Below are 576,716 nucleotides of genomic sequence, written 5' to 3' on the forward strand. Positions count from 1 at the left end.
GCCTGCTCACTTTGTCAAAGTCCATAAGCTTGTCAGTTCAACTCTTCATCTCCAGAATCTCTAGGCCTATTTACTGGAATGCTCGGCTGAGCTTCACCTCCTGAGGGATCAGATACTTCTTCAACCGGGACTTATGCTGAGAATAAAAACCTCCTAATCCTCAAACACTCTCAAATTCCTTCAGAGGGGCTCTTCATCGCAAATCTGCTCAATTTTCTTCAAAGCTCCCTCGGACCTGTGGAAATTGGGTGGATATTTAGTGAGGACCGATCAAAACGGGCTTCAAGTGCACCACCCTCGACCACTATACCTCCCGCACACACTGCTAAAGCAGTATATGGATCTATAAAATGCAGTTTTACAGACCGATAATAAAATGTAAAGTTTCCCACAGGCTGGGGTGTCGTGTCAATCACTGGCAATGTTTACAGACCAATTCCCTGGGTGCTGCTTATCTACTCTTAGGCCGGAGCAAAACGATATCCCCCCCCCTCTCTCTTTCGTCCTCAGTTTCAACCATAAACTCAAACATGAAAAAAGATTCACCCCGTCCATGTGTGACAGTTATTGTGTCCATTTAAAAAGAATGGCTGCATTTAGCCTGATCATGTCTTTATTAGATTAGGGACATACAGTCAAATTTTAAACTCATTCACAGGCATCGCAGACAACAGAACGGGTATCAGAGGTTAATTATGTTTTAGAATGGCAGCATGAGGTATTCCCTTTAACATGATGTTGCTCTCAGAAATGCAAAATAACCTTTTGTTTGTTTTTGAAAGAAGTCTCTTATCCTCAGTTGTACAACATTAAAATTGTCAAATCTCATGAACATTTTAAATAACTGTTTTCTCTCTTTATATATTTTGTAACATTCCTGATGGTAAAGCTGAATTTTCAGCATCATTACATTACAGAATCACATGATCCTTCAGAAATCAATTTTAATAATATGCCGATTTGGTGCTCAAGAAACATTTCTTATTATTATCAATGTTGAAAACAAAAAGCAAAGTTGCACTGCTTAATACTTTTGGGGAAACCATGATAAAAAAAATTCAGGATCTTTTGATGAATATAATTTGAAAAGATTTAAAATATATGAAATATGATTTTAATGTCTTTACTGTCACTTTTGATTGATTTAATTCATCCTTGTTGAATAAAAATATTAATTTCTTACATATAGATATTATAGATAAATAGACACACACAAAATGTATGTATGTATATATAATATATATATATATATATATATATATATATATATATATATATATATATATATTGCAATGTGTATTATTTCATTTTAATTTATCTATTTATGCAATTTATGCAACTTAAATTGCATAATATTCTATTTAACAGGGATGTTCTCTTTACTGTACAAATCTTAAAGATCACATTAAAATATTTTTAAGGCTTTATTGGATTTTTTGTTTTACATCATGGGTATTCTAATACATAAAACTGAGAAGCAGATCATATATAATGTATTTTCTTACACATGATACTGTATATCAAATCTGTGGACCTCAAAGAGTCGGTCTGATGGGTCCTCATGCTTTGAGCCCATACTTTGATGTGTATCTCCCATCTGTTCTGTGACCCAGAAGTGAAACGCAAAGTGACCTCAGCCACAGAAAGATCACACTCAATATTCTGCCATCCAGCAGTAATAATAGCTGTGTAATAAAAGTGTAAGCCATATTTTTGGAGAAATGTATGTGCAAAACATTATATTGTACCTGAGATTTCTTGTGCTATTACACAATTCCACAGAATTCAGTTAAAAAAGCTTGAAATATTTTTCCAATTCAATTAGGTCCTTATTGTTTGTGTAATCTCAAAATATGATGTTTGTTTTAGAAGAGGCAGAAAAGCCGACTCTTTATATTCAGAGATTATCCTTCCAGTTCTCTGCGTGGCACATGCTTAATTGATCTATGGTGTTTCATTGTGGGCCATCAGTCTTCAGTAGAGCCTAATTTATAATGTTTGTGCGTGTGTGTGCGAGTGCATTCATGCATATGTACAGGAGTGTGTGTGAGTGTGCAAGATAAGTCTCTTACTCAGACACACTGCGCCATGAATCACTGTGCTGCTATGCCGAGGATCTGAGATGTCATTGTAATTAATGGTAATACAAGGCAGTGGAAACAGTAGCAGACCTCCGAGCTCTTTAATTAGCTGCAGTGATGAAGGAAGACACAGAGCAGAACAAGAGGCTTGCGATGGTGATGAATAGACCGATGCTAGGAAACACCAAAAGAGCTGAGGAACCAGCAGGATCCCGCAGACTAGCTGTGTTGCTCTGTCATGCTCTAAACAGGAGAAAATGGACATGAGACCCTGGAAAACACTGGAATCTCTGACTCAAAACAACGCGGCATTATTCATCAAATATTGTAGACTAAGGCAGAGGGAATTGGGAGAAAAAAATATGGATGCTACGGTGGTATTTTGCTCAACGGAAGATGCACAGCTAAAGGGCAGCAGCACCGGTGTCTTAGCATGCTCATGTTTAGAGGCATTCGTCATTGCCAGGGTCCTACAACTTAATTAAGCTCTCAGAGCGGCCCTCATACGGGGGGAAGCAGTTTAATCTGAATCACCAACCGCACTGCACTGGGCCTTCCACCAACCTGCACTTCACTACATACGGAGAGAAAATACTTTCTGGGAAATGTAGTTCTGCATTAAGGCACTATTTTGATAATTATCTAGCAAGCAAATTGTTTTATAATTGCATGTAAACATTTTAGCCACAATTGTGGTCTAATTATATCATATTCATGTACACAACAGTTAGATTCAGCCCTTGAATTTGATTGCTCAAGCAAAGTGCTGATAAAACAGTCCACAGCACAGGGAATTTCCAACATTTGCAAGAGCATGCCCTTATTCGACCTATTCGTACGATCTGGTGGATTCCTATTAAAATGACTACCTGCGAAAAATCACAATTGATGCAAGATTGCACCAGTACTGCCAACTTACCGACTTATAGTGACTTTTTGGACTGCTGGTTAACATGTAGGCTGCATCTCTTAGTAAGTAGCCTATATATTTTGAATAAGTATTCCACGACCACTAAAAAAGTATGTATTATATAGTATGAGTGTGTATGAATGTAATTTGAACATACTACATTCACCATGTTATCATTATCATGTAACCTACCAGCATCATTTATGTCACTTCACTCCCATTCATAAATCCTCTCCCGTAGCCTCATGGGATAGTTAAGTGTCCATCATGTGCCCACTTCAGAATCTCGCCAGAAGAAGTAGGTAATCCGGGTTATTTTTGCTTACTCTTTTATGGGTACTGTGAATTCGGACATACTTCTTTTGTCACATAGCCTACTGTTTTTCGCCCACTATATAGCCTAGTGGGGAAGTATCCAATTTCGGATGCAGACGTAGTCATTCGTTCCATTGTCTAACAAGGGCAGGGGTGCCCAATCCTATACCTGGAGATCTACCTACCTGCAAGGTTCTGATCCAACACACCTGTGCTGAATATCTTAATTAGCTGGTTCAGGTGTGTTCGGTCAGCGCAAGAGCTGGACTTTGCAAGAAGGTAGATCTCCAGGAACAGGATTGGGCAACATGTAAATAAGAACATCTTTTTTTAGGACATATGGCTATCAAATATTGGCTATCTCAGATTCTTGAGAAAACAGTGCTATTGCAACTATAAAGTTTCCTTGATGAGAATAGTATCATAGAGAAATTTCAGTCTGGTTTTAGGACTAATCACAGTACGGAATCTGCTTTATTGAGAGTTTTAAATGATATTTTGTCGTCTCTTGATTCTGGGGACTCCGTCATTTTAATTCTTTTGGATCTGAGGGCAGCATTTGACACTGTTGACCACAGAATTTTACTATCACGCCTTGAAAAGTCTGTGGGCATCCAAGGAAATGCTCTTAGCTGGTTTAAGTCCTACCTTACAAACAGAACCTTCTCAGTGCGTATTGGAGATTCTGTTTCGTCCATAGCTCCTCTTACCTATGGCGTTCCACAAGGCTCCATTCTGGCTCCTACTTCGTTTCCATTGTATATGCTCCCGTTGGGATCAATTTTTAGGAAAAACGGAGTGTCTTTCCACTTATACGCAGATGATACTCAAATCTATCTGCCTTTTAAGTGCACTGACACAAAGGGCCTTGAATCCTTATCTGCGTGCCTAAATGACATTAAATCTTGGATGTCCTTACATTTTTTACATTTAAACGCAAGTAAAACAGAGGCTATTGCGTTTGGCCCCTCTTTAGGAGAAAAAAAAAACTTTTAATACTGCAGACTTGTACTGTGATATTAAACCTACGGTCAGGAGTCTGGGAGTGGTTTTGGATTCCTCCCTAAAGCTAGAGAAACATATAAACACAGTGGTTAAATCAAGTTTCTTTCACTTGAAGCTATTATATAGAGTAAAGCATTTTCTATCCTCGATAGAGCTTGAAAAAGTTATACATGCTTTCGTCCTATCCCGTCTGGATTATTGTAATTCCTTGTAGGACTACAATTACAAAGCTTCAAATGCTGCTGCCAGATTCCTGACTTGGACCCGCAAACATGAACATATCACTCCAATTTTATTGTCTCTAAATTGGCTGCCGGTGCGTTACAGAGTTGACATGAAAATACTGATGTTTGTTTTTAAATCTTTAAACTGTCTGGCACCTTCACACTTGCCCGAACTTGTAAATTATGTTAATGTACCTGGGAGGTGTCTAAGGTCCACGAGTAACTATAATCTGTCCCAACCACGCTCACGCTTAGAGGGGACCGTGCTTTTGCTGTTGTCGGTCCTAGGTTGTGGAATAGCCTGCCTGTCTCCTTGAGATCACTATCCTCATTATATGAGTTTAAACTCAAACTAAAGCTGTATCTTTTGGAGTGTGCATTTATTTAAATTTAAATATATCTATGTTTTCTTTTGCAGTCTGAATGATATATGTTTTTTCTTACTTTTTTCCTTAAATCTTGTTGGATTTATGTTATGTGAAGCACAGTGGTCAACTTCTGTTGTGTTTACTTGTGCTATATAAATAAAGGAAAGAAAGAAAAGAAATAGATATATTAAAATACAGTATGTGAGCATGGAATAGAGAAATGTAGACCTAAAGTGCAGACATTAGACAGAATGCAAATACGACGCTATGACAATGACGTCACAAATATGCTAATCGTCATCTTTTCGAGCGGGCTTTAGCTTCCACTTTTTCTGCAGGTTACATAATTTCACCAGTAGGTGGCGACATAAGACTATCTTTATATGAGTGAATGTTCGAATCATTAATTCAACCGATATTCGTCCAAAACACTAGCTGCGTTTCCATTACCCTTCAAATTGCACAAATTAAAATTGCGAATTGAAAATACACTAAATGGAAAAAAAACCATTTATCGGAAAAGGTTTTACGCTTACATGAGGTACTTTTTCAGACAATTGGGGGGGGGGGGGGATTTGCTTACCATTTCCTTACCATTCCTTACCACAGTCTCCTTCGATTAATAATAATGCTCAGTACAGTAGCTTCAGCAACAACGGGCCATGCTAGGGATGTGCCCAAAATAACATAGGCCCTACCATAGCTCATAACCGTTAGTATAAGCCTATAACTCAATTGTTATATTAGTTTGATATAAAATAAGAAGGAAAAGTTCAAAATACTCACTCACCTTTGCTCGTCTTGGAGTGGACATGTCTCTGAACCCGCCGCGCGAGCGCCACAGAGAGTTCAACACTTGAAAAATCTGAGGTTAAATTAAATGATTTTGTTTTCTGCTCCAGACTAGGCTACAACTTTTCCAAAATATTGTATACATTTAAAATGTAACATTCCCATTACGGTAATTTAAACATAGCCTTTGTAATATATATATATATATATATATATATATATATATATATATATATATATATATATATATATATATATTATAGCCCTTTACAAAGGCTATGTTTAAATTACCGTAATATATATATATTAAAACGTTAAATGTGCAATAAATAAATAAATAAATAAATGTAAGACTATTTCCAAGTGGACTATCAGCCTCAGTATCGACTGTCTCGCACATCCCTAGTAGGCTACATGCTCGCGTGATATTGCTTTATTGAGTTTTATTTTATATGTTGTGGAATATTGTAGAAATCGATTTATTTGACAAATAGTTATACTCTCTTGCAAATAGTCATCAATATTTTGGTCCATATGTCTAGAAAAGAAAGACTGTATTTTAAGTGCATAGGGGTATATCTGCTATAGGCAATATATATATATATATATAGATTGATAGATATAGATATAGATATAGCCTAGGTAGATAGATAGATATAGATAGATATATACAATAGACATGAACTAAACAATAGTCATGAACTAAAAGCCACAAATGTGTGATTTAGATTTTTGCCATGTTGTAAATGTCTCACCAAAATGAAAAATGTAGTATTATGTTTGTCCAGCGACATCATAGGGCCTACTACAAATGGGTTCCTGTCTACAAACAAGAGTTGAACAGTGACTGATGGTTTATGTCATCTTGAAGCTGCATGCTATCTTCATTAAATGATATATGATCATTTTTGAGCACAAATTAATAGGCTTTATGAGCACTGAGCTGCAAAATTATGACAATGATGCCAGTTTACCATTTAGATTGATCTGGTGTGTCTTCATATGTGTCAGTAATGAATCCAATCGATCATGTTCAATGAATCTTTTACAAATCAAAAGAATTGATGACCTTTTGGTAAGAGCTCAATCACCATTTGCAGAGTGCTTTGTCGTTTTTTTTTTTTGTTTTTTTTTTGCACAGAAGACAGACAAAGTGCATTTTGGATGTTTCCATTCAAAGCTAAGAAGTTGATGCCTTTAGTTCTGTACTTTCTCTTCCAGAAATGCTTATAAGATGCGCGTAATGCATCATTTCAAGAAGTTAATACCAGTGTCGCTCTGTTTTGTGTGTTTCTAGGCTGAATCTGGTCATATTGTTCGTAATCTGAGCGTCGCTTACTGAATACTGATGGAGGAAGAATAATGACCTAACACAGCACAGGTAAACAGAGGGCCTGATTCCCAGTGGTCCATGTCTTATTGGAGAGACAGTGTGAAACTGTGTTTGCTCTAGTTCTGTGAGACTTTCCATTACAATGAAGCAGGATGAGGCACAGTTCAGCATAAATACAAGAATGACAGGTGTGTGTTTGAAATGAATCTATTTTACATAGCTAATAGAACACATCTACCAGGATTTTTCATTTTTGTATCCCCATTTTTGAGCTTTGATGTTTGAAGTTTGGATCTTTACCCTTTCAGTCCTACTGGTCAAAAGTGTGAAATAATTCAGATTTTTTTTTTAATGTTGTTGAAAGAAGTATCTTGTGCTCACCAGGGCTGCATTTATTTGATCAAAATATATAATTGATACAATTTGATATAATTTTTTTTCTATTTTATTCTATTTTAAAATGTATTTTATTCCTGTGATGGCAAAGCTGACTTTTCAACATCATTACTCCAGTCTTCGGTGTCACGTAGTCTTTCTTAGGATTCTTTGATGAATAATTGTTTTGTTTTTTTAAATAGCATTTATTTGAAATAGAAAGCTTTTGTAACAACATAAAAGTCTTTAATGCATCCTTTCAGATTAAAAGTGTTAATTTCTTTTCATTCTTACCCCAAGAATGGTAGTGCTTCATTGTTTCCACAAAAATATTAAAAGTAAAAACTGTTTTCAAAATTAATAATAATAATAAATGTTTCTTGAGCAACAAATCAGCATATTATTAGAATTATGTCTGAAGGATCATGTGACACTGAAGACTGTAATTGCTGCTAAAAAAAACATCAGCTTTGCCATCAGAAGAAAAATTTGAAATGAGTTATTTTAAATTGTAATTACATTTCACAATAAAACAGTTTTTACTTTTTTTTTTGTTTGTTGTTTTTTATCAAGTAAATGCAGCCTTGGTGAGTTCCTTTCAAAAACATGAACAAAATATCAATTATTTCTACACTCAAAAAAATAAATTTTGCCTCTTGTTAAATTTAATTAATTAAAATACGCAAAAGTAACACAATTGTTTAATATTTTGTCACAACTTAATTTAATTGTGTTCAATCAACCTAATATATTTAAAACTGAAGTTTACTTAATTCATTTGTGTGAAAACTACATGAATTATTTTTGTTGACAACTAACTTGGCAGTGGATCTGTAGTTCCCAGCATGCTTTGCAAGGGACTGCATTAGGAGGGTAAATTTAGGGATTAAAATGTTATTTTATGTGTTTTTCAGTAAATGTAAAGATGTTGTTAGTTGATGTTAGTATTTAATGTTCAGTTATGTTAGAAACTTAGAGGACTTTATGTAATGTTTTTGAATTTTGTGGTTACCATTATGCAGAAGAGTGAAGACTGTGTTTAGACTGTGGGAACTCAGTATACACTCCAAATGCATTAAACCCCACTTGCAGACCTGCATTAGTCATATTTAATATTTCCATGCGAAAAGATGTTTTAATTAAATCGAATGCTAGTAGCTACTATCATTGGAAGTAAATATTGAGTCAAACTAGCTACACTTATAAAAAAAATAAATCTGGGTAACTTGACAAAATTCTATCTAGTAGGAATGACACAAATATTTTAGTAGTCTTGACCAAATTAATTTAAGTTCATACTGAAAGATTACAACAAATCATTTCGAACAAATTCGATTTTGTTGGATAAATATAATTCAATTTCGTGGAAAACCTTTCCTTAATTTAATTAATTTGGTTCAACAGATTATTTTTTTGAGTGTATAACTTTCGACCGGTAGTGTATACTGTTCTTCACCGTTCTTTATAGTTGATCATTTTCCAACATTAGTCTGAATTTCTTTTAATGAAACATAATGAAAAAGTGAATCAGTGTTATCTTCATGATGCACAAACCAAAAGGTGTTTTGATGGAGAATATAACTTTTCTAACGTTTTAGTTTCTAGTTTTTCAAATTTCTTCATGTTTGTAACTTCCTGCTAAATAAAAATCAGATTTTTTGATAGATGAAATTATGCAAAGAGATTATTTAACTGGAAAAGCTGACAAATAATTGCCTTAAATCAAATAATCAATAAATCATCCATGGCAGGGAGAGATAAAACAGCTGTAAAAGGAACGCATATGTCAAAGAAGATGTGAACGGGTTGAATGTATTGATGTCCGCTCACCTTTTACCTTGTATTTCTTAACTTCAGCTTGTTCTTCAGCAGGACTGTCATTAGAAAGGTTATTAAATATGGCCACCACTTTGTAATAGTTTGGAAAACCATGTGTGGTGGTGCTGACTGATGTCATGGAACAGCAAAGGCTTTTGGCTAATAATAATTCAAATTACTCTAATAATAAATTTACATGAAGTGTATTGGTCTGGAGTAAATTTGTACATTTGTCTTGCCTAATGTGCATGTCTGTGATTTAACAATGTTGGTTTAGCTAATGATAGTTTGTTTCTTAAATCTTTCTCAGTATAGTATTTACATACACTACTTTACTCAGCCTAATAGCCTATTGCATTTTGATTGCTCTAGATGAGATACCTTCATTGACTCACATCATTAAAGATGCAATTTAGATAATTAGCAGAACCCTCTGGTGGAAGCTAATTGAATGGTTTAATGGCCAGGCAGGTGTGGATGTATAGTCTCTGTGGGTATTCTGTGTTCTCATGGCCAGGAACAGAATCCTACTGTGCTCTTACAAGGTCCATCTGTGCTGGACAATGATTCCAATATTAAGGTGTATTGATACCAAAAGCATTCATAGCATAGCAATCTACATAAAAACAAATCATAATGGATGGAGACGGCATATAATTTAGCATATATACTCTTATCTTTAAACATAATAAAGTCTTTTTAGATGCTCTTATTTAAATGGTTTGTAGAGCCACAAACTCTGCCTTCGGGGCTGAATTAGAGGCAATAGCAAACGTTTTTTACTGACAAACACTTTGATTTCACACAGTGAATTTTGTTATCTCATTGTTCACCTCCAGGTGGGATTCAAATGTCCCATGAGATTGAATACACTGGATCGTAGTGCTAGGTGAACTGATGAGTGAAAGCACAAAACACCAGGATGTCCTTTGTGAAAAAGAGTGCTTAATTGTATTGAATGCCCACTTGTACTTCATCTTAAAATTATTTGTTTTTAAATGATACTTTCAGATAATATAATAGGCCTATTAAGGAAATAAAAGACAGCTCATGAAACGGATGTTGCAATGGTCTTTTCTTTCCCTATTATTGTGACGTATTTATGAGTGAAACAGCTTCTCAAACAAGAAAAAATGTAGGGTGGAACTTGATTTTGTCCATCGGGAATTGCTGTTGCTGTGATCTGATGTGAGTGACAGGTTGTCCCGCTCTTCCGCAAGTAAAGTTTTCGCTGCAAAAGGGAGGGGAAAGTTATTTTGATTAAAATATTATGAGGGCACATGAATAATAAAAAATAATGATGTGCGTGGATGAATCATTTATAATAGATTATTAGAATAGAATAAAATGTCAATTTTGATTTTATGGTGACTTTAAAGGTAGCCTACACTATTTAACTTTTGCCACTCTAGAGGTTAATAAACAAAACTGGATGTGTCTTGTGAAAGAACATTGTAGCTGGAGCTACTTCTTTCTCTTAATGTATTATATGACGGGTCACGCAGGTACGCAGTGGTTCTCGTCCCACCCCGTCTAAAATAGTCTCAATATTAACACTTATTATAGGTGTACCGTTGTGATTGAGGATAAGACTAAAACTTGTGTTGCAAGATGGATTCATGATGTACTCGCTCTTTATGTAAATTTTGAACAAAAAAAAGTTAGTGTACCTTTAAGTGTACTTAAAGAGAGTACACATTCATAACTGTGTTTATTAACACACTTAAGGGGTTAGTCCACCCAAAAATTTAAAATCTGTCATTAATTACTCATCCTCGTGTCGTTCCAAACCCGGAAGATCTTCGTTCATCTTCGGAACACAAATGAAGATCTTTTTGATGAAATCCGATAGCTTTCTGATGCTTTCATTGATGTTATTACCACTTTCAAGGCCCAGAAAGGTAGTAAAGACTGTAGTTCATGTGACCACAGTGGTTCAACCTCAATGTTATGAAGTGACGAGAATATTTTTTGTTTTTTTTGTCAAAAAAACTAAAATAATGACTTTATTCAACAATTTCTTCTCTTCTTTGTCAGTCTCTGACGCTGTTCATGTGAGCACCACAAATCATGCGTGTGATGCTGACCCAGGAGCCGGCCAATACCGAGCAGCCGTTCTGACCCCGGAAGCGCTGCGTTTACAACGTGACTGACAGACTGACATACGTTTTTGAATAAAGTCTTCTTTTTTTGCACATAAAAAAGGATTCTCGCTCCTTCATAACAATAAGGTTGAACCACTGTAGTTACATGGACTATCTTAATGATGTCTTTACTACCTTTCTGGGCCTTGAAAGTTGTAATAACATTGTAGTCAGAAAGATTTTAGATTTTATCAAAAATATCTTCATTTGTGTTCTTCATTGTGTTGTCTTAAGGGTTTGGAACGACATGAGTGTGAGTAATTAATGACAGAATTTTCATTTTTGGGTGGACTAACCCGGACTAACCTGGACTAAGTACACTTTAATGTCACATTTTAAGTTTAACTTTAAAGTATTTTTTAAATGATGCTTTAATAATCGTTCATCGTGTACATTTTGATGTGTTGACTAACCTACTAAGCACATGTAAATCACTTGATTATAATTTTAATTGTACTGTATTATTATTATTTGATATTTGAAATTACCTAATCATTACAATATTGTAATTACAAATATATCGAAATACATGACATACAAGTTCAAAAGAAATGACATTAAAGTACATTTTAGTTTACCATGAATGCTTGTCAGTATATTTGACAGTTTAACCCTATTTCAAATACAATAGAAGTAATTATGAAATATAGAGATTTACTTAAGTCCTATTTAAGTGTGACTCTTAAGATGTAACATATAGTAATAATAAACTATGATATATTTTAATTTATTATAAATAACATGCAATTAAGTGTCTGAAAAGATTATAGTAAATTATTTCCGTCTTTTTAAAAGTATATGCTAAAGTGTACTTTTTCACAAGTGCTCTCATTTTCAGCACTGATCATTTCCGCTTTAATCAAAAACTCATTTTCTATGTTCTTTTAGCTTTGCCACATCAAACAAATTAGCTTTTTGAAATGTTGATTTATAAGTGTTGTGACTTTGCATTGATTTTAAAGCATTACAGAAAACTCGAACATTTTGCTGGTTTAGATTGTGTTTATCCCTTATTTTGAAGTCCACTTCATATTTCATGTGCTCAGCTGTCAATATGTGCACAAACCCACCCCCGTCCTGCTCCTATCAGCCACAGATAGACTCTTAGTATGTGCTCTTCTAGCAATCCTCTGCGTGAGTTCTGATAAGGGTCTTACTGCTTTGTAGCTGAATCAATACTGACATCAAAAGCCCCAAACTTCACAGAATTAATTCCTGTGGTTAAGTGCCTTCAGACACCTCAAAACTGGCTGTACAAAATTAGTATGTCTCATGTTAGACAACATGTGTTAAGTAATTGAAAAACTATATTTAAATGCCGAAATACCCTCTGCTGTGTTTAGGACAAGTGTCCTATTCATGTGGCAGCATCTATTAAAAGGTTGCTAGTGACATCATGGGAATATAGTTTAATCAACTTTGTTTAGATGACTGTGTTCATGTTAGTCTCTCTCTCTCTCTCTCTCTCTCTTTCTGTCTCTCCCTCTCAAGGGTCAACCGTTTATATGATGCAGTGAGACTGATCTATTACGGAAGATGACCTTATTACAGAACGTGACTACTTAAATTCCACTCACATTTCAAAGCTTGATTCCCCTCCATTTAATTTCTTTTAGAGTAATTAACAGCATCCACTCTGTCATATTTCATTTGAATGTATCCATGGTGATCGCACACTCACCAACCCCCATGACATAAACCAGAGGATGGATATCTGTATGATAGAGGAGGTGGAGTTTAGGTGGAGGGAAGATCCTTCAGTCAGATGATGGGGAGGTTGGTGGGGTAAAGTGTTGATGTACAATTCCATTCAAATTGGTGAAGAAGTGGGTCTGGTCATCCTACCAAGAAGATGAGAGAAATTTGCAGAGGCGCAAGGAGACAATACATAGAGAAATGTTGGCATTCACTTATTTTAAATGGATAGTTCCACCATGAACGAAAATATGTCATCACTGACATTCACTGGCGCGTCATAGAACCTTTACGGGGTTCCCATCACTGGATCATTTTTTTATTTTAATTTAATTGAAATGTATTTTTTAAATGTTTTAATTAAACAGCTCATTGCTAGTTTATGTTAGCTCAGATCCATTAAATAATGTTAACAGCCTTTCGGCTTTAATAATGTATTAGTATATGTTGAAATTAACATTAACTAAGATGAACAAATGTTTTTTTTTATTTAATTTTTTTATTGTTAGATCATGTCAACTAATGAGGTTAATAAATGGGAACTTATTGCAAAGTTTTACCAGATTAGTTATCAGATTTAGAAAGTTGTTTCAACAATTTTTTTAAACCATCAGACCATAAATCACTGAAAACTCTTTTAAATGAATTCTATATTAGAGCTGAAAATCTAAATTCGCCGCAGCTCAATTATCCATGAACAACATATACTCTATCATGTTATGGAAGACAACTCAACTCTAGAGTGTTTTAAACCTCTTCTCTCAGTAAGTTGCTTTCAGCATTAAATTCAGCTTTCATTTCTGCTTAATTATACATCATTCATACAGGGGTTAGTTCAACTGCTTGCTCATAGAAAATGATTGAAAAACAAAATGTTGCTATAAATTGCATTTTATTTTTTTATTACAATATGCTTTACTATCTTGTCCATAAGAATATGATTTGTAAATAAATGAATTCCAAATTGCATAAAATATCTCTAATTGTGAATGATTAAGTAGCTTTAATCAATGAAATGGTCAATTTCTCTATCAGAATTCTGAAGGGGCGGAGGGAACGAGGATGTTGGCCTGGACTCCCTTTCCTCAAATAATAGCAGGCCTCTGCCGTTCAATCTTTCCAGACAGTTAAATTAAAGGTCACATGCAAATGACTATCTGTAAAGGCATGGCACTCACAGTATTGTGGAAAACACGAAAATTCAGCTATGAGAATGAAACAATGTTAAGGTGTTTGCAAATATGCCGTTAACTGCTCCAGACATTTAATATAGCTGATGTCATTTACAAATCTGTGATTAAGAGTTTTCCAGTATTTTTTATGGGCGGGTTAATGAAACTTTTCCCATCACAATTCAATCCTCTGCAGAATTTTTTTTTTCAGGTTTCTCTCTGATTTAGACTAATGCAGTATGTGTGTTTTGGGATTATTAAGTGTAATTCACAGCTTTGATAGCGATTTGACTCAAATACATTTAAATTAATCATTTGATACAATGCACTTACTGTGTACATGCATGTTTTTACATTGTACTAATATGTTTTTAAATGCCTGCGTGTAATTACAGCTTTAATTAATTTCATGTATTACAATTATACTCTTGACCCATCCCTTACCCCTTAAACATACCATATCAAACCTGTCCATAACTTTACCCGCATCCCACGTCAATAGCAGCAAAAGTGTTTTGGGTTGCACTTTATTTTACAGTATGTGTCTTATAGTGCCTAAGGTTAGGTTTAGGGGTAGGTTCAGGGTTATTACATAATTAAAGAAATCATAATATAAAGCGTACCTGAGATTTTTTATCATTTTCTTTCAGCACTAAAAAAGTATTACAGTTGACCTTGCAGCTGACAGCTACAAAGCCTGTTCACATCTTTGATTCATTATGAATGAATTTCTACATGTCCCTTTTTTTATGTTCAATATATTTTTACTAGTAGTTTTATTTACAAATTTCAGTTTTCAACACAGAGAGGTTTCAATCAAATTTGAGTGGTCTGCTGTAGCTTTTAATCAGAAAAAACTCTGTTAACGCTATTATTTATAGATGAATTATTAATAAAGGCTGCATGAAACACATAACTGAACATAGTATCAGTGTGCTGGTCTGGGCTCAGAGCAAATGGCATGTCCCTTGGTCCTGCTTTGATTCCAGACTGGCCATCTGCATGTTTAGACCACAGAGGATCCTCTGAGAGATCTATTCACTGTGGTTTTGCATTCGATTGTGCACATTTTGTAACACTGTTTTGGACATTGTGTCCTTAAAGTCACCATGAAATCAAAATGGACAATTTGGTTACATTTTATTTTAAGGTTTTCTTGTTACAGTGTAATTATACATTTAAGTGCTGAGTAATATTATTTAACTACTTGTATACGGTTTGGATTAGGATTAGGGTTTGGTTTAGGTTAGTTGCATCATTTAATAATGCATAAATTGCTGTTATTACTATAGTAAGTACATGTCCAGTCAAGTCAAGTCACCTTAATTTATATAGCACTTTAACAATATAGATTGTTTCAAAGCAGCTTTACAGTGATAATAGGAAATTAAAGTAACAAAGATTGTTTTGGCTTTACAGCAGAATAAAGTTATTAAGAATAAAGAATAAAGTTATTGTCCAGCTAAATTTTAATTGATTCACTTCCATTGCAAAGATCATTAGTTATTATTAACTTAGGGGCCGCTTACACGACACAGTTATAACAGAAAACCCTTGATGCGCTCCGGCCCGCTCATCCGCACAACAACAGTGTGTGGTGGCTCGAGAACGCAAACCTTGAAATAGGTAACAATGTAAGATAAAGTGTAACCCCTATTTTTTATGTAATATTGCAGTGTTTATTATAAATGATTCATCCCGTTTCATAAATTCATGTGCCCTCATTATCTTTCATCAAAATAACTTCCCCTCCCTCTTGCAGTGACATCTCTTCTCTTATGATGCGTTTACTGGCATGAGGGCGGGACAACCTGTCACTCACATGACATCACAGCAATATCAAACCACAACCACACGTTTTTGGGAAGAAAAGACTATCACAACTTCCTTTTCATGCCGACTTTAGAGCTATACGTATATGTTCTTCTAGAAAATATCAAGGTGATGAGAACAAATCTCAGTATTTTCAGCACAAACTTACACAATAGTTAGGCTTAAATAGACATAAGTGAAGAAAGTGAAGTGTGGTGTGTTTTGTGGTATATGTTTATATTTCTTTCTTACATTTTTCAGAAAGATTGCTGCAAGTTTTATGGCAAATTGAGAAAGATTGTGCGGTTCTCTTTTAATCATACATCCACACACATGTAAAGTTTCAACATGACAAAGCTACTGGTGCATGGCTTCACTCAAGTCTTCTTACACTACACACACACACACACACACACACACACACACACACCGGCTCCCATAGGAACATTTTTGCCAGTCCTTCACCCTCATAATTATAATAAATTTGACATTTCTCAGATAATATTGATTTCTTTATTTTAACATTTCACAGTCAGTGATGGTCCAAAGCATTGAGAAACAGGATGTCTATTGATCTGAGGCTCATGAATCCCTTTCGTGTATGTGATCATTTTTATAAGGCCTTTCTACCAAACATAAATCAATATTTTATATTCCCATCCTCAAAGAGGTGGGGGTCCGGGGGGGTGGGGGGGTATGGGTGCGGGTGTCACCGGACAGAGACCTGACACCTGGAGAGAAACGCCTAAGCTGCAGGAATGTTTAATGATTGAGACTTGGAAAAATTTTAATGTGTTCATTACCAAACATTTGAACTGTTATTCCATTTGAACCAAGACGCGATTATTCGCTAACACTTTATTTTACAGTGTCCTTGTTACAAATGTTACATGTTGTTACTGTAGTAATAACTAGATTATGCATAATTACACTGTAACATGGACACCTTACAATAAAGTGTAACCGGTTCTTATAATTCTTATAATCTTTTTTTTTTGTGGAAAATATTACATCTCAGAAATACATTTAGTGATGAAGAAAATTCCATCTAAAATGTTGATTGCATTTTACAATCAAAACATTTGATTGTAGAAACATTTGATGCTAGAGATACATTTTCACTCGAAAAACTTCAGCTATCTTCAAATACATCTATAAATTAAACAGTAGACAAAACTATTGATTTGTTTCCATCCCATAATTAAATAATACTTTGTTCGGAGGGAAGAAATCTAATCTTGAAACAAATACTGTTAAAGGAATGGCCATCATTCATTTAACAAACTGAAATCTGGCCTGGGACATTTGCACTGGCTCACAATTAAATGAAAAATTTCTTCAAGACACATTTAATGGTTAAACTAAATGCCAAGACCAAACAGAACTAGCAAACATCTGTAATTAATTGAGTGATGTCATCTGCATCTTTATCACCCACATAATGAGAGAGAGGAAAGATAGAAAAGAGACTCCAATTCACTTAATGGTCTTTACCAAAAGAGACTCTGCCAGTGAGTTGGTCCACTTCATACATCTACTTTACTTCAGCTTAAAATCCATTTGCGCTTCCTTTGTGTAAAAGTATTGATTCTTCAAATCTGGATTTTTGTGTATCCTTATCATTTTTGCGCATAAAACCGTCTTGTTCTGGTGTTGTACAACAAATCGTAACGATGTCAACGCGCTGACTACCTTCCACTCTCGTTTGAAATGATTCACAGGCTGTTGCGTCCTGTTTGTGTTTTGTTCTTTCCTCTGTTCAATATAGATATGACCTTTTAAAAAGTTCAGGATACACTGAGGGACGGACCTGCCGTTATCCGCATTTCATATCAGCACTGAAGGGTTGCTTGCTCTATAAAATCTTCCTGATAATTTGGGGTAGCCTATATCAGTTGGCTATTAACTTGCAAATGAGTATTAATTAAGAAAAAATTGCCAGCATGATTTGGCAGCTAACTTCGAAATCATTTAAAAACGATCAGTCGTAAATGTAATTCTACAGCCTAACATTTTAAATGCGTTGTCCTTAGACAGTTAAGGTCATGAACGTTATTTTATTTGATGCTTTTTTCCCTTTGTCTTTGAAACATTAGGATGCAATTCCATTCTAAAATCATTCGAGGCTGCATATACAAATATCGCCTCCGAAAATATGTGTGTGTTTTTCGTTTTAGCAATTAATGAAATGGTGTAAGGCTGAAATAATTATCTAGAATAAAAAATCTTTCAAAAACTTTCATAAGCAAATTCGAAAATTTAATAGAACATATAGCCTACATCGAAAGTAATCGTATTGAGAAAACGAGAGAAAATATATAATAGTTAGGTTTTATTCAGCAATACACTAGATGAGAGAAGCTTAACATAGAGTGCAGTGCAAAATCCATAACATCATAGAAAACAATGATCTGAAATATATAAGCATAGTGTTAAGAATTTGAAACCAGTTGCACGTAAACCTCATGAACATTATTTCAATATGAAATTAATACAAAGTGCTGGAGAAATTTAATAGCTCAACGAATTCCATGCATACTTTCTGAACTGTAAAAAAGCGATTCATGTCTTAATAACAATACAATTCACTACTCAAAATTATAAACACAAAAACGTGCTATATATGTCTGTATCCATTCTGAAGTCTGAAATGTTGCAGATAGAGTTTTAAAAATCCTCTTGTGCACTCAGTACAATCTCTATACTATAATGCAGAATGACTTAGCTAGTGGTTAAAAAGTACCTTGTCGAAATGATTTGATCTCTTAAATCATTAGGGCTACATTTTGCATGACACGTGTAAAGTTATAAATGCTTTTGCAGGTAACATAAACAATATGACGCGTAACAATACAAATACATTTCCACCACGCCGCATTTTTTTCAGTATATAACTGAACACATTTTAAACAAGCATAAGAATAGTCCTTTTCTTGCAACAATATTTTATCCTCAATGTTTTGAATATATGAATCATTTATTTCCTCCGCGGTTATCTTGAACAGGACTGTCCCAGGCAGCCGTGCTCCGAACACTAAAAATACCATCCGCCAGTTTAATTTCTTCAAGTCCGACACATCGAGGAATCATCAAAGTTGTATGAACCTGTCGCGGTTCAGTCGAATGTTCAGAACGGCAGAGTATCGTGAAAAAGTTTGTCAATGATCGCAGGCGTGGGAACCAAATCCTCCAGTTTCAAATAAAAGATGCGCTGCAGTCCCTGCGTGCACAGCGCGCGCACCTCCGGCAGCTTCTCCAACAGTTTCGACAATTCACCACTGCAGGACACCTGCTCCTTCAGACAGTTTATTAGCTTGTTTTGAAGGTCTTCTGTTTTCTTGGGCTCTTTTAGTCCATGCCTCTCTATGAGGATAAAAAAACCCGTCAGAGGTCTGAAGCATGCTGTATATTCTGTGGATCACTTGGAAAAGGTCAGACATGTCTTACCTGTTACTATGGTGAGAGCGGCTATGCAGGAGAAGGCAGAGACATCTATGCTCATGCTCTGAAGATTAGAAGAAAACTCAACAATAGAGTCGATCCACTCTCCAAAGCCTCGCACACACTGCAACTTGTGTAAAACCACCCCATTGCAAAAAACAAGTTTGTCCTCTGCCAGGTTAGATCTTTAAAAAAATGTTAAACAGATTATTTGTCTTTCGAAAAGTATTCATAATCAAATAGCGAGCTATGTTAAAAAACATTTACAGTGTATGCTTACCTGTAAGCCAACCGCAGCACAAAAAGTTCAAGGAAGGCTGACTCGAAAAGCAGTTCCTGGTCGCATTTGGGAAGGTCAGTAAACCCGGGAATTTTTTCGGCCCATCCGCGAATGATGCTCATTGAAGCAGTGAGTAGATCGTAGAACTGCTGAATGTGCAGAGATTCATCTCCTCTGCTGTGATACTCTGGACTCGTCTGAAACTAGGATTTAATACAATAAATGTGAAATAAATACATTTAAAAACAGTTTATTAGCAAAGGCAACTATTACAATTTTATGCAGATTAATCTATCTCACATTTAATCACTGTATTATTGTCACTTCTGAAATTGTTAATTGAATTTGAAAGAATTGCATGCATTAAAGCTTAACATTGTTCTCACTTTAGAGTAGTCCAGCCGGGCCATAGAGGGGTTGGAGTCTATATGCGCTCTCACTAGGGCGTTCAGGAGATTGACGGGTGTTATAGAGACAGGGATGTCCTGCGGACTTTTAGGTTTGGAGGGGAGGCGACCTCTTCGACCTTTTAAACTGGCTGTTCTCACAACTGTAAAATAAAATATATATATTGGTTATAAACACTGCACCACAATATGAAACATCTCTGTGATAATAACAGGCTCAGCTTGAATGAAATCATGCGTTGCACCTACAAATTGAGATGTACGACAGAAAAAGTGATTGACATTACCTTCCTTTACCATCCCTACGACCAGGCACTTTTGAAAACGGCAATACTGGCATCGATTTCGCCGCCTTTTATCCACAGGACAGTTTTTGTTTGCCAGACAGACGTATTTGGCGTTTTTCTGCACCGTGCGCTAGAAAGGAACACCACATGTATTCGGCGTATTAATTGCATGTAAATCTACTCAATTCGCATGGCAACAACTTGAACTGCAATCACAGTGTGAAGTTACAATAGAATAGGACACTCAAACCCTGCACTCCAACCCAAAGCTGTGTAATACATTCAAGGGCCGGACAAAGCAGACATTCGGTAAATACAGATCCGTGGGCAGCCATAATTTGGGGTCCCCTGACACTCTCTCCGCGACCCCTCTTGTCGGATTAGCGAGATTATTCTATCACGGTGGTGACATAAAGAGCTGTCTTAATGTCACCGCTGGGAGTTCCGTTACGCTCGGTTAGGCGCGATTCGACTCTCAGTGCAAACCAATTTAATTCTAGACGAAAGTAATGGTGGCGGAGATGAACGGAGGTGTCCCTAGGTGCATATTGGGTCAAATCAATACAACTGAGATAAATACTGTAGACCCAGTTCTAAACCATACCTCTCAAATCTCTAGTTGGGCTGGAAACCAAAAGGATAGGTTCAGACCCTGCAAATGTATCCATGAACTATACAATAATTTACCCTTGCGCAAAATAAATAAATAAATAAATAAACCCATTATGTCTCTAATTGGTTAAAAGACTTGTGGTAATTAGTGATAAACTTGTACCTTGAAGAATCCTTTGCACCCCTCGCATGTGCGCACCCCGTAGTGCTGGCAGGCGGCGTTGTCCCCGCACACAGCGCACAAACCCTCGCTGGACGGAGATCCTCTTGCCTGGGGTGAGGCCACCGGGCTTTCCAGTAAGGGATGTCCAACGTTAAGCGAATGGAGTAAACCCACAGCGTGCTGTTTCCTCGGAGGTCCCGCTAAAGCAAAACTGTCCAGCGCGCGATGCGCACCCTGGGTGTCCGGGCCCATGGACACGTGCAGAGACCCATCGAAGCGCATCTGGCAGCTTGACATCGGCGTGTCGACAGGAGACTGCTTGAACGAGAACAACCGAGACATCGAGTTTTTCCTCTGCTGGTCTATCATGTGTGAAGTCGCAAGGTAGTTCTGATGAAAGCTGTGAAGGGACCCGCTGTCTTCCCACGTGTGGTGTGGAGGCGCGGGGAAACTGGGCGATTGGGAGATGTTTGGGGAGGATGGTTTATAGTACATAGGTCCGGTATGGGGTATGCTCTCCTCAGCCTGGTGCGGCTGATGATGATGGTGATGCTGCTGTTGATGGTAGCTGTGTGCGGGTATCTCCTCCACCTTGATGGACAGCTGATCCCCAGAGTGGGACATTTGGTAGAGGCAGGGAGGCTTCACGTCGTAGCTGGAACTGTAGGTGTCCACAAAGGTGCTGAAACTGGGGAGCGAGGAAGTGACAGCTATCTCTGCGTTAGTCAGGTCCATGCTAAACTTGACAAACTCCGGTGTTAGGAAGTCGCAGTTGTACTCTCCCGTCTGGTTGTAGCTGTAACTCTGAGATGCAGGGCTGGCTCCTGGAGGTGATGTCCCATACTGAGCCTGGACGCAGGGCATGGCTGCAGTGTTAGAGAACTCAATTGTAATGGCTTTCTCTGACAGGGTAAATGATATTTGTTCACATGTTTTATAGTTTAATACTTTTGGAAATAATATTCAAATACATTTTATTTATTTATTTAAAAAAGGTATTTATTCCCACTGTTAACCTTATGCGTAAGACGTAGACATTCATTGAAACACATGACTTTCCAACGGAAAGTATGCAAACTTTCCCTGGCCTAATTCAGTTTACCTCCGCACACCTGCAACTTATATCTCTCGTGGAACAATTTCTGAAGTCGGGGCTCTTGCACAGGTTGATGTCAGAGCGTGTCTTTCCGTTCTTTTGCTTTTCTGCAAAAGAAAAATTTTATCATCATTTTTTTTCTTCTTCCAAGTATAAAAATCTACATATATCTTACGCTTTAAGCATGACAGTAAGAGTAACTTGATATTTTTGTGAGATCAAGGCACTCAGATGACATCAACTAGATACAGCTAGATGAAAATCTACCTTAACTGTGCTGGCAAGATTAAAAAATAATATGATAAAAAATAATGGCTAAAGTTAAGAAACTGTCATTTATTTATAGTAGATGTATTGGTCTACAATCTTGCCAAAAAATCAGAAAAGCATTTTAAACAGTTTTATTGGTGGAGCTATTCTCTGTTACATACCTCAAGTCACTAGAATAGTTGCAAATGATGTATCCATGTAGCTGTTCCTGCTGATAGAAGTTCCGTTTGCATGTAGAGCCGATGCCTTTGCGCACCTTACTCCTTCGACTGCTCGTGAAGACTGGAGCCCGAGCGCAATGTGCCTTTGTTTATGAGAACTCTGAATGCCACAGCCCACGTGCAGATGGAGTGACGTCAAGCGCGTCAACCCTTGACGCGCGCTGATCACTGGACAGAGGGACTGTTCTCCAGCTAGCTCATTGCGCACTGCGCGCAATTCAATCCTCTGCGCGTTTGCATATGCGGGACTGTCCACTGGGTCAAATGAGATGAATTTCCTACACATTATTTCTTGCGCATAATCATTTCCAAATATAGAAACCACATACACGAGATCATATCTCATTGATTTTAAAGCAATGAAGTGTTTTTTTTTTTTTGTAGAATACTAATAATAGCCTACTATTTTGGGGAAGCGCCAGTCAGCATTAACTTAACAAATGCTCTAATTTAACAAAAATTTCCAGTTTTATCAAATTCATAAAGACATGCAGCGATGATTGCTGGCAAATGAAATGTTCTTCTTTCAGCACACCTTAAAAAAAGAAAAAACACAAATTAAAAATTCAATTAAAAAATTTAAATTACTGTGAAAAGTTAGGCTAATGAATTTAATGCAAGTTGTAGTTGATGCGAGGAAAACATATAAACGAGTCTTATTTGCTCATAAACAAAAAGATAAAAATAAATAACATAAATCAAATATTTCTCATTAAAACGGATTAAATTGGATTATCTCTTTGAATCTACGGATGCAGGACGAAACATTTCAAAAGAGTGACGCTATATCTGTTTTTCTACCTGTATCATACTTAGGGAAAGTTTCAACAGCTTAGGATGTGTTTCATCTGATTCTATTGCTCTCTCTGAGCGGTGAAGGGTTTCCATTGTGAGAAGGGAATCCCGCTGTAACAGAGGCAACTTTGTTTGGACTGAAGAGAGCTGCGTCATCGCTACGTCAGCAGCTTCCAACTCCGTGACGCCTGATGCGGTCGCGCTGATTTTTTTTAGTCTGAAAATCTCACCTGTGCAACTGACACGATTACAAAAAGCCTTGCGAAGAACCCTCTGAAAATAATAATGAAAACATTCCAAAATGCACGCAGTCCTAAATACATTGCCTCAGTTTAGCTATTGTTGAACATTAATAGCATACATAATAAAGTAATTTAGCTGTACACATAGCCTATGTTATAACAATGCATGTGCAATACAATCTAAATTAATGTGTTGTTAAATTCTACTGTTTAACTGGGAGATAAACAGTAGAATACTGAGAGTTAAACAGTGTCTTGGGTGTGTTTGTCCAACGTCCCACTTTCATAAAAGGTGGTCTTACAAAACGCCTTTCTATTCCAAGTGCGTCTACAATTAGACGCCTGTAAACGCCTTCCTAAATTTGATTGGACGAGAGCTTTGAATCCTCTAAACTGATTTGTCCATCCACCTGTCTGTCAAATACTTCCTGTCATTGTACTTCCTGGATTCCTGAATCAGAAACATTGTAACATCACAGTTGATACCTTCACTGTCCATGATTTTACTTTTTAGAAATCATCATCATCACCGTCGCCAAAATCAGTAAGTAAAAAGCAGGGGTCTCGCCATACTTTTTGCATTATTATTTGACGTCGATCGTTGGTCTGTTCTTGGATGCGAGCCACCCACTGTTGCTCCAGCCTATAGTGTGTCTATTCTTAAAATATTTGCATTACACAATGCTTAATCACAAGTAAAATTAATAGCCGTAGGCTTTGCTTTATGTTATCGATTATCGTAGGCTACTATGTATTTGCAATGAATTCGATCGGTGATGATTTGACTCGATGTCAGAGGTTCATGTGATGTGATGGACTGCATAGATTACACGAGTCTGTATTCATCACTGCCGACTTTAAGATATGTGTTCTGTCGTTCTGTTCCGTTGTTTCTAATAAAATGAAAATTATTTGATGAAGGGTTTTCAAGATTGAACATATTATTGAATTTGGCCAGAATCAGTCTTAATGTTCACACTCAAGCCTACTGTCATATTCATTTGATTCTCATACACGAACTGGTGAAATAATAACTTGTAAGACCCTTCTCAGACATTGTGGCTCCTCTCTCTCCCTTGCTCATGGTTGGCCATAAACAGGCCATGCGGGACAGGCGTGAATTCAAACAGTGTAGTAAAAATGACTCATTCACTTCCTCTAGTATCATGTAGTGATATGACTTGGATCCCTACCCAGAGCATCAGTTCGAGATATTATAGGTTTACTTTGACCTTCACCAGAACCTGTCAGTTCTAGGATTCATACAGTCATTTACTCAAACTGAACTTGGACAGTTGACAGTTGTGAGTTTGACACAAACACCATGAGATTCTGAGCAACTGTTATGGGTTTTGTTTTACATCATGGCAAGGTCAGTGAATGTGACCGGGAAGTCAGTGCTTTGTTTTTCTTGTCTTTTTAGTTTCTCAATATGATTGACTTATAAAATGTATATGCCCCCTCATTACCAGAATTGCAGGTTTATGTTTATTTGCGCTCTCTCTTATATTTTCCATTATGTTTAAAATTTAAATATTTGAGAATTGCTCTCTTTAGTTAATTAAGTTTAATTTCAAGAAACCAGAAAGGAGGCAGATAAATACTGTAGACCCAATATTGGACAAATACAAAGATATTATGTTTTCTGGATGTTTCAAAAAGCATTTATTCATCGATCTTCTAAATCTCTTTCAGGGATCAATGGCTTTCAGGAAGGCAGTGAAAGGAACCCTAATAGGGGGTGGAGTCTTAGCAACAGCCTTCAGCCTATCACAGTTCTTTGAATACAGGAAGAATCAGGTATATATTTACAGTAAATGGCACCAACGTTGTTGCTCTGAGTCTGTCTTATTCTGTCTGAATGTAAAATTAAATTGGCCAATTCTTTTGACAAATACCAAGAATTTGATTTTCACATTTCATATCCATACAGTGACTCCTACAGGTTATAGTGCAGAATACACAGAGCACAGCTGTTCACACCCATCTGTACCACAGCATGTCTTGTCCTGACACAGGAATGCTCTCTCTGTGTGTTTACACAACCTTAAAGACACAGCTTAATCAGCTCACATAAGGACAATACAACTCAGGCCTTGTATTTTGTATCAATTTATATCTATTTGTAACTATTCCCTAATTATAATTCATGAAGGCTTATTTATGTTTTCATGTGGTCAACAACCTCATGGAAAAGATTTCTTGAATGTGTGTGACAGATCTTATTAAGATTAAACCTAGCACATCCAGATACATTTACAAATCTCATTTGTACCTTTAGGTATTGCCTTAGGTCTCCAAACTCCAAACCCTACCGTATTAAAATCAGGTTTTGTTTGCTAAAGGGAGATTACACTTGAACAGTGATACACACATTGTTTAAAGGATCTCTCTTGAATATGTAATCATGAACAATCTGATCCCCATTCACGCCATCAGGGAGTGTGTCACACACCATGTTCTGTCTGTATTTAAACTAGTAAGAACCCCAGGGGTCTCGTCTGTTTAGACGCTATACCAAATAACGGAAGGTCAAGTAGATTAAGATAATCAACAAGGCTTTCTGAAACAAATGAAGAAAAAAAAAGACTGACTCTTGAAGAGCAATGGGAGTCCTGATTTTCTCTCTCATCATTTATTTAAATCTTCCCAAACCCATTTTGTCCATTATCTTGCATCTCAACTGTTCCAATCCCAATGAAACTCCAGGGAGCGAGAGAATTATCCACTTTCAAGGACATGGTTGCCATGGAGATTGTAACTACACGATTAATTTGGTTAAAAAAAAACAGTTATTGAAGATCTTGAGTTTAGATATTTTTCTTAACTGTCAATTTTCAATTTACTGATATGATTTGCAGAGATTTTTTTCTCAGATGTCACCAACAGGACCGACTTTATTAGCCGTCAATCAGATCACCTTCTTCACATCTCATCTGCATCCCATGTTAAGCGTTTCACTGACACAAACTTTTGTTCTGATGTTTCTCCATTTATTTATGTTTATTTGTCCCTCGTGCCATCTCAATGCAGCCTAAATGGGTAAGCGAAAGTCGAAAGAGAAAGAACTATCTTCTTTCAAAAATTGCTTGCAATCATGCATGTGGCAGATGCTAATCTTTGGGATTGTGATGTTAATTTATTAAGTGTGTGTGTGTGTGTGTGTGTTTGTCTGCTCTATGGCAAGGACACTGTTACACTCTTGCTGAAGTATCACTCTGCGGTGGCCGATTGCGTATTTGCATGAAATTCTCTGTTTCCGTCATGCACTTGTCCTGATTGCAGGACAGCCTCTCTTAATAGTGTGCGGATGTTTTAAATATGTCTGTCCTTGGAAATAGACACTAATTACTGAATCTTGTTTTTACATGCTATTACTGTCTAAATTGCAAATGTCTGCGCTCATTTGGTCATTTGCAAGTCAAATGGACCCTACAGGCTTTTGGGGGCAGATTGATGTAATCATTTAGGCCTAATGCTAAAGAAAAATGAATAAAACGTTTCATCATGGTTAAAACTCTCCACACCTAGCTTTACCCGGGCTTGTTTTTTCTGCATTTGAATTTTACGTCTGAGACTTTTTTTGGTGTTCATGTGACTGATAGATTGGCGCTGTTCATTCACAATTTCCTACTGTCAGTTTCTCTGTTTGACTTTACAAAAACACTAGTTTGGGGACCAATTCCCTCTATTAACTAGTTGCTTATTAGCATGCATATTACTAGCGTATTGGCTGTTTATTAGTACTTAAAGCACACGTTAATGCTTTATTCTGCATGATCATACATCCCCTAAAGGGATAGTTCACTAAAAAAAATGAAAATTCTGTCATTTACTTACCCTCAAGTCATTCCAAACCTTTATTCTTTTTTTTTTCTTCTGCTGAACACAAAAGAACATAATGTGAAGAATATGGGTAACCAAACAGTTTGATGGGCCACATTGAATTGCACAGTATGGGGAAAAAATACTATGGAAGCCAATGTGTCACATCAACTGTTTGGTTACTGACATTCTACAAAATATCATCTTTTGTGTTCAGCAGAGGAAAGAAATTCATACAGGTTTGGAACAACTTTAGGGTGAGTAAATGATGACAGATTTTACATTTTTGGGTGAATTATCCCTTTAGGGGATGTAGAATATGATCATGCAGAATAAGGCATTAATGTGTGCTTTATAATTACTAATAAACAGCCTTTAATCCTACCCTATACCTAAACTTAACTATTACAAGAACTTCCTTAACTATAAATAAGCGGTAAATTGGGAGTTTATTGAGGCAAAGTTGTAGTAAATATGTGTTCCCCAAACTAAAGTGTGGCCATTTTCTTTTATCGATAAGGATATTTATCAAAAAAAGCAGTTGTATTTTGGGAGTTTAAATACCTAAACTGATATCAAGCATAAGGATAAAATATCAAATAATGTTGTCTGTTATGATATGAAAGGTCACAGTGCAAATTGTCATAATGAGTGACCATGTCATGAATGCTAATTTGAATGTTTTTAACTCTCTTAAAAAGTAAAACTAGAACTGAAACCTAGATGTGAACTGAACTAACTGAACTAGATCTCAACAATAATTTGAGATTACCAATAATGCATCCCACTTAATTCCTTTTTCTTGGCATGGCGACTAACATAATGTTTCATCAAATATATTTTATGTTGTCTTGATGTGATTATTATGAAAAGTGCATGTTCAGTGTTTCACTGGTACATTTAGAGACATCTGTGTAATTGTATTGTTTAATTAATCTAATTAAACTTGTTTAATTTGCATCTAATTATTATTATTTTAAAGATCAGTCTAGAAAAAAATGAATGATTTATTGAAAGGTTTCAATCTACAATTGTGAAAGACTGCGATTTTACATGCAGTTGCGTAGTAAAGCTTATTGAATATCAATTCTGGATTGTATCTTTAAAGAGCCTAAAGCCTATTGTAATGCATTTGAGCCCATTATCATAATGTTCTTTTTTCGTTGTGTACCTGCTGGATGTGTTCAGGCCCGGCTAGCATATGTTGAGGCGCAGGGTGAGCTAAAGGTGCCGTTTAAAGATGCTCTCCCAACAAGAGAAGAACAGCTTTCATCACTACGAAACACAGAGGAGTTTGACATCTTGGTGGTGGGCGGCGGAGCCACGGGCTCAGGATGTGCCTTAGATGCTGTCACACGAAGTATGTACTTTTTTGACAAAGTTTTGCAACATTATATTAACTGTTTATTAGTGTGAAGGTCAGTTTCAGTCCATTAATAAATGGATCCATACACATTTTTAGTGTTAATTTAGTTCATTGTTTTTTCTTTTAAAGGTGATGATTTAAATTGGATTTTTCAAAGATGCGTTATTCTCATTAGATGTTGTATTCAGCTTTGGAGGCCAGACAGAATGTGCCTGGGTGCAATAAGCATGTTGTGATTTCACAGAGTGGAGAAAGCCAAATGTAAATGACAGCAGCTGCAGTCTAAATATTTGGCACCATAAGGTCTTAAAATGCCAGTGGATTGTCTAATCTGTTCCTTACCTGTCTTTCTGCCCCCTCGTCCAGATCTGAAGACCGCCATGGTAGAGCGGAGCGATTTTTCATCGGGCACCAGCAGCAGAAGCACCAAGCTCATTCACGGAGGAGTCCGCTATCTGCAGAAAGCCATCATGAAACTAGATTATGAGCAGGTGAAGGCCCCATTTTTCCCCATTTGCCCCTAATATTTAGAAGAAGGATTGCAAGGCTTCTTACGCCACCACTGTGACATTTTGAGCAACTATCAGACAGACAGAGAGAAGCACAAACTTTTAGTAGGATGCTGCAGATCTGAGGCATCAGTCCGGAGGATGAATAACTAAAACTTAGCTTGACCATCAACTTTTTCAATATGTGTAAATCATAATTGGAAATAACAGCACTCAGATTTTAAACTCAACATGACTGCAGTCAAAACCGGTCGTTGGCCAAATTTAAAAACTGCATATTTAAAGCAGGGTTATTATAGTTAAGTAAAGCTAAAACCAAAAGCATAAAAAAATATATATATATATTTAAAATGTAAATAAATTATACAAAAATTTAAACTTATTTTATTTCAGCTAGTTGCATTGGCAGGTTTTCTTATTTTAATTTAGTTTAAATTGATGTACTAAAATAACTAAAACTAAAACTGCAATAAAAATGAATAGAAACTATGCAAACATATTTAACTAATAAAAAATGTAAAAATGTAAAATAAAAAACACAAAATTACCTAAACTTTAACTAAAACTAAAATAAAAACTAAAAATCTAATTTAAAATGTTAATGAAAACTATAATAGTATCTCAATGATGCTAAAATAACTGATTTAAAATATGATTAAGTATTTAATAGGAAGTAAAATGACAGCGAAATATAAGATCATATTTATATTAATTGCATATGTCAACATTTGTTGTCAGAAATCTCCAAATAAAGATAATTCAACAACTTGAAAATTTCAAGTGTTTTTAGAGAAGGTTTTCTTCAATTTATGACTAAATTAACATCTGTGGTCAACATTAATTGAGGAAATCTTGATGTTTTGTTCTACAACATAAATTACATACATTTACACCTCAAGTATACCCTGAAAGTATGTGTACATGAATTCTCTGGGCCCAGAAATTTTGATTAACAGATTTATTTCTGCCTTCTTCTCAGTACATGATGGTAAAAGAGGCTCTTCATGAACGTGCCAATCTGCTGGACATCGCCCCTCACCTGTCTGCACCTTTACCCATAATGCTTCCTGTTTACAAGTAGGAAAACCAGTCAACCAGAAAAGTCAGACAATAACATACAAAAACACTCTACATTGACATAGAAACGAAGGGACATACAATATGGGGCTTAGATGGCAGAAAGTTAAAGAGAAAAACTGGAGACATCCTAGATGCATAAAAAACAGTTTTTGTATTTAAATCCATTGATAAGTTCACAGAAATGTCATTGAACCTTTCATATGGTCACCCGTAGCAGTTGGTGTTCGGAAATTCTGTGGATCAATGCTGAACCTCTCGCCTCCTCAGTCTCTGCCCCTTGTCATTCTGGGTTTTTAAAGGATCTTCCTGTCCTTACCATCATCATTACTAATTACTCGTGGCATTTATGTCTTGCTCTGATATTTAAAGCAGCCAGAAAAGTGTGAAAGGGTCACAGAAATGAGAAACCTCAAGATTACATCATTTGCCTGTCAGATTTTTTTTTTTTTAACATGAAACAAATGTCACAAGGTGCTATATATGACTTAGTGGTACTTGGACAAATCCAATTCTGCCCACGTTCAACCATATCTATTTTAATTAGTAATAAACCCAGCTAAAAAAAAAAGCTTAAACCAGCCTTAACTGGTTACCCCTCTAAGATCAGCAAACAGGCCGCATGGTGAACCATTTTGACTAGCAAACCAGCTTAGCTTGGTTTACTTTTTTTTCTTTCAGTGAAGTACTCACAAAATCCTTGTTTGTATATTTAAATGCAGTCAGTGCATTTGCTGAATTCATTTTTCTCAGCCATGTTTGTCAACAGAAACAGAGAGTAATCGTGTGTTATTGTTACTGGACAGGTGGTGGCAGCTGCCGTATTACTGGGCCGGCATTAAAATGTACGACGTGGTTGCCGGATCACACTGTCTGAAGAGCAGTTATGTCCTGAGCAAGAGCAAAGCACTGGAGCTCTTCCCTATGCTGAAGAAAGACAAACTCGTTGGAGCCATTGTCTATTATGATGGTGAGCAGGAACGAATCTAAGATTTCAGTCTTGAGTGTGATCTAAAAATATGATATTTAGAACTAAGGTGTAACTATGCGCAATTTCTTTTTCTTTCTAATCTCTGTTAGCCAGAAATCTATTTAAAATACTAAAAATGAATTGATATATATATATATATATATATATATATATATATTTAAATTATAATTAAATTTCATTTAATAACTCATTCAATTTACATTAATTACATTTTTAATAATTAATTTTAATTCTATAAAAGTGTGCTGTTTTATTCGTATCATTGCTTTCATAAACATTTCAATCTTCTAGTTGATATTGCTTTTCTCTTTTAATTATTTACATATGTGACATTTAAAGAACAATCAAATCGGATTGAGCTGTGTTTCGAATTGAATTGCTGTCCACCCATAGATTCACACCCTGAGATATATATATATATATATATATATATATATATATATATATATATATATATATATATATATATATATTATTCGCATTTGTTTGCCAGTAGTTGCATATCAGTAACAGTGGCTTATTGATTGCATTTAATTTTGTGATGTCACTGGAAAAGAGCACAGACGCCCTTGCTAAATAGGGTCTTGCCTATGACAGCGAGAAATGGGAGAGAAATATTTTTTTTGCGCTTTAAAACAATAAAAACATTTCTGATTATTGCCTTTGCTAAGCATGTAATTGGGAGAATGAGAGAGATTCTTTTCTTTAAGTAAGCCCATTCAGTAAAATTCAATTTGTGTTTAATTGCATAGCCTTTTCACAATACATATTGTTTCAAAGCAGCTTTACAGAAAATCCATGTTTCTACATTACAATTTGACTGTGTCAGAGTAATGTCTATATAGAATAAATGTACAGTTCTAAGATAATACAAATCGTGCGATTAGCTAACATGTATTCATTTAGGCAGAAATAATGAGCTTGTTGAAGCAGTTGTTAAAAGTTGTGATCATATAGGCCTATAGTGATCAATTCATGATTTGTTCTCATTTAAACATCAAAACTGTTGTCTTTGTATGCGGCAATAAGTGCAAGCTCATTTGTCTCTGTGACATTCCTGCATAATCTCTGGAAAACCGCCACTGACTCGTTGTGCCCGTGTCTCTGTTGGCCCGTCTGCGCCCGAGGCTGCCACCAGGCAAAACTTCCATATGTTCCTGGTTAGTCTGGGTGTGCAGAATGTGTCCCCTTTACTCAAGGTCCCGTCCGGAGCAGCGCAAGCCCCGCCCTCCACCCCTGCCTTCCGGCGCTTCCTGTCAAACTACATTTGGCCCACACTGATACACACGGTCCCTCGCAGGGTGCGCGGGCAGCTGATATTCTGGGGGAGTGCGGCGGCTATCTGAGCAGCGATCTGTCACATCGCGTCCATCTGTGTGAGAAACAGAGGCGAAGAGACGTCTGGATGCTCTGTTCCCTGCCGCCGCGTGTTTACGTGCCGTTAAAAAGACCCTTCATTTGCGTATGTATGTGTGTGGCGACTCGAAAACCAGCGATTGTAATAACAGTTTAGAGATTTTATTCGTTCTTCTCCCCACGTCCATTCCTCCTCTCCCTCCCCACCTTCCCTCCTTCCCCTGGGTTGTCAGCCGGCTTTTCTCTCCAATTATTCAATCTGGAACAATCACGGCCGTGACATTTCCGAATCTGACCTTCTCCGCTGGAGATCGCAGCCTGCCTGTCGCTATTTGCCTCCCTCTATTTCTCTTCCTCCCTCTCTTTTTCCCCTACTCGCATCACTTCTTCTGCTCCTGTCCCTCATCCTCCTTGAGTCCTCTCTCCCTTTTCTTTCTTTCACTATCTCATCCGCGTGCGCGGCCGCCTGTCACATCCTTCCTCCGCTATGATATGTCATTCATTCTTTCTGTAGGTCTTTTTTATTAATCTAATCTGATGCTAAAACTCCCTTATCTGCGTTTTCAGTCATTTGTAATGTCACGTTTTCTTTATTTCATTATAATTTCGCTCGCAGCACAAAAGCCCTGCTCTTTTCGCCGTACCTGCAAGCTGTACTCTAATAAACATTCAAGCTCATCCAAGCGTTTCCTATCTACTGCTGCGGGACAGAGCTTTCCATGTGAGCTGCGATTCCCCGTCTTACGTGATATTAACAATATTCCAACATGGATATGTGTGCATTATTCTTCTCAACATGGATGTTTTTCCTGCGTCATGATTTGAGCGCACAGCCGTGAGCGCAAACCCAGAGCGCAGGTTCATGGGATCTCTAACAAAGCATGCTGGTTCCTTCACTGCACATTATTCTTTGAGAAGTGTGCCCTTTAAACAGGCTTCCTGCTTGTGTTATTATTTTATTGTCTGGTGGAGTTGCCCCGAGCATGTGTTAGCATTAGACATGCTTACGTGGGTTACCTATCCCTCTGGTTCTTCAGCATAGAGAACACAGAGGCGTTTTCTAATTCTAGTAGCTCTTTAGTTGCCGCAATAGAGTGATATCGTGTTGGCTTCAAGGTTTCCTGTAATTCATGTTTCAAATGTGTCTGAAATTGTTTAAAAGCCTCGAATGATCCTATAACAATATTGAACACCATCACACCACTTCAAAACATTGCAGTCATGAAGCAAAGTCTTAAAGGGATAGTTCACCCAAAAATGAAAATTCTGTCATCATTTACTCACCCTCAAGTAGTTCCAAACCTGTATGATTTTTTTCTTCTGCTGAACACTAAAGAAGATATTTTTTTTAAGAATATTGGTAGCCAAACAGTTGATGGGCTCATTGACTTCCATATATAGTATGTAAAAAATACTATGGAAGTCAATGGGGCCAATCAACTTGGTTACAAACATTCTTCAAAATATGTTTTTTGTGTTTAGCAAAAGAATGAAATTCATACAGGTTTGGAACTTAAGGGTTGAGTAAAGAATGAGAGAATTAAAATTTTTTGGTGAACTTTCCCTTTAATTAAGTGGCCTCGGCATGTACAGTAAATCATTGTGTACCTACTTAAAGGTGCTCTAAGTGATGTTGGCTGACGTCACTTCTTGTTGACGTTTGAAGTATTGTCAAACAAAACGGAGGCTAGCTCGACCCTCCCTCCTCCTCATCCCATCCCCTACCCCTCCCCCTCCCTTCCGTTGCACGCGCACTAACCCCCCAACCCCCACCCCCAAATCGGTTATTGGCGGGAACACTGTTTGTTATGTTTCGTGGTCCAGGTTGGACCAGTTAGTTTCTGTTGATGTTTGTGGAGCCTGGGCTGTCTACAGAGACCACATTTTTTTACATTGTGTTCAGGGGACAGGCAGCTAGCGGATAGTGAGGAGATGTTTGCTTCATGTGACAAAACAAATTTCGGTCTAAAAAACATGTGACATCGCTTAGAGCACCTTTAACCATATTTTGGGGACAAATTTGTACCAAGAATTGAGCTAAATCTGCCAAAACCTTGGAGGCATGCTAATTTGTAAAAACAGTAAATAAAGTACATAAACTAAAAATTTTAAAAATGGAGAAAGTTTTCTTTTAGTGTTAAGATTAGGTTATAGTATTTTTAACTAGCTGTATATAAAAACAATAGAAGTATATATTGTGTGTGTGTGTGTGTGTGTGGCTATAGTTTTGGGGCAATTTTACAAAAATTTGCTAAAGTTAAGAGGTTAGCTAAATCTGACAAACACATTTTTAGCGATTATTTTTTCCTTTTTTTAAGTTTCCTTTTAGCTTTAGGAATAGTATTAATACTTAGCGTTATTTGTATTGAGTATAAGTACTGTACTTAGTGACATTCTGCTCCGGCTCTTTTCAGGACAGCACAACGACGCCCGTATGAACCTGGCCATCGCTCTTTCAGCGGCCCGTCATGGTGCTGCTATTGCTAACTACACAGAGGTGGTTCATCTGCTAAAGAAACCAGATCCACAAACAGGCCAAGAGAAAGTTTGTGGAGCCCGCTGCCGAGACATGATCACAGGTGAGATTCGCCCAGAACGAAAGCTAAATTATCTATTTTAGTGCAAGGAAACTTGCGTTCAGAGAAAAAGTTGTGGTCACGTTAGCGAAATTTTGCAGGATTTTCACTGACAAAAAAGGTATATAGTCTATTGTCAATGATATCACAATTTATGAGCCACAAAGCTCAAACAGAAGTCACTTCTGAAGTCATTCTCAAACCAAGCAGCTTTCTATTGGTCGACGCGACGAATACACGTCACCAACTTGAACCCGTTGCGAAATCTGCGTGGGCAAGTCTTTCGCCCTCACACGAAATTTCAGATCGAGTGGATTCCTATTGAAATGACTGGATGTTGCCATAAAAATTTGCCAAACAATGGTAAATGTGACCGCACCTTAACACATGACCAATTTAAATAATCAAAATAAAGGTCTACATACAGGTTGTCTCTAGGATCACTGCTTTCTTTTAAAGATGAATTTTCCCACAAACCAGCACCTTTCAGTGAACCTTTTAAATGTTTTGCTCATAATCCTTTTGTCAAGAGATTCGTCTTCTATTATTATCAAATGACCCCTGGGGTCAGGTCAGCTGTGTACAGTTCAGAGTAACACCTCACTCTGCCGTTTACAGGGCAGGAGTTTGACGTCCGTGCCAAATGTGTCATCAACGCTACCGGCCCCTTCACTGACTCACTGCGCAAAATGGACAACCAGAAGACTCCCAACATCTGCCAACCTAGTGCGGGAGTGCACATTGTCATCCCTGGATACTACAGGTACCTCGCTGAATCCTTCAAACTTATTCTACCTCTTTTTTCCACCAGTGTATTTTTTATGGTGTTGACAGTGCAGAGAGAGATGACATACATCTGTATCCTCCTCCCGATTACAGCCCAGACAACATGGGTCTGCTAGATCCCGCCACCAGTGATGGCCGTGTGATATTCTTCCTTCCCTGGGAGAAGATGACTATCGCCGGCACGACAGACACGCCCACTGAAGTCACAGCCCATCCCATCCCTATGGAGGATGACATCAACTTTATCCTGAACGAAGTCCGCAATTACCTCAGTCCTGATGTAGAAGGTAATATAACCCTGCCTATGCCTATTCTTTAGAATGGTCTTAAAACGTGACATGTTGACAATGCTACACATAGAGCAAATGGAAAACTCACAATCTTTTTAATGGAAGACACTACAGGCAAAACACTTGTTTTTCATGCACTGGTCAGTTTTGGGATTTCGGGCTATTTGGCTTTTCATAATGTTGTTTCAGACTAGTAGAAAGAAAACATCCAAAATGCACTTTTAAGTGTTTATTTTATTCCACTTTGTCTATTTGTGTCTGTAGATTTCAATTACAATACATGTCTTTACAGGCCGTTTTCTCAAAACGAGTCTCATCCACTTACATAGACCACCAAATGAAAATTATTGTGCTGCCTTATGTTTATGTGAAAACTGATTATTTGATGAATTCAAAGTTAATTAGACCAGCATTTATTTTTATTATTTTTTTTGTAACAATGTAAAAGTCTTTACTGTCACTTTTGATCAATTGAATGTGTCCTTGCTGACTAAAAGTATTGATTGCTTTAAAAGAAATTGCACTGACCTCAAACTTTTGAACAGTAGTGTATGAATGAAATGTTTCTGCCACAGTGTTTTAGACAAACATTTTCTCGATAGTGCAACTTAATAAAGAAAGATGCAAATAACTATTTTCTTAGTTGCATGAAAAAATCCACTTGACTCAGAAATCTGAGGAGCCAAATGTAGAAGCCTCGTAGAGACTTTAATTTCTGCATGCATGTAAATGATTAGACAGGTAGGCTTGCATTGGTTGTGTTGAGTCGAGTAACTAGTTGGGACTGATAACTACTCCAAGCGTCTCCCTCTGAAAGCAGAGGTATTGATTTGAGCGCAGCCCTCTAATTGTTCAAAGCGCCGTGGATGCAGGCTTGATTGCTTGATTGATTAGCTTCGTAACTAATTTTCCCTTCGCAAAAAAATGCTTCCTCCTTTCTCTGATTGTTGGGAGTTTGTTGAGCCCTGTTATCTCATTCAGCGCTGCTGTCTTTCAGCGACTGTAGAAAGTCATCTGGCTGTCTGTTTTTAACAGAATGTATACTCAAAAAGCACAATGTGACGGCTGCCGTGTGGAAGGGTACCTTCTGCTTTGTTCCGACTCTGTTGACCTGGGAGGGTTGTTTGAAAGTGTGAATAAAGCAGATCATGGAGAATGAGGATGGATTGAGCGATGGAGGAGTGACACAGAGACCTTGCCTCTGGATGGAGGGTTGAGGCTGGACTGAACTGCTCTACTGAAGGCAGCTAAAGGGTTTTGACTGTGGGAGATTTGTCACACTGACAGTGTTGCGGCAAGATGTCGTTTGTCCCTCAAGTAGAGATATTGTCTGAGAGAGAGAAAGAGAGGGATGATTGAAAAGATGAACAGACATTTTAAGTTAAAAAAATAGATATTAAAAGATCCAATATATATTCCCATTCAAAAATGTCTTTTTAAACAGTTGATTGATTAAATTAGGATCAATGTAAAGGAGGGTAAACGTATAGGAAGGCACCCATATAGAATTTCTAGCTGATTGCCAATAATTGTTTTGTTTTAGATGGCAGATATAAATCTGTAAAGTTTTTCCATTTTTTCACACATAAGCTCCAATCTAGAATCTTACAAGTAAAAACCTGAATCGAAACTAACCAAATATGCATCAAACACTCCAAATATGATGATCCAAATTTATTTTCTAATGTATTTGCATGGAGGTTTTACACAATAAATTTCATTCAAAGTAGCTTTACTAGTCTATCATACAACCAGTAAACGTCTGGTGAGGAAAAAACACCCTAGAAAGATACAACAAAAGAATATTCTTAAACAAATGTACAAACACTCTAGATTTAATTCTGTGTTTAAAGAGTTAGTTTGGCCAAAAATGAAAATTCTGTCATTAATTACTCACCCTCGTGTTGTTCTAAACCCATATGATCTGCAAACTTTCTGTCCCACCATTGACAGCTACGCAACTACCACTTTGACGCTTCAAAAAGTTCATTAAAAGATCGTAAAACTAAATCATATGAATCAAACGGTTTACTCCCAATTTTATGAAGAGACAGAATCTCTTTATATGGTGAATAGATTGAATTTAGGCTTTTATTCACATATAAACATTGAACTCACACATCAGTTGTGGTAAACAGATGCATGTTTGAGGGACAGAAAGCTCTCAGATTTCATCAAAAAATTATGGGAAAAAAAGTCTTACAGGTTTGGAACGACATGAGGATAAGTGAGTAATGACAGAATTTTCATTTTTGGGTGAACTAACCCTTTAGTGTTTACAGACAAATTGCTGTTGGAACATTATTAACTCAGATATTATTATTATCAGCTTCCATTTTCAGCCAGTCATTTTAAAATGCTACTATTGGCCCATACCAATATGATTGCCGATATATTACGTATCCCTAATAGGTATGGCGATCGTGACTCTTTGAGAACTCTCCGAGTGCATTTCACAGCTTGGAAATGGACTGAATTCTCCCCTTGAGAATTAGATTACTTGAATGCATTCGACAGCCCAGCGGTCTATTGCCGAGGTTCATTTAGACTCAAGGTGTGTGTGTGTTATTGGTCTCCCAAGTCTGCTGTCTGCTGAGCTCCCTAGCCTTGTCATAAATGTTTCAGAGATGCCCTTTGATAATGAGAGTGCTGTCTATGTTTTTCCCCCCATTCAGAAATATCAACCTGCATATTACAGTGGCAGGTGTACCGCGGATCGATACACAACTCCCTCTTAATAATTAATGCTTGAGATGTCACCACAAAAGGGAAATTGACTCCGGACTCATACATGATGTTCTAGTAATGGTTTGTTGGTTTAACAAAGTCTCAAAGCAATTCAAGTTTTTACGGACAATCTCGCTTTCCATGTTCCCCTATGGTCATTTATCAGACAAAATAGCTTTTATTGCAGACATCACTGTCATTTTCATGTATGACACACAATAGCGTAGCCTATTGTAGCCCTGTCAATCAGATATACGGCACACACACTTCAGCTGTCAGAGATTGTCAGCGTTTCTGGTTTCTTTGGTTCTCAGTGCGTCGAGGGGATGTCCTGGCGGCCTGGAGTGGCATTCGTCCGCTGGTCACCGACCCCAACTCCAAAGACACACAGTCCATCTGTCGTAACCACATCGTCAACATCAGCGACAGTGGACTCGTCACCATTGCTGGTCAGTGCCAATAATCTCTGCCTTGCTCTCCATTTTCTTAGAAAATTTAGATTTGTACAGTTTGAAAAAGTTTGAAATTATTGATGCATAAAATGGCTCCTAAAATACAGCACAGATTAAATACACTACAGTTTTTAATGTTTTTAAAAGAAGTCTCTTATGTTCACCAAGGCTGCATTTATTTTTTGTAAAAATACAGTAAAAACAGTATTATTGTGAAATATTATTACAATTTAAAATAATTCTTTTCAAGTTATTACTATATTTTAACATATAATTTATTCCTCTGATGGCAAAGCTACATTTTCAGCATCATTACTCCGGTTTTCAGTGTCACATGATCCTTCAGAAATCATTCTAATTTGCTGATTTTGGTGCTCAAGAAACATTTCTTATTATTATCAATGTTGAAAACAGTTGCTTAATAATATATTTTTATGGAAACCAAGGTACTTTTTTTCAGGATGAATAGCAAACTTCAAAAGAACACTTTATGTGCTGTAGTTATTTTGTAACAATATAAAAGTCTTTGCCGTCAGTTTTGAATAATCCTACTGACCCTAAACTTTTGAACAGTAGTGTATGTTCTGATCATTAAACACTCTTTTTAATGCAAAAATTATAATAAATCAAAAAAGCTCACTTAAATAATATACAGAAAATTTTACATCAACACAAACTCTGTTTTGTAATGATGAATTGGGCAATTGGGTTATTAACAAGTGTTCCACTGAGGTCATATAAAGATTTCGTAATAACACTCTTTCTACTGTAGGTGGGAAGTGGACAACCTATCGTTCCATGGCTGAGGAGACACTTGATGCGGCCATAAAGGCTCATAACCTCTCAGCCGGGCCCAGCAGGACGGTTGGTCTGATGCTGGAGGGTGGGAAGGACTGGACCCCCACCCTGTACATTCGCCTGGTTCAAGACTACGGCTTGGAAAACGAGGTGGGTTTTGAACCCTAACTGCTTAGCATTCTGCCAGTCAGAGCTCTTTGGAGCAGGTTCAACTGCTCTATAACGCTAAAGTCCCCCATGATTCTGTGGGGAAAAGAAAGTCTGGCAGACCCTTGTTTGGAAGCGCGAGAGCTTGATGGAGCCGTAGCGCTACCATGGATGTTGTTTTGCCAGCATATTTAAAAAGGTCAGCATGCAGATATTTTTGACAGCACTTGACCTTTGGTGAGAGATATAAAAGAAGAGTTCGAATCGATGTAAACGGGGTCGTGTTTATTTGTCAGAATGCTTAACGAAGCATCGGTGTAGTTAAAGAACTATGAAGAAAACCTCTCTACAGCCGGCGTGAACATGTTTAAAATCGTGGACTAGCCATGGTTGCAGTGGGTTTCCTGAAAAAGTAACTTCCCACCACCAGTTACAAGTGGTTACAGATCATAAAGCCCTAAGGAATAACATTTTTATTTTCTAAACTCACAGGTTGCCCAGCACTTGGCAGCCACTTATGGAGGAAGAGCGTTTGAAGTGGCTAAGATGGCCCACGTGACAGGCAAGAGATGGCCCATTCTGGGGAAACGCCTTGTGTCTGAATTTCCCTACATAGAGAGTGAGGTAAGCACTCTGAAACTCTAATTAACTTAAAAATGTACTTCTGGTTTACCATTTGCGAAACAATGTTACCTTAGCAACTGTTGACATTTGGCCATTTTCTCAGACAAGCTTTTTTATGTAAGGAGGATCTGAGTGTTAAGATTTAAATGCAATTTTAAATGAATCCCAAAAAAAAATCCACATATTAAAAAAGCAGATTATGCAGTCAATCTAAAAATACATAGGAGTCTGATTGTCTTTAAAACCATTTCTAATAATGCTAAAGTTAAAAGTCCTTAAAAAGTCTTAAATTCTGCTTAAAATTTAAGGTCATAAAACGTCTTTAAAGGGATAGTTCACCCAAAAATGAAAATTCTGTCAGTATTTACTCACCCTCATGTTGTTCCAACCCCATAAGACCTTCGTTCATCTTTGGAACACGAATTAAGACATTTTTGATGAAATCTGAGAGCTGGATCACTCCTCCATACTCCTCCATAGGCTTCTTGAGGGATTGAACTTGCAGACCTCGAAAAGTTATTACAGATATCGTTAAAATAGTCCAAGTGACTACAGTGGCTCAATCTTAAGTTTATCAAACGACGAGAATACTTTTTGTGCGCAAAAAAACTAAAATAACGACTTTATTTCAACTATTCATGTCCTTCTCTGTGGGCCTCGAGTCAGTTCACTAGTGTAAAAGCGTACTGCTTCTGTTGTTATACGTCACACGCATCACTCACATGACCAGCGTCGGCCAATAGTGAGCCTACGTGTGACGTAGCTCTACGATATTACACTAAGTTAACTGACTAGAGGCCAACAGAGAAGGAAATGTATAGTTGAAATAAAGTTGTTATTTTTGTTTGTTTTTGCGCACAAAAAGTATTCTCGTCGCTTGATAAACTTAAGATTGAGCCACTGTAGTCACTTGGACTATTTTAACGATGTCTTTACTAACTTTTCGAGGCCGGCAAGTTTCAATCCTTTTGAAGCCAATGGAGGAGTATGGAGGAGTGATCCAGCTCTCAGATTTCATCAAAAATATCTTAATTCGTGTTCCGAAGATGAACGAAGGTCTTACGGGGTTGGAACAACATGAGGGTGAGTAAATACTGACAGAATTTTCATTTTTGGGTGAACTATCCCTTTAATATCTAGAATATTTCAAGAAAAGTCTTAATTACCATTTTAAGAGGTCTTAAATTTGGAGAAAAAACAGGAATCGCTATACAGTCTAACTTGATCATTAAAGGTAATGTTTTAATGAAATATGCACATTATACAGGCTTGTGGTTTCAGAGCAGTTTGCATTTATTCCAAGGATTCGCTTATGATCTACTCTGAATGTACATATGACACAATCATCTACATATGATTTATGACAATGTTTACTTTAAGTTTTACTTTATATATTAATAAGTTTTATTATAATATTATAATATTAATTTGTAAGAGTGCATATAAAAATCTCCCTCATCTTTTTGAATGAGCAGCTGGGAATAGTAACATACTGATATTTCAAAATAAGAGTCCCGATGCACTTCGGGCTTGTTTATAATTAAAAGCACTGGATTATGCATAAAACTCTTTTTTTCCCCCTGGAAATTATCCATTACACAATAAACTGACATGTATCTGGCATTTAGTTCAATGTAAACTACTGTGGCTTCTCTGCGGGCCAAAGAAAAGACTAATAAAAAACATTATTTATCACTTTCAATATATACATTTTACTAGTATCGGCACAATAGTCGGTTTATTGTCTTTTTTTAAAGGGGCCATCGGTTGCAAAATTCACTTTTATATGGTGTTATGGTGTTTTATAAATGTGTCTTTGTAGCGTGTGGACACAACCACCATACAATGAAAAAAAAACAGTCACTCTCGATAATCAAGCCGTTTGGATTTTCTGAGCAATATGATGTCATATTGCTCATTCTCCGCCCACAACGACTGACGAACTGTCCCGTATTTGCATATTGCCATATTGGAACATTATTAACTCAGATATTATAATTATCAGCTTCCCTTTTCAGCCAGTAATTTTAAAATGCTACTATTGGCCTATGCCAATATGATTGACGATATATTGCGTATCCCTAATAGGTATTGCGATCGTGAATCGAGAACTCTCCGAGTGCATTTCACAGCTTGCCATGGCGTGTCTTGTGTCGACATGCCCCACGGAAGAGAGGGGTGGGGTGAGCAGTTGCTCATTATCATTTAAAGAGACATGCACCGAAACGGGTCGCTTTGAACAGAGCTTTTTTTGAGGAGGTAAAAACACAACCATTGAGGAATTTGAACCAAAGTATGTTACAAACTTTACACGAAGACCCTAAAGAATCATACCTACTGGTAGAAAATGGACATCTGATGACCCCTTTAAACAAATTATTATTGTATGAGCAAAATCCAATATGGATGTATCTCTAATTTGTATGTATTTATATGTTAGACCATAAATCAACTTTAAAACATTTATACACGTAAATATTGAATAAAACATCTCCGCATTTGCTTAGAATCAAGATAGATTTTGAGATTCCATGTGTTTGTTGTGTATTGAATAAGGGTATTAATTTTATTTGTGCTTAAAAGTCTTCAATTTGATTTTAAAAACGGCAGATAAATTAGAATGAAAGTGATGCTTTCTGTCTGGGTTTAGGTGCAGTATGCTATAAAGGAGTATGCATGTACAGCCATCGACGTGATTGCTCGTCGAACACGACTGGGCTTTCTGAACGTTCAGGCTGCAGACGAGGCTCTGCCACGTATCGTTGAGATCATGGGCAAAGAACTGCAGTGGACCGAGCAGAAAAAGAAAGTATGTCATTTACATCATGGTATATTTCTTTTCGAATGCAGACTCACCATGCTTTTTATGTGGATTTTTTTTATGAAAATTAAAGCAGAATCCACTTAAAAATGTTAATGAATTCTAATCACAATTCAAATTTTGTTTTGGCAATGATGTATGTATGAACTTAGTGATGTATAGAATTTATCTCCTAAATTGATTGCACAAACCTGCTACACTCGCCCTGAACACAACTTTTTTTCCCTGACCGAAAGCTAAAGGTCTCAGCCAGGTTAATTTAGGTAACAGTTAATAATAGACCTCAGCTATTGTTAGTGTGACTCTTAAATAGTCTTTCTAGCAAGGAGTCTCCACTGCAGGAAAAGAACACAATTCAATTGTACAATAACCGCCCAGCACAACACCTCTAGATGACTATGGCTATTACGTCTGTGCTCACGGGAGTGTGTGTGTGTAGTGCGTTTGTAAAAAGGTGATAGAGTTACTCAAGCATTTGCACGTTGATTGTGGGTTTCCTGTCTGATAAACAGAAGCACTAATAATAGCACCGATCATACTGTTCAGTTCCCATGAGTTCAGTGCTCAGATCTGCTCACAATGCAGGTGCTCCACACCCATCACGCACATGAACGGACACGACACAATGCTCTGCTGGGAGCCTTGATTCAGCGCAGGTATATCGCAGCTCTGCAAATGCAAGGCAGTATTTTCAGCCTGTGCATTGCAGGAACGTTTCAGCTGTTTAAAACACGTTTGAATTTTGGCTGCATTTGATTCATTTTTACTGCCTCAAACATTCTCAATCTTATCTAATAATAGAAAAAAAGCAACAACAAAAAATGCAATTTTCTTTATTATGAATAATTTAATATTCCACCCTTTATGATTGATTGATTGATTGATTGATGCACCTTGAAGACTTGAAATGCCTTCTTCAGACATTAAATGAGAAACAACACTTTGACATGAACTACGAGTTCGCTTTTAGGTAAAATAGACCCTTTCTGTGTTTGTAAACAGCGATTACATGTTTTATAGGCGGAGCCTACCTGGTGGCCGAAAGTGACAGTTCAGTAGTAGCAGAATAAGCTTGTTTCCGACACAGAATAAATAAAAAAAGGTAATTGTGAGAATTATATCTCACACTTCTGAGAAGAAAAATTGCGAGATATAAACTTGATAATTCTGACTTTTGCTCAGAATTATCTGACTTGCTCAGAAAAGTTCATATCCTGCAAGTCTGACTTTTCTTTCTCAAAATTGGGTTATAAAGTCAGAATTGCGAGATATTAACTCACATTTGCGAGGAAAAAAGTCAGATATGCGAGATAAAAATAGTATAGGTTTATATGTAATCTATTTAAAATGTTATAGGTTCAAATATTTGATGCTGTAACTTTAGGCTTAATACATTAACGTTATACCCTCTATGAACTGAACACAGTAGGTGAATACTATGTAGTAGATCTATAGTTTACATCAAATTCATGCTTTAATATTAGACTACTCATCACAGGTTTCATCAGACCAGGATGTACGTATAATGCTTGAAACCATAAACATCTTCATTTCGCTTCAAAGTGTATCTGTGAAAAATGGTATATAGCGCCCTATTTGAGGGCATGGGGGCGATTTCGGATTCAGCCTTAGTTTCCTAGTCTGTGTCAGTTTCATTCTGCTCACCTGGTGTTCGTTAATTATCTAAAAACGTAAAACTTAGGTTTCAAAGTGCAAGTTTTTGAAAACGGTCGGTCTCTGTGTAAACAACAAAAACGCGAATCTCTGAAGACGATGACGTCGTGCACATGCGTATTATGTGTTCAGTCTATAGTGTTTCATCGCCATCTAATGGCCTGTCAGCAGAATATAGCGTTATTAGTCGTTTTTCGCGGATCCGTGTGAATGGGGATTATTTTGACAATGGTGTCGTCTGTACGCGGAAAACTCGAAAGAAACAATTCTCAGTTTTAAGCATATTTAAACATATTCAAGCATATACTGGCTTGGGAGGGTTACTTTTAAAAATGTACAAAAAAATGATACAAATTACTTCATAAAAAAAGTATTCAGTAATGTAATCCAAGTACCACAATATGAAAGTAATGTAACTGATTACTTTTGGATTACTTCAAGGACAGATATTATTTTAAAAAACAACAACTTTTATTTATTAAGAATTTCACAGCCCTGAATAAATATTTATGTAAAGGACTATACAGGCATCTAGTGGCTACAGTATGATATTACAGATTATTTTGTTTTATTTTTAACTTGACATGTACAAGGAAAAAATAAAATGGAAATGTTTCTACAACAGGAAAATAGAGAATATATATTTATTTAAAGGGCTATACAGACATCTAGTGGCTACAGTACATATTACAGATTATGAAAATGAATAGTATCGTGTCGCTTTGTCGCTTGTAGTGTGAACGAGGCTTGAGTATTTCTGAATGGCACGTAACTTAGTTCAAATTCACTTATGCATTCTCGTAATTTTGTGCAGATATAATTTGTAATGTTATGTTTATTTTGTCTTTTATTTATTAATCTCACATAGGATGCGTTTCTTTGAGTTAAATAATGCGCTAGCAACGTGCTCCAGTTTACCGGTATTCATTCAGCGCATGCAGCTCAAACAGCAATGCAAAAGTTGCTGTTTTCAGCGCATTGTTCCAGGAAGAGCGCATCCAAGACAGTCACATATTCTGACATTCTGGGGGGTGGTGATGGCGCAGTGGATAAGACACATGCCTCTTGTGTGAGAGACCCGGGTTCGAATCCACTGTGAGGCACCAATGTGTCCCTGAGCAAGACACTTAACCCCTAGTTGCTCCAGTGGCGTGCGACCTCTGACATATTTAGCAATTGTAAGTTGCTTTGGATAAAAGCGTCAGCTAAATGAATAAATGTAAATGTAAATGGCAAGCACGCATCTGAGACGCCTTTGGTGACGCAATGTATTAGTGGTTATTTGATAATTCAATAATTAATTTAATTAAATGATCAATCACATCGAAACATTTTACAATCCTACTATCCTACTAGCCCTTTATTTAGATTTAAAACCATTCTCATCCATTTGGTGAGGAACATGTAATTTTGAGCAGCATTTGCAGACCCTGTCATGCTGTTGGCCTTATGCCACTGCAGTAGACGCATATTGAAGAATTAAGGCTAACGATTAATCGTTTTTGATTAATTGATCGTTGATTTAAACGACGATCGATCATGGGAATTTGTGAAAATTGACATCCCTAATATATATATATATATATACTCTCTTTTTTTCAGTTCTTTGTCCTGTCTTGTCAGTATTTACATGCTTGTGTAATTCTGTTTCCTGAGGTTTCCTTGCCTGCTAGATTTATTGAATTGTTTTTGCTGATCTCCTTTGTCTTTGTGCGCTTTGTACAGCCACCCGTGACAACATGTGTCGCTCAAACTGTTACGATCAGTCTGAAATAAACAGGGGAGATAAATAATATGTTAAAAAAACTATTTTATCCATTTGTTTATCCATTTGATCCTTTGGAAAGTTATGCACTGTGTGTTTTGTGTGTCTATAGGAAGAACTGGAGGCAGCTCAGAAGTTCCTGCACCTGGAGATGGGTTATAAAGCTCGCTCTGAGCAGCTCAGCAAGACTTCAGAGATCTCACTTAATGCCCAAGAGGTGGCAAGGTGTGTGTGTGTTGGTGTTGTGTGTTGGTGTTGTGTGTGTGTGTGTGTGTGTGTGTGTGTGTGTGTGTGTGTGTGTGTGTGTGTGTGTGTGTGTGTGTGTGTGTGTGTGTGTGTGTGTGTGTGTGTGTGTGTGTGTGTGTGTGTGTGTGTGTGTGTGTGTACAAAAGCCTACATCTCCCACTCTCCTAATATTGTCATTATTATGAATAACAGGTATAAGAAGCGCTTTCACAAATTTGATAAGGAGAGTAAAGGCTTTATCACAACACTGGATGTCCAGCAAGTGCTAGAGGTGAGTTATAATCTAAATGTAATTATAATATTTACCCCCAAAAAAACTGTTACGGTTACTTTTAAACAGGCATTACCTTTTAATGACCATATCCTACATCTAGCTTCTTTTTTTTATTACATACACGTATAACATAGTTCCCTAAAGTCCATAATGTAAGTCAAGGTTTTTTGCACCAAAAAAGTGATATTTAATTTTTCTTGCCCATTTTCACCCTTTCTGTGAACAGTCTTTGATACGGTTCCTTTAAAACTTTATATATACAGTAAATTACCTCTTACACGATTGGCTAACGTCCATGTAGTTAATCAGGGTTGGCCAAGTACAGGCTTTAGTCCTTAATGTTAATTCAAACAACTAAAGATAAAGAGAAAGTCACTCGCTTCTCTTGACTGAATAACTTTAGTAGCTTCAATAAGGCTTTATACAAGGAAGACTGCACTGTTATTTTACATTTGATTACTTTATTCAATGTCTAGGTAGCATTTCTTATCTGAATACTATTGTTAGGCAACCTGACTTGAGCCTTAATGAGCATGAGGGTCTTTTAAAAACATTACAAATAGTGATTTTAAAATCTAGTGTATTTCTTTTGGATTATCACAGGGCCACATGTGCATTTAAACTACTAGATTATCATTACTTTTTTCTTTTTTTTTGCTTGAGCAAAATTCAGTTTTTACTGTGAATGAGTGGAACGGAGAGCAACAGTTTCACTGGAATGCTGCTAGAGAAATGAAGCGTGTGTTTGTATTTATCTGCAAAAAATAAGATTTTGAATGTCTTATTAGCCTTCATTCTCTCAGCTCTCATTGTCTCTGGTTCTCATGCAGCCCTTAACATTTTCGTTAAGCCTTACTCTGATGTCTATTAGATTCTGATTCTATCACTGATTTGTGTTCTTTTAGAAACTCAACATTCAGATTGATGAGAACGCCCTCCACGAGATCCTGAACGAGGTGGACCTGAACAAAAACGGACAAGTGGAACTGGATGAGTTCTTACAGGTACGAAGCCTTAGAAGCCGTAATAATAGCTATTTATAGACCTGGTTTTCAGGCAGGATTGGTAGTTGTAGGTGTGAAATCCACAAAAATAAAAGTGCTTGTTATCTACGTCAGTACATCCATGTTTTGACGGGTTCACAGTGATTAGTAACTCTGAAATGTCGTACCTTCGTCAGAATGAGTATGAAGTTGATCTGGTGTCTCTAGAGTTACAGTTAATTAATAATGAGCAGCACCATTCTGTACTTTTTACCATAATGAAACATCAACTAGTTCAATATAGGCCTATATGGTTCAGCTAGAAAGGTGTTAAAAGTAATAATCAGCCTTCTGGGGTTTAAACCAGTAACCTTAAAGGGATAGTTGACCTAAAAATGAAAATTCTCTCATCGCTTACTCGCCCTCATGCCATCCCCGATTCTTTTTTCAGATAAACACAAACAAAGCCTTTTTTAGAAAATAATCAATCTCGGTGAGTCCATCCATATAATGCTAATGAATGGGCGCTGCTCTTTTGATGCTTACAAAACCACATAGAGCGATTGTGACTGTAATCATTATGACCCCAGTGGATGAATCAATGTCTTCTGAAGCGAAACGATAGGTGTGTTTAAGAAAAATACTAAAATACTTCCGGTCTACTGTCATACGAGCGATCACACGGGGGACGTTGGCGAGAAGTTACACTGAAGCACAGAGGTCTGGTGTGGTGGCAAATCAGGTCCTTCCTTCGAAATCAGGGCCACATTCAAGCTCAAACCGGTGCGCAGCGTTTTGCTACGGTTTCCGGGTTGAACGACATGTTTCCTGGAAACGCTGTGCAACGGGGTTGGAGACACGTTTTCTCTTGTTTGGTGGGTGTGTCAAAAATGTCAGCCCAATCAGCAGCAACATGTATACAAACCACGCGGTATTAAAGACACAGCTCGCACAATGGGTCCAAGTAAAGTCGTTCACAAATGTGTCCGATGCAGCTCGGTATACGCAACAATTGAAGATATTAGAAGACTTGTTTGTCGTAAGAGTTCTATAGTAAAAATATAGCATTTCAACTGTGATCAGCAATAATGATAAGCCTAATATTCACAAAATAATATGGTCATATAGATCATAACACAGTCTCAGAGGTAAATGTTTGTCTTTTCATCCTGAAATGCGAGGCAAATGTTGGATCACAATAATTAGGAACCGCAGTTTCCACAAATCCCTTCACTCGACTGGGATGTTCTCTTTTATTCTGGACGGCAAGGGCAGTGACTGTAACATCAAGCGTATTTTGCAGTATTAAACACGAATTTATACCGATTTCATCAGGCTCCGAAAATTCTTCAAAAAGAACACTAAGAATGGTCTTCTCAGCTGCGATAGTTGCAACTCTTGCGTCATCAAGCGTTCATCAAGTTTCCGTTCAAGGACCCCAAGCAATCCTATTGGCTCAAATTACTTTTAATAGGTACTCTCTTTAGCGCCTGATTACAACTGAACTGCATTGTAATGACAATTAATGTCTGTATTAGTTAGATTATGTACCAGCATAGCACACAGATACCTGATTATTAGCCTGATAGCTTAGTTTATACACACATTTGCACTTAACCTACATGTATTCTCAATCATATTTAATGGAATTAAATTAAGTGTTAAATTAAGTGTTAAATGTTCAAATATTTGTTATAAAAAGAATGTTATGATGTTGAATTATTCACTTAATAGACGATTATTATTTTTATTGATTAATTAACAGTTTATCAAGTGAAAGAAATGATGTTTAATTATGCACTATACAGTAAGTTAATTTAGTTCATGTACTTAGTATAATCATTAACTGATAGTTGATAGCGGCCCGATTTCAAGGGAGGACCCGTTTCGTCATGACTTCACAACACACCTACGTCACTTGTCACAACGTCCCCGTGTGATCGCTTGTATAACAGTAGACATTGATTTATAGTTAAAAAAGTTAAATAATATTACTATTTTTCTAATGCAGCACAACTGTTTTCAGCATTAAAAGTTTTCTTGAGCAGCTAATCAACATATTAGAATGATTTCTGAAGGATCATGTGACACTGAAGACTGGAGTAATGATGCTGAAAATTCAGCTTTGCCATCACAGGAATAAATTACATTTTAAAATAGATTACAATAGAATATTTTAAATTGTAGCATATAAATGTAAAATATTTTGTAGCATAAGTAGGCATGAAACGGAAGTTGCAATAGTCTTTTATTCCCTATTTTGACGTATATTTGAGTGAAACTGCTTCTCAAACAAGAAAAAAATGATTTTGTCCATTGGGAATTGATTGGATGGTTGTGGTGAATGTTAAAGAGCTCTTTCAAAATCATAAAAAAACTGATCACAAACTTTTCAGTGGAGTCGTATCATCAATTGTGCCTCTTAAGCCTAAATCTTTTTCAAAAATGTCTCTGTCTACCATCACCTGTTTGATTATACCTCTCTTTTTTCTCTCTGATTGGTTCAGCTCATGAGCGCGGTCCAGAGAGGCCAAATCTCTGACAGTCGTCTGGCTATCCTGATGAAGACGGTGGAGGAGGGGCTGGATCTGAGAGGACCTGTCACTGTCGACCGCAGTGGAGGCGGCTTTTGAATCCCAACTACACAGCAAATGATCCACCAGACAACAGCTCCCACCACAAAGTTGGATAAACAGCAAAAAGCTCTGACCGCTGTGCCCACTCCGGTCAGATCACAAGCACATCCTCTCAAGTCTTTCACTCACCCAACCGTCTGGCTGCCTTCGACTACACTCCTTTTAAAAAAAAATCTTGTAAAGCTTTTGTTTTAGCATGCTTATTTAAATGTATTTGAATGAAAAAGATATCATTAGAGCGGAATATATTCTTTAGAAAATATTTGAAAAGTGTATTTGAGAGTATATATTTTTTATCTAATGCATGCAGTGCCATGTTGTGTGAACTGGAAAGCATGATTGTCTTTTTAATGTTTCTCTGAGCAGCTTTATCTCTGAGTGAGCTTTCTGTTGTGCCATTTTATTCATGCAGATTATTTGCTACTGAACACAGTGACATTCAAGGGCTCCAGTTGGCTTCTGAGGTAAATGATGCACTATATGAATTTAGCTGTTTTACACTGCACACATTTTGTTGTTGTTGTTTTATTTCACTCATTTCAAGTCATTTGTAATTTTCTGGTGGGAAAAATTATTCAACTTCTATCATTTCCATTTCCATAAATCTTGTCTCAAACTTTTATTAATGACATTATGTTGAAAGTATGCAATGTTATTCTGTTACTTTCTTACATTATTGTATTACAATGTTATTGTATAACAAATTGTTTTACTGTATACAGATACCAACTTTGCATTGGCGCTGGTTCAACAATAGGGTTTTTAAAGATTATAATGAAATGTAATAGCACTTGTTTGAATGTTGAACGTTGTATTTAAATTCATGAACGGTTGAAGCACTTCAGAATTCTTCTTATAAAACCTTGCCTGTAAAAGTAATTGGTTATCCATTACTTTATCCATGAATCGGTTATCCAAAATATTATAACTGTAAACTTGATGTACAGGATAACAGGGAATGTACTTAATGTGCCTTTCTTTCTTTTCTAAAAGGGATAATTCACCCAATATAACCATTCGGTCATTTTACTCACTCTCATGTTGTTCCAAACATGTATGACTTTCTTACTTCTGCGGAACATAAAAGAAGATATTTTAAAGAATGTTGGTAACCAAATAGTTTTAGTTCCCATTGACTTCCATTGTATGGACAAGAAACACTGAAATGTTTCTCAAAATATCTTCTTTCATGTTCCACAGAAGAAAGAAAGGCATATAGGCTTGAAACAATATAAAGGTGAGTAAAGGATGACCGATAACTATCCTTTAAAAAGACATTTAATGAACTTCGCATGTCGAAATGCACAGTCCGACACACACTAATAGAGTGCACTCTTTTACTTGACTATGTTTTTTTTGTGATTTAACATACATATGTATTTTTATATTTAGATTATGTTCAGACTTCAGATGGAAAGTGCTTTTAAAAGAACTTGGATGCTTTAAACTTGATGATTTAAAAAGAAATGTTTGTACAATGAAGCTGCTCCTGTTTTATAATCTTTTTTGGTTTGTTATTATCATGCAATGAACTTGTTAAGTCCATCATGATATGTCTGGGTTTTTCTAAGCTACAAGAAACACCATAGATCTTCTAGGATCAGTGTTGTTTGTCAAGTTTGTCAGCTTTTGCATAAAAGAGCTAGAACAGTTAAACTAATTTATTGTTTGTCGCGACGGGATGTAATTTCAGCCTGATCCCGACTGAAAGAAACTCATATTGTATGAAAAAAAAAAAATGCCTGAAAAACACAATTCTGTTATTAAATGTATCTGGTTGCCTTCTGCATTGTTTGGACGTGCCTTTATCTTGTGAGTGACTGTCATTATGCTCAGTGATTTCATATTCCTCCCATAATGTTTGTGGCAGTTGAAGCATGTGATGTGTCCTTCTCACGTAAGCATGCACATACACTGTTTCCTTCCCCCATTCATGCGTTTTAATGGAAGATGTCAACTAATTGACTCTAAAGCCACCACTATATGTCTGTAAAATAGCTGATTAATAGGTGTCTGAGCCAGGAAGGCCTTTCAGGAGCCGGGCATCTCGTCATACGCCTGCTTAATAATCCCTGTATAGACTCATTGACAGTGCGATGAGTACGGCCCATTCCAGTGTGATCAGTACCTAGCAAAATGCAATTAAAGTAGCATCCCAGGTCGGCAGCTATGTCTAATCCTCATTTCAGATGGTGTCAGAATAGCCCTGTGAATACGATAATTACACTGCATGCATATTAAATCAAGCAGAAGTCCTGGTAAACTACCTTAAAGGGATAGTTCCCCAAAAAACGTTTAAATCAAAAATGTCATTTACACAACCTCATGGCGTTCCAAACCTGTGACTTTCTTTCTTTGAGTGGAACATAAAAGAAGATATTTTGAAGAATGTTGGTAGCCAAACAATTTTGCTTCCCATCGATGTCCATTATATGCAGTGACACATTAAAGGCCCACTGAAGTGCCTTGGAACGCGATGTAATTCCCACGGAAACAGGAATTTAAGGCGGAATATATTGAATGGCTCCTCCCCTTTTTCAAATAGCCAATAGCGCTTAGTTTACCTCACAGACTGCAAGTTGTACTTGACAGCACCATGGAAGCGAAGCCGAGCACTGATGATATGTTGGATTCAATAGTAGAGGTGTGAATAAATTCTAGCCATTTAATTACAGTTAGAAAACGGAATAAATCTTGAGCGTTTGAGCAACTGAACACACATCTCCAACCCATATTGCTCCGTGAACGGTCCCTTTGGTCATGTGTTATTTATAGCATAGTGGGCGGGAAGCTTTAGATTCTAGAGAGCATTTGATTGGACAGAAGATGTGATGAGAAGCTGAAGTCCGCAGTGATGTCATTAAAATCCATGATCTATTTCAGCGGAAGTGAGACTGATTTGAATGCTTATCTCCTAATTGTGAACTTTGTCATTGTTTTGGAACATACCAGCTTATTCATTACCTTAAGTTATAAAAAATATATATTTTATTTTACTAAAAAGTACTAAAATAGGCTACTAAAAGCTAAAAAGCTTAAATTTTGGAAAAATTTACTTTACGATGTCCAGAAATCAATTTCAAACTACATTTGGTTTAATTTGTATATATTGTTAGTGCCGATAATTTTCACGTGAATAAATGCATAGATCCGAGAAATTTGCTTGTGTAGGCTACTTTGTCGTTGCGAAAAAAAGCGAAAGGAAAAACTTTTCCGTTTTTAGTACATTGTTGTCATGTAAACTTACCCAAAGTTTAACCGTGTTTTAAAAATAATAGTAGTTAAAGACACCAAATATAAAGTGTGACTCAATAACGTTAATTTTACTGCACTGAATGTATAGATTTCAGTCAACATTTAAAGTTCTTCAGCAATATGAAAAAATGTTACATGATAGAATCATGGACATTTAGAAAAGCCAGAAGCTATTGGTTTTATTGACCCTGTAATGTGACTGCGGAGGTGCACTTTTACTGTTACTGGCAGGGACTGGAGGATTCCCTTTGTCGGCATGCCATCGAGGTGATGCACAGCACAACAATGAAACAAAGCATTGTAGGATGTGGAGGAATTTGCAACTCCTTCCAAGATTTTGCTAGAGACATCTTTGTGTTGCTCTGCTATCAATGCAAGATCTCTGCTTTGTTTTTGTTGCGGTGTGAATGGATATTTGAGGCTGATGAGTCAGACAGCCATCAGACCCACGTACACTGTGACACTGGATGGAGAGAGAGAAAAGATTATTCCATCACAATGTGGGTACAGTTTTTTGTTTAGGTGTGAAATAATGAGTATTTCCTCTAAAGATTGTTGAGAGAAAAAAATATTATGTTGAAAAATGAAGTGTACCATTTCTAGGGTCGATTCAAAATGTTTAAAATATCCAATATAATATTATATTAATGTCATTAGGTGTGTAAATATTTGAGATTCAGCAAGGATATACATTAAATTGGTCAAAAGACAGTTATAATGTTACAAAAGATTTATGCTTCAAATATATGCTGTTCTTTTGAACTTTTATTCATCAAAAAAATGTATCACCATTTCAAAATAATAAGCATCGCGACTGTTTTCAGCATTGATAATGATAAGAAATCTTTCCTGAGCAGCAAATCAGCTATAAGAATGATTTCTGAAGGATCATGTGACACTAAACATGACAATCTGGGACTCAGGTCAGGAAGCAGACAAACTGGCTAAACCAACCGTCTGCTAGCTGTCTCATGTCACTGAGGTCAGATAAATCCCATCACATAGAGACTCTGTCACCTAGATATCATCACAGAGAGACTGTGTCTGTTCCCCGAATTAGGAAATACAAAAAACTTCCAAACCCATCTAAGGGTAAATTTTTTTTTGATGTTCAACAAATAAAAACAGAAATAATACAATTGAACAAATGATAAAGCTTGGGTTGCTGAATATTCGATCCCTTACTTCAAAAGCACTCATAGTTAATGATATGATTTCAGATTATAACCTAGGTGTGCTGTGTTTGACAGAAACCTGGCTAAAACCAAACAATTACATTACTTTAAATGAATCCACCCCTCAACATAACGGTTATAAATATGAACCTCGTATGAAAGGCAAAGGGGGAGGTGTTGCTGTAATTTATAGTAATATTTTCAGAATTACTAAGAAATCTAGTTTCAAATATAATTCGTTTGAAGTGTTGGTGCTAAATGTAACAATATCTAGTGTAAAAGATAAATCACATTTGAGATTTGTGCTGCCTACTGTATATAAGCCACCAGGGCTCCATACCAAGGCCGTAGATTTGGTTTGAACATTGGGGGGGTTAAAGTTTGGGTATGCCTCCTGATATTGTGATCATGGTATAAATAATGGGGGGGTTGTAATGCATAGATTTAAATATTGGGGGGGTTATATCCCCCCCACAAATTACGCCCCTGCTCCATACAGACTTTATCAAAGAATTTGCTGCTTTTCTATCAGAGTTAGTAGGCTACTGGCTGCAGATAAAGTCCTAATTCTTGGTGATTTTAATATACATAGATAACGAAAAAGATGCATTGGGATTGGCATTTAAAGACATTCTTAACTCTATTGGAGTTAGATAACATGTGTCAGGACCTACTCATTGTCGTAATCATACTCTAGATCTAATATTATCACATGGAATCAATGAATTCTGCAGCAGAGCGATGACATCTCAGATCACTATCTAGTCTTGTGTAAACTTAATTTAGCCAAGGCTGCAAAGCCAACTCCGTGTAACAAATATGTTAGACCTATAACTTCTGCCACTAAAGATTGCTTTATAAATAATCTTCCTGATCAGTTTCGTCATCTCAGCATCCCAGATAGCTTAGGAGAACTCAATATTGCGACAGAAACTTTTTACTCTCTCTTTTCCAGCACTTTAGACACAGTTGCTACTTTGCGCTAAAAGAAGATTAAAGAAAATTTTCCAACGCCATGGTACAACAAGCACACTCAGGCTTTTTAGAGAGCAGCCAAGAAAAATGGTGCAAAACTAACGAAAAATAAAGCTTCAAGCCCAGATTCGAGCAGCACAGCAGTACTGACTTTATGAACTTTTTTACTTACAAGATTGATAATATCAGGGAGAAAATTATAACTATGAAATCGTCTACTACAGTATCGCATCAGACAGTGCAGTGTAGTCTCACTGACAAAAAATTCGATTCATTCATTGCTATAGGAGAGGGTGAATTTTATAAACTCATTAAATCATCTAAATCGACAACATGTATGTTAGACCCTATACCGACTAAACTATTAAAAGAGATGCTTCCAGAGGTCATAGATCCTCTTCTTAATATCATTAATTCATCTTTGTCATTAGGATACGTACCAAAAACTTTTAAGCTGGCTATGATTAAACCGCTTGTTAAAAAAACGCAACTTGATCCTACAGAATTAGTCAATTACAGGCCGATCTCAAATCTACCTTTTCTGTCAAAGATACTAGAAAAGGCAGTATCTTCACAACTATGTTCCTTTTTAGAAAGAAATGGTATCTGTGAGAATTTTCAATCAGGATTTAGACCGTATCATAGTACTGAGACTGCTCTCATAAGAGTCACAAATGATTTGCTCTTATCATCCGATCGTGGTTATATCTCTCTATTAGTGCTACTCGATCTTAGTGCTGCATTTGACACTATCGGCCACAACATTCTTTCAAATAGACTCGAAAATTATGTTGGCATTAGTGGAATTTTTATTAGCATGGTTTAAATCATACTTATCTGACCGTTATCAGTTTGTAGCAGTAAATGAAGAGATGTCTTATCAGTCAAAAGTTCAGTATGGCGTACCACAAGGCTCAGTAGTAGGACCGTTGCTGTTTACTCTGTACATGCTACCCTTAGGATATATCATTAAGAAGCACGGCATTAGTTTTCACAGTTATGTTGATGATACTCAGCTCTATATTTCTTCACGCCCTGACGAAACTTACCAGTCCACAAAATTAACGGAATGCATTGCTGATATAAAAAAAACTGGATGACTAGTAATTTCCTACTACTTAATTCTGAAAAAACAGAGATTCTAATTATTGGACATAAAACTTCCACACGTAATAACGTAGAATACTGTCTAACACTTGATGGCTGCTCTGTCAAGACCTCATCGTCGGTTAGGAACCTGGGTGTGCTCTTTGATACCAATCTTTCATTTGAAAGTCACATGTCTAGTATCTGTAAAACTGCATTTTTTCATCTTAAAAATATATCTAAATTACATCATATGCTCTCAATGAAAAATGCAGAACAATTAGTTAATGCGTTCATGACATCAAGGCTAGATTATTGTAAAGCTATTATGGGTGGCTGCCCTGCATGCTTAATAAACAAACTACAGGTAGGCCAAAACGGGCCAACGGTTAACCCGGTTCTGTCAACACTATTTTGGCTCCCTATTAAAAATTGTAGGAATTTTAAAATATTGCTGATTACTTACAAAGCACTGAACGGTTTAGCTCCCCTGTACTTGAGCGAGCTCTTAACGCATTATAGTCCTTCATGTCTATTGTGATCTCAAAATTCTGGCAGGTTGATAATACCTAGAATATCAAAATTGACTGCTGGCGGTAGATCCTTTTCCTATTTAGCACCAAAACTTTGGAACAATCTTCCTAACATTGTCCGGGAAGCAGACACAGTCTGTCAGTTTAGGTCCATATTGTTATAGGGGCATTCGGCAACTATTTCAACTTAATAAAACCGTTTAGAAATCATTTGGATGGTTAAATAACCTGTTCCGGTGAGAATGGTGACTTTCCCCGCTCCTCCCAACATTCCTAGGCGGAAAACCAACCTTGCAACATGGGGACTAACGTCCCGGTAAGTTGGAAATAGGAAGTCTCGTGAGAAGCGTGAACGAGCAAGAAACACAAACTGCTTTACAGCAATTCGACATAAACACACACGCCGCCCTCAATGTGTATGATGTATTACCCACCTCGGTAGACATAGCTCCACACGATAAAGTTGGCCGGCTCCGATAATAACAAATGCACATGAGCAGCGGTAGAAAGGGGGAGGAGGATGCCGCAAGTGAGTTTTTTTACGACATTATTGTGAAATATTCACCTCAGCTGTAGGGGGAGCTCGCTGACAAAACATGCGACAACAAAAGTGAAAATCAGCCAAGAAATAGTTAGAGTTGCAGAGTGCCCCTTTAAAAGCGCTATATAAATGAAGGTGACTTGATTTGACTAGACTAAAGACTGGAGTAATGATACTGAAAATTCAGCTTTGCCATCACAGGAATAAATTACATTATAAAAAAATTAAAAATAATAATAATATTCACAATATTACAGTTTTTACTGTATTTTTTAAAATCAAATTGAGCTATGCTGAGCATTAAATACTTCTTTCAACAACATTCAAAAACACAAAAAGCGATATTTTGTAGGAATGTTTTCATCAACTTTTTTATATTGATCAGAGAACAGAGTGAAATTTTATATTATCTATATTTAAAATCTTTATTCACTGATAATATCACTCTCTGCAGTTGCTATTAAATTTCATTATGAGCTTAAAATAGTAATTATTATTAAAAACAAATCCAATTAATATTTAAAATAGTGTTGCAATGCAGGAATTGATGATTGCTTGAATATGCATGAACACAAATGAGATTTGAGATTGAGAGCTTCTGAAAATTCAGACAATTTTTTTCATTCTAGAACGTATGATCCTTAATGTAATATATATATTTTTTTTAGTAATGTTTTTGTAACGTAATCCTTTAATTAACCCATTTAAACATTTTGATGATTTGTAAAATATCATCTTTTCCTGAGCCTGCCCCTAACACCTATGATTTAGTATGATTTATAAGCTGTTTTCCTCACAGTGACCAAAAAATGTCCCCATAGGACAAGGATTTTGGATAATGCCATCTTGGTGGGGACATTTTGGCTCATAACGTAGGGAATACCTGAACCACACACACAACCACACACACACACTTACTCACACGCTCACAGAGGCTTTGGCATCCAGAGCAGAGACAGTGTGCTGTCATGCCGTTTCTCTGTATGCAGCTGAAAGCACACTGACTGCACTAAAGGTCAATTGTCAACAATCCCAATAGCCAGGCACACCCCCCTGTCTGCAACACCCCCACACTGCATACAGTGCTGACACAGATATGACACACACACATATACCCTACTCAGTGCACTGATATGCACATACACCTTTTACACTGAGATATTGGAGATATTTTTTAAAGATGTGCATTTTGCTCACCAAATATGCATTTATTTGATCAAAAATACAGTAAATAAAATTAACAAATAAATTTTATTTTAATATTTTTAAATGTAATTTATTCCTGTGGTGGCAAAGCTGAATTTTCAGCATAATTAATTTGGTCTTCAGTGTCACATGATCCTTCATAAATCATTCTAATATGCTGATAATTATATGTAATTATTATTTTTATCGGTGCTTAATTATTATAAATTTTATTATTTTGTTCTTATAATGTTGAAAATGGGTTTTGCTGCATGATAATTTTGTGGAAATCGTGATACTTTTTTTCAAGATTTGTTGATGAATAGATAATAAAGAACAGCGTTTATTTGAAATAGAAATCTTGTGTAACACTATAAATGTCTTTACTGCCACTTTTTGAGCAAAAGCCCTTGTTGAATAAAAATATGTATTACTTATAATATTTATTAAATCTTACTTATAACCAAAACTTTAGAATGTTTAGCGGTTTCCAAAAATATATTACGAAGCACAATTCTTTTCAGCATTGAGCACCAAATCAGCATAGAATGATTTTTGATATGAATGATGTGACGCTGAAGACTGATGCTGAAATTTCAGCTTTGCCGTAACAGGAATAAATGACATTTTAAAATATATTTCTATATATATTTCTTATTTTGATCAAATAAATGCAGCCCTGGTAAGCAGAAGAGACTTCTTTCAAAAACATTAAAATCTCTTAATTACTCCAAACTTTTGATAGTGTACATACAGGTTAAACACATATGCATATAAACATCAATAGAAAAACATTTTCTTTTATCTTTACATCTTTTTTCAAACGTGTATTTATTTTAGAGCTCTGTCACCTTTTAAAAATCCTAATGATTAACTTTTTCTAGGTCCTTTAAACCTAGATTTATGAAAATAATAGAGTCTAATAGATTAATTCCAGGACGGGACAGCCAGATGGTCTGCATCAACACTCAATGACAATGAGAAAAGTCCTTCATGTTGTCTACCTACAATGATTCTGACTGACCCAGCTGACAGCACTTTCCAACCTTAAAAAATGGGACGAAAAACCAATTAGACCCTTTCCTCCAGTTTCTGCAAAAGAGGAGAAGAAACGAAGCCTCACTAAAGGTCATCTGGAGATATGAGTGGCAGCGTTAAAATCCTCTGCTCCTAATTTTCAGTGTTTGCCGTAGCTTTACGGGGTTGTCTGCCTTTCGCCGACCCCTCCGGCCTGAACAGCCATTAATTGTGGAGAATAATCTGGTACAAATCTGGCTGACATGCGACCCGGTGCCCTGTGCTGTGTGGCAAGTGTGTGAGAGGATTAGGACGGGTATAATGAAACCTGAACATGAGTTCACTAAAGAATATGAGGACACTGATAATATTGACAACACCGAGGCTACATAAAGTAAAGGCCTTTAGGAAATGTATAGCTGTGTAACGTGGCCTTTTTTTTCTACAAGCAAGAACAGACTGGAGATAATTGGAGGAGGCTTGAGAGAGCAGATTGCACATACAACTCATAAAAGCAAAGGTCTTTTATATTGCCAGCTCTGCTGATATTAAAGAAATTCACATGGGGTCTGAGAACAATACCAGTGCAAAGACATTGACAAACCATCTGTGTACAAAATAAAAAGGAAAGGATGAAAAAAAACAAGCGTTTAATAAAAAATTATAATTGAACAAAATCCACTACAACCAAATATCAGCATGTTCTCATTTATTTTGTGCAATTTGAACATTTTGAATTATGGTTTTATTTTATTTTTTGGTTCATTTTCATTTTAGGAACACATCTATGCATCTCAAGGCAGATTTAAATGAAAATGTTAAGAATATCAGGTGAGTTTGCAACATTGCAATAAAAAAATTCTATTAATTTTTTTTTTATTCAATGTATATAGTGGTTACAGTCCTGCCATAAAAGCTGTATAGCATTTCCACCATTATTGCAATGGAAAAAATAAAGAGAAATTACTCATGTGACAAGTAAAACTCAGTGGGGCATGTTGTCACATTATACAAGGTATTCATGAGAACCTGTTATTCGATTACAATGATTTGATAAGAATAACTTTATTTGCTGAATTTAAACAACACTTTTAAATTTTCCATTCCACAATTTGCAATTTTCAGAGCTATATATGGCTTTCCGAAAGTAATTTAAACAGTAGTTATGACACAAACATTCAAGAAACTACAAAATCTTACAAAAGTTTAAAATTTTGGCTGTGTGGTTTTATTATGTTTCCTAGTTAGGTGTTTGAAACCATAACAAATCAACTGCTGTAGAAAACTAACAAGACTTTTGATTCAAAAGCATTAGGCTCCTGATAGACTGACAAAAAAATAGCTACAAAGGCCTATAAACACCCTTGAGAAACGACCTGTTAAATTCGGCGCCAGTAATTGTAATCATTGACAACCATAAGTGTCTCACAACATATATTATCATCTTTACTATTATAAGCGACATTTAACCATAATAGTAGGGGACGCGCTCCGCGGATGACGTCACGAGAACCGGATAGAGGCGTGTTGTGATTGGTGGCTTTAGACGTCTCGAGCCTCAGAAATACACACGGCCTGCACAATTACATGACGTAAAACCAGCACCGTGCAAAAATACTTGGGACAATATCACAGTTTTACATTGTAATGTGTTTTTATTTATTTTGTTAATGCACAAAGAGTTGTTCTTATCTAGCCTACATAGGCTATATGCCAACTTGCCAAGATTATACAATAGAGATCAGCGTGAATGAGAGTGAGAAAGAGATATCAAAATTCAAATGTCTGTTTTTCAGTTGAATCATAAGGATTTAAGGTGTGTGACTGGGGAAACAGAATAAAGATCTCAGGCATCATCCAGTCACACACACATACACAGAGAGAGAGAGAGAGAGAGAGAGAGAGAGAGAGAGAGAGAGAGAGAGAGAGAGAGAGAGAGAGAGAGAGAGAGAGAGAGAGAGAGAGAGAGAGAGAGAGAGAATTGTGTTGTGTCAGGCAGCCCTAATTGCTAAGGAGGCAGGTCTTAAATTAACAAGTGGTACTGAGGTCATTATCATTGCCAGCCATAGCCACCCTGAATGTTTGCATACCTGTTTCAGGCTTTCTCATAAATGAGACTTTCATTAGTCTTAATTAGAATTAGCCCGAGTCAGCAGGGAATGCAGGGCCTGGTGAAATGATGCATGCACAATAATAAGCATCCGGCTCACTCTCCTGTATGTGTTTGTTTCCTTTAACGCAGGGAATAGCTTTGAGAAAAATCACCCCTACTTAACCTCTTACTTAATTGATTCGGTCAGAATTAATATTCTTGAGACATTAATTAAAAAGGGAAGATCTCATTAGGGTGTGCGGTAAAGAAGAGACCCCTTCTCTTTCTCTCTCTCTCTCTCTCTCTCTCTCTCTCTCTCTCTCTCTCTCTCTCTCTCTCTCTCTCTCTCTCTCTCTCTCTCTCTCTCTCTCTCTCTCTCTCTCTCTCTCTCTCTCTCTCTCTCTCTCTCTCTCTGTTGTATCAGACTCCAAAAACAAGACTTCAAGCTGAGAGCATCACATTCAATCAGCTCACATCTGCAGGAACTGGACTATATCTTCTGGTGTCTGTTCTGAGAAAAAGATCTAATATGTCAGGGAAAAAAAGTATATTTTTTGAATAAATGTGTCACTTGTCTTGTTCTTTTTAGGCTGTAAGTGACATCTTTAGATCAGAAGCTCTTAGAAATGTGAATCTGCTCTCCGCTCAGTCTGTCACTTTCTGTGAGTGGATCTGTCGTGTGTGTGTGTACTTAAAAAAAAAACCTTTCTTCACAAATTTTGGATAGGCATCTGTAGGAATATCTGTGTAACAATACAAATAATAACATAGTAGCAGAAATGCTCTGATGCAGCAATCATTTGAGGCCTCAACCCATGATTTCCAATCAAGACTGTTTTGTCTCTTTACTTCAAAGCACTTCAAATGCTGCAAATTTGTAACATTTTGGACACATTCAACCATGGATCTAACCCCCTATTTGGGTAATGAGAAGGAGGGAGGTGTAATAATTTAAACCATCAACCTTTGAAAAACCCATATTGGCTGATCTAAATATTTATGGGGGGGGGGGGGGGGTGTGATAACCTCAATGGCAACGGTAGTTGCGTAAATTTGCAAATCAGCCATATAAAATTCTTGATCTCTCTCTCTCTCTCTCTCTCTCTCTCTCTCTCTCTCTCTCTCTCTCTCTCTCTCTCTCTCTCTCTCTCTCTCTCTCTCTAAATTCAGGATTTTGGCTTCATTTCAAATGTATAGGAGAGAGGGAAACTTTATTACCAAGGGTCTGATTAACCCCGTAATTGGCTGGTTTCAAATCTGCCAAGCCAGTCATATCCAGGGAATATGGGCATTAGCATGATTTAATTAGGTTTTATAAAGGGGATTTGGGGGTGGGCTGCTCAGGATTATATCCTGGTAGGAAGAGGTGAGCTGGGGGCTGATTAGGAGGAAAGAGTGCTAACTCACTATCAGTTACAGAGCACATTTCCTTACATGGTGTACTGCGAAAGGCCAAGAATACAACAATAAGACCGCAGTGCTCCAAGCACAAAGAAACGTTTTACATGGCTGTGCTGTCGCATTTCCCATGAATATTCATTGTAGATTCTGATTGGAATGACAACTGATAATTGATTATAAGAAGTCTTCCTGACAACACCCATGAGAGCTAGCAAAATAATATTTAAAATCTTCTTTTTTTTTTTTTTTTTTTTTTTTTTGTTAATGCCTCTGTAGTTTTAATTTGGTGGTCTTTTTTTCCTTTATCTCTCTCTCTTATACCGTGCCTGATCCATTTCCATATTGCACTGCTCAGTCTTCAGTTTTTGAAATGAAAAGCTGAAACTACACAAACAAGCTCTTGCTAATAGATCTCTCATCTTTGTGATAACAGCTCTTGAGCACACTTGTTAATAGCCTCTATGCTTTCAATGGCAACGTTTTTTTCCTTTAAATGTTTAAAGCAGTACGTCTTTCTAATTGTACAGTTTTGACTGAAATAAAATGATGTGAAAACATATTAAATCCCTAAAAGTTTGTGCCAAACTGATGAAAATGATTGACACATTTTTATTATGTGGGAATGGAAGTACAGTTTCAAATTCTTCTAATTGACTCATCCACAATCCCACAATGCCTTAATTTTCATGTCCAGAACAACAGCACATTGTTTCCTGTGGGAAATGTCCATTACATCTATATTAACATCCTCATTAACCTGATCTCTGTGCAAGATCACCTCCCCCATAAGGCCAATTAAAGTGTGCGTGCTCTCTCTCTCTCTCTCCCTCTCTCTCTCTCTCTCTCTCTCTCTCTCTCTCTCTCTCTCTCTCTCTCTCTCTCTCTCTCTCTCTCACCCACACACACACACACAAACACACACACACGCACGCACTTTGTGTTTTCATGTTTTATGGGGACTTTCCATAGACATAATGATTTTTATACTGGACCAGCTGTAGCTATATTTTATCCCCTTACATAAATAACCCTACCCCTAAACTACCCATCACAGAAAACTTTCAGCATTTTTACATTTTCAAAAAAAAACTTAACGTGTTTTCCTCATGAGGACCAAAAATGTCCCCACAAGGACAAGGATTTCGGATATTGCCATCTTTGAGTGGACATTTTGTCCCCAATATGTAGGGTTTATTTCATTTATTTCACCTTTATAACATGTCACATACGACACCTATAAAATATACTGCAACAATACATAAAATATTTTAATTGTGTCTAATTATACACAACATATATTTTTACTAAACCATACACGTCAGTCATTCATTCATTTAATAATTACCCCTCACTCCAGAATTGTTAGGCTGTGCTTTTATAGAAATTTATGAGCACAAAAGAGTGTTAGCTGGAGCTGCCATAGCAACCTACAAATACACACATTTAAGAGACTTATTACACCTGTTTTCTCTCGCCGGCTTTTGATTTTTGCTCAAAACATGCTGGATGAAGGGTTTTTATCAAGCCTTTGCCAACAACGACATTAAAACAAAACTCCACACACCACATGCATCACTTCACATGTTCTCTGAGTTCAAAGTTCTGTTGTAACAATTCTGATCACACTGTTTTATGACAAAAAAATAGCTTCTTGGTGTTAAAGATGATTAACCATATTGCATGAGTCATCCAATGATCTCTTATAAAAGAGATTAGTTATTATCATGAAGATGTTTGGCCATGTGTACCATGTGAGGAGACAACAAGTGGTACAGGTTCAATAAACTTCTTGTTATTATATGGTGTAAGAAATAATAGCGTTCAGACTGAGGTGAGTGTTTCTTCCTAATAAACTGCACAGAACAGAGGACACAGTGGATATTACAAACAGGGATGTATGAAGTAATTAAGAGGAAAATGACAGAGAAATGAGAGGTCCAGGATGGGTCTGTCCCTCAGGTCCTTCATGAAGGACAGAGGACGATTTAATACTGAAGGACCGAGGGGTTTAAATGCCACCCAGAGGCCCGAGCAGAGATGAGCGCTGTTGTGTGTAAATATGGTAAATACCACATCCTTAACGGGCAGCGGCAAACAAATAGTCCCCTAAAACTGACTGAAATTGAGAACGAGGGCTAGTGCACTGAGAAAATTTGGGAAGGAAAACGTTGTGAATTAAACTGCATTTTAATTTCTTTGTATGGTAGCAAAGTGATATCAAAGTGCTCATATTAAAAGTTGCACATAAACATAAATAAATATACATATAAAACAGGAAAAAATGATCAAATTAAAGATGGGTAACAGTCTATAAGTCGGTGTTTTTTTCTTGGTCAACAATTGGAAAATTCATTGTGCCATAATCATTTTTTAATTTTCATCTTACCTCACAAATGGCTGTTGTGTATAGATTATAAAAATTCTTTATAAAAATATGAATGATTACATTTAAAAATCAAAAAAAGAGTGAAATGAACATAAGTAATTAGTTTAATTATCTGATCTACTTTTTTATTTTGAATAAATATTATTATCATTTTTAAAATATATTCGAAACATTTCGCTGTATCGTCATTTCCAACACAAAATATTTTATTGTTTTATAGTTTTTTATAGTTTGCCAGAAAGACAACAGTGTCAGCACATGCTCGATATAAATATGAACATGTGAATGAACCCAATAAAAGTTAAGAAAAAGTTTAAAATGAAGATTTTTAGTGTAATTTCTAATCATGGTGTCTAATAATGCAGAAAGTATTAAAATATTATTTAATTCATTGATGCTTGTTGTTAGAGGAAAAATTAAATGACCCGTGAGAGTGTAAAAAGTGTGTTTGTCATCATTCCAGCATGTATTCCCCTGTCTTGTGTTTAAGGACTTTTACGTTGAAGTGTTTTTCTGTTCCTATTGTTTCTGTTCTCTTTCTGTGTTCAGTTCCTGTTTGCTTTGTCCCATGTTTAGTCTCCATAGTTACCCTGATTAGTTCTTACTTGTAGTTCCTTAGCCCTAATTTACCTGTATTTAAACCCCAGGCTGCATTTGAAATTGCATACTACCCTAACCCTACTACAGTATATAGTAGGTGAAAACAGCATGTGACAAAAGAAGTATGTTCTGAATTCACAGTACTCATAAAAGAGTAGGAAGTACCCGAATTACCTGCTTCTTTCGGCGAGACTCTAAAGTCTGCATACAATGGACACTTTACTATGCCATTAGGCCAAGGGAGAGGGTTTATAAATGACATAACTGACACTGGTAGGTCACATGATAATGACAACATGGCGAATGTAGTAGGTCTGGATTACATTCGTTCTACACGCACTCATACTAGAGCGTACTATTTAAGCAGCCATGAAGTAATAACTTATTCAAAATACATACCTACTCCAGAAAGTATGCGATTTCGGATGCAGCCCCAGTGTTTCTCATGTTCCTTGTCTGGTGTTGTCCTATTTAGATGTACTGTGTGTGATTTTGTTTTAGTTCCTGTTGTTGTATCTTGCCTGGTTTCAAGTTGTTATCTGCGTAGAGTTACTTTTGTTTAGTTTAATAAATGTCAAACTGCATCTGAATCCAATGCCCTGTCTTTATTGAAACAGCGATGTTACAGTATTTTAGGAGACTTTATTTTCTAAAAATCTGCAGGGTCAAAAAGTGCCAAATCATTAGTACCCAGCTGAGGCCACCCACCGTCCCAGAGCAGCAGACAATGGGTCATAACTGAAACTGTGGTCAGGACCCAGGTTTACATAGGACTGGAACTGAGAAATAGGTGCAAGTCTCAAAATCAGTTCTAATCAGTTTAGGATCTAATGTAAATGCTCAAACAAGATACCTGTCTTGTCACAAAGATCATTTTTCACAATTCTATCAATGAGGTTGTAATGTAATAATATAAAATAAAACATCAACATCACCAATAAATCTACAACAGTATATACAATCATTAAATTGACCTGCAGTTTAGAATGTCAAAATGTTTGGATCAAATGTTATTTATATTGCAGCACATTGAGAAAATACAGAGTCTAACATGAATCTTTTCTCTATGTCAAAGACAGAGGCTTATAATTTAAATCATATTGTAAATTTTGAGGGGAGATATTTGATGATAATCCATCTTCTTCTAGCACATCGAAAACTAATTAGAGAATGTGAGACGAATGATGCCTAGGGAATGGTGGGATTTATCTTAAGAGCGGAACATTGACCATTGAAGTACAGTTCCCAATCAACTGAGAGTCATCTGTAATCCTGGACCGGATCACTCGTCGGGTTCGTCCGTCAGCCAAAATTATGAAAACAGCAAGGTGGATGGTGAAGTAATGATTAACGCTTGATTTGACAATGATCAAATTGCTTTTTCTGATGTGAGGTTGCATTGTCTAGGATCAAATAGAATAGAAAAGTTACAGAGAAGTGTGTATGAATGAGGAAACACTGAATCCAGCCGCAGCACGGTTGACCAGTGGGCCATCACATGAGGTGGACCTCCACACTCGGATTTAATCATTTAATAATTGCTGCTTCATTCTTTTAGCACATGCATGAGAAATCACTATTCCCATCCTTCAAGTCTTCAGCAGAATAAAATTCCCACCATTCCTTGAGCTGATTCTTTTGTCTGTCTCCTGAGTCTCTCTTGTTTAGTTTGTTTCTCTGTGTGTGGGGAAAGTGACTTTAAACAGTAGGCTCTCTGTGTTTTAGCGTCTCTTTTGTTACCATTTTCACTGACCATTTCTCTGCCTCCAGGCAATACTCTACAGTTCCTCAGACAGCAGTGGGAACACCACTGGAATATTGTCATGATTTCAATCCCAAATAGGAATTATTATACACCCACAAAGGTGTGGAGAATATAACAATTGTGTGCGAAAAAGAGAGAGAATCTGTACGTTTGGGAACCATTAAGGCTGAAAGATAAAGGGCAAGGCACATTCACACCGAGGACGATAGCTAGAATGATAAATATTTCCTTTTAAAGTTGTCATGAAACAGAATTTGCGATAGTCTTTTCTTCCCTATTGTGACGTACTGAGTGAAACAGCTCCTCGAATAAGAAAAAATGTAGGACGGGACTTGATTTTGTCCACCAGGAATTGATCTAATTATTGTAGTTGACTATTTGCAGTGATGTTGTGAGTGACAGGTTGTCCCTCCCTCAGACAGTGGACACTTGCAAGAGGGAGGGGACGTTTTTTTCATTAAAGATTATGGGAGCACGTGTATTTAAAAAAACAACAACATTTGACCCATTTTGATTTCATAGGGACTATAAAAATCATTCTAAATTTAAAAGAATATTAGAGTCCAAACCACAATTATTACGACTGATATATATGTTATAATGATATCGTTTGAATCAATTTCAGAGCTATTTTTTCCAGCTGATGAACAGAATCCATTAGCCAATCAGAATCAATCTTGCTTTAAAGGGCCACTGAAAAGCCTTGAATTGAGCATTATTCAATGTGTTGACGAAATTTACACTGAAACAGGAAGACTGGTGGTGCGTTTCCCAAAAGCATCGTTGGCCAACTATGATCGCAATTTCCATTGAACTCTATTGGTAACGACGGAACTTGCGACCATAGTTGGCTTTGGGAAACGCACCCCAGGACGGGACTTATTAAGCAGCTCCTCCCCCTTTTCAAAATAGCCAATAGTATTTTTTTTATGAGCTCGGTAAAGCTGCAGTTTCCTCCTAATCTCTAACTGTTTCACCTCCTAATCTCCTCCATATTGCTTTAAAATATAGCATTCTGTGCAGAAATGGGTCCGATACGTTGTTTGGTCTGCGCCGACTCTGGCATATGATCCGCTCTCTGCTATCGTGTCTCTGGATCGGAGCAGACTGTTCACGTGACACTAACATGAACAGACTTCATTCACCCCAATGGAAAGCATATTTACACTCTCTGATTCGCTCCCTATCCCTATAGTGCACTATATGCAAAAATAGTAAATGTGTGAACACGTGACCAATTTCAGCTGCAGCTTCAGCATTGATCTTTGAAGGATGAACAAAACAAAAAAGGTAACATTAAAAATAACATTTAAATTTGATAATATATTTAGACTTTTGAGCTTGGAAATGCTGGAAAAAGTTTTGTGAAGTAGCTTCTTGAAAGTGGGACTGTCACACTGAAGGAGTAAGATTGGACCACGTCATCAGAGTCTGCTATACCTTGGCTTTTGGTGAATTGTTGTCACTGATGAACACTAATATATTGATTGTTATGGCTATCTTTATAGTTTTTCTTCTTGGTGTGAATGGGCCTTTACACTACGAAAAGCACTGAGGGACACACTCACACACTTATCACATAGGCCTACTGTTTTCCCCTACTAGGCCTATATGTGGGCATATTCCAATGCAGCCATTCAATTGGAGCTGTTCCAAAGTAAATTCACGAGTTAACACATCAGATAGTATAGTATAGTATAAAATATGGGTAACACTTTATATTACGACCCGCAAACCACTGCGTAAGTAAACCGAAATTACGGTGTACGTTTCTGTAATTATAGTGTACCTCCGTGTAGGTATAAGGGAACAATATGTTAAGTTTTGAGTAATAAAGGGGTACAACCAGGTATACAAGCAAATTATTTATAATGTAATTATTTTAAAACTAACAGGTACCTATTCTGTTAATATATTCCAGGCAAAAATTCCTAAAAGAAGAGCAAGAAAAGAAAGAAGAAGAAAAGCCATAGAAGCAAATAAATGGGGGGGATATAATGTGTTACTTTGTTGTTTGATATTACAGTAGAAAAGGCAATGTTTTATGAAGATGAAAAAGTGTTTTTACATTTTTTTGTAAAATAAAAGTCTTACACGTAACTACACAGAACAAGGGGGTAACAAGCGCCTTACTACACTGTAAAAAAATTGCTGTAGTTATGCAGCTGTTTGCCAGTAACTTACTGTAGATTTAAATTGATGTATATTTACTGGCAACAGTTTGTTCAAAGTTAAATGAACATTAAACATTAACAAGTCTTTGTCTTTACAGAATAAAAAACATAACAATCTAATGCAAAGCATTCTGGGAACCAGAAATTTTCATCAACCTTTTTCTGTTTTTTTTCCTTCAGATTTTGGTTCCCAGAATGCTTTGCATGAGGCTGTTATTTTAGTTTTATTCTGTAAAGATAAAGACTTGTTAATGTTTAAAGTTCATTTAACTTTGAACAAACTGTTGCCAGTAAATAACATCAATTTAAATCTACAGTAAGTTACTGGCAAGCAGCTGCCAGTAATACCGTAATTTCTACAGGTTTTTTTTACAGTGTACTACACTATTTACTATGTAACAATACAAAACAACACTATTTGCACAGTAATTACAGAGAAAGGTATTCTTATTAAGAAAAAAACAAACTTTTAATTACACAGTATATTTGCCCTGACATTTAAGTGTCATTGCAATACAATGTGATAAGGTAAGTACTAAGTACTACATGGTACGTTCTAAATTAAAATCATAGCAGAAACTAATTTTTTTTTGGCTTAACGTTAAGTAGTTTAGTAATAAAAGCCAATAAATTAAATTTTTATCATACTGTGCTTACATACAGCCATATATATAGACACCTTTAATTTAAAACCCACAGATGTCAAAATTACCCTGTAACTACATTGCACAAGAACATATTTTGCCAGAAATGTGATAAAACCTTTTATATACAACAGACGTACAATTTTTGCCTGGAATATATTAACAGAATAGGTACCTGTTAGTTTTAAAATAATTACATTATCAGTAATTTGCTTGTATACCTGGTTGTACCCCTTTATTACCGAAAACTTAACATATTGTTCCCTTATACCTACACGGAAGGACATTATAATTACAGAAACGTACACCGTAATTTCGGTTTACTTACGCAGTGGTTTGCGGGTCGTAATATAAAGTGTTACCCGTGCTCCTCCTGAACTTTGTTAAAGTCCCCTTGTGGTGAAAATCAAGCTTATAATGTTGTTTATATTCCTATGTGTTTTTTTAATATGCTTTAAGACAAACCATGTGCAAATTCATAAGTCGACACCATTGCTGAGTATTTTCTCCTTAAAACTCCAGTGAACCAAAGACATCAGTCTCAAAAATGCGGTTTGAAATCACTGGTGTTTGTGATGTCACAAACTACCTTGTAACAAATGACAACAACGTGTGATCGTCAACCAGTGGTTCTCTGAGGTGGTGTGAGTGAGTGGAGGCGGAGCTAATTTGCTTTTTCAGAGAACCTGTATACTAAATGAGACAAAGGTGTAGAGTTAGATTCAAGCTATTTTAAGGCATGAAGTCATTTTTTTAAAGAAAAAATATTTAAATATGTAATTTTGGTCATCAAATATGAGTTTTAAGGGATAAAATTGTTGACTACAGGGAAACTACATCATTCACTAAAGTGATTCGGATAAACACACTGTTTTATTTTATAGTCCTTTTAGAGGCATTGACGGGTAATGTTATATTATAACTAGGCATTAGGCTACTGTAAATGGCAATAAAGTTTCTACACCTTTTTGTGAGGCATTTCGAACAAAACACACCTTATCACACATAGATTCAGACAAGATTCAAGAGTTCTTTTGTAGCTTATAGCTTTCATTTCATCTATATTATTTTGTATGTTTATTTAGCAATCTCCCACATGCAGACTGTTTATACTGACTATTTTTGTGAGGACATTTGGTCCTCTCTCTCTCTCTCTCTCTCTCTCTCTCTCTCTCTCTCTCTCTCTCTCTCTCTCTCTCTCTCTAAACTGAGAATGAAGCACCAGTATATCTTTGATTTGATACCATGTGACCTTGACTTGAGCCAGTCAGGTGAATCTTATACTGGTCTTTCGTTTTCCATAATGCAGGATGGCTGCGCGGGGGAGATTAATGAATTAGAAATTAAAATGCCGTCCTTTGGGAAACCCGACTTGCTCCCTGCATAAACTCTTCCCAGCCCCCACGTCTGGCCAGTTATCAAACACCTGTGCATTGTGTGGCCAGTACAATCGCACTTCCTCTCCGCTCAACCTCTCCCTCCTGGATGGAGACAAACGGCTCGTGGTCATTTGTGGTGGGATGCCATCCTCATTCTGTGCATTGCGGGCAAGGATCTCTTCAGACCGTCCCTGGTATGGTGATAAGAATGGATATGAACCAGAGTGCACCAGTTCACAGGCATCACAATGGATGCCTGTCACTCAAAGCAAACAGAGACCCCAAAGGACCACTCATCAAGAAAACCTCTTGTGACCTCCACTACCCTAGGGTCACTCTTTCTAATTCCCTCCCCCTGCTCTATCTCTCTTTTATATGTATGTATATCTTTCTCTATCTTTGTTTCTCACACCTTTGCAATAGCATAAAAAATGATATCATATAAAAATCCGCTCTTTAAAAGCAGTTTAATTGTGAAGGTACTACTCTGCATTTTTGTATTGGTCTAATCATGGTTTTCTATGATAAATATTTTTCTAATATCATTTTTAGGTTTTCTAATATAAAAGCAAATAATGCTCCCCCATTGAAAAAATTAAAGCTTGTTTATATAGTTTTTTTTTTTTTGCTTGACACCACAGTGTTGATGTGCAGAACACTGACAAAAGAAATTATTGTGGATTGTATTCATTTTCCTGGTGTTTTTTTAAAAGTACATAACAGAAAATATCAAATATATTAAAAAGACATCACAATAAACATTAAGGTCTTTCGATTTTGTCTTTGTTAGTAAGTCAACTAAATTAAATACTGACAAACAAAATGTTTTTAGTTTTATCTCTAGTGAAAAGAGTGTTTTAGTGTTTTATCTTTTGTTTATGGTGAAATCAAGCTGTAAAAAGCAACAAAAAAAAAACAACAACAAAAAAACAGTTCGTGCCATAGCTGCTGATTACCAAATTAATTAGGAGCCAAGCACTGAAAGTGTGTAGGCACCTCTTGAAATCGTTGGTGTTCTTCTTTAGAGTTGTGACGTTCGTGAACGAACCGATTCTTTTGAACGGCTCATAAACATGAACGATGGGAGCCGAGTCGCGGCTGGAGGGGAGCCGTTCTTTCTGTCGTTCTTTTTTTCCTATGCGTGTTTCACACAGATGCACACAAATTAGCTCCTCAGTTATAGGGGAAGGGGCGCACCCAGCGCAGGGGTACTACTGCCTAACAGCATGATGATAGTAGTTGTGCATGCGCGCCCATCCTTTACGTGAGTACTCCAATGGAAAAAAAAACCTACGTGCCTTTGTCATTGGGTAGGAGCGGAGTTGTGCGCGCTGCCGTCAAGCTGGCTTCTTAAAACTGAATATTTAAAAAGAGCCAAAAGAGCCGTTTTTTTTTTAATCAAAATGTTCTTGTGTGGAAGTGTTACTGTTTGTAGTAAAAGCTGATTTGCACAGAAATTCATTGCAGCCGGCTTTGTTTTTTATGTTTATTTGTGAGTAGGTATTGTATGAATAACATAAGTCAACATAGCTTTACACATACACACACTTTGTACTAAAGGTGAATCCAAAATAGTGATGTCACTTTCTAAACAGAGGGATGTTGTGCAACCCTATGGTATATAGTCCACACATGACAAATGAGGTAATAATCTATATTTCAGAAAAATTCAAACTCAGATATTGGTGTGTGATATCTGAGTTTAAATTATTTGACTACAAATCTCACCTCATCATTCCTCCCAGTGATTATTTCCAGGATAAACTGAGATGCCCTCAAGCTGGCTTCTTAAAACTGATTAAATATTTAAAAAGAGCCAAAAGAGCCGTTCTTTTGAACGGCTCTTTGTAAGGAACGGATCGCCAAGATCCGGATCCCCTCAAAGAGCCATAAATCCCATCACTATTCTTCTTCTTCTTCTTCTTCTTCTTCCGTATGGAAGTCTATGGCAGCCCATAGAACCACTTGCGGGAAAGTTATGAAATTTGGCACACTGATAGAAGACAGCCTGAAAAGTGACTTTGAACAGTGACTATAGCAAATTTAGAGTCTCTAACTCAATCCCTCCAGCGTCACCACCTTCCAGTGTTTTACTCATGTTTATGCTTATAACTTTTGACCCATAAGGGCTAGGCAAAAAATCCTTTTCCCATCGATTCTTTGGCTCAAGACGATTCGATTGCATCACATGACGTCATTTTCCGTCATGAAAATTCTTCCGCCATTTAGATTTTTTTTAAAACCTACTTTTTTTAACTCATCCAAGACGGTTGATTTCAATTTTAGCGGCAATTTGAACCAGATCATCTTCAGACCATGACAACAAAAAGTTATGGAATTAAAGTTGATTCGTCAAACCGTTTTTTGAATACCGTGCAAACAAATTTTGCGTAGCGCTTGCAAAAACCGACGTAAGGCTGTATCTCCGCAACGCTTTATCATATTCAGACCAAACTTGGTACATGTGATCACAAGCATGACTTTAGGCTACATGCTGCATTTCGGCACAGCGCTACCTGCTGGTCCGTAGATATGAAAAATTGCTATTTTTGGTTATAACTTCTGAACGGTTTGTCCAAAAATCATAAAAGTGGTCTCGTTAGATTCAGGGTGCCATGCCGAGTCCACTGATATCCATATCCATTTTGGGCTTCAGCCATTTTGAATTTTGTACTAAAATGCTGTATTTTATGAATGCATAAACATATTAATTACAAGACTTGGTATGGGTTATCAGCACGATGCTCTGAAAGAGTCTGAGAAGTTTCTGACCAGCGCCACCTAGTGGTGAAATATTTTTTTACATGCTTATAACTTTGGATTTGGTTGACTTATTTTCACTGGAGCCATCTCCTTATATTCCTGAATCCTGAATCCCGAGTCTAACGATACCAAAAATTCTAGGTATTGCATTATGGTTAGCGCAATGTTGTAAATTAGCACTTAAAAAACATTTGCCAATATCTTCGAAACCGTTAGACCGATCGAGACAAAACCACCGTAGGAAGTTTGAAAACTTAGGTTGTTGCATGGCTGGATGTTAATGCCCAATTGTCAAAATTTTGATTGTAAATGGTAAAAAAATCCAATCAAAGTCACCCATGGGTCGTTTTTTATGCTCTCATACATATGCAGTAAATGTCTATAACAAAAGATATTTTCACCAAATTTGACACACACATGTATGGGCTCACTCTGAGAACACAAAAAAAGGTGTGGAACTTAGTGGCGTTATAATAGAACAAAACAAGGACATTGCCATTAATTACAATATAATATCATGATATTAAATGCAGCACTTTACGAATGTACCGTTACAAAACTCGGTATGTATCTTGATAATCCATTAAATCATATTTTTAGTTACTGTATGATTTTTTTCAGCCATTTTGCCTAAAATCATCTTTAAATGTCTTTAATTTCTCATTGTTGCAGTTGGTCTGACACTCCTAGCCATGTTGGCATGTCTTATTGTCTTCTTTGCGCTTGGCCCCGATAATTGCTGCTTGCAGCTATATTTTTATGTTTCTGTAATGGTTAATCCACCAGTATGCATAAGCTCTTTAGTCACAGTAGGCCATGCCGAAGTCTGGACTTGAATTCTACTAAACGAAATTGGGATTTAGTGGACTCAAAGATAGATTGCACAAAAGTATATCAAAAGCAATTGGGAACAACTAGAAACTATTTGTAAGTCAATAACAAGAGACTGTGGTCCTTATGATAAATAGACTGTCTGTCTGTCTGTCTCTTGCATTTTCCTCTATTTCTTATTCTTAATATTAAGAATAATAGAATAGAATCTTTTATCATTATTATTTTAACAAAATAAGAAAATTATTAATAAAAAATTAAATTAAACAGAAATTTTCTTTATTTATTTTTTTACATTTTATTTGAAATCTTCTATTATCATCCTGTGATAATGTAAAGTTTACAGTAAGATGTCATATGAGTCTTTCAGAAATTATTGGTTTTACTGCCATTTTGTTTTGTGAATTGTGTGACCCTGGATCACAAAACCAGTCACAAGTAGCTCGGGTATATTTGTGGCCATAGCCAAAAATGCATTGTATGGGTCAAAATTATCGATTTTACTTTTATGCCAAAAATCATTGGGATATTAAGTAAAGATCATGTTCCATGAAGATATTTTGTAAATTTCCTACCGTAAATATATAAAACATTTATTTCTGTGAGTGAATGCAGCATAATCATGAACATAAATGAACAAGGTGATTTTCTCAATGTTTTGATTTTTTTGCATCCTCAGATGCCAGATTTTCAAATAGTTGTATCTCGGCCCAATATTGTCATATCCTAACAAACCATACATAAATGGAAAGCTTATTTATTCAGGTTCCAGATGATGTATAAATCTCAATTTCAAAAAATGTACCAATGTAACTGGTTTTGTGGTCAAGGGTCACAATTATTGTGTTTTTTTCAAGTGCAGGAAACAACCTCCCATGCAAAGAAATCAGTTTTTACAGAAGGCTATTTCACTCAGAATCCCCCCTAAAGGATCGGAGACGTCATCAGTTCCTGTGTTCTGTCATGGCATGTCCGTTGTGAGCCGCTGTGACGCCACTGGTCTCTGGATCTGACCTGAAGAGAGAATGGACAGCGGAACAGGCCTCCAGTAACCCATCACACCCACCCAGTGAATGCACAGAGAAAAATGACCCCTCCTGACCCCACCCCATGTTTACCACAAGACGCAAGCTTTCTATTAGTCTCTCACCCCCTTTAAACTCAACTGAACGGCTGAAAGTTTCCAATGGAGCCAGAACACTCGCAGGCTTTGTGAACGAAACACTTTGATAGCTCTTCTTTCTCTCTCATTGTCTCTCGCTTTCTCTCAGTGTCTTGAATATTTTCCACAGCAGCTCTCTTCCATCCTTCACAAAGCTGCCATTGTAGAGCAATCATGGCGTGAGGGGCGTTCATGAATGTGTGCCGTAGAGTCAGGCCAAAGTGGGCCGCTCTCACAGCACACAAACACTGACGGATGACTCACGCTTCCGAGGCCACCACTCGCTCTCAAATCATCATTTATTCTGTACATTATTCGCAGATCTGTTTAGAATGAAGATGTTGAACATGGCAGCATCTGTGGAATCATTTGCACATGAAATAAGAAGCACGGTTTTACTGTACTGTAACAAAAATTGTTTTAACACACATCTCATGAATATAAAATCATAAAATCTATTAATACGTCCACAAAAAATATTTGGAAACTTTTAGACATTTAAAAAAACGCAGAGACCCCCAAATATTTTTATTTATACTCTTTTTTTAAAAAAGTGAAAATTGTGTAAAAAATAAATAAATAAGCAATATAAACATTTTTAAAATATAAATATTTATTATTTCTATTACATTTTATATAAACCTGAAAATAGTACAGTTATTTGTGATTCATTTTTATATGATTTCCGATTTGTCTTTAGCAAGTAGCTTGAAACTTTTCAAATTGAAATAATATCAAAATCTGTAAATGTTAGCTCATTTATTTATTTATTTATAAACAATTTTTTTCTTGTCTTTTCCATGGACCCCCGTTTGCAAACCACTATCCTAACAAAGCAACTATATTTGTAGTTCGTCACAATCAGGGTTATTTTGGAATCATTTATGTAAAATTATGATTTTTGTTAATATTTTTTTATATTTTGTTGTGTGTTTTGCCATTTTATTGGTTGTTTTTAAAAAATGTGTATATAGTTTTTATTAATATTCATGAGAAATTTTGCTTTGACAATTAGCTGAAATAAAATAAGTTTCAGTTAATGTTTATGTTTCAAGCAACAAAAATGATTTTTTTTTTTTTGGTTTTAGTTTTCATTAATGATAATGATAACCGTGATCACAATAACTATAAACGTGACCAGAAAGTCTATTCACGTGGCCAGAAAAAATATTTTTTACTTTCATTGGACAGTATTTTTAGCATCAAAACCCTACTGTAAGGCATTTTTAAAATGTTTTGCTTGTAAAGAGTGTTTGTGCTGTGTGTTTCTAAACAAAATGCCACTTGGTCTGATGCTTTGTTATACTATATAATCCAATTGTGGCTTCACTGTCCAAATATTAAATTGTTTAAGAGAGGATATGTTGTAACCCATGCTTCAATGTAAAATAAAAGTTTAGTTTAGTTTAGTTTAGTTTAGTTTAGTTTAGTTTAGTTTAGTTTAGTTTAGTTTAGTTTAGTTTAGTTTAGATTAGTTTTGTTTAGTTTAGTTTAGTTTAGTTTAGATAGCACATTTAATGAAAACAAGGCCAACCAATGTGCTGCAAGCAAGTAAATAGAGTAATAGCAATAAAAACAGAGAACAGAAAACAAAACAATCCCAAATTTACAACAGTAATAAAAATTAGACATAGCAACAAACAATATAAATAATCCCAATAATATGATCTTAGCAATACCGGATCCCATTACTCTAACTCATAAGCCAATGTAAAAAGATGTGTAAGCAAAGATTTTAAAAACCTAGAAGAGGACAGACAGAAACAGGTAAAGACCTATTGGTCTGATGGAAAGAAAGGAGATCAGATAAATAATGTGGTGCCAATCCATTCAAGGACTTACATACAAATAATAAAGGCTTTAATTTGATACTCAACGTGGAGCCAATGCAAACTAGTTAATACATGTGTAATTCTTTCCTTCTTTCTATACCCGTTAAAAGTCTGGCTGTATTTTGGACCAACTGGAGACAAGAAAGACAATATTGAGATACCCCTAAATGAATGTCAATAGTCCAGTCTCGATGAACAGTTTTTAAGTCCTTGAATGGAAAGAAAAGATTTCATTTTGGCAATTGATTAAGCTGATTTAACAACATTTATTTGTGTAAATTTGAGTGTTGAGTCAAAATGACTCCTAAATTTCTTGCTTGAGAACATACAGCGCTGATTATAGGGCCATGACTTTTAGAAAGAATATTGGTACGTTCAGATGGACCAAAAACGAACCCTTTTGCCGTATTTTTTAAAATCGCTTAAACAGTCGACCAACAACTGAGGGACATGTTCTGTAAAGTAAATAAAGCTTAATATCATCTGCATAACCAAGATTGGAAATCTAAAGCTTATGAGAAATATTGACTAATGGAAGCAGATATAGGGAGAACAAAACAGGGCCTAAAATAGAACCCTGCAGCATCCCACATGTACAAGCTGGAGAAAAGGAGGAGGAGAAGTTTTCAATGCCTACTGAAAAATGTCTCCCCTTCAGATAGGACGAAAAGTAATTTAAAGCTGATCCTCTAATGACAACATACTGCTCACAATGTTTCGAAAGAATTGAATGATCAATTGTGTCGAATGCTGAACTAAGGTCCAAAAGAACCAGAACGACACATTTACCCGCATCAGCACTTAGTAAAAGATCATTCAACGCTTTCAAAAGAACAGATTCTGTACTGTGCTCTAAAACCAGACTGAAACCTGTCTAATATTTTATTTTCCTTTAAAAGGGAGGAGAGTTGATAAAAAAACAACCTTCTCCAGTTCCTCTACCATAAAACTAGCAGACAAGCGCATGGTAGTTATTGCGTAAACATGCCTCAAACAGGCAAAGAGAGCCAGAGGAAGTCAGAACGAGCTGCGTAAAAGCCCCGGGCCAAGAGTGGCATTTCAGCCCACCGTGATGCAACCTGCTTTCTGGGGGGGATAGAGAGAGTGAGAGCGACAAAAACAGAAAAAAAGAAAGAAAGAAAGAGGAAACAGTAGAAAAGTGATGGAGCGAGGGAGAATGAAAAGCCGCACCGCTCTGTCAGGAAAGGTCAATTACGACCCTAAACCACAGGGGACGTGTGTTGCCCAGGAAGTGCCTTCCGACCCCCAGCCCAGGGACGGTGCACCACAACAGTCACAAACCTCCCGTTGCCATGGCAGCATGACATTTGTCACCATTCAAATGAGGCCCGGACCTGACTTAAACAAGCCAGGCCAAAAGCCCTGTCTCGTTTTGCCTAAATAAACCTACAGCAGAATTATGAAAACATTAAAGTAACCTGTAATACACTATGATCAGGCAGCAGCAGGTAATGTGCTTGGAGGCATGGAGGTGATATTCATAAACTGCCTTCAAATAAAAGCAATTAGTGAGATTTGTATTGTAAAGTTCAAGCATTTATAGAGCTAACAGACGAAACAACACCAAACCCACACAGACTCCCAATGAGCAATTAGAGAGGGGCCAGAAGCACAGAGACATAAATAAAAGAGTCCGTCGGGTCATAAACACCCAAATGAAACTAATCACTGCAGTAAATATCTCATTACATTGATTATACTTACATTAGATGCCACATACAAATGATTAGTTAAACAAAGGTAAACAATTTGTTGGTCTTACTTCTTCATTCTAATTGGTCAAAGTTTTATTTTATTAGGTTGTCATTTTAGTGTGGTTGTATATTAGATTGGTTTATAAAGGGTTGTCTAGATTATTTGTTACAAGTAATCCATGACCATGTATTTTCTTTAGCTGATGAATGTTTCAATTCTATACAGATATGCATAACAGGACCCAAAACAATCAGGATTTAACTTAGACTTCACATATAATGTTCAAAATTCCAATGAAGACCCATTAACAGAAATGCTGTTTGTAAAAGTAGAAAGAGGCAGGTCATGCAAACCTCTGTCCTTACCTTTAGATCAAGCCAAAACAATGTTGCCATCTAGTGGATAAGTATATTATATTATATTATATTATATTATATTACATTACATTACATTACATTACATTACATTACATTACATTACATTACATTACATTACATTACATTACATTATATTATATCATATTATATTATATTATATTATATTATATTATATTATATTATATTATGTAAATACATTTGAATTTAATATCTCAATTCTCAAGCAAATTATTGCACAGATTTTTTAATTCGAAGTCATTGGGACAAAAACATATTTTGCAGTTTTCTGCAGTCAGAAAGAAAGAGAGACTCAACAATTTGAACAGATTACATGCAATGCAGTTTCTAGTATCACTGTAAATAAAATGATATGATCAATAAGTTATGACAACATATGGTTTTACATTGCTTTAACAACTTTTTTTGGGGAAAAAACTTGTAAAAGTTAAACAAGATTGAACTCGTTTTTTAAAGTCAGTTAAATGTAATTTAAGTATGACTTAAACATCCAAGTTGATTGAACTTAAAAATTTAAGGCAAAAACTTTTTTTTAAACTGATGGTAGATATCCAGTAGCATTATAGAAAACAATGAAAAATATTTGTCCAAAAATATAATCACAGATTGTATGCCTATGTTACATATATAGATCTAAATAGGGAAATGATAAAATGCTGAAATGACTATTATGTGTTATATTTTAAAAGGTGGGAGCACTATTTACAAAGCTATATCCATAATCACAACATTAGAAAGTTTACATTAGAGTTCAAAAACCTTTTTTGACATTTTAAACAGAAATACAATAATGTCCTCCATACTGCTTTACTGTAACTGTAAGCTCTCTTCCAGTAATTCATTCATGTTGAGGTCACATACTTACACAATATAGATCAGGCCTGCATCAGTCAGAGAGACTGCATGTTATTTGGAGGAGCATTCATGAATGAAAAATCTAATTTGCAGACAAATAAATGTTTTTCCAGTTCACTGCCAGATGAGGGTTTACTTAAACTTGATCAGAGACGAGTCTGCTTTCTTGATGCTTCAAAGATAACTACTGATTTCTACAAAGAAAATAAATTGTCATAAAATACTGTTCATGTGAGCATTTGTCTTTTAACTATGAGGAAGTTTAAAAACCACATGAAAACATACATGATGACGGCACTCAGTTCTTACGCATGTCTCTGACGACATTCACCACTGTTATACATTCAGAATGGACTCAAACTCATCTATTCTCTGCATTGTGTTTCCTTTCTTAATCTTCCTGTAGCAGACAGTGTTGTACCTGCAAACAGGCCGGTCTTTTTTATCCTTCTCGTACTCTTGGACTGACATCTCAACCGAAGGCTGGAAATCCGGCTCCTCTTCTTCGTTTTCTTCCTCTTCTTCCTTCGTTTTCCCCCCTTCATTCTCATCTGCTTTATTCACACTTATTTCCTCTTCTTTCTTATTCTCTTTTATATTCGCCGGCTCTTCAGATGTCGTCGTCTCTTGAGGTACTTCGGTTTGACCATTCATTTGCTCTTTCTCAGCTTCAAATGTGTCCTTGGCGTTCTGCTCCATTGATGTCACTTCCTGTCCTGTGATTGCAGCAGTTGATAAAGGAAAAGAGACACAACTCTTCTATTTGAATTCCAGTTCTCAGATGTAACATATAACAGTTTGTATGATAATTAACATAGTTTTTCATGTGCTGTAATTTCACCAAATCACCCAATGTTGGTATTCAACTGACAATCAGTGTCTTTTCATAAATCGCAATGGTTTGTCATGTCCAAATTAGGAAAGACTTTTGGTAAAGAGACTTGGCAAAAGATGCAAAGTTGTTTTGAGGAATTTTAATTTGATTTGACTAAACAAAGCGACCAACTGCTGGAATGAGAACTGCGAGTACACAATTCTTCCAACAATGAGAGGCCTTACATAATATTCAAGAATTAGAAAATAGTGCCATGATGTTTCATCAATACAGAAAAACATCTCAAGTAACCATGTCTAGACATCTTTCAAACACTTTGAAGGTATTATTTCTGTTCTCTTTATAGTTATGAAATTTATCTTAGAAATACCTTATTAAAACTATTTTTTTTCTCAACATAAAACAACTTATGCACTTCGAACAAGTAAACCGAACCACCTGAATGTGAAAAGTGAACTTGTACCTTTCAAATCCAATGAACAGTCAATGGAGAAGATTTGCATTGTCAGTACAAACGCAGAAACCATTCACCACATCTACGCAAACTCTAAAACCTCACTGTACTCACTTAATAATGTGTCTTACCTTGTTCCTGTTGGCTCAGCAGTACTGCGTGAGGTTTGTTAGTGGGGTCTGACTCCAGTTCCTGTGATTTGGGAAGAAGAGTGGACCCTGAAGGAGAAGGATGCTTAGAAGTAGTCTCTTGTGGCGAGCAGTCTGTGCATGGCTGTGTCAGTGTCCCTCCCTTTACGACTCAATGGAATCTGGCTGTCATTGGGTGACGCAGCCTCATTCTCATTGGCGGAGCTGATGAGATTCTCATCCCCATGTGTTGTTTGGCTTCTCGTTCTGGGTCTGAGCATGGGATTGTGAGATTGGTTGAGACGGGACATTCAGTTTGAAAAGTTTTGAGCTTTTTTGAAAACGGGAGATTTCTTGGTTCTCTTACTGCAAAGTTGGGTTTACCACACTTAAAGGGCCTATATGCAGCTTTTTCCCCAAAATAAACGTAACAATAGCCTCTTTATTTTACCATTTGTGACTCAAACATCTCCTGTTGAGCATTCTGACACCTTGTCCGCTCACAGTGGGTGCACCTATAAGCCTGTATCCTATTTTTCCTATTTTCTGTCGGGTCGGATTTTTCCTGCGCTGTCTGCGGATGTGACGTTTTTGTGTCAGCTACGTATTTGACGTTTTGATAAGAGAACACTTATCTCAAACAATATGTATTTGACTGTTCTTACCTCTGTAAACATAATGTTGACCTCCTTGCAGCAGATGACTTGTGAAGTGTGCACGTACGAGCGCGCGCTGCGAGAGCGAGCAGAAAGGAAGAGCAGGTCTATTTTTTGGCCACAGGTGTCAGTCGCGAGTTTAAATTTCAGAAATACGCATATAGCCCCTTTAAATAAGCATAACACACCTTCTGACAGGTGGATATTAGTTTTCCACAGTCTAACATCTCACTGAGATGCCAAATAGTCATCCTCCCAGAATCTGATTGTCATGTTGGTTTGGGTTTTGGTTCGTTCATGTTTCACGTCTTTTTTATTTTGTAATTTAGCTTAGTCAAGGGGTGCTTCTCAATTCTTATTTGTGCATCCTCGTTTTCTTTCCTCACTTCCCAGCTCCACCCCCTGTAGGATGCGAGGGAAGGCTGCAAGCAAAGAAAATGAGGACGGAGGAATCGATTCAAATCTTTTTTATAGATTGGAATACTTGATCACATGTGCGTCACTTCATGGTTTCATCAGCTGCGCTCAAAGGATCTGCCCTTATGTTGTATTAGTTTGGTTATTTAAGAAATTCATAATAAATAATAATAAAGCAAGATACCCTGTTGAAATATGTGAGATGTGTGGTTTATGTAAACTGCAAGGGTAAAGTATAAATTAAAATGATTGTAACCGATGTGAAGGGGGAGGAGAATTCACGTTTAGTCAATAAAGCTCTTCCGCTAAGGATACACCTGTGTATCCTCGCTCATAACTCCTCAGGAAGCCTCCTCACTCCTCAATCCTCGCCTTCATGTCCTTCAAGATGGCTGAGCTCGATCGGTTTCCGGGTCATGGAGGACGGAGCAGCGAGGAGATGAGGAGGGATATTGGGAAGCACCCATGTTTTCCTGGTTTGTCATGTGATTCCCTTGCCATCATGTGATCTTGTCATGGGCTTCCCTAGTCTCATGTGTCATGTTCTGATTGGTTACTTGTTGATTATTCACAAGTGTGTCTTGTTAAGTCATTAGTCTTTGTGTATCAATAGCCCTCATGTTTCCATTTTCTCTTGTTGAGTATTGTTCCCCGTAACTGCTGTTGGAGAGTCTCATGCATCTAGTCTTGTCAGGTCAAGTTCATGTTTATTTTTACGTTTATGGTCGACTAGTTTAAGGTATCGTCTTGTTTTGTTTGTTCTAGATAATCTTTAATAAAACTGCACTTGGGTCCAACAGCAACTTTCCTCAGTGGATCTGTTATAGTGATTTAGTCTATTCTGAACCCCCTCCCCTACTCCACTGTTTCCTTGTGAAAAAGTGTGCTTAATTTTATTGAATGGGAACTTGCATGTTTTATAAAACTGTACTTGGAAATAATATAATGTTAGAAATAAGAGGCCACTTAAAGGGATAGTTCACTCAAATTAAAACTGTCATTTACTCAAGTTGCTCCAAACCTGTACCAGTTTCTTTCTTCTGCTGAACACAAAAGCTATTTTGAAGAATGTGTGTAACCAAACAGGACATGGTAGCCCCTGACTTCCATAGTATTTTTTTCTTTTCTTCTGGAACTCAACTGGAATGGCTACCATCAACTGTCTGGTTACCAACATTCTTCAAAATATCTTTTGTGTTCAGAAGAAACTCCTACAGTTTGGAACAACATAAAGGTGAGTAAATGAGGGTGAAACAACATGGTGAGTAAACGATGAAAGAATTTAAATTTTTTGGGTGAACTATCTCTTTAAGTGTACATTAAAGTACATTTTAAATTGTTTTGGTAATATTTTGTCATGCTTTAAAAAAAGTGTAATTATTTTGACTAAAACACTAAAGCACATGTTTTAGTTTGAATAGAAGTGACGGTAAAGTATTTTAGTTTACCATAATTGCTTGTCAGTTGCCTATATTCAGCAGTACGCTTTAACCATATTGTCAAGAAATTACATAATATAAAGGTAAGTAGATTAACAAATTCTCTAAAGTTAAGCGAACTTCAATCAATTTAAACTGTGTTTTCATTTTATTGCAATTAACATTTAGTATGTCAAACTACATTTTTTTCATTTAATATATTCTTTTAGAGTTTTCCTTAAGTATTCTTTTTTTTTTAAGTCAGCTAAAGTGTACTTTTTCACAAGGGTCTATAAAGTCTCGAAAGTCAAGTCAAGTCATCCTCATTTATATAGCGCTTTTAACAATGTAGATTGTTTCAAAGCAGCTTTACAGAGATAAACATATAATTTAAGGTTTTATAGTGGTTCTTAAAAAATGTTTTTTCCAGCTAAAGTTAGTTTTGATTGATTCACTTCCGTCTAAATGATCATTTATTAAATTAGGGGCCGCTAAGACGACACTGTTCTCTCTAAACAGACTTTAAACGTGAACCTGTGAGACGATAAAACTAATTAGGAAGATTATTGATAAAGCAATCTTTAGTGGCAGAAATGATAGGTCTAACATACTTGTAACACGGAGTTGGCTTAGCAGCCTTGCCTAAATGTAATTTACATGAGACTAGATAATGATCTGAGATGTCGTCGCTCTGCTGCAGATTTTCAACAGCATCAACATTGATTCCATGTGATAATATTAGATCTAGAGTATGATTACGACAATGAGTAGGTCCTGACACGTGTTGTCTAATTCCAATAGAGTTAAGAATGTCTTTAAATGCCAATCCCAATGCATCTTTTCCATTATCTACATGTATATTAAAATCACCAACAATTAGGACTTTATCTGCAGTCAATACTAATTCTGATAGAAAGTCAGCAAATTCTTTGATAAAATATTTATGGTCCCTGGTGGCCTGTATACAGTTGCCAGCAGAATTCTCAAACTTGATTTATCGTTTACATTATATATTTTTACATTAAGCACCAACACTTCAAAAGAAGTATATTTAAAACTAGATTTTTTAGTGGGTTTGAAAATATTACTATAAATTACACCAACACCTCCCCCTTTGCCTTTCAGGCGAGGTTCATGTTTATAACAGTAATCATGGGGGGTGGACTCATTTAAAGTAATGTAATCGTTTGGTTTTAGCCAGGTTTCTGTCATACACAGCACATCTAGGTTATAATCTGAAATCATATCATTAATAATGAGCGCTTTTGAAGTAAGGGATCGTATATTCAGCAACCCAAGCTTTATCGTTTGCTCATCTGTATTATATCTATTTTTTATTTGTTGAATATCAATCACATTTTTAACCTTAGATCAGTTTGGATGTTTTTTGGATTTCCAAATTCGGGGAACAGACACAGTCTCTATATGATGATATCTAGGTGAAAGAGTCTCTATGTGATGGGATTTATCTGACCTTGGTGACGCGAGGCCGCTAGCAGACGGTCGGTTTAGCCAGTTTGTCTGCTTCCTGACCTGAGCCCCAGATTGTCATGTTTTGTCTCTAAGACTATAAGCCAAATTACTAGAGAGAAGAGCAGCACCATCCCAGGAGGGATGAATACCATCTCTTTTCAACAGGTCAGGTTTGCCCCAAAAACTTTTCCAATTTTCTATGAATTCTATATTATACTCAATATCAAACAGGCTTCTGATGCATTGCTCAGTCATACAACCATAATGTCCATCCTAACCAGCTGTTTGTAGACTTTAGACTTGAAAACTAAACTAAATATTAAGGGACATTTTTAGTGTTTAAAACAAAGACCTAAAGGACAGAATAAAATCTCAAAACAACTAGATACTCAAATCTAACACAATGACTTCAATAACCTTTTCAGAGTTAACCTGTGATTGGATCAACATTCCCTGGATTATCCAATGATTCAGCAAAATCTTACATGCGTTTTGTGTACATCAGTTTGGTTGAGCTTTATATGATTGCCATCCAATATTGTAAAGATGTTACAACAACTTCAACAAAGTCTTTAAAGAAGCCAAAAAGGGGTTCATCGAGGTCGAAAAATAGAAAACAGTCAGTCATTCTGTCAATTAAGTCTTATAAAAGTGATGAGAATGCTATATTTTTTTCTTTGAAACGGAATGAACCATGACTGAGTCATTTCCTGCCAAGCTTAAGATCTTTGTGGTGAATATGAACTGCATCTGGTATATTACCACTGAGAGAGATGATATCTGGGAAACCTATGATCAGCAGAAGCAAACAGCAGACAAATCAATTTAAGCAAACCACATTCAGCAAGATTGTGGGAAACAGCCTAAGAAGAACCAGCTTGTACTACACCAAAACACCAGTTATGAAAGTTTATTAAATAGGCATTCTATAAATATAAAAATGAAAAAATATATTAAAAAACTTTGTTATATGAATACATAAAACATTTAGACAAAATATATTAGATAAAAGAACAGTGAAGTAAATAAAATAAATGTACAATAAAAATGACTGCTGCTTAATAGTGCAAAATACACAAATACAGTATAGATAATACAGAAATGCACTATAATTAAAATAAATAGTTAAATAATTCCATCTTATACATTAATATTTAACATTTCATGCTAAATATCATGCTTTCGATCCTGCCTTAACAGGGTCTCTTTGACCTTATGACTAAGTCTTGTAACTATAAAATGGTTTAGGAGTAGAAGGTGCCTGATCTACTTTACTAGAGTTTACTTTCAGCCCTACTCTGATGCACAGGAGTGTAGTTTTCAAGTGAAGCCCACAACCTTGATTAAGTGTGTTTGATAAATTGTATATATTGATATATACACTTGATATATTGTAAGTGGAACAAAACTATCCATACTGTCAGCAAAGACTAGCAGAAGATTCTGTAAGGGCATATGGCTTCTGGATGTTTTCCATGGCACCTGAAAACAAAGGAAAATATTGTTTTAATCTACTGGCACACTAAAGCGTTTGTGTGAACATAATAGAAGATAACTCAATGAACAAAAATGGTTGAACTGAAAATATTTAATTTAGTATCATTTTCTAACGTGTTACTACAAATTATAATTATTTATTATAAATCATGCTATTCTATGTAGTAAGATTTTTTTAATTCATGTAATTCCTGTAAGTTTTGACCTGATCCTGATGAAGGCATTCTGAATTACGGAAGTTTTTACTAAAAACGTAAACGTTGTCAAAAGTATCCTTGTTCACACGGATCTGCAAAACAACTGAAAACGCTGTATTCTGCTGCCAGGCCAGTAGTTGGCGATGTCACTTTGTAAAGAAACACTCTGTGCCTATAGACTGAACACATAATATGCAAATGATGTCAGTGTTCACAAATTTGCATTTTTGTAGTTTACACAGAGACGATAATGGTGTCGTTTTTAAAAACGTGCACTTTGAAATCCGTTTTCAAAAGTTTGCTTTTTCAGGCCCCCAAAACGCCGTTGTCGTTTAAATGAATGGCGAAAAAAGGAACATAAAATGTTTGCGTTTTTAGTTGAAAAAGGCGTTGTGTAAAAGGCCCCTGTTTTCTTTGTCATCGTTTGCCTTAGCTCTAGTTACTCATCTGTTGTCATGGTTTCTAATTAGTACCTCCCCTGTTCTCTGTTCCATTGATTATCTTCCCTCTGTTTATTAAAGAGTTGTTTTATTGTCCATTCTAAGTCACGCATTGTCTTTTAGATTACGCTACAGCCAATCTGTGATAGGAAGCTTGTTAAAAAAATAAATAAAGGCAATTGTGACTATCTCAGAATTTATATCTCACAATTCGAACTGTATATCTCGCAAGTGCGAGTATATATCTCAAAATTCTGAGAAAATTAGTCTGAGATAAGATAAAAACTCACAGTTCTGATTTTTTCTTGCAATTGCGGTATAATTATTTTTCCGCAGTAGTAACAAGCTTCTATATATGCAGTTGTTACCACATGAAACCCATTTTAAATGACCTGAAAAAATATTGTTTCACAGTATAGACTAGTAGTTTCACTTTAGAACTAGTGATAATAATCCTCAGCAAAGTATCTTCCTGTAAAAGTAGAATTTCTATAAACACACACACACACACACACACACACACACACACACACACACACACACACACACACACACACACACACACACACACACACACACACACACACACACACACACACACACACACACACACACACACACACACACACACATATACAGATGCTTTTGTTGATATCTTGAGGTGTAGACCGTTGCTTAATATGGAAATGATGCGTTTCTCTTGTGGGTAGTGTATGCCCACATCTATCATATACAAACACTTATTAACACACCTCCAATTAGACGCACTTCCTGTGTGATGATTGTCTGAAGCTCTTCGTGTTTCTCTGTAAACTGTCTCTGTAGTGTGGTGTAAATGTGAGGGGGAAACACAGAGAAAGAAAAAAACTGTTAAGCAAGAGGAAACCAACTTCGTTCACGATTCACACAGTTCCCCAATACAACATAATTACTGTAAATATCTACTGATGCACAAGTTACGCAAGACTGAGTCAGGACAAAAATGATTATGAAGTGTTATAAAAATGCATAATTAGGGCACAAAAATGGGAATGTTATTAAGAAATGTTCAATATTTTTGAAGAAAATCACCTGCAGAAGATGAAGCTTGCCAAGCAATTGTCTCTGCTTTTCTGTAGCACCTCTGATAATCTCCATCCTACAGTTCACAAAAGAGAAGATATAAAGATTATATTCAGATCAAGAGGCATTTACAATGAAAACTAGGGTTACTAGGTTTTAAATTGTTCACAGGGTATATTAAAGTCACCATGAAATCAAATTTGAAAATTATTTCAAATTTTGCCATATTTATTATTATGTATTACAAATATGTGCACTTCATTTTCTTTTTTTTATTCATGTGCCCTCGTAATCTTTCATCAAAATAACTTCCCCTCCTTCTCTGATGAAGTGTTTACTGGTGCGAAGGCTACCATTTTTCTTGTCTGAGCTGACGATTCGCTCTGATATGTCACATTACGAAAGAAAAGACTATAACAACTTCTGTTTCATTCCGACTTTAAGTAATAACAATACAACTACTACTATTCATCCTAAGCATTCTACTGCTTAGGATTGTGCCATTATACACACAATCTATCATAGTGGCAGCTTTTGTGACAGAATGCATACAAATATTGTGATATTGTAAAAACATTGTAATAAAATCCTGTTAAATTTAATGTAAAACTATTTAAATAAAATATAAACTACAATAGATAAATAAAAATTATACAAATAATTTTACATCAAAGGATAAATTAAATATATATATATATATACAATTATTTTAACAATGTTTTAATTACTGTGGAGGTATGTACATGCACTGATCTCTTAAACCTATATCAATTTTATTTAAATCAATGTAGATTTTAACCATAAATTATGGTAATTCATACTTTTTTACTTGCAAACATCTTTTTTATACTGTACATGTTAATTAAGTGAACCGATTAACAGGTTTTACTGTACATTACATTTAATTGTTTAGCAGCCGCTTTTATCCAAATGAGGAGAGCGACAGAAGCAATAAAACCAAAAATAGGGCAAAATTATTTATAATCTGATGTATCAACATATCCCTGCTACATATCCAAGTGCTGTGACTAGTCCCAGTTAGTCTGGCACAGTACAGCAGAGTCCTTACAGTGTTTTTTACATTCAAAAAACTGTATATAACTTTTATTTAAGGTTTAACATATCAAATTGTACCAAAGTCAATAGTGTTTAGTCTTACATTAAGAAAGAGGACTTCTGAACCAGATCCTTGATCTGCTGCTGAGTGAATCCAGCAATATACACACTGTTGACTGTGATAATAACATCACCTGAGATGAGAGACAAAGAGATTTTAGCAATGAGTAAGTATGAATGACACTGGTTCTTGACAGAAAGTGGGCAGGTGTTTTGATGACTCACCTGTCATTAACCCACTACTCTCTGCAAGACTGTTCTCCTTCACCCAACACACACATGAGCCCAAATCCTGCTCAGCACTGATGCTTCTCTCAACACTACCGGTCTATGGACAGGGAATAAAGATCGAATCAATTCATCATCCAAAATCCAATTATCCTCTGACAGATAATAAGCCCTCAGGCAGGCATGTAATGCTTGAATGAATGGAGAAAAAAGGATGAGAAGAGAGAGAGAGGGATAGAAGCTGGGTGGGTAATAAGGTTACCTGGATGTCAAACCCCAAAGTTTCGTTTTCTTTTCTTCTTAAAACAACAGTTTTCCTGTTAACCAAGAGAGAGACATGAGTAAGAAAGAGACAGAGATAAACAGTCCAAATCTGAGTTGTGCATGTGGGTTGAATTTGTGTCGGCTACTTAAGATGTTAATCAGTATACAGCCTATATATATATATATATATATACTTTTTTCAATTTTAAATTTTTTTTTTTACCGTATGTACTGCTCCGTTGTCTTGTCTTGGGACTGCAGAACCTAAAGAAAATACACCACAATAGGTCATTATTAAAATGAGTAATTTAGATACTAGATTAATATATTATTTATAGTATAATAATGATAATAATAATATAATAAAGATCAATTATAAAATAATTATTAGACTCATAGAATCCACATTTAAAAAATAAAGCCAATGAGAAATCAAATAAAAAATGAGTAGTCACTTACGTTTCTTTTTTGACTTTTTTCATCTTTGCTCTTGGTTGTTTGCTTATCACTAGTGTTCTTCTGTGTTTTGTGTCCAGTGTTCAAAAGGTTGTTTGTCGCGTAGCTGCTTTTCCCCAGCAGTTTTCTTATGTATTGAACAGATGCTGTCATCTTCAGAGTGTGTGTTGCTGACATCTCTGCTGCTGAACGTCACTCCTCCGGCTTTTACACGCGCCCCTGAACGGATGTCACGTGACAACTGTAAAGTCCCCGGCCGGGGCTTCACTACAAACTTTTGAATTTACTGTAAGTTTGTCAGCGCACAATTATGGAGAATCATGTTTAAAATCACCTTTGCAACTTGTTTAAAACAAACTAAACAGCTGCATTAACAAGGTCAATTTTTAAATCCATTAACCAAATGATAAATCTGAAACTGAAAACTAAACAATTTAATTTATTTTTCAATTTTGGCACGTTTTGCGTACACTTATTATTTAAATAAAATATTTAAAATTGACAGATAATGTCTTCCATACATTAAAACAGAAACAGAGAGTTAATAAACATGAACAACAGATTACAATTGTCAAATAAATAACTTAATATAACTAAATGCGGCTTAATTTATTAAGTAATGACCATGGTTTTAAATTGCCGTCAACAAACAATCAAACAAACAAATTAGTTTTTTTTTAAATAATAAAGTTTATGAAAAAACTCATTATATCAGCCAAATCTCTACCTCTCAATAATATTACATGTGATGTCGTGTTTTTATCATGGTTTCCCTTGAAGATTATTTCCCATCCAGTAGGTGGCAGGAGAGGCGCCTCAGTCCCGGTTCAGAGCGCAGTTCAGTCATATGAAGAAGAGAAATCTAGGCGTCCCCCCTTCTGCGTGCTGCTGCTAGTTAACACGACGTAAGCTTTGTCTTTCCATGTCCTTTTAGTAGCCTCAGCTAAATAATAACGATGTAATTTAATATTTAAATATTACTCTACATTTAGTTTTTATCCTTGGTGTCTGTAATTTCTGTTTTTAAAATCTGCGCAGATAATTGATATGTCTTGTATAGATGATGCTTATGGTGGTCCTGATGCTGCTTTTGTTACTAGGCGACCAGGTTGACTTGCGAGCTAACTAATTAACAAGAATAATCCTAAGAGAACTAGCTAAAATAACCACAGTGTTTAAAAACGTAATCAGTAGTAGCCGCGTTTATTCGCTTTGGTAAGTTAGATTGCTGCCGATATGCGGCTGTCTACACAACGGAGCAATGGTCTGCGCTCAATGTGTCGTAATGACTCTGACAGTATTTCGCGGTTTAATTGATGATTTAAAAACGCATTAAATGAGAACCTTCTATTTAGAATCAATGTTAAGCACTTAATTGACTCTTTCTGCAATTGCAGTGCTATCTAACCATCAATGACCACCAAGACACCAGACATGGATGCCGAGCCCAACTATCGCCGGACAAAACCGGGTAATGGCCCTTGTGAGCAACAAATTATACCGTTATTATTTTTTTATTTTTTTTACAGACCACTGTACTCTTACATTACTGTCACATAATATGAATAAATATTGTATAAGATTGAGACAAATAATTGTACAGGCTGCTCACTGCAGAGCCATGGGTGGAGCTCCCCCTCTCTGGACGTAATTTTGGCGTAAAATGGATGGTGCTGGAAGGTCCAACCACACCCTAACCTTACCCATAACTATAAGTCCAGCCATTAGATCCACATAGATGGAGCTAGACTAAGTAAAAATCAACCCATGACGTCCAGAGAGCTGGAGCCGCATATCATTTGGCTCTGCAACGAGTACCACTTGAATAATTGTGCAAATATTATAATTTCATTGTAGGTGTTAGATCAACTCAACATGAAGCTTCAAATGGAGCTTCTGGACCTTCTTCACAGATTCCAGGTTTGTCTCAGACTGCCGACGTCACTCCTGAGGAAAAAACTAAAGGACGACGTGTAGGAATTCAGGCCTCTGACTCGGATTATGTTAAACTTGCAAAACAAGGAGGACAGAAGGGTAAATGTGTCTCACCTGTATAGAATTTTATTTTTATATTTGTCATTAACTTTGCTGTGATTCACTACACGTTCAGAATAGCGTCCTATAGGAACAAAGTGTAGTATTCATGTACAGACCGACTACTGCTTTTACAAAAATGAACAGTGACAAATTTGACTGAAACATACGAAGCAGTATGTTACAAGTTGATTTGATTGACTTTGAAAGATGTCTATAATTATGGCACTGTTAATCTTTCAATTCTCCTTTAGGTTTGCTGAGGCACGATGATCCTGTGGAATCAAAACCTAACAGTACCTACAAACCCTCTAATTGGTTCTCTGGCTCACCCGATGATCAAGAGAGGTGAGAATTTGTCAGCCCAATAAGGTCCTGTTTTGTACATAATTTTGGTTCAACGAATGATCCAAGATTATAAGAGACTATCTCAATTTATTACAACTCATTCGCCTGGATAAAAGAAGCTATGCATGTGTCAGTTAGTTCTGGTATTTAAGGCATGGCATGTTCAAGCAATTCAAGAATATTCTGGTCCGTATTAATAGGGTGACATGGAGGACTTCTCTCAGAAGAAATACAGGGGTTTGTAGAGACAAAAAAGGGTAAACCCCAATCCATCCAATCCATGGTGGTATAAATTGGGGTTCAATCTTTTGATCTTATGCTTGCAGCGGAAGTAATGCAACTACCCCTGACGGAATCAGCAAGAGTGAGTCTAAAGGGGCCTTACAGCAACTGGAGCCCCCATTTGGAACTGATAACTGTTCAGCCTGGGACAGGGATTCTGGTAATGACAAGGTGAATGGATTAGCACAGACCGTTAAAACCATCGTGTATCTGAACCTTCCATTCTTCCTTCAGCCGCCATATTATAAACAATCTTTCAATTGCCATCTTTTTCTTTTCTTTTTTGCCAAGCAAAATAAGTTTCTGCAAAAACTGGGGTCCAATCATTTTTGTTTTCCTTTGTTGTGATTCTGCTTTTTACTTTCTTGACTGGTTGACAAATGCACAGACCATTTTCTCTCACAGGAAAACAGGAGTTTTGCAAATAACCTTTTGTGTTTTCATGGTGAATTTTTATACATACAATTTGATAAAATTGCATGCTATGTGGCTACTCAGTTGGGAACACTAAATACTGTAAATATTTGAGAATCATTATTTAAAATAATTTGCTTTTCGTTACAGTTGCCTACTATAAAAGCAAATAGTTTAAAGGATTAAGGTTACTAAACAAAAAGACTTTCCATGGCAAAAACCAGTTTGACATATTTAACTATACAGAACTGGTTCTTTCAGAATGCTGACTCAAATGACTGTTGAAATGGCTCTGTACCCTGTAACATTAGATATGCGGTTCTCATTGCATGCCTTATCATGTTCATCATATACACAGGAAACTGAATCATCTTATTGCATTATTATTCATTTATTATTCTTCCTTCATGCTTCTTTCTTTTTATTAATGATGTTCTGTATCTGTGAGTTTCCTTTTTTATTGCTGGATGGAATTATTCATTGTGAATTAATCACTTGTTATGATTTTAATCGGCAGTGTTTTATATCATTATATTAAAATTGTGAATTAATATAAAAAATCTAATGTCCTCACACAGAATGTCAACAATGCTACATCGGAGATGCAGAAACTCTCCCTACAAGATATTGACGAGGCCAACAAGTTCAAAAAGACGTAAGTGTCTCAAACAAAACAACAACATTATTTTCCATTAATAAATATAAACTCATATAAAACATATAAAAAATTAAATGTTTTCTGTCTATATTAGTATTTGATAATTGTTTTTACACTGCAGTTCCCATGATAAGAAGAAAACAGCTCCAGTCAGCATGTCCAAACTTTTAAGCTTTGGTTATGCCCAGGATGAGGATAAATCTCCCAATGATGATGATGCTTCAAGTAAGTCTTCCTGTTTTTTTATTATCATATCATGAGTAGTTTGAGTTTTGCATTGTGTTAACCACATTTACAGTAGTAGGCAGCTGCAGTGCTGCTTGGTATGACATGCTTAAAGGTGCAGTAAGGAGTTTCTGACAAACACTGTTGATATTTTAAATCAATACCCAAACAAACACTCCCCTACCCAAAAGAAACACACCCCTCCCTTCATTGCTCCACCTCATATTAACAAACATGCTATGTAACACAGGCAACAATTGTGTTGTGATTCAACAACAGCAGCTGCAAATCATGGTTTTGTGAAATCGCAAAACCATGACCAAAAGTCACGTTTCCCCGACCACGTAGCCCCGAGTTCCCGCTCCACATTGGCACCCCTCTTTGCCCAGGACCTAGCGCTGGTTCTGAAGGCTCTCTCTCTACCCCGTTCGAGCCCTTGGATTCTTTTGCTCTTAGGGGGCTCTCTCTCAAAACTACTTTGCTTCTTGCCCTTGCTTCGGCTAAGTGCATTGAAGATTTGCAGGCTCTCGGTGAACGCCGATTGTATTCGTTTTTTGACCCGGTAACTGTAGTGTCACTCTCCGACCAAGTCCGGGCTTCGTGCCTAAATCTCTTTCTACTCCCTTCAAGGCGCAGGTCCTTTCTCTACCCGCTTTGTCTTCCAAGTCATCAACCTTGCATGACTCTGATGGTCAGAGTGCTGTTTGCCCTGTCAGGGCTTTGCAGAGTTATTTAGACTGCTTGGCTGCTTTCGACAGTCGGACCAGCTCTTTATATGCTACGGTGACTGCTAAGGAACGGGCAGTCTCTAAGCAGAGGCTTTTTCGCTGGACAGTGGATGCTACCGCTTTGGCTTATGAGAACCAGGGACAGGAATGCCCACTCAGGGCCCACTTGACGAGGGTTATCGCCTCTTCCTGGGCCTGGTCTAGAGGTATGTCTATCTGGGATTTATGCTTTGCTGCTGGTCGGTCTTCACAAAACACTTTCGCCAGGTTTTATAAGTTGGACGTGCTGTCTTTGGCATCTCAAGTGCTTTCGGAGAGTGAATAACCTCACTTATTTCAGGGTTATTGGTAAATAACGGCTTCTGGGCACAGTCTGTTACCGCTTTAGCTGTTGACGTGCATGTCTATGTGCATACTTATATGTGCTCGTTGTTGTGTCTGCCCTGTATTCAGTGCAGCCTGTTCACTATTTATCTGGTATGCAAATTGGTAGTCCCTGAGCTGTCATTTCATTGGCTTAGCTCCACCTAACAGCTGTGAGCACTCCTAGCACCGTCACCATTGGTTTGGCTATATGCTGTTGTACTCTGTGATTGGTGTAAACTTAACCATGTTTCTTCAGGCTGTTCTTCGACTGCTCTAACGGCAGGATTGAACACTGTTCCCACAGCGTAGCTGGGCTTCGCCATGTCAAAGTGACCGCTCTTGAAAGGGAACGTATCCTATTACTGTTGTAACCTCGGTTCCCTGAGAGACGGGAACGAGACCTTGCGTAAGCCGCCATGCTCACCGCTCAACCAGTCGTGCAAGCCATCAGTCTTTGATTCTGACTTCATTGTCGCCCCACTGCATTTTATACTACCCAAAGGCTCGTCAGTGTTTGGATAGTCGCGACAATTGGCCAGTTAATTCACTGGCGTTATCCTATAAGGTTTCAGGATTTCTATGAAGGGGAAGGGTTTCCACAGCATAGCTTTGCTAAGCAATGTTTCTTTCCCATCTTTCAGGGAAATGAGGTAACAACAGAATCCAGAGACGTTTTCAGGCCTTCCTACTCTCTAACGTCTCTCCAGCGCTAGTCTTAGCCTCAGACGCCCACTGACCGTTGTCTGAACGTCTGATTGCTTAAGGCCCACAAAATGGGAAAAACTTTGAGTTTCGAAGTTGACATCTGGTTGGTGGAATTCTACAAGATTTCTGGGAGGTGTGTGTGTGTGCGATCTTTAACGATCTGCGTGAAAACAAAACCGTCGGGACGCCAAATGAATGTGCAATAAACGGAATTATACCGGTTTCGCAATTTTCTGTGACTTCTCTAATAAAATAGCAGTTTTTTCCGGTGTAAACTCAAAAAATAGATCAATCCAAAACGAATTGACTTCCATTTAAAAAAATAAATAAACAGCCTTTTGTCTCCTTTCCTGCATGCGCAGCGTTAGCAGGCATTACACTTTTTTGTGCTTTGGCCAAACTCCTTCATGTAAGAAGTAAGCCTGTAGACGCGTTTCCATTACAGATTTGCGCAAAACTTTTGCGATGTTTTCTAAATGTCGATAAAAAGGCTATTGCAAAATGACGGTGCTTCCATTAACCGATATAATGCGACTAAAACGTATTTTTTTTTAAATCTCACGATCAGTCATTTAAAAAATCATGGCAATGGATGTTGGTAGGTTTATGTATATCCTAGCCACCGCACTAGCCATTATTTTAATCGAAGGAGACGTAGGAGTGTTATCCAAAGAAAAGGCAAAGAAAAGTGGCACATATGAGGTGTTTCTCCCTCCTATCTGCTTCGAGGTCTTGATAAATTGTGGCATCACTTTATTGTTTATAATCCAGTATTCCTGTGATACTTTTGTCTTTTATGAGTTTAATAAATAACTCTCTCATCTTCTGTCCAAACATACCGTGCCTTCTTTAAAGGAATAGTCGACTATTACGTACGCCAGGTGACCTTTGAATGCGAATGCGAAGTGCTTCCATTGCAGTTTTGCAAAATATTCCTTTTTTGAATTGGCTGAAAAACCACCTAATGCGAGCGTAAAAATTAGTTTGCGATCTTTGCGACTTTTTGCTAAATTGAAGTGTTTCCAGTGGGCATTTTTTTAATTCGCAATTTCAATTTGCGCAGTTTGAAGGATAATGGAAACACGGCTTGTGAAACTGCGACAATGAACACTTATCAGGATCAACTAAACGCTGGATTTTCAAAAGTATGTGAAGTTTACGGTGCCATTTTTTCAGTAAACTTGTACAACATTCCTGAATGAATGATATATTAGATAGGGCTGGGTATTTTTAGGAATTTCACAATTCGATTCGATTTCGATTCTTGAGGCTTCGATTCGATTTCGATTCGATATTGATTTATTAGCTTCGATATTGATTTATTAGCTTCGATATCGATTCAATAATAAGTAAATACAAAAGTAATTATAGTACCTGAGTATATTTTTAAATAATGTGTGCAGTATTACCAATGTTTAAGAACAAATTGTCCCCAGCTTGTTTCCTGTCATGGTTTATTTAGCAGAACAAACTGCACAATATTGTACATGTGTTGAATACAAACGATACTCGGTTACTAACGTAATCTCGGTTCTCTCTAGAGAGGGAACGAGTATTGCGTAAGTTTAGCTTACGCTACGGGAAAGATTCATCTTCTCGAGATATTGAAGCCAAAAAAATTATCCTTAATTTTGTATTCATTGTCAACGCAGTGCAGCAGCTAGCAGACCTAGAGCAGGCCATCTCGCGTGCTCATTGGCTGCCCTGCGGGCAACTGCTGCAGCCTACAAGTGAGCCCGGCGTGACGTCACGCCCAATGAAGGGCGCCCGCGCCTTCATAGCGTCACAGCCCGCCATAATGGGCGTGGCTTAGCGTATAAAAGTAGGGGCTGTAGGCTGACTTCCCTGGTTTTTCGTCGACTGAAGCGAAGTCGCTCGTGGCGCGAGCACGGCCGGTTACGCAATACTCGTTCCCTCTCTAGAGAGAACCGAGGTTACGTTAGTAACCGAGTATCGTTCTCTTACGAGAGGTTCTCTCGTATTGCGTAAGTTTAGCTTACGCTGCGGGAACACTTTGTCATCGCCGTGCGCGCCAAGGATCCACAATGAGACCCCGAACTTTCAGGGGAACCCCATAAGTGGAAAAAATAAGGTAGCCAGCCACGCGGGCCATCACTTGTAGATAAGCACACATAGGGAATACAGAGCAGCGCGCCGGTCTGTATAGGCACATGGCACATACCCTACTAGTGCAGCTCAACCAGGAGAGCTGAGTCACGTGAGAGTGATCTGAGCAGGAAGATCTGGGCAGAATACACCTCTCCTTCAAACTGACAAAAGATTAGCCTGCAAGGCAGGAACTTCTAGGTTATAAAACCTGACAAAGGTAGACGGAGAGCTCCAGCCCGCCGCTACACATATGTCATGGATAGAAATTCCACTGGACCACGCCCACGACGAGGCCACGCCTCTCGTGGAATGAGCCCTGATGCCCAGAGGGCATTGCAGACCTTTTGACGCGTAAGCAGCTGCTATAGCGTCCACTATCGATCTGGACAGGCTCTGTTGAGACCCTTGGTGCGCCCACCAAACGAAACAAAAAGCTGTTCTGAACGCCTGATGGAGGCGGAGCGCGTAATGTAAAATCTCAGCGCCCTGACAGGGCAGAGGAGATTCACCTCACTTTCGCTGTCAGATGCTGGCAGAGCTGACAGCGAAATAACTTGCGCTCTGAATGGAGTGCCCTTCACTTTAGGAACATAGCCATGTCTAGGTCTGAGGATGACTTTAGAGTCATTCGGCCCGAACTCAAGACACGACGCGCTGGCAGACAGCGCATGCAGGTCCCCCACACGTTTTACTGACGACAGTGCAGTCAGAAAGACGGTTTCCAGTGATAGATATTTCAACCCCACGGAGTCTAGTGGTTCAAATGGAAAGGCTTTCAGGGCCTTGAGGACCAAAGAAAGATCCCACATAGGAACCGACGGGGGGCGCGGCGGGTTCATCCTTCTAGCTCCTAAGGAAGCAGAAGACCAACTCATGTCTTCCCAGTGACTGGCCGTGCGTCGATTCTGCGAAAGCTGCCACGGCCGCCACGTATACTTTGAGCGTGGATGGGGACCTCCCCTTATCCAACAGCTCTTGTAGGAGGGTGAGCAGATGCGCCACCCCGCATGTCCGTGGGTCCAGACCTCTGTCGGTGCACCATCCGGAGAACACCGACCATTTAGACGCGTAGAGCCTTCTCGTGGAAGAAGCTCTAGGCTGCATGATCATGTTCATCACTCCTTCTGGCAGGGCAACGAGTACCCGTTGATCAACCATGCGTGCAGAGACCAGCGCTCTGGATGGGGATGCCAGATCGCGCCGTGAGCCTGAGAGAGGAGATCTGCCCTCACCGGAATCGGCCACGGAGCTGTAAGTGACAGCCGTGCTGGTTGCGGGAACCAAATCTGGTTCTCACAACGCGGGGCTATGAGGAGCACCGAGTGGCGCGTTTCCCTGATTCTCTTGATCACCTGTGGTAACAGAGAGACCGGAGGGAAAGCATAAAGCGGGAGGCTGGGCCAAACCTGGGCTAGCGCGTCCTCGTCCTTCGTGAAGAACGTCGGGCATTGAGTGTTGTCTTTTGACGCAAATAGGTCGACTTCCGAATAGGCGCCACAGCTTCTGGACCGTTTGGGGGAACATTGTCCCTGGACAGTTTGTCTGGGCCGTCGTTCAAATGGCCAGGCACATGCGCCGCCCTCAGTGAACGCAGGTGCATCTGAGACCAAATAAGGAGGCGTTCCGTCAGATTGCAGAGATTTCTGGATCTGACACCGCCCTAACGGTTTACATAGGATACCACAGACATGTTATCCGAGCGGACAAGAACATGTTGGTCCTGTATGAACGGGAGGAAGCGCTTCAGCGCTATCATTTCCAGACAGTTTATGTGAAATCACACTCCTCTTGGTCTGACCACTGGCCGAAGACCGGTCTGCCCTCGAACAGCGCGCCCCAACCCGAGTTGGACGCGTCTGTCGAATGACTTTCCGATAAGAGATGGTTCCCATCATCACTCCCTGCTGGTACCAGTCGGCTACTAACCAGGGCTGCAGAGCCGCTATGCAGGCCTGAGTCACTCTGATTTTCTGGCCGCCAGAAACCCAGGCTCGGCGGGACGCACTAGCATTCAACCAGCGTTGGAGCAGGCGCATGCGCAGTAGGCCCAGCTGAAGCACAGCTGCAGCTGATGCCATACAGCCCAACATCCTTTGAAATGTTTTCAAAGGGAGAAAGCTGCCCTTCTGGAAAGATGCGGCTAGGTGGCGAACACGGTGCGCGCGCTGTGTCGATAAACGAGCCGTCATGGTCACCGAGTCCAGTTCTATTCCTAAAAAGGAAATTGACTGGCTGGGCAGTAATGAGCTCTTGGTCCAGTTGACCGTGAGACCCAAGCTTTCCAAGTGACTGAGAAGCACTGTTCTGTGAGATAGCAGTTCGGTCTCTGACTGTGCCAATATCAGCCAATCGTCCAGATAGTTCATTATTCGCAGCCCCTGACTTCTCAGGGGGGCAAGCGCCGCGTCCATGTACTTCATAAATGTACGGGGTGCTAGGGACAGGCTGAACGGCAGGACGGTGTATTGATATACCTGACCGTTGAAGGCGAATCTCAAAAATTGCCTGTGACGGGGTATTATCTGAATCTGAGATAGGCATCCTTCAGATCTAGAGAAATAAACCAGTCCCTCGGGCGAACGTGCACGAGGATTTTCCTGGTCGTAAGCATTTTGAATGGTCTTTTCGCAAGCACTTTGTTCAAATGTCTCAGATCTAGGATTGGTCTGAAGGCTCCGTGCTTCTTGGGTACGAGAAAATATCGGCTGTAAAAACCTGACTCGCTCAGAGAAGGCGGTACCTTTTCTATAGCCCCTTTGCACAGCAGCTTTGCTATTTCTGCGTGAAGTAGTTGTGGTACTTCCGCATTCACTATCGTCACGGTCCGGGCTTGAAAGCGCGGGGGACGGCGAATTAATTGAAGTGTATAGCCCTGCTTTATTGTGCTCAGCACCCATTCTGAAATCCCTGGGATAGTTTCCCACGCAGATATGTGAGCCGCTAGGGGGCGAATGGCCTCCGGGTTCAGATCACCACTATTTGCGGCCTTGTGTAACTGAACCGGAGCCGAAAGCGCGGCGCGCGTGCTCTCGGTTCTGGGCAATGGCTGCTCGCTGAAAGCCGAAACTGGCTGATTTATACGAGATGTCCCAGTCATAAGGGATGGGGAACATTCTTTTTTTCACTTTTTGACGCGCGAGCAGCGCTCCGGGCGGAAAAGCTTCCTGGCCCAGGCAGAGAGCGCAGATTGGCGGTCTCCAACACTGAGCGGCTCTGCACGAGCCATATGAAGTGCGAGACATCTTGAAAAAGATGTCTCGCTGCTCTTTTAGGAAGTGTAGAACACAGAATACAGAGATAAAAGGATATGTCGCCGGATAGCGTAGCTCACACGGATGGCTGAAGGTGGCGAAGACGGCCGGCTTCCTCAGCGCTGTCCTAAGCTGGCTGTTTCGCTTGTTCGACGGCGGCGGTGGCTTCTCTCAGATCCAGCGATGCGAAGAGCTCGCTGAAGAGACGAAAAACCAGGAAAGTCAGCCTACAGCCCCTACTTTTATACGCTAAGCCACGCCCATTATGGCGGGCTGTGACGCTATGAAGGCGCGGGCGCCCTTCATTGGGCGTGGCGTTACGCCGGGCTCACTGGTAGGCTGCAGCAGTTGCCCACAGGGCAGCCAATGAGCACGCGAGATGGCCTGCTCTAGGTCTGCTAGCTGCTGCACTGCATTGATAATGAATACAAAATTAAGGATAATTTTTTGGCTTCAATATCTCGAGAAGATGAATCTTTCCCGTAGCGTAAGCTAAACTTACGCAATACGAGAGAAGCTCTCGTAAGAGAACCACAACTGTAACAAACAGGTACTTTATTAACACCTCTAAAGTGCATGTAACTGGAATAGAAAGTATATTTCTTTCTTCCTATACATTCAAGTTATAAAAGAAATGTAAACAGAAACACAAAATGTGCATACTCATAAAAAAAAATGCGCTTTGTGAGGCACACGCGCGCACATTCGCGCACACACGCAAGGACTCTCGCTCTCTCTCTGTAGTGCGCGCGCTACGCGGTTTGGAGCTCGCGAGCTCTAGATTTCGGGGGATTTGAACTAATTTGCGTACATCAGGGAGCCGCCATCAATATGCGAAGACTCCTGGAGACTTAATGTTGTTCTTATTATCATTTAGGGGGGCTTAGGAACATTTTGGGGTAGCTTCAGCCCCCCTAAAATAGGCCTAACGACGTCCCTGATTGGTGGTGCAGGCTTGAACGGAGTGCAACTACTGTCAGCCCCCTAATATTAGATGCACACCGGTCTTTTATCATAGCTACATCAACTTTACATTTTAACGCCCCTAAACATGACACGGGACAAAACAAACTAATTGGTTGCTTTACATGTCGGTTAATCAGACGATCCTTTTGGGCGGTCCTTAGCCAATGAATGTTGTGATGGAGTCAAGACCTTCTGCCGTCAGTCTTAAGGTCTGGGTACGCAAGACTACTCCAGCACTGGAAAGCTTTTCCAATATTAACGCGGGTCCTTGCTCTTTCCTGATTGTAACCCTTCTTCCAGTTATATTCCTCTGACCTTTTCCTCCATCTCATCTTTCTACAAATGTCCCTCTTTCTCACTCTCTCTCCTCCCCCATCATGAGCCCCCTACTGCTGATTGGCTGAAAGAGTGTTGTGGTACGTGGCCTGATTGGTCTGATCCACTATGTACAAACACAATATATACATATATTTTTCAGCACACACAAAGAAAATATTCACAAAATTGGTTGTTTGGGTGTTGATTTAAATTTTCGACAGCATTTCTCAAAAATCGCTTACTGCACCTTTAATGCATGTCACATTATGTATGTAATTGAAAAATTAATTTGTGTACATTTTATATTTTAGGCATTACCTTTGAGCAGACAAGCACCATTGCACCAGAGGATGAATTGGAATAAAAGACGATGCCCCCCAAAACCCTTCTTCAAGAATTGTTGTTCTCTTGTATCCAATAGCTCCTTTGCATCAAACACCCGCTATCTGCTTAAAGCAAAAACACTATTTTTCTTCTTTGACTAGTTTGTGTCAGGCTCACATATCTATGGTGCTTGTGATCTGTAACTAACCCTAGAAGGAAGGAATATTTGTGAAGTCCCTAAATGAAAACTACAGGTTATGTGCACTACAAAATAGATCTTAGATGCATTGAGCATTGATGCCAAGGTAGAGCTGATTTTCATATTCATTTTTCACTTATACATTAATGCTCATGTCATGGCGCAATAATGTGCCAAAACCTTAAGAACACTGAAGATAACACACACATTTAAACCGATAAGATGTACTTATGCCACATTAAACAGCTCTTTCTCACCTCAAATTGTCAATGAATATGACAAAATGCATAAGCTGCAAACATACATTATTACTCACTTCAGCAAATCTCTGGTTTGAACAGTTTTGAATATCCTTATGGTCTAATAGTTAACTGATTGAGTACATGATGAGCACACAAGAAGGCTATCTTACCATGAATTATTACATAAAGTAAGGAGATGCCCTTTGAGAACTGGAAGGGGGTTTAGGGAGTTCGTGATTTGTGAATGTCTGTTATTAGTATTAATGTGATGGTAAATAATCTCAGATTCAGTTGTTTTGATGTTAAATGCTGTATAAGTTATGTTTACACTTGCTGTCAGTTCATGCCTATAAATGATAACTAAATAAAATTGCATGTGCACGAAATGCTTGCTGTTTGTGGTCATTGTTTCATAGGTCAGCCTCACAGGATGAATGCACAGTTATCCTTATAAGTTTTTATTTGTTTCCACAGTTTATACATTCCCGATATTTATGTGTAAAAAATGTTCCATAGAGGAAAACATTTTAATGCTAAAACTAAAAAGAGAATTAAATTGGTAAAAACAACATTAATAATATAATTTCTATTTAATATAATTTGACATACACGAATAATTTAGTATATTAATTTGTGTATATTAACAACTAATAACAAACACGTGCATTAATGTTCAAAACTTGGTATTTTTTTTTTATGTTTTGAGAAGTATTATGCCCACTCAAGACTGCATGTAATTGATTAAAAATGCAATAAAAACAGTAATGTGAAATATTAATACAATTTAAAATAACATTTCTATTTTAATATATTTTAAGATTTCCTGTGATGGCTAAGCTGATTTTTTAGCAGCCATTTTTACAGTTTTCAGTGTCACAGAAATCATTCTAATATGCTGATTAGTACATGCTCAAGAAACAGGAGTTTCTGACTTCAAGATGTTTAATTTTCAAAATGAAAACAAGCAGGAGTTACAGTAACAGGAACGTTACAGTAAAGGCTTCAGGTTAGTTTAACAGCCCTAATTGTTGAACATTGGCCGGCTTCTAACAGGTCCAAGACTGTGACTGGTTGTCAGAACATGATAGGAGGCTAAAAGATGAGCCAAGGTCCAAAACCTTGATGGGTAAAGCAGAGGGTGAGCTGAACTGAGCTCAAAAAGGCGTTGGTACTCCATCTGGCGGAAGGGTATTTTGCTTACTCTGTTATTATGTAATGTGTGGGAATTTATTTTATTTTTTATTTTTTTTCAGTTGCAATTTATGTTAATTATAATAAAACGAATTGCGAAACATATGTTTTCTTAATTATTTACAGATAACTTTTTATATAATACAATTTGATCGTGAACATGTTATCATCTGACAGAAGCAGTTAGATCACTGCCAATGGGAGATGCCCTTTTATCCACACGATGGCAATGTTGCCTAATGCTCATTTTGAGAGAGCCTTTAGAAAAACGATTTTTTTTTATCATCCTACAAAATATTTATGATGCACTGGCTAGTTTTCGCCAAAGTTATGTGGACTTTGTTTAACCCGAATACTTTTGAAATCCGACCAACAGAAGACTAAATAAATATATCAAAGCTATTCAAAGTAACGAATTTGTGGGCGTTAATGCGCACCACGAGCAGATGGTCACTCATGTGACCGTTTAAGCATTGTTGTTTTCGCTAGGTAACCGTATTTTTCAGTTTACTTCGATGGGAACTCCATTTTTTTTTATCAACTCCTGTTCGACTACATGGCAACACATTCAAATGCCCTGAAACAGCATCTCTCTATGTGGAGCGTCTACGTCACGCGCTCTGACCCTCTTGCCCAGTGCGCGAGCGGCGAGACCCAGCCGGAGCCGCCCGTTCATCTATCGCGTGAAAACACCTTTGAAAAGAATGTCATCCTATGATTCTTTTACAAATGGATTTATCGGTGTCCACGAATAATTTGCATTTCGGCGGTTTTGTGGTAAGTACTGGCGATTTCGCGCAGCTCCAATGGAGCGTTGCTAACATCTGGCGCGCGCTGGCGGCGGGAATTCATCGCTGCTTTATCGCTATATCTCGTGAATCTCTCATTCAGTCAAATTCAAAACTGAGCTGTAATAGACGCTGTGGATAGTGCACAAGCCGAGAAACTGTTCTCTTTTCTGTCGATGCCTGCTTTAAAGCTCATTCCATCTGTCTTTCTTCATTGCAGTGATTAACGTCAACTGTGCAGAAAATATGTATTTGTACTATACTTATGCTTACATAAATGGACTGATGGCCTTGTTCAATGCATAAAGCTGAATAACTTGATCAGGTGTAGTGTCGCGTCCAGCTCTAATCGAGATACCTACATCTCCCATCATCATATCTGGCCCATCTTCTGACCCTGCATGGCGCATTCAGTCCACATGTTCATCACCTAATTAACCTGGGCAATGCATATGCCATATTGCATTAGTTAGTTGCATTAATTATAATCCTTGATGACATGTGTTATGGCACCCTACAGCCCAGTATCCCACAGCCTTCACTGTGAGGTAGGCTGGTCTCCATTATGACTGGTAGATGCTGTCACTGGGACTGAAGCTGGACCACCTTTTAGGCACTTTTGTTTATCCATAATTGAGCATCCCCTTCTGTCCTTGCTCTCAACTCCTGCCCTAATAATTGGAGCTCGACAGAATCCAGAATAATTCTGTGGCTGTTTGGACTGTAATGACAGTGTTGAATGGATGCAGTTTCAGCTGCCTCATCATATTGACCAGAGTTTAGATTGAATGCAGGCTTGCTGCTGTGCACCATCATGTAATTGCTGCTGTGCGGTGATTTGCTTTGAGCAGTTCACAATTACAGTATGTAAAGACTGCAGGGACAATTCAACATGATGCAGTAAGACGTGGTTCCTCAGAGACTGAGCTGCATGTCTTTACACTGCATCGGCATGTTATGTGGTCTGAAGAAGCATCCCAGGGACTTGTGTGTGTGTATGTGCATTTATAATGGCCAAGGCCGAGCTTTGCTATTCATTAGAAGTGATGGAATGACCTCTCTGGTGGTAGTGGTAACTACACAATGTCAGATGATTCCTATAAGTAACAGTTTATTACTGTTTCTTGGTCATTGCGGCTAATAGGATGGTTTGCTTGTTTCCTCTCCTCCCTTCTCCTCTGTATATAAACCCTGTGCTTTGACTGACAGCATCTTGGTAAATCCAGTGTGGAGGTGGGTGGGGATTTTAAGGACTTCTAAAGTGGATTTTGGATTTTATTTTTGTAAATGCCAGCACAGTGGGCTACTGCCATTTATGACGTTTATCAGCTTTAAATGATTGGATTATGTATGTATGTGTCTGTTTTGCACATTAGTGATGGCAAGACCGATTCAATTCCGTGAACCGGTTCTCCTCCTGACGGTTCATTTCAGCGAATCAGTTAAAAAAGAACACTTCCATGATTCTTTTACATCATTGTGCAATGACATCACTCTACGTACCAACCAATGGTCCTCAAGCAGGGGCCTCCACAACCTTCCAGATGACTTAAAAGGGTTAAGGGTTCTTTAGGGTTCAAATCTTTATTTCTATTCAAAGTTTAAAGACAGATTTTTGCCCCTGAGTGAAAGTTGTAGAAACCAAACAGTTAGTTGTGGTTTTATCATCAAAACATGAGAAACACTTGTCATCCGGTATTAATTCACAAATTAATATTATATGTTTTGTCTCTTTAGAAATGCACATTTGGCAGTAGCTTGAGTTGGGACGCAGATGTAAATTTATGTTCATTAACAAAAACAGTAGCATCTATAAAAATTGTAACAACCTAATTTTTATAGGTCCAAATTGTTATACTATAATTTTGCTCTAAGCTCACACTGCGGTGTGTTTTGAGCCGAGCTGATAAATGGATTTACTGTTCAAACTTTGTTCTCACTGTATTGATAAAAAGGAATTGTAATTTGTAGTTAAAGTCCCCCTGTAGTCAATCATTTTATTCCTTAAAACTCATCTTTGAACTCGAGCTTCATAAATGCTGTTCATTGATTCCAGTAAATTTATTGACATTTGGGTTTAAAGTGTTTTAATTCTTCAATATATATGGTTTAAAAACGTCTGAGTGCTGCCCTCTTCAGGTTGAACGGTGGCTACTGCAGTTGAATTTTCCTATTGGATGTTTGCGGTGGTTCGTGACGTAGCGGTTGCAGGTGACGTAGGCAGGTTCCAAAGAGATACGTCTCAGGTGCACGCCCCCCTCCGCTGGGCTCTGCCCACTTTTCCAGCATTTTTCAAATATTGCCAGTGGGTGGAGTCAGGCTCTGACCAGGGGTTTACTTACCCTTTAAAATAGCTTGAATGTAACTCTACACCCTTGCCTCATTTAGTATACGAGGTTGTATGAATATGCAAATTAGCCCCACCTCCACTCACTCACACCAGCTCAAAGATCCACTGGTTGACTTGACAATAACACATTGCCTTGATTGGTTACAAGTAGTGCTGGGCGGTAAACCGGTTCAAACCGAAAACCGGTTTATATTTTCGTCACGATATTGATTTTGAATAAACCGCCATACCGGTGTATTTAATTACCGGCATAATTTTGAAAAAAAATGTGATATCAATTTTTGGTCAAACCGCCCAGCACTAGTTACAAGGTATTTTGTGACGTCAGAAACACCAGAGATTTCAAACCGCGTTTTTGAGACTTTGAGTCTTTGGTTCACCGCCGTTTTTAAGGAGAAAACACACAATAATGGTGTTGACTTATGAATGTGCACATGATTTGTCTTAAAGCATATTACAAACACCACATAGACATATAAACAACATTAAAAGCTTGATTTTCACCACAGCGGGACTAAGTCTAATGAAAAATATGATCACAACTGGAAAACGAATGTTACTAACAGACCTAGATTGACAGTAGCCTCATTGTGTAAAATGCGTACTTCTAATTCCAAATATTGTGACCTGTCCTTCACTTGCAGTTTTTAATAAATAAAAAATATCAGAAACAAAGATCTGTATTTTACGGTACATTTTATTAGATTATTGCCATTAACATCACACCAGGAGATCCTCTGTAGGCTATCCTCGGAAAACTTTGACAATGGAAGACAATGGAAACATTACTGTCATTTTTTTTTTTACTGTCAAGTTTTTACATACAAATATTTATTAATTTTAACGAATTAATTTTTTATCGAATCTGTTTATTAAATTATTCAAGACAAATCTATTTCTATGAAACATTTAAAAGCAACAGAGTTGCACCAAACTGCTGTACAATAAAACGTTGAGCATATAAAAGGAAAGCGTTAAAGAAAAACATGCAGCTTTCAAAATATACACACATTAAACAGAATACAATCTCATCAATGACTCATTGCGGCGAGCAGGACGAGGGCCATGGGAGAACGGCGCGAGGCCGGTGCCGTGATTATTGATGAGCGACGACTGGAGATCGAGAGAGGCCAGGCCTGTACTATTTTATTTAATGCTTTGTTTTATTATGTGTGGGGCAGTCGACCGTGAGGGACTGCCGTCTATACTTTCGTTTTTGTATTTGTTTAATTATTTATTATTAAAATTGTTGAACGTTCGCCGGTTCCCGCCTACTTCTTCCCATAACATAGAACATTGATACACTCATCTTGTGTGAATGATTCAATGACACACACTTGTCGCCTTACATTGCGTTGCGACGTATACGGTTCTTTGTGCATCTTTTCCACAAATATTACGTTTTCAAGACAATGTCTCAAGTTGAATTTTTTTTTGAAACTCAAAAGAACACAAGAATGCATCCCAAGAACGCCCACAATAAACACAGAGAATGATTGGGCTCAGGTGAACTCTTAATACCGGTGAGACGACTAGTCAATTTTGAAATGTGTAGTTTTGGCGCTTCTAATTTTATGTTAGATCTAATCTCATTCCATCTAATCTTAGTACTCCAGAACATCCTATCAAAAGGCCACTCTTCAAAATATCACTTTATGTTATTTGCATGGTCTGCTTTGACATTAAAATGCAGGTAGGCCAAGCTGAAAAATAGGCTGTTCTTGTTCTTGTTCTTGTTCTTGTTCGTTCTAGGCATCCAGGAAGAAGAAAATAAGTGCATGTTTTTTTGCTGTTGGTTGGGGGAGGGTACTGGAAAGGGAACAGGTTGTCTTGTCATGCTGTTGCATGCTGGGATGCTGGAACCCACGTTGGAATATATCCCTTGTTGCCCTGCCGTAATGCTGCCAAGAACTCCAGGCTTTCTTTGCCAGTCTAAAAAAAGTGCAATGGACAGAGATTTCCATGCAGCTTTCTTATACACCATAAACATGAAATTAAAAGTGTCCCTGGCCTGTTTGCTTGCTTTATGTATGTTCCTGATCCTTGTGCATGATTCATCAGTGCACATTATTCCAAAGAAAAAAGTTTGTCTGCATAATAGTTCATCAAATTGTACATGATGATTTTTGAGGATGAACTTGACCTTCAGCTTCTACATCTCAGTCAAAAAGCCTCCTTAAAAGTGGATGCAGCTTGCAGCATGAATTTCATGATTAAATTAATTCCCAGTAGATAACATCAAGTCCTGCCACATTAAAGAAGTAAAATGTGTATGATTACTGTTATGCTGACTTCAAGGAAGTCACCTTCACTTATATATCAGCTAGGTCAATTACTCAACCAAAATTTGGTATTTGTGTCTGCTTCGTTCTAGTGTCGGTTCCACAAAGAACTGACTCTTTAACATTTTCTGTTTTGAAATATTTTTAATACATTTTGATGAAATATTGTCTCAAATATGCTCTTTAATTTATATATGTTTATTTATATGTAATATTTATTTTGTAATATTTATTTAAAATAGCAGCCATTTATTTACTCCAGTCTTCAGTGTCACATGATCCTTCAGAAATCATTCAAATATGCTGATTTGGTGCTCAAGAAGCATTTCTTATTATTATTAATGTTAAAAACAGTTCATGTAACAGTTCAATGTTAAAAATCATGACACTCAATCATTTCAGTATTCTTTGATAACAAGAAAGTTAAAAAGAATAGGATTTATTTACTGTTTATTTGCTATTTATTCTAAATGTCTTTACTGTCACTTTTAATTTGATAGTCTGTGTGTTCATGTGTGTAGGGGGAATGCCTACTCCAAGGCAAAGCCCTGTGGAGGAAAGGGAGGTGCTGAGTGGTGAGGAAAGATCCAACAACAACAACATGGCGACTGATGCCACCACCACCAACCTGCTGGCTTCTGTTAAAGAGCAGGTATACCGCACCGTTTCCATCTGCTTGCGTCTGGCTGTAGGGTAGCTGTAATCTGAATAGCAGCTCAAACATGAGTGGCTGCAGATTGTAGATGTATTAAGTAAACATTGTGCTCATTAGTCAAAAGTCATATTTGCATTATTAATTCTTGGGTGTGGAAAGCTCACTTTGAGGACACAAATATCTAGTCTACACTGAAGTTTAGAGCTGATAACCTCGTTTCGTCTGTGCACAGAGTGATTTTATTTTATTTTCAGCAAATTTGTTTAAGAACAAAATTCCTTATTACCTGTTTCTTCACATCAGGTTTACACTGAATTTGAGAGCTTATAATATCTAATTAATCAAGTAACTTTTTATTATATTTTATTATTTTATTATTATTCATTTTTATTGCCAATTTATTTTATTGTTTTTTATTATATATTTTACTTGCTTTAACAGCCAATTTGGTTTAAGTCCCCCTGTAGTCAATACATTTATCCCTTAAAACTTACTTTTGATAACCAAAATGACAGTCATGCCTTAAAATAGCTTGAATGTAACTCTACACCCTAGCCTCATTTAGTATGCGACAATTAATTAATATGTAAATTAGCCCCGCCTCCATTCGCTCCAGGCAGCTCAGAGATTAACAGGGTAAATTTACTGAGGTAAAAGCTGCACAATGGTGTCTCTCTTTACAACGTCGATATATTGGTAAATCTACCTGATTTTTCATATCAACAAAAAAATATACCGGGATAACCTGGCATCTCTCGAGACTCCCCTGCTAGTTCACTGTTAATGAAATGCTAATGGTTTGTCTTAAAGCAAATTAAAAACACAGCATACACATATAAACAACATTAAAAACTTGATTTTCACCACTGGGGGACTTTAAGAACAGACTTTAAGAACAAGATTCTTATTTAAAGGGGCTATATGTAGACTTCAAAAACCCTTGTTAATTAGCGATACCGGTGGCTGTTAAGTGAACTGCAGCCAACACCTTATTATTGCTCGTGCTCGCACTCTGATTGAATGTGATTCAAAGCCCAAATTGACTCATGGCAAAGTTCTTTTTCGTTCTTAGTTAGAAGCTTGAAATACCTTAGCAGCGATATACTGATAATGATCATCCCGACGGCGTCCACGCTTCCGAGAGCGACGTTTAGATGAATATGCAAATATGGTCTGCAAGCTTTCCTTTTAATGAGAAAATAAATACTCAACAAAAATGACATTGGTGAGAGAACAGCAGTTAAGAAAGCATATGATCATAGAGATGTTTGTTGGCATCATGTCGACTGATGAGGTTATTCAATTTACACTGATATGATACCATTATTATTTTTTTGATTAACCTGTTTTCTTTGCATGACGCATTGTCATTACAGTACAGAATGGCTCATTCGGCATTATCATGAACATTATAAGCGTTTGTTTTATATGTCATAGAACAGAAGAGAGGCTCTCGGGAGCGCAAGTCCTTCAAATAAAAATAGGAAAGAAGAAAATAATTTTCTTCTTTTTTTTCTACAATTGTTTGATTATCAGTGTATATATATATATATATATATATATTTTAGTTTAGTTTACAATTCTTAATTTATTTTAACATTAATTCTTATTTGCATGTTTTCTTGCATCAGGTCTGATGCTTCAGCCTTCAAATCTGTCTCAGTCCAGTGTCATGAAAATTACTAATTAAACTGTTAGCTTAATCATTACAAATCTTGTTAGTGCTGATAGTGTTCATTAACGCTGTGAATCTCTGTTAAAATCCAACTGATTGACCCATTGCCAGGCTTAACATGTTTCACTCTGACACTAGAAACTGCTGCATGGATTCATTGCTTTGTGTGTGTGTGTGTGTGTGTGAGTGCAGTGATTTGTGTGGTCAAGTCTTGTCTTTTCTTTGTGCTCTTCTTGGACAGAATCAGGACATAGGCAAGTATTGTCACTCTGAACAATAGGTTGAATAGAAGAGACCTGGTACAGCTGGTAGCTCACAGCATGGCACAAGGCAGATAGCCATTGCCTGACTTATCTCACCAGGAGAACAACACTCAATAATCTCTCCTATTCATTGGCTACATTAATTGCAACCTCTTCTAGTTCTTGGCAGCGTGATACCTGAAATGCTTTCTGAATTTTATATCTATTTCAGAGCAGATACAATGCTCCAGAATCGTTTCGTTGCAATGTAACAATGGCAGGCAATCATGAAAATATGCGGTGACACAACAGTGATATTTCTTCTCCTCACTAAAGCCAATGCAGCAGCAATGTGGGGCTGTTTATATGTGTGTATGAAAGAGTGTGTGTCTCCTTTAAGGGCAGCTGCATCAACGAGTCTGTCTCTATCAGAGGGAGGCAGGCCAACAGTGCAGCCTTCTCACCCTCCGCACACACACACACATAAACAAACACACACATTGCACACACACACACACACACACACACACACACACACACACACACACACACACACACACACACACACACACACACACACACACACACACACACACACACACACACACACACACTCACACACACACACACACACACAGAGACCGAGGTTTCAGAGACAGATCAAGAGGAGGGGTAGAGGCCACGAATTCAGAAGCAAAGAGCAGCGTGACAGGATGGAAGTTGAGGAGGAATGGGATTTAAAGATGATGCATTTTGAAGCTAAATTAACATTGTAACTGGAAATGGGTATGAAGTGTGTTGCGCTCACATTATGGATTTGTATTTGATGAAAGAAGGCAGTGATGGTGAAACTTTTGTCCTCCTGTCTTTCTCAAGGAGCTCCAGTTTGAACGGCTTACCAGAGAACTTGAAGAAGAGAGACAGATTGTGGCCAATCAGCTGGAACGATGCAGGCTGGGGGCGGAGTCTCCAGGTGCTGCGAGTGACAGGTAAGAGGCAGCTTTGAAAAACGCTATGATAAAACCTAGGCCTAAATTAATTTGCTTTGTGAGTGGGATTTGAAGGAATAGCTCATGATTTAAAGAAAATCCACATTCATACTTCATACAATCAATTACTTTTCCTTGTTATATGACTTAATTTCCAAATTATAAGTTTTTTTTGTTGTTTTTTTTAAAGCGGGTGATTTTTTTTTCTTGGAAGAAAATGCATGGAAATCGCTGATGCTTGTATAATGTTCACGGCTCTTACTGTGTGAGATGACTTTCGAGCCGAGCCGAGTACGTTACAAGCACCTCCTGACAATTTTCAAACATGTTTAAAAAATTCAGGGTGTCAGGCTGATTTTAACCAGTGTATAGGCTGTCTGTTATTGCCAAATCATACACAACCACGTCACATAGGCTAGATCTATGAATATTATTACAGCCCAGTGGCACACACACACCTAAATACACTCTCTAGTTGTGGCTATGTTGTTCTCTGCTTTACACCCAATCATTTGTACACTCGTCTTTTTATTTTATTTTTATTTTCTATCCAAAGCTATAGCAGCAACATTGAAAGCTCCAGTCTCCGTGTTTAGTGTGAAAGCTCATGTGATTGCCGCCGGCTCGCCGTGTAGTACAGACGTGTACAGTACCACCTGCTTTGAAATGATTATCAGGTTAACTGATTCGTAACGTGCAATCGCTCACGACCTCCTGAGTGTCCGAACTGCACAATAGCTCTGTGTGAGGAACAGATTTAAATTTAGAACATTTACAGAGAGTCTTCCATTTTGCTGTTGTTCTTAAAGCTCATTTGTATGTCTAGACATTCAAATATGGCGCCTGAATATGCATTAACCAGGTTTAGCATCAGTGACGTCATACATCAGTGGGTCTTGCTTGTCTTGTCATACAAGTTCGGCGTAAATGATGGCAGAGAATATATTTATGAAAAGAACATCTGTACTGCGTTCTCATTATTACCATGAGGCCTGCTCAGCATGTTTTTCCATTCAAAACATGCACGTTTGTAAATATTTAATCACTGTTGCTGGTGCGGTTGTTAACAGCTTAATAGTTGGCAGTGATGGTACTGAAGGAAATGAAAACTGTCCTGTCATTTACCCACTTTACACATCATTTGACATTTCTTTCATGGAATACAAAAAACAGATGTTTAAAGCAGAATGTTCAGGATTGGTTTGCGACACCACTGGAGGATACTGAGCAAACCTTTCTTTTGATGGTCCTTTTTGTAATTTTTTTGAGCTTGACAGTTCAGCAGTGCTATTTAAGTATAGTTTCATTTTTAATTTTACTAATAGTAATTTTGTTGTTCTTTAGTTTGAGTTATTTTAGTTCTTCAAGTTAAGCTTAAAGAACATTTTTAGTTATGCCATTGCCTTGACAACAAGCTGAAATAAAATAATGTTTTTTTATATATTCCCTTTTATTTCAGTTTATTTAAGTTTTACGTAGCAAGAATAACCCTCTTTTGTTGTATGGAACAATGTAGCTTGAAAATCTTTTGTGTTCCATAGTAGACAAAAACCATTTAGGTTTGGAAAGACCTATGCAATTTTTTATTTTTAGATGAAATTTTCCATGAATATATCATATGTAAAAATTAAATGACAAAATTAAATTTGAGGAGGTAATTATTGTAATTATTTTTTTTGGTGCAGGGCGAAGGCAAAAAATTATATATATAATACTGTATTTATGGCCAGTGCTCACTGCTCACCTACCAGCATCCACCTTTATGCTAATCAGTCATGGTTAATTCCATTTAACAGAATTAATATGCATAGCACAAAAATATGCATTTTTACATAATCGTCACAAGGACGTTTTAGGCTTAATTTTTAAACTTTTATGATATTTAACTTTCAAATGTATCTCATATGAGTGTATCCGTGGCAACCACATATTTACCCCCCCCCCCCCACTCCACCCCACACTTAATGGATCACTCCTACGGCCCTGCTGACACGTGAAAAACACATTCAACTGTACAGTATATGTAGTCTGTGTACATACTAGGCATGTGCCGGTATCAAATTTTCATGCTGCGATTAATTGATTGAGCTTTTATCACGGTATACGGTATTATCACGATATTTTAATTGCACAAGAGAAACAGACGGATTGGGGGTATCTAAAAAAAACTTGCATCACAATGTGTAATTGTGATTGTCAAAACATTAATTTTATTTTTTAGTGACAACATGTTATAATGTTTACATGGTACAGTTACTGAGGCTACCGTTTGTATTATTGCTTAATCACAATTTTCATGATTTCAATTAAATTATTGGATTTAATTTCAATCTTGATTCAATATTGACTCATTTGGATAAATATTAGGTAGGCTACAGTAGATAGCCTGTATTTAATTTTTTCTCAAGAAAAAATATATCTCACATAATGCTGTAAACATACAGAGAGAAATTAAATATAATGCATACAATATAAATATAATAATAATATAAATATAAAAATGTAATATGCCGTAATTTTCATTATAATAACAATTATATAATGACAAGTAAACATATATTAAAATATGTAATATAGTGCACATATTTAGCAAAATACTCCTCTCTATAGCTATTTTCTTATAGTCAACTAACATTAAATGGCTTTCCTGAGGTAAATGTAACGTTCTGTGACATAATTGTTCTCCTGCAGTGTTATTGACCACATTCCGTGGTTGAAAAACACTGATTGATCGAAAGTACGTATACCTTTCGGTGGGTTGTACTGTATCTTTAATAAAAAGTAACAGATGATCTGTTTACTTGAACTGAGGCGCGCGATCTGTCACGTCATTTACAAGCACCAAAACAGTATTTATTGTCTGAATTTCGTTATAAAACCTGAGAGCTGATATTTTTTTCATATCAAAAGTAACCTGCTCTGTCTAGTCTGTCGGTGTCAGTGTCCTCTTTGCTCCGCGATTTTTCTCTGCGTGAGAAAATGGATGTGTGGCGCGAGACCGTGTGAAAGTGTCAATTGCGTGAGTCTCAAGCTGCTGAATGCGTGAGAGTTGGCAGCCATGCGGGGGATAAATAGTCGGCAGCGTTCCTCCTTCCGCCGTGCTTCTTTTCCATGTGAGGATTGTTTACATTAGACTAGAGTGCACACTGCATTCACACAGTGCTTATACATGTGATGTGCTGATTGTTTACATCAAAGTGCGCACGTGTTTTGCGCACCATATACGCATTGTTTTTTTAAGCGGTTGATGGAAAATAAGCTGATGCGCGTTCTAAAAATCTAAATTCGGATCTATTATTTTTCACGGTATTTCGAAGTCCCCGCGATAACAATATCGTGCATATTCATTACCGCGATTTATCGCATTACCGAATACCGGCACATGTCTAGTACATACTGTACAGAAACGCAGCATTCACTGTTCTGTATTTCTCATGGTGTGTGACGGTATGAAGGACAAGTGTGCGGTGATGCATAAACTGTCATCTGTCTTTCCCCACTGAATAATTACTTTTATGGCAAGTGGGTGTTTGTCAATTTACCATAAACACATTCAAGCTTTAGGGCTATTGTGAAAGTTTCTCATTTAATGAATGTCATGGAAAGAGTGCTCCTGATAAATTAGAGATGTTTGCTTCAGCCATAACTTCAGGAATATTTATTTACAATCGGGTTAAACAGCAGTACACTTCTTCCTCATCCCTTGCTTTGCCACATTGAACTCTTTGTGTAGGTATGTGTGTAAGCACATGTCAGCTGCCTTGTTTGTTCTCCTCGTGTTTGAAGGAGTGTCTGTTCTGTTTTTTCAGATGGCTTTTGCCGCAGTATACAGGACATTTTTTCCTTTTGCTTGAAGAGGGTCCATGTGTGCACTCTTGCTACCATGCAACCCATTACCTTTAACCTTTCTCTACGTGGGATTCCTGCTGTCCCCCTTCAGCTGTCACTGTACCCTGATGACCGGTGTTCTTTGACCTCTCCTTTGCAGAGAGTTACACATTTTGGCAGGAATTAGCAGACACTTGTCTGCTGTTTTAGGACAGTGGTGTCTACATTCTGATGTTTATTCAACCTGAACTCCAAATGTCCTCATTCTTGGCATTCTCCCTCACTTCCTACAAATGCACAAGTGTGTTAATTTCTTGTGATTAACCGGACCGGATGTTCAAATTTGTGTCAGAGAGATGAACGCGACAGTCAGTAGAATAACAATGTGATTGATGTTCACTCGTAACGGTTTCCTAATGGCAAGCAAATGGAGCGTATCTTTTTGCTTTTCATTGACTTATTGGAAGATGAGATGGGTCATTCTACAAAACGGATGCCATTTGTGTTTCTCATAAACATATGTTTGAAAAATAACTAGAAATATAAATAGCTAATGCCAAAAGAATAACAGGTCAACAAAACAACAGCATTTTTTTAATATATATATCATTTTCTGTTTTTTGCCATGATGATGCCTTTTTGGCCAAATGCCGTATGCATGAAAATAAAAGCTTGTTTATTATCTTTAGTATCTCTCTAATTAGAAGAAGAAGTTTCATTAATATAGCGCCTTTCCGTAGCTCAAGGTTGCTTTACATTGTAAATAACAATACATTTACACACCCACACACACATTACAGTCGCATAGGATACACACAGTCACATTATATGAAATACATGTTAAATAGATATGTTTTTAACTGAGTCTTGAATGAAGCCACAGATGAGATATTTTGATGTGTATTCCATATAAATAATGTACATATGTATATTTTAGTTAAATGTATTATTATTTAAAAGAGAGGCTGTTTCCCCAGGTATGTGTCAACCCTGTTACCATCATGTTTCTTGTTTTTTAAAGTGCCCCTATTATTTTATTTTAAAGGTTACTAATTTTGTTTTGGAGGTCTCCTGGAATAGGTTTACATGCATCCAAGCCCAAAAACACTTTTCATTTTCTCATTTTCTCATAATATACCGTACATTGCAGCTTCACCTCTTTTCTCACAGCGTCTGAAACGGTTCGATAAAGGATTACCCCTTCTTTCCGAGAGCCTGCTCTGCTCTCATTGGCCCAGTCTGTTGTGATTGGTCTTACAGCAGATCAGAAACAAAACACCCATTACCGTACAGTGAAATGAACAGTAACGATGATGTCGTTTTTTTCTGTATCAGTAAAGTACAGTATCGAGCCCATGTCCTCAGCAAAGTGCATGCAAAGTGGATTTGCTTTCACAGCGCAGAAAACAGCGTCTTCTTGATTTGTTGACAACACGAGCGCTCTTCAACAGTAAAAGTTGATCGCGAGCAGCCAATAAAGACCATAGGTTGGCATTATGCAAATTTGTTACAAACCTACAAAGGAGGTTTTAGGAATCGTTTCTTTCTTTTAAGGGACAATAGCTCCATTTATCATGGACTTTGGTGTACAATCACATGACATTAAGACTCACTGTACTCATAATAGTTTTCTATAAAAAAGTGTTTATTTATGTATGGTGTGGGTTGTCAACACTTACTTTTCTGAAGGCAGATATATACATATATTCAAATCAATTAATTATGCTTGAGATGGCACAATTTATTTACAATTAAACACAATATCGAATTTTTTTAAATCTTTTTTTTTACAATCAACTGAAAAGGCACTCATTTCATAAAATGCCTCAGATGCGCTGTGCACTGCGTATGTCTTTGTTCTCCTCTCATTTCATCTTTTCTCATGTCTTCATTTTTTTCAGCTCCTCTGAGAAGTCTCTTCTGTGGAGATCTGCAGGTATTTTTGTCTATTTCTCTTCCTGCTTGCTATTTCCCTTTGTCACCTGTTGTAAATATGAGTAAACATAATAATTCTGACATTTTAGACAGCACTGTTGTCACATACGTACAACACACACCCCATAGTCTAGCTTGGAACACTGGCCATTAGATGGTTGAGCTGAATGATTTTTGTACTCTAAAGCACCACTACATTTGGTGGATTCAACCTGCATAAATTCTCTTTTCTCTAATAGCACAGGGTATTATGTTCTTGCTTTAGTTAGTCTCCTAAAGTTGCACTACAACTTTTCAGTATAGCAAAGTCATGCTCCATTACTATTAATAATATAAGTAAAGTCATGGATGGTTTATTTATCACTTCCGTCACCAAAACATTTAATTTAAAAGGCCAAATTTAACATCATTGCTCAGTATAACGTTGTAATCCTTGGTATTTTGAATTACAAAAACTGTGGAAAGAGCTTTTTAGTCTTACTGGGTTGTTGTTGTTTCTGGACTTTTTCTTTTTATTCTGCTCTGAAAAAGACAACAGACACTGAGGTCTTGTGATCTGGTCACCCAATATAATGAGCCACATCCCATGAATAATTCCACTGAACTACACTTGGAATCTCTTTCAGTCCCTAAATCCTCACTCACGTCTCTCATGGTCTATTATCACAGAGCAGCTTATACTTTCCTACCTTTTTCTTAAGTTCTAATTCCTATTATTGTCCCTTGAGAATGATTTTCAAGTAGGGAAACACAATAGATAAGACACCTTATTTTTAATCCGTCAAAATGACAGAAAGCATTTTAAATAATCTGTCAGTTCTTTAAAATTGGGTAAATGATGGAACATTTGAAATTAATGCTCCCAGTAATTATGTCTAGGTAACTGTATCTAGATTAAACATGCTCACAGTGTGTTAACCCTTTGGTAACCAGAATCCTCAGGTGCAGGTGTGTCCAAGCCGTCGGATGGTTGCACCTCGCCCACATTTGACGTCAGAGGACAGGGGCCACTTTACTCCCCTGAATTGGAACAGATATCTCTGCGTGAAAGTGAGGGTCTGTTCATTCACACTCCATATTGCTTTTTGCTACCCCTATGTGAACAATTTATACTTACACTGATACTTTAATGGAATGTTCCAAGTTAAATACAACGAATGATCTATGGGCAGCATCTGTAGCCTGCTGTTGATTACCACAGAAAACAGTGGCTACGTTCGAAATCACATACTCTCTGGAGTAGCCGAGTAGGTACTTATTTTTAAATAACTAATTACTTCACGACTGTTAAAAAAAGTATGTTCTATACTCTACCTCCATTTACTAATCCCAGTTGCCTCATGGGATAGTAAAGTGTCCATCATATGCACATTTCACAATCTCGCTGGAAGTAGAAGGTAACCCAGGTACTTTTTGCCTACTCTTTTATGAGTACTGTGAATTCAGACATACTTCATTTTTCACACACGGTTTTCGCCTACTATATGATGCAGCCAGTGTTGTCTCACAATTATTCACTACTGTTAGAAAAAGGTTAAGATTTTTTTTATGTTTTTGAAAGAAGTCTTGTATGCTCACCAATAATGCATTTATTTGATAAAAAAAAAATACAGCAAAACGCTGTAATATTGTAAAATATTTTAATTTTAAATAACTGCTTTCTGTTTTAATACATTTTAGCTATTCCTGTGATGACAAAGCTGAATTTTCAGCAGCAGCATTACTCCAGTCTTCAGTATCACATCCTTCAGAAATCCTTCTGATATGCTGATTTGCTACTCGAGAAACACTTCATATTATTATTATGCTCACTAAAAGTAAAAAGTGTTTGGAAACCTAGCTGGGATGTACTTGCATTTCGTAAGCTAATTATCCTTTTGAGGCGGATTGCTGTGGATGAAAGTCTGGTTATGTGTTTCTGATGGAAGACTAATGTTGATGTTTATAAAGTTATCGCTCCATGCAAAAAGTCTTATTATTACGGTTCATTATGTCAAGAAAAGGTAACCAGGTTTACTTTTTTTTTGCTGGTTGAAAGGGGCATAGCATGGTAGTACCATGGCATTCTTTTAGATACTTTGGACTAGAGTACTGTATAAATACTATTACATCCAGTAGCATGGTATCATTGCACCATGGTGTGGCTGCTGTTTGTCCAGGAAACGCTTCTAATGTTTAAGTGTTATGGTTATACTTAACATAATGTGATTTTTGTCACAGCCAGCTAACCTGTTAGGCTTCTACTTTAAGCGCATTACTGTACACATTAGAGCTTTCAAGTGAAACAAGTGAAAATTAACAACACTCATTAATACTTCAAAAACGAATGTGTTCTTGTTTATCGAAATAATTAAACATGAATATCAATATTAACAAATTGATTTAAACAATGACCTGCAGCTTTCAATTATTTTGCAATTGGATAAACATTACTTTTTAATATTCTCAAATACTTATTTGACTAAACATTCAGTTTTAAAATACAAATAAGCAGTAATCCCCCGCCCCCGTAAATATTGATGTTTGATTAATTTTAAAGGTGCATTTCCTAGTAGCTTGGATTTCCATGTTGAAATGACGTGATTCGCGGTGTTCCAATAAACGTCAGAGAGAATCCTCCTCACGCTCATTGGCTGTCGCCTCTGTCTGTGGATACACTAGTAGAGTTGTTTGGTGACACGAAAGCGAAAATGAATCAATGGAACACGCTTATTACAGTGCAACCGGGGAATCGATAACTTGCCTATAACACTGAAGAAGACTGACAAGAACAAAAAACGAGCGTAAACATCAATACGGCGCACGCAAGATGGAGAGTATTTTTTAGACAGGTAAGGGAATTTATTATTGTGTAAACCGCTTTTCAAAAATTACACGTATGCGTGTAATTTACATAATATTGAGCTTGGAACATAAACTTAGAGATCGTGCTGAACCACGTCGATAGATGGCAGTGCAGCTTCTAACACCATTGTGGTATCTGTAAACGAAGAAAAGCAATGCTAAAGAAAGCAAAAGTACTTCTAGTACCTTTAAGGCACAGCAAATCATCCTGATTTTGTTCTGTCTGTTTACATGAACATGAGACATAACTGTTTACATAATGCAACTGCATAAGAACGATCAAGTGCACAAATTACCGATACTACAGTAAAACTGGTATCATAACATGCTTAATTCTAGTATTGCCTTAGTACCCAAGTATGTTCATTCACTTTTACAAAGTGAGGAACGAGTCGTCATTATGTCCTGTGGTAATCGACAACAGGCCACAGATTCTATTAATAGAACTTAAGTCGTATTTAACCTATTTAGTTCAACTACAAAGGTTTCACCATTTCTGAACAGAAAATATTTGGTCTTTTTTCAGAATTTTTCTGGTTTGCTTTTTTCTTGCTGTGTCCTTTGCTCAGGGTCTGCTGCAAACTCACGCAGCTCGACTCAAATGAATTCGTATTCGGATAGTGGATATCAGGAGGTGAGTGGTTACTATAGTAACACAGTGACGCCCAGGCGATCAGAAGGGAGGTCCCAGTCGACAAGCTCCGCCCCCAGTGGAAGCCCCACCTTTGCCATGAGCTCTAGGGCTGAAGGACAGGCCTCAGCACAGGTATAAACACACAAATAACTTACTTAATCTAACTTTGCATGCCGTTTTCGAATGTCATTAGTTCTTAACCATATTTTAATCAGGGATGGAAGTTTTCCATGTTTATTCGGACTTCCGCGTTTTTCGACTTGAGAAGTATGACGCACGTGAATCGCGAAATAGCCTTAAACAAACTAAACAGCAAAATGCTGCGTTTTCAAATACCTTTCATTCACGGAATGTTTCCGACAACACTGTAAGAGCTAGCGACGCCACCTAGGGGCTGTGTGCGGGACAGGATGCATATCAGAAAGGATCCAAAATTAACTCTCGCCAAGCGGCAAATGCTATTAAGATCAAGTTGGCTAGTGTTTCTCGTCAGTCGAGGCGATTATGAAATGGTAAAGGTTGTGGCTTATCGATAGAATAGGTTAGCATGTTCAGAGTGAAGCGCGGTGCCCTGTAGTGTACACAGTGTCTGCATGTTTCCGGTGTTTTCGGAGCGGCTCGGGTCGCAGTAAATGCTGCTCACACGAAGCCCATCTCTGCGGTGAGATTGGCTCCTTAACAGATCATTATAAATCTCCTCAGATTTGTAATGATAATCGCTTACTATCAACAAAAGACAAGCTTTTAGAACTTCCTGTTGTTTGTCGCCAAAATAAAAGCTCTATGGTAAAATTTTTGAAAGCGAAGTATTTAAGTACCCATAAATATGAGTATTGTAATTTTTTGTTGTTCTGTAAAATAAAATAACATTAATTCATATAAGCAAATATTATTTTTTATTTAATATAGTATATTGTGTTTTATAGTATATTATACATATTAACTAGCTGATCACATGCCTGATTTATCATTCAACATATAGTATTGTAAAGAATTGAATGTTTTTGAATGTAACCGTATTAATAGAGTGTAGTGTGTATGTATGATGGTTATAGTATCTGTCTGTAATATGTTTTTCAGGTGGGCGGCAGTGGGCGTGTCATGAGACGAGTCAGTTCCGTTCCCTCTCGCGCTCCATCCCCACTCTACACCCCATCCCCGCCTGCGTCCCGCCAGCCTCTGCGTGCTTCTCTTGGAAGCCCTTATGGCTCGCCCATAGTCTCAGAGCCTCGTCCTCTACCTAGCATATTTCCCGGCACCACCTTACCTCCTACCTCCAGCCACGCCCCTGAACCAGTACACTCCAGCTACTTGGGACGCCATGGAAACGGGACGGGGTCAGAGTCTGGGTCTCCAACTCTCCTGCGGTCCGGTATGACAGCTCAGCCTCAGCAGTACGGGACCCTGGGGAAGCATGACACACGTGTATATGAAAGCACTCACTCTTCTTTTGGGTCTCGGGCCTATGACATCTTTGAGAGGATGGTTCTTTCAAGACCGGATAGCCTTACAGGTAGGTTACACATTAAAACTGTCCTATTTCACAGTTATTATTGTTAAGGTTAGGAGTTGTTTTAAAGTACACTACCTCTTTAAGTTTTGGGGATAAGTTGTTTTGTTAATAAATTAATACTTTAATTCAGCAAGGAAGCATTAAATTGATCGATGGTGACAGAAAATACTTTTACATTGTTGCAAAAAAATTCTTTTTTAAATAATGCTGTTCTTTTGAACTTTCAATTCATCAAACCAAATGCCTCATAAACAGTACTTTTTTCAACTGTAATACTAATAAGAAATGTTTCTTGAGCAGCATATCAACTGGGATTCAATTATGTCACAGGAATAAATTACATTTCACAATGTTACTGTATTTTTAAAATAATGTAGAGTTGACCATAAGAGACGTCTTTCAAAAATGTTCATGATCCCAAACTTTGAAACAGTAGTTTAACAGCAACCAGTGATTTTTTTTTAAATCATTAAACTTTATTCTATAAAATGTATTCTATAAAGTTTAAATCCACCAAATTATTTTCTCCTCCATCCTGACCAGAACTCTATCAAACACAATTTCTACAGCACTCTTGAAAAGTTACGGATTTAAGGACACAGATTTGATATGTGTGAAACTTTCTTAGCGTTGTATATGCATTATATTATACAAGGATTAGTAATGCTGTCACTTATCTGTGTTTGTATGCGTGTTGGGTTTGGATTATAAAATCTTTCGTGGCTTAAGAAGGTATTTCTCTCCTGAAAATCCCCTCATGAGGTGAATTTTCAAAACATGGAAAGTAATGTGAATAACTAAGCATTTTTATTGAAATGTGATTTTTTTCAGTTTAATCTATGACTCATACTGTCTCTTAAAATTACAAGAGCCACAGGAAGAAAACTTAACACATCTCTCGACATAAACGTGTCAAAAGAGGACTGTACGTGGTGATGGTCTAGGTGGTTCTCATAAAAGTGCAAAAAATTATTAATGTAATTGCTCTTACCCGAATGATCATAACCCTCTGATTACAAGATGCTGTGCGTGCCGTGCATATACGTTTGTGAATCAAAAGTGCTGAGATGCATTAGTTTAGGGGCTGTAAAGTATATTGTTTCAAAATTGTATTACAGTCTCAATTCCATTTGCAAAAAACATCCACATGAAACTGGAGCTGCATGGATATTGACTTCTGTGTGTGTGTGCGTGTGTGCATGCGTGCACATGTCTTTATGCTTGAGCTTGTGTGCTCTAGTGTTTTGTAGGATTACTCGGATGATAATCTGACATTCTGACCCTGGTATACTTCCTCAGATGAGCCCCACTGCCCCATTTAGGCTGTATTTCCCTGTAGATCATGCATGATGTAAAACCTTTGAAAACTAAGCTTTTAACTCCAGGCCCTTCAGAATAAACTATTGTTGAATTTGGAGATGTATGAAGTGATTAGAAATTTATGAAAGACAAACTCACTGAATTCTGCATGGCTGTTCTAAGCCAGTGAGCTGTGCAGCTTTGTTCGCTTCACGGTTTGCTTATGATATTGCCATGAGCCCAATTTCTCAAAATTCAGTCTCTGTACAAAGGCAGAATAGAATTCTTTTGGAAAAGAAGCTCAATACCATGGTACTGTATTCTTTTAAGATCCCTGGAGTTCTATGTAAATTTTATAGTATTTGCATATGGCAATCATTCTTTAACATGGTATCAAGATTCTGATTCACAGGCTCTTCAGATTTAATTGGATTCTAATTAATTTAGTATATTGCCCAATTTGCTTACATATTAAATAAATTATCTCTCTCCAAGAGCTGTAAATTATACATCATTGCAGTATTTCAGACTGATACAAATTGGTAACTTTTAGAAATTCATGAAAAGAGCTGGCTTATAAGAGTGATTTGTTTCTGGCCACACTGTATGTTTTTGTTTCACTAAAAGAACTGAATCTTAATGAGTCCTTTGTTTACACTGGTAACATTGTTTTTGCATGCAGCCTGCAAAGACCTTTCTAGACATTGATTCACAATAGACTAGATAGTACTTTTATTGCATCACATTCAATACAGACTGCAAACTCACTTTCACACTCATACTTTGCCGTGGCGCTGAAGAATCAGATTTGGCAGAACTAAAAACATTTTTTTACGCAGTGCCTACACAGTGAAAATAGGGAATAATAAAATTGAAGAATCAGTATCAGGATCGTTCAAATGAATATCACCATTAATTGGAAAAATCAAGATTTTTACCCAGCCATAGAAAATTATACATTTTGGTACTGACAGAAGAAGGCACTAACACTGTAGACCAAGTGATCATGGTTATCAGCTAATGTGATAAACTCGCAATGGCCAAATATGCATATTGATACTGACTGGAATGTCTGTTCCAGCTGATAGTTTGAAAGCAGAGATCGAAGTCTGTCTGCTTAGGTTGTGGGTCAGATGTTTGCAATTGAAACTTCTGTTTTTGAATGTCAGTCTCACAAGGTTGCATGGGAATACATGCCCTACAGCTCTTAAAACACTTGTACACTAATGAGCAGCACACTCTGCAATGTCACTTTAAGCATTTGGGTTTGTCTGTAGTTTCAGTAATTATTCTCCAAGAGTTGGGTAATTGCGTTTGCAATTTTGGGTAGGCGTTCATGAGCAAATCTATTGTATGCTTTTTGCCATGAAATTATGTGTGGGAGAGACCTTTGGCAATTTCGTCTAAATCGCACAATTAATTGTATGTGTATCTCTTATTGTGTCAGGCAGACTGACATTCATGTCACTACGTAGTGCCTTCTTTCAGTATAAAAACTGTTTGCGGCTGAATACGCCTCATACTTGATCAAGGTCATGATCTCTCACAGATACATCTAAAGGTGTGAAAGTCCAGTGGAGTGGTTAATTAAAGTGAATTAAACTTTTTATAGAATACAACTTACATCTCCAGTTGAAGACTTATGAGATTAATTTGCCTAGTGAAGCACAACTTAATTCTTCTATATCTGGTTATACAGAGTCAGACTGACTTTGCTGATGAACATAGATATATACACTAGATGTCGCCTTTCGGGTTCTAAGCATGCGTCAAAACCGCCGCCATCTTGGAACGGGTCTTGTCATAGGAAGTAGCTAGGTAACACTGAATTCATGGATGATGCCGGACTTTTGTGCTACGTATGGATGTTCCCACGAACTAAATCTAAAAACCAGACAGCAAGGGATTACATTTCACAAGAATGTGAAATTTTGTAAATTTTTAAAAATTTCTCTGGACTCAATGATAAATACATGTCTGACCGTTGGAACGAACCAAAACAACTAGAAAATCGCATTCATGACGATTTATGGTGATTTTATTTCCGTTAGACCTTTTCCTACATTGACGCTGATGCTTAAAGAGGAGGGGCTCCCCTGTTCCATGATGGCGACTCTATTGAGGCATTTGTTCCAATGAACTGCCGTAGCCAAGGCGACATCTAGTGTATATATCTATGGCTGATGAACAACAATTGAATCAGTTAGACTAGCACCTAATCTGCACAAACCATCCTGGATGGAAATTCATGCTGCAGAATTAAAGGTTCTTTATGGGCATCTATGGTTCCATGGAGACCCTTAAACATCAATGGAACCTTTCCACTGCACAAAAGGTTCTTTAGATTATTAAAATATTCTTCACACTAAGAAGAAAGTTGTTCTTTTGAGAACTGCTCACTGAAAAGGATAAGGTTGGCACACCACCGCTCCATAAGTAGATTAATAATTTGCTTGTTGTTCTCACCAAAAGTGATATTTTTAACCATATGGCTCTTCAACAGACAATCAAACCATTCACAAGTAGGCCCTTATATACATCAGGGTATTACATGACTACATCACATGATTAAAAACAAATTCTACAAGTCAAGCATACAGTATATACATGTTTAGATGCATTTAGATGCATATTACAAAAAAGCAAAAAACAAACATGAAAACATCAAATAACTAGAACAACCAACATCATACTGCAACAAATTATGACAATCCTGCACCCTAGCAGAATATCACAAAAAAATGAATAAAGCCATTATACATTATTAAAGAAAAGCAGAATATCACAATTTTATACAGCCGTTATAAAATATTCAAGAAAAGGGTGAATGCCACAATTTTCATTAAGAACATTTGATGACTTAGAAGAACCATTTTGGGGTCCCCAAAGAACCTTTTAGTGAACAGGTCTTACATGTCATCCCTGCAAAAACTCCCTTTTGGAACCTTTATTTTTAAGTGTGTATTGTAGGCTGATCTTTTCAGTAGAGAATAATCTTTTTGAGAAATGTTGTATTGATTGGATGCACTAATAAAAAGAGTGGATTTGTCAGTTGTTTATTAATGTATAAACTCATGACATTGACAGACTGATTCTCTAATCTTCATCTAGGCTTGCAAACCTCTTATAGTCAGAACAGCCAGTTAGGCCAGGAAGCCCGCTCCCCTGACTGCCACGTCACACCAATATATGAGGACAGAACCTTCCAGAACCCTCTGTACCAGAGCCCCACGCACGGCTCCCAGAGCGCTATGTCCAGAAACAATACAGGTATGTGCCGAATGTCTTTCACGCACCACTGCTGTCTTTGCAAACTCAGTGAATGAGGTCTGACGTTTCCACAGTGTTAATCTTAACAGTGTCTGTATTGCGAACTCTCTCACTCAGGGTTTGGTACTTTGCAAAGGACCACTAGTCAGTGTAGCACTCTGAGGTACCAGCGAGGGTTATTCTCAATGGGCTCCATGGCAACGCACTCTGACACCTATCGCCCCGCCCATTACCGCCAAGCCGACTCGAACTACAACAGACACGCAGCTGCCGTCGACAACGCCGTCACACGCTCGCCTTCCATAGACAGTGCTCACAAAGATCCAAGGTGAAAAGCCGAATCGAGCCAACAAACGTTGCAGAGTGCTTAAAGAAAAGATTTAGGACCAACTTTGAAATCATTGACATTTAAAACATGAAGAATTTACTTGTAAATGAAACCCAGCATGTCTTCCGCATTATTCTAACTTGTATATTTGTTGATTCTCCACAACATTGTGCATGTTTCTTTGTAATCATATTTTTAGTCATGTTTAGTTTGCAGACAGAATGTGAATTTGACAGAAAATGTAAACCAGATCGTGTTCATTCACATTTGCAGTGCATATTTTAATGACGAATGTGATTGGGGAAAAAATAGAAGCTGGACCGATTTGATGTGTTTAGTTGTTTGCCCTGATGCTAAGATGTAAACACTATTGTTATGAGTGAAAATATTGGAGTATTTAATTTAAATCTGCAAACATTAATTTGTCAATGTGAGATATTTTTCATATTAGTATGTGTGTATGACATCTGTATTCTGTACGCCTGTGGGGGGTGTTAGGGAGTTTGCCTGGAGAGACCCCGAGCTGCCAGAGGTGATCCGGATGCTGCAGCATCATTTCCCTTCTGTCCAGGCCAATGCTGCAGCGTACATACAGCACCTTTGCTACGGGGATAACCGCATAAAGGCAGAGGTATGGTCACACACACACGCACACTGCACTTAATAAAGCATTATTTAGTTGATTTATGCACATTTATTTGGACAAAAATCTTGGACATATATCTGTGTAGTGCAGGATGAGGCATCATTACAATAACTGCAGATTTTAAAGCTGCAGTAGGGAGTTTTGAGAAAATGTTGACTTAGCCTGAAAATTTGAACAAGCACAACTTACAGGTCCAACCCCCTTGCTCTCTGCTGCACTACAGCCCTCCCTCCACAGCTCCTCCCCCACAGCGGAGCCTGCCGTGAACGCGCAGGCTAGTAAGCAGGACCACCGATGACGGCGGATTATAAACAGTTATGGAACATTCACTAATAGGGACAAAACATCAACAGTATGCTTTACATTGACTATGGCCTGCCCATACTTTGACTACAAACTTGGTCCTCAAACCATTATGTATTTTGCAATACATGTAACCTTATACGGTTGCACTCTTTCTATAAGTTATAAATTGCTACTAAGATAACGTTAAAGGTTAGTTCACTTTTTAAAAAAACTTTTGCTGATAATTTACTCACCCCCATGTCATCCAAGATGTCCATGTCTTTCTTTCTTCAGTCGAAAAGAAATTAAGGTTTTTGATGATAACATTCCAGGCTTTTTCTCCATATAATGGACTTCAATACGACACTAACGTTTCAAGGACCAAATGACAGTTTCAGCGCAGCTTCAAAGGGCTTTAAACGATACCAGACGATGAATAAGGGTCTTATCTAGCGAAACGATCGGTCATTTCAAAAATAAATAAAAAACTTGAAGTTTTATAAGCACAAATGCTTGCCTTGCTCTGTTCTGTGATGCACGTTCGTGATTCTGTTCGAACTCGTTCATCCAAATGAACGAATCTTTTTTCGAGTCATTTCGTTCGTTGATTGAACGAAATGACTCGAAAAAAGATTCGTTCATTTGGATGAACGAGATCGAACAGGAGAGTCAAGAACACGGTACGCGCTCGCGCTGTACAGCGCGTACACGAGCGTGATTGACACTGCTAAGACATTCCTCCTGGCTCTGATTGGTTGTTTCTGACCGGGAGCGGTGTATTTCTGCAAATGGCAGTAGGACCACAGGGAGGAGCTAGAGGAACTTGATTTTTTTCACATATTATCTGTCTCATATTCTACTTTCAGGACATAATGACAGTTTTAACAAATATTTGTTTACAAATGTTACCTACTTTAAATAGGAGCTTTAAATAGACTACTGCTCAAAAGCTTGGGGTCTTTTTTGAAAGCACAATAATTTGATCACAATGACAGTAGAAACATTTATATTGATTTCAAATACAACTTTATATAAAAAAAAAACTGAAATATATGCATCACAGTTTCCACAAAACATTTAAGCAGCACAACTGTTTTCAACTGTAATAACAAGAAAAGTTTCTTGAACACCAAATCAGCATATTAGAATGATTTCTGAAGGATCATGTGAGACTGAAGACTGGAGTGATAATGCTGAAAAATCATTTTTGCCATCACAGGAATAAATTACATTTTAATATATAAATAGAAAACGGTTATTTTGAATTGTAGCAATATTTCACAATATTACTGTTTTATTGTATTTTTAATCAAATAAATGAAGCCTTGGTGAGCATAAGGGTCTTCTTTCACAAACAAAACCGACCCCAAACGTTTAAACAGGTAGTGTTTATCTGCTAAAGCAAGTGTTGTCAGTGATAAGGAGGACAATAGGGCAAACGCATCATATATATAGAAGTAAAATGGCTCACAGGGACTATGCATGATCTCACACCAGTGAATTATTGGTTCATTTTAGTGAATCATTTCATTACGACAGTTCATTTAATGATCCACATGAATAAATGTCTGCTTGGCTACAAAGCTGCTTGTGCAAACAATGTGATACATGTAGGGTTTTAACATTTCATGTTGAATAAATTACTGGTCATTACTGGAAAAGCTACAGTTTTTTGAAATCGCAGTTAAATGACTAGTATGCTATTGAAAAATGTTTCTACTTTTAGCGAGTTGGCAGAAATATAAGCACTTGCACACTCTTACTGTATGCTTCCAGGTGTGTCGACTGGGGGGAATCCGGCACCTGGTGGATCTGCTTGACCACAAAACCCTGGAAGTTCAGCGGAACGCCTGCGGAGCTCTGCGCAACCTCGTGTTCGGAAAAGCCACCGACGATAATAAAGTGTGTGTGAGGAATGCCGGTGGAATCCCAGCTTTGGTTCGTGTGTTGAGAAAAACTCCAGACTCTGAAGTGCGAGAGCTCGTAACCGGTGAGTGGGTGTGTGGGGTCACATGACTGACTGACATGAGTCTTTCTTTTGCTCTTTCACTCCCTCTCTCTTCCTCTGTCTCACTCTTTCTGACTGGCTGCTCCTGTGGTGATATCAGTTTGAGCTGAGAAGCTCAGATCAGAGATTACAGTCAATGGAACTCGTGGCTGTGATTAATGTGGAGGGACAAAGTCTTTGATTAAAAGCTGAGCTGACACAAACTTGCACGCACACACATTCTATCCAAGTATCGCTAGATAGATACTGGACAATTCTACACTCCCAAGCAGTTTTCTAGATGCATGAGTTTATTTTCACTTTCATTTCTCAAACAGAGGCAGCAGGTTTGTTCAGCAAAAACAAATCTCTCTTCTGCACACATGCTCGCAACCACAGAGACTATTTTGTGTTTATGATCTCTATCTGAAGGATTGTTTGTTGCACTCCCACTGTCTTTTCACAGTTTTACTGCACTCCTCTGAATGTGTCTCTCATTGTTCTAATGTGCTATGTTAAATGATCAAGTGTGTTTTTAATTTCTTATTCTACATAAAGGAGTTTTCATAAAGGAGAAAATTCTCATTGCAAACCCTAAAATTAAAAATATCTGCTCCCACGTCTACTGTTAACTGTCCAATGGCATGTTTTCACTTGATCGCTAAACGGATTTAAAGCATTTGGCTAAAGGATTAAGAAAAGTAATTGGCATTTTTTCTTTTTCAAATTTGTTATTTAAGTCATAAATCACATAAAAATCAGTTCATTACTGTATTGTTACATTTCACTGACTTTTTTAACATGAAATAAATTAAACATTAATTTAAAGTAATTATTTATCTTTTTTTTTTTTTACATTACAAGCAAATCACTTATGTGACTTAATTTCACGTTAGGCGTTTAAACAATTTATGTCTTTATGATTTCTAAAGGATCGTGTGACACTGAAGACTGGAGATGAAATTCGCTGAAATTCAGCTTTGCCATCACAGGAATAAATTCATTTTAAAATATTTTTAAAAAGAAAACTGTTATTTTAAATTTTAATATTATTTCATAATATTTTTGATCGGATAAATCCAGACATTATACAGACTTTTTCATAGTTCCTAGAACTATTGGCGGAAGTTCCCGGTTTTTGGCGCGTTCACACCACAGGAACTAGGAATGATTTTAGTTCTAGGAACTAATTTTTGGGGGAACTAATTTAGCTACTACTTCAGAGTAGGGTCTAAACCAGCACTATAGAAACTACCAGTGACGTTAGTGTACATGGATTGGCCCGAACGCATGCAAAACACCAGTACCCGCCATTTTTTAAAAAGGCTGTGTAAACACACAGATTATAGCATATATTTAATCCAGAAATTAACTCTACGAACATGGAAAACAGTGATAGATGGGCCTCTTAAATTTTACGCCAAGGAGAAAATCCAACGTAACTTTAGGGGACCAAGCGAAGCATGATTATGTATTTCTGCTCAGCTAGCAACACTGGACATCAATAACACGGCATAAGCTAATAACTTTTCATTACTGTCTACTTTCTGTGCATAACAGTTCTATCTAATAACGTATTAGACAGGATTGTAAAACAGATCATAAACAAATGAAGATGGAGAAGAGGAGCGCTGTGTGCCCAGGCGTTCTCAGCGCAGTAAAAAAAAAAGAGTCAAAACAACAAGCACGGCTTAAGTCCCTTCAGAGTTCCTACTGGCGGTGCGAATGCAACCAGGAAAACTAAACAATTTACTAGCCAGTGGCAATTATATGTGCCCACAGAGGGTTTAAATAAGTAATTTAGTATTTATTATCTTTTAATTCATAAATGTATAACAGATTCCTTCATTTTATATTTAATTGGCACTCCTAGTCGTTCTCATTTAATACTATACCATTGCATTTTATGTTATTCTACTACATCTTGACAGGTGTGTTGTGGAACCTTTCGTCATGTGATTCTGTGAAGATGACGATCGCTCGGGACGCTCTCGGCCCACTTACCAACACCGTGATTATCCCTCACTCCGGGTGGGGTGCGGCCCCTCAACGAGAGGACCAGAAACTCAAACTGCACTCGTCTTTGGTGCTGAGGAACACCACCGGATGCCTCAGGTAAGTCTCATGCAAATGTCCCCTTAGAAATGACCGGTCATGTTTACCAGCCTAATTATACAGGGCTTCCTGTTAAGATCAATTAATCAATAGTGGGTCAGATAACCTGCTGACTAGTTGATTTGGAAAATACATAGTTTTACATATCCCTGGTGGTAGCAGTATCACTCTTCAACCTCAGAGATGATCACTGTTTGCATTTCTTTGTGACAATGACTGTATTCATCTGAATCAGATGAACATTGTATTGTTGACCACATGATGCTGATGTGTGTGTGCGCGTGTCTCAGGAACCTGAGCTCAGCTGGAGAAGAGGCCAGAAGGCAGATGCGTTGCTGTGAAGGGCTGATTGATTCCCTCCTCTATATAATCAAAACCTGTGTAAACACCTCCGATTATGACAGCAAGGTTAGAGATATTCTTCTGATTGCATACAGAATATATCTAAAAGCATCAAGTTCTGATGTACAACATTGTATTGCATTGTTGCTAATATTTGGAACATGTTTGATATACTCTTGCCAGATATTTGACTAATTTTCAGACTGTATATGCGATGACAGCTGGGAACTGGCAGAGGCTCTTGTTGCTCAAAAAGGTGTTACATGTTTTCCATGCCACTCCTCTAAGGGCCAAATAGTATTGAGTGCCCCTAGTGGTGGACCACAGCTATGTTCGGCTTCGGGTCTTTCTTTACAAAATCTTAGTCATAGCATGCCATCTGCTGGAACTGGCTGGAAAAGAAAATGTTTTTTAAATTATATTATTACATTACATTTATTTTACTTTTTTTATTATTAATACTGATAATAATCATTATAAACTTAGTTATTGTTATTATTTATTTAATTTTCTCATTTAATTGAACCCGTTTCACTTTCTTTTAAACATGCAACACAAAAGGTGATTTTTGAAGAATATCCAGGACACTTTTTAATATAATGAGAATTGGGACTGTCAAGCTTCAAAATTACAAAATATTACCATAAAGTATCTTAACATAGACCAATGACTTTACAACTATACTTTTCCTATCCCTTTTTCTTTTTTACTATGTTTTCAGATTGTGGAAAACTGTGTGTGCACTTTGAGGAACCTGTCTTACCGTCTTGAGTTGGAGATGCCTCCGTCTCGGCTGATGGGAACTCAGGACCTGGACACGCTCCTGGGCCAGGACAGCTCGGGTAAGCAGGCCGACTACAGCTGCTGGGGTCTCAGAAAGAAGAAGAAGAAGAGGTCCTGGCAGGATCAGCAGGTGAACTCTCTCTACATCAACTATCCTTGGATTCTGTGTTCTTTGAAGCTTAAAACGGCTTCTGTGCTCTTTAGAAAAATTAAATGATAAGGGGTTGTTGGGAGGGAAATTCACTTTGCAAATAGCTTTGCACAAGGTTTCATATGAGGCACCAAAAGCTATACATTTACAGGAATTTTTTTTCAGTGCAGTCATTTAAAACCTGAGATCATTAGTAAATTTTCAAAATTGGGATTTCTATCCCTGGAAATCATTGAAATTAATAAAATATTAAAAAGAAAGGGAAAAGCCTAGGACATTTCTAGGACCTAATTATATCCTAGGACTACTCATTTTCATTAGTTATAAAATGTTTAAATGTAGATAAATTATTCGTAGATTGTGAGTGCAATATTTATAAATTATAGGGATACACTGGAATTTTAACCCCTGAAAAAAATTATCAGCTGAAAATGGCATTTTCGTTTTTTGGCCGAAACAGAAAAATGTCCGAAAATATCAGCCGAAGATATGCTATCCCGCCCCTCAGTGTTCAGCGCCCAGATTTCACTCTCTCTCTAGCCGTTATTACTGCATGGTGTGACACTCCGCTCAATATTACGCACTGTGCACAACACATGCTCAGTTGCTCGCGGCCCATGCGAACGCTCCTCTTATGTAAATATTTTATTTTTGTTTATTTTTTATTTTAGTGTGTTACTTTCAATAAAAGTGTGGTTATTTTATTTGCTTATTTTTTAATTCAGTACCATTATTGCATTTCATTAAAAAGTATAATATTGATACAGTTATGCAAAAAAAAAAGAAATAAGAATGAAAAAATTTGAAATAGTTAATTTTAAAAAATTGTTTTTTTCAGTGCATCCCTAACAAAATTCAATCATTGATTCATTTTGTTATTTCAAATTTATTTATTATTTTAAATAAATGTAATTATTTAAATTACATTTAAATCTGGTAATAATGAACAACTGGAAACAGGAAGTTCATTGGTCAAAAAGTGTGAAAGTTATGGATTGTCATTATATGATGAAGTTTGGTATTGTAATTATTACAATAAAATAAATTAATAAATACAAATACTGTAAATGGATAATATTTAATTTTATGTTTACAAATGTTTTTTTTCCTTTTGTATTTAACGCTTAAGTTCAGATCTGAAATTAACCTATCGCTCTTTGTGTTTGTGAAATCCTATGATGCAGTGGGATGGTGTGGGGCCTATTCCAGGATTTTCTGGAAGTCCAAAGGGGGCAGAGATGCTGTGGCATCCATCTGTGGTAAAGCCGTACCTCACTCTGCTGGCAGAGAGCTCCAACCCAGCCACGCTGGAAGGGGCGGCTGGGTCTCTGCAGAATCTTTCCGCTGGAACCTGGAGGGTAGGCTGCTTGTGGTCACTATACCATAAACTGAATTATACAGACACAGTGCTCAGAATAGAGCTGAATTATATGAATGTCTATAATTGGTTGGTGGATGAAGAATATGTCCTACACACACACACACACACACACACACACACACACACACACACACACACACACACACACACACACAGACACACACACACACACACACACACACACACACTATCTGTCTATATGTAGCTTCAAGGTTCTAATACAGCAACAGTTGTATTTAATTTTTTTCATTTGCTTTCCCTTTTAGCATCCTTTTGCAGTTTTCAGTCAGAATTAAGAAAAACGTTTTGATTTCATTACTTAAAAAAAAAAAAAATTCAGTAAATGTTAATGCAACTACTGGTCGCACTTATAGGTGATAACCTTCTCTGAAATGTTAACCTTCTTTTATGCTCTCTCTCTCTCACCATTCAGTTTGCGGCCTACATCCGTGCTGCCGTACGTAAAGAGAAGGGTTTGCCCATTCTGGTGGAGCTACTAAGAATGGATAATGACAGGGTGGTCTGCTCTGTGGCCACTGCTCTACGTAACATGGCTCTGGACGCCAGGAACAAGGAGCTCATTGGTCAGTCACTTAAACGTATTGCCATGAACTCAGTGCAATGCCTTACATTCTGTTTTTATTATACGTCGGTTTTATGTGGCCATTAAAAACTGCATTGCATCTTCTAAAATAAATGTTTGCTGAATTCGGTTGCTTTGAAAGGAAAATACGCCATGCGGGACCTAGTGACCCGTCTCCCTGGCAATGGGCCCTCCCTGCTGTCGGATGAGACGGTGGCGGCGGTTTGCTGTGCCCTGCACGAGGTCACTAGCAGGAATATGGAGAACGCCCGTGCGCTCGCCCAGACGGGCGGCATCGACAAGCTGGTTACAATCAGCCGAGGACGTGGGGAGAGGTATATACCTCTTTTTATGGGCTGGTTGAAGTGGGCAGTTTTATATGTTCATTGGCGTTGGTGCACTGTTTCGTAACCTAAAAATCTTTTTTTTTTAAAGTACTATGATTAAAACAAATACATAGAGAGAGCCTCTATGCTTTCTTTGGACCTCCTAGTCCGGGCAGGAGTGTTTGAGCTCTTGTTCTCTGTTGCAGGTACTCCATGAAGGTGGTCAAGGCAGCGGCTCAGGTGTTAAACACTCTGTGGCAGTACAGAGATCTGCGCACCTTCTACAAAAAGGTACATGTTCTCAACCATTGCTGGGGTTAGGGACCCTGATGTTCTCATGAAATCCATTTTGTAGGATCCGATCAAAAGTGCAAAGCAGTAAATTAGGGGTGTATGTGTAAATAAAATGACGGTTCGCTACGTACCTCAGTTTTTAAGTGGTTTGGTATGTTTTTTGGTACAGCAGGGGGGAAAAACAGACCATTTTTGTTTAAAGTGGTTTACTGAACAAGCTAATGTCTTTAAATTACAAAAAACAATTCTGTTAGGATCAAGGTTATTATAGTTTTGCTTTTTTAAATTAGTTTTTATTTTAATATCGTTTTCAAATTTGCTTTAAATTTTAGTTTAGTTTTAGTTAGTTTTATTAATGGTTTTGTTAGTTTTGGTTTAGTTTTTATTCTGCAAACACATTTCTATTTAGTTTTTATTTTATTTAGTTTCAGTTTTAGTTTTAGTAATTATAGTTTAGCAGAGCAAAAAGAACACTTCCAGTGTAGACCAAACCGGGACGCTTAATTTCAGCAAAGTTTAATGTTTGCCCAGATTACAATTAACTCTTGAGAAGACATCTTAATAATAAAAATAAAATAATGGTTTGAGATTGAACAAAGCACCAAATAAATGGAACTTAAAAGTATACAAGAAAAAAATATGAATAACTCAGACAAACTAATTCATATTAAAGATGAAATCTTGTTATACGTGCCTAGTTTACTTTTTTTCAGCTGTAAATGTGGCAGAGTGACCACTGGTACATAAAAACAAAACAAAACAAAAAACAGCTCAATTCATCTGACTACAGCCAATACAACCTGCTGTGAAGCCAGTGTGATTAAATAATGAAGTATCTATGCAGTGTGTGAGTGTGTATATGTTTTTCTATCCTGGTGGGGACTTAAACCTGAATACACACAGACTCATGGGGACTCGTGTCACTGTGGAGACCCACATTGAGGTAGGCTACACAAAGCTATAAATCATACAAAATTAGTTTTTTTGTAAATGTAAAAATGCAGAAAGTTTTGTGATGGGTAGGTTTAGGGGTCAGGTTAGTGTAAGAAGACAGAATAGTTTGTGCAGTATAAAAACCATTACGTCTATGAAGAGTCCCCACAAAGATAGTGCACCTGTGTGTGTGTGTGTGTGTGTGTGTGTGTGTGTGTCCTGGTATTCCATACATTGAGGGAAATGTCTCCACGTGGATATTATTAGCAGTAAATGTTTTATAAAAACAAAGATAATAACAGCACCTTTCAGCCTGTCAACCTCCATGCAAACATGACATCTCCAACATAGTAGCCTAGAACATTAAAGGTTTTTTGTGCTTGACGAAATTGTTTTGCTGTTGCACCCGCGTCTCGCAAATGAAACGGCATTCTAAAAATGCTGCGCTCAAGTTAAAAGAAGTCCAACTTGTCTCTTATTACCTTGTGTTATTTCCCATTCCACTGCAACAGATGCATCCTTTATGAACAGCGCTTAGCACTAGCCATGTGTTCTACGTTACGGTCCTTCATTGAGCGCGTCACAGCAGGACAGCGGTTAATCGCCTCAGAAACTTCACGCGTATGAAGCGCAGTATCAGCCACAGGTCAGATTTTCCGCCAAAGTAAAGAGCTTAATAACGAAAACTATATATTTATTATTATTTTATTTCAGTTAGTTTTTCAGTAACTGTTGTTAGTTTCGTTTAGTTTTAGTTTTTCATTTATTTTCAATTTTGAATTTTATTTCAGTTTGCGAAAATGTTTTTTGATCAATAGTTTTAGTTTCAGTTTTCGTTTACGAAAATAACCTTGGTTAGGATTTTGGCAACTGGCATCAACATGCACTGCAGTTTATGGTGCTGTTGTGATTGGGGGAAGAGATTAGAAGTGCTTACACTTTTGAATGCAAACTATGTTAGAATAAGTACCCCTTTTCCACCAAAAAAGAACTGGTTCGGAACTGGTGCTGGTTCAAAGTTGGTTCGGAGTTGGTTCAACTTGCGAACCTTCTCAGAACCTGTTTGTTTTTCCACTTCTAGAGCGCCCAGCGAACGACGTCGTTACGTCACTGTGTACGTCGCCATACATCTTAGCTAGAAACGCTTGCAAACCTACAACATTACTTTGGGATTATCTCTAACTCATGAACCAAAAAGGCTTTAAAAACAATTTAAATATGTAAGTCTTTCAACCTTTTCCTTTGATATGTAATCTTTTCTGATTAGTTATGTACCCCTGTCTTGTGTCTTTTTTTCTTTCCATTTATTTGTTCTATATTGTGACTGTTTTCTTCTTTGCTTACATAATGTTTTCAATAAAAAAACTAGAAACGCTTGTGCCAACTTCAAGCATAACAATTACAATGGCGGACTACATGGTGTTTCTGCAAATGTTTCTCCTGGCTTTGCGATCCTATATTATGGTCAGAAAAGATGTTTAGAACATATCTAAACCCGCCTCCAGCCCCCGACCTAAGCATGACGTAGTAAAAGAAAGGTTCTAGTCCAGCAAAGAGTTGGTGCCGCTTTGGAACCAGTTTTCCTGGCCGAGAACCGGTTCTTTGGCTGTCGAAACACAAAGAACTGTTTCGCGCGCAGGCACCGGCTCCGAACCGGCTCTCAAAATGCTTTGGTGGAAAAGGGGTGAAGGTTAGAATTATTGCGCTTCCATTCTAATGTCCTTTGTTTATTTGACACGCATGCACACGCCGGCACTCGTTCACGTAGACTCGTAATCCTTTATGTGAAATGGAAATATTTGCGTGGTAAATATACAACTGTAAGATGCAAAAAAAGACAAAAATACTGATTAGGAAAATGCAGCTACTCTTGTAGTTTTAACAGTGTCCTAAAAGCTCTGATCTGAAGACTCAAACCACATTCGGAGGCAATGCAAGTTGAAAATGCTTTATTATTTATAGTGTATACACTAATGACTTGTGGAAAAAAGGCGAACGATTGGTTAATCATAATACTTGTAAATCAACCGTTGCACTACAATAACAGTTTTAAAACTAGAAGAGAACAACAATACGATCATCAAAATTACTTGAAATAGATTTGAATAAATAAAAAATACTCTGTGTCTGCTTAGCACTTGTGATTGGATCACCTGAGATGTATAATAATAGTAGTTGTAATCAGGGTCTGTGTGTTCTGTGATTCATCAGGATGGATGGAACCAGAATCACTTCGTAACTCCAGTGTCAACACTGGAACGAGACCGCTACCGTTCCCAACCTACTCTGCCAACCAGCAACGTACAGATGTCACCTGTTATCCAATCAGGTGGGTCTGATTGTAATTCTGTAGAAGCTACAGGGAAATGACTCGCTGCTTCTATAGGCTGAGATTAATATTATTATTTGGTCGTTTTATTTTTATTTTCTTATTTTTTCTTTGCACTCTGAAATGGTTAATTGACAATCGATATTTCATTTTGTCCCCCAAACATTTAGGAGGCAGTGCCACCTCTTCCCCGGCCATGTTGGGTATAAGAGGTCATCGTTTAAATCAGCGGCGGACCCAGTCTTCTATGCAACTTCATAATTATTATGGAGACGCCAACAGAAACACAAGTCAATATACAGGTGAGCTTTCCTGAAGTTCTCTGTTCACTTCTTAACAGGCAAATACCCACGTTCTTATTATGTACACTTTGTAGTATTTTAAAGAAAAAAGGCTTTTGTAATGTTCCATTAAAATGTATTATAATTTTCTGCCCCTGAAATTACTTTTCTACTGGTGTGGCCAAGAGTGTGCAGTCAGGGAAAAACAATATTAACCATATATCTTAAGTTTCTCCCCTCACGATCCTTGTCCCAGTGGATGGAATTAAGTCTTTCTTTCTGAACATTTTTTTTAAATTCAGAAATATGCAGCATAGTTGGTAATGATTTATCGATAAGCACTCTTGAAAAACAACAGAAGGATCTGTCTGTGAATTAGAAGCGGGACTGATGTACTAACAGATATTTCACCCATGCTGTCTTCAGCTAATAGAGCAATCAGTTTTACTTCCCTGTCTGGTCGGAAGCCGTAATGGTCATTCATTTAAGGAGCACTTGACCTCCGTAGTTACTCTTCATTGATTGGTGATACTTCAACCTGGAGGGTCTGATATGTGTCTGTGATTCAGAATGTGAGTTCAGTGTGAGAGGTCTTCATTAGGTCTGTTGGGCTGTTGAACCGTTTCCGCCCATCTAAGCCTCAGCCCTGCTCTCCGCCCTAACTGTACTTCACAAAAAATAGAGCTTCACAACAGACTGTACTCTTATATAAAATATAACGTGTTTTAACATAAAATTTTAGATAACATGGATGGTCTGGTGTTTTAATATGTGTGTATACGTGTTTAGGGTCTGGAAAGCAATCAGCCTATTTCATCAGTTCCTATCCCTCTCCTTCAGCGGAGGAGTCCCACAGGTCACAGGTGAGTTTAACTCTTGCTCGCCTCACAGAACAAAAGAAGAAATTGCTAAATCTGAAGCCAGCTGAGCCCGGATGCCATATGACCTCTGCACATGATATCCTTTGATGTAGATTTAATGCGTCTAATTCCAGCAGATGAAGTTTACATAATCCATTGGCTTTCTTTTCTTGACCACAAATAAAAAAAGCATCTGAGTTTAATGTCTCACTCTGTGTTGGTCCATTGTATGAAACTGGTACCCTACATAAAGTTTACAAATATTTTATAAGGTAAAATGTCTTTTTTTTGTGTGTAAGATTTCAAATATTTATCTCTTATTCTAAATGCTCATAAATTGCATTGTACCATCTCAAACTAAATTAATAAATATTAATATATATATTTGGATGTACAAAGCGTTAAAAAAGTTACAGTTTTACAGTTATATATTTAACATTTTACAAGCTGTTACTAGCTTTGAGCTTTAAATCATGACACTTCAAGATGTTTATTAGAGTTTAAAGATCTCAAGATGAATATTCGGTGCGAAATGTTTTATTTGAACAAGCTGCCGTCAATGCGTGTGTTCAGACTGACGCGAACATTCGAATGCCGTCAATGCAACCGTATTTGTGATCTAACCTTTTTTTCCATCGCGCTGCGAAAAATTCTGGCAACCAATAAGATTCGTGCTATCGGTCACATGCCCAGAGCTGCTGCTGTTACATAAAACTACGACTTTGTCAGAAACGGAGAGTTTCCATAACCAGGGTATTTCTGCTTTTCTATAAGTGCCTCCTAATGTCAGAGAGAGAACGTGAATTTTCATTCATCCTGTCTGAACAAACTTATTGTATGTGAAAATTGAACTTTTATGTTGGTGTGAAATGGCCTTAATGCTGATATTTCTACAGTAAGTTAGGTTTTTAGTTGTTTACTGTAAAAAAAAAGTAATTAAAACAGGGTTACCAAATTAAGATCATCTTCTGACCAACCTAGCATTATATAAGATAAAGTGATGAAAAAGAGGAGATATTTTAGATTACTTTTTATGTCATTGAATGATAGATAAGACGTTAGTATGGGATAACTATGATGGTAAGTGTTGAAACATAACCTTGAAACTTAGAGAGACTTAATTATATCCTTGTATTTTATATACATATATATATATATATATACAAAAGTTTAACAAATAAAGCACCTTGTGAGGATAGAGCCACTAGATTATGTTTAGAAAAAGTTATTTGTTGTCACTGTTTATACATTTAAATGATTTATGTAAATGATGAACAGAAAACGCACTAATTTTGTCTCTTCTTTCAGCATGGCCGGCTCTACTACCCAGATGACGCAAATCAAAGCACCTATGACACTTTTGGAATGTACCTGTCGTCTCCGTTGGGCTACGAGGATGCCTACCTGGACGAGCCGGTCCGTTATCCCGTGGTGAGCGAGAGGCAGGTGCTCAAACCCAATACCAACTACGTGGACTTCTACTCCACCACACGCAGGCCTTCATACAGAACTCAGCCCTACCCGGCCTCACCTGACTCATGGGTGTAGGCATGTACGTTTGTGCGTAATTGTTCTTGTAACGTGTAGCCATAGATAGAATATAACAAGGACGTGTCACTCCTTAAGACATATCTGGATCAGTGGATTCCAAGACTGTTGTATGGACAAGCTGTTGCGTTTGAAGTGACTGGTTCATTTTCATTCAACAAATTTCATTTGTTTTGTTAGTCCGGTGCGGCGACATTCATTTTCATTTTTGTGGGTTTGTCTGCAGGTGTGAGTGGGAAAGTGTGTGTGTGAGAATAGATGACATTAAATTAAATTAACTTGAATTTGACCCGGGATTGAGTGTCAGCCAAAGATTTCCTTTTCAGTATCTGCTGTTTCTAAACAGCAACACGCGTTTAAGGTCTGATTTACTGAGAACTTGAACCATCTTTTTATGATTTGATTTTTCATGTTTTTTTAATGGCATGTATTATAGTCACCCCGGTTTTTGAGCCAAATGAAAAGGTGTAACTAAATTACATATTGGCTGAAAAGTCTAATAAAGAAATAATAGCAGTGTAAAAAAAAAAGATAAAAAACACTAATAATGTTCTGTGCAATTGAAACAAAAACGTCATTTTGTCTGATCTCATTGCTGTAGCCTACTTAATGTAAAGATTAATGTATGTTCCATGGAGTCTTGCACAACTACGTCAGTTTATTGTACATCCGTGATTGTGCTTCTAAGCACAAAAACTGTGCCATGATAAATCGCTATGTAGAACTGTGTGTATATGGCAAAAGTTATTACTATCAGAATATTTAGATGTAATAAAGATGACATTTGTTTTTTTTTATATTTGATGTTGGATTATGTTGTTTATTTCTCTACCATAAGATGCTACAATTAAATTTTATTTTCATGTGTTTTTCACACTACAAATTGTGTTAAAGCATCCCAACAGCACCAATATACCAATATATATGTATTAAAGGCATAGTTCACCCAAAAATGAAGATTCTGTCATAATTTCCTCACCCTCATGTTGTTCTGAACACAGAAGAAGACATTTTGAAGAATGTTGGTAACCGAACAGTTGACTGTAGCCATTGACTTCCATAGTATGACAAGAAAATACTATGTATGTCAATGGCTACCATGAACGGTTTGGTTACCAACATTCTTCAAAATGTCTTCTTCTGTGTTTAACAGAAGAAAGAAATTCATACAGGTTTAGAACAACATAAATCATGACAGAATCTTCATTTTTGGGTGAACTATCCCTTTAATTAGACAGTTGTTCCATCGATAGCCACATGGGGACGGTAAAGAGTCAAATACTTCACAGGAACGCAGTACTATATCACTGGATAGGATAGGATGGGGATTGTGGATGGACTAGTGGTTTGAGGGAATGAAACCCCTGATTCTTATCAGAATATGTATTTCCTTGTTCCCTGTTGAATTTTTACTGTCGGCACAGATTTATTAGCGGTCAATTCCTGCTTCACTATAATGAAAACAAAAGGGTCGAACATGATAAATAAAAAAAAGTCTAAAAATCTTGGTGTAATGTAGGGAAAGTATCTATAAAAGTGTAAACCGGACTTTCAAAAATATGCTTTGGTCATGCTCATGAAAGGGGCGCCACTAGAAATTTTGGGCCCTGTGAAAGAATATGAGGTGTTTTAGTATCCCAAATGTGTGTGGGCCCTTAGAATCGTCCTAACTTTTCCCCATGTAGGGGCGCCCCTGGAGCCTCATGAACTTTTTTTTATTAATAACTTGATTTGACATTTAGACAATAGTAAGTAAGACAATTAATAGTTTGGAACCTAACAGGACTGAAATTAAAAAGCTAAAGTTGGCCATTGTATCAGTGAAAATTTTTAACTAACATGAGGGTTAACTTGGTTAAGTTTCTTTTTTTTATCGAACGGGTCAACATTTATTTTAAATTAGACAAACGAATTACTTTACAAATACAGTCAGGGAATACTAGGATAAACAACAAAAATAAATAAATTAAAAGATAGAAATAAATTAAATAATAAATAATATCGCTTAAAAACATAAAAATATTTTTACAGCTTTCTTAGTTTTCAAACTTAATATTGTTTTTATATTGTTGAACTTCTGCCTTTAAAATTATCATTACATTTATATTTATGTATACTAGATTTAGCTATAAGTAGCAAATTGATAAGATGATTATGATAAGAAATGTTATAAGTGAAAACCATTGCTGTTTACTGGTGTTGTTTTCAGCACCAAAACCTTCTGGAAAATTATGTAAATGTTAATTAAAGAATTTTTTCCCTTTTTTTTTTAAAGAGGACGTATTGGAAAATCTTATGAAATGATTAAATATTTTAAAAAGTTACATAAAAGCTGCTCAAACCAAAGTATTACAATTATTTATTAAAATCATTTTATGAAATTAATATTCAGTCAGTTCAATTAATTCTGATGATAATGATTATTGTCATCTTGTGAAAATGTGTGAGTTTGAGATATTCCATGGAGGTATGATTTCACATTTTAAATAGGATTTTGTATTTATTTAAAAAATACTGAAATTAGCTTTTAGGAGGCGGGGGTGCGTCAGTTTCTTGACTGACTGAGGGAATCGCGAGAGGGAGGAGTTGACGGAACGCGCTCCTTCACTCACTCACTCACTCACTTACACACTCCAGTCATGAAGTGATTCTGAGCGAGAAACGCGTGTGTGAGGCAGAGTCTGCGTGGTATCTCTCTTAAAACAGGTAAGTTTCCTACAAGCTTTAATTCTGAAACATCTGTGTACACGAAACAAAGTTAAATCTGACAACCTTTGCAAGTTTTGGTCTCGTGAAGTCACTACTTAGAGAGAAAAATCCTGTAGCGTTCGTGTTGATGTCAAACGTTCGCGTTTCAGGGCATGTTGCTTAAGTTACCAGTTGTGTTATTTACTTCAACGTTTGTTTTATAAGCGACTTGTGTTGGATAGATTAAGTTTACCAGTGATTGAGTGGTCTGTCATGCTGTGATTTTTCTGTTGTCACGTGCAACACAAATTTCTACACAAAATAGTTCAGTAACTTATTACCCTGATTAATATTTGTTTGTTGATCTTTATTTTGCTCAACCATACAAGGGAAAGTATGTGACAACTGCTATCTTGAATCTCTTTCTTTGAAATTTTAGGCAAAATGAGAATTTTTGAGCCACACAATACTGCTCTACACTGAATGGAATAGAGTTAGGCATCACATGTCGATATTTTGAGTGGCAAATACTTACGGTCAGGAACTTTGGACCTTTAAATCAACACTTGAAGCCTGAAAAGCCACTTGAAAGTTTATTTTCCTCTTTACACACATGCTCTTTAAAAAAAAGTAAAAAAAAAAAGTGATGTACCTGACACTTTCCAGCCAGGGTCATGAGCCAGCTGACACTGAACAGGTGCGCGCGCGCACACACACACACACACACACACACACACACACACACACACACACACACACACACACACACACACACACACACACACACACACACACACACACACACACACACACACACACACACGTTATACTAGTTTTGACAAAGTAATGGAATGTGTTTGTTCTTGCATTTGTAAAGGTCAGCTGAACCTTTCCTCCATTGCATTTCATGTCTCTTTTCCACACTGTACCCTAAAGCCCTCTTGATTCAGTTGGTTAATGTTTTCAGTTCAGTAGACTTAAGTTATTGCTGCCCTCGGCCTGAAAAGTAATCAGATCACTTGTGGTAAGCAGAGTAGGATTTCATTTTTGAAGCTTGCTGCCATTGTTCTGATCACAGAATCTGTTGTTGCACGCTCTATTGAACCCTATCAAATTATATTGAATTTTGCTAAATCAAGAGCATGGACCAAATGCCTTGTTGTGGGTTTTCGTGAAAGAAGATATTGTCCTTATCCCACAGCTTAATACTTATGTTCCTTCAGTGTCTTGTACTCTCACTAACAAATTTATGAAAAGGTCACGATATTTGCAATAATGTGTGCCGTGTTTATTTAGGATAGTTGTTGGCTATGTGCAACAGTCCAGTACAGTCGCGAGTAAAAAAAAAATCTCCTTTGGGAAATTGATTCTTAACAATAACTTATAAACCTTATAAACCTCTCTTGTGAGCTTTAAGGCTGATAATTTTTCTTGAATCTATCTTTTTGCGTTATTTCAACTAAAATTCGATTGAACAGTGAAACTACATTACCCATGATTCTGTACTGGAATCTTCCTAAATCTGAGTCTCTGCAAGGAAATTGTTCCAAAAGAGCTGGCAGGCAATGAATTAAATCAGCTGTTTCTACAGATAGAATCTGCTACTTTAAAAAAGATTTTAGTTAAATTCGATTGGCATTTGCAGTGCTTTATGGGATTGTAGTTCTTTCCCTCACTAGCCATTAAAGGATTAGTTCACTTTTTAAAAAACTTTTGCTGATAATTTACTCCCCCCCCCCCCCCCCCCCCCCCCATGTCATCCAAGATATCCATGTCTTTCTTTCTTCAGTCGAAAAAGAAATTAAAGTTTTTGATGAAAACATTCTAGGATTGTTCTCCATATAATGGACTTCATGGGGTACCAAACGGTCCAAGGTCCAAATGACAGTTTCAGTGCAGCTTCAAATGGCTTTAAACGACTGCAGACGATGCATAAGGGTCTTATCTTGCGAAACGATCGGTCATTTTAAAAAATAAATAAAAAAGTTTAAGTTTTATAAGCACAAATGCTCGACTTGCTCTGTTCTGTGATGCACGATCGTGACTCTCCTGTTCAAACTCGTTCATCAAAATGAGTTGAATGAACGAAATGACTCGAAAAAAGATTTGTTAATTTTGAACGAGTCTTTTTTCGAGTCATTTCGTTCATTCAACTCATTTTGATGATAATTTCTTTTTGACTGAAGAAAGAAATACATGGATATCTTGGATGACATGGGGCTGAGTAAATTATCAGCAAAAGTTTTTTAAAAAGTGAACTAATCCTTTAAGTACAGTCTTGTACCTTTGTCTTTCTTTCTTTTAAAAAAAAAAAAAGTGTAATGTTGTGATTCACCTCTGCTGGTTTGCTTTGTACAAGTTATGACACTTTAACAAAGATTAAAATAAATAAAAAATCCCTTTGAGAAATAAATACACTGGAAAAAGTGTCCGGGTACTAATGCACTCTATAAAGGGGTAGGAGTTCACCCAAAAATTAAAATTCTGTCATTAATTGTTATTAAATCTGACCAACAACTGAAATGACTCCTTGTGACTACAGTGGTTCAAGTTTAATTTTATGAAGCGACGAGAAAATAGTCTTTGTGCGCAAAAAAACAAACAAAAAAACTTTATTCAACAATTTCAGATTGCTCTCGGATTTCGTCAAAAAGATCTTGATTTGACAGATCTTGAAAAGATTCGTGTTCCGAAGTTTTACGGGTTTGGAACGTCACGAGGGTGAGTATTAATGACAGAATTTCCACTTTGGTGTGAACTAACTCTTTAATGCTGAAAGATACTAAAAAATATTGTTCAATCAAAAATAACTTTATTTGCTCTATGTATTTTGTATGAACTTTATAATTCTCGTTATGGTTGTGATTTTGAATAAGACCTTAATTGCTTAACTGTGTTGGACATTCATTACTGGATGTCTTCTAGGGGTTGCATGAATACTCATTTCTCCTAGTCGATTACTTTTCAAAGATATACCTGAGTTACTTGAGTATGTCACTGTTTAAAAAAAGAAAAGAAAAAAAAGTAATTGTTTGTGTCACGTGTTTATTATTTGTCAGCCCAATAGTTGCAACAATTACATCTCCTGAAGGCCTATTGTAAAAAGTCATTAAAATAACTGGTTTAATTTTGTATATAACACGTTGTAATTTGACAAGCAATTATATAACTTTAACATCCGCGTCTTTGACATTGAACCATATGTGCATAAATATATTACAATTCATTTTAGTTAGCCTAGAGGACAAGGTACTATAGAACATATTATTTCACAGGTCTTCAACAGTAAAAACAATAACAGATCTGTACTCGCATCACTTAGATCTTTACTCAACTGTTTTAAAGTAGTTTATAATAGAATAAGACACATTTCTGTTCACTGTCATCATCCTCCTGCCTCATTCTCTTTGGTCGAGGTCATGCGATTTGCAAAGGCGTAATAAAATGAAAAGGGCTGGTTGTTTTCGTACAGGAATTCTGGCAGCTGAAGAGAGAGTGCCACAGACGTAGTTATGACTGGAAAAATCATCAAATCCCAAGAACTGCTAATTTAATCAGTAATTCCCTCTCTGAGTTCCAGAAGCGATCTACTGAGTGATACACACTCTCCGTTTGACTTGTTTGGACGTCGTGAACACTAGCTTTCCATATCCCTATCAACACCTTTAGAGCATTTCCCATGTTTACTCATTAATGGAAGTACAGGCTTGCACAGTCCTGCTGTTGCTAAAGTCGCTCTAGTGTTTTTATGGCAGACTAATAGTTTAATTGACTGTGTTTAACTCAGCAGGAGAGAATGAGCTAATGTTTGACCTGAAAAGAGCTGGACTGAAAGGGGGGGGGCTAGTTAATGTCCACATGGTGTCTATAGGTTAGTGAAATGAAGTGTGGATTGTTACACTGCCATCCAAACAGATTCAAATAGACTATGCCTTTGAACACCCTGCTCTTTTTCATCAACTCAACACACAGTATGTTGATGGCAAGATTTAGCTTTGGTTAGTGGCTGTATTGAAGTGGGATCTGAAATTGGAAAATTTGCCTTGCAATGTTTTAATCTACTTCAGATGTCTAAAGTACTAGCAAATCAGTTAGATCATTGGATCTACTGTATAAGTTTAGGTTAGTCATTGCTCTCTGGATGTCATGGTGACATCATGTTCTCGCACCATGGTGTCATGTTTACTGTATATAAAAACCCATTGGAAGAGTGGAGAAAACAGATGTCGTGGTGGTTCTGTGGATAGTTTGTCTCCCGTCATGCGCCTACAATCACTTGAGCTATACAATCATGACCAAACTCCTCATGTTTTCAGTTTCCAGGTGAATCTCGTGAAATGTCTATGTTGTATTTTCCCCCAAAATAATAATTTTAAATAATAATAATAATTTTAAATAATAATAATAATTCACCCAAAGAATGGAATATATGCTTAATTGCCCTCCCCATAAAAGTAATTGATGTCAAAAATAAATAAAAAATTCATAAAAACGATTTAAAAACGATTTGAGGCAGTACAACAAACTATATTATTGTCGCTGTCAGGCTGTAACCTTGTATCTCCATGTTTCGTCATTTTTATTTCTTTCAATAAGTTATGACAACATGTTTTTACATTGCTTTAACTCAAATAAGTTAAGCAATTTTTGACTTTAAGTTACACAAGATTCAATTAATTTTTTAAAGTCAGTTTAGTGTAATTTAAGTTGAAATGACTTAAATTTTTAAGTACAATCAACTAGTATGTTTAAGGTAGCACCTTTTTTTTTTCAGTGTACAGTAAACTTTATTGCATGTAAGTTGATGAAAAGATAATGCGATGCACTTATGACGGACAAAACGCATATGTCCAAAATTTGCTGGTCAAGACCTCGTAACTCCATTTGCAACATGATTTTGGTCATGTTAATAATATAATGACAAATAATATAATTTTTTTTCTATTTCTCAAAGTAGCGTTTTTGGAGATACAAGGTTTCCGCACGACTGCGACGATATACAAGCATTCTTGATGAGATGGGGCTTAAAGGGTTAAATATTTGCCACAATCTATTACCACTTTAAATTAGTGCATCTAAATGATCTTAAAATAGGCAGTAACACCACTTCGTGAGATTTACCCTTTTACTGCTTACCATGGAAATGAATGTAAAAAGTGAATGCTGACACGGATCTGCTGGAGGATCACGGAAACTTGTTCCTGCATATTGCTCACAAAACCAATAACTTTCTGTATTAAAATGTGTTCTTGTTAGTCCTGAAAAGCTTGATGGCTTTTGATGTGAGGGCCGCACATTTGTATAAGACCCCCATGTGTCGTCATGTCTTATTCAAATGGTTAAGTGGGGAGATTTAGGCCAGATTGTCCATAAAAGGAAACAAGGCCATTTTCCCTTAGGTTTCAGCCATAAAACCCATTTAGAAAAAGCTGTCCTCATTTCCCACTCAGTGAAGAAGCACCGCCAATTCTGAAACGCTTAAGACGAGTCGCTACAAATGTGCTTCTGAATGTGTCATTTGAATGAAAAGGTGTTTTATATTGTCATGTACATAGCTCTCAGCATTATGCGACTAAGGCTAAGCTCACACTGCAGGCTGAAACGACCCAATTCCGATTTTTTTGCCCCTATGCGACCTGTATCTGATCTTTTCATGACAGTCTGAAAGACACAGATCCGATCTTTTCAAATGCGACCAAGGCCACTTGAGTATGTGGTCCTAATCCGATATGTATCCGATCTTTTGAAATGCGACTTCAATCTGAACGGCCAGGTCAGTATCCGACCCGCACGTCATTGATATGCGACAAACGTCATAATTCTGCGTTGAAGTAGGCGGGAATGAGAAGATAAACAAAAACTATGACCGTTGAGTACTCTTCTGCGCATGCGGTTCACTTCTGGGTCATTTCACGTTCACGTTCACACAGGAGATTACAAAAGGTCGCATTTAATTGGAAATTGAACGGCAAAAAATCGGAATTGAGCATTAAGCCCTGCAGTGTGTACGCAGCCTATATGTCCTTTTGTGTTTTCTGAATGCGTGGCTTTCTTTGTTTTCTATAGATTTAAATCATGCTTTGCTTTCTTCCCTCAGTATCCACCCAAGTCACCACCTTATTTCTTGTCATCCTCTATTTTCTCTCCAGCCTCTGATATATCTCAGCTTTCATCCAATTAAACTCACATTTAGGCTGCAGTCATGGCCCACAGAAACCTGCTATTACTAGAAAGTACAACTTATAACGTTATTCACGGTGGAGGGCCAGCGGTGGTCAAACCAGAGCTTTCCAGTTTCTTGGTTCCAAGACTGGTGAAGCTCTAATGCGCTTTTCTGGAGTCTGTAATTAGATTTTCAGTCACATGCAGGGATGATTTGGTCAGGTCTTTTTTAGCTTCTCAAACAGAAATCAATGACTTTAAAAGAAGAACGACCATAGATAGATAGCAGTTGTGACGGTAAATTGCAAGGTACCATTAGTAAAAAATTTAGGGTTTTTGTAATAATCCTTTTACATCCTATAGACTTACATTATAAAACAAGAGTGAAAAGTTTAGATGTTCTTTCAGAGTTCTGCCGGTATGCGCTTTGTCTCAGTAAGACACAAGGCCTGTTTTCCTTGTATCCAGCACTATCCAGAAAAAGTTCGTCGTGACATCATCTTTGTGACATCAGTGTATCTGCAAATCTGTACAGTATGTGGCCTGACAAGAAGCCAGGCGTTGTGTAACTCTGCTTCATGTTTCTGGGGTGCATATGTGTCTAATATGTATAGTAGGAGAGGAAGTGATGGTTGATGAGAAAATGAGATGGTCTTTGGATGGGCACAATTACTGTGGTGTTTTTCATTATGTCATTTAAACTTGTGTTTCAAAACCCATGTCTCTGAATGACAGGATGTGGCTCCTTTTAAATCCAGGCAATTGGTATTGATCCATTGAACCAGTTCCGTGCTGCTTTTTAGGCTTGGTGACAATTCATTTTGACATTAACAGAACACGATCTAATCAATTCCAGAGTTTGTCTCTAAAACTGTAACAAATTATAGTACTGTAAGTGCACAACTGTGATGCATCATTTATAAAACATCATTTGCTTCTTTAATAATTTCATGTTTCCCATATACTGGTTTGTTTCATTTCCACTCATTTCCACTCATTTGTTCTTTTTTTATTTGTTGCTTCTGGTTGGTTATGGCTAGCAGTCCTGTGGCTGAGGGAAGGAATCAGCAAAATCGTCTGCTGATGGTGACAGTTTTTAAGCCCAAACCAACACTCAGAAGAACCATTTCTAATACCCCCAAGTCATTTCCCCACAAAAACATGTTGCGCACTGCTTCTCTATTTCCTTTCTCTTCTGTTTCTGATTTTCTGCATAAACAATCCTTTTTTTGGAACATCACAGAAAACAAAGCATTAGTCAGTCCATCACTCATTTGGGCTTTTCATATTTACCCCAGGGTAATTTTTAGTCTCTTTCTGTTCATACTTTACCCTGGGTTATAATGGATGTTATATAAAAGTGTTATTATATTCTGTATAAACCCAGATAATTCAATTTTCTTACCAAATGGTGGTGTCTGTCATTATTATTAGATTTTTGGTCCCCTAGTGAGGGGGCTCACAACTGTGAGATCAGAATGGAGGAGGGGGCGAGGGAACGCCTTAAAGGGCGTTCATCACTTTTCTCATATTTTATAACTTCTTTTAGTTTTTCATTATGGTTGGGAGAATGAGACCATTTTACCAGGCGCACTGAGACGCTTTAAATGATACCAAACATGTATAGTTACTTTTTTTTTGGTACACACTTAACATTTCATGGGTTTTCAGTGAGTTTCAGGTGAGGAAGAGAAGGGGGAGATGTCAGTGTGAGGTGTGAGCAGCACTGTGTGCTGCGTCTCGGATGTTGCTGTTACATTATTATGCAAGGGAGGGTTCAAATGTTAATTCTCAGGAGAGTCTTTTGCTTCCTCGAGGGGTAGCCCAGACTTTCTGGCAGTAACATTATGACTTCATAAGATCCGGAAAAATCGTGCTGTAGTCCACCTCTGACCTGGCTGTACTGAGAGAGCAGCTTGCAGGCCTGGATACTCGGATCCATTCTGCTATTTTAGAAACAAGTGGAGGTTTGGTAGACGGGCTGGTATTTCCTTCCATTGTCTGAGAGACGTGTCAGTGTGGACAGCTGCCGTGCGGACACATGGAATGGACTCATGAAGGACAGTGGCACACTAGTTTCCCTCTTATTTTGAGTGGTTTATAGCAACTGGCCTTTCCTTGCCTACTTAAGGTCTTTCAGTTTTTCTTCAGTTTGTGCTGTTAAATGTATTTTTATTTCACATTTAATGGATTGTGTGAGTGAGTGGCATGCAACAGTTTACAGTGTGTGGGTACTGCTGGCACTCACTCTTTCTTTATTTATTTGTTTATAGACCAGGCAGCAGAGCGTTAATTAGATGTGGAATGTGGGAATTTCATCAACCAATTCCTCCTGCCACGCGGTGGCAACTCACACATACATAAAATGAATAGGGAGTTTTGTTTTCCATGGTGTTATCTAGTTGTTGGTGACTCGTTTAAATTACTCACCCAAAGAATTGTGGTATTACCCAGATCTTTTTCTTTTAACAATTGCTGTAAGTTACCATACATTGTGTTTCTAAATGTGCTCTTCTTCAATACCTGTGTTTCTGCAGGAACAAAAGGTCGCAGTAAAGGTGGGAATTATACCATGTTTAAGGCAGTGCTGAAGAAAGGTCGAGAGAGAGGAGGAAGAGCTGGCAAAAGAGAAGCAGGTACAGTATGTTTCTTTATGGCCAGAAGGAAAGAACGTATTTATAAACCAATTGCTGACACCTATTGAACTGTTCTTTGCTTTTGGCTATTGTGTGTATGCTTAATTTAATTGCATAATTGGTTTATGGCCTCCGAAGAGATTTACAGAGAGGTCACTGGGATTGGCTAAATGAGATTTAGGTTTTTCTTTTCCTTATTCCAGCTCAGGCTGTGGCTTGTCATTGCTTTATACTCAAGGGAAAATGGTCGGGACTGAAAATTCCACGGTTAGCAATATAGCTTTTTCTCTATGGAACTCAAAAGGACACATTTTGAATAATGAATGGAGATCAGAGCTTTCAAAACGCATGCAAAATCATCATAAAAAAATATCATGCAACGAGTCCATATGACTAGTTAGCTATACTCCATGTCTTCAAAAGCCATATGATACCTGTGTGATGAAAATACCAGCTTAAAGTTAAAGTTTAAAGGTACACTATGTAACTTTTGGTCCTCTAGCAGTTAAAAAAGAAGATTGTTTTGGTTGTGCTTCTGCTATGCGTGTCTTTGCGGATGAAGATTTATCAAACATTCACTACTTGGCTTAAGAGATATTACCAGTTTAGATGGGAAGGAAAGCTATGTTGTTTTTCATTTCTTGAAAATAAATTCCAGCACAGCGCTACAACAACCACAATGAAATGAACCTTCACAATAGATTATGCTTTACAATGAACTCTGTAAGAGAGCTATATATGGCAATTTATCTGTTTAATAAAATATGTTACTCTCTTATTGAGTAATAAAAACGCCATATCCGTGTCGCTTTTACAACATTTTAAATCTCTCCGTTTTTGCCACCTCTGAAAGCCAAGCCTATGTTGGTTCATGTTTTATTACGAGCTCTGTGACTTTAGCGTTCTCTTTTGGCCAGCAGACTCTCCTCTGTTCGGCGTTTAAGAAAACAAAATCTGATGATTACTCTGAGGTTCGAGATTTTCTCCATGTCAACCTTTCTCGCTCATTGTGACAACTAACCTATGCCACTCTCACTCCATACATGCGTCACTGGCCTGTGCATGTCTCGTCATATCTGTAAATGGAGAAAAGTTGCTTCGGCTAGTTTGACGCATGTACGCCACTTTCCCGCGAAAACCATACCGACAGGTATAAAATATAAACATTAATAATAGGCTTACCATAGTATATCAGGGTAAGACAAAAAAATTTTTTGGAAGAAGGATTGATGATATAGGCTATTGCATAATGCACCTTTAAGTCAGTTCACTGAAAATCTTGTTTTCCATTGAGTTGAGAGGATGAGTCGGGTTCATAAATTAATCATTCAGATTGGTTTAATATATAACTGCTTCAAAATATTTGATCTCAAATTCTGAAATCTGTTTTGTCTAAAAATTTGCTCTTTCATGAATTGGACATTGGGCATCACAAATCTACTTTTCTCATTAATGTATCCAGGAGAGCTAAGTACAGAACTCAAAATGGACTACTTTTTACAGTTTTCTCTATGGACAAAGTCGCTTTAAGACAATTCATTTCACTCGGCGGCCATCTCGCCTCTCGGGCATGCAAGTGCAGCTCCTCTCTCTTTGAATGGGGGAAACATCAAAATCTCCAAAACTGTTCGCCAAGTTTATGATTAAATTTCATATTTAAAATCTCCAATGAAATCTGACAACAGCTGCCTCATATATTTTGTTTCTAAACGCTCGAATCATGCCAGAAAATGAACATTTTCAGGCTGGATCAAGAGCTAATACGCATGCGCAGTGGAAGCGCGTGTCTGACTCTTTACATAGGAATCCGAGCTTCTAACCACAACTGCAGTGACACGATGACTTTGCCAATCGGCGATTGGCTCTTATTTAGAAGGCGGGACTTATTCTGCCATATTGAGCGTTGCACTTTTCCCCATTAAAATTATTTTATTTATTTACTTTGTCGTTTTGTAGCTTAACTACCCAATCCCACATTAACTTTCATTTTATTAAAAATAGTAGCCGGGATGTTGAGGGTGAGTAAATTACAGATTTATTTTAATGGAATATTTTGGATGAATATTAATTTGAAAGTCTTTCAGTCTTATGTCACTCTCTTGGAAATGTCAGCCACTGCGACAAATAAGAATCATTACATCATTCATGTCACATTACCATGAATGATAACCATTTCTGCTCGTGCTTCTTGCTGAATTCAGCACCATCGCTGGCCCGATACCTCTTTCCCAATGGAGCCTCTCAATGGAGCAGTGTTCCAATTAACCTCATTCATCTCTGCTTCACTCACTCACTTAAGTATGTCAAGACAAGTTTGAGAGCTGCCAAACAAACACTACCTGACCCACTTACAAGAAACTTTTCATCTGCTAATCTAACTCAAAGTCTTGTTTCTAAGGAAGAAGACTGCAAATAAATGATTTCCCTTGTATATCCTCCTCTCTTGAATGTAGTTGATTGTCACTTTGTTCATTCTCTAATGTGCAAGTCTGCTCTACTAATATCGGTGAAGTCCCTCTGGTTTTCATACTGACAGCCAATGAAGTCTCTGTCGGTTAGAGGCAACACTCGTGTGTCCTCTGAAGAGGCATATTGCTCATGAAGTATTTACAACACCGTATGTTAGCTGCAGGGGGATGGAGGGAGTTATCCAGCACACATGACAGATCAGACGCCACTAGTACACTCTGCAGTGACAATTTTTTTTAGGCGGATCATCTGCCTGGGAGCTCTGTTCTCAGTCACAATAGTCATAAAGAGCACCAGATACACAATTAGTGAGGTCACAAGAAGCCCTTCTGGTGTCAAATATCACCATTTTTATTCTGTAAAATATGTTGTCGTTTGTCTTTGAAGAAGCTGGATTTCAGAAAGCCGCATGTGATTACTTTTCTCAATTGCTAAGACACAAACTGTGTAACACTTTTCAAAACTATAGAAAACGCATTTGAAACGATCATATTTGATTAAAACTTTGCCTTCGAATGACTCGCACAAACATTGAACGTGCTGATAAAAATAAATAACACTCATTGCATATTGTGAGATGTACAGTATTAAACTCAATATGACCTATTTTCAACCATAAACAATGAGAGGGGTTTTTCATAGCAACTATTGTACTTTTTGAACTTTGCATTGCAAAATACTAATATGATCTACACACTACCGTTCAAAAGTTTAGTCTAAGATTCGGTCTGTTTTTGAAAGAAGTCTCTTGAGTGTTTTATTGTATTTTTGATTATACAGCATATTTTGAATTGTAATAATATTTAAAAATATTACTATTTTGTATTATAATAAATGTAAAAAATTTAATTTTAGCAGCAATTATTCCAGCCATTATTAGTCACATGATCACATTATTTAGTGTCACATGATCCTTCTGAAATCATTCCAATATGTTCATATTTGATGTTGTTTTATGTTGTTTTAGATTTTGTTTTAGAGACAGAAGACCTGTCTAACAATTGACTCCAATAGAGTTTGACATTTGCCTGTTGCTAAACTATTGACACAAAGTATAAAAATATTTACCACATACAAAAATTGAATAAAATAGTCAATTTTTAATACGATTGACTTTTTTTGATACTCTGCACCATTGAATGACTTTTAGAATTGACATTTTCCATTGGCTCTATACACCATTTTCACTGAGAATTGATTTTCAGTGAAAGACTTGTTGCAATGCATTCTAAGATTGCCTTTTCAGTGAAGTATACCATATATGCAGCTCTGAAAGAAGATATCTTTGAAGAAAACATAATTAACAACCTTAAAATGCTTTCTTGGAAGTCAGCTATTGTCCCCGAATCCGTGTTATCTTGCTAAGTTGATGTTGTTTTTTAAACACATATTGCATAGAGAGACCCCCAAACTAAGGTTAAGTGCTTGATCAGTGGAGATGGTTCATGGATCCAAACCTACAACCAGCTCGGATGTCTAACTACTACTGTAGTTTATTTTGTCTGCAGTAAAGATGGAACTAGCATCTTAGTTGAACAAACACTATTTTTCTCTACATAGTGACTCTGCGATAGGCCAAAACCTCCAAAAATCAGTTGATCAATGAGCACATTCTACTGTTTTATAGTTTATCTCTTTTTTTGTCTCTTTTTTTTCTTCTCTCTTGCTCCTTTTTGTGGGTTTGAGCTCTTTAATCCCCAAGAAACAGACTTTGGTGGGGATTTCTGCTTTCATGGATTGACCCTTTTTCATTTGGAATGTCAGATTGAAGTATTCTCCTGCCTTTGAACTGAGGCCTTGTAAAGGTCGGATCAGGAAGGATTTAGGTTTAAAAACAGGGCTCTGTTTGATGCTGGGTTACAGAGCAGAGCGATACAGCGTGACTCTGGCCTGAGATGTTGAGTTTACAACATTATGTGTGTGAGTTTTTACTGTCCTCGGGTATAAATCTCCAGGAGTAGAGTGACGTTTAGAAAGTTGATCCATCTGCATTGTGTGTGTCAGCATCAGGATAAGGTTTATGTTTTGAGGCCAGTTTTGTGTGTGTGTGCGCGTGCACACACTTTACAGAAGGGTTCTCTGTGTTATCTCAGCTGCTCTGGTGTCCAGTTTCTCCTTACTCAGCAGGGGCTCCTTATGTTATTTAGAAGAATCAGACTGTTTATTCAGACACACAAGATTATCTATCCACCTATTAGAAACACACTTACATCCAGATTTTAATTGCAAATTTCAATTGAGTAGTTTTAGCTAACTGAAGATTTGCATTTACAGCTTTTGCATTTATTGCAATCCCATGTTTATTGCAAACTTGTATAACTTGCTTAGTTTTGCATAACTTTAAAATTAGTTATTTTGAAGACTGTCCAGGCTGCTCTTTTCCTTACAAGGAAAAGGAAAGTGAATGATAACATATATATATATATATATGTTATCATTCACTTTCCTTTTCCTTTTCCTTTTCCTTTTCCTGGTAATAACTAACACTGAACCTGCCCCTAAACCTAACCTTAACCCATGTAGTTACCTTATGTTATCCAACACTTTCTTACGGAAGTACACTATGTGCATATACTGTAAAATCACTGAGCTGAATTTTCTGCATCATTATTCTATTCTTCATTATTACGTGATCAATCCTAAATCATTCTAAGATAGTTGTGGAAACCTTGATCCTTTTTTTCCCCTGTGTATTTATTTAAAATCTATAGAAATCTTTTGTAACATTATAAGTGTCTTTATTGTCATTTTTGGACAATTGAATGCCTCCTTGCTGAATAAAAGTATTCATTTCTTCAACATCAACAAAAATCTTACTGACTCCAAATTGACTTGACTTACTGACTTGAACAATAGCGTATTTGTGAGGAAAAGACCAAGATGTAAACGTTATTCGCTCTAAATCTTGCACTCAACTGTAGTTTTTAAATCTCCTGTTCAGAAGGTTAATGGAATTTATAATAAACCTGAAACCTTTTGGACATCAGCTCAAGTCTGTAGCCATAAATAGGCCAATCAGAATATGTTAGAGATCATTTGGATTCTTTTTCAAATTTTTCTTTTTTTAAATGTTAGCAAATTAAAAACGGCTGCTTTCTGAACGGTATGATTAGCTTGTACCAAAAAGGAGTGTATCACTTGATGGTGATCTTCTCTGAGATTGTGTGTCTGAATTCCAGTAACACAAGGCTTAATCTCATTACCAAAAACACAGCTGGCCATGCTTTCAGATGTGAGCTAATCATGGATAACATTCTTTCAAATGCTTAGGCAGTTCCAGTGGTGATATAGGCCATCTTGTGAATTTCAGGCTAATCTGACATTTATACTATGGCCTAAATGTCAGGTAAGCACAACAGGCACATGCTACACTGAATGGGTTCTATAGTCAGCAACCGTCTGGACTGCTACTGGAATTCTGCCGTCAGGTAGAGAATTAGGATATGGGAAATGTAGAAAATGTGAGCGCAAAAGATTAAAGTGAAGCTAAATTACTAAAGGATGCGGAGTCATTTAACAGTTCAAGTTGCTGTAGGTTGGGGATGAATAATTTTTTCTGGCTAAAAACTCCAAGATGCTGTCATCCATCTGTGTTTTTGGTTTAGGGACAAATACATTATTTCCTTCTGCATTATATTAGTCATTGGCCAATCTGTTCTCGCTCCGTATACATTAGGGTTTAAAGTTGTGCTAAGTATAACGTGTGTGTGTGTGTGTGTGTATGTGTGTATATATATATATATATATATATATATATCATATTTTTATTCTTATAAATTAAGCACAATTGTAATAATTATAATTGTAATTTATTTCTGTGATGGTGAAGCTGAATTTTCAGCATTATTACTCTGGTATTACATGATCTGTCAGAAATCATTCTAATATTCTGATTGGCTGCTCAAGAAACATTTCTTATTATCATCAATGTTAAAAACAGTTGTGCTGCTTAATATTTTTATAGAAACAGTCTGCATTTTTTGGGGGGGATTCTTTGAATAGAAAGATTTTTTTATTATTATAAATGTCATCTCAACATTTTGTATTTAGTTTATTTTGTAATTTAATGCATCCTTGCTGAATAGAAGTTAATATCTTAAAGGTACAATATGCAGAAATTTTCGCCACCAGGGGTCGCTAACCTCTTACAATAACAAAGGTGTATACAGGTCCTTCTCAAAAAAATAGCATATTGTGATAAAGTTCATTATTTTCCATAATGTAATGATAAAAAATTAAACTTTCATATATTTTAGATTCATTGCACACCAACTGAAATATTTCAGGTCTTTTATTGTTTTAATACTGATGATTTTGGCATTCAGCTCATGAAAACCCAAAATTCCTGTCTCAAAAAATTTGCATATCATGAAAAGGGTCTCTAAACGAGCTATTAACCTAATCATCCGAATCAACTAATTAACTCTAAACACCTGCAAAAGATTCCTGAGGCTTTTAAAAACTCCCAGCCTGTTTCATTACTCAAAACCGCAATCATGGGTAAGACTGCCGACCTGACTGCTGTCCAGAAGGCCATCATTGACACCCTCAAGCAAGAGGGTAAGACACAAAGAAATTTCGGAACAAATATGCTGTTCCCAGAGTGCTGTATCAAGGCACCTCAGTGGGAAGTCTGTGGGAAGGAAAAAGTGTGGCAAAAAACGCTGCACAACGAGAAGAAGTGACCGGACCCTGAGGAAGATTGTGGAGAAGGACCGATTCCAGACCTTGGGGGACCTGCGGAAGCAGTGGACTGAGTCTGGAGTAGAAACATCCAGAGCCACCGTGCACAGGCGTGTGCAGGAAATGGGCTACAGGTGCCGCATTCCCCAGGTCAAGCCACTTTTGAACCTGAAACAGCGGCAGAAGCGCCTGACCTGGACTACAGAGAAGCAGCACTGGACTGTTGCTCAGTGCTCCAAAGTACTTTTTTCGGATGAAAGCAAATTTTGCATGTCATTTGGAAATCAAGGTGCCAGAGTCTGGAGGAAGCCTGGGTAGAAGGAAATGCCAAAATGCCTGAAGTCCAGTGTCAAGTACCCACAGTCAGTGATGGTCTGGGGTGCCATGTCAGCTGCTGGTGTTGGTCCACTGTGTTTTATCAAGGGCAGGGTCAATGCAGCTAGCTATCAGGAGATTTTGGAGCACTTCATGCTTCCATCTGCTGAAAAGCTTTATGGAGATGAAGATTTCATTTTTTTCAGCACGACCTGGTACCTGCTCACAGTTCCAAAACCACTGGTAAATGGTTTACTGACCATGGTATTACTGTGCTCAATTGGCCTGCCAACTCTCCTGACCTGAACCCCATAGAGAATCTGTGGGACATTGTGAAGAGAAAGTTGAGAGACGCAAGACCCAACACTCTGGATGAGCTTAAGGCCGCTATCGAAGCATCCTGGGCCTCCATAACACCTCAGCAGTGCCACAGGCTGATTGCCTCCATGCCACGCCGCATTGAAGCAGTCATTTCTGCAAAAGGATTCCCGACCAATTATTGAGTGCATAACTGAACATAATTATTTGAAGGTTGACTTTTTTTTGTATTAAAAACACTTATTTTATTGGTCGGATGAAATATTTCAGTTGGTGTACAATGAATCTAAAATATATGAAAGTTAAATTTTTATCATTACATTATGGAAAATAATTAACTTTATCACAATATGCTAATTTTTTAGAAGGACCTGTATTGATGACGCATATTCCACATTAAGCTGAATTATGGATCTTGTCGTCAAGCTGATGGATCTTTTATAGATCAGTGAATACATTGATGTTTTTAACATGACTGTGGTATGAAGCCGGGTGCGATTGCTAGACGTATACCAGCGCCACACGCAACGCGAGTCCCGCGGATAAAGGAATAAGGACATTTCATTCTAGCGAACTACACGCAAGTGCTGAATTCATACTCGCACAGCTCAGTTTATTAGACGAATTAAACTTGAGGTAACGCAGCGCTTACCTCAAGTTTCACTTGCTCTAACAGTTACACTATCACACTAAACAGCATTTGAGTGTGTTGAATATTGTTAGTTAGGTTGTTTGTTGGCTGTATGAGACTAGCAGTGGGCTAGATCAACATTAGAATAACATACAGATCATTTTCTAACATTTCATCATGTTGTACTAAATAGCATTGATTAGTTTTATGTACATTTGCTAACCTGTCTAATACAGTACATGCAACACATCCCGTCTCTGTCAAGTCGAAGTTAGTCGCAGATGTGGAGCTCTCGGCATCTCGAAAGATGTTGATTTTCGTTTTAGTCCTCTTTTTGTCTCAAAGTCTGCTTGCCATGGTCCATAATGTTTAGACAAAACAACAACAGCGTGAGCGTCTTGATAGGCATAACGGCAATAACCCGGTTGTCCACGTCTGTCGTCATGGTTACTAACGCAGTGGGAGCGCAAACCTGGCGGAAACCGAGGGTAACACTGATATGGCGATATAACACTGGCGACTCCTCACCCCTGCTCACACGCCCCGTTTCCTTGGTTAAAATCACAATTTTCTCACGATTTACAAATAGTTGGAAACATTTGGGATATTGTAAGCAATCAACAAAACGAAATAAATAACATTGGCCTAGTGGTTTTTGGATATTTTACTGCAAAAATCCTGCATATTGTACCTTTAAGTGACCACAAACCTGAATGGCAATGAATATAAATATGTACATTTGCCATTTAAACAAAAACGACAAAAATGTTTGTTGACCACCTCTCCTTTATAATTAGTACTTATATTTTTAGATAGGCTATAAAACATCACAGACACATGACTACATTTCCCTTTTTTTCCATTATCTCATATCTGCTTAATTGTCATGAAAATAGTATTGGAGTAAAATACGACCCGAATATTTCTTCTTGAGTTTCACCCATAGCCTTGTTTCCCTTCCTTCCTTATTGTTGTCTTCCTACTTTTGTCCTTGTCTGTGGTGTTTTTGAATTTCCTGTCTGAAGAGATGTTCTTTGTATTTCTAGATGGTACCATCAGGGGTTAAAGTCTATTGTCCTTGTTTTCCTCTTCTGTATATTTTCAATCCTTGTCCTTGTTTTGTTTTTCTTCGTAAGTTTTTTCCAAAAGTTGAGCATTTGTCACTTCAGTCAACCACTGTTTCTTATGGGGATGCTGAACTCATGAAAACGCCAGCTTGCCTGATTTACGCCACGTGCACATTAAGAGTCCATTTTCAGCGGCATGAATGTGTTTTTTTTTTTTGTGTGTTTTTTTTCTCTCTGGTTCAGTCTGTCCATATTTGACTAAATATAGGACTCAGCAAGGCCTCCGTCCAGCTCCAAACCCTCATTTCTACTGAATTTATATTCTGATAAATATTTGATGTCTGATGAATGGAGTCTCTGGTCGGTATTTTGGTCAGGCCTTAGTGTTATGAATGCAGGGCTGTAATTATGTCAGAGCTCTCTGGAGTAGACTGTCATTAGTCAGACTTGATTTGCTGGGCTGCATTAAGAGGCGATCGACCACGATTCTCCAATAAAAGAGAAGAAAGCCATGGCAGCATATTTTCCACACTATGGCCAATGTCACATAGTCTCAATACTACAGTGAAACTTAATAATTAGATGAAGTATTATTTGAATGCTGATTTGAACTGTAGTGAAAAACATCCCTTTTGAAGAAGTAAAATGGCAAAAAAAAAAAAAAAATTTAAAAGGGTCTTTCTACAACAAAATTGTATTATCAACAAAGCTATGTGTATGATATACTAATAATCTAACGTTGAGACATCAAAACATCTTATTTATTCTTATTTTGTTTTATTTTTATTCTTTAAAAGTTTAATTTTGAAAGAAATATATAGATCTGATCTATATTAGAGGCAAATTTCCGTACATTGAAAATTTGCCTGGCACGTCGCAGACCAGCACAAGACGAACAATTGTGGTTAAAAAGTATATACATTTAAAAATTTTTTTGAAAATGACAGATCGTTTCGCCAGATAAGACACTATTCCTCAGCTGGGATCATGCAGAGCCCTTTGAAACTGCATTGATTTGAACTTCAACAATTTGGTTACCGTTAAAGTCAATTGTGTGGAGAAAAATCCTGAAATGTTTTCCTCAAAAAACTTAATTTCTTTTCCACTGAAGAAAGAAAGACATGAACATCTTGGATGGCATTGGGGTGAGTAATTTAAAGGAAATTTTCATTTTGAGGTGAACTAGTTCTTTAAAATTTCATAAATGTAGACCTGTATTACATGTACAGTATAGTCATTCACTTTTATTTGCTTCTATTTTAGAACACTTGATGTTTATCTAATCAAAATAATTTGTATTGTGATAAAAAAAAAGAACTGAAATCGAATGCGTTTCTGATTTGTTTGTTTCTGTCGGCTACATGAACATATCAGTGTTGAGAAATCACGTCACTATCTTATGCAAGTTCGCGGGCTAATGAATGTATAAAAGTGATCAGCTGGATATAAACTAATGCAAATGGATGGTAACAATTGCGACATAAAACATTTGGATGAGGTTTGCGTGTTTTTGTCACTTTTTTTTTAACTGCTTGAGGTAGCTTCTAATGTTAGTAGTCTCAGCCTCGATGGCAAACATACTACTGTTCTTTCTAGTTCTTTCTATCTAGTCAACAAATGAATTACTTTATAATGATATGGCACTATGTAGTTTAGTGTTCTGTATTCATACCGTATCGCTTTCAGTGTTTTAAATGCGCATCTGTAGTGTTAGCGCTCTCCGTTCTCTCTGTGCTGCGCGCAGCCTCACTTAAACAACTCAGCCAGTGATAGTTTTTATTTGTCCTCTAGCGTCCGCTCTCTCTCTGTATAATGCTAGCAGTCTCTTCTCAGTGCTTTCGTACTGTGTAATGACAGTGCACTCTTCTCAGCCGCTCCAGCAACGGACGCATCCTGGAAAAACTATCGGTATGGATTTTTGACAATAGCGATAGTTCCACCCCTCAACTATCGATACCGATATATCGGCAAAACCGATGAATCGGTCGACCTCTAGTTCAAAGCATGTGCACAGAAAGCCGTCTCTCATACTGAATAGTGTTCTCTTCTGCGTCTTTTTGCACTTGAACAGATAAATACACACAAAATAATGTCAAAAATATCCTTGTAACACAGTCAGTTATGTCTTAAGTCAACGTAAACAGTTGACAAAGAAAACGTATGTGTTTTGGATCCGTGCAGTTCATAAAGTGACAGCAGCGTAATATTCTGCCGTCTCTATAATAATGTTCATCAAACAACAAAAGACAAAGAGAAAATTCACTCGCTGTTTTTGACTGAATAACTTTTAACCATATTTGTATTTTATCAATAAAGTTACATTTGATTACAGTTTCTGTACTTGAATACCTGAAAATCTTAAAACACTGCATTTCAATTGTATCTTTGTTTAGTTGTATTTATTTGTGTGATTTGCTAATTTGTTTTTGTACTTTTTTTAATTACTGAGTGTTTACTTGTCTGTAATAATGCTTAAAATCTATATTAGTTAGGCTAGTTGTTTTTGGTATGGTATTTTTAAACCATAGACAAAAGTTCCTTTTTTTTCATGGTATTCTGCTACAATGTAATGTTTTGCAATAAGACTTAGAATAAATGTGAATGATATTTAAGGTTTTTTTTTTTTTTTACCTTATTGGAATCGAAATTAGGAATCAATAAGAATCGGAATCGTTAAAATTCAAACGATTCCCAGGTTACCCAACCCTAACAGTAGAAGTAGTAGGGGATTCACAATATATCAGTAACTTTGATTATTATTATGTAATATTTGTCCATTTTGAACTTCATTGTGGATACTCATTACCATTTAGATAAGGATTACCTTTTCCTTAAATTACTATTTAATGTAATCTTCAAGTCTAAGAATGAATATCCATATTTTATACTGTACATAATATTTTAATGCCTAAATTTACTTTGTAAAACTGTTTCATTTCTAATATTTTTTTCAGCTACAACAGTTTCAACAGCTAGAATTTTAAATCCATGTATCCTGAAAAATTAATGATTTAGACGGCCTTAGACAAACAGGCCGTTCCGAATTCCTTAAAGAACGACGGTCATGAACGTGTACTTATTATGCATAACTGTGTGTTGTAAATGTTGTGGCTGAAAAACAAATTTTTTTTTCAAGAATTTTTTTTTACAAAGATGGCAATATCCAAAATCCTTGTCCTTGTGGGGTAATATTTTGATCCCCATGATGAAAAACAGCTTTTAAATCATACTAAGTTATGTTTTTTTGAAAATGTAATGCAGAAAGTTTTATGTCATGGGTAAGCTTAGGATTGGGGAAACCCAACATGTGTGTGTGCACTTTGCCTTCATGTAAGAGGCACTCATGCAAGTCTATAACCTCTTACACAACTTAATTACAAGAATGTATTAATGCAATTATTTCTAAAACTAAGTAGGAATTAGTTTTCAGGAGGAAAAACTTGTCATCAAGTTACTTTTTTTTTGTCTTTTTTTGTATTCTGTGTTTTTGTAAATTAATTTAGTTGAATTAATATCCATCCTGTTTCTTTAACATTCATGTGCAGACAATAGTTTACAGTTTGTCTCTGTCCATCAATCTTCCTTCAAAAGGACGGCAGGGATGTCCTCTTTGTAATATGCCAGGCCATACCATGAAAAGCTGCATTTCTGCTGGCATTTTGTTTTAAAACCAGTATAGTTTTGGCGAGATCAACAGTAAATCCTGTTGCGGTGAGAGGAACTTCAGGCCTTGTATGTTTGCTTTGGAATGTTAAAAGGGCTTAAATTATTCTCAGCTTTCTTCGAAAGAGTCTATTATAGGAGGAGAAAGATGTATAGTATTACTGTTGGTCGTAAGACAGCCTTAGTAGTTTGTCTGTATGTTTTTATAGGGGTTTTGAAGGCTTAGATACAAAAAGCCATAGGTAATGATATCTAGATAATTTGATTTCTGACGTCCAGCTGGAAAGCAGCAGAGCTGTTGAGAGGTTCACCGCTCATACAGTAAATTAATCTGATTTAAGACGTTGAGAGTTTAAGAGACTCAAAATGTTCAATGTTTATTATTATGGTTAAAAAATCTTTTGAGGTCATTGTTCTATAGAAATATCCTGTAAGCTGTCAAAATGACTAGTTTTGTATTTTGTCACATCATAGTGCGATTAAACGCGGCCTCTGCAGAAGAACATCAATGACTACTTCTACATCATTGCCTACATCATGTCGTGGTAAATACGAGACGGATGCAAATACGGAATTACTCAAGCAACAAACGATAGAGATGCCTTTGAGGATTACAAAATGTTTTGCAGTGCTAAGTTGCGGAAAAAAGTCTTTGCATTGCCCTCCTTGTGATCTTAACATTAAGAAAGTGTGGATCAACTTTATTTTTAAGGAAGTTTCAGAGGGCGTCAATAATTCACTGTTCATTTGTTCGCCTCATTTTACTTCAGATAAATTTTTAAACAAGACACCGTTTTGGTGCAGGCTTTTCAGAGAGACAATAAAATAAAATATGATGCAGTGCAGACTATATCTGACAGCAATGTCGCAACATAGTTACGCGTGAGTAACAGTGTTTTCACTATGTGTCACTATTGCTTTGTTTGTTATAGATCAGTGCAGGGCTCTCAAGTTTTGAAGACAGGATGTATTTTTGTCATTGGTTGTTGCGTTAAATCTTACCCAGATACAATAGTGCTATTTTCTGATTGTGTAGCTCGACGAACAACACGAGAGGAGACGCGGTTGATTCCTGCCGGTTCCACAGTGCGAGTGGCGCGGCCAGAGTTTTGGGCACTGCGGCATATTAAATATATAATTCAAATAGTTTTTCAGCATGAGAAATACAATGTGTGGCGGGAGATAGTGACAAAAGACCGAAATGAGTGACTGTCAAGCTCAATGTGTGACTCTTGAGAGCCCTGTCAACGGTATTCAAATGGTGGACACAATTGTGCCATTTTACCATTTCTACAGATTAAATTGAGCAGCGTGTCAAAAGAACAGAGCTGTTTGCACCACAAGCACTCACTTTGCCACAACCAAGACTAATAAAGCATATGTAATATTCATAAATGTTTCACATAGTTGACAAAATGTTTCAAGTACATAAAAGGATATTTTTCAACATCTGAAGTTTTCTAACTATTAAAAGTTTCAAAGAGAGGGTCAAAAACAGGATTTAGTATTAGGATGTCTTTTGATGTAAAAAAATCTTGATGACATTATAAGTGGACCTTTGTAGAACATTTAAAAAAAAAATGCAGTTCATGACCACAGTGTCTGACATGGTTCAATAAAGGATCCCTCCATTACGAGAGCCTACTCTTCTCTAATTGGTCAGATAGCCCAGTCTGTTGTGATTGGTCTGCCGCTTACAGCGTGTCGGAAACGAAACGTCTATTACCATCTGAATTTCAGCTCCCGGAGCACTTTTATACACAGTGATATGAACAGTAATGATGGCGTCGGATTTACTGTATTCGAGCCCTTATCTTTGGAAATTTATGCAAAGTGGATTTACTTTCACAGCTCAGAAAACAGCATCTTCATGATGTCAACAGCACAAACCAAACTCTTCTAAGCCTCAGCTACAACTACAGTGTTTGAGGATGGGTCAAAGTGTTATTCGTGGGCAGCCATTGAAGACCATAGATGGGCATTATGCAAATTTGTTACAGACCTATGTAGGTTCGTGCAGGATAGAAGACTGGAATTACTGATTCAAGCAGTTAAGAATTGGTTCTTTTTGTTGCGAGACAATAATTCAATTTTGTTGTGCACTTTGATCTTTAAACCATTTATATTCACAAACAGCTGTACATAATATCCACTAATATCTAAAAAAAAAAGCATAATGGGTCGCTTTAAAAATTGAAAAAAAAATATTTTTAATCAAAATGTCTAATCAAGAATTTTGCCTTTCTCATTTTTGTTTAGGAAGTCAATCTCTCAGCCCCAGTTTCCATCCCAGAGTTCAGGAAGAGGGGATTGTGGTTCTTCAGAATCATGGCAGTGGGCCACTCCCAGCCCAGCCGTACCCTGCAGAGGAGGTGCTGAGGCCAAGTTTGACCAGAGGAGTGTCTGTCTCCCTCCCTTCCTCCCCACTGCTCCCTCCCCGCCAACCCTATCTATCGCCCGTTCGGTCCAACAAGTCATCAGGTGCGTGCGAGAGTCACTTTTTGCCATGACGTATCACACAAAAAATTTCAGGTGTCAAGTTGATTTGTTACGTACAGTACGCATTCATTCAGAGCTGATGAAACGTGCATTTTTACAATGTGAGATCAAATTAAAGATAAAAAAATATATAAGTAATGATCAGGGCTTGACATTAACTTTTTTTGTTCACCAGCCACTGTGGCTACTGGTTTTCCAAAGTTACTTGCCACTCAGCATTTTCTCTGGCCACAATTTTGACATTGATACCATGGGGGAAAATCTAGATATTTTTTATATTATCTCATAATTTGGCAGCCGGTGTATTAGGCTGCCGCCACTTTAAGACCTGACACACGCATCCATGTATCCATAATACAGAGAGGCGGCTTTATATGTGCATACTTTGAGTGCGAGTACAAAATCTGCGGGAATGAATAAAATTATGTGCAATGCGCTCAATCCCACGCCAAAATTCAAGCCCTGTAACGCCAACAATATTCATCTGGAGCAAATGAAACGACCAAGTGTGAGGAAGCAGGTTTATGTGTCAACTCACTGTCGGAGATATGAGAAAGCGCAGCTGGTATCGTATATCTATTATTCGGAAAATGAGTATTGGAGAGTTTCAGATATTTCGATATGCATTGAAAAATCTATATTTTTGACAACACTACATTGCACTTAATTTTATTATTTTAGATGCCTTTTAAAAAGACTACAATTGACTGTATATTATATATAAAATTCAACTATCTAAAGTGGCTAGAAGGAGGGACTACGTTAAACGCCACTGCTGAAATCCTCCTGCATTTGACGGGTGTTAATGTCAAGACCTGGAAATAATATATTTACAATAATAGAAAGAGGAATAGAATAAATTGAAAAGCCTAGTCTGTTGGAAGGGTCACTGCATAATATCTTTTATAATGAGTGTACCCTATAGACGCATCAGTCAAGAGTTCTGCAGCTGTGATTTCACAGTGTAGAAGACCAATGCTTCTCAAACTTTTTGACTCAAAGGCCGCACATTGTCTAACATTGTCAAGACCCCTATATGCTAGGATATTTAACTCTGCAGGAATTGACAAAGCTGCTTGTTTTCAGTCTTTTATTAGCAGAAACTGAGAGTGCCAGTATATTAAATGTATTAACTATGATTTTGTGATTGCAGAAGTTTCAAGAACTGTATGTTCTTCTATTAAAAAACAACAGTTATTTAGGGGGTAAAAACAATATATGATTGATTACAGTTGGTTGTATGTCTTTCATTTAATTTTAATTAAGTTACATTACATATGTCATTCTGTATCCCCCCACTGTTTAAGGAATTTTAAAGGGGTTTAAGGGATTTTTAAAATAAAATATAAAAAACATTTTATTTCAACTTGCTGCCAAGACATTTTTCATTTTAGTTTATGAAGCACTAAAATAACTAAAACTAAACAAATTTAAAAACAATATAGACATACAGTATTTAAAAATAAAAAACTTTCATTAAAATGAAAACGAAAATATACATACAATTTAATACATTAACAAAAACTAATAGTATCTCAATGAAACTAAAATAACATTGGCTACAGTACGACAGTAAAATGCTTAGGTTTATCAACTTTTAAAAGATGGGAAAAGAAACATTAATCACTGTGTATATTAGTCAAACTCGCTGTATTTTTGAGCAAATTAGTAAATGAAATGTATTGTGCAGTGAAATATTGGCTGCCCAGATTATTATTTTTAAATATTATTAACATATGGATATTAATACATTTTTACTTTTGATTTTTGTACAACAGTTAATGTTTATATGATGCTCAATGGTGAATCGGAGTCCTGAAGCAAAACCATTTATAACCACGGGTCTGTGCGACTACCAAACATCCCTAAAGTATGTACTCAAAGGAGGTAAAAATGAATTTACCTGCTCTGTGAAGATTAGAAGGAATCGCAAATGTCAGGACACACAGTTAACTTAAGGATGAGTGTAGGTCAGGCGAAACTAGACCTTAAAATGCAGTTTTTCCCAAATGTGTGATTCGATAAACTGTACATATTTAGCTAGCTGCTATAGATTATTTGAGAACTGATGAATGAATCCGTATCATATACGGTATATCATGTGTTACGTTATCATTGTGGTATTATTAGTTCTTTACTGATTCCTATTGATAGCTGAGCTGAGAGCTGCCAATCACATGGGAGAGACTTGGCAGTTTTTGGGAACTTGGCAAAAACTCGCTCATTATTTTGGGCTGGCTACACACCGCGAGTTGTTCTTTCCAATCTTTGTGATTTTTATACCCACATCAACCCAATGTGCTGCTGAATCAAAACTGTTTTTAATTAGAATGGTTTATAGAATACTTTTTCTGTAAAAAACTCCCAACAAAGTACATTCAGAAATGTAACAAACGTTACCATTCATCATTCCTGATTGACTTTAGATCCATTCTAATGTAAAATGGAGCAATTTACAGAGTTTACAGTCATGCTTTATCATATTTTATCTTGTCATAAATTTCCCCTAAGGTTCCTTAAAGTTTTTTTCTCTCCTGCAATAAGCATTTCCAATGGTAAATAATGTTAATGGGTGCATTCCTGTGCCTGCAATGCTGTGTCTGTTCCTGTAGGTGGCGGTATAGACCACTTTTCAGCATGAATTCAAAATGTGCATATTTTGCTTATTTATAGCTCATTTTAACATTTATTCACATTATTAAAAAAGTTTCTTATAAATTTTTCATCAAATAGAATAATTTTCACTGTCAATCAAGTCATTTTCAAATTTTTCCTATAAATATTCAATTGCACTAGGCAAACGTCACTTCATCACTAAGTCATGTTTATTTTAATACAGAGAGAAAGTATTTCACAGACCAAAATTTTTAGTTGCTTACCTTGCAGCATTCAGTACGATACTGTGGATGAAAAGTGTTTGCTACAAGTAATTACTGTACATGACAGTCCCCAATCTGGAAACCTGTTGATAAGTGCCTAACTTCAGAATGTGGTGGTAATAGAGATGTGATCGCACTAAGAGTCCAGTTCCTGAGTCAAACTTGATTTGATCCTCCAACCCTATAACCTCACAGATTCGTTCGCTATCGTTTTCTACCAAACAATCATTAACTATGTAATGCAATATTATCAGAGATGCAAGAATCATCTGAAAAGTCGAGACGCATTATAAATCTTTAGCTCCGCTCATGAATGCTAATCAGGTGATAAAACAGTCCAAACTGATTTTTGGGAATGCTTTTGCTATGTTGTCATGTTTATGTTGTTTTGTTTTGTTTTTTTGTGACCAATCAAAAGAAAACTCTTAAAATATGAAGATTATTTCTCAACAAGTTTGTGGGGATGAACTTGTAAGTTATAATGGTTGCTACAGCGCTGAAAATAACTGCCAAATCTGAATTCTAGTGTTTTTTTAAAACAAAAAAAATTATTATAAGAAATTAATACTTTTATTTAGCAAGGATGCATTAAATTGATCAAACATGACAGTAAAGTCATTTAAACGTTGAATTTAAAATAAATGCTGTTATTTTGAACGTCCTATTCATCAAATAATCCTTAGAAAAATGGTTCACGGTTTCCTCAAAAATATTATTGAACTGTTTTCAACACTGATAATAAAAAATAAATGTTTCTTGAGCACCAAATCAGCATATTTTTTGAAGGATCATGTGACACTAAAGACTGGAGTGATGATGCTGAAAATTCAGCTTTGCCATCCCAGGAATAAATTACATTTTAAAATATATTAAAATAGAAAAGTTATTTTAAATAGCAAGAATATTACAGTTATTATCATGTTTTTTTTATCATATAATGAAGCCTTGATGAGCAGAGACTTTTTTTCTTTCAAAAACATTTTACAAATTATTTTTGAACGATAGTGTTCAGTATTTACTTTGTCCATTTTTTTTATTATTTTACTCTTCATTTCTTTATTTTACTTAAACTTATTTATTTTCTTTATTGTATATTTCTCTACTCTAAGTGCTTTTCATGCTTTGGCAATGATGTATATGTCGACAATCATGACTCAGCTGACACAGGAGGGACTGCTCAGGGAGATTAAAATCATTACAGACTCCTCGTTTATTCTGGAATCTCTTTGGGAGTACAGGACAGCCAATCACAACCATCACACACACACACTCACACAAGCAGATCCACACGCAGCTCTGCCCGGAGATTCAGATTGCCAGCTTCACAATCCCATCTGGAAAGACTTAACTGTCTCTCTGTGTGTGTGTATGTGTGTGTCTTTCTCTCTCTCTCTCTTGCTCTCTCTCTCTCTCTCTCTCTCTCTCTCTCTCTCACATTTTTGCTGTGTCTCCAGGTTCAATCAGGACAACCAAATATTTGGAGAATCCTCGTGCTCCTGGAGATCCTGTCACCTGTGCTCTGAGGAACAGGAAGAAGAACAGTACTGGTGAGTACTTCTGTGTGTGTGTGTGTGTGTGTGTATACCAGTAGGTCAGTTGAGAAATATATACTTTTGTATGAATGCTTGTATTTGTATATTCTTTGATCTTCGTGTGTGGGTCAGGTTTCGTTACATTGTGGGGGACCAGATTTCCCCACAAGAATAGGAAAGAGATAACCAGCAATGCATGACTAAATAAATATTAAATACCTCCTTAATGAAAATGCATGTGTGGGGGTTAAGTTTAGGGAATATAAAATATAACAACCTCAATATAAAAACCATACAATTCAATGGAAAGTCCCCACAGTGTTTGAGTGAGATTTGCCCTTGTTGTAAACTGAGGGATCGTGTTTTTAAGATGTGGGGAGTTACATGAATTTACTGCTTTGAGTTCAGTAAATCCAGCGGTCCATTAAACCGCATTCCTCCCTCCCTCTGTCTCTCTGTTTTACTTAGTAAATGTCTAGGACCAATCTTTCTCCTTTCTCCTGCTTGCATTCTTTGTCACTGTTTAATGCTGCCTTGTGTTTACACAGTATGTATTGGTGTGGCCATTGATTTGCTCTATCGGTCATTTTGGTGACGTGATGCTAGGATGGCAAAATTCATCTCTGCATTGTTAAATCTGATTGATTCCTGGAATGTGTGTGTGGCAATTGAAGGGTTACAGGTGAACACACAAAGAAACAGTGAAAAATGATTTTTGATTATTGCACTCATGCATACAACTGCAGAGTGGAGGTGGACAGTGAAGTCCAAATGTTTATGTTTTTATTTTATCCCCCCCTAATTTAATACTATTTTGTTACAAATTATATTATTAGCGTAAAGTAATTAAAAAAAACATCAAGTTAATTTATAAATCCAAGAATTTTCTAGTTTTTGGTACTGTATGTGCAAGTTTTGCTTTGACAGCACCCGAGTTGTATGAAACCTGATGTTCTCTGCATGATTTTAGAATGTTACAGAGAGCATCTTTTGCTTCAATGAAAGCAATGAGATCCATCGCAGCATTTTTGTGTCCATGGCACAGAGGCGGCGTTCTTCTTCTTTTGTCATGGGCCAACACTCAGTGCCATAAAGAGCAACAGGACGAATGATGGTACTTCGACTTGAGACAGTCACTGGTCTTCTTATCGCACGTGAAGCTGGTCGTCGTGCGCTATTTCAGCCAGGCAGCGTTGACTTGCGCAGGGACTTCATGGTTCAGACTTCCATCAACTGCGAACGTTGAGCCAAGATCTTATGCTCACCAAAAGCTGCATTTATTTGAAAAAAGTACAAACAGTAATACTGTGAAATAGTATTATTTAAAGGTGCTCTAAGCGATGTCGGGTGACGTCACTTCTTGTTGACGTTTAAAGTATTGTCAAACAAAACGAAGACTAGCTAGACCCTCCCTCCTCCTCATCTGCGCACTAACCCCCCAAACCGCACCCCCAAACCCTTCTTATCGGTTATTGGCTGGAACAGTTTGTTATGTTTCGTGGTGCGGGTAAGCCCAGTTTGTTTTGTTGCTGTTTGTGGAGCCTGCGGTGTCTGCAGAGACTATGTTTTTTTACAGTGTGTTCAGGGGACAGGCAGCTAGCGGATAGTGAGGAGATGTTTGTTGTATGTGACAAAAAACGTTTTGGCCTAAAAAAACGCGTGACATCGCTTTGAGCACATTTAAAATAACTGCTTTCTATTTTAAACATTTTTTTAAATGTAATTTATTACTGTGATGGCAAAGCCAAAACACATGAATGCACACAGCCAGAGCAGACTCTGCAAAGCATCACGAGAGATGGCGGTAAATTACTTCATGCCTCAGCACATAACATGATACAATAATAATGATGTATATATTTTTTTTTTTAAAGGTTTAAAGGGGGGGCGTGACGAAAAAAGTTTGAGAACCACTGATTTAGACCATTTATATTATAGATTGATATCAGGATGTGGAGAGTTTTAACCAGTATAACAAAGTGTTAATGAAAAACGTTGCCTACACTACCTTTTAATAGAAATTCAAAAGACACATTTCACTTCACTGGTCACTGTAACACTGCCACTTTTGATAGTTTAATGTGTCGTTGCTGATTAAAAGTAAAAAAAATCCTAAAAGTTAATTTCCAGGTAAAATACAAAGTTCTGTCATGAAACTCTAGATGGCGCAGTCTGATGGGTCTTTAACTCAATCTGTTTGCAATCAGATCATTCTCTATAAAGCAGCTGATTGGTTCCTGCTGTATCAGTACCCAATCAGCTCACTGCTCAACCTTCAAATACTGGTCAGCCTTTTCTGTAGCAGATGCAACGTGCTTTCAGAAACCCTCCACCTTCCCCAGCTCCACCTGTATAGATCTGCTACGGGTATTCATGTACGCTATATTGTCCATCAGCAGTCTTACTTGCTCACAGCAGCGTGTCGTGTAAGTATTGGCAGTAACAAGTCCTGTACTTGCTCTGCAGCAGCATCAGCATTGCAGATCTATTCCACCAAGACCAAACATATTAACATTGTCATATCCATTACAAGGCCAAACACTTTGAGACTTGTCATGACAGAACTGGGGAAAAAATTCTCAGATTTTCTTTGTAGTCTCAGACATTTGCTCCCCACTGTGTATAAACACAAACACACATGGGCAAATATTACCATCTTAAAGTAGAGTGCAGTTATTTTCACATTTATGGACACACAAAAACGATGACAAATTTACAAACATTCTCTAATCAAAAGTCATTATTTTTTGGACCATGTCCCGAGACACCTCTGTTCTATTTTATGCAATCATTATGGTTTCTTTGGCATTTCACTAATTATATACATTGGTGCATCTACAAATGATAAATTATGAAGCAGTCACACCTCCACCGTTTGATGATGCAGATCGCGAGAGCGCACCAGATGCGGTGGCCAACTCCAGATGATCCTGCCGTACATGCAAATGAATGTTCTCCATGTCAGTGTTGGCCTAGATGACTTTGACTTTCAGCTCGAGGTTCGTTGTCCTGACAGCTGTTCTATAAATTCACGTTTGCCTTTCCTCCTCTCCCTCCACACCTGTGTGGACTTCAAAACGGGCTCGAAATGGACTCGAGGTCACATTGATTTCTTCACAGACCAGAGAACCAAGAATCATGGGAGACTGAGTAAATCAGGCTTTAGAAATGCGCCACACGCACACACCGTTCGCCTCTGAAACAGATGACTATGAAGTGCATTAGAGTCTGACTCTTCCTGTGTTAAAGGTAATTATCATCTCTATGTGCTCACTCAGTGTTTCCTGAAAGGACGAAAACAACCTTTGTGATGTCATTACAGCTGCCAGCACATCCACCTGTGATTGGGCAAAGTGCTGTTGTGTATATTTAATGATTTCATCCTGTGATGTAATTACATCCGGTGGATTGGAATGTTTCTCACAAATGCTGGCCAGATCTCTGTTCTTTCTCTATAAATAGAGGGTGAGTGTACAGTTACTTACATTTGAGAGTCAGCTGGATTGCGGGTTCACTTCCTTTGTAAACGCTTAGGCCAGAAACATGCTCTACGCAAGTATGCAGATGCAAATATTTGGCATGTAGTGCAAGTGTACAGTCCTATTATCCATATTGATGTGCATTCTTGCATTACTTTGGCAGTAACATAAGCTCACAACCTTACAACAATCCACAACCTTAAACCAAGCTTATCAGTTTCCTTTAGGAAATTGCTGTTTTAAAATAACAAAAGGTAGCACAGTTACAAGGTTGACTACTAGAGACCAGTGGTAAGTGAAATGCCATGTAAGCTTACAGTAACAGCACAGTCAAAATCCACTTTTTAAGCAGGAGACCAAGAATACTCAAATGTTTTCAGTCTTAGTGACCCTAGACACATCCTAAAGCACACAGCCCATAGTGTAGTAGACTAATGCTGAGCTCTCGAATATTAGAGTTGCTGCCTTTCGTTTTGATTGAGCTGGCAAATCTCTATGGCAACATTGTGTCTGTTCGCTCTGAGCAATGACCAGCGTTTTCCACTGATTTCTTCAGAGCATAATCTCCATGATTCAATTCTAATGAGCACTAATGATTTACCCAGCTCAGATCTTTCATCACAGGCCGATAATACCGCACCGCATCCCGCAGTTTACGCCATACCGCTTCTCGTTGCCTTCCTGATTCGTCCTTTCTCCCGTTACATGTGTTTCAGACATTAGCTGCAAAAATAAACCTTGGATCGACAGGGCTATAATTTAGATGTCACTTTGCAGGAAAAACTTTGTCTCGTTTGACCGAAAAAAATTGCTAGACTCGGCCATGTTGAATTATACCAGTTGCTGAAAAAGATGCTTGGCCCAAGCGAATGTAATAAGGTTTAATGGGCCCTTCTTTTAATCACAAGTGTGCATTGGCTCAAACAATTGCAGCATGGAGTCGTGCATGCTTTATAAAATTAACAAATAAGATTAATGTCACCGATGATTTATTTAATGAATCACTTGTTTTTGCTGCTACTCACGACATCACACATTCTGGCATCTACTACACACTATGCAATTAATAAATTAAATGTAACGTTTACAACAAAAAGTTGTTCTAAGGATTCGTGGGTGAAGTTGCTGTCAGTGTTGTCAGAAAACGTTTAATTTGAACTTTTTTTAAACGGTGGAACTGGGATAACATCAAACTTACAAGATATAGCCTGTTATTACCCATGTGAGGGATCGTTTTGAAAAACCCATAATCAAGTTTGATGACAGTTTTATTAATAAGTGCTATCGCCAGAGATAAAAAGGCTACTCATTGTCTAAACTGATATGAAAGGATCTTAAATTCATGTGGCATATACACATTTATTTTTTGACAAATAATGATTATGACTAAGGCACTGGCTACTAGGAACTGCAAGAACATAGTGAATGTTCAGCACATGTTCAGTTAATTTTAGCATTATAGTTGAGTCCATAGTTGATGATGTACGTCCATACTATTTGTTAACTAAGTGTTTTGTCTCATTCATTAACAGATACATTTTTTCAAGTACCTATAGTTGTAAAGTAATGCATTACTTTTTATTCCCATGTATTGTTTGAAACTTCTCCTGTCCCCATGTTGAGGAGTAAGTGCAGAGGTGTTGAGATCATTGAAGGGTCATTTCAATTTTGGTGTGAAAGGGACTTTACATTTGCCAAAAATAGAACTTAATTTATTTATTTATTTATTTTATGTATTGTTACAAACAGGCTAGCAAAGTCCAGGGGCCTCATCTATCAATCTTGCGTACGCACAAAAACTTTGCCAGCTTTCACGCTCACGGTCGGATGTACTAACAGAGAAATTAACGTGAGAATGTGCGTTCCTCAACGCCAATTTCATGTCTGGCGTACGTACATTTCTCATAGTTTTTGTCCGTTGGCGACTCTTATAGGCAATGAAGTTAAGTTGCAAACATTACACAGCGAATTGTTCTACAAGTCTATCGCACTACCACCTGTGGGAAGCATTGCTATTAATTTGCAATTTATAAAATAATTTACATATATTGTCACACGAGCCTTATGGGAATATTCTATCAATTATGCAATTAAGTAAGAACATATAAAAGCATATGCAAATTGATACAACCCTTAGTCTATGGCAATGGCAGCTTTGGCCTTATTAGAGGACATTGCTAATGGCAGAATCCGAAGAGAACGAGTTTTTAGGGACCACAATGATTTTCTGGCCCAGGATGATGACTGGCTTATCAGCCGTTTCAGATTTCCAAGGGCTATCCTCTTGGAGCTCTGTGCTGAGTTGGGTCCGAATCTAAAGAGAGAGACAGCGAGGAGCCACGCAATACCCGTTCCCTTGCAGGTGCTGACAACACTTGCTTTCCTGGCAACTGGTTCTTTCCAAAGGGAACTGGCAGACCGCTCAGGAATAAGCCAGTCGTCTTTGAGCCGCTCAATGCCAGCGTTATCGGTCGGGATCATCCGCATGTCTACCAGGTATAAGGTTCCCATATGATGCAGTTGACCAGCCAAACATTAAAACGCAATTTGCAGCGATAGCCGGTTTTCCTAATGTAATCGGAGCGATCGACTGCACACACATTGCTATAAAGGCGCCATCTGAAGAAGAATTTGCATATGTGAATCGGAAACATTTCCATTCAATAAATGTGCAGATAATATCGGTTACCTTCGTGGCAGTCCTGTAGTAAATCCGAGTCTCCCACAGCAGCAGATACTACTCCAGAGAGTAAAGTGTCACCCATAATTGAGGCAACTCTCTGCTCAAAGGGTGTAAGTTCATCGACCCCTTTACCACTGCCTGTTCTGCCCACACTTTGTCGGTGCGCAGCAGTTCTCCATTTAATGTCCACCTTTATATCAGACCATTTCTTTTTAAGTCCATTTACAGTGCGACTTTCAGATCCCACCGCATTGACGGCATCAGCCAAACTCTCCCACTCATATTTTTTCCTTTTGTTATTAATTCCGGAGGACAATTAAAGTTCCAAATATTTTTTTTTCTCGTTTCTACCTCGATTGTATCATCTCCGATTCACTTTCTGTAAAGTTTCACTTCTTGCCGCTTGCTTTAGCCATTTTCTTACTCCTTTCTTTTGCCAAAGTGGACTCATTACCATATTTAAATGTATTTAATTAAGGGAGGAGACTGGGTGGGGCGTTGTGCTCGTGCATGTGCGCTCATTTTTACGTTAATTGGGATGTACAAAGAGAATATGCGTGGGATCCTTCGTATGCAGAGATTCATACATCTGATTTTTTTTGTGCGTACGCACATTTACAGCTTTGTCCGTACGCAATGTTTTAGTATGAATTCAACGCAAGTCTTTGTACATGAGGCCCCAGGTGAGAAAAACATTGCAACATTATTTTCCATAAAAATTAAGTTCCGCAATTTGTGTTTTTTTCGAGAGTAAAGGCCCGTTCTCACCAAGCACGATAACTATAAAGATAACGATAAAGATAACTAAATATGCGTCCACACCAACGACCGATAACGATACTCGGTTACTAACGTAACCTCGGTTCTCTCTAGAGAGGGAACGAGTATTGCGTAAGTTTAGCTTACGCTACGGGAATGATTCATCTTCTCGAGATACTGAAGCCAAAAAATTATCCTTAATTTTGTATTCCTTGTCAACGCAGTGCAGCAGCTAGCAGACCTAGAGCAGGCCATCTCGCGTGCTCATTGGCTGCCCTGCGAGCAACTGCTGCAGCAATGCATCCACATGAGACCCCGAGCTTTCAGGGGAACCCCATAAGTGGAAAAAATAAGGTGGCCAGCCACGCGGGCCATCACTTGTACATAAGCACACATAGGGAATACAGAGCAGCGCGCCGGTCTGTATAGGCACATGGCACATACCCTACTTAGTGCAGCTCAACCAGGAGAGCTGAGTCATGTGAGAGTGATCTGAGCAGGAGATCTGGGCAGAATACACCTCTCCTTCAGACTGACAACAGTTTAGCCTGCAAGGCAGGAACTTCTAGGTTATAAAACCTGACAAAGGTAGACGGGGAGCTCCAGCCCGCCGCTACACATATGTCATGGATAGAAATTCCACTGGACCATGCCCACGAAGAGGCCACGCCTCTCGTGGAATGAGCCCTGATGCCCAGAGGGCATTGCAGACCTTTTGACGCGTAAGCGGCCACTATAGCGTCTACTATCCATCTGGACAGGCTCTGTTTCGAGGAGGCGAGACCCTTGGTGAGCCCACCAAACGAAACAAAAAGCTGTTCCGAACACCTGAAGGAGGCGGAGCGCGTAATGTAAAACCTCAGCACTCTGACAGGGCAGAGGAGATTCACATCACCTTCGCTGTTAGATGCTGGGAGAGCTGACAACGAAATAACTTGCGCTCTGAATGGAGTGCCCATCACTTTAGGGACATAGCCATGTCTAGGTCTGAGGAAGACTTTAGAGTCATTCGGTCCGAACTCAAGACAAAACGCGCTGACAGACAGCACATGCAGGTCCCCTACACGTTTTACTGACGACAGTGCAGTCAGAAAGACGGTTTTCAGTGATAGATATTTCAACCCCACGGTGTCTAGTGGTTCAAATGGAAAAGCTTTCAGGGCCTCGAGGACCAATGAAAGATCCCACATAGGAACCGACGGGGGGCGCGGCGGATTCATCCTTCTAGCTCCTCTAAGGAAGCGGATGGCCAACTCGTGTCTTCCCAATGACTGGCCATGCGTCGATTCTGCGAACGCTGCCACGGCCGCCACGTATACATTGAGCGTGGATGGGACCTTCCCTTATCCAACAGCTCTTGTAGGAAGGTGAGCAGATGCGCCACCCCGCATGTCCGCGGGTCCAGACCTCTGTCGGTGCACCATCCAGAGAAAACCGACCATTTAGACGCGTAGAGCCTTCTCGTGGAAGGGGCTCTAGACTGCGTGATCGTGTTCATCACTCCTTCTGGCAGGGCAACGAGTACCCGTTGATCAACCATGCATGCAGAGACCAGCGCTCTGGATTGGGATGCCAGATCGTGCCGCGAGCCTGAGAGAGGAGATCTGCCCTCACCGGATTCGGCCACGGAGTTGTATGTGACAGCCCTGCTAGTTCCGGGAACCAAATCTGATTCTCCCAACGCGGGGCTATGAGGAGCACCGAGTGGCGCGTTTCCCTGATCCTCTTGATCACCTGTGGCAACAGAGAGACTTGAGGGACGGCATATTGCGGGAGGCTGGGCCATACCTGGGCCAGTGCGTCCTCGTCCTTCGAACAGACCGTCGGGCATTGAGCGTTGTCTTTTGACGCAAATAGGTCGACTTCCGCTCTGCCGAATAGGCGCCACAGTTTCTGGACCGTTTGGGGTGCAGGGACCATTCCCCTGGGGGAACATTGTCCCTGGACAGTTTGTCTGGGCCGTCGTTCAAATGGCCAGGCACATGCGCCGCCCTCAGCGAGCGCAGGTGCGTCTGAGACCAAATAAGGAGGCGTTCCGTCAGATTGCAGAGATTTCTGGATCTGACACCGCCCTGACGGTTTACATAGGATACCACAGACATGTTGTCCGAGCGGACAAGAACATGCTGGTCCTGTATGAACGGGAGGAAGCACTTCAGCGCGTTCTCGACCGCTATCATTTCCAGACAGTTTATGTGAAAACCCTTCTCCTGGTCTGACCACTGGCCAAAGGCCGGTCTGCCCTCGAACAGTGCGCCCCAACCCGAGTTGGACGCGTCTGTCGAGATGACTTTACGATAAGAGATGGTTCCCATCATTACTCCCTGCTGGTACCAGTCGGCCACTAACCAGGGCTGCAGAGCTGCTATGCAGGCCTGAGTCACTCTGATTTTCTGGCCGCCAGACACCCGGCGGGACACGCGAGCATTCAACCAGCGTTGGAGCGGGCGCATGCGCAGTAGGCCCAGCTGGAGCACCGCTGCAGCTGATGCCATACAGCCCAACATCCTTTGAAATGTTTTCAAAGGGAGAAAGCTGCCCTTCTGGAAAAGATGCGGCTAGGTGGCTGTAGGGTATGGACCAATCAGACACATACTATTTATTCATTATATACAAAGGTTTATGAAACTCCTCACACAGCCCAAATGAACAAACACAAGTGAAAGAAACAGTGTCATGTTACAGGGCATGATAAGGAGATTTTACGACCTCCGAGGAATGTGGCCACATACTCAAGAGAGAGACTATGAAACAGAAACCCTCTTTAAAACAGACTTTGCTGCGTTAATCATAGACTAACTGATCTATAAATGAACATGCATAAAACTGTGAAAGAAACAGTGTAAATGGTTTACTGTCTCGTGTACTATTAGGTATATATTATGGTATGTATCCTGGTATACAACCAACTAACGATCAATGTAACCTCACCTGTATAATGCCTCCTACCTAAATAATCCTCATTTAATGACTCACACTTTGATGTACATCACCTTCTTCTAGAATGCAGTGTGGATGTGTTATAGCTATTTTAGCATTAATGAAGGTATAATCATATTATGGGACAAAGATCCGTAAATCAACTAAGAGCCACTTTCCCTCTCAGACATGTCCCCTTTCTGATTGGTCGAGTTCAACCCCGAGGGGAGGATCTTCTCCAGGCCTTATTAGAGACAGTCCACATGTGACCTCCCTCTCTTAGTTTTTTCATCCAGCCGCAACACTGTTCTGGTGAGACTGGGGAGCCCCCTCCCCCTCCACGGGGGCCCCAGGGCCCAGCAGGCCTCGATTCCAACCAGATCCAGCCTCATGGAAAAGAGAGAAGACTCTCTCACAAAGAACCAAGGACAATCTCAGGAGTTTTGGAACAAAGACTCCAACCAACAACGACTCCAATCACCCATCCTTCCGACTTCCTCACTTCTCCTGGGTGCTCGGCGTGGCCTCAACAGAGTCCCAGGCCTTCACCAAACCAGTCATGCGTTCCTGGAGAAAGAGAACGCTCAACCAACTTCCACTTGACACTGCCGGAACCATCAACGACTCCAATTTTCAACAACTTCAAGAATTGTTCCCATTACAAATGCAAGTATTCAATTCAATGAAATGTGAAAATGAAATTCTGATGGTTCTTCTCATAGACCCTCTTCCGGTTTCTAATTTCATCCTATCACTAACCTATTTATGTATTCATGTGTGTATGTTGTTTAGTTTATTTATATTCATATAAATATCTATATTTAGTTAATAAAACTTGTACATAATATGTATTTGGTTCTGTTTTGTTTGCAATACAAGTCACTTTACGATCACGGTTTTTGCTACTGGCTCAAAGTACTGTACAGGCGAAGAAATAATTATTCTTCGGTGGCCATGGAAGATACCCTTTTCTTAGAATAAACTAATAATCAAAATAGTTCGTTGGAAGAACTGATTAATTGATTGTAATATTCATTCAGCCACATCAAGTTAATCCAATTAACTGACCCAAATATTTATAATTAATAATAACAAGATATTATTGATTATTAATATTTCCAAAAAGCTGAGTTCCTTACATGGCGAACACGGCGCGCGCGCTGTGTCGATAAACGAGCCGTCATGGTCACCGAGTCCAGTGCTATTCCTAAAAAGGAAATTGACTGGCTGGGCAGTAATGAGCTCTTGGTCCAGTTGACCGTGAGACTCAAGCTTTCCAGATGACTGAGAAGCACTGTTCTGTGAGATAGCAGTTCTGTCTCTGACTGTGCCAATATCAGCCAATCGTCCAGATAGTTCATTATTCGCAGCTCCTGACTTCTCAGGGGGGCAAGCGCCGCGTCCATGCACTTTGAAAATGTACAGGGTGCCAGGGACAGGCCGAACGGCAGGACGGTGTAATGATATACCTGACCATCGAAGGCGAATCTCAAAAATTGCCTGTGACGGGGTACTATCTGAATCTGAAAATAGGCATCCTTCAGATCTAGAGAAATAAACCAGTCCCTCGGGCGAACGTGCGTGAGGATTTTCCTGGTCGTAAGCATTTTGAACGGTCTTTTCGCAAGCACTTAGTTCAAATGTCTCAGATCTAGGATAGGTCTGAAGGCTCCGTCCTTCTTGGGTACGAGAAAATATCGGCTGTAAAAGCCTGACTCGCTCAGAGAAGGCGGTACCTTTTCTATAGCCCCTTTGCACAGCAGCTTTGCTATTTCTGCGTGAAGTAGGTGTGCTACTTCCGCATTCACTATCGTCGCAGTCCGGGCTTGAAAGCGCGGGGGACGGCGAATGAATTGAAGTGTATAGCCCTGCTTTATTGTGCTCAACACCCATTCTGAAATCCCTGGGATAGTTTCCCACGCAGCTATGTGAGCCGCTAGGGGGCGAATGGCCTCCGGGTTCAGACCGCCGCCATTTGCGGGCTTGTGAAACTGAACCGGAGCCGAAAGTGCGGTGCGCGCGCTCTCGGTTCTGGGCAATGGCTGCTCGCTGAAAAGCCGAAACCGGCTGATTTATGTGAGATGTCCCAATCATAAGGGATGGGGAACAGTCTTTTGTCATTTTTTGAAGCGCGAGCAGCGCTCCGGGCGGGAAAGCTTCCTGTAAGCGTTAGCGCGGGCACGAGACTTACAAGTGTATTGGATGCCCCGATCATAATGGATGGGGAGCGTTTTATTAATGCCCTGCGTTTTGTGATAACACTTAAACGCGCGGGCGGAGCCCGGGGGGAGGTTAGTGTTAGCAAGCGTGAACGCACTCAGGCGGGCACGAGACTTACATTCATAACCTGCTTTCTTTTGTGAAACTGACCCGGAGCCGAAAGCGTGGCGCGCGCGCTCTCGGTTCTGGGCAGTGGCTGCTCACTGAAAGCCGAGACCGGCTGATTTATATGAGATGTCCCAATCATAAGGGATGGGGAACATTCTTTTTTTTTTTAATTTTTTTTATTTATTTTTTGACGCGCGAGCAGCGCTCCGGGCTGAAAAGCTTCCTGTAAGCGTAAGCGCGTGTGCGCGGGCACGAGACTTACAAGTGTATTTGACGCCCCGATCAAAATGGATGGGGAGCGTTTTATTAATGCCCTGCGTTTTGTGATAACACTTAAAACGCGCGGGCGGAGCCCGGGGGGAGGTTTGTGTTAGCAAGCGTGAACGCACTCTGGCGGGCACGAGACTTGCATCCATAACCTGCTTTCTTTTGTGAAACTGACCCGGAGCCGAAAGCGCGGCGCGCGCGCTCTCGGTTCTGGGCAATGGCTGCTCGCTGAAAACCGAGACCGGTTGATTTATGCGAGATGTCCCAATCATAAGGGATGGGGAACATTCTTTTTTCCACTCTTTGACGCGCGAGCAGCGCTCCGGGCGGAAAAGCTTCCTGTAAGCGTGAGCCCGGGCACTAGACTTACAAGTGTATTTGACGCCCCGATCATAATGGATGGGGAGCGTTTTATTAATGCCTTGCGTTTTGTGATAACATTTAAACGCGCGGGCGGAGCCCGGGGGGAGGTTTGTGTTAGCAAGCGTGAACGCACTCTGGCGGGCACGAGACTTACATTCATAACCTGCTTTCTTGATCGTGTAACAGAGCGGGCAGATAGTGGGCACAGACTTGTGGACACATTTCTTACATTCAACACTCGAGCGGCTTTTCTGCGCTTCATGAGAGTGTGCTCTGCGAGGTTCGGAGTGCTTATGTGTAGTGGTGAACACTGGGGCGTGGGCACTTTCATTACACTTACAACACCGACGGCATGAGCCGGACCAGACATTAAATACTCTTTTTGAGATTTTTCTGGGTCGCCGTGAAAACGGCGTTTGTGTGCAGGCGAGAGGGTCAACAAACCGGCTCGTTGGCTGCTAATTGAACCACTGCAGTAGCCTGTTTGAAGGGGACTGACAGGGAATAAACTTAAACACGCACGTCTTTTCGGAGGCGATGTGTCTGTTAGTAAGCGTGAGCGGGCACGTAACTTACATTCTTAATCTGACATTATACTCACTTGAGATTTCTCTGGGTCGCCGCGAGAACGGCGGATGTGTGCAGGCGAGCGGGTTGCATTACCGGCTCGTTGGCTGCCAAATAAACCACTGCAGTAGCCTTATCTAAGGGGACTGACATGGCGAGACATTACGACGGCGGCGCGCAAGCCCGTCCGGGTCATGCAGAGAGCTCGAGAAGGCTCTGCATGACGCGCGAACGGGGACGCGAGGGCGGGGTAGCTCTCCTGTAACCTAAAGAGAGCTAGCCGCGTGCTCGGTGGTCGAGCAGAACTGGAACAGTGTTTGTACGAGGGCGCGCGCACGAGTAGTGGGCACGGGACCTACATGTAACACAGATGATGCCCGTCCGGGTCATGCAGAGAGCTCGAGAGGGCTCTGCATGACGCGCGAACGGGGACACGAGGGCGGGGTAGCTCTCTTGTAACGTAAAGAGAGCTAGCCGCGTGCTCATTCTCAGATGCGACGGCAGTGAGGCTCGTGAGCGGCAGCTGCGCGTCGGTGAGGAGAGGCGGGGGGTGTTGAAGGCTTCGAGTCGAGCCCGCAGGGTCGACAGCGGAAGCGCTTCACAGCCGGAAGTGCGAGGCGTCTTAAAAAAGACACTCGCTGCTCTTTTAGAATAGGTTTTAGAATAGGTTTTAGCAAGGTAAAGGATACGTCGCCGGATAGCGTAGCTCGCACGGATGGCTGAAGGTGGCGAAGACGGCCGGCTTCCTCAGCGCTCTCCTAAGCTGGCTGTCTGCTGTTCGACGGCGGCGGTGGCTTCTCTCAGATCCAGCGATGCGAAGAGCTCGCTGAAGAGACGAAAATCAGGGAAGTCAGCCTACAACCCCTAGTGTTATACGCTAAGCCACGCCCATTCTGGCGGGCTGTGACGCTATGAAGGCGCGGGCGCCCTTCATTGGGCGTGACGTCACGCCGGGCTCACTGGTAGGCTGCAGCAGTTGCCCGCAGGGCAGCCAATGAGCACGCGAGATGGCCTGCTCTAGGTCTCCTAGCTGCTGCACTGCGTTGACAAGGAATACAAAATTAAGGATAATTTTTTGGCTTCAGTATCTCGAGAAGATGAATCTTTCCCGTAGCGTAAGCTAAACTTACGCAATACGAGAGAACCTCTCGTAAGAGAACGGTCTTTTTATTGTAAGCACGCGCGCCCACGCTGCGGTTTCAAAGTAGCGAAAATGGATGACCTGCTGCTGCTTTACGTTACAAAAAAACATCTAAAGAAAAACAGGCGCTTTTGGGTACACGATATCCTTAAAAGACGAGAGGAGTTGGGAGAATCCGAATTTTATTATAATTGTTGTTTACAACATGTCATTGAATATGTTTTTGCTGTTCTTATTGCCTTTACATGTCTTTGCCAGCAGATGTCCTCAGCCAGCAGTCCGAGCGCATCTAAACAGTGAATCTATCAAGTCTAGTGTAATCGATCTAATCTAACAGTGAATTTAGCTGACGAAGTCAATGATGGGATAAAAACATCGACTAGTCAACACCTTTATGTATACAACACCTTTTTCACTGCAACTTCAGCAATGTTGTCAAAACTAGCGCTGGATAGCCTACCTGAGGTAATTTTGTTACACTATGCTAAACTGCATAATATCTCATCGTTAATACTTATCACCATTTATTCCCAGGATACGACCGATTGCTTTCCATATATCCATCTTTTTTAACGTATCCTTGAAAAGGGGGTTTGACTAGTGGATGATTTTTTTGTACCTCGACGTTCCTCATATCTTTATCGTTATAGTTGTGGTGTGAACTCTGTTATTCTTTAATATGGAGAACGATTTTTAGAATTATATCTTTATCGTTATCTTTATAGTTATCGTGCTTGGTGTGAATGGGCCTTAACACTATATTGTAATGAATTACATTTAAAAGTAACTTTCACCAACACTGGTTGTAAAGCATCTTAGTTGAAAGTGAGAAATATTGTGGACTTTCGTTTGTTTGTTTATTTATTTGGATTTATTTATTTATTAGTGTTTTTATTTATTTATTAGTTTCATTTATGTTGTTAGGGTTAAGGTTAGTTTTATTTAAAATATTCACTTGAAGATACCTGCCTGATACATAAACTAAGGTTAATAGTCAGCTTGGCCCCTACTGGGTTGTAGTTTTCTATGAATTGACAATCCAATAGGACAATCCCTGAATTGACCCCTCAGTTTCCAGGATCAGAGCTGTCTGTGGAACTCCGGGCTTCACCCTGTCTGTCTCTCTTTCTATATGACTGAGTGACACACTCTTTCTTCTCTGAGGCTACCGATCACTCATGTTATTTTGCTTGTATCTTACTCTGTCTTGCTCTCTTTCTTGCTCCATGTCAGACGTCCTCTTCTCCACCTCCCCCTCTTTTTTCACACTCCTCCATACATGGATGCATTCTCCCTCTCTCATATCTCTCACTATATTTTTCAGGCTGTTTCTCTGTCTGTCACTCACACACATACAAGCACATGATACTGATTAAAAAGCGTGAGTTTGTGTACTACAATGGTATTTACTTTTATTTCATAAGCTATATGTAGATGAACAAGGTCATTTGATGAAAGGAGATGGAAGTGTGGACAGGGGGAGGGGGAATGGTGTTCACGAGCTTTTTAGCATGCAAATAGATTTCAGCGTCTAGAAAATGAAAAAGACAAGAGCTGAATAAGACCAATGAGATTATCACAGTCTGAGAGATAGGATTGATATGGAGACGGGAGAATTTAAAGAGGAAATGGAGAGATATGGGGAGACGCAGAGAAATAAAGGAGTTCTTGTGTCTGAATTGCTCTAATATTTGATTTATTATTTTTTACTTCGTTCTCAAACAGTATACCTAGCTGGAACGATTATATTGGAAATTTACAGTAAAAAATAAAGATATTTGTATTGAAATTCTAACCTTTTGGCCATTTAAAATAAATAAAACTAAAATCTAAAATAAATATATAAGATGAATAAATATATAGTAAGAAATGGATGGATAAATATTCCTTTTAAAATCTGCTTAAATTACAGGTTACTGTTCGAATTAGAATAAGTCTCCATTATGCACTTTTAAAAAAGTTCCTAAAAGAGGTTTTCATTCGTGTGTGTGTGTGTGTGTGTGTGTCTGTGTCTGTGTCTGTGTGTGTGTGTGTGTGTGTGTGTGTGTGTGTGTGTGTGTGTGTGTGTGTGTGTGTGTGTGTGTGTGTGTCTGTGTGTGTGTGTGTGTGTGTGTGTGTACAAATGTCCCAACAAAGCATTTTTGACCTTGTGGGGACATTTTTGTGGAAAATTCCTTATAAATCATGTAAAAAGTGTTGTCTGTGATGGGTAGGGGTATGGTTAAGGGATAGAGTATACAGTGTGCCCCAAGTCCCAATAAAACAATAGGTTATTGATCGTAACCCCGGCTCTCTGAAACATCGAGTGGAGAGATCCACCTATGGGAGTGCATCGGCACCTGACCTCTGCAGAAGCATCCAATTGCACCAAGTCTTGCCTGACAGACAGAAGCGCGTGTCCAATGCCCGGTAAGGACATTTTTATACACTTACCAATATACACTTACCTATATATTTTTTGGTCATTTTTATACACTTACCAAGTGTATAAAACACTTGCACGCGCTATCTTACCTCCGTGAGCGTATATGTGACCGGTCACGGAAAATAGGGACACAAGTCGGTTCTGGGGCATTTTGAGTTATTCATAGATTCCGAAAGTGTAATCTCCAAGCTTTCCAACGATGTGTAACATGTGGAAATCTGATAATATTTGGAGAAGTTGTGGCCATTTTAAAGTAGGCACTTAAAAAAGCTCAAAGATGAGAAAACGACCTCTAAAGATTGTGCAGTTCTCACATGTCTCTGCTGCTGGGAGTGACAATAGGGCTCATTTACATCTCATTTAGATAAGCCATACCCCTTGTAAAGCTCCCCCCTGTGCTTTACAGCTTTTTTTGCACTTCAAATGAGTGCACTTCTGCCGCACTAGGCGAAAAACAATTGTGCTGCCCCTCTATTTGCAACGTACCAGCAACAACACACAAAGACCAATATGCCATATAGCCTGCATATAACGCAAAACCAGCAAAAACACACAAAGACCAATATTCCATATACATATAACGCAAAACCAGCAACAACACCCAAAGACCAATATGCCATATACATATAACGCAAAACCAGCAACAACACACAAAGACCAATAAGCCATAGGCCTACATATAACGCAAATAGTGCGCAACGCTTGTGTGCCCAAAATGTCAACAATATTAAAGTTTATGCAGGAGGCAAATGCCTGCTGGCATTTTTCTTTAAGCAGTCATGACAGGAATTTTCCAAATAATCAAATTTCACCTCCTCAAATTACTGTTGCAAATCTCTTTACACCACTTTCTTATGTGCGTGTATACACACACAAATGAAATGTCCGCAAGCACATTATATCATCAGCAGGTTCAGCATCTTAAATAACGACTAAAGAGAAAATGAAGCTTAACTTACATTTCAGAAACGCGCACGGCAGGCCTTCATCGCAGCAAAGGTCTTAACTGCATCCTCTATTTCGATTCTCTGTGCCAGTTCATGTTCTATGGAGATTGTTGCCAGTCCATTAACTCTGTTCCCTGTTCACAAAACGTTCCCCATTCAAAGTAATCGGGACGTCACATATGAAACAGCCAGCCACCGCTGTCAGCGAGCCGAGCCGCCGTATTCAAGCACTGAGGGCGCGCGCGCCGCGCCCATACCTCCAGTTCAGTTTCCCGAGCCCACGAAGTGCGGCGAAAACATTTTCGGTGTAACTGCCAGACGGCTCAGCTCGTCTGCGACAATCTTTGCGGCATCCATCTTCATTGAATTTTGATATCAGATAGAGCCGGCCAGAGCACAGCATAATAAGTAGCCATGCGGTTCACTTGGAGGGTGGGGGCAAAAGCGCCGGGTTATTCAGTATGGAAATACACACAGACAATGACACGCCACGCCCCTACTGCATGCTAGAATCTCCAAAAACAAGCCGATTTCAACCTCAAAATGTAAGCTTTTAAATATACCAATACTGCTATCTCAAACATGGAGAGGCTTCTTCGTGATTTCAATTAACAGAATCTGCAAAAAATTGGAAATCACCAATTTTGAAAAAAAAACTCTTCTTTCTCATTTTGCTCGAAAGTTGTGCTGCCGACTTGTGTCCCTGGTTTCTGTGACGGGTCACATATTCGCTTCTCGTGCAGCAAGCGGAGCAAACTTGGTGTATCTCTCCACTCGACGTTTCAGAGAACCGGGGTTACGATCAGTAACCTATTGTTCTCTTTAATCATCTCGTGTTCGAGATCCACCTACAGGAGATATGGACAGCTCCCCGATTGCCCAATACACTACAATGAGGCCCTGAAAGCCAGAAGACGGTCACCTAGAAAGGCGATGCATGACACGTCTCAAGGAACCCAAAGCACAAAGTGAGGAAGACACATAAGCAACAAAGAATAGCATATGGTAACATGCATTCATGAATAAACCTGACCACACACATAATGGTGAATATATGGTGCCAGGTGCAGATTAGAAAGATGCTTAGTGATTTTGAAAGTGCTGGACAAAGCAGCCCAGACTTAAAGAGGGGTGGAGGGCCTAAGAGCACAAAGCTACAAAGAGCCAACACCCAGGACAGAATGAGCTACCGGGGTTCTGGTGACATCGAGCCGGTAGTATCTGGCAAACGTATAGGCAGAGGCCCAGCTTGCAGCGGCAAATGTGTCCTGCAAAGAGACTCCCTTAAATAGAGCCCAAGAGGCAGCCACACCTCTAGATGAGTGAGTTCTGATGCCCTCTGGAGGCTGCACTCCCTATGATAGAAAGGCGTTGATTGGAAATGGGGTTCCCTGAGTGTGGGGGGCCCCAAGAGATGCGAGCGTGTTCTGTCTAAGTATGCCCGCAGGGCACGTACAGGACACAAAGCATTCAACCTCTGATCCTCTGTGGAGGAGACAGGAGCTGGGTGAAACGTGGAAAGCTCAATCCCCTCACACGTGAATGCCGGGAATCATTTTGGCATAAAGGCCGGGTTGGGCCTGAGAAAAACCTTATCTCCACTGAGAGAGAATTTAGTGCACGAGGGATGAACAGAGAGTGCATGCAGATCACTGACCCGCCTGGCAGATGCCAAGGCCAGGAGCAGAGCTGTCTTGAAAGACAAATTCTTTCAATTCTTTGAGTGGTAGGACTCAAGATGGCGCTGAGTATGGCTGCTGCGTTGCGAGCTCCGTCACAACATTGCAGTTTTTTGTTTGTTCTATTTACAGTTATTTTGTTTTATGTCTTGGATGTTGGCTGTCTTATTGAGTATGACATACAAACACTTTTGGACATTGGTTCGGCAATCGAACACCGAAAACTGGACTTTCATTTCTTCAATGATGCCCCGCTGTTTACAAACAAGGCAGTGGAGCCCTTTGTCTGGGCAGCTCGGCCGTGGAAACGCAGCCGGAGAAGGGGAAGAAGAGCTGGCGTTCTCGTTAGAGTAAGACGGTGCGCAAATCGACCCCCGCTTCCCAGTATTCTGCTAGCAAACGTTCAGTCTCTAGACAACAAGCTCTGTGAGCTGAGAGTGCGGATCTCTTTCCAACGGGAGACGAGGGACTGCTGCATTATCTGCCTTACAGAAACTTGGATGTCTGCTGAGATTCCAGATTCGGCCATCGAAACCGCGGGGTTCTCCATGCACCGAGCGGACAGAGCTAAAGACCTCTCAGGTAAAAGCAGAGGCGGGGCTGTATGTTTTATGATCAACAATCCTGGTGTGATCAGAGGAACGTACATTCTATCAAGTCTTTCTGCCCTCCTGATCTGGAATTTCTCATGCTTCTGTGTCGACCATTCTGGCCACCGAGTGAATTCACAGCGGTCATTATCACAGCTGTGTACATTCCCTCACGAGCCGAGACAGACTGGGCACTAAAGGAACTGTATGGGGAAATAAGCAAGCAGGAAACCACGTACCCTGAGGCCGCGTTCATTGTGTCTGGGGACTTTAACAAAGCCAAATAAAGAAAATAGCACCAAAATACCACCAACACATAAACTTTAACACACGAGGTGGCTGGGTTTTGGATCATTGCTACTCCCCTTTCCGGGATGGCTACAAATCCCTCCCCCGCCCACCTTTTGGCAAATCGGTCCACTCTTCCGTTGTCCTTCTGCCCGCTTACAGGCAGAAACTGAAACAGGAAATACCCACCCTCAGAACGATCCAGTGCTGGTCGGACCAATCAGACTCTATGCTACAGGACTGTTTTGATTACGCGGACTGGGAGATGTTCCGGTCGGCCTCTGATGACGACATCAAGGTTTACGCTGATAGCGTAACATGTTTCATCAGGAAGTGCGTTGAAGACGTTGTTCCGACCAAAACAATACGGATTAACCCGAACCAGAAACCATGGATTAATAGCGATATTTGTGCTGCACTCAATGCGCGGACCTCCGCTTTTAATTCCGGGAGTGCGGAGGAGCAAAAACAAGCAAGTTATGCCCTCTGAAAAACTATCAGTGCAGCAAAACGCCAATACAGGGACAAGATTGAAGGTCAGCTCAACACCACCGACTCTAGAAGAATGTGGAAGGGAATTAATATCATTACGGACTACAAAGGAAACACAAACTCCACAGTGAACAACGCTGCCACTCTCCCAGATGAGCTAAACACTTTTTATGCTCGTTTTGAGGGAACTAACACCCCCCTTGCGGAGAGAGTTCTCGCGGCTGAAGCTACAGAGGTTAGTACACTCTCCGTGCCGCGTCATCAGAGAGTGCGCAAACCAACTGGCTGGTGTTTTTACGGACATTTTCAATCGGTCCCTCTCCTTGTCTGTAAGTCCCCACATGCTTCAAAACGTCCATCATTGTACCTGTACCGAAGCAAACCAATATCACCTGCTTAAATGACTGGCGTCCTGTTGCTCTGACCCCCATCATAAGTAAATGCTTTGAGAGACTAGTCAGAAATTACATCTGCTCTGTTCAACCTCCCTCACTGGACCCACTGCAGTTTGCATACCGCAATAACCGCTCCACTGATGATGGTATTGCATCTACAATACACACTGCTCTCTCCCACCTGGAAAAGAGGAACACATATGTGAGAATGCTGTTTGTAGACTACAGCTCAGCATTCAACACCATAGTGCCCTCCGTGCTTGATGTGAAACTCCGGGCTCTGGGCTTAAACAGCTTGCTGTGCAGCTGGATCCTGGACTTCCTGTCAAACAGACGCCTGGTGGTTAGAATGGGCAGCAACATCTCTTCATCACTGACCCTCAACACTGGAGCCCCACAGGGCTGTGTTCTTAGCCCACTCTTGTACTCTTAGTACACAAATGACTGTGTGGCAACTCACAGGTCCAATACCATCATCAAGTTTGCTGATGATACGACGGTGGTAGGTCTGATCACCGACAGCGATGAAATGGCCTACAGAGAGTAGGTGCTCACTCTGACACACTGGTGTCAGGAGAACAACCTCTCCCTCAACATCAGCAAAACCAAGGAGCTAGTGGTCGACTTCAGTAGGAACGGCAGAGATCACAGCCCCATCACGATCAATGGAGCACCGGTGGAGAGAGTCAGCAGCTTCAAGTTCCTCGGTGTCCACATCACAGAGGAACTCACATGGTCCGTCCACACTGAGGCCGTCGTGAAGAAAGCTCATCAGCGCCTTTTCTTCCTGAGACGGCTGAGGAAGTTTGGAATGAACCGCCACATCCTCACACAGATCTACACCAGCACTGTCGAGAGCATCCTGACTGGCTGCATCACTGCCTGGTATGGCAATACTACCAGCCGTAACCGCAAAGCCCTGCAAAGGGTGGTGCGCACTGCCAGCCGTATCATCGGAGGTGAGCTTCCCTCCCTCCAGGATATACACTCACCTAAAGGATTATTAGGAACACCTGTTCAATTTCTCATTAATGCAATAATCTAATCAACCAATCACATGGCAGTTGCTTCAATGCATTTAGGGGTGTGGTCCTGGTCAAGACAATATCCTGAACTCCAAACTGAATGTCAGAATGGGACAGAAAGGTGATTAAAGCAATTTTGAGCGTGGCATGGTTGTTGGTGCCAGACGGGCCAGTCTGAGTATTTCACAATCTGCTTAGGTACTGGGATTTTCACGCACAACCATTTCTAGGGTTTATAAAGAATGGTGTGAAAAGGGAAAAACATCCAGTATGCGGCAGTCCTGTGGGCGAAAATGCTTTGTTGATGCTAGAGGTCAGAGGAGAATGGGCCGACTGATTCAAGCTGATAGAAGAGCAACTTTGACTGAAATAACCACTCGTTACAACCGAGGTATGCAGGAAAGCATTTGTGAAGCCACAACACGCACAACCTTGAGGCGGATGGGCTACAACAGCAGAAACCCCACCGGGTACCACTCATCTCCACTACAAATAGGATAAAGAGGCTACAATTTGCAAGATCTCACCAAAATTGGAGAGTTGAAGACTGGAAAAATGTTGCCTGGTCTAATGTGTCTGTTTCTGTTGAGACATTCAGATGGTAGAGTCAGAATTTGGCGTAAACAGAATGAGAACATGGATCCATCATGCCATGTTACCACTGAGCAGGCTGGTGGTGTTGGTGTAATGGTGTGGGGGATGTTTTCTTGGCACACTTTAGGCCCCTTAGTGCCAATTGGGCATCGTTTAAATGCCACGGCCTACCTGAGCATTGTTTCTGACCATGTCCATCCCTTTATGGCCACCATGTACCCATCCTCTGATGGCTACTTCCAGCAGGATAATGCACCATGTCACAAAGCTCGAATCATTTCAAATTGGTTTCTTGAACATGACAATGAGTTCACTGTACTAAAATGGCCCCCATAGTCACCAGATCTCAACCCAATAGAGCATCTTTGGGATGTGGTGGAACGGGAGCTTTGTGCCCTGGATGTGCATCCCACACATCTCCATCAACTGCAAGATGCTATCCTATCAATATGGGCCAACATTTCTAAAGAATGCTTTCAGCACCTTGTTGAATCAATGCCACGTAGAATTAAGGCAGTTCTGAAGGCGAAAGGGGGTCAAACACAGTATTAGAATGGTGTTCCTAATAATCCTTTAGGTGAGTCTATATGCCAGGCGGTGTGTGAAGAAAGCTCGGAGGATCATCAGAGACTCTAGCCACCCGAGCCATGGGCTGCTCTCACTACTACCATCAGGCAGGCGGTACCGCAGCATCAGGACACACACCAGCCGACTCCATGACAGCTTCTTCCCACAAGCAATTAGATTTCTAAACTCTTGATCCCTCATGATCAATAAACATAAACCTTCTAACTGTCAGCACAGCACAACATAACCTACTGCATATTAAATATATATATATATATATATATATATATATATATTTCCACCTTGTGTATCTATTGTATGTATAAATACCTATTTCTGTATATTGTATATTGTTGTATATTGTATAGTGTTGTTTATTGTATATTGTACATTGTATATTGTGTATTGTTTTGTTAGTGTATATGGTACTGTGAGTAATTGTGCGCACATTAGATGGGTAAATCTGATGTTTGCTGTAAATTGTTATACGTCACATTGTGTCATGACTGCTATGTTGCTCGGAACTGCACCTAAGAATTTCACCCATTGTTGCACTTGTGTATGTTGTGTGACAATAAAGGGGATTTGATTTGATTTTGATTTGATTTGATTTGAAATTCTTAAGGGAAATACTTCCCAGGGGCTCAAACGGCTGTTGAGACATTGCATCCAGCACCATGGAGAGGTCCCACTCAGGAACTGCTCTCCTGAGGACTGGAAGAGAGCAGCGTGCGCCCTTCATAAACCTACGAATAAGGGGATGTTGCCCCACTGTAGCTCTGTCGAACCCCACATGACATGCAGCTATAGCCGCTAAATAGACCTTAATAGTGGAAAAGGATCTTCCCTTATCCATAAGGTCCTGCAAAAAGCATAAAATGTCAGTGCTTGAGCACTGATATGATGTTAACCGTAGCCCTTCACACCACTCTTCGAACACACGCCACTTACAGTCGTAAAGGGACCTTGTCGAAGAGGGTCTGGCACACTGAATGGTGGCCACAACACGTGGGGGGAGCCCCAATGTGTTTAAGTTGGCCCTCTCACGGGCCAGGCCCAGAGGGCCACCCTATCTTGGTGCGGGTGTCCAAAGCGAATGAATTTCCTCATTCGCTTGGGACAAAAGTTCTGTGTGAAGTCGGAGGGGCCACGGCTGGGCATACAGCAGAAGGATAATCTCTGAGAGCCATGGTGCTTTAGTCCACCTGGGAGCTCTCAAAATCATGGTCAAGTTCCGTTCCCTCACCCTGGCCAGAGACGGCGTTATGAGGCAAAGGGGAGGAAATCCGTAGAGCAGCACGTTGGGCCATGGATGGGCCAGTGCGTCCACCCCAAGGGGAGCGTCCTCGTCCTGTAGCAAGAAGAACATAGGACAATGGGTGTTTTCGCGTGAGGCGAAGAGATCTACGGTTGGCTGGCCAAACCTCCTCCACAGTAGACCCACTATCTGAGGATGGAGGCGCCAGTACCCGTAGAGAGGGTTTCCCCTTGACAAGAGGTCTGCGCCCCTGTTCAATATGCCCGGGACAGGAGTCGCCCGTAACGACAGGAAGTGCTGCCTGCTCTATACTAACAGCCTGTGAGCAAGAGCATGCAGCTTGGAGGAGTCCATCCCCCCCTGGTGATTGATATATGCTACAGCTGTCGTGTTGTCGCAGCGCACCAGCACATGATTCCCCTGCAAGCGGGGCAGAAAGTGATTCAGAGCCTTCCACACAGTGAGGAGCTCTAAATAATTTATATGGGCTGAGTGAAGTGTGCTTGGCCACACACCATTCACTGTTCTGCCCTCTTGCGTGGCTCCCCATCCTGTTAAGGATGTGTCTGTTGTTACCACTTTCCACAGCATAATCGCCCCGAAAGGGGTCCCATGTGCGTAAAACTCTGCGTTCCGCCAGTGGCGCAGCGCTACTGTGACAGAGTGGCGGAGATTGCTTAAAGGGCTGAGATGAAGAGATAAAACCCACTTCATGAACGCCTTCATTCTCAGAAGGCCCAAAGGCAGGACATGTATAGCCTGCAGTCCTAAGACCCTGTAGCCTGAGACATGCCTGACAATGTACTCTCGTTCCTTCTCTGAATTGTGAGAGGCAATTCATTAAGGAGAGAACGCGCTTTTGTGAGAGACGCGCGCGCATTGTAACCGAATTCAGCTCCAGACCCAGAATAATAAGCCTCTGCGCGGGAGTGAAATTGCTCTTGCTCACATTCACTCTGAAGCCGAGCACTGTGATGTGAGCGAGCACACGTGAAGTTTTTTGCATGATGATCTCTCTCGAATCGGCTATAATCAGCCAATGCCTATGTAAGTCAGGATTTTGAGCCCCGCTATTCTCAGCGTGGCTAACCCCGCTTCTGCACACAGACAGAACACTCTTGGACTGAGTGCTAGACCAAACGGAAGCACTGTGTATTCGTAACATATGCGTTGGAAGGCGAAACGAAGAAACGTCCTGTGTGGAACTTCCTTCTTTGGAATCAGGAAATAAGAGGAGTAAAAAACCTGATGCCATTGATGCGGAGGCACCGCTCGCACTGCCTCAAACTTGTGTCCAATGAGCTGGTGCCCGAAAACCTGGACCAAGAAGCCCCTGGAGCTGAACATCAGGTAGACCTCTTCCTCTTCCCGTCCGACGGGGTAGAGTGGGTGGGCTCTGTGGCTGCAGCGAAAGACGAGTTACTCCAGGGCTTAGGAGGATGGTTGGGGTTCTGGCTAGGCTGCTGGGTGGGCTGCTGCAAGCCTTGGGTCTGGCTGTGTTATGGTACAGCCATCCTGTGGCCGGGGCCTCAGGGGGCCGTGAGGGGGGCTGATGTGGAGTGGCCTTTCTAGGCAGGCACAGTTTAAACACCTCATCCTCCTTTTTTTCATCGCTCTGTTGTGGCATAAGGGCAACAGCAGGGCCAAAAAGAGGCCAAAAAGAGCCTGGCCTGGTTCCACTGGGGCTCCTGCTATACGTCTTTTCTCGCTGTCGGGCAGAGCAGAGAGATTGAGCCAGAGTGTGAACATCTCAGTCTGGTATGCCGAGAGGAGGGAGGAAACATTTAGAGCCTGTACCGCGAGAGCTGAGGCCTTGTACGAGGCCTGGAAGACTGATGCTGAGAAGCGGTCCATCTTATTATGGACAGCTGGCTTAGTAACCCTCCCTGCGAGGGGTTAAGGTGTCTGACAATTGAGTGCTCAATGGTGGGAGGGTCACCCATGCCACACACTGCCATATCATTAACCTCCAGACCCGCCAAGCCATACTTAAGATCTAGCGGGTCTTTCCAATAGTGTCGCATGTGCTTAGCGCACATGGGGAGGACAGGCATGAGCTGCTTACTTGGACCTAGGAGTTTGCCGTCATACACATCCCTCTCTTGGTTGGCGGCTTTCTGGATGGCAGGTCATTCCATGCCGAGACAAGCGGCCGCTCGCTCACACTCTTCGAGAAGGACAGCGTGCGGCAGTGTAGCCGAGCTGGTAACCGGGGGAGCTTGGGCGGAGGGGATGGTTTCCTCGTCGTCCGAGCCATCAAGTATAGCAGGGTCCTTGCCTGAGCCGGGCGGCTCATAGTCGAGCGAGGAAATACCGGGAAGGATTTCCCCAAGTAGGCCCTCGTTATACTGGTCAGCCCAACTGAGAGTAGGCATGCTCAGGGAAGTCCCCGGAGCTGCAACGCTTTCACCTACTCCAGCGTCCAAATCGTACTGTTCGTCCCTGCTTTGGGTGGACGCAACCTTGAGTCTATGTCGAAGAAGCTTCCTCGGCAGGGCAAGGCAATGGCTGCAGTTCTCAGGAATTGAAAGCGCTTCTTCCGCGTGCTTTAATACCATGCATACCACACAGAAGGGATGGGTATCCCTCGCGGCAATGAGTGAACCGCAGGCGGCAGGGCATGCACGCGACTGGGCGACCGATGGGTTAGCAGGACCGGAGAGCTTATGATCCATAGGTGAAAGCTAATAAACAGGCGGGCAGCCTGAGCAAATCCAGGTAGCGAGTGTGGGTGGCTTGCAACCATAAATCGTAACTAAACGCAACCTTATGACAATCACGGCTGGCGGAGGCTGATCGAAATAGATATTTCCTCCTGTTGACTGTGGTGAAGTCAGCAAAAAAACGTAGAGCTGCGAAGCAAAGAGGTTGCGAGAAGCGAATACACTTGGCAAGGGGCGGCTCCCTTATCGGGCATTGGACATGCGCTTCTGTCTGTCAGGCCAGACTTGGTGCAATTTGATGCTTCTGCAGAGGTCAGGTGCGGATGCCCTTCCTATAGGTGGATCTCGAACACGAGAGGATGAAAGAGAACCTGGAAACCTAAAAGGTTTTTTTTTTTTTCTTCAAGAAATAAACTTGACCCATATGCACCTCTGTTCAACCTCTGAAACCGTTCTGCTCTGGCTTTATGGGTAATAGGCAATTTTCGTTAGTAAAATTGTGTAAAATCAGACAATATTGTTTCTAAAATATAACAATATTAACTTCTCATTTATTGAACTGTTGTATGAAATCAATATACTTGTTACTTATGTGATATTGCTTAATATCATGATATAAATATAAGATAAACTCATACTGGGGCATTTTTTCACTGATATCTTGAATTTTAGGGCCATTCTAACTGCATTCTATAGGCTACAACCCAGGGTGAGTTCTGATTCATGTTCGTCACCAATCACCTGTATGACATGTAAGATGAACTATGTAGATCCTGGGCAGGGTGGTTTATAAATGTTAGAATTAAATTGACATCCCAATTATAATATTATGCAGTCTAATTGAATCCAGAAACCTTCATGTATGAAGGAAGACCTCTGACTTTACAACAGTTGCCTAGTTGGTGGTACTTAGATCTTCTAATTTGATTAGACGTGGCATTATAAACGGAGCAGTGTTGTATTAATGAGTAACATCTGATACTATAAATAGTGTCGTTGCTTCTATTTCTATATCAAATTCATTACACAGGTTTATTCTAGTACTTTGCTCTACGTCACACATTTAGAATTTAGATTCACACAACTCACTCAAACAATCAGGAGGGAATTTGGCAACGGTTCGGGAATGATTTTCTCTCACACACACACACACACACACACACACACACACACACACACACACACACACACACACACACACACACACACACACACACACACACACACACACACACACACACACACACACACACACACACACACACACACACACACACACGTGTTACTAGACCTTCTGGCCTGCCAAAATGAGCAGGCACCACTACACTACTGCTTGAGTGCTTTGCAAAAACAAGCCATGTCTAACTTTGTGTGTAAGCGTGTGTATAGCAAACGGTTCAGTGTACATAGTCTTCATATGCAAAATGAGAGTGAAATGTGTGAACTCTTTGGGAGGTCTGTATTCTTTTGGCTGTATTCAACTGGAGACCAGCTGAGAGAGGAGCTGGCTTCAGACCTGTGGACCATTGTAAACTGGCTTTGAAACAATCCACACTCATCTCACTGTCCTAGTGTCTATTGTGAAATAAGCATAATAAGTGGTTTAATTAGGGAACATTTATCTGGATTAGCATGTGCTTTTACACGCCTTCGAATGTAGACCCGGAGGACGAGCATGCATATGCTGCATTTCATTGCACGTTAATAAATGATTTATGAACGATGTATTAAATATGGATTCTGCCTTAGGTTTGCCTGTAAATTCTGCTGTCAATCGAAAGTAAACAACAGTAGCTGACCAGCAGCATCAATCGATCGTGAAGTGATTTGTGTAAAGCCAGATTGATGGCAGGAGATGTTAACAAGGGAAGGGGGGTGGAGGAGCAGGACAGTGTTGCTGACAGAGTGCAGTATGCTAATGAACTGTGGCCTGTTGCCCTGTCTTCCCCTCAGGGATGCTACACAAGACTTCCCTGCTCATTTACATATCGTAATTGCGTAAATATGTCAGACCACATATTTAGCTTTTTTGTTTAATTGTGCATTTGTGTCTTGTATGTACTTGGTCGGAAAGTGTCCATGAAATCAGCATTAGAGTTTTGTGGCATTTCATCAATTTGTGTTTGCTTAGAGGCGTTCTGTATTGAGGCTGTCTGTACATTGAATTAAGGGTGTGCAATATTGACAAATCTCAATCATTTCTGGGAGTATTTTTGCTTCTTCTCTACAGTGCTCAGTAAGAGAAATGAACTTTTTCGTTAAGGGACAATATTTGTCACCTTAAATTGATTTCCTGGGCCATTTTCACCTTTTTATAGGGCCATCTTTTTCTAACCTTATTAGACCCTTACCTCTATGTATTGAACGTGATCATAAACGGGTTGTGCTGAAGAGTTGAATGATGCCTGGCATGTAGAGAAGAGTGGTGCTATTAGTTTTCTAAGCCATCAGATTTTCACCTAGTGGACAATAAAATGGTTGAAATAAATTGCAGGGACTGAACCAAGAATATGAGTGAGACTTAAAAGTGGGTTCTTTGCTCTTGTAATTAACCACCTAGTTAATACATAGAAATTCGCCACTCATAAAAAACAGCACTCTGCATAACCGCCCAGAATATCCTAGCATCTTAAAAAATACCAACAATATCAAATAAATAATTCAATTTTTTCATTTTAATTCATCCATAAATCTGTGATAGATTTTTGTAAGACATATTTCCTTTTTTTTATTTTTTATAAAATGTATCAAAAATGTATTTAAAATGTGATGATTTTCCAATTGATGATCTATTCTATTTTAAATACAAACTACAACAACATTCACTTTGAATTTAATGACTGAAAACCAAAGTATTTCTAAGTGAAACTGAATATTTAATATTCTGCTGGGAGTAGTGTCGTGCAGAACCTGATTTTGTGATTTGATTGGATGGTCAAAAAATGAAACCTGTCATGCTATAATGCTATAATATATATCGTTTAATATTTTCCCCAGGGTCACATCACCAAAAAATTGTTTTGTCTTTTCATTAGAATAATGTGTTCTGATCAATCATGCACACAAAAACCAGAGACATTGATGAATAAAGTCATTTTGATTTCATGTTGTCATAATGTTTAGCCAACTGTCTCTTTTCCCAAATCTAACTGGTTTTAAACAACTCTATAAGCCTCACTAAATTTCCTAAACTGACAGTATCTAACATTAAATTACCATAGAATCATGTTTTTCTATTGTATCTGTGCAGAACTGCGTGTGTGTGTGTGTGTCTCTAACCAGTCGTATTCTGAGAATAAGAGCTAGCCTATAGTAATTGAAGCGAGCACGATCTCTGCTCATTCACATTCACACCCTGTCCTCTCTGTCTCTCTCACACACACACACACACACAGCTTCTGAATGGATAGAAACTTGGTTGTCATAATAACAAAATCTCAAACCCAGGCATTCTGAAGCTGTGTGGAGCACTGTAAAGACAGTGCGTTGTACTACAGAGCAAGAGATACAGGGCAACAGAGAGGAGGGGGGAGAGAGGGAGGGATTGAGACTAAAAGAGAGAGAACAGTTGCGAGAGAGAGAGATGTGAGAGGTAGGGACGGAGATTGCCAGAGAGCAGAGGAGACTGTGAAAGGCAGCGAGAGGAGAGGAAAGGAGAGCACAGGAAGTGCCACACCGGTCCTTTGGATCTTGGTGAGTTGGGACAGATTCACTGTACGTCCTGGAGGAATGGCGTTGAATGTGTAATTGGACTGAATGTAGTGTTTGAATGGATGTGTGGTCAAGTAAATGTTTCGTCAATGTGAATGCGTCCTTTGTGTGTTCGGGTACCTGTAGACATGTTGCTTTTGGGTGTGGGATTTTTTGTTCATCCTTCCATAACCTTTGAATGTGTGTGTGTGTGTGTGTGTGTGTGTGTGTGTGTGTGTGTGTGTGTGTGTGTGTGTGTGTGTGTGTGTGTGTGTGTGTGTGTGTGTGTGTGTGTGTGTGTGTGTGTGTGTGTGTGTGTGTGTGTGTGTGTGCAGAGCTACTCTCGCCGGCTGAGTCTGGCTCCTCCCCGGCTGTCCAGGAGCTCATGACACGGTTGGGCTTCCTGCTGGGAGACGCCATCCCCACCTCATCACAAACAAACATGGAGGAGAAACAGGTAAACATGAACCCTACAGGTCTAAACACCCAAACTCTGAGAGACGTGCAATCTGATGCACAAACATGTGGCATCACGTCACTAAAGATATGTAAGAGTAGGGCGATAACATCCTTAGAAAGAGGAAACAGCCTCTGAATTTTCTTTTCAGTCAGGTTACACCGAATGAGCCCTGGATACCAGAGGTCATTTATCAGAGAGATGGATGACACTGCTGGAGCTGTTCTTCCAGAATCACACTTTCACTCTAGACACTCTATTGGAAGAGCTTTGTTTTAGACTTCCACTTAAAAAATGGTAGTTTGTACCCTTAAAGTGGTGACAAGATGGGCAAGATGGGCTTTTAATAAAACTTTGATGTCTAGAAACACTTTTTATTTTATTTTTAGAATAGGTGCGATAGGCTAGATAAAATGGAGAGCAAGGACTGTGGCGTTCCCTTTTGCAAATAATGTAGGAAAACTTCAACACCCATAATGCACTTGGCTTGATCATACTGTCCGAGAGTGGCAATACAATAATGCGCAAGTACGGTCTGTAGTTTCCACAAAAGTCTTCCGAATGATGCGTTTTGTTTTAGATGATAAATAAACTGGGAGATTGATGCACATTGTTTATTTACATATGCTACTGACATTGTAACAATACAAAGCTGGTTGAAAATTTGCAAACTTATCCTTTAAATCAGTGTGTGTGATGTCCAGTGTTATTTTATTATTATTGAGATACTATTATAATTTTTTTTATTGTTATATTTTCTGTTTTCATTTAAATTTTAGTTATAGTAATTTTGCTTTTTATTTTTGTCATTTTCATTAATTTTAATTATTTTATTCAAATTAATTATTTATTTTATTCGTTTATATTAATTTTTATCTCGGTTTTATTTATTTTAATAAATCAGTATAAACTAAATAAAAGTGAGAAATGTTGCCTTGGCTAATAGATGAAATAAAATATATATATTTTTTATCTTTTATTTTATTTCAGTTAGCATTTATTTTATTTAAAGCAACAAAAATGTTTTTTTATGGTTTTGCGTTAGTTTCAACTAACTATATTAACCCTGCTGATGTCCACTATGTATCTGTAATATACTAATTTCTAATTACTAAACTCTAACTTTGATCTTCATTCTGTCTCTTTTTCAATTTCTTTTTAACATTTAAAGACATTTATTTTGCTTTGTCCAAATCATAATACAGTAGGTACATCATACAGAGGTTTGAGGTGTTTATCTGGGATATAATATGCTCTTAAAGGGATAGTTCACCCAAAAATGAAAATTCTGTCAGTATTTACTCACCCTCATATTGGCAAGTTTCAATCACTTAGAAGCTTATGGAGGAGTGATCCAGCTCTCCGATTTAATCAAAAATATCATAATTTGTGCTCCGAAGATGAACGAAGGTCTAACGGGGTTGGAACAACATGAGGGTGAGTAATTACTGACAGAATTTTCATTTTTGGGTGAACTATCCCTTTAAGAGGCTTGCGTAGCATTTTTATGGATTGCTGCACACAAAGCTCCTAGTTGCTGAATTTATCTACAAACATGCTTCATCAGTCATGCATTATCACAAATGAGAATGTGCTTTCTGATTGGCCATTTTCTGATCTCCCCTTCAGCCTTTTCAAACGCAGTGCATTAAGTATGAATGCTAGTTTATGCATGTTCAGTGCCGTGTACGTGCACAGCTGCTTTATAAGGATTGAAACAGTCTTGATTGGGATAAGCACCCTGGAGATGTTGCTGCTGGTGAGTAATGCAGTTTCTCTGTGGGAAAACGAATGATGCGGGTGGAGCAACAGTGTCTCTTTTATGCACACTTCTCAAACTCAACTGCAGCAATGAGGAAATTATTGAACAGGTGGATGAAGCTCTACCTGAAAGCTTGAGCTGTGCTTTACTCTTATGTGTGTTTGTGTGTGTGGAGAGATGAGAATCCTTCATTGGTGAGCGGCTGGCAGGCAACAGTTCTCTGGGGACCAGGGCTCCGGTACACTGATCACACACGCACACGCACACGCACACACACGCACACACACACACACCATCACTCTCCCTGACCTATATAGAGTGTGGGGAGAGGCAAGAGGAGAGGACAGAGTAGTATCTAGGATTTGATGTACTCTGTATAGTATGTAAACAGAAGTTCTAGACTGTTGGTTTATGCCCTGTAAGCAGTTCCTCTAGTTTTGCAGCAGGTAGATTACCCACAATTTCTCACACCCCAACATTGGGGTGTAATCTGCTTTCAGATTACTGGTTCATTTAAAGTATTGGTTCTCAACCAGGGGCCTGAGCAAACTTCAAAAGGGGCCGCAGGATGACTAAATTAATTAATTGCTATAAATATATTAACCTAACCTAACTGAAATGCTAAAACAGAACGTTTTTATTGAAGAACATACATTTCTTTACTTCTGGAGGCACAAAATGAATCATGGTTCATTAATTTAATTTATATGTACTCTCCTTTTGTTAATAAAAATAGTTTGAAAGTAGGCAGCTTTGCCACATTTCATACTGAAAATGTCTTGGCTTATATTAGCATTGAATATTGTTTTGGAGAAAAAAGGTTGAGAACCACTGTTTTTAAAGTCAACATGAAACTCTTCGCAACCCATTTTATTCACATAATGTGTTGCATGTGCAAGTGAATGAGAAGAAAATGTAGAATGGGATGTAATTTTTTCCCATCTTGATTAGACTTGGTTAGATTCTGGAAAGTTGTCATCACAGATGAATTTGTCACAATTGAGACCAGGATTAAGAAACCTTTAAGTCTCAAAACCATAAACATTTAAAAAAAAATTTTTTTATACCATTACTTCTTGTCTTTTTTCCTCCCCAGATTTGCAGATTTACTTTATCCCTAACCAAAGCATTGACATTGTAAACAATGGTAAAATGCAGATACACATTTGTCTGTGTGTTGGTTACTGTCTCCATTGCAGCCTAAATCTGTTTCTAAAAGCATAGAATTGGTTGCTTATATTGGAACAAAAGCAGACTGGAGGGCTTGGAGTATTTTTGGCCTTGCCCTTGTATGGACACAAGAGCTGAGTTTAACAGTTTCCATCTATCACTTTATCTCTTCACTCCCTTTTTTTGTTTCCTCTGCGGTCTCTTTTTTGCCTTAATGCAATATTTATTTACTTTTTTCTGTTTGCTTGTTTTTTCATTCCTCTGTCTGTCTCTGTAGTGTATAGTGTCCAGTCAGGGCGTGAGTCCCTGCTCCACTCTGACCAGCAGTACGGCGTCTCCCAGCGCAGAGAGCCCCTGTTCCACCTTACCTGAGAGCTCCTCCAGCGGCAGGGCTCCTGTTATCTCCACTGCCACCTCCACCATCATCACTACACCCAGCTCCACCCTGGAGAGCAAGGACAGTGGAATCATAGGTAACATCTTCCTCTCTCCTTAGCAAAGTGTGCTTTATTCAAAAGTCCTCTTTTATTTGCTACTTTTTTCTTTTTTTTTGCATGGTATCGAAATAATAGCTTACAGCATTCTTAATGTATATACTCCATTCAAATGTTGTTTTGTAGATAATTTGAATCTTAAGGCTCTTTCACACTGAGCACAAAATGAAAAATAAACAACCCACTGATGAATGGTCTATTCACGCCAAGCTTGAAAAGCATATCTGTCGGGCTGAACTAAAAGTCTGGCATCCAGTTGTCAGAAGCACAAGAGGAAAATGTTCAATTCTTTATTTCATTTGTTTATTGCTGAAGTGAAATTATAGAAATGACATTCAACTAAATTGAATTCATTTGCGTTTTTGTTTGGTTGAATTTAAGTTTAGCAGCAAAACCATTGGTAAAGGAAGATGAAGTCCATAAAGTGTTAGTGTATTTTTCATTCTTTGACAGCCCCATTCTTTGCTTAATTTAATTTAAAGGTATTTGATGCAGAAGTATGCTTGTTTGTGGAATAATACAGTGTCTAGCATAAGTGAACACACCCATGCTAAAGTTGACTAAAAAGAGGAATAAAAAATCATCTTTTGGAAATAGATCTTAATGCCTTAATTTAAAAAATGAGGAAAAATCCAACCTTTAAGGACACCAATTTTCTTTGTAAATGAATAATGTATTGTAAATAAACAAATGCTCTTCCTTAAAACACAGGTTGCGTAATTTAGGACAGCTCTATGTTAAATTCCCATAGAGGCAGGCAGATTTTTAATTTTAAAGGCCAGTTATTTCATGGATCCAGGATACTATGCATCCTGATAAAGTTCCCTAGGCCTTTAATTTAATTCCCTTGGAATTAAAAAAGCCCCACATCATCACATTCCCTTCACCATACTTAGAGATTTGCATGGGGCACTTTCCATTAGATCATCTGTCAATGCAAATCATACCAGCTATTAGCCTAACTGAAATAACACCATGCCAATCTTTAAGTATGATGAAGGGTGTGTGATGATGTGGGGCTTTTTTAATTCGGAAGCGATGGTTTATTAAAAACTTTTAATATTAGTATTATTTAGTACCTATTTTCTTGCTTCAAAAGACATTAGTTCTTCAACTGGGGTCGTATGTATTACCATTGTGTTCACTGTGTGCGATTTTTGCACACAGTGCGTCAGCTTTCAGTTATGTACACTTGTTGCTCCAAAAGCTCAAATCTTTGAGTGTGAATGGCTCCATGAAACTGCTAGTGGTTTGTCATTGTAATATTTGCATGTATTATGTTGCATTAATGTGTAGGAGATGCTGACGGAGGTGTTTACGTTTATGCACAACTGTTTTTTCTCCAAGGATCAAATTCTTCAACAGAGAAAGCAAACACTAGACTTCCTGAGACCCGACTTATCAAAGCTGTTTATTGTTTGTTAACTTTCTGGAAGTGTTTTTGTTGGCCTGTGCTGTAAATTCTCATATGTCTGAGATGTGCACTATCAAAACTAGGACAGCGTTGTCTTTATTTCAGGTCTGCCGGAGGTTTCTTGAAGTAGGACATCAGAAGGTTTTTTTAAAGCCCAAAATAGTGTTTTTCTATTTGATTGCAGTAAAGAAAGGTCACAGACATCTGCATTAAAGCAAAAAGCCTGACAGCAATTACTTAAACAAGTCCTTATTGATGTCCTCATGCTTCAAGATCATCGGTTGTTAATCATTTTCAAAAACTGCCTTTGATAGTTAATTCCTGTTTTCTTTTCTTTTCTGTGATGTTTTGTTTTGTCCTCCTGTGTCATTCTCTCCTCCTGTGTCCTTCCCATTAATATCTCCCCCCTCCCCCCACACCTCATTCACCTTCATCTCTCTCTCTTTCTCTCCATCCTGCAGCAACAGTCACCAGTTCCAGTGAGAATGAAGAACGCAGTGGCTCTAGTCTGGAGTGGGCGAAAGATGGTGTTGCAGGTGTAAGGGCCGAGAGCGGGCGTAGCGCCCATCCGTCCTGCACTCCCATCACCTCGGAGGAGCCAATGGTGTCTGGTGAAGCCCAGCTGGGGACAGGCACCACAGGAGGGGTGGCACCTGTCATGACATCACCTGTGGATGGACCAGTCACATACCATAGCACTTCTTTGGTTATGCCACGGCCAAATTCTGTGGCAGGTGAGTAATGAAAGATTACATGCTTTATTATTAATTTTTTGCGCTGTAAAATTTGGATCAGGGGTTCGGTACCTCATTGTTTCTTGCACCACTATTCATCATTCCACCTCTTGTTATATGAGTATCATAATGCTAAAAGAAGTCGAATTTTACCCAAGTTGAATGTGATCATATAAAGATGCTGTGTACAGCAAAATAATGTGAAGGCAATATGTATATCTGTTGTTTAGTCTAAGTTAAGTGCAACTAATTTAGTTTGATTCACAAACAAATGACTTATAGGAGTCTTTTTGTAATGAATTGCTCAAAAAGACTGAAATTCAAAAGTTAACTGTTTGAATCAGTCTGAAGAATTCTTCGCTGAATAAACTCACTGAATCAGACACATATTAAACATAAAACATTAAAACACACTAAACATTACCGCATTAAAGGAGAACTCCGGGCAATTTTTAAGTTAATCTTGATCGTTTTTTTTCTCACTCAGCTAAAACGGCAGTTATGAGGGCATATACATAAAGAGTGTCTTTGTGCCTCTTAACAGGCACAAAATGCAATTAAAATGTCTGTCTGACATGAACAGGGCCCTTATATGTGAACAAGATGCGTTTAGCAACTTAGCCATTGTTTAAATTCACCTAAATAGTGTTTTAGACGGCTAGCTGTAGTCTCGTGCTGAAGTCCCGTGGGAACTCAGTTGTAGCCGGAAAAAGGTAAATAGCAGAGTGCAGGTGGCAGTATATTATATATACAAATATAATTTAAGACATAGAAGCAAGTGAAATAATTAAAGTTTTGCAAATAAGACTACTAAAACATGTATTACTGCACATCTCTCCTCAAGCTGTGTGTGCCCAAATGGAAGAATAAATAAAGTTTACATTACCTCCACAGTGGTTGCACACTTCTTCGTCCACGGAATGGCTTTTTTCTTCAACAGGCCCGCTGTGTTGTGTCTGTGTTGTCATCCTTGTCAAAGTGTTCGCTACAAATGCGGTAATCTTTAGCGCATAGTACTTGTCTGGGAGTTTGCACATCAAGTTGAAGTACAACTAGCCACAACTGCAGAATCTCGAGGTCATGGAAAGGAAAACGATGAAAATTGAAGTTCTTGTATTTTCGCATTCTGTTGCCACAATTCGGAACGGCACAAACGCGAACCATTTCTTCTTCACTTGTGAGCAACTCCGATCATCACTCTTCACACACTACGATCCTCCCACGTGCACACTGTTTACCTTTTTCCGGCTACAACTGAGTTCCCACGGGACTTCAGCGCGAGACTACAGCTAGCCGTCTAAAACACTATTTAGGTGAATTAAAACAATGGCTAAGTTGCTAAACGCATCTCGTTCACATATAAGGGCCCTGTTCATGTTGGCCAGACATTTTAATTGCATTTTGTGCCTGTTAAGAGGCACAAAGACACTCTTTATGTATATGCCCCCATAACTGCCGTTTTAGCTGAGTGGGAGCTCTGGGCATTTGCGGGAACAGCTCCGTGTTGCAAGCACCAATCCGGTTCGTTTTTTTTTTTTTTTTCTATAGACAGTACTCACAAAGGTATAACGATGAAGATTAGCTTAAAAATTGCCCGGAGTTCTCCTTTAAACTACATATAGTTTTTTAAAACATAAAAATATGTGATCAAAATAACATAAAAATTGTACATGTACTTTGGACCATAAATAGGTAACACTGTTCTACTTTATAGATTATATACACTACTGTTCAAACGTTTGGGGTTGGGTCATTTTTTCTAATGCAAATCACAGTAATATTATCAAATATTATTACAATCTAAAATACCTGTTTTCTGTTTTAATGTATTTTAAAATGGTATTTATGCCTGTGATGAAAAATTTAAGTAGCCATTAATCCAGTATTCAAGTTGAAAACAGTTGTGCTGTTAATATTTTTGTTGAAACCATGATACATATTACTTGATAAATAGAAAGTTCAAAAGAACTGCATTAATTAGAAAATTTATATTTTTGTAGCAATGTAAAAGTCATTGCATGATCCTTGATGAATAAAAAAGTATGAATGACTTACTGACCCGAACTCTTGAACTGTATTGTGTGTGCTTATTGTTTCTGTCTTTCAAGCTGAATCGTGTGTGTCTTTAAAGCTAGCTGAAAATGTATAAAGGTGTATATAAATGTATAAAGCAGGCAGATCAGAACGTTTTCACACCCCATTCTTGGAGCACCCTCAGTTTACTTGTGTGCATGTGCTTTTATTGTATTTGGATGCACAGTGCACTGAACCGCTTGGCTGCCTCTCCTCCTGCGCCTTGTAGAAAGCTCTTCAAACCGATGGCTTTGATTTCCTCTTGCTGTAAAGCTAAATGGGGAAATTGCTGTCAGATATACAGAATGACTCCAACAAAGCAAAATGTCGCGCCAAGTGCCTGTCTGTGGTGATCTTTGTGGTACGGAGCAGGGAAAGGGAAGTTAATGTATTTATATCTTTTCAGCTTCAAAGGGCTTGATCATGGTTTCACATTTGAGACCCTTCACAAGCGAATGCAACGTGACAAATGACAATCCTCATCCCTGTGTTAATGCCCATCTGCAGAGATTATGGGTTTCAAGCAGATTAGATTATGGGACAGGATGGGAGATTGTACAGGGATGAGTGGAAAGAGAGGGGTGTAGATTTGGCGGGAAAAGAATTGATGAATTAAATGAGCGATTGATGGATTGAATGAATAAATCGATGAATTATGAGTGAGTAATACAAGTCAGGTACAGTATGTATGTGTGTCTGTAAATAAGAAAGACTGGGGTATGATGTGCCATCCATTTTTCTAGCAAACATAGTTTTTGTGATCCATTCATATACAACTACTGTACTTTTGATTGAGATATGCTGTACACATAAGAAAAGTGAGAAGCATTTGCTAACAGCTAGGCAAGCAAACGTTTCCAGCAGTAAAAATGAATTGCCCATGCATAAAACCATTTTTATTTTTTTTGGCGAAACATTAGTCATGAATTATTAAATGAATAATTTCTCCAAAAATGGTAGCAGTGGGGTAAAGTGTGCCAGATGCTGCAGGGTAAATTGAGCAAGTGGCTAATTGTAAGCTTTGCTTTACAAATACTGCATTTACAAAATGTTGAAATTGAAATATACTGAATATTAAACCTTTTCCTGCCTTGTTATCATTGGACCACTATTTTGAGTCATGCTTTTATATAATATACGTATTCTTGTAACTGCAGTGGATAGCAGACATCCTTAAACATATATAGGTCTATTCATTTCTTCTTCTTTTTTTTTTGCCCAGAGGAAGTAAAAAGTATCCCAGCTTCCCTCACTCTCCTCATATACTTTTTTATGTTTTTCCCCGTCTGTGTGTGTGTGTGTGTGTGTGTGTGTGTGTGTGTGTGTGTGTGTGTGTGTGTGTGTGTGTGTGTGTGTGTGTGTGTGTGTGTGTGTGTGTGTGTGTGTGTGTGTGTGTGTGTGTGTGTGTGTGTGTGTGTGTGTGTGTGTGTGTGAGACACGTGTTCCTCCACATACAGCAGCAGATTGTGTTTGTTCTTCATAGAGATCACAGAGGTGGCATGTAATCTCTCTGCTGTCTGTGAGCCAAACACAACCCTAAATGACTCTCTTTCTCTCATTCTGTCTCTCTCCCTGCAGCCACTAGCAGTACTAAACTAGAGGAGCTGCGGTATCTGGATGAACAGAGAAATGCTCCCCAGCGCTCTTCCATGCGTTTGCCCTGGCATGGAGCTCACACAGGGGGCCGCAGTCAAGAGAATAAAGGTGCTGACTAAGAACTGACTTGGTGCTTACCAAATGAAATGCAAACAGAACACTAATAACTTTTATTAGTACATTTCATGTACAGATGCTATCTGCCTTATATTGCAAAATGTAAGAAAGCTATTTTCTGTGAATGTGCGAAACTTCTGAATCATTAGCTGCTATAGGTAAATAACAAAGTGCAGTAAATGGTGAAACTATTAATGCTACAGACCATTACATTGAAATAATATATGAAATACCAATTTGCAATATCAAGCAGCATTACGAGCTGTTTTGTACAGCTGAAAATAACTAAGCGGATGATACCAGAAACATTCAATTTACAAATGGCCACGCCCGCGCTTACGTAAAAAAAAGCTGGATATAATGCTGTTACATAATACAGCAGATCAGTTCTTCAAATATGAAAACATTACGAAAGAGTAATTTACAATTATTTCAATTCATTTGAAAGAACATCAACAACAACCACCATCATTAAATTATAATCTAATGATTGACACATCATGAATGTAATGAATGAAAGGTATTATAATCTTTAACCCTGTGAAGACTGCATGAATTGGCAATACATTTAAACCCCATGTGACATTTCTGAGAGATATTATTCAGTGCAAATCATATATAAATATATACACTCACCTAAAGGATTATTAGGAACACCTGTTCAATTTCTCATTAATGCAATTATCTAATCAACCAATCACATGTCAGTTGCTTCAATGCATTTAGGGGTGTGGTACTGGTCAAGACAATCTCCTGAACTCCAAACTGAATGTTATATTAGTATTTCACAAGCTGCTCAGTTACTGGGATTTTCACGCACAACAATTTCTAGGTTTTACAAAGAATGGTGTGAAAAGGGAAAAACATCCAGTATGCGGCAGTCCTGTGGGCGAAAATGCCTTGTTGATGCTAGAGGTCAGAGGAGAATGGGCCGACTGATTCAAGCTGATAGAAGAGCAACTTTGACTGAAATAACCACTCGTTACAACCGAGGTATGCATTAAAGCATTTGTGAAGCCACAACACGCACAACCTTAAGGTGGATGGGCTACAACAGAAGAAGACACCACCGGGTACCACTCATCTCCACTACAAATAGGAAAAAGAGGCAACAATTTGCAAGAGCTCACCAAAATTGGACAGTTGAAGACTGGAAAAATGTTGCCTGGGCTGATGAGTCTCGATTTCTGTTGAGACATTCAGATGGTAGAGTCAGAATTTGGCATAAACAGAATGAGATCCATCATGCCTTGTTACCACTGTGCAGGCTGGTGGTGGTGGTGTAATGGTGTGGGGGATGTTTTCTTGGCACACTTTAGGCCATTTAATGCCAATTGGGCATCGTTTAAATGCCACGGCCTACCTGAGCATTGTTTCTTACCATGTCCATCCCTTTATGGCCACCATGTACCCATCCTCTGATGGCTACTTCCAGCAGGATAATGCACCATGTCACAAAGCTCATTTCAAATTGGTTTCTTGAACATGACAATGAGTTCACTGTACTAAAATGGCCCCCACAGTCACCAGATCTCAATCCAATAGAACATATTTGGGATGTGGTGGAACGGGAGCTTCGTGCCCTGGATGTGCATCCCACAAATCTCCATCAACCGCAAGATGCTATCCTATCAATATGGGCCAACATTTCTAAAGAATGCTTTCAGAACCTTGTTGAATCAATGCCACGTAGAATTAAGGCAGTTCTGAAGGCGAAAGGGGGTCAAACACAGTATTAGTATGGTGTTCCTAATAATCCTTTAGGTGAGTGTGTGTATATATATATATATATATATATATATATATATATATATGTGTGTGTGTGTGTATTATTTTATAATATGTATTTTAATAATCATAAATTCATTTTTAATGTTTTTTCCTGCACATTTTCCTGCACATAAATGTGGTGTTTGGGGTCCATTTTCATCTTGAATGTGAGCTATGAATTTTCTATGATTTACTCATAGAATATAATTTTCATAAACTATAATTTTCATTGTGTCCTGCAAATGTGTGTGTGTGTGTGTGTGTGTGTGGTTTATTTTAACACCTATGTTATTTGAATCCTGCAGTTCGTCTCACACCCTACAAACCAGTGGACATCATGCTCAAACCCCTGCTGTTTGAGGTACCCAGTGTCTCTTTGGATGCAGTGTTTGTGGGCCGTGATTGGCTGTTTCAGCGCCTGGAGGATGTGCTTATGGGGGGAGGAGATGCCAGTGAGGGTATAGGGGCTGTAATCACCGGTAACGTCGGTTTCGGAAAGACAGCAGTGATGTCACGGCTAGTGGCTCTCAGCTGTCACGGTGGACGAATGAGGCAGATCGCCTCCAACAGTCCTGAAGCTACACCCCAGAGTAAGAGTTTAACATTCTGTCATTATTTACTCCCCCTCATGTCTTTCCAAAACCATATGAAACAATTGAAATGCAAAAGTTGAAATTCTGAAGACTTTGTGTTAGCCACTCAGATTTTTTAACCAATCAGACATGCAACACCTATATTCAGCACCTGTAGTGACTGCTCTATTTGTGTGCAATAACACCTTGAATTTGTGAAATAATAGGGAATTTTGTGTGTTTGTTTTGTAGATCGAGGGGCTGATGCTCATCAAAACAATCAGCTGAACCCCCCCTCACAGAGTCCCCTCCGCAGCAACAGCTGCCCACCTACGCCAGACACACACCGGCACAGAGAGGGGGCAGTCAAACGCCTGGCTAACAAGGTACACACTTTACCCCTATTTGGACAGGACTAGTTTTCCCTGAGGAGGTCTGGTAAATCTGTTTTTCACAGACATACTTGTTTATTCTTGTCCATATCAGACTGTCTTTGTATTTCTCAAGCATTTAAAGCTTGAGCATTTTTGAGACAAAACTGCATGCGCTTAGGATAAACAGAATGTTATCGTCCGCTGGCTTGGACACTAATATAGTTATCGTTATTGCTATTTTTTGTAGTTCTGGTTCTTGGTGTGAATGGGCCTTTATTCTGGGTTCCTCTAAGAAATCAAATCTCCTCCGCATAGTAATGTCTGTAATTTGCAGTATATACATTTTTCTCACAGCAAATTTTTCTAATTTATTTTGATCTTAGCAGAATACCGCTGCTGAAGATGAATTACTTTAAATGCCTTTTAATACTTTTATTCAGCAATAACACATTAAATTGATCAAAAGTGACAGTAAAGACATTTATATTGTTACAAAAGATTTCTATTTAAACTTTAAACTAAATGCTGTGCTTTTGTTGGAGTTCTTTTGAAAGGCTTGGAATGTCCACTGTAGTCGCCGATCAGGTGTGATCTTCACCTTGTTTAATTAATTCCCTTAATTATGCAAATCATGTTCTCATTATGTTACATAAATAATTCTTGTTTATTTCAATGGGTTTCATGACGCATTCATCTAGAACACATGAACTTTCATAACGCCCACTTCCAGAAAATACACACTTTTTTTTAAATGTAAATTTTTAGATTAAGCCGTTTTGAAAATGGAAGCTCTTCAAAAATTGTTTACAGCAAAATAAAGAGATTCCACAGAGCAGCTCTCATGTTTATTTATAAATACACATGATGTTTTGTGCGATGTTTTAGATATGCCATTCAGTGACAGAGGCAAACTGCATACCATATGCATATTCAACACTTTGCCCAGTATGTGTGCATGGTTTCCGTTTACATCTGGACCCGAACCTTCTCTGTTTAGTCTTCTTGTCACGTCTTTTTAATCAGCCATCTGCCAGAAGGAAGTCATTTCAGGCCACGATTTCAGACTCGCTTCTGTTCAGAAGCTTGGATTCTCCAGTATTTCGGAACAATTTGGGATTCATGATATTCAAACAAATCTTAAAGGAGTTATATCACGAGAAATCAAATTTTCCTTGATCTTTGAGATAAAAGAGCTCCATGTACTTTGAAAAACCTAGAACTGTAACTTGCAGAACCAAAAAACTTCCTCCCCAGTGGAAGAGCATTTAAACTAAGCTTCAAAAAGACTCCTTCTGTGCTCCTGTTCCTTCTGGAAAGATAACTGTATCAACACAAGACTGCCCACATTGACACATCAATGATCTTTATTTGGTGATCAGAAACTTGGCCTACTAAATCATGGTGAGGAAATAAGGAGAGAGCAGGATTTATCAGGAAAGAACATGTAACATTGATTTGCAATGAGGAAACAAACAAATGAGGGAAAGAAACAAACAAAAACATTATATATAACCCTTTAAAGTACACCACATAAATGACTTTTTTACACAAAATGTATAATATAACAATAAAAAGTATAGTGAAAGTTTCATCCATGTGACTTCTGAAGACATATTTTAGTATTGTGAAAACAGACTGAAATTGTATTCATTATTCACTAATAATCTTCCCCTCAACTGCAACTGGATTGTGTCATTAAATGAATTGAACTGAATCAATCAGATTAATTAGGAAATAATTCATACTGTTTTTTTACTGGGTCATCCAATTAACTTCAAAGAATAGTCTCAAAAGAGTGATTCGTTCATGAATTGGCCATTTGTACTTTCTTAATGAATGTGAATCAAGACATCAACATTTTTGAGTGAATAACTTAAATTTGTTCTGTTCCTCAAACAGAGTTATGATATGACTTCAAAAATAACACGCAAGTCACATGGACCATCTTTATGGTACTATTATGGTGCTTTTTGTTATTTTTGAGCCTTGACCACATCAGTCCAGGGCTGCATTTTAAGCATTGTAAGCATAATTAGATTATAGAGAAAATTGGTGCCAATTGTGTCTACAATCTACTTTGGTGTACAATGCTTTTAGGAAACAACCTAGAGCTGTTAAGATATTCTTTTACCTTTTGAATCACCTTTTGTGTTCCATAGAAGCAAGGAAGTAATTTGGGTATTAAATAATGACAGAAATTACATTTTTGGGTGAAGAATCCCTTTAAGCAACTTTTTTCTTTTTGTTTTCGACCTGTTCTCAAAAATCCCACTTTTAAAGTTTTCCCCTTTTTCTGTTCCCCCTGCAGGTGGTTGCGTATCACTATTGTCAGGCTGATAACACTTACACATGTCTGGTCCCGGAGTTTGTGCACAGTGTGTCGGCTTTACTGTGCAGAGCCCCTCGCCTCAGTGCTTATCGAGAGCTGTTACTCCGAGAGACGCACCTGCAGAGCCTGCTCAGCTTACGCTCCTGTGTCCAGGACCCTGCCGCTGCCTTCCGTAAGGGAGTCCTGGAGCCCCTCACGCTTCTACGCAAAGGTGAGACTCATCACATGCTACTGTCGTTAATCACACCCTCAAATAAAAACGAAATATGTTTGCTCAGGGGTAATGGGGGGAGAAGAGCGTTCTTGCCTCATTTAATTTGGCCCAGTATGGATGTGAACAGATGGTCCTCAGAAACGGCTTGGATCACAAGGAACGACAGATGAAGGACTTAACAGGAATTTTAGAGAATGAGGCTAGAGCAAATTTCGAGTATGAAAATGAAGACATGGAGCTTTCAGTCTGAACTCTTGAAAATCAGTGTTTCTGGTTTGTAGCATCAGATTAAAGAGATAATATAGTAGAGAAAACAGCCTTTATATGACATCAAATGTTGGGTAAAGTCAAAATGACCCTAATTAAAATTGTTTCTATATATGTCCTTGAAGATGCATTCCATCATGGTGCAAACTTTTCTGACATAAATATTCCTTGCTGGTCATGATAAAGACAAAATGCATTAGTTTTCATAACAAATAATGCACAATATATTTATGGCAATCATTTTATTTATCTGTTGCTTTCTAATATTGTGTAGATCATATATAAGATGTGCCAGTCTCTCGTGAAACTACACCTTTCACATGTGCTTTTTTTGGGTCATATTTTTGATTTGGTAGCTTAATCTGGTGAATACTCCATGTGTGAAACTTCCAAGATAAGTAGGTATGTTTTTTTTTTTTAACTAAGATGAAGGTGAGGATCCTTGAGTTGTGATGAAAAAAGAAGTTCATGTAATCTAAATCATAAGTCATTGTAATAACAATCTTTCCTTTGTGGTTGACGACACCTAGGCTGTGCCGACTACAAGTGGATTTTTGATATTATTTGAGTCAAACAGCTAGTTAGGCATTGTTTTAAGCTACTGTTGTAGCTAATGCAGCCTTACTATAATCATACTAGTAGTTAATGTGGTAATTTAATTCTGATTAATGACTTCAGTGTCATTAATAAATTATTGCGATAATAATAACAAATAATGATAGATTTTAAAAAGAAGTGTTAACCTCATGTTAAGGTTCATGTTAACCTTAAATGCTTTCAAGATTAACCTGTTTTTTAGTCCTTTAAATTGACTGTCAAATTGGTATACATATCAGGTATTTCTCCATTCTGGTATCGAATGCCCCCATTCACGATACAATCAATTGGTGATCAATAAAATAAAATCCTGCCCTAAATTCATTTTTCTTGTTGAGTATCCTATCCCAAAAACTCCGTACTATGGAAGTAATAAAAGGCTGCGACTTTAAAGGAATAATTTACCCCACAATTAATATTATGCCATCATTTTTTCACCATCATGCTGTTCCAAAAGGGACTGACTTTCTTCTGTGGAACACAAAAGCAGATGTTAGGCAGAATGTTTAATCTGCTCTTTTTTCTATAAAATGAAAGTTAATGATAATGCTGTTGAGCTCCAAATACTGCATTTTTTTATTTTTAAGTTAACTATATACATTTTGGAAGGGAGCAGCTATTAGTCAAGTGGCAAATATTCAAAAACATTGAGAGTGAGAGTTTCACTACAGACTGCAAGCGCTTTTTCCTACTCAACATATGGTGAAAGAAGGCAGCACGAAGGGTTTTTATTGTGCTGGGTGTTCTAAAATCACGTAGTAAAGATTCAACAGTACAAATTGTTCCTGCTAACTTTTCCCAACAAAAACCTGAACACACCCACGTAATGCCAAAAAGACTCTGGGTCCATATTTGACTTCAAGTACGTTTTACCATGTCGTTTCCATTGTGTTGTGCAGAGTGTAAGATTCCAGAGGAAGATTACATCATCCTAGTGGACGGTCTGAATGAGGCAGAGTTCCACAAACCAGACTATGGAGATACCATCGCATCCTTCATCACCAAAATCATCTCTAAATTTCCTATTTGGCTTAAACTGATTGTGACCGTCAGGGTCAATCAAGTGGTAAGTTTTTTTGCACAGCCTGCACCCTTACTTTTATGCTGGTTTTTACACAAAGCAAGACCATTCCGAAAGTTTTAAAGCTCTAGCCTATAAAGTGTCCTGATGTGCCTTTTGTGATCAGAGCTTTCAGAATGGTTGCTATGGTGAGTTTTGGATGCTGGTCAGTGGCTAGTGTGTGTATAATCCATGTCTGATCAGAGCTGGACCCCGACCTGCTGGAGCCAAACTTGTATAAGAGGGGATAGGGGCTGTGATGCAATAATGCAGATGCTACGTGTGTCCCTATACACTTTTCACACACATACACTGTCTCTTTTTCTCTCACTCACTACTTCTTGGAGCAGTGACCCAAAAGTGCCAGACAGCCCACACAACCAGGCTGCCGGTGTTTATTCTACAACATTAATCCTGCATTTGTTTTGACATTTATTGTGTTTTGCATACAGATGATGATAAAGATGTGCAGTAAGGTAAAAATGTGCAGACTTCTGTGGTCCTTGTAGTATTCAATTTTTTTTTTCTCTCAGAGTCATCAAGGGCATGCAGTTGTCAGTGGTTACAGTACAAAACCATAATCTTAAAAGAACTATAATTATTCAAGAAAGAGGGATTCTTTTGGAAAGCTGGTGGTCGTTACCCTGTGCTATGGTGCATAACAGTCATTTTAAATGAAGGTTCATCCCTTAAAGTCCCCAAAAACTATTTAATTGCATGTCTTTCTATTGCATCAGGAGGAAAGCTGTGTCCCTTTTTAATGCTACCAGCATCTGAATTAGTATTAAGGAATTATCGAAAATGGTAATTTTGTGTAGTTTTGTCGATTTATAATTTGATCAGTCAAGTTGGTCTAACCAACATTTAGAGAAAAAAGGAAATTATCTCATAGACTGTGACTGAGTCAATCTTCAAATATATAAGATAGTTTTTATGACATGGCAGGTTTCTAAAATGTCATGTGGTGCAACTCCCTCAACATAAAGATATTTATGAATTAATAATTCATGATATTCATTATATTTATTCTTCTACTCATGATGTTTCATGTCTACCTTAAAATATATTAAATACATTTTGATTCAAACTTTTTTTGAGGTATAAAATGGAATAAAAATAAAACCAAGATGAATGCATTTTCAAGAACTTGGCTTACTTCATTTTTATAACATGTGTCTTTTATGTTGATCTGACAGGAAGTCACCAGTCTCCTCCACTTTCCCATCATCTCTTTGGATGATTTCCATGACAACAAGGACATAACCTCTGACCTCACCTCCTACATCCAGCACCGTATAGACCACAGCCCTGACATCATCAGCAGCATTGCCATCAATGGCAAAACAGACCCAGCAAACATCTCTAAGCTCAGCGCCCACCTGGTCGCCCGCAGCCAGGGCTCATATCTTTATTTAAAATTAACTCTCGATCTGTTTGAGAAGGGTCACCTGGTCATTAAAAGCTCCAGCTATAAGGTTATACCAGTGTCTCTATCTGAGCTCTATCTGCTGCAGTGCAACATGAAATTCCCATCGGCCTCAGCATTTGAGCGTGTGTTGCCGCTGCTAAACGTGGCTCTGGCATCTTTGCACCCTCTGACGGATGAGCAGCTCTTCCGGGCACTGAATGCGGGATCCATGAGAGGAGAGCTGGATTGGGAGGACTTCCAGCAGCGCATGGATGCTCTTTCCTGCTTTCTGATTGGCCGTCGAGACAGAACGCGCATGTTCTGCCACCCCTCCTTTAGGGAGTGGCTGGTATGGAGGGCGGATGGCGAGAGTACTGACTTCATGTGTGACCCAAGGTAAGCAGTGATGTTGCTTTTTCTTACACACTTAAGAATGGTTTGGTTAGGTGTTTTTCATGCTTGTTAATGCAAGGATGAAGTTGCTAAGGTGTTCAGAGAGGTTTTAGCACATTGCTATAAAGTTGCCAGGTAGCGCCAGCAATGCTCCAAACACCTTAGCTATGTGATAAAACTACTCCGAACACTTTAACAACTTCATACCAATGCGTTTAAACTACTTGGAGCACCTCAGAAAATAAAAAGCAATGTGCTAAAACTAATCAGACACCAAATAAAGGGAATTGCAATACGTGAAAACTACCCAAAACACTCAAGCAATGCACTAAAACTACTTACACTTTAGCAAGTGAATAGCGATGTGCTAAAACTACTCAGAGTAGATTTAGCACACATTGCTATGAAGTTGCTTGGGTTTCTGAGGATTTTTTTTGCCTTGACCACTGAACAAGGGATTTGATTGAAATGCACCCAATCGCAAAATCCTTCTACAGTCATGGCCAAACGTTTAGGCAGTGACACAAATTTAGTTTTAGCAAAATTATTGTATACTGGAAAACAATGATAAGCATTTCATAAGTTTTAATGGCTTTTATTGGCAAAAACATTCAATGTATCCAAAGAGTCAATATTTACAGTGTTGACCCTTCTTTATAACCTCTGCAATTTGCTCTGGCATGCTGGATATCAGCTTTTGGGCCATATCCTGACTGATGGCCATCCATTCTTGCCTTATTAGTGCTCAAAGTCGATCTCAATTTGTGTACCTCTCTGCTTGTACCTTTTGAAGATTGATCACAGGTTCTCATGGGATTAAGATATGGGAAGCTGCCTGTCCATTGGTCCAGAATTTCAATGTAATAATCTCCGAGCCATTTCATTATTACTTTTTCCTTGTGACATGGTTCTGCATTATGCTGGAAAATGCACAGATCATTATGAAATTGCTCCTGGATCATTGGGAGAAGTTGCTGCTGAAGGACGTTTTGATACCATTCTTTATTCCTGGCAGGATGGTCTCAATGGTCTTCACTGTTGGCAAGACACAGGACTCAGCAGGCGTTCACCTTTTTTTTTCTTTCCTCCAGACAAGTTATTTTTTCAGATGTCCCAAACAGTTGCAATGGGGACTTCATCAGAGAAAATAACTTTGCACCAGTCTTCTGGTGTCTAATCCTTGTACTTCCTGCAGAGTTTTAGTCTGTCCTTGATTTTCTTGGAGAAAAGTGAATTTTTTGCTGCCCTTCTTGACACCAGGTCATTGTCCAAAGCTCATTGCACTTGCACCTGCTGCCAATATTGAGCAAACTCTGCAGGGATGCTGACACGATTTCGTAGCCATCTCCTCGGTACAGTAGGAGATTGTTGTAGTGCTTGCTGGACACTCTGGGATGTCCTGAAGCCTTCTTCACTGCAATAGCCTACGTGCACAAGCGTCGTGACGAGACTTCCGCTATTGTCAGAAGCCGGCATATCAGTTTCTGGTTTACTTACTGTCTTCATCCGCATCCGCTGTAAACAAACAAGATGAGTGCTGCTGTTGTACGAAAGAAAATATATAATGTGCGTGATGCATCCAAATTTCAAAGAAATGTTGGTGGATCTAAAGAGCACTGCTGTGTGCCACTTTGCTCTGCTTCAAGTCGATATAATACCCAGTTGAGCTTCCACTGTTTCCCGAAGGACACCAACCTTCGTGCGCAGTGGCTGCACAAAATAAGGAGGGCACGATTTTCGGTGACCACCCATACCAGGGTATGCAGCCGACATTTCCACGAGAATGACATCCACACTACTGCTAAGGGTAGACGGGTTTTAACAGTAGGCTGTGTTCCATCGTTATTCGAGTGGAATATCTACACTAAGGTGTTACGGGCCGGTGTTTGGGAGCGCCGATCTCGACCACCAAGTCCAGCACCGGACCTGCCGGGGCCTAATGAAGACATCGAGCAAATTGTTCACTGTTTAATCATTTGTTTAGGACAAAATCTTGTATATATATATATATATATATATATATATATATATATATATATATATATATAAATAAACAAACCAAATTAGATTGGATTAGATTATGTTGTATAATATGCCAACTGCATTAGATCAAAATCTCAAATCGTTTATTTGAAACATGATAGCCTAATACCTATAACACAAGCTTGCATCTTAAACGAATGACTGAGTTGAAAACTTTAATAACAATGTATTTTACCCGGAGGGGACCAGCTATGGAAACTTACCTGCCTACTATGACTGTTTTCATTAGATTTGAGTTACATTAAACATGACTAACCTTAGCCGAGTCCTCAGGAACATGAACACCGGGTTATAATAAATAACAAGCTTATAACATGAATAAGAACGCATACAGTAACCCGAATGGGGACCAGCAAGGTAAACTCACCTGCCAATTTTAGCCACTCTTTTCATTACGTAACGTTACTCAAAGAGTTATAATAAACACGAATTACCTTTGCTAAATCCCTAGGAACATCAGGAACACCGGGCTATTAAAGTAACAAGCCTATAACTGCTGTCTTATCAAGTCTAGCTTCCACCATACACTCAAACTGTGAGGTTTCTCTGCTTTCTTCATGGACCTGTAGCACAATGCCCTGACAGTAACTTCACCAGTTCCCTGATCTTTATTAGAAACTGAGAGGAGAGCAAGTTAATACAATTGATATTACAATTATCACAAAAATTAATGAACAGTCTGCGTTTAAAACTAAGAAAAACAAGCTTCTATAACATTGAAAATAACATTCTATACTAACATTAAAAATGAACACGTCGCTAATTAGCTTAGCCGCTTTCTACTGGCACACCACATTAGATTAAAATACTTACCCTCGTAGTTGTGCAGATAACTCGATATGTAGAGTTTAAAGCCCTTGTCCCTCTTGTTTGTCGGAGCAGGGGACCAGGCATCAACAATGCGTTGAACATCGCTGACGCAAATTTTCGGAAGATCCTGGAGACATCGAGTATAAACAGACATTTTGGGCGACGCGCAAGTAAGCCGGAAACTGATATGCCGGCTTCTGACAATAGCGGAAGTTCGTCACGACGCTTGTGCACGTAGCCTATTGCACCTCTCTCCTTAAAGTTCTTGATGAGCCGGTAAATGGTTCTTTCAGGTGCAATGGTTAAATGGTTCTTTGCAGCAATTTCCTTGCATGTGAGGCCATTTTGATGCAAAGAGAATGATGGCTACACATCTTTCTTTGGAGGTAACCATTGCTAACACAAGAACACAATGATCAGAAGCATGTCTTCCCTCCTTTTATAGCAATCAGTCTGCTCTAATAATCAAACCAGAATGATTGCTGATTACTGAATGATAGTAGTCGTTCACACTTTCATATGTGCTGATGATTTGATTTTTCAAATGATGTTAGCTGGTAATTTTGTGCCAGGACCAAAAAACATAACATTTTTGGGCCAATTAAGTTTTTTGCAGTTATTTAAAATGCATCTGATCACTCTACACAATGTAGATAATGTGAATCAACACCACAACTGAAGCAGCAAACTTTGTGAAACACAAAAGTTGTCACTGCCAAAACTTGGCCTTGGCTGTAGTGCACTGGAATTTCCACAACACAAGTCCAGTCACCTTTATTTCTATAGCGCTTTATACAATACAGACTGTTTCAAAGCAGCTTTAGAGTGATAAACAGGAAAATAATGATCAACGATACAAACAGCAGGGAACCAGGGAGCATCGATGCTCACTATGTATAAAACTGTCACATTTCTAACACGCATTAGAAGTTTTGAAAAGACAAACCATTATTATTTTATTTAGCATAAGCACATCTCTAGGCAGCAGTGAACAATCTAGCTAACATTTATAATTTATGCCTGAAATATTGTAGGGATATGTAATCAAAGCATTTAAAAAGTAATGTCAATAGGTTATCAGTCATGCTGTTTTTGATAAATACAGTGATGACATTTTACAAAGCAAGTATGTTGTCTGGGGCCAGAGTCATCTGTGTCCCAATGTTTACTGACCCAGGCTCCTCACCACTGGCCCTATTAGTGTACATAATATACCAATTCATGAGCCAGGGATCCTAGCAAATGAATTGCAATGCATTAAAATGTTATTTGTTTTCCCCAAACCAGTTAAATATAAATCTTATCCCATAGCCAATTTCATTGGTAAACTCAATTACACAGCCATCTGTCATGAAGAGTTCAGAATTCTGAAAAATCATGGATGGATCAGATTGCAACAAATGATAATTCTATCTATCAGGATGTGCGTGCCAATGTTATACTAAGATTAAGGTTACGGAATTGTTTAGGCAGTCAGCACTGTGATTAGCATGACCAATGAAATCTTTAGAATCAGCTATGGGGAAGGGCTTACGCTTATCTGGTTTAGGTAAAAAACATCACGCCACTAAAGCTACTGGTAACACAATGCTATGAAGCTTCGAATGTGTATTAACTAGTCCGAACACCTTAGCAACCACATAGCAAAGCATGTGAAGTACAAGTCAGTTATCTATCATGTGGATTTTTTTGTTTTTGTTTAATTGAGTTCAGAAAGGGAGTAACTAAAATTTGAGTGTGTGTAGCCTTTGAACATGAAATTACTCTCCTTGTGTAGTTCTCTTTCATTTTTGTAGACTCTTCAATTATCTGTCCACCTAAACACACACATTGCTCAATGTTTTCATTTAGAAAGGCATCAGTAGCTCCATCACTGTTATAAACTGAAGAGTGACCCACTTAACACGGTGAAAACATGGACTCATAAAAAGAAAAGTTCATGGACTGTGATTCATAAAGAACTTTGCTGTCTCTGAGGACAACATTAAGTATCTGTAGGGCCATTTAAATGAGGGGAACATGGCACCTCCGATGGTTAGAAATGGCTAAGTCCTACTCTATTTATTTGAGGTTGTGGATGAATGTCCTGACACAAAATGTTTTTGTCCTTTTATTTAACATTTTATTTAACACATATTGTCAGAAAGTATTTAGAAGATATTTTAATATTTATTTATCAGGATCAGGAAAGGTTTCCAAGCAGGGAATCAAACTCTATATGTGTGCCTATAGCACTGCCTATACGGCTATCAGCTCAGACGATTAGAAAATAGGCTATTTAAATAAATGTTATAATTACATTCAAAAAATATATTTTTTGAGTTATACAAGGCATGTTTGTTAAATAATAACTATGAAGGGAACATTATATACATTTAACCCTAGACATAATGGACTTAAGTAATTTTAGGAACTTCCGGCTAAAGCCCCGCCCACTTAGCTTGATCTGAATACAGATACGAATAATAGCGAGATTATTTCAGAAACAGATACAAATATTGACTTTTTTAAAGTCAGCAATCTAACAGTGCTCATCAATGTCAAAATGATTGAGATCAATCAAATCAAAGACGGCAGGCTTTACTGTTCACAGGGACCAAACATGAATTCCTTTGCAGAGCTTCGGGTTTTAATGGTGAAAGATATTTGACAGCTGGTTACGATAGAAATGTTAAATGAACAACATATTCAGTGATGTCAAATTTAACTGCTTTGAATTGAAAATATAGGTTGAATCATTGCAACCCATAATAGAATGTGACGAAACAAGAAACATGCATTTTAAGGCATGTACATAAGAGATATTGTGAGCAAATATTATTTGCACATATTTCAAATTATCAATGATATATATATATATATATATTGGTATTTTATAACAAATATATATACTGTATATATTGGTTATCCCCCCTCCCAATGTTCAAGACATCAAGGTTAGAGCCTTGATTTAGAGTTGATCAGAATGGAAGGAAAAATGTCAATCACTTATATGATGAATCAGGATGATGGTGTTCATTATGATTTCTGATGAATTGTTAATGATGTTGGTAAACAGAAGTGGCCACGCTCTGATGGCCTTCATGCTTTCACGTCAAGAGGGAAAACTCAACCGCCAACAAACCATGGAGCTGGGCCACCATATTCTTAAAGCTCACATATTCAAGGTAATAAACACAGATACGTAAAATCCTTCTCTGTGCGTGTTTAAGTGATGGGATCTCCATTTGAACTCTTCTTGCCTCTTCTTCTCTTTCCTCAGGGTCACAGTAAGAGAACAGGGGTTTCGTCAAGTGTTCTGCAGGCCTTGTGGATCAGCTACAGTACAGACAGCCTATCTGCAGCTCTTTCCTCCCTCAGAAACCTGTACACACCCAACGTCAAGGTTTGAAGATGTCCATACACAAAAAAACAACACATTCTTGTACTCAATGTGCCAATGAGACCATCACTTATAAAAAGCAGCGTCAATCTTGTGTAAAAAATAAAAATGAATAACTGTTTTGCGCTCCTGAATTGCAGAACAAGGCTCCAACAATTATCGCGGCTGACGCATTCAACCGCACAAGAAGAGCTATAGCCTTACAGAGCTCTGAGTCATCCACAATGAACGAGATTTCATAAGTCACGTAGAACATAGTAATTAGTGCTGAGGCTTACTGAAAAATGCCTTACGTAATGACTACATTTATTTATTAAATCTATTATTTGTTAATTGCAGTCTAGACTCCGCTGTCCCTGTAATTTCCTCTCCTACAGAGTTTTAATGAAACAAGCGTCACTCTGAACCCATATGTGCGCACCAGCGTCCTTGACAGCCATTTGGCTGGAGAGCTTCTCATTATTTCCTGCTGTGTTTGTATAAATAAATGCGATTCTGCTTCCTTTGCTTTTAATGTGTTCCTGCTTCATCCAGCATCTTAATACAGCCTCCATTACCACACTTTCTATGTCCACCTCAAAAAAAGTAATGAAAGCCAACCGTTAAATGTATAGCTTCAACCCACATCCTCTATCTACAATCTACTGATGCAAGCAAACAATCAGCTTCAATCTAGTATGTCTTAATCTATATCTAATATTAAGGCATACTAGAGTGAAGATATTTGCTTGCATCTGTTGATCGTAAATATAGCATGTGGACTGAATCAATACATTCTAGTCTTTATATTGCACATGTAGATTGGCACAGTAGATTGTAAAGTGAAGCTATAGATTAAAAATGAATGCTGTAGATTAAACCTATAGATTGAGGCTCTAAATATAACCTATAGATTGCAGATTGAGGCTATAGATTAAATCTGTTGATTTACAGATATATGCTGTATATTGAAGCTATACATTGAGGCTGTTGATTGCACATGTAGATTGTGTCTGTAGGTTATAGATTGAAGCTGTAAATTGGAGATATAGATAAAGGCAAACTAGGTTGAAGCTGATACAGACTATGGATTGAAGCTATATATTTTGGTTGAAGCTGTAGATTTTAAATTAAGTCTGTGGACTTAAGATGTAGATTTAGGCTCTAGATTGAACCTGTAGATTGTAGATTGAAGCTGCTTGTAAATTGAGATTGCAAGATTGAGGCTATACTGTAGATTGAAGATGTAAATTTCTATTAGGTTATAAGGTTAAGGCTCCAGCATCCCCGTGACCCTGGTGAGGATAAAGCGATATTGATGGATGGATGGATAATTAAGTTATAGACTGAAGATGTAGATTGTAGCTTGATTCTGTAGATTGAAGCCATGGATTGTGAACTGAGGTCTGAATACTGAAATCAAGGTTGAGATATCAAAATAGAGATTGTAAATGGTGAGAAAGACAATAGTATAACTTTTAGGCTCGAGTTAGTTCAGTGTTGATTCAGTTCCGTAATTGTGTCAAGTTCATCAATTATGAAATGTTCAGATATAAGCAACTACAGTAGTAGTGTAGTGTAGAATAATTGTGTTGTTATTCACTTTGCGTCAGTTCAAAGTTGATTCAGTTCAGTTTAATAACAGTATAAAGCAGCTCTGCAGAAAACAGTCATCATCCAGCTCAATTCAGTTCAACTTTTGTTCTCCTCTAATAGTGTCAGTGCAGTCAAATCAAATCATTAATATTACTGAATATTAAGTGACCTTTCTGTGAAGCTCTCAGACGGGTAATAATTGTGCCAGTTACTTAATTTCTTGTGTTAAAACCAGTCTTACCTGCGTCCCCAGGTGTCCCGGTTGCTGATACTGGGAGGGGCGAGTGTGTGCTACCGTACTGAGGTTTTAAACAGTGCACCAGTGCTGTGTGTGCAGTCTCACCTGGGCCACCTGGAGATGACTGCTTTGCTCCTGGAGTGTGGGGCGCCAGTGGATGGGCAGTCGGAGAACGGCATGACCTCCCTCTGTTATGCCTCAGCTGCTGGAAATCTGCCACTTGTCACCTTACTATGCAAAAAAGAGGCAAAGGTCAGTCGATCCCATTTAATACACAAAATTACTATAAATTATTCAGATTTAAACCTAAACCTCTGTATTTCAGTAAAAGATATTTGGGGTTAGAGTGGAAGGTGGAGATACCCTAAAAGTAGTGGTGATTTTGGTGCCCTAGCTAAGATATTATGACCCATTCCCCCAAATAGCAGAATTACCTAGTTTGTCATAGTACTATATACACATATAATATGCAACAAAACTAATACATGGAATAAAATAATTAATCAAACATGAAATACATGTACAGAATACACCATATGTGCACTTTTAATAAACCAAGCAAGATATTGGATATACATTTTTGGTTATATTAACAATTCTGCTGTTTTCAAACTGTGAAAAGTTTATATTGTTATACATTTGTCTTTTAAATGATTGTTTTGCACACAGTGTACTGTATAGTGTACAAGGTGTTCCAGATTGTTCCTTCTCAGTTTAACTCCTGCAAGCATTACTGACGAACTGCAGGAACTTTGCTGCTCATCCATTAACCATGCAATTGTCAATAATGATACAGAGTGATAATGACTTCTAAGTTGACACTAAGAAATGCATTTGATAAATGATGTGATTAATATTGATCAGTATCCCCTTGATAATGTTTTTCTTTTTCTTTTTTCAGTATAGTTTTGTAAGTAATTGTACCTCTGTGTTATCTGTGTTAGGTGGATCATGCCGATAAGAGCGGTCAGTGTGCACTGGTTCACGCTGCTCTGCGGGGTCATGCTGAGATTGTGCAGTATCTTCTGGAGCAGGAGTGGAGTTCAGACCTGAAGAATAAGGCACTGCAGCAGGCGCTGATCGCTGCCTCCAGCATGGGACACACACAGGTACTAAATACACACAGGATACTCCCCCTACCATACATACACACAACAAACACATTCTCACATTTAGGTACTAAAATAGACATACTATAGTCTATTATTTTTAACTTTTTATATAAAGTAATTTAGAATGAGAGATTTTGTGATTTATTAAGCGCTATTCTTGAAGTAAAGCTAGGCTAAAAAACACAAAGGAAGCAAACACACACCCACTCAACTCCCTAAAATTGAAAACACACCATGTTAAATCATCATTATCTTATTTATATGTTTTACAGGTGATAAAAAGAATGCTTGCATTGAACAATGATGATTTTTCAGTGCAGATTGATGGTCATGATACTTTGTGGGGTGAAACAGGTTTGTAAATAAACTACATTACACTGAATTTTTTGTCATCTTATTTTTACTGTAAAGTACAATTTCTTTTAAATTAATGTCAGTGTGTAAAACATTACATATAAGACATTGTGCTATGCATAATTTACATGTAAGCCTTGTCATTAAATGCAGTATTTAAAGACTGCAACATGCTATAAGCTGCATCTGAAATCGCATACTGTCTAATATGTACTACATTTGGTTTGAAACTTGCTACAGAACTGTTAAAAAAGTATTTTTTCGCTACGCCAAGGTCTTGGTTTCTATTAGCAGGGAATGCTTGAACTGATAAAATGTATACCTTGAATACAATTTAAGTCGCTTTGGATAAAAGTGTCTGCTAATGCATAAATGTAAACATAAAACTCATTGCTCAAAAAAATTGTCTACATAACAACATGCGTAATATGAAACAAATTCGGACATACTACATCCGCCATGTTGTCACCGTCACATGACCTACCAGTGTCCGTTTCGTCATTTTACTGACCTTAACAACTCCTCTCCTGTGGCTTCATGGGATAGTAAAGTGTCCATCAAATCCATACTCCAGAATATTAGAGGAAGTAATTAGTCATTTAAAGTCATAATTTTGAACATACACTTTTGGATTGTTTTTTGCATACTGTATAGTAGGGATTGGGAAGTAGGCATATTCGAATGCAGCAACAGTTTCCCAGGAAGGCAGGATCTGCTGTACTGCATAGATCATCATTATGAGCATGCATATCTTCTCCAGCTCTAACCGCTGCTGCTGGCCGGGGCAAACTAGAGGGGTGTGTGTTCCTGCTGGATCAAGCTGCCAGTGTAACACAGCCTAACCGCAGAGGGGTGGCGCCCGTCTTTAATGCAGTGCGACATGGGCACACACAGGTAAGACACTTTATTACACAGAAAAACAAAACTTCAGACTTCTGTCAGATTTTACATTGATATCTCTCTATTAAATTTCTTTCCTTCTCTCGCTCTCTTCCAGATAGCAGAGCTGTTTCTGCAGCGTGGCGCAGACGTGAATTGCAGTGATAAACATGGACGCTCTTTACTGATGGTGGCTGCAAGTGAGGGACACCTGGAGACCGTGGACTTCCTGCTCTCACAGGGTCAGTGATTGTGGCCCAGGGGTCCTTAATCTACCATAACCCTATAAAGCCTACTGTATCAAATTTCAAAGGCCTCTAAATTTTCAACTTGATCAAAAATTTACTGAAAAACTTTATTTTTAGCAAGTAAAAAGTCTTTTAGTATAATTGTAAAAATACCCATCTTCAGGTTGTGGTACATTTGTCTTTTTGGTGTGAAATTCTTACTGATTTTTATAAAGTAAACGTAAAAATAATGTCTGTATTATTAGTAATATTTCAAGATGAACACTTACTAGACTGAACAACTTAGGTTTACTTGATTTATCCATTCAGCATTTAAATAATGTTGAAATGTCACAATCATCATTGTATTGCATTGCATTATATATTTTGCCCCCACAATAAAAATTATTCACAACAGAGTTTTGATCAAACAAAGAATTTAAATTAATCTTACTAAGACAGTATTGGGAGATAAAGAGTGACAACTGATACTTACCATATGCATTTTATGTGAGTAGTCTGCTATACTGACATACTGTAATATCAGCAACTGCACCAAACATTTTTTCTCAGTTTGGCCCTCTGAATAAAAATAAAGGTGTTTTTTTTCCCCTCCTCACGTATAAGCTCCATATTTTCCTCTATCCTATATATATGGGCCATAAAAGTATGAAATATGATACCCAACAAAAGTTCAACAAAGATAGGAGCTCTCACACATAATCGTAGAAAAATGTAACATTATTTAGATGCCAAATACAAAGACGAAACATGGTTACAACACTGATGATAACTTGAATCAGAAACGTTCTGTCTTTGGCCTCTTGTTTTCTATGATTATGTGTGCTAGCTTCTTCTTTTGAACTTGCGCACTAAAATAATTTGTTTGTCTATAAATGCCTTGTGTTTTTGCACTCCACAAAAAACACATTTACAGGGTAGAGCCCGACCGATATATATCGGCGGGCCGATATTATCAGTCGATATTAGGCATTTTCCAAACTATCGGTATCAGCATTTATAATGGCCGATAAATGAATATTTAAAAAAATGCGGGCGGTGGTGATGCGTTCATGTAACATGTAAGGGTGGCGCTGCCAATAAAGCACCTAAAAGCTGTCACAAAGAACTGGCAAATGTAAGGATTATGAATACAACAAATATAGCAAGGAGACATTTTAATTGTTTATTAATAAACAAGTATTTTCTGTCAGTGTCAGCTGCGAAGATGAAGTTGACGATGTTGACCCGCGCGAACGCGCCAGAGAGAAATCCACATTTCATACGGATTACATAAGCAGAGAGCAGTCTGTTTTCTTTCGTTTTGAATTGTTCTGTTTGAAAATAGACATTTCAATATAGATATATTTTTCAGGTCTGTGAGGCTTATACGCAGAGTTTCGGTTCATTTCATTTCACGCGGGCGCCTCAGTGTCGTGATTATCTATTGTCTGCTATATTTACTTCTTATTTATTAAATCCAGGCAATTGGTTGATGAAACATTGATTAAAATTAAGATACAATCAATACAAAACAAAATTCACTTTAAGGAAAGGCTTTGTGCTTTCTTTTGTTATTTTGTTTTTGTTCAAAAGACTTTAAGTTTCATATCTTAAGTTTGTATTTTATACATTTTATTTATATTTTGATGTTCCTCTGTTCTGTTGTGACAATAAAACAAACAAGTTTATTTTTTAAACTGCATTATGTTATTTTAGTGAGGCTGAGGACTCTGAAATCTGTTTATGTTTTGTTATGCGTTTCTGGATTAAAAAAAAAATATATATATATATATCAGAATATCGGATTTTTAAATCACCAAATATTTGTATCGGTATCGGCCTTAAAAATCCTTTATCGGTCGGGCTCTATTACAGGGTTATATATCACTACATTTTCTGTGACAAAACTCCCATCATTCTGTCAAATAAAGTCCATAATGATTGTGTTTTTATTGTAGGAGCATGTCTGACAACAGTGGATAAAGAAGGTCTGACCCCGCTCGGGTGGGCATGTTTGAAAGGGCAGAAGAAAGTGGTGGAGTTTTTAGTGGAGAAGGGAGCTCAGATTGACCACACGGATAAGCATGGACGTACCCCGCTGGACCTTGCTTCTTTCTACGGAGACGCAGACATAGTAAGCTGAGATAATCTCTCTCGTTGCAGACCTAAACACACTCGGGACACTTGTGTCTCAGTATTATGCCGTGTCCATATCTGAGTGATCTGTATTCAGGTGCATTACCTGGTCGAGTGTGGAGCGGCGATCGAACACATGGACTACAGCGGCATGAGACCTCTGGACCGGGCCATCGGTAGCAGAAACACCTCAGTCGTGGTCACTCTGCTGAAGAAAGGGGCTAAACTGGGTGAGTCTCACCTCAGAACATCATGACACACATTCTTTCATATCTCTCATGGGTTCAAGTGCCGTCCTCCAGAATGTAGATCGCCACAGTCAGGTTCTCAAGAGGCTTTTTTCCATTCTAAATCTAGAATGTGGTGAGTTCCATTTGTTCTCCCCTTTTCTCGGATAGTAAAAGCACAGTGTTCCTTTGCTGAGTCCTAAATGCAATTGAAACCAGGCCATATTCGCAGCGGAGCCGTGCAGGACGGTTAGCCCACAGTTTTAAGTAGGACGCTGCTGATGTATGGGACTGTCATTCACACTCTGCGACAGGGCAAAGACTTTTATAGCGAAGTCCACTCAGCTTTCTACCCAAAGTCACAGAGTGCAAACCTTAGGAGAACAAATTCCCCCTCCAGTTTAAAAACGTCTAATTACATGGGAAATGGCGACTGTCTCTACCAGTCTGAGGTTGATGATGGCAATGACTTTGCCAGACGCATTTTAATGATGTCGTGGTGTGATCTGTCTTGTCTACACACTAGACATGGTTCAGAAAAACTCTTGTGTGGACTGAAGGAAAGAAAAATCTCCATAACCACTGAAAAATAACCCATGCTTTAAATTAGCATTAGCAGAGATTTCCAGTTAGCCACTAGAAGGGAGAAATATAGAGGTTAGCAATTTTTTGCACGCTCATTTCCCCTTTGTATACAAGTAATACTGCAGGACAAGCTAAAATATCTAGTTTCCATTTTTTTTTATGTCATGCTCGCATCCAAACCATCACAAGAGGTTTGCTGTTTTAGAAAGTCTGCCAATGAATAGTTTCACCCTTTAGTTACTGTAGTTCTTTTAAAGTTAGCCTGAAGTAGCACTTCTGCAGTTTTAACATATTTCAGCATAATATTTCAGCATAATAAACCAAGTTATTTGAGTCCTGAATGCTGATTGGTTGATATATCATTCCAGCTGTTTTCAAATGCATGATATAGTCACAAGTTTGGCTAGTTTCTCTATTAGCTGCAGATTACATGCTAGGAATTTCATATTCTAACGGAAGGATGGCACATTTGCTTTATAAATATAATGATTTAGTATATTTAATAATTTTTATTATGTAGTACTTGATTTATAAAAGGCACTCGAGGCTGTGCTATATTGTGGATATAGTTTTCGAACCTTATTGCTTAACTTAATTTTTTTCAATATATACACTACTGTTAAAAAGGTCAGTATGATTTTTGTTTTAAAGAAATGAATACTTTTATTCAGCAACGACCCATCAAATTGATCAAATACTTCTGTCAAAGAATCCTGAAAAAAATGGTTTCCACCAAAATACCAAGCAGCACAACTGTTTTGAACATTGATGATAATATGAAACGTTTTCGAGCAGCAAAACAGCATATTAGAATGATTTCTGAAGGATCACGTGACCCTAGAGTAATTGCTGTGAAGTAATGGCTGCTGAAAATTCAGCTTTGCCATCACAGAAATAAATTACATTTTAAAATATTTAAAAATAGAAAACAATATAATATTGTAATAATAATGTTTTATTGTATTTTTGATCAAATAAATACAGGAGAGTATGGAGACTTTAAAAAAACATTTAAAAAGATCATACCGACCCCAAAGTTTTGATGGTAGTGTGTATCACTTCCCAATTTCAGCAAACATCTATTTTTCTTGAGTTTTTTCCTTGCATTTATTCTTTACACTTTCTCTTTTTTTCTTTCTTTCTGTACTGCTGTCACTTTCACTTCTAAAGGCTACAGAACATCTCCTTATGAGCGATCAGGTACAAGCATTAGGAAAGTCTCTCTTCTCTGAATCGTTCTGTGTGTTATTGACTGTCAGGACTGATGTGTCTTTCTCTCTCGAAGGTAACGCTGCCTGGGCCATGGCCACCTCCAAACCGGACATCCTCATCATACTTCTGCAGAGACTCATGGAGGAGGGAAACCTGCTTTATAAGGTCTGTCACTGCCAATGACTAGCATCCCTCGGGGTACAATGAGTTTTGAGTACAACTAAAAATTAGCTCTAACACATGAAACCACAATTACATTGATCTAACCATTGTATTGAAGAGCCATTTGTGGTTTTACCTGTAGTAGTTACTATGTTCTTACAACAAATACTACATAAACAATGATCACTAGGGTACATTTTCATGAAGGTCCTCTGAGACTTGTTTCTTTTCCCTTTTGTCCATTTGTTCTTTCTCTCCTTTGTTCTCAGAAAGGAAAGATGAAGGAAGCTGCTCAGAGGTATCAGTATGCACTGAGGAAGTTTCCAAGGGAAGGTTTCGGGGAAGACCTGAAGGCATTCAGGGAGCTCCGGGTTTCCCTCTATCTCAACCTGTCCCGCTGCCGCCGCAAAACCAACGTATGTCACATGAGTATTTGCACAACTTCAGTGGATAGAGGTTAAAGGCTTCAATAACATCACTAACAATTGTTGGATGCCAATATATCTCTGTGTATTAACAAACAAATGGCTATAGGCATTTTATATAGATCACATTCACGCTCATCTTCTCCAGGATAATTGTAATGGTTTGTCTAGGTCGAGGAGAAGAGCTTCACAGGCTGTATATAGAAGTGTTTTGAGTGCAATTAGGAGGCAGATGATGTGAGTGTGAGAGAGAGATAGAGAGAGAGTCACTATGTGTCCTGCTACGTGTTTCCTAATTACACATGCATCCTGAAGTTCTAATGGTTATTTTAATAGGATCTTCCACCATTAAACATTTAAAGTGCATCATTAGGGCTGACAGTTATGGCTCCTCATTGAATCTCTGACCTCAGACTCAAGGACGGAATTTCAACGAGATTCCTGACTACAAATTCATGCATGAGAGCATAAAGAGGGACTGAGGTAGAATGTGAGCAAGTAAATCCAGCCTTGATATGCACACATCAGTACCAGAATGCAACAGTGCCACCATGAGTTCACTAATCACTCTCATCTAATTAAGACAGAGTTAAACTTTCTGAAAACTTGCTTGGTCCTCATTTTTTCCGCTGTCCCTTCTTCTTGTCACGCATATTCTTCCTCTCTTCTTCCTTTCACATTTGTTCTTGACAGGATTTTGGCATGGCTGAGGAGTTTGCCACCAAAGCTCTCGAGCTCAAACCAAAGTCCTATGAGGCATTTTATGCACGTGCCAGAGCCAAAAGGAGCAGCAGGTAAAGAGCATGTGAATTGTTTCTGATAAGAGTGAAACACTTCCATTGTCCTTGCTGTCTGCACGCGAAACCGAACATATAACAAAACTGTCCATTTGGGCAGTTCTTATTAATGAATCAGTTCACCCAGTTCGTGAATTGGATGAAGTGCAATACAGGAGTCACTGGTGTGTTTCATGGACTTTGTCGAGTTGTCTGAACAATTGAGTCATCTCTGGTTATTATTTAAACTTGAATCAAACTTGAATGAAGTCATGAACTACTAATGTGTTATGTGTACCTTTCCAGCAATGTTTAAGCTATTTTGCGGTATAGTGTAACTTTTATTAGCCTGATGTATAAATTGTCATTGTACTATAGTCAACATGTACTCATAAAATTATGATTATAAAAATAGAGTATAAAAAAAAATAGTATTGGCACCCCACTGCAACAACCGAATCCAACAGCTGCAACAATCACATTTTGCTACCCTCTAATAATGCTACCCTCTAATAATGCTACCCTCTAATAATGCTACCCATTTTAACCTTATTTAAAAGGCAACTTGAAAGTGACAACATCGAAAATCAGAATCAATACATCAAATATTGAGCCAAGCCAAAGTATTTTGTTTTTCATTTAAAAAAAATAGTGCCATCAAATGACAAATATATTATTTCACCCAATATTTCTGTTTGATTTAATTATAGTTGTGCTTATTATAGTACAAGGGTTGTAAGCTTTTTGTTATTCTAGTTAATCACTGTGCAAATTTGTTAGAATATTTGTGAGCTTAGGAGAACAAGTCCCTCGCATGATTCAATCAAAGTACAGCGCTAATGCCTTAAAACGGAATTCTAATGTGCAATGATCGTGCAAATCTGTGTGCTTCTGTTGACTAGCACAGGTTCATTCTTAAGTATTTATTGCGTAAAACTAAACACAAGACAGGCTTTGTAACTATGAGGAATGATTAACTCAAAATGTAGATAAGTATGCTGGGTCGTCTTAATCTAAATGAAACGCATACGCCTCTCTGACTATTGTTCACATCAGAGTCCTGCACGAGAGGATTCTGTGCAAACTTAAAAACCTCTGATTGTCCTTTGCGTTCTTGCTCTCGATCGGCTATAATGCTCAACACTGCAAAATGCAAGTCTTTGACACTCTTCATAGCGTAAACACAAATATGTAGGGGAGTTTTTGAAAGCAGCTGCCTACAGTACCCATCAGCCGGTACCGAAAATAACATTGGCTATTTAACCCGCAGTCTGCCTGTGCCTATTGACTCCCGACCCGCACAGCAAATGACCAGGTAAATATTTTCCTCCCGTTTCATCAAATTTTATTGGTCCACCTGTCGGGAACCTGCAGATAACTGCCCACGTGTAAGACTCTGGCCAATTCTGCCTGTTAGGGGATAGTTGTTAGCTTAACAAAAATGCTAATTTCCAAATCAGCTGTGAATGGTTACCAGTCGCTTTAAAGTTGCTGCCTGTAATAAGAGTCTTAGTCATTTATAAGGTTCCATTGTGGTTAAAGATTCTGCTTATGTTGAGCAGCGGTTCTCAACTCTGGCCCTCAAGGTCCACTTTCCTGCACCGTTGAGCTCCAACCTTGATCAAACTCAACTTCCTGTAACTTTCTAGTAGTCCTGAAGACTTCGATTGACCCTGAGGAAACTTACCTGAAAAGGCTACAGCAAAACTCAGGAAAGTGGCCCTCGAGAGCCAGAGTAGAGAAGCCCTGAAATAGACGGCTGCCCATGTTTAGAAGTATGCAGTAAGGAAGCTCACAGGGTTTACAGAGAGAAAGCACAGATCTAAACCATGTAGTACACATAATAATGATTAAATATTTACCATGTCCTTTCCACTCTCTCAGGCAGTTTGCAGCTGCGCTGGCTGATCTTTATGAAGCGGCACGTCTGTGTCCCAGTAACCGAGAGATCCGACGTCTGCTGGCACGCGTGGAGGAAGAGTCCCAACACCTGCAGCGACAGGGTTCTAAACACCCTACCTCTCACGCCAACCCCTCACACCACGAGGAAGACAATGACAATGAGGAGGAAGATGATGATGACGAAGATGACCAAGACATTGAGAGTTTGGAGAAAAGCCCAGACAGCCTGAGCATAAACATGTTGCAGGCAGATGAGGAGGAGGAGCGGCGTGAACAAGAATCCTCTCGGCAGGAAAAGAGGAAGGAGAGCTGGCATCAAAGCCGCACCTTGCCCGATTCTCTAGGCCTAGCAATATCGGGTGCCCAGTCTGCCGTCTCTGCAGCTGCCCCGGGACGGGCTGCCCACAGACGCCTTCCGTCCAGACAGGCTCAAAGCATGAAAAACCGAGAGTACAGCAGCTCGCTACACATCGAGGGCAGGCCGCCCCAGAGTGCCGGGTCGAGCCCCATGCCGAGCCGCCACAGACCCACCTCACTCCGAGCAGGGCCCTGCATTGACATCGGCAGCGTTGAGAGGGGTCCGCTCAGTGGTACCAGAGAGGGCGCCATTCAGTTTGGACACGCTGAGAAGGCCGAAGGCAGTGTTGAGCCAAGGGGGGAATTTTGCAGGAGTAGCAGCGTGAGAGTGTCCAGCTCCTCCAGCGGAAACCTGACGGATACAAGCCGCGTACGCAATTCTGTGGCGAGCACTCCCGACAGCGGCACGAGGCAATCGGAACATAAGCCACGCCCCTTTATGGGTGTCATTGACAAGACTGCTCGTTTCCAGCAGCAGCTGCAGCTGCAAGGTCACCCTGGCAACCTGGTGTCTGGTTACGGCTGGCAGGGACTTGTGCCAGAAGGCCTCGTAGGTCACAATGTAAGTGCTGTCATGAACACGCACTCGCAAGGACTGACTAGTGACCTCCAATACGCTAAAATGAGCGCGTATCAGGAGCCCATCCATAACAGCACTCATACGCCCGAGTTTCATCCTGGACACGGATACAAGGACTGTAACCCCCTCCAGCAGCACTACAACGACACCAAGCACAAGCAGGCCAGCTTGGCCCGGGACAACCCCATCCTGATCAGCTCCATCAAACCGAAACGCTCCTTTATCGAGTCCAACGTGTAGCTGCAAACTCATACTTTGTTGAGCACAAATTATTTACAATCTTACGACTTTAATATAGGGGGCTCGGTTTTCATCAACAAACTCAATGTCATTTGAGTCAGTTTTGAAGACTAAATTCAAAGCATTTTTGTGTGAGTGCTCCAAGTAAGCGATTGCCTTGCATTTCTGTTTACAGCTTCAGAGGTATTTAAGCACATGTTTGAATGCGCAACTTTGCGTCCGCACATTACAAGAGAACAGAGCTATAATACAGATGATGTGTTAATGTATTAAGATACCTGACCTGACTTTAGACTTCAGTAAGGACATAGGACGTCTACCATGATGAAACACTGTCTTTTACAGTTGGATCGTGGACCAGTACTATGTGTATTCAAAAGCATTTCATGTTTGAATGGTGATGAGTCTGTTTGTGAGTGTATTTCTGTTGGGAAATCTGTTGTATTTCTTCATAAATTACTCACTGTTTTGACTGATTTATTTATGGCTTGGTTGTCTGATTAAAACAATATTATATTTTATATATTAGTTATTTTTGCACAGCTATATATTATGAAATACAACTATGATTGTGAGATTGACATGAACTGTATAAAGGACACCAGGTTTACATGCATGTTATGGTGAACCATATTCAGGTGTTTATGAGGACAGATGTTATTTCATATGTACATTATTTGCAATTCATTTTATGTATAGGGCTGTTATGAATTGTATTTGAATATTTCAGCATCATATACAATAAAACCCTGTTTAAGACTTCGGTTATTTTAGTTTATTGCATTTCTCTCTTATTTTGTAAAGTCCTAAAGGATTAGGCCTACTGAACAATCTTAAAGATGCTTTCAGTTGGTTGCTAATTTAGAAATTTTTACTCATTCGGTAAGTTTTGCAAAGAGTCATCTGAATTGTGTGCACTCATTTACATGACGATGATTGTACTCATACAATTTACTTTCTAAAGGGTTTTAATTATGTGCGGCCAACATATTTGGGCTTGTTGAAATGTAGGCTAGAGTCCTCCTCAGCATTAAAATCCACAATGATAGAGTCTAGTAAGTTTGCATGAAATAATACTAGATAAACTTATTGTTGGAAAAATACTTTGTACTACAAATTTTTCTATTAACTGCCTTTCTATAAATGCAATCTAGTGAATGACAGCCGTCTGCGGTTTCCCAGTGGCTTACATTTATTGGCAGTTTAGTGTTATACAATTCATTTACAGCAGAACAAAAAGATAACGCCTATAATTTCATGTCCGAAAACATTGTCTTAAATTTCATAATAAACTCAGACAAGCTCAGTACCGTCTCGTTTTCCATCAGTTTATTTTCATGAATTTAAATGCGTGCAAAGGATTGTGGGTGATATAAGGCCACGAAGGATACATCCAATACACCGTTCAAAACAGGCCGAAAGAAGGACGCGAAACGAAGGCTGCTTCCCAAGGATCCTTCAAGTTGAGATGGCCTTCAGCAACATTTGATGACATGCAGGCTTTGTAGGATGCAGTCTTCAGTTTGAAAAGCACCCATTATGTCCAAAGATTTCAGCCGTGACTCCTTTTCTTGAGCAACTTAGGAGTTCTGCACCGGCACTCGACAGGGCGCTTATTTGGAAATTGAGATGATGCACCTTTATTTTTCTTGCATCCGTTTTGAAAGCCTTGTTACATATGGGGGTACGCCTATGTCGTTTACAAAGCAACCCATGCAGAAAGGTTGGTTATGTCTGGACCGGACACACAAATCTTATTTGATCACTTGCAATTAATAGTGCGGACAGTCTGCCTGATCTGGAGGAGTTCTGATTTGAGAAAAATTTGCCTGCAGTCTGAACACAGCCTAAAGGTCAGAGAGAATCCTCACGCTCATTTGCTGCCGCCTCAGTGGTATGGTAGTATGGATACGTTAGTGTTGTTTTGATGATGCAAAGAGCGAACATTGGACAATGAAACAAACTTATTGTGCTTTACCAGCGGAAACAATGGGAGAATCAGTAGGTACCCTAACGTCCATAAAATCAGAAAAGGTCTGAATACCATACACAAAAAGGTGGAAAGATTTGATGGAGAAAAACCTTAGTAATGATGCTTACTGCTTATTTGTTGGACGAAGCTCTCTAACAGTGTAATTTACAGTAAAAAACCTCAGACGATCGTGTTGATCCACGTTGATAAATGGCAGTGCAGTAGAAAGAAAGTGACGTTAAAAGGCCCGTTTACACCAAGAACAAAAACTATAAAGATAACGGTCCACACGTTCTGTTTATTCTATTCTTTAATATTAAGGTTAAAGATTTGTTTGAAACTCCAGTGATACATGCATCCCTAAGCAATCATCATTAATCAATGTTAAAATAAATCTCAAGCCAAAAAGTCTGTTATTCAACAGGTTTATTTTACTGCTGCATGTTCATCAGACACGTCTCTTAACAGTGCTCTTATATACAGTAATATACTGTACATATGGTTACATCGTAAAGCCATGAAATCCAGTCACTGAACGGTATACATAAGCATCCACTAATAAATCCATAGCCTACCTGATTTTTAAGCATGTGAACTATTTTCTACAAGCAACGTTATACCCTTTAAATGATTAATAGCTCATCCCAAAAATCATTTTATGAAATAAGAAAAAATCAGCTTGAGAATTTCACCTGTATTCAAACATGAGTCATGATGGGAGATACAGAACAGCCGCAGGAGGAATCATAATTATGTGCTACAATCGCTATAATTACTCCAGCAATATGTCCGCTACTGCACAGAAAGGGGATGATAAACATTAATGATGTTTAAGGCCACTCAACACTGCTGTGTTATGATGGAGAATAATCTAGGAGTTTTAGCCTGATTATGAACCACTTACTCTTCAATCTGCATGTGACAACTACCATCACTTTGCTGATGGATGACGGCATGAACCTCCCATCATTGACTATTCTAGTCTGAAAAATACCTTTTTTTTAATGCCATTTGACATTTATGGGAAAGTTTATGTCAGATTGTGTTGCTGATTTTAAATGTTATGTAATTGTGAGTTCACCAAGCAGTTTTTTTCAGGATTCATCTATTCAAATAGATAGGATTTGGTCTTGGATGCCCGAAACAGCTCCCCAGTCACTGCAAATATGGCCGCCGAGTGAACAGACTTTCCTTGAAAGGGACTTTGGTGTAAATAAACAATGGTTATTCTAGCTTAATGCTAATTCTAGTACTCATCTGAACCCTGTTTGGTGACAAAACTTGAACCCCAAGCGATCCCACTGGCTCAAATTACTTTTAATAGGTACTCTCTTTAGCTGTTTGAACTACATTAGTTAGCTTATGTACCAGCATAGCATACAAAAACCCGATTATTGGCCTGATATCTTAGTTTATGCATTCATTTGCCCTTAACCTACATGCATTCACAGTAAATCATGCATTCTTACTCGCCTGACTGATCTAGGGTCAGTATTATCAGAGCTCACTAACAAGTGGTCCATCGGAAAATGGCCATTTTCAGAGTGCGGTTGGGTGTCAGAAGGGTGGTCTGAAGGGGCAGGTTGGTCATAGGACTGGTACGGCTCTTCGTGCTGATCCAGCTTTCAATGGCATCCCGTTCATACGAGTAGCCATCTGCAGGCAGAAAACCACAACAAAACGCTTAACCTCAAAACTAAATGTCCATCAAGCAGGTTAACACCTCTCAGACTCTCACCCGCAGCGATCACTGGGTCCTTCATGATCTCACGTGTGATTGGACAGAGGTACTCGTCGGGAGTGCCGTTAGAGACGGGTGCCATCTTCAAATCCTCGATCTTCTTCATGACTTTACTCCGCAGGCCCAGAGACTCTGAAAGAGCACAAGAACACTTCAACACATCCAATCACAGACAAGTGTGACGCTCAAGTACACGTATCAATACATCTGTGCTAACAGAACAGCGGTGGTTTGGTGTCCAATCCCAGAAGTGTCCCACTCTTTCTGTAAATGCTGGGAACAAATGTAGACATAATGTGCGGGACAGACAATATTATTGAATGTAAGCAAGCAAGGGAGACGGTGCCTAAAAAAAAGGATCAGATAAACGATCAAGAGTAAGAAAAAAAAATACTGTCCACCTCTTTTGCCTCAATTGAGCTCAGTGAATTGAGCACCTAAAGTGTAGCAAGAATGTATTGGTAATTATAAAATATAATATACAGATGAACAGCAAGTGCCCTTATGATAACAAACAACTATCATGTTGGCAAGTGCCCCGCAAATCAACTTTAATGGAATAAGGTTTCATTTTACAGTTGATAATTGAGGTGCAAGATGACACCAGCAGCATATGAATAAATGAGAGAGAGCATACGTCATGTTTTTTTAAATATTTATATATAATATGTTAATCCTTTGGCAACATTGTGATACACAGTCATGCTAATAAAGCTCATTTGAAATTGAAACATTGAAATTGTGCACGTCTCTGCGGTGAGATACAAGAGACATGAAAGAAGCGGCGGCCTCAAATACCCAGTTGAGCAGTCATTATACAGGGTTGCTATTGACGATGGTCATTATCGGGGAATAACTGACCTCAGAATGTCGTGACTGACCAATCTGAATCAAGCATTTCAGAGAGCTCACCCCCCAACCCCGATCTGGACTCGATCTACTCCATCTTTGTTTTGATCGTCGTTCTGAATCCGATTCGGACGTAGCCTTTGACAAACAAGGGATTTTCTCAGCTTTTTGTTCAAAATGTTTTGGTTTTTTTTATGAAAAAAAAGGATGCTTAAAAGCTAGAATAAAAATTGTGTTCTTGTTTAAAAGCAGAGACTGTTCTTTCTTTTGATATATTGTATGTTCAGATATTCATACAACAAAATATTCTGTCTGGCAACTTTTTTTAAAGAACACTTGTGGGGAAGGAGTTACGAGTAAACAACTCAACCACTGGGACATCACACAATTCTGAAACGTGAAACAAAATTAACTTCAAAATAAATGATGAATGACAGTAAATGCTGATCTGTGAGTTATGTGTTTTTTAACTAACACAAAAGTTGGGCATTTTCCAAATATATGTATAAAACAATTTAATAAACAATGATTATAATAAATGTAAAATCACACTATAACTTTATTTATTTAGTTAAAAGAGTGATTGAATGCCAGTTTCCATGGTCAGTTGCTGTCAGATTCCTAGTTTCCCCCTTTAAAACTTGTAATAGTGATTTGCGTGTGTTTGTGGAGTTGAGAATGGCGAAGCAAATATCAATCAGTTGATACTTTAAAAAGCCTAAATTGGATATCCCAATTGTTCTGCAGCAAGAAACCAAGTCTAGCAGTGAATCCAGGTGATTCCTTAAGCACAAACCGAAACTTGATTATGAGTTGATCTCTGGTTTTAACCAGAAGTTTCGTCGTCTCAGACTAATATTGCAGGAGAACATGTAAAGGCAAGTACAAACAATTTGTAAATGTTTATAGTTAAAAAAAATTCATATAATGTTTTGACATACTTGTTAGAGCCATTTTATGATTTGAACTAAAATAGAAAGAGCCATTTTATGATTTGAACTATAAGTCATCGCAACATATGTTTTTACATTACTTTATAATTTAAAGGCAGGGTAGGTGATTTTTTTCCAAAAACATTTTTGTTATGCTGGTTGAAAGTCTCTTCACATCCTGATAGCAATCACTAAGTTAAATGGTCTAAATGTATATAGTCTGTGGAAGATGTTAAATGCAATATTAGAATAAAATGTTTGTCCAATCATTGCATTCAGTCCGATCGCAAAAAATGCAATCACTCGCATTTTTACGTTTTTCAATGGCAACACTATCAATGGCGAAATGAATCTGAAGCAGTCAGGTCTCGTGACGCTTTGCAAACTCTGCTATGTGCGTTCAGGTGTTTTGAAGGAGACGTGGCTTTGGAGACTCTCTGAAGGGAGCGTCATGCTTTCAAAGATAACTTGCTATTGCTAGCCTCTCCGTAAATTGCCTACCCTACCTTTAAGCAATTTCAACTTTCTTTTATAAGTTATACGAGATTCAACTTGATTTTAAGTCAGTTTTAATATAATTTAAGTTGAAATACAGCTAATGTGATTATACTCAATTTGAAGCAGCAACAGAACTTAAGTTGAAATAAGTGACAATTTTTACAGTGTAGTTTTTATAGGTTGTTGTTGTTCGCTGTTTTGAAACTTTGAACTTGAAACTGTGCTGCGTTATATTTCCTTGGTAATTTGGAGTGCTGTTTTCATACTCTACCCTCTTTTATGAAGGCTCACCCCTTGAACATTTCAAGCACTTTGCTTTCTCATTTCAGCAGCCCACCACACGCCACGGCTCAAAACTATCCGCATCTGACTATACAGAGGTAACTGGACTGACTCATGTCCATTTCTGCCAATCTACTACCTTCGTACTGCCTTCACAGTGGGCCGCAAAGAATCAAATCTGTTCAAATGTCATGCTTAACGAAATGGGGTGATTTTACGGTCACAGCAAGTTGGACATCGATTTTTTTTATTTATTTTTTCAGAAGTGCACATTATGATGGGATTTCTTATGTAAATAGCTGCTGGTTTTAGGACCAAAGTGGAACTAATCAGCTTTAATACACACAAACTCTTTTTACATAACTCAACAAATCCCATGTTTACATTCCCCACAATCTCTAGGATTAGCTCTTATGTTGGCCACTTTTTCCATGTTTTTTCCTAAAAATAAAAAAACATGACCCAATCAAGATTTCCTGTTAGGTAATATATAAGGGACATGCTAAAAACCACGTTATATTTATATAACTCCTCATATCATCAGCCGAGGTAACACTTAAAGGTCATTCCTGCAGTATTATTGACGTAAAGTCCAATCTAAATTGGGTACATACATAAAGTAGACATCCAGAGTCTAAAGCAAGGTATGACACGAATACCAATATTGAGTAATGTGTGCTGTAATTTTACCAATGTGCAGCTCAGAGCTGAGGGTTTCCTTGGTGAGAGAGAGCAGCTCCTCTCCATCGATGTTATTGGATTTAAACACGTCAATCACGGCCTCCAGCCCCTCCTCACGTAACCATGCCAACACATCTTCCTCAGACCACTCGCTCACCATCAGTCTGGAGTGTCCACATGACTTCCTTCCTGAGAGACAGCAACAGGACACATGTGTTACCTAGGTATGGGTCAATGACATGATTACATGCTCTTCTCTATTTCCCATCTACTAATTTACGAAAAAGTGCAATTCATGTCCGAGCAAAAGCCTTGTGGGAAGCAGTGTGACATATAATGCAGCTGCGCCTCAGGGTACTACAGTTTGACTCCAGACTTGAGATTTTGTCTGTCCTGACCCCATTGTTTCCGAACTTATTTACGCTGTCTTGTCTAATAAAAGGCCAAAAATGAAACTTAAAAAATGAATGCAATTCATAAATACAGTACAAAGACAGGCAAACACCTCTTTTATGAATACATTCTTAATTTCTGAACTATAATTAATTTAGATGTTTTTCTGGAAGTCAAGCAGAAACAACTGTCTTGATTATTTAATAACGATGATGTGAAAGATTGAAAGAAAAACCTTATTTAATAATTGGGAATAATGTTTTATTATATTTATTAGAAAAAACAACAACAATATTAACAAACTTATCTTACTGCATATTAATATTTGAAAAAATGTGTTCACCAACATGAATAAATATGCAAAAACAAGAAAGAATAAAACCACAAATGACATCATAGAGAGGACACCTCATGATAAGTTTCTTAAAAAATGCATATACATAATATATACAGTATATTATAAATATATATATAGGAAAATCTTTTTACATGATGGTTATAATTCAATTTAAACTTTTCTTGAAAATGGTATTACATATTTTTTTCAAATCAAATGAAACCAACATGAATACAAACAGTAACATTTAAAAGAAAATGTTTTTTTTTTAAACTAGACTTTTTCTTAATGCTCCTTTTTTTTATCATGGACATTCTTATATGTGATAATTGTTCATAAGAATGCAGGTCAACTCTTCTCTCACTGCATCTAATGCATAAATCATGAGGTGGAATGTTCTACACCATGCATCCGCTCACGATGCAGTCATATCATTTGCAGTACTTTGAGTTCCTAGTGTGTGTGAGATGTTATTTTGTTATTCATAATGTAGATCTCATCAGATTTCTTCCACACACAAGCAGTTAAACTAGTCAGAGTATGTAAAGCCCACTAGAGCTCACGGAGTGCAGTGTGTGTGTTTGGACTGAAACTGCAGCTGTGATCCATAACCCCAGAGGGACTTCTGAAGGACGAGAGAAGAATACATCTCATTCTCTTTCCTGTTTGTGTATTCGGTCTGATACTACACCTCTCCTGTGTCTCTGACTCACAATGAGTAATTATTGAACACGGTAGCAGTATTACATGCAGCTAGAGGTGTTATAACAATAGTGTGAGATTTACTTGAACCTTTTATACTTTTTTTTTTTTTTACATTTTCAACTTAATTTAATGTGTAATGTTGCTGTTTGAGCTCTGCAACATTACAAAGCACAAAGTTCACTCCATAGGGAGTTATTCCCTGAACTCTCTGAAACCCCGCGATAGTAGTTGTCACAATATTCCTGCCCAAGACATGTGCAAAAAATGGGCAAGGCTTGGTTGAGTTGAGTTATATTGTGTTGAAACTCACGGTTATGGAAAGGGGGGTGAGATTTCCGAAACGCTTGAATCAGTTGACCAATCACAACACACTATTACAGTCAACCAATCAGAGCACATTGGGCTTTTTGGAAGGAGGGGCTTCATAGAGAGGAAATAAATAAAGCAGATTGACAGACTGGGAAGAGAGATGCTGCAACAATGTAAAATATGTGAAAAATATATGTTCTCTTTCATTATCTCGTGTTCGAGATCCACCTATGGGAAGGGCATCCGTACCTGACCTCTGCAGAAGCTTCCAATTGCACCAAGTCTGGCTAGACAGACAGAAGCGTGCAGCCAATGCCAGGTGAAGCCACACCCCCTTACCTACGGGCATATAACAGCTGGGCGCACTGCTATTCCTCAGTTGACATTCGCTTCTCGCGATCTCTGCATCTCACAGCTCTGTTGATTTTTACACTGCTCACCTCGTGTCTTCAGGAGGACATATCGGCCAGATCAGCCTCCGCCGGACGTGACAGTTGTTTATTTTTAAACTGCTGCTGCTTTACATTCGGAGCCGCCCACGGTGTCGCTATTTTCTCCGTTTCTCCTCACGGCTGCCCGCCACGGATTTCTCCGATTTCTTCGCTGGTATGTCACTGTCTAAGCCTGCAGCCTCTCCAGGGGATAGCCTATCAAGGGCCTGCCCGGCCGCGTGTGGTGCCCTTATCGCGGCTAAGGATCTTCATCAGCTTTGCGTGGTCTGTTTGGGTCCTAAGCACGCTCGGGAAGCCCTGGAGAACCCGGAGAATTGCAGTTTCTGCCTCATGCTGCCTAGGAAGCTGCTTAAACGCCGTTTTAAGGTGGCAGTGACACAGTGCACCGGGCTCAGCCCTTCTGACTCGGACGGGGGACACGGTGATGACAACGCGCTACCGGGGGCCTCCCGGGGCGCAACGTCTCTCATCTGGGCTGACCAGCCCAATCCAGCCTTCCCCGAGGAGGACATCTTCGAGGACAACCTCGCTCTTGTCCACGAACCGCCCGGTTCTGGCGAAGAGGAGGATGCGGCCATTCTTGGGGTTTCAGAGGATGAGGAAGCCATCCCGCCCTCTGGTGTTCCCCAGGCTACCGCCCACGCGGCTCTGCCTCAAGCCATCCTCCTGGAAGTGTTTGAGCGAGCGGCCGCTCGTCTCAACATTGAATGGCCGGCACCTCAGAGCGCCACCGACCAGGAGAGGGATATTTATGATGGGAAAGTGCTGGGACCCCCTCCCATCCCGAGGGAACAACTCTTCCCCATTCTCCCGGCGTGTGCGAAGCACATGAGGAATTATTGGAGCGACCCGCTCAACTTCAAACACGGTCTCACGGGACTCCAGGTTAAGGACATGGCAGCGCACGGTATGGGTAAACCTCCCGCCGTTGAGCCACCTTAACCCCGCTCAGGGCGGGCTGCTCGCTCCCCCTAAGCCGGTCTTGCAACAAGATGGTCCGTTTTGCTGCCTCCGTTCACCAGGCAGCTTATAAGTCCTCGGCCGTGGCTGTCAGGGCCCTTAACGTTTCTTCGCTCCTCTCCGCCTACCAGGAGGAGATCCTCGAAAAATTTGCGCAACAATTGGAAAAGGGAAATCGTTCTGAAACCCTGTGGAAGGAGATCCTCACGGTGAACGACCGCGTCCTCCGTAACGCTCGGCAGCCTGTCCAAGCTTGCGGGCGCTCCATGGCGCTTTCCGTGGTGGGAGAGCGCGCGCTCTGGCTGAACCTGTCAGGACTCCCTGACAGTGAGTAACGGCGCATCACGGGCGCGCCGGTGGAGCCCGGCCGGGCTCTCTTCGGCCCCGCCGTCGCACTGATGCAACAACGGTGTGACGATAAGAGGAAGGAGGATGAGGCCTTCAAGCTTTGCCTTCCCAGGAAGGCAGTCCCACGCCAGGCGCCCCCTGTGCGTTTGCCTAACCCACCGGCTACGGGACGACAGTTTCATCAGGGCAAGGAAAAGCCCCGCAACAAACCACCCCCACGGCAACATAACCCAGCACCTACAAACAGGCACAGGGGTAAGCCCGCTCCCGCCGTGTCCGCGGCCAGGAAACCTGCGAATTCCAACCCCACCGACTCGAAACGCAAGCGGCCTGCCTGATGTTCAGCCGATGGGGGCATCGAGTCCATGTTCACGGGCCGCGAGCCCTTCGGACTCCCCTCCTCTTCTAGGACCCCCGTCCAAGAGACCCAGGGGGTCCCGCGGATGGACCAGCTCACCGCCTGTCAAGAAATGTGTTTTCCCCCCACGTTCAGGGGGCCCTCTGTGAGGGAAAGTTTAAGCTCAGTGACACCACACTGCCCACACTCTGTTCTCCTCACTCTCTCAATAAAGGCTTCGGCCCCAGTGTTTGCCCAACACAAAACACAAAAAAATATGAATCGAATGAATTTGTTTCGGAGAGAAAACCTCTCTCCGCAGAGAGAACTCATCTCACTGCAGAGAGAGAAAATCCCTCCGAACCCCTGCATGTCGCCTCTAGTGTGTCCACTAGATGGCGCCATTGCATCACAAATAAACCTGTTGGTCTCACACAGCTCCGCTCTGGCCCGAGCGGGAGCACTTGCGAGTCACGAAGCGGCTTGGCGAACCGTTCAGCTCCTGAGTGGGTGATGCGTACAGTAATGCAGGGTTACAGATTGCAATTTGCAGTAAAACCCCCGCATTTCAACGGCATTCTCTTTTCTCACACGGAAGAGAACGCCTCTCACATTCTGAAAGAGGAAATTTCATCTCTCCTAAACAAGGGAGCGATTCAGGTGGTGCCCCCCAATCTGATGAACCAGGGCTTTTATTCCCGTTATTTTCTGGTCCCGAAAAAAGGCGGCTCTCTCCGCCCTATCTTGGACCTTCGAGTGTTGAACAAACATTTGAGGAAATACAATTTCGGAATGCTGACACAGGGCGCACTCGCCCGTGCCATAAAACAGAACGACTGGTTCACATCAGTCGATCTGAAAGATGCTTTCTTTCACATAAGCATCTATCCTCCGCACAGGAAGTTTCTTCGTTTCGCCTACCAGGGCATATGTTACGAATTCAGAGTTCTTCCGTTTGGACTCAGTTTGAGTCCCCGGTCTTTCTGTCTGTGCGCGGAGGCGGGCTTAGCACTTCTGAGAATATCAGGTCTGAAAATCCTGACTTACATAGACGATTGGCTCATCATAGCCGAATCAAAGGAGAAGGTGTTGCAGGACACCGGCCGTGTGCTCGCGCACATCACATCACTCGGGTTCCAAGTGAATGTGAGCAAGAGCAATTTCACGCCCAGTCAGAATGTCATTTTTTCCTGGGCTTGGAGTTGAACTCGGTCTCCATGCGAGCGCGTCTCTCTCAAGAGCGCGTTCGCTCTCTGATGAACTGTCTGTCGCAGTTCAGAGAAGGGGCGAAAGTGCAATATCGCACATGTCTCAGGCTGCAGGGTCTCATGGCTTCGTCCACCCAAGTTGTGGCGTTGGGACTCCTGAGGATGAGGGCGTTCATGAAATGGGTTTTGTCACTACATTTCAGCCCGATTCGCGACCTTTGCCGCTCGGTAACAGTGACACGCGCCTGCTCGGCAGCCTTGCGCCACTGGGAGAGCGAAGACTTTTACACACGGGGAACCCCTCTGGGGGCGGTTACGATGCGGAAAGTTTTGACGACAGATGCGTCCTTAACAGGCTGGGGTGCCACCCAGGAGGGCAGAACGGTGAAAGGTCTGTGGCCAAACAGACTACGTTCAGCGCACAAACTATTTAGAGCTTTTAACCATTTAGAAAGCTCTGTATAATTTTCTACCTCGCCTGCAGGGACATCACGTTCTAGTACGGTGCGACAATACCACGGCTGTGGCTTATATCAACCGTCAGGGCGGCATGCGCTCGTCGAAACTCCACACTCTAGCTTACAAGCTTTTGGTGTGGAGCAGATGGGATTTCCTGTCGTTACGCGCAACTCACGTTCCGGGCATTCTGAACAGAGGCGCGGATCTGCCATCAAGGGGAAACCCAATCCACGGAGATTGGAGTCTTCACCCGCAGATAGTGGAAATGCTATGGATGAGATTCGGACGTGCGAGCGTAGATCTATTCGCCTCGCACGAAAAACACCATTGTCCTATGTTCTTCTCTCTAAGGGACATGGACGCGCCCCTCGGGGTAGACGCACTGGCCCACCCATGGCCCAGATTGCTCCTGTATGCTTTTCCTCCCCTGTGCCTGATAATTCCCACATTGGCCAGGGTGAGAGAGCAGGGCCTGTCTCTCATTCTGATAGCACCCAGGTGGACCAAGGCACCATGGCTGGCGGAGATAATTCCTCTATTATACGCCGAGCCGTGGCGCCTTCACGTTCGCACGGATCTATTGTCCCAAGCCAACGGGGAGATTTACCACCCCCACCCAGACAGGGTGGCTCTCTGGGCATGGCCCGTGAGAGGACGAACCTGAACGCACTTGGGCTTTCGCCGCGTGTCGTCGCCACTATTCAGAATGCCAGGGCTGTCTCCACACGGTGCTTATATGGCTGTAAGTGGCAAGTGTTCGAATGGTGGTGCGATGGGCGCGGTCTCATCTTATCGGTGCTCAGTTCCTGATATTTTGTGTTTCCTCCAAGACCTCATGGAAAAAGGGAGATCCTTTTCCACCATTAAGGTCTACTTGGCTGCAATTTCAGCCTGTCATGTGGGTTTTGAGGGCTCTACTGTCGGGCAGCACCCTCTAATCCGCAGATTTATGAAGGGTGCACGCCGCTCCTTGCCAGTCATCAGGAGAACTGTTCCGGAGTGGGACCTCTCCATGGTGCTGGAACCGCTGTCTCAACATCCTTTTGAGCCTCTGGGGAGTATTTCCCTTAAGCTGCTGTCCTTCAAGACAGCTTTGCTCTTGGCCTTGGCATCTGCTAAACGTGTCAGTGAGCTACATGCACTCTCGGTTCACCCCTCGTATACTAAGTTCTCCCTCAGTGGAGATAAGGTTTCCCTTAAGCCTAACCCGGCCTTCATGCCGAAGTGCTTCCCTGCGTTCACTTCGGAGGTGTTGGAGCTGTCCGCTTTTCACCCTCCACCTTTTACCTCTCTAGAGGATCAGAGGCTGAATGCTCTGTGTCCAGTCCGGGCTTTACAGGCATATATGACTAGGACCAACGCTTTCCGGAAGAGCAACCAGCTCTTTGTTTCATGGGCCCCACCGCACAGAGGGAGTCCCATATCGAAGCAACGCCTCTCACATTGGGTTGTGGACGCTATAACTATGGCTTATGAAGCAAAGGGAATTCAGCCCCCAAGGGGCATCAGAGCTCATTCCACAAGGGGCTTAGCCACCTCTTGGGCTTTGTTTAGGGGAGTGTCACTGCAGGACATCTGCTCCGCTGCCAGTTGGGCTTCTCCTCATACCTTTGTGCATTACTACCGGCTGGATATCACCAGAACCTCGGTAGCACATTCGGTTTTAGGGGTGGGGTCTTCTTAGCTCTTCCCTGTAACCCTGTTGGTAAAAAAACAATAAGAGTGAATGGGCCGGCTGGCCATGTTCATTCCTGTCACCAAACATTTACTTCCCTTTATGGGTATAGTTTATGTGCCTTGGTGGGTTGGGGTTACTATCATGTATGTGCCTCATGCATGTTTCATGTCCTGCTTGTCCACAGCAGTTAGGTGTGGCGTCACCTTTGCAGGTTCATGATTAATGGACGTGTCAGGCACCGCCTCTCCGAGTTGACCGTATTTCTCTGGCTTTCAGAACCTCACTGTGAGTGTATTGGGCAATCGGGGAGCTGTCCATGTCTCTCCCATAGGTGGATCTCGAACACGAGATGATGAAAGAGAAAAATAGGTTACTATCGTAACCCCGGTTCTCTGAAACATCGAGTGGAGAGATCCACCAGCTTTGCCCCGCTTGCCGCACGAGAAGCGAATATACTTACTGAGGAATAGCAGCGCGCCCAGCTGTTAAAGGTAGGTAAGGAGGTGTGGCCTCACCTGGCATTGGCTGCGCGCTTCTGTCTGTCTAACCAGACTTGGTGCAATTGGATGCTTCTGCAGAAGTCAGGTACGGATGCCCTTCCCATAGGTGGATCTCTCCACTCGATGTTTCAGAGAACCGGGGTTACGATAGTAACCTATTATTTTTTTTGACATTCAAGCATGAAAACCTAGTCAGGTAAACCTCAAAAACAAAATCAAGACTTTGTACAAATGGCATAATTTATTATTTGGCAGACACTTGCAGTGCATTCAAGGTATCTTTTTTTTATCAGTACAGGTGTTGCTAGAGCAAACTTTTACCACTTGAGCTTGCAGGTGTAAACAAATAAATTCATAAATATATATTTATATATTATGGTCTGGATATCTCTTACCTTCACTGCTGGAAACTGAAGCAGCTTCATCTGAAATGAGGAACAAAAGATAAGTAAGTAAAGTATAACTGAACATTATAATGGGCTTGACTCCCACGTCATTTCACATCATTTAGGGACAGATTTCAGGTTACAAGCAGTCGTCATGCTTATAGTATATTATATAGTCTAAATTATGTTATTCTGGATTAATCTCTTGAGCTTCGTAACAGCAGTAAACAAGCTTTAGCAGTGTATCAGAGAACAATACAAACACTGCTCAGTTTGTATTTTTGTTGTCATGTGTTTTCGAGTGTTTATTTTTTGTGCCCTGAAAGCCAGAATGTGCACATGTAACCCCTCCACCCGGGTCCTTCTCGCCCCACTCTGTGCGGGCCTCGAACCCGGGTCTCCGGCGTGAGAGTCAGGCGCTCTAACAAGGAGGCTAAAGACTACTAGCTGGCCTCCATTACACTTACTGTCTACTAGTTACAGACTAAACAAACAATAAAAACTGGTAACACACTCACCAGGAAAAGATTTGCCTTCAGTTTCAGGAATCACACAGGGGGAAATGACAAGACAGAAAAAGCAAACAATCAACTTGTTGCACTAACAATAATTTTTATAGTTCTTAAAACAAATACTTTGTCATTTGCACTCTCTGTGTATGTATCATTCCTACTCTGCAGTATTTTAAAACCACCATTATATCTTTCAATATACTGTATAAAATATTTTTCACATATATTTTGAAGAAATTGGTGACTAAAGAGTTTTGGGTTCTCACTGACTTCCATTGCATGGACAACATTTTTTTTTAATTGTTTGCATATAGAGCTGCACAATTCTGAATCAATTGAGAATATTATTTTTTTTTTAAATACAGACCACAATTCTGTATGGATAACTAAACAAAATAACAAACTGTTCATTGCTGAAATCTATTTAAACATATTCAATTAATTTGAATGAATTGTTTGTTTAAAATATAGATTGAAATGAATGATTCAATAACTCACTCATGAAGACTTCACTTGTTTCAGTACTGGATGAATTCAGAGCATAATTCAATGATAAATACATTTTTTAATCACTTGTCTCCACCTACTGGTATAACGATGTAATTGATACAAGCGTCAAGCTGGCATAGAAATACTTCCATAAATGAAAGCATTTGGAGATGGGTTACAGAGTTTATAAAGTACTGTATAACAGGACTGACCCGTATTCATTGTAAATGAACCCACCCTGAGCACTGCTGCCATCTTCTACCTTCCAGATATTAACGCTTTTGTCCATGGAGCCGGTGGCGATGAGAGGGGCCGTGGGGGAAAAGGCACAGGCCGTCACATACCTGCCCAACAGGAAGAGACCGACCGACAGGGTTCAACAGCTTAAACTGAGAGTTCAGACCTCAGAAATCATGACTCAGAACTCACCTGTCATGCTGGTTAAGTGTGTAAAGTAAGATGCCTTCGTTCTGCAAAGTAGAACTCATTGTTATAAATGTTATGCTACAGACATCCAAGTGGGCTGAGCTGTCAGTCATCTTTTATATTTATTGGTTGGACAGAAATATACGATGAATATGAATGAGACTCACAGCTTGATACACAGTCACGGTCTTATCCACCGATCTGTGGGAAAAGAGAGAGTGACATTTAAAAGGCATGAGTCAGACGAGCTCTCCGTGGCCTTTATGTGCCGTAAAACTGAGCTTGTCTGCCTGCTGACACATAGTGGATGAAAAATCCATCTCATCAGAGATTATTAGCAAACAGACCAGCGCTCATCTGGTGTTCTTCTCTCTGCTGATGTCTGTGATTACACAGCACCATCCAGTGGAAAACAATGGAAGTGCACGGCAGGATATACATTTACATTATCTGCATTTATGGATTTGGCAGATATTTATATCATCATATATATCATATTTATATTCATTCATGCAGACATTTTTGTTGATCTCTTGAATGCAATGTCCAATCAGAGGTGTTTAAGTTACAATCCATTCACCGCACAAAACGCCCGAGTTTTTTGTTCAGTGATGAGTTCTGCTTGCTCTCGCAAATCCTCCCATTAACAAAGAAAGACAAGGTGCAAGTAAGCGCAATGTTAATGCAGAAAAATACATAGTAGAAAATTATTCATATCAATATATTTTTTCAATTCCATTCCAATTATTTGTTAAAGTAATGACTAAAATGTTTGGTTACCCACATTCTCCAAAATATCTTCTTTTGTGTTCAGCAGGAGAAAGAAAATCATTCAGGTTTGGAACAACTTGAGGGTGAGCAAATGATGACACACGTTTAATTTTTTTGGGTGAACTATCCATTTAAAATAACATTTAAATTATGTAATGTTTACGTGCATCAACTTTAAAATAATGAACTCATTGCACCTTATATCAATGGCAGAACAATCAACAAATCATAACAGAATTAACACTGTTGCAGAACACATCCTAGTAATTAAGTTAAACCAAACTTTTATTTTGGCGGGTTGTAGTGAATAAAAGTTTTGTATTGTTATTATTTATGTAGGCCCAGGGGCGGAATGTTTTTAGTAAAGCCCCGAATATTTTGCTACCTTGTCTCTCTCATAGAGCAAAACAATTAATCAGACAAACAAATGTGAATAAGATTACAGCTGCCGTGATTACCTAATCATGAAAAGTGCATATTACAGTTTTATTTATATTTTTCCCTTTGCATTAAAGGTACTTACAACGTGCTTTTGCAGCGTTGAGCATTGTAGCCAATCACAGACATGTCTGTTGAACGCATCGGCCAATCAGAGGAGTTTAAACGAGTCGCTGTGCTGAAGATGTGTTTTGCGCGAGCTCACCTAGTTCTACACTTTTCGCAAACCTGTCATTATTATTGACAATAACCTTAAGATGCAAATAAGAGATTCACGGCAATGTATTTGATATTCTTGATGCTGCTCTGATGCACTCCATTACGCACCGCTCTGTTTGTTGGATGACAAAAAGTTCAGCGGTCTAACGTTAGCTCATCAATGTCAAAATGATTAAAGAATGCGGGGCTTATTAGCGTTCACAGAAGGATGTTAACAGTGAACGAACGCCTGGTAAAATGTAAGAAGATAAAGATTTAATATTTGACAACTGTAATTATTTCATTAATACAAAAAGCCTTTCTTTTTCTTTATTCCCTTAAATCGCTTTTATAATCAATTCGTTAATTTAAATAAAAATACCCAATTTTAGTTTGGGCTAAAGCCCGAATATCCACTGTCTGACCCTAGAACCGCCCCTATTTTAGCATCAAATTAAATCCTGAATCGTTCTCAAAGTGACTCATATCTGGAGATTAGGCCTACGCTCTTGTGTAAAGGCAAAAGGCTCATACATTTTTACTCATGCTAGGCCTATGCCGCCTATCAAAGAGAATGAAAGCCCGTGTCCGCCATATAAAACTATAAAAAAGGTAGGTTAATTCAATTGTGACTTTTTTGTATTCAGTGGCGGAAACGGGTTTCCATTACAAATGACATAGGCAAGCTAAGTTACTAAACGTCTTAAACAATATTAATTAAAAAAAGTTTAAAATAAACTGACGGGGAAAAAAAATAACTGAAAATTTTAAACCTAGCCTCTTAGCTTTGATTTTACAACTAGGCTACTGTAACGTATATTCGCGGATTCACTCTTCTCTCTGGATATGCGCGCGCGTTTGAGGGGGGAGAGAAAGCGAGAGCTGGTGCGCTCTGCCAAGATTTTCCCCGATGGACTGGATTCCGCGATTCCGTTCATAACGCCGCCTTCACACTGGCAGTTGAAATCAGCTCCGTAATACGCAATACGCCCCCAACGGACGTCGTACTACACAGTGAAAAGCGTCGGAAGCGGGTAGAACAAAAATGGCGGAGAGATTAGAAAGGTTGATCCTGTCAGTTCTGTATGATCTCTCTGATGAGGGTTATAGAGATATTAATAGGAAGGCTCCTGCGTGTGGAAAGTTGCTCAGGACGTTGACATATCAGGTCGGCTAAAAAATGTGATATAGTGGCATAATTTATACCACTATATCATATTTAGTTCGATGTCTGCCTACAATTTAATTGTATTAACTGCCCTAATAACGTTAGCAAATCATGAAAATAAAAAAATGACATGACAACTTAACTTTTAATAAAATAAACAATGATTTTCTAATGATAAGAATTCAGGTTTGTTTATCAGTATCATAGCAACGCTAACTTCCGCTGGAATTGTCGGATAGGAACCGTCCGTAGCTCTTCGCAAGAGTTCAATTTTTTGAATGCATCCGGATGACCAACGGACACGATTTTCTTCGCACCGCACTCGGTCAGACCTGTTTCGGACCCATTCGCATGCGGTCTGCGAATCTCCATAGGAAATGAATGACTTCCGGTCGTTTCGGACCCGTATCGGAGCTGATTTCAACTGCCAGTGTGAAGGCGGCGTAAGGTTCTAAAATTATTTCGCGGACCCCCTGGCAACGTGTCCGCGGACCCCACTTTGAGAACCACTGCTCTAGGGAATCACCCGTTTAATAAAACACCAAACAGAGGACAGCCTCCAGGCAAAAAGAGAACTGGTAATAAAACAAGAATCAACATTGGGTTAGCTTTTCGGAGATGGCGAGAACCTTGGGATTTGAAATGTTGTAAAAGCAAAGCGAAGATGGCGTTTTTATTACTCAATAAGTGAGTAAGATATTTTATTAAACAGATAATTTGTCAAATGTAGCTCTCTAACAGAGTTCATTGTAAAGCATTATCTATTTTGAAAGGTCATTTCATTGTGGTTGTTGTAGCGCTGTGCTGGAATTTTTTATTTTTTTAAAGGAAGTACCATGTCTATTAATGGGTATAGCTACAGTAACGTATTCAGCTAGTCAGCTTGACATCTTTTCCATCTAAACTGGTTATATCTCTTAAGCCTAGTAGTGAATGTTTTTTGAACACTAAACCGGAATTATTCGCACAGTCGAAGCACAATCAAAACAATGTTCTTCTGCAAAATGCATGCAGTTTTGTTTTTAAACGCTAGAGGACCGAAAGTTACATAGTGTAGTAAGTGTACCTTTAAATTAAAGGTTCTTTGTTAATAAAATACTTTTTGTATTGAAGTAAAAAATTTGCCCTAAAGTGGTTGTGTGTGTTTGTGTGTGTATGTGTGTGTGTTACTGACCCTGACACCAACATCTGTCCATCAGCAGAGTAAGCACAGGACAGAACCGGAGCAGACTGACCCGCCAGAGTGTGAGCCAGCTGCATCTTAATGCCTGTGGATCAACAAACATCATTAATCACACACACATTCACTAAATACACAGAAGGAAGAAAAAGGCAGGTATCAGATGTGCTACCTGCAGCAGACAAAAGAGTAACAATCCATATCTTCAACAGACTGTCCTGTCCACATGAGGCCAGCTGAAACTGAACACAGCCATCTGTGCCTGGGAAAGACAGAGAGAATTCATCATTTAGTTTTATTAACAAGTCAATAATCTACAGAACATCAAAATAAATATTAGAAAAGCTATTTTGAAACTATTTTGCAGATTGTCAAAGCTACAAGATAGTAAAAACTTAAAGTAATCAAGTTACAGTCTAGTTCCCCTTTTGAAAAAGTAGTTACTATCATTCAAAGGTTTGGGGTTGGTAAGAATTTTTAAAAATGTATTTGAAAGGAGTCTCTTATGCTCACCAAGGCCACATTTATTTGGTCAAAAACTTTAAATGTGACCAAAGTTATTTGGTCAAAAACAAAATTTATTTACAGTAAAACTGATATGGTGAAATATTAATTTAAAATTACTGTTTTCTATTTTAACACATTTTGAAATGTAATGTATTCCTGTGATCAAAGCTGAATATTCAGCACCATTACTCCAATCTTCAGTGTCCCATGATCCTTCAGAAACCAGTTTAATAGGTTGATTTGCTGTTCAGGAAACATTGAAAAGAGTTGTGCTGCTAACGATTTTAGTGGAAATTGTGATACAATTTTTTCAGGATTCTTTGATGAATAAAAAGTTCAACAGAACTGCATTTATTTCCAATAAAAATCTTTGTAAAATGTCTTTACTGTCACTTTTTATCAGTTTAATGCATCCCAACTGAATAAAAGTATTAAATTCTTTTTTTTTTTTACTAAAAACAGAAAAAATGTATTGACTCTTTTGCCTTTTAAATGGTAGTGTGCATTCAATCCATTTAAAATCTCTTTAAAAAGGAATACCATCAGAAGACATTTATTTTTACATTCCGAAGTATCTGGCCAACAATGCGAATTAGGGTGACAGTGTTAAACAGAATATAAATTTACAATGAATTAAACTAAAAACACTTTAATAAAGTTGAGTCGAAAACATAATATGAAGAGTGGCATTTATCGAATATTTTGATAGAATAAAGATACTGGGACTGAAATAATTGGCGAATTCTATATTTCAATAAACTAAACTGTATAGTTCACATTTAAATAAAAATCTGACTATGAATCTACATTTAGTAGAGTGCGTCTGATTATTACTTAAGCTCGCTCAGATACAGCAATGTAGTATTTGGTAACTTGTCGGAATAATTCAAATCTAGGAGTCCTACCCTTCATTATCTGAGGAGCAAACTGACAGCAGGAGACCCCGAGGTCATGGGCGTTCTTCTCCGCATGGAGATGGTTCATATCCAGGTCCCACAGTCGCAGGTCACCATATGTGGAGCCGGTGACAAACAGCTGACCGCAGGGAGTGAAAGAGCAGGCCACTATACTGGTGTCAGTCACCGCACCAGTCCTAAACATCACCATTCACAAGTGTCAATCAAACAGTTTGGTCTGGGGCAGTGCAAAATAAATATATCGTCTATACCAGAGGTCTTCAATCCTGCTCCTGGAGGGCCACTGTCCTGCAGAGTTTAGTTCCAACCCTAATCAAACACACCTGAATCAGCTCATCAAGCTCTTCAGGATCGCTTGACTATACAAAGGCAGGTGTGCTGAAGCAGGTTGGAACTAAACTCTGCAGGACAGTGGCCCTCCAGGAGCAGGATTGAAGACCTCTGGTCTATACCATCATACAAAAAGATTGAATTGAACATTGAATATCTAGACCAGCAATGGAAAGTTACCAAATATACTAATTGTAATTTACATTAATTTTTAAATTTACAATTAAACATTTACTTGAACTTTAGCTTAAAGTTTACTAAAACTTAACATTTAAATTTGACTGTGAGGGTCAATTATGAATTAAATCACAGAGATACAAAACACAAGTGATGTACCTGCGCAGTGTCCTGGAGGTAAAATCCCACAGCGCAATGGTCCCATCGGACCCTCCAGACACCAGGTACGATGACCCTGGAGAGAAGGCGCACACCCTCACCGGACTCCGGCCCGGATGCTCCAGAATGACCTCGATCTCTCCGGTCTCCATCGACCACACCACGGTGGTGGCATCGGTGGAGCAGGAGGCCAGGTATTGACCGCAGGCGCTGAAGCAGCAGCAGTGGACCCCGTAGCCGTGCCCGGTCAGCGGGGAGAAGGGCAGCTCGCTGAAGTCTCGGCTGGAGTAAACACGCACGCTTTTGTCCGCGGAGCAGGTGGCCAGCAGAGAGCCGGAGAAAGCACAGCAGTTCACATCATCTCGATGACTTTGTAAGGTGCAGATTAGAGACACCATGTTTATGTCTTGTTGTCGTGTCCCTTTAAATACGCAACAAGAGGAAGTCACTTAAGTTACATAACTTAATGGACAAAACAACATACTGTAACTCACATTTAGCCTTTCTCATTCTAAAAGCGAGACACATTATTTAACAGTGAAACCACTTCATTTAACAAACCTATTTTTTTTCCACTTCACCTTTTTATTTAAAAGAGACGGGGGGGGGGGGGGACGTGTTTAATACCTCTGAAGTCAATCCCAAAAAATATCCTTCCTAACATTATCATGTTTAATAAACTAGTGTTACATTCAAATATATTTTATGTATTATCACTGCTTATGTTTATGATATAATATAAGCGGTGTTTGTAGACCTACCTCCTTCGCACACTTCCTGGTTCTGTCACGTCACTTTCAAACCACGTGGTTTTTGTTTACTGTGGCGCGTTTAGGTTTGTGACTTTATCGGATTGGTTTAAATATATACATTTAAACGTTACTTTATTTGACGTGGAACCCTTTTCACTTTGTATGAAAATATTTGTACACGTTAATGTGTTTTAATTAAATTACATGTAAATAACTATGTAATTGTATATAATAATAACATTATGAATAATATAGGCCTAGGCATGCATATATTTGTTCTGTTTCTTTGTTCTGTTGAACACAAAATAAGACATTTTGAAGAATGTTGGTAACCAAACAGTTGATGGACCCCATTTATATCCATAGTATGAACAAATATATATACTATGAAAGTCAAAGGGGTCCATCAACTGTCTGGTTACCACAATTCTTCAAAATATCTTCTTTTGTGTTCAACAGAACAAAGAAAGTCATACAGTTTTAGAAAAACACGAGGGGGAGTAAATGATGACAGAATTTCATTTTTGTGTGAACTATTCATTTAGGTAAATCTGATATCTCGTACAACTTATTCCCAATTGTACAGTTTGTATCTTGCCATGAAAATAAAACTATATACTATATATATATATATATATATATATATATATATATATATATATATATATATATAGTTCAATTTGATTCTATTTTTCATTGACATTTTTTGCTGCCCATTTAAACACCTGAATAAAATTGGTAAATAGAATGTATATTGCATTAATATTTTTAAATGATTTAAAAAATCCATTGATTGATGCATTTCTGATAGTATTTATTTGTATTTATTTTGCTGCATTTGCATTCCCATTTTAAAATACTAAAAACCTGACCAGTAAATGAGACCACTGACCATGGAAAATTTAATAAAACAACACATTAGACACTGGCTGGATTTAAAAACATCCTTTTAATAAGTCCGTGCCAAACATCCACACACTCGCACAAACACTCTCTCGCACACACACTCTTTCTTTCTCTCTCTCTCTCTCTCTCACTCACACACACACACACACACACTAGTGAAAAATAATGCTCCTACAAAAAGAACGCTACCATTTGTTTCCCACAATATCTTTAAATAAAATAACTTCAAGTACTCTGACGCAGGTACAAAAAAACTCTGTTCTAGCTGCCTCCAGTGGGCCACGACGCACGCGGGAGACTCAGACACATGTGGTTACAGAACGCCTGCTGTCCATCTCTGAGCGGCTCTGGGGCCAGGGATACTGAAGAATACTCCGACAGTTTTCATATGGGTTCAGATATGAGTTTCGTACAGTATGCCTTTGAGAGGAGGCCGTGATGTGTTTTATATAAGAAAACAATAACATTACGAAACGGAAAAAACAAAACAAAACAAAAAAGAACAAATTATTTTCCCTATACCCTGTTCTGAAGGGCAGGCACTACTAAGATTAAGGAGACCACAGTGTTTTGTAGAGGATATGTATATACTGTACAAACAATAAATGTATATTATTAATCACTTTAAGACTAAAATTAATTGCTACAATCATTCTAAGGCATAAACAATATCCAATGTCTGAAACAATATATACACATCATTCCAAACAAGACTCAATATATTGACATTAATAGACAGTATGTACACATGGGTGCCTCCTGCTTGTCTGTGTGTGTGTGTGTGTGTGTGTGTGTGTGTGTGTGTGTGTGTGTGTGTGTGTGTGTGTGTGTGTGTGTGTACAGTGATGCCATTAGTTCACTTTCAGAGGGTTGAATACTCTGATGCCACATGGCACAGAACAGTGTAAACAGTTTCTTTCTTTTTTTTCTTGGCTTTGTTTCATATTTGGAGAGGAAAACACAAACAAATAAACATTCCATTAGATTTAAAGCAGTTTTGCTGTTTCTTCCTTTTCATAGAAAATGAAGAGTGGACCTCTCTTTTATTAAGTCATAAATAATCATTTAAAAAAATTAAATACATTCACTATAATATTAACGATAAAGTAAAAATACAAAACCAAAATAAAAAGATATTTACAAGTAGTGGAAAGGGATTTTTCTCCTTAGTACAGCTCTGATGGTTGAAATTTCAGTGCGATTTCTCTTTTCTAGAAGGAAATGGTATTGCACAAAGACACCCTCTGTCTTGTGTCTCTTTGGGTGTTGATGTGTGATTGGTCGGTCCTGAAGGGTCCTGGGTTGCAGAAAGAGTCTGCTTCTGAGCCCCGGTCGCAGGTTTGAAATGACAGCCTGTGGTCTGAAACCACCTCAGTTAGTCTGCTTCAGCAGCTCAGTCCACCTCTTCTCGAAGAACTTCCTCATGTTGTGCCCGGACCGGCCGATGTCCGAGTTGTCCTCGTTGAACTTCTCGCAGTTGTCGAACACCAGGTTGACGTCGATGATGAACGTCTCTAAATTCTGATATCTAAAGAACACAGCAAAAATGCAGGTCGGTTACTGCATCTTTATCTCGTTGTTAAAGGTTCATGAAACACTAAAACATTTTTTGGAGCGTTTACGGATATGTATGTGTTGCACATTATGGACAGTGTTATTTTAATGCTAAGAGGAAAGTTTAGGCATTTCATTTTTTATAATTGGATTTTGTTATTATTTTCTTGATATTGATATGTTAATTTGTAAAGTGTATAATTTTGTTAAAAAAAACAAGTATTTATTTATGAATGTTTGTTATTATTTTTATAGTTCTTATTCTTATTAATATTTTATTTATTTATTTCAGTGGAAAGGGTTGTGAAGGGTGGGGTTTGTTAATGCTTTGGGAAATATTTTAGAGACGAAAATATTTATTATAAATTAATAAATAAATAAATACATACATACAGTGTATATATATATATATATAATTTAACTTTTAGGTGACTATTTTCATCCAGAATTTCCATGCCCCCTTCTATGGAACCTCGTTTCTGCCACCAAATAAAAAAATTCTCACAATTCTCTGTTTATATCTAACAATTATGGGAAAAAAGTAAGAATTGCGAGATATAGGCTTGCAGTTGTGAGTTGATTAAATTCTGACTTTATTTCTCAGAATTGCGACTATTTCTCAGAATTGCAACTTTATAATAACATTACAAAAGACAAAAAGTCAGAATTGCAAGATATAAACTTGCAATTGCAAGAAAAAAAGTCTCCCCGGCACCATATCCTTCTCCCCTCCACTCTAAAGATTTTACTTTTTCACATTTTTCAAAACTGTGAGATCTGAAAAGTGCTGAAGAAGTTGGAGGGAATTCAAGACACTTTAAAGCCGAAGAGAAATACACTTACTGGCTACTGACGAGTTTCTCCCGGATTGTGGAAAAGTCCATGGGTTTTTTAATGACTTTGCGGTACCCTGGGACAGATTTGAGGTTAACAGGTGTGAGGAAGGGCCAGGCATCCTGATGACGTTCCAGTTCAGCCAACAGAACCCTGAGAAGTACAAACGTACATGAGGTGTGCATAAAAAGCAACATTACATCCACAAATACACATAGAAAATGAGAGAATGCGAGTGGTACCTGCAGAGGCCCAGGTCCCGGTTGTTGTCTCTGGCTGTTTTGGCTCTTTTTACGCAGGCAGGGCTGTCTGGTTTGGGTGCAGGGGGGGTGGAGGTGTTCTTCTTTGCCTGGGTGGAGGTGGCGGCTGCTTTCTTTGGGGTGTTGTTGTTGCTGCTGGTGGCTTCCTCTTCTTCACACGTTTCCGTCTGCTTCTTGCTTTTCTTGACGGATTCTGTCTTTTTTCCTCCACTGGCTGGTGGCGCACGATTCGGAGTCTTCTTAGATTTAGGTGACTGACCACTTGCCTGAAATGGTGGACAGGACCAGTTCAGATTTACAAGTTAACATACAGGAATAACACTCCAAATCAGCCAGTGAACAGTACACATCACTGCTCCAAGTGCTACACTAAATTATTACAACTCATTAGCACTTGCAGTCACTTTCAGTCACTTCCACTGATGAAATAAGCAAAAACATATTTATTATCATTATTTATATAACTACTATTCATTATTATTATTAAATTCTGAATCCTGCATGTGAAAGGCAGGGGTGCAAAAAGGGGTATGGAATTTTTAATCAAATAAATGCAGCCTTGGTGAAAATGAGAGACTTTCTAAAAAATAAAAAAAGAGAGAAAATTTAAAGGGTTAGTTCACACAAAAATTAAAATTCTGTCAATAATTACTCTCATTTCGTTCAGAACCGTTAAGACTTTCGTTCATCTTCGGGACACAAATGAAGATCTTTTTAATAAAATCTAAAAGATTTCTGTCCCTCCATTGACAGCAACACATCTACCACTTTGACGCTTCAAAAAGTTCATAAAGAGATCATAAAACTTATCCATTTGAATGGATTAAGCGGTTTAGTGCACATTTTCTGAAGAGACATGATCACTTTTTATGATGAACAGATTGAATTTAGGCTTTTATTCACATACAAACATTGATCAGCGAACATAAACAGAAGCTCAACCGAACCAGCTTGACTCGCGAGAACAAACCTCTTACGGACGCTCAAACAGGTTACAAGAGATTGAACCTCATTGGTTCTCAAGAATGCTTGAGTTTCCATTTACCATTTTTAATGTATGCGGTGATGAATGTGAATAAAAGCCTAAATTCAATCTGTTTATCATATAAAGCGATCGTGTCTCTTCAGAAAATGTGGACTAGGCATCAGTGTGGACTGTCAATGGAGGGACAAAAATCTCTCAGATATCTCTCTCATATAGATGAGCGAAAGTCTTCCAGTTCTGGAACGACATGAGGGTGTGTATTTAATGACAGAATTTTCACTTAAAACTAACCCTTAAAAAAAAAGAAATAATATTATATATAGACAAAATCTAATTAAGATATAGAAATATAATCTGCGTGTTAAATTTGGTTCATCCAGCTCCATCCAGAAAAAAGTGTCTGAATATTTTAGAGATATAGCTCTGAAAACATGCCCCTCAGCACTTGCACCACTGGTGATATGATCTGGAGGCGGTTACCTTGGAGATGCAAGCAGGGCAGTACCAGTCTCCCTCTGGGATGGTGGTTATCTTGGGTTTGTGGCAATAGGTGTGACACCCCTTATCACAGCCATCACACAGCAAAAGCAGGTCTTCATTATCCCCCTTTCGGCACATCTGACAGTACTGAAAACACAAACAGGCATGTAAGAATTGAAACTACAACATATACATTATGTGTTCCTACACTTATGGACAGTGAAGTTTATGACGTCACTTACCACTTTCATGATGGACCTTTCCCAAGCAATGGATTTCTGCAGCTGCTGCAGGCACATGGCCAGCTGAGAGGAGCTGCGTACCTCAGTCAGTGCTTTCCGCCACAGCTTCATCCCTGGAGCAATCTCTTCGTCTCCCCTGCAACACACACACACATCAGAGAGGGATTTATTTCAAAGATGTCATTTGCCCTTAATGTATGTGTCAGATTGAGTAGCTGAGATCCTGAGATCCACACATAAACACACACACACACACACAGAGGAGTGAAGAACAGGCATACGCTCTATATAGTGTCATACAATTCTGTGGCATGACTTAATACATGAGGAGAGCACAGGATGCTGTGGTGTACCATGCACTTAGAAGTATTAGAAAACAAATCAAGTTTTGACGTTTTCAAACTCCGTCTGTACACTGCTGATTAAAACCATGCAGCCGAAAACAGGAAGGGTGCAGGCAAGGGAGTGCGAGGAAAATGAAACCAAAAAACAAACACGAAACCCGAAACTGTAGCCAGGGTGAGAACGCATGGACGGACGAGCAGAGAAGCCCCAGCCAGCAGAGAGAGGGAGAGGGGGAGGAGGAAGAGGAGGAGAGACGAAGGCTGGCAGTCTGGATGACCTACCCTTCCCCTCCAGCGCTAGTGGATGGAGCAGGTGCTGGGACAGTGACTGTACCCACATTATCCAGTTTGATCTGGATGGTGGTCCCTAAGGGGCTCCGCAGGTACCTTCTCTCGATGTGGCGCTCCAGCTCTGCCAATCGCGTCACAGCGATGTCCAGAGGGTTGCTGGGACGACGGATCAGGCCCTTGTCCGAGCTGCGCTCCTCTTGAGAATCCGCCCCAGGGCGGGGCTTGGGGAGGAGCTTGTGCTCGAAATAGACTAGGTCCTCTCTTTCAGACTGTGGCTCTGGATATGTCCAGCCCTGAAGCAAGGAATTATGGGAAGTGACAGTTAATATAAGAAATGACCATGATTTGATGCATTTCTGGAAGCATTCTAACTGCACTCACCTTGACCTGCAGGCTGGCGGACGTGACTTTGCGCTCCAGCTCCTCCACCTGTTGCAGCAGAGCAATGTCAGTCTCCATGGCCTGCTCCTCCACACACCACTCCTGCAGCGTCTCCACGGAAACCTGGCCCTCGTCGAGCTCCGAGACCTCCATAACTGCCACTGCAAACAAAAAATAAGACAACCGTAAGACCCCAGGAGAAATAAGATCCGTAAGGCACAGCACAGCAGAATTGAGCACATTTTGACAACTGCATGCTCGGCTGAGTCAGTTGCACAGTGGTTTAGAGGGCTTTTATGACTGTTATTTAGGGCTGGCAAATAATAAAGTGCCAAATTTTTAATTGCGGTTATTCTGATTTACTTTTTTGCATTCTATATTGACTAACCTCAGATTTAGAATTTGCTTAAATTTACTCACATTTCTTGACTTGAAAATATACTGTATTCAGTACTATTTAATGCTGTCAAATCGATGAATCAAAATTAATCGCATCTAACAAACATTTCTGTTTATATAACGTGTGTGTATATATATTATTATATTTATATATATTATACACACACACACACACACACACACATATATATGTGTGTGTGTGTGTGTATATGTATATGTATACTCACACTAATATATATATATATATTTTAGTGTGAGTATTTGAGTATTCATTCACACAAAAATAAAATAAGGCGTGGTCTTAAAATTACAAAATTACATTACATGATGCAGGCATAATGCCAGAAAGGGTGAAATAAACAATAAACCATTAATTTTGCTGAAATACATAATACATGGATCAGTTTTGAAAGTATATTGATTGTTTATGTTGCTACGGTTGTTTCTCAGTGAAACAGATCTATTCGGTGAAATGGACACTTTATTGTAAAATAAATCATGGCTGTTAAACAATCACAATCAAGAACCGGAACTATCAGTTTTATTAAATTAAATTAAATTAAAAGAAGACATTCGTTTTGTTAAGTCTTCCCTGGATTTCATTTAGAAAGAAATAAGACAGTATGAAGGACTATCACCAATATTTTATGACACAAACAACTGTGGACTGTTGTGTGGTTTGTGTGTGTCCTGGAATCAATACAGTGAATACAATTAAACTACTGGAAAGTCAAATTATGTTAATGATGATGAATAAACATCATCTCTGGCAGTCCTAACTTTTTTATTTTGGTCTGTTTCCATGGCTAAATCTGTTAGATCAAACACACACTGGCACATGGTGCTCACCCTCTCGGTTCTTGTTGCAGGTCTGTGCGATGAGCTCCATGGATTTCTGCAGCTGTTTCTGCAGAGCTCTCTCTCGGATGCCTCTGCTGTGGAAAGCGTTCACTAGGGCTTTCAGCTCCTCCATGTCTGTCACCTTCCACCAGCCCAGCAGCATGTCTGCCAATCAGCCAAAAACCATTACCATCAACAATCCCAAACAAAACTAGACTCATGACACATTTGTTGATATATTAAATCTTGCAGACTAAACATTCTATATTATTATTTAACAAAGTAGCATTTGTGTGCATGATACCAACACTCACCCTCTGGTATTGGCAGCGCTTCGGGGTGGTCATGATTTCTGGGAAGGTCCAGTGCCATTGGAGAAGGAGCTGATGTAAGCTTCTCCCCAGAGGGAACCGGAGAACCACTTTTGCTGGTTGAGACGCTGTGTGCCAGCAGGGGGCTGGCGCTGCCCTCCACTGAGGGGTACATGTGCAGGGGGCTGCTGCACAGGGGTAGACTGGGGCTGATGATCCCACTGGACCAGCTGCACAAAGGCAAACCAATAAGAGTTCCACCGGGCTTCACCTGTGGGAGATAATAGAATACATGAGATGTAGCAACAATATATGTTATAATGAGTATACTTTATTTATTTTTTTACATTTATGCCAAGCTAAAATATTGTATCAGGTTGAATTGAGAAAAAAAAATATTAAATTACAAACAACTTTTATTTCCGTCATGGGGGCTTTGAATATTGTTGTAGAAAATGGGGGACATTGGAGTCAAAAAGGATGAGAGTCGCTGCTTTAGATTGACAATTTAACAGAAAATTTAGACAGTTTTAAAAACACTTCCACTCGCATAATGTTTTCAGTATCTTAATTCTGTTTAAACTATTACAAAAGTATTATATTGTTTAACACTGACACTAATAATAATAGAGTCCATTTATTCAAACAATATCAAATTGTTTATATGTAATATGCACAGGTTTTGACATTAACACCCGCCAACCCGTTATGCAGTGTAATGCAGTCAGTCCTACTAGCCACTTTGGCGGGTTGAATTTTATATGTAATATACATTTTTCTATTGTAGTCTTTTAAAAAGGCATCTGAAATAATAAAATACGTGCAATGTAGTGTTGTTAAAAATATCGACTTTTCGATACTGAAATATCTCAAACGCTTCCAAAACTCATTATCCGTAGAATAGATACCAGCTGCGCTTTCTCATCTCTCCGACAGCGAGGTTACACACAAACCCACACTCACTCGTTTCATTTTCTCCGGATGAATATTGTTAATGTTACAGGGTTCGAATTTTGCCGTGGAATTACGTATAATTTAATCATTCCTGCAGATTTTGTGCTCATACCCAAAGTGTGCACACATAAAGTCACCTCTCAGTATTAAATTGAGTTATTTTTTGCTGCTTATTGAGAACAGTCAAATACAAACAAAATAATGTCAAAATGCTGGTCTTGGCGAGTATTCACATAAACAAGAAACCGCATGTGTAACAGGTCTTAAAGTGACAGCAGCCTAATATACCTGCTGCCAAATTATGAGATAATATCTATATGGCAGTTTTCCCCATGGTATCGATGTCAAAATTGTGGCCAGTGAAAATGCTGAGCGGCTAGTAACTTTGTAAAACCACTAGCCACAGTGGCTGGTAAGCAAAAAAGTTAATGACAAGCCCCAGAATATGTAATATAAAAGTCACAACAATTGAAGGAAAATAGTGTAATCAGCTATTTTATAATATTACATCAATATAATTGATATTGATTTTAAATCAATTGGATTTTGGCTTTTAGAATTTTTGGTTTCGGCCAAGGATTTTTATTTCGGCGCAACACTAAATGCAATCACCAACCAATCAGAACAAACCAATGAGATTTCACTGTGGGCAGAGCAACCCAGTGTGACATGAAAGAAACAGAAACCAAGGAACCAATAAAACGTCTTGTCTGGCGTTACTTGACAGGGTTGCAGCTGGTCAGGACATAAACTCAGATTAACATGAAAGAGATTCATTGCTTGTAGCTTAATCATGTTGGACACTGTAAATATGAAATACATTTCAAATAGGACGGGTAATTACCTGCAAACTGAGGTTGCTGATCCCAGCAGCTGAGGGGTTCAGAGTGCTTGCAGATGCAGAAAGAGGAAGCAGTTGATGGTGTGGGGAGGAGGTATACGGTGGAGGTGGAGTTTTGGGGGTGTTGCTGTTGTGTGAGGACTGTGGCTGGGTGAGGGAAGTGTCGTCGCAGGGTGAGCGAGGCAGCAGGCTGAACCAGTGGCCGCTGCGCTCGCTCAGGACCTTGAGCAGCTGGTCGTTGGCCAGGAGCTGAGTCTGCGTCAGCTGCGGCTGCAGGATGTGCGCGGAGATGCCCAGCTGCAGAGGAGGAGGGATTGCGTGGTCTGCGTTCGGGCTGCTAGCCTCTGTCAGCTTAGAGGTAGTTGGAGAGTGAGGTGGAGATGATGCTAATGTTGTCTCCATGGCGATTGTTGCCGGGCAGCCGTTATGGGCGTGGCTGAGACCCTTGGCCCCGGCAGGTTTGCAAGGCAGTTCCTGACATTGAGGGCTCTGTGAGGGGCGGAGCTCTGGCGGTTGAGGGGGCGTGGTCACAACCTCTGTTTCCTGCAGTTCTTTTAGTGGGGAGGAGCGCACCTCTTTAATTGCCTCCAGAACAGGAACAATGAGCTTCTCTTCCTCCTGTTTCACCTCCTCCTTCACAGCCTCCTGTATTTCCTCGTGCTGATGAAGCTGCAGAGCTTCCTCCTTGGGCTCCTCTTTGACCTGGACAACTGGAAAGTTCCTTAACCTCTCGCGCTCTTTCTCCAACTCCTCGAGACCTACATGAGAGAAAGAAGGAAGAACAAATTTAGCTAAAATGAATGGTGTGGCTGTTTGTAAAGGCATTTATGGATGGATGGATAGATAAGACTCACCTTCTCCACTCTCTAATCCCTCTATGTAAACCCCTCCACACTGCGGGAGGACCCAGTATCTGCGGCGGTACCGGTCCTGGCCGTATGACATGGACCGCAGGGCATGAGACGACTCAAACAGCTTCCGACGGATCAGGTTTTGCTGCTGTACTCATACAGAAATACACATATGAGTTTGTGTGGTGTGGATTTTATATGTAATTATGATAGGGCTGCATGATTAATCAAAATAAAACCATAATCGCACTATTGCTTAGTGCAATTGTCAAATCGTAAAAGCTGCAATTCAATTAAATAAATACATGCACTGGGTGTTTCATAGTGAAGTGCAGCAGTAGCACTGTGTTCATTTACACGAGAGCAGCTCATCATCTGGTGTTTTCAGTGTCTCAGAGTGGCTCGGTTTGCAGTTAATGCTCCTCTACACAGACTCATCTCTGCATCTGCTCTGAATTTAGGTCGCTTATAAGTTATAACATGCATTTGGGATGTAACATGCACCAATCATCCATTAGTCCAAACTTTCTGTAGAGACACGATCCTCATTTCTGTTCCGAAGATGAACCAAAATCTTATGTGTTTGGAACGACAGGGTGAGAAATCAATGACAGAATTTTTCATTTTTGTTTGAAATAACCCTTTAAGGGCTCCCTGTGGTTATCCAAACAAATTAATAATTATTTTTCTTAAATACTTGATTTGTTTTTTTTTAAAGCAAATTTTATCAGAGAATTTATATTTGTTTTCCCCAAATCATGCAGCCCTAAATTATGTTTGAATTTACCTTTGATAATTTCTCGATCTGTTTCTCTAGCTCTTCAACACTTGTTGATTGGTCTCCCTCATCCTGACACAAACACACACACATATACCGGCTCAGACAATATAAAGATATATGATAAAGGCAGAATCCATGTATGAAAATGCACCTAAAATTAACGCCTTTTACCTCATCACAAGTCTCCACCTTTTTTCCCTTTTTAGCCTCTTCCTCCTCATCATCATCATCCTCATCCCCTGCGTCATCACTGTCCTCATCTTCATCGTCTTCATCATCACTATCCCCAGCCTTCCTCTTGCGCTTGAAACCAATGGCAGAGCAGCCCACAGCCTGAGGCTCCTCCCCTCCAGCGATTGCTTCACGTTTCCCTGTCCGTTTAGCATAGATTGTTTTCATTCTGCATGAACACATGCAGAAATACTGATTGGTTAGTGATGTACATTATGATAATTAATTATGAACATTCAGCACACATCTTTCGCAGTCGGTAAAGAGAAACATCGGTTGTGTTTAATGCATGGTAAAATGCCTAGATTCAAATGTTTGAACATCTACAGTATTCTAGCTAAAAATGCCGTCTAGGTAGGTAAGTTTTGAAACACAGCCATTAAATTAGTTTAAATTAAGTGCAAAATAAGATACTCACTTCTTCAGTTTGCCCTCCACGATACACTCGTCCTTCCTCAGCACATTCATGTGCTCCAGGCTTTTGTCGATCTCGCTGCAAAAACACACAAACAGTTTCGTACTGCTGTAGATAAAAGTGTTATTTTAGTATTAGTTATATATATATATATATATTAAAGTTTTGAATTAGCTTCTATTTTTATTTTTAAGTAAAATTTTATTTAAAGTTAATTTTTAGTAATTTTGTTAAGTGCTTATTTATTTATATATATATATATATAATATGCTATTTGGGTTTAATTATTTCAGGTTTAGTTTTACTTCAGATTTAGCTTTGTTTTATAATTACTAAAACTAAAGCAACATTTCTAATTTTAGTTCAAGTATTTTTATCTAATATTTATATTTTATTTTGTTATAACTAACAAATATATATATATATATATATTATAGTTTTAAAGATAATAACCCTGGTATATACATGTCATACAGTACATGTGTGATAATGCCACAGGATAAACTCAAGCTGTTGAGGTTCCAGTGTTCATATCCATTAAGTATTCAAAGCTCTGTGACCATAACACTATGTGACCTCTCCACTGCCTCTTTATGCACTATTATTCCAAGATGAATATTTCATAGTGCCTAGACAAGCCTCACAGATTAAAGCACATATCACTTTTACACATATCATATACACCAAACAGGAATCATTTGAATTTGAAAATGTCTTACATAAGTGTAATAAGTTGATTTTGTATTGAAGTTGAAAGGTATGTGATATGTTTCTCAAAAAAAGACGGATGCAATTTGTCTAAATTAAATAAAATATTTTAGTTTACCCAATTTTTAAATGTTTTGTTAACATGTACATGCTATTCAGTTAATAATCTATGCATATAACAACAAATTACCTTTAAAAGCAGTTGACCGTTCTTTATGAATTATTACTGCATCACAACTGGAAAATTTTGTTGTATATAATGTGATAACTAAAAAACTGCCATGTTGTGTAACAGCTGCATTCTGTACCAATGTAAACATCAATCGAGTCATGAATCATCAGCAGCTGAACTCTGGAAACATAACTGGAATCTACTGGATCTTACCTGACTATGCTTTTACTGCATGCCAGCTCATTTACCAGGAAGGACAGGACAGAGGCTTTCTGAGCTGGCGTATGGGCCTGAAAGGCTTTAGTCCTTAAACTCAGAGCAAGATCAGCTAGCTCCGTCTGAGAGCAGTGAGCCTCCATGTATAGCTGCAAAACCTCAGACACATTGTCCCGATTCAGACCCACATTGGTCAGGTGGTCACCCAAGATAGACTTAGCCTGGTGGAGAAAGGGGGATAGTTCAAATTCTGCTGACATTTTTTACTAAAGCATCTTAATTAAAAGCAAAATAGATAGATAGATAGATAGATAGATAGATAGATAGATAGATAGATAGATAGATAGATAGATAGATAGATAGATAGATAGATAGAGAGATAGAGAGATAGAGAGATTTATTAGGCACGTCTGATCATTTTTTATTCCCAGGCACAATTTGCCAATTCCAAACCATATTTATATTAATAACTACTATTATTTTTTTATTTAATCATTTATAAATTATATATAATTGTTCATGAAGACTGGAAATGAAAAATGCCTTTAATTCAGGTGTGCAGAATTATTAGGCACGTTTTCTTTTACAGATAAAACAAGCCAAAAAAAATTTAACTAAGACTGAAAAGTCAAAAATTATGAAATGCCCTTGAGAAGGATGCAATACTAATGCAATAATATAAATGGCAGTTGAGGCATGACCATTGGACAGTGAAATGCTCATTGGGTCAGCACGGTCAGACAAAAACAGGTGGAGAAGAAAATACGCATGTTAACTGCAAAAGAATTAAGAATGAAGGTGAAGAATTAAGTGTGAAACCATCAGGAACCCTTAAGTCTTCAGCGCCACCATTTTCCAGACCTGCAACCTACATGGAGTCTCCAGAAGAGCAAGGTGTCAGGGTCTCAGAGACTTAGGTTAGGTAACGAATCCTAAAAATGTACGCCCTCTTAATAAGAATCACAAGCTGAAATGTTCTGAAATACATGAAGACTGTTTTTTTATAGGCTTTACAGACAGATTGAGAGTGACTCTTGAAGGACCAGCACCACATCCTCTCCTACCACTATTTGAAGAATTCATCTTCCAGAATACATTTTAATAAGTTTTGGGAGTTTATTTTTAGTCCATCTCTGCCAAACGGACTTCAGTGTAGGAGATGGACTAAAAATTAACTCCCAAAACATACTGTCAGATTCTGGAAGATGAATTCTTCAAATAGTGGTAGAAGAGGATGTGGTGCTGGTCCTTCAAGATTCAGTCTCAATCTGTCTGTCTATAAAGCCTATAAAAAATCAGTCTTCATGTATTTCACAACACTACAGCTTTTGATTCTTATTAAGAGGGGGTACATTTTTAGGTCATGCCTTAGCTGCAATCTCTAGTATTGCATTCTATTGCATTCATGGGCATTTAATAATTTTTCTTAGTTAAATCTCTTTTTTGGCTAATTTTATCTGTAAAAGAAAACTTGCCTAATAATTCTGCACACCTGAATATAAGGTGTTTTTCATTTCCAGCCTTCATGAACAATTATATATCACTTATAAATGATTAAATACAAAATGAATAGTAGTTATTAAGATTAATATGGTTTGGAATTGGCAAAATGTGCCCGGTAATAAAATATGATCAGAAAATCAACGTGCCTAATAATTCTGCACACACTGTAGATAGATAGATAGATAGATAGATAGATAGATAGATAGATAGATAGATAGATAGATAGATAGATAGATAGATAGATAGATAGATAGATAGATAGATAGATAGATAGATAGATAGATAGAGAGATTTCCCCCTCACCCTGTGTCCTTGAGGTAATCCTGGGTCAGACACAGCAGATGAGAGTAGCCGGACCAGCAGGTCCTGCACTTGCCCCATGCTGTTGCCCAGGTTGAGCAGTCCCTCCTGCAGTATTCCCAGAGTGGGCAACTCAGAGGGATCCATGCCCAGCACCTTCCCGAAGCTCCGCAGGAACTGTACCACCATCAGGCACTCCGCAAACACACTTCCAGGCAGAACCAGACCATGGATACGAGGAATCTCTGGAAGGGGCTGTAAAGGGAGAGAAAAACAGAAAAAGTGAGAAAAACTGTTGTTGTTTTTTTACCACCTGTATCATCTAAAGCAGTATTTTTCTAACTTGTTTCAATAAAAATATAAATGATAAAATCAATAATAATAATAAATGTAATGTCATGAAGTTGTTTTGCTTATACATCCAACATGACTCAAAATTATACTGACAAACTAATACAAAGAAAACTTTTTTGTGATTAAAATACTTGAAGTACCCCTGAGACTTTAAGTTAATATTTCAATAATTTAATGACACATTAGCATGCTCAGATTTCTCTGTAGTCGATTATAATTATAATTAGTAGTAGTATGTTTTAACTCTAATTATAAAAACATAGACAAAATATATTACTGCTGTAAATTACAATTGTACACATGTGCCACATGCTTCACTCTAAAACATGCATACTATACAGTTATTGCAGCCTTTGATTTGATAATCACACCAAGCTATGTCCTGATTATTGTGCAGCCCCATTTATTTATTTTACTTTTACATTCAATATAATTATTAGCTTTCCATCAACACACGAACCCCCTTGCCCTCATGAACCCCTGTTTTGGAAACTCAGTTCTAGATAATAATACAATAATTAGTTTTGTCCTTAATATAGTGACAATAAAAGTCACTTAATTTTGGAAACAACGTTGTCTTTACAGTATGTTAAATTTTTTAATTTATATGAAATTAGGCAGCTGCCATTATATTTTAGATAGGGGGTCCTTCACAAGGAGATCATCAAAATTTGGGGTCATCATTAGCATCAAAAAGTTTGATCCAAGATACAAGGGTGCAAACTTTAAGCAAAATCCTATCTTCATCCCCACTAGGTGGCAGTATTCTGTCTCAGGTGAATTCACTGTAAACAGTTTTGGTAAGATTCGATGTATGACATCATACTCTGAGAGTTCTGATTGGATGAGTCTTTCTGTTAATGGCTCATTTATGGATGAATGAAACAAGTGCATAATCTTACAAAAACAAGCATTTAAAAACTGTTTTTTATAAATGATTATTAAAGTTTTTCTGGTTTGGCCATATATTCCATTACCTTGTGATCTGTCAAACACATGTCTTCATTGGGTTTCTTCATCTCACGGATCAACTCCAACTCCAGCCTCCGGAGCTCCATTTTCCGCTCCTTGTTGAGACGTTTCTCATCACGTTTCTCTTGCCTGAGGCGTTCGCGCTCCTGAGGGGTGGAAGAGAGGCTTTACTAACCGGTTGGATGCCAAATCAGCCGTGTTTGACATTAGGGTATTATGTTCTACAAGAAAACTTTGTTTTGGAGAATGAGGAATGTTTAAGGTACTTTATTGAACTACATCAAAATTATTTGGCAAACACATTCAGGGAGCGTAGCAGAGCAGCTAGACGTGACATGTGAGAAAGCCTTGAGGTGCAGAGAGGAGAGTGGAGTGGTGAAGGACAGTGTTCCTTTATTTATTTATTTTGTTTTGCACACCTCAGCTTTTTTCCGAGCCTCCACAGCTTTCATTAGCATAACGTGCTGTCTCCTCCTCTCCCTCTCCTGAAAAGACAGAATGATTCCATCGTTCAGTGGAGGAAAGCAGAGCATACAGATCCACACAGAGAAAACAAATGAAATATAAAAGCCAGAGACAGACGATAAAACTGATCAGCGTGGTTTAGCATGTTGCACAGAAAGAGAGAGAGAGAAAAAGTAGGTGAAGAACGGACACATTGCTATGGCCAGGATGAGGCAGCCACAAAAACATGTGTTACAGCTGATCGGACGGAAACAAAAGAGCGAAAAGAAAAGCCACAGATGTAATGGGCAGGTCAGAGGAGGAAAGCTGTCGGTGCATCTTGAGTTAGATTAGCGTAGCTACTGTTACAAGCTAACAAGGGAAAATAAAGCAGATTTCCCTCAGTTCTTACAGTGAAGCACATTGTTCTGTCACTGTTATTATGGATTTAGAGTCAACATGAAATCAAAATCACCCCCATTTACTTTCTCAATACACGATTCTGGTATCTTTCTTTAAACGTAAAACTTGCAAATAACTACTTTACAGTTGTAATGGCTGCATTTAAGTCCACTTTCTTATGCCCGTCCCTCACTAACTTCCCTCCATCTCGTTCAATCGGATGTACGTCATTGTTTAAGGTCCAACTAGTGGAACACCCTAGGCCCTTGATCACTTGTGGGTAAATTAAGTGTGAACACTTGAGTTGCTGTTGTGACGTCACAATTGTGTTGAATTGTGGTCTATGGATCTGATTAAAATCGAGGGGTCGAGGGTCTGTCCGTATAAACTGCCCTCATCCGCTTGACAAAGTTGAACGCACTTCAAAATAGCAGCAGGGATTCCCCCGAGGGCAAGTGCTTAGGGTAGCTTACGAGTGTGTGTGTAAAAGTGGAGTAAACGCAGTCAATGTTAAAGTGCACTCAGTAATTTGTTGTTTAGGTTGTGCTACTTATGCCTTGGATTCACGCTGACATCCATGGATGTACCATCATCCAAGTTGTCCCCTTGAAGAGATCTGTTCCATGTAAATTAGAACTTTTATTGGGCTATTGATATGATTCAAGGTTTTATCTTATGTGAGTCTATATGATTTTTAAATGTACTTATGTAAAGTACTATTCATTTTTTTTTAATCAAGACATCTTAAATTACAGAGTGCACCATCAACCAATAGCCAAATAATTATTTATTCATTGTTTTAGAAAACTCACATTCTGGTTTGGCTACATTATAGTATGGAATATCCACATCATTTGTTAAATATCTTATTTTGCCTGGAAAACGTCACATTAAGGAAGTAAAATGGGTTGGGGATGGCATTTCATGTTGACTTTAAGGACAAAGCCAATTAGTCTGATATTTTCATTTCTGACCCACAGATGGCATGAAATGTACAACAGAGGGAAGTGTGAGTTTCCTCAAATTCTCTCATTGGTCAGGCACTATGACCTTTGACCTGTACTGATGATCTCACAGGTAGGACAATCAGCACAGTGCAAATGCAACATTGTGACAAATAGTCTGCCACAACAACATACATACACACACACACACCAACACTCATTTTCACAGCGGTAATGATAATATACAATATTGGGATGACTTTACACATTGGAATGAGGGTGTGTGGCACTTTCCACCAATGAGAGTATATACTCAACAGGCTCCATAGACACACACATACACACACACACTTACACACACACACACACACACACACACACACACACACACACACATACATACATACATGGCACAGGCCTGCTGCATCAAAGCAGTTTTCTCTCATTGACACACATAGCAGATGTAGGCGATGCAGTTTTTTTCTTTTGTTCTCTCTTTTTTTTTTTTTGCTTGAAAAGCCATGCAGAAGGAAAATGTAGTTTTGACAGCAGCCAGTGCTACATTTAAACATGTGCTGCTATGACATCATATCACAACCAGGATTCACGATGCGAGTGTTAGATGTACAGAAGATGAAACATACCCATACCATATCTAGTCTATGCCTCTCCATCTCCTGAGAGAGAGAGTTGGCAGAGTATTATGAGACAGAAAAAAAATCACAGCGTCATTTAAAAAGAAAAGGAAAAAAACAAACAAACTCAAAACTTTAGCCTGTAACCCCAAAGAGACAGACCCCACTCCCAAAAAAGCATGGAAATTAACCAAGAGAAACAGCAGAAAGTTAAAGACAGAACCACATGAGACTCGCCACTTCTAACATTGGGCATAGGCTGAACAAATCTATTTTAGGACACTTTTAAACCCATAATGCACTGCATTTCAGATGCTGACTGTGAACTCTACAATCAAATATTGCTCTTTCCTTCCCTTTCTCCTGCATTTTATAGCAAAAATCAGTACTACTATATAAATGGCCATTATGAGACCTATTATTTATAAGAGTGGTGACTGACCTGGTGCTTAAGAATAACAGCCTGTTGGCGTCTCATCTCCTTCTCCTACAAACACAGAACATAAAAACGATTCAACGCTGCACCAAAACACTCATTATGACACCGTCTAAAAAGAAACCACCAATCAGAATAAACATGTGATTAAAAACTAATTTATACTGTGTGAGAAAAATATGTGTGATGTTGTAAAGACAGCAATATTAAATAACTGCCGTTTATATTGTCATTTTACTACAGAAAATTGTTAAAATATTATCGTAAACATATTGCATTAAAACGTTTCTCCAGATTGCAAGTGAAAAATTCCTGATTTAATACACTACCTTTCAAAAGTTCGGGTTGGTAAGACTTTGTAATGTTTTAGAAAGAACTTAATGCTTACCAAGGCAGCTTTTATTTGATTAAAAAGTAAAAACAGTAACATTGTAAAACATTACTATATTGTTTTCTAGTTCAATAGATTTTAAAATGCAAGTTATTCCTGTGATGGCAAAGCTGAATTTTCAGTATCATTACTCCAGTCTTCAGTGTCACAAGATCCTTCAGAAATCATTCTAATATGCTGATTTGGAGCTCAAGGACCATTTCCTATTATTATTATCAATGCTGAAAACAGTGCTGCTTAATATTTGTGTGGAAACTGCTGTCTTTTTTTGTAACAATGTAAAAGTCTATATTGTCACTTTTTATTTAATTTAAGATTGATTTAATGGTTTGAATGTGTAATTGCTGAATAAAAAATTAATTATTTAAAAAAAAAACGGTAGTGTATATAAACCATTTTTATAAAAATATTCCCACAAAATAACAATGTTGTGACCTACTGTTATTGTGATATTTAAAATCTACAGTAGTAATAGATTTGTTTTATACAGTAGTTATTTGATTTGATAGAAATCAAAGTGTTATATGCTGTAAATAATTGTATGTGTGTATATGATACGAGATGGCTGCAAATCTAACAGACATGGACAAAAAGTAATAAAACTCAACACAAAACTTGACTTAAATAAGGGAGGCTATTTAGAGCAGGTTGTGTATTCCAGTGAGGGCCCCATGTGTAAAAGACATAAAAAGATGCACTATGCATTTTTCATTTTAAACAACAACAGCAAAAATCCAGATGTCAAGCTAATTTTCCCCAACAGGCCGGCAGACATCAGTCAAACAGAGGCTCTGCTCCTTTGTTGTGGCCGAGGAATGTTAATAGTTTGCCGGGCTAGGTGCGAACGACGGAAGTTTTCTGGGGTGGGGGGGGGGTTTCCACGGCGATGATTCATAGTGTGCAGAGTAGGTGTGTAGCATCTCTTCTCACTCACAAACTGACCTTTATTCGCTTTTCCGCCTCCAACATTTTGGCATTGGCAGCCTCCTCTCTTTTTTTCCGCTTTGCCTGCCAATGCAAAACAGGTCTGGGTCAGACCACTGCTGCCGTGCTGAGTATAAACCTAAATTAAACATGCTAAACCAACATCTGTTTTATTTATAACTTATACTAACACTTTGATTGATGAGTCTGCAAGAGGAAAAGCGAGAGCTCGCATCCAAAACATTCACACACACACTCAGGAAAGCCCTTCAGTCTCAAGTCTTGCCATTGTTGGGCTAGCTCAAGCTACAGATCACTGCGTCAGTGATTGAGAATGTTTTCTCCTTAAGTCTGTGTCAGAATCAACCCTCAGATCTTCAAAACTATTCAATATTCCTCGGGCTCTGACAACGGCAATATAAAAAGAAAGCAAAGGCGAATTAGCTGAAAATTTAAATACGTAATTACAAACAGCAAGAAATCCTGTTCAGAATGGCTTGCCAAGCGTGTCAGCTCCAATTTGATTTTGCCCAGCTAAAACACTTTTGAAGCCTCTATAATTGGGTGAGTAAAGTAAACAGTGTCTTCCTCCTGCTACTTATGCAAGAACTGCCATTGTCTGATGGAAAAAAAAAATCTTTTATGTCTAATTTACCTCTGGTTTGAAACACAGGAGGCAGCAAATTTAATATTCAAAAACTGTCCACCAAAACCAATTTAGCATTAGTCCTGACAAAAATTATGCAGAATTCACAGCCCCAAAATGCTGGTGAGTGATTCTTCTGTGGTCCGGGTTCCATGTTAAACAGGAACTGAAGGAGGTGGTGTGTATTTTAAGAATGTTAAGCCTATTTCAACTCTTTTCATTTATTATTTTTTCCCGCAGTCACTTCATACCTCGAGAATCTGCTGTGCGCGGAGTTCCTTCTCCATACGGATTTGCTGAATACGCTTTATCTTTTCCTGGTAGGAGAGGAGGAGGAAGTCTGTTAATTGAAAGTGCTGCTGTGCATTTAAAAAAGTCGAATGGGAGCCAAGCTGCAGTCGCAGAAGCACCTTCAGTTTCCGTTTGAAATGAACGCTTATAATCTAATGTGACATGACCCTAAGACTGACCGAAAACCTCAGGTTTCCTTCTCAGACTCACCTGCTGTTTGAGAATCTTCAACTGTTCCTTTTGCTTCCTCCTCTCCTCTGCAGCCATGATGGCTGAACGAGAGATATAGAATGAGGTTTCAGCGAGATGTATGAACATCTTTGTGAGCAATAGAGTGGTATTCATAAGCAGGGATTACCTTGCTGTTTACGGGCCTCCTTGGCCGCCCGTGCGAGTGCCTGTTTCTCTAGTTTCCTCATGAGCTTCATCTGAGCCGCCTGCCGGGCGATTTCTATGATGAAAACAGACAAATCCCTTGCATCAATATGAATGCATGCATTATTGTATATGAATGAGATAAGTCAAACAGTAGCACTTTACCCTGAGCCTCAAGCTTGCGCAATAGCTTGGCCTCAGAAGGGCTAGGGAAGTCGCTCTCTCCTAGATTCGGAGGGCGGCCCTTTCGACGTCGGCTGCCCGAACCCTCACTGCCGCCCCTCGGCTGCCGCTCAGTGTTGGGCGGACGACCTCGCCGACCCTCCATGGCCAAGATATGAGGGATGACCTCTTCCTCTTTCAGAAGAGCCCACTGCAAACCCTGAGGGGAAGCAGGGGACAGAGGAGGGTCAGACTTATGAAGACGATGGTACAAACACAGAAACTTTCCTAATTTAGTCCCACATAGTGCCAACCCTAATATCACTAAACACTAATTAATCACTTCATGATTGATTGGTAATGTTATTAAGATTGCAGATCCAATTTTAGCAAATGAATTAAAAGCATGAAAAACAAAAGAGTCAAGAGAGTCAATTTTTGATTTCAATTTTAATCAATAAACTGTCCCAACTTTAGCTTCTCTGCATCTTTAATCTTAAGAATCTCTTTCAACACACATGACAGACAAAACATGAAGTAACACCCTGTGGAAACAACGAGCGCTGATTATTGCACAGACTCCCTACAGTTTAAAAGGGGAAATTCAGGCTATCGGGGTTCAATCAAATTCCCTGCCCTGTTCAAGATGAAAGAGAGATACAGGGAGAGTGAAAGAATACGAGCGAGAGAGACAGAGAGAAAAAAAGAACATGGAGAACAAAAAAAGAAGAAAAAGAGGAGATGAAAGGCATTCACCTGGGGTCCTTCTCTGGCTTCATAGAAGTCACCAACCCTTATTTTTGCACTGAAGCTAAAATTATCACGCGTGATGTCAGTTATTCCGTATCTGGACAGATACTACAGAAGAGAGAATAATAGTGATTTTGTCAGACAGGACATCCAGAGAGCCATTAGCACTATAATGGTACCAAACTCAAAGCAGCCTAGCACACTTGCCATAACAGTGCATAGCTAGCTAAAGTGACCAGATCATTCAAGTAAACTGCTGGATCTTACAATAACTGCTAATGGTGCACTGGGAGAGGAAAGGGGTTTAACGGGAGGGGAGTGAGGCTACCTGAGCATTTGGGGGGTCTAAGCGAGAGGCAGCAGGGAAGACTGGTTACCTTTACGACATCCGGGTACTGTCGCAGTCGCTTGCCGCACGGGGAGTAATACGCAACGTCTCCCTGCAGCCGACCGCCCACTGTTTTCATCCTGGTCTCTCTTTGCCAGCTAGAACAATGTCATAAACATTGAAGAAAAACACTTGTGTTTATCATTGTGCACAAACTTAAAAAATTTAATTAAATTTAAAAAAGGCTTATTTTTATGCTATTTTATTCTTTATGGTAATTTTATGTACCTTCATTTATTTATTTTTATTTTTAACAGCAGATCAGGAGCAAGATTATCTTCATAGCAAGAACAAAGCGAATAACGAAAATCATAAAATGAACAAAAAGACATTTAAGATTAATACAAGACAAAAATTCTAAAATACATTCAGGTGATACCTTTTTAAAAATACATCGGTTAACCATACTGCCGAGTAAAAACATCTATTTACATTAAAAATTGTGCAGTCCAGAAAATTTGTTAACCCTTAACAGACAAAGGAAGGCATGATGGTGGTTCTTCACCTTTCAATCGTTTAAATCTTGAATGCTAAACGACACCTAGCAAAAACAACTTACCTACACCCTATAGATTTGAAAATACTTGTTCTTATACTAGAATTTATTTCATATAACTTATTTCTGTGGCATGTACCTTGATTATACCATGACATCATGTTAATAATAATTATGAATGTAAATATGATAGTCATTCAAAGTACCATGGTATTACACCATAATTGTGCAATGGTGCCGCCACAGTGCTTGTTTGAATGGGTTTGTAATAATAGAGAAAATAATTCTGATTTGAGGAGAATATTTACTTATCTGCAGTTTAAATGTGATGTTTATATGAGACTGCTCTGTTGTTTTAGAAGCACAGAATGCAGATCTGCAGTTAACAGGTGTTGAGTCATGCTGCCACCAGCGTGTCATATTTAAACGTACCCCATTTCCAGCGGAATCCGTAAATCATCTTCATTCATCACTCGCTTTCTCTTCGCAGAGCCTGAGACAAGACAACAGCCAGACACACACACACACACACACACACACACATTTTAAGTAAACCGTTTCATCATCTCTTACAAATTACAATTCACATAATGAGCAAACAACATCAAATAAAACCTCGAATTTTTTTTGTTCTGCTTTTGATGGTGCCTGCATGCATAAAACCCGCTTCCACAAGATCAGGAGATTGCAATGCGATTGCTAAGGCGTCTTGAATATTAAACCTATTAACAAAGATAAAAATTCTGGCCAATAGCGATAAGGCTAATTATTTTCATGTCTTGGCACATGAACAAAAAAAAATTACACTATTAAAATGATATACAAGTTAGTTTAAATTAATAAAATGTATATTTATTTTATGATTTGCTAACGATTACATGAAACACTTATTAAATTATTGGTGTTTTTTTAGTTTAAAAAAATCAAATGTAAAAATAGGACAAATGAGCATGAACAATAAAATATATACTACCATGCAAAAGTTTGGGTCAGTTTTTTTTTTCTTCAAAAAAAAAGTAATACTTTATTCAGAAAGGATGCATTATGTTGATCAAAAGTGACAGTGAAGACATTAATAATGCTAGACAAGATTTCAATAATTAAAAAAAAATAATAATTTTAAATAAATGCTGTTCTTTTGAATTAATCAATTAACCCTGAAAAAAATATCCCCATTTCCATAAAAATATTAAGCAACACAACAATTTTCATCATTAACAAAAAGAAATGTTTCTTGAGCACCAAATCAGCATATTAGAATGATTTCTGAAGCATCATGTGACACTGAAGACTGGAGTGATGATGCTGAAAATCCAGCTTTGCCATCACAGGAATAAAATTACATTGTAAAACATATTCAAATATAAAACCATTTTTAAAATTTGTAATAATATTTCAAAACATTGCCGTTTTTTACTGTATTTTGGATCAAATAAATTAAGCCTCGGTGAGCAGAAAAATCTCACCAACCGCAAACTTTTGAATGGTACTGTATACAAAATCAATAAATGCCAATAATTAAAAAAATTGGCATTTTAATAATTAAAAAAATTGGCAAAAATTGGCACCCTAACCCTAACCCAATATTTGATATGGTAAGGTACCTATTTATTACGCATACCTAGTTTTTAGTGTGTCAGTGTTTTTAGAAGTCAATTTGTATGATGTTTTTGATAGTTTCTTCAAGTCTAAAGAACCCAATCTCAAGTCTCAAGTATGGTTTATTTTTGTAAATAAACATGACTTAAACATGACCTCCTGTATGCTAAATCGATGGAGTATTTTAGCCACATTTCTTTTAGGCAGGAAACACCTGATCACATAATAGTAAAAGTAATAGCTCTCCTAAACAAGCAGCATGAGGTATGATTTACCTCCGAACCAAAAATGATGCTACACACTCACGTATAATGCTTTGGAATAGGGTGATGTTCAAAATCTGATTAATAGCAATAGTGACACTAACAAAAACCACAGGAAGAAACTAGCAAAATCATATCGCTCAAATCTCTCCGTCAGAGAAGGCAAGTTTGCAGACATAATGTGCTTTAAGTGAATCTCTCAGCAGCTCAAATAATGCTCCAAAAACAAATCATCACAGTAACTCTTCTCAGCTTATTACAGATTCCTTGCACTTTTCAATGGACACAATTCTGCTTCATTAAAATAAGTGTTTCATTCCATCGTGGTGAGGGATGCTGAACGCCATCCAAGAGCAGATGCACTTCTGTGCCATGTTTGCTGGATTTGAGAGTGTTTTGTTTAACAAATGTCTCTGTTAGCTTCAGAAGGAAAAAGCAGATTAAGTCAGCCAAACAGAGTGGGTTGATGTGTCTCAGCTAACAGGTTAAGGCAAACACGGGTACCGGGGTTAACCCAGACACCGCACAAAGAGCTCTTGTTACCAGCTACATTTACCTAACCCTAAACCTGACCCTGTATAAAACCAAACACAAGAGGAAAACAATTAATGGAAACAGTTTAAAATGAATTCTGCTTTGTTTTTTTCCTGGAATACCGGCCAGATACAATGGCTAGGTCCAAGGACACACACCCAAATAGACGGGAGCAGAGGGAGCCCAGTGATGCCAGACGCCATCATTTATCTTTCTAAAAATAGACACTCCGTCATCTGAGTGTGACAGCCCGCACACAGACAAATACACACAAAAGGGCATGCGCAAACACACAACACGTATTCAACTCCGTGCACACTTTTGATACTGACAGAGCTCTGAAGGAAGGTGTCATGCATACACAGTTTTAGTTTATTTATAGTAATGGCGTTGCCTGTGGTTACCTGGTGATGTGCCAACAGAGTACGACGAGGAGGGAGAGCTGTGATAGGTCAAGGCACCGGAGCTGCTCACAATGGTGGGCGTGGCCACACTGGAGGGCTTAATGACTTGGAGGTTTAGTGGCAGACAGTCAGACAGGCTGTGATTGGTGGAGTTAAGATGGGAAAACCCCTTGCTGAGTTTCTGAGGAGTCTTCTCTCCATCTGTGTCCATCTCCATGACTCCATCCTTGTGCTTCTTCTTACCACCCTCTGAACCGTTCATCTCACTATCTGAATTACTGTCCGACTCTGAGAAATAGAAGGCGAGAGGAGAGGACATGAGACGCCGTTTATGGCATTGATCATTATTCCGTCTTGTGTCACTGGTCGTACCAAATTAAAGGCAACTTGAAATAGAAATCACAATAACAATGTATTTAACTTCCATAATCTGATTCATTTCCCAGTAAAAATGCAATTATATTTAGCAGGGAATAATGTAAGGGATATTTCATTGGATCGGGATTTAAGGTAAAGTAAAGTATGCAATTATAGCTACTTTACTTTTACAATTATACTTTTTGACATATTCAGCATGAAATAATGTAAGGAATATTTCATTGGATCGGGATTTTAAGTAAAGTAAATGCAATTATATTAAGCATGAAATGATCCATGAAATAATGTAAGGAATATTTCATTGGATCGGGATTTTAGGTAAAGTAAAGTAAAATAAATGCAATTATACTCAGCATAAAATAATGTAAGGAATATTTCATCGGATCGGGATCTTGGGTAAAGTAAAGTAACGCATTGAATTAAAAGAAAGATTGAAATGGTATTGCAGTGCAAAACATACTCCAGCAAACCTCACTGTACTTACAATTTTGAAAAAAAAATGTTATAGTGTATACCATAAACTATTTCCATGATACTTGATACTCTATGGGTTTGGAGTGAGTAAATAATGAAAGAATGTTAATTTCTGCAAGACCTATTTCTTTAATGAACTCACAAAACCACTCTTCTAGGCATCTCACCTGAAAGACTATCATCTGAGTCCTCTTCATCATCATCCTCTTCATCCTCCACATCATCATCCTCGTCGTCTTCGTCTTCAGCAGAGTCATCTGAGTCTTTGCTGCTGGGCAGCTCCTGCTCGGCTCCGCTATGTTGAAACAGGTCCACCAGAGACTGCACCAGGTGGTTCTGGGATAGACCCCTCCAGGCCTCTAATGCTTTGGGAGTCTTGCTCTTCCGTGGCTCACGAGTGCGGTTAGGGGTGGGAGACGCAGAAGCGGGGCTCTTACGACCTCCTGTGCTGAGGTTGACGGGTACGTCTGAGCGGGGTTTGGTGGTAAGTGCCAACGGCACATCTTGGGTGCTCTGGATGACTCCGTTGGGCTGGCCAAGACCCAGCAGGCCATGAGAGAAAGGCAGACTGGAGGAGGACAAGCCTTGCGCTGAGGGGGGTTTGGTCCTACCTGACGCTTCGCAGTTGAGTTTAAGAGGGAGCACAGAGGAGGATGATGATGAAGATGAGGATGTGGGAACCCCTGCCCTCTTTTTTATCTTAAATGGGTCCTGCTGTTTCTTTAACAGGAGAGGAAACGTCTGGTCCTGGGACAGGAAAGACTGCAGAAGGAAAAACAAAGAGAACGATGATGGAAAGTAAGAAAAGCAAGTCTGTATCACATTCAGTTTTATGTTCTAAAAAACTGTACAGAAGTGTCAAAGCTATATCAACAGAAAAGTTCCAAGTACAAAATTATATATATATATATATATATGTATATATCACACCAAGGACAATAACTACAACTATAAAGTATAAATAATTAGAATCATTCTAATTCTATGAGAATATTAAAGACCACACCACAGCTAAAACAATAATAATACAGAGGAACGATATCATTGGAAATACTTTCAGAATGATTTTCTCCAGGTGATGAACAATAAAAACACTGCAAGTCAATCCCAATCCAGCTGGCATAACTGCAGCGTGGGCTTATAATATAAAACCATTATCATCCATTGGTGTGGACGCTAATATAGTTATCTCTATAGATATTGTTCTTAATGTGTATGGGTCTTGAGTCATATATATACATTTATAAATCAATATTCCATATGGGAGACTTTTTTTTTGTAAATTTTTGCATATAATTCACTTTTTTACTTAATTTGTTTATATCAATTTCTATTATTCATATCTATTTATCCATTTCTCGAAATCAATATTCCAGCAAGTTCTGCTGCGGGGCAATGCTGTTTTCAAAACCAAATGGAACAAAACAGAATTTCCTTGAACGAAGCACATCTTCAGGGAAAGGAAGATATGTATACTGATAGCAAAGATGAGAGGAGGAAAAAACAACAAATTGACTGATAAACAAAGCGAGTGAGAGTGAGAGAGGGGAAAACAGCAGAGCAGATGTGGTAATTGCGCTGGTTGTCATGTGGCTTAAGTGCTGGTGGAGGAAGAGTGTGAGTGAGCATAATGCTGCTCTGACTCACTGAAACAGAGAACAACAGCGCGTCCATGACTCTATCAGCTCCACAACATTCATTAAGAGAGAAGGAATGCTCAAACTCTGCCCGCCTTCAACCGCTGAGCTCAATGGTTTGAAATCTTTATAGCACCATTATAGTTAGTTTTCTGACTCTTGAACATGTTTGTTCTGAAATAATAAGAAAATCTGCACTTGCGAGAGTGTTTCTATGAGGTTGCTTGGGAGTTGCCAAAGAGTCTTTAGAGTTTCTATGATGTTCTGGAGCCTTTCAATAAACTTTTTAAAGGCCCCCTGAAATCAAAATGTAAGTTTTTTAGCTTTTAGTATGAATATGTTAGCCTTAAGGTTATGAATAAGCTGGCGTGTTACAAGACCATGACAAAATTCGCATTTAAGAGATATTAGCATTCAAATCTTACAGTCTCACATTTCCGCTAAAATGGATCACGGATTTTTATAACATCACCGCAGACTTAAGCTTCTCATCACATCTTCTGTTCAATAAAATGCTCTCTAGAAACTAAAGCGTACCGCCAAAGCAATCCGTTGACACGTCACAGAGCAATATGGGTTGGAGATGTGTTTTCGGTTGATCAAACGCTTGAGTTTTATTCCATTTTCCAACTGTACTTTGTTTAAGAATTAAATGGCTAGAATTTATTCACACCTCTACTATTGAATCCAACATATCATCAGCACTCGGATGCATGGTGCCGTTAAGTATGACTTGCAGTCTGTGAGGTAAACTAAACGCTATTGGCTATTTGAAAAGGGGGAGGAGCCATTCAATATGTCCCACCTTAGCTTCCTGTTTCAGTGGAAATTACATCAACGCATCATACAAAGCTGCGCGTTCTAAGGCACTTCAGTGGGCCTTTAAGTTAAGAAAACCCTGTCGTATTAATTGTTTTCTTAAAGTCACAATGTACCAGAAGTGACAACAGATTTTTCATATTGCGACGTACATCTGAGTGAAACAGATTGTATTTAAAAAGAAAAAAAGGCAGGGTGGGGGCTTCGTTTAATCCATCGGTTGTTGATTGGATGAAGGCAGATATGAATATGAACTTGAAAGGGGCGGGGTTTATGTGGTTTCACCGGAAGATCGTTTTTTTGTTTGAACATTTTGAGGTCACAAAAAAAATTAAATAAAAATAAACATATGCATGGATGAAACATTCACAATACGATAAAAAAAAGTACATTTACAAAATAGATTTTGTGAATTTCCATTTCATGCCAATTTTAAGGTATTGTGCAACCAGGCCCCATTCCCTAGATATGAACTGGATTTATGAACTGGGTAATTTTATTGACCTTTATTTACTTTTATTAAAAAGTAATATCACCTTAACAAGTCACGTTTTCAGGAATCATTCATATGGCACACACACTGCAACCCCAAGTATAAACAAGAGTAACACTGTTGCTTGCCTTAGTAAGCAACACTAATAAAATCTAAATATTATGAAACTGTTCCACACTGTAACATAATAATAAAATTACTCTGGTTAATTACAACAAGAAGAAAAAAATATATTAACCTCTTCAACAGTCATTTCAAGGCAACAAAAGATGAGGTGAGGAAAAGGCACATTTATTATACTCATTTGCTAAAATCTGGCCCCTTAAGAAGTCATTGAGTTAATTGCCTGTTGGTTTTGCTTCAGTAATTCTAATAAAGCGATGCACATTGTCACTTTCATTTACCAACTAAAGCTACACAGCAGGGAAGCCAGTCCTACTGATAAGAGAATGGAGCTGTCCTTTCTGTCCTTCTCTCTGCGTTTCTGTCTTCAGCACACCGCACAGACACACATACACACACACACACAAACAAATAATTCTCTCCCCCACTCACATTCTCCCTCTCCGTTACTCTGACCTTTTCAAATAGGCTGGTCAATAAGGAAAGACACGTCCTGAATACCAACAGCACCCTAAAAGCGTTAATCCTAAATTGGCTTAAAAGATATGGACGGAAACTGTGGAGAATTTGCTTTAGCTGGTTTGCTTTTCTGGAAAATGAAAATGTGGACGCCGGCCTTGAGGGAAAAGTGAGATTAATGTATGGATTTGAAGGATGAACATTCTCACATTTCTCCCGCCAGGCACACTCACCTGTTTCAGCCTGTAGTCAGCAGTGACTTGTGCCAGGGAACTTTCCAGAATCTTCCTGCTGGTCAGAGCGTCCAGTGCTGGAGATTGGGACTTGTGGGAGGAAGCTTGAGATTGCGCCTTGAGGGAAGGGGTGAGTGGAGGCGGTTTTGGGGAAGAGGACAGGGGGAGGAGTTTTGGAGGGGAGGGGACTGATAGTGGTTTGGGGGAGGAGCATAACGAGAGTGGGAGGGGCTGAGGTGAGGAAGTGAGGGGCTTGGTAGAGGCTGAGGGTTTTTTTGGAGAGGAGTTAAGATGCTGTGGAGAATGTTTAGGAGAAATGTCTCGACGTGACTGTGCGATAAGCGCTAACGGTTTAGCGGCAGCAGCCAGGCCGGTGGACTGTATGACGCTGGTGTGGAGGGGTCTTTCCCTGGTTCTGCTGCCCGATAGAGACAGAGGGGACTGAGACAGGGCTGGCGGAGGTGGAGAGCGATGCAGGTGCACTGGAGGAGAGGGCTCTAAAGGTGCACTGCCGGGAAGGCCTACAAGGAAGTCCTTGGCCTCCAGCAGCCTGGCCTTTTCCTTCTTACTGAGCCCAGAGTTTGGCGTCTCAATCTGGGCAAACAAGACAGGGAGAAGTCCACTTGTTGATTAAGGTTTTTACACCAAAACCAGTCATAATGTGTTGTTACATGACTATTTTCCACTCTCACTGACCCTCAGCATTCAACAGGTTGTGTTTGTCACTCAAGACATATATAAAAGACAACTTTTGTTATGTCATTTAGCAGATACTTTTATATAATATGACTTCCAGTGCACTGGAACAATCTGAGGTTAAGTGCTTTACTCAATGGCTCAGTGCTGCAATGCTAGGATTCAAACCCGTAACCTTTTGGTTACCAGCCTGGAAAACAGTAATAAGCCAATATGAGCAGTATCTTACTTTCATTTTCTTTTTTTTCTGCCGCTCCTTTTCCGAGTCTGACTCTTCGCTGTCTTTACTCTGCTCATCTTCGTCTTCATCATCATCATCTTCTTCCTCTCCAAGATCATCAATATCGCTGCTGCTCACTCCGTCGCTGTCAGTATCCAGCGATGATCCTGATTCACTCTCGCTTACGGCAGACCCCTCTACCTGCTTCTTACGGGCTTTCTGCATTGGTCGACACAGACATCAATGATTCATCTCGTAAAACAGTTTTAATTAATTCAACAAACCATTAAATAATTGGTCATGTATATGTAGTGTTTGTTTGTTTGAACCACACACTGCGTTTCCGCTCCTCGCGTGCAATGACGTCGTACCTTCTCTTTAGTTTTCTGCGAGGGTTTCTCCTGAAGCTCCCCTGTGCTGTTGCTATGGTGACTGGCCTTGCGGTCGCGGGCTTTGGCGTTGAGTGTCCGGCTGTGCTCAGGGGGCCGGAGCGCGGGGGAGGGGGAGGCAGAAGCCGAAACAGTTCCTTTAGCCGCAGATGGAGACAGTGAACGACCATTCACAGCTCCGTTCACACCTGCGCTCCAGAGAGTTTACACAAACCAGTGAGATGCTTTTAAACTACGCAATTTGTTGCTACAAGTTAGAGAGACAAAAATCAAAATTTCCCTCAAAATATACACTATGTCAAATAGCCTTTGGCATGGATTTCTGAGACAAAAGTATAGGTTCAAACGGCAGAAGATCTCCTGATAAGCGCCTGATGAATTCAACATTGCAGGCGAATGCTCAAGGCGATGATTACTGTGAGTACACCAGCCTGAAGGCTACATTACTGCTGCGTTATTGAGAATTATTACTTTATTGTTTCATGTTTAAGTCTGCCTCTGAGGGATATCATACATTCCCAGGAGGCAGATATAGACAGATTAATACCTTTGGAGGCCTGACTGCTCTTGCTGGGTGTTTTGGATGTATACGGATTGACCTCGTGGTTGTGAAGGGGTGGGGCGAACATAGGTGGCAGGCCTAAAAAAGGTGGGAAGAAAGCTGGAGGACTCCGTCCATGCGCTTCTGCTGCTCTCCACCATTCTGAGAAAAGAGAGAGTAAATTGCCTTATAACATACATTAGGGTAGATAATCTAAATGAGACGGGACTGAAGTAAATATTAAATGATAATAATAATAATAATTTATTAATTATTTCCAATATAACTCAAAATAAATTGTATATTTATTATTAATTATTATTATTATTTAAACATTTAGGTTATTATAATAAAATATCAATAATAATAATTTATTATATTATCACTATTATTGTTATTAATGATGTTTTAATTATTTGATTTATGCTAAATGGTAAACGTATTAATGTTACTATTATTATTACTATTGAAAGATTAAAAAAGTATTATTATTTATTAATAATAATAATAAGTTACATTATCAACAACAACAATAACAACAATAATAATAGTTTCCGAATATTAAACTTTTGTGCCAATTAATTACATAGGGCTTTGTGTCATCAGGCCTTCGGTCATGAATAAACGGCTACCAACATTGTACGCACACATACCTGAGAAGGCTCCTAGTTGTGGGTGAGCTGCAAGGGCAGCAGAGACCCCCAGTCCTCCTAGACCTCCAAACTCTGGGCGGGCCGTGGCCGGTGATAGCAAACCAAAGGCTGGGTGGGCCATGAGAGGGTACGCACTGGGCAAAGAGGTCATTGAGCTGACACTGAAGGTCTGGTCACTGCCCGTCAGTCCAAACAGAGGACCTGCCGCATCAAACACACACATACACAAGACACCATTACACATTCAGCATTAGATAATCACACCATATTGAAAGGTTAATGCTTAAAACAAGAAAATGTTTGCCACAGGGGAAAAATAAATAAATAAGCCTAATTATATTATATGTAAACGATTTTTGCTTCCAAGTAAATTGATTTAAAAAAATAAAATGGCTACTGGATTTTTAGAATATCATCACTCTATCTGCCTCTCGTCACACTTTAGGAATAGAGAGGGAAGTTTCTTGTATGAAAAAGAAAGTGTGTTAGTGTTGAGTGATTCAGAGATCAGTGAGAGCGTATATGTGTTCTGAGTGTTTTGTCAAGGTGTGTGGGCTTGTGTGTATATATCAAAGAGAAGTTCAGAAATCTCTATGGCTCTGTGTGTGTGTGCCTAGAGAAGAGTAAGCCTCATAGTGCTGGTGTCAGCCTCTGAAGCCACATATCTGGATATGACTAAAACAGTTCACCCCTAGTGGTAATTCTAACTAACATTCAGTTTCCTCATAAAGCTGCATTCTCAGTCACAAAGACTTGAGACGTTTATGTTTGCATGCCTAGTGAAGAAGCAACAGCATGAGCATGTTCCCTTTTGCATTTACATTTTTCAATATTGTATGTTTAAATGTACATGAGAGCAAACATGAAGGGGTTTCCCCAGATGTTAGCTAAATATGACATAACCTCGCTTCAGGGACAGTTGAGGACAGGACACCCTTAAAAAGTGTCTTTTTTTTTAAATGTAGAAATGCAAAAGTTTTCTATAAGGGGTTGGGATAGTCTATTGTTTATAATTAGCTTTTAAAAAAACAACAACAGTATGGTATGCCTTCATTTAGACAGCAAGTAAACCTGTGTGTGTGTGTGTGTGTGTGTGTGTGTGTGTGTGTGTGTGTGTGTGTGTGTGTGTGTGTGTGTGTGTGTGTGTGTGTGTGTGTGTGTGTGTGTGTGTGTGTGTGTGTGTGTGTGTGTGTGTGTGTGAGAGAGACAGTTTGATGGCTGTTAATGTTTAATCACAGGCTTTCTGACACTATTTGATTAATAACTATGATCAGACCAAATGAAAGTCTCTATGTGAAAGAACAAGGAAGAAGTGGGAGAGAAGACGCCCAAAGCGCTCCTGCATCTTACACAATATTCTATAAGATATCACAACAACACCCTCTCCAAGTCCGATAAATCACTTCAATCTCTTGTTTGACATTGTATGGGCTCTCGGCATACATGTAAACACAGAGCTCTTCTTATTAATCATAGTCGTCGTCATCATCATCATCCAGATTGCATCCTTTCTGGGATCGATCTCCTCTGGCAGCGCTGATGCTGCCCATTGTCTCCTTCAGGAGTCATATGTAATTTCTAAGCCGCATATTTCATGCAAATTCAATTTCCATTAGGGAGCACAGAGAAGAAAGGCTTGAGCGCACCGTTCCGCAAGCGCAGCACCGCGCCAGCTCTCTCGCTCTTGCACACACACACACACACACACACACACACACACACACACACACACACACACACACACACACACACACACACACACACACACACACACACACACACACACACACACACACACACACACACACACACACACACACACACACACACACACACAGAGAAAAGTGATGATGGGAAATGCAGGACTTTTGCAGATAGCTATAGTAACTCCAGGAGGGACAGAGAGGAGGAGAGGGCCTTGACTTCCCTATGCTGTTGTTTATGTGTGCAGACTGTAGAAACTGTCTGCTGCATGCAGGTTGTTTTTTTTTTTTACAATATTTTTCCCCCAGAGTCCACTTAAAATGTTTGTCCACTTGGAACGTCCATGAAAACACGATGATTTCATTTTACATGACCATTTTTCACTTTCTTTCGGACCCTTAGAATCCGCTAACTTAAAAAAAAAAAAAAATAGTTGACCTAAAAATTTAAATTTTGTCATTTACTCGTGTGTCTCTTGTATGTCTTGTCAACCCATATGACCAGTATGATATACATTTGTACTGTTCCTCACACAAAATGTCTTTGTAAATGTGCATTCACATTTACCATTGTTCAGCAAAATTTTCCAAACAAAAACCAGTAATTTCGTTAGGAATCCAACAGAAAGCTGCTTGTTTTGAAATGAAAGTGACTTCTGTGTGAGCTGTTCTGCATACATTACTAAACTATTGAACAAATAAACCTTTTCCAAGAATTTTTCAATTCTTCTCTTGTTATGCTTCACAGAAAAAAGAAAAAGACACGAGGGTGAGCGAATTATGAAAATTTGGGTAAACTATTCCTTGAAAAGGCAGAGTTGCGTAGAAGCATTGCTACAAATAGCTATTAATTTCTCTTTGGCGAGATGCAGAGCTTAATTTGTCAATTCTGATGTTCCAGAAAAAAAAAGTGTGTTTGGGGGAGGTTTAAGATATAATATACTAACATGCCAGATCCGGATAAGAAATCCTGAACGGAAGCGGCTGACATGCAAATATACTCTCAGAATTAACATAGAAACATAAAGCGCTAGACGCAGATTATCTTGAGTTTTGTGTTCAAAGACACATTAAGGTGTTTATTTGCATACTTGATGTGTTGTGACAATTTGTGCATGTAAAACACCATAGCATAAAGCATTAAGCCCAACCAAAGGTCTGACCAGCCATTGACAACAAGTACGGAATTCGGAAGCTTAAACAACAGTCACAGTCATTTTGGCCCAATCCCAATTCTACCCCTTTGCCCTTCATCTACCCCTACCCCTGAAAATATTCCCATAAGAAATGGGACACCACTACTACAGCGTTACACGTCATTATACATCGTAGCGCCAACGTCACAGGAGATGCGCCGATGTTTATCACAAACTGCCAAGATGCCGTCGACAGCTGCAGTCATCTCAGTTGCGTGGGTTACAGCTATTTTTTTGCATTTGTCTTGTGACGTAAGTTTGCTAGTGGATCAGTTTATGGTAACGTTATATATGATGGCTGCAAAATGGACTTATTTGGACTTAAAGAAACTTTGCTCGCTGTCAGAGTGGTTGATCTGATCATGTTGCAAAAAGCACGAAACTGTAAGCACTGTTCGTTTATATCGTGTTCACATATAACCACAAGAAAACAATGCGTTCATAGCAGATGTACGGTAAAATATAAGCCAATTCCCTTCCGCAATTACATTCACCAGTCATCAGACATGTAAATATGTTGCGGGACTATCGTTAGCAAACTATATCGATTTTGCTGATTTTTTTTACAAACGTTTCTTTAAAGAAACTGACCGTAAATATGAACACAAGATTGAATGTAACATAAAGCAAATCATTTGTTGTTAAAATACTTATTAAAGCCCAAATTTGTACATTTGTGGGTCTTGTTTTTTGCTTGGGCAGCCATTTTGTGTCTGTAGCCGGTGTGTGCAGTGACACTTCTCATACCCCTTCGTTTGAAGTGTGGTCCCGAAAAATCTTCGTTTGAAGGGCTATCTGGCCCTTCCCCTTAGCCCTCCCCCTCCAACCAAAAGAGAATCGGGACAGCCCTACCCCTTCACGTGCACGTGCAAAACAGAGGGGAAGGAGAAAGTGAAGGGGTAAGGGGTAGAATTGGGATTGGCCTTTTGCGTTTTGCACATTGAATTTTATATATTATCTATACATTGTTTGTCATGCGTTGGAAATGTGAATAGCGGTCAAATCCAATAAATCGTTGCCCAAACATGGCATGGACCACTTTTTTGCTGCATTTCTCCCACTTCTTATTTTAACGTAGCAAGTTATTAAACAACTTTATCATTATTATATTTAACTTTCCTGAACACAGGTCATAACATAAACATCTTTCAGTGGTGTATGAGATGGGAGATCCCCCAAATGAGGTGCCGCATCCAGCGTGTTCCGGGACAAATTAAGCCCTGGCGAGGTGGTAATGTAGATAGTTTTTAAACCATGTTGCTTTTCAGTAGCAAAGCCATTTTATTGATTTTGTAATGGGGTACAAACACTGACAAACAATACGTTACATTTCCCTGACAATTTATTTATTTATTCAGCCATTTAGAATTAGAACCAGTGACGCAAGTTTTGTGAATAACGGGCTGGAACGTGTTACAATCAATTCGCGATTCCCATTTGAATCATTCAGACAGCCTCCTCACCCACTGAACTGTGAGCTGGTTCTCATTCAGTGAAACAGTAACAGAATTTTTTAATGCTGGGTGATGTGGAATATTTACCCAGAATCCACTTAAGCCAAACCTGCAAATGTATCATTTGCCAGTGATAAACGTCTTTATAAAGTTTTCCTGTGTATGAGTAGTTTGATTGTGATGCATCATGTCCTACAAAAATCTGACTGTGAGTACTACCGTGTTCGTGACACATTTTAATGTTTTGCTTATTAAAATGGAATTTATTACAGCAACGTGAGTCTGTGACTTTTCTTTTGCCAGATTCATTGGAAGAACTGGCTCAAAGAGTTGTTTGAAAGTGAATCGGACTTCACTGGTCATGCCGTATGTTTGTTTTTGTGCGCAGCCAGTTAACTCATATCAAAAGAGCAAGAAAATCCTGTTTTGCATATGCCCTCTTTTAATTAGACCCTAGAATGGAAAAGAGAAGAAAGAAGACTGACAGCTTTCAGTTCCTGAGCTTAAGGCCCGTCCTTTTTAATTCTCACATACACAAATCCAGTACAGCCTGTATGTTTTGGGTTTTGTCCTGATATATACAGTGGCGATGAAAGAGGGAAAAAAAGGACGAAAAGAAGGAGCTTGAGAGAGGCGGATGTGAAGATAAATGAGAGGAAATATTCCCCCAAAGACCATCATTCGCTCCTGCTGGCACGCACACACACACACACACACGCACACACACACAGAGGCAGAAACGCCAGTTTCATATTAATGCGCTTTCAGCCGGCAATAATTAAATCAGCCTCTGAGAGGAGCAGAGCAGAATTACCGGATTACCTGATATCCTTCTTATTTTATCTTTCTTCTTCGTTCTCTCTCACCGTCTCTCTCTTTCTTCGCTTGCCCCCCCCCACACCCCCCCCCTCACCAACACACCTTCCCATGTTCTCCATCTTCTGACAAACCGAGCCATCTTGAAAAGCGGCACTGTCCTCCCCCACCTGTCTCCTCATTCGCTCTCTTATGTGGGATGCGGCGGAAGCCGATTAATGTGCCCTCCGTTTGCATCAATCACATTTCTACAGACAGATCTGACAGCTGACTTAATTGTCTGTGTGTCTGAGGGGGACGGAGAGAAAAAGTGCGAACATGTGGCCGCCGTTTGTTCTGAGAGAGGTTAGAATATTCTCTGTTTAAGCCCAGATGCACCTCGTACTCGACCTGAACATCATCTATCGCTCCGGCACGCTTGTGGGCCGGTGATTTAGTGGGACAAAGTGTTAATTGCGTTTAAAGTGGTAATGATAGCGCTGTGAGAACCTGTCGAGGGAAAGTCTCCTTCTGAACATTAATCAGCTCAACTAGGGCTGAATTACCGAGGTCCTCTCGTCTGTTTAACCCAGGTAAAATCAGTCTTTGTTGTGGGATTTTTTCTCTTTAAATTAACTGTAACAAGAAGTTAAAATTAAATACTTCACATTTCGGACACAATATGGCCAGCTATTTTATTTTTGCACAGCCAGCAAAAATAGTTCCAATAGAGGACAAAGCAGGATCAAGCGCTGAAATTCTATGTAGTAATCGCAGACAAGTAGAGTGATGCAAACTGTCCCAGTCCTATTTTATGAAACATCAGCACTCTTGGAAATGAAAACTTCCTATTTGTAAAACTATTCGGTGGGTTACTGAATAGCTAGCTGGCTAACTGATCTCCCTGAATAATTCGGTTGACTTCAGATTTCACCAGTAAAACAGAATGAGTGTCTAGAATGTGTCTAGACTGCTGTCTTAAAAATGCAATACTGGTGCTGGAAGATGTTCAAAAACAGCAGCAAAGACATTTGACATCCATGTTTGGCTGCGGCACCAGTGCTTTACATTTAAATATGCAACAACTCAGAGAAAGTAGTGTAAACAGCTAAGACACACATGATCAATGTGATAAAAATATAAAAATGTAATACTTTTAAAAATGAAGTCAGCATCCCTGAGCGAATAGTCAGTTGCTAGATAACTAGTCAACTAGTCTTGCATTGTGACCCATTCCTACTTTGAATGCCACTTTCCTTATCAAATTAGTGGAGCAAAGCTGACTATTGTGTAGTAAAGGGTTATAGTGGAAAGTGGAATGGATTCAAAAAGCTAGAATCGAGCTTGCGATACCACATGAGCACCAGGTCAAGTGTATCTGCGGTAACCACTAAGTCATGGCTCTGACTAAAACTGGAGCTTTATTTCTGTAAAAACAAAACAGCAAAGAGAGTTGGTGAGTACTTGAACCAGAATTTTGCTGGGTACTTGAATTTCAAGAGAGACGAGTCAGAGCCGGAATTACATGTTCAAAAATCCAAAACTCTGAGGGGAAAAATTGCAGTCTCTCAGCAAAAACAAAAGGTCTCCCTTCACCGTAACTCCTCTTGTCGGGCTGGAGTTGAGGAAAAGGAGTGGAAAGCCGTGAGAAATATCAACTGTTAATAAGAGTCTCGTCAGAAAGACGAGGGGCCAAAAACTAAACCAGAGCAGACAGAGCGATTTACAAACAGGAAAGAGCCAGTGGAGCCTTACAAACTTCACAGTTTATAGAGTAGAAGAGGATATTTAAGAGTGTCAGGAAGGATGGAGGGAAAGCTGTGTTATTGTGTCTGTGTGTTCACGTGTGCGCGTGTGTTTATGTGAAGGGGGGGTGCAAAGTGAGATGACAGCAGTATTAACAAAGGTCTAGTTAATTGGTTGAGATTCATTAATGCAGCAGCTTTTCAATTTGCAGCCAAAACTGCGAGTGCTAAATCCTGGTCGGTGTTTTCACATGCCGAACAATAAGTCGGTAATTACGACAGAAGCAAGTCGGTGGCTTTCTTCAGCCCTGACTGCACCACAGAAAGAACAAAACCCAAGAGGGAGGGAGAAGAGATGCTTTATCAGATGGAAAAACCATAGACAGGTAGAAAAACGATTAATAAATTATTTCAATCCTGTATGTTTTTTTCTTTCTTCATTCAGGGTAACGCATATGAAGTAATTTTGCTTTTGTTTTATCATGGGGGACAGGGGTAGGTTTTAAAATGGTTTTAACTGATTCTGATTCTTATTTTGCATCCAGCAGTCCAGTTGTTTTCTGTGTTTTAAAGTATCCCATTACTGTTTGACTAAGAAACCTTTTAGAATTCAGTGAGTGAGCTGCAAACAATGCAGACTGAACTGTAAATCGATTCAATGAAAAAATGGATTAATTAAAAAATCAGCCATTGCTAGCTCTGATTCTAAACAGCAACTAATGGGCCAGAGACTATATTAAGTCAGAGTCTTAAGAACTAGTCTGAGTAACTAGCATTTATCCAAGGCGTAATCAGTCTTAATTTTTGGGTTGAAATTAGACCAATCTACCTGTTTAAGTAACTTAAAATTATGAACATTCTTAAAGAAAACAAATTAGATGACTAACTTGTAAGACTAGTCTAAGCGGTTTATGTAACTGTCCAGAAAATGCCAGATATGTGAATAAATTGCTTAAATACCCTCAGGAAAAATGTAGCAATGAAATGTACAGCTAAAATAGCTTTAAAAACATTATTTAAAAACTAGCGACACTTTGCTATGGAGTAATATTGTTAAACTAATAGCTTCGCTATTCTTAGTGACTGCTACAGCTTTTCCAGGTTTAGTTCATACAGAAAAGGAAATTCTATCATCATTTATATTTCCAAACCCTGTATGACTTTCTTTCTGTGGAACACAAAAGGTTTTCTCTTTGAGAAACAGAAAAAGTCGTTATCTGCTGAATAAAAAATCTTCCCCACCGCCATAGCTCTTAAATCTCATTCATGATCATGTTAAATTTAAATATGACAATGATAATGGCTCTTGCAAATCTAACCACTGATGTCAAATGTGGTCCCATCACAAATAGATGCACTATTTTTGAACTGATTAAGATTCACGAGCTGTGGCAAAGGGGAGGATTTTTTACATTCTTCATGTCGTTCAAAACCCATATCTGCAAAATATATTTTTAATATTCTCTCATTTTTGTCCATCCATTGAAAGACCATGCAACCATAAATTTCAAGTGTCAAGAAGTACAAAATATATAAATATAATTAAATATAACTCATATGAATCGAGCAGTTTAATCCTAATCTTCTGAAAAGACATGATTGCTTTATATGATGAACAGATTACTTTAGGATTTTATTCATACATTAACATTGATCAACAGATATTCATAAGGCACATAAATGGAAAATCAACCGTATTTGCTTGACGCACAATAACCAGTGAGGTCTGTTTTCACGCATCAAGCAAAATAAGAGTCATATGTACTACTTTTATGGTGCTTTTTTGCCCTTTTTGGCCCTTGAAAGCCTCTGTACTAATTACAATAAAAGAGGAGTATGAACAAAATCTCCTTTTGTGTTCCTTGGAAGAAATAAACTAGAGTTTGGAACAACTTGAGATCATTTCATTTTTGGCTGAACTATCCCTTTAACAGAGCAGACTCTGAGAAAGTGAACCCTTGTGCCTTATCAGACAAGACTCAATCAGCAGAGAGTATTTGCGCTTTATCACGTCACCCAGAGACGAGAAAAAAATGATGCTTCATCAGACAAGAAGAGAGGCCCCTGATGACATCAGTCTCCGATTTGCCGCCAACCTAAACTGGGAGACATGCTCAAAGCGCGTCTGTGTGACACTCAGTGGTGTGTGTGTGTGTGTGGAAATGTGCTGGAGTGTGATTGTGCGTCAGTTTTGACTGAGCACTTTTCACACTGTAACAATAAGCAACCCTTGCGTCAGGGTATGAAAGAGCATGTGTGTGCGCAAGTTCTTACCGCATGTGCCGAGTGTTGCTGTGACTCCGTGGTTCAGGTTGCTCTTGGCATTGGAGGCTGCTGTGGATGAGGAAGAGGAGGAAGAGGAAGATGACGTGGAAGAAGTGGCGTGGACGGAGGCCGGGGTGGCGGAAGGCGAGGCCAGCCGTTCTGCAGACTCCATATCTGTCAAGCACAATCCAATCGATAATTAGAGTGAGCTCTCGCACGCACACACGGCCTGCCACTCTTACTTTCACATCTCACTTGCCATGAACAATATTTCTATTTAACACCAGTCAGTCTCCTTCACACACACACGTCTGCTCGCAAGACGAACCAACCCCGTGAGCACATTTCTACAGGACCACACATTAACGTCCCGTTTGGGCAGAGGGTTTGCTCGGCTTGTCACATTAACCATTCATTCACTGTCGAGACCCTCTTCAATAGGATAGAAAAGAGACTGGCACGAGCTCATGCACATTCACACACACGCATACATGAAGTGAGCAGCGCGCTGTTTTACAGGACTATTCACAGTCATTTTTTACACAGCGTAAAACAAGCGTTCTCACACTTGATGTGCTTAACAGGCAAATTATGCCTTTAACTGTTTCTGCGGAGATTTTTACAGTTTGGAGAGACGCATATTAAAGACAGTCGCACGCAGCCAGCATATACACGCAAAAACCCCACAAGCATTCTCGAATTTCTTTTTTCCCCTTCTCAAAACATACCATATCCGCACATACTTAAAAAAAAAACATGAAAATACAATTAACAGCCTTTAGAGTGTGATTTCAGTATGTACATTTTTTACCGAAAGAATCCCGACTGCTGAAAACGAGTGAACTCTTCATATGTTTTTAAATTTTGAGTTTGTTTGCATGTCTGCACAGATGCTGATCTCACAGATTTCGCTGTGGGATGCAGCAGAGAGCACCATGGTGTGGCATACACGGCTTCGTTATTCTGTCATTTTATATAAACACTCGTGGCCGGTTCCCTGAGCTGCTCTCCTTCTTGTATGTCTCTGCTACACACACACACACACACACACACACACACACACACACACACACACACACACACACCGATTAGATCTCAGAGATGGAAACGTCCACAGAATATCAACTAACATCCCTCGCCCAAGAGCAATGCTGAAACCGACACACACACACAATGAAAGTGTCTGCATATTGGCGTAAACAGTGGCAAAGGCCACAATCTGCCACTGCGGTTGTTATCCCCCCCTTTCTTTCGCTCCACCTGTCCTTCACTCTCTCGTCTTTTGGATCTATCTTCCATCTTTGCTTGCTAACCATTTTTCCCTCACTCATACCCAGCCTCCAAATGTCAAAGGTCATCAGGTCATGACCCTGCCAACTCAAGTTCATGGCAGGTTACTCAAAATTAATGCTAGATTAAATTCTACACTCTTAAGCCCGGGACACACCAAGCCGACGTCAAAGAACTAGTGGTGATGAAAGCCGACTGTGTTGTAGCCTCTCGTCGGCGGCGTCTTGATTAAAAAGCTGCGCTTGAACACACCAAAAGGACTAAAGGAGACTGTCAACAAGCACGTGTGTTTAAGTAAATATCTGTCTATATCAGCAGGTATCAATAGAGTATTTTCATTCAAAAAGGGAAACTAGGACTGCATATACACAAACGTAAACAAAGCAGCGCTTGCTTACCATTTTGAATATCTCTTCATTCATTTCAGTCGGCTCATGTTATTATGAAAATATTTGTGCATTCGAATTCTCAGGTCAGATGACATAAAATTATAACAGCCTTCTGTCTGTACCGTCTTGACCTCTTTGCTTGTTTTTATCACTTTCGCTTTTATTCTCGTGCACTGAATTTTTCGCTAAGCTGAACAGCCAATCTGAGTTCTCTTTCTCACCGACGGCCCAACGCTGATTCAACATGCCGAATCGCCCCCAAAAAAAACGACGACGTCCGACTACAGCCAACGGAGCGAAACACACTGAAAAACTAAAATGACCAACCGTCCAGGCCTTTAGAAAAAAGGCTCAGTGGGGTTCTATTTAGAATCCTAGGATTCTTGACTCAATTTTAAAGTTTCTGTATAAGGAGAAATGTCTTAAAGTTGGAGTCCGTGAATTTTGGCGCTCTAGCGGTTAATAAATAGAACCGCATGCGTCTTGCGGAAGAACATTGTAGCCGGAGCTACTTCTGTCTGAGTACATCTATGACGAGTCACGCAGGTACTGGGCTACTCCGCAGCGGTGCTAAAATAGTCCGTATATAAACACTTATTATAGGTGTACCGTAGTGATTTAGGATAAGGCAAAATCACGGATTGGAAAATGGATTTATGATGTACTTAATTATTATATAAATTTTGTACATTTTTGACACAAAAAATGTTACGGACTGCAGCTTTAAATGATTGCATTGCACTTTCATGTTTAACGGGCCATTTCAAAAAAATTGTAGAGATGCAGTAAGTTTACAAGCTTAATTCATAAAATTTAATTAAAATGATAAAGGAATTAAACTAAATCCATGATGGGAACCCCTAAAATGCTCTACATATGAAACGCCTGAAATAACCTTTAGTGGTTCTATTTAAGAGTGTATATCCTAAATAACCACCCAAACACTTCTCAATGGAAAATAATTTCTTGTTGAAACTGCCGTGACGTAAATCGCATAAGAGCACAGTCAGATAAAACATGGTAACACAGACACACAGTAATAAAACTGAAAAAATGGCACGACTCACTTCATAGACTCACACACAGCGAATAGTATAAAGGAAAAACTTTAATTTTCTAAAATGCACTACCATGTCTCACACACGTGATATAAGTATAATTAAAGTTTAAACTACACATAAAAATAAAATGTATTATATAATTAAATTGAATGTAACAAACTATATAATATAAAATGTAGAAAACAAATGCTTACAAAACTGTAATATTATGAAATGTAATTACAATTTAAAATACATTTTAAAATAAATTCAAATAGAAATCAGTCAATGTGACGGCAAGGCAGAATCAGCATATGATGATCCTTCAGAAAGCATTCTAGTATGCTAATTTGGTGCTCAAGAAACATTTCCTTTTTTATCGAAAACGGCTTAATATTTTTTTGGGAACCATGATAAAACAAAAACTTTAGTATTCATTGATAAATAGTACATTTGAATAGAACAGCATTTACTGGAAATAAAAGTGTTTTGTAGCATCATAAATGTCCTTACAGTCACTTTTGATCAATTTAATACAACCTTCCTGAATAAAAGTATTGATTTATATAGTGAGTGTTTATAGGTTATCATCTACCTCTCTCCAGCTACTCACTTCAGGCTGATTACCTTAAACATCAGGGGTAAAAGATGAGGGCCTCAAAATAATTCATAACAACAACCATGATTACCGCAATAATGGTATGCCAGGGTATTTAAGGATCCAATCCTGACTTAATTATCAGAAATTAAAACCGCTTTAGCATCAGAATTAGTCTGATTTTATAGCTAATTAGCCATCTTCCACTGTGGCACTGGAAGGCAGGCATCGTAATCTCCGTGAGCTGCGTAATTAATTTGACTTGGTGCCACGCGGCCAATGAGATTGTCGGAAAAAAACAGCAGGTCCTGGATTCTGCAAATGAGTGAATCATATGCTAATCGCGATCTGGGCGCTTTGCGGGATATGTTTAGTCCGAGCAATATGGACGACACCTCCAGGCTCTCCAGCCAGCTGGGAGAAACGTGAACTCGATTCCCACGAACGTGCTTCCAGAGAGAGACACTACATAAAGCTGTGTGTTATTTAATTTAACCTGAAAATCAATCATACACTCCTGAGGCAGTGATATATACTGCTGAGGTTGCTGTGTTTGGGAGAGTGTGTGAGTAATTGTGTACGTTTGTATGTGTGGAAAATCAGAAAGAGACAGAGAGGGCATAGAGTATGTGTTTATTCATAATGCTGCATATCTGTCTGTGTGTGTGCGCACGTGACCGACACTTCTCACTTGCTATGGCCCGTGGTAACAGATGGCCAATGCTAGCCACGCTAATCTGCCAACAGAGTCGTCAGCATGGATCAGTGCTAATCAGAGCGCGCCAGCAACCACACTGACACAAAGACTCTATTTTCTTCAACCAGCACACGCTCAGCACAGGCCTGTCACCTTCCTGGTGACCTGCGGCAGGAGAACAGTGACCTTTGACCTTATATCGCTGTTAATTCCTAGTTGCAGCGACATAAATGCCCATTCCTACAACCGGTAAGTACACAGGACACAGAATGCATACTATTTCACAAAGGCGTGCGATTCTGGTTAACGAGTGTACAAATACATCCATCTCCTCGGCCCTTCTGACTCATCGATTGGCCGCATTGCTGCGTCGCCATTGGCTGGAGCAGCTTTCCTGAAGCGTGAGATGGCTTCGCCTGTCGCAAGACACGGTTGCTTGGTGACACTGGCAGTCACACCACCGTCAGTGTCCCAGGATGCACACAGAGAGAGAGAGCGAGAGAGAGAAAGAGAGAGATAGAGAGAGAGAGAGAGAGAGAGAGAGAGAGAGAGAGAGAGAGAGAGTGCATGCATGGCACCGTGTTAAAAACACCAGTCTCTAAATCAAGGAAGGGAGGGTGGATGGAGAAGAGAAATGATATGTGGGCGGTGGCCTGTACAAAGAGGTGTGGGATTCACCTTTCTTTCTTCAGCCTTCTCAGATGTGAGTGAGAGGGTATTAGATTTTATGTGTGTGTGTGTGTGTGTGTCCTGCCCCATGGATGAATAATCTAGAGGTCTTTAAGAAAAGCAGGGCAGCAGGGTCGAAATGATTAAATAAATTTCCGAGCGGTAAAAGCTGCGAGTTTCTCCACGGATCTGTGCTGCTGTGTTCGTTCGTGCAAAACGGAAAACTCTACAACTCCGATCATGAGCCAAAACGTCCAGTTTATCTTAACGCAAGGAGACAGATGCCATTGATCACGTCAATGCGCCTTTCCACGGTAACAAACATCAATCTTGTGCTACACAGTATCAGATACTGGAAATTCAAAGGACGGAAACGTGATTTAAGGCTGTAATGTGTGAGTGTGTGTGTGTCTTTGCGTGTTATGAGTAACCAGAGACCAGCAGCTCAACCCACACCCAAACAAAGGGCCCGTGACAGATGGTGGAACGCTGCATGCTGGGATACTTCAGCCTTTCGTCCGTGAGCTGTTCTGTGGTCCAATAAGGAGTTACCAGATCCGCTTCCACAGCAACAAAGATCAGCAGATATACAGAGCGGATCGTCTGCCCAAACAATGCCACACAAACAATGCAAAGTGAGACCTGAGGAACACACACACGCACACCGCTGTCCTACAAGAGTACATCTCATAAACTGTTTGTGGCAAAGTGTATGTTAAAGGAGGAATTAACCACTCTTCATAAGCAAAGCGGCTTTCTTCGCATGCGAAATGGTGGATGCTTTTGTTCTGATCTCATGATCTCTATTCTTAAGTGAACTGGAAAGCATCACACACACATTCCTTTAGGCCGACTGGCGCTGACACACACACACACACACATGCTGCTAGTCACGCCCACACTTGTAGTTGTTGTAGTGCATATAAAGCAGCTACATTTAGCCCTAAGATAGGGACGGATACATTAACACACATACATACTATCTCAATCTCTCACAGAAACTTTTTCTCACACACACACACACACACACACACACACACACACACACACACACACACACACACACACACACACACACACACACACACACACACACACACACACACACACACACACACACACACACACACACACACACACACACACACACACTAGTATAACAGCACTGCTCTCTGCCTTGTATAACTAGAAGTTCAAGGACTAAGTATTTGATTTGTCTGAAATTTGTTCGGATTTGTCATGTGGCACAAATTGAGCTGTGTGTGGCACAAATTGAGCTGTGGTGCTCATATGGGTGATTTGAGTTTGATTCCAGTTTACTGTTTTTTACCAGTTTACTGTTTACCGTTTAAATTTTTTTTTAAAAATTATATTATAAAATTATATACATTATATTTTAATAAACTATAATAATAACTATACTTCATAATACATAACTTCTAAATTAATTTAATTATAAATAATATATTGTATATATTTATATTTTATAAAATATATGCAAAACTAGGCTTTGAGAAAAATAGGGACATTTTAAAACTTAAATTTGTGTACAAATAAATCGTTAAAATTAGAAATGATATTATTATTAAAAATTGTTCATAATAAAGTAATATATGCTTTAATATAATTCATTTATAATAAATGTATACATTTATTTTATTATAAATAATGTATTTATTTTTAATATTTGCAAAACAAGGCTTTGAGAAAACCGTAAACTTTACATTTAAATTTGTGTATAAATGAATTACATCATTAAAAATATAATTTATAATTATAAAATTATATATATATTAAAACTATAATGAATATAATTTATAATAAATAATTTAGAATTGTATTTTATTATAGCCTAAATAAAATAATATAATGTATATATTTATTTTTAATAACAATAAGCAAAACTAGTCTTTGAAAAATATTTATAATTATGAAATATTTTATATAAAAAAAAAAAAATAATAATAATAATTAAAAAAAAATATATATATATATATATATATATATATAAACATACACATTTATTTATTATTATTATTAAAATAAACTATAACAAATATAATTTAAAATAATTTATACACATTCTTTTAAATAAATAATGTATTTTTATAATAATATATGCAAAACAAGGCTTTGAAAAAAATATTTCCTCTTGCAGCTACTTGATATAAGCTTTATCAAATTTCCATGGCTTTAACATAATCGTGTCTTTCTCACTTGCATAGACAAACTGAATAAGTCAGCTCGGTCATCTGTCCCTTTTCACCCCATCATTTCCTGTTCTCGCTATACCATTTGTATCAATAACAGTGGCAAAAACAGTGGCTAATTAATTTAACAATTGTCAAAGTTTAGGAAACACACACACAAAAAAGTATGTACAGGCCACAATTAACTAAAAGATCAAAGTTAATTTATGAGCTCCGTTAATGAGTCTGACGCACAGATAATCATCTGTCTAAGACGTGAAAGCTGACTGGTCAGTTCAGAGGTGCGTAAAGAGTCTCACAGGATTCACCGGCATTCTTTGACCTCCGTAAGATCCCATTGGGACTATTGAGGAGCATTAGATGTTTAGCTTGCCACAGCACGCTCAGTGTGTGTGTGTATATGTTTGTGCTGTAATAAGTGTGTGCGCAGGTGTCTTGCGCTCCATCTACAAGTAAGCGACGTGACAAAACTAGATCGCTCTAATTTACACAAAAACTACTGATCTAGGTTTGTTACACGTGGCAAGTTAGCAGCGAAACGCCAATGACACACCGTTAGACAGAAAGACGAGAGAGAGTGTGAGTGTGTGAGTGTGTGTGTGTGTGTGTGTGTGTGTGTGTGAGTGAGAGATTCTGTCCTTTACTAAAGCCCATTTCTTATTCACTCCGGAGGCAGCGGATCCGGCAAAAACCGGATATATTTAGACACTCCATTACAGAGAGAGCTGTGTGTGTGTGTGTGTGTGTGTGTGTGTGTGTGTGTGTGTGTGTGAGAGAGCGAGAGAGAAAGACATGCTCAACGTCCCTATACAATCTCTATTAACATTCGCACAAACACAAGAGAGTCCACACAGACACACAGCATGTTACACATGTTCCATCTGAGGAGGCTTCACACACACAAATTACATTCATATATGCATTCACTTTAACATTACAACATGCATACACACAAACAGACAGAAACAATTATACTACATTCAGTTTCATCACTTCAATTCTTCTCTCCATCAACACACTGATCTATACCTGTATTACCGTCATAAACATGATTTACAGCTCTGTAAAAGAGGAACAAACATCCTACCCTCCCCTCATCTCCTGTGTTTGTATGTGTGTGTGTTTACATTGACAAAAGCATAAACCTGATGAGAAAATCCATCTTCTGTTTCAGATCGGACAGAGCAGAAATATCTTGTATTGATCACCGCAAAACAACCATCAGCAAAGAAAACAGCCATGATTGGCGAGACAGGCGTGCAGTTCCACAGCACTCTCCCTGTAGACTCTGTAATGTGTGTGTGTGTGTGTGTGTGTGTGTGTGTGTGTGTGTGTGTCAGTGCCTAGCTCTAGGGATGATTTAAACATTCAAAAGGGAGTAAAATCAGCATGTCAGTGCTATAACACAAGAGTCATCATATTTCTACATGGATAGGGTGATGGAAGTGGCGTCTCAAATAAAAGTGTGCAAGGAGGAGAGGGAGAGAGACAGAAAGCGAGTAGAGAAAAGAGTGAATGAGAAAAGGCAGCAATTAATAAGTTATAGATTGGTTCTTTGAATAACTTTGCATAATTCATTGTGGGGTTATGATGATGATAACTGTGAAATTAGAGATTCATTTTCAGTTAAAGAGGGGGAGAGGGAGGGGGAGAGACAGAATGGGGTGATGTGTTGAGGTACCAGTCCCACTAAACAAGAAGAAAATTGTAGGGCACAGCATTGCTCTGGTCCCTCCAAACTACACACACACACACACACACACACACACACACACACACAGTCACACACACACACACAGTCACACACACACACACACACACACACACACACACACACACACACACACACACACACACACACACACACACACACACACACACACACACACACACACAAAAGCTCAGGGGTCCAACAATAACAATTGGCAAGTGCCAAATATGAGTAAAAAGCGTCTTTTATGAGTAAAAAAGGGGGTTATTTGTAAACTTTACAAAGAATAAGTATGATCCATGATCGGAGATGTAGGCCACTCAAATCAGTCATATCTCCAAGCATCTTGTACCACTGGAATATACATACATTAAAGGGGAACTATGCCGTTTTTTAGCTTAACTGAACAGCTTCGGAGTTAATGGAATGGTTATATGACGATGTTACGAATTGCTTTATGGCACTGCCCACATATAAGAAGCAGAAAGCATTGTCGGAGGAACAGAGACAGAGGAAACGGCAGACTGACCGAGCAAGGAGTCAGACACGACTAAACATCGGACCTGCGTTTTCAGAATGGCGAAAAAACGAAGAAAGCGCGGTCGGAAGAGTCTAGAAAAAGGAAACGAGAATCTGACAGCGTGAGGAACCGGACAAGAGCCCCACTCGGTCAGGCTTTCACTGTTAAAGATGATTCATGCGATTATCATGAGAACAGTTGTCAATATCTCACATAATTATCAGAACATAAATAAGCCTACATGTTGTAAATAGTGTAAATGAGCGCAATTTGCAAACTATTATGATAAATTGCAATAATCATGTCTAACAACATCATAACGGACATTGTTACGAAATAATGCGACGTACATGTAACTTTATTGATGTCATCTGGCATTTTGTAATTTTTACATTACACTCAAAAAACACAAATGAAATTATACAGTAGGCCTAGGCTATTGGCTATTTACTTGTAATTTAGCTGCAATCATGTAAAAACGCTATAAGCCATCAAACGCGGTAGGCTACTTTATTATTATAAAGTGCAGAGGTGAGTGCAGTGACGCTCTGATACCCCTTTTCCACCAACAAGAACCAGGTGCTGGTTCAGAGCTAGAGCTAGTGCCGTTCGGAGTTGGTTCAACTGACGAGCTTTCAAAGAGCCGGTTCGCCTTTCCACAGGCTAGAGAGCCATCACAGAGCCAGATCTTACGTCACTGTATACATCTCATGTTTCCCAGCAACGCTAGCGCGGCACACACAAACACACCAGGCTTCTACGAGATGGTTCGGCACTGTGAATCTCGAACTGCGAGAGCGATCCAAAAGCAGAAGGAGTCGTATGCTCTCCAAACAAACCCGCAGCTCCGATCAGTCCATGCCGCTCCGATGCATCTCGAACAAGCCTTCCATCAACAATGGCGATCGTTGCGTTACTATTTATGCTTATGGCTTTGCAAACCTACATCGGTATCTAAACATGACGAATCCAGCACTTTCGTGCAGCTCGCCGTAACTTGCATTAACGGAGATTACAATCGAGCTGCTATTAGCACGATTAGCTGCTATTTAAAAAATGGCGGTCACAAGTTTCTGTTTGTCTTGTTGACACGGTAACCCCGCCCCCAGCCGCTGACGTAAGCGGTTCTTACTTCTAGACCAGCAATGATTTGGTGCTACTTAAGAACCACTTTTACTGGTTCGGAGCTGGTGCTTTGGTGGTCGAAAAACAAAGAACCGATTTGAAACTAGGCTCTGGCTCCGAACCAGCACCAGCTCTGCCTTGGTGGAAAAGGGGTATGTGTGAGTGGTATTTACGACAGTAACGTTAAATACAAGTACTCTTCAGGGACTCTAGGGGTCGCTGTTTGACAAAAACGGAATTCCTGCATAGTGTGCCTTAAAGTCTATTTTATATCTTCAAGATCAGAAAAGACTACAAGCCGAACTCAAACCAGAGGGCTATAAACTCTGACATAGGGACAAATTATGTACTGTAGTGGCCAAAAGTGAATTTTGGATCCTATACACAGCACATAACCATCTACAAGCAGCATGGAAAAATCATGTGTTTGTCTCAAAATCACATATGCATGCCTTTTGAAATTAAGCAAAATTATCAAGTAAAAATAGTCGGACTTGCACAATACTAGTCCAATAGTCATCCAGAAAACTGAGAAAGGTCAAACACGAAAGCTTGCATATACATGAATATCAGTCACATGAACTCTTACGTCATCCGCTCTTTTTCCAGTTGACTGCCGCCATCTTTAGCACCTGCCAAGTACTGTCTACAATACTGACGGAATTAGCTAGGAAGCAGATTTTCTCTGTTTGTTTCACTTTATACGTAACCAACTTTGTTTATGTAGACCCTGTGTGTATTTGACAGTATTCGCGCAATAAGACTAGAAAGATAACTTCGTTCAGTAACCTGTCGCTGTTGTTAGACAGGCTTAGTGCGCATGCGCTTCGGGTGTACGCACTCAGAAAAGCGCGCGTTAGAACCACGCATCAACACGTGAATGACTTGTTAGCACATGCAAATAATGAACTTATGTGAACTGCATTGTCCCGTTCCTTTGCGTTAACATTTGATGTGAATATATGTCGCGTTGTAGCCTATGCTGAGACGGAGGCGCCAGAACTGCAACTGATAGAATGCACGATACTACGACATTTCTTCAAAAGCAGATGGTGGATATATTTTAATCCACGATCATAAATCGTGATATCGCACACCCCTAAGCTAGCGTAAGCTCATTATCATTTACATCCACTCACCAAAGACAACATGAACACTGCACAGAGAGTTTGCACACACAAACCACTGTTATAACATAAAAGCAAGCAGCTGCGTGCATGGTTGGGCATGATATGATTGAAGGATTTTGACTGAATGCGCACAAAGTGCGCTCCCTTAATAATTCCTAAAAAGCTGACATCAGTTAATTGCGATCTCACATCTCTGTTAATATCAATTAAGCTGACTGCACAATGAATCTTTCATAATATATACACTGTTTTTGTTACAATTAGAGGATTTGTCAGCTTACAGAGCTCTGAACAAAAAGAGGATAGAGTTTTGAGCATAGAGGTTTTGAGCAGTGAGGGGAGTCTATCTTGAATGCTTCTGATTGGCCTTTGCGTTGAAGAAATCAACACGTATGTCTGTGATTGGCTACATCGTTCAAGGCTGCAAACGTGTTTTAAAAGGAAACTCTGCCCTGTAAATCGTTTCTATTTTGTTTTTAGTTTTTGTTGCTTTTCTGCAAAAATTTATTAGTTTCTATATGTTTTATTCATAGATATTTCTAGTTTGCAGGAGTCCCGCGAATCGTTTTATTCTCCCTGCAACGCGCACACACACAGAGAGTGCATTGCCGCTCGCACTCGGCCATCAAATCTAGTCCCGCGCCGCACTCTTTTGCATTGGGAGTGCACATCTCTAGATCAAGGGCCCGGCCCGAGGATAGTGACGGGAAATATCGGCCCGCAAGTTCGGCTCGGCCAGAGAATAAGCTCTAGTTCCTTTGCGACTGACGTATCGATCTTGCCGAATCAGGTACTCAAGATGGCGGAAGACTAGCCTGGGTTTCCCCATACTGCCTTACCGCAGCGCGATTCAATTCACGCTGAAAGGCAGTCTGGATACCATGGCCAGATTTTTCGCCTCATTTAGGGAACCAATCACAGAACGGGGAGGGAGCAGCTAGACGATGACGACATCGATGCGACACACGGAAACAGTTTGTTTATATCGATTTAACATGGCTGAAGACGCGAAGCTACTCTTTGATGCAGCCTTAGAACAATGTCTAAGTAGTTTAGAATGCAAGTTCATTTTGAAAAAAGAACAGCTTTCGGCGTTAAACCATTTCTTAAACAAGAATGATGTTTTTGCCCTGCTACCAACAGGCTTTGGAAAAAGTCTGATATATCAACTAGCCCCGTTAGTGGCTAAGGCAATGGGGCTTCGCGAGACCCCAGTCGTCATAGTTGTTTCGCCATTAATCGCCTTAATGGATGACCAGGTACAGGAGGCTGTTAAGCTTGGAATTTCTGCCACTCAGCTGAGTCCTGATAAAGAAAATGCGATTAAAAATGGTCGATACCAACTTCTGTTCGGCAGTCCCGAGGCCTGGATGAGCGAAAAATGGCAAGACATGTTAGCCACGGAGTTCTATAGAACCAACCTGATAGGCATCGTTGTAGATGAAGTCCATTTAACATATAAATGGTAAGTGGTATTTATTAATATCTTATTGTCATTATGTCTGTAGACTTCTTCCTTGTCTAATTTCTGTCGCTCTACATACGTCATCTGGTATAATCGAAACGATTGGCTATGAGCTACGTACAGACATATTTGATAGACATTCTTAGCACCCAATAAACTGCGACGGGCATTCTGAAACCAAGCCTCAAATACGAGAAATTGCGCATGTGGTTCCCAGACCCAATTCTCAACGAGATTGGGTCTGGCGTTAGCCAGGCTAGCGGAAGACAAGTTTTAGAATTGAATGACGTCAGTGAGGAGACGTTGGTGACATCATCTGTTATTCATGTATATCTCCAATCGCCCAAATTAATTCGCTCAATGCCAAAAGCGCAGTTTCCCTGGACAACACTTTTGTTTGTTTTACTGATCTCAGATCAGGTTGTTGTTTTTTTTACAATTTTGCAGATGAACATTTAAAATAAATCCTGATCAATGAATACTGTGCAAAGATAACACAAATACACTAGTATAAAGTTTGTTAGTTCAAAGACTGTTTCAGTACAAGCCAGAGTATGAATCAAAAAATACACAAACAGAGACTTTGCATCATTAAATACAAGTCAAATTCAATTTCATTTCAGTCATTTGTGTTGTGATAGGTGTGTGTGTGTACATGCAAGAAAAGGGAGAAATACAGACAGACAGAGTTGCAAATTAAACAAGAATTTATTTAAGCAATTTTTGTTTTAAATATTGTCATTTTCTTGTTCACACTCTCTCTCTCTCTCTCTCTCTCTCTCTCTCTCTCTCTCTCTCTCTCTCTCTCTCTCTCTCTCTGGCCTCCAGACTTAATCCAGTGCAGTCTAACCATCTGCCTAATTTTAGCTTAAAACACACACTGAAGTTTCCTCCTCTGCTCTGTGCATCACACCCGTCATATGATCCTTTTATTGAGCCGTGACCTCCTCAGACAGACCTGTCTGAAAACAGCCCACATCTGCGCACCCAAACACACTCCCTGCCCATCTCTGAGTCTGGGCCTGCTCGACTGTACCGGCAAACTTCCAGAGAATTCTCCAAGTGCCAGGACGAACACATGGCGACAACCGCAACAATATTTCAAGGCGATTACGATTACCAAGAGCTCTGGCGACAAACAGGCGTTGGATTATGCGGTTACTGTGCCTGATCTTTAAAACAAAGGTGGGCTAAGCCCTGGAAACCGTGAGGAATCCCACACACATGTAGAATAACATGTACACAAAAGCGGAAAGCGCTACTAATCTAGGAGGACTAAATGGAATCAGTGGGTCTGCCGCGAGCAGTCAATCATGCACCGTGTGGGAGGAGTCAGCCGTGGGGTCAGGGAGGATGCAGTCAGAATTTATGAGCGAATGATGGCATTGTCAAGGACTGTAGGCGAGCGGGCGGGTCGGGGGGCGTCAAGGCCGAAGGACACGTGGAGGATACGCAACACAGAGTCTGATCCGCAGACCTTCCCAGGCCCTGGATTACACCACAGCCCACCCGTTTGCATCAGCCTCTCTCCCTCCAGAGAAAGAGAGAGGAGTTGACAGGAAAGAAAGTGGAAAGAGGAGCAAGAAGGGGCGGAAAGGACAAACATAGTGAGAGCAGATGAGAATAGCTGCTTGCGTGATTTTTCTGTGGGTTGCTGGGTTTGAGTAGGAAAGAGGGACTGAGTTGAAGTAAAGCAGACTAGACTGGCCCAAATCCTTCAATCCTAAACACCGACTAACTTTGTTCCAAAACTTAATGAGCTGCCTACCTAGAGAGCTTGTTAATGCATTATAGGTACACTCCTGAGTCCTAACACAAAGACAATTCCAATAGGTAGTAAATATGCTGCCATCCCAATATGCCTACTTCCCTACTAAAAATAGGCAAAAAACAGTATGCAAAATGAGTAGTATTTCCAAATTTCTAGCATTCATAAAGCATGAGGTTCAAAAGTACCCGGAACATTTGAGTTAACACGCCTCAGCACACACAACGGCTGCAACCACAGTGCGGTCCCCCAATGACAAGCGTCTGGATTGAGCTGAGTTGGGGACATCTCTAGGGTCTTCAAGTGGGCACCTTCCGTCCTCAGTGTTTTGTCGACTAGCCCACGACACCTCAAGAGGGCTCGACAGTGACTCTGGCGTCCCAGAGTCACCCCCCTCCGTCCCCCACTCAACTCAGCCCAGCTTACTGACCTCTACATCCCTCCTATTGCTGAGACCTAACCACAATCTCAAAATCTCTCCGCATTGTGAGAGACATTTCGTATTTTGTAGGGATCGGCATTTCAAGCAAAACTAATATTCGACGATCGCTGGGAATTATTTTATTAAAAAAACGCACCTCTGCCCCCTCATGCACCGGTGACACGGCTACATGTTGTAGCCATTAAAGAAAAGTTAGTTAGTATGTTTTTTTTCCATTTCATATATGTTGATTATATGAAAAGTGAACAGCGTGAGTAGCCTAATCATAAGATGCGCAATATCGAGACACATCATTTTGACCACTTCATTAAGTTTTGTTTTGTATAAAGCCTTTCTTTAAAGTGAATTTCGTTTTGTATAAATTGTATCTTAATTTTAATAAATGTTTCATCAACCAATTTCCTGGATTTAATAAATAAGAAGCAAATATAGCAGACAATAGCCTATAATCAGGACATGGAGGCGCCAACGCGATATAGCTTGCATCGCACGTGAACTGGAGCTTGTCTCATAAATGAACAGAAACTCAGAAATATATCTAAGCTTGAAATGTCTACTTTTAAACAAAACAATTCAAAACGAAAAGAAACAGAAAACTCTAATAATCCGCATGAAGTGCGCATTTCTCTCTATAGGCACCTTCACAATACTGCGAAGGTGGCGAGTCAGCATCGTCACTGAAAACACTAGTTTATTAATAAACAATGAAAATGTCTCCTTGCTGTATTTGACACATTCATAATGTTTAGGCTATTTGCCGTTTCTTTGTGGCAAGCTTTATGCTTAAGCTAACTAATCAAATATCGTGACTCATCCCTATTTTGTACCAGGCCATTTATGTTTTTTCATATTGTTCAATAAAGTTCTTTGTAAAAAAGAAAAGAAGCTACTGTGCCTAATATTATATATTGTATATTATTGTATACAGCGCGAAAGGTTTATGCGCAAGTCTTCTTCTCTGTTTTTATCTGTGTCAAAAATACAAAGCCTCGTACTGCTCTGGCATGTATACTACATCGGTTTGAGTCGGTTTCAGTGGTTTCGTGTGTACGCAGATATTTCTTGAGACGGCGCCGTGTTTACGGAATTTTTTTTTAGAACGAAGAAAAAAAAGATCGGATAGGGAAAGCTCTGGCTTCGTGTGGACGTGGCCTTAGGCTATGTTCCCTATGCAAGCCTTAGTGCTCAATTCTGATTGGTTGCTCAGATCTGATTTTTTTGTATAGCTCTTCACATTAAATTTGGTAAATATCAGATTCCAGTGCGAACAGATCATGGTGCTGAAATGACCCGCATGCACAAAAGAACGATAAAAAGACATCACGCAGCACGCTGTCATACAGAAGTAAACACAGAGAACATAACAAAAGTAAGTGATTACGCGTTTATTTATAGTGTGATCTGCCGCGGAAGTCAGCTAATTTATGCGCAGGCAATATAAAAAAACAAAAACGAGGATGTGAAAAAAGAGAGCAGAGTTTTTAAACATTTATGATACGAGCCCTCGTGTTTTGGTTGTATGAGCTGTCACTGTAATACTTATGAGCTCTGACACTGACACATCACTGTCCTCTCCACTTACTACCTTTTGCAACTGTCTTGATAACTTTGGGTATATAAAATCATCGAAGTGACTCCCATGAGCGCAGAATTGTGACGAATGTTGCTCTAGAGTGATGGAAAAATGTATTCCGATATGACTGTTCAGACTGCAGTTGCATTGCAAAACATCTGACCTGTATCAGATTTAGTATCACATATAAAAGTAACACAAATCGGAATTGAAAAGATCAGATCCCATGTGGTTTGAGCCATTCACACTGTCATGAGAAAAACAGATCTGAGTCACATGTGAGCAAAAAATCGGATTTGAGCCACATTTGCCTGCAGTCTTAACGCAACCTTGTGAATGGCATAAGCAAGGTAAGACACATGACAAAAAGACATGGCAGATTTAGTATGTCCATATTTAATGCATATACAAACATTCATGCTATATAGTAACATTTTTTAACTGTTCTAAAGTTCATACCTACAAATGTAGTAGTATATACTTATATACAGTATATACTTAGACATTATGCACCTCAAGTTTCGGTCGAATTCTAAGTTAGGATTGTATCATTTGCAGAAGATAATGCCAAAATACACTGTGACGAGCTCAACAGAAATGTTCATTATCTCATTGTTTCATGGCTCAAAATTTGTGTTATATTTTTCTTCTCTTATTACAGTAATGAGCTTAGCTAGCTTCGCAACATGCTAATGCCAAAAAAGAAAATACAAATGTACACATTTCAACAGTTAATAAAGTATTTAGGTGTGTAGTATGAATACAATCCAGACATATTACATCCACCATGTTAGCATTGTCGTCACATACAACGTCAGTCGCATTACTGAACATTTCACTGCCCGCAAATTGGAAAATACAGAGAACATAGCATGAATACTTCAGAATCTTGGAATAAGCATTATTAAATGGCCCCTATTATGGATTTTTGAAAATTACCTTTCATGTAGTGTGTAACATAGCTCTAAGTGAATGAAAACATCCTGCAAAATTTTAAATCTGAAAGTGCATCGTATATTAAGTTATTGTCTTTCAAAAGTAAGAGTCGACTCGGAGTCAGTTAAATGAATCGTTTTTCAGACGAGTGATAAGCCGTTTTGTTGTGACGTCTAGACGAAACATAAGTATATTGCCCGCCCACGTATTGCATGCACAGACACCAGGGAAAACTTGAACCTCGAACTGGCAGTTGATTCCTGTGGATACTGGATAGCATCATGTCGAGAAGACGGCGCTGTGCTCTATAATGTGAAGGTAAAGCCAGTTTTTTTTTTCACTGCCCAAGGACGAGCATGTGAAGAATCAGTGGTTAAAATTCATCTTTACCACGATATCACAGCAGTATAATCCTAAACTTTTGCTGTGCTCCCTTTATTTCACTGACGACTGCTTCTCAAATCTCGGAGTGCAATGCAGGATTCGCAAACTGCTTGCTCTTGAAAGATGGTGTTCAAAATACTTAGTTTTGAGTTTTATATTGTGTAGGTCTCCTGTTAACTGGCTAACTCATGTTATCACTGTCTTACTGAAATACTTCTGCTAATCAGCTGTGGGCCACTATTACCTAAAACGCTTTCTATTAATGCAGATTGTCTGTCGTTCTCACTACTTTGAGGAAATATTTGTTTTACCAACGTTTATGTTACATCAGATCATTCAGTCTAGAGCTTGGCTAATGTACATTGCATACATGCACTGTTGATACAGTTTCCACCTATTCACCGCAATATATTAGAAAAATACTGTAAATAAATTAGTACAAGTAAAATAATCGGTTTGTTGATGGACATGCACTTGTTAATGCTGATGGTGAGGAACTACAGTTGCAAAATCTTATAATGTGCCTCAAACTGAGTAGCACATCACTGAGAAACATCCTGCTCAAGTCGTCCTTGCGATGGAGGTTCGGGTTGAATAACTAGCTCTTCCAAATGTTTCATCATCGGATTCGCGCTCGCATTAATATTTTCAAATCGACGTCATTGTTCGTTACTGTGTTTAGTTTACAGTGTAGGAAGCCTGACGTTGTTATGGCAATGGGCGTTTTTGTTTTCGACGTGCCGTACACGATAAACCAATCACAACAGACTGAGCTGTCTAGCCAATCAGAACAGAGTAGCTTGAGGAAAGGAGGGATTTAGGGGGATTGATTCATTTGATGATTTGTTTGAGAATCATTGAAAATGTGATGATGTGCAAATGTATATTATGAGGAAATTAAACAGTTTTTTTACCGTTGATGCACGTAAACATGTTGTAGGAGACTCCACAACAACATTAGGAAACTTTAAAATAGCATAATAGGGGCCCTTTAAGTATCTTACAGCTAAAAGTAGCACGAAGAGAGCCAAATTACTGGTTTGTTGACAATAGAATGTACATTAGCTAGCCTGAAGCATACAGATTTTTTAACATGATACAGGTTTATTTAAACATATTAACTGAAGAAGATAAATGTGTGGCATGTTGTTGTTGATTTATTGCCAATTTAAAAACTGAAACTTGGCAAATAGTTTTGGAGATTTTGCTCTTTACCCATTCAAGTACATATTTGCAATACTTATCAGTGCACAGTCAGATTTATTTTTTTGCAATAATTGTACCTGTAGGGTACAACTGTACCTTAGTATAGCTTGTCACTAGTACCTTTAAAAGGACAACTCTGTACCATGTATCTACCCCTAAAAGCTGCATATTAGTATGAACCTTTTAGGTATAAACATGGTAGAAAGATGTATCCTTGAGGTAACTGCCCTAGTGACAAACTGTTTCGCCCCTAAAGGTAAAATGTTTGCACATTTTTCAAAGTGTATTACAGCCAAGAGAACAGACTTGTTTAAATCAACAGTTACAAGGTTCCATTTGTGCTAGAATGCAGGTGCCTTTGTAGACATTAGATAGAAAGGCAGAAAGGGTTTTAAAACAGCTACGGTGATCAGTTACTGCAAAGCCCCATCAAAGATCTGCTGATCTGGATGGAGAGATCACGCTAAAATAGTGTCTAAGAGCTTACACAGAGAGATCATATTAAATGTGTAGTTGTGCGCTGGAGGTGTAGCTGCGGCAATCTATTTGTGTGTAATGAGCTCATGTTCTGTTGTCCCAGCTAAATAAAGCCTGAAGGCACCAATCTCTCTCTCTCTCTCTCTCTCTCTCTCTCTCTCTCTCTCTCTCTCTCTCCCAGACTTTTCCATCCACCTCTCTCTCCACCTAAAATGCTGTCTTTGTTTTTCCTTGTTCTTTTTAGAACAGAGCTTCTTTCTTTAGTTAATGTAATGGCATAATTAGGCATTCGTTTAAAGAGATAGTCTTTTAGCTTTATGCATTCTCTCAGTCTCTCAGAGCGCCTTCCGCGCAGCTCGTTCCTTCCCAACAGAAAGCCAATTATGTGAAGTTTATGTGGCTTTGCAAGCCAAATATAGGCAGGACCGTTCATCTCTGATGATAACATGCATGAGTCATAATGTGTGTGTGTGTCTTTGTGGTTGCGCGAGTGTCTCAAGTTACAAAGACACCCATGGTGCATCTAATGAGATGAATGCTGCTTATTTATTTATTTGTTTGTTTGTTTGTTAACTTATACTCAACTTTTAGAGAGCTGTACTTCTTGATAAAAATTGCTGCTGCGAACGATGCCTGTTGTGTTTCTTTATCCAGCAGGTCAAAGGTCACCGACAGGCAGTTTGTCTTAGACCGAGAGAGAGCTTGAATCTGATTGGCCGTTACATCATCAGTCTGTAACAATGATTTGCCTCATCTCAACTGATTTGTCCTGGACACCAATTCCAGTTATTTTTCATTCAAGACAGATATTATCTATCATTGACAGAATGCATTAAAGGCACGGGACGGGATCAGTTAAAAGCACCCAGCGTGCAGACACACACGCAGCAGGTGAGCAGCCAGCTGTCATATCCTCACGCCTAGTCCAGGGAACATCGCTCTGACATTTCAGGAGCGGCAGAGACAGCCGAGCGGAGCTGTGTGAAATGGCGGCGTAAGAGTGATCTCCAGACACACACACACACATACACACACACAAGTGTGGTGGATTCAGGGGTTTGAAATGGCGACCGGACTGCCATCTCTTCATAATCACTCAAACCCACACACACACACGCTTATCCACCCACTCATACACACACTAACACACTCTCAGGCTTCTCTAGATATTATCTCCCCTGATTAGCATAATCTAATCAATTTCACAAAATTGTCTTTTAATTACCAGGAGCTCCTCCGGTGTGAAACCCTCGGAGGGCCGTGGAGGAGAGAGATCTTCGGGCGCCCCTCACCGGTTCACTGGCACCTGCTCGTTGCCTGTACACGTTTTTTTTACCAAACGTAAACACGGTAGCATTAGCATTACGCTGTTTCATTGGTTTAATGGTAGCTAAAAATAATCCTGGACTGATTACAAATCATTCTCCAAAAAAGATTTTCTACTTTAACACAATTTACGGCCGTTCAATCACTCTTTGTTTGTTTATGAGATTTTGAAGTGTTTACAGGCAGAGACTAATGACTAAAAGTCAGGCTGTAAACACGCTCTTAATAAAACTAGCCCTGTGTAGCAGTGAGTAATCACGGCTGATCCTGCCAGTTTGCTTGTGTGAGCGTGTGTGTTTGTGATAGTGTATGTGTGTACTTTGCCCGTGTGGGAAATGATTAACATCCAGTGACTCACAGCCCCCAACAATAACACAGAGAGGTAAGACAAGACACACAAGCGAGGTAAACACACAAACACGCTAAATCTAGGCCGTGCAACACACTGCCCGCATGCACCTCATCCTCCTGCGAGAGCTAAAAACCACAGCGAAGGATGACATGAAAGCTGTTTCTGCTCAAATATAAGAGTTAACAAGTGAAGGTCTGCATGTGAACAAACTCGAGCGGAAATCCGACCGTCTATCTCTCTCAGGAGAGTGATTGTCCTCAGGGAACTCTTGCTCAAACAGCGGACTGTGTGACTCGGTTGTGAAGTTTATCGAGTTAATTTCATAACAAAACAACCAACTGAGAGAGTGACACTTCAACTGGTAACCTTTAACCTACATGCATGTCCGTCAAATCAGATTCAGCCATTTTCTTGTACTTTCTTAATAATGTTGTCATGTTTATTAGCCGTTGCTAACATTGATGGGGTGTTATTTTTGAGTGTAATTTTTTGAGTGTCAGCCTCCTCTTCCGTGTGCTTTTAAGACCCTCATCACATGACTGGGGACAAACTACAGAAGTACTGGTAATTTTGACATCCCTAAGGTGAACAAGGGGCCATTCACGCCAAACATGCATTTTAATATGCTACTTTTCTATTGTTTTTCTATATGAGCATGAGCTAGATGGGCATATTTGACCATTGCACTCATCTTTTTCAGCGCCTTTTTTACCCTTTTTTTTGTTCTACTACATGAATCTCACATTTTTGAGCTGAATGTGCAACAGGTTCAGGAAATGCAAGCTGATAAATGCCTATGGCCATGAATCTGAAAATGTTTCTCTCTTTCAAAGAATCACTCAAATCGCCTTGAGAGCAAAATACAAACCGGCAGAGAAAATCAGGCCGAGGTCAATATAATCTGAAATTGATTTTACACTGAGCTTTATCTGAAAGGAGAAACAGTGAGAGACAGACAAATCAAAAGAATCAGACAGAGTTCACTCTGATTACTCCTCATCTCTCCTTCTATATATTCTTTCCCTTTGTCCTCCCCCTCTCATCTGATCATTTCATCCAATCAAGGTCCCACACAGCTGCCACACACAGATGTGGACGTTGAACCCAATTCAAGCTTGAGAGAGAGAGAGAAAACGAGAGGATAAACCTTGAAGCAGCTGCGTGTGACAATGGAAACAACAAATAAAATGCTCACACACTCTTTAAAACACACATTGTCGCTCCGCACACATACAGTGTTCATACATTGTGTCCATCTACACAGTATTGATAAGCTCCTCTCTGTGAGATAGCAAGACACTTAGATTTCAGTTTGAGGAATAACAGACATTCTCTGCCTTGGACTGCACCGCAAACACATACAATTGGCCTGTTTTATCTGTTTCCAAATGAATGAATCCAAACTAAACTGAATCCTGCCCCTAACAAATCCTGCTCAGTGCTCACAATCGACCCTTGGCGATGTGAGGTGACTATAAGTAGTTATAAGTCCTGGCCATGCAAAAAAAAAAAAAAAAACAGCCATATTCAGCATGGCTTTTTTTATGTTCTCAACATGACACAATGCAGGCAAGCAGCCATTTAGCATTCGCTTTAATTCAACTAAAGGCATGTTCACGTGACAAGCATCAGCGCATCGATCTCAGATCATGCTCCACTTTGCCCCCCACATGACAAGTGTTGGTCTTGGAAGGGTGATTTTACTATTTATTAATTCACATAGAACATCTAATGTTCATATAATGATAATTCAGTGAAGACGGTGAAAAAACGTTTTTTTCTGAACAAATACTTTAAATTAATGAATCATTCTAGTTCACTACCTACTTTCCTGCCTTTGTAGACTGACTCTATAGCACCAGAAAGTAGCAAACAGAGTAAAGTGAAAGTGAAAGCACATTTTCCCAGCTCACGGTTTTGATTCTGTCTTAGAGCAGCACTGAATGACTGTGAATGAACACTGATTGATGTTTGATAAGTTCACCATGTGAGGCAATCTAATTCACAACAAAGGATTATGAGGTCGAAACATTACTACTCTTAATTTATTTAGGCTATTATGTTTTTATTTATTTTACTATATCTTGAAAAAGTCACACCCAGCAGATAAACCATCTTTTTGGAGTATAGGCTATTAGTAGATTTGTATAGACATCAATTTTAATAAGGCATAATGACTCAATTAATCGATTTTAACAAATTGGAGTGAATGATGAATAACAACACAATAACTTCTGCCACCTACTGGAATAACAATGCTAAAATATTCACCATATTAATCAGTCAACTTATCTGAATAAACCTGGATTAAACTTTATTTTAACAGTCTACTTTAGACATTCTACTGACTATAAGTAACTTTTAGGTTTTTAATAGTAGACTATTAGATTAGAGAGTTAGGGTTTGGGTTAGTAGAATAAGTTGACACGTAGTTCAAAGTAACTTATAGTTTAACAGAACGTCTAAAGTGGATCATAGAAATAAAAATGTTACCCAAATCCTTTTGGTAAATGGATTTTATTTCCCATATGCCTTTCTGCTGTTATCTCGGGACGTTAGTCCCGAGGTAAATAGCGTTCGTCAGCTCCAGTTTGTATCCAGCCTCTCACGGAGACTTCAGATGCCCCAACGCCTGTGAAGAGACGACTCGACGCCTGTGAAGAGACGACTCAAAGCCGGCGATATGTTATGCCATAAATTAATACTTGATTAACTAACTGTATTTTTCTATGTACATTTCCGAAATGCAATTTCTGTAAAGCTGCTTTGAGACAATGTGTATTGTGAAAAGCGCTATACAAATAAATTTGAATTGAATTGAATTGAATTAAATGCATTTAAAAGATTCATGTCACTGCAAGTCAAAATCTCCACAACCGCCCTGAATATGCCTTTGAGACTGAGTCGTATAACTCAATGTATTATCATTTCTCTTTGGTTTTGCATTGGCACCATCACATACACTTGGTAATGTTGACATGAGTCATTTTACAGGGACAGTCTCCCTAGAGAAACCTGAGGTTAACTGCCAATGGTAATAGCACAAGGAGCACCCCCTGTGGAGTTCAAACATATGTCCTTTCGGTTACAAACCCAGATATTTAACCACTACTCCATATTACCCTAATTAAGTACGTAAGCAAATTTGAAGGGCAAGCGTAAAAATACCAAATTATTATTAGTATTTAGCAGACAAATTTTATTTAAAGTGACTTACAGTATGCTAATTACAGGCAGAGTCCCACTGAAGCAACCTGAGGTTAACATCCTTGCTGAAGGGTAAAACGGCCACAGAGCAGGACTGTGGCTTTCTGCTCCTGTGTTATATACGAGGAATTAAACTCGTTTCTATTCTCCTTTTAGAAAATGTAACATTTAACATCTCGTTTGAGGTTAAACCAGGAAATTTACTTTTCGAAAATTAGCCATCACAAAGCTCTAAGGATACATGGGCATGTTCAGAAGAGCATGCCATCATACTAGCACTACTATTCCAACAGGATGTTGTACACATGCCATGCATAGTATGCAAATATACTGTATACAGAAAATACCTGGATATTTTTTTGGCAAAATATTTTACACTGCACTGGGTTTCCTACAATGCAATGCGGTCAATCTGGTGTTATGAAAATAAGCGTAACTTAAAAAAAAAAAAACTTCGTTCCTGACTGAATACCGAAACGGACTGCGAACAATGATAGTTTTCAAACAGGTTTTTAACATACACTCTCCTTGTCTTCTATTGGTCAGATAAACAAATAGCTACGCCCCAAACTTATGTCATTGGTTAAGCCAATGTTGCTATGTCAGGCTGGGTGAAATTCTCAAACAACACAGAGTCACACTTGTGTTTACACTTTTCAGGGGTCTTACAAATGTAATCCGTCATCTTACAAATGGCTTACTGACTTATAATGGCTTATAAACTTTGGATAGGAGAACTTATAAAAATAAAAAAAATACACAAAAAAACTAAGACAATTTTACAAACTTAGATTTAAAAAGCAAAAGAAAACATTTATTTCAAGGGCTGCATGATTAATTGGAATAAAACCGCAATCTCAATACAGCTTAGTGCTAAAGCCATTTAATTAAATATAGGCGGTGCATGTTTCATAGTAAAGCGCAGAACTGTGCGCTTTTAAACGCGAGTAGTTCGTGATCCAGAGTGTTCAGCATCTCTGAGCAGCTCGGTTTGCAGTAAATGCTGCTCCATCTCTTTAAATGATTAAATGAAGACAGCCATAAATATTAGTATTGTAATTTTAATGTTTATTATTATATAATTTTTCCTAAATACTTTGCCTTTTTTCTGATTATTATTACTGTAAAATAAATCATTTTCCCAAAGGAGCCCTATTTATATTTTGATATATTTTAGAATAATACGGTTTTATATTTTCTTTTAAAATGTTAGTAGACAGTACATAGATATACTGTGCAATATCTAGTAAGTAGAAGGCTTGTGTTCCATTCTGTACACAGCTAGGGTTCTTCGCACTTTACTTAACATGGACTCTCTGTTGTCTCCCTCTAGCTCTCTCTCTCTCTTTGAGCTTTTTAGCTATTCTTTAAACATTCATTAACATTGAGCCGTCCCACAGCCAAATGCTGAGCTCGGTCTTTAGAGCATTCAAAGAGGTCGCTGACCTCGGAGGAGACGGAATCGAATAATGTTTCCATTTCTGTCCCTTCAGCCAATCAGACGAGTAAGGGGAGGGAGAAAGAGGAGAGGAAGGAGGGGAGGGGCAGCACACATCCTTCACGCCTCACTCACAACCAGGAAGACAGCCTGCAGAGATACAGAGCGAGAGAAAACACAGCCGTTTCTCTCTCTCTCTCTCTCTCTCTCGCTCGGCTCACGTATCCTGACATTCCAATCTCCTCGGAGCGAGAACAACAAACGCACTGTCATCCTTGTGGAGGCGGCCATCTTTGAGAGCTGTGAGTGTGTGTCTGCCATTACAGACGATCAGATCAGGGGAAGAGCGCAGGTCACTGTTAGTTTAGAGTCTACTATTACCTGATACCCTCACGAAAAACCACAGCAGCCGGAGGAAAGACAAAACACACACACTCGTCTCCAAAGCTGGACCCGTTTGATGCATTTGACTGAATCGTCCTAATGCGGTTTAATGAATGTAATAGACTGTGGTGGTAAAATTAGCTGATGGTTTAAGCCCTTAATGGTCTCCTAAATCACCTGACAGGCAAACAGTCACATCTCCATCACACACACAACGGTTGCAGCTGTGTGCCTTACAGACGTACCTGTAAATATTCTCTCGCTGTTTAAACATTCCGTTCGTGCTGATCCTTTCAAGACGTTATCAGAGAACATGACACACGACTATCTCACAAAAACACACACACACACACACAGCTTACAACAGTATTCATGTCTCCTGCTTTGATTGTGACAGAGTGTTTAGTCTCTGTACATTTAACACAAAATGACTGGCTTTGAAATGCTACACACATACACACATTTACTCATCCATATAAATGGGGACACTGCATAAACTTCTATTGTTTTTTTGTTGTTGTTTTTTTATACAGAGCTAGCTATAATTAATGTAACCTAAGCCTAACCCACACCTTAACATAAAACTTGCTGGAAAAAAACTAACTTTATTTACTTTATTCTTATACTGTTTTTTTGTTTGTTTTTTTTGTTTTTTAATGAGGACATCCCCAAAAGGAAGTTTTGTCAGGTTTAGCTCACTTCTGGGTAAAAATTTGTTCCCATATATAAAATAACAGGCTTACACATGTACACAAAAAAAGCATAACAAATAACAAAACACTGTCTTGATCACCTTGATTTATATTTTAAAAATATGATTTATTAATCACTTTTAACCCAGAGTAGGTTTTTTTTTTTTTTGCAAATCAGTGGTGGCAGTTTTTTCTCCAAAGAATAGCAAAGCCCACCCCCAACAAACACACATGTGTCACTTTCACTTTTGACCGCAAGTTGATTCTGCACTTCCTGTGCAGTTACAATGCTGCAAATCAGTGAGAAAAACTGAGAATGTGGGTGTATTTGTTCACACAAACACACACTAATAATGGCACAGGCTGTTATCCGCGCACACACATATAGTGCTCCAGTCCTATGAAGCAACTGGTGATCACTTTTAAACATCACATTAGATTGCTAAACCGTCCTAATAACATAAAGGAAATGTGCTTGGATTTGATGAAATCGGCTGCATCTGACAGGTCTCTCTCTCTATCTCTCCCCTCAGCTCTAAAACACATGCATTGACAGACACTGTAGCATGTGCTCTTTCAATAGCAGATGGCTGGACACAATCTGTGCCTCTTCTGCAAAACATATCAACAGACCAATGAGAGAATCTGCATATGTACAGTGGAGTCCAAAAGTCTGAGTCTAAAAATACGGTACTTAAAACCTGGTAGTAAAGTTCCAGGACTTTTGTTTTAACATAAAATTAAGAAATATATCAAATTATCTACCATTTGTAGATCATTCATCAAAATTCAAATTACAAATCAAAAAAAAATTACGACATGGTTAACTGTTCGTATTACTGTATATAAGCGCTGAGGAAGTCTCCGGAGCTGAAATTTTGATATGGTAATGGGCGTTTTGTTTCCAACACGTGCTCTTTGGATCATTCTCAAATCATGCTGAAGAACATGCAGGTTGAATGCTTATTCATGTAAATTTTAGTCAGATTGTTTTTAAAATATTATTTTTTTATATCGTAAACTTAAACGTGTCACTCATGGCACGAGATCAACAATTAAATAACACAAACAGAATAGCCTACATGCCCAGTAAAAGACTTGCGCAAAAATAAATAATAAAGCACATTTTAAGTCCACTTTTTAGAATGCCTATTTAATGCTTTATTCTGCCCCAATAGTTCACTTTTTCTCTTTATAAATATCGATATATATGATTAACTGTGATTTTAGTAACATTTTCAATCAATCGACAGCCCTTATTCAACACAAAAAGTTGTAAAATAGAAGCATTTTACTGGTGGTCTCAGACTACTGAACTATACTCTGTATGAGTGTGTGTGTGTGTGTGTGTGTGTGTGTGTGTGTGTGTGTGTGTGTGTGTGTGTGTGTGTGTGTGTGTGTGTGTGTGTGTGTGTGTGTGTGTGTGTGTGTATTGTGCTTGTCTCTGTTTGGGTGTGCTTACTGTAATCACCCAGCGTACAGTCATCTCAACACGCCTTTCTCTATTTCCACTTGTGAATTTGTTCGAGTGTGTGCCTAACCTTTATTCAGAGCTCTCTCTTAATTCTCAAACAAAAATGTGTGTTTTACTTGAAAGCAAATAACACGCTGGTTTTGAGTGTGTGAGGCCGCTATGTGCTTTTTTTTTTTATCCACAAACTCCACACCTCCGTCAGTTTGATCGGCTGCCACAGCAAATTTGAGTCCAGAAATGATTTTATATCTCCCTGAATCACTCTGATGAATATGACAGAGAAACTGGGATATCCAAGTGGAAAGTGTAACGTGCATATTTCAAATGATTCCGTAATTCACACAGAAAACCAGAGATGTGCTGCAATAGCAATCAGATCATTAGTCCAAAGAATAAGGGAAAGTAAGAGTGCGTGTGTGTGTGTGTGTGTGTGTGTGTGTGTGTGTGTGTGTGTTTGTGTGTGAGATAATCCGTCCTGACTGTTTCCTGTGAAAACAGATGGAAAAACATGAGTCTTTTTTTCCTGTGCCTGGTCAGGCTATTAATACCTCTGAGACACACTCACACACACACACACACACACACACACACACACACACACACACACACACACACACACACACACACACACACACACACACACACACACACACACACACACAAACACAAACACACACACAAACACACACACACACACACACACACACACACACACACACACACACACACACACACACACATAGACCTCTATATACACCAGAGACTCAGCACAGTTCAAAAGTCCTGTTATACAACCTAAGATTGGCTATACAGGCTTGTCATTAACACAGAACGCACTCTGATATCACACACTTCCACATGCACTAACATCAACCCCTTATTTCACACGCTCTCAAACAGGCATCCAACACACACTACCTCTATAGAAACACGCAGCTGGAAGAGCAAATCACACACACACACACACACACACACACACACACACACACACACACACACACACACACACACACACACACACACACACACACACACACACACACACACACACACACACACACACACACTGAAAGACAAAGACGGGCATTTGGTTACAATTAAACATGTCAGAGACACAAAACCAGGGGCAAACACATTAAACTCTCTTTCTCTACGCAAGGCCTCATCTATAGTGAATGACAACGTGCTAAATGCTTTTAATTGCCATCAGTTGGATCTAGAGAGAAACGGAGGGAAAACCTCATAAAACATGTTTTGTTTTTCCTTAAGGCTGCAGTTAAAAATCCAAACGTTTTTGTCCAAACCTACGGGCGGCGTGAATGCAATATTCATTTTGCTGCAGGAGAACAATCCATGCATAACAATGAGATTTGCTAATGAAATCAACCATCAACCTGCAATACATACATATTAAAGCAGCTTGCGCTGTCACCCGCTTTGTGCATCGTTTGTTCCTCCTGCCGTCTCTTCAGTCTCCCGCTCCCTCACTCTTTCCGACCTTTCTATCTCGCGATCACCTTGAGTTTTAATAGCTGTATTAACACAAAATGATGATCGCACATTTCCACTTCTTTGACCTGTTTGACACTCTCACACACACCTGTGCAAAGAGGTGAGACCCAGATGCGCTGTGACTATAGTGACATAACTGAGAAAGATGTGAAAATATCTTCTAATGTTTGATGAAGCACTACTACAAGAACCAAATGATTACAAGCAGGCGCAGCCAACAAATAAATAGACAGATAAAAAGATAGACAGAAGGGTTGTACAATGTAACTGTTGACAGACATAGACAGACAGACAGACAGACAGACAGACAGACAGACAGACAGACAGATAGACAGACAGACAGATAGATAGATAGATAGATAGATAGATAGATAGATAGATAGATAGATAGATAGATAGATAGATAGATAGATAGACAGATAGACAGATAGATAGATAGATAGATAGATAGATAGATAGATAGATAGATAGATATTTTCAGTATCAGTTCATTATCGGCTATGCGTATCGGCCAACATTTTTCATCCCGATAGAGCGAGAGAAAGAGAAAGAGAGAGAGGAGAGTGTATGTAAGGAGTATGTGAATGGCCATTTCTCCCTGCTGACACAGCCTCCATCTGCCACTGAGCCGTGCAGAGAGGCACAGCGAGAGAGCGAGAGAGAGAAGGAGAGGAGGGAGGGCAAGAGGCAGTGCTGGTGTGATGGAGAAGGAGAGAGAGCGCTCATGCTCACCTTGGTGTCACCTCTGCTGAGCTGAACGGGATGATGGGATAGGTAGAGACACAAAGACGCTCTGCCCTCTCTCCCCCACACAGACACACACACACACACACACTCAACACCTCTCTTCTCTGTGCTCCATCTCTTTTCTGCTCCCTCACACATGCACAGAGTAACGGCACAATCTGTGATCACTGGAGCTGTTTGAGCCAGATATCGTCTCTGGGGGATTTACACAGACAAACAGGTGCACACACATGCAGAAATATGCACACATACACACCAACCTTCACGCGCCGTCTCGTGAGATCCCTGTCTTTCTCTTAAAATGCACATACACACGCACACACTGTGGAATACAAACACAAACAGACACAAAATAGGGCAAGCAGAGAGATTTTTGACACACTTCTAAACACACACACACAGAGAGCCTGAGGGCAGGGTTTGAAATGAGACGCAGCGTTTTAAAGAGCTCGCTGAATTCCACCTGTGATTAGTGTGGCTGCAGGGCTGATGGATCACGGCGGACACATTTCACTCGCTCTCTCCTTATCTCTCTTTCCCTCCCTCCTTTTTCTCTCCGCTCTCTTTTCCTTTCTCTCCCACTCCTTCCCTCCCTTTTTTCCTCTCCATCTCACTCTCTCTCATCCTGGCTCTGATTTTTCACTTTTCTTCTCTCCTCTATGCTTTAAATCCTCTCTGTTCGCATCGACATCTACACTAATGCCCCCTCTTTCTCTGTATTTTCTTCCGCCATCTCTCTCGCACTCCGTGTGTGCCAGCAGGGAATGACCTAGCAGCTGGGTCCTCTGGAACAGACCAATAAAATACTAAATATCTCCCTGCACATCACCCACACACAGACACAATGCCCCCCTCTTCCCTGGACCATCTGCACGCCAAACCATCCGTCCCTCCCCCCTGACACTCAAGACCCTTGTGAGCTGTAAACAATAGCCAGATATGATGGAAAAACGTTCTTGTTGTATCTGTGACTCTAAACCACCACCCTGATTAGTGACATACCAATAAATCAATACTTTGCAATTTTGAAATTATCATCACACTGGTCGATAATCATGTTTTTTTCTGTTGTAGTTCCCCATTGTGTCACTTCTAAAATCTACTGTACTTTTTTGTATTTTAAATATTCTTGACTGAATGTTGTGTGAAATAAGAAATTTGCTATCATCACTGTCTGAAATATTTGATTCTGATTCTTTATTCAGTAGTCAAATATTTTGGTATAATGACAGCGAAATTGTCCTAATATTCATAAGATGCTCTAATACTGCGGTGTAGCATTATTTCTACATTAGGTGTGCTTACATGCTCTAACTGTCGTCAATCCGAATGAATCCAATCTGATTTAAGAATCTAAAAAAAGTTCTGTTTACATGAACCCTAAATTTGGCAATCTGATTCACAAATCCTTTTACATGTGCACATTCCGAACAAAACCAACCCTTTCAATCCAATCGAAATTTCATTCATGAAGCCTTTTCAATCCGTTCGAGCCATCTATCCAATTACTAAGGGATTATTTACAAGCATGTATAAATGTAGCTATTGCGCAGTGGTTCTCATGTGGGTAATGCAGATTCGAGTCTGCCTGGCATCATTTCCCAAACCTGTTTGTTTCTTTTGAGCATCCATTTCCCACTATTGCTATAAATAAAAGCGCCAAAAATGCCCGAAATGAGACCCCTAACACCGCACACGAATTAGCAAACTTTATCACTTCTATTTCTAAGACTCCATACACACCTCTCTTCCTGTTTTTTTCTCCGTCTCAGCCTCTCTTTCTGTAATGACCTCCCTGAGGTCCAGTATCTCGGCTCTCTCTCGATTTCCAAGAGGTGAGGGAGGTTCTGCGAATGCACACCCAGAGTAATGAGCTCTCCCTGGACACCCAGAATACAAAAAGCCCCTGACATGCTGTGAGAATCTCCCCGGACCACCCTGGATCCAGACCGACCCGGCTCTGGCACTCTACAGCTGAGCTTGGGGCCTGCCATGGGTTGTCTCTAAATACCCCAGGCCAAGGGAAGGGGACCCCTGGGTATCTTGCTATTCCAGGGTTGGGTGTGTGCGTGTGTTTATGTCTAGGAGTGTGAACGAGATAGGTGTGAGAAAGTGTGTGGTTGGTGTGAAAGGTGTGTTTATGAGGGGTCAAATCTCGGTGTGTGAGAGAGTGGGGCAGTTAGATTCAATAGAATCTCTTTAACCTTCTTTGAGGGCCCCCAACCTCCCCAAGAGCCCCTCTAACTGCCCTTAACCGCCCGATTCCTCAGGGAGTTTGGAGGGACGCCCGCCGGCCGACCTCAAAAACACACACCCCCTCATCGCACCTCATACACACACATTTTTACACTCTAAATGGAACATAAACCCTACAGAGTAAAGCATGTAAGCTGTGATGCTGCTTTTTCTTCACACAACACACACAGTTTATGTCTACCGTTCAGTAAGAGTCGTAAGTGTGTGTTTGGATCCACAGCCAGCACGTCAAATCTGTGGCAGTAAAGCAAAGCCACTCCTTTTTATATTTGCCCTTCAAAAAAAGACATAAATAATGGCCTGTGTGTGTGCTCCCTTGAGGTACACAACCTGTGCTGAACACACACAGCGAGAGAAGGAGAGATGGAGAGAAGATGAGCACAGAGCAAAATGAAGGAAGAGCAGGGGGAAAAAAAACAGAGGTGGGGAGAGGAATGAGAGGGCTCACACACACACACACACACTCCCTCTGCGTGCAACTGCGGTGTAAATGTCATCATGTACACAGTTTATCCTCTGTGTGAGCGAGAGGTGCAGATGAAGGGAGAGAGCGAGAGAGAGGAACGAGTGAGCCCACTGCAGAGAGGTAGATGGGAGCACACAGCCTCTTCTTCTGTTTGTTCATTAGTATTCCAGCACTCACTCCTTCAGATCCGTCCTCACACCGCTTTTAGCATCAGCACGGGAAAACACACACACACACACACACCAAACCATCTCAAACTCTTGTTGCTTTAAACGCAAAAAAAACACTTCACATTCATGAGACAATGAATCCTACACGCTGTTTACGGAAATAAGGTCACCCAGACTAATTACATGACATAATGTGATCAAGTCTAGACATTTTGACGGATGCTGATTTGAAGAAGTTGGGGTCTTAATATTTTGCTATTGGTTTTAAATGGCCTTATTCTGGGTCTCAGCTTATGGTCAAACAAGACAGTAGTCTTTACCATTACATAGAATTCACAAGAATTCTATGGCAATTTCGACAAATGCTGTACACTTTGATGTCCCATGGCTCTTTAAAAAGCATTAAAGGTGCATTTTTCATTATTTTTTATACATTTTGACGATTTAAATGTTATTGCTAAAAAAATAATTCACTCTAATGAAGGTTTTACATTTAGACATGTCTGAATTTTTTATATAATGTTTGCAAAAATTGAAAACTCCATAAAATGAATGGGAAATAAACACAATAAGAACATAATATTAACAAAAACAAAACATTTACTTTGACCTCCTAAATTTGACAATTTATTTTCTAACCATTTACTGAAAAGGAAAAAATATATTCATGGAAAGTCCCAGATACTACCCAAGCTGTAAAAAGTTTTTTATTCATTTTTTCTATTCCAGTTGATAGGTTGACTGGATGGTCTTTGTCAGAATCTAGACCTCAAGGTTCCTATTTTTGACCTGGGTTTCAGTGGGTCAACATCTGTACTGCAGGCAAACCCTAGAATGCATGTTATGTTCAATATTGTCTGATGATTTCCATTGTGTATTGTTTGTAATCTAACAAACTTGTGGCATCTAAATAAAGCATTTCAACTTTTTCGAGTGAATGGCTTAAAAGCGTTTAAAAATGACATTTCATGGAATGTCAAGGAATAAGCTGTTTCAATGGAGACAGTGAGACAGTGGTTTCAGCGAATGGTCATTTACCCACCGAGGAGGTAAGAAAATGACTCAAAATCAAATACTTTTCACTTAACTGTTGCTTGCTTAATGGCATAAGTGGCTGCATGGAGAAAGCCTGAAGGTGACTGCTGGTTACTACCGAGCCGTTCAGTAAGTTTTTAAGAGCAGTGCCGATAAAGCCCTTGTCCTTTTATACCAAGCTGCTTTGAAAAGCCCCAAGGCTTTGTGTCCATTTTAATTCTCAGATTCGCTTTGTGTGTCGGTTTTTCGACAGTAGATGTTATGGAACTGCAGGATATCCAAAAGTTTGGATAGGTTGGTCTTAAGTTATCTGCAATCCAAAAACATGGTAACCACACCAGTACGCCTACATGGTGCCACAGTGTTTAGCTGAACCACAATCAACAAATAGTTTGTTCCCATTATTTCAAAAGGACACCTGTCTTAGGGTTGGAATCGCCAGCTTAAAACATTTGTGCTGTTGAAGCAAAAAATGCAGATTCTTGCGGAGCATTGGCGAGATATTGCTTCAGATTAGAGCACTGCCTGCTGTGGCTGTGTCAGTTTAGCCAGTGCACTATTTGACAGTTTGTTGTAGGTGTAGTGTATTGTAGCGATTCTGATGTGGATAGGGTGGTATTATTGGATGGATCTCCACGGTAACAGGGCGGGTGAAACTCAATCGGAGTCTCTGAATGTCGCTCACTTAGATGGCCACCCGCTGATCCTGACCTTCTGGATGTTTTTCCCCTTCTCCTTTTCTCTCTCTCTCCCTCCCGCTCTCTCAGCCCTGTCTTGTAACTCCTCTATGTTATGTATTCATTTATCTATGTTTCCAGTTGTGATGGATACTAGAGTGCATACATGTTCTGATACTGTTACTTTTGGCTTATGTTGTTATTGTGCTGCCATTTTAAAGCACAACGACATCAGCAAATGAATAGCATCTATCCACTTTTTAACCTGCATGAAAGCATGTGTATTATGTGTGTAGGTGTATGGAGCCATAGATGAAGGCACACTTATGCAAGTGTGTGTGTGTGTGTGTGTGGGGGGGGGGGGGGGGGCTGGCTACTAAGACAAGATAACAGGAGATTATGTTTATGATATGTACTCTGAACATTAACTGCCTCATCTAACTGACTCGTTCTTTCTCTCTATGGAAGATTCAGTATTTATTGCTGTACCCTCTAGTACAGTCAGAATCAGCATGGCCACATACCCTGGCCAGGGCATAAATATGTAAGACAAGGAGGAACAGTAAAATTGCAAGCGGCAAACAAAGGGACAGAGGGAGAGAAAAAACAAAAGGTACCAATGACAGACACTTGAGGCACCCCATTTCTCCTTCGCTGTGTGTGCACATATGTGTGTGTGTCCAGCATTTTGTACTGAGGTAATAACTCTCACGAGGGATCTGGAGGGCCCAGTAGAGTTCAGGCAGGGGTCCATTACACCTTTCACACACACACATGCACAAAATCCAGCAGGCCTGCATTATTTGTATCAAACAACTGGTATGTTTTGCCTCTGACGCACAAGTACAGACACAATCCTACTGCACAGCACCAGCAATGAAAACAGACCCCTCTACCATGATTCCTGTTCAAGATCCAGCAGGAAGTATGAGCTATGAGCCGTCCCCAGGGACGCAGGAAAGAGAAAGAGAGAGGCCAGGAGCCTGACACTGCCTGGCCAAGATCTATGCTCAAACACACTCTCTTGCCTCTTTTTTTTCCCTTTCACCACCCTCTTTTGTCTTCCTTTTCTTTCATTTTTCATTCTTTCTCTACTCTAAATAAAGAGTAGTAGGTTACACTGAACATACTCATATCCACTTTGAGCAGAGAAATGCCATTTCCTCTGCTTTATTATTCTCTTTCCCCCTCTGTGGGAGGCTGGGAGGAAAGTTTGCTTTGAAGAGAGAGGGTTTAACATGTGTGCTAATAAATAGCTTGTTTGCCCCTGGGCAAGTTTGCAAGAGCTCAGTTCTCTCTCTTTTCTATATAGTCTCCAGCATTTTCAGTGACTACAACTTATAACCTCCATTTCAGAATGAAAAGGATAGAGGAGTGTGTTTTTCATCGATATGTCCTGACAGACCTGATTTTACTCTTCAATTTCAACTCTCTAAAGACACTGGTTGAGATTATCTCCATCCATAAACTTTTGTAATTCCCTCTGGGTGCTCAAGCAGTGTTTTGTTTTGTTCCGTCCTCTCTTTTTTCATGAGAAAGTAAAGTTCTTCCATATAACTGATACTCTTGCAAGGCTTCAGTATGCTTTTGTTTAGTTTCTAATATCAGTTAACACTACGTATATTTGTTTTAATGCATTTGGCAGACACTTCTATCCTGAGCAACTTCATTTACTTCTATCCTGAGCAACTTCATTTACATTTTATCATTTCATGAATTCGATCAGTTCATGAATCAAACCGATGACATTGGTGTTGTCGTGCTCTCTGAGCTACAGGAACACTATATCCTTACTTCTAAATGCTTGTTCTAAAATTTTAAACAAAAAAATCAAATCTACTAAAAATTATAACTGAATTGATTACATTGTGTAAATTACACATTACAAATCGTATTAAGTACTGCCTATATCAATATTTGCTGAGAAAAGTTAAAATAAATCAAACATGTTACATTATTGTGGAAGAGTAAACCCCTGAATAATAAACATCATTTATTTTTAAATAAACAAGTTTATTTAATTTTTTCATTTTTAAATGCTGAATTAATGCTGTGTTTTTAAGATGCTGGGTTTTTTTTTTGCATCCAGTGTTAAGTATTATTTATATACTATTATTGTACTTCTTAATCTTTTGAAATAGCTCTTCATTTTTTTATTTCCAGTTTTCATTCTAATGATAGTTTTAGCAATTTTGTTATGTGCTTTGTTGATTTTAATTAATTTCATAATTGTAGTACTTAATCTTGCCTTATTTTAAGTTCCTAATTTTTGATTTTCATGTAATATTTATACTTTATTTCAATTACCCAAAATGATTTTTAATAATCTTAGTTAACAATAACAACACCGTTTAAGACGCATCTCTGCTCCATATTTGTGTTCCATCCAGCTGCTTTTGAATGTAAGGGAGACTGGTGCTGTATCCATTGCTGCCTGCACTCAGTAAATGTGGTTTGATGAGGCACATTGCCTGTAAGTCAAAGGCCATAATTAAATGTGTCAATTCCTTAACTACCTTATTTTTTTTATTAATTGTAGTAAATGAAGGTGTTGACAGTCCTAAAACAACAAGCTTTTCCACTTGTTCTAACTTTTCTAGGGCAATGCCCAAGCATTAAAAGGATATGCATGGTGCTGCCTTCATACAGGAATGTTAGCATGATTCATGCTGAAATCCTGGCCTGTGTCGCCTTCACTAAACGAGCAGAGCCGCTGAGCACGGATGACCCTTCACGCCTTCCTACAATTCCCAGAAATCAATGCTCGGATGGAGCTTCCATTACCATTATTGATGGCTGAGACGGTGACAGTGACTGCTGCCAATGTGAGAGGCCGCAGTGATGTTTAGCTGAGAGCCCGTCCTTGTCTCGCTGTCTTTGTCTGCCAATTTCATGTCTATCTCTCTCTGTTTTTCCCTATCCCATTCTCTCCTTCTTGCCATCCATATATTTGTTTCCATATATATTGTTTCCTCTGGAGTGTGAATGGAACACTTATAAAAGTAAAAGTCATCTGTAAGCCGCCACCACACACACACACACACACACACACACACACACACACACACACACACACGAGGAAGCATTTGGTCTACACACAGCTACATGTTCACCTGAGGCAGCTGCAGTCCGTTTCTCAGTCTTTAAGCACTCCAGAACTCAAACTCTTGAGTGGTCACTTGTTAGTGGTAGAGACAGAGAGAATGAGAGGGAGGAGGAGACAGCGAGAAAGTGGAAAGAAATGTCCTTGTATTTCTGTCACTCTCTGAAACCACCAGGGAGCTGGGGAATGAAACGATGCAGCCGAGCAGAGAGCCCTGAGAGGCTGCCGCCCGCCTAGCATCACCGCTAACACCACAACCAGCATCCGCGCTACCAATTAGCCTGAGCCCACACAGGGAGAGAGAGAAACCGGCTGATTTGTTTGTTCCAAAGCACAAACCCTCTTCACCGCAGCGGTTCGTTCAAGAGAAAATGAATTGCCAAATTAAAGATCTTTACAAATACAAAAAAACAAAAAACAAAGCACGCTTAAGAAATGTCAACCTAACAATTGCCTTTGGAGAGCTTTGTTTCAGCTAATTGGGAGGGAGAAGGGTGAAAAGAGAAGCTCACATCCTAAGAACGAAATTAAATTAGGTTTAAATCAGCTGAATCTGTGTTCACCCTTTTCGGTTACAGCGTCCAATTACCCGAAACAAACACAAAGGTGCATAACCGTGACAAATGACTTCCAAACTGGAAAACTGGTCTTGCAACAAATGCAAAGTCACAGAAGGAAGGTTTAAAAAAAAGAAAAAGTGATGACAACTGGCTATTAAGCATTATAGTATGAATACTCACTGAGTGGGAGTGTCCTCAGCTGTGTGACATCACTGCTTGTCCACCTGTAGCAGACCAGAAAGAAAAAAAAAGACAGAGAGAGAAGTGTTTTAATGGCACATTTGGTCACTAAACAGAAACAAAACTGAGATAAACTGCCCTAAATAAGACTTAATAAGCAGCTTGGCCCCAAGGGGAAAAGTCTACGGCAACAGGTTTAAGTTTTGTGGCTAGAGAAATACAGAGTGTTTACACCCAACCTGTGGCTGCCTGGTTTTAACTAAGAAAAACACATGCATAGGTACACAAAGACACTGACAACCACTTTTCACAAGCCCACACACGCAAAGCAAAAACACATAAATGTGTGAATGCTCATACACGCTCCTGGTTCCGTCTTTTTCCTGCTAAACCTGTTGGAATTACAGCAAGGCTTTAAAACCCTGGGTGTGTGGGACAATTTTCCAAGCACACACACTGTCTTGTACAGAAAACCAGCCTGCTCCAGTTTTCTCACAGCATTTGTGTGCATTTCTCTCTGTTTGTGTGAGTGAGCTTGAGAATTATCAGGAACATCACAGCACCGAGACACAAAGGTGAAACAGACACACAAATCAGATTCGGTTTCCAATCTCCTCGATCTGCACAGATAACAAGTTGCATACACACACGCTGATCAGAAACAAACGCCACATGCACAAGGAGAAAAAAAAGCTAAAACAAATTACTACCACAAACGAACAGCAGACACACTCAGAATAATCCGTGGCCGGGCAGTTAGTTCCTCTTTTTAGTCAAAACATTTCCATCTGGGCAGAGTTAGAAGTCTGGAAGAGTTTACCACTGTTTGCTACACACTGAACCAGGCTGTGACTGACAGCATCCAAGCGTCAATCAAAATCCAACTCATCCGTCCACAATGTGCTCAATCGCCGCAGTGACCAAGGACACGTGCGCCATTAGAGCTGATGTCACGGCGGGGGAGTTCAGTCGTAATGACAGCTCAGAGAGACGAAGACTGAGATTAATGGCGAGAACACTGGTGGGGTTGATCATTTTCTAGATGATACGTACAGCCTGATCATTACAACAAGAACACGGCGCTACAGCAAACAAAGGCCGGAATGTGTGTGCACTAAATGTGAGCTCTCCCCAAACATCTTCATCCATCCTGAGGACCAGCTAATCAAAAACGTCTTGACGTTCCTTTTTTTTTTATTGACTTGCCTAGGGGGAGGAATTTAGATGAAATGATAACGCACCCCCTTCGGATAGACTGCAAACTGTGCGCAGCTGTGAGGATGGTGTGTGAGGAGAAAAGACGGGAGGGAGTTTCTTTTTTTTGTTCTTTCTTCTTCAGGTTGATACTTCCTGACGGAGGAGCCGGTCCTTTAGGGAGCACCTTGCCACGACTGTAGACGTTTAGCTCCAACCCTTCAGAGAAACACAGGCAAGTCCCGACAATCTATCTCCTGTGGAATCGTCTCACCCGTCCAGTTTCAGGAAACTGATCCCTAAATAGAAGTGATTCATCTTTTTTCATACAATATGAGCACACACAGCACAAAGAGACTTCTCTTTCCTTTTCTCTCGCTTTCTCATCTCTTTCTTGCTCTGTATGATTCAGTGTGGCTGCAGGGCAGAGTCTTTTATTGCTGTATTATGCCCAGCTGAAAGCTGACAAAATGGAATCTGTGTGTGAGTTCTGTGACTGGGAAAAAACAGCCTTGGACCAGATCTCTTTCTCTCTTGTTGATAATCTTATTCTTTCATCATTAGGAGTGGGGATTCTCCAAGAGACAGTATTGAGTAAAGAATTGAAGAGAAAAAAAGATGAATACAAACGAAAGAAGACATGGCCATCCAGAGGGCGAAAACAAATCCTCATACCTGGAAACACTTCCTCAAAAATGGCCACCAGACAATTAGCTCCATCTGAGGGAGAGGAGGGGGTGGGCTATAACTTAAACTGCCCACACGGGGGGTCATCACTCACACGGTAATGGAAGAACCGTGCTCTCCACACACACACACACATATAGAATCGCTCTCTCTCTCACACACACAAGGACACCGCAATCGTCTTTGAACGAATTGCTAAACACTGCAGTAATTTCGCTTTACATTTGTGGTAAAAGTTCATCTGTGCAGAACACAGCAACTCGTGACAATAAGGCCAAATTAATATTCAACCCATTTCCTATCCTCGCTTTCCTTCACCTTTGAAGTCTTGTGGAAATGAAGACCAGATGGAAGCAAAAGGAAGAACAGGAGTGAGCAAAAGAGAGAGAAAAAAACACTCATGTGTCTCCACATGGAATGGAGCGCTTTTTAAACAAAGGTACAACATGTGGGAAAGTTTCTGAAGCGCTGCATCGCCAGACACGGCAGGAACAGAAAACATGTTTTAGGCACTCCCAGATACGAAAACAAACAAACTAATGGGAAAATGATCAGAGGCTTTACTTTAGGTTAGCCTATAAGTGAAATGCTGTAAAATGCGTGCAAAATCCAAAGCCTTACAAGAGCTTTTGAGAGCATTCACTTAAAAGGTTTATTCACTGGTCAGTCAAAGGAATCTCACGACGGTGCATGCCATGTTTCGAAATGTTTCTCGTTAGCTGAGATGCCTCATGCACACACATTTAATGGTCTTTATGACGATATGACAAAAGTCATGACTGCAGTATGTTAAAGGAACTATAGTTACATAACCCATTTTTTCTCTTAAGTTTACATAAATTTGCTCTCAAGTTTACTTAAATACTAAAGGTATTTAAAATAAAAAATATAGCCTATAAAAAGAGGAGATTTTAATACTGAATTTACAGAAATTATTACTGTTCTTTTCATCTGTTCATCTTTTGTGATAGTTGTATCCCAAATATAGTCAGGCCCTCAATTGTCCATATGAGTGGCAAAGCAGGATCACAGCATAGCCAATATATGGGAGGGAACTCAAATTGCAAAACATGCTGAGAAACCAAATAACATATAGGACTTAGCTTATTGAACCTAGAAGACTAAAGCCGGGCTCAGACTACAGGAGTTTTTAAATCTTAACTGACTATGACCCGGGACGCAATTTTTTTCTCAGAATGTTGGGAGGGGTAAATCGGTTATTAATCAGCCTGAAACTCCTGTAGTCAGAGTCGGCTTTATATACAAATATTAAAAGGTTACATACTAGGGGTGTAATGGTTCTCGGTAAAAAAAAGCCTAAAACAGACAGAGTTAGGCTAACATATGTTTCTGTCGATTGCTAGGCTTTCTGACTTCACCTAAACCTTGTTTAATGCAAGTGCCGTATGCTCTAATATGCAGTCATTTACGCCGTCATCACCCCGGTGTTGATAGCGCGCGAGCACAGGTGATACCGGAACAGCATAAGTTGCTATCTGTGTTTAAACTAAACTCATTTAAGCCATGTCAATTTAAACATTCAAGAGCAAGAAGAGGCAAATGAGAACTCGCGCATGCTGTGAGAAAATTTGTGTGCGCACTCATCCGAAGAACGCACACGGAAAGCCACATCTCAGACACCTTGCAAATATTGAGTTCTGTTTTAAGTCTTGCAGTTGAACAGGTAAATTCACACAAAAATTATGTCAACATGCCTCTCTTGGCGAGTATCCTAGCAAACATAGTAGGTTATGTCTTAAGTGAACGTAAACAGTCGAGAAAGACAACACCTGTACAGACAGTATCAGTGTACTGGATCCGTGCATTAAGTCTTAAAGTTCTAATATTCCTGCTGCCTGTGTTTTTGATGTTAGTCAAACAACAGAAGACAAAGGAAATCACTCACTGCTCTTGACTGAATAGCTTTTGTAACTTTGAGAATGAATAATCTTTATTTATACAGTGAAGATTTTTGCAATTTTGTTTTACATTTGATTGCTTTATTCAATTTTTGTACCTGAAAACTACCGATACCTGAAAAACATGAAAATCACTGTTTATTTTTTTGTATCTTTGCTCTATTGTATTTATTTGCGCTGTTGCTTGTAGTTTGATTATTTGTTCTTATTTTCTTTTTATTTGACAGTAAACCTTTTTTTAGACCTAACGTAGCTGAATCCTGTGCCGATAGACGATAGTACAGTATATTGTGTATCGACGATAGTCAGAAATATCGCCGATGGCAGATGCCTTTGACGATATAAATACGATAATTGGCTCGTTTTACCATTAATGTATTAAATTATTATTATTATTACAAAGCTATTGTTATTAAATTAATATTAGGTATTACAATTAATTTACCTTGCCTAAATTCATAACGGCGTCACTTGCGACATCCCCAACAAGTGCTTTTTAGGGCTCCTCTAAGAAAATGTTTTTAAAACAAACTAAAAAACTACATCCCACATCAAAATTTAATTACAAGGTGATCCATTCACAAATTGGCAAGAGTGCTTGTTTTAACAGACGCATCATTCTTATACAGATCCAAGATGAAAGCGGCATCGTTGTTCGTCAGTATTTTGTTTCCATAGCACATTAACAAAACGTTTAATAAAACTAATAACACTAAAAACAATACAATTACTTAATAATAATATCACTAAAATGATAAAGGCCTAATAACAGTCTTTAGTTGACGAACACAGCACAACTCTGCCATCTGTGAAACTCAAAAGCAGCTTAAACACTTGTTTAACAAGAAATATTCTTCTAATATTTTTACTGTCATTAATGTAGGTCCACAAGAAAAATATTAAGCCAGTAAATTAAGATAGTCGCTATACCCTACTGTTATTTATCAATCGTCGTGTCTGAGGGAACGCGCCTTTAATGCAGCGACAGATGCTGAAAGCTCCTCCGTTTCTGCTTTCGCTTTCAGTTAAGAGCGCGTTTACATGTACGTTCTTAACCCGATTATGCTGAATAAACTGACAATGCATGTGGTCATGTAAACGCATTAACCCGTTTTCCTTTATCAGAGTCAAGACATAAGTTTAAGTATAAACCGATCGACTTTTGCCCCTTACTCTGATTTCTCCCGGCATTTAAAACACATTAACCGGCGTTCTTTGGGCTTGAAGTGCGCATATGTGAAGTGCATCCAGACAGAGAGAGCCCGTAGGACGACATATCGCAAACTCTTGACTCTTTCTTGACCCAAGAAATTATTAAAACGTGTTCTCATCTCGTGCAGAATTAGGCTACAGTCAAAATGTTGCATCTGTGTAACGGCATGAGAGGATAATGTGTGTCCGGATAATGTGAGTCAGATACAAAAACTTTATTTACCTCACTATACCGGGAAAGTAATAAACACTCCACCTTTGCTAGCAAAATAGAAAAAGAATTTGGGTCAAATTCAGTTATTATTTTGTCTAGTGGAATCTATTTGGTAAATGCATTTATTGTCGCTCTTATTTTTATTTTTAGAGATAATAAATATCTGGAAAAATAAGTGCAGTATAGAACACTAACCAGTATAATACTAAATCTAACCGGTTACATTTTGATAAACCACAAACAGACAGTGAGACTCTGTAATCTTAACAGTGTCTAAATATCATTGTAATAAACTCTTTAAGGCCACTTTGTATCAAGCATAGTATACTACTGGCATAATACCACCAATTAAAAAAAAAAAGATAACAGCCATACATGTGACCATATTATTTGAAGAACATGTACCCTAATTGAGGGTCCTGAACAATAACACTGGCAGTCAAAAGTAGCCGATCACAGAGTAAACGCTGTCCGAGAATTAAGTTAAGCGCCAAAGAGCAAAGCAGCAGAATACCGTGTAATCAAACAGGCCTTGAGATTTCTCTGCGTGAAGGTCAATCCCGCTGCCTATGCAGCTGTCACGCCTTCCTCTCAAACACACGCACACATGAAGAAACACACTGACACACACAAACCAACCAGAGAGTCATCTATCATTGCTAAGCTCAACACACCCAACATGAAAGCTCTCGCCAACAACCTGACATCAATCCAGTGAAGTAGCAGCAATGACAAAAATGCCTGCCTTTTTTAACGAATATAAAATATGTTTCTAACAAATATTACAATATATTAGGAACAGTAGCATGATGCAACTTGGTCTGAAGCAGTATGTTGAGAAAGGTGATCGGTGTCGTTGATAGCAGGTTGGCTCATGGCAATACAGTAGTGGAGAAGCCCACTACAATAAATGGTAAATCTTCCGCCATCCTGATGTTAACTCAAAGCTCAGTGACTTTCTTTCTTCTGTAGAACATAAAATATATTGCAAAGTTTAACTATCATAGAGTGAATGTTTATCATTTACACATGTTTTTAAGTCTTGTCAGTTTAATCATTAAAGCGAGTTTAAAGCATTCAAGTACAAGAAGACGCAAAAAAGAACTAAATTCGGAACTTGTGCACTTGTTTTCTGTGCGCGCACATAGAGCCGCGCAAACAGCACGGAAACACTGAATTCAGATAACTTTTCCGTCTTTTTGTGCTTGATATTGTGCAGCCCTATAGTATTGAGGTTTGGATGTTTAGACAAATGGCAAGTTGAGCATGTGGAGGTCTGTTGGTTATAGTGATGTTGGGATGTTCCGTCAAGTAGCATGTTCAGCTATTGTGTTATGTTGTGTGGTGGCATGTTAAGACACCACTACAAGGTTATTGTAATGGCTTAAGTTGTGCTGGGTCATGGTGCTTTGCTAAGTGTGTAGTGTTGGCTTGTGGTGGTTTTTCATGGTTTCAGGATGTTCACTTAAGCAGTGTGTTGCGCTGTTGCGGTGGGTTATCAGGTACGGTGTTGAGCTGTTGTTTTACATAATGATGGGGGTTTGAGCTGTAATGTTGAAGTGTTTGGATTAGGGATGGCGAAAACTAAAAATTTTCTTGACCGACCACCGAGCCTCATTAGCCGGTTGAAACCGGTTAACCGATTAGTTTAAAATATGCCACGCTATTTGAAATAACAGCCATTTCGAGCCGCGCCTGCAATTTCGCAACTCTGTCGCATCTCTCTCTACCTCCCGCTCACACACACACACACACACACACACACACACACACACACTGCCCCGGCGCCGCGCTTCCACTCACGTCACTTTTTTAAAATCCCCTACAGCGCGAAACATGAGTCCCGCAAACGCCGCAAACGCGGCGCCGAGGAGCTTGTATGTAATCGGAGGACAAATGGCTCCTTAGTTTTGAAATGGTTTGGGTACAAGGAGATCGCGTTGAAAATAAAGGCGCTAGTCTAGCATTAGAAGCTCATTTGAAACATTGCAGCGGCTCATTTAAGAAAATGACAGCTCCGAAGAGGCTCCGCTTTAGTTTGAGGTAACGTTAGTGCTAACAATAATAAAGATGATGATCATCATCACCTTATCTGTTACCACTGAAATGTAGATGTAATGTATTTCTACAGTTTTACTACTGTATTTAATTACTGTATCACACAAGTTGCAACTTACTGTGTCATTCTTTTTGGTGAAATGGTCCCACACAACGTTTCTTTGCACGCTTCATCCTGTCATCTGCCCTGGCTCTAACCTCCAGTGTTTTAGGTAGCCTTTACTTTTCGCAAACCTTGTGAACGCGTGAACCCAAACGCTGTGACCTCGCGCCAGATGTTTTTATTGGTTTATTAAGTACAAACAGGCAAGTTGTGAAAAATTGAGTGTGAGGGATTTGTTCACTTCACACAACAATATCTTGGAATGAGATGGCTAACTGTAGTAGCGTTTAGTCCACTGTCTATAATAGCTTAATTTAGAGATCACTTTTTTTTTTTAACCGACTACCGACAACTTTGATCGGTTAACGTTGAGACGGTCAACCATCGGGCAAACGGTCATCGGTTAGCATCCCTAGTTTGGATGTTCAGTCAAGTGTCATGTTGGTCTGTTTTGTTGAGTCACCTGTTGGTGTGTTGGGCTAAAGTGCTGGGTCATGCAGTGGTCTATTGGGTGTGCAGTGTTGGGTTATGGTGGCGTGTTAAACTTTGTGTTGCTGCTAATGCTATGTTCAGTCAAATGCCATATTGAGGTGTTGAGTTGGATCTTCTGGTAGCAGGTTGGGCTTTAATGTTGGGCTAATGGTTGTGTGTTGAGCTGTAGTATTAGGTTTGTGTGGTGTTTTGTGTATTGAGTAATCTATTTTGGGTCATCTGGTAGCATGTTTAGCTGTAGTGTTGTGTTGAGCTAAAGTTTTGGTTCATGTGGTGGTTTGTAAGCGTGTAGTGTTGGGTTATGGTGGGGCACTGATGTTCAGTCAAGGCTCAAGTGGCATTTTGAAGTGTTGTGTTGGACCTGTAATGTTGGGTTAAGGTAGTGTGTTGAGCTGTAGTATTAAGTTGTGTGGTGGTGGTTTGTTGAGATATGTTATTCAGATGTTCAGTGGCGTGTTGAGCTGGTCTGTTGGGGTTTAGTGGTGTTTTGAGCAGTTGTGTTGGGTTGTGTGTTGGGCTTTAACTTTGAAGTCAAGGTGATGGCTGAATAAGATGACTGAAGGAAGTGGAGATGAGCTCTAGACTGAATGCATTGTTTTCATGAAAGATGCTGTTGCTCCTGCTGCACGCTTAAATTAGCTGGCAGTGTTTGGATTACACCAGGGAGCTCTCACACAGGATTTATTCTAGCCTGCAGGAGCAAAGGATATTTCCATCTCTACACACACACATATGCACAGTCCCCCGTATGTGTGTAGCCTACACACACAAACTAAGACACACTCAGATAAAACCCTAAGAGCACAAAACAAGGCTTTTGGTTATGAAGGTTCTCACACACACAGAGCGTGGTCAAATAAGGATGCACTGCTCACTCTACCATTCATTTAATCCTTCGCCCTAGAATGTGTCCATGTGATCTGCCATCAGAACACACATACAGATATACTTCCATGCAATAATACACACTAACACTTGAAGGACTCCACAAGAGGCTCTTCGTGGCCTTCGGATCAGGCTTCTTCTAGTGCTATTGCCAAGTTTACAGACTGTTCATATTACAGACGGGTTTCACAGCTTTCTACCCATCTAACAGAGATAAGAGAGATAGAAACTGACAGAAAGAGAGAGCCAGTGCAGTGTTTTTCCTCTCATTTTGCATGTCATGTGAAATAACCACACCGCAGTCTGTTTCACTGAACAATCTGATGACACAACCACTCTTTCGCTACCTAAACAATCTGCAGTCCTTAAACTTATCTCTTAACATGATTACATTATTTAAACAAAGAATCGCCAGTCCGTTCCAACATTAAACAAAGCAGCCTCAGCCTAATTTCTAATGACTGAGACAGACGCCCCCCCTCAAAACACACACGCACACACATTTGTTGCGGGTCGGTGAGCATAAGGCCTGCTGAAGCGCCTAATCCCACGTCTGTAGACTCCAGGAACACACCACGATGCACCTTCAAGCGAACGCAGATTAGAACCCTTAATCCAGCTCTCTCAATCTGGAGATCTTTTTATAAAACCTCACAGCTAATCCAACAGAGGTTTGTTTACTGTTCAAGACCTAGTTTAACCCAGGCTACATTATTTAACAAAAAACTTGGTGTGTCATGTCAGGGTTAAATAGCTGGTATCACCCATAACTATATGCCGCATACACCCATAACTGCCCTTAACTATAATTCTGCAAAGAAATGTTATAAGAGATCAAAAAAAGCTTACATAAAATGTGAGAGCAAGCAACTTAACACAAAACCAAAAGGGCTTCAGTTTTTTTAAAGTACATTACACTGTCAGCTGAAACGATTCTATTTTCAAACCTTTTTCTGTCTCTCTGTCTCCATCTCATCCCTGTCATTTCGTGGGCCTTTCTGCGCAAATTAAAAATTTAGAAATTCTTGCTGTGCCGAGGTGCTCTTTGCCATCGCAGCTAAAATGAAAAGGCTTTGTGGTGGCAGTGACCAGATTTTAAATGCAGCAAGATCAATAAATAAGAGGGGGCTGCTTGAGCACAATCTCTGAATGTCTTTGAGTGTGTATGTGTGTGAGGGTCAAATACTGCATGTCCTGCAGTCAGCTGTCACAGTGCAGTAGATTCTCTCCCATCCCACAGCTCTCACCAAATCCCACCAAGCCTCCCTTTTGCCCTCTCCCACAAGAGGAGCATCATTCCTGCCATTCCTGAAATCTTGGCTATTTCTACTCTGGATGCAAATATAGCGATAAGCACTATAACAAATAGGCCAAACTACTGGCATTTCAAACACGGGCTCCATTATCTCAGCAGGGGGACTGGAGCGCCGCAGTGGCAACCCACGGCACAGGCGACATGACAGTCTCCTGGAGGGCAAACAACACCGGAGACACAAGCAGCGTGGGGTGGAAAAAACAGCCCTCATCTCTCCAGAATACTCCTCTGCCCGGAATCACTAATGCACTCAAACCCTCATTGAGGAGCTGAGAGAGATAGAAAGAAAGAAAGAGAGAGAGAGAGGGGGGGGGAGATGGAAAGCAGAACAACAGGCATACAGAAAGGTTTCAGAATGACGACCTTCAGGTGTCGAGGATGAGATCGGCTGCGAAGATTAACAGCAGAACATGAAGACGCTGGTGGAAAGATACACACGTATTCTGAGCGTACACTTCCCGAAGCTTAATTCCTTACAGTGAAGTTACAGCAAAGGAGATTTTTCTTTCTCAAGTCTCAATCCGAAGCCTTTCTTGAGGGAAAAATCAACCCTTTCACCTTGTCTGTGAAAAACAAGCGCTCAGACAGCCCAACAAAAATAACCTTGAGTTTCATCAGGGATATTCTCACATTGAATGATAAACAGAGGCCCGAGGGACGCAGAACCAAAAAGCAGCTAATTGCCTGCCTCTGAAATTCGGCCCCTGTGTCCTCTCTGTGTTTATCTGAAAACAGAGTCAGTTTGGTGTGACCCGCTTCAGCTGCTCGTAGAAAAGCTCATTCATTTAACTGTCCGCAGAAATGCGAATCTCCGGCTCGTTACCACGGACTGGCAGGCTAAAGGTAAAGAAGATCATGTTTGCGACACAATTATCGAGTCTGCTGCGCCCGACTTGCGCTTCTGCTGACACAAACAGTTGTCTCCTGAACGCTAATGTTCACGCTAAACTGCAACCCACATAACCCGCCGCTATTTTCTAAGAGCCAACTGTTGAGAGGAAATTCTACAATCAAAGCTGTTAGCTAACGACAAAATAAATCATTAGCCAAGTAAGGCAAGATAGAGATGCACTTATCCATGATACCGTGTAGCATCATGCCAACTGTTGTCTCACCAAGCAGCACAGGGAGGAATATCTGTCAGTATTTACAAGGTGATTTGCGAAGTCGTTATGAGTGCAAGGACGCAACCTGCTCTGAAAACAAATTCAACGCTGACCTTCCGGCATCGAGTGTATTCAGGGCTGATTCATTTGGCAGTTACTGGCCACACACACGGCACACCACAGCTTGCATAATCAAGCCAGTGCTTGAGCTTGAGCTCTTTAAATGACAGGTGTTATGATCAGGTGAGAACTTCTCGCTGCCTTGGACTTTTATGGGACAGTTAAATCAACTGACAATCGAGACAGAGCTTTCCAAAGTTCATTCAAATCAATTTCACCATTAACATGGCAATGATTGATGCAGGATTAAGAAACAAAATCAATGGGTTCCACTAAAGATGCTGCAAATAATTTGTCTGTATCCAGATTGACGCTGGGGGATGTTTTTACTTCTGCTTTTGTTCGTCTTCCTTCTTATTTTGATTGAACACTGGTCCACCTTGCCCTGATTTTTGTGCCAATGCGAAAACCTATTTTTAGTCCGCCATAGACTAAACTTTATTTAAAATTATATATATATATATATAGGGCTCGAATTTCGGTGCGGGATTGCGGGTATTGCGCATCATTTTAATCATTCCCGCAGGTCTTGCGTTTATAATGCGGGAAATTCCCGCAAACATTCATTAAATCTAGCATGTAGGCCTATGAGTAAATTTAACCTAACAGATTATAAGATCAAATCAGTCATATTAAAACGTTCTGCGAGACGCAATTTCACAAACAGCGTGAGTGATTCTGCCAATGCCGCGTCTTCTCTGTCTCTTAAAATAGGTTACACAAGGCAAGCCAATCGCGCTGCACTGCAGGCGGTGATTCTAGACTCTCGCGTTTCAGGAGTCGGGACATTTGATGGAAATGTCACTTGCACAATCGGCCATTGCATCGTCACTATTGTTTATAATTTGTGTGTCTTTTTAAGTCTTACCTATTTAAACATTCAAACGATTTTAACCCGCATAACAAACAGCTCATGAGTAACAAAACTGATTTATTTTTCTTGAATTATAGCGCTTTAACGGTCAAAAGCACACAACATTGTCTAAATTCCAGTCTCGGGGAGTATCCTCTCAAACACAATCGGTTATGTCTTAAAAAAATAATACAAAAAGAAAATGCATGTGACACTATAATGGAAACAGTATAGGCCGTTCACGTTACGTCTTTTGCGCGTTCATCCTTTGCTGAAACGTCTTCGTCTTCATGGAGAACGTGGCTCATGATTGCTTAGCAACATGGAGCCCTTTTTAAAAGAGGAGAAAGTGGCGCGGACTGCGCTTTACACGCAACATGTGAACGTGGATCTGTGCACTAGCTCTTAAAGTGAGAGTAGCCTAAAATGTGTCTGTCATTATTGTATATAAAACAACAAAAGATAGCATTAATTGTAAGGAATCAGGATTAATAGGCTATGTATTCAAATTATACAGGACTAAAAGACTATTCCGTGTTATTTTACATTTGATTACTTTTTTCCGTTCCTAGCATTTCTGAATACTAGTGTTAGACCTAAACTTTTCTCTTTATTTCATGTATTTATTTGTGCTACTTTTTTCAATTTAATTCAAAGATTGAAATCAAGCTTCCTTTTGTTGTGTAAACTAAAAAAAATGACCCCATTGAAAAACACAAATACAATGAGTGAGCAAACAATTAGCTAAACGTATTTTTTTAAAATTGTCTAAAAAAAAACTCCCCCCTCAAATTAAAAACTCCCCCCCATAAGAATGACCTAAAGGGGGATTTCCCCCCTATTTTCCAAAACGAAATTCAGGCCTTGAATAATATACATACATACATCATTACATATATATATATATATATATATATATATATATATATATATATATATATATATACATATATTATTTTAAATAAAGTCTGAAAATAAAGTGTACATATATATATATATATATATATATATATATATATATATATATATATATATATATATATAGTTATTTAAATCATTGCCAAAGTTTTAAATAATTAATTGTGTTCTACATTATGTGTAAGTACAGAAAGAAAAAAAAGTTTTAAAAAACGTTCATTAAGCTACCAAACAGAACCCAGGCTTGAATAATTCTCTGAAAGGTTATACAGTAAGTTGTTAAAGTGAAGAGCACAATGTTATACACTGCAGTTGACTATAATATCATCCAATCCAGTAAGATGTAGAATGAAACCCCGTAGAGCCATTTCGACCATGAGACACGCCAGGGCTGTGCGTGTTAACTGCTCTCCAGTCATTCATATGTATCAGCATGAGTGGAATATCAAATAAATTCAAATCATCTTTAAATGAACCGCACTGATCGGTGCCCGGTTTCAGAGGAAGTGTGATTATAAACTCAAACCCATGTGCATTTGGGATTGTCTACGCTAAACTTGTACTGGATTCGACAGATTCTGCACCCGAGACCCATTTCCTACAGCCCACATTTCTCATAATCAGCTCATTACACTACAAACATTTGTTGTTGTGCGAACAACAAAGACATGCAAACAGAGCTTAAACAAGATCCGGCTTAAGATCGCAAATTAAACTAATTCCTAGATATGAACATCTTCTCACAGGCCTAACCCATATCCTGTCAGGAAAACAACAAACATCCTGGGCAGAAACGTGTGGCTGACACGCTAACCCTGAGCAAAGTTCATTTTTTTCCTCTTCGCAGCCACAGACATCTAGGGGTCTGGGTGTGCTTGAGAGAGCACAGTGTGAGATCCCTTCAAACCCCAACAGCACAAACAGGCCCTGACAGATTTGCTCTCCCTAATTCGTGGTAAGAAAAACAGCACAAGTATAAAAGAGATCTTCTATGTGCTCTGAATAAGCACAAACACACTCGCAACGAAAGGAAAAAAAAGATTCCAACAATAGTAATTTCTAATGGAAGAAGAGAGTGGGTGAGACTGTTCCGTTTCAATTCACTGATACCGCTAATGGCTTCTTAGCAGTTCCATGAAATCAAGCAGCTGTCAAGGCGATGCATCGGGAACAGAGAGGAAGAGGCGGCATTCCCACAAGAGAAAAGCATCACGTCAGGATGTTTGGCTAAACATCTGCTCCCCTGCTCTCATGGCTTTAGCAGCAGCACATACTCAGACAAAGAGATGGGAGGTGGAAACACTGACTTCTCCATTTGAGGCATTCTGTAAAAACAACAGCCTGCTCCATGCATAATGACTAGGGCACTGGGCTAGATGAGACAGAGCCCTACTGATACAAAACAGACAGTCCAGCCATTTAACCAGCTTATGGCGAGCCTGAGGGTTTTGCATCGCTGACCGCTAATTGTAAAAAGTTCATGACATGCATAACAGAAACTTTTAAATATGTAACACTTGCTTTTTGAAGCTGAAGTTGACTGTTCATTCACAAACCACAACTAATTTATTGAGGTAAAACTATCATTACTTCTTACACATTAGGTCAACTGTAAAGTAAAACTCTGTATGTGTGGAGGCTATACGTGCACAAATAAAACAGAGGCTAGGCTGTATACAAATATGCATAAGATAGTCACTAGAACATAAGTCTGCTAAATGAGGAAATGATTGCACAGTGAGACCATAATTATTAACCTTGTGAGCTATAAATTCATGTGACGAACTCAAATAGGTCTGATTTCCTAATTCAGAAAGGATCAAAATATGATTCAGGTCATTTGAGGAAAAATCTCTGAAATGGATGTGAAACCTCAGTTTACTGATTCATCATTTACAACATTAAGTAACAAAATCCCTTAATGGAAATTCTGAAATTTCTAAACTGTGGTTCATTGTAAAATATCTAAATTTGAAACAAAGAAAAGACAATAAACAGTTCACCACACTAAATGACATCATTACATACTGGTGTCATTCATTCCACCTGTAAACACCGACTCATTAAACATAGCGTATAATTCTCAAGACCACATCAAATGTTTGTTTTTATTCACCCAGAGTCATTCCAACACCAAAACTACCCTAAAAACAGAGTTTTACAGCAATGTCAAGCGAGATAACAAATTCGACGCCTTCTGTGCAAAACATCACATTTTACTTAAACTTCACATGACGTCACCGCTACCACATAAGACATTTCTAAACTTTCTGCCTGTAACGACATGTGCAGGTCGAGTCCTAAGATTACACAGATCCGCCAGTTAAAATTAACCAAGATGGCGTGAGGCTTGTTGTTTAGAGGGCAGAAAAATGGAGGATATTGTAATATACACAAAGGGATAAATTTCAACAACTCGGCCAGGCGGCAGCTGCTGCTCTTTAAGGAAGCAACAAAGATAAGAGCAAAGCGAAGCTCCAACTCAACAGCAGCGACCCACACCGACTAAGCAGGCGATTTTATCGTCGAAAACACATAACTATGTGCTTTTAACGATTTATATCAAAAGGAATTGTAAAGTAAATGCTTTATAGGGTTTTTAAATGAAGAGCTGTTAGCTTTTGCCATCATCTGAGAGACGGACATTAAACAGACCAAAGGTAGCTTCAGCTCCTCCAAGTGACTCTCCCGCATCGCCCTTTTCAAATAAGCCCTCTAAAATCAAATATTGCATTTTTACGTACCCAAATGAACGAGAAGGAAGCGTTTGCTCCTTAGAAACATGTTTGGATACATTCAGGAGTGTTTACAAACAGTTTACATTTAAAAAACGTAACAGTTAAAGCGCACGCGAGGGGGCACAAAGGCAGATTCCTATTATGAAGTCACAACCCCCGCGCGCAACATTGTGTCCACTCGTAAAGTTTTGCTATATTCGCAGTCGTATCGGAATATTTCTCTCGATCGGCTCTTCTCGACAACGGCGTTGAAACGGTTTCGACAAGTTTTGCGCTTTTTACGCTGAAGGGACGCGCGTAGCCAACCTAAAGAAACTATCGAGTTAGCAACCCTCGCTAAGAAATCAAGCCAGCCAGCGACACACCATTGATTCTCCAATGAAATAACTGATCCAGCTCTCAATAAATTCAAAACTTACCCTGTACTTTTGACACTTCGTGTAATTCCGTCTCGATCGGGTTCGAAGTATCACTTCAGGTAACGTTGCTCTTTGTTTTCCTTTTTCGATTTGCTTTTGGAAGAGGCCAGTGTAGCAGGAGATGATGAAGAAGGGAATTGGGCAGTAATTGAGTCTCGGTGTGTGTGTGTGTGAGTGAGTGAGTGAGTGACTGCGTGTTGTGAGTGTGTTTGTGTGTGTGTTAGTTACGAACAGCAGATTGAAGGAGAGTCCTTTCAAGGTTTATTCTGCCTCACTTCAAGGAATCAAAGTGACGTCAGCGGACAATAATTAAACGATCAAACTTTTATTCGCTGCGAATAGGCAAAAGTATATAAGTGTCCGAAATATGCACGTTGAGCACTGTATTTTCAGCATCGTTACTATTTCTAAAACATCTGTTAATGACATAGATCCGAAAACACTGTAAGGCTGTTTTTTTTAATGCTTTCGGTTGTCATCCTTTTTTTTAAAGATGATTTCAGAAGTGTTATCTGTTCATAGTAATTATTGGTATTATTAATTTACTATATTTACATAATGGCTGAGCATTGTTTTGAATTTGCCTGGTGGTGGGGTGGGGGGGACGGGTTGGGGGTCATTTGTAATCAAGTTATGTAATCATTTATCAATATTGGCACATAGTGTGTAAAAGTTCAAAGCAGCACATGTTAATGAGATAGTGATTTCAAATGAATTTGAAGACATTATAAGTACAATAGCAGTGGAAATCTGATAATATGGTGTCCAGTGAAATGGAAATGTAATTCTAAGATTGGTTACTTGTCATTCAAAAGCTGTCAGATAAACCGCAAGACAGCGACGCATGATCAAACTTGATTGCATTTGTCTCCAGTTACCTCAATAGCTAAATTCAGGGATTATGGATTAACCCAGCTAATCTGACCCTATTTCCCCTCAAATCATCAGGGGAGTGAGACAAGGTGATAACGTTCCGATTTGACAACAGAATTTCCGTAATCCAAAAGATAGTGGCATCGTATGAGCTGATGTCGTCTCACGTTGAAAGGAGAAAAAAAGAGGATCTGCCCCCGTGACGCTCAGGAGGAACAGAAAATAAAAGGCAGAATAATTGGAACTGTTACTTTTAGGATGATGCTCATTGATCTCTCATTTGAATTACACTTGCGGGCAAAGCGAGAGGCGGCAGAATGGCCCTTTACAGCGGGAGCCGAGCTGGGCACCACGAGGCAGACAGCCATCTGTGCCTAATTGTGTGCTTTTTCTCCCTGCCGCTGCACTCACAATCAGCAACAGGCTGAGGGGGGCCCTCTGACCTAGACTGGGACAGGGGGGTGGCATGGGGTGAGGGATGAAGGGGGTGGGAGATTATTTCATTGAGCAAGAAAACAACAACCGGGGGGGGGGGGCACGCTGCCACTCCTTAGTGGGAGAGGGACAAGAGGAGGAGGGGAGAGAGGGGCAACTCTTTCGGGAGTTTAGCTTCACGCTTCAGATTATGCCTGACTTGCGTGCGTTGAGGTTTTACTTAGACGGAGATGTTTACAGAAATCTCTTTTCAGCTGTAAAGCTGCTTTTCTCAATGAGAAGATTTATATCAAAACATATACGCGTAATCATATTAAGTTTAATGTATATTTATTCAATTTAAATATTCCATTTTATGTTTTAATTATGTAATTATGTTGGTCATTTGTGGTTTCCCTTTTAATAGGCGATAAACATGTTTTAAAAAAATCAGTAGGTAACAAACATGTTTACACACATAACATCTCCACACTCTGGTGAGTGTTGCAAACAGTCAGGCACATTTGAATAATTTAAGCTTGCACTGTATTTAGAAATTACTAGTGTTATAGTCATGTAACTACAACTGGTGCGCTAATTCTGACTATAATAGGAGACCGTTTGTGACTTTATCGCTAAGTACCGCTGCTGCTGTCAATTTAATGTGCATGTAATGGAACTATATTTGAAATTGTTCAAAGGAGAGCCGGTCAGTGGTATTTTTGAAAGCTTAAGCGAGTATAGAGGGGACACATTGGCTTACCAATTTATGCATGCGTTCATTGATCCTCTCTGACCCCCCTCCTCACCTGTAGAGATGAAGGTGGGTGAAAAGAGATGCTTATGGAGGGACACGGAGAGGCAGGCAGACCTCCAGGGATCAGTGCTCCGAAGAGTGGGAGGACAAGATGAGACGATCGTGTGCAAAACGTGCATTTGAACATGTGTGTTTATCTGCGATCATCAGACCACCGCGACCACAATAAGAAAGCCATAATTGTGTGTATATGTGTGTGTGCACACATGATGGCAATATTCCTCCCTCTTGAGTGACTATGTGTATAACCTCCTCCCCTCTTCCAGCAGAGACACACCGGGGTTTGTAATTGTGTTGGTGGTTCTTCATTAGAGCCTGTGTGTGTGTGTGTGTGTTGGGGGTTGGGATGTGGGTGAGGAGCTGAGGCTCTTAGGACTATGAGCTGCGTCATTAACGGAGGCTGGGCCTCTCTGCATGCAGCCAGAATGTCAGCCGTACCTCGGTCATTTGAAACATAATAAGCACAAGTACAATGAGTGCAATGCAAGCCTGCTGGGGGAGGGGGTAAGTGGAGGGACACAGCCTGTCTCTTCCATTGGGCTGGGTTTTATTTCTTAAGAGGCTTGATTAGAAGATATAATATCCTAGCGACTAATAACTGGTAAAGATGATCTCCCTCGAGACTGATGGAAACCAAATTAATGTGGCGATTTGGATTTAATTGTTATTTTTCTATTAGGGTGCATAAAGACAGAGGAGATGTCCATCTAGAGTGGGAGCTGTGCTTGCAGCTATTGATTTTTTTCCTCCCTCTTTTCTTTCTCACCCCTCTCTCTTTCTCTCTCCAACACAGATTTTAATCATCTCAGAACACCACATTCCCTAATACCATTAACAACACTAACCTTCCAGCACCACAAAAGCGTTTAATTTCCAATGACACAAATTTCTCTCCAAGAGACTCAAATAGTGTTTTTACGCAATTTGCTGGCCTTAAGGTTTTGCTTGCTGGAATAATTGAATTGCGATCCTCTCACTTAGTCTTGCATAAAATCACTAGGCAAAGAGCTAATCAGTGCAAAAGAGAAAATAGTTTCCTCGGTTTGCCTTATTAGCCTGTTTTAAGGGAGTAAAGAGCATTTTTCTCCCGACTGACTTTGGAGCAACTGATGTTGCGTCGGAAACCGCGTCGGACTGACAATTAGAGTGGAACACCAATGCAACCAAATGTATTCAAGCTGTTTGTTCCTCTGTCAGTGCTATTTGTATCCATAAATAAAAGATGACCTTTAAATGTTTACATAATTTATACAGCTATAAATTCTTAATATATTTGACTGCAAATGAGAGAGAGTGAGTCGCTTGATTATGGTTCATAGTAGAGTTAAAATACAGGTTGTCTGGTGTGCTATATACACACACCTGTGTGAGTCAGCAAGGAAAACCATTTTTATATTTGACTGGGGCAGAGGCTATCTTCTCTACCTAATCAATGATTAAGCGTATGTATATAATATATAGCTGTTTAATCACTGGGAAAATTTAAAAGATAAAAAAGAGAGGTTATTTTGGCTTTAAATTAACATTATTCATGTTACAATGCAGCTCAGCAGGTTACGGATTATTACATCATTCATTACCAGTATATATAATTAAACCCAAATAAAACAGAATTACTTGACAGTTAGCTGGTAAATTTATCAGGAACTGTAACAACATTACATAATTTTATTTTACTGATTGAATAATAGTCTGATCTTGTTGACTTAAGTGATTCAAATCAAACAAATGCAAACTGTCTAGTAAAGAAAACTCTCTGTCTTTACTTTGGTGGAAAATGTATGTGGGGTTTACGTGTGGCAAAACGTGGAATATTCCCTGCATTAATCCACCAAAACAATGAATGTGATAAGAAAATCACTTATGACAGGTGCAGGTGACAGCTGCAACACAATAGCCTGCGTTGTATAAGAAAATAAGCAAGTAAAATCATTTTAATAAAATTATGCAGTTTCAAGGTCATCCAAAAATACTTCTCATATGGCAATAAATTACATTTGCGCCCTGGTCATGACGCTTCAGTGTGTATAGCGATCATTATCATAATGGCTGCCCATAAGCTGACCTTTGACCTATGGATGTAATGTTTCTGCAAAGGCATGAGAACAGATGCTTACCTATTTTTTTCCTTCTGTTTACTGTAGGTGCATCATCTCTATGAGGGGAAAGACTTGTTAATATGGCGGCGATGAGGTAAACAGATAGGAAGTGATGGAGTGGCAGACCCACGGGGGATAACCACATGAGGTGTGACAGACCACTGACATCAGCCCTTGTTCTCTTGCTCGCTCGCTTACTCTCTCCATCTCTCTCTCCCCCGCACACACTGATTTCCAGGAAGGGGTCATTAATGTGAGGAGAAAAAAAACGAATCTAGTCATGGCTTTAAAATGGAGTATCTTCTCATAACGATGCAGTCATTCCTAACGGGTCTGAGTCAGGCTGCAGATCTCACAGGAGAACAGCACAACGAAGGTTTTAATTCCTCCATTTAAGAGACAAAATACATCATAGTTTTAAATTTTATTTGAAAGTAACTCCCTTAAGTGGTAGCAGAATTCATTTTAACCTGGCCAATAAACTGATAAAAATGATCCGCTTTTCGTTCTCTACACACCAGCCCTCTAAACTACAGCAGTGGTTCTAACATACGTACAGTAGTTAAATGTTCACATTTAACAGTCGTAATTGACATTTTCCCTCGCTCCCTTCAGCAATGATATATCAAAGAGTGCATCAGCCGCCGGAGGAGGAGAGAAAACATTAGGAGGATTAATAAAGGGGGGAGGGAAATAGATTGAGCGTTCACCAAGATCAGTAAAATAGGATCTGTCAAGCAACCCTGCAACATCCATCCTTTGGAGAAAAAAAAAAACGGGAAAAAAGACAGAGGTACATTTTCATGGATGGAAGGAAGGAAAAACAGAGGCCAGTCTGTGCGGCTGATCAATTTCCCGAGATTAGCTTTCAGCGGCTGAGCCTGCTTCCATTTGTAAAGATAATATTATTTAATAACCCTTTTGGGTGACTATTTAAATTATCAAACTGCCTACAGTGCAAGGCGCTAATGGAAATATTTAACATAAATTCCCTTTAAAAAATGAGGCCTTAAACAACAGTTGTGAGAATTATTCTGAAATTAAAGGAGTGTGCATAAATGATTCTCCCTGGCCTTGACGTGCTGTTCTCAATTACATTCTGCTCAACTGGAACAATGGAACGATGCTAGCGTGCCGCTTTATCGCGCATATATATACGCTGTTACGAATGTCATATGGAAGCTATTTATTGCCACTAGCATCGGTGCCAAGGGCATTGAAAACAGGGATGTTATTGAATCAATTCTGAATGTGCAAAAGAGCAGTACAATAGTAGATCAGGTAAAGCCCAGCCTCCGCAAGGTTAACCGTACCAGGATGTCCTCCACATGATAAACGACAGCTTGGCTTTGTCGTGCGCTTTCAAAGACAGACATCTGAAGATCCAAAACGAAGGAAGAAAGAGACAAAGCTATAAACATTCCTTAGTCTTACTCTCGATCAACTTCTTTTTAATGATCTCATTTCAAAACACCTTCCTGCGGGCCTCCCCTTTCCTGTCTGGCTAACGTTAAATTGCATAATGCCAACTGAACGCTCGCATTTGTTCTCCCTTTCCCTTCTTAGGAAATCTATTTAAATTTTCACGCCAACTGTCAGTCCGCATCAAACCTTGATTTATGCAAAAACAACGTCTGCTTTAATTAGTCATTTCGGCTCAGTGCTGCCTGTGCTCTAGGCGCCGAGAGGGGTTAGACATTCGGAGGAACCTCCTTTTTGAATGATCAAAACTAGGCCATCAGCAACACCGTGATAATAGCCATGTCTCAACACCACAGCAGCATACGAGAGTGTGTGTTCGAGTGTGTTTTTATCCCCATGAGCCGTCCATCTCCACTCAGCAGGGTGGTTTTGGGTGGAGCTCGGGTAATCACAGCAGTCACTGTACACCTGGAGGACTGGAAAATAATAAACAACTAACAGGTAGTTTTTCCCGTCAGCTGTCTATACTTTCCCAGGCAGAGAGAGGGAGAGAGAGAGAGGGAGGGGGAGCAATGTTTACACAGCAGTATTACATTAATCAAGACAAAATTATATCGAATACACCACATTATGCTCTTGTACGGGATTAGCGTCCGTGATCTTCAAAACGAAAGTAAACTACACCATGTGTTTTTGCTCGTTTCGGATTGCAACACTTCTTGATTACCACAATCGCAATCACGTAGAGCAAACAAAAGTGGCTGAAAGCTTGTGCTAATTTCACAGACTGACATTTCAGATGAAAAATTCACCAGACAGATGCTCAGAAGAGAGCAGTTCTCTTGTCAGATGTTGGGAAAGTGCGTGTGAGATGTGAGTAACGACAGTCACATGAATGGGAGGGCAGACAAACTTATTCTCACCACCAATTCTATTTTGGGGTCTGTGTGCTGCTTTGCTGACTGAAGTGGCATTGTGTCCTTTGTGAAAGCATGACCCTCTGAGGTGCGTTCATTTGCTGTGAACCTCGGCCAGGAAAAAAGCAGGAGGCTGGAGACCAGAGGAAGGCGTGGGAAAGCGACTAGAGAACGAGCGAACGGTGGAAAAGCCGAGCGATCTGCAGGCATTCCTTTGTGATTACACATCTGTGGAGAAGGAGGCCAGACATTCTTTCAGCCTGTGTCTAAAGCTGCTGACTTCTACCCTCGATCTCTGCGCTGTTGTTTTTTTTTTTTTTTTTAATCTGTAGACTTTACAAAGAGAGAAGGAAACTCAGCTGTGAACGTTTTATTTGGTGACTGTGTGTCCTAATACAGAAGCATGACGCTCGCTGAATCAGCCCCTTTCAACTTTGTTCTCTGGTTTAAAGTCTCAGAACTCAAGCCGGTGCCCTTGTTCTTGCAATGAGATATGAGATTTCAGTGCTGAGCACTCATGTTCAGCACTTCCTTCCTCTTTTGCAAACATAAACCTCAGAACCCTTCCTTAATCCAGTCATCCACTGGTGGGAGGCCGAACATGACAGCAGACGGACAAGGCAAACACTGGTGGGGGTGGTGCTTGTGTTCTGTCTTTGTTCTGATGCTGACCTCTTCATTAAAGGGCCTTTGTCACCATGTAAGGATTAAGCGTGAAAGAGAGCTCTTCTTCTGCTAGTCAGGGTTAAAATCTGTCTCTTAATAAAATGCTCTTCCATATGTGCACATCAATGCGATGTGGCAGTGATCTTTTACAACATTTGCTTTAAGGATTTCGAAAAGATGTTTCGTCTCATCCTACTCTTTTAAAAACAGATTTAAGCCAGACAGTGGCGGAGTTTTGTAAAGTATCCAGTTATTAAATAAAGTAGTTCTTAAGTAACTTATCTCTGGCCATGATCAATGACCCAATTATAAAGAATTAATTTAATATTCTCAAGAAATAAAGTCTAAGGCCTGCTTTTTAATTCATTTAACTGTTCAATCAAAAAATGAATGCAATTGAAAACGCATTTCGTATCAGCTATCAGTCTTCCCAGGCTAAGAAATTGATTTTTTTCTAAGCTTGCGTGCATAATGACAAATTGTTTGCCCCAGTTAGCAAAATATGAATATAGCTAGTGTATTTTAAGACATTGTAACTTGTAAAGCAACATATTTGGGTGCATTGTTCATTATTGTCTTATTATCACACTTTGCTATATTTTTAATTACCACAGTGACAGGATAAATGCCATGTGGCTGTGAGTAAACACAAGTGAAACAGTGCAGTCATTACTGTATGAGATGCATGATACCGCCCTCTACTGGACAAGGAAAACAAATAGCCAAAGATGAAGCTATAAAAAACTCATTACATCTTTTACAAATGCCACTTTGTTCATTTTCGTGTTTTATTTATTGGATTTATTTTTTTACTTTTATTTACTCTGAATGACACTTGACAAAATACCAGTATTTATTAGAATTTATTTCACTTATTCAAGGAGTAAATTTATAGCCTGGATTCACTCAGTAAGATCTTAAGTTGTATTTTCTATTTGAAAATTACTCTGAGAAGGCAGGTTCAGAAAAACCCTCGAGTAACTGCAACAGATCTGTAGCAAGACTTGGTGGCAACAGGCACGGTAAGGCATGTACTAAACACATGTGGTTTCTGCCTTGTCCAAATACTCACACTTGCGGTCTTGGCCACTTGAGAGTGCGTGCACACGACAGGAAGGAAGTGCGCAAGACTGTCCCATGTCTTAAAAATGCCAAAGTGCAGTGCAATGCACACTAAACTCTGAGTCTAAAGCATATACCATTTTGTTTGGGAACTTATGTGCCCAGAAATCACGAGATGTCGAGGAAAACATTTAAATTAATTTAAATTAATTAGATACATATAATTTGGTATTAAAAACATAAAGTGTTGCACATTTTATTGGTGCAAAGAAGAGAATGGTATGTGTAGGCCTATTTTGTACAACATTTGCAGCTGTTTTTATCACTTAATTAGAAGCACCACAATTTTAAATTTGTGTCTTCTGTTAGTTACATACTGAACTACTGAACAGTTTTTTTTTAAATGCAAAGTATTGAAAATATGATAAATAAAAGCTCTGTAAACACTTGCATTTTTTGCAAGACTATAAGTGTGTCCCATCAAGTAATCAAAAGTTCTACACACATTTGCAGTCTTTACGCCTACTTGAACACTTGAGCCAAATAGAGGAAATACGTCATGCAAGTAGACAAGTGGTCAAGTGCAAAGACTGCAAGTGTGGGTATTTGGACAAGGCATTCCATGCTAGAACTACTGATCCAAAAGCACAAGAAAAGCCGGCAGCAATTTGTTCAAAATCATATAAATAAGCCACAGAAGTTTTGGGATTCTGTACTGTGGAGCGATGAACATAAAACTGGAACTTTTCGGCCCTCTGGATTAGCGGTATGGAAGAAGAATGAAGCATATGCTGAAGAGAACACTGCCTACAGTTAAGCATGGTGGTGGCTCGTGATGCTCTGCGGCTGCTTTGCATCCTCTGGCACTGGAAACCTGCAGTGTGTGGAAAGCAAGATGGATTCAGAAGTATCAGGAAATCCTAGGAGAAAACATTATGGAAGCTGAAGCTTGGTCGTCATTGGACCTTCCAACAGGAAAATGATCCCAAGCATATACCTTAAATTCCACCAAGGCTTGGTTGCAGAAGTCCTGGAAGATTCTAGCGTGCATGGCCATCAGTCACCTGACTTGAACCCAGAATATCTCGGTGGGATTTGAAGAAGGCGGTTGCAGCACGCAAACTCAAGAATATGAACTAGAGGCCATTGCTCATGAGGAATGGGCTAATATTCCTCAGAAACGCTGCCAGACGCTTGTGTCTGGTTATACATCTCGTTTGCATTAGCTCATAACAGCAAAAGGGTGTTCTAGAACTAAAGATGCTTGCCATGAAAAAGGGTTGAATAATTTTGAGACTGCAGAAGTCATTAAAAATTGCTTTTTCAGTTGAATTTGGGTAAACCACATTTGTTGTGTTGAGCTATTTCAATTACTTTTGTTTGATTTGTTCACAACACACACACACACACACACACACACACACACACACACACACACACACACACACACACACACACACACACACACACACACACACCAGAGTGAACAAAAATTTGAAAAATAATGTAAAGCAGGTTCAGGGAAATGTTTAGACTATGATTTCATTTAGGCTATACATTTTTTCAGTGGCCGCAAATACTACCTTGCTGCATAGAATCAATGGAAATGTCAAATATTATGTTGGATTTTACAAGCTAACACATCATTTTGTTGTTAGTTTACAGGCATCTTTACAGACATCTTGTCAATGCACAAGGGAAAGAGGGCGGGGTATATTTCGTTACGCTGCTGTACACTGGCTAGTGCGGCTGTCAATCAGCGTCCGCAAGCGACGATACACGTTTCCTGCGGGTGTCCGCTTACACTTTAAACCACGTGACCCTCCCTATATCAACACACGGACGCCATTAATAATAAAGGCAGAGAGACGGAAAATCAGAGGTGAGTTCACTCACGGAAGTGATAACATTTGGAGCATTTCAACACGATGAGATTTGGTACGCTTTAACGGGTCGCGTTTGGTAAGTGGTAATGTAAACGCTTACGGATTAATTGCATTCGTTTACCCAACGAGGTGTATTCTTGTTGTATTTAAGAGATGTCCCGGTTAACAAAAACAAGGCCTAGACATCTGGCAGACTGCTGGTTTATTAATGCGACTGACTCCTGGGATCACATGCGTAGTTTAACGGGTCAGCTGTGCATGTCACGAACATATCCTGTTTTGAACGCGTTGGGTTAAATCAGTGATTTATTGGAGCAAAAGCTTTTCTACAGGATAAATACTCCGTGTTTACCTCCTCTGTGAGCCATTTGTCTTTTAATGTACTTGTAACCCGAGAGTTGTGCTGAGCTAATGCAAATCACTGACATATATTGACCGTTTGATATGCATCAGCTGTGGTTTACAATCATAATCCTGCTGTTTGACTGTCAAGTTCAAACAAGTGGCTTTATTGCACTATATCATATGCACAAATATTAAAATAGATGACTTAAAATATTGCTGATGCTCAACCCTGAAATTAGGAAAGAGCACATATGTGGTACGAAACTACATTTAGGAACCTCAAAAGAGAGAAATGCATGTAAGCTCTAACTTAAATGTCTCTTAATTTTAAAGGTGTACTATTTAGTGTTATTTTGTTGAGGGTACAAGCCTGGGTTTAGTTTAACAAAATGTTCATGCACAGGTTGCATAATCGGTGAACAAAGCCAGAGAGGGTTTAACACCCAGCGTTTAACTTCTTGTTGTGGCTGTTACATTCACGCCCTGATGTTGATGTTGTTCTCATTGTTCTTTTCATTTACTTTTAGCACTAAGATGTCGTTTGCATATGTGAAGTGGGGATGTCGATCTATGTACCCCAAACACAAATAAATGCTTTTTAAATAAAATTATTTCCCCCCAAAATTTAAAATGGGCATTTTTAGTTCCTTGTATGGTTTTAATTCTTCTGTCAAACACAAAAGAAGTTTACCAGACTGTCTTATTTCCACACAATGAAAGTAAATAAAGACCACAGCAATTTTCAGCCTTTTTCTCAAACAAAACTAGTATGGCTTCAGAATACAACATAGTGCCGATTGAGCAGAACAGACGTTCAAAAGAAAGTCTTAAATGATGCAATAAATGCATCGTATCAATTTAATAGCTTGGTGCAGTAAGTGTTTCTGCTACAACATTCTGGATCTAAAAGTAGCCTATACATTTCAATTACAGGTTTTGGCCTGTAATATTCCCTGTCTAACTTGCTCTTTTTCTGCCTGACACCTGACTGAAGCAGTGCTTTCATGCCTTCAGGTTAAGTTTAGCAGCGTTCTCACTTGGCACATGTGATTTGGAAAAAGCTTGACATGCAGCAGAGAGCTTTCATTTCTGGAAGGTGCTATTTTGATACTCAACTGTAGAGAGGAGGGTATTTATAGATGGCTTGATGAAGGGATATGGAGGGGTTTAAAAAGTGTGTTTAAAAAGTGATGACCAGTAGAGGTGCTCCAATACTCCCTGTGCATTTAAGGAAGACAACAGGGTTACTGATTATTGGTAAAGTCAGGTATGTGTGACGAAACTCTGGGCCAGTAAACTGATTACCAGTGTGGTTTTGATAGCAGTAAAAACATTCTTCAGGTTCACAGTTAGCTATTTTCACTTAAACTTTTGGCACTATGTTTACTCTCCCTCATGTTGTTCCAAACCCATGTGACTGACTTTGTTTCATGATGCATGAAAGGATAAGTTTAATGTACTCTATGCATGTGCGTTGATCAATCTGTATATGCTAACGGCGGACTAAAAAAAAACAACCCATGGCAGCAGTGTAAAAGTAGACCAATTCTGCAGGAAAACTGCATACTTGGCAACATCTGTCTTAATTTAATTAGAAATAAATCGCTTTTGCAACAATATAATTGGATCCATGCAGCTCATAAAGTGACAGCAGCCTAATATTCCTGCTGCGTTGTTGTCTGTTTTTAATGTTAATCAAACACAACAAAAGACAAAAATGAGACCTGAGACAATAACTTTTGTAACTTTAAGGATTAATATAAATTAAATTTATACCTGAAGAATATGAACTGTTATTTTACATTTGATCATTTCTGTACCTGAAAACTACTGTTAGACCTTGCTGAAAAGCACTGTTTGTTTAATATTTATCTTTGTTGTATTTATGTTGCCCTGTTGAATGTTAAATGGATCCAATCCATGTTAAATAGACTTCTTTGATGCATCAATAAACCTGCTCGTATACCTTAAAGGGATAGTTCACCCAAAAATGAAAATTCTGTCAGTTAATTTAGTGGGATTGTGTAGTGCTACGTCACACGTAGGCTCACTATTGGCCGACGCTGGTCATGTGTGCGATTCGTGTGACGTACAACAACAGAAGCTTACGCTATTACACTAGTGAACTGACTCGAGGCCCACAGAGAAGGAAATTAATAGTTGAAGAAAAGTCATTCATTTTGTTGTTTTTTTGCGCATAAAAAGTATTCTCGTCGTTTAATAAACTTAAGATTGAGCCACTGTAGTCACTTGGACTATTTTAACAATGTTTTTAATAACTTTTTGGGGCTGGCAAGTTTCAATCCCTGAAGAAGCCTATGGAGGAGTGATCCAGCTCTCAGATTTCATCAAATATCTTAATTCGTGTTCCGAAGATGAACCAAGGTTTTACGGGGTTGGAACAACATGAGGGCCAGTAAATACTGACAGAATTTTCATTTTTGGGCGAACTATCCCTTTAATGCATGCGTTTTTGAACTTGAAAACATGATTAAAACACTAATCTATTTTAATGACAGAAGTACAAATAAAAGAGCAAGTGACAAATGTTGGAATCGGGCAATATTTTATTGCTAAAATCGCTATCGTATTGACCAAAAACGATCCTATCGGTGCATCCCTATTAATAATATCTTCATGTTCAAAAGATGAACTAAGTCTAATGGGTTTTAGAACATGTCATATTAACAATGTGCTGGTTCTTTACTATGTAATTACAATGAGTATGAAGCAGTCAAGAAAGTAAGTCATAAGTTTGGAGCAATGTGATTGAGTACGTGACACAACTATTCCTTTAAAATGATCATACTGCTGGAAGCAACTTGTAATGGAAGTACATGACCAAAGACATGCCTAAACGTATCATTACCAATCCTGTTTTTAAATGGAATTTAGCGGTGACTGCTGTCATGGGTATGCGGCTGTAACGTTATGTGTGTGTGTGTGTCTCTCTCTCTCTCAGGGTACAGTTCAGAGATGGATTCGAAGTCTCGTCGTTTTCCGTTTGCTGTCTCCAGCTCTTCATCGCTGTCATCACCCTCCTCCTTGTCCTCTTCATCTTCAGCGCTCAGTGCGAGTCGGCTCTATGGCAGAGGGAGCGTCTTGGGAAGAGATCGCTTCAGCAGGGAAGCTTCTGTCAAGTTAGACTCAGACTATCAGGTATTAGTCACACATTAATTTCCATAATGTCTGTTCTCACCCACAGGTAGTGTAGCTTAAGTCTCTTTCACTAGATCACTAATGTCACCTCCTCTTGCTGAACCAGTCACCCAGAAATCCATGTTATTCCTGTGTAACCCAGTGTAGTTAAAGGAGAGTTACAGGTTTTGTAGTTAAATTGACATCATCTGTGATATGATATTGGTCGCCACAGAAAATAACTTTTAGATTATATGAAATGGAAAAACCTTTAGATTAAATGAAAGTCTAGGGGGTCAATATGTTTTATAAGTTGATTATCCCTCAGTGACCCAAAGCAATGATAGTCATGTTTTTTTCCCCCTTACTCTTTCCCCTCTTACTCTGTCCTTCGGATGAGACGTTAAACCGAGGTCCTGACTCTCTGTGGTCACAAAAAATCCCAGGATGTATTTCGAAAGAGTAGGGGTGTAACCCCGGCATCCTGGCCAAATTTGCCCAGTGGCCTCTGTCCATCATGGCCTCCTAATCATCCCCATGTGTATATATATATACCAATTGGCTTCATCACTCTGTCTCCTCTCCAACAGTAAGCTGGTGTGTGGTGGGCGTTCTGGCGCAATATGGCTGCCGTCGCATCATCCAGGTGGATGCTGCACATTGGTGGTGGTTGAGGAGATTCCCCCTTCTATGTGAAGCGCTTTGAGTGTCCAGAAAAGCGCTATATAAATGAGATGAATAATTATTATTATTATTATTATAAAAAAAATAAAAAAAGGGCCACAAAATGTCACACTGGGCAATTAGGGTTGATACAATTTTACCACATATGTTTGATATAGTATGTGAAAGTTTTATATTCATAATACACATGTTCGTCAGACAAATATATTTGAAATATTATTTATTTGAACCAGTAAGGATACAGGCATGAAAAGTTAAGAAATTTCACTGTACACAGCTTTTAAATATTGTAATATTCCTTAAACAAAACTGTGTGTGTGAATCTCAATTCAACAATGAAGAAACAGCTCAGAAAACTCATTGTGTACCAATTATTGATTAGGATCCATTGTATGAGAACAATAGAAAAAAAAGTTTGACCCTTAAAGGGTAAGTTAATCCAAAAATTAAAATTCTGTCATTAATTAATCCCCCTCATGTCGTTCCAAACCGGTAAACCTTCGTTCATCTTTGGAACCCAAATTAAGATCTTTTGATGAAATCCAACAGCACTGCGTTACCTCACAAGTTTATTTTGTCAAATAAACTGACCTGTGAGCAGTAATTCAGCACTTGCGGGTAGTTCGGTAGAATTAAATGTCCTTATTCCTTTAAATCCGCGGGACTCACGTGTGGCAGTGATATCTATCTCTTATTAGCAATCGTGACCTGCTTCATACTGCAGTCATGTTAAAAAACATGAATGTTTTCACTCATCCATTAACATTATAAGATCCATCAGCATGACAGCAAGTCCCATCATTCCGCTTATCACTGCATCATCAACCTATGCCTTTGTTATTGTAAGAGGTTAGCAACCCCTTGCGGTGAATTTTTTTTACAAATTACATAATGTAGCTTTAATGATGTAATTAATGACAGAATTTTCATTTTTGGATAAACTAACCCTTAAATGCCCAGCACTGCATTTTTGAAAAAAATTACGTACAAAGGTTTCAGGGCATGCGAGCCTTTTAACATAACTAGACGTATACAAATAAAGTTTTTTTCAAAAGTTAGACATCTAATACTTTGTAAATGGATACATTTGTTCCAAAATAAAAATTGTACACAAACTGTTATACTTTTCAGAGCGTCAGCTACTGTTTTATGTAGTGTTATTAGGTAATTAATTGCTTTATACAATATATAGCTAAATATTAACCTAAGCTTCTAGAAGATGCACTATGGCGATCGGTGTGCTAACTCTATTAGCATCTCATTTTCCTCATGCTGCTGGGGCTGTGGAAAGATCTTCGTGTTACACTGCCTTGGTTCACTGGGCTTTTTTTAGTGCACACTAGATTCCTGGCCCCGGTGTATCTCATGAACCTGTCAAGCTCGGCCGTGCTAGATAAAGTTACTGAAGCTCCCAGAGTTGGTTTTGACTCTCCAGAGTGTGTTTTTTTTTGTTTGTTTTTCTTGGAAGATCACATCTTAGAACTTGGCTACATCACTACATTAGCCAGCGTTGAAGTGGACATTAAACAACATTGGCCACAATCAGCTCGTCCATATATAGTTTGCCACTGGGGATTTCTTGTCATGACAAAGCAGCAAAGCACCCATATGCTTGAGGAAGGAAACTATTTGCAGAAGCTTTGTGGTTGGCTGTTTTAGTCTTGGCCTATACTTCTCTTTTATGATGTAGAATAAACAGTAGTTGAATGAGTCAATAATCGTTTAGTCTCTTCCTGTCACATTTATGTTCTGACGTTCATGCGTTGTGTGTTAATTTCTCATGTTTCCTGTGTGTTCCAGAGCTCCCGTCTACTGAGCTCGCCAAGAGGTTACAGTTCAACTGAAAGCCGTCACTCCAACTGGAAGCTCTCTACTCCCATCTCCCTTTCCTCCTCTTCCTCTTCTTCATCTGTCCATGATCGATCATGGACCGAATCCACCAGTGGGGACAGAGGCAGACTTGTAAATATTTTGCATATGTTTTTGTCAATGTAACACCCGCACACACACATTTGATCTATTTTATATAATGTGCTTTTTAATAACTAAATTATTAATGTAAAACTATAATTGTATTAAAAAAAACTGTCTGTTTATTATTATGATTATTATTATTACTATTGCTTTAGCATTATAATTTTTTGTTACATGGAAAAGGGTTTTTAGATGACTGAAATCAGATTTAAATTGGGTGTTTTCAATTCTGAAATTTTTTGCTTCAAGTCTGACTTTTTTTTCTCTTTGTCTCCCTCCCTTATTTTAATGGTTGTGGTGTTTTGAACCATGCGAAAGTGTCTGAAGCTTGTGCATAGCTATATGACTGGTTGCCTGAAGTTCTTCTAGTTTCAAAAAGTGGCAAAATATGTGCATTAAATATGAAATTTAATGCTGTTATAAGGGAAAAGTAATTGAGCTGATATAAACCTGATATGGGCCACATTTGTATTTAAACAACTTTCCCAAAAAATCAGATTAAAGCAGAATTTGTATCTTTTGCGACCTGAATGTATGACATCTGTGGTAGAATATTCCTACGTGCCTGGAACCTAATTACCTGGGGCGTCTCCAGTCGACACCCAAGCGTCCACATTCCACACTCAATACATACATTTACCTGGATCATCTACAGTTGACTCTTAATCAATATATCTGGGGCGTCTACAATCAACACCCAATAATATCTTTATACTCTAGCTCTGCGTCTACAGTCGACAACTGGCTTCGAGTTCGCAATCCCTAACTTGTTCCCCTAACTAACTTGCTGAGCAGCATTAATCACCTACAGACTTCAGACAATGCCTTCGAATATGCTTTAATCACGGCCGGAGGATTTCGTGCATTTCTCAGAGAATCCCACCCGCAAAAGGAGAATACATCAGGTTTTATAGGAGAAAGACAGACACCACAAAATAAGATCATCGTGACTAACATGTTACCTATCAATATGATTGGTTCAATTGGTAAAACAAGACCCCACCTTTTTTCTTTCTGTTACTGGCATAAGCAAAATTATCTCGAATCATCAAAAAATATAAACGTATTACTCAATATGGCATGACACAATGCAGACAGTATATTTTTGATATTTGTTCTCAGCACTTCTTTTCTTTTTTGATTGTGACCATGGAAAATTCTGAACCTTTTTGTACATTTTGTTTCAAAGTGTTAGAATGTTAAACCTAAAAGAGGAAGTAAGGTTTAGATGTTAGAATCATGGTTAGTCTGATATACAGTTTACTACTGTATTCATTAAAAAAATGACTGCCTGTGTTTGTGCATTTCAGACAGACTCTGAGAGAAGACTGGGAACCTACTGTGGACTTCTTGGCAAATCCCAAGACACAGAGTCTAAAAGAGCAAAACTTTCTTATACAAATAGAGCAGGAAATCCCAGATCCCCATCCACATCTAAACCTACCAACCTAGCCAACTCCTACTCTACTTTAGGACGTATGTCACAGTAAAAAGTATTTGTTAACATTTTAAATGTGGTTTAAGTGACCAAATACTATAACTATAGTTAATATTAAGCATCTTTTCAGTGTATGGATATATGGTGTATTAACACATTGCTCTTGTCTTTAGATTCTTCGTGGAAAACCACCATTAGTCCTTTGTCTAGATCATCCTCCTCATCATCATCTTCGTCCACTCCATCAGACGGTCCTTGGGCCCGCAGGGATTGGGAGAAGAGGGGGGATTTAGGACTGACCTCGCTGGGGGAGTCTAGTTACCGGCCTAGTGGTCTGACATCTTCATTGTGTATGTGCACACACATATACTCAGCTACTTTTTATACAGACCCATTCATTCACTACCACTCCTTTTTCTATAGTGTTTTTTCTCTCTCTAAGTGGTTCTAGGCATAATTGGATGACTTTAAACTTTAAAGTTTTCATCCATGTATTTTTATATGCATTTTGGGATGAAAACATGGAATGCAGATAATTTCAAAATGCTTGCTTTAAAAATATCTATAAAAAAGCTATTTTACATTGTAATGTGTACTATTAAGCCGTGTTATATACAGTACTGTGAAAAGACAATTTTTTTGGAAAATATCGTGGTACCAATATAGTTTCTCAAATGTTTCTCTGGTCATCTGTCTATTTCTGTTTTGCACCACAAGTTGTGTTCTTTTGAACATTCTTACATTTTATGCCCTCATAAGTATAATATATAAGGTTGTCCCATCAAGGTAACTATACATTTCTTTTTGTGCTTTAGACCGTTCAGAGCGTGTTACATCCACCTATGCACAAGGTGCTCGACCCAAAGAGAGCCAGTACTCATCCTACAGAGAGAACAGTTCATCTAGTCGCCGTATCCCAACCGAGTACCTCCCCTCTCCTCTGGAGCGCAGCTCCCACAGGCTGACCACAGATTACCAGTCCAGTCCATTCTCTCGCGATGCACCACGCACCAGCACTAGCACTACCAGAACCTCCACCTCTGTGTCGGACCCATCCCACCTCTCATCCTGGAGCTCCACCCCTTACACACCCCTTACTGCCTGTAGCTCCAGCCCACCTTCATCTAGCCCCACTCCACCTCCTGCTCAGAATGGCGGTGACTCAGATGGCAGGCGAACCACCAGACGCCTGCTATCTCGACTTTTCTCCCGACGCTCCAGTCAGGAGTCAAACTCCACCGCCAGCTCTGCCTCTGATTCAAGGTCATTTGACTCTAGCCCAGATGAAGCCCTGCCCTCTGAAGCCCCTCCTCCAGCCAGTAGAGAAAATTTAGAAGCAGAGCTGAGGAATTCTGACCCCGTTCAGGCATTTTCGTTCTTGCGCAGACGCGGACCATCTCTCGCTCCTGTAAGGGAGAGCACTGATATAGGGCCCGAACAGGAATCACTCAGGCCTCAAGCGGGACTGTCCTGGCTGAACTGGAACCGCTGTACCCCACTGTTCTCTCGTCGCAGGAGGGAAGGGCGTGACGAAAGCGCCCGCATGGGCCCTCATCGTTCACCTCAATTCCCTGACCGAGATGGCAGTAAAACACCTGACCAAGGCACACATTGTGAAGATGATGATGATGATGAAGATGAGTCCTCAGAGGGTGCTACAGCAGCACCCTCTTCTGGAGCCTCGAGTCTTTCTGCATCGCTACTGCAGGACGGAGCCCGTCTGGCTGGACGGAGCCAAGGCATTGGCCGGGTGATGACCAGCCCGCTCTTCCGTATGCCTGAGAATGTAATTATTGGTGTTGGAGTAGGAGCAGAGGGTAGGAGTCAAACTGATGAGCAGGCAAAAGACAAGCCTGCCCCTTCCAGAGACCCAGAGAGACTGCGAAAGATTCAGGAGAGGTCAGAGGGCAATTTGATCTATGTCTAGTTAGTGTGTGTGTGTGTGTGTGTGTGTGTGTGTGTGTGTGTGTGTGTGTTAAAAAAACATTACTGTAAATGTGCAGTCACATTAGTGAAATTTTGCACGAAAAAATGACCATTGTCAAGAGTGCAGCACAACTCCCTCAGAAGTCACTTTCAAACCAACCAGCTTTCTGTTGGTCAGAATGGCAAATCTGTGTAGGGAAATCTTTGCGTTGATTACTATTGAAATTACTGGATTTTACCCGAGGAAATTCACAGAACAATGGTTAATCTGACCGCACAGTTAAGTTCACACCAAGGATGATAACTATAACAATAAAGAAATCGTTCTAACATCTTGCTACACCGGACGTGAGCAGTGACGCGACTAAAAACAAAACCCATTATATACAGTGATCCTGTCTACACTGGATGTGGCACGACACGAGCGACAAAGCTCTGACAGTAAACTGATGCCTATTATTCTATTCTACATGTACAAATGCTTCGCAACGTGAGCTTTGTCTCGTCCTGTGTAGCTGTTATAGCACAATGCAATGCGTTTGGTGTAGAGACAGTGTTAATATAAAATAATAGCACAACTCACACCACAACTATAACTATAACGATAACAGAAGGCAGAAACCGTATCGCTGGGATCGCTTTCAGAATGTTTTTTTTTTCCAGCTGATGAACCATTAAAAACAATCACAGCTAATCAGAAACCATTCCGCTTTAAAGAGCTCAAGCATTTAAAAGTGTCAGGTGACAAACCTGCAGCACATGCTCAGAATAAACTAAACTATATTGTGCACTGGTGTGGACACTATTAGTTATAGTAATCTTTAGTTATCATTCTTGGTGGGAATGGGCCTTAACTTCTGATTATTTTTTTGTATGGTAATTTCAAGTTTCACTAAGCAATTCAAGAAGGCTGATATGGCTGTCGTCTTAGATTTCTGTACATGTGTATGTCGTTTTAAACATTTTTCAAAAATGTTGTTTTGCATTTTCAAAACAATTATTGATCTTTCACAACAAAAAACTGGGTTAGTTGAAACACTAGATTTCACTTCATACCACTGTTTTTTTTATTTTTGAATCTATACATATCAACATAATTCAAAGCCGGGTTTTAATAATACGTTTTTTGACAAATGGCAGCTAGATAACCTTCATTTGAGAACATAAGTAGAATTTACCAAATTTGATGGCGTTCACATTTATAGTACATAAACACTGAAACCATGCATGACGCTATGCATGTTTTTTTGGCTAATACTGACGCAACACAACTTTTTCACTTTGATGTGGTTTTGTGGGACTGAAGTACACTGCAAAGTTTAGCTTCCTCCTGCTCCTACATACCTGCCTGAAAGTTTCTAGTTATCCTGAAGATCTTGATTAGCTGGTTCAATAGTGTTTAAGTAGCCTTGGATCTAAACTTGGTGTAGCAGGAGCACGTTCACAATTTAGTTTGCCTATATATATATATATGTATATATATATATAACCACACCCTATTCCTACTTTTAGCCTTCTGTTGGAGGATTCTGATGAGGAGGAGGGTGATCTGTGCCGAATCTGTCAGATGGGGGAGCAGTCTAGTTCCAACCCTCTGATCGAGCCCTGCAAGTGCACCGGCAGCCTGCAGTATGTGCACCAGGACTGCATTAAGAAATGGCTCCACTCCAAAATCAGCTCTGGTATGGCTGTCTTTTCCTGAGGGCAGAAATAAACTAGGTGTTTATATAGTGTATATTCATTTGTTTGATGTGCACTGAGAAAGGAACTGTTTTCAAATTCAATCTGACAAAGGGGATTTTGACCTGTGCTGGTCAAAGACTACTAATGCATAACAGTGTGAAAGCAGACTTATCAAATACACAAGTATGAAAATTAGAAGTCAAGATTCAAATTTATTTATAAACTTCTGTAGAACCTCTGAGACTGAGGTGGTTACTAGCCCTTACAGATGAATACTGTTATGGTACCATAGTACAGTCCTGAATGCAGAGGTTTAACTGTAGTTAAACTGTAGTTCAAAAACTCATTATGGTCTTAATTGGTTAAGATGTGAATTGGGCCGCTTAATTTTGTTTAATAGTTTTATTCATCCCATATTTCTGCTTTGATACACAGGTTCTAACTTGGAGGCCATCACTACCTGTGAACTTTGTAAGGAAAAACTGCACCTAAATATTGAGAACTTTGACATCAATGAGCTATATCGATCTCATGAAAGGGTAAGTGTATCAAAACAACATACAAGTACATTGTTTAGATTAGTACTTCTAAGAAGCATACTCGTGTGAATTTGTGCGTGATTTACCAGTTAGTTTTAGTTTTTAATGAATCTCTGAGGAACAAGAATTACGTGGAATTAAGAATTCAATCCCAATTTTCGCATGCAATTTGTCTGTTCAGACCAATGCAGAGACAAAATAGCAAAATCAATATGCACTATCTCTAGGACAGACTTATGGAAAAGCAGAAATACAGTGGTACACAAAGCAGCACTGCACAAATTTACATTTCTGAATCTTATCTCAGAGAAGAAAGGAAGTCAAACCGCAATCACCTGTTTTCAAACAGACATTCAGATTTTTGTGTTCACTATGGTGTTTATCAAACAACTGCAAATACAAGAGTACAGAGACAAAAGAGTGAGTCCTGGATTCTTCCTCTGCAATTCACTGTCACTTGGCAGAGTACTCTGTGACCACCACCAATTTGTTTAACAGCACTATCTGGGCATGTGACCAAAAGCATGAATGTTATTGGTGGTCAACCCTTTTTGCAATGTGATTGAAACCCTCTTTGTACCAACGTTTTTCGGACTAACACAAAAGGGCTTTTCACACTTGAAATGGTTAACCCTGGGTCACTCTAAACACTGGGAAAATGGAATCCTGGTAATATTGCTTCAGGTTTCATAATACTTATAACGGTGTATCCTGGATATTCATACGCTGTTGTTTCACACTGTACATTTCTAAGCTTTTGGTTAATGTTCTTATTTGCAGTGTCAGTGTCGTTGATTGGACGAACGCTGCACGCGACCCGTTTACATAAAGGTTCTTGCAGTGCGCATTCTCATTACACTTTACCGACTGTACTATCAAGTTGTTTTTTTTTTGCAGACTATAAAGGTATAAATGAAACTCTCATCTTTACTCCAATTGATGTGTTTTCAGTTGATATTTGACCTTTTTCTATTTGAAATGCTAAAACAACAATTTATACAAAGCACATTGTTTCCGTGACTGTGCAAAGCATGTAAATATTGAGGTGTGCGATTGGTTGTGGGAGTCTAATCATAACACTCTAAATAATACAGCATTGTTTCACACTGGACATGTTTGGCACCATAATGTGAGGTTAACATCACAAAAGTGGTCCTTACCCTGCTCCGGAGCAGGGTTTCATAACCCTGGGTAAATACTAACTACTAACGATAGTATCACCCGGTAGAAAACGTTACCTGGGGTTAAATGTGGGTTTCAGAACGACGATAACCCAGGGTTAAGCGCAGTGTGAAAAGCTTTAAAGAGGTGCATGCTACCAGTGCATGCTACAATAAATGTTTGTCACCAAACGCTCGTCTTAGTTAACAGACCTTTAGAGACCATTCACACACTGCTTTTTGTTTTTAAAAAGCAAGATGTAGAGTGGTGGAATAAAAAAACCGCAGGGTCTACTTTAGACAGGCTTTTTTTTTTGAAGTTGAACTGTGTTCTACAAATGCAGTTCTCAAGTTAAAAGTGTTGTGTGAGATGTTAAAAGGTGTGAGATGCTAGCGCAACGGTCAAACACGTCCATCTAGCGTGTTTTCATGGATTAAAAAAAGCTTCACTATTGATCAGATTCTGATCATGTTCCATATTACAGAGCCTTTAGTTAAGAGACTTCAAGCATGTAATGTTTACATCTGTCTATTATATGATTCATATGTTTAATTTAGTTTGTGTGTTGGATTCTTCAGTCAGAGTATGAGTTCATCAGCTGTGGGCTGTACCTGGTGGTGCTCCTGCACCTGTGTGAGCAGAGGTTTTCGGATGTCTTGGGTGCAGTCAATGACGCTGGGGTAAGCCTTCCACGTCTTTCCTGTATTATGTTCATTTGTATTATCTGCAGGATTCGTACAAGGTGCTTAAAGTACTTGAATTTGACTTTTTGAAATCTAAGCCCTGAAAACCCATGAAAACAGCCATATTTACAAAGAGGTGCTTGAAAAGTGCTTGACTTATTTAAATACAATATTTTTGAAATATAATTTTTTCTATTTTTCAAATATAAATTTGTCTTTTCACGCAAAATTAACACTGCAGCCTGTCTAATAAACCCCTATCAGACCTGTTATCGATAAGTACACCAATATTATAATATAAAATGTTATTTATAGAATAACAATAGCCATTAGAAACTTTGTATTTTATATATATATATATATATATATATAAATAAATAAATGCGTTGCATTTTGGATACCTTATATCTGTAATTTGAGTTTAAAAAATACTAAAGATATTGTTTGATAAGTGCAATCTTTGATGTAGTCCTTGAAAACCAAAAAAAGTAGTGCTTAAAGTACTGGAAATTCTTTTTACAGTATCTGTACGATCCCTGTATCTGTTAGTTCAAGTACTGTACTTTGGCTCCTGTGATGCGTCACACAATATGAAAGTGTTCATTGCAAGCTAATGTTGTGATTTTGAAAACCAAAACGTTCTCCCCTCTCTCGCTCAGTTTTTCAACTTGGCGAGAACTCTACATGAACACATGGACAATCTTGAAAGTACGTTGTGATTTCTATTTATTTTGGTCCTGCATCAAAAACCTCTAAATCTTGATAGATCTATTATATTAAACCTTGATATCACCTTTTAAATGCATAGGTAAGTATAGATTATAAAACCAAGTGTTGGTTCTGGTATTAAATGTGCAAAATTATTTCACATAGATGTGGTTAAGATTTGTTTGCATGCCATTTCTTCATTTGTTTTTATATCACTGACATAGTCATATTTGGCTATTGAATGCACAGAGGGAATCACCAATGCCTCAGAATTAAACGCAGGCATTTTAAACACAGACTAAAAAGATGGCATCTGTCCCTTATTTTTCCCTCAATCCAATTTAGGTTTTTAATGTTGCTTATTTCTTATGTTTGGACTCAGGTTCATATGCAGAATCTGATGAAGATGAGGCAGAGGACAGCAGACCGTCCATTGACTTCTGTGACTTGGAGGATGATGAGGAAGAGGAGGAGGAGGTTTAATCAGTTGGCAGGGAGGAAGGAGGCGTGGCTTAGCAGTTTGTCTCTGTCTCCTCCCACTTGCTGTTTTCGACCCTGTCCTCCTGTTTAAAGTGACTTTAGCCAACATCTGATTGGCAGCGTAACCACTGTCCCTAGCCTATAACAAGGCTTTCATAATATGCAGTTAATTCAAGTTTATGGGAGCTGTTTGGATCCTGTTATGATTTATTTTATTTTTTTCTGTTTCGCATCAGATTGGTGAGCACTCTAAAGCTTTCAGTTAAAAAATAAAAATGTCCGGTGAACTGTTGACCACCATGAGTGCTTTAAAAAACTATGCTTAGAAGCTTGTTTGGGGAAAGAGAGGATCTTGGAAGATTCATGCTCTTAAACTGGTGGAGTTGAGGAACGTTCATCCGCTCATTTATACAGTAGGGCTGCTTGAAAAGGATCTGATGTTTGGTTTCAATATCTTGATGATTTTAAAAAAGAAGACCCTTCATTTCCTTGGTTTTTTTTTTTTTTTTTTGGAGAATGGGTGAGTGACAAAATGTGGTCACTTTTCTTTCAAGAGTTTCTCTTTACAAAGGACCTTTTCCACAGTTTGTTTGTATGTTGTACATTAAAATGATGTAATTTGCTTGAATTATTACAATAAAATGGAGGTATTGATACCTCTCAAAAAAATCTGCTCTCTCTTTCAGACATCTCGCAGCTAATGAGCAATGATTCTGTTAACTGTATGATATTATGAAATTGATTTCATGACTACATGGTAGTACCATACAGCAGAGGTTTGTCTTTTATTTTGGAGTCCTAAATAATTGATTAACTTCCATTTGTGGTGTTTTATAGTTTTGATGACTTTCCACGTTTTTCAACATTAAAGTAGTATAAAGACAAATATGCACAAATCTAATGTACAGTATACATTATAAACAAATATCATATAATAAATCATACATATTTATAGATAACTAACAGATACTATACAAACATAGATTAACATTTATTTTACTATGTATTAATATATTTTTAATTACGTTATACAAATCAATTAAAATATCTTTGAAACACGTTTACCTACGCATGGAAAAAAACAAAAACATTGCGTAAGCTTTAACAAAGACCAAAAAAACTGAGCCAGCAGATGGCATCGCGTGAGCTATGACGCAACGCGCACCTCACCCTCATCATCTAGCGCACCCTCAGATATTAATCGGTCCATCCGAGAAGCATGATGTGACCGTGACATACACATCCACCCGAGGACAGAAAAACAACAACATTCTCTTTCTCCGTGTCATTGAGTGCAGTTATGTCTGAGGCGCCATGCCAGATCTTTCGGGGTGTCTGCTCCTCGCCGCGCTGCTGATTTTCTGCGAGGATGGGTACGTGAGGAGAGCGGAGGGTGGAGTGCTCTCCCACGGCCTAGCCTCGCTGTCGGAGGATGACAATGCCAGCGACGCACACACGTCCCCGCTCGAGGGACAGGGGAACGCGACGGTGCCGCCATCAGGTAATGGTCACGGCATCATCTGGTTTCATCTTCAGCATCATCTATATCCACAGCATCAGCTGCGCCATCAGTTCCGCATGCGGTGTGCTTGCTAAGAATAGGGATGTTTTCATGATGGGGTACATCACAACAAAGGACATGGGTGCGCTGTTGACCGATGTGCTCGGTGTCTCATAACATTGGCTTAACATTCATTACCTAGTATTTGTAAGCCTCTTCTGCACTCGAAGTAAAACCACCTATTTCAGGCTTTTTATATAGTAGGACAGCCATGTCCACATTTTTAAGAGCTGAATATAGCTGAAATGGTTGAGCTACATTGCACTGCTTATCTTGAATATACTGTTTGGTTTAAGATTTAAGGCGAGATTATTTCAGTGCCATAATTCCCCAATACATTTCTGTTTGAAATAGTAGGCATATAATAAAATACATTAGGTGTTTACTGTCAGGGGTTTTTAAACTTTTTGATGGCAAGGCCCTCAAGTTGTGAAGGACCCTATAAAGTCAGCTATATATTTTAAGGTTCATTTTAGAAAAATAGCATGTTATATAAATTGTTAATGTACTAAAGCCAAAATAGATTATGGAAAATATTATTATTAATACAAAATAATTTCGGGATGCATGATATCGTCCACCATATCCATATCGGACAATACATTTTTGGGGGTATCGTTATATAAAAGCCAATATATTAAAGCTGATAAATTATGGATTATTACCTTCAGCTGAGACACTTCCCTTAAAAATGTATGCAGACTCCAGTTTGAAAGCCCCTGCCATGTGTCTTAAATATTCACATATGGGTCTACTACAAAGAAAAAATATACCATATTGTATCCCATTATTGTTATGCTACAGTACTCAATTTCTTGTTAAATTTTTTGTTCAGTACCAGATGGTTGTAATAGTTTATGCTGATTTGTAATAGCGTAAAATCCATCATAAATCAAAAATGTATTTATCATTATTAAATATCAGGCACCGAAGTGAAGACTTATGTGGTCCAAATGCTTCCTATAAAATTCTGTGTTATTAAACAAATTATTGATGCTACATTGCCTTATTTGATTAACATTTATATACCAGCTGTTATAGTTGGTATGGGTTGAACAGTTTGGTTCTGTCATTATTTCATCCTGGCTATATCTTTGTGTTTTGAACATCTAAAACAGGCTCTAAGAACGTGAGCTTCACTTTTTTCTTTCTTTCTTCAGTATAGAGACATTTCAAGAGGTTCTTCAAGGTTTTAAAGTCTCAGCTTTTGATGTGCTCATCAGACATTTGGCACTTTGATCTATTTTTAAGTCACTCTGACTGAGCCGTGGGTCCAGTGGTCATTACTATTTCAATGCTAAGAGGTTGCCACCAGATTTTACTGTCACCAGCCAGTATTATCATTTTTGGCTAAACTGGTTTTTAATGCGTTAACCTTAAACTCCTTTAAATTTGATTAATTTTTAAATTAATCGTATTATGTACGTATTTTAAATTGTAGTATTATGTTTCATGTTGTATTTGTATTTGTATATGTCCACTGGAAGCCTCAGTACCAAAACAAATTCCTTGTGTGTGCAAGCACACTTGGCAATAAAGCTCTTTCTGATTCTGATTCTGATAAATATATCTTATCTTTGACTCATTTTACAGGGGATTGACTCTAAATTTACCATTCAAGCGATGCCATATACATTTTGTATTCATTCCCAGTTTCCCACTGAACCTGACCTGATCTCTCTCTCTAGAGTCGCTCCTGACACTAAAGATTTGGGTTAAAGATGCATCTAGCCAGAGGTTACTGAAAGGAGCTGTGGTGGCTGTGTTCTTGAATGGATCCCAGATTCACTCCAGTCAGACTTTGGAGAATGGAGAGGTCACGGTCACTGTCCCATACAGCCTTGGCCTGACTCTCACTCTGGTGGCCAGCATGGAGGGTTATGTGCTCACCCAGCTGCCTTGGAAAACCACCAAGATGCCCAGTAAGTTCATAGCCTCTAAGATTCAGTGTTATTTACTAAATTAATAGTTTATTGTGTATTTTATATGATTTGATGTCATCAGATTATTTTATTTAGGTATATACAGTATTAATTAAGAGGTACATGTTTGAATTATATATGATTCATCTTAATCCATAAATATTTTTGCAAGATATGCTCAATAAATACCTCATACAGCAAGAAAGCAGTGAATCAATGTGACCTCACCCTGGCTTGTTGTAAAATATCCTAAGCCCTAAAGAAATGACATTCAAACATATGGAGAAATTCAACTAATGTCATTTAAATGTGAAAAACCTTGCTACTAAAATGAGGTCTGAGTGTTCGTTTATTTGTCTTTTCCTAGTTTTTTCTGTTATTACGATGTCCTTGCGCCCTCAAACACAAGGGAACATCTGGCTCTTTGAGGATACTGTGTTGATAACTCGAAAAACATCTGGTATGTCAGTTAAATAATTTCTTATTCTATTATTTGATCCTACTATCCATTTAACTATTTTGAAATTGAGACCTGTAAAAAAATGTATAATCCATAATTTAATTTATTACCTCTATATATTAAATGCATAGACCAACTACTATCAATGCAGTGATACAGTGACACACTAAATTTCCACTGTTATATTGTTTATTTATCTTAACGTATTGCAGATCTGTCATTTCAACCAAGTGTCCAGTTTCCCAAAAGTCTCCTCAAACTGTCTGAGAACACTACCACCTCCATGTTGTCAGCCTATCTGACAGCTCCAGCCCTGCATACAGAAAAAGACTCAAATTTCTTTACTCTAAACATCAATGGCAAAGGAGGTAAGATAAACTTTGGGAAAAAAAGGATAAAGTACCTATTGCAACTGGCATAATAATTTAACCAGTTGCCTTGTCACATCTCTTGAGTGATTGCTGACCCTATACGTTTCATTGAGATGTTAAGGATCCATAAGGGAGTGGAGTATATTGTAGGGCAGTTTTAGTCAATGAATTCTACAAGCTCCATTATTGTTAGACTCAATACTGTATTGATTTGTTAATTTTATTGATCACAACATATTATTGATTAGGCAATATCAGGCTGCTTGGTTACCCAGATCAAATATGATGGCACATTTTACTCATATTATTGATCTAATAGTAGTCCAGTGTTTCTTAATTCCAGTCCTCAGGACGTAACTACCAGAATGTTTTTAGATGTCTCCCTATTCAAAACTTCGAAGCTGGTGAGTTATTTATTTATTTATTTATTTTTTCATTAACACTTGTTATTTTGGTTGAAACTCTCTTCACACCCTGATATAAATCAATAATAGTTGATAAATATTTTACATATATCTTCTGTGGAAGTCTCAGGAACAAAACATGTTCATCCAATCATTGCATTCAGTCCGAATGCACAATACAGTGAAACGAACGACATCCGACTTGTCTGTCAGTGTATGTATTTCCATACCTGACGTGATGACTTCAACACATTATCTGCAGATTCCATACGGCTGTGCAAGATTGTAGACAATCATTTACCAAGCACCGCAAACGAACAGCAGCTGCCTTTAACAGTTCCTCCTGAACCAAAACAACAAGCTTATGCTGTGTTAACGCCATGTTATAATAATAATAATTTGGAGATGGCAACCTGTGACGTTCTACCCAGAGCTGTTCACGTCCTCGCGATTTATGCGTTTCTGTGTCAACACTATCAACGGCAAAATTAGTTCTGCAGCAGTCAGGTGGTACAAGAGCTGTTGTTTACATTCATTGTTATTGTCATTTTATGTGCTTTGAGACATGAGGTAATTTAACGTAGTCTCTTATAACGCTTTGCTGAATCTGCTATGGCTGTACACATTCATGTGTTTTGGAGGAAGCTTTGGAGAGTGCTCTGAAGGGAGGGTGGGATCTAATGCTTTCAAAGCTAGCTTACTATTGCTAGCCGCTCCAAAATTCTACCCTACCTTTTAAGTAGTGAGACATCTAAAACATTCTGGTAGGTGGGTCCCCAGCTCTGATGAGGCTCAATAACTTTTTTTTCAAAATGGGACCGGTCTTAGTCACTAGCTGCAGGAGGCATCGGCCATGATGCATCAGACTCTCAAGCTAACTACATAATTTATGTGGAAAATGTTGGATGGCTGATGTACAATCTGTACAAGAACATTGGATCTATGAGATTAGAATGTCTATGAAGTGGCAAAGCTTTGGGAAAAACATGAAAAACCCTTGGACCTGAGGAATGGAGCTGAGAAACATTGCTCTAGACCACACACACTTAAAATAATTTTCCAATTTATTTTCTGCAGATTCTAAAACTAATCAGTTATCTTTGTATTACCAATTACAGGTTATAGGAATGTCAAGTTAAGCCCATTGGCTATGATCAGTGCCCAGTTAGTGTCTAATGGAAAGGAGGTTGATGTCAAAGGACCCATTCAGCTAACAGTACCACTTCCCTACCACACCCACCTACGACCCTCCGACTCACTTCCTGCGTGGACCTTTGACATGACAATAGGTGATTGAAAAACTGCAATCATGCTAATTTAAAAGATGTTTTGGATCTCTCATTGTTTTCTTTAAGTGGGGACTATTACCTATCAGCATTTTGTCCTTAAGCAAAACATGTAATGGTCACAAGGGTTGAGGGGGATGATTGTGTCCAAAAGCACTAAATGACAAATGTTATCACAGGTACCTGGGTAAATAAAGGTATAGGTACTGTTCAGGTGGAAAAAAACGGCCTAGTCTGGACTTATGTAGCACCTCAACTTGGTAACTGGATTGCTGCACCACCACCATCATCATCAGGTAAGTGTCAGTCATATTTAAGATTTTGAATAAAATAATTATTGTCAAGTCTCACTCATCAGCCCATATTGTTGCTATTTATGAATGAAGATGCATTTCAGTTTCATACCTTTAACACTAAAATCAAAATCTTCCAGACTTCTGTTAATATGCAGCCCTCTAAACAGATTATGTTGTGTAAATTTAGGTTTTATGGGGCTTGCAAGCTCAATGGATTTCATTTCCTACCACACATACCTTCTTTTGGGTATCTTGGGAGGAACTCTTGTGATAGTCATCGGATTTTTATCTGTGATTATATTTCACTGCAGGTAAGAGTTTATTAAGCCATGCAAATATCATTGTATCACATTCTTATAAATATAACAGTGCAGCGCTTATTTCATCTTAACCTATTAATTTCAGTGAGCTAAAGGCATTTTTCAACTCATTATTATTAAAGGGCAACTATGCATCTCATTTTACAGAGATTTAAACCATGAGGTTGGAAGAAAGCGATGGAATTCCACCAGGCTCACTGTATTGAAGAAAGACCAGACCACTTCCACAAGCTCTGATGAGGTTCAAGAATTTTTCTTTCATAATGGGGAGTGGTCTTTTTCACTGGCTGCAAGAGGCATCGGCCATGATGCATCAGACTCTCCACGACACCAAGCCAACTACAACATTTATGTGGAAAACATTGGAAGGCCGGTGGGCAATCTGTATGAGAACATTGGAGCTGTGGGATTAGAAAGCCTCAGAGCCCCAATGTCTAATCTCTACATTAATAGTGATGAAGTGGCTAAGCTTCGGGAAAATTTGGAACAGAATGGCTCACGCCAGGGTGGTGCAGAGAATTTAGTTTTCAAAGACAAGCTGTTCCACATCTACAACCAGCCTCTGGCTATTGTACAGGCCCCAGAGCTGTTTAATTCCCAGGGACAAGCTGACCCTTCTGGAAGCAGATCTGCCACTTTCCCGCGGAATGGTATGGAACATGGAGCTCAGACAGAGCGGAGCTTAAAAGACAGTTTCACTCAGACGTTGCCTAAAGTTCCTCAGCAAGACGGCGACGAGCAGCAGGCTCTGGAAGGAGTGCAGGGTGCTGCCGCTAACCCCGGGCTATGGGGCCGCTACAGTCATCTCCTGGAATCCGTATCTGTCCCAGGAACTTTGAACGAAGCGGCTAGAATGGGGCCTTTTCGGGGGGAACTCCAGGGTATATCAGAGCAAACCTTGCTTGAGCTCACCAAGGGAAAGCCGTCCATTCACCCGCCCCGGGCTTGGTTTGTGTCTCTTGATGGTAAACCAGCAGCCCAGGTTCGTCACTCTGTGATCGAGCTTCAGGGAAGACATCGTCCGGGCAGCAGCAATGACACAAGCTTGGACTCTGGAGTGGACATGAACGAGCTACTGCAGCAGCCTCTGCGGAAAAGCGAGGAACCCTCGAACGCTAGCTTGGCTAAAATAAGTGGAAATCAAGAGCAGGACTTGAGCAGCAGTGAAATTGGGAGTCCCGAGGACACGTCCCTGAGGAACACCCTGGAAGGCAGTAGTGCAGCCATTCCCAACATCCCGGAGGACAGGGATGCAGGGGACACTTCCAGTGAGTCCAAATCTACCCCTCCACCACGGAGACTGCGGAAGGTTCGAGACAAGAAGCCTGACAAGAAGACATCTCGACATGTGAGGGAGGAGAGACCGCACGCGAAACGCTAACTGAATAACCTGTGTGTATCTGTAGCTTTTTGGTGTCTGAAAATGGTTTTGATCAAACTGCCTTATAATATAAACATCAGGAAGAATGAACAAAACAAAAATGCCTGTCTTACCTGCCGTAGCTAAAAGTTGATTCCTGTGGCTATGCTGTATCCAGCATTTTGTCAGCAGTTCATTTGTACACAATTTCGCAACCACACTACAATGTTTTTACAAACTTCTTTGAAAAAACATATTTGTTTACCTTCAAAAGTACACTGTAAAAGTATGTATATATATCTAAGTATTTTTAAACATGAATGTTTAAATGCTTGTACCCACAATGCTCTTATAGTGAGTCTGCAAAACTGATTTAAATGCAATCAGTTTGGCTCTCTTGGCTTGCTTGGAATACATTTTTTTAATTCTTCAATTCAGTTCAATGTAATGCAAGGAACTGCCACACAGTGTCATAAACAATTATGAAATAAATTGTGGAAAAACTGAGCACTGTTATCATAAGCTATTAAGCTAAGCACTATATATTCTACAATTTAGAACGTGCACCAGTGTGTTGCTAAGAGTTTTTTTGAGGGAGCGATGGGCCTTTAAGGTAATTTGCCGTTTTGACGCACTGTACTTATTTATTGTATTCTTGCTAGTCACATTTGCATGCTGTCCATTGTGATGCTTTTACCATTCAATGTTTTAATGTGTAAGAATGTAGTACCCAAAAACATTGAAATTATGTCTCGGGTTATGGCTTACCTTACCAAGTCCAATGCTGAAGCACAGCTGTACAGGTCATGAACCTTGCATATTAAGATGTTTCTTGTGCTAATGTGTTTTGTGTATGAAATATTAATTCACAAATTGACAACATGATTATCAACTCATGTATTGAATGTGTTGGAGCTTTTGTAGCTTTATTATTTTAGACAATTAATTGTAACTGTTTGATTCTCATCAACAGTTACAATAAGACACTAGCTTGTTGTTGTCAGGCAACAAATTTAAACTGAGAAGGGAAACTGAAATTGACATTTTAAATGAAGTATGACCGAGGAGAGAAAATTGCGTTGTGTCAGCTGAATGTTTTTAAAGTAATTCATGTTGTATTGTAGCATTTATTATTTCAATAATTGTAATATGTTTTAACAATTTCTCAACACACTGGTTTAAATGGCTCAAGAGCCATTTCTGGATGCTTTTCAGTACAACTTGTAATCTGCCTTTTTGTGCACATTTAATAAAGGTACTTGACCAAAAATAGTCATGAGTTTAATGTAACCAGAACTGATAAGAATATGCATTTTATTTGAGCTTTTTTTAACAATATAAATAAACATTCATATAATAAATATGAGGCAATAATAAAATTATTGTCTCTTATACAATTATAAATGTAAAAATGGCTCATTTTTCAAGTTTGGATGTTTCTGAAATCTTTGCCTGTTTTTAGCAGAGGTCGAGGATTGAAGGATTCCGTAATTCAGTGACTGTTCAACTAAACACAAGAAATCCAAACATACTTAATCAGAACATTCTTGATTTTATTAAACATGAAGTTTAAGGCACTCATGTGGACTATAATATTAAAAAGCTCATACTAAAACTATAAAATTAAAAATGGATATCTGAGCCTCCCTCTGGGTGCTTCTCTGTTTTTAGCCGTAGTTTAATGAAAGCTTTTTAATATTACACATGTGAGTGCTTTGGATTTCTTGCTATCCAGTAGAGCTATTCCTAACATTCCTATTCCTTTTTTAATTGCATACCAATTCACTTTGCTCTAGTTTTCTCATAAGTATAGCTTTGACATGACTGTTTGTCATCTAGAGATGAAGATCCTTCATATCCAGTCTGTCTGGCATAGGTCTCTGTCTTAAGGGATCTTTCCTCAGTGGTCTGATCCTGTTGTAAGCTGGTGTCACAATAAATGGCCCATTAATGCCTACAATGAGTCTCTGCTGGTCATTCTGTGTTCTGGGCAATGCTGACTGGACATTCAAAGTTAGACTGACTGTTGAGGGACTATTTGGGAAGGATACTCTCCGCTCAGTCGGTGCAGCTATGGCTCCTGATAAGCTCCTATGCAGACAACTCTTTTCTTTTGCATGATTGTGTTTCATAGTGGACGTTCTGGTATATGGTTCTATGTGGGAACTATTGATGCAGAGGCCCCGAAAGCCCTGAGTGAGTGAATCCACTGAGGAAGGACTGCACACAGATGGTTCAGATGTCACTGTTCTCAACAGAGAAGGAGGACTACCTTTCTTTACCTGCAAACCAATACCTGGTAGAAAGAACTCAGAGAGCTGTTCATCGGTACACTTGCTCTGAACATCACTAGATGGAGCCAGAGATCTTTCTGTTCTGCTACTTCGAGGATTCCATGTAAGAGGATTGTAGATGACATGCCAGTCCAGTGGGCAGCAGTTAGACTTTCGGAGCACTGGATCAATACAGCCAGTATGGAACTGGTTCAGGTTCAGGAAAGAGAGAAAAATAGATAATAATTCTCTTGCACTATGTAAAATTATTTAGCTAATAGTTTGTCTTATTTATAAGAAAGTCATGCGAGTTTGGAAAGACATGAGTGTGAGTAATTTGTAGAAAAAAATCAAAGACATTAAAATGAGTTCCTAATGGCCAGCTTTATCAGAATTCAACCCACCTTAAATGAGCTGAACTTGAAAATGTGTTACCTTGTGTTTGCAGGGAAGGGTTCTGACATGCTGACCCAGTTGAAATCTTGAGAGGCAGATTCTACATTGAGCACCTGGATACAGAAATCTGGACTCTTTCCGAACCCTTATCGTCGGCAAACTTTTTATTACATTGTTCGGGACTATATCACATGTCACACCAGACATGCTGCTGGAGCTGTAAAGTAAAATAGAGTAATGTGTCTGGATAAATTCAGATGTATAGAAATTATATATATATACATAGAATATGTATACATAGAAATTTGGTTAGCAATTAAAAATAAAAGAACTGAACAGAAGCAATGAATGGGCAGACAAACCTACAACCCATTAAATGGTTTTCCATTTTATGTGTTTCTTCAAAATCGTGAGGTCCTGCTGTCTGCCATGGCTGACATCTTTTCTGCACAATTATAATGAAAAAAGGAAGACTATTTTGTTAACCCGATATACTGATTCAAGACCTAGGGAGCTAGAGTGCTGATTGAGACGCACCTGTCTGAAAGTGCCATATGTAAGCTATTTTCTAATTGATGCTACAAATAACTACTTTCTGCAGTTATGAATGACATCATCATGTTTCACATGTCATGTGAAACACAAACCAAGTACAAAAACTCACCATTCGAACTATGAAGTTATGTTTTGGATGGACTCTTCTCTTAAAGCAATCCTCACACAGGTGGAAATAACTGCACTCTGTGCACCTGTGAACGAACATCAGACGTAAGACGCTGCATATGACACAGAATCTAGCATTAGACAGACTCAGGGTAAATACATTACTGTTCAAAAGTTTAACACAAAAAATACATTGAAAAGTAACATGAATAAATACTATTACTTTTATTCACCAAGGATGCATTAAATTGATCAAAAATGACAGTAATGACTTACATTGATGCAAATTTGATAGAAAAACAAAATTCTATTTCAAATAAATCTATTCTTTTGAAGAACTTTCTATTTATCAAAGTATCCTGTAAAAATGTATCGCGGTTTGCTCAAAAATATTATAAAACAAAATAGGAAACACTTTATTTTAATGTCATGTAGTTACACGTTACTACATGTACTTGCTATTATAATAACAGTATATTATTCATAATTACAGGTAACTAACCCAAAACCAAACCCTAAAGTAACTCTAGTAAGTACATATAGTGAAATAATATTACTCAGTACTTATTTGACTAATTAAAATGTAAATATATCAGCTAAAGATTAAGTGTAACCCAAGAATGTAATAATATAACACAAGATTGATTATAATAAAATAATATTAAAAAGAGAACAGTTTATTTAAATGGTAATAATATTTAACATAAATACAGTTTTTATTGTATTTTTTATCAAATAAATGCAGCCTTCTAGCGTAAGAGACTTCTTTTAAAACATAAAAAAATTCCTACAAACCTCACACTTTTGAATAGTATTGTATGTCTGCACTGATTTGTCAATGCTATGTAATGGTTGCCTACTTGAAACATTTGCCGATGATTGGACAGGCCCTGCAGATGTTACACATAACACCCAGATGTTTGTCCAGACAGTCCCTCTCATAGTAGGTTAAAAGTTCACCTGCATTTTTCACCTGTCAAAAATAATAGGTAAACCCAAGATGATCTAAGCTTAAACAATAGATAGTAATGAGTTATTTAAGTGACTGGGTCTTGTAATGATGTACCTGTTCAATTAGCTGCTTAAAAGTGCCGAAGTCTTCTCTACAGAGTGGACACTTAAGCAGGGCAGATGGGTCTCTCTTTGTTTGGTGATCAGCCCATACCTTCATACAGGAAATGTGGATGTTGTTTCCACAGCTGAACCTTTACAATGATGCATAATTACAACGCAACCAGTCACAAACCGCAACATAGAAATTGCGTGTCAGTAAGGATCACTACTAGCTTTTTGAGTTTAAATGGAAAAATGTGATGGATTTGGCTTTAAAGATGGAGACAATATAATATTTATAATACATTTCCATGTTAAAAAATGCATTGATTTCAAAAGTTTCATCAATAAAACATATTCATTTCATAGTTAATACAGTATTTACCAAGAAATTCAGACATATATTTAGAAAGTATCCACTCAATTTCCAGAATAATCTTGATTTCTGGATTTAAAAAAAAACTCTTACTTGCAATAGGTCACAGGCAATTTTTTCAGCAAAAGTTCTTCTTGACAGATTGGACATATATCATCTTTCTCTACATCTTTCTGTCTGATTCCTCCATCTTCCTCACTAGGCTCAGGGCATGAAAGGCCTGCTGAGTTCTCCCTTTCATTAGGGGATGTAGTTTTGGTCACATGAAGCCCTTGCAACAACTCTAGGATATGTCTCTCCGCAAGACCGTACTGAAAACAGTCTGAAATAGAACAAGTGACCAGACAGATAGTTATAACTCAAACATTAATGTACAAGTAGTATGTGCCTTTATGTACAACTGTTTGGAGGATCTTACTGGAAAGGGTTGCACTGAGTGATAACACTTAGGGGGGGGAAATGGTCTACTTACATTCGTGATCTCCTGGTAGTCGGAATTTACGCAATAAAATCCTAAAATAAAATGTTGATGTAAGGTAAGGTAAGATTATGTCTCCAACATGCAAACGATGTATGTGTTTCTTCAACAATGAGCACTTTTCTGTCCAAGGGGTTGATTTTTATTAAAACTAATAAATTTAATTTTAAATGAAGGTCACATTAAAACTCGGAAATGTTATACCATGTAGGCATAGAGATAATTGAGGTATGCTACTTTTTAAACGCCTTTCATGTATAGATTTTGTTGTTGTCTCCTTGACTTTCATTTCAAATTCCAGAATTTTAAACAATCTATCGATCTAAAGAAACTTAGTTACCAAGGAGTCAACAGTACCAATGAAAAGCATGATGGATATAAAGTATGAGGCATATGATGTGTGATGAAATATGACAGACATTATGCGTCTGAATATTTGTAATTGTGTCATACTTTTACTAGCAGACAGAATATTTTTTTACTGTGTCCAGAATATTGTTCTAATCAAGCTATCAAATCATGCATAAAGTGTGAAAATATTAGTAATTGTGCGTACTTAAGTTACATAAAAGCTAACTGTTCGCTTTAGCAAAACGAAGTTGTTTAAAATGTAATTTCTAGCACAATGCAAACCATCATTTTGGTTGTGGTGGAAATGACTGTCACTGTAGTGGAAATGTTTAGTAAATTATAAAAATGTCAATTCTTATGAGATAAATGTTGGAATTTCTTAGTAAACAAATTTAACTAGCATGTGAAAGAATGTGAAAAGTGTGTTTTAACAAATAGTTTACTTTCTAAATGTCCACAAGGTAAAAGTGCCCATTATTGAAGAAACACTTTCCCACCCCAAGCATTTATTTACCAGCAGATGTGTGTGCAAAGATCCTTCTCTTTCTGGAAGATAGGGCAGGTACATGTGTGTGGATCTCCCAAGCACACCTTAGATATGAAATAATAACATAATTAAATTGCACAAAATATACAAAAAATGAGTCAAACAAAAATCAGTAGAAACTTACTTTATAATTTTTGCTACCCCCCTCCTCTTTCAGTAGAAATCCAATCGGTCCAAACTCTTTGAGGATAAAAATGGTGGTATTCAGTGCTCGATGTTGGTGTGAGATGACCGCATCACTCACTGCTTTCCTCCACATTGTTTTCCGGAACATTATTAAATCAATTTCGTTCAAAAATGCGCTTATATTATTAGCTAACTTTTTCCATGAATGATTAAGACTCTAGACGTATCATAAAAAAACTAATTCGTAATATGAAAACGTTGTCTGGCACTCTGAAACTTTTATATTAGTAGCGCGATCTTGAATCCGGTATTACTACGTTGTATCTGTTGTTTCTATAGCAACAAGCTACGTCGAATATACAGTAGCTGCTACGTATCACCGCTTGATGGCGATACAAGTCTCTGTGGTCACTGGTCAACTCCAATGTCGCTTAACCTATTATTCTCTGTCATATCTGTTCCTCTATTAAACAAATGTTTTTTAAAGAATAATATGCTGTTTAATCATCATTAGTTGACAGAGACGCGGTTAAAAGCACACAGTTAGTAGCTTATTGTAAAGCTTATTGTTAAAAGGCTGGCCTAATTTGGAAAGATAATTAATTTATCTAATCTTGCAAAATAAAGAAAAACATGTTACACTGTAGCTATATGTTAGGTATCTAGTATAGTTAACCCTTTAACTTTTTGAACATTCTGTTGACTATAAGTAACTTTGCAACTATCATCTAACTCTCTATTAATAGAATGTGTTAAAGGGGTAAAGTGAAACCCTAGTCTATAGAAAATGCAAAATCAATGGAGTTTTTTAAAATTGTTTACACAGAATTTCTGAAGCTATGGCTCCTTTTCTCTAAACTCTTCACACAAAACTATAAAACATGCACACGACATGCAAAACATCACACATCTCTTGCAAAAGCAAACACCTTATTCAAAACTATAGGCCTAACTCTAGCAAAACCTAAACCTGGATATGACAAAATGTAAAACACTAGCTTGTGTCTTTTGCGATAACACTTTAGAATAATGTTCCATCATCATTAATGAATAACTAGCCTACACAGAAACAATATGAGTAACGCAATATTAACATTCTTGTAATATTAACTAATAAGACACTCTGATTAACAAATTAGTAGGCTATAATTGCGCTCAGTTGAATGTCGTAGTTCACTAGCTAATAAATTAACTTTTTTTTTCATACCTCCCGAAGGACTACTAAAACTATATATACATGCTTATTTAATGTGAATAATGCATAATGTATAATTAATCATGATAACAGATCATAATGACTCAGGTATTGACAAATCCTTCGGCACTTGGATTGGTATTGAAGTGAAACACATACAGTAAACTCCCTAATGGCTGAAGTTTTTTATTAGGTTTTGGATAATGACAAGTGTTATATGTCCTTCTAAAGGAATTACTAATCACTTGGAACAGTATTATATGATGATCATGATGAACACTAGTAACGACTAGTGGACAAGTTCTATAGAATGTAAAATGTAAAATATTTGGTCATGATTATTAGGTTATTCTAGCCTGTGCTTGACCAGTGTGTTTTAATGGAAAAAAAAATCTGCCCTGTCCTAAATCAAATCCATACAAGCTGCTTTTTTCTTTCTTTCATTCAAACATCTTAACAAATTGAATTGGCTTACAGTAAACTGGAACATTTATATAACACCAGTAATTAAAGCTAGGGTAGGCAATGTTTTTCAAAAACACTTTTTGTTATACTGCTTGAATCTCTCTTCACATCCTGATAGCAATTAATAATAGAAGTGTTTATATATATAAGTTATATATGTCATCTGTAGAAGTCTCAGAGGATATATATACAAATGATATATTAGATAGATAGATAGATAGATAGATAGATAAATAGATAGATAGATAGATAGATAGATAGATAGATAGATAGATAAATAGATAGATAGATAGATAGATAGATAGATAGATAGATAGATAGATAGATAGATAGATAGATAGATAGATAGATAGATAGATAGATAGATAGATAAATAGATAGATAGATAGATAGATAGATAGATAGATAGATAGATAGATAGATAGATAGATAGATAGGTTCTCAGGGGACCTGGCAGGCACAGATGCTTCTTCTAAGGATGCAGTGGGTGATTCCTCAGGGGATGCAGTGAGTTGGGTTTTCTCTTTGGGGATGTTGTGGGTTCGGGTTCTCCCTCAGGGGACCTGGAAAGCACTGGTACTTTCTGGGAGTATGTGGTGGGTCCGGGTTTGGCCACAGATGCTTCCTCTGGGGATACGGCAGGTCTGAATTCTCCTTCAGGGGACTTGGCAGGGACAGGTGCTAGTAGGTACTTAGTGGATACAGGTTATTCCTCTGGGAATGCTGAGGGCACTGATGTTCCTTTTGGAGTCCTGGCAGTTGTTGGTGGTCCCTGTGGGGGCCTTAAGGCCAAAGGTGTTAAGACATCTGTTACGTCCAAAGACGTATTCTCTTATTATTTTTATAGGTGGGTTATGGACTTTGTCTCAAGTATGTTGTTGTTAAAGAACTGTGTTTTGGTTTGCTGCTGTGCTCTGGGGCCTCCCACTCACTCTCTCTGGCAGGTAGCTGATGGTCCCCAGCTGCGCCTACTTGCTAACCAAGGCTGAATCCGAAATCGCCCCCTATACCCTCAAATAGGGCGCTATTTGAGGGGACAGCCATTTGTAGGGGTGTCCGAAACCATAGTGGACGTGATTGAGTGCACTTTTTCAATCCCACATTGCACTGCAATAACGAGTGTACAACCGATGTACGCTCAACAGCTGTCCGAATTCGCTCACTCCTTTTCATTCACTCCTTCAAGTGAACAGTATTAGTGGACTAACGTAGGGAATAGTGAATGAGAGTTTAGAAGGCGAATTTGGATTCGGCCCGGGAGTCGGGCAACATAAAAGCTCAAGAAGATTTATATTCTTATGGTTGATCGTGAGTGTTTACATTGCTTCATAAGCTGAGATAAGGTAACTACTTTGACTCCAACAGTGATTCTAATTGTGTCATACCTTAAATGCAAGCCTATGTGCTCATTTACAAGTGCTTACCACTTAAGCCTGCTATCATGGTTATGTTTTTTTCTTTCTTTTTTTTTTCTTGTTTTGGAAACTGTAGGGGGGTGGATGTCATTTTGGTTGTATTCTGTTTATCTCCTGTTTTGTGCCCAGGCAGGGAGTTAGTGTATTTTTCTGTTGTTAATTTATTTTTCTTTGAGCAGTCTAGTTAAAGGTTTTTACTCCCAAGGCAGAATTATTTTGTTTGTTATTATGGCCTTGCCCCCTCCTGAAGCTAATGCTTCCTATTTAAGTTGTTATTTTGGAATACCTTGTTTCTGTTTTTTGGGTAAATACAGACTTTGAACGTGATCTGGTGGTTTGTGATGCTGTGGCAGGGCTCAGGCTAGCGCTCTATAAATACTTTAATATTGTTGGGTCCGCTTAAACTTGTGTGGAATGCAACACATCCCTTATCAGATGCCATCTCATATTTTCAGATTTCCTTTCAGTCAGGGCCTGGCGGGCACAGGTGGTGCCTATAGGGACCCGTCGGGCAAACTCAGGGGCACAGGCTCTTCCTGTTGGGATCTGGCAGGAACGGTTGCTCCTTGTAAGATCCTGGAAAGGACTGGCACTTCCTGTTGGGACTTGGCAAGAACTGGTGCTTCTTGTGGAGCCTCCACTATTCCTATTATTCAGATCGTCAAGGTTGCTTATTTTGGTGGGTACACGTCTTTGTTGGTGGTGAGGCAGGTTATACAAGAAAGGGAATCATTTTGCAAGATTGTGAGAGAATAGATAAGTAAACACATAAAAGCCCAGAAGCTGGTTGTCTTAGTTTTTATTTGATCATTATTATATATTTTAAATATATTAAAGTAAGACTATATCACAATTAGACAGTTGTATGATTTTCGCTTAGAGCCTTCATTTGCGAAGAAACAGACTTTGACTTTAGTCTCAAGTTCTTTAAGTGATCGGAGAGTTTATTCGTCATTAATTATTAAGACTACTTTAAGTTTTGAGAATGTCATCTGTGCAGGGGAGCAAATTTATCAGCAGATTTAAAAGTTAAACCAATCATTATTGTTTTGGGTTTTGGAAATCATTATTGACTCGCCCTCTCTATTAACACTTGCATGAACAGGAGCAAGTAAACCTGCAAGATCCTATCAAATTTTCAGAAGGATCATATAATGTGACATACAGCTTGTTATCACTCAACCAAACAAGTCATTGTGATAAAAGCACAAAAGTACATTTCTGGCTACAGGCTATAGCCTACACTTTGTTCCAAATTATTATGCAAGTGACATATCAGGATTTCAGTGCGATAAACATTCAGATTTTAAAGAACTTTATAGGGACTGTTTACACGACACCGTATTCAACTAGAAACGTAAAACTTTTTATGCATTTTGGCCGTTCGTTTACACGACAACAACGTTTTGGGTGCCTGAAAACGCAAACTTTTGAAAACGGGTTTCAAATTGCAAGTTTCTCAGAAGAAATCAATGAAGACGATAACGTCATTCACATACGTATTACATGTTCAGTCTATAGTATTTCAGCGCCATTCAATGGTCTAGCAGCAGAATACATGTCAGTATAATTCGGTCAGTGCGTTTGGTCTTAAAGTGACAGCAGCCTAATATTCCTGCTGTTGTCTGTGTCATTAAATGTTAATAAAATAAAATAAAATCATCATCATCATTTACCATGTTCGAGAGAAAAGAAGATATAAAGAGAGCAGTCAGGAGGAAAGTGATGATGACAGCTTGAAGGATAAGTGTGCCGCGCAAAGTGTGACCAAGACCATCTCCAGGTGCTCCCTTGAGAACTAGACCAAAAAAGTTATGTGTGCACCCCTTTCAATAGCCATGTGCGTTTGGCTCGAGTACACTGTAGTAAATGAATGTGTATATGCGCAGGCGCATATACAGTAGTCTTTCTTTACAAACTACTTGTCTGGCATGAATAATACAGCGCTAATAACTTTCTTTCCAAAGATAAAAAGCATGAAATGGTGTAGTGTCTTGCAAAAGGCATGAAAACAACTAATATTTTGTTAAAAACTGAATAGAGATTATCTAATTATCAAAAGATTTGTGAGTTATTTAGAGGACAGAAGAACTCAGATAAAGTATTAAGGAAAGTTTCTATCAAACAAATTCACTGTAGGAAAAGGGCAGCTGTAAAAAAGCCATACTGAGATATTTGTTAAGTACCTGGGGATTATTTTGTGATAATGACCAATTAACTGTTGTGATTAGTCAGAATAAAGTATTCCAGACATCTGTATTCTAGTTATTATTCAACAATATTATTGATCTGACTGTACTGACGCAGCTGAATGAGAACTGAGCTGGACGATGACATAATTTTTTTGTGGAACTGCTTTATAGATGAAATGAACTAATTTAATAATTGATGATTTTAACGGAAACTGAATCAACACTGAACTGACATTAGCTGAACAATAGCCGAAATGCATAATTTTCCTGTTATCACTGTAAAGCTTCTGTATTGTATAAAGCGCTATATAAATAAAGGTGACTTGACTTGACTTAATGGTAATTATCGCTAACTGTATTTTGGCCCAGGTTTGATCTGTGGGAACTAGCCTCAATACATGACTGCTATCATTTGTATCACACAGTTAACTCCCTTCTTAAACGGCAAACAGATCATTACAGTTTCAATGCTACACAGATATTAATCATCAAAATGTGACTGAACATGAAGCTCATGCTGGTCTTTAAAACCTCACTCATATCCACTGACAGCTAACAACCCTCTGAGATTCATAACACACAACATGTGCCTTGGGGTTCGGCTTGCTAGTTAGAGTGATGCCTTCCACATTTTTGAAGCACTATTGCTTTTTTGGCCCGGCATCCTACATCACTACTGGTTTATATTAGACTCTTTTGCAATGGAAGGTCATGGTTTGTATGCAGAACATTCAGTCTGTCATGTGCACTTCTGCGTGTGCAATATGTGTTGATATGGTGCAAAAGTTCTGATATTACATAAAAGTAGTTACTCTGTAGCACAATCATAAACCATTATAAGACAACCCATGTGGTAAATGACTAAACCCATGCTAACAGGGAACGTTCTCAGAACTTTGGCTAACGTTCTTGTAGGTTCTCTCAAAGTAGCACAAATTAGCACAAAACGTTAGTCATATATCGTTCCTTGTTTCTGTAAAGTTTAAGTTGGATGTTAGTCTATCATTTTTTATATGTTACTGCTTGTTTCAGAAAGTTTAGAGAACATTCAAAAGTAACAAAAGAAAACTTGATCCAGTTTTCCCCTTTGTTCTCCCCAGCTCCTAAAACTTACCGGTGTGTTTAGTTTTCTTTTGTCTCTTGATTGGTTTATTTATCTTTTTGTAAATATTGTTTTTCTTCATTCATATGTAAAATAATTATCACCTTTACATTTATTAAAATAAGTTCATTTGACTTCTCGTGTCTCTTGTTTTTTTCATTTCATTCATTGCTTATTGGTGACAGGGGTCCGAACTGTTTAATGTTCATCTTCTCAATGTTCCCTAGATTGTCAGAGCCAAAGAAGGGTTGTACCACCCATATTAAGTGTTTGCTGCCAGGAAGCTCTTTTCTGTTTTTGTTTCATCTGTACATAGAACATTTGAAAAGTAACTGACAGTAGTCTGGAACTAGCCTGATCCCACCAGACTCTCTTACATTTCATTTGTACATAGAGTCTGGCACCGCTCCATTGACAAGCGTTAACTTCCTTGTAGGCAGGTACTCTATTGAAGTCTAAAACTATTGGATCTGCCCAGAGTCACTCTGGATCTGCCATAACCAATCGGTAACGTCTGGTCGTGACGTATGCCTAGCGTTCGCCTTGGCCAACTCATTCACCATTAACGGAGCGAGCTGGGAAATCAAACTTTTCCCGAACTCCGTGGGGAGGAGGGCCACAACATCATGGCCACCAACAAAACAAAGCAAAGATTGTTCTTGCTCCGGCTTTAACTTCTTGATATTCGGCAGCGTTGCCACAAAGGACCGAATGGCTTCGCTCGCATCTTTCTCCACTGCCATTACTGAACTACAACTCAAAATAACGCACGACATCAACGTCATCGTTCTCAGCCACTCCCTCTGTTCGCTGAATGGCCCGGTAAAAAATTTATCAGAGAAAACCAAAGACTACAGCACAATCCCAGACCTAGTACTAAAGGAAAATGAAAATTGAGCGGAAATACGTAGGAGGGCGGAGCCAGGCTAGTCTGGAACTTCAAAAGGGACGAGTTCTATTGTCAGATGAAACAAAAAAAAAATAGCTTTTTTGGCAGCAAACACTTGTTTGGGTCACACAGGGATAGAAAAAAGACCCAAATACTCTGCTGTATCTTTAATGCTGTGGGCCTAATTTTCTGCCAGAGGTCCTGGACATCTTATTTAGATAGACCTACATGACATCATGGATTTGATCAAATACCAACAAATAAAAAAAATCAAAACCTGACAACCTCTGCTAGAAATCTTAAAATGGGCCGTGTTTGGATCTTCCAACAGGACAGTGATCCAAAAACAAACATCAAAACAAAAATTGGTCACTGAGCACAAAACCAAGCATCTGCAATGGCCATCCCAGACCTGAACCCTATAGAAAATGAGTGGGCTGAACTGAAGAGAAGAAGCGCCAACGTGGATCCGGGAATCTGAAGGATCTGGAGAGGTTCTGTATGGAGGAATGGTCTCTAATCTCTTGTCAGGTGTTCTCCAAAACCATCAAGCATTCTAGGAGAAGAGGTTGCAAAAAGTATTAAATTAAAGGGGGCGAATAATTGAGTGAATTTGTAATAAAAATAACAATGCAGATTTATTTTTTACAGCCATCTTTGAACATATTTACCAAGGGGGCAAATAATTCTGACCAGCACTGTATTTTCATAACCGAATGAGAACATTAGCAAAACACTATTAGAATATATTTTTGTTAGCTGGGAAATGCATTTACAGATACTACTAGCAGGCCACACTAATGAGATATACATTATCCTCCCATACAATTTACCAGTAGTCATATACATGAACAGATATCGTGTGTGATTTTGTAAGGATTGCCAATATGTTTGAACACATTGTGCCTCCAAGACTCAAACTATACACAAGCTGATATATTTTGCAGTGTCTGAATACAATCATAAAATAAATCTTGCAAAACAAACTGCGCAGTGCTGATGCATCATAGTGTTGGAGAATGACAAACTGCTGTCCGATCACTCTGCTGATTCCACCCCTATGTGATGTAGTTTGTAATGGATTACATCATCAAAACATCTGTTGACCCATGCATGCTTCATAATTCACATATCACTTCAGGCATTTCAGTGTGACAACGCCTGTTTTTATTGCCCGTGAGGTTCCCATCCATTTCAATCAATGTACCCTTTTGTCCTTTCATCTGTCCACTGATTTCATATGTTTGCATTTAAATGACATGGGATTTATTATATAGTAAATGAAATGTGACGTGGGAAGCTTGAATCTGTGTGTGTGACAGAAACCACAGATGCCAACAGTTGGTATTTGTGCTAAAATACCCAATAGCTGGACAGTGTGTTTTGGCACATGCTAATGGATCTGCTTTGGTCTTTCTGCACTGCAAAGCCACGAAAAATACAGACCCCACTAAGCTTCGAACTATCAGCTCAAATGGGTTGGTCATGTCAATCGATCTTATTACAGTATAAACATATTCTTTAGGGACAATGGGCAGCCATTTAGATACCTCACATTCACAAGACCCCCTTGAATACACTATTTGAAATCTGCCATCTTTGCTCATAAACATGAACATTTTGGACACAGTTGTTCAACCAAAACTAGAAATACCATGTGATTACTCTGACATCATAACAATGCAGATTTTCTGATGGCACTTCAAGAATTCTCACAGTCCTAAACCCTATCTTTAGCTTTGATATGCAGCAGTAGAAAGGGGGAAACAGGTCATTTTTGCATCCAATCTATCACAAAACATCTGCTGTAATAATTAAAACCTAGAATTGCATGCCTGTCAATGGAGAAGGATGCAGCGTGTCAGCAGTCTGGCCATGCTAACAAGCTAAACCGTGAGTCAATTGCCTGTTCCCAAACTGTAGTACAGTCTTTTCATCACCTCTGACGTAGCTTGCCTTCATAAAAAAGCGTTGGTATCACACTATTCCCTCTGAGGAGCCAGACAGATGATTTCAATAAGCTTTCCCAAGATTGGTTTCCACAAGCTCATTGACACTTTGTGGTTGGATTACTTGTTTAAATATTGGCTGGAATGTCTTCTTTGCTGACACACTTGGGAAATTTGAAATATATTGAAATGGAATATATCTGAAAGCTTTCTGGATCTACAGTATTTGGAGACCATAGTGTGACAATAATGGCTGCCTTTATTGGTGTCTTGGTGTTGCTAACCCAAAGTAAAAAGTGGGTTTTAAAGTTAACACAACATTGAAACTATGGATGCTTTTGACCCTGATGAGTTTTAGAAAATAAACTCTCCTACTTTTCAGACTTGCACTAGCTATTTGTCGACTAATAATCTTCAACAGTGCATTACCAGCCCAATAGGGAATGTTCTCAGAACTTTGGCTCAATGTTATGAGCAAACGACAAGAATACTTTTTGTGCGCAAACCCCCCCCCCCCCCCCCCCCCCCAAAAAATAATGGCTTTATTTCAACTATTCATTTCCTTCTCTGTGGGCCTCGAGTCAGTTCACTTGTGTAATAGCGCAGTGCTTCTGTGTTGTACGTCACACGCATCACACACATGACCAGGATCAGCCAATAGTGAGCCAACGTGTGACGTAGCTCTACGCTATCACACTACGCTAACTGACTCAAGGCCCACATATAAGGAACTGAATAGTTGAAATAAAGTTGTTATTTTTGTTTGTTTTTGCGCACAAAAAGTATTCTCGTCGCTCGATAAACTTAAGATTGAGCCACAGTAGTCACTTGGACTATTTTAACGATGTCTTAAATGACTTTTTGAAAACAGGTTTCAAAGTGCAAGTTTTTCAGTCTATAGGCGCATAGTTTTTCTTTACAAAGTAATCTTCTGGCCTGGCAGCAGAATACAGCGTTTTTAGTCGTTCTCTTGGATCCGTGCGAACGGGAATTATTTTGACAACTTTGTCATTTGTACGCAAAAAACTCAAGGAAAACGTCTCAGGTTACGTATGTAACCCTGGTTCCCTGAGAGGGAACGAGACGCTGCGTTGAGACGCGGTGGGAACGCTCTGCGTGATTGCGTCGTGAAGCACGTGTATAATCAGTCCAATGGAAGAACGAGACGTCACCGGCGGTGATGTCATAGACCAGGAAGCTATAAAGCACACCAGAAATCAGACCGCGACAGCTTCTGAAAAGGCCTGAAGCAAGTCGATCAGGGCATGCAGGAAGTATGGCAGGAGAACGCAGCGTCTCGTTCCCTCTCAGGGAACCAGGGTTACATACGTAACCTGAGACGTTCCCTTTCAAGGGAACTCGAGCTGCGTTGAGAAGCGGTGGGAACCCCATGTCTACTTCGCCATAATGAGAAATGCCCGTTCTGTGTGGAGTCCTTGCGCACACTAAGAAACAAGCAGCCTAGCCCCGGGAGTGGAGAGGTCTAGGTCGTAGAATCTGACAAATGTATGCGGTGAGGACCAGCCTGCCGCATTACAAACGTCCTGCAGGGAAACCCCTGAAATTAAAGCCTTAGAGGCAGCCATACTCCTAGTAGAATGGGCGCGGACAGCCATAGGTTAGAGCTGTCCGGCCGCTTCATAAGCAAGTGAGATAGCCTCAACTACCCACTTGCTCATTACCTGTCTAGATGCAGGGCAACCTTTCTTGGTTGAACCGAAGCAGACAAATAACTGCTCTGATCTACGCCACAGGGCAGCTCTGTGAACGTAGGCATCCAAAGCCCTAACGGGACATAACAGATTGAGACCTTCCTGATCTGGGGTAACGAAAGGTGGAGGGCAAAAAGCCTGCAGCACAATAGGGCCCGCCACATTAGTGGGGACCTTAGGAATGTAACCCGGCCTAGGGTGTAAAAATGCTTTCACCATACCAGGTGCAAATTCCAAACATGAAGGAGCCACCGACAGGGCTTGCAGATCTCCAATTCTCTTGATAGAAGAAATAGCGAGAAGAAATAGAGTTTTTAGTGTAAGGAACTTCTCTGAAACCTCTTCAATAGGCTCGAAGGGAGCCAGGGCCAGACCCTCAAGTACAATGGCCAAATCCCAAGCCGGTGCTCTAGAGTGCAATGCAGGCCTAAGCCTCAGTGTACCACGGAGAAAACGAGTAATAAGAGGATCTCTCCCAAGAGAAGAAGCCCCCAAAGGGGAGCGATAAGCAGATATAGCCGCTACGTACACCTTTAAGGTGGAGGGAGATAATCCAGCAGAGAAACGGTCTTGAAGGAAATCGAGAACTGTACCAACCGGGCAGTTAGCAGGATTTAAAAAACTTTCTCCACACCATGTAGAGAACAATTTCCATTTCAATGAATATAGTTTTCTCGTGGAAGGAGCTCTGGATTGAAGGATGGTCTCAACGACCTCAGTCGAGAGACCGGATTCTAAGAGCTGGGCCCCCTCAGAGGCCAAGCCCACAGTTTCCACAACTCCGGGCGAGGGTGAAATATCGTGCCCCATGCTTCAGATAACAAGTCCCCCCTGACAGGAATCTCCATGGGAGAGCCGTGCAGAAGGGACACTAGGTCCGAGAACCACACTCGGGTCGGCCAGTGCGGGGCTACTAATAATAGATGAGCCCCCTCCCGGCGAACCCTCTCCAGAACTCCCGGAAGCAATGATATCGGGGGGAATGCGTACAGGTGCAGCCTCGGCCACTCCTGTACCATAGCGTCCAGTCCGAGAGGAGCTGGATATGTGAGGGAGAACCAAAGCGGACAATGGGTTGTATCGTAAGATGCGAAAAGATCTATCTGAGCTTGACCATAGTTCTCCCATAGGAGCTCCACCACCTCGGGGTGAAGTCTCCACTCCCCGGGCCTCAGCCCCTGTCTTGACAGGATATCTGCTCCCACATTCAAATACCCTGGAATATAAACTGCCCTGAGTGACAGTAATTTTCCCTGGGCCCATAGGAGGATCTGATGAGCCAGTTTGCATAATAATAGGCCCCAGATGATGGTTGATGTAAGAGACCACCGATGTGTTGTCTGTGCGGACGAGCACATGATGGCCTCTCAGGTCTGGCAGGAAGTATTTGAGAGCCTGAAATACCGCCATCATCTCTAGTCGGTTTATATGCCACGAAAGCTGATGGTCCTGCCAGACACCTGTCGCCGAGCGGCCACTCATGACCGCACCCCAGCCTGTGAGGGAAGCATCCGTCGATAGCGTTATGCGTCGACAAGAAGCCCCCAATACTGGGCCTTGGGCGAGGAACCAAGGTTTCTTCCACATGACCAAGGCACGTAGGCATAGCCGCGTGACCTTGATCGTGCGAAACGGATTTCCCCTCGGAGAAAACCCCTTGGTCCTGAGCCACCACTGCAGGGGTCTCATGTGCAGAAGGCCAAAAGTAACTACGTTGGACGCAGCTGCCATGAGACCCACCAGTCTCTGGAACTGTTTCACAGTGAGTGACTGGCCTAGTTTTACCATATTTACGGCTGTGAGAATCGCAGAAATACGAGCTGGAGACAATCGTGCTTGCATAGTTGTCGAATCCCACATCACCCCTAAAAAAGTGGTCCTCTGGGCTGGGAGGAGCACACTCTTCTTGGTGTTTAGCCGCAACCCCAACCTTTTTAAGTGAGACAGAACGACATCTCGATGCCGAACTGCCAACTGCTCGGAACGAGCCAGGATCAACCAGTCGTCGATATAGTTTAATACGCGAATGCCCTGGAGTCTCAGAGGAGCCAGCGCTGCATCCACGCATTTCGTAAAGGTGCGGGGTGATAAACCTAGGCCGAATGGAAGGACCCGATATTGGTATGCTTCGCCCCCGAAAGCAAACCTCAGGAACTTCCTGTGATGAGGATGAATGGATACATGAAAGTAAGCGTCCTTCAAGTCTATTGTGACAAACCAGTCCTCGGACTGAATCTGTGATACAATCTGTTTGAGTGTAAGCATCTTGAACTTGAGTTTCTGAACTCTGCTGTTTAACTGACGCAGATCTAGAATAGGACGCAACCCCCCATCCTTCTTGGGAACGATGAAGTAACGGCTGTAAAACCCTGACTCTCTGCTGGGAGGAGAAACCCTTTCTATAGCCCCTTTTTGCAGAAGCATGACCCGAGCCTGCCTTGGGTCCACCACTGTGGGAAGGACCCCTTGAAATCTGGGCGGACAAGAACCGAACTGAATTCTGTAACCCTTTTCTATTATATGCAGGACCCACTGAGAAATATTTGGCAGTAGTTTCCACGCTGCCAGAAATTCTACTAAGGGGACCAGTCTCTCGAGACTGGCCTCGGGATTCGGTTGTACGGACATTTCGGTGCCCTGAAGCGGCGAACCGGCAGGGAACAACCGAACTGACCGTTCTACGATCCTCCTCGGAGAATCGTATGGGGACGCTGACACCTCGGTGCCCTGAAGCGGCGAACCGGCAGGGAACAACCGATGTGGCAGCGCTGCGACTCTCCTCAGAGAATCGCCCCCCAGAGGGTGCCGAGGATGAACGATTTCTCGAAATCGTCCCTCCTCGGAGGGGACCACCCTCAGAAGCCTGACGCCTTGGGCGTCAGGACTTCTTCTTAGCCCAAACCTTCTTAGAGATGACAGTCCTCAGATCTTGCCTACCCCTAGCTGGCCTGGACTGCGACCGCCACCCAGATTCCCCAGATTGTGGAGGAGCCCGAGTGGCGACGCTCTGTTTTTGATGCACTCTGTGCTGTGAGGAGCTTGTACTCGGATGAGACTGCTCGGATTTAATAATCATTTTTCGCCCAGCAGTCTCGGGGATATTGAAACGTCGAGGAAGAAACCTCTGGAACGCAGCCGATTGTTTTTTCGTTTCTTGAAACCTATCGACGACACAGTTGATAGCGTCGCCGAACAAACTTGAAGGTGACAATGGCGCGTCCAGAAGAACAGACCTATCTTTATCCTTTATATCAGACAGATTTAACCAAAGATGCCGCTCCGTGGCCACCAGGGCTGCCATAGAACGGCCCACTGATTTGGCCGTCTCCTTGGTGGCCCGGAGAGACAGGTCTGTTGCGCGACGCTATTCTCGAATTGCGTCAGCGCTGACTTCCTCACGTTCATTGATATCCTTCAGCAGATCAGCCTGGTATGCCTGCAGTATAGACATAGTGTGCAGACATGACGCAGCCTGACCTGCTGCCGAATAAGCTTTACCCACCAGCGAAGATGTAGATTTTAATGGCTTGGTGGGTAACGTCGGGGTTTTTAATGATGACGATGACTCGGGAGAGAGATAGCTCGCGAGCGTCTCTTCAGCCTGAGGCACCTTAACATAACCATAATCAGATGCACCCAAAACATTACTGTAACAGGAAGTTTGTGGGTTAAATACTCTGAATGACGCCGGTTTATTCCACGATCTCGAAACCTCATTGTGGAGATCGGGAAAAAACGGGAGTCCCCGACGTGGAGGCTGTGTTTTAGATGGTAAAAATCTTTCATCTAATAAACTTTTTCTAGTAACACTCAAAGAATCATCGGCTGGCCATACAATATTTAATCTAGCTACAGCACGAGATAAAACCTCCATAAGCTCCTCATCATTATCGGAGGCATGAGCTGGCGAAAACTCAACATCCCCCATATCAACACTGACGACATCCAGATCCTCAGAACTGGATAGCCGCGACAATGGTGCCCCAACCTGGGAAGGAGAAGCCGCAGCGCGGGCTCCTTCCTGGGCAGAGGCACCGGATCCAGCAGGTAAGGGTTGAGAAAGGGCTGGGCCCGTCTCAAGCCCCGCTACTAGATCCATATGCGAACCCCAAGATGAAAGCCTTCGCTGTGCCTCGGCAGCAGCGGGACCCGCACCCCGGGGAGCGCGAACCGAACCGTCCTCCTCAAAGAACGCCCGGCGAGAGCGGAGCGCCCTCACGGACAGCTTCTCGCAATGCTCACAGTCAGCTCCCTCGAGAACTGACTGGGCATGCTCCACTCCCAAACAAGCAACACAAAGCTGATGTGTGTCCCCACCCGTGATGAAACGAGGGCAAGGGACAACACAACGCTTGAATTCTTGTTTCGCTATAATATATATATATATATAGATAGATAATGTGCTTGTGACAGACAACAATAAATAGACAAGGACAGTATACAGAGAGCGCTTGCTGAAGGCAACAGAAGCTGTCGCGGTCTGATTTCTGGTGTGCTTTATAGCTTCCTGGTCTATGACGTCACCACCGGTGACGTCTCGTTCTTCCATTGGACTGATTATACACGTGCTTCACGACGCAATCACGTAGAGCGTTCCCACCGCGTCTCAACGCAGCTCGAGTTCCCTTGAAAGGGAACCTATTCCGTTTTTTAATAGCCTACATCTTTGTGGTGAAAACGTACCCTGAGATCCATAACACACTACATGTGCCCAGAGGTTTGGTCTGCTCATAGTGAGAAAGATGCCTTCCACATTTTTAAAGCGCTATATAGAAGGTGATAGTGCTTTCTTTAAAAATGTGGAAGTCATCACTCTCACTATAAGCAGACTGAACCTCAGGGCACATGTTTTGGCACATGTTGTGTGTTATGGAACTTATGGAACAGATAAGAAGTTTTTTTTCTGAAAGACACATTTCCAGTGTCATTCATTTTCACCACATCTAACATAATGTATTGTGTTTAATAGCATTCTGTTGTGGAAAGTGATTACCCCATTTAAGGATATTTCATAACTAGGATTTTAAGTATCGTAAATTGCAGTTTGATTTTGTTTGTTTTCTTCACACATCACACATCACTTTCATTTGAAGTATGAACTTCACACTTAAAAAAAAGTACACTAATTTTGAGATAACTTCATAGAGGCAACTCTTGGTTATGATAGAAATGATGATGCAACGGAATGACAATTTGTTAAAAAAATAGATATAATCTGTATGCAATATATATTGACAATGGTTCAGTTATTTCACTTATGGTTAATATTGTATATTTTTTAAACATAATAAAGCTAATATTTTGATGATGGATTTTCATATTTGAAGACAGCAGCTTCATTACAACACTACTAAAATGGTGGAAGGGTATGAGCAGAAAAGAGAAAAAAAGAGTGGCAGAGCAAGAGAGAGAGTGAGAGAAAGTACTGAAAGAGTTAAGGAAGGATAGAGCTGTGATCCCTGGTTCCTGTTTGTGTCAGCCATGCTGTAAGTGAACACTAAATCAATGCCTCTAAATCATGCGGATCATAATGGAGCTTTCCTCCCAACACAGCCATTTCGCTACCCTCCCATTACACACAAACTGAGCTTGCAGCGATTTTTATACAGAACTGTTTAAAATAGAGATTGAAATGGAAAATGTGTGTGACAGAGAAAGAAGCTCTCAACCGCCAGTAACCGTCACAAATAAATCCTTCTCTATTTGATATACCCAAATGGAATATTGATATATAGCCTAAATTCAGTCTGGCAAAACCACAAAAGGGGAAACAGCTCATCCTATAAAACAGCGCCGCTTTGACTTGCCGGGTTACACCCAGAAGAGTGACCTTTCGAGGGCTTTATGTTTATTTATTTTTCTTCTCCTCACCTTTCGTTTCTTATATGGTGTGATCTCTATTTTTTTTAGAGGACGGACCAGCACAGGAAGAGAAAGGGCTAAGGGTTCATTCAGCACATGTTGCAGGGTCACCACCCCATTCAGCACCAACAAAAACGTCAGCACACACACACACACACACACACACACACACACACACACACACACACACACACACACACACACACACACACACACACACACACACACACACACACACACACATTTTTAGAATCATGGTCTATTTAAAATGTTGGCAAAAGTGCACTGAGAGGCAGTGCACTGTTGTCATTAAGAAAAAAGAGAACAGATCATTGCAGCAGTCCTTGGAACCATATATATATATATATATACATAGATGCCTCGTTAGTAGCTATTTCTATGGGCCGCTATACGTAAGCTGCCGCAATATTGGAATGGTCAAAGCCGGTCCTGTTGTGTCTTTACCCCAACATAGTATATTAGAATAAAGGATTCAACTCGGAGGTAAAATGAACGTGCCTTTACTTAGCTTCATCGGTAAAACAATGACACAGTATCAATGCATCAGTGGATAACCTATAGGTAAACTCAGTAGCTAGGGGAGTGGTTCCGCTGAAGTAAATAGATCCACTTTATATACTACAGGTCCCTGAACCCTCGAGAACAAGTTGTCTGTGCGACTGCAACTGTAGTTAAATGGATTGCTGAATATCTATATCTGCAATAGACTTCAGCAGATGATTTTACTAAAAAAACAAGACGAAGGCGTCAAATAACACAAAATTAAGAAGTTACCCTACTTTAAAAACCTGTAATATTGATAATACAAATAAAATGTGTCTGAATGTGGCATATATATATATATTTGGAACCTCTCCAATAATTGTACATTGTGATTCTAAACAGCATTGCTGAGCTTCGTTGTTAGTAGTGTTTTATTTTTTTCATATTGATGATATATTACAAGGGTTTTCAAACTAGGGTCCTGAGACCCCCAGGATAGAAACCTCAAAAAGACGTTATATAGTGGTCCTTGGAAAATTCCAGAGAAAAATAAAAGTGTAATTTTTACTGTAATTATTAAGCACTAAACAAATAAATTAGAATGATTTAAAATGTTTTTGAGAAATTATTTTAATGATTTATTTTGGTTGTTGTACTGTACAATGACAAAATAATTACAAGTTATAAAATTTTTATATTTTTTTTTATAAAATAACTTGTTCTCTATCATACTAAGGCTACTATTTTCTTATAAGAATAATTAAAATATTGATATTATATTATATTATATTATATTATATTATATTATATTATATTATATTATATTATATTACTGTATATATTTCAAGGCCTTGGCATCAAAACGTTTAAAAACACTTAATATATCTTAACAATGATTTTGTTGGTGTTAGAGTTGGTAAGTATGATTAATTTCTGTGAATCTGTTTAACTCTGATTCAATGATTCACTCATCACTCAAAAATATTCACTGTCTCCACCCTTTTCATTTATTAAAATGTTTAGAATTTTTTATTTATTTATTTTTTGGTTTAAATGTTGCTATTTATTTTCTATTATTGTATTGGTTGTTATATTAAATGAAAATAAATAAAAATTCTTCTTTGTGTTCATTTATTAAAAATCAGTGTTAAATAAATGTTTACTTCATTGTTGTTTTAAACATTTTAATTTATTTGGTTGTAATATTGGTTACTTTGATTAAAACAAACACATAACCCATTTGCAGGAAAAAATAAACAAATAATAAAGAATGAAATATTCAAAATAAAACAGTCAAATAACATGAAAAGGCAAAGAAATAAAAAGGTAAATGTGAAAACGTGAAAACGTGATTATGAAAAGAGGACTGTTTTATTGTGCATGTTCCTTGCAGGTTCATGGCAACAAAGAAATGGGCAAAATCCCAAAGGCACAAGATTTTTATCTGGGATCTAAAGAAATGGCTACTCGTGCTAATGTTTGACGCACGTTGATGGATCGTCAAGTGCTCGTGAGTCGTGGGTTTCCATCTGGAATGCTTACTTCCTGAGTGCTCCCTCAAGAGCCGGGGAGTGTGTGAACAACCTTTTGAACAAACGCCCGCTGCAAGGTGCCATTTCGCCCAGATCAAACACAAGAGGATAGTATCATTGAATCAAAGGAAGCAGCTCGGCCCTACAGCGCTGCTCAGAGTTTTCATAGCCTGTTTTGGTTTTCTTTGGCCTCTTTCAAATGAAGCAAAGATGTAGATATGCCCATAATCACAGAATCACAGAGAACAGCTGCATCAATATACCTGCCACACTTGAAGGTTTGACAGAAATTTATCCATTCAGAATATATCAAGGTGGGAATTTCCACCACTCACACTGTAGCTGAACTCATCTTGAACCTTGAACAGGCTTGCAAGTGAATTATCAGCTCATCTTTTTATTCTCTATTTTTTCTGCTGCTAATGTTTCCTGGACACACCATTTCAGCAGGCATGGAGTTCGGTTTATGCTTCACAAATCTTATTTTTGTGTCTGTCTTTCACACAATGAATTGAATAAGTGATTTAAAAAAAATGACCTGACAACTATACCTTAAAAAAAGAAGTTTATTCAAGTGCGCTATCAGTATAGTTATACTAATATTACAGCAAATACAATAACTGGGTTATAACTACTAACCCTGAACCTACCCCTAAACCTTAAACCATGTCGTTACCTTATATTACCAGTATTTTCTTGGGTAAGTACATTGTAAGTATGTGTACTGTAAAATAAAGTTTAGCCCAAAATTTTAAAGTATATTTGGCCTATAGTTTTTTTTCATAGCAGTATATAATTAAAGGACAAAAATATAAATAGTAAACTATAAGTATGATGAGTTCACTTATAGAAAAATTGTTTGTTCAATAAACAATTAAATTAAGGAAAACATTTCCACGCAATTAGTTTAGGTCGGTACAATAAAATAAAACAAGTTAATTTAAACAAATAATGTTTTGTTGAACCAACTTAATAAATTTAAGTTCCTGTGTCATACTAACTAAGACAATTTTGCTTATTATTATATTCAACTTATAGGATGAGAAAGTAAGAAGATTTTAATGTCAGAACTGGCATTAGCACAGTTTTTGCTAATCAACACACACCATGGTCGTCATGTAATGGCCCACAGCCTGTGCACAAGTACCAATCTTCTGCACAAACCACAAAACTCAAAAACATAGCAGAAACTCTTCTAAATCGGCAACATAACACATAGAATAATAGTAAACTTTAAAATGTACTCTCCTAATGCAGTCACATGCAAAGCATGCTGAGAATTACAGATCCATTGTCCAGTGTTAGTTGTGTCAACAAAAAATTATTCATGTAGTCCCAACAAATCTTTTTATTTTTGGATTTCAGTATAAAACTACTAAACTAGTTGGCTGAGAATATACTTCAAAGTTTAGCTACTTTCATAAACTAAAACATGTGCTACAAGTATTTAAAGGGGAACTGGACAACTATTTCAACTTAATAAAACCGTTTAGAAATCATTTGGATGGTTAAATAACCTGTTCCGGTGAGAATGGTGACTTTCCCCGCTCCTCCCAACGTTCCCAGGCGGAAAGCCAACCTTCTAACATGGGGACTAACGTCCAGGATAAATGGAAATAGGAAGTCTTGTGAGAAGCGAGAACGAGCGAGAAACACAAACTGCTTTACGGCAATTTGACATAAACACACACGCCGCCCTTAATGTATATGATGTATTACCCACCTCTGTAAACATAGCTCCACACGATAAAGTTGACCGGCTCCAATAATAACAAATGCACATGAGCAGCGGTAGAAAGCGGGAGGAGGGTGCCACAAGAGAGTTTTTTTACGACGGTGTTGTGAAATATACGCCCCACAGCTGTAGGGGGAGTTCATTAAGACAATATGCGACAACAAAAGTGAAAATCAGCGAAGAAATGGCTAGAGTTTTCAAGTTCCCCTTTAACTAGTAATTTATTAGAATACCTATAAGTTAACTTGTAGTATAGTTGCAGAAACGAAAAATGTAGCTTGTCTACTCAAAGTTTACCACTGTTACACTTAAAGCATCCTTAAAAGTATACTTTTATATGCTAAAAGGTGGGCCAGTTTAGGCCCAAGTAGTTTTGAAATAGCATGCTTACAAGTATACTACTATTGGAATTAGTTTACTTACTAAATAAAGTATACTTAAATAATACTGGAACTTTACTTAAGTATACTTAATAAAATGAACTTGAAGTTTACTTATTTTTTGGAAGGGTAATCCTTCAATCTATGATTTCATTCAAATCTCCATTTACAGAGCAAACATTCTTACAAAGCCTTGACTTTAGATGGGTGTTCTTATCTGAAGAGGTGAGAGAGGAGGACCAGAGACAAGCGGGAACATCTGGACATCTGGCTCAGAGACTCCAAGTCATCTGGCCTCCATCCATCCTCTCAGATCCCGGAGCAGAGCACAGGCGCTGCTAAGGTCACGTAAACCCAGCAGCCGCTCGCCCACTCAACCACCCAGTGACACAGACGGCTCGTGAGCAAGCCTTCAGCCTGACGCGTTGGCTGCGTGTGTCTTCTGTCACATGACACTGAAGTGATGTAGCCTAGCAGGTGTTTCAGACTGGGGGCAGGCCACAAGAGAGTGCTTGGGGGTCTGTAGAAAGCTAAATTAAAAAAATAATCAAAAATTCAACATACTTTTAGGTCTGACAAAATGTTGACAAAATGTTCATTAAAATTAGTTAAACATGAAAAATTAAGTAATGTTATATTTAGCTTTCTAAAGAATGGCCAGTGACAATATAGTCAATATAGTCAATTCATTTATAAATAAAAACCAAACATGCATTATATTTTGTGAAAAGAAAAAAAATATCAGACCCACTTTATATTACAGTACGTGTCTTTAACTACTTTGTACTAACATTAAAAAGTAATAGTTTGATACAAAGCCCTTATTGTGTACATATCTGGAACATCTGCCACAACTAAACCACTAGAGTTTGTTGTAGTAATTGCCCTGAAGAGACAAATACACATCACAGACATTCATGGAATAAATTAGTTGAATTCTTAATTTCAATTGTCTATTCACTCCATTACATTCTCTAAATGTAGTCTATTGCACTGTTTTTATTCATATGGGTCTCCTTTTTCTAATTTCAGCAAGCTTCACATTGATTTCTATGGCATTTCAATATGTGACAAGATTGGAGATCGATGTTATTGGCAGTTGTTCATTCTTTCACCCCCTCCTCCATTCTTAAAAGGGATAGTTCACCCATAAATGAAAATTACTCACCCTCATGTCCTTCCAAACCAATTAGACTGTCATCTACAAAACACAAATGAAGATATTTTAATGAAACCTGAAAGATTTCTGTCATTCAATTTGTTGCTTCAAAAAGTTCATAAAGACTTGGCAAAAGAAATCCATACAAACTGAGCGATTTGCAATCTCTTTGAAGCATCAATGTTTTGGGGGAATTGACTTAATTCAAGGACAGAGATCTTGTCGTGTCCTTATCGGGTTCATTAAAATCTTGGGTTGCAATCAAGATGAACAAAAGTCTTATGGGTTTGGAACGACATGAGGATCAGTAAATTATGACAGAATTTTATTTTTTGAGTGAAATAACCCTTTAATTATTAAGTGTGACTCTAAAAAGGAAGAGAATGATTTCAGAAAAACAGTGGGTAGATATGATGCCCCAATCAAAATTAATTCATTTTGGGTTGGTTAGTAGGGTGCCTCCTTTTCTGCCCTGTACATCGCTTTGGATTAATGTCCAAACTAAACGACAAATTAGTGGTGCGAGTCACTAATATGTGAAGTGTATTGTGATCATTGTGAAGAGCAGAAATAAAAGATCCCAGTGATGTGGGAGTCAGAACTTTCCACTTGTTTGTCCAATACAGCTCAGCTGGTGTTTCTCATTACATAAATCAAAGTAGTCCATTGTAAAGTGCTCCAATTAACAATGGCTGCTGGGATGCCATAAAAGCGTAGCATGAAGCAACATATGGTAAGCATGGTGAGATATGGAGATAATTATTCCTGAAGGATCTGGAAGGATGACGAACTGGTTGAGGTAGCGAAGACTTCAGCAGACACGCAAGGTTCTCGGTCAGTGAGTCTGTCTCCAGTGAAACCCCACTCCCTCTCCATCCCATCCCCCAACTGCCCTACAGGGAGGTAAATATTTCTTGTTTCCCGGGGAAGTGAATATAGCTGGGGCTAAATCGGTTCAATCTCCGCCCAATTCCCAGGGCAGGCTTTACAGCGCGTCCACCACGGGCTGAGCAACCCCACCAGGCCCATGACCTTCCTCGGGCCTCGCCCACAGTGACGGCAACACGCTGGCAGGAGGCTCCTTCATCATGCCCCAGTGTGCATGTCTATGCATGCAAGTGTGTGTGTCTGTAGCTTCTCAACCTTTCCCAGCTACCCTCCTTATCCTTCCTGGCTCTAAATGACCTGAAGGACTCTGGGAAGGATTTTTCCCACCCTTTCAAGGAGTTCACCTTGCACTGTGTGTTATGACACTGCCTTTTCTGAGCTGTTCTGCAAAGCTCAAAACATTAAACATGTTGTGTTGTAAGAGTTCTGAACACAAGCCAGTTCTAAACATCTGTCTTCACTTAAACGATAAAAACAAATAATGTGTCAGGGATGTCGGATCTTACATAATTTAGAGACTTTTTACCACCCAATGTCTTGAAAGAACAACGGTGATAAAGACAAAGAGCAGACGGCAGATGAAACATAAGAAAAAAAATCTAACTGTTATGGGAGGATGTTTGTGCGTGTTACTTTCCTCCAAATGCAGTATGGGAAATTCTCAGACAGTGAGTGAAGCTTCGATTATTAATGCTTTGATATTAGCCAACCATAAATGTGTGTGTGTGAAAGGAGAGAGAATCACAGACGTAAATGTGTTACAGCCGCTTTCCATCTCAGCAGCTGTTTGTAAACTGCCCGCACACAACGCTAGAGAATCTCTCTCTCACCAGATGGCGTTTGTATGTCCGATTTGAAAAAAAAAATGACACAATTAATTTTATTTGTGACCGGAGTGTTTGCAGCAAGTGATAAGAACACAACCAGTCTGACCGTAAAAATATGCGTGGTCCATTGGGTATCTGTTAATCCCTCTAAAAAATGTAAATGATTCAGTTGGCTCTTTTGTCCGTCTTCTGTCCTGGTTGAAGAATTATTAAGAGCTGCGGATTATTGTGGTCTGCGATACAAACGCACCAGCCTCTTCCCCTGGGCTTTATTATGAAGGTCAGAGATCATGGGCGGCCCTGTCTATGGCTGTGGTGTTTGGCTGGGGTTCCCGCTGACAGACAGGAAAGGCTGTGATTTAACATTCCACCTTTTTCCCAGATAACGCCACGGCCCTGGTGGGGCTCTGCTAGCCCAGTAGAGAACAATCGCAGGAAACTGCAAATGATGAAAACGTGCACTCTTTAGAAGAGACTACAGGCGTACCTATGAGAGAGCAAGGGACGAAGAGCAGAGAGAGAGAGAGAGAGAGAGAGAGAGAGAGAGAGAGAGAGAGAGTGAGAGAGAGAGAGAGAGAGAGAGAGAAGTACAGAAAAAGGGGTGAGTGGAGAAAATGAACTCTAAAAGAGAGGAAAAAGACATTCTCATCAGTGCTGAAGGGAGGTGCATCATGGGCCTCTGACAGCATGTGCTTAAACTGGCCTGTTCGCTCACTGGGATGAGGACTTCCTGCTCTGAAGATTCCATTTCCTGTGCTGCTGAACAGCAGAACATGAATACAATCCCTTTTGGTTAATTTAAGTAATTTGTTGAGAACATTTCTCACAAATGTACATTTCTCTCAAATGTGAATTTTATTTAGTCCATTACTTAGTTAATTAGGTCATCACTTTTCATGGTTTTAAATATATATATATATATATATATATATATATATATATATATATATATATATATATATATTTTGTTTTTTACATTACATTAATGTGAAGCCTCTTTGGGCATTGTGTAAGACTATTCTCTGTTCCAAAGAATATTTTTGCAGGCAGCATGTGAAGCCAATTGTAGAATCTGTTCAGGGATTCTCCTGATGTATTCCTGGAAAGAGAGAAATTAGAAATGTCCACCAGGAACTGACCAGTCTTTGAGCTGTCCTCATCCTTGAGCCAGATGTGGCCTGTCCCTGGTCGTGGAATTTGGTCCATTGTTCTCTAGTGTTGGAATCCTATTCCTTTTTTGCACTGGGTTTTCCAGATGTGTCGTTAGTTGGTACAGTCCTGTGGCATCACATTATGTTGTTTTGATTGCTTTTCATGATGTTGGCTTAATTAGTTTGTTTTATATACAACATACTTTTTACTCCAGTGAATATTTCTCAGGGCAAGATTATTTCTGAAAGTCAGTGTTAGGGTGTACCGGCAGTGAAGGTTTAAAATCAATGACGATGGAGAATAATTCACAGTCCAGGGTGTTTATTTTTGGTGCAAAAATCGTGATTCCCAAGCAAAAATATATACAATGACAAAAAAACTAAGGCAAAAGAAATCAAATCTATAAGTTGTTTGCGTGTGTATTCTGGCTATGCTAATATCCAGGCCCATAAATACAAGAAGTAATCCCACTCTCCTAAAATGGCTATCAGGAGTCCTTTTATACAGGTGCTGGTCATTTAAGTAGAATATCATCAAAAAGTTGATTTATTTCAGTAATTCCATTCAAAAAGTTAAACTTGGATATTATATGCATTCATTACACACAGACTGATATATTTCAAATGTTTATTTCATTTAATTGTGATGATTAAAATTGACAACTTGATGAAAATCCCAAATTCAGTATCTCCGAAAATTAGAATATTACTTAAGACCAATACAAAAAAAGGATTTTTAGAAATGTTGGCCAACTGAAAAGTATGAACATGAAAAGTATGAGCATGTACAGCACTCAATACTTAGTTGGGGCTCCTTTTGCCTGAATTCCTGCAGCAATGCGGCGTGGCATGGAGTCGATCAGTCTGTGGCACCGCTCTGATAGTGGCCTTCAACTCTTCTGCATTGTTGGGTCTGGCGTATCGCATCTTCCTCTTCACAATACCCCATAGATTTTCTATAGGGTTAAGGTCAAGCGAGTTTGCTGGCCAATTAAGAACAGGGATATCATGGTCCTTAAACCAGGTAATGGTAGCTTTGGCACTGTGTGCAGGTGCCAAGTCCTGTTGGAAAATTAAATCTGCATCTCCATAAAGTTGGTCTGTAGCAGGAAGCATGAAGTGCTCTAAAAGTTCCTGGTAGACGTCTGCATTGACCTTGGACCTCAGAAAACACAGTGGACCAACACCAGCAGATGACATGGCACCCCAAACCATCACTGACTGTGGAAACTTTACACTGGACTTCAAGCAACGTGGATTCTGTGCCTCTCCTCTCTTCCTTCAGACTCTGGGACCTTGATTTCCAAAGGAAATGCAAAATTTACTTTCATCAGAGAACACAACTTTGGACTACTCAGCAGCAGTCCAGTCCTTTTTGTCTTTAGCCCAGGCGAGACGCTTCTGATGCTGTGTCTTGTTCAAGAGAGGCTTGACACAAGGAATGTGACAGCTGAAACCCATGTCTTGCATACGTCTGTGCGTGGTGGTTCTTGAAGCCTTGACTCCAGCTGCAGTCCACTCTTTGTGAATCTCCCCCATATTTTTGAATGGGTTTTGTATCACAATCCTCTCCAGGGTGCGGTTATCCCTATTGCTTGTATACTTTTTTCTACCACATCTTTTACTTCCCTTCGCCTCTCTATTAATGTGCTTGGACACAGAGCTCTGTGAACAGCCAGCCTCTTTAGCAATGACCTTTTGTGTCTTGCCCTCCTTGTGCAAGATGTCAATGGTCGTATTTTGGACAGCTGTCAAGTTAGCAGTCTTCCCCATGACTGTGTAGCCTACAGAATTAGACTGAGAGACCATTTAAAGGCCTTTGCAGGTGTTTTGAGTTAATTAGCTGATAAGAGTGTGGCACCAGGTGTCTTCAATATTGAACCTTTTCACAATATTCAAATTTTCTAAGATACTGATTTTGGGGTTTTCATTAGTCGTCAGTTATAATCATCAAAATTAAAAGGAATGAACACTTGAAATATATCGGCCTGTGTGTAATGAATGAATATAATATCCAAGTTTCCCTTTTTGAATGGAATTACTGAAATAAATAAACTTTTTGATGATATTCCAATTATTTGACCAGCACCTGTATAGTTAGGCTCCTCCCATTTCTGGAACATACTATATAGAAGTAAATGATAATTTTAAAGCAAGATATAACTACACAATTGATCCCGCCTCATATCAGTTATGGCAACTGTGATTGGCCAGTGCAAATGTCAGTCAAGATAGGGTCAGAGGTAGCGGGATAAGAAAAAAAAGATGAATGTTGTCGGCATGATAACATTTACATTTACATTTATTCATTTAGCTGACGCTTTTATCCAAAGCGACTTACAATTGCTATATTTCAGAGGTCGCACGCCTCTGGAGCAACTAGGGGTTAAGTGTCTTGCTCAGGGACACATTGGTGTCTCACAGTGGATTCGAATCCAGGTCTCTCACACCAAAGGCATGTGTCTTATCCACTACGCCATCAATAGTCCAAGTACTTTTTGTGCGCAAAAACAAACAAAAATAACGACTTAATTTCAACTATTCATTTCCTTCTCTGTTGGCCTCTAGTCAGTTAATTTAGTATGATTGCGTAGAGCTACGTCACACGTAGGCTCACTATTGGCCGACTCTGGTCATGTGAGTGATGCGTGTGACGTACAACAACAGAAGCTTACGCTATTACACTAAGTTAACTGACTATAGGCCCACAGAGAAGGAAATGAATAGTTGAAATAAAGTCGTTATTTTTGTTTGTTTTTTGCGCACAAAAAGTATTCTCGTCATTTGATAAACTTAAGATTGAGCCACTGTAGTCACTTGGACTATTTTAACGATGTCTTTAATGACTTTTCGGGGCTGGCAAGTTTCAATCCCTGAAGAAGCCTATGGAGGAGTATGGAGGAGTGATCCAGGTCTCAGATTTCATCAAAAAGATCTTAATTCGTGTTCTGAAGATGATAACAGAGCGCGCTGGGGGGTTTGTGTTCAATATAGTCAGAACTACATTGTTTAAGTGTTAAGCTGAATAGTATTCTGTTGTGAGGTCAACACGACACGATTCGGAAGAACTGTTATAGTTTAACGCTTGATCGCTATTGCAGTGAATCAGACTATTCTTCCTGTTGAGAAACTTTACTCAAGTTTACCCCTTACATCTGCGAATGTAAGCGTGTGTGTCAAAGGTGATCTAAGCGATTGCCAAGGACTGTTAGTGCATCGATCGAGAGTGACAGCCGCTGGGGAGGAATCCAGATAGCGCTCCTAATCCCCGAGTGGTTAGGAGTTCCTCTGGCGTCGTGGGAGCATCACGGAGCTTGCTAACTGATGACCGCTTCACGTGATCGTGGATGGATCTGACGGGTGTCGGAAATCATTAACTCTTGCCACTTACACTCAGATACACTTTGTTTATTTTATTTGTGCTCTTATAGAGCGAAGCGGCCATTTTACGTTTCACTCGGCCTCAACGCACACAAGCAACGTTTCAGGCCTGCAACGGTGTGTGTGCACGTGCGTGTGTGTGTGTCTGGTGGGCCCACAATAGGTTGTGTTTTTCAATTGGTGAATGATATAATGGTTTAATACTCTGTGATTCATTGAGTATATTCAGAGACAATTTATATAGAGATAAAAGAGAGAGGAGAGAGAGTGATAGAGCCAATTCAATGTAAGGGGATTATTAGTAGGTCATGATTGGCAAGGGTTAATGGAGGGAATTTGGCCAAGACACCGGGGTTACACCCATACTCTTTACGAGAAGTGCCATGGGATTTTTAATGACCACAGAGAGTCAGGACCTTAGTTTAACATCTCATCCGAAGGAACTCTCAACCGAAAGACGAGCCAATCAAGACTAGCAATGATGATTTTTTTTTTGACAGTCTTGACTGGCTACTGCAGGCTGAGACGCGAACATGGGTTCCTTTTCTCACTTCACTCTGTGTTTCACTATGGGAATCGGTTTGGCCGTGACCAACTACGGAATCTTCTGTGACACCACGTCTGTCTTTGACCCATCTACTATATCACTCAGGTCGATCCCTATCGAGATCGTTCACGCTTGCTTCCTGTGTGGGACTACAAGCTCTCTCAGCACATCCGAATTTGCTGCTGCTGATTTCGCTAAACCGCTCAACTGGTGGACCTTAATTTGGATTACGCCACGGAACGCAACATCAGTTGGATTGGATTGTGTTGAGTGACATCGAAAAAATTCTGATTAGTGTCCGAGCTATTCTGTTTGGACTATCGTGTATTAAATTAAGATGGTAGGATCTTTAGTGACTTCATGTCAACGTCAGGCTTCACAAGTTAAGGCGAGACGTTAGAAGGTAATGATAATGAACGTCAAATGCGCGGTGCACTGGCCTCGCATCTCTCATGGAGGAGCGGAAGCATAAAAGGAGGAGTGTGCACTCCTGGGGCCAGCGCAGAGACGCTAATCCGAGCGTGCCCGTGAGGAAGAAGTAGTATACAGGGGACCTCTTTCGGCATAGATTTTTTGATGCATAGCTCACCCGTGGGTTTTAAACACAATTCCACAGGGATACAGACTTCAATTTGTCATGAAATAAAAAAACAAAACAAAAAAAAACGTAATTTCTTTTCGACTGGAGAAATTGCCATTGCCAGCCATGTGATTGCCAGCCATAGATATATGTGTTAACAAGCAGTTGAACAGGTGTACCTAAAGTGATCGGTGAGTGAATATGCACACACACACACACACATAAACACACACACACACACACACACACACACACACACACACACACACACACACACACACACACACAGTGGATATAAAAAGTCTTTTGGGGGACCTAAAGATGGCCGTGCACTGGAGATGCCTTCAGAATTTAACAGATCTGGAACATTTTTGCAAAGAAGAAGGGAAAATATTGGATTCGAAAGGGAAGATTCGAAAGTTGGATTCGGTTACACAGACAGGGCGTCTCACAGAGGAATTCGCTCAGTTGAACAGCTTGAACACGTTCAAAGACAGTACGGCGGTCCCTCTGAAATGGCTCCTAGGGCATATGGCAGCTGCAGCAGCGGTAACACCGCTCGGGCTGCTCCATATGAGACCGATTCAGCACTTTCTTCACGGCCGAGTCCTGAGATTGGCGTGGCATCACGGCACTCACCGGGTGACAATCACAAAGGTGTGCCGCCAGACCTTCAGCCCGTGGTCAGACCCCTTGTTCCTGCGAGAAGGAGTGCCCTTGGAACAGGTGTCCAGGCTTGCTGTAGTGTTCTCAGATGCCTCTGCCACCGGCTGGGGTGCCACATACAACGGGTATGCAGTGTCAGGGGTGTGGACGGGCCCCCAACTGCTTCGGCACATCAACTGCCTCGAGTTGCTAGCAGTAGATCTCGCTCTGAGCCGCTTAAAGAGTCCGCTACAGGGTAGGGACATGCTGGTCTGTTCGGACAACACTGTGACCATTGGGTACATCAACCGACAAGGTGATCTACGCTCCCGTTGCATGTCGCAACTCGTCTGCCATCTCCTCCTCTGGAGTCAGAAGCATCCGAGGTTCCTTCCCCGGTGTGCTCAACCGTGTCGCAGACGAGCTATCATGAGCTGTGCTCCCGGGAGAATGGCGACTCCCCCCCGAGGCGGTTCAACTGATCTGGAGAGAGTTCGTGGAGGCTCAGGTAGACCTGTTTGCCTCTCTCAGAGACCTCCCACTGCCAGCTGTTTTACTCCCTGACTGAGGGAACAATCGGCACAGACACACTGGCACACAGATGGCCTCGGGGCCTCTGCAAATATGAGTTTCCCCCAGTGAGCCTACTTGCACAGACCCTGTGCAAAGTCAGGGAGGCTCCCCATTGGCCCACCCGGACCTAGTTCCCAGAACTCATGCTCCTCGTGACAGTCCCTCCCTGGCCCATTCCTCTCAGGAAGGACCTTCTGACTCTGGTTTGACCAACGTCTATGTAACCTAGACGTTTTCAGTGGCATTGCATGGGTTGTAATTTTTAGATTAAAGGTGCAAAATTTCTGACCAGATTCATATTTGTTACATTTTTTACATCACAAAAATCAACTGTTTTAACAGGTATGTGAAGACTTTTTATATCCTTGCATCAATTGTATAAACAATTGTTTTGGCCAAAAAAAAAAAATTTAATAAATAAATTCTATAAAATTAAAACAGTTTGGCCCAATTTATGGTTTTCAACTATACATTCATTTGTGTTATTGGACTCTTTACTTTTTTACTAAAGACCAATACATTTCCATGGTCTCCCATATTGTCAGGATTATGTCTGTCTTTGACTGTCTTCTATAGACAAAGTAGAAAAAACTTCCATGGCTTTTCCCACAAGCCTACACTGCAACAGCAATGTCCATACATCCTTTGGCCAATTTAACGAAACAGCAATTCTCTCAAATGCACCAAAATAACTGTCCACTTCCATCTCCCTGAATAACGGCACCAATTAAATGTTTTTACTCACATCAAAAACCGTGGCAGACAAACCACGCTCCGTTGAATCATTGCCAACTGAATCAGAATTAGGCAGGCCAGTGGATTTAGATGTCAGTTTCCCCTCCTCCAAATCCAACCGACGCAATTTTACCTCTTTATCAGCCTGAATCTCTAGCCGCCGGATTTCAAGCCGCAGATCAAATTCAGCTCGTCGAGCTTGTGCTCTATCTTCCGCCTCCATGCGTATTCGAGCAAGATGAACCTTTACGTTCGCGCTCTCACGAGAACCCGGTGTAGGCGGGGAAAATGGCTCAAACGGGGGTAAACCTGTTTTAGCCTCTGCGTCCGCCTCAACAAGCCTAACCTCCTCGTCAGCAGCCTCCGCGCGTTCACGTGTCGTCATTCCCTCACTGATTTGATCTGCTTCGCTAACCGACTCTGACAAACTCAAAACATTTAACTCCAAAAGACCGTCTAAAACGACAGTTCTAATCTCTTTTTTCAATGACTGCCGACGAACTGAGATTTGGAAGTGTTCAGCTATTGCCAAGAGATCATCTTTACGACATTTATCAAACAAGTCTAACGACGGATTCTCAATAAAACTATGTGCATACGCAGATATCACAAAGCTTACAAACAAACACTACACAAAGCTTCATACTACGATACTGACAACACTACTAGTCACTTGAGTCCATCCACCACAAATACTCCCAGAGTAAAACAAGGGATTATGCCAACTACCGGATCTTCCTCATTACTGAGAAAAAGTATCCCGGACCAGCCCCCAAATTATGTTACGTCTCCGGATGGTTAGAGATATAAGGAAGACGTACATAATAAAATTTAAACACTTTCCTACAGTTTTGATCTCTGGGGAGTATTGTGGGCGAATGAATCAATGACAGCAAGTTACTGCAAACAGGTGGTTCGCTTTATTATCAATACACACAATGAATAATTGGAAACAAACAAATCAACTTATTTACAGCTATATACAACTTAGGAAAAATAATAATAATAAAATGATATTAAAGATAAGCCACAGAGAGAAAGAAAATGAGCGGTGCTAAACAAACAAAATAACAAAACCAAAACACTCAATTACTGATCCCCACTCTCTAAACTCACTGAAAACAAAACAGAAAATAAAGAATTCTTCAGCGCCAAAACGCCATAACTAAAACTTCACTAACTAACCAAACAAAAGTTACATATAGTTGCACACGCTCCTTCCCTAGTGTGTCTAACAAAGGTACTTCTACATGCATGTACAATGTAGGTCACGTGACGTACTTCCCTTTTCTCTTCTCTCCGGGCTGGCGTAGTTTGAGATCAGGTAAGACAATCCTCAGTGAGCAAACACACTCCTACTAGGAAAACAAGCAAGCGAACCACCACAAAGTCAGTACTTCTCAGCAACAACAATAGCACAAGCCAACAAACACAAAAAGCTCCTCCTGGTCCGTCCTCCCGAGTGCCTTATATCAGAACCACAGCCGATGATTGGTTGTCTCCGACCAATAGCAGCACCTAAAACTCAAGGATAGCAGAGAGCGGGAAAACAGGAAGATACCAACAGCAGAGGGAAGAAACGGAGCAACCAATAAACAAAAAGGGGAGGGAAGAAAACGCTAGCACGTAACAATCTGTTTTCCTGTGTCTCCCCCTCTCAGTGTATTTTGGTTCATTCCTGTTTCCCTGCTCCTCCTCATCCCTGAGTCATAGCACCTGTGTCTTGTCATCTTCATCTCACTCACCTGTGTCTTCATTATGTTCCATCATTTGCCCTTGAATACATACCCAGGGTTCTCCCTCCTTCTTTGTCCGTTCTCATTTATGTCTAATGTTTGTAATATCCGTTTTGCATAGTGTGTGTTGTGGTTCTTGCATTCAGTTTATTAAAAACCCTTTTTCCTATTCATCCTCCCTTCCTTGTGATTCCTACCACACCGCACCGTGAAACATATGTTATACAGTTAAAGTAATTAGGTATTTACTGTACTCTTGTCATTTTTTTATACAAAATGTGTTACTTTACATCAGCAAGGTTATAAAAGATGAAATCATTGAGCGAGTCATGTTCAAGGTTCATGGGAAATGCTCAGTGCTTCAGTGCACGGACCATAAATTAATTAATACTGAGAATCTAGCAGGAAACTTGAACACTTTTAAATCCTCTTAACCGAACAATGAGGTGGGTGCTTAGTAATCAGTGTTCTTTGAAAACAGAGCAGACTGCCAGTAAGCACACACAATCAGAGGAAGATAGCTTATCCAACTTTGTTGGCATAACTTACCTGTCAGTAATTTATTTTTGATGAGCTTCAAATATCACCTTATATCAAACAGTGTGTAGTATGAACACAAAGGGTATTTCAGAATGTGTCACTGTTATAGTTATGAATTTAGTATGTTCCTGTTACCAAGGCCAGCAAGAATTGTCTCAAGTATTGGTCATGAAAAAGTTAATGAGTAGGCCTACTTTAAAAATTACAGTGAAACTAAAAAAAAAACTAACCATCTCACATATTAAATTTCCTGGAATCAGGTAACGTACTGACGGACTGTACTGGATTGTTATGACAATGATGAATGATTGTGGTTTTAACAAGGAATTTTCTAGTATTTGGATCACAATATTTGGAAGGCTCTCACAATGAGAACATTGCAGTAAAGTAATAAATCATTTTCACAAGCTCTCAACAAACAAATATGATATGACATCACCAGCATAAACTAAACACGTGATAAACACAAAACATTTCATTCACCAGACAAACTTGATAATGTGCTGTTTATTGCTTTTTCATTCATTTACCTCTCTACACTTTTCTTAATTCTTACAGCCAATTCACAAATTCTTTTAGATTATCAAAATTATTTTTCTTCATTTGGGTTAAATGTCTATGACTGTTGGCCCAGTGAAACCAGTGTTCTCGTAGAGTAAGAGACGTCTGTGAATGTGGGATGGGTGCAGAAGTTCAAGCAGAAACAATTATAGAAAAGGGAAGTGATGCAGTCCTTTGCCAAAAGAGTTGATTAAAGAATGGAAAAGAACAGCATATCTGTCCTAATAGGGAATAGATTACAAACCGTTAATTCTAATTTTATTTGATTACACTATAATTTTGCACTAGAGCTATCCTACTATTAAAGGAAACCTTTTTAGTTATCTAGAGCCCCTTTCACACAGCGCGTTGATCCCGGGAAATTGACAGAACACCTTCTGTGTGAACGCAAACACGATCCGGGATTTAATGCCGGGATCGATGCCGGGTTGGGGACCTAGTAACATTGCCGTGCTCAGTCCCGGAACACGCGCTGTGTGAACAAAAGCTGTAATCAATGCCGTGTCGTAATGATGGCGCTGAAGCTAGGATCGTTCGCCAGTGTGAAACGGTACGTAATGCGATGGTTTATGATCGAATCAGAGAAAAAAAATGCACAAGCGTGGTTCCTCGAGAGAGAAATCGCAGCTCGTAAGCAAACTATAGACACTGCTGAGACATTACGTCACATCGATGTCACGTGTCTTTATGGGATTCTTACGGGTTGTACGTGAACGCACTCTCTGATTACGGAAAATCATTGGCAGTGTGAATGAACCAAAGTCAAACTAACCCGGGTCAAATCCCTGGCCACTTTATCCGTGTATTTTCTGGAATCTCTGTGTGAAAGGAGCTTGAAACAAAAGTTGCTCTAGATGTTAGATTGTTGTCAATTTAGCAAAATTTTGGTGAAATTGTATGGGCAAAAAATGTCCATTTTCTACTTTCATTAGCTTAGTGCTTTATGAAGCACAGCTCACACAGATTACACTTTCAAGCAAAACAGCTTTCTGTTGGTCAACACAATAAGTCGGGTTGAAGAAGACTTGATGTGGAGGCAAAGAACAACCCGAAGTGAATAAATTACTTAAACTGTGTCACGGTACAGAGAGAGGCAGACAGGCAAGTAGTTTGAAAGTTGAGTTTATTGGAACAGAGGCACGGAGTGGAACAGCAGAGATGATAGGTGATTTCATGATTTCCAATACACGAGAGTAGATGTTAAAATTTCATGCTAATTTGTACTCAGCTCTCGCCAAGATAAGCACCAACCAAGACGTAGCTTTAAAGTAACCTATGCTTCTCCATCCATTTACGCTTCTTTCCATACGGTGATGTGAATCTCCTTCTGTCTGGTGTTAATAGCTGCAGTGTATTTGCGCATCAGCACACACAACCGCCATAACAACCCTCTAGATTGAGCTGAGTAGGGAACATCTCTGGGGTCTTCAAGTGGGCACCTTCCGTCCTCAGTGTTTCGTCGACTAGCCCACGACACCTCAAGAGGGCTCGATAGTGACTCTGGCGTCCCAGAGTCAACCCCCTCCGTCCCCCACTCAACTCAGCCCAGCTTACTGACCTTTACCTCCCTCCTGCTGCTGAGGTTGCTCCTTCCTCATAGTTCACATGTGACCTAACCACAATCTCTCACAATCTCTCCGCAACCCAACCATACGCGCCAACCCGTTTGACTAAGGCTGTCGAGCCCCACTGCCGTCATTAAAGCAGGTTCAGTGGCAACGGTTGCGTAATGCGTATGGCATACTACATGTCCAGACACCAATCCTCATTCACGCAAAATACACAGGAACATAATATTACAATGCAAACTATACAAATAAACCAACAGACTCTTCGAGTTTTCAAGAATTCTTCGAAACCGTAGCGTGGCGGCCTGTACACAGCCAGCCAGAATCTTTCTGTCTCAACCACAGCCAGTTGCTGCTCCTCTCTGCTGCTTCAGATAAGTTCTTTACTGTGCGACGCAACTCTTGGCCACTGAATCTGAGGTCTCTGAGGAACCGGGTTGCAAAGTGTGCCACAAATCCTCGACAACCCACTTCCACTGGATAAACCCAGACCCTCCATCCTCGCTGTTCTGCTTCAGTGGCCAGCTGTGCATACCGCAGTTTCTTCCTCTCATATGCCTCATCTACAGCATCCTCCCATGGCACTGTTAACTCTATCAGTTGAACAATGCGTGCTGATCCAGACCACAAAACAATATCTGGTCGGAGGTTAGTGGTGGCAATCTCAGGTGGAAAAACAAGCCGCTGATCAAGATCAGCCAGCATTTTCCAGTCCCTAGCTGCTTCCAGTTGTCCTGGACGAGAATTGGTTTTAAAACCTTTTCTTGGTGGTTGCTCGCCTGGGCGGAGGAATATTGTCTTCTGTGTGTAATGTTTTGCTAGAACAGGTGGCAACTTATTGGTCATGTTACGCTTATCTTCCAATGCTGAAGCCAAACATCGCAGTACTTGGTCATGGCGCCAAGTAAACCGACCCTGGCTAAGAGCCACCTTACATCGTGTCAAAATGTGCCTTAATGTGGCAGGTGATGAACACAAAGGACAAGAGGGATCCTCTCCTACCCAGAGGTTTAGGTTCTGTGGTGATGGGAGAACATCATATGTTGACCTGATAAGGAAACTGATCCTACTCTCTTCCATTGACCAAAGGTCTTGCCAGCCCATCTTGCGTTGTTCCACACTCTCCCATCTCATCCACTCTCCCTGCTTGGCCTGGGAAAGGGCCTTTATACATCTCATCCTCTCCTCCTGCTTTCGCCCCTCATTGACTACAAGCTTCCTCCTTTGAGCTGGGGCTTTCTTGTGCCATTTAGGAGGAGCTAAACTGAGCCCAAAACCCCCTCTTCCATGCTGTACCTGTCCCACGATATCCCCAATTTGAAGGGCCGCCTTTGCCTCTTCCACAGATTTCTTTGCTGACCACTTTCTACCAGTTTTTAACACAGGTCCTGCCCCCCTTACACATTTGTCGTGTGACTCTACTAAGGTAATTTCCAGTCTGACCTTGGCACACTTAATCTCCTTGGTTAAAGCAGAGACTGGCAGGTGCAATATTCCTTTACTATAAAGTCCCACTCTGCTGAGGCAGTGTGGAACTCCCAAACATTTCCTGATACATGAACTTATTAACGCTTCCAGCTTATCCAGTGTTGTCAAAGAAACCTCGTACACAGTCAGTGGCCACAGCAACCTCGGCAGTAGACCAAACTGAAAGCACCAGAGCTTTAGTTTTCATGGTAGAGCGCAGCTGTTTATGCTCTTCAACCCTTCCACTGCTTGTCATCTAACTTCTCCCACTCAAACTGTGTCCTTTAGATCCCCATCTTACCATCTCCCAAGACTCTTCACTGGCTTCTCAGAAACTGTTGGTATTGCCTCACCATTAATGAAGAATGTTTTATCTACTACCTTGCCTTTAATTATCAAGATGCTCCTTGATTTAGAGGGCTTAAATTGCATCCGTGCCCATTCAATGTTATCGGTTAACTTACCCAATAACCGATTAGTGCAGGCTACTGTTGCAGTCATCGTTGTCATGTCATCCATATATGCTCTGATTGGTGGCTCCTTGATTTAGAGGGCTTAAATTGCATCCGTGCCCATTCAATGTTATCGGTTAACTTACCCAATAACCGATTAGTAAAGGCTACGATAGCAGTCATGGTTGTCATGTCATCCATATATGCTCTGATTGGTGGTAGTCGCATCCCGGAAGCCAAGCACTCGCCTCCAACTACTCATTTTGATGCCCAAATGATTACTTCCATTGCCATGGTAAAAGCCAGTGGAGAAATGGTGCATCCTGCCATTATTCCAACCTCTAAGCATTGCCATGTAGTGCTGAATTCTGGAGTTGAGAAACTAAATTGCAAATCTCCAAAATAGGCTTTCACTGAATTTGTTATCGACATCGGTACCCTGAAAAAATCAAATGCTGCCCAAAGAAGCTCATGTGGCACTGAACCATATGCATTAGCCAAATCCAGGAATGTCACATGGAGCTCCTTCCTCTCCTTTTTAGTTGATTGAATTCGTTGCCAGATAACATTGATGTGTTCTAAGCATCCTGAGAACCCTGGAATGCCCGCTTTTTGAACTGAAGTGTCAATGAAGCCATTCTTTAATAGGTAGGTTGACAATCTCTGAGCAATAATGCTGAAGAAAATCTTACCTTCAACGTTTAATAGTGAAATAGGACGAAACTGACTGATGCTTGTAGCATCTTTTTCTTTGGGTATAAAGATTCCACCTGCTCGGCGCCATGCTCTAGGTACAACCTGCTTTTCCCATGCCACTTTTATCAATTTCCACAGAATTCGTAGAACTCCTGAAGCACTCTTGTACACTCTGTACGGAACTCCATTAGGCCCCGGAGATGATGAAGACCTTGCCTTTCTCACAGCCTGCTCTATCTCTTTCCACTTAGGTGCACAGACCTCCATTGGTATTCTGGTGGATTGATAGGTGGGATGTCTGACGGAATTGACATAGGCTCATGCCTTTTTGCAGCTGTATGCGTTTCCTCCAAATATCTCTCTAGCTCAACCCTAGATGCTTTTAAAGTGCCATTCTTCTTACTGGTGAATAACTTCTTTACGACTTTGAATGGATCTTTATAGAAATTAGCCCTTGCACGCTCCTTCTTTTTGTAGCGTTTCCGTAGGCGCTCAGCTCTGCATAATGTTGCAAGCTTATCTTTTATTGCCCTTTTTAAGAGATTGAGTCCCTTCTTCTGACTTCGTTCTGCTCTTTTCCATTGCTTCCTCAGCTGTCTCCTTTCTCTAACTAACCCTTCAATTTTCTGCTGCCGTCTAGACATTCCAGGAGTAGTTTGTACTTTTTCCTTCCTTTTTTCCACACCAAACCTCTCACTTCCATATGCGTAAATGATGTCCCCAAATTTATCCAGCTTCTTTTCAACTGTACCAGATAATCTTTCCAATGCAAAGCATAGATCTGTGTTTACCGTGTCCCATACAGTGTTCTCACAAACTCTTGGCCATCTAACTCTAGGCCTATGCCCGTTGAGGTTCTTTTCTCTCTTATGCTGGTAAGTCTGACCGGTTTCACAAGACTCAATGTGTTCATCCATAACTGTGCAAACCCTCCTTTCCTTAATGACAGGGGTGCTGATATCTTGCGAACTGTGGTTTGCTTCCTGTCGCTGGATTTCATTCGACTGACTTGATGACTACTGATCAATGTGAGGCCCTTGTCCCTTCTCCCTCAAGCATTTCATTTTCCCTTGATTAATCTTCAAACCCCTGACCGTTGTCACCTTGCTCCAGCCATAGACACAAGCTTGGAGTTCAATGATTTTTCTAACTGCAGAACCTGAACTAGTCTTTTGTGAAGTACTCTCCATACTCATATCCGTTTCCATTCCAAAGTCATTAACCATGTTGTCCAGCATTGAGTCATCTTCCGCCCCTCCTCTCGCAGACTCTAGGGGTATTTTTCACTTTAATTTTTCAGAAGCCTTGGGCGGGTGTCTCCAGCATCCTGTAAACACAGAGCTGGATACTGCCGACAAGGGTAACTAACCCTTACCAGCCCCATTGGGGTCTCTTTCCTCCTGTCAGCTGTCTCTCTAGGCTGTCACAAGGTCTTTCCCTTGTTGCCAGCAGCACTATTCACCGCAGTCACTGGACGTATCCAGATCTTTATGATTTCCATTACACGAGAGTACATGTTAAAACTTCATGCTGATTTGTACTCAGCTTTCGCCAAGATAAGCACCAACTAAGACGTAGCTTTACAGTAACCTATGCTTCTCCATCCATTTACGCTTCTTTCCATATAGTGAGGTGAATCTCCTTCTGTCTGGTGTAAATAGCTGCAGTGTATTTGCGCGTCAGCACACACAACGGCTGCAACCACAGTGGGGTCGGTCCCCCCATAACAAGCCTCTGGATTGAGCTGAGTAGGGAACATCTCTAGGGTCTCCAAGTGGGCACCTTCCGTCCTCAGTGTTTCGTCGACTAGCCCACGACACCTCAAGAGGGCTCGACAGTGACTCTGGCGTCCCAGAGTCACCCCCCTCCGTCCCCCACTCAACTGAGTGTATGTTGAATAATCTGAACAAGATGAATTTAGCTGGATGATGATGCTTCTTTCTTCTTTGTAGCTGAGGGATTGACTACGGATGACAGGAAGCAAATTATCCGTTTTGAGGAATCTTCGAGGTAAGTCACAATGGGTAAAGTACTGTTTGAGTTTTGTGTGATCACGTAAGGACGAGACCAGACATCATAGTGCTGTGGATGTTGTGACTAAATAGTGCTGGTGATAGCTGTGCTGAGTGCAGGCAGGTGGTGACAGGTGATGGTGATTAGATAATAAGGTGATTAGATAATAAGGTGACAGTGATGGTGTGCAGGTGTGGGTCAAGGGTGATGCTGAGAAGTGTAATGCGGACGATGACTGTGAAAAACTGCTTATACTATGGTCATTTGTCAGCATTGACAACTTAAAGCTGTAATTGATGTTTGCAACGTAATATTTTCAGTTACGGTTTGTTAGATTGAATCAGACACAGAGATAAAGTAGTGCGTAAGATTACATTTATTAATTTAATGATTGAATTATAGGATATATTGTAATTAATTATCAAGAGAGAGAGAGATGCAGGTGTGAATTGCCTGTCCGTTCTGGTAACAGTTTACAATACGGGTGCACTAATAAGCATTAATTCATACTTAACTAATGCACAGATAATCATGAGTTAATGTATGATTCATGAAGAACTAAACCATTAATTAATTATTACTGCATCAGCAACTAATAAAGAGTCTATATGATTAATATATTAAGTAATAAATGAATTGCTATTAATTAAACGTGTCATCATGTATTAATTCCTTAATAACATATTTTATGAACTAATAGTGTAAATTAATGTGTTAATTACCACAATTAGTCAACGCTATGCATTTCAACTTCCAGTTGTCTGCTTTAATTTATCATTAGCTAATGATTTGCAAATCTATCATTATGTTATGACTTTCCTTGTTGAGGCACATTACTATTAACTAATTGTTAAGTAATATGTCATTATGGTTATGGGTTTTGTCATCCCCACTAAAGGTCTGAGGGGCAGTTGCACATGCAGTGAGTGTAATGTCAAAGAGTGTTTGAAGGATGGGTAAGTTGGGCCACACACAAATATCAGGACACCAGAATCTGAAATACCGACGTTGTTAAACTGTGTTTAAACTGGACGAGACCATTACAGCTGTTTACACTGGACATGGCGGACCATTGCAAGTCCATTTGTCCTTCATTACAGAAGTAGCGCAAGAGCTCGGAGTACGTCAAAAAAAAATAGAGTAAGGCATCAGTTTACTGTCGGGGTCTTGTTGTGTCGTGTAGCATTGTGTCGCATCAGTGTTGTATCAATGATTATAATGGGTTCTAGTGTCTTTGTCTGGTCTAGACACAGTGTTATGAAATAGCAGAGCTTGGCCGCATGTTCTCAGTGTTCTTCCTTTAAATCCTAGAGCTCAAGCTTAACCTGACACTCTCCTGTGCCATGAACTGTTGGATGCGGTGGTTCATCTGGCACAGTGGAATCCCGGTTGTAAAAGGTGGGAAATTGAAATCCATAGTGTGGACGTCAAAACCAAAATTACATATTACTTAACAATTAGTTAATTGTAATGTGCCTCAACAAGTAAAGTCATAACATAATGATAGATTTGCAAATCATTAGCTAATGATTAATTAAAGCAGACAACTGGAAGTTGAAGTGCATAGCTTTGACTAATTGTGGTAATTTACACATTAAATGACATCAGTTAATAAAATATGTTATTAAGGAATTAATACATGATGACACGTTTAATTAATAGCGATTAATTTATTACTTAATCTATTAATCATATAGACTCTTTATTAGTTGCTGATGCAGTAATAATTAATTAATGGTTTAGTTCTTCATGAGTCATACATTAACTCATGATTATCTGTGCATTAGTTAATAATGAATAATGCATTAGTGCACTCGTATTGTAAAGTGTTACCTCTGTTTTCTCTATTAAAAAAATGAATCTATGAGTTTAATTACTTCAAAACAAGTAATGTTACCCTCTCGTTGCTGAGAAATATAATGTAGCGATTCCGTAGCAAAGCTATTTTATTACTAAAAGTCACAGTTTGTGAGCTCCTGAATATTTCTGTGTGTATATAGCGTGATTTTAGAGTGACGTGTGTGCTTCAATGAAAACAGCGAGAGTGAAGTATGCATCTGTGTGCATCCGTGACACGGGGGAATGGAGGCTTCACCCAGATGTAGTGCAGATGTAGTGCAGCTGAAGGTAGCGATAGGACAAGACAGAGGTGGATCTGTTTGTGTCAGAACTGACCACTTATTGCTGCTGGTGGTTTGTGAGGACCGAGACGTCAAGCCCACTGGAATAGGATGCATTAGCTCACGAGTGGCAATGTTGCCTATTGTATGTGTAACACTTGAGTCCTAAAATACAACACTTATGCTACTGGAGCAGTTCTAGGTTCTAATGGAGTGGGGTGGAAAAACATAAACCTTATGATGGAGACCAGACGTTGAATACGTTAAAGATATTTTACTGTAATACAGCAACATAGAAACAGTAGTTTGGATCAGTAAAAAATAATAATAATAAAATAACAAGGAGGTAAGTAGAATGAAATCCTTCTTTTTTTCTGTATTCTGGAAATGATTTAATTTAGCAAATCTGCCCGGGCTGGGTGATTAGTCCAATTAGTAAATAATTAGGAGTAAACTAATTTCCCCCTTTTCTTTTATATTAACCCCTTTTTTCACAGGTAAAAGAAAAGAGCAACTTAGTCGTACTCAAAGCAAACACAATCACATCACAACAAAGAACAATAAAACATTAACCAATAACAATAATTTAGTACCGCAACTCAGTTTGAGTTCACTTCAAGGTGTATAATACACCTTTTCAGTTCACACAATGAATGTAGTAAAGTTCAGTTTGTGTGCAATAAAGCTGTGTACTTTTTGTAATAAAGTTCAGTTCTTGTTCAATGAAAAAAAAAACGTCAGATCCAATCCAGTTCAGGGAAGATCAGAAAAAAAATGAAAGGAAAAGGATTGTGATCCAATCCAAATACAGCATCATTCCTAACGCTCTGTCAGTGTGTTACCAGGTGATGCAACAGGTCTTCTGGCTACCGAAAGGAGATGAGGTTTACAATCCGGGTTGTCCCACCATCTTAGTTCTCTTGTCATGCACGTCTTTTCCACGCGCGCATGCACACACTTTGTCGGAGTCTTTGTCAGACTTTTTAACTGGAACATAAAACCTGACCTGCATAACAGGTCATAAAAGACATCCATAAATACAAATAACTCCCAGAAAAACAAAAACTAAATCAAAGCATAATGTCACCGCTTCGTTTTCCTCGAGCAGCTCAAAATGGCGTGAAGCGGCCTTTTGTACTCACAACTCCATCTTTTTGAATTTCGAACATCTTCCACTATAGGCAGCATACTTTTAAATGTTGATGTTATAAACTGTTAAACAATACATATTTATAGTTTTTCCATGTAACTGATAACTCTTTAAAGGCATTAAACAGCATATACAATCAAACAATTTCGACAAAATGAGCCATAAACTCACCAACCAGTCCTCATTCACCCAAATCCATTACCTTTAGGTTGCTGACTAGGGAAGTAACAGTATATCTATCTTTTTGAGACTTAAAATCAACTTTACACAATTTAAACTCAAAATGAATCTGCTCTCCATCTCTCCGCTTCTCTCTTCCTCTGTAGCTGTACAAAATGCTACGCGCGACTGCTGCACGCGCTTCATGTGACTTTCTTAAAGGGGCAGTGTCAGCATAACTCCTTACAGGAGTTTATTTTAAATGAACTTAGTTAAATGTTCAACTTCTTTAACTTAACTATATACACAATCAAACGTCATTTCCAGTACCCCTTTTCCTGTTATAATATTCTGAATTCTAGCACCCACAAGTTTATGCACTCATAGGCTACAGGCTCCATTCCACTGTGTTAGGCCGGTGACACACTGGCTGTGTGGCGTAAGTGTTTCAGTTGCGTGGCGTGACCGTTTTTATTTCGGCTCCCATGTTAACAGGTTAGAGCAGGGATCACCAATCTCGGTCCTGGATGGCCGATGTCCTGCAGAGTTTAGCTCCAACCAGGTCCAACACACCTGCCTGAAAGTTTCTATTATGCCTAGTGAGACCTTGATTAGCTGGTTCAGGTGTGTTTAATTAGGGTTGGAGCTAAACTCTGCAGGACAGCGGCCCTCCAGGACCGAGATTGGTGACCCATGGGTTAGAGCTTGCAGACTGCCTGCGTGACACACGCGTCTCAGGCGCAGCTTGTGCCACGCGGAAAACGTGTGCATGCTAGAAATAGAACCAATGCCTATTTTTCAAGCGACACGCAAGCGTGTTGGAAGCGTTTCCAGGAAAAATAGAATAGGAAAAGATGTTTATATGTTATTTTGTACACAGATACCTATTAATAAATTACATTTTGATGGTTGAAAGTCTAGGTTTTGACATAAATTCAGATATAAATATAATTTAAAAATAAATAAATAAATAATGATCAATTTTCAAATATTGCACCTGTCAATACAGAATGAAATATTCTGTAGTCTATTTTGCTGTCAATACTGCTGACAGTGTCTTTATCAGTAGGCTTTATATTTATGCTTAACATGAAGTATAGGGCTTCCACAACTCTCTCCCATATGTCGAACAAGGGTGATCCGTGTCAGCAGCGCCACGTCAGACGCGTTTCTGGTGTGCAAAGACACAGAAAACGCGATTCAGCCGCCACACAGCTGGCACGCAACAGAAACACCACACTCACGCCACGCAGCCAGTGTGTCACCGGCCTTACATCCTCCCCTCCTTATCTAATGCACGTCCCTGTGCATTGCTTAGGGATCTATACTATCTTGAGACTACAAGGTTCTGGGTAGCTGAACAGTGTTAGGGAGTCTGCAACTGCTTCACTGAGACTCTGGAACAGGGACTGGACTACTGCAACTAACTCAGGGTAAGTTAACTGTCTAGTTGCTTTTTTGTCTCTGGTAGATCTTCTCAAACATCTTTTTCCAATTTCAGGTTCAGTTTCGCCTATGACAACTCTGCTTCCATTCCTTTCTGGAGTAGTTTGTATAGAACAATGAACACTGTTCAATTCTCTTTCAGGCATTTCTTCAGATCTCTGTCCATCGGTTAAGTTATCCTTTGCGGGACTGGGTAAGTTTTCCTTCCTCAGGATCCGGAAAGTTTTCCTCTTCAAGATCAGAGAAGTTATCTTCGGGATCAGGTAGGTTATCATTTTTCATGGAAAGTTACATCTGAAAGATCTTGCCCAATGGTGGTCAACAACTTGGAAGGCTCTGGTGCAATTCTTTCTGGTAAGTATTCCACAGTTGCCGAGGAACGGTCTGAACCTAGGGTTTCCACTCTTAAGGCTTCTTGAACAGTCATAACAATATTCCTCAAGATCAGATTGGGAATCTTTCTCATCAGCTTCATCAAAATTGTCACTCTTGTCGAGTTTTTGGCCGCCTAGCAACCTTTGTCATATCAGCTTCATCTTCCACTTGGGTCATGGGGAGGAAACCGCATGGCAGCAGGAGATCACGATGAAGGGTTCTTTGTGGGCCTTCTCCAATTTCGGGTTTCACAGTATACACAGGAACACCTTCAGACTGTTTCAAGACGACATATACTCCTGACTCCCACCGGTCAGCTAATTTGTGTTTGCCTCGGAGGCGGACGTTCCTGACCAAGACTCTATCGCCTTCCTCCAAGGTGGAATTCACAATATGCTTATCAAATCTTGCTTTGTTGCCATCCGCTTTCTTCTTTGCAGTCTCTGTAGCTGCTCTGTAACTGTCTTGAAGTTGAGACCTTAGGTTACGGACATACTGTGAGTGTGATCCTGGCTAAACAAAGCTGTTAGTTGACAGGTAAACCAAAAGCTAGGTCGACAGGCAGTCTTGGTTGTTGCCCGAACATCAACTCGTATGGAGTAAACCCAGTCACTTAGTTTTGAGTACAATTATAGGCATGTACTATCGGTTTGACATAATCTCGCCATTGACTCTTCTTCTAATCCTCGAGGGTTCCAAGCATGTTAAGCAGGGCCCTATTGAAACGCTCAACGGGGTTCCCTCTTGGATGATATGGTGGTGTTCTCACTTTCTTGGTACCAATGAGCTCGCACAACTCTCTTATGATCTGGGATTGAAAGTCAGGTCCTTGATCACTATGAAGCTTCTCAGGGATGCCGTAGTGGACGAAGAAGTGATCCCACAAGCCCTTAGCAACTGTTCGAGCCTGATTGCGAGTCATAAAATCAACTTTACGCAAGTTAAACTCAAAACGAATCTGCTCTCGATCTCTCTCTCTTCCTCTGTAGCTGTAAAATGCTGCACGCGGCTGCTGCACGTGCTCCATGTGACTTTCTTAAAGGGGAAGCGTCAGCATAACTCCCTACAGGAGTTTATTTTAAATGAACTTAGTTAAATGTTCAACTTCTTTAACTTAACTATACACAATCAAACTTCATTTCCAGTACCCCTTTTTCTGTTAAAATACTCTGAATTCTAGCACCCACAAGTTTATGGCTTTATGCAATCATAAAGGGCTCCATTCCACTGTGGGTTTCATATGCATTCCTCCTTTTTCACTGCTATGGGAGACATTACACCAAATGTTCCTTTTCAAATACAAGGTACATTTAGTAGCACCTCGATGGCCAGCCAGGCCATGGTTTCCCCTTCTTCTGAATCTTTTGCAGGGCCAATCATGGCAGCCTCCCATTTGAAGGATCTCCTCTCTCAGCTAAACGGGCAGATTTTGCATCTAGATCCAGCTCGTCTAAAGCTTTGGGTCACGCCATTGGGTTCACTCAGCGGCGGAGTGGCAATCAGGAGAGTCGGGACTTTTCCCGGTGGGCCGGTAGTGTTTTGAGGCCGCGAGGGCCGGTCTGATAATAGTTATACATTGCAAGTTCTTAGTTGTGCGGCCGCTGCCCTCTTAACTGTGCAGGCTCTCTCAACCCGTAAATAAATGCATCGATCTGCATGTTTTGTTTGAGTTCTTAAATAGTCTAGTGGGAGATCTTTTGCCAAGCGTTTCAGAGGTTACTGGTTCTAATTCGCACTCGTATAGTTTTTTTTTTCTCTCATCAAAACTGAATATGTTCATCAGTGGTTACAGTCTATATCAAGCAGGGACACGTTTGTGTGCATTTTATTTTGTGATTTCACCGAATCCATGCAAATGATCGCAGCGGCAACGAGCGCTCAGCTTGAGTTAAAAAACCACACATTTTAGCGCTAGATCTCTCATCTAATAGCGAACTAAATGAATGCTCTGCTAGTTAACTGGAGGTGTTTTATTTATTTGTATTAGGTATATCCGTGCCTCAATGTTTCAAAAAGGGGTGGGGGACAATATCGATCCTGAGAAAAAGTGGTGGGACACGACTTCACTGGATCTAACCATAGATGTGACCAGTAGTGGTAGCTTTCTTAATCTATTGAAAATAATTTTGCAAGGGTTCTTGCAAAAAAAATATTTTTTTTACCACAAAATACCAGCAGTCTTCAACACCATTGGTAATGCTGCTTTAACACACCAGCTTTATGCTGCTTGCTAGAGGATTTTTTCTTCTTAGTGTGAGGATCGAGGAATTGATTCAGTCCACTGTACTGTACCGAAAGTACTGAGTATCCTACAACATCTACAAAGTGCCTTCTACCTTAAAAGTGTATGTTGCCACTATATCTGCTCATCATGCTCCAGTTGATGGTTCTTCTTTGCGATCTCATAACCTTGTTGGTAGTTTTATGAAGGGAGCAAGGCATTGAAAGCCTGTTCGTTATACTCCTGTGTGGGACTTGTACTCTAATTCTTTTGTGCACTACCATTTGAACCATTGGGTGTCCCTGCATGTGATTGTCCTTGAAAGTGCCGTTTCTGGCTGTTGCTTCCGCTAAACATGTCAGTAAGCTTCATGCCCTGTCAGTTATGGCGCTTTTCCACTACACTGTACCAGCTCGACTCGCCTCGCCTTTGTTTGGGTTTCCACTGTGTAAAAGTTGTACCTGGACCTGCTTTCGGGTACTTTTTTCGTATCACCTCCGGTGAGGTTCTAAGCGGGCTGAGGCGAGCTGAGGCGATACTAAAATGTGACGTGAAAACACTGCAGACTGCTGATTGGTCAGAGAGAATCGTCACTATTCACTGCGTCATCATTGCACGCGCCAGACGGAGCTATTTTTTTCAGCAGTGTTTCGTTTTGCTGCCCTCAGCCTATCCTGAAACAACGTTTGTCTTCTTGCTGTGAGAAATAGCCACATCCCGAGGATCAAACAGCATACACTTGATTTCCTCCATTGTCCTGTGTGTGTGCGTGTGTGTGGGTAGCGGGTGTGTGTCGCGTAGTTAAATCTGGCGTCGCTATGACGACCAGGTACTATTGTGGAGGTACTATCTGGAAAACGTCTCGGGTTATGACTATAACCCTTGTTCCCTGAGAAGGGAACGAGACACTGCGTCGAGAATCGACTCTTTGGGGATGCTCCCTTAGCATGCGTCTCTGAAGTATGAATGAAACTATTCCAATCCTGATTGGTGTTGCGTCATGACGTAACATGTGACGGCATAACCGGATGCATAAAAGCGACGCCGGCACACACACACTAGCCTAGCGATGAAGCAAGACGCTCTCAGGCCCAGAGGGGCGTGGCAGGACGACGCAGTGTCTCGTTCCCTTCTCAGGGAACAAGGGTTATAGTCATAACCCGAGACGTTCCCTTTCGAGGGAACTCAACACTGCGTCGAGAATCGACTCTTTGGGGAACGAATGCCCACTAGGCCACGCACCAAAACAGGCCTGCCCAGGAGTGAAACTGATTCAGGCACTCAGCAGGATGAGAGCACACATGCGCCAGGTGTACTGGGGAGGTGCAGACTATAGAACCTAATAAAAGTGTGTGGGGTAGCCCAACCGGCTGCCTCACAGATCTCCTGTAGGGGAACTCCCGAGAGGAGGGCCCTAGAGGACGCCATGCCTCTAGTAGAATGAGCCCTTATGGCCAGAGGTGAAGGCAAATTGCGCACCTCATAAGCCAAGGCAATAGCCTGCACAATCCAATTACTAATGGTTTGCTTGGATGCCGGGAGCCCTCTCCTAGGTGACCCGAAACACACTAACAGTTGGTCCGACCTCCTTCAAGAAGAGGACCTCTCAAGATAAATACTCAAAGCTCTGACGGGGCAGAGCAAATGAAGCTTCTCTTCTTCTGCCGACACATGAGGTGGAGGATGGAAAGCCTCAAGGGTCGTTGACCTAGCCGTATTAGCAGGCACTTTAGGCACATAGCCTGGTCTCGGGTGCAAAAAGGCCTTAACCTTGCCATGGGCAAACTCCAAGCAAGCTGGTGTCACTGCCAGGGCTTGGAGATCTCCCACACTCTTAAGAGAGGTGATGGCTAAGAGAAAGACCAATTTGTAGGTAAGATCTTTAGGCGAAGCCAACTGAAGAGGTTCGAAGGGGGCCAGGGATAACCCTTCCAGAACCACTGCCAGGTCCCAGGCAGGAACCCTGGACCTGGTTGTCGGTCTCATCCTCCAATTACCACGGAGGAAACGAATGACCAGCTGGTGCCTCCCCAGAGGCCCATCACTTAATGGCGCGTGGAAAGCCGCAATGGCAGTCACGTACACCTTAAGCGTGGAAGGGAAATGATCTTGAAGAAACTCCAGAACTGAAGCCACCGGGCAGTTAACTGGGTCTAAATTATGTTCTCTACACCAAGCGACGACAACATTCCACTTGAGGCCATATAATCTCCTAGTAGACGGAGCCCTAGAGCTAAGTATGGTTTCAACCACCCCGGCTGATAGACCAGAGTTTAGGTACTGAACCCCCTCAGAGGCCAGGCCCACAGTTCCCACAGCTCTGGGTGAGGGTGGAAGATTGTGCCCTCCACCTGAGACAATACATCCCTCCTCAGAGGAATCTGCCATGGCTGAGCTATCAGGAGCGAAATTATGTCTGAAAACCATACTCGGGTCGGCCACATTGGGGCAACCAGAAGTAGACTGATGCCCTCCTGACGGACCCTCTCCAGGACTGCCGGAAGCAGAGCAATCGGGGGAAATGCGTACAGGCGAAGCCTCGGCCAGGCCTGTAGCATGTCATCCAACCCCAGTGGGGCTGGATGTGAGAGGCATCTCTAGACAATTTATGTGGCAAAAATGATGATGGTCCTGCCACAGACCCCTGGCAAAGCGGCCGTCCATGACCGCGCCCCAGCCAGTGAGGGAGGCGTTTGTCGAAACGGTTTTCCGGCGACATGACGCTCCTAACACTGGCCCTTGGGACAGGAACCAAGGTTTCTTCCATATTATTAGAGAACGAAGGCATCTGCGCGTTACTCTGATCATACGAAATGGATTCACCTTGGGGGAAAACCCCTTGGCTTTCAGCCACCACTGAAGGGGCCTCATGTGTAGAAGGCCCAAAGGTATAATGTTGGATGCCGCTGCCATGAGGCCCAGTAGTCTTTGGAATTGCTTTACAGTAGTGGCCTGGCCTAGCTTTAACTTGGACACCATCGCCAGAAAGGACTCGATACGCGCCGGAGACATGCGTACCTGCATCGTAGTCGAGTTCCACACAACGCCTAGAAACGTTGTGGACTGGGACGGTTCTAACACACTCTTCTTTGTGTTGAGTCTCAACTCCAATTTTTGAATGTGGCCAAGGACGACATCTCGATGCCGAACTGCCATTTCTCGAGACTGGGCCAGAATGAGCCAGTCGTCGATATAATTCAGTATGCGGATGCCCTGAAGTCTTAGTGGAGCAAGTGCTGCATCCATACATTTTGTGAATGTGCGGGGAGAGAGTGCTAGGCCGAACGGAATACCCGATATTGGTAAGCTTCGCCCCCGAAAGCGAACCTCAGGAACCTCCTGTGACATGGAAGGATGGATACGTGAAAATAGGCGTCTTTTAGATCTATCGTGACAAACCAGTCCTCGGATCTGATTTGACTCACGATGACAGGAATAGTGAGCATTTTGAACCTGAGCTTCCTCAGAGACAGGTTCAAAACCCTGAGATCTAGAATTGGCCTCAACCCCCCATCCTTCTTTGGAACTATAAAGTACCGGCTGTAAAATCCGGACTCCCTGTCTGAATGAGGAACACGTTCTATGGCCTCCTTTAGCAGCAGAGATTGCACTTCTTGTTCCATCACCTGAGCCTGCTCTGGAACCACTGTAGTCTGCACCCCCCCAGAAAATTTGGGGGGGCGGTGCCCGAACTGCAGTCTGTACCCTGAGTTTATTATATGCAGGACCCATGCAGATATGTTGGGAAGATGATACCATGCCTCTACAAAATCTACTAAGGGAACCAGCCTCTCGAGACTGGCCTCTGGTGTTTTTCGAGCACCCTTCTCGCCCCCCTGAAGCGGAAGACCGGCAGGCTGTAGTCGATACGGTTTTCGTGACCATAACTGATGCTCGTTTTTTATTTTTCGAGAAAAACGACTCACAGTGCGTTCGCTGGAATATGATGCGGCCCGAAGCGTCACCGACGGCGGGCAACTCACATCGTTTCCTTGAGGGCTCGGACATCCCTTAAATCGCCCTTCTGGCTGGGGGGCTTCTGCTGGGAGCGTTTCCTCCGTTGCCAAGCTCCCGGAGGAGGGGCTCTAGAGGAAACGCTCTCCCTTTGCTCTGCCCGGTGTGAGGAGCTAGTTGATGGCTGGGGCTGATGTTCTTGCCCCACCCTACTCGATTTGGACTTCAATTTTCGGGGGAGGAACTGCTGGAACGCCGCAGATTGCTTCTTCGCCTCCTGAAACCTGTCGACGACCGATGTAACGGCGTCGCCGAACAGGAGAAGGCGAAAGCGGCGCATCCAGCAAAACAGATTTATCTTTTTCCTTTAAACCTGATAAATTGAGCCACAGATGCCTCTCCGTGGCCACCATAGCTGCCATAGAGCGGCCAATAGCGCGGGTCGTCTCTTTAGTGGCCCGGAGAGACAAATCTGTGGCTTTGCGCAACTCCGCAATATCTTCAGGAGTTGGCCCCTCCCCCTCGTACAAATCTTTCAGGAGGTCGGCCTGGTATGCCTGCAAGATAGCCATAGAGTGCAGACATGAACCAGCCCGACCTGCCGCCATGTAAGCCCTGCCTATTAAAGCAGATGTATCTCTGCAGGGCTTACTAGGCAGCGCCGGGGTTTTAAGGGAAGATGCCGACTCAGGAGATAGATAACTGGCTAGAGCTTCTTCGACTTTAGGCATCTTCCCATAACCCATATCCCGTGCCCCCACAACATTGCTATAATCGACAACAGATGGATGGGAGACACGGGACGAATGCGGTTTATCCCACGATCTCGAGATCTCTTTGTGGAGATCGGGGGAAAAACGGCAAACCCCGGCGCTAAGGCTGTGACCTGTGCCGCAGGAAACGCTCGTCTAACTTGCTTACGACTTGCGTTCCCTGCTCATCTTGTGGCCAGCTGATGTTAAGTCTGGCCACGGCACGAGTCACAACCTCCACCAGCTCCTAATAAGCCTGGCCGTGAACTGGCGCGCTCGACTCACGGTCATCCTCGATGCTGATCACCTCTGCCTCCTCGGAAGCAGAGAGCTCAAGCACCGGGACCTGGTCGTGGGCAGAAGAAGCCGCAGCGTGGGCTTCTGCACCACTAACAGGGGCTTCGGGATCTTCAGATGAAGAATGAGAAAGTGCCGCAGCAGTCTCATTCTCATCTGCGAGATCCCGCTGCGAACCCCACGATCTGAGTCGCCGCGCCGCCTCAACAGACGCGGGACCAGAACCCCGGGGAACGCGAGCCTGACCGAGCTCATCAAAGCACGCCAGCCGGGAGCGCAGCACATTCATGGGTAGTGCTTCACAGTGTACGCAGGCTCCCTCGAGAGCTGCCTGGGCGTGCTGCGCTCCCAAACAGTTCACACACAAAACATGCGTGTCCCCATCCATAATAAATCGAGGACAGGGGTGCACACACATGCTGAACTGCTGGCTGGCCATAATATATATATATATATATTGAGGGATAGACAAACAACACCAAATAAGACAGACAGTCGTAACATAGAGCGCTTGCTGAAGAGCGAAAAGCTAGTGTGTGTGTGTGCCGGCGTCGCTTTTATGCACCCGGTTATGCCGTCACATGTTACGTCATGACGCAACACCAATCAGGATTGGAATAGAAGGGAGCGTCCCCAAAGAGTCGATTCTCGACGCAGAGTTGAGTTCCCTCGAAAGGGAACGGAGCGAAAAGCGAGCCGAGCCGATACTGGTAATGGAAAAGCGCCATTAGTGAGTCATGCTTGCGCTGGTTACCAGTGTATACAGGGGTCGTTCTTTGACATAATTCGGCCTTTCTTCCCAAGGTCTTATTACCACAATTTGTGAGTCCATTAATCTGGCTGTCTTTCAACTGCCCTCTTCCCACTCTAATATCGACGGTTATATCTAATATCGAGATTCTTTCTTTAAAGTGCTATAAAGTTCTACGTAGAATCTACTGCTTCTTTTAGACAGAAGGATCAATTATTTGTCTACTAGGGTCATGTGCGTACAGGTGCACATTTGTGCTCCACATTATTAACCAGGGTTTTCATTTTAATTTTGAAGCTAATATTTTAACTTTGCCCTCAATTATTAATTTAAAATGATTCATTCACAAGTGAAAACATATTTATAACTATTCTCTTGGGTTGGAAATGGTTTGAGGCCCATTGCCTGCACTTGCTTCGGGTCCTTATTCGTGGAATTCCTCTGCTGAGAGTAGAGTTGATGACAAGGGAGGGCCCTTCCTACTGAGCCCCTACACCATTGAACCAATGCAAACAATCACAGAACATCAATCTCTGCAAACTTTGATAACTGCAGATTTTACAGAATAACACACACATTTACAGAGAAAGTGAGCAAGAGAAAGACCCCACAGTGTGTGGCAGCACCAAATCCGAGGCTTCTTCCTGTGCTGTTCCCTGAGGCAGAGACACATGTCAGCTGCACACTGTTTACTTCAGCAACTTTTTTTTCCACAGAGTGTGTGCATGCTTGTATGTGTGTATAAGTGAGGAAGTTACACATCCTGTTGGAGCAGTCACATATCCATTTGTGAAGTGACCTCCAACAGTATCTTTAGTAATCTGCTGCCTTTAACAGAACACATTTAAAAACAGTATTCCAGTGGGAAATGCGCTAACTGCTATAATATAAAATATTTACTTCAATAATATCTGTCACATTTGTAGAGGCATATGTTTTTATTATGACTAAAAAGCAGCTGTTCATAATTCTCTTATGCAAACTAATATGATTATTTATATAGGAAATCGGAGAATAAACAGGAACAGAGCTGACTGACATAATCTAAATCTATCCAGTTATAGTAACTGACTACAAAAACAAGTGGACATTCATGCTGGTCTATATAGCAGGATACCTAAAACATCTTTTAAATCATTCCTGAATTTGCTCTTTAACCACTTATACTTTCATCAGAGTACACCTACAGTGACACAATGTTTTCAACATTCTTTTCAAAACAGTGATCAAAGTAGTACGTTTTTACAGATGTATACCTCTGAAATGTTTCAGTTGTCATTATGACTAATCAATAATATAATATCAGTTTTTTTGACAGTTCTACTGTAAAACATCAGATTCAAACAAACAGTCTTGAACTGAACCTTTTTAATGTCTGAAAAGAAAGCCCAACTGAAGCTTTAAATATTTTGGTAACACGTTACAATAAGATTTCATTTGTTAACATTAGTTAACTAGTATGAACAAACAATGAACAGTACTTCCCCAGCTAACAAAAATATATTCTCATTAAGTTATGAAAATTGTATTTCGGAATGTTCTCTGATCATTTAAAACAGACAGTTTTAAAAAAAAAACATAGGGATGCTCCATGACCAATGTATAAATAATGTTTTTGTGCTAACATTTTGAAAACATTATTATAGACCAGATAACTTTGTACAAACATTCTATTAACATTGCAATTCTAATTTTAGTTAATGTTATTTTCAACATTTATTAAAATTGATCGGTAAACCATAGTTATGCACTGTGAACTTACATGAACAAACAATGAATTGTATAAATGATGTAAAAAAAATTTTGCTCATTCCTAGTTCATGTTAACTAATGCAATAACAAATGATAATGAATGGAACCTTATTGTAATGTTTTTCCTACATTTCTATACACAAAGTATAACCATGCAAACATGCATAAGACACAGATGTAGAAATGCATTTACACCTCAAAATAGGAATGTTTATTTATCCAGCATGTGCACATATCATATTTTAAGAAACAACAGTTGAAAAAGCGCCACACGCATCTGTATGTTCCAGACATAGAGACACATAGAGACCTCTTCTGTTTGTAGATCTGCAGATCTGCAGTTTGTAGATCTAAAAACTGTAAACCCACATGTGCTAATGTAACTTGGCCTTGAAGAACAAGACTCACCTACACCAAGATTCAAATGAACTAGTTTAAGAAAGAGGTTTATTCAAAAGTGAATAAGATAACCCTGCTGAAAGGACGTGTCAGACCAGCAGGATTTGACATGCTAGTCCAGACTGGTTTATCCTAATCTATCCAAAATCTGCAAGTCTTTTAGCAGGGAAATGTATGTTTACACTGACTCTAGATTTTAATGACAGTAACTCTATTTTGTTTTGGTTTCTTTAATAAAATATTATATATATATATACATATTCAAATTCAGTACTTGTTGTTCAGTGTTGTTGAACTAAGAGACAACAAAACATTTTGCATATAGTATATATTGTCAATGTTGCCCTGTATGTGGATTAAAATTTCACATAAAATTTATCTCATAATTTATAACAAGATGAAGTTCAGGAGGAACAAAAAGAGCAGGACGAGGTCATCAGTATCTTCTGGAATCACATCCTAGTGATTTTGTGTCTTCCACTGTTTATTCCGTTCTTTTATAAGAGGTTCTATGAGCCAGAATAATCCATAGATCCATAAATGTGACAACCATTATCCAATGAATCAGGGTGGCTCAACCTTCAATTAATCAACACAGTGCCATATAGAATAAAGCTTCATTAATGTATGTTCTTCAGTTCATAGTTTCAACCATAGAATATCCAACTTCACCTCCATTTCAATCAAATAAATCAGAAAGACTGACCATGTGTTAGGTTCTCCATAGTGTTTCACTGGATCACCATGGAAAATGTTCATGTGACTTTAATATTCCAAATAAAATACAGTATTTTCTCCAGTTCCCATCCATAAACTGGAGATCAATGAAGCCTGTAGGGAAAAAGGAAAGGCTTCTTGGGGTCTACAGTCCAAAGTGTCCAGATATTTCTCCAGTAGGCACACATCTCAGTCAGTGGTGTTCTCCATGAGGCTGTTCTCCCAGAAGTCTCTCACATGTACAGGTTGTCTGATCGGAGAATGGTGGTCTCCAGATTGTGAAAACTCTTGCCGTTTAGAGTCTCCATGTGGCTGTCGATGCTGTAACATCTATGGACTTCTGTCATGGAGGAGGCCGTGTAGGATGCGGAACGCAGGGCATCTGTGTTCGTAAATGTGCTGCCAAACTGGATGCGGTACTGGTTCCAGTGCCTTCGCAAAACACCTTGTACCTAAACAAACAAAAATATATTAAGTATAATGCCAAATATCTTTATGTTTTGAGGAAAACATTGCATTGAAATTGTAGGGGGGGGGGGGGGAAACATCTTACCTCGCTATTGAAAAAGCAAAATATAGTGGCAACCAAAAGGCCCTGTGGGGAAAAAAAAAATGTTTTATAGTCCTCAGTTACAGATTATTTCTAGCGTAAACCAATGTGTATGTGTTCCACTTGAATATAAAATGTACAGAATAATCATGTATTAATAAATAAAAAGGTAAAGGTATCGCTTTGTACATAGAAACAAATACATTTAGATAGATTAATTAATGTATAAAAATATAGTTAAAGGCACCAATTCGTTATAAACTGATAAATAATTTGAAATGTAACATTTAAATAACTTTTTTATACATTAAAAATGTTTTATACATATAAATTATAAAATGTACATTTTATAAAGTGTTTACAATCTGCATTTCTTTATCCCTAACCCTAATCATAACCTTACATTTTTCAGAACTTATTTGTATAATTACAAGGTAACAAGGGCACCTTACAATAAACTGTAACCATAATGTGTTAATGTATATTCTTTTGTTACATGTAACTAACATTTTAAACACAAAGTTTTAAATGTCTATTTATTTGTCAGTTTGAAAAGTGATTAATAATTTTTCTGTACCATTTAACTACATTTTAAAGGGGTCATCGGATGCAAAATTAACTTTTATATGGTGTTTGCATATAAATGTGTCTTTGCAGTGTGTGGACATAACCACCATACAATGAAAAAAATCCATTCACTCCTTTTTTTAATCCTCAAAAAGTTTAAACACATTCAATAATCAGGCCGTTTGGATTTTCTGAGCACTATGATGTCATAATGCTCATGTTCCGCTCAGGACCACTGACAGACTGTCCCATATAAGCATATTTCTGCCCTCAGCCATTCCACAACCCCCATGGAAGAGAGGGGTGGAGTGAGCAGTTGCTCATTATCATTTAAAGAGACATGCCCCGAAAAGGGACCGCTGTGAACAGAGCTGTTTTTGAGGAGGGAAAAAGGGTGTTGTTTTACACAACCAAAAGAATATTAACCAAAGTATATTACAAACTTTACATGAAGACCCTAAAGAATCATACCAACTTGTGGAAAATGGGTATCCGATGACCCCTTTAAAAAATAATTAAATAAACAATTTTAAATGTCTTTGTTTTTAATATGTCTCATTTATTTACATTTTCATTTTTTAAATAATAAATTGATATTTGATTCGTTGCCTGTTGTCGACAACACCTACCTGGTAATGCATAAGTATGTTCATTGTGTGCATAAATATCTCGGAGGCGAGCCGTCCGTTGGGTTTGTAGGGCAGCAGTAAATACTGAATGCCCAGCAGAGGTACAAGGATTAAAGTGGCCCTGACGGCCCTCATGTAAAGACTGGATTCAGCCTGGTGGGTCACCTTCAGCTTTGTGATCAACACTCTCACAATGTTTAAAAGGAAGAAGAGGTTAACCTAAGGACAACAAGCAGAGAAAAGAGCAACTATGAAGAGAGAGAAACATAATTGCAGTACCTCAAAACCAAAACTCTCTTAAGACAAAGTACACATAAAGTTATTTCTTCTTAATTATATGTTACATTTTCTCCATTTTATATTTTTCAAAATGCGAAACTTTCATTAATTTCCAGGTTTAAAAAAAAAAAAGTATTTTGTCCACACTGTACATTCTATCATGGATTCAAAGCAGAATTTAAAAGCTTGGATTATATTATAGTCTTTCATAATACCTGCAAATTGTCATATAAAGAGCCAAAGATACAAACACCTTATGTGCCAGAGAAAAAGGCGCATTCATCTTTAGAATTTTGTGTTTGAACTTCCGTTTGGTATAAATATTGAATTATATTGTACTCTGTATATTTCTATAGCATTGCTGTTGAAGAGTAATTAGCTAGTGAAGTGGATTTACTTATTGTAGAGTTAACTAAAGTTATCATGAGTGGTGTAATGTTTGAAGCGGATGTCATAACAATTGTCAAGTAGACCCAGAAATTTAAAAACGAGCGGTTTATAAGGTCTATAACCATTTAAATTTAAGATTGGTGGTGGAACAAATGGTTTGAAAATGGGTCACTGACCCAGTCTATATTCATCATGAAGCACCATTCTGAATGTCTAAATGGCCCTGTAAACAGCAATAATGGTTTATAATGACACAAAATCAGCTTTAAACTGGCAGCTCCAGCATTGCGGAAGTCAGTCCAAGCTTTTTATGGGCTGCAGCATAATAATATATCACATATGAGCCCAACACAAACAACAAAGAGAACACGGCACTTTGAAGTAAAAATGGTCGAATGCCAGAGCTTAAGTTGATTTTTTTGAAACAAGATCATGCAGATACACACACATTGCCAAGGGTGAGTAGAAGATAAACAAGAGGGATAAAGTGTGAGAAAATAGAGAAAGAACGCAAGAATAAAAAGAAAACAGACTTACCAACAGGGCTGCACAGATGGGCCCATGAATAATGTAGAGCAGAGAAGTGTTCGAGCTAATCCAACAGCTGTGGACAAAAGTGTGAGAAAAGTTCAGAAAGCAGAACCAATGAAAGCATGAATACTTCATTAAATGTTCAGTGACATCATTGCTATGATTTCACAAGATGTTCTACAGAGAGCCTCTGCCTGATCAGTGTATTCCTGACAGAAGATGGGAAGGCTAGAAAATTCAGCTTTGCCATGACAGGAATAAATTCCATTTTTAAATATGACAGTTATTTTATATTGTACCATTATTTCACAGCATTGCAATTTTTTTCTCCATTAAATTAAAGCAGCCTTGGTGAGCACAAGAGACTTATTTAAAAAAACACCCAAAAATCTAAATTATTCCAAACTTTTGAGCGGTAGTATATATATATATATATATATATATATATATATATATATATACAGATATACTTATACTGTATATGTAACTTTAAATAACATGTACATTCCATATGGTTAAAAAATAGTACTGTTGCTCAGTATATAACTACAACCACTTATAAAGGAGGAGGGATGCTTACTCAAAAGAAATGTTAAAGGGATTGTTCACCCAAAAATGAGTAAATGCTGACAGAATGTTCCTTTTTGGGTGAACTAGCCGTTGAATGGAATCACTATGGAACCAGAATCATTAAGCAAGATCAGAATTGTGTCTATTCAGTAGCACCTCATTGCAGTACATGAGATCCAGGGGGCGGATTTAGATCCAGATCTAAGGGGTGGAATTGGGTAGGATTAGGGGTAGGTTTAGGTATATGTAAGGTGGGAGGAGTTGGATCTGGATCCAACTCCTCCCCCTGGATTTCGTGTTCTGCAGTGAGGACCATCTCTGTCTTTTGGATTGAACTCACCTGTCATTGTAGTAATAACTTCGGGATACTGCATGTATAAGTGCAGGTATTAACGGGAAGCCTGGAAAACATTTGAAAAGAATACAATTATTAAAAATGTTAATGAAACAGCGACATTGATCAAACAGAAATCCAGTTCATTTTGCTAAGTTGATTAAAGAAACATACCCCATCCTAGAAGGTAATACCACATGAGTTGCTGTTTCTCAGCAAACACTGCCACCACAATGAGGGTGTGCAGGTAGATCCCTTCACACAACATCCAGAAGTAGTTACAGCCCAGGAGATAATGATGGATAAACACGGACACTTTACAGCTCACCTGGGAGAAAACACATAAATATGTGTTAATAAAACCCTGTTCACTTTCTTGTTACACATTCCTGGTCATATTGTGCATGACATGAAAGCCCACTATTCTATTTGTAAACTTACTGGATTGGCTTGGGTTAATTCTTGGTTGTTTACAACACAAGTGAAAAAGATGATGGTTATAACCGAGTTCAGCACAAAGGAGAAGAAGAGATTCTTGTGTAGAGTTATCCTTTGGCAACTTAAGCTCCTGAGTGGGAAAAAAACAGCAAACTATATTAGACTGGGTGAAAAGGGAGGTAAGTTTTTATGATACGGCAATAGGATTTTTTCATGTGACTTACTTAAAATAGAAAAATATCCCCAGGGAAGTAAACAAAGATATCAGCGACAATCCATGACCAATCAAAACCAAATAGTAGAGATTAAATGCTGTCTAAAAAAAAAAGGAAAAGTTATATATTCAAAATGTACCATTCAATATGAGCAAGAGAAAAAAATTAGACTACCAGTCAAAAGTTGATGTTTTTGAAAGAAGCCTCTTAAGCTCACCAAGGCTGGATTTATTTGATCAAAAATACAGTAAAAACAGAGGAACAATAATAAAGTTTTGAAATATTACTACAATTTAAAATAATTATTTTCTATTATATTTTGCAATGTAATTTATTCCTGTGCTGAACTTTCAGCATCATCGCTCATCTTCAGTGTCACACGATCCTTTAGAAATCATTCTCTTGGTGAGATGATTTTTTTTTTCATTCCAGATAACATATGCGTTTACACAAAAAAATTAACCAGCAAAAACTTATAATAATAACCATTATTAATAATTGAGCACCAATAAAATGTTAAACAATTTACCACCAAATCAGCATTAGAATGATTTCTGAAGGATCATGTGACACTGAAGATTGGAATTGAAAATTCAGCTTTGACATCACAGGAATACATTTTTAAATATGACAGTTATTTACAATTGTAATAATATTTCACAGTATAACTGTTTTTTCCCCATCAAATAAATGCAGCCTTGGTGAGCATAAGAGACTTCTATCAAAAACACTAAAAATCTGAAGACTTGTAACACTTTACACGGATATCCATGGAATCCGAAAGTTTGACAACGAAAAGAATGCATTCCACACTTTTAATGACAGATACACAGGCAACAAACTCCTCTCATACAGGAGGGAGTGACTCTTTTAAAGCATTACAAATAAAAGAAAGAACAAAATTATAACAGGTAGAGCAGACTTCTCGTCAACCACTCTTCCCTGCACACATATTACCATGCAAAATGTAAAATAATGCAATGATGTATGTAAATACGTTGCTTAACCTTTACAGATTTGTTTGGCTGCTGAAAATTCAGCTTTGCCATCACAGGAATAAATTACATTTTATTCTATATATTAAAATAACAAATGTTTTAATAATATTTCACAATATTGCTGTTTTTGCTGTTCTTTTTTGAATAAATAGCTTTGGTGAGGATAAGAGACTATAAAAAATATCAGATTTATTCCAAACTTTTGACCGGTAGTGTATGTAAAGCAGAAGTGTGTGAATTATGTAGATAGAACTGGGGTCTCCAGGACACGGTGTAAAGCTAAATTAGAGCTCACCCTTTTATGATCATTAGACTTGTGCTTACAGTCCGTGTAATTTGTCCATGTTCTGTTACTCTCTGGGTGAATGAACCAATGGCCTGAATCAGTACAAATCTTCGTCGCCATTTCTGTTAAAGAACAATTCGTAATCAGTTAGCCAGGGTTTGAATAACACGTTTATGTATAAGACGTAACCTTTATTCAATGGCAAGATAAAAGTCTTTCGTGGGACTCACCTGAGGTGTCAAAGTCAGTATAGTAGCCTGGACAATGCTGGGCTGAAGTGACTCCTGCGTCCAAATCCTCCCAGCACAGCCATCCGTCCCAAGTCCGTTTACACATAGAATCATCTGCAATATTAATAAATTCATAGTTGGAATCCAAATCATGTGGTATTGGTTTTAAGACCTCTTAAAGTCACCATGAAATCAAAATTGACAAATCTTATTTTTACTGCAGTATAAATTATTTCTGTCAACATAATTTTTTTGCCCTTGTATTCGTTAATCAAAAAAGCTCCCCCTCCCTCTTGCAGCGACATTCTTGCATCTTCTCCGATAATGTGTTTACTGTTTTGAAGGCGGGACAACCTGTCACTCACATGACATCACCGCAATAGCAAACCATAACCATCCAATAATTTCCCAGTGGACAAAATCAGTCCCGCCCTACATTGTTTGAGAGGCCGTTTCTTTCGGATATATGTCACAATAGGGAAGAAAAAACTATCGCAACTTCCGTTTCATGCCGACTTTAAGACCACATAAAATATCTTGGCACGCGGTATTAGTATTTGGTGTCTTGTTTTTTGTCTTCTCAGACAAGACTGCAGTAAAAAAAAAAAAAGACTACAGACAATAAAAAAAAAACAATAAATCTGCATTTACATGTATGTTTCTAGTGAGTTTTTTTCACATGGAACTAAGCTAAATGCACTATAAAAAAATTATTAAAATGTTTCTATTATAATATTAGGTTAAAAAAAATTGTGTGGAGAAAAGTTTACACTGTAAACTTATCACAAAGTAAAACTATTTTACAGATAATAATTTAATAATTAGTTTTGGCTTAGTATGATTTAAATGACTGATTGAATTTTGTGAAAAACGGTGCGAAAATGAAGGTGACATTTTTTACACACAAAATCTATATGTGCCAATGTATTTTAGGAAGGTCTTTCCATTCCAAATAGATCATCAGTTTTCGGGGTTCTTGCCAAAAAGCTTTTACCAGCTGTCATGGAACATCCTCCTCCCCTTGTGTCAAGCTTCATCTGTCGTCCTTCAACTGTAACTTGTGTCTCATACACAGCAATGAACCACAGAATGTTTCCATTCAATCATCCTTTCACATAAGAGCTTTCCCGTAATTCTCAGGATGATGTGACCAAACATCATGCGGTTTCGGTCCCCTAATGTTCTTAAGAGCATCCAAGTCAGAGATTGACTGAAAATAAAGAAATAAACCTCTCTTTTTCAGTGGAATTTCGCAACTGCCATGACTAGCAGGCCTTTACTAAACAACAAACCCAAAGTACAATGGCAAAAGTCTTGATAAAAAAAATCATTATAAAAACCAGGTAGACAAAAACTGCATGAACGCATCAAACGTCTTGTTTAAAAGGTTAAATGGGCTTAACTGAAAGATGCTGATCTGAGATTCTGAATATTGTTCTAAATCCAACAAACGATATGTCTGAGCATAGTTTATAGCCATTGCACATAGTCAAAAATCTTTGTAAAATAAGAACTTCTCACCTGTTCTGTTGTGATTCGTGTCTTTCATAATCTTCTGGAAACATTCAAACTGGGCGGTCAAAATATTGTGGCGAGAGAAGTCTAAATCATGGGGATTCTTTTGTGCTGTACCTCCAGTGTTGTTCTCTGAGAGGACCACCACAAAAAACTGTTGAAAAATACGAAGAAAAGAGATCAACAATGGCATTAGCTGATGAACAATAGAGAATGGCAGACACATAAACCTTAATTCTTGCATTCTAATACAATTGTTTTGTTATACTTAAAGGGATTAAAATGAAAAGTTGTCATCATTTACTCACCCTCAAGTTGTTCTGCATGAAGTTCTTTCTTCTTTTGAACACAAGGAAAGAAAATTTGAAGAATGTTGGGAACCAAACAGTTGCTGGTCCCCAGGGACATCCGTAGTATATTTTAAAAAATACTATGGAAGTCAATGGGGACCAGAAACTGCTTGGTTACCCACATTCTTCAAAATATCTTCTTTTATGTTCAGCACAAGAAAGAAAAGAATACAAGTTTAGAACAACTTGAGGGTTCCCTTATAAAAGTATATAAACCTGTACATAATGTTTATAAAACATTGTTTATGACAAACATACCTCAGAGGTTGGCAACAGTAAGAGAAATGAGGTAATCCAGCATCCAAACATGGTTCCACTGTTTGGCTTTTGTGTATCCAAATGATCTGAATGCTTCAGCTGAAAGCAAGCAGAGATTATTATAAATCCAAAGAATAGAGTGATGGACAGACACTTTGCTAGTAGATTTAGGTTATTTTTTAACCAAACAAAGAGAAGGTGAGCCAAAATAAAAACATAACATTAGAGATTTCCCAAAATAATTTCGGTTGGTTATTTTCATCTAGTAAATTCTAATTTCCACGAAAACAAGCCATTAGAGCCAGGTGAACTGTCGACCTATAACGCTCCCAGGAGTGCAGTAATAGCACTGTTGTTAAGTTGGAGAAGGGGGGCGGAGTCAAAGTCTGCTTTACATAAAAGTTCAGTCCATCAGGAGGCCGATAATCACCACAAAAGCCAAGGCGGCATCATTAAACATACATTACACGGTTCACCATTGCGGTTTTGGCTTGCTCGATACAGATAACATCATAAATCAGCTTCAAAGCTTAGAAAGATCTGTTATAGCCACAATAAAGTTGCTTGCAAACAGAATTTACTATTTTTACATGCTAATATTTTATCACATCCTGGACTACAGTCTGATTATACACAACCCTGGTTTATTCTTTTTATGGTGTTCCATGTGGAACTATCAGAGCACTCCAAAACATCTTTAACATCTGCCTTGATTCTGCTGTTATTTCCTTTTTAAATTAATACCTGTCGGTATGGCCATGGCCAAGGGGCTGAAACGTCATGTGATTCTTTTGTTCGGCCTCCAAACATTTCCTGCTTGGATGAGGACCCAAAACCACATGACTAGACTCATATGTGGAAAATTATCCATTTGGATTTGCCTTTAGTCTTGAAAATGAACATGCTTCCCAGAAGTCCAGACACAGTGAATTAATGTGCGTGTGTTTTTCTTTTTATAACTTCCATTTGGATAGAAAATATTTCTTGATGCAAAATGGCAATTATAGTGACTTTTGAAGAAATTTCTGTGCAAGACTTTTTGTCGCACTACTGTAATGATACCAATATATGAATTCATAAATAATACTAAATGTATTATACTGTATATAGAGTTCACCTAGCTTTATCTGTCTTAATTACACAAAACGGCATTAAATGAGGAAGAATTCATCTGCCCTTTATGATGCACATTAGAGATGTATGTTCTGTTCTGGACTGACTAGTAATAAATAAATAATAGTGTTTTAATTTTCATTTTACTAATTAAATTTATTTGTTCCTGACATGGCAGATCAGATGATGAAACATAATTAAGAGAAAAAAAGTTCTTAATTGGGAGGAAGTTTAAGCACACTTGAATTATAAATGAAGTATACACTGCAGTAAAAACAAAAAATCAAAGCAAGTGGCACTTGCAGACAAATTACACTAAGAGCTTTTCTCAGAACTCAATTTGACACAGGTATCTAAGCAGTGTTACCACATAAACTGTGAACAAGTTATATTAAGTTCGACAACCTAAAAAAATAATTTTGAACCACATATCTATTATTTTTTCAATTAAAGCAAACATCTTTTTGTTTTGTTTAAAATGCACTTGGTTAGATGTAATCTGCAGAGACTGCCAGTCATACATTTTGAACTGTGTCTGAAGTCACCAAATGTTTTTGGTGGAACACTGTATGCCTTGTTTTCTGTCCAGAATGAGAGCTATAACAAATTACTTCTCCAGAAATTTCATAGTAAAATGACTACGATTTTCCGTCTGAATCAGTAGGTCAGAGTCTGTAGATTATTTCATTCAGAAAATAACACAAGTCGAGACTGTTGTAGTTCCAAGCTTAACGAATGTCTCTATTACGGTTAGGGGTGGGGCAGTATTGATTTTTTCTAACCGCGGTTGAAAAGCAAGATTTTCCCACGGTATGGCGGTAAACCGCTTTAAATAGCCAGCCCCCAACCACCACCCCCAAATAGCAGACATATAATCAGGAGGACGTGGAAGCGCAGGTGCGATCTCTTGCGCGTGAACTGGAGCTCGTCTCATAAAATGAACCGAAACTCGGCGTAGGCTGGGCCTAAATGTCTACTTTTAAACAAAATTCAAAACGAAATGATAACATTTAAGTCTACGGTAGCCTAGTCAGGTAAGGTCAGGTTTGCCGATGTGCGTTATAGGCTATTTACTTATTCATATTTATCCCTGGGCGCCGATCGGAGACGGAGTTCACTGCTGATATTCTGGGGATACAACATAGCCAATATACTAGGGACTTTAGCCTTTAAATATCTTTGCTGCATTGGATCAGTGTTCTTTCTAGAACAGCCAAGAGCTTTCTAGCCTCGCGACAGCAGCGCCTCGCATTGCTCATAGACCTTAATACAGTCAGCGCCGCGGATGCGGTTTCGAAAATTGATCAAAAAACGTTGGTGCGGGTGGATGGCGGACAGATGATGAGTTTTGTGATGTCGTTGCGGATGAAATAATAATAGCCTATCCGAGCATCTCTAATACGAAGGGAATGTTATTATGCGTCATGGAACATTGCGCTCCTCAACTCGAGAAAGGTCGGATTTGCTCCATCTTTTGATAAGTTTTGTTTAGAAAACCTTGAATCCATGTAAGCCACAATATCATTAGACATAATCCATGTCATTAGAATCAATGAATCCATGTCATTAGACACAACGTGCACACATGTGCAGGCCAAGGTTTTTTTTTTTGGTTTTTTTTGGTGATGACGGTGACGAGCTCAGACCCGCGGTTGGAGTCACATGACCGCGGTATTGCGGTAACCGTCCCAGCCCTAATTACGGTATCCAGGTGTGTCAGATATTGAAGAGTGTAAACATTGTGATACTTTCAACATTGCTTGATTTGAATATCCCAGCCAGCTCAACATAATGTTGGCACAAACAATGGCATGAGTTTGGGGCCGGACCTTTCTCCAGTCACCCAGTATTCGGGAAACCTGTTTGAAAACAGTAGTCAATTGCGTCCTTTGTTAGTCAATTGTCAGTTGCGTCATTTGTAATCCTAACATCATGGTCAATATTCTTCAGTGTGTGTCCAATTGTTTCTAGTTCAGCCAATTTGGTGCCAGTTCTATTTGCAGAGAATATTTGTCTAAACAATTTAACATTTAAAGAATTTAAAATTTAAGTGTTTTTGGGTCATCAGCGTTGACCCTGACAGATCCACTCACAGTCCTTCATTCCAGATTAACAGGCAGCCATTTATTGAGAGCTACATATTTGTTCTTCACTGGCATAAATGGTTCCATAAAGAACCTTTAACATCCATGGAACCTTTCCATTGCACAAATAGTTTTTTTTAGAGGAAAAAGGTTCTTTAGATTATTAAAATGTTCTTTATACTAAGAAAACATGGTTCTTTAAAGGTTCTTTGGGGAACCTGAAATGGTTCTTCAATGGCATTGCTGTGAAAACCCCCTTTTGGAACCTTTTTTTTTTAGAGTTTACTGCGCAAAATTAATTTGTCATCTCACAGGACAGTTTATTTATACCTACAATCTTGATATTATTTGTCAGCTGCCCATATACAAAGATATCAGATCTGTGACATTGTCTTTCTACACTGAATACTTTGAGAACCAAAGCTCAGAAGGAAATGTAGAAGTTATAGTGAGGTTTCTACGTTAACTCAAGATCAACATATGTAAAAGGCTGATGACTGTCTGTGGAACTATGAAATAGTAGCACCATCAATTAAGTGCACCTTGATAAATAACATTTCTTAATAGGCTGAACATTCTCTTGACGTTTTCTTTCACAATAAACGGCTGTTCATCTACATTAAAAATACAGTGACATGATGAAAGAAATACAAAAACAGACCATAAAACTACTTAATGAAACTTTAAGAAAGGAAAAACAGCTATAAATCTTGTACCATTCAGGTGTTGGCAGTATAGGCATAAATCATGTTTCATTCCAAAAGGAATGTGAAAATAAAGTGTTTTCCTAGATATTTTGGATGACTGGATGACCCCAGAACTTGGTGAATAAACAGAGGGCCGAAACATGATAACTTTTTGCCCTTCCTGTAAAGCTAAAGGAGTGGTTTATAGATGTGACATTCCCAGAGACCCCTCTCTCTCATTCTCAAACCCTCGATTCCTTCCCTCACTTTCTCTCTACTGGGCCTGGTCACAAAAAGCCACCCTCCAGACCTTCAATCAGGAAGCACAATGACAGTTAGTTTAACTCATGTCCGTTTAGGATACACCCATGAAAATAACACACAATTTTTTCCACTCTTCACTTATACGGATTGGATTTATCTTAAAATGACAGGACAAAGTGGTATTAAGCAGAAATTATGTGCATATTAACTTTGGCTGAATTCAAATGGTTAGAATTTGACTAAAAACATTAAGTGATTTCTAAAGAAATTTCAATATAGCTGGAATCTCAAGCCTTTTTTAAAAGGTTTGCCATAAAATTAATTTGCGCATTCCACGTTAACATAATAATAACACACAATAAAATCCTTAAAATGTAATGTAAATTGTGTAAGCAGTAAATATTTATATTTGTGTAACAATTATACTGTATGTCAAATCTAAATACAAGTCAAAACACAAGTTCAGTGAAATATGTTAATACACTATTATGATTTTTCTTAAAACTGGTCTTCTTTAAAACTTTTCCTCACAGTATTTATTTATACTTATTATGTTTTGATCAAGTGTTTGAGATATTCATTATTCAAAACACGGCTACAAACTTTAATTTTCAATTAAAAGACATCAAAGTTAATTAGTGGCCAGTTGATAGGGTTTTATTTTTTTATTTTTTAGTGGCAGATGGTGGCATTTAGGGTGTCACCAGCACTGTAATTCTGACAATTATAGTTAAATAGCAGCAAATAATTGACCAATTTAGTTAAACACACACAGGGACAAAGCTGTCGGTAGTTAATTGTCCAATCTGGCAAAATTGCTCAACACTGCTGATGATAACCTTAAAATGGCTAATAGACTATTGATTATTTTGACAGATTAACTGATAAATTAGTCTGCCACTACTGTTAGTATTTTGAAAATGGCAGGTTTATTGTTGTATAATGTTTAAATGTTATTGCAAATGTAATCACTCTGCACACTGATGAATGTACAATTTAAACATTTTATTGAAATTAAGATAATTTACTAAACTGTCTGTCAGTCTATAAAAATGTGATTTCGTCTAAGCTGGTAGGGTAGCCTATACCTGAACCTTGCAAGCTTCCTCAATAACAATCAAATTAATAAACCATGTAATTTATAGTGATTCATTACGCTAGCAGCAAGAAACAAAGTTTAATTAGTAAAAAAAAAAAAAAATTTAAATAAGTTTTCTATTTCAGTTCTGAGCAATGGCACATCAGGATGTAGTAAAGTTTGCGCAAGTGCGCAATGAGTTTATTTAGAAAACATGAACAGCGAATACGCGTTGTAAGAGTAGGCGAAATCTACATGTTGACATGTGTTAATTAATAAATTCTCGCTCTTACCTTGTTTGATCGGTCCTCCGTTGTCCGCTGTGGCAGTGTGTAGTGTGTACTGTGAGATGTTCTCGGTGATGAGTTGAGGCCCCTATAGCAGCAGAGTGTGTGTAACGGGTTTCCTGTGACATCACACAGCTCATCTGAGTGTCCCGTTACACTGCAAACGAGTAAGTGAGCGTTCTAGTTTTGTCGCGTCGCGTCGCGTCGCCAGCTTCGCTGATACAATGTAGATGGGATCTAGACCAGAGTGTGGCCGCTGAAAATATCAAATATATTCACAAAAACTATAAAAGAAGTCTAAATAAAAATAAAATAATAAATACATGAATTAATGGATACAATACGTGAGAATACATGATCGTGAAATGGATTATGGTTACCTTGTGTCTGAGATTTAATTAAACTACGTTTAATTTAAACGAAAGTCCAAGCTTATGCCACGGAATCTATTATAATATAATCTATAATATCAAAGGAAACACAAAAGCGAATGTAAATGGGGGGGCTACGTAAGCTACATTTTACAACCCTGCACTACCTGTGCTAATGTTTGTAGCACGATTTGAATGCATTGAGCTGAAGGATGCGATTTGTAGAAATAAACTACTATTATAGCGCCTCCTGGTGTTTCAGACTATACAATGGTGCTTTCTGATCTATTTTTTCACAGGGTGTAACAAGTGGCTCTGAGTGACTGAAATAATGTATTCCATTAAAATATTATTTTGTTCACAATGCACCTTATTAAAATGTGATCAAATTTAATAAAAAAATCTGCTAAAGTCTCCTGCTGCATTAACTGAGAAGGACATGCATTTACAGATACACAACCTAATCCTAGGAATACTTGTTCACACTCTCGTCTTTTAGTAGGCCTATACAGTAATATCTAATATTTTTTAAAGGTGCAGTGTGTGATTTTTAGCGACATCTAGTGGTGAGGTTACGAATTGCAACCAACAAAATTTATGGTGGCCGACAGGAAAATATGTCATCGTCTGAGACAGCAGAGAGTAGCCAGTTCAGCAATGAGGTTTCTTTACAAGGAGAAAGTAAGAAATTATGTTTACTTAATTATTCAGTAAAACTATATGTTATTGTGAATATTATTGTTACTTGTTCATCATTTTGTCAGTGTTTTATTTGCTGAACTAGCTTGCTTCCTCGCACGAAGAGCAACATAGTAATGAAACGCGTTTGTCTGCTCATTCTAAGGTAATACAAATATAACGGTTCATTAAGTAAGGTCTTTATACACCACTGAAGACTTCTTTTTCAAGGTAGTGACGAAACACGCTCTGTAGCGCTGTTTGTTCGCTGTCGGCTACGGTAGAACCATGACGAGACAATATGTCGACCTCCATAGAAGGGGGTGCCTGCGGTCATGGAGATATAAATGTCTCATTCTAAGGTAATAAAAACATAATTATTCATTAATTCATTAATGAAAATAATGAAAATAATTCATTATGCAAGGTCTTTATACACCACTGAAAACATAGTTATGGATCTTATGACATTTCTGTCCATAGATCCTCAGAAATATTACACATTGCACCTTTAATTATAGACCATAACTGCAATTCAACTCGTTATAAATGTAAAAAAAAAAATACTGCAGGTGTCACGTGGCTGGAATGACTGGATTGTGACTTGGTTGATTGGATCGAGGTAACAAGGCTGGTATATCTCTGGAACTTCTAGCAGTTAGCAAGGTAGCCTACAGTAAGTGAGTCTAGCATCAGACGAGGTCAGACAAAGACTGATGGTGTGTGTAGTGCTGGTGATGAGGCTCAGGCCCGGCACCCCCATGGACATCCATGTACCCCCCTCCAAACAAGGGGAACGGACTTGATCCAGTGCAACGTGTTTCGCAGCGTTGAGTGATGTAGTCAACCACAAACATATCTTTTGATTTCTTGACGCAATGGTTTTTAAGTTAGAATCACTCTCCACTTTAAAACACTGTTCTGTAAAAAAGTTCTGCACGCTTGCAAATCCTCTTACTATAACAATGTGTAGACATTATGTAAATAAGAGATTCCCTGTGCAGTCAGCTTCCGTTATATTGTTTATAACGGAACTTTGTGAAATTGAGTAGAAATGAGATGAGTGACTGCTTTTTAGTGATTTTTTTTTAGTAGAGTGCTCTTGGTGTGCTTTCTGATATACAGTATAGCCTAATAATTTATAGGCCATATAATATATTCAAAATTTGAATAAAACTTTTGGTTTTCATGCTTGACCAGCAGCCACATACAAGCTTCAATACATTTGAATGTATTGAATGAGCCGATTCGCAAATAAATGCGGGATTCACTCTCAAAATTGCGATGATTGACATAGTGATAATAACCATATATAGCAATGGACGAGACAAATTAACTCACTAATTTCCGTAGCACCCTCGGTGATGTGATTTCGGAACCAAATGCAGGATTTTGTTTTATTAGGTATAGCAATGGTTATGTTGGCGATACAGGTAGATACATAAAATGAAACATGAAATTAAATATTGACATCTATAGAAAAATGACCTCAACAACTAACTTGGTGTCTTGTTTTTAATCTGATCCACTTGTAAGTCTGTGATGTCACTGGTCCAGGCCTTCCTTGTCCTTGTACTACTTTTGCTCATTTGCTGGCCCTGTGATCTGCCCTTTATGTCTGTCTTGATGAGAAAATGAATGTCAGTGTTTTAATGAGGGCTTTTAGAACATTGAGGGATTATAATTCATTTGTGGAAACTGTGGAAATGACAAGTATGAAAATGTAAAGTACTTCTAATTTATTACAATGAAATATTCATAAAGTATTATATCATGGGTAGGAAATGAGGTGTGTGGCTATACATTTAAATTAAAAAAATTAAAAAAATTATTTGAGCAGGTAGGTTGGTTCACAGGGGGCTTGGAGAAGCAGTTGAGCGTATACCCTTGATCTTTCCAATTGTTCTCTGGGGTGATGTAAAATTATTAAATTCGTGCATCATAAAATACTTATTGAGATTATGTCAATCATCCTGAATGACAGATGGGCATAACCATACCGGCTTTGTTTTCCCAATAGGACAGGATATGCAAATCAATTTTCTGCTTGCACGGCTGTGTTCCCATATGTCAAACTTTAATGATTAAGCCATTTCTTTATAATTTGGTGTCTAAAGCAGCTGTTTGTGCATTATAGTATGGAGTATGGAGTTATGTTGGACTGTCATCTTCCAAAGAAAGTGAATGGAGAATATGACAGAATTTAAATATTAAATCCACATTATTATTATTTATTTATTTATTTTGCATTTTTAGCATAGTTACAAATGTTTAAAAAAAGAAAATGTTTGACATAAAAATTAAAATAAATCACTAGAGGGAGCTAAACAGTCAGCCATAAATGCTGGATGTCGCAAAGGCTCTTAAATTCTTAAAGTGCTGTACAACAAATAAAGAAAATTCTTAAAACATCTGAAAAACCAATTGGACAAATGAAAATTATACACCCTCAAACAGAATTAAAACATAAAGAATAAAAATAAGTCTTCAAAGAGGATTTAAACAGAATATCAGGGGAAGGTCTTATGTGAAAGGGAATACTATTCCAGAGCCTAGGAGCAGCCACAGAAAATGCCTAGTCACCTTTAATTTTAAGATGTGAACGAGGGACTGAGAGGAGAAATGGATTTGATGACCGATCTAGAGGTAGTATGTGGAGTAAGGAGATTACAAATGGGGAGCATATCCGTGTGGAGCTTTAAAAACAAAAAGCAACATTTTTAAATCAGCACGGAACTTGACCGGTAGCCGGTGTGAGGCAAGTACAGGAGTAATATGTGCACGTTTTCTAGTGTCAGTCAAATATCTGGCTGCTGCATTTTGCATTTTCAGACGTTCCAAAAATGATTTAGGCAAACCCAGATAAAGTGAATTACAGTAATGTAACCTTGATGTGATAAAAGCATGAATTACAGTTTCAAAGTCCTTCTTAGAAAGCATCCTCTTGATTCTGGCAATTGATCTTAACTGAGAGAAACTACTTTTCATCACAGCACTGATCTGTTTATCAAACGACAACGTGGGATAAAAAATGAACACAGTAGTGCATATTAGAAGAGAGGGGATGCCGGAAGTAAGAACTGATGGGCCAAATTATTTGATTATTTTTGATTATGTCAGTTTTATCATATTTAACTGTAAAAAACGTGTTTCCATCCAAAACGCATTGTTTCAAATAAGCTTCACACAAATCATTATGTTAATGTTTATAATATCTTCATGATTTATAGTCACATTTAGCAGATTAGAGCTGGGCGACAATATAGTTGTCACGGGCTGGTTGAAGTAGCCAAGGAAGCTGGATCTTAATTGCAGCAGACTTTTATTTAAACAAACTACAATTAACAGACAGGATACAGAGTGAACAAGAACCAGAACAACCAGGTATTAGCGACGACGACAGACAAGGAACAGACTGAAACACAGGGCTTAAACACACAGGATAGACAAAGGAAACGAGACACAGCTGGGAAAAATTAACTCATAATGACTAATTAACAGGTGGTGTAACTGAACACTAACGAGAAGCGGGAAAACTAGGACACAGGACTGAACCAAAAACACTAGGAAGGGGGAAACACAGGACATACATGTAACAATAGTTTACAAGTCGGGGCAGGTTGTCGCACACTGTATGTTTTAAATATTAAATATTTATAATTCATAATGTATTAATTACAATATTTGAAGACGAAAATAATAGCTTAATACACATTTTGTATTCTGTTTCGTTTATGCTATGGCATTTTAAATTCAGTAAGACTCTATAAGGTTTCATTTATTAGCATCAGTTAAATTTATTATGTAGCTACCCTTAGTAAAAACTAGCGACAAAAATTATTCTAAAGCATTTAATAATCTTAGTCAATCTTATTTCACAATGGTATACATAAAATAAAAAATGGTGTCTGTTAATATTTTTAATTGACCTCAGCAAATGAGCTAACCATGAACAGTTGTATTTTTATTAACGAAAGTTAACAAAGGTTAACTAACTAACTTAATATGTTTTGCTCGTTACTTAATGTTAATGCATTAACTAATGTTAAAGGCACAATATGTAATATTTTTGGATTAAAATATCCCAAAAAAAAATAGAACTATATATTTTGTTGACTTACGTACTTATCCCAAATGTTTCCAGCAATGTTTAAATCCAGAGAAACCAGCAATTTTAATCAGTGTAACGGCCCGTGTCATTGCGTCGCTTGTCATCATGTCATATTTGCTTTACCCTCAATTTCTGGTTTTACTTCCGTATAAACCGTGGAAACACCAAAGACGCTTTGTGTTTTACTAGACAGGTGAGCAACTGTTTGGATACCTATTGACAGAAACTATTGTTATATAGCTCAACACAGTCAGTCACATTATTTGAATATTGTTTTCTTGTTTACTGCGAGTAACATGTTTGTACCATGCCTCAGAGACAACACTATTTTGTCAAGTGGCTAACATAGCATAATCGGAAAAAGCTTTATTTGTAGTAACAGTAATACAGCATTATCTCCACCATACAATATATATTCAAACTATTTGTATGCCATTTAGCAACACAAGTCATTCAGCTTTTATTAATACAATTCTAATATCGATCTAGCTTACTGCCGTGTGCATCAAGTGTCTCATACCAGCCACAGAGTAAATGCGTAAACGCTAAAGCATAACTTTCAACATACTCAAATGTATTTTAGTATGATTGTTTTGACCGAGTAAAATAGTGCTGCATTACCTGACCATATGACTTTTAAAAACCTATTCTGAGTAATATTCACTGGTGTAAAAAGTGTAACAGCCCCTCTCGTTCACTATATCCTCAGCCTTGTACCAAATATGAGCACGAATAAAGCGTGCAGTTCTGACAGAGAGGATAACAAGTGTTCCACATGTTGCAGTCTGACTCTGCTGATCTTTAATTAGACACGCTACATGATAAACAAAATCATCATATCCATTCATGCAGAGAGAACATAATCAAACAAAGTCACACTGGCAAACACAAACCTGCATGCACACATCATCTTGCACTCTAAAGTACAATCTGTAGTTACTTCAGACCGTTGACCATATAACCGTGAGTATAAGCATGCAAAAATAAACAGATTTATCAGCTTAAGGATGGAAAACATGCTGGTTGTTGATGAAGGGAAATTTGGTACAAATTCATGTCATTTGGTAGACACAAGCTAAATTAGGCAGATGCTACCACCATATCTCACTCCAATATTCAGATTGGTGCTCGACTGACTTGTAGTTTTCACTTCTGATTCCTAAATTACTACATTTAGTCCCCTGAATCCCTAAAATGTGGTTACATATTTGGGTAGATGCCAACATCTGGCTGTACATTTTTTTCATATTTAGCAGCCTAATGCAATATTTGGCCTTGTTGTTTGCTCCATGTGTTAGGAAGATATCACACTTTTGTTGTTTATGCATCATCAAAATTATGTCCAATTCAGCCTATGTGCCATGTTCAGAATTTTGCATACTATTGGGCAATACGTATTAATATATTTTAATGTTTGATTGTAAATGTACTGAACTGCTCCTTGACAAGGTTGAGGATCCAAATGCAGTTTATTAGAGTAATCCAGAATCGTAATCAAACACAGGCAAAGGGTCAAGCACAGGAAGGCAGTCCAAAAAAAGCAAACAAACAGGCAGGGGTCAGAGGCAAAAAGGGAATCCACGAGACAGGCAAAAATCCAAGAACCAAGAGAAAGAAACCAGGGAGAATGATCAGAAATGCAGCGCAACAACATACAAAACTTCGCAGTGAGTGAATGAGAAAACCAGGCTTATATGGGGTGAGCTAAACAAGATAATGAGACACACGTAAATGTGATAATGGATGAAGAGTACGGGCAGTGAGTAATGGGAGATGTAGATTGTGAGGGAATGACAATAGTCTGATGTGGACTGCCCACTGGTGGCTCTCAAGGGCACTCCAACTGATGACTGTTAAAGTAAGCATATTATTGTTTACTTTAGTGCAATTAACATTCTTGGCACTGTGTTGAGTCACCAGTTGATGTCCGAAATTTTTATTTATATTTATAATGTCTGAATTACTGAGAGGCTCCATTTGAATTTGAAAGAAAATAGTTGTTATCATGTGATATGCTTTTTGCCTCTCTATTCTATTCTATTCTATCCATGCCTCTAATTTGTAGTCTCAAGTCAATCCACTTCAAGCTTTTGTTTCGAAAGGCTTTTATACCAGGTCTATTTGAAAACCTATTTTTCTAATAGAATGTAAGACATTAAAGACATTGGAACAATTTGAATTGGATTTTAACAAGCACTAGCACACGTGACTCTCTTTGAAGTCGTAATGAGAAATTATTAATAGCACTCTGGGGAAAAATAAAATTATCTACAATTTGAATTTCAAAATGAGAAACCTGAATCCAAAAAAAACCCTAAAGAGGAAGGAGAAATAGATCCTTTCTATTGATTTTTTTAGGCTTTTGTTTCCTTATTTGAGTTCAGGGAGTGAGACTGAAGCTAGCAGTGTCAATCATGCAGTGAATCATCTATCTTTAAAAGAGACAAAACTCTTTCCTGTGTCAGAACAGGATGGAAGAGAATCACAGGCAAGAAACATGCCTCAAAATATTTCTAATCCACTAAGAAATTAGAATAAAAATTGGTACAAAACCCAAGTTTCCTTGTAGCATGCTTATTCCCAAGGTAAATCAGAAGAGAGTTTCATCACTGTTTGAAAATCAATGCATTTTGCTACAATAACATAAATAAACTATAATTAAAATTGTTTCCTCCAAGTCTCCTCTTTACAGTCAATAAAAAAAGCACATGACCTTGCTTTATCATGGCTAGCAGTTCTTTTGAAAGCACAAAGTCAATGCAGATCACATTTTGAATAATAAATACACTCTTAAAAATAAGGGTTCCAAAAGGAAGTTTTTGCCATAGAAGAACCTTTATTTTTAAGAGTGTAGTAAAATCTCCCTACCGACACACCAATATATAGCAAAAATGTAAAGGTAATAACACAAATTAGAATAAACTACTCTAATTTCTACTCACAAAATCTTTTAATTGTATGTTACATCAAAATAATAAACAATAAAATGAGTAGTAAATTGTGTCAACATAAGGAACTGTTTGATTCAAGAACACGTCTGTTGCTTCCTCAGGCCTTGCGTGTGTGTTTTTGTATTGAGTTGTGCAAGTGTGTGTACATGTTTGCGCCTGGAGTAACATAGGCCACCTCTCACCATATGCCATTGTCCCCGTCGCTTGTTGATTCTCCATTGCTGTCCTAACCGCGAGACATAGAGCAACTCTTGTTAGTCTCTCACGAACGGAATCAATAAAGCATGTCAAGCCTCCCCAAACATAGAATCCACATTGCCGATCTATCAAACAGCAAAGACTCATTTTAATGACTTCCAGAATGTGACTGGAAGAAAGAGTTGTGATTTGGGTGATTTAAATGGATAATATAGGAGAGGCCTATATTACAGAGAACTGATTTATTAAATGTGCCATGGATTTCACCACGCACGGAATGAAACATGATTCACAAGCACAACGTGGTTCCTCTTGGAATGGCGTCTTGAGAAGTTGATGCTGCATCCTAAATCGGCAAGTAGCTGAATAAAATCACAGCTGCTCATAGACAGTTAAGCAATTTCACACAAGCAAGGCCGTGCTAATATTCAGACCAGCTCATATTGGAAGTGATATTTATATTACAGGTCAATAAACAAAAAGGTAATAGTGAGTAACTTATTTAGCCAGTTAAGCTTGGTTCACACCAAGAACGAGTATCCACACCAACGGACAATATACCTTAGTTAGTGTAGTGCCATATTCAATTTTTGACAGGAATGAACACAAGGCTGTGAGGAATAGAAGTACAATGCCTTCAATAAATTGTACTGTTCTTTATGTAGTAGTACAATATATCTAAATTACGTCATATGCTCTTAATGAAAAATGCAGAACAATTGGTTCATGCGTTCATGGCATCAAGGCTAGATTATTGTAATGCTCTACTGGATGGTTGCCCTGCACGTTTAATACATAAACTACAGTTGGTTCAAAATGCAGCCGCTAGAGTTCTTACCAGAACCAGGAAGTATGACCATATTAGCCCGGTTCTGTCAACACTGCATTGGCTCTCTATTAAACATTATACATTTTAAAATATTGCTGATTACTTACAAAGCACTAAATGGTTTAGCTCCCCTGTACTTGAGCGAGCTCTTAATGCATTATATCCTTCACATCTATTGCGATCTCAAAATTCTGGCCAGTTGATAATACCTAGAATATGAAAATCAACTGCTGGCGGTAGATCCTTTTCCTATTTAGCACCAAAACTTTGAAACAATCTTCCTAACATGGTCCAGGAAGCAGACGCAGTCTGTCAGTTCAAATCTAGACTAAAAACTCATCTCTTTGGCTTAGCATATACATAACACATTATAGACTTCTATAATTCAGTGTTAGGCTGCATAGTTTACATCAGCCAGAACCGGGAACATTTCCCATAAATCCTGATGTACTTTGTACATCAGAAGAAGGATGGCGTCTACGCTAATATTAGTCTCTCTGTTTATCCCGAGGTTTACGGCAAACCGCCGGATCCAGGCCATATCCAGATCTGATAAAGGACCATCGCATGGACACGACGACAACGCATCCCTGAAGTGCCAGCCTCATCAACACCGTGAAGGCCTCATGGACTCCTCAACAAACTTGTCTCCATACCGGCGTGATGACGCCGACCCCCAACCAGATGGAACTGGATAAATATTGTGAAAGTTCTGATCCCATCTGACTTCTGACCTATAATGCTGCCTAAATCATAATCATACACTGTTCGTTCATTGGCCAAAGGAGGACTGGCCCCCTGACTGAGCCTGTGTTCTCTCAAGGTTTTTTTCTCCATTCTGTCACCTGATGGAGTTTTGGTTCCTTTTGGCATTTTTCGCCTTTCTTTGCCTTTGTCGCCGTTGGCTTTTGGCTTGTTTAGTTGGGGACACTTAAATTTATATTTAACAATACTATTACAACATTATTTTCCTGTTATCACTGTAAAGCTGCTCTGAAACAATCTGTATTGTAAAAAGCGCTATATAAATAAAGGTGACTTGACTTGACTAGTACCTGGCAAGCAGTATACCTTCTTTAGTCTGACTACGCCACACCCTGATGATGGGCAGGAGAATCCACAAATCTTCCCGTGAATATAATGTGGCTAATTCTATGTTTTTCCCCACAAAGGGACAGTCGACAAGAGGCAGATATGTAAATGTGTTCCAAATTTATTATAAACGCAGCTACTGACTCGCTCATAAAGACACTTGTCACACTTGTCACTTGTTGCAACCTACTGTCGTAATGATGTAACCTGCAAACAAAATGTACAGATGTATAGTCTATCTGGAACGTTAACGCCCGCCCAAAAAAACCCAAAAAAGAACAAAACACACAAACAAAACAGAAACAAGCTGAGTGATACAAACAGTACAATGCCCCAATGCTGCTGGACTGTATATCGCTGCTCTTGGGATGCCGCTCAGCAAATTTTAGGGTACTGGGACATGCACAAAAAAACAGTACAATAATGTTTAATATGCCCCTATTATGCTTTTTTTATATATTACCTTTCATGTAGTGCTATATAGCTGTAGTTTGCAAAGGTCTGCAAAGTTTTAAAGATCAAAGTTCACGACAAATGGAGTTAATGTCTCTCAAAAGAAAGAACCAATTCTGAACTGCCTGAAATGAGTCGTCAGTAATTCTATTACTTCCTGCTCCCTATGTAGGTTTGTAAATTTGCATAATCCCCACCTATGGTCTTTACTGGCTACCCACAAATAACGTATACCACTTAGAAACGTTTTGCTCAAGTCGTTCTTGCGAGGGTGGTTTGGGTTAATCAGCAATTTCTTCCACTGTTTTATTTTCAGACTCTGGCTCGAATTGATACAGTAAAACCGACACCATCGTTACTGGTTGTATAACTGTGTATACAAGCACTGAGAAACCCTTCAGAGATGAAATTCAGATATGGTAATGGTCATTTAATTTTCAACATTAGCTGTAAACGGTAGACCAATCGCAACAGACTAGGATCTCTGACCAATCGGTGTAGAGTAGGCCCTTGAAAAGGATGGGTTTAGAGAGACTGAATCCTGATTGGACTGCAATGCTGCAATGTATATTATGAGAAATGCTATGTTTTGAATAGCATTGCTATACATTTCTACCAGCTAGATCAGCACCAAAACAGCGCTAACCAGCATACAAAGCCCAAAAGTTCAGCAGGAAGGTTTGCCTCAAAAAATGTAGAATCTCATTTGCCTTTGAAAACCCAAATTATTTGCCCTGCCTTAGCTTCATATGTCAGGTGCTGATGACTGTTGGAAACGGCTCTGCATGAAAATCAGTGCAACAGGAGCCATGATCGACATCATAATAAAACCTCCAGAGATTATAAACTGTCAGAAGTCCGAGGATGCTGGGTATTTTTATCCACTTCTCCTGTTTCCATGAATAATGGAAAGCAGTAAAGTGCACGTTTACTGTACAGTATATCATGCTCCTGAAGGAAGGCCACTTCCTAGGTCATTACCATCCACAGCAACAAGTTAAGCACTCTCCGCATAGAGCTCTGTTGATTATTACAATTAGAAAACACAGGGCATCCATAATCAGGTGATTGGTTGTTGGTCTGTTGCACTCCTCATGTCTGCTTTATTACCACAATTAATTATTTATGTAGATGCATAGTCATGTCTCATTTAATTACTGAGTTCTCTATCATATTTTTCTAAACAGCATCTGTTATCAGGGTGCATCAGTAACATGCTTTAAAAATCATGCTCGTGTGTAATGAGCATTAGTGGAAAGGATTTAGTAATTAAGATAATCACTTTGCACAATTAACTGACTGTTCATGTTTTATTTGTTTGTTTGCTTTATGTTGTGTGCCATGAACAGAGTAAACATCAAGAGGGCTAAAATAATGCTTCAAATTCAACTGGATTGTCTGGATTTTTCAGGCCAGCGGCTGCATTGTTCTATAGCACTGACAGCAACCATGGTCTATATTAATAAAGCTCTGAATATTCATATTTTAGAGTTAATGAGGAAGAGTGGGATTTGGGCATCTGAATGCATGTGCCATAGAAAATATCTGTTTAACAGGCAAACAGACACAGGCAGACTTTTGAAAAAACAGGGCTTTGCTACACAGTCGAAGGCCTCCAAACCCCCAAACACAGCACTCTCATCTAGTTATAGAACTGAAATTCTGTTTTTTCTTTATGTGTAAAGATCCGTTTTTGAAACTGAGTTCCATCAGGAAAGAAATACCAAAAGAGAATAAAGATGACATGACAAAAGAAAATTTGGACATTGCTGCACAAATTATATATGGATTTGGACCACCAAATTTAGTTCACAGAGCTCAGCTTTTTGTGTTGAATCAGGAGAAATGGGATCATGTCATTTTGAAATTGTAAAGATTTTATTGACAGTCTTACTGGGGGTCTACCTTGAAAATATGCACATTAGATAACTACATTTTTAATTGCTGTGCTCTGAAATAAGGATGTCTGTGATAACTGGAAATAGGCTATATATATATAGCCGGATATGACAGGATATCTGAGCAGCTGTATTGAAGTTTATGGTTTAATGATGGCTTGTTTGTAATGGCAATTAAATTGTAGGGCTAAAATTGTATCTAGAATTAGATTCTTGATTCCTGGTAGCCATGGATGATTGAGAATAAAAACACAGCAGACCATGTCCACCACAACCTGCAGTGGATAATCTTTTTCAGATTTTGTTTTTGTTTTTTCAGTCAATGTTATTTGCACCCCAACATTATTCAAAATAGCTTATGCAAACAGGTTTGAAACAACATCATGTTAAGAAAATTATAACAGAATTTTCATTTTGCACACAAATGCCCTGGAGTTGCAGAGGAGCCAGGGCCACATCCATGCATATCGTAAACATGTGGGGTGACAGTGCTAGGCCAAAAAGCAGAACCTGATATTGGTGAGCCCCCAAAAGCAACCTGAGGAATTTTCTGTGTTTCTGCAAGATTTCTATGTGGAAAAATGAATCCTTTAGATCTATCATGATAAACCAATTCTCGGATTGAATTTGAGACAATCATTTGAATTTGAAAGTTGGATTTAATTCTGTATCATTCCTCAATTCTTTGAAGAACCCATTGAGAGACATTTGGCAGAAGCCTCCATGCTGCCAAATACTGGGATAGGGGAAATAATTTCTCGAATTTTACCTGATATATGAGGGGTTAATTGCTTGAAACAGCGTCCCGGCAGGCCAAAGCATGTGCCATTCTCCAATTATATTCATATTGAGTGGAGATTGGGTGGAAATCCTCCCAGAGGATGTGATGTATCTGTGTCACCATCTCCTCCTCGAAGGGGCAGCCCATGATGCCCCATGGCCACAACCATCAGGGCTGTTTCTTTTTGGACATCCTCTCAGAAATGTCCGTTCTCAAGTCAGGTCGATTGGATGGCTGTGTGTGGCGGTGTCCTGGCGAGGGGAACATGTCCTGACGAGTTTCCTTTTCATAGACACTGACCCGTTGCTCTTCCCTTCTCATCCGGGAAGAGCTAGGGTCTGGCCGGGTCTGGCTTAGACCCAGGCCAATGGAGGAATTGCTTGAACATTGCCAATTGTCTTTTAGCCGCCTGAAACCTATTGACGACAGAGTTTACAGTGTCGCCAAATAGGCCAGACAACGAAACCGGGCCATCCAGCAAAAAGATCATTTATTTTTCCCATAGGCCAGACAAATTGAGCCACATATGTCTCTCCATTGCCACCAAAGTAGCCATCGAATGGCTGATGGAGCAGGCATTCTGCTTAGTGGCACGAACAGCCAGATCTGTGACTGCAATGTTCTTTGACTGACTCTGGGTCAGTTCTATTTGCCAGTATCCAGGTTTTCAGCAGGTCGGCCTGGTAAGCCTGAAGAAAGGCCATGTACCATTCTGACTCGCTGCCTCATATGCTTTACCCACAAGACTAAATTCTAGAGGGTAATGAAGACCTTTTCATGGACAATGCCATTGCCGAGGAGAGATAGCCAGCTAGCGTCTCTTCAACCCATGGCATCGCAGCATACCCATACACTCCAAACCCCATGATAATTGAACAATTCGACATTGAGGAAGTACACTGTATGGATACAAGCCGAGTATGAGTCCCAGGACCTCGATGCCTCAGTGGGGAGGTCTGGAAAGAATGGCAGATGTTTGCAGGGCTGCTGACACTGCCTGCTAGTGAGAAAGCGCTAGCTTACTTCTTTTTGTTTGTTTGTCAGTTTTTTTCATCTGGCCAATCAATACTACGTTTTTTAAACACTCGAGTCACCACTTTTAAAAGTCCCTAAACTTAAAAACCTCTTAAACTATTAATTTGATTTTATTATAAAGTGCACTTTAAAAACAAGTGTACATAGGTGTGTTAAGAAACATAGCCTAGTCATGGAAGTGTACTCACTTTAAGTGACCTTTTAATTAATCAATGTTGTTTATTCTGCCAGTAACGTTTTTTAAAATATACTTTTAAGATTTGAAGCACACTACAAGCACACATTTAATACAATTAAACACTCTTCTTTATCAAGGGTATAGGAGTAGCTATAACTTTTTTTCTTTTTTTCTTTTTCGAGAAATTATGGATTTTAGTGTTGTAGGTTTCACACCAGAAAATCAGAAACTGCCTTAGGTGTTTGAAGAAATAAGACCACAGCTGTTAAACAAGAGGTCTTCTATACACTTTTGATAGCCTTATTATTTACATAGCAAATTATTGGCTGCATATGTAAAGTAAAATTGTGCTATAAATGTACAGTGGCAGTCAGCTGGGGTGGACATGTCAGAGAACCATGGTCTAAAGACTCAAGGGTCAAGAGCTTTCCCAGAAAACCTTTAATGACACATACAAGCCTGTTATTGATTTCCATCAAGGAGATCAAAATCAATGTAAGATACATCCTCAGGTACTCACTTTCTTTGATATTCCTGCAATGCTTTGTTCCATAAATATACACTTTTTGAAGTACATGTTTTCAGTTTATGTATTCTGCAAATTATGTATAGGCCTATTGGGAATACGAGTTTGAGTCTATCCTTTTTTCCTTGTTACTGAAAATTCCTCAAAGTTCTGGATGTTATCTGTTGGGTTATGTCCGGGACTGGCTTGTGCTGGTTGAGAGTCTGAAAACCAATGCCATATTCACTGCACATGACCTGAAAGTCAGAAATGCCATTCATTCCTCAAGCTCTTTGAGAGCACGTCCATGTGCAAAGACTCTCTGCCTGATTCTCTGCATTCACAGCTCAAGAGGAATTTTGATGAACTGACTTATAATAAAACTCAGCAATGGCAATTAGCTACTGTAACGAGGTTAGATGTTGTGGGAAGAAGGAGGAGAGAACTGGCGAACATTCAACAACTTTAATAAATAAAATAAACAAACAACAAAACTGAAGTAAAAGACAGCAGCCCCTCACGGACGACTGCTGTTACATATAATAAAACAAACAAAACACAAGTCCAGGCCTGTCCTCTCTCGATCTTCACTGTTGTCGCTCCTTCTTTATACTTCCGCTCCTCCGTGAGAGTTAAGAGACCGATGCGTCACGCAGGTCGCTCATTATCAATCCCACCACCGGCCTTGCGCTGCTCTCTCACGACCCTCGGCCTCTTCCTGCTCGCCACAGCTACATACAGCTACATTTTTCACAGTGATGGCAGCACAGCAGTGTAAAGGCTGTGATTAAGTCAGCTATTCATAATGTATACTTGTGGTTTCAAGGATAAGGTAATGAATGTCAAAAGGTAACCAGAACCAAGCTTTAACGGAGCTGATGTGAACTTGTTCAAACAAAGAGACTTTGATGGCTCACTCAGACTTCCATTATAAAATATTGCATTTTACAAAGTCTTGCATGTCTACCAATTATACTTGTGGCTGCAGTCAATAGAGAACTTGTTCCTAGACAATAGGTTATTCAGAGCTGGAGCTCTCAGTTGATTATAAGGAGTTAATTGCAATCAATTCTTTACTCATGGAACCACTTTGTTGTGATTTACCCCAAACTAAAATTGATCATGAAATGCAGAGTCAGTAACATTACGCATTTTTGTTTGTTTGTCTGCAGCTATTAATATATTAAAAAATATATTAAATTCAATTGCAATTCATACATACAAAGACTTGACAACACATCTTCTACAATGAACATTCTTGATGAATACACTACATTTTACATAGTCATTACTTTTTATCAAAATTTGAAGATTTAAAAAAATATATAAAACCAACATTTTTACAAATAGTACATGTCTAAGAACATTGCACGTGTTTTAATTATATAAAACATAAATTAAAGTATTTTTAACGAAAAAAATTACAGTACTTTATCATGGGCCCATTGTTTGTGATTGACCCAACTAAATAAGCCATTTGTCGCTTGATTCCCCATAAAAGTGTGAACAGCTCAAACAATGGTGTGAGTTTCGGACGGGTTTCTTAAACCAACCATGGCAGACGGCTAGTGTTTGGGAAACCTCTATGAAAACAGACATAATTTCTGCTAAAGTGGCACAGAAAATGCACTTTTCACCTTTCTGTAACCAGTACAGGACAACTGCATGATCATTTCTCGGTGAGGGCGAAAAGGTTATTGGTGAAGTGGATGCGAAGCACTTGAGAAGCACATTTTCAAATTAAGAGGGCTTGCTGTCGTGTCAGGACTATGAACCAGCAAACTAAATAGCAATTGGCAGAAATATATTACTCACTGAGACATCACATCGTGGCCAGCATCAGAGGCATTTTGTTGAAACTAAGTAGGACTTATCAAGCATATGCTAGAAAGATGAATTTAAAGCCAATTGAGCCTGGTTGCATTCCCTGCCTCGTCTACAAACACCACAATCAATGAAAAGCACCCACCTGCATGCAAAGAAGCCATTTTACCCTCTCATGGTCACATCACGCTGTCTGCATGGAGGTGTTATTGCTAAGCAATGATCTGCCACATGTTGAGTTGCGTAAGGCTCCTGGACACAGCATGGGAGAAATTATAGCGGGATCATCAGTAAATCTGTCTGGAGGATCCCTCAGAGACCAATTCTAGTACACTAATGCATGAACGTCCACCACAGTAGCACATGTAAAGCTGACAGCAGGAAATTGCAAAGTTAATTTAGGAAAAGGTGTGCAATAAGTGCAAAAGAGACATTTAACCGCTCATTTATCTTTCAGTCATATTAAAATGAGAGATAGAGAAAATGTCTCTATTAATAACATAAGTAATTTTGTTTACCTAATCTTGTTTCTGCATTGCCTATAAAAACATTTAGAGACTGGGTCCAAAATATTTTTTTTGCCATGATGGCAGGTCAATTTCACAAGCATAAATCTTTCATTCTGGCAATGAAATGTCTTTTTGCATTATTTTAGAGGCCAAGTGGTTAACAGAGGCCAAGTATGAGATAGATGTGTAGAAAAACCATTCAAGTTCACTTCAAAAAGCTTTGGCATGTTGAGACAAAACTTGGTACATTTCATCACAAGCATCACCAGTAATGGTGGGCAGTTTCAAAATATCGCTTCATGAAACATTTGCAAATGTTTTTAACATTGTTTTTGAAACAGGTCACCACTAGATGGCATTTATATGGTGAACCTATATGAACAAGTGTCTAATGGTTTTAACTGATCTCAGGACAGATTCATAAAGTATGTTTTTTTAAAAGTATATCAGTCTTTGTTTCGGGCAGTGAAGAAAATTCAAAAACGTCAGTGGGTTATGGTCTGTATAAATGACCACAGGTTGACTTGAACAAACATAGATGTCAAAATGTTGCAAGGCCCAAATCAAAGCCTTTTTTCCCCCTCAGAATAATTTAGTTGGTAAGAATTAAACTTGCGTGAAAAGAAACTAACTTTTTCTTCAAAAGATCAGTAAGTGGTGTGACAAGTGATAAAACAATTACGACAAAAGGAACAGTAATAACCTACTAAATCCTACTAAAAAAAATGCACAAGCTCGATTTTGGTAGTAGGTGCAGGATACTCTTGAATAGCTTTCATTTCCGACCACTTTACCAAAGTAACAAAGTAAGTCGCACTTTGCCAGGTTCACCGTCAAGTTGGCTTCCGACGGAGTGACAAAATAAGACATTTCTTGAGCTCACTGAGTCAAAGGCACTTGCCAGTAGCCTCTTAGCAAGTCAAGTTTTGTCACAAACTTGTCTGAACCTACCTGGTCAACACAGTCTTCCTCCCATGGGAGCAGAAAACAATAAGTTCCCTTTCGAGGGAACTCGCGATGCGTCACTTGACGCTTTGGGAACGCCCCCAGCGTGCATGCGTCTGAGCATCAATGTCAACTAGTCCAATGGAAAGAATGAGCGTCACGGGCGGGTGACGTCATGACCAGGAAGGGATAAAGGCTCACCCGGTGAAACGCGGCATTAGCTTCTGTGTCTCAGCAAGCGATCTGTGTCATTTTGTCTCTGTCTATTTACTGTTGTCTGTTGCGGAAAAGGATGGAAACTAAGCAAGTGTACAAACTGTGTGTTTCTCCCTGCCCGCGTTATTTAACGGGTGGGGACACACACGAGCTTTGTGTCGTTTGTTTGGGAGTGGAGCATGCGGTCTCAGCCTTCGAGGGGGCTGAGTGCCAGCACTGTGAGATGTTACCGCTTCGCATGCTCCGCTCTCGCCTGTCACTCTTTGATAAAGTGAGTGGGCAGGCTCGCGATCCACAGGGATCAGGACCCGCGTCTGCTGAGGCGGCGCGGAGAATGCATTCCTGGGGATCGCAAAAGGATCTTTCGGAGGGGTTGGAGACGGGTCCGAGGGCTCTTTCTCCTTCCTTACCCGAGAGATCCAGTGCTCTCTCCCCGGTGTCGGAAGCACGCTCTGCGGTTTCTTTCGCCCGGGGAGAGAGCCCTCCACTACTTTGTTGCTCTTCCTCCGAGGAGGTTGATGTGATGAGTGTGGAGAGTGTAAGCACACACATGGGGGAAAGGGATTCACAATTTATTTCCCCAGCATATGATGAGCTGGTGGATGTTATGTCGCGGGCTGTAGAGAAATTAAATATTGAATGGCCATCTGAGAATAAGGGCGCTCGTCCTAAAAGCAAATTAGATGAGCGCTTTTTATCTTCAACCACATTATCTCCACCACGAGGGCTTCCATTTTTTCCCGATTTACACAATGAGATTTCAAAATCGTGGAATAAACCATACTCATCACGTCTTTTCAGCCCTCATGTTAACACTTATTCGAGAATAAGAGGGCTGAAAGAGTATGGTTATGAGGCGATGCCCCAGGCGGAAGAGAATTTAGCCAGTTATCTTTCCCCTGGTCCCGCATCGTCTCTGAAAGCCTCGGCTTTGCCCACTAGACCGCTTAAAGCCACTTCGGTGTTAGTGGGCAAAGCTTATACGGCAGCAGGTCAAGCTGGAGCATGTCTGCATACTATGGCAGTGCTCCAGGCTTATCAAGCTGACCTGCTGGGGGATCTGGATAGTAGTGAGGGAGTCAGTCATGACGAGATTCGTGAACTTCGTCGGGCTACCGATCTTTCTCTCAGGGCTACTAAGGAGACCGCCAGAGCAATTGGGCGGTCTATGGCAGCCTTGGTAGCTACTGAGAGACATTTATGGTTGAATCTGTCTGAAATCAAAGAAAAAGATCGAGCTTTTTTATTAGATGCTCCGCTTGAACCTTCTGGTCTCTTCGGCGACGCAGTCCACGCGGTCGTCGAGAGATTTCAGGAGTCAAAAAAACAAGCGGACGTTTTTAAAAAGTTTATCCCTCGCCGGGTCCAGCCCCCTGGGGCTGCTGGGCGTGAGCAGCCCCAGCCGTCAAGCTCATCATATCGTGTGCATCAGAAAGAGAGTGTTGCGTCTCGTGCACCTCCACGTAGAGACTGGAGACAGACGCAACCCTCTCAACCGAAGTCTTCTAAGTCGAAGCCGGATCTGAGGACCGTTCTTCAGGCGAAGAAGACTTCGGTTCAAAAAAAAAAAAGGTCCTGATGTTCACGCATCAGGCCTGTGAGGACAGCCCCGACCGAAGTGGAGCGGTGTACACCTCATTTTACGGTGCCCGTTCCATTTCGGGGTCCTCACGAGACCGTTCTGCCAACCCTGCCACCCTCGGTGCTTCAGGGCGCAGCGGTCTCCAGCGAGTCGCTGATGCTATGCTGCGGCACAGCATCGGTTTCGCGCCCTCTGAGGGGGGCCTTAGAGCGGCCAGTTCAGGTAGTTCCTGCCATTATGTTTCAGGCTCCGGAATTGGCTGTCTCGATAACACCAGAGACCAGCCTCGAGAGGCTGGTTCCCTTAGTAAATTTTCTGGCAGCGTGGAAGCTTCTGCCGAATATTTCTCATTGGGTCCTGCAGATTGTAGAGAAAGGATACAGAATCCAGTTTGGTTCTCGTCCTCCTCGTTACAACGGGGTGCTGCCCACAGTGGTGCATCCCGAGCAGGCTCTGGTAATGGAGCAAGAGGTAAAGGCCCTGTTAGCAAAGGAAGCTATAGAACAGGTGTACTCACCCGACAGAGAGTCGGGTTTTTACAGCCGTTATTTCATTGTTCCAAAAAAGGATGGGGGGTTGCGTCCCATTTTAGATCTTCGTCTGTTGAATCGTTCAGTACAGAAACTCAAGTTCAAGATGCTGACACTCAAACAGATCGCGACTCAAATCAGATCCGAGGACTGGTTTGTCACGATAGATCTGAAGGACGCCTACTTCCATATCTCCATCCTCCCTCAGCACAGGAAGTTCCTAAGGTTTTCTTTCGGGGGCAAAGAATACCAATATCGGGTTCTTCCTTTCGGTCTAGCTTTATCACCCCGCACGTTCACGAAATGCGTGGATGCAGCTCTAGCCCCTCTCAGGCTTCAGGGCATACGTATTCTGAACTACATCGACGACTGGCTGGTTCTGGCGGAATCAGAGCAGTCGGCGGTTCGGCACCGAGGTGTCGTTCTCGCTCATATGCAGATGTTGGGGTTGAGGCTCAACGCCAAGAAGAGTGTTCTTTCTCCAGTACAGAGAACCACTTTCCTTGGTGTGGTATGGGATTCAGTGACGATGCGGGCCACTCTATCGCCCGTTCGTGTAGCTGCTATCCTGACAGCCACCAAAGAGCTAAAGCTAGGCCAGTCACGCACTGTGAAACAGTTCGAGAGACTGTTGGGTCTCTTGGCGGCAGCGTCCAACGTGATTCCTTTTGGCCTGCTGTACATGAGACCTTTACAGTGGTGGCTAAGGACCAGAGGGTTCTCCCCGAGGGGAAACCCACTTCGTATGATCAAGGTCACGCGGCGGTGCCTTCGTGCCTTAATTATATGGAGGAAACATTGGTTCTTAACCCAGGGTCCGGTATTGGGAGCTCTTTGCCATCGTGTTACGATCTCGACAGATGCTTCCCTCACCGGCTGGGGAGCGGTAATGGAAGGCCGCTCGGTTCAGGGTCTGTGGAAAAGTCATCATCTTTCGTGGCACATCAATTGCCTGGAGATGATGGCTGTCTTCAATGCGTTGAGACAGTTTCTCCCAGACCTGAGGGGCCATCATGTGCTTGTACGAACAGACAACACATCAGTGGTCTCTTATCTGAACCGTCAGGGGGGTCTGCGGTCGCGTCCGCTCTGCAAACTGGCGCACCAGATCCTCCTGTGGTCTCTGGGGAAGGTACTCTCCCTGAGGGCAGAGTTTTACGGCCAAGCAGAGGTGGATCTGTTTGCGTCTCAGCACACGACGCACTGTCCACTTTGGTTCTCCCTTACTCACCCAGCCCCCCTGGGGCTGGATGCTATGGTGCAGACGTGGCCGAGGCTACGTCTGTACGCATTTCCCCCTGTTGCTCTGCTCCCAGGAGTTCTGGAACGAGTCCGCCAGTACGGAATAAGCCTACTGCTTGTAGCACCACGCTGGCCGAGTCGGATCTGGTTTGCGGACCTGATCCATCTCTTAGACGGTCCTCCCTTGGAGATCCCGATCAGGAGAGACCTTCTGTCTCAGGCCGGGGGCACAATATTTCACCCTCGGCCAGAGATTTGGAACCTGTGGGTTTGGCCTCTGAGGGGGCCCAACTCATAGAGAGTGGTCTCTCAGCTGAGGCTGCTGAGACCATCCTAAGCTCCAGAGCTCCAGCTACTAGGAAACTATATGCGCTGAAATGGAAAGTTTTTTCTGTATGGTGTCACCGACATCAGTGGGATCCGGTTAACTGTTCTGTGAACACAGTACTCGAGTTCTTGCAGGAGCGCTTTACGTCAGGTTTATGTCCTTCCACACTTAAGGTTTACGTGGCGGCCATTGCGGCTTACCACGCCCTGGTTGGGGGTACATCGTTGGGTCGAGACCCCCTGATTACACGTTTCCTTCGTGGCACACTGAGGCTGAGGCCTGCAACTCGCACTAGGGTGCCAGCTTGGGATTTGGCATTAGTACTAGAAGGCCTGTCTAGGGCTCCATTCGAGCCCTTAGATTCGGTTTCAGAGAAATTTCTTACCCTTAAGACTATCTTTCTGCTAGCTATTTCGTCCCTTAAGAGAGTTGGAGACCTTCAGGCCCTTTCGGTTTCCCCCACTTGCCTTGAGTTTGCACCGGGGATGGTCAAGGCATTCTTATATCCAAAACAGGGATACGTCCCTAAGGTGCCGACCTTGATTCCGAGGCCTATCGTGCTGCAGGCTTTCTGTCCTCCTCCTTTTACATCTGCGGACCAGGAAAGGCTGAACCTCTTGTGTCCAGTGCGAGCACTGGATACTTATGTTCATCGGACATCTTCTATGAGGAAGTCCGACCAGTTATTTATTTGCTTTGGATCACCTAAGAAGGGTCTTCCTGCTTCTAAACAGACGGTTAGCAAGTGGATAGTCGAGGCTATTTCACTTGCATACGAGTACTCTGACCATCCGTGTCCCTTGGTGGTCAGAGCTCACTCAACGAGGGGTATGGCGGCCTCTAAAGCCTTGTTATTTGGGGTTTCCCTCCAAGACGTTTGTGATGCGGCAGGCTGGTCCTCACCGCTCACATTCGTCAGGTTTTACAGTTTGGACCTGGATGCTGCCCCAGGTTCTCAGGTGCTTAGTGCTTAGTTCCAACAGACTGACACTCAGGTACTTGGAATTCTGGCGTTTTGGGTATTCTCGTTCCCAAAGCGTCAAGTGACGCATCGCGAGTTCCCTCGAAAGGGAACGTCTCAGGTTACTACTGTAACCATAGTTCCCTGAGAAAGGGAACGAGACGATGCGTCACCCTGCCATACTTCCTGCTTCCCTGTGATCGGCTTGCTTCGACTTTTTGAAGCTAATGCCGCGTTTCACCGGGTGAGCCTTTATCCCTTCCTGGTCATGACGTCACCCGCCCGTGACGCTCATTCTTTCCATTGGACTAGTTGACATTGATGCTCAGACGCATGCACGCTGGGGGCGTTCCCAAAGCGTCAAGTGACGCATCGTCTCGTTCCCTTTCTCAGGGAACTATGGTTACAGTAGTAACCTGAGACGATTTTGTCACACTATTAACTTTTCGAAAATCCGTATAAAACCTTACTGACCTGTCAGGTTTTCCAACCAACCAACCAAGGAGATGCCCAATCTGAACAGTAGTTACCAGGGCAAACCATCCTCTCAGTCTCTATGCAGCAACTGTACACAATAAGCACAAAGGAGAGACTTCAAAGTTTGATGAAATCCCCCTAATGCTCCCTGGCTTTGTGCATGATACGCATTAGCGAGATTATGCTTAATTTTTCAGCTTTTTCAAAACTTGTTGGAAGAGGTGAGAGGTAAGATTAGTACCCCGATCACTCTGAATGATTTTGGGAATGCTGAAAATTGACATAAATTGTGACAAAGGTCTTACAATTGAGCACAATGTAATTGTACGCAAGGGATAGGCAGAAGGAAAATGCGTTGCCAGACACGACAGTAAGCAAGCATTTGCTTCATGACTTTGAACATGGTAGAGGACCCACACAATCCACAATAATATGTTCAAAGGGATCACAGTCTGACAGAATCAGATGTAACGGAGCCGGTTTAATGAGTGGAAATCTGACCAATTTTGGAGTCTCTATGACCAACTCTATAGCGCCACCACGAGTTCAATAAATACAGTTTGCTAAAGGTTATAACTTGTGCGACCCATTGTTCTAGAAAAATGAAAAGTTTACCCGATTCCTCTCTTCATGCTGATCACATTCAACCTCTTACATTTAGACTCCACCCCTTACAGTTGTGGCTTTTTTGAAAGGTACAGTATTTAGTTTTCTGCTTCTTTTCCTTCAGGTTTTGACCAAATTGGATCAGATTCTGTTTGGACTGAGCCGCACAGAAATTACTGAACGGATTTTTGATATTCGGTAACGTTCCCGATCAATTCTTCTCCGAAGTTGACCTTGCCTGTGTTTGTTGCTTTATGCTAGTTATCTTAGCATTATAATTGGTTATTTGTAAAAGTTGCTTCTGTTCCATATATTGTGTTTTTCTGAGAATTATCTAATCTGATCTAACCTGAATATGAAAATTCATTTTGAGTTGATTCTCTGAAGTTAGGACTCTGCATGAATACGTGTCTTCACAGTGGTGCAATGATATAAATGGCAGGGACCTGACCTAGAGTTAGTGGGTTCAAGTCCTGTGTGAGACAACTTTATAAAATTGTTTGTAAAGTTGTCTTTTCAATTCCTTTATTATCCAGATAAGCATTGTTCTAATCTTTCTTCTTTTGGGATTAGAAATGATTGTTTTTACTCATTCTATGTTGATTCCCACCTGAAGTATTGAGTACCCAGAAAGTTGTGTGATCAAATAGGATGTTTATAGCAGTCATTGACTTTAATTTTTTCTGATTGCAATGTAAGCAGTTTCATAAATTGGTTGTTTTCTTCATATTCATAATCATATGCTCTTTTTTGCCTTCGTGGGTTAATTCTCATCTTCATATCTCTTTTTGTGCATTGTATGTAAAGTAGTGAGCTAGAGAGCAGAAGGGTGTAAAAATTTGAGGTTTGTGGTGGTCTAAGTAAACCTCTATTTTGTTAATTGTTCTGGCTTTTATTAATTTCAAGTTTGTAGTATTTCCCTTCTATGTATGTGCGAGAAGGAAGGAGACCGGGGTCGGCTGGCTGAGGCTCGTGGTTATTTTATTCGCTGAACACAAATTACACTCGCGCCACATGCGCTCGTCAACATAAATCTCTTTCACAAATCAAAGTACTCGGCAACGTCAGTACAGTCCTCTTTCCTCCACGATCTCCACGATCCCCACGAGTCCTCAGCCCTCTCTCTTTGAATGCTGGTTTCCGTCTGACTTTATACGGTCTCCCCACGCCAATTACTGCAACGAGACACAGGTGTTAGTCATTTTGCACTTGACCCACTTACCGCCGCTCGTCTCGCCACTCTCTCTCTCGTCGCAGACCTCGCTGAACCACGCCTCCCCCGCCACATACCCCCACCGCCCGACTCAGGCCGGGGAGCCATCCGGCCTGCAGCCCCCCCCCCATTCCTAGAGAGGAAGTCAGCCACAGCCATCTGCACCCCCGGCCTGTGGATCACCTTGAACTTAAAAGGCTGTAAAGCGAGATACCAACGGGTGATCCGCGCGTTGGTGTCCTTCATGCGGTGGAGCCACTGCAGGGGCGCGTGGTCCGAACAGAGGGTGAACTCCCGCCCCAGGAGGTAATAGCGCAGGGTGAGGACCGCCCATCTGATGGCCAAACACTCCTTCTCTATGGTGCTGTACTTAGTCTCTCTCTTCGAGAGCTTACGACTAATGTACAGCACCGGGCGGTCCTCCCCCTCCACCTCCTGGGACAGGACAGCGCCCAGCCCCCTGTCCGACGCGTCAGTCTGCAACAGAAAAGGAAGAGAGAAATTAGGAGAGTGCAGGAGCGGGCCACCACACAGAGCAGCCTTAACCTGGGTAAAAGCCTGTTGGCACTGCTCCGTCCACTGGACCGCATCTGGTACCTCCTTTTTAGTGAGGTCAGTCAGCGGGCTGGTGAGGTCCGAATAGTCCGGAATAAACCTTCTGTAATATCCCGCCAGCCCCAGGAACTGCCTCACCTCCTTTTTGGTCTTAGGTCTAGGACAGGTTGCAATTGCTGCTGTCTTGTCAATTTGGGGACGCACCTGACCATGACCCAAGTGGAAGCCCAGATATCTTACCTCCACCCGCCCAACTGCACACTTCTTCGGGTTGGCCGTTAGCCCCGCCCGTCTCAGCGCCCCGAGGACGGCCCTTAAATGCTCCACATGCCGCTGCCAGTCATTACTGTAGATGATAATATCGTCCAAGTATGCAGCGGCATATGGAGCATGGGGTCGCAGAATTCTGTCCATGAGACGCTGAAACGTGGCGGGAGCCCCGAACAACCCGAAAGGAAGTGTTACAAATTGGTGTAATCCAAACGGCGTGGTGAAGGCTGTTTTTTCTTTGGACATGGGAGACAAGGGGATCTGCCAATATCCTTTCGTTAAGTCCAGCGTCGAATAAAAGCGAGCCGTACCTAACCGATCAAGCAGCTCGTCAATCCGCGGCATTGGATAAGCGTCGAATTTCGACACTGCATTCACCCTGCGATAGTCCACACAAAACCGTACCGAGCCGTCCGTTTTAGGAACTAAAACTATCGGGCTTGCCCAGTCACTGTGGGACTCCTCAATTACTCCCATCTCCAGCATTGCCTCTAATTCCGTCTGAACAACTTTTTTTTTGTGTTCAGGCAATCTGTATGGCCGGCCGCGAACTACCACGCCCGGCTCTGTCTCAATATGGTGCTGGATCAGATTAGTACGACCAGGCAGGGGTGAAAACACATCGGCAAACTCTCTTTGCAACCTTGTGATGTCAGTGAGCTGCGAGGGCGAGAGGTGATCCCCCCCCGGGGCCAGGGCGAGAGAATTCCCTTTGATGATCGCCTCTGGCCCGAGATCCTCCTCTCCACTCACTGCCGTCGCAAGCAACACTGACTCCTCCTCACTCCATTTTTTTAGGAGGTTGAGATGGTAGATTTGCCGTGAACCACCCCTGTCTGTTCGTACTACCTCATAATTGAGATCCCCTATCCGCTGTGTGACCTCAAAGGGTCCTTGCCACTTCGCTAACAATTTGGAGCTGGAGGTTGGTAGTAAAATGAGCACTTTATCTCCCGGTGTAAATTCTCGAAGCTTAGTTCCCCTGTTATACAGCCGGCTTTGTCTGTCCTGAGCCTGAAGCAAATTCTCCATAGAGAGCCGCCCCAGTGTATGGAGTTTTGCTCTCAGGTCCATGACATACTGAATTTCATTTTTGCTATCTGAGTGTCCGTCCTCCCAAGTCTCTTTTAGGACGTCTAACACCCCACGGGGCTGACGTCCAAAAAGAAGCTCAAAGGGGGAAAACCCCGTGGAGGCTTGCGGGACCTCTCGCACGGCGAATAAGAGGGGTTCTAGCCATCTGTCCCAATTTTTCGCGTCTTCCTGTACGAATTTACGAATCATTGTTTTCAATGTGCGATTAAATCGTTCGACCAGTCCGTCCGTTTGTGGGTGATAGACGCTGGTACGCACCGATTTAATGCCCAATAACTCATATAATTCGCTTAACGTGCGTGACATAAACGCGGTGCCTTTATCCGTGAGAATCTCTTTCGGGATTCCCACGCGGGAGATTAAACGAAACAGGGCGTCTGCCACACTTTTCGCTGATATAGTGCGTAGCGCCACTGCTTCAGGATATCGCGTTGCGTAGTCTACTATAACTAACGCAAAGCGATGTCCCCGTGCCGATCGTTCTAATGGCCCGATGAGGTCCATACCAATTCTCTCGAAGGGGACCTGCACGAGAGGTAGAGGGCGCAACGGCGCTTTTGGGGCGGCCGGTGGGTTTACCAACTGACATTCACGACACGACGCGCACCACCTGCGTACGTTCTCGTGAATGCCCGGCCAGAAGAATCGGGTCATTAAACGATTTAACGTAGCTGTCATCCCTAGATGCCCCGCCATCGGATTACAATGTGCCGTCTGGAAAAGCATTTCCCGACGGCCCCGTGGTACTAACAATTGGGTTGTATCTTCCTTTGTCTGAGTGTCTTGGGTCACCCGATACAACCTATCTTTAATAATGGCAAAATAAGGATAGGAGAGCGGGCGGTCAGGTTGGAGGATCTGCCCATCGACGGAACGGACCTGTTCAAACGCATGTTTGAGCGTCTCATCTTGGGACTGATCCAGGGGAAAGTCATCGCGGGTGGAGAGGTTTAGCCTCGCCAAGCCGCTCGGTTCCCCTGAACCAGTTCCGCTGGGTCCAGGAACAGCCTCTCCAACCTGAGCGCTCGCCCCCCTTCCCCGCCTTTTCTTTTTCCCAGAGACATCCGTTGTCAAACAACCCAATAATAGTTCAAAAGCTGGCCAATTCGTTCCCAAAATTAACGGATGCCGGAGGCGCGGGCTAACTGCCACCTCCACACAATGATTTTGTCCCCTGAAATTAATAGTGATGGCCTTTAAGGGGTATTCCACTATATCCCCGTGCACACACCTCACCTTAACCATGCGGCCCGTATCCAATGCCCCGGATTGTATCAGACGTTGATGGATGGAGGTCTGGTTACAACCTGAATCCACCAAGGCCTGATAGGTACCCCCCTTAATACTCACAGGTATCTGGTATAACCCGGCTTGATCGGGGGCGGCCTGTGGGACGTCCGGGATCCGGACCAATGTCCCAACCTCCATGACCGGGCAGCGGTCCACGAAATGGCCCGGATCCCCGCAACGCCAACAGGCCGGCCCAGGCCTCCCCGCCGCCCTAGTGGCAGGAAGCGGGTCAAGGAATTGGCGTGGGGAGAGCGCAGGAACCGTGTCGAGCCCTTCAGGATGTCCCGGCCCCCCTCCCCTGACGGATCCACGCGTCCCGGCTGGACCCTCTGCTCCAGCCTTCCAACGGGGAGGTGCCCTCGGCGGTCCGGTGAAACGGGTCCTGGGAACAGGAACGGGCTTAGGGGAATGGGGAGAGAGAGAGACAGGGGAAGAGAGAGAGAGAGAAATAGATGGCAAGGGTTCGCCGACCCCGGAGCACGCCGCCAGTTGATCCTCCGCCAGCTGGATGGCCAGATCCAGCGACGCCGGCCGGTGGCACTGGACCCACTGGGCAGTCCTCTTCGGTAAACGTGAGATGAACTGCTCCAGTACCACCTTGTCGATGATGGCCTCGGCGCCGCCTCCTCCGGCCAACAGCCATTTGCGGCACGAGTCCCGGAGCTGCTGCGCCAAGACAAAGGGTCGGCCTACTTCTGCCAGTTCGAGTGAACGGAAACGTTGACGGTGTTGTTCGGGGTTAAGGCCGACCCTCTGGAGAATGGCTCGTTTTAGATCGGCGTATACCAGGAGGTTCTGGACGGGCAGTTGTTGAGCAGCCTTCTGGGCTTCCCCCGACAGCAGTGGTATCAGCCGTACCGGCCAGCTGGTCGATGGCCACTCACATGCCTCAGCCGTTCTTTCAAATAAATCCAGGAAGGCTTCGGGATCGTCAGAGGCACCCATCTTCATGAGTGCCATGTGAGCGCCTGGAGTGGAGCTGGGGAAAGCCCCTTCCGTCCGAACCTCCCGGTCCAGCAAGCTCCGGAACAGCTCGCGGTCCGCCTGCTGGGCTTGCATCATGGCTTGGAACCGACCTTCCTGATCCGCCCGCAAGTCCAGCAGGGCTTGGTGGTTCTCCTGATGCAGACCCGCGAGCGATGTAATGATGTCCGCAAATGGCGTTCCCGATGTTCCTGACGGAGTTTGCATCTTGGCGGCGGCGTTCTCCTTCCTTACCGGGTTTCGGCACCAGTGTAGTATTTCCCTTCTATGTATGTGCGAGAAGGAAGGAGACCGGGGTCGGCTGGCTGAGGCTCGTGGTTATTTTATTCGCTGAACACAAATTACACTCGCGCCACATGCGCTCGTCAACATAAATCTCTTTCACAAATCAAAGTACTCGGCAACGTCAGTACAGTCCTCTTTCCTCCACGATCTCCACGATCCCCACGAGTCCTCAGCCCTCTCTCTTCGAATGCTGGTTTCCGTCTGACTTTATACGGTCTCCCCACGCCAATTACTGCAATGAGACACAGGTGTTAGTCATTTTGCACTTGACCCACTTACCGCCGCTCGTCTCGCCACTCTCTCTCTCGTCCCAGACCTCGCTGAACCACGCCTCCCCCGCCACAAAGTTAAAAACCTAAAGCTTCAAACAGAACACAAATGTGTATTCAATGGATAGCCCTAGCCCTAACATGAGGAAAGGAAACCAGGATTGACACATTAGAAATAAGAAACATTAAGCATTTTACAAATTATGTACCACTTCCAGATCAAAACTGACCCAAATGCAATGAAAGGGATATACAGAACTACTGACCCAAATGCAATGAAAGGGATATACAGAACTACTGACCCAAATGCAATGAAAGGGATATACAGAACTACTTGCATTTTTTAGATGCACATTGCTATGCTTTCATGTCATTTGATGTGCTTACAATGCTTCATATGTTTGCAATACTTGCTGCGCTTCTTGTTTGCTGTGCTTGCTGCACTCTTTGCTTGTTATGCTGCACTCTTATGCTGTGCTTACAATGCTTAATCTGCTTCCAATGTTTGATGTGCTGCAATGCTTGCTATACTGGCTCTGCTTGCGTTACCTTAGGTGCTTGGCCCCGTATCGCTGCTTGCAGCTATATTTATTCTTCTTCTTCTTCCATATGGGTGTCTATGGCAGCCCTATCAACGGAACATAGGAAAATGATGAAATTTGTCACACTTGTAGAGATGGTCATGAAAAGTAATTGAACCAATTTTGGAGTCTTTAGGACCAAATCTATAGCGCCCACATTGGAAAAAAAAAGTAAACATTGAAATGGTTATAACTTTTGAATCATTAATTCTTGAAAAATCAAACTTAGTGCATGATTCCTCTCATCATGCTGATCACATTCAATATCTTACATTAAGACTCTGCCTATTAGAGTAGTGGCCATTTTGAAAAGTACAGTATTCAGTTTTCTTGCTACTCCTCCTTCAAAATTTCTCCAATTTTTTCCAAACATGTGCTCAAATGATCTTTGGACTGAGCCGCACAGAAATGACTGAACAGAATTTCATGACATAGGGGTGAAAAAAAAGTTATTATCTTGCAAACTTAATGAGGTCAACCCAAAATTGGTTTAGAAGCTGTAGCTCAGCCAAACTTTGATCAATCGAAACGAAAAATGGTAAGCTTCATCGGGATCATGATCTGAAGGTCCATGCCAGATTCGAGAACAGCGCCACCTATAGGTCATGAGATCTGAAAAATGGCTATTTTGGCCGATAACTTTTGAACAGTTTGTCCGAAAATCATGGATTCCTTGTGTCATATTGAATTCATGGATACCAATTTTGCCAGGATTGGATGTACCACGTGTCCGCCATTTTGAATTTTGTTATAAATTGCAATATCTTTTAAACTATTTGACATATCCATACAAAATTTGGTAGGGATCCTCAACAGCATGTCCTGAAGGTACATGAGAAGATTGAACAGAGCGCCACCTAGTGTTCCAAAGATAAAAGGCTTTTTGCAAGAACGCGAAATTGGATTGCTTTATGTCATAATGTTCCTTGGTTTATGCCAATTCTGAAGATATCTCATGTGTCATTTTGCAAATAAAAAACTGTTTTTCGCTACTCCTACTTCAAATCTTGCTCAATTTTGCCCAAAATTGTCTTGAAGTGACTGAACGTATTTTTGAGATTCGCTACCATTCCCGAGATATTCCTCTCCAAAGTCTACATTGCCTGTATTTGTAGCCTTATGCTAGTTAACTTAGCATAATCATTGTTTAGCATGCCAACCAGATGTCATTCTTTCTACTGTGGCTCTTCAGCTATCAGACTAACCATAAGCTACATTACCATTAAGCTAGCTTAGCATGCTAATCTGGTTAACATGCTTTTGTGTGCTCATTCTTACACCTCTCCTCTGCAGCTTTATAATTCAGTATCCTCTGAGAGGCTGCTAAACCACGTGCAATGAATCCTGAACCTTTCCGGTTGTGGGTTTGAATCCTGGGGGCACATGCTCACACCGCAAGAGGTATTGTGGCCAGAAGTGGTGCAAAAGTTGTTTCAGTTCCAGACATGGTGTCTATCTGAGAAAGGAACTCAATAAATATAGTATTCAACAAATTTATATAAAAATTATTCATTTTCACTTGTACTTCTGAAACAGCTTTTAATTCAGAAATTTGGCACACTTGTAGTGATGGTAATGACCAGTAATTGGACCAATTTTTGGAGTCTCTAGAAACCAACTCTATAACGCTATCACCAGTTCAAAAATTAACTTTTCTAATGGTTATAACTTTTAAACCATTTGATCTAGAAAAATGAAACTTAATACACCTGATTCCTCTCTTCATGCTGATCACATTCAGCATCTTACATTAAGACTCTGCCCATTACAGTAGTGGCCATTTTGAAAAGTATACAGTATTCAGTTTTTTCACTACTTTTTTCATTACAAATTTTGCCCATTTCTTACGGAAATTAGCTCAGATGATCTTTGGACCTAGCCACACAGAAATGACTGAACAGATTTTTGACATTTGCTACCGTTCCCAAGAAATAACTTTCTGAGGTCGACTGTCACTCTGTTTTTTTTTTCATACGTGCTTAAATGCTTGCTGTGCTGTTGTGCTTACTTAGCTGCTGTGCTTACAGTACTTTCTGTACTTTTTGCTTGATGTATTTGTTGCGCTTACAATGCTTGTTGTGCTTAAATGCTTGCTGTGCTGCTGTACTTACTGTACTTGCTGTGCTGCTGTACTTGATGTGCTGCTGTGCTGCTTTGCTTACAGCACTTTCTGTGCTGATGTGCTCGATGTGCTGCTGTGCTTGATGTGCTGCTGTGCTTGCTGTACTTTTTGCTTGCTGTACTTGCTGTGCTTGCGATGCCTTCGGGGCTTGGCCTGTTTTGCTGCTTGCAGCTATATTCATAGATGTTTCCTTCAAAAGAATTGCTTTAAAAATAACTTATGACCTGATTTTTATCTCTTGTTCTTTTTCAGACAAAAACTTAAATTTTGCCTCGTTAAACAATAGTATGCTTTAAAACCCACATTAACAACAGAAATTTCTGTCACTTTATCACATCTAGTAGAAATTTGTATCTTCTCTGTTTACAGCCATTTGCAATTAATTTGTACATGCCTTAATACTCTCTATGGGAAATAGAGTAACAGTGTAGAGGAGGGTATAGATACCGAAGGGAGGGGCTTCACTCTCCCTTCTCTGATCACTTGAGGAACTCCAGGAAAGGAAAAAGAAAAAGTTAAAATTTAACTCTTATATTTTCAGTTGTCCTTTTTTCGTCTTCTTTTTTTCAGTTTAACTCAGATCAGTCTACCTCAAATATTGAACGCTCTCCCTGAAATAGGTATGAAGGTGAAAACGATTATCCGTTTTCTCTGCGCATACTCAAACCCGCAAAACGCAGACGGCTTGTACATGCGCATCACGTACTTCAGTCGATAGGTATGCGCATTTGAATATATATGTGCACAGGTGTGTAGTCCTTCACAAATCAACCCTCAACAAACTACTTGTCTGGCCTTAATTTAGCCTATAATACATACATTTGTTGCGTCTGCGTAGCCACGTGAACTGGAATTATCCTGACAACGTTTTATCTGTACAGTGGTAAAAGGAAGAAGGCCTTCACAGGGGAGAGACTAATTGAGACCCACTTCAGTCACCATCCAGGTAAGTCACCATCTGTATCATTTAGTCACCATTCACTCTCCATTGCCTGGTTCCCGCTTTAGTTTAAAGTCAGTGTAGACATCTACACTGCAGGACTGCACCTCAAAACTGACACAGCCAGAATTTTGTCGGAGGTAAGATTTGATCATAATGGTCATTAATCAGCTGTCGGCTAATATTTCAAACTAGCAATCAAAAACTTTGGCCTAGGACCAGAGGAATCTTTTAGGATTTACCCTGTCTACACCTCACGGTTCGACCGTAGCGGCAAGGCGGAATCAAACACAGGGATTGTAGGCAGAGCATATTAGCATAGGGTTTGAGGAGGTTTAAAAAAAAGAAGAAAAACATTTCTGAAACAGGCCCCCTTCACATGACCCCCAAAGTGAGAGAAGCATGGGCCAGTGGCTGTGGTTGGAGTTGTATTGTCTCTGATATCTCTCTTGCTCCGCTCTGATACCCCGAAATGCAAGGTAGTTTGTGAGAAATAATTTTTCCCAGGGTTGAGTTATATTTTTCCTATATTAGGGTTTAAAGTAAAATTGTACACTCAACACACAACTGCTGATGGTTGCTTGGGGGGTACCCGCTTAGGGTTTATGCAGGTTGAATGGAGTATGTAGGACAATTACATTCCCCTACTTCATTAACCTCCCTCCCTGGCCACTGTAGGTGAATTGGGGATATATGGTCCCCTTTGGATGGGTGTGTTATAGGCCTCGCTAGTTAACCCATGTTAAAGCCCAAGTTACAACAGGTCCAGGTGAAGTGCCTTTATTTAAGTCAGGGTTCGGTTCAGGTTCGTTCTTAAACTTTAACAGTACCGGTCAGGCTCAAGTTGGGTGTACTCTTCCTCAGTGTACTGGTTTTTTTAAGTATCGCATAGCTCCCCTGCTGCCTGCTGTGGTTGGAGTATATTGACAAGTTTTTTTTTTTTTTTGGCAATCTGTGGTTTGCCTCCCTGTCTGAGTAATGACAAGGGACATATCTCCCCTTTGGATGGCCCCAAGGGATGATGCTAGGTGAACCAACTAGGTGGGCAGTATAATTCCAACTATGATTGGGTCTTGAAATAGGGATAACATTCCTTTGGAATGGCCCTAGTTTTGACAATGATGATAATTAGAGGAAGTTTGCTTGTGGGGCGTCCCTCCTTGTTATCTGTCACTCATGATGGTCTTGTGCTAAATAAAGCGCTAGATATAACGGGCCGTTACTCTCCCTCCTTACTGGTACCCTCCTTGGGGTTAATGCAAAATGAACTAAGTATGGTAGGGCATTATATCTCCTCTATTTAGTTTGCTCCCCCTCCCCAAATACTGTAGGGGCATCCATTCCCTTAATCCACAAATGTTGCAAATACTTTTAGTTACAGGCCAACTGACGAGTAACCCTTTTTTTACTCACTAAAAGTGACTTTTTATATGCATTTGATGCGTGGTGAGTTATCATTTTGAACCATGTTTTGAGGTTTTCATAAGTAGTAGGCTATTCTTGCAACTATAAGAAATCAATCCCACTTGAAACATAAAAACAAGTGGAATTGAGAACCAGTGACTCATCCCTCCTGCTGTTCGATCTGGATGTTGAATGATGTAGTTTTTTGGTATTGTTGAATGGGTGGTGGCTGTGACACTGCAATGCAATCATATGGTTTATTTTTCACTTGTGGGTCGGAGAGAGGAGTAGGGCAAGAGGATAAATTGACATCGCTCAGCTTTCTGCTTCACTGAACTTCCATCTGTTATCACCACAGGGTATTAAGATTGCAAAACAGACATTTCTGGAATGTGGCACTAGAAGAGAGAACATCTGAATGGCCTGGTTGAAATGATTCAGTGCAAGCCGGCCATTATAACTCTTTCTGCCATAATAATTGCTAAGTGTGTCTGAGTAGCATCTTTGCATTGATTTATTTTCTTGCAAAAGTTTTAGTGTTCAATTATGACTGTTTTCGCAAAAGTGCATTAAAGCTTACAAGACATTTACAAAGATAAAAAGTAAGCTATTGGCAAGCATCTGGCAAGCTTTCAGACCATGATCAACAGACATCAGAACATTTTCTATCTGCAGGTGACCTTTCGCAACTACTCCATTAGCCATTACAGCCATTATATTGTGTTGAACTAGTACCTGGCTCGACACATATTATATTACATATGGCCTATTTTTCCTGTTTATCAAGAATGTTTATGGAACCTGAAGAAAGCAATTTGTTTGCATTACCATTACCTATCTCAGTGCCACTCAGATGGCTCGATTTGAATTGTGTCATCTTTGTTTATGGGAACCAAGGATCAATCACCTGTCCTGTATTGTTAATACCATGCGATTAATTAGTCTTGAGCAGGGAAACGACAGCAACACTGATTGGCTAATGAAACCCCCAAGCCCTTATACCCACAATCCTGAACTGAGATGTGAAGTGTGGAAGAAGAAGGAACACGTTAATTAAAGCTTTTAAAAGCCTGCTGGGAAAATATCTACTATAATACAGTATTTGTAATGTATTTTACTTACAAAATATTTTATTTCATCATACCAAAGGTTGTGTAGCATCTGCCTGCAGGAGTTACCGTATCTGGGCCTTGTTAACATTGACATTAATTTACACAGTTTAGTGATAAGTTGCAGATTATTTGTAGCAGATACATTTTGAAAAATTACATCAAAATGATTAAAAAAAAAGTTTAAAAAAATGTATACCAAAGTTTAAGATAAATAGCTCAAAAGTGTTACAACCATCCCTATTACTAACAGAACTTTGCTCTTTTCTTCTTTATGTCTATTTTATTAATTCTTTGGAGCCTGCAGAAACTGCATCTCATTCCCTGCAATTTGTAATGACTGGAGCTGAAAAGGTGTGACATGAAGAACAAAGTGTAGCATTACTGTATTAGAATAAAACAGTCAAAAGTAATAAAATAAATGACAATTCAACCAAGAAAACTTGAACTCTGAACCTCAGCTGAGCTGAGGAAAACCCACAAGTTACATTTAACACTTGACAAGAGAGACATGAGGGGTATTTGTATAAAACGACTAAACAAGGAACCTGGGGGATAACAATCAGGGAGGAAACATAAACACTGATATGACAAAAACAATACAGCTAAACTTCAAAATAATATAAACAGAACAAGTAAAACAGTTACTGCTGCATGTTGAAATATTGTGGATATATTAACAAATGTTCACTTGCCTAAAGAAGCGTCCAAATGCCATTTTTAATATGTGTGTGTATGTGTGTGTGTGTGTGTGTGTGTGTGTGTGTGTGTGTGTGTTTGTGTGTGTGTGTGTGTGTGTGTGTGTGTGTGTGTGTGTGTGTGTGTGTGTGTGTGTGTGTGTGTGTGTGTGTGTGTGTGTGTGTGTGTGTGTGTGTGTGTGTGTGTGTGTGTGTGTGTGTGTGTGTGTGTGTGTGTGTGTGTGTGTGTGTTGGGAGGAAGGATAAGAGAAAAAAGACATTTCACACAGTAGACAGAACGTGAATTTGAAATAAAATGAATGAAAATGTGCTTGTTTGCACAAAACTTGTTTGATGACCAATGCCATGTGGGGAACACACAACTTTACTTGATACTCTCCCAATAAAAGAAAACAGTGCAGATTAAACCATAACTAAGCTTCCATTATTGCAAATTGTGATAGGAGTGTAGCAAACACCAAAAAGGTGTTTGTAGAGCAGGTGAATCTTACAAATTTCAGATAAACAACAAAAATCACTCCTGATTGTACTAGGCCCTAGGATTACATTCTTAAAACCCAGATCTATAATCCATTTGATTCACTCAGCAGCGTTATCAGACATTTATAATGAGTTAGGTGTTTTTCAAAACTCATCTAAATTGAACAGCACTGGCTAATGATAATGAAATGCTCTAGTGGAGCAGGAGAGAAATGTAGGTGCAATTATTTATGCGTTTTTCACTTCCTGCTTTTAAGCATATATTAAGATAAGTGAAAATTAAATGCCAATGTTTGAAGGAGGAATTAATCTAAGTACTTGAGAAAGATAAAGTTTCTATTCCACAACGAGGGTGCAACATCCAAGGGACGACACTTCTAAACGCTTTGTTTATGATCATTGAATAAATAGGCATATGCATACACACAAACACACACACACACGTCAATGGATCAAACCCCAAATACAAACTAATTCAAATGCAAAACAGCCAGCGCTGTGAGTTTATCTTCTTATTTTCCATGTTTCATTCTTTCTTTTGAAAGGGTAACCCCACCGAGAATAGGTTCTGCTCAGTTATTTATAGCAGACTATGATGAAAAGGCTTAGGGCAAAAAATATTTTCTTCTATCTGTAAGTTCCACTAATACTGCTCTGATTGCACTAACCGCTATCTGACGAAAGACGTGATTGTGATCTGCCTTCCTGTGTGGCCCTATAAAGACCAGAGGCTTTGGTGTTTTATCACCCCCCTGTCTCATATCATTTCCCTGAAGCTCCATTCCCATTGCCAGAGACAGATACACGGAGGAAACAGGAAGATGAGCGAGGAAAAGCGAGGACTGAAGCTAATGATCTTCCACAGAGTTTAAATGGCATCATTAGCAATGCACTGTGATGAAACTTTCTGACACCCTGCTGCCCAACTCCTCTGTGAAGAACAAATCGATTTTAACCTGACAGACTGATGCTTTTTGTACTGAGCTGAGAGTTAGAGCCATAAAAACTCAAGAAATAGATTAGAGTCGAGGTATATTGTGTGCTGACTGAATTCAACCAAGCTGCAATGGTGAAGTCAGCTGTTCAGTTCCGTTATCATGCAGCTGCCGCAGAGAGATAACTACAACTTTGCAAAAGAGTTTGAAGTATTGTTGCATTCCTTAAAAAAATTAAGTTACATTCTGCCTTCTGTCAGATTGATGAACTGAAGAATGTGTTGGCTCACAAGGTTATGTATATTTCAATTTAAATTATTACATTTACTGCATTCATTTTTCCAACACTGTTGACTGTTCAGTGATAATTGACTTCGAATGCCACTTTTTGCCTAGTCATTGCTTTTCTCTGCAACAATAATAACCTTGAATTATCTCCATTTTGTATATTACTAATATGTGATTATTTTCTTAATTTGATTAATTAATTGATAGACCAACTAGTTATTAATTTAGAGTTTGATTTATACAAAACTGATTATCTGTCCATAACAGATATACAGAACCTATTGTATTTATTTTTTACCTATAGATTGCAATAATAATGAAAAAATTGCATGAAAAATAATTTGTTATCATTTATATTTATTATTATTGATATTAATAGCAGTAGAAGTAATTATTGCATTTACATTTAAGTTGTTTGGCTATGTAAATTGCAAATTTATTTGTATTTTTGTCTTACTTTTGAGCTTAAAATACTATGAATTTGACAACTGAGAATGAATAAAAGGGTAATTTATGCAAACAATGTGTTATAGAAAAATAAGCAAGTTTTACATGTTAAACAATGTGTCTTGTTGAATGATGTAATGGCATTGTTGGTGCTATTCTTTAGAGATCCTCCATCAAATCATGACCTTTATCGGTACACCCTATAAAATATAAAATAATCTATAAAAGTAATAAGATTAACATATACACATACTTATGAGTATAGTTTAAAAAATATTCGTCAATCTCTAAGCAAAATATCACAAACTATAATGTGACTGAGGAAAATACATTTATAATGCTGTCTCAAATAAGGAGCCATAAATGAATAAAATGTCCATTATGAGTCATGCATTCCTAACGAGATCTGTTGTCTCTCTCTGTTCTAATGATTATCAGTCTGATGTGTTTTTAAATGACAAGCTGAGGCATAAGAATGAGACAGAATCCTATTAGCAGAGTGTTTTAATGGACTTCTTGTTTATGAGGTGTCTGATGTAAATGAAGAGATGATGTTAAATGAGGTTGCTCCTGGCGGATCTTTAGAGGGATCAGACAGGAGAGAGACTCATTATAAGACATTCTGTCTGATTTACTGCTGTCTGGCCATCGGCTAACACCAACTCTCCCATGCATGGATGATTATTTACATCTGTGTCGTGTCTGCTCATGTGAATTTATTCGCAAGCTTGCTCATATGCATGAGTGATGCTTGATTTAGTTCTCTTTTTAGATGTGATGTGAGCCCATTACAGACAGGAGGATGTGATTATAATCACACAGTGTGTTTTAGATACTGTATATTCATAGGTACCTGTATGGCCATAGCCTAACTTTGGCATGCATGAAATCAAAACAGTGAATCCTGGGGGGAAAAAAATGCTTAATTCTTAATCCAAGCATCTGATATTATACACATTGGATGCTATGCAAGTCACCACTTCTGCCTTCTCTTCATTGATTGGTTACTTAAATAGGTAAAATAGTTAATTTATTCGGATGGGATTGTTTTCTCCAACCTATCTCACTTAATTGAAGGCAATAAATGATTAAATAAATAAAATATTGTGTCCCTCTTTATATTAAGTGGCTTTAAGTACTATGTACTTACATTGAAATTAATAATTTGATACAATGGACCTTATTGTGTACATACATGTTTTTACATTGTACTTATATTTTGAAAATACCAGCTTGTAATTACAGCTGTAATTAATTTATGTAATTACATTTGTAATTACATAGTTGACCCTTCCCTTACACCTTAACCTACCCTTAAACCGACCCATACCACCACACCTGACCCTAACCTTACCCGTATCACACCTCAATAGCAGCACAAGTGTTTTACAATACAACCTGAACACAATAAGTACATTGTACTTATTTTTCGATGTAAGTACATAGCACTTAAAGCCACTTAATATAAAGTGGGACCAAATATTGTCAGTATATGTAAAGATTATCAGCAAAATATACTGTATCCTATTGATAACAAAAACAAATTAATTGTTGGCTTTCTCCACTTTGATTTTGTGACATTTTCTTTCACATATTTACTTAAAACTCTCTTATTCACAAAATGGCAAGAACTAAGAGGTGTTAGAGATTGTGGGAGCTTACTTGATCAAACTAAGATGGTGTAATGGATCCACTGAAGGCAAGTTGTAGAGAGAACCCGAGTGCAGTTTATTTACAAACATAACAAGATCAAACATAAAACAAAAGCATGGCGTGGCATGAACATTGACGTGACTCTTACCAACCGTGGTTACAGTGAAACAAAACTTGACAAGGACACATGGCAAACATGAGGGCTTAAATACACAGACTAATGACAAGGGACACCTGTGAACAAGGAACAGACGATTAACCAATGACAAGACACATGGCAGGATCACATGACAAACAGGGGATCACGTGACAGACATGAAGCATGACATGAACAAAACCATAACGTGACAGACACCCCCCCCCCCCCCCCCCCCCCCCTCTAAGGGCGGCTCCCTATGCTTGGCAAAACCAAACCAAAACATAATTCCAGCAGGGTGGTGGAGTGGAGGAGGTCTTGGGGGTGGGATATGGTGGGCCCGTGCAGGGGGACAGGACATCGGGCGTACCCCACACACATCATATGGCTGTGGCCATAATGGCCAGTGTTGCAGTCACTGAGGGCTCAGCGGTCGTGGTGACGGCCATCTTGGGAAGAGACTCTGGCGGGGAGGCAGCCAACTTGACCGAAGACACAGGCACCGCAGACATAGCGTGAGAAGTCTCTGGCTTGGAAGGCATGACTTGAACAGTCTCTGGCTGGGAAGGCATGACTTGAACAGTCTCTGGCTGGGAAGGCATGATTCGAAAAGGCTCAGGATGGGCAGGCCTGACGCGAGGAGGCTCAGGATGGGCAGGTCTGACGCGAAGAGACTCAGCAGGCATGACGCAAAGAGACTCAGCAGGCATGACGCAAAGAGACTCAGCAGGCATGACGCGAAGAGACTCAGACTTGGCAGGCATGACGTGAAGTGGCTCTGGGTGAGAGGATACTGTGAGGTTGTGGGGTTCCTCGTCCGCAAAACCCATATTAATTGAGGAGCCACTCAACAATAAAGCATGGTCAATATATTGCACAAGGGACCAGTTGATCTTTCCCCCAGGTAACCTTGAGCAAATGGGTACGTTTAATCCATGACAAAAAATGTCTTTTAACGCCACGTCATTAAAGTCCAACTGGCAGCACAGCCCACAAAATTCCTCCACATATTTTTCCCCTGGTTTAAATTTAGGAGGGCCACCGTTGGGTTCATTGTAGGTCAAGTTTTCTGTAATGTATCCACTGAAGGCAAGTTGTAGAGAGAACCCAAGTGCAGTTTATTTACAAACATACTGTAACAAGATCAAACATAAAACAAAAGCACGGCGTGGCATGACCTCAAAAACATGAACATTGACATATGACGCTTACGAACCATGGTTACAGTGAAACAAAACTTGACAAGGACACATCTTCTTCCTCTTTCAGGTTTTAATGGCGGTTGGCAACTCATCTCAAAGGTGCATTACCGCCACCTACTAGACTGGAGTGTGGGCATTAAAATGGCATCAAATGAGAAAGAGGAACTCCTATTAAATTCTTTCGCTTAGCCCAGTGTTTTTCAAAAACAAAATTAATAACTTGTGTATTTTCCCAGAAGTTTTCCCAAATAAATGCTCAAGTGTAATGCGTTGTTCATCCATTTGTGCCTTTAATTCTGTCCTATCTTCTTCATATTTTTTGCAGTCTAACAATATATGCTTCACTGTCTCTTGTACATTACAATAAGTGCATAATCCAGTGGGGAGTTTTCCTATTCTGTACAATGCTGCATTTAAACCATTGTGACCCATTCTAAGATGTGAAACTAACATCCCCTCTATTGGGCTTCTGCCCTTCCTCATGCTTGTGACTACTTGATTTTGAGACAAGAACACATGGCAAACATGAGGGCTTAAATACACAGACTAATGACAAGGGACACCTGTGAACAATGAACAGATGATTAACCAATGACAAGACACATGGCAGGATCACATGACAAACAGGGGATCACATGACAGACATGAAGCATGACATGAACAAAACCAAAATGTGACAGATGGGAAAGGAGAAGAGAGGAGGCTATATTATTTATAGTCATTCTTGGCCCAACCTGTTAAGCCTATTCAAAGTGTCTGTATTTAAATGTTTCATTGCAAGGTGAGCTTAGGAGAATTTTTAGAAAGATTTTAAGACTTTGAGATGCTTTAAAGTAATTAATGAATAATGATATCCCTGAATGGGGGTAGATTAGTTATTTTGTTTCATTAAGGACTATTGAAAAAATACAAACACAAAGTGTGCCTGCTGTGTGCTAATAATGAAAATAGACCAGGAAACGAATAGTAAGAAAAGAGGAAATCACAGCTCTGAGGGCTGTTGAATACACATTTCATTTCCACGTCTCAGATATTATACATTACATAACATATGCATTTAGAATTGCATCATTTCAGTTGGTAGGTTTGAAGGTTGAATATGGATGAGTGAATCAGGATGGACAAATCAACAAAAATGCACATTTGCTATTACATAAATATCATAGTCCCTCAGGATTAGGGTGTCAATCACTATTTCATTCATTAAATTGTGCCTTTAACTGTCTATTTATATAACAAATATTTGCTTAACATATGCAGTATTAAAAAAAACAGTATTTCGAACCATAACCCTTTGAACATTTGAGTGTGCAGTGCATTGGTAAACATATGTTTTCCTCTCGGAGCGGAAATTTAAATTGATTACAAATATGTTGTGGTTGACAAATGACAAATGGAAACCAGGTTTTGGAACATTCTGCCTGAATGGCACACATTATTGATTAGAAACACAAGAAGAGACAGAGATTGTTTATTCTAGAAATTAAGAGGCACAGATGTGCAGAGAGATCAAGACATCAGATGCAGGTGAAGGGAGATCACGCACTGATTGCTTTCACACTTTCTGATTAGAAGCTGCACTTGCAAGCCAGTAAGTGTTGCTGCCATTGCATCAGATGAACTGTTTAAAAATCTGAACAAAGGTAGATGCACTCTAATAATTGACAGTCCTTCTTATATCTCCTATAGTGAATGAGATTCATTGTTTGGGATAATAATAATTTGAGCAGTTATATTTAACCAAAGGTGATGTTGTATTTTAGATTTTAAGTAAAGTCTCAGGAATTTGTTCTCATAAAATGTTCAGGGCTGGTGATTTCTGTGACATTCATAATACATGCAAAGTAGTCCTCCAACAAACAAAAACAATCAAATAATTGTTCAGTCTCCTGATTTTTTTTTATTATACTGCACATCTTTTATAGTCACTTTGTTTAATGTTACATGGTGAAGTTTAATGTTTTAATGGTGTAATATTCAAAGAATAGATCAACCAAATATATGTGTTACGTACTGGCAGGAATGAAGCAGAGAGTGAATCCAATCGCAAGAACTTTATTTAACAAACTAGTAATCTCAAGGGAACTCAGAACAGGAACACGAAGACGAAGACAGGAATAGCAAACATAACAACATCAAGAACTCACAAGGACTGAACTAAAACACAGGGTTTAAATACAAGGGAACACAAGCTAAACAAGATAACGAGGGGGCGTGGTTAAACTGAAACACCTGGGAAGACTAATCAACATAACAGGGAACAGCTGAACATGGGACAAGACACATGGCAGGATCACATGACAAACAGGGAATCACATGACAGACAAGAACAAGGAACAAGACACAAAACCCACACCGTGACATAGCCCCTCCCCTATGGGCGGCTCCCGACGCCCATAAAAAACAAAAAACAATAGTTCAGGAGGGTGGTGAAGCGGAGGCGGTCTTGGGGGAGGGACGGAGGGCCAGGTCCGTGCAGGGTAATAGGACCAGGGCATTGCAATGGCCGACCTGGGTCGAGAAGCGTGGGCAACCAGGGCGGAGCAGGAACTGCAGACGACCAGGGCGGGGCAGGCAGCGCAGGCGACCAGGGCGGAGCAGGCAGCGCAGGCGACCAGGGCGGTGAAGACCCTTCGGGCGGCCAGGGCGGTGAAGACCCCTCGGGCGGCCAGGGCGGTGAAGACCCCTCGGGCGGCCAGGGCGGTGAAGACCCCTCGGGCGGCCACGGCGGTGAAGACCCCTCGGGCGGCCACGGCGGTGACTCAGGCGCAGGAACAGCAGACACCGGCTCAGGAACAGCAGACACACACCCTGGCTCGGGCTCAGGAACAGACAACACACACACTGGCTCGGGCTCAGAAACAGACAACACACACACTGGCTCGGGCTCAGGAACAGACAACACACACACTGGCTCGGGTTCAGGAACAGACAACACACACACTGGCTCAGGTTCAGGAACAGACAACACACACACTGGCTCGGGAACAAACAACACACACACTGGCTCGGGAACAGACAACACACACACTGGCTCGGGCTCAGGAACAGACAACACACACACTGGCTCGGGCTCAGAAACAGACAACACACACACTGGCTCGGGTTCAGAAACAGACAACACACACACTGGCTCGGGAACAGACAACACACACACTGGCTCGGGTTCAGGAACAGACAACACACACAATGGCTCGGGAACAGGAACAGACTCTGGCTCGGAGGCGGCCATCTTGTCCGTAGACACTGGTTCAGAAGCGGCCATCTTGTCCGTAGACACTGGCTCGGAGGTATTGAGGTGAACGGTCTCTGGATCGGCAGACGTGACTTGAACAGTCTCTGGATCGGCAGACGTGACTTGAACAGTCTCTGGATCGGCAGACGTGACTTGAACAGTCTCTGGATCGGCAGACGTGACTTGAACAGTCTCTGGATCGGCAGACGTGACTTGAACAGTCTCTGGATCGGCAGACGTGACTTGAACAGTCTCTGGATCGGCAGACGTGACTTGAACAGTCTCTGGATCGGCAGACGTGACTTGAACAGTCTCTGGATCGGCAGACGTGACTTGAACAGTCTCTGGACTGGACGGGACCAGCGGCGAGGACTCTGGGCTGACAGGAAGTACAGGAAGGACTTCCAGGCATTGCGGGACGCGGGAAGTCCTCTTCCTCCTCCGTCTCCGAGAGCGAGAGGGCGCTGGGCTGGACGGGACCAGCGGTGAGGGTTCTGGGCTGGACGGGACCAGCGGCGAAGAGGACTGAGCGCTGGGCGGGACCAGCGGCGAAGAAGACTGAGCGCTGGGCGGGACCAGCGGCGAAGAAGACTGAGCGCTGGGCGGGACCAGCGGCGAAGAAGACTGAGCGCTGGGCAGGACCAGCGGCGAAGAGGGTCTTGAGCTGGGCAGGACCAGCGGCGCAGAGGACTGAGCGCTGGGCAGGACCAGCGGCGAAGAGGGTCTTGAGCTGGGCAGGACCAGCGGCGAAGAGGACTCTGGGCTGACAGGAAGTACAGGAAGGACTTCCAGGCATTGCGGGACGCGGGAAGTCCTCTTCCTCCTCCGTCTCCGAGAGCGAGAGGGCGCTGGGCTGGACGGGACCAGCGGTGAGGGTTCTGGGCTGGACGGGACCAGCGGCGAAGAGGACTGAGCGCTGGGCGGGACCAGCGGCGAAGAAGACTGAGCGCTGGGCGGGACCAGCGGCGAAGAAGACTGAGCGCTGGGCGGGACCAGCGGCGAAGAAGACTGAGCGCTGGGCAGGACCAGCGGCGAAGAGGGTCTTGAGCTGGGCAGGACCAGCGGCGCAGAGGACTGAGCGCTGGGCAGGACCAGCGGCGAAGAGGGTCTTGAGCTGGGCAGGACCAGCGGCGAAGAGGACTGAGCGCTGGGCAGGACCAGCGGCGAAGAGGGCCTCGGCTCTGGCTGGACGTGGCTGACGTGAAGCTCTGGCTGGACGGTCTCTGGCTGGACGGTCTCTGGCTGGACGGTCTCTGGCTGGACGGTCTCTGGCTGGACGGTCTCTGGCTGGACGGTCTCTGGCTGGACGGTCTCTGGCTGGACGGTCTCTGGCTGGACGGTCTCTGGCTGGACGGTCTCTGGCTGGACGGTCTCTGGCTGGACGGTCTCTGGCTGGACGGTCTCTGGCTGGACGGTCTCTGGCTGGACGGTCTCTGGCTGGACGGTCTCTGGCTGGACGGTCTCTGGCTGGACGGTCTCTGGCTGGACGGTCTCTGGCTGGACGGTCTCTGGCTGGACGGTCTCTGGCTGGACGGTCTCTGGCTGGACGGTCTCTGGCTGGACGGTCTCTGGCTGGACGGTCTCTGGCTGGACGGTCTCTGGCTGGACGGTCTCTGGCTGGACGGTCTCTGGCTGGACGGTCTCTGGCTGGACGGTCTCTGGCTGGACGGTCTCTGGCTGGACGGTCTCTGGCTGGACGGTCTCTGGCTGGACGGTCTCTGGCTGGACGGTCTCTGGCTGGACGGTCTCTGGCTGGACGGTCTCTGGCTGGACGGTCTCTGGCTGGACGGTCTCTGGCTGGACGGTCTCTGGCTGGACGGTCTCTGGCTGGACGGTCTCTGGCTGGACGGTCTCTGGCTGGACGGTCTCTGGCTGGACGGTCTCTGGCTGGACGGTCTCTGGCTGGACGGTCTCTGGCTGGACGGTCTCTGGCTGGACGGTCTCTGGCTGGACGGTCTCTGGCTGGACGGTCTCTGGCTGGACGGTCTCTGGCTGGACGGTCTCTGGCTGGACGGTCTCTGGCTGGACGGTCTCTGGCTGGACGGTCTCTGGCTGGACGGTCTCTGGCTGGACGGTCTCTGGCTGGACGGTCTCTGGCTGGACGGTCTCTGGCTGGACGGTCTCTGGCTGGACGGTCTCTGGCTGGACGGTCTCTGGCTGGACGGTCTCTGGCTGGACGGTCTCTGGCTGGACGGTCTCTGGCTGGACGGTCTCTGGCTGGACGGTCTCTGGCTGGACGGTCTCTGGCTGGACGGTCTCTGGCTGGACGGTCTCTGGCTGGACGGTCTCTGGCTGGACGGTCTCTGGCTGGACGGTCTCTGGCTGGACGGTCTCTGGCTGGACGGTCTCTGGCTGGACGGTCTCTGGCTGGACGGTCTCTGGCTGGACGGTCTCTGGCTGGACGGTCTCTGGCTGGACGGTCTCTGGCTGGACGGTCTCTGGCTGGACGGTCTCTGGCTGGACGGTCTCTGGCTGGACGGTCTCTGGCTGGACGGTCTCTGGCTGGACGGTCTCTGGCTGGACGGTCTCTGGCTGGACGGTCTCTGGCTGGACGGTCTCTGGCTGGACGGTCTCTGGCTGGACGGTCTCTGGCTGGACGGTCTCTGGCTGGACGGTCTCTGGCTGGACGGTCTCTGGCTGGACGGTCTCTGGCTGGACGGTCTCTGGCTGGACGGTCTCTGGCTGGACGGTCTCTGGCTGGACGGTCTCTGGCTGGACGGTCTCTGGCTGGACGGTCTCTGGCTGGACGGTCTCTGGCTGGACGGTCTCTGGCTGGACGGTCTCTGGCTGGACGGTCTCTGGCTGGACGGTCTCTGGCTGGACGGTCTCTGGCTGGACGGTCTCTGGCTGGACGGTCTCTGGCTGGACGGTCTCTGGCTGGACGGTCTCTGGCTGGACGGTCTCTGGCTGGACGGTCTCTGGCTGGACGGTCTCTGGCTGGACGGTCTCTGGCTGGACGGTCTCTGGCTGGACGGTCTCTGGCTGGACGGTCTCTGGCTGGACGGTCTCTGTGCTGGACGGGACCAGCGGTGAAGGCTCTGGAAGCTCTGCTGAGACGTGGCGAGGCTCTGGAAGCTCTGCTGAGACGTGGCGAGGCTCTGGAAGCTCTGCTGAGACGTGGCGAGGCTCTGGAAGCTCTGCTGAGACGTGGCGAGTCTCTGGAAGCTCTGCTGAGACGTGGCGAGGCTCTGGAAGCTCTGCTGAGACGAGGCGAGGCTCTACAGGGCTGACGTGAAGCGAAGACTCGGTAGGCGGGACGGTCTGGACGAATCGAGTCCCAAGCAGGATAGCCTTCTTGGCTACCCGTGCTGACTTCAGCGCGGGATCGACCACGCTGGACACCAAACCCGGACGGCTATAGATCGATCTGGTGGGTGGCTTGATAATGGGAGTGATGTAAAGACCAGACTGAAGGGATACTGCAGGTTGACGGAGTTTCTTCTCCTTCATGTCCACAGCAAACAAAGAAATGCTCAAGGAAAGGGCCAGGTCGATATACCGTTCTAGCGTCCAATCGGTATAGTCATCTGGCATCATAAGAGCGATGTCCTCGTCTAGTCCACTCCGGAACAGCTCTATCAGCAGGGAGTCGTCTAGGGATGCTAAATGGCAGCAAACCCAGAAATCCTTCACATACCTTACTATGGGCTGGCCATCTTGTGACATAGACGACAGGTATCTCCTTAGGGCCTGGTTGCTTTGGGCTGCTGGACTCATTTTGGTGAGTTCTTCTGTTACGTACTGGCAGGAATGAAGCAGAGAGTGAATCCAATCGCAAGAACTTTATTTAACAAACTAGTAATCTCAAGGGAACTCAGAACAGGAACACGAAGACGAAGACAGGAATAGCAAACATAACAACATCAAGAACTCACAAGGACTGAACTAAAACACAGGGTTTAAATACAAGGGAACACAAGCTAAACAAGATAACGAGGGGGCGTGGTTAAACTGAAACACCTGGGAAGACTAATCAACATAACGGGGAACAGCTGAACATGGGACAAGACACATGGCAGGATCACATGACAAACAGGGAATCACATGACAGACAAGAACAAGGAACAAGACACAAAACCCACACCGTGACAATATGATTGTAAACTTATCTCCCTTACATAATTTTGAACCCCATATTATTTACATTTTGTGAAATTTTATTTACATAACAGGAAATACTAGGCAGAATATCAAAGCTGCTCTTGATGGTGTCTTATACTTACTGTAGATTACAACAGTAATTTGGACTATTTTTATGATATTTTTATAGTGCTTCCTTTTTGGAGGCCAACAGTATAAATTACAGTCCACATTTCTTATTGTCACAATTCTCAGTCACCAGACCGGTCACCTCACACTACATTTCCCATAATCCCTCCAGGCTCACACCAGCACACACTCATCTAATCATCACACCGGTTCGTATTCATTTCATCATCTCTGTGTATTTAGGGCCTTTGTTTTCAGTCTTTGGTTGTTGGTTGTGTATGTGAATGTTATATGCACACTGTTTTGGCTGTCTGCTGCTTTGTTTTATTTAATTAATCATGTTTATGTTTGTATCCAGTCTTCATCCGTCCTCCTCATCCTGTGGCACGTATATGGATAAACAAATTTCTTTTCTACCTGATTACTGGCTGTTTAAGTATCACATGTAAAAGAAACATGGTTGGTAACTTTAAAAGTCAGTCCATATATGGTTGTTTTAAAACCTACCAACATATTTTGCATGCCTATCTTTGTTTAACTAAAACTTTTAATACTACTTAATTTTTTTTCTACATTTAATCCTTATTTGTTTAAATATTGGCTTGTAGCATATAGTTTATTAAACTGTACATCTGCACCTAAATTGTGCAGCATTATACCACAGCTTTGGACACTATAGCCTATACAAGTGTGGCCTTCTGAGAGCCTTCTAAAGACCACTAACCATTTACAAGTAAACAGTTGGCCTATCATTATCAAAAAACTAAAATATTATTTAGATGCGCTATAGAGGCCAATACAAGAATTACATTTTATCCTAATTAAAGGATAAAGGTGGACACTGGTGTAAAGAAAATCAATCTGTAACACTTTGTTTATCCTTGTTGCACATCAATACACTGGTATAAATACTAATACTTTTACTCCAAACAGGACATATTAAAAGGCATAATGAAGTACATGGGCAAGGCAAGTGATAAACACTATAAACACTATAAATAAAAACCTTATAGCTTTCCTGTAGCTCAAACATGATTCCCAGGGAAAGCAAGAACTAATGAGAATGTAAGTGTGTACCTTGAAATTCAATGTAGGTTGCTTTGGATAAAAGTGTCTGCCAAATGCGTAAATGTTAGAATCGAATACACACAGTACTCACACATAAATAATTAGTCACACCAGAAATTGGTCAATCCCCATTCCCCTTACAAGTGATCCAAGCAGCACTGTGACAATCGTTATGGGAATTATTGCACACTGCTCAATGATATCATAATAAAAAGAGAAACCCTTTTGTTTGTTTTTTGTTTATTATTAAAAATCAAACAAGCAAGCCCCATTTGAGAAGAAGTAATGCAAAAGTAACACAGCACATTACTTTCCATTAAGAGTAACTGAGTAATGCAATTAGTTACTTTTTAGGGAGTAAAACAATATTGTAATGCTTTACTTTTAAAAGTAACTTTCCTCAACACTGCTTCTAAGTTCTAAGACACCATAGAAAGCCTAGTTTGATTGAACAGTCCCTGAAGTCTCCTTTTTTGTTTGCACAGAAGAAACTACACAGTTGAGCAAACGATGACAAACTGTCATTTTTGAGTGAACTATCTTCAGCAGTATATTATATGTACACTATTTCAGTGATTGGTCTTAAAGTTGCACGGTCCCTTTAATGAAGACAGCACGTCGTACATTCCTGTAAAAAAAGCGGCGTTTTAAATGCCCGGTTGACGTCATTAAACTTTTTAAGCGGCTCGAGTGCGCGCTGAGGGGAAGACACACGCGCGCGCTATTCCAGCCACTCGCTGCAGATGCGACTGGACGGGTTCAGGTTTGCGGGGAATAACTACAGAATCAGCCTTCCTTGTAAGTTAATTTCACTTTCTTTAAATAGATTATTATTATTGCGGTGATTATATGGTTAATGGCTTTTATTATATGAATTTCTTAAAGATAGCAGAAGCATAAGTAGTTCGCTGGAGTAACGTTAGATCTGTTGCGTGCTGTTTACAAAACAGATGTTTTACGCGTCACATTTATTCTATAATTGTCATGCTATATTTCACTTGTGCTATAGAATAGATAACAATCAAAAGGAAACCTTAATTTTCTAATATGTTTGTGGTAAAACATGTTCATTTAGCCTATTGAATAGAATGGCAGGTGTATTGGTGCAACTCGTGCATTTGCGTGTATATTTAATCGCCGTTTTATAAAGTTAATGTTGTTCCGTTCACCGGGCTTAACTGTTCCGTGGTTTGTTACACTTTCCTGTTGTGCATTAGCCAAATCTATTGACCCAGAGCGCAGCCACCGACCCCAGCTGTGACACAGACAGAATAATGTTCATAATGAATTTGCTGACACTGTATCCCGCGTTTGCTGCCCTTGACAGAGGAAAACGAGAGACCAGCATAATGACATTCTGACAATCTCAGGCAAGCTAATGTTGTTGTGCTTTAATAACTGTGGCTGCCAGACTCTTTTCACAGACTGTAATTCTGATAATTTCAGTCAAATGTGAACGTGCTAAATAAATGCACCTTCGTGCTCCACATATGATTTAATTACAAATCAAATTGCACGATTAAATCAGGTGTACTGGCGTAAAATTAACAGTTTATATTAAATAAAAATTCTGTAATTTACAAACCCTAGTCCAAGGCAAGCTGCTTCTGTCCATACAACAAAAACATGGTGACTCTCAATAAAGCACAATAAAAGGTCCATTTAGCTTTGTGCAATAATAACAACAAGTCTTCTGGACCCATACCAAACTTGAATGCAGAACAGATGGAAAATGAAGTTCTTAATTACCAGAAATGTATCCCTCAATTAGTCAAGACACAATAAATGCCGTTTGACATTAACATGCTTGACATGTGATGCATATTTGTGATGGTTAATAACTGTCCCCAGGAGAATAGTGTCAAACATTTGTAATGTATGACAGCTTTCACATAGATCCAGAGAGACATGCTGCCACTAGCAACTCAAGCGGCCATTTCAAGCACATGATATGTTTATTTTATATCATGGATTATACATTATTTGAACTTATTTCGCATGCCATCAGAACTCCATCTGGGTAACATTCAGGGTATTTACATGCAAGAAAAGTTAAACCATATTGGGCTGGTGCAATGCCAGGGAAGCTTTTCGGTGAATAACAATCCATTTCTGCCTCTCCCCCTAGACAAATCTATATATGGAAGTAGATTACAAATACTTCTATGGTACTTTTTGGAGCTTCATAGCCATTGGTGACTGTGGTGCATCATTTGCATTTTGTAAAATGTCTTGTTTTTTGTTTAACTGAAAATAGAAAATCAAATGGGTTTTAAATGGCATAAGCCTTAGTAAATTATAGCAGAAATATGTTCTGGTGAGCTGCTCCTTTAATTTGCAAAGGTCTTTCATGAGGATGCATATATTTTTGCCATATTCTTAAAGAGCCATATGTCATTTACATAGTAAAGACATTTACATAAGTCTTAGAATGCATTTTAAATTCATTTGGAATGATTATCAGGACATGGGATTTTTCTTTTTAATTAACACTTGGCAAGTCAAGTCAAGTCAAGTCACTGCCTTATGACAAGCAAGTCAAGTCAAGTCGTAGCTTGGGTCACAAGTCACTGGCAAGTCATACAAACGTTTGACGATTTCACTGAATTTATATATTAAAATAAGTTAAAACTACAGAAGTTGTGGACTATGGTTTTATTTGCAACATTTTTTTTTTAATATATGCATTTCCACATATAGCTGAGTGGTTACTACAAGAAAAATTCAAATGTAACTGAAATTAGGCCAACATTAAATCATGAAAAATTAAATATGCCTCAAACATTGCAGAAGACCATTAAAAGGTATTAAACAATTCACAATTCAAGTATAATTCCTTTGCGACCAAAGGCATTCTTCAAACTGGCATCCCCTTAATACAAGTTATATATTTTTAATTATGAAGTTAAAACCGCCAATAGGTGGCACCAAATTACCTTATTAATGTACGAGTCATAGACGCATTCATTTAACTTATGTTCAAAACGGCAGATTCGTTCTGGAACTAAGCAACTAGGTCACTGAATCACAAATACGCATAACTCTTTCTGTGGCTTGTTTGGAACTATTGTCATTGGAGAAATTGAGCAAAAACAGAAAATATTTGGAGAAATCGAGCAAAAACAGAAAATATTTGGAATATTAGGCTATGTCTAAATGTCACATCACAATATTCAATCTTTGTTTACTTAACTGTTTTATAAAATCATTATCACATTGGCAATCGCGTCAATATTCTGGAAATATTTTTAAAATATCATATGTTATAATTATGAAAATAACTCATACAAGGGCATTTTTTTCCACCACATTTTGAATTTTGGGTGCAATATTAATTCTGCTGGCATTTTGATAACATCTAATAGATGTAACCCCGGATAACATCTAACCCTTCTTTAAGAGAAACATAAAACACGACAAAACATTAACAGTTTTCTATGTTGTTTTTTTGTCATTGAAAAGAACGACATATTTGGCTTTAAGGCATGATTTAAAAAGAAATGTGGCAAATGTTATACAAAACATATGACATCATTAATTATCATTTGAATATTGACAACATTAAGCTACTTTTGAAAACATAATTGTGTATAAAGAGGCATGCTGTTTTGACCAATATTCTCGATTTAAAGATAGTCAAATTAACTATAACAAACAGGTTAAACAAGCCATAGCTTACTTTTAGACATGGTGAATGAAGTTCGACTGTTCGAGATTGTGATGGTCGTCCGATATCCCTTGCCAGTTATTATGCGTACAGCAAATCTTCTTGTATGAATATAGTCAATTTCTAGTGTTTATATCCAAAAAGAAACGATGCTGGGAGATGTTTTTGTATTTAGCGCGCTCACGATGTATGTTTTTTCTGGGCTTGTGCAGTGTCACGCAATCGCGCAGAATCTGATGACTGGCGTCAATGGTTCCGTTGCTTTCATTTTGTTCATCAATTGATGTTGCGATGATAAATGTATATCAAGTCATTCTCGAGTCATACAGTTCAAGTCAAGTAAAGTCTCAAGTCATTGATCTCAAGTCAAAGTCGATTCATTTTCTTAATTTAATCAAGCAAGTCTCAAGTCCTTAAATTTGCGACTCGAGTCAAGTCATGTGACTCGAGTCCCCCATCTCTGGCTTCAATGTCTGTTTCCATACAGTATCTACAAAAATTGATGCTGTAATGTAATGACAGGTGACAGGTCACCAGGTATTTCTCATGTAAGCATACACTCACCTAAAGGATTATTAGGAACACCATACTAATACTGTGTTTGACCCCCTTTCGCCTTCAGAACTGCATTAATTCTACGTGGCATTGATGATGCACATCCAGGGCACGAAGCTCCCGTTCCACCACATCCCAAAGATTCTCTATTGGGTTGAGATCTGGTGACTGTGGGGGCCATTTTAGTACAGTGAACTCATTGTCTTGTTCAAGAAACCAATGATTCGAGCTTTGTGACATGGTGCATTATCCAGCTGGAAGTAGCCATCAGAGGATGGGTACATGGTGGCCATAAAGGGATGGACATGGTCAGAAACAATGCTCAGGTAGGCCGTGGCATTTAAACGATGCCCAATTGGCACTAAGGGGCCTAAAGTGTGCCAAGAAAACATCCCCCACAACATTACACCAGCACCACCAGCCTGCACAGTGGCAACAAGGCATGATGGATCCATGTTCTCATTCTTTTTACGCCAAATTCTGACTCTACCATCTGAATGTCTCAACAGAAATCGAGACTCATCAGACCAGGCAACATTTTTCCAGTCTTCAACTGTCCAATTATGGTGAGCTCTTGCAAATTGTAGCCTCTTTTTTCCTATTTGTAGTGTAGATGAGTAGTGGAGAGACCCCGGTGGGGTCTTCTTCTGTTGTAGCCCATCCACCTCAAGGTTGTGCGTGTTGTGGCTTCACAAATGCTTTTCTGCATACCTTGGTTGTAACGAGTGGTTATTTCAGTCGAAGTTGCTCTTCTATCAGCTTGAATCAGTCGGCCCATTCTCCTCTGACCTCTAGCATCAACAAGGCATTTTCGCCCACAGGACTGCCGCATACTGGATGTTTTTCCCTTTTACACCATTCTTTGTAAACCCTAGAAATGGTTGTGCGTAAAAATCACAGTTACTGAGCTGATTGTGAAAAACTCAGACCGGCCCGTCTGGCACCAACAACCATGCCACGCTCAAAATTGCTTAAATCACCTTTGTTTCCCATTCTGACATTCAGTTTGGAGTTCAGGAGACTGTCTTGACCAGGACCACACCCCTAAATGCATTGAAGCAACTGCCATGTGATTGGTTGATTAGATAATTGCATTAATGAGAAATTGAACAGGTGTTCCTAATAATCCTTTAGGTGAGTGTATGTGAAATCAATCTTTGGAGCCATGTCCAGCAGGACATATAATCTCATAATCATTGCTGTCAGTAATTGATTGCTATTGCTTGATTTAAAGATTTTACTTCTCCTGTACTTGAGTGGTTTGTTTCCAATGCCGTTGTTTGGTTCTGTTCTTTATTGGGTCTTATGGGATTGAGTTTTGGCATGGGATTTGGACTCAAGAATGGTTAGAGTTTGGTCTGATGGCCTTCATAGAATGCTGTCCGATGGTAACCTGATTGGCTTTGTCTTAGGAGAACTGATATGAACACTGGCCACTGATTACTTCCTGCTGTTACAGGCTAAAAGGAAGCAAAGCACACACTTTTTAGAGAGAATATTCTTTTATAATGAAGAGCTTCTTTAATTGTCAAAAAGTGTGAGAATGGTTTTATGAGTATGCAGTCAAAACAAATGAGGTTCAGGAAGAATTTGTAAGATTTCTCTTTTAAATATTAAAGGGTCACTCCATCCATTTGCATTAAGATTTCCATTGCTAGAAATCCAGTCATACTATTGAATGGTCGTGCAACACTCTTTCATTTTCCCCTGAGAGGAGAAAAATCCTCTATTTACCTTTTTCACTTCCTCCTACAATGACGTAAAAATCGTCATTTTAAGTCATTGTAGGACGAAGTGTAAAAAAAGGGGGGGGGGGGGGGATTTCTGTGAAGACTACAAGCACTAGTTCCCACCCTTTCAAACCCGCCCATAGGGGGTTGGACCTAATGCGCTAACAGACCTATCAGATCAGTGCCAGTGCGTTTGATTTCACCGGGAGAAACTTTTTGAAAATATGGACGAAGGTACTGAATACACAGGCGGATGCATTATGGAGGATCTGGATTTTGACGAAGTTATGGTAGAAACGGATGTTCGTGGCTACCTTTATGAGCCACAGTATAGCGACGAGCAGATGAGGGCTATGGAGGAACCGGAGGCGGCTGAAGCTGCTGCCACCACAGCCGATGCAGACGATCTGCCTGCCGCCTACGAGGAGCCCGCAATGGCTCGAGCTGGGGCAGATTGGTGGTGCCTGTGCTCTCACTCTGCGCCAATGGACAGAGAACAAGAGTCTGTCTGCTGCCGAGAATTCCAGCGGTGCTACGGAATCGGAGGATGACACGGACGTGTGTGTTGTTGCTCACCCGAGTTTCGCACCCCATATGGATAGCGGCGTCCTGGAGACCTACTTTAGAATGCCTAAGGTCAACTGGCAACGTCAGCCAAAGTCTACAGGGTCAAATGGTCGTCTTTCTGTAAAGTAAGTTTATTTTCATTTTGTTAACACGCTAACGTGGCAGGTTCATTGCACAAATATCTTGCAGTTAAGCTAGCTACTGTAGTGGGAGTGGTCTGCGGAGCTGAGCATTGCAATGCACTATGGGGATTGTTGTCTACAATCCACAAGCACTAAAAAGTCATTTTCTGCCTTTTATCGGCCAAGAAGGTCCCATATTAGAAATTTATGATACTATTCTACTACATATATGACCCACTTTCAATACATATTCATGTCTCCACCGGCGGAATGACCCTTTAAGTGTGTAATTTTTTCGATTTTACAACATTCTATGCAGAAACAATTATAACAATTGTTATGTCTATTTCCCTTAAAAACACTGTGGTGCTATCTAAACATTGCAGTGTTCGCTGCACCTTTTTGAATATATTTCTTCACCTCAGTAAAAAAGTGTGTCTGATTGAATGTGATAAATGTGAAATAAATGTGAGAAAAATAATGCCAAATCAACTTGACTTTCCTTTGTTCTCTTCACAAATTCACGAACCAATGACTCTTTAGAGCTAGTTCTTTTAATGAATCAGCCTCACATACCCATGAGCTATCTGTATGAATCAGTTTGATAAACCATTCACTAAATGAACTGAACTGAACTGAACCCTTCAGAGAAGTCACTGCATTAAAGGGATCATCGGATGCATAATTCACTTTTATATTGTGTTTGCATATAAATGTGTCTTTGCAGTGTGTGGACATAACCACCATACAATGAAAAAAATACATTCTCTCCTTTATTTTTTTAATTCTCAAAAAGCCTGAACACGGGACAGTCTGTCAGTGGTCGTGGTCGGAGCATGAGCAATATAACATCATCTTGCTCAGAAAATCCAAACGGCTTGATTATTGAGAGTGTTTAGGATTTTTGAGGATTAAAAAAAAGGAGTGAATGGATTTTTTTCATTTTATGGTGGTTATGTCCACACACGGCAAAGACAAAATAAAATAAAAAATTTGCATCCGATGACCCCTTTAAATAACCAATTTAACAGGGAATTTCATTGACAATATTGCTGTGACTTTCTGAATGTGGCGACCTGGCATTGCACATGCATTGTTTTGCTCAGAAACATGTAATGCACATGTGAATTTATAATTGGATTGCAAAGGTTAGGGTAATCTGAAATCAGATTCATTAGGATTGACATAAATTACATTAAGGTGCACATTTGTTTAGTATTATAAGTCAAATAAAAATAAATAAATTAAAAATGAATAGTAAAATAAATATTAAATGTATAGAAATTTAAATATTATCATAAATGTTACATTCTCACACAGACATATATTCTAACCCCAGGGTTCTCAAGTTTTATCAAAAGCTTGGAGTGAGATCACATGCGGTTAGGGGAGGAGCCACTGATCTATATAGAAAGACTGGATAGCTCATGACGTCATAAACAGTGAAGCCACCGCGCCGCCATATTGGTATTCCCTAGTGAACTCACGCGTTCTATTGAATCAATAGGAAATTGTATGATTTGACTTGAGAAAACATTGCCTAAGGAGACACCATTTTAAAATCTAAAGTCTCCCTGTACATTATTACCACTCAACCACCCTAAGTATTTTTAAATGGATATTTGTTTAAAGTCGAAAATTAGTCCTGCTTATTAAAAATTGCATTACATTAAGATGTAGCTAAATCTACTGTACAACAGTAGGCAAATATAATTATTTCAGGCAATTTCTTCAAGCTAAACCGAACTTTTATTTTGACGGGTTGCAGTGAAGACTTTTGAGTTTCTGTGTGTGTTATGATATGACGATAGTTTTTCTCAAATGAAGCGGTAAAATGCTCATGAAGTGACTCTCAGACAAGCGGCAAATTCCCTGTCTCTCTCTTGAAACCAACACGGAAGTGAATTAAACTGCAATTCATCGCCTGGCCGCTTGAGGCTGGCAGCAAAAGTGAGTCAAATCTGTATCTCCCCCATGTTAAAATGCCCAACTTCACCGCAGAAAAAAATATGTTTACAGCGTGGTGTTCTAAGTTGTTTTGGTCTATACAGCTAATTTTGCCCTTCATGGTAACTGTGAGGGGGGTGAATTTTTTTTAGAACTCATCCGTTTAAATTATATTAAGCCTTAAAATGCTGCATAATCAAGGGCGTGGCCACTTGAGTGACAGGTGGATTGCCGCTGCTGTTACTAGCCATTTGTCTGCTCTCTGTTAGCCATCATGTCACCTCAGCTGATTCCAGCTGCTGAACTTGTCATCTCTGCCGTGTTTGTACTTTTTTTGGGATTATTTTATACAGTTTATTACACGCCGCCCTTATACCTTCGCCCACGCCGTTGGATTCCGTCGTTGTCGAGTATCGAGAGAACAACCAGCGCTGTTCTTCAGTTGTTTTCCTCTGTGAACATGCACTCATGGATGTCTGACAATATCGTTGCTTTTTGGAGTTCAGATTTTAAAACGTCTAATATCTAGAGGCCACACTCGTTCTGCGGTGCCGTTGATTTTACGGAGCAGATAGACTATAGTATGCTTATTTAACTTTTTAGTGTTCAATAAAAAGTACCGTCAGATGAAATCCTGCAGGTGTCAGTGCTTTTTCTTCGTTCCTTTAAATGAGCTCGGATTTCTAGTGCATTACTTGAACTTCTTAGGTAATATCTATCAGAATTGAAAATGGACTGAAATAAGCTCTCTACGAACTTGACGTGCGATGCCGCGCTGACCGACATGTATGCGCATGAATCACTGTCACACTAACACACACGCTCAGAGCAAATATTGTAAGTTACTGCATGAAAATAATAATGCATCACAATACACATAGTCTCACGGTTAGTTATGTCTTTTAACTATTATAGTATTTCAAAGGCCAAAAACATGAACTTTAACTATTGGCTTTAGGTCTACTTCAAGTCAGCTGTCACTTTAGCGCGAGACCAGTAGCGCATTAGCTTAGCCTGAGCAAACTCGATCACGTCGAGCTAGGCGGGCGTAGTTTCAGCATCCAGGCACCTCAACTCCACCCACGTCCCGCCTTTTTGCCCATTTTCGTTTATCCGGGAGTGACGCGCTTTGACGCGCTTCCCAGATGGCGACGAGCGACTCCGCCCACTTTAGGCTTCAAAAACGCTCCTCAGAAACCTACGGGTGACGTAATGGACACTACGTCCATATTTTTTTACAGTCTTTGCTCTCAGATCGGCTCTGGAGAGGAAGTTCATCATGTCCTCATATCGGCAGCAGAGACTGAAACCTGCGCAAGCGTCACGCGTGCTTGTGTGTGTGTGTGTCCGTGTGTGTGTGTGTGTGTGTGTGTGTGTGTGTGTGTGTGTGTGTGTGTGTGTGTGTGTGTGTGTGTGTGTGGTAAATTAAACCGCACGTCTGCGCCATTCATTCCCACAGAGACAGGCAGAACATTCAGGGTTAATAGCCAAGTTTTTTGCGGTTTATACTATTATACTACTATTATACTATTCACAGACAATAGTATAATACATTGTGGTATAGGCTACATTGGCTGAAATGCTCCTAGTAAAAAAGTTAGTCTGGAACCTCGATCGCGCTTAGATAAACACTGAAGCATTTGAAAGCAGCTATTAGTGGGTCCCAAGAATATAAGTTACCCGGTACTGCAGAAATGCTGGTATCGTCCCATTTTCAAAATTTCAATACCGACTTGGTAACTTACCAAAGTAACATTACCTGTTCTTTTGACAACACTAGTAGAAGAATTAAGTTACTCTTGCCTCGGAGAAAACAACACTGGAATAGCAACAATTGACCCTTCGCTAAGCCCCGCCCTCCTTAGTTACTGTTGCTACGCCTGTCGAGCTTTCGCGTCTAGCACATCTATTACAGTGTGTATGCACCGTTGTCAGACATTCCCAATGAGATAATTTGTAATTTTTGGCGAAAATGTGAAATATCTGAGAGAGCAAGACAAAAGGGACTGCAGTATGCATTTGAGGGATATATCCACGACATAATATGCAACCGATTAGAGAATAATTTAATAAAAATTGAAGCTAAAGCCTATAGTCGCAGCAGCCATACCTCATACGCTGACCATTCACATGGGAAACACACGAATCGAGGAACAGCTATATTCGTGCACAGAAGGGTAAGTGAAATGTGAAACTAATCTAATAATTATAAATCAAACAGTTTATCCATAAATCTTGTGGAATAACACTAACACCGGGAGAGCCGCGATCGGATTGGGTTAAAGTTACTCAGGGGTAGTTAGGCCGTCGATTAACAAAATGCTGAAATATTTTAAAGTATGTCAGTGAGCCTCCGTCTTGTCTTTAATCGTCTTATTTTACGTTAAAATATATGCATTATGAACAAAGAACCGTCATTATTTCCAACTTCCAAGCAAAAGGTGTTTTTGTTAATCCTGTCGACACTTAGATGTGAATGGGTTCTCCCACACTGCTTGATCCACGCACATAGTATCTCACCTTGGCTTTTTGATTGTCGGGAAGGAAAAAATTTACACTCCCCCGTCCAAACTTTTAGGATACCGGGTATCAGATTAGCACAATCCATACGCACAACGTTTCGGCATGTTTCACTCGCTCGAAAGCTTGCCAGACCTCCCGCGCCTAGTTACGGTTGCTAAGACACGATTGGCCAGTGGCGGTTTTCGGGCGTGGCTTAGCGAAGGGTCAATTGTACATATAAATTACTACTTATACATGAATATCAGTCACATGACCTCTTACGTCATCCGCTCTTTTTCCAGTTGACTGCCGCCATCTTGAGTACCTGCCAAGTACTATCTACAATACTGACGGCATTAGTTTGTTTCACTTTATACATAACCAACTTTGTTTATGTAAACCCTGTGTGTATTTGACAGTATTCGCGCAATAAGACTAGAAAGATAACTTCGTTCAGTAACCTGTCGCTGTTGTTAGACAGGCTTAGTGCGCATGCGCTTCGGGTGTACTCGCTCAGAAAAGCGCTCGTTAGAACCGCGCATCAACACGTGAATGACTTGTTAGCACATGCAAATAATGAACTTATGTGAACTGCATTGTCCCGTTCCTTTGCGTTAAGATTTGATGTGAATATACGTCGCGTTGTAGCCTATGCTGAGACGGAGGCGCCAGAACTGCAACTGATAGAATGCACGATACTACGACATTTCTTCAAAAGCAGAAGGTGGATATATTTTAATATATTTTACGTGATATCGCACACCCCTAAGCTAGCGTAAGCTCATTATCATTTACATCCACTCACCACAGACAACATGAACACTGCACAGAGAGTTTGCACACACAAACCACTGTTATAACATAAAAGCAAGCAGCTGCGTGCATGGTTGGGCATGATATGTTTGAAGGATTTTGACTGAATGCGCGCAAAGTGCGCTCCCTTAATAATTCCTAAAAAGCTGTCATCATTTAATCGCGATCTCACATCTCTGTTAATATCAATTAAGCTGACTGCACAAGGAATCTTTCATAATATATACACTTTGTTTGTTACAATTAGAGGATTTGTCAGCATACAGAGCTCTGAACAAAAAGTCCGTTTTGAGCATAGAGGTTTTGAGCAGTGAGGGGAGTCTATCTTAAATACTTCTGATTGGCCTTTGCGTTGAAGAAATCAACACGTATGTCTGTGATTGGCTACATCGTTCAAGGCTGCAAACGTGTTTTAAAAGGAAACTCTGCCCTGTAAATCGTTTCTATTTTGTTTTAGTTCTTGTTGCTTTTCTGCAAAAATGTATTAGTTTTTATATGTTTTATTCATAGATATTTCTAATTTGCAGGAGTCCCGCGAATCGTTTTATGCTCCCTGCAACGCGCACACACACAGAGAGTGCATTGCCGCTCGCACTCGGCCATCAAATCTAGTCCCGCGCTGCAATCTTTTGCATTGGGAGTGCTCATCTCTAGATCAAGGGCCCGGCCCGAGGATAGTCACGGGAAATATCGGCTCGCAAGTTCGGGCTCGGCCAGAGAATAAGCTCTAGTTCCTTTGCGACTGACGTATCGATCTTGCCGAATCAGGTACTCAAGATGGCGGAAGACAAGTTTTAGCATTGAGTGACGTCAGTGAGGAGACGTTGGTGACATCATCTGATATTCATGTATAGGGCTTGAATTACAACCTGTGGGCAGTTTTTCTATATCCTTTTGTGAACGTCGTTTTACACTTGTATGCTGGACAGCGGGTCATCTCAAAAGTACCGTCGAAGCAACCAAAATCTGTATAACGGCCGTTGGAGCCCTCTGCTGGTAGGGAATCGTAAGATGGCCACTCGAACACTTCCGGTGGCTTCACTGCCTGATGGCAGTTTAGAACGTCATGCTATCCAGTCATTCTATATAGATCAGTGGGAGGAGCCCTAATGGAGCCCCGCCCCTGCCCATCCCCGCCCCCCAATTTACCCATTGTTCATAATTAACCAGCACAAATTGAAATTATAACAATTGGTAAATCTGATAAATGACAGAGCAATTCATCACATCAAAAATACTCTTTAATGTTATATTTCAAAATTACAAAAATATAACAAATTGCTCCAAACTGTTTGGAAAAACTATTCTTTTTGCATTTTGAATGCGTCTAGTCGAAATGGTATAATGTTTTATTGTGTGGTGGGACATTGTGAACAAATGGACATATTAGAGTATTAAGGTGTGTATATATTTAAAATAAAATGAAGAAATACATCTTCATTCCTTCCCATACCCACTAACATTTCCCTTAGATTCAGATAACGTAAGCTAGCCAAACTGAGCCAAAGCTTCTGGCCTGGTTGCAAAGTAGTTGTAGAGTTTTTGACTGCATCAATAATAATGTATACGATGGGCTATATATTAAATGTTCTAGCCTAAAAATGTTAGACGAGCTTTCTTCCAACTTACCTTCTCCATCACGGCGTGTGTTCGCGCAATGTTGTTGGTTACCTAGTAACGAACGTACGATGGCCGAGAATGTTCCGTCAACTTCCGTGTGTTCGCGCATCTATGTTGCCTAGTAACGAACGCAATCTGGCCGCAATACGTGCTGGTGGCAAGAAACTTCACTTTGTGTGCCTGCGCCTCGTATACAACGTTATATATAAAGCTGGCAGGACAACTTGGTTGGCATTGCCTTTTCAGCGTGAAAAATACACGGTGTGGCGTGTGAGCGTGTGAACTAGTTAAATTGCGTGTGTCTCACGGCCAATGCGTGAGACTTGAGAACCCTGTAACCCTGCACAGGCTCACACACTCATTATAAAGAACACCTCAAATGAGACATAATTTGAATGACAAATAATTTGCAATGTTTTCGTCTAGCGAGATCTGAGCCTCTGAATTTACCCTAGATTAGCTTTGTTTTTCCTTAGTGCACAGGGAGGTATTATTTATTGAGTTTGCCAGCAAGTTTTACCCTGAGCATGAGCAAATTAGCAACGTGTCCTTAGTTGCCCAATAGAAACATTCCCATCCTTAACAGATGTTTCTGGCATTTTGATCTTCAGAAACATAGAAATTACCATATACATTTTAAGATCTGCTCTTGTTTTCCAGACACTGATTAGTAACTCTGTCCCTTAGCTGTAATTGTCAATATCACTTTAGCATTCACAAACAGCATTCGGCATGCACAAAATAGACAAGAACATGTGCAATACAAAGACTGAATGCTGAGCGGGTCCATAGCACTCTCATTCAAAATATCCAGACAGAGATAATCACTCAACGGCATCTGATGCTTCATTTCCTGTCAGTGAATCAGCATCTGACTTCGTGTCTACGTGCTGTCTCTTCCAAATTAGATTAGAATTTTTTGAGATTTAAATTGTAATTGACTGGAGCAGGTGCTGCATGAGTCTAATGAGTTGTCCACTTGATTCCACTGAAGCGTAGAAACCAATAGGCTTCCGTTTAAACTGAAAATGTGAATTTTAAGTAAAGCAACAAGTGTAAAGCTTTTGTATGAGGAACAGGCTCATTCCTGATTTAGTGTCATGATTCTGCCATCATGTCTTTTGATTTCCCTGGTCTTGTGGCAGAATCATGACAGACCCATGTTTTGTGTACAAGCACATGGCCTTTTCTCGTTACGTTACCCCGCCCCTTTGTTATCCTCGTCTTGTCATTATTGTCTAGTCAGTTTCACCTGTCCTCGTCATTAGTGTTCCCTATTTAATCCCCTTGTGTTTGCTGTCCTGTGTCGGTTCATTGTGTCAAACAATGTGTGCATCATTCTCCGTGCTTATCTTACCTGTGAGTACTTTGTGGAAGGTCGTGTCGTTGTGAACATTTTATTAGTAGTATTGTTTGTTTTCGTATAGTCTAGTCTTGTCAGTCTAAGTTTCCCTGCCCTGTCCGTATTTTGCCCCCTCGTGGGTTTTGTTTTCTTGTTTTGTTACCAATAAACCTTGTGTTCATCGCACTCTGTCTGCATTTGGGTTCATCTCCTGAATCCACATAACATTTAGCTCACAAATCCTATGATTCTTTACAAACCTGTCGAGCGTGGTGCCCTATCGATCTAAAAATAAACGAGTAAACAAGTTATGGCCAATTCTTCATTTTATTTGCCTGCTTAATTTCATTTTGTTATTAGGAATATTGGTATTGATGCATTTGGTTATGTGTGACTTATAACACCGTCATAATAAGAAACCATAAGCATGTGCTTTTACAGATGTGTGTGATTATGGCAAAATGCTGTATAATTATATGAGGTGGGGTGGCAGGCAAATGACCTGTAGAAAAAACTCTGTAACATTTTACAATAAGGTATAACAATAAGGGAGGAAGGGAGGGAGGGAGGGAGGGAGGGAGGGGGGTGGGCACTCTGTAACCCGAACCTGGCCAAAATCCAAGCACGGAGCTCTTCTCCTCGGACAGCACGCCAAATGTGCATATGTTGTACTATATCTGATTTGTAAGTGCGAATTTGTGAAAGGAGAAATATTGAAGAATGTATACCAGTTACTCTTCTAAACATGTATTTGAATGAAGAACTGTGGCTGTCAAGCTCTCAAATGACAAAAAGCACTACAAACTTGTCATGAATGTAGTCCACACAACTTGTGCGTTGCATTCCTAGCCTTCTCAAGCCATTCAATAGCTTTGTCTGAGGAACGATTGCATGTCACATGTCTGACCACTATGTGGCAAGTTTGAATACACAGAAGTGTGAAAGATAAATTTGAGCTACAGAAGAGGGGAAGATTAAATTCAGGGTTTGCAATGCACTTTTTCACTCAACAAGCCAATTTCTCTACTAAATTTATCTGCCAATATTTTTTTCTTTCCCCATTATGTTTTACGACAGATACCATACAAATGAAAGAGCAGTCCCATAAGCTGAATCCTACCAGTTGGAAAATTCTTTGCAAATATAGCCAAAAACTCCAAAATTAATGTTTAATGATAAACATATTCAAGATTAGCGGACATGATGTCAATTCATTCACTCAGATGTTTCTTCACAAAAGTTTTCTCAGACCCAAGGTGTCTGATAAAGATAATGAAAATCATGCATGATGATAATCTTATGCCCTTCGCATCATTACTGTATACTGATGGCAAATGGTTTCTTTGCTCCTTAATGTTTTTGTGTGTGCACATAGCAATCTCTTATCTTTATGTGCAAGTGATGCATGTGCTTCAGTGAAGACAGAGCATTAATATTGAATGGTGAATCAACTGACTGGACTGCATTACACGGTTTTAACGCACCTTTTTCAGCCAATCAGTATTCAGGCAGACCATGGTATGATTAATTGTATTGACTTATTTAGGAAATTATTTGGGAGAACACTAATGTGGTTTTTACTGTACATGCTGATTAATTGCCTTAGATGATCGTTTAGCTAAACGAGATCCTGTTTGAATTTGTTTTTTATTGTATGAACAGTCATTTGGATGTGATTCACACATCTGAATTAGAGAAAAGGGACAGATTTCATTAAGTCCCATTGTGTCTCTCAAGTGGTCGCAAGGACCTGCATCAGTCTTTTTCTGTTTTCAGTTTTCTGTGACTGATCTCATAACCGATCAACTGGAGTGAACAGCTGGTGTGGGTTGAATTATTTCATGCATTTATTCTTCAGGAGGACGTGATATGCCCTACCGGGAATTTACTGTTATTTTGATCATGGTTGTGGTCCAGAAATGTCCCCAGTTTTATCATAGGGCTGTCATTATTGCACCATAATCCTGTCACAGACTACATGAAAGGAAGTTATTAAAGCCTGGTGCTCATGGTCACAATAAATAAAAGTAATTAATGTAGTGCTTTCTCTTCAGTGCTATAATTAAGCATTTTGACACTCACTGAACCCTCATGAAATAGTTGTATTAGCCTTTTTATGGATAAATGTTACCTGAATAAACAGTACACAGCTATTTACATTTAATTTTGAGAATGTTTCTACACCCTGATTTTGAAGAAAACATTTGGATTGTCTGTGCGTGTTAATGAACTAATTTCCCCTCAGTAAATCGGCAGCAATGTCTTTCCTCCTTTGAAGCTTTGTTTTTCCATTTCTATAGCATTAAGATTTAGATTAAGAATGAGAAGATATCAATAGCAGCTATAGGCATTGGGACTGAAATGGTAAAAGGGAAGGGTTTGTAGACAGATAGTAGATTAGCTTCCAGAAAAATTAGGGAAAATGGAAACAAAAGTATAATTGTGAAGCTAGATCACCACACATCATTTATTTTTCAAGTGAAAAATCTGATCCGTTTGTTCAGGCAATATTTGGTGTATGTACATCAGCTGCTAGTAACGACAGTAAGAGATTTTCTCAGAGCTGTCAGTGTAGAAAGAGAGGAAGGAAGATGCCCTTGTCTATCATGACATCTCACTGCATTGCTGAACTCAAGAGACACATAAAAGAACATAAGTGTGTTTTACACATTCATGTGTACTTTAAAACTGCTAGCTCATTCACTCATTTGCTACTCACTAAATAATGAACATTGTTCGCTATATGAGGAAAGAGAGAGCAAAAATTAGTGTATTTGAATTATATTGCACAATTTGCATTTTTGTTGTTTTTGTTGTTTATTAATGTTTTATTTTTTGTACTGTCAAAAACTAAATGTATTTGCATCAAATTATCTAAAAAAAATTATATTGTCTGAACAAAGACGTAGAGTTCTAAAAATAGTCCACCAAAATGACCTTCCCTAAAGGCGGAAGTTTGAGAGTTTAGTGTCAAACTAAATCCAGGACAGTGTAGGAGAAATATGACATTTGTTAAAAGATCCACAGTCTGACAAACATGCGTTTAAAAAAATCAGAGGTGCTTATAGGAACACAAGCCATGCGAGATGAAAGGCATATGGTATTGTCGCTTAAGAATGTCAGGAAGAGATTCAGGGAAGGTGAATAAGGTGTCTACCCTGAGACTTCCTGGGAGTGTCTCTCTGGGAGCGGTCCAAATAACATTGTAGACTTTGGCAGGAAAGTCTTTTTTTCTCCCGGAGACGCCCATTGCCTCCTTTAGAATGCCCTCATTACACTGTTTCCTGTCTAGGAGAAAACAGGAAGCATAACTCTGTGCAGAAAAAGAAGTGGAATGAGGCTGAGATTAGCAAAACTATAATCCCTCACAGTATTTGGGCTCTCGTGAACGATATTGTGCATTTCTGTTGTTTAGGCAACTGTCACATGTCTTTACTGGGTCAGTTTCTTTTTTAACTTCAGCAGGGTATTATTCATGTTTGGTTCAATTCCAAATGCTTTATGTACTGTGCAGCTGCTCTCTATTCAACACTTGAACTTATTGTATTTGTTATATAAAGGGAAACTATGCCAACCACTTAACTTAATCTGTGTTATGCCTCCCGATGGCACAAATAATAAATTATGGAAGAATAATTACATACAGTTTGTTGTAAAACAAAAAGAATTGGACATCTCAAGGTTATCACTTGTGGTGAAAAGGAGTGACATATGATTGGCAGCTTTGCTGTATAAATGTGTGTATTGTTTGGCTAAAATGAAATGTTTGTGTGAACAATAAACTAAAATTGCTAGGCCATCTCTGTTTTCAACAATGCTTTTTAAGTGTTTGGACAAATTAACGTTGAAATGAAGGATTTATTAACCAAACCTGTATAATAGAATAGGATGTTTGATGATTGCTGCTCTCCTCATTTAACCCTTAAATGCTTATTCTGGCGTTATCATTCATCTAGGTAGGAAGAGCCCCTCTGACTAGCATGTAAAGCAAAGAGTTAATTTAGTGGCTGGTACATTTGAAATGAAGGGCTGGTACATCTGATTGGATTTGCTGTTGGATTGGATTTTCAGTTTTCAAATGAAAACTTAAAATTTTTTTTTGCATTTTGGCCATTCATTTACACGACAATGACGTTTTGGGTGCCTGAAAACGCAAAATTTTGAAAAGGGGTTATAAAGTGCAAGTTTTTGAAAACAGTCTCTGTGTAAACAACAAAAACGCGAACCTCTGAAGACGATGACGCCATGCACATGCGTATTACATGTTCAGTTAGTGTTTATTCGCCATCAAATGGCCTGGTAGCAAAGACAGCGTTTTTAGTTGTGGATTCGTGTGAATGGGGATTGTTTTGACAATTGTGTCGTCTGGATGCGGAAAACTCAAAGGAAAAACTCCATTAAGCATATTGTTGTCGTGTAAACGTACCCTCAGTTTGTTTCTCTTTAGTTACCTGTTTCCTTTGTTCTAGTTTCCCGCCACTATCAGTTGTCATGGATATCCATTTGATGAGCACAACTGTTTGTAATTAAATTTGTCACTTTGTGTATTAAAGCTCCTCTGTTTCCCACGGTTATTTTCCGGTATTGTTTTGCATGGCACACCGTTGCTTGTGTTCGTTGTTAGTGCACTGCCTGATTTTTCTTTGTTCATAAATTTGAGTCTACTTCGCCCACCTTCATCCCTGGGATAAAACGTGACAATAATACTACTATGATAGACTGGCATGGAAAAAAACTCAAATAATGCCAGTCCCGGTCCAGGAACAGCTACAGAAATTACATGGGAAAAAAATTACATTTCTTTTACTTAGCATACTGCATTTCGTTACTCTGTATACTCTTATACATTATTGACCCTAGTTGTTCCTCAACAGCACTCATCATAACAGAATGGTCCCTTGTAAACCGTTCACCTAAAATTGAAAATTCTGTTGTCATTTACTCACCCCAAATTACTTTCTACAGTATCTTTTGTGGAACATAAAAGAGATATTTTGAGAAATGTGGCATTTTTTGTCAATACAATGAAAGTCAGTGATCACCTAATGCCGAGTTCAGACTGCATGATTTTCAAAATAAACTGTTGTTTTCACACTGCGTGACTATCTGGGGTAACATTCAGTTGCTGGTGTGTTCACACTGCACGATGGATCGGTGACAGGAGGTTTCACACTGCATGACTTTACAAAAGAAAGAATCGCCGACAACTTCTCCCTGGTCCGCAAACTACGTTTCACAACCAAACAAACGCGAGAAGTGATAAGGAAATAACGGAAGATCACTCGTGCGTGAGACCAGAGTTCTCGGCCGACACTGAATTTGTAATTAAAAATGATAGCCTACAAGAAGATTGCGATCCAAATTGTCTGTAGGCTGATTTGCAGCGAAAATGAGAAAAATAAACAGTTTATGCAGGAGGAAATGGTTGGGAAGACGAGGGGAGCAAGGACTGTGTTTTGCAAAGAGAGTTGGGGGTAAATAAATAATTTTACAAATGTCCTGCTGTTGCTGCTGGTCATGCAAATGTTTGTGCTTTGTTTCTGTTTGATATAATTGTAAATATAGGCCTATCTATTAAAATACTGATATTCTGGTCTATAACTCCTCCCTGAACATCCTGCTGTCCTGTATCTTGCTCTCTCATTGGCTGTCGGTCATCGCCGATGTAGTTTTCTTTTCAGTCAGAACACTTTTCACACAGCAGGATTGTGAATCGCCGACAGGTCCAGATATTTAGCATGCCAAATATCACACAGGCGTCGGTGACTCGTCGGCGATTCTCTCAGATCGCGTCTTTGCTCATTCACACTGCATGATTGTGACTCGCGTGAACGAGCACCGATTAGCCTGTGATTTCGGGCATTTGTCTGCGATTTCTCAACCTGTCGGCGAGCCAAAATCGGGACTAAAATCGTACAGTCTGAACTCGGCATAACCTGTTTTGTTACCAATATTCTTCAAAATATCTTCTTTTGTGTTCTGCAAAAGAAAGAAAGACATACAGGTTTGGAACAAAATGAAGGTGAGTAAATTCATTAAAAAAAATTATGAACTAACCATTTAAACACCTTGACATGTTGCATAATGTCTATCAATCAGATCAGACCTTATGATCTGGAAATGTGCGTGCGTGCGTGCGTGCGTGCGTGTGTGCGTGCATGCGCGTGTGTGTGTGTGTGTGTGATATGTATCAAGAAATTCAGTTAATGGACTGTGTGTGGGCTGTCGGTAAGGTCCCTTTAAAGTTAACTCAGACTTAAACCAGGGTTTATTCCAGGTGAACCTAACGCTATGTTTTGACTGTTAACAATCTGTTTAAGTTCAAGGTGTTGAGTTATGAGTTGCAGTGTGTTTAACTTCTGTATTGAAAAGATTAATAATGCATTGTTTAGGATTTGTCATGAAATGTATTGCAATATTTCATACATTTCTAATTCTCAGGTGCAGGACTTTGTAAGTGTATGAGATTGAGATTTAAATTCTGGACCAGTACAGGAAGATGCTGGTCTTTTGGGATTTTCCTGTGTTCCATATTTCTCTGGAGTAGTTTGTGTTTCCATTTTATTTTTAATCAATATTCAGACAGAGACAGTACATTATCTTATTATGCTTTGAGAGAAAGTTGTAGAGAGAGCCAGAATGCTGTAAGGTGAAGAGTAAATGTGAAATGCAAAAGCATAGAAAAGACAGAGTGCACAGTCAATGTGATAGTATGGGAATAATGTGGAGATAAAGAGCCAGCTGTGCAGTGCATCCATCATACAATAGACTATTATGAAAATGTAATGGCTACCTTTAGATGGCAGGTAAAATGCACTACAAAAAGTGCACTTATCAGCTCTGAGTCACATTATTTTGTCTGGATTTTTCATATTTCTTAGAATATTTGAAGGCAAACAAGTATTTCCCATACAATCAAAGATCATTATAAAAGAACAGATATCACACAAGAGGAAAAGGTTTGCCATGCATGCCCCCCCATTCCTTAGCATGGTTAGATGCAACTGTTTTCTAATATACAACTATCTATGGTGTTTATTATGACAAATAGTAACCTAAAGACATTTAAAAATGCATCTTGCAAAATTATATCTCCTTTTTTCTTCCTCAATGCTGATAAAGGTATAGTTAAACCTATATGAAACAGCCCAGGCATTCTTTAAATGGCTATTATGCTTTTTCACTTTTTCAACTTAATTAAGTGTGTACTGTTTCTGTTTGACAAGGCCTGGTTGGGCTACATAAGAGAAGACAGTGTTGTCGCTGTGTTGAAGAGACTGTTTTTTCCAACCCATTTCTAAAGCTCATTTGTTTGACCTTCCTAAGGCTGAAGAACTTCGATTGTAGAGCCTCTTTTGCAGCCTATACAGCATCAATTTGTCTTGGGAATGACAGATACAAGTCCTTTACAGTGGCCAGAGGGATTTTGAGCCATTCGTCTTGCAGAACAGTGGCCAGATCGATGCTTGTGGAGGAAAAATAATTCTCACCTGTTCCTCCAAAATACCCCAAAGTTGCTCAAAAATATTTGAATCTGGTGACTGTGCAGGCCATGGGTGATGTTCAACTTAACTTTCATGTTCATCAAACAATTCTGTCACAATTCTTGCTCTGTGTATTGGTGCATAATCTTGCTTGTACATGGCACCCCCTTCAAGGTACAATGTTTGAACCATTAGGTGCACATGGTCCTTCAGAATGGTTTGGTAGTCATTGGCAGTGATGCTCTCATCAAGCACAGTGGGGAATGTCATGATATTGCAGCCCAAACCATCACTTATCCACCCTCGTGCTTCTCTCTAGACACACAACAGTCTGGGTGTAAAGCTTATTTGGGGCTTGTCCACACCATAACTCCCACAGATGTGGGACAGACAGTGAAGGTGGACTCATCAGAGAACAAGTTTCACATTGTCCACAGCCCTAGATGTGCACTGTTGGCACCAATGAAATCAACATTTGGCATTGGCACTAGTGACAAAAGGTTTGGCTCTAGCAGCTGTGGTTTTTTATTTATACAATCCGGGTTACCTGGACATCACTTTCAGACAGCTTCCTCTTGCGTCGACAGTTACTCCTGTTGGATGTGTTTGGTCCTTTGTGGAGTTACACCAGTCACAGATGAGCCAGAAAGATGCACACCAACTATTTGGCCTCTTTTTAACTCTATGTCTCCCATTTTGTTGTGTGGATTGCAATATTTTATGGACAGCTGTGCTATTGCTCTGCTAATTCAATCTTCACACTCTGCTCTTACTGATGCAATGTAAAATCAGTAAAGATTGGCCACCTGCCCTTGCATATGCGTGAATCCTACAAAACTATAGGCTAAATTGGCCAGTGTTTCAGTTTCATAGTTCAACCCCTGTAAGTGTATTTTTATGATTACCTAGTTCTGGCATGAAACTCTAGATGGCGCAGGGTGATAGGTCTTTAACTCATTCGGTAGCGATCACATCATTATCTACATAGCACAGCTGATTGATCCTGAGAGTTGTCATGACAGAATAGCAGTAACTGTAAAGCGACTATTGTAATGGGCTCATATAATTCACCCTTCGCAGGGAGTTTGATTGACAGGCGATCTGACAAACCATAACCGTATGTTCCTATCACCTGTTAACATTTAGTGCTTTTTTTCAATTTAGTGATTTTTATTTCTGCTTTAAACTGCATTATTTTTGGTTTTTAGATTGTAATGGTGTTGTTACAATGTTAGAATGTATATTGATTCTGAACCCTTTTTTGCACATAATAGGTCTATATAACATAGCCAAAATGGTTACATTCACTATATATTTTTTCATATCCTTTAATATGAACATTGTTTGTAGGACATTGGGCAGAATGTGAAATAACATTTTAAAAATAAATACAGAAATTAAATTAATCCAAATAGAAAAAAGTATAAAATACAGAGATTTTATTGCCAGTCAGCCAAAAAAAATACGGAGATATGATTTTTTTTTTAATCCATATCCCCCAGCCATTCTCCAAACTTGTATAAATGTTTTCCCCTCTGCAGAACATAAAAGAAGATATTTTGAGGAACGATTTCATCCATATAATAGCCCCTTTCACACATACAGTCTTTTAAATTACCGGTATTACCGGTAAATTACCGGTAAATGACCATTAAGAGATCATGTGTTCTGGGATCACCTGCTTAAACCTGGAGTTACCAGTCCATATGTTTAACCACTTATGCAACACCACCACCTTAATGAAGCACTCTGAACTCTCCAAACTAATGCATATCATTAGGGAAATTTCAAGTTTCAGCAAAATTTTGTGGGCAAAAAAAGGTCCATTGTCAATAGCGATGTAAGAAGCACATAGAAGTCACTTTCAAACCAAACAGCTTTTTGTTTGTCAGTGCTGAAAATTTGTGTGACCTACTTGAATACAAGTGAAATCTGTGTGGGGAACTTTTCTGTATTTACCATCATCTGGGTTCCTATTGAAATTACTGGATTTCACCTGATAAATTTTGCTGAACGACAGTAAATCTGACCACACCTAACTGTCAGTGTCCTGCATATGACACTTGGCACAAATGTTTTATTGCCTTTTTCCTTATCACATATTTCAGTAATCATCATAAATTAGGTTAATAACATATTACAATAACATTCAAAAGCTTAAACACTCAAAATTCATCCTGTGAAAACCGTTTTGAAATTGGACATATCCTTATCATGGAAATTGTAAAGAAACCTTTGAAACCTTTTTGCAGGATCATTTTTGTGATATCTAATATCTATTCTATAACAATTTTTTGCTTTCACTTCTGCAATAGTCTGCTGAGTGTCTTCTTTAAAACGAGATAAACCTTAGGTCTGTATTCCAAAGTATTCATCAAATACATTTTTTTTAGTTCAGATCTATGCTCAAAAAAGAAGGGGTGACAGTTATGAACAAATAATCCAGGTATGTTTGCACATACAGAAGCACATTCTAGTGTTAGGGGATAATACATTCAAAGACCCAGAACCAGATACTGTATGATGAATGATGACCTGGAGTCAAGAGTGCAGTCAATTGAAGAAAAGTTTTACTGGAGACAGTTTGTAGTTTCCTCAGGCAGAAGTCAGCTTCCAAACTCACAAGGAGTTCGTAGGCGTACAGTTACAAAGATCACAGCAATTGTACCCTCCACCAAGGTCTAAGCTACGTCCTTGCTTCAGGTTGAATGATTCTGATTGGCTAAGAAATAGATAAACATACAAAAACACATAAAATACATGGATAATGTGTCCCCGGATCTGTCCACACTGCCAGTGATTTTCCGGAATCTGTGAGTGCGTTCACACACATCCCGTAAAGATCTCGTAAAGACACTTGACGTCAGGAAGTGACGTGTAATATCTCAGCGTCTAAGTTTGCTTATGATCTGCGATTTTTTTCTCTCTCTCTCTCTCTCTCTCTCTCTCTCTCTCTCTCTCTCTCTCTCTCTCTCTCTCTCTCTCTCTCTCTCTCTCTCTCTCTCTCAGAGGCGCCAACATGTCTGTGGCGAAGGACGGCCGAGGGACGTGAGAGAACGGCGCGAGGCCGGTGGTGCAATTGCTACACCTGTGTAGCACCCGGTCTCGCATCTCTCACGGAGGAGCGGAAGCATCAACGTCGTCGCTCCTCCTTTATGCTTCCGCTCCTCCATGAGAGATGCGAGACCGGTGTGCTACACAGGTGTTGCTCATTAGCAATCGCACCACCGGCCTCGCTCGTTCTCTCACGTCCCTCGGCCGTCCCTCGCCACAATGTCGAAGAAAACAAGTCAGTCAATCTCCAATAATGCCACTCGTTCCTTTACACACAGCTTCTTCAAGGTTGGATTTGGCCAGGTTCTAACTATAAACAGGAGAGTCTTCTCACAACATTCAGATAACATGATCTGACATTTTAATCTAACACAGTGAAGTAAAGACTTTAACTAAAGAAATGGTCATTTAAACTATTGGTTCCAATGACCCTTATGTTTTAACACATGTTGAAGACCTTTATCAAACAACACAGGTCCATATTTAATTTCTGGAAGCCGGGCTAAATGAGGAAGCACTGTTACTGCATTCTTAGCATGGGTCAGACCCTTCAGTCACCTTTTAGATAAAGAATACATGATAGAATACATGTAAATAAAAATTTCGATAATCACACTGGTAACTTCTATAACAATGTAAAATCTCATAAGCCTAGAGAAGTCATTCAACATTTGATATTTAGAAGGAAAAATATTGATTAATACCTTGATTATAATCAGTCATTAGATATAAATTGAAGCAGCAGTGGATTCCAGAATCCACCCCTTCACTAGTGTGTAGATTCCAGAGCTGGCTGCCTTTGTTTATGTAACCACTGGTGTCTTTAGTCAATAATGACTTAGAAATATTGTAACTCCCAGTTTTTATTCAACCCCAATCCATTGAACAGCCCACAGGGTGATTTTACAGGTGTTTTGTACTACCTGTGTAGGGGAGAAGGGTCTTATCTTTCCCGTACCAGACCTGCTCTAGAGAGAAAGGCCCATAAATATATCTCTACCCTCTGTTTTCCTGCTCCATTCACCATTGCCTATCAAGGCTCCACAGTTAGTTTAATCATGGTCTGTAGTTTATTGTCCATATTGATAATCTAAAGTCTATGTGTCCTCCGTTTGTTGGGTATGTGCGCTTTGTTCACACAGAAGCCTCGGTTGTTGTATTTGCTTTTTGTTCACTGCACAGCTTTCTTCTCTTCCCTCCGGGTCTTCTTTGAATTTGAGCCAGAGAGGATCTGGTTTGGATTTTGGACGATGTTCTAATTTACTGGTGACATACCCCACAAACAAATGCTTGCCCTTGGTATATCTGTATTAGGCAGCACTAAAGCAGAGGCTTTATTGCAGTGCATATGAAAATAAAAGCTGTTGCTGTGAGCTGTGAAGCACTTGAGCTGGCCTGGCTCATTGTCATAATGTCCTCTCGCCTGCTCTATCTATGCCACAATTGTTTTTGTGTGTGTGCGTATTAGGCAGCCCTTTATGTGGCTAGAAAATGCACTGACTTCACAGCATGCCTTTGTTCTTTAGATGTGCCATTTATGTGGACAAAATGCATTATTTCGACAGAATATCTTGCAGACTATTAAGTAATGATGTCCACTCTGAATTATATTAATTATACAGTAGCCCTCATTAAGTGCAAAATTAATCCAGCATTGTTCATGAAAACATGATTAAAAAGCTACGTGATGCATTAAGTTAATTTATGAAGCGGTATCCACTTGGCTGTTGGGTTGACATAAATAGGTGCACAAACTAAGATGGATGGAAATAATTTTAAACCTATTAGGTTCCGCCACCACCACCGCCCCATAATTGCTTCATTCGGTTGATTCATTTAAATGAATTGATTAAAAAAAATGGATTGGAAATACTTGGAATTTTGTCTTTTTGTTGATATACTAAATGGGATTATACTGTACAATATACAAATATAAAATTTAGTTGAATATGCATTTTATTTATTTAATTATTTTTTTTGTATGTTCAAAAGTTAGTGAATAATTTAATTATTTTTTGCATATTAAAAGGTTTAAATGGGCAGGGCACATGTGAATGTAAGAATGTAGTTAAATATACTATAGTATGATGTTTTGTCAAAAATAAAGTAGGTATATTGAATTATCAACTAAGATGTTATTACAATGTTTGTTCCAATATTCAAACTAATGAATCCTTACCTTTTTTAATACGTATGATAAAATATATACTTTTTACAAAGAAATACACTTGAAATATTGTTAAAATTGTAATTGTTGTTGTAATTGTAACCTATTTGTAATTGGTTACAATTTCTAATTGTAAAATATGTATATATAGATAATTTCTTTTGTCCTTGTATTTTTGGGACCCTGTGACACACCTGTGTGAAAGGGCTAATTAATATGCAGCTCATTATGTATGTGGCACATTATCCGGCCTTTGTCTTCTCAGGTGTGAACACGCCTCCACGCATATTGCCTTTCCAAACAAAAGGTGTCTTATCAAATTTAAATCAATGTATTGTTTTGTGTAAATGATTAGGCAGGATGGTTTTCAGATAATTTTGAAGCAAAACTTCTAGGCAACAACACCCATTAGTCAAAAGTCTTGTGGGCACATATTTTGTATGTGTTTTGTGGCCTTATTTCAGACACTTTAAGTTTTAGTTTTCTCAATAACCACGCATAAACATTATTCTCTAAAAAATACAAACATGTACATACATGTAGCTCACATATTACGGTTGCCCCGTTTGTGTTATATAGAGTGAATTTACACCTTTGCCATTAACATTTTTATAAATAACTGAAAAAAGCACAAATGTCAGAGCATGTCAGAACACCTCAAGGACCCCAAAAATCCCTTAGACCTCAGAGGGTTAAGATTAATTAGGCACATGTGAATTTAAGATCAATAAGATGTAAGACTAATTTCTGTTGATCTGTCTTCACTAGATTTGAATGACAGCACTTCTCATTCTTTACAAATTTGGGAAAAGTGGCAAAGAAGAGAGGACAATTATATAGAGGATAATATGGATATTTAAATGTTTGGCACTTTTTACTAATGTTACTATAATGTTTGCTTAGCATTTTTAAAACATTTTTAAAACTGTATGTTATGTTATTTGACCAGGCTGCACCTTGCTCTCTCATGTTATTTTAGTTATTCATACATAACCAGTATAAGAATGACAAATATCCTTGAAAGTACTGCATATCTGCACAAATATTTGGCTAAAGTATCGCTTTCATTATTTTTTGCCAAAAATAATTTGAGAGCAACTTTTTGAATCATTCTTGGAAAAAAAGTTTCCAATTCAAAAACTCTTTGATACGCTGCAAAAAAAAAAAGTTTTACTGGCAAAATGGTTTCAAACATAAACATCATTAGTGGTTTTTCTTATAAAACACAAAAGAGTAGCTTGAGTTTTTAAACTACTTAATGCAATTACTCTTTCCTTGACAAGTTACATGACTAGAAATGAGCCATAATATCTGAATTTAAGCTCATAGGTTTTGGTGGTTGGCTCATTATCAACACAAAAATAAAAGCTGAACACAGGCATGTACTGTACATTACCCTGTGTTGGTTATTTACATAAATGAGATGATGTGCCGGGTATTTGCATGGCCTTTGTTCCAGATTTTATCTGCTGGCTGATATTATTTTAGGAGCCTTTCATTATTTTATGATGCTAAATTATAAATTGTTGCCATTTGCTTTTTTGACATAATGATGGTATTGTTGCCAAGGGGATGGCAGCATGCACAGAGACATTTATTGATGTTTTTGTTTGTTTCTTGTCCAGTGTCACATTCTAGCATGGAATGTTTTAACAGTTCATGCTCATTACAATGAGTTTGTTTCCCTGTTTCTGGGGAAACGTGCCCTGTAACTCGTCAAATGGTGCATTGAATACAACTGACTAAAAATACAAACCTACGAAAAACCCACTCTCTCTGCCTTGTTATAGAATGAGAAATACATACTTAGTTAAGTGCATACCAAGATTAAATGGATATTTACAATACAGTTTATTCACACTATTTGATTCGCTAATAAAAATTTAGCAACATTTTGTAAATCACAATCATGTTAATGCTTTTTTTACTTGGCCATTAGTTTTCCTAAAAATCATGTCATTTGTCCTGTCTTGTCTCACAAGTATGAGAGAATTAAAGGGGCATTCGTCAAGCCTAGCTATTTCTTCGCTGATTTTCACTTTGTGTTGTTGCATGTTTTCTCTATGAGCTCCCCCTACAGCTGTGGGGCGTATAATTCACAACAATGTCGTAAAAAAAACTCACTTGCGGCACCCTTCTCCCCCTCTCTACCGCTGCTCATGTGCATTTGTTATTATCGGAGCCGGCCAACTTTATCGTGTGGACCTGTGTCTACCGAGGTGGGTAATGCATCATACACATTGAGGGCGGCGTGTGTGTTTATGTCGAATTGCTGTAAAGCAGTTTGTGTTTCTCGCTCGTTCTCGCTTCTCACGAGACTTCCTATTTCCAATTTACCGAGACGTAAATCCTCATGTTGCAAGGTTGGTTTTCCGCCTAGGAACGCTGGGGAAAGTCACCATTCTCAGCAGAACAGGTTATTAAACCATCCAAATGATTTCTAATCGGTTTTATTAAGCTGAAATAGTTGCAGAATGCCCCTTTAAGTGTCTTTTTCAAAAGCATCAGTAGCAAAAAAGATGATAGAATTTCATTAATTTCTGTGAATCAGTTCAAACTGTCAGTTTTGTGTATCGATTCAACCAGAAAGCTCTTACTACAGAGTTGGGCATTATTTCGCATTAAAAAGGATAGCTTGACCAAAAATGAAAATTCTATCATTATGCACTCACCATGATGTAATTTCAAACTTGTATGACTTTCTTTCTTTTGTAGAACAAAAAATAAGATATTCTGAGAAATGTCTGTTTTGAAATGTCTTTTTTCTTTGTCCATACAGTGGAAGTTAATGATAAAAAAAATTAAAAAACCTTTTCGTTACAGACATTCTTCATAACATCTTTTTGTTTCGCAGAAAAAAGAAAGTCATACAGGTTTGGAACAACAAGTTTACATTAGTAAATAAATGATGACAGAATTTTAATTTTGGGGTGAACTCTCTCTTTAAGTCTTATTTCTTTATTCATATCACCTAGCCTTAGCGCACACTCATTTGAAGAGACAATGTATCTTAAGGGATTATATGCTCTGTTTAGTGTTCTGCTCCAAAAATGAAGCTCTGTGGGCTCTACCATGTTTTTATTTTATTGTAGAAAAAAAATCATATATGCACCTCGAAATCTAGTTGATTTTTATTTAAAAAAACTGTATCTTGTGGTGAGAGAAATGAAGGTTGGTTCAGAATATCAACAATGCTAAAAATGAGCTTATATGTGCATGTAAATGGATTTTCATAAGACCTCTGTTGGAAGCAGCTTGGACATGCTCTGTTATTGATTACCTCCCTCACCAGTATAATAAGCACTATTCAGAATGTAACTGTTTCTCAGGGGAAATGTAAAAAAAAATATTCGCATGCCTCCTTCATTATAAAACTTCACTGGGGTTGAGGGAGTTTTTTCACATAGGCAATAACACCCACACTGTAGCTAAATCTGGTTGTAAATATTTTGTTGTTACATATTTGTTTTGCCATTGTGTTCAGCATGTTAGTTCTGCCCTTTGACCTAGTTTTCCCCAGTCTGTTTAATTAGTAATTTCATTCACCTGTCATCCATTAATTATATCATTAGTTCCCTTTGTTTGTCACATGTGTATATACCTTGTGTTCTTACATATTCTTGATTCGTCCTCTTTTGAGATAGAGTTTGGTTGTTTATTCTTTGTTGTTCTCCAAGTTAACTTTTAAATATTACTCCAGTTAAATCTCCTTCATTGGGCGCTTTATCTTAACCATTCCGTAAAACACTTGTGAGTGTTTAATCGTTTTAAATAACAATTGTATAGTGCTTTACAAAATACAATGTTGGATGGTAATGCAAGGAATGTCTACACTAGTTATTGGTCAATGTGAAGTCTGATGCACCCCTTGTTTACTTGCAGTAAATGTTTGTTTCCCTTAGAGAACATCAATGAGTCTCATCATTTAATGTTCCTTTGCTAAATAAAAGCCAGCAGTTTTTCCTTTGGCTGGATTGTTTAGCTCAATCAAATTTGACAGGACCACCTGAACATCAGATTCATTCAGTTTGCTTTTGCCTTGTCCTGCTGCCTCTTGTTCATTCAAATTTATTTGACGAAAAACAAGCCAAATGAATAAAATTGCTTTAATCTGTCCTTGAGCTGCTTTACTGCTGAGAGAAAACAGCCCCTTAGAAATCAATGCCTGACAGTAAAATATGGGCATATTTTAAGTGACTGGAGATGTTGCAGCATTTCACCAAGAAAAGCCCTTATCATACAGAAACAGCCATGACGATGGCTGGAAAATTATAAAAACGGATTTAACGTATGCTCCAAGTCACCTGCTAAGATGTATGAAGCTACTTCATTATTCCAGGGTGCTTTGTCTTGTCAAGTGTTGGCACTGCCCATGAGACCTGAGCAACGCTGGCACGCTTCTTGGTGTGTGTTCGATTATACACTTGGACCTAAGAAACGTGCCAGTATAGCTCATTGATACACTGTTGATCCACTGTCCCACTGAAAGATACACTAGGACTACATTTAAATGTCATTATGAGCCACGTTGTCTAAGTACACCTCCCCACCAATCATTAACAAAGTGCTCTCCTTCATATAACACAAAGCCTTGATATTCTGCATGCCAAAGCCAAAAGGCAAATTTCAACCTTTTGTATATTGTATGGAACTGTAACACAAACAACACCTGAAAGGACAGATTACATCTTGAAAAGTCTTTGTCTGTACTGATTTAGGATGTCTTCTGTATTTCTGCAAATACAGCAAGACATCGTGCTGCATATTCAATGCTGAATTATCCCATCTACTGATTTACACCCTAATTGGCTTTCTTAATAGTCCTTATAATGTGATTATATGCTTCACGGGGCAGCACGTCCCTTTTGGTGTCCATATCTGTAATGTAAAACTCCTTTTCTAGATTAATAGTTTGGTAGCAGAAACACAATGTTGGAGCCATCCATACCACAGAGAAAGTTATTGACTTGTTTTTACTGTCCCAGGCAAACAACTAGTGAATTGTTGTCTTTTTCTATGAAATAGGTAATTTAGGACACCTGGTTTGGAGAAAAGTATTGAAACTTATTCATACATTAACCAATCCTGGTCTAACATTTCACACATATGAAATGATAAAATAAAAATACTGGTTACCAGCAGATGAGAATGTAGTTATTCTTAAATATGGGCTATAAAATGGGATGTGAAAACACTAACGTGAAAGCATGAATTCATTGCGATTCTACAGATATACAATGTAAAATGTATGTACCGGTTCCTAATGCAAAACTTTGGAGAATCATTTCAGTGCTCAATACTTACCATAACGACTTGAAAATTGACGAATTGATGAATGTCTTCTCTTGAGAATGATGTTTGATTTGGCCTTCTACCAATGTTTTTTGTCAGGCACAAGGTGCACATGCATATACAGTGCCCTTTCGAAAGGGAACTCGCTCTGCGTCGATGACGCTATAAACCTTATTGAGGGCAGCGCCATGACAGGTATGAAAATGTTAGGGATAGACTAGCCGTGTTCCCAATGGCATCCGCTGTATAAATCTCCTAGATTACTTACAATTTTCCACAGCTTATACTGTTGGGAGTTTTTTGTCAACTGAAATTTCTTGGAAAGATATTTTTCCAGTGTTTCATGAGCAGAACAATCCAAAAACACATAAAATAACAGTACAGCCCATTGAAGAGATGCATGTCTGTCCCTCACAAGCCTCGCTTTCATTCCCATTAAAAATCAAAGATGGCGCTGCTGTGAATAAGGTCTATGGGGAACGCCCTCCACGTGAACCGGTCTCTGAAAAGCTATCCAATTACGGCAATCGATATTGATCGGCGACAGCCTAAGGCGTCACTACTGGTGCGACCCGGAAGTATAAAACGGGCACCTAGAAAACTTGTCATCCTCTTTTTGCCTTTAGGGACTGTTTTGTTTGTAAGCTTAAACCTGAAAATGTCAAAAGGTAATCATGGCTTGTGAAAAATGTTTCAGGAAGTGTGTGGATCCGTGTCTAAGATATTGACACTTGATAACACAAACAACTTGTGCGTTTACTCAGTGCTCAGAGTTCTTGAGGGAACTGCTTGTGCCAACTGTGAGTTTTTTCCCTTGAGAAAACTTTGCTCTCGTCTGGCGCTCCTTCTCGAGGGAAGAGGGACAGACATCTGTGCCAGGCGATTCATGTCCCGATCACGCTGAGGCAGAGAAGAGACTAGAATCGTGGAGTTTCAGAGGGAGCTCGCCGAGGAGCGTGAGAGAGTTGTTTATCTCTCACGCCCCTCTGAGGCTCGCGAGAGATGGAGCTGCAGGATGAGAATGTGTTTTCACTAACATCCTCTGATCTGACAGCGAGTGCTCTGCTGGCAGCCTAAGAAAGCAGGAGATGGCTGATGAGGGTGAAGAGGATTTACAACCCGTACCCTCACAGCCATCCTGCCCTGCGTATGATGAGTTGTTATGGAATGCGCTCAGCGAGGCTTTGTTGCCGTAGGAGCGCGTGAGGGAAGAGCCCGCCTAGGCAGACTTTACGAATGGTTACTTTCCAGCCATAATGCTCCAACTCCTGTGAGCCTTCCATTCCTGCCCGATCTATACAACGAGATAGGGATAGGCATTTGTGGTTGAACTTGGATGACATTGAGGAGAAAGAAAGCTTTTCTTCTCGATGCATCAGTGTCGCATTCTGAACTTTTCGGCATCTCCGTCGAGACGGTGATGGGAAAGTTCAGAGAGGCGAAGGCATGCTCGGCTGCATTAAATCTTGCATAACACTGCGGTACGAATCTGCACACTTTCTACACCCCAGGCGCTTCTTGCATCAGCCCTGAGGCTGGACCTGTGATGAGTGATTCTTTGAATTTGGAATCCTTCTGTAGGTCTGGCGTCGGGTTTAGTAGTAAGTATGCTCTTTCGAGCTCTTTATAGTGATAGGCCTCCATTTTGTGAATGTCGTTCAGGCCATCGCTCTACGGGCAGCAGGTTGAGCTTTGTAGGTCTCCTCCCTTTACGAGAGTATTACTCCCTGTACCTCTGTTCCCTGTTTGAAAGTATTAAGTGGTGTGTTAGGTAGGATTTTTATAGGAGTAGAAATAGGGCCCTGAAGTTCCCATATATAGGTAGGCTATGCATACTCTTCCCATATGCCTCCTCTGATTTAGAGTTGTCAGGCTTATATAGTTGGTAGTGCCAATCTGTGGTAGTGAACAGGTTGGCCGCATTCTACGAAACAATTTCTAGTCAGGCTACCGTTCATCCGAGCATCAAACAGACATTTCTGCGTGAGATGGCTCGAGAGTTTTTCTACTGAGGCCACTGCTTTGTCTAGCTTCAAATAACACTACAAAATCAAGTGTTGGCCCTCGTCAGGCCACCTTGATAGCCACCTTCTACTAGAGAAGTAGTTCTCATCTCACTTTAGAGAGTCTTTTTGAGATTATTGCTCTGAAATTCAGACATTTAAAATTCGTGTGTCGGGCCCTCAAGGGGCCGCCTCGATACCTGGCTTAGGCCAGTATCTGGGTGCAGGTTCCTTAGATCATCAGGAGATTTTATTCCTGTATATCTAGTTTTTCCTAGTACTAGTATCCTCTTACTCAAAAGTCTTCTGGCCAAGGCCCACCTTTTGCATTAGGTGTAAATGCTAGTAGTGCAACAGGGTAGATAGCAGCATAGGTAGCAGGCTACCTTCGAAAAGCCTCCCATGCAGAGTGCAGAGAAGCAGTGTGCTCAGTCCTCCGCCCTTTACAGCATCGAGTGTAGTAGCTGGCAGCAAGGCCTTGAATATAAGAATTCAAGTCATAAGGTTGAATGTCGTTGGCCACTTACTGAGGCCTCCATTCCCTTGGGTTTAGTGGAGAATATAAATCCTGTTTTGTAAAATTACAAGATAATAGGCCTCGACCCTGATATATTCTTCAGGGTCATGCTGATAGTGCTCCCCTTGTTAGGGTCATAAATAATAGTACTTTGCTAACCATAGCTCGTATGTCATTTATCCACCCGTATGTCTTCACCACCCAGGCTTAGGTAGAAACAGATTAGTTACTCCCTCCCACTTGGGATGGTTGAGTATGCTCCCTTAGAGCCAAAGCATTGCCCGGGCTGACGCCCGTGACATTCGAACCTGTAGGCCTTACAGTAGGACTCCAGTACAGATACTCCGGTAGCGTAAGATTGAACTCTCCTTGCTTTAAAGGATTGATAGCACTTCTGCTGAGTACACTGCTTGTTGGCAATGTCAAATAAGTATAACCAGGCCCACAGAAATGTCTGTGAGAGTTCTTAGGCTTTTGATGGCTCTGCTAAAATCCTCGCTATCAAGTAGTTAGACCTTAACAGGCCTCGTTGAAGGTGGCTCCCCTACGAGTTGGATGCTTAGCATTGCAAAGGCATTAAATATCACCTTGCAGGCCCCCATGGAGCCTCCCTGATTTGAGCCCACAGCCTGGTCAGTACTTATCAGGTTGAGTATAGTGTTCCAGAATCTGTTTGAATATTTAACTCTCTATTTAAGTCTGGTCGGATGGTCGAAGGACTCTCAAGAGGCCTCCCTGTTAGATCAGCCCAAGAGCTGGAGGCGCCCCCCTTGTAGGGTCCCTTTAGAGTGCCCAGCCTCCACAGGATTTTGAAGCACTGTGTAGATTCAGGATCGAGTAGAGTTACTCCCCTCGTTTGCAAGGGTTATAAAGCGCTATTCTGAGTTCTACTCTCCAGGATGCCCATGTCTATGATCCGGGTTGTGAGTGAACTACTGCCATTAATTGCAGTTTTTCCATTTTGGATTTTATGAGATACTCTCTTTAGGAAACAGACCGGTTGTGGGCAAGACTAGGTCAGTAAATTTGACTAGGTCAGCCTCCTTGGTGGCATGTGGGGTTGACTTTATGTTCCCCTCATAAAGTGACTGTCAATATTTCTTTAAAGGAACACCTTTCATGGAAGCTGTTGGTTCCAAGCCTTTGAGCAGCCTTGGTAGGCCTTCCATTGTTCGGAGGCCACTTTGAGGCTTATAGCTTGGGCAGTGACCGTAGGGAATAATGTCACTGACAGCTTGTATGTGACTTGAAGGGGGGGTGTTGGCATTTTCTGTGAAATTACTGCCATTTCTGACCGTTTCTGTCACAAGCCATAATTGGCATTCACTCCCCTCAGCATGCTGGGATTGTATATCGCTCCCCATAGCGTCATCGTCACAGTGCGAGTTCCCTTTCGAAAGGGAACGTCTAAGTTACGACTGTAACCTCTGTTCCCTGAGAACAGGGAACGAGACACTGGGTCGTTCTCCATGCCTTGGGGATGCCTGCTGAACAGTCCCTTCAAACGATAAGTGGATGACATGTTCTCTAGGCACCCCTTTTATACTTTTGGGTCGCACTAGTAGTGAAATCATAGGTTGTCGCTGGTCAATATCGATTGCTTTGATTGGATAGCTTTTCAGATACCGGTTCACGTGGAGGGCGTTCCCCATAGCATCAACGACGCAGTGTCTCGTTCCCTGTTCTCAGTCGTAACCTAGACGTTTTTACCACAATGCTTTAGGCTAGCAAAATATTAATTTGTGTTCAACATAACATTGCAAATCTTGTTATCATAATATTGTTTTTTATGTAAAGTGATCACAAATGTATTCATTTTATTGAGTAAGAAAATTACTACATAACATGTTCTTTTTGTTTTCATTCGACCTGTAAATGATATACTAAGTGCACAATGTATGTGTTGTTAATTGAACTTATTTATATGTACTAAGTGAATCTTAGAACAGTTAACTCTAAACTTTAATCAAAACTTGAGCTTACAAAAAACAGTTGTCAAGCTTATATGGGATGTTTGTTTCGGTCAAGTGAACAAAATTGTTATGCAATTTTGATGGTTCTGAATATTTGTGGAGACTCTATATTCAAATTTTGTTTCTAGCATTTGAAATGCTGGTTGACTAGCTGTTTATCAAGAAAATGCCGGTGTTGAAGCTAGTTAACAGACATTGTCTTTAAAGTTAGGCTGGTGGCCCGGCAAAGTCTTGATTAAGCTACTCAAAGTGCCCATGAAATCAAAATTGAAGTTAAAAAGCTTTTTGTATGATGTTAGCTTTACTGTTATCTATAAGCTGGTGTCCTCCAAAACAATGACAAAATTCGCATTTAGAAATATAAGCATTCAAAAGTTACAGTCTATCACTTCCGTCAGTATGGATCAACGATTTTTGATGACATCACTCTGCACTTCAGCTTCTCAATAGAATTTCTGTCCAATCAAATGCTCTTTAGAATCTGAAGCGTCCCGCTACCTATATGGAGCTGTAGCTGTATTCGGTCACTTGTTCACACATTTACTATTTTCTGCACAGTGAATGGCACATAGTACACTAAATAGGGGATAGGGAATGATTCAGACTGTGTAAATATGTGTTCCATTGGGGTGAATGAAGTCTAGTTTCACGTTAGTGTCACATGAACTGCCACAGCAAGCATAACGTCAGCACAGAGCGGATCGTATGCGAGAGTCGGCGCAGACCACAAAACCTATCGGACCCATTTATGCACAGAATTCTAGGATTTAAAGAGAAATGGAGGATGAGGAGAAACAACACAATCTCACGAAGTGCGTATCTATACCACGAATGTTATTTCTCGTGCCATTAATGAGTTAAAAAAAAATTTGCGTGCATATGCTACGCACTGAAAACCCGATTACGATTAGGGGTGGGTAGCGCGTGCGTATTACACGCCATAAAGTGTGTATCATATGCACGTGAAAACTGCGTGTCATATGCACGCAAAACTATTTTTGGCGTATAAATGGCATGAGAATTAACCCTTTCACTGATAAACTGAATTTTAAACCCACTGATGTCTTTGGAAGCGGCAATAATAATCCTTTTAATTATAATTTCATCATATAATAGGAACAACACTTTTATTCATATCAGATACACATTGTGTAAGTAGCTTTACATTTTACCCTATTCTTCTCCCAGTTCACCGGCCACTTACTTTCATGTATTTCGTGAGAAGTGGAGGAATTGACGTGTTGTAAATCCAACAGATCCGATTCTCTGAACTGTGAAACAAACTAACATGGCGCTGCCCATCGCGCATACAGCTCAACTAACGCGATCGTTATAAAGTTGTTTAAACAACAAAACACATCCACTTGCACATATTTGACAATCAGAATATCAGTGTTTCATGCTATAGCTAATACATTTGTGTATATTTTTAATAAAAAAGGAAAAATACATAAAAGCAGATCATCATTCATTCAGCGCTGAATGGTTGTGGTTGCGCTGTGCCACGTGACAAGCAATGACGCTTCACCATGGAAACATTAAAGGGACAATTTCTAAATAATGGCCGCCTTGAAAAACTCACGCTGGGGGGTCAGTTAGAATATTTTAAACTTACGTGTGAAAGGGTTAACATTCGTTGTATAGATACGCCCTTTCATGAGATCGGGCTGGGAGAAACGGTTATAGATTAGGAGGAAATTGCGGCTTTACCGAGCTTAGCGGCTCTGGGCGAGCTGTGATATAAAAGAAACACTATTTTTGCTATTTGCTATTTTAAAAAGGGTGATGAGCTGTTCAATATGTCCCGCCTTGTCTTCCTGTTTCAGTGGAAATTTACGTCACCACATTGAATAATGTTGCGCTTTTCAAGACACTTTGGTGGGCCTTTAAAAAAAAGCCTGGTGCAGACTCCAAAACAGGGCCAGCCCGAGGCATAAGCGAACTAAGCGGCTGCTTGGGGCCCCCTGGCCACCAGGGGGCCCCCCAATCGAGTTTAAATTTTTTTTTTTTTTAGATGACTTAAACAAGTGACATAAATGAATGAATGAATATCAATGAATAATTCAAGACAAGAAAATTCTGATTTCATGATCAATATACCTGCCAACAACTGCTGCTGTGTCTGCCAGCGTTTAAGTCATGCGCTTAATCTAGTCACCTCGCGAGTGCATAGACAATTCGTGCGCAACTGCCCATAGTCACGTATCGGTTTAAGTTGGAGAAAATAGCCGCAGGGGAACTTAACCTTCTTGGTGTAAGGTTAGCAGTTTGAATAAATAATAAACATAGCAGTTTGAACTCTTCTCCACTTTATTATACCACACATCAGATCACAAACTCCAAAAACCCGCGACACTCCAGTACCAAGTGCGCACGACCAATTCCTATCTACGGCAAGCCCCGAGGGGAAAAATAGATTGCATACACACATACAACGAGAGCCAGTACATTACCGGTATTATAGTAACAGACTTTGTTGGATTCTGTCATGTACAATCCAACAAAGTCTGTTACAATAATAATAATAAAAAAGATTTTGAGGACAGTTACACTGTATTGAGACAGTAGAGAAATAATAATAATATTTTTTACAGTTTTCAACAATAATTGTCATTGTTGAACCCTTGTTCCCTTTCAGTCGATAACGTCGGACGTAGTCGACGCGACTGAAATGGGATCACGCTAGGGAGCCTATCATCTTCGAGTACTATTGAACGAGCCAATGTAATTGGCGTGCGTGATTCGCATCACACACTCCGCCCCCGCGGCGCGGGTATAAATACGGAAGTGGATGCACGCACTAGTTGCCTTTCGCTTCGGAGCCGATCGTTTGATGTCTCTGAGAGTGCTGTTGTCTACAACGAGCGAGTGTGTCGGTGTTCTTCAGGAAGACTCTCCCAGTGCTGGTGTTCTACAGCGCGAGTGCAGCGGTGATCGCGAGCTTTGAGCTCTCAACTGCTGTTTTAACAGCAACAAATTTCTAAATGTTTGTGTGTGTTGATGACTGGTTAGAGGGCGGAAAAGTGAGTGCTTCACTGTTTCAGTTCTCTGTTCAGTGTTGCCGCGGTCATTTCCCTGTGTGCTCCGGCACTGGTGACGGTCCTATTTTCTGAAAGAGCAACACGGGTGCGTTTGCGTCTTTTTCAAGATGTCATTCCGCCCGTGCGTTTCTGGGTGCGGTCGTTCCCTGTCTCTCTCTGATGGTCACAACTGTTGTGTCACGTGTTTGGCTTACAGCACGCTGAGACAGCTTTTGTGGACAGCTCATGTTTTCACTGTGGGAACATGACTGTCGCAGTGTTGAGGGCGAGACTCGCCTTCGTTCGCGGAGAGCGAGTCCCCATTACCATGCCCCACCCTCGGGTGCTGTGTGGGATGGGTGACCGGAGGATAGTGTTGGATGTCCCGCCCGGTAACCATTCCCTGTGGGCTCCTCACTCCTCCCTTCCACTGCAACCACTGGAGCCTCCGGTGTTTTCTGCTGGTCCATCTGTAATGGGTGGGCCAGCGGTTTCACTCGGGGCTCCCCTGGAGGACAGGACGCCGATTGCAGCATCAGAGGGTGAGCTGACTTCTGGAGATGATGACTCGGCTGCATTGTCTCCCTCCGGGAGTTCAATGTTGCCCGAGCCGGATCCAGAATTATCAGCTATGCTGAAACGGGCCGCCGAGGCTGCCGGGCTCGAGTGGAACCTCCACCGTGTCCCGTTCAGTCTCGGTTGGAATCTGGAGTTTGGTATCTTGGGGCGGGCCGCGCTGGTTCTCAGCTCGCCGCCCCAGTGCCTTTCTTTCCCGAAATGCATGGAGAGCTTATCAGGTGGTGAACAGCATCTTTCTCTGCCAGAAACTGCCTGAATAGCTTTTCCCCCTCATTACCCTTGATGGAGGAACGGTGAAGGGTTGCGAGGTGTCCCTCCATTGGAGCGGTCTGTCGACACAGGTGCACCTGTGTCCGGCGGCCGCTGCCTTTTGGGGGGATCCTCGTCTCCCCCCTAAGGCCTGTGAGTTTCGTCCGTTCCGACGGGCAGAGCTTACAAAGCCTGTGGGCAAGCCCCTTCCTCTTGCGTGCCATGGCGTTGCTGCAGGCTAGGGCACCCATGGCATGCACGAGGGTAATCCAGACCGTGCGCTCATAGGTGAGCACCGCACTGCATCCGACCTCACCCTCCGGGGTACGGGTGTCGTAGCGTGCGTGATCGGTCTGGCGATGTCCACCTTGGTGGTCCAGTAGCGCCTTCGTTGGCTCAGCCTGGTTGGTATGGCGGATGCGGACAAGGTTCGGTTCCTGGTCTCCCCAATTTCCCAGGTTGGGCTGGTCGGCGACGCGGTGGAGAACTGCATCAAACAGTTCTCTGCCGCTCAAGCGCAGACGGAGGTCATCCGGCACATCCTGCCCCGGTGGCCAGCTGCTGCCTCCACCCGCCGCCGGTGGCAGCTCCTCCGCCTGCTCGTCGCCGTGGGCGTTCTCCGGCCGCCGCTCCTGCTGGCCCTCCGCAGCAGCCTCCACCCAGGCCTCAGCAGGGAGCCGGCCGCAGTAGAGACGCCCAGCCCGCTCCAGGCGCTGCCAAGCCAGGTGGCAAGCGACAGCGAAAGCATTCCGGAGCGGGCCGCCCAGGAATGGATGAGATGCTCTTGGAGTGGCACGATCACTCCCTCCCCCCGGGTGAGGGCCGGGTGGAGCCTTTGTTTGTGTGTGTGTCTGTTCCGCCGCTGGCTCCCTAAAAAAAAAAAAAAAAAAAAGCGGAGCAAGCGGTACCCACACTTCAAAGAGAGAGCAATTTCATCTGTTCCTGGGTCCCAAGAGGGCCAGTCTGGCGGGTGTGACCCTGTATAGCCTTACACCCCCCAGCTCCCCCTTGGTCGCCAGCAGGCAGCTTGGTGCGTTCGAGGACCCGGTCATCCGCCTTCTCACGCGCCCCCTGCCGCTTGTGGAGACAGGTAAGTGTTGCACAGCACACTAACACCACTCTCTCTACTTTGCTGCCCCACCTCAGGCTCGGCTACCCCGCTCAAGTCAGTGATAGTCATCACATTAGGTGTTGAGCAGACGTGCTCCTGAAAATTCAGTGATATTCATCACACCGAGTGTTGAGCAGTGCTCCTGACTTGTGCGTGCTTATCTTATCCTGCTGGCGAAGGATTTGATATAGCCGCTCCTCCAGCCGGTACGAAGGCCAGTTGTAAACTCGTTCTTCGTGCTACTAGGTGGTGGGTCGTGACCATCTTGGCCCAAGATTGGTCTGCAGCTTTGACCTGAAAGACATGTGCTTCAGATCTCTACCTCCCGCACCGCAGGCCATCCTGTGTGTTGCGTCTAAGGGTGGAGTATCAGTACAGTGTCCTTCCCCTCGAGTGCTCCAGAGCCCGTTGGGTCTTCAGGTCAACTGGAAGAGAGTAATCTCGCCCACGGGCTGAGTATCTCTTTTCTAGTTTTGGAGAGGTACTCGGTCCAACATGTCTCTCCAATGAGAATGTGTTCAGCTGGTGTTGAAGTGAGAAAGGGTCCCACTGAAAGAACTTTCAGAGGCTCCTGGGGTATATGGTAGTCGCAGCCTTTGGCTCCCTCCATATGTGACCGCTTCAGCGCTAGCTTCACGATCGAGTCCCGAGGTGACCGTGGCAGAGCAGCTCACCCTGTGTGACTATAGTTCATCCCGGTCTGCTGCCAAACCCTCTTCAACAGAGCGGCCATGTACAAAGGGCGTGTTTTAACGGGGGCCTGGGCGACCCCCGACTACACGGGCATTCGTGCCTCGAGTTGTTAGACATTGCGACCGTTGCGCAAGCTTCCCTTGCATGTCACAAACTCACCCGTCACCTCCTCCTTGGAGTCAGACGCTTCTGAGGGCGCCTTATTCCACTCCTCCTGCTTACTCAATCGTGCCGCCATCGAGCCTCACGACAGTTATAGCCAGGGCAAGTGGAGACTCCATCCCCTGGGTCCGGCTGGGTCATGACCATTCCGGGGCCGCTCAGTTGCCCCCCCGGTTTTATTTTTCCGCCAGTGTTTGGGTAAACCGAGCGGACTACCCTTGGACAAACACTGGGACTCAGCGGCCCCAGGGGCCCGCAGAAATGCGTTTAACCCCGGTGAGCCTTCTAAAAGTGACTGCGACTCATGGTCGCCTTGCGCCTGCAAGTCAGTGAAATCATCACTCTTCATGTTGAGCAGATTTGCTCCTGAAACTCAGTGAAGTTCATCGCACTCTGGTGTTGAGCAGCAATGCTCCTGTAGCTCAGTGAGTCCATCACAGGTAGCTCAGTGAATTCATCACACGCAGTGCTGAGCAGAAATGCTCCTGGTGCTCAGTGAAGTTCCTCGCACTCAAGTGTTGAGCAGAAATGCTCCTGAAGCTCAGTGAGTTTATCACACTCAGGTGTTGAGCAGTAATGCTCCTGAAGCTCAGTGAACTTGTCACACTCAAGTGCTGAGCAGAAATGCTCCTGTCGCTCAGTGAGGTTCTTCGTACTCAAGTGTTGAGCAGAAATGCTCCTGAAGCTCGGTGAGTTTATCACACTCAGGTGTTGAGCAGGAATGCTCCTGAAGCTCAGTGAACTTGTCACACCCAAGTGCTGAGCAGAAAATGCTCCTGAAGCCCAGTGATCTTCACATGTTGTGTTGAGCAATGCTCCTGTCTTTTGCGCCCGTCACTTGCACCTACGTGCCATGTCAGGAGAGGAACAGGTCTTCATAGTTGCCCCTCATTGGCCCAACTAGACCTGGTTCCCTTCAACAGCCTTCCTGACTTCCCCTGGATTCGGGGACGGGGCACGATGGCACACGCGTTCTTCCCCCGGAGATTCCGGGCGGTCTTACATCCGAACGCGGAGGTTCAGGTGGCTATCACAAGAACATGTGTTAGTTACCATCACTTCTGCGAGCACCCCCTAGAATTGGGTAGCGTGCTTACGCCTTTAGAAGTGGAACCTAGTCGTTGAGTGCGTCTTCTCCCCTGAGGAGATCCTGAAAGCTTTCGATCACTTCGGTGCTCTCTTTCCTGCAAAATGGGTTGCAGTAGGCTGTTTTCCTAAATCACCCTCAAAATGATGTTGCCTCGGTGTTTAAACGACGCTCATCGTGTTGCAGAAGTATGCAGAAGCACGTTCTGATCGTCAGGTTCCTGAGGAGCAAGGTCTTGTAAATCCTTGTGTCCCTCTTTATCCTCTTGGGCCTTGTCCCTGGTGCGACTGCACTGCAGAGACTGCCCCTGAGCCACTGCAGGTAGTGAGTTAAAAATTCTGTTATATCAGTTCTCCTGCTCGCGTGGTCTCTACTAGAGGGTAGGGACTTGCTCGCTTTCGGTCAACGTATTGTGCCTGGAGTCTGGGCCGGCTAACTCTCACAAGCTGAGATCCCGGCTCGGATTGTGCCCAAGGTTCCTACCTCTCCCGTAATAGGAGCAGGTGGTGAGCCTGCAAGCGCTGCCCTGGAGGAGGCAGATCCAGCCCTGGCTTCTCTGTCCGATTCGCTTGGACGTGTACAGAATGTAAGTCATAGACCTCAGACCAGCTCTTCAAATATCTGTGGAATTCAGCAGAGAGGGAAGGCTGTTTCCATGCAAAGTTGCACTTAGTGCTTGCCTTCATTTCGGCAAAGATCCGAGATGCAACATGTCCACTTAGGTGTTGAGCTCCTCTATGATGAGTGTAAAGTGCTCCGCCTGGGCGTTGACGATATACTTTGCTAAACAGATTCTAGAGTTGGGGGCTGGACGACACCTAGTTGAACCGCTGCTTCCCGTGGGCTCCCTTCTCATGAAGCCAGTTTCACCGTGAGCCCGGTTCAAGTGTCGGCTTGCTGCGCCATTCCCCTCCTATGGACTGGATACGTGCGCCTTTCTACTCCAGTTGAGTTCCCTTAAAATTGAACCCTGTTGAGTTCCTCCACACCCCTCCGACGTCGGACGTGCGGAACGTCTGGTGTTAGGCCTACCACTCGTAAGCAGTGTGGAACCTGTGTTAGGCTGGGTCCATATGTTGCGGTCCCTTCGGTGACCCCATATGTGTATTCTTCCACGATACGGCTCCCTGCGGTGAGCCCGTGTCTTCCCTCGGCAGAGTCTCTCTGCCGTCACTGTCCGGTGTGTCTCCCCCCGTCTTAGGCTGGAGCCACCCCAGTGACATTCCATATGTTAGACTGCCCGGTTTCCGCCCAGTTCATATGTGTATTCTCCACATTTCCTCCCTCGGGTTGGATGTGGCTTCCGCAGCGTCCCTTCCTTCCACGTACGGGGAACGCTTTCCCAGTGGTCCTGTAGGAACAGCAGTGACTTCCCTGGCCTAAGCCCTGTCCTTCCCCGCCTTAAGTTTGCGGGGGCATCAGGAGGCTTTGGTTTAGGCACTGGAAGGTGGCAGCGTTAGTGGCGTGTTCAATGGTTGATCCCATTTCAGTCGCGTCGACTACGTCCGACGTTATCGACTGAAAGGGAACGTCCTGGTTGCGTATGCAACCCACCGTTCCCTGAAGGAGGGAACGGAGGACGTAGTCCCCTTGCCACTACCGCTGGACCACCGCTGACCCCGGGTTACTCTCGGCTCCTCAGCGAAAAGCAACTAGTGCGTGCATCCACTTCCGTATTTATACCCGCGCCGCGGGGGCGGAGTGTGTGATGCGAATCACGCACGCCAATTACATTGGCTCGTTCAATAGTACTCGAAGATGATAGGCTCCCTAGCGTGATCCCATTTCAGTCGCGTCGACTACGTCCTCCGTTCCCTCCTTCAGGGAACGGTGGGTTGCATACGCAACCAGGACGTTCTTATTATGTTTCTGATTTCTCAGTTTTGTCATTATTTTTTGCAAATAATTTATGTTTTGAGACAGTTTGTTTTAAGAAGTTTCAAAGAGTTAGTAAAAGAGTAAAGTAAAAGTTTCAACTTTTTTATTTAAGTAGGCATCTATTTTTTATTTAGTATTTATTTTGTATTAATACATAACCTCACTGTATTCATTTATAATGTATCATTATTGCGTGACATTTGTGTCAATAATTGTCAAGCACAGGTGACTTCGCGTAGTGGGAGGGGGCCCCCAAATCAAATTCTGCTTAGGGCCCCCAAAAGGCTCGGGCCGGCTCTGCTCCAAAATATGGATTTAAAAGGGATGTGAGAGCCTGCATAGATTTTTGCATGTCTATCTGCTGTGTGAAAAAAAGTCTTGAGTGATGACCTGACCTTCATCAAGGTACTCTGGGCGACCCCATACTTGTATTATTTTAGTACTGGTTCTCTAGAAGCCTACAGTGTATCTGTCACTGTAAGAATAAATGTGTTACTGATTGATAGCAATGTCCTTTTTTGCTTAGAAGAGCTGCAGGCCATGCATTTTTGAGGCAATGCAGAAGAAATTGCTTGTCCTCTGTCTTAAAGCAGAAACCTGCAGTGATAAATGATAGTGTGTTAGCTTTATATATGAAGGTTATTCATGCACTCATATCTGGTCATTTTCTTGTCAAAATAATTTATCTTTGACTTTCCTCAACCTGTACTCCTGAAAGTAGCCGATGGGCAGAGTCAGAGTAGATGTCATATGTACTGGCTGGCTATATAAAACTATA

At 39.7% G+C, this 576,716-nt stretch overlaps 14 protein-coding genes across 57 annotated transcripts in view; 7 read left to right on the forward strand and 7 right to left on the reverse strand.

Moving 5' to 3' along the window:
- Positions 1 to 18,286: 18,286 nt before the first annotated feature.
- On the reverse strand, positions 18,287 to 22,884 carry nr4a2b (nuclear receptor subfamily 4, group A, member 2b). Of its 3 annotated transcripts, none has more exons than XM_077199344.1 (8): positions 22,762 to 22,884; positions 22,347 to 22,437; positions 21,235 to 22,100; positions 20,460 to 20,589; positions 20,152 to 20,315; positions 19,766 to 19,968; positions 19,492 to 19,670; positions 18,287 to 19,407 (listed from the first exon to the last, which is right to left on the reverse strand). In XM_077199344.1, the coding sequence occupies exons 3-8, from the start codon at positions 22,096 to 22,098 to the stop codon at positions 19,172 to 19,174; spliced, it is 1,776 nt and encodes a 591-aa protein (XP_077055459.1). In that variant the 5' UTR covers positions 22,099 to 22,100; positions 22,347 to 22,437; positions 22,762 to 22,884; the 3' UTR covers positions 18,287 to 19,171. The 3 variants fall into 3 exon arrangements, with proteins under 3 accessions (XP_077055459.1, XP_077055460.1, XP_077055458.1); XM_077199345.1 differs by having other exon boundaries at positions 21,235 to 22,083; positions 22,337 to 22,437; XM_077199343.1 differs by having other exon boundaries at positions 22,337 to 22,437.
- Positions 22,885 to 24,253: 1,369 nt separating this feature from the next.
- gpd2 (glycerol-3-phosphate dehydrogenase 2 (mitochondrial)) lies at positions 24,254 to 53,568 on the forward strand. 2 transcript variants are annotated; one of them, XR_013193053.1, is made up of 18 exons: positions 24,269 to 24,402; positions 25,554 to 25,658; positions 28,872 to 29,043; positions 29,416 to 29,540; positions 30,538 to 30,635; positions 31,442 to 31,605; positions 35,397 to 35,561; positions 36,177 to 36,321; positions 36,438 to 36,631; positions 39,676 to 39,810; positions 40,586 to 40,761; positions 41,251 to 41,382; positions 44,033 to 44,191; positions 47,755 to 47,867; positions 48,081 to 48,159; positions 49,068 to 49,166; positions 51,653 to 52,245; positions 52,504 to 53,568. XR_013193053.1 is itself a non-coding variant. In XM_077199346.1 (17 exons), exons 2-17 carry the CDS (start codon positions 25,560 to 25,562, stop codon positions 51,776 to 51,778), a joined length of 2,181 nt encoding a protein of 726 aa, XP_077055461.1. In that variant the 5' UTR covers positions 24,254 to 24,402; positions 25,554 to 25,559; the 3' UTR covers positions 51,779 to 53,568. The 2 variants fall into 2 exon arrangements, 1 of the variants encoding a protein (XP_077055461.1); XM_077199346.1 differs by having other exon boundaries at positions 24,254 to 24,402; positions 51,653 to 53,568.
- A 29,330-nt stretch (positions 53,569 to 82,898) lies between these two features.
- Positions 82,899 to 85,112, reverse strand: ermn (ermin). The gene is made up of 2 exons (XM_077199988.1): positions 84,964 to 85,112; positions 82,899 to 84,259 (listed from the first exon to the last, which is right to left on the reverse strand). Exon 2 carries the CDS (start codon positions 84,240 to 84,242, stop codon positions 83,880 to 83,882), a length of 363 nt encoding a protein of 120 aa, XP_077056103.1. The 5' UTR covers positions 84,243 to 84,259; positions 84,964 to 85,112; the 3' UTR covers positions 82,899 to 83,879.
- A 5,199-nt stretch (positions 85,113 to 90,311) lies between these two features.
- LOC143706917 (cytohesin-interacting protein) lies at positions 90,312 to 94,369 on the reverse strand. Of its 2 annotated transcripts, none has more exons than XM_077199352.1 (8): positions 94,188 to 94,369; positions 93,961 to 93,992; positions 93,727 to 93,781; positions 93,462 to 93,564; positions 93,280 to 93,370; positions 92,130 to 92,196; positions 91,811 to 91,877; positions 90,312 to 90,406 (listed from the first exon to the last, which is right to left on the reverse strand). In XM_077199352.1, the coding sequence occupies exons 1-8, from the start codon at positions 94,359 to 94,361 to the stop codon at positions 90,345 to 90,347; spliced, it is 651 nt and encodes a 216-aa protein (XP_077055467.1). In that variant the 5' UTR covers positions 94,362 to 94,369; the 3' UTR covers positions 90,312 to 90,344. The 2 variants fall into 2 exon arrangements, with proteins under 2 accessions (XP_077055467.1, XP_077055466.1); XM_077199351.1 differs by having other exon boundaries at positions 93,952 to 93,992.
- A 616-nt stretch (positions 94,370 to 94,985) lies between these two features.
- cunh7orf57 (chromosome unknown C7orf57 homolog) lies at positions 94,986 to 107,739 on the forward strand. 3 transcript variants are annotated; one of them, XM_077199348.1, is made up of 8 exons: positions 94,986 to 95,089; positions 95,582 to 95,667; positions 96,042 to 96,218; positions 96,473 to 96,566; positions 96,893 to 97,019; positions 97,841 to 97,917; positions 98,042 to 98,145; positions 106,900 to 107,739. In XM_077199348.1, the coding sequence occupies exons 2-8, from the start codon at positions 95,598 to 95,600 to the stop codon at positions 106,950 to 106,952; spliced, it is 702 nt and encodes a 233-aa protein (XP_077055463.1). In that variant the 5' UTR covers positions 94,986 to 95,089; positions 95,582 to 95,597; the 3' UTR covers positions 106,953 to 107,739. The 3 variants fall into 3 exon arrangements, with proteins under 3 accessions (XP_077055463.1, XP_077055464.1, XP_077055465.1); XM_077199349.1 differs by having other exon boundaries at positions 94,987 to 95,089; positions 95,582 to 95,655; XM_077199350.1 differs by having other exon boundaries at positions 95,078 to 95,142; positions 95,582 to 95,655.
- A 1,218-nt stretch (positions 107,740 to 108,957) lies between these two features.
- Positions 108,958 to 148,817, forward strand: pkp4 (plakophilin 4). 5 transcript variants are annotated; one of them, XM_077199354.1, is made up of 22 exons: positions 108,958 to 109,321; positions 114,486 to 114,616; positions 117,413 to 117,525; positions 123,255 to 123,289; positions 124,222 to 124,338; positions 126,702 to 126,898; positions 127,847 to 128,279; positions 132,690 to 132,848; positions 132,966 to 133,176; positions 133,675 to 133,807; positions 135,884 to 136,097; positions 138,026 to 138,209; positions 138,500 to 138,617; positions 139,273 to 139,464; positions 140,670 to 140,843; positions 141,300 to 141,450; positions 141,592 to 141,784; positions 141,982 to 142,066; positions 145,214 to 145,331; positions 145,502 to 145,633; positions 146,402 to 146,475; positions 147,781 to 148,817. In XM_077199354.1, exons 2-22 carry the CDS (start codon positions 114,491 to 114,493, stop codon positions 148,018 to 148,020), a joined length of 3,399 nt encoding a protein of 1,132 aa, XP_077055469.1. In that variant the 5' UTR covers positions 108,958 to 109,321; positions 114,486 to 114,490; the 3' UTR covers positions 148,021 to 148,817. The 5 variants fall into 5 exon arrangements, with proteins under 5 accessions (XP_077055469.1, XP_077055468.1, XP_077055470.1 ...); XM_077199353.1 differs by having other exon boundaries at positions 108,985 to 109,321; positions 124,222 to 124,344; XM_077199355.1 differs by lacking the exons at positions 108,958 to 109,321; positions 114,486 to 114,616 and adding an exon at positions 117,010 to 117,322.
- A 1,813-nt stretch (positions 148,818 to 150,630) lies between these two features.
- Positions 150,631 to 249,466, forward strand: tanc1a (tetratricopeptide repeat, ankyrin repeat and coiled-coil containing 1a). Of its 9 annotated transcripts, none has more exons than XM_077199358.1 (28): positions 150,641 to 150,730; positions 159,429 to 159,506; positions 174,912 to 175,133; positions 179,485 to 179,577; positions 211,017 to 211,138; positions 214,348 to 214,543; positions 216,440 to 216,712; positions 220,364 to 220,489; positions 222,574 to 222,858; positions 223,093 to 223,226; positions 225,523 to 225,754; positions 227,521 to 227,687; positions 228,878 to 229,485; positions 235,394 to 235,502; positions 235,598 to 235,720; positions 237,546 to 237,782; positions 238,475 to 238,639; positions 238,915 to 238,996; positions 239,757 to 239,890; positions 239,994 to 240,117; positions 242,064 to 242,239; positions 242,339 to 242,471; positions 244,224 to 244,253; positions 244,339 to 244,430; positions 244,697 to 244,843; positions 245,546 to 245,646; positions 246,899 to 246,943; positions 247,513 to 249,466. In XM_077199358.1, the coding sequence occupies exons 2-28, from the start codon at positions 159,443 to 159,445 to the stop codon at positions 248,705 to 248,707; spliced, it is 5,415 nt and encodes a 1,804-aa protein (XP_077055473.1). In that variant the 5' UTR covers positions 150,641 to 150,730; positions 159,429 to 159,442; the 3' UTR covers positions 248,708 to 249,466. The 9 variants fall into 9 exon arrangements, with proteins under 9 accessions (XP_077055477.1, XP_077055473.1, XP_077055475.1 ...); XM_077199359.1 differs by having other exon boundaries at positions 150,651 to 150,726; positions 159,408 to 159,506; XM_077199362.1 differs by lacking the exon at positions 246,899 to 246,943 and having other exon boundaries at positions 150,631 to 150,726; positions 159,408 to 159,506.
- Positions 249,467 to 251,090: 1,624 nt separating this feature from the next.
- Positions 251,091 to 271,810, reverse strand: wdsub1 (WD repeat, sterile alpha motif and U-box domain containing 1). Of its 4 annotated transcripts, none has more exons than XM_077199370.1 (13): positions 271,768 to 271,810; positions 271,007 to 271,427; positions 270,329 to 270,516; positions 269,089 to 269,178; positions 268,911 to 269,004; positions 265,329 to 265,362; positions 265,165 to 265,205; positions 264,973 to 265,079; positions 264,253 to 264,267; positions 263,744 to 263,773; positions 255,672 to 255,851; positions 252,418 to 252,552; positions 251,091 to 252,335 (listed from the first exon to the last, which is right to left on the reverse strand). In XM_077199370.1, exons 2-13 carry the CDS (start codon positions 271,402 to 271,404, stop codon positions 252,187 to 252,189), a joined length of 1,461 nt encoding a protein of 486 aa, XP_077055485.1. In that variant the 5' UTR covers positions 271,405 to 271,427; positions 271,768 to 271,810; the 3' UTR covers positions 251,091 to 252,186. The 4 variants fall into 4 exon arrangements, with proteins under 4 accessions (XP_077055485.1, XP_077055483.1, XP_077055486.1 ...); XM_077199368.1 differs by lacking the exon at positions 271,768 to 271,810 and adding an exon at positions 271,634 to 271,655; XM_077199371.1 differs by lacking the exon at positions 264,253 to 264,267.
- An 878-nt stretch (positions 271,811 to 272,688) lies between these two features.
- Positions 272,689 to 369,979, reverse strand: baz2ba (bromodomain adjacent to zinc finger domain, 2Ba). 16 transcript variants are annotated; one of them, XM_077199380.1, is made up of 38 exons: positions 369,683 to 369,965; positions 353,450 to 353,493; positions 314,250 to 314,414; positions 305,083 to 305,283; positions 304,436 to 304,591; positions 303,871 to 304,076; positions 303,509 to 303,718; positions 302,584 to 303,177; positions 298,987 to 299,581; positions 297,968 to 298,255; positions 295,600 to 295,660; positions 294,661 to 294,769; positions 294,290 to 294,391; positions 293,537 to 293,753; positions 293,355 to 293,447; positions 293,207 to 293,268; positions 292,957 to 293,022; positions 292,078 to 292,143; positions 290,751 to 290,795; positions 290,324 to 290,350; positions 288,303 to 288,368; positions 287,889 to 288,029; positions 286,561 to 286,812; positions 284,752 to 284,975; positions 283,662 to 283,736; positions 283,184 to 283,412; positions 283,019 to 283,081; positions 282,235 to 282,379; positions 281,384 to 282,138; positions 279,589 to 279,856; positions 279,284 to 279,439; positions 278,036 to 278,196; positions 277,646 to 277,947; positions 277,020 to 277,155; positions 276,778 to 276,924; positions 275,295 to 275,578; positions 275,062 to 275,205; positions 272,689 to 274,192 (listed from the first exon to the last, which is right to left on the reverse strand). In XM_077199380.1, the coding sequence occupies exons 3-38, from the start codon at positions 314,410 to 314,412 to the stop codon at positions 274,036 to 274,038; spliced, it is 6,966 nt and encodes a 2,321-aa protein (XP_077055495.1). In that variant the 5' UTR covers positions 314,413 to 314,414; positions 353,450 to 353,493; positions 369,683 to 369,965; the 3' UTR covers positions 272,689 to 274,035. The 16 variants fall into 16 exon arrangements, with proteins under 16 accessions (XP_077055495.1, XP_077055505.1, XP_077055494.1 ...); XM_077199390.1 differs by having other exon boundaries at positions 277,751 to 277,947; positions 369,690 to 369,819; XM_077199379.1 differs by having other exon boundaries at positions 369,690 to 369,819.
- Positions 368,834 to 395,266, forward strand: marchf7 (membrane-associated ring finger (C3HC4) 7). Of its 5 annotated transcripts, none has more exons than XM_077199398.1 (12): positions 368,834 to 369,185; positions 373,931 to 374,033; positions 383,146 to 383,342; positions 385,806 to 385,967; positions 387,290 to 387,455; positions 387,591 to 387,767; positions 388,233 to 389,316; positions 390,856 to 391,025; positions 391,462 to 391,565; positions 393,305 to 393,406; positions 394,069 to 394,117; positions 394,500 to 395,266. In XM_077199398.1, the coding sequence occupies exons 3-12, from the start codon at positions 383,160 to 383,162 to the stop codon at positions 394,598 to 394,600; spliced, it is 2,298 nt and encodes a 765-aa protein (XP_077055513.1). In that variant the 5' UTR covers positions 368,834 to 369,185; positions 373,931 to 374,033; positions 383,146 to 383,159; the 3' UTR covers positions 394,601 to 395,266. The 5 variants fall into 5 exon arrangements, with proteins under 5 accessions (XP_077055513.1, XP_077055512.1, XP_077055510.1 ...); XM_077199397.1 differs by lacking the exon at positions 368,834 to 369,185 and adding an exon at positions 369,394 to 369,741; XM_077199395.1 differs by lacking the exons at positions 368,834 to 369,185; positions 373,931 to 374,033 and adding an exon at positions 379,727 to 379,834.
- Positions 395,267 to 395,719: 453 nt separating this feature from the next.
- Positions 395,720 to 403,847, forward strand: fam171b (family with sequence similarity 171 member B). 2 transcript variants are annotated; one of them, XM_077199400.1, is made up of 8 exons: positions 395,720 to 396,098; positions 397,847 to 398,080; positions 398,448 to 398,540; positions 398,753 to 398,908; positions 400,434 to 400,604; positions 400,781 to 400,897; positions 401,085 to 401,208; positions 401,365 to 403,847. In XM_077199400.1, the coding sequence occupies exons 1-8, from the start codon at positions 395,912 to 395,914 to the stop codon at positions 402,596 to 402,598; spliced, it is 2,316 nt and encodes a 771-aa protein (XP_077055515.1). In that variant the 5' UTR covers positions 395,720 to 395,911; the 3' UTR covers positions 402,599 to 403,847. The 2 variants fall into 2 exon arrangements, with proteins under 2 accessions (XP_077055515.1, XP_077055517.1); XM_077199402.1 differs by having other exon boundaries at positions 395,747 to 396,098; positions 400,781 to 400,892; positions 401,083 to 401,208.
- A 565-nt stretch (positions 403,848 to 404,412) lies between these two features.
- On the reverse strand, positions 404,413 to 409,172 carry zswim2 (zinc finger, SWIM-type containing 2). Its single transcript, XM_077199403.1, has 10 exons — positions 408,839 to 409,172; positions 408,682 to 408,758; positions 407,811 to 407,851; positions 407,432 to 407,660; positions 406,976 to 407,114; positions 406,770 to 406,882; positions 405,911 to 405,995; positions 405,609 to 405,691; positions 405,286 to 405,463; positions 404,413 to 405,057 (listed from the first exon to the last, which is right to left on the reverse strand). The coding sequence occupies exons 1-10, from the start codon at positions 408,986 to 408,988 to the stop codon at positions 404,413 to 404,415; spliced, it is 1,740 nt and encodes a 579-aa protein (XP_077055518.1). The 5' UTR covers positions 408,989 to 409,172.
- A 55,796-nt stretch (positions 409,173 to 464,968) lies between these two features.
- On the reverse strand, positions 464,969 to 479,168 carry calcrlb (calcitonin receptor-like b). Of its 2 annotated transcripts, XM_077199404.1 has the most exons (13): positions 479,043 to 479,168; positions 473,525 to 473,623; positions 472,923 to 473,070; positions 471,402 to 471,515; positions 471,181 to 471,293; positions 469,897 to 469,988; positions 469,676 to 469,802; positions 469,409 to 469,562; positions 469,241 to 469,301; positions 468,337 to 468,403; positions 467,131 to 467,349; positions 465,938 to 465,979; positions 464,969 to 465,836 (listed from the first exon to the last, which is right to left on the reverse strand). In XM_077199404.1, exons 2-13 carry the CDS (start codon positions 473,573 to 473,575, stop codon positions 465,618 to 465,620), a joined length of 1,407 nt encoding a protein of 468 aa, XP_077055519.1. In that variant the 5' UTR covers positions 473,576 to 473,623; positions 479,043 to 479,168; the 3' UTR covers positions 464,969 to 465,617. The 2 variants fall into 2 exon arrangements, with proteins under 2 accessions (XP_077055519.1, XP_077055520.1); XM_077199405.1 differs by lacking the exons at positions 473,525 to 473,623; positions 479,043 to 479,168 and adding an exon at positions 473,225 to 473,287.
- A 51,315-nt stretch (positions 479,169 to 530,483) lies between these two features.
- gulp1b (GULP PTB domain containing engulfment adaptor 1b) overlaps positions 530,484 to 576,716 on the forward strand; it is a 116,318-nt gene continuing 70,085 nt past the window's right edge. The window contains exon 1 of one of the 2 annotated variants that reach the window (XM_077199409.1): positions 530,484 to 530,602. In XM_077199409.1, coding sequence (XP_077055524.1) covers positions 530,548 to 530,602 — 55 coding nt within the window. In that variant the 5' untranslated portion in view covers positions 530,484 to 530,547. The remainder of the gene's footprint in view (positions 530,603 to 576,716) is intronic. The other variant, XM_077199408.1, reaches the window with a different exon arrangement.

Source organism: Siphateles boraxobius, unplaced genomic scaffold (genome assembly GCF_051911475.1).
Source record: "Siphateles boraxobius isolate OS27281-9 unplaced genomic scaffold, OSU_SipBor_1 41, whole genome shotgun sequence".
Lineage (NCBI taxonomy): Eukaryota > Metazoa > Chordata > Actinopteri > Cypriniformes > Leuciscidae > Siphateles > Siphateles boraxobius.

Bases quoted from the DNA above. Each gene is read 5' to 3' on its own strand.
- baz2ba (XM_077199378.1), bottom strand. From the start codon at position 314,412: ATGGAGTCTGCAGAACGGCTGGCCTCGCCTTCCGCCACCCCGGCCTCC. The intron at 299,582-302,583 runs GTGAGTGTGCCT...TTCCTTCTGCAG, and splicing joins CTGACTACAGGCTGAAACAG to TCTTTCCTGTCCCAGGACCA. The intron at 277,156-277,645 runs GTAGGTCATCCA...TGTGTGTTGCAG, and splicing joins ACTAGCGCTGGAGGGGAAGG to GGGAGACGAAGAGATTGCTC.
- calcrlb (XM_077199404.1), bottom strand. From the start codon at position 473,575: ATGTTTGGATGCTGGATTACCTCATTTCTCTTACTGTTGCCAACCTCT. The intron at 473,071-473,524 runs GTATGTTTGTCA...ATTTTTCAACAG, and splicing joins TACTGTTGCCAACCTCTGAG to TTTTTTGTGGTGGTCCTCTC. The intron at 468,404-469,240 runs GTGAGTTCAATC...TTTTGTCCACAG, and splicing joins AGTTATTACTACAATGACAG to CTGTTGGATTAGCTCGAACA.
- pkp4 (XM_077199353.1), top strand. From the start codon at position 114,491: ATGCCTACTCCAAGGCAAAGCCCTGTGGAGGAAAGGGAGGTGCTGAGT. The intron at 124,345-126,701 runs GTCTGTTCATTC...TCCTTTGCTCAG, and splicing joins ATCTCTGCGTGAAAGTGAGG to GGTCTGCTGCAAACTCACGC. The intron at 132,849-132,965 runs GTATGTGCCGAA...TCTCTCACTCAG, and splicing joins TATGTCCAGAAACAATACAG to GGTTTGGTACTTTGCAAAGG.
- cunh7orf57 (XM_077199348.1), top strand. From the start codon at position 95,598: ATGACCACCAAGACACCAGACATGGATGCCGAGCCCAACTATCGCCGG. The intron at 97,020-97,840 runs GTGAATGGATTA...GTCCTCACACAG, and splicing joins GGGATTCTGGTAATGACAAG to AATGTCAACAATGCTACATC. The intron at 98,146-106,899 runs GTAAGTCTTCCT...TTTATATTTTAG, and splicing joins CAATGATGATGATGCTTCAA to GCATTACCTTTGAGCAGACA.
- fam171b (XM_077199400.1), top strand. From the start codon at position 395,912: ATGCCAGATCTTTCGGGGTGTCTGCTCCTCGCCGCGCTGCTGATTTTC. The intron at 398,909-400,433 runs GTAAGATAAACT...TACCAATTACAG, and splicing joins AAACATCAATGGCAAAGGAG to GTTATAGGAATGTCAAGTTA. The intron at 400,605-400,780 runs GTGATTGAAAAA...ATGTTATCACAG, and splicing joins GACCTTTGACATGACAATAG to GTACCTGGGTAAATAAAGGT.
- tanc1a (XM_077199358.1), top strand. From the start codon at position 159,443: ATGTTTAAGGCAGTGCTGAAGAAAGGTCGAGAGAGAGGAGGAAGAGCT. The intron at 159,507-174,911 runs GTACAGTATGTT...ATTTTTGTTTAG, and splicing joins AGCTGGCAAAAGAGAAGCAG to GAAGTCAATCTCTCAGCCCC. The intron at 239,891-239,993 runs GTAAGACACTTT...GCTCTCTTCCAG, and splicing joins TGCGACATGGGCACACACAG to ATAGCAGAGCTGTTTCTGCA.
- zswim2 (XM_077199403.1), bottom strand. From the start codon at position 408,988: ATGTTCCGGAAAACAATGTGGAGGAAAGCAGTGAGTGATGCGGTCATC. The intron at 406,883-406,975 runs GTACATCATTAC...TATTTTTGACAG, and splicing joins TTAAGCAGCTAATTGAACAG to GTGAAAAATGCAGGTGAACT. The intron at 405,996-406,769 runs GTAGGCAACCAT...GTTCGTTCACAG, and splicing joins ATCATCGGCAAATGTTTCAA to GTGCACAGAGTGCAGTTATT.
- ermn (XM_077199988.1), bottom strand. From the start codon at position 84,242: ATGGAGCAGAACGCCAAGGACACATTTGAAGCTGAGAAAGAGCAAATG.
- marchf7 (XM_077199398.1), top strand. From the start codon at position 383,160: ATGGATTCGAAGTCTCGTCGTTTTCCGTTTGCTGTCTCCAGCTCTTCA. The intron at 391,026-391,461 runs GTATGGCTGTCT...TTTGATACACAG, and splicing joins CCACTCCAAAATCAGCTCTG to GTTCTAACTTGGAGGCCATC. The intron at 391,566-393,304 runs GTAAGTGTATCA...TGGATTCTTCAG, and splicing joins TATATCGATCTCATGAAAGG to TCAGAGTATGAGTTCATCAG.
- gpd2 (XM_077199346.1), top strand. From the start codon at position 25,560: ATGGCTTTCAGGAAGGCAGTGAAAGGAACCCTAATAGGGGGTGGAGTC. The intron at 36,632-39,675 runs GTAATATAACCC...TTTGGTTCTCAG, and splicing joins CCTCAGTCCTGATGTAGAAG to TGCGTCGAGGGGATGTCCTG. The intron at 41,383-44,032 runs GTAAGCACTCTG...GTCTGGGTTTAG, and splicing joins TTCCCTACATAGAGAGTGAG to GTGCAGTATGCTATAAAGGA.
- nr4a2b (XM_077199344.1), bottom strand. From the start codon at position 22,098: ATGCCCTGCGTCCAGGCTCAGTATGGGACATCACCTCCAGGAGCCAGC. The intron at 19,969-20,151 runs GTGAGAACAATG...ATTAAATCCTAG, and splicing joins CCCGGCTGGACTACTCTAAA to TTTCAGACGAGTCCAGAGTA. The intron at 19,671-19,765 runs GTAAGCATACAC...ATTTTTTTAAAG, and splicing joins GTGCTGCGGTTGGCTTACAG to ATCTAACCTGGCAGAGGACA.
- wdsub1 (XM_077199370.1), bottom strand. From the start codon at position 271,404: ATGGTGTCTCTAATCTGCACCTTACAAAGTCATCGAGATGATGTGAAC. The intron at 265,080-265,164 runs GTGAGTTCTGAG...CCTGTTGGGCAG, and splicing joins ACACTTAACCAGCATGACAG to GTATGTGACGGCCTGTGCCT. The intron at 255,852-263,743 runs GTAAGAGATATC...GCTGTCTCTCAG, and splicing joins TTCAGTTTCCAGCAGTGAAG to GAAGGAAGTCATGTGGACAC.
- LOC143706917 (XM_077199351.1), bottom strand. From the start codon at position 94,361: ATGTCAGCAACACACACTCTGAAGATGACAGCATCTGTTCAATACATA. The intron at 93,993-94,187 runs GTAAGTGACTAC...TATTTTCTTTAG, and splicing joins AAAAAAGTCAAAAAAGAAAC to GTTCTGCAGTCCCAAGACAA. The intron at 90,407-91,810 runs GTGTGTTAATAA...CTTTGTTTTCAG, and splicing joins GGAAGTGCGTCTAATTGGAG to GTGCCATGGAAAACATCCAG.